The sequence below is a fragment of the Staurois parvus genome, unplaced genomic scaffold (assembly GCF_062004578.1).
Source record: "Staurois parvus isolate SC_StPar_1 unplaced genomic scaffold, SC_StPar_1.0 ptg000145l, whole genome shotgun sequence".
NCBI lineage: Eukaryota > Metazoa > Chordata > Amphibia > Anura > Ranidae > Staurois > Staurois parvus.
The window spans coordinates 21,100,920-21,677,635 of NW_028317941.1; the positions used below are offsets into that span (position 1 = coordinate 21,100,920).

General features: G+C 41.7%; 1 long non-coding RNA gene and 1 pseudogene across 1 annotated transcript; both read left to right on the top strand.

The window, feature by feature from the left end:
* The first annotated feature begins 244,074 nt into the window (after positions 1–244,074).
* Positions 244,075–244,190, top strand: LOC149464964 (U2 spliceosomal RNA; annotated as a pseudogene).
* A 248,328-nt stretch (positions 244,191–492,518) lies between these two features.
* Positions 492,519–519,383, top strand: LOC149464965 (uncharacterized). The gene is made up of 2 exons (XR_016312284.1): positions 492,519–492,659; positions 519,203–519,383. It is a non-coding gene; the product is annotated as an uncharacterized LOC149464965 (long non-coding RNA).
* Positions 519,384–576,716: the final 57,333 nt, after the last annotated feature.

The following is a 576,716-nucleotide window of genomic DNA, read 5'->3' on the forward strand; positions in this document are numbered from 1 at the left end:
TATAGGCCAATGGTCAATCAAGTCATGATTGTTATAGTGTGTATAGCCTTATAGGCCGCTGTCTTTACAACTTTATAATTCCATGCAGTATATAGCCCTATCGGCCACTTTCTGGCATCCAGTTGCTGTAGCCCCCATCACCACACTGTGCCACGGGCCCCTGTACCGCCTTCTCATACTGCTGCCAGATCCATCCTCTGCCATGTGCGTCTTTGTCGTCTGCTCACGCTGCTGGGTTCCAGTTTTAAACCTAGGCCTGTGTATGGCTTCCGAATACTGCTGCCTCCACCGCCACCCTGCGCCATGTGCCTCTGTCGTCTGCTCACGCTGATGACGGCTTCCGCTTTTTAACCTAGGCCTGTGTATGGCTTCCGAATACTGCTGCCTCCACCGCCACCCTGCGCCATGTGCCTCTGTCGTCTGCTCACGCTGCTGACGGCTTCCGCTTTTTAAACTAGTCCTGTGTATGTCTTCCGAATACTGCTGCCTCCACCGCCACCCTGCGCCATGTGCCACTTTCGGGTCTCCTCACACTGCTGCCAGGTCCATACTGATTCATGGCCCCCTGTACCGGCTCCTCATGAACGTGGTTCAGCGGGTTTGCATCACTTAACGGCAAATCGTTGACAAATGCTGGGACGTTCAGTGTTGTGCGCATTAAGCCAGACACCAAAGGGCAGCACAGACCTGTTATTACTCGCTCAAGCATGGCTGAACAAAACCAGTCTCTACCACAAATTGGACCCAGACCTGCCCAGGGTCTCGTAACTAGATTGCACGGAGGAGTAGAGTCCGTTATCGGAATTAAATAGACAAAACGCCACACCAAAAAGAGTGGCCATTTCCAACACTTATTCCAGAAAGAGGAACAACCCGTTTCATATACGGCCCGTAGACGTTTCACGTCTGCCACATTCAGTCGATTTAAGACGCAAGCTCCACTTCCTGTGGTCTCTGACCGTCGATATACCTTTAAGTGTCAGCTTTGAAGCTATATTCCCTCCGGAGCACTGACACTGGTGCCCTTCCGTCAACATGCCTTTAAGTTTCAGTTTTCAACCATATTCCCCACAGAAGCCAAACTCTTGGGTATCCCAGAAGCTGCTCAGTGGGTCAGGGCAATAAAGCTCCCGGTTCGCAGGTTGTTCCGTCTTATGGATGGAAGTACGACGGTATATGATCTTCTTCGCACCCACGGCATTACCTCATAAAATTTCTGCATTGCATCTGCAATCACAACGCTGACTTCCCGGATCGCCACTCAGCCATTGGACTCTTGATAGTCCTCTCCCCACACTGCTGCTGGGGGGACTTTTTAACCTAGGCCTGTGTATGGCCTTCAATTGAAGCTGCTTCCGCTCCGCCATTCTGCCATTGGACTCTTGATAGTCGTCTCCCCACGCTGCTGCTGGGGGGACTTTTTAACATAGGCCTCTGTATGGCCTTTAATTGAAGCTGCTTACGCTCCGCCACTCTGCCATGGGCCTCTTGGGTATCCCAGAACCTGCTCAGCGGGTCAGGGCAATAAAGCTCCCGGTTCGCAGGTTGTTCCGTCTTATGGATGGAAGTACGACGGTATATGATCTTCTTCGCACCCACGGCATCACCTCATAGAATCTCTGCATTGCATCTGCAATCACAACGCTGACTTCCCGGATCGCCACTCAGCCATTGGACTCTTGATAGTCGTCTCCCCACATTGCTGCTGGGGGGACTTTTTAACCTAGGCCTGTGTATGGCCTTCAATTGAAGCTGCTTCCGCTCCGCCACTCTGCCATTGGACTCTTGATAGTCGTCTCCCCACGCTGCTGCTGGGGGGACTTTTTAACATAGGCCTCTGTATGGCCTTTAATTGAAGCTGCTTACGCTCTGCCACTCTGCCATGGGCCTCTTGGGTATCCCAGAAGCTGCTCAGCGGGTCAGGGCAATAAAGCTCCCGGTTCGCAGGTTGTTCCGTCTTATGGATGGAAGTACGACGGTATATGATCTTCTTCGCACCCACGGCATCACCTCATAGAATCTCTGCATTGCATCTGCAATCACAACGCTGACTTCCCGGATCGCCACTCAGCCATTGGACTCTTGATAGTCGTCTCCCCACACTGCTGCTGGGGGGACTTTTTAACCTAGGCCTGTGTATGGCCTTCAATTGAAGCTGCTTCCGCTCCGCCACTCTGCCATTGGACTCTTGATAGTCGTCTCCCCACACTGCTGCTGGGGGGACTTTTTAACCTAGGCCTGTGTATGGCCTTCAATTGAAGCTGCTTCCGCTCCGCCACTCTGCCATTGGACTCTTGATAGTCGTCTCCCCACGCTGCTGCTGGGGGGACTTTTTAACCTAGGCCTGTGTATGGCCTTCAATTGAAGCTGCTTCTGCTCCGCCACTCTGCCATTGGACTCTTGATAGTCGTCTCCCCACACTGCTGCTGGGGGGACTTTTTAACATAGGCCTCTGTATGGCCTTCAATTTAAGCTGCTTACGCTTCGCCACTCTGCCATGGGCCCCTGTACCGCCTCCTCTTGCTGCTGCCAGGTCCAGAGTGTGTCATGGGTCCCTGTACGGCCTCCCATTGCTGCTGACTTCATCGCCAGACTCTGCCATGTGCCACTTTCAGGTCTCCTTACACTGTTGGTGGGTTCCATTTTGTGATAGGGTGCTGTATGGCCTTCCATTGCTGCTGCCTCCACCGCCACCCTGCGCCATGTGCCTCTGTCGTCTGCTCACGCTGCTGACGGCTTCCGCTTTTTAACCGAGGCCTGTGTTTGGCTTCCGAATACTGCTGCATCCACCGCCACCCTGCGCCATGTGTCTCTGTCGTCTGCTCACGCTGCTGACGGCTTCCGCTTTTTAACCTAGGCCTGTGTATGGCTTCAGAATAATGCTGCCTACACCGCCACCCTGCGCCATGTGCCTCAGTCGTCTGCTCACGCTGCTGCCAGGTCCATACTGATTCATGGCCCCCTGTACCGGCTCCTCATGAACGTGGTTCAGCGGGTTTGCATCACTTAACGGCAAATCGTTGACAAACGCTGGGACGTTCAGTGTTGTGCGCATTAAGCCAGACACCAAAGGGCAGCACAGACCTGTTATTACTCGCTCAAGCATGGCTGAACAAAACCAGTCTCTACCACAAATTGGACCCAGACCTGCCCAGGGTCTCGTAAGTAGATTGCACGGAGGAGTAGAGTTCGTTATTTGAATTAACTGTGAGGGACTTTTAAACCTAGGCCTGTGTATGGCCTTCAATTGAAGCTGCTTCTGCTCCGCCACTCTGCCATTGGACTCTTGATAGTCGTCTCCCCACGCTGCTGCTGGGGGGACTTTTTAACATAGGCCTCTGTATGGCCTTCAATTTTAGCTGCTTACGCTCCGCCACTCTGCCATGGGCCCCTGTACCGCCTCCTCATGCTGCTGCCAGGCCCGTAATCTGCCATGGGCCCCCGTACCGACTCCTCATGCTGCTGCCAGGCCCATAATCTGTCATGGGCCCCTGTACCGCCTCCTCATGCTGCTGCCAGGTCCAGAGTGTGTCATGGGTCCCTGTACGGCCTCCCATTGCTGCTGTCTCCATCGCCACACTCTGCCATGTGCCACTTTCAGGTCTCCTCACACTGCTGGTGGGTTCCATTTTGTCATAGGGTGCTGTATGGCCTCCCATTGCTGCTGCCTCCACCACCACACTGTGGCTCCACACTCTGGTTTTGGCCCCGTGACTGCCCAAATGAGTGAAGTGTGCGGTGATTCTAAGATCGACGGCACTCATCTGCATGTCATACTGACTGACAGTATTATTTCTCTTCCCCAGCAGACTCCAAGGGCATTTAAATTAAAGGTACAGTGTTCTGCACTAATATAAAGGCTCTCTGAAGCCTAGAAACACCCTTTTTATAAGTTAAATTCGCAGCGAATATATTCGGCTCGAAGCGAATTTATTCGGCGAATTCGGCGAATCAGCCGAACCGAATTTTTGAATAATTCGCTCATCTCTAGTTCCAACCCTTAGGTTGCACACCAATATCATAAGATTGTGACAAGTAGAAATAATTTTGTTTGCAGGTACAGCATTATTTTTATAGACACATACACTGTATAGTATTTGTGTTTAGAATGTAGTTTTGTGGCCTAAAAATGACATCAATGCAACATACTCAGCCCTGTGGGCTAAAGTTAACCAGGCAACATAGCCATAATACAGCAGTGATTGGTGGGCATGACAAACCTTGGTTGTAATTCTTAAATGGGCAGTACAGTGGCTAAATGGTTAGCCTGGCAGTACTAGGGTCATTAGTTTGAATCCCAACTACAGAACCACCTGCCTGGAGTTTGCATGTTCTCCCTGTGCCTGCGTAGGTTTCCTCCGGGTTCTCTGGTTTCCTCCTACATTCCAAGAACATGCTGGTAGGTTAATTGGCTCCTGTCTAAATTGGCCCCTAGTATGTGTATGTATGAATGTAAGTTAGGGACTTTATATTGTACAGCCCTTGAGGGTTAGGGAGTGATGTGATTACACAATTTTATGTAAAGTGCTGTGCAAATTGACAGCGCTATATATAAGTACCTGTAATAAATAATAAATAAATAAAAGACATGTCACACTATGTGCTGAACCAGATGACTGCTAATCTGTAAATAACATGGACTCACTTCAATAAAATACTAGGTAAAATACCATGGCCAAATCACAAAGAATCCTTATCAGTTAGCTTAACACATGGGCCAGTGGCAGAACTACCCAGGTAGCAAAGGTCGCATTTGTAAAAAACCTCCTTGTTAGCCCCTTGCCTGGCCACCCGCAACTTGCAACTCATGAGCATTTGGCTGTGAAACACTTTAGCAAAAGGAAAAAATCCTTCTCTGTGACTGAAATGCCATTCCTGAACTGCACATGTGCATTTCTGGAGCCACCCAATTAGAGAGCTTCCAGGCTCGGCCTTGGATCGGGCAGCGGGGTGTGGCATATATTCACAGGCCCCACCACACAAGTAGAGGCCAAGTTTGGCAGTTCTCTAATCGCCTAGGCAGGGGCCGGACTGACAACTCATGGGGCCCCCAGGCAATAGGGGATCATGGGGCCCCTGTGTCCTTGCCCAAACTCAAAAAAGCCTATGAAAAAGGTACCAGGGGCATCTCATGGGGCCCCCTACTGACCCCGAGCCCTCGGGCAGTGCCCGAGTTTCCAAATGGTCAGTCCGCCCCTGCGCCTAGGTTCGAAACTGTGCATTCGCAGATCAGATCAGAGTCACGGGGAGGATTTTTTTCTAAAGTGTTTTACCACTAGCCAATTGCGGCCAGGCCGGAAGGTATGTAAAAGGACACTTAGGAGGAGGAGGACATAAGGGGGCACTAACTTTGGGGGCATTCTAGAGGTGTTCCTCTAGAATGACATAAGGAGGTACTAAATTAAGGGAGCACTCGGGAGGAGCAGGACATAAAGGGGGACTAACTTTGAGGGCACTCTTTAGGAAAAGGGGAGGTCATAAGGGGGCACAAACAAAGAAAATAATGTGGCGATAATACCCTATAAACCAGACCAAAACAAAATTACATAAGTAATAAATAAATACCAATATGCACATAAGTAATATCAGAAATTATAAAAATGTCTAAAGGTGTAAAGATGCACATATATAAATATAAATAAATCATTATGCAATAATAAACAAAACAACATATATAAACAGTGATGCACATAAGTGTCTATATCACACACAATACACGTGCGACAAAGTGCCACTTAACAGGTCCAAAATGGGACCAACAAATAACAGTAGTGCCCCAAATGATCCTAAGTGTATATTCAGTAGTGAATAAACAGTATTACACTATGGAAGTATTCACTTGTATTTTCTGAGGAAATGAGTGGCCACTTGCTGCTTAATTGCCTAAGAAGGAGATCTGCTACCTTATGAGCCTATACTTGATGCAAGATCACTGTGTTGAGCTTTGGAGGAGTCCCGAGCACGAAGGATCCAGGTTTAGTGTTCCTAATAGCGTTTTGGCCCTTTGTGGGTCGAAACAGGGAGGTGAGCGGGCATTTCAGCCACTTTTGGATATTTTCGCACACCTGTCATCACCTTTGGGTTAAAACTTTATGAGGACTGTACTGCTTATTGCAATTAGGTGTTTTTTCACCTCACGGGACTTTTTTTGTATAAAATATTTTGTAATTTGTTTTATGTTTACAATTAAGCACATTATTTTCTGTTGAATGTACCGTGTTTATTAGCGACACAGTGGTTGTTATTTATGTGTTTTCTGTGCCTGGAGCACTTCTGTTTTCCGTTGGGAGGTTGGAGCACACTTTTTTGGGTTTAGTCCCATTTTGGACTTCCTGGTTGTTTGTTTATCACTATTAGATCCGTTTAGGATCATTTGGGGCACTACTGTTATTTTTTGGTCCCATTTTGGACCTGTTAGGTGGCACTTTGTCGCACGTGTATTGTGTGAGTGATATAGCCACTTATGTGCATCACTGTTTATATATGTTGTTTTGTTTATTATTGCATATTGATTTATTTATATTTATACATGTGCATCTTTACACCTTTACACATTTTTATAATTTCTGATATTACTTATGTGCATATTGGTATTTATTTATTATTTATGTCATTTTTTGGTGGGGTTTATGGGGTATTAGCGCCACATTATTTTCTTTGTTATTTCACGTTTGTCATTAGGTATATGACTGGATGTTGGTAGCTTTACCTCCGTGATTAGTATATAGGGACTTATTTAAGAGCCCAGGAGGTCTTTCACACATTTATAAGGGGGCACTAACTTATGAGGCACTCTGCAGGAGCAGGAGATAAGGGGCACTCTGGAAGAGCAGGAGGACATAAGGAGACACTAACTTAGGGGGCACTCTGGAGAAGGATGTAAAGGGGCAGTCTGGAGGATGTAAGGGGACACTGTGGAGGTAATATATTAGTACCTCCAGAGTACCCCCCTTAATATCATCAAGCCAATCCAGGGAGATCTCAAACATGTTTCTCTTGTAAGAAGACCAAAGACTTTGCATGACATTAAGGCATTTTGCCAAGGCGAATGGGCAGCTATACCACCTGCAAGGCAATGGCATAATCTGCTATTTTGCATCGCATACAAGCACATTATGAAAAACTTACCCTAAAATGAAGCCCTCTGGTAGTGCGCTGTCACTGCTGACAGGGTTTCCATCTTCACCCAGTCTTCCTTCCAGGTTCGTGGGCTCCAGTCCTTTGAATGGCTGAGCTATGGTAACATCAATTCTGCACATGCTTGCAGGATTCATACCTACTGCACCGCATTCCAAAGGGATAGCATGAGTATGCCATCACTTCAGAGTGCATGTGACATCACTGGCTGCAGCAACAGTGAATACCTCCTAAACGGTGCATGTTTAATAGATATTCACTGTACCAACAGGTAAGACTTTTTATACGCTTACCTGTAGGTAAAATTGAAAAAAATTAGTTTACTACCGCTTTAAGAACTAAGAGTATGCAGACTTTTGAACAGGGGTCATTTCATTTGTTTACTTGTTGCCATGTTTTGTTTTATGGTTGTGCCATTCTGTTATGAACTACAGCTGAATATGAATCCCATAAGAAATAAAAGAAATGTGTTTTGCCTGCTCACTCATGTTTTCTTTAACCGCTTCCCCGCCACCCTATAGCAGATATACTGCTACAGGGCGGCAGGGGTGCACAAAACCACATATATATATATATATATATATATATATATACACGTGATTTTGCATTTCCAGGTAGGGGGCACGTGCGAGACGCGCCTGCACCCTACCCACGCCGCCATTCACAGCCATCAATCACTGGGTCCTGCCCGGTGATTACCCGCTGGCGCCCGGTGATTACTGAGCATCTCCGATGGGAAGAAGGACTGCTTTGTTTACTAACAGTCCTCCTCCCTGTCGGCTAGGGTACACTGCTCTGGATGGCTGTGCACAGCACAGCCATCCAGAGCAGTGTGCTTACAGTGAAGCACCAACACACTGCCGCCCAGTAAAACACTCCCAGCACACAGTTAACCCTTTATTCACCCCTTCCTACCCAGTGCCATTAGAACAGTGTCAGTATTTTTTTTTAGCATTGATCACTGTATTGGTGTCACTGGGGATGTCTGACACCAGGTCAGTTCCTCCCAGTGTCAGAATGCCCGCCACAGTCCTGCTATAAGTCGCTGATTGCTGCCATTATTAGTAAAAGAAAAAATTCCAGTATCTATACCACCATATTTAAACGCTATAACTTTCACATAAACCAATTAATTTAAACGTATTGGGATTTTTTTTAGCAAAGATATGTAGCAGAATACATTTTGGCCTAAATTTATGACGAAATTAGATTTTTAAAATTTTTTTACTGGACATGTTTAATGGCAAAAAGTCAAAAATATTGTTTTTTTTTTCTCAAAATTGTCATTTTGTTTTTTATAGCGCAAAAAATTAAAAATGCACAGGCGATCAAATACCACCAAGAAAGCTCAATTTGTGGGGAAAAAAAGCATGCAAATTTCATTTGGGTGCAGCATTGCATGTCCGCGCAATTGTCAGTTAAAGTAATGCAGCGCCGTAACGTAAAAAATGGCCTGGTCACGAAGGGGGCAAGTGGTTAAGATGGGGGACAAAAAAAAGCAGATTGTGTCTGAGAGGAGGAAGAGAAGGCAAGGAAACTGGAATGTAATAAAAGGGGAGAAAAGAGGTAGCATGTCCAGCTAGTGGCGAAGAGTAAGAGAAAAGTCAGTGGGATCATTTTATGAGGGAGGAGACCCACTGGAAACAGCAGGATCACATTATGGCACAGCACCTGCTAGACGCAGCAGGACCAGATTTTGAAAAGGGAGAGAAAAGAAGCAGTGAGACTGGATTATAAACCAGGAAGAGAGAGGGTTTGGGCTGTTATTTGATAATATATGTAATAGGTGAGCAGGTTTTACAGTTGTGCTAAAAAATTTGCATACCCTGGCAGAAATTATGAAATTTTGTCATTGATATTGAAAATATGACTGATTGTGCCAAAAATGCTCTATTATTGAAGGATGATGATCATATGAAGCCATTTATTATCAAATAGTTGTTTGGCTCCTTTTTAAATCACAATGATAACAGAAATCACCCAAATGGCCATGATCAAAAGTTTACATACCCTGGAATGTTTGGCCTTGGTACAGACACACAAGGTGACACACACAGGTTAAAATGATAATTGGAGGTTAATGTCCCACATCTGTTGCTTTTTAAATTGCAATTAGTGTCAGTGTATAAATAGTCAATGAGTTTATTAGCTCTTAAGTGGAAGTACTGACTAGGCTAGATACTGAGCCATGGGGGACAGAAAAGAACTGTCAAAAGTCCTACGTAACAAGGTAATGGAACTTTATAAAGATGGAAAAGGACATAAAAAGATGTATATTCAGTTCCATTGTCTGTGCACAGTATATTCAGCATTTTGCCAAATACTGTTCAAGGTTCTCTGGTACTTCATTTTTGTTGTGTAACAGATATAGGGGTTGATAGTCTGTGCACTTCAAGTGTAGTTGCTCTATATCTGAGGGGAAGCTCTGAAATGAAGGGAAGTTCTGCTGATTTCTATAATCCAATCTTGTGCTAGCGAAAATGCTGGTTTTTATTTTCCCTGCATGTGATTGGGTATTCTTTGCAAAGTGAAGCTTTACCTCAAGCTTGCAGTGCACAGTTTGTTTGATTATAGTAAATCAACCCCAAGTGTAATATACCTGCAAAAATCACCTATACAAGTGAGAAAATACATCTTCTTTCCTGGAGTTAATTTTTCCATTGGACCACAAAGATCTGAATGAATTAAGTCCAGAGGTTTTTTTTTCAGCTCTGCTGTTGTTACTCTGTTTTGGAAAGGCTTTTCTTGTCATTCTTCCTTTTATACAGCTGGTGCATTTCATTGTTTGATCACATGGACCATTTTTTTTTCCACTTGCATATCCAATCTCAGTTTCTTTATGGTGTCCAGACTTCTGTGCCCAAGTTAACTGTTCCATGTGTGAATGCAGTCTGAATGTTTTTCCTCCTTGGCAGTATTAACCACTTCATTGCAGTTCAGCTGATGCAGTTCATTTGTAATTTTAGCCTTTGCAAGTAAGATATCTCCTTTTGTGATAGCACAACTGTCATTTTGGAAGGTCACTACTTTGCCTTGTTTTGTGAGCTTCTTCACTGACAAAAGATTACAGTAGTTTCAAGAACAGGGACATACAGGGCATTTTTCACAAGTATCTTTTTGGTAACACTCTGGGAAATAGCACAGTAAAGAAAACCATTTCCTATTCCTTCTGATTCCATTATTTACCAATTAGCTGTGGTGATTTTTTCTGTTTTACTCTGATCAAGGTGAATAAAGAAATTTCTGTCATTTGTCATGTGACTTGTAGCTCCTGAATCAACATACCATGGCTGCAAAGATGAGGTGTACTTTTTGGGTTGAAAAACGTATTCATTGGGGTTGATTTACTAAAAGTGAAAAAAAAGTTAAAAAAAAATCTGGTGCAGCTATGCACAGAAACCAATCAGCCTCCAGGTTTTTTCTTTAACAAAGCTTAATTGCTTTGAAGTTAGAGGCTGATTGGCTGCCATGCACAGCTGCACCAGATTTTGAGTGCTCCAGTTTTAGTAAATTAACCCCATTATCTGGAAGCAAAATCAGTTTCTTCCATCACACTTTTGGACTTTTGAAGTTTACTTTGTTTTGCATTCTAGCCTTCCAGAGTCTGAAATCTGCTAGTTTCCTAGTTTCTTGCACACAAAACATTCACTTGTTTCTTGTTGAGTGTTACTATTTTAATTCCTATTTTTCATCTTTAAAGCAGACTCTGTGACAGAGGCACTAATAATGCTTTCTATTTTATGCGTACATTCATCCACAAGCTTTCCCTTAACATATTCCAATGTCAGTTCTTCATCTGGACTTGCATCAAGTGCTGTGACAAGTGTTTCATAACTTTCTGGTAAACTACTAAGTATTGTGCTGCGACATGAAAATCTTTTATTTCTTCTCCTATACCTTTCAGAGGTTCAACCATTTCCAAGGTGTGCCTTGTGTCCTGCATATCCTGGTCTTTCATCAGCTTGGTTAGGTATAGCTTTCTAATTAAATACAGTGTATTGCTGAGATTAGCTCTTTAATGCACCTTTTGTAATCCCTCCCACATTTCTTTAGCAGTTATCGCTTACATATATGTATGATTTGATCATCTTCAGTGCTAAGAGAGATTGTGCTGTGACCTTTCTGGTCTTTCTCTATCTACTCATCGGAAGGGTATTCTGGCCTGACTTCATTTATACATTTCCACATATTTTCTCTTATTAGCAGCATTTTCATCTTGAATTTCCAAGACTGGTTCTGTAGTTCTGGTTAGTCAGATTTGCAAATGAAAGCTTTGTTGCCACTCTGTTACCTATTTTCTGTTATTATCTTTGTTATTCTCTTTCTGGTGCTCTATCTTGCACTTCTTTGCTGGAGGAGGTGACACCTGCACATCTGGGTGGGTGTCTGGGCTCATACCCTATTAGAGAGTCTGTATATAGTCCTACAGAACAGGCAGTGCACAGTACACTTATGTTTATTTGCTGCTTCTCTGCAAACAGGAAACAGGCACTTTATTCATATAAGACATAGAGTATAATCATAGATGTAGCCACAAACCTATGAACACTGCCATCTAATGGTTGAAAAATATATCTCTACTGAATACTGATGTACAGTAGTTGTCGCACAAAAATATATGAAGAAATGTATTCTAACAGTATCTCCTTCCAGGCCCACAGCCCAATATACCTTTTTTTGTACTAGCCCCTTTCTTCCCCTGGCCCAGTCCTTTCCTGATCCAAGAGTCAGGTTACTGAACCAAAGTTGAGGCTTGAACTTAAACAGCCGTATTCATGTGAACAAATATGCCAGCCCTTGGGTGCCCCTGCCTAATTATAGTTCTCCTAGGGACAAAAGAAATTTGTGTAATAACCACATACACTTACTAATGCTGGTTATCATGTGTCTGATTTTCTGTCCTACCCAGATGATAATCAGTCAAATAGCAAATGGGACATTGTATTTACAGATGATAAAAATTTAGATATAAAATTAAAATGTTTTTGCCAATAAATTGCACATTTAAAGACACCTTTTGGTAATGTAATTTTCTGCCAGTTATTTATTGGCTAATCAGTTACATCACATTTAAATTATTCAAGCTATCTTTAATACATTTGTCTCAGGCTTTAGTATGGCTGCTTATTTGTGTGAAAACTCAGCTTCTTTACTCATCTTTAGCACATACATTGCCAACTTAAAGTGGAATTCCAGTCAAAAATGAAAATCCGCCCTTGATTAGTATGAATAATATAATACTTTTATATATGCATGATTGTAATTGCTGAATGTCTGATTAGAAACAACTGTCTAATCTGGACAATCAGCAATTCTTCTGTGCTTTACCATCAAGGGTGTGCCTTTGCGACTGAATTTGGCTGCTTACAGGCACTTCTTGGTATTGTTGTCAGTGTCTGTGCAAGCAGCACTGTACAGTCCTGCTCAGCACTGCCCCTGTCTGGCCCTGTCCTGGCATGCCCGCCCCAACACGTCTAACCCCATCTATGATGTCATATGTATTCTCATGAATACATGAAAGCGCTCCAACAAGAGGAATGAGACTTGCCCACCAGCTGTCCTAGCTGTATGAACAGAGAGGCATTGCAGTCACATGACTGCAATGCATTATAATACATAAAAGGTACAAGCAAACCGATTTAAACAAATGTATACATAAGGATGGACTTACATTATTTAACTGATTGTGGGGTGTTATTTGAACACAAGCCTTTTTCCTACTTTAACCACTTGCCTACCGGGCACTTATACCCCCTTCCTGCCCAGGCCAATTTTCAGCTTTCAGAGCTATCGCACTTTGAATGACAATTGCGTGGTCATGCAACATTGTACCTATATGAAATTTTTATCATCTTTTTCACACAAATAGAGCTTTCTTTTGGTGGTATTTATTTTGTTTTATTTTTTGTACTATAAACAAAAAAAAGAAAAAATTTGAAAAAAAAGGTTTTCTTTGTTTCTGTTATAAAATTTTGCAAACAGGTAATTTTTCTCCTTCACTGATGTGCGTTGATGAGGCTGCACTGATAGGCAGCACTGATGGGCACTGATAGGCAGCACTGATGGGCACTGATAGGTGGCACTGATGAGGGGTCACTGATAGGTGCCACAGATATGCGGCACTGATAGGCGGCACTGATGAGTTGGCACTGATGATGGGCACTTGTAGTCGGCACTGATGATGGGCACTGATAGTTGGCACTAACTGGCGGCACTGCTGGTCACTGATGGATGGCACTGCTGGGCGACACCGATGGATGGGACTGCTGGGCTGCACTGATGGGCACAGGTGGGTGGCACTGCTGGGCACTAATGGGCACAGGTGGGTGACACAGCTGGGCACTGATTGGCACAGGTGGGTGGCACAGGTGGGTGGCACTGATGGGCACAGGTGGGTGGCACTGCTGGGCACGGATCATCAGGGCACTGATCATCAGTGCCCTGATGATTGGTACCGATCCCTCCTCTGACAACTGCTGGTCCTCGGCAGTACTTTCCTCATGCTGTGATAGTGTGAGGAAAGTGCAGCCGATAACAGGCAATTGCATTTCCCGGTGATCAGTGTGTCATTGGACACGGCTGATCACGTGGTAAAAGGCCGCTGTGATTGGCCTTTTATCATATCACGTGATCAGCTTTGTCCGTAGGACACAGCGATCATGGAGATCGCCGGGTCCGCGCCCCCAGGGGAACACAGGAGAGCACGTTCTGCGAGGACATCATATGACGCCCTCCCAGAACTGGCCGGCCGCAGTGAAGCTGTCATTCGGCTATCTGCGATCGGCAAGTGGTTAAGGCAGCAAAACAAGTTGATATATAGACATCCTTATATAGGAAACAATAAAATTAACAAATACTTTGGCTTCAAGATCACACAGAGAGCCAGTTATTATTTTCAACTACTATCTTAACTTCATTACTACTGAGACAATTGATGTTCCAACCCGCACTCTGTAAAATGATTTTGAAAGCCTTGAGAGTATTTAATAGTATAATAAGAAATTGCAAACACATTGAGCATTGCAGGAAATAATTTGTATACATTAGTTTTACAAAGTCTGAGAAAGATTGCTGTAAAGATTTAGTTCTACAAATACCATTGCATTACAAAAATCCCAGTAGGAATGATCTCGGGATTTACAAGCCATTCCGCCTCCCAAAGACTGTCCTTGAACTAATAATGTATGCTGAGGTTTATCTGTTTGGGTGTTTTTTATCAAAACTAAGAAATAATCTTTTGGCATATTTAGGATTACGATGTCCATAGTTTTAGGAGATTTGGACAAGAGAACAATTTGTTAGGATAATCCATTTTAAGATACTAATTTATGACATGATTATCTGTGAATTTAGACACATTTTAAACCTAAATTTGGATATTCAACCCATATATAAGGAGCAAATAGATCTCCTACCCAAAAATGCCTATTTGGATATTTAATCAACAGGAGTTAAAAGTATGAAGATGACTGCACTGTATATGCAACTATTGTTGGATTGTTTTAATTCCAGACATCTGAAACATCTGAACCTCGCAGCGCACATGACTGATCTAGCCATCCAAACCTGGCTTTCAGTCAGTTCAGATGAAGAGCTATATATATGTAAATGGCCTATGATAACCTAAAGGTGCTAATTTTGGATACATATCCAGTTGATCGACTCTAGGCCTAATGACAAGACTTGTCAATAAGGGTAAGTAAGGATCTTCATCTAAAACAAAGCACTCACTTTAACCACCAAAAAAAAGTAAAAAAAAGTACACAAAGCATGTGTAGTACACCCTGTTCTTCTACCTCACTCCTGCTCCACCCTTCACACTTTGCTGGCAACTCCCATCTTTCACAATTGTAGCTGGGAGTTGCTGTGTAAATGCAGCAGCTTTAGAGGATAATCCGGTAAAAAAAACAGACCATTTGACAGAGTGATTAGAAACACTGTTTAGACTGGAGTCAGAGATATACAAAGTAGCATTGTTACTCTTGTATCTACTGTTTCATTCATCTGACTGACCCATTTAGACTGCAGCCTACCAGTTGAAGCAAACTGGCACGCAAAACAAAAAAAACTAATTGTAGCAGTAGAGTATTTTTTTTCCTTTTTCGCACACATGTGAATATCTTCATTTTTGGCCATAAAATTACTTCAACCCCCAAACATTATATATTTTCTGAAAGCGGAGACCCTGTAGAATAAAAAGATGATTTTTCAGGGAAAAATATAATAAAATTATTTTAGCGCCGAGACACATAATATAATACCTATTTTTGATCAAATATAGAAGATGAAGTTGCGTTAAGTAAATAAATGCCAAACATGTTAAGTCTTAAAATTACGTGCACAAAAACTATGGTACCCAAAAATCTTCATAGGTGATACTTTAAAAGCCTCTAAAGCTCATCAGTTTATAGATAACTGTGAGTCCTTGTGCTAGAATTATTGCTCTTACTCTGATGTTCGTGGCAATACCTTACAGTTTACATGCACTTGCCCTCCCTGGGAACATTTGTATTTGCAGGTGTGCACAGGGCAATGGTTACAGTTAATTCTTTTTTTAATGCATTGTATTATACTTTTTTAAACTTTTTTTTTTTTTTACTTTATTGCTATCATGGGGACTGAATAAACTCCTTTGTGATAGTATTGTGCAGGTGACAGGTACTCTTTATGGAGACATTTGCTGTTTAATAGACACCGCGCCACCCACTCTGTGAAAGTAATCATCAGCTATACAGCCACCACATCACTTTCATGTTCAAGCCGAGAGATGGCTGAACAAAATGGGCACAAACTGATGGCTGCTACTGCAGCCATAAGCTTGTGATTAACGGTTTACTCTTTGGAAGTACATAGTACGTCTAAAGAACCAAACTAGTTAAATAAAGTTTGTTCCTATTTAACTCTTTATTAACCCTTAGTTTACCAGCCACTATTAGCTTTAATTAATTCCTTCTTACACTTCTCCTCTTAACTATTATTTTTCTGATTATTTTTATTGATTTATATTTTTCTAATCATTAATGTATTTTTCATATTGTTTGTCGCTATAAACATGCTGTATATGTATTGCTTTTACAACTTAAGTAATGATAAAGCTATTGCTGAATATTCAGGCCCATAGCAGTAATTACAAATTTCTCTAGTCAATAAGGGGTGTACAAATGTGAGAAATGAACTGGCTATAGTGATCCAGTGCTTTGCCCAAGGGCAAAGCAACAACTTTACTGAAATTGAACCTGGACTGAAAAAAAGAAAGATTGATACCAGAACAGGGAACATCTAGAAATGTAATTGTGGCTAAGCAGTACCCTGAAAGATTTACATTTGGTCTTGAATTCCTCCTGAAAAATGGTAGTGCGCTTTGTGTGAGAGTGACTGCTGGTGACTCAGTGACTCCTAGACTACTGAGATTTGGAGTGAGATGTGGTTACTACTGTGCTGCTTGCTGGAGAGGAATCTGTACCCTAAGACTTGCAATGCATGCATCTTCCTGCTTTTGCTTAGCTCATTGTAGATACCTCTCATGCTGCTTATTGATTATTCCAACAGCAGTCATCAGAGGGGCAGCTCTGACAAGAGTAAGCAAAGCCCTGACTCTACCTAGCTGGCCACCACCCAAATACTGTGTTCCCACTTTAGTGGCATTTTTTATTTGTGAATTTTATAAGAGAAAAGCCTACAAATCAGAACAATTGTACAAAACTGGAAGAAAGGAAAAGTTTTTTTTCCCAGTAGAAGCCAGTCAGATGTATGTGTTGATGCTCTAAACCAGGGGTGGGCAAACTTTTTGACTTGAGGGCCGCAATGGGTTCATATATTGGACCCGGGGGCCGGACCAAGAGTAGATGAATGATGTGTATGTGTCATCCATAGTAAGTATAGTAATATTCCCCCATATAGTAATTCATCCCCAATAGTAATTCATCCCCCATAGTAATTCATCCCCCATATAGTAATTCATCCCCCATATAGTAATTCATCCCCTATAGTAATTCATCCCCCATATAGTATTTCATCCCCCATAGTAATTCATCCCCCATATAGTAATTCATCCCCCATAGTAATTCATCCCCCATAGTAATTCATCCCCCATATAGTAATTCATCCCCCATAGTAATTCATCCCCTCATCCCCCATAGTAATTCATCCCCCATATAGTAATTCATCCCCCATAGTAATTCATCCCCCATATAGTAATTCATCCCCCATAGTAATTCATCCCCCATATAGTAATTCATCCCCCATAGTAATTCATCCCCCATATAGTAATTCATCCCCCATAGTAATTCATCCCCCATATAGTAATTCATCCCCCCTATAGTAATTCATCCCCCCTATAGTAATTCATTCCCCATATTAATTCATCCCCCATAGTACTATTCCCCCTCAAGTAGTAAGCCAAGTCCCCCCTGTGTCAATTTACTTACCTTTGCTCCGCGCGTTCCTCTCGCCGTGTTCCCGCGCCGTTCCGGTCTTCAGGGTGGACTGTGAGAGGAGCCTAGCTCCCCTCACGTTCGTCACGCTGCCCCGCCTACACACATCCTGACAGCCAATGTATCCCGCGCCGCTCCGGTCTTCAGGGCGGACTGTGAGAGGAGCCTAGCTCCCCTCACGTTCGTCACGCTGCCCCGCCTACACACATCCTGACAGCCAATGTATCACGCTCCGCGGGCCGGATTAAAAGGTCCGCCGGGCCGTATACGGCCCGCGGGCCATAGTTTGCCCATTGCTGGTCTAACCTGTTGATTGATCACTTTATGTCTTATCCCTGAATGATTATTATTTTATGATCTTTGTATACGGGGGATGTTACCCATTTACTTTTGACATTTATATTGGAAATACTTTGCACTGTTCTGTGAGTACGGTGAAGTCAATATAAATAAAGAATTTGAAAAAAAGAGAGCCTCACAAAGGCCACCCAAGACCTTAAAAGGGGTCAATATATCCTCTTTTCTAAGAGAGCAACCCCACACTGGTGAAGAGAATGAAAGATACTGGCCACAGCCACAAACACAAGGGACCAAGCAGACTCCAGCAGATACAAGAGGGCTCAAGCAGTAGCTCCATCAGAATGGTCTTACTGTATCTTTCCTCACTGCTCACCTATTCATTCCCCCACAGGCCTTTCTAGCTCCCCAGATGCCAAAAATAGGGACCCCCTAACAGCCCTATGCTGGGTTCCACAAAGGCCTACCTACGAAAGCTGCCCTGGATGTGCCTATTAAACACCTAGAAACAACCTACCAGAAAAGCATTACATTAGACATAATATAACTGAAGAACTTTTCTTACAGCTTAAAGATTAGCTGTTGCTCCAACATTTGAATCAGAGAACTCGCTGAGGCCACTGATATGAAGAATCTGCAAGGCCACTCTCAGTGACATCTTTAATAATATTTAGAAGCATACATCATAGTGTCCTATTGCATTTGATACAGCACGCAGGACTTTAGTACCCAAAAAACAATACTGATAAACCCCCAGATGTCATCTGTAAGCTACATACTCTGATCATTACACAGGCTCTGCAAAAGAAATTTTTTTATGACTTTGATGAGAATCTATATAACTATATTTTTTTCTCAAATCTCTATATTTTTTCTCAAATCTCTCTAGGTGTATGGTCATGATGTGGAGAGACTTATGCCCCCTGTAGTACCATTGGGGATATCCCTTTAAACATATTGCCAGCAGATATGGTATTACCACAGTAATGAGAGACAAGCAAGACTTGACAAGGTTCCTGAAGGCCCTGGTCGAGATCCCAGAATGGAGGTAAATAGAAGACATCCCACCCCGATAGCTAGAGGAATCATGGGAGGTGGTACAGCAGAAACCCAGGAGTGAGCTGTTTGGCACAAAAATTCTATGAGCATAGAAATAAAATTGGTAGGCTGCTTGCATGAGGTTTGAAAAAAACAGGTTGATAATATGTATATCCACAAATTGACTATGTCTTCTGATGAACAGATTATAAAGATTTCTCAGATAATTTAGCAATTTCAAAACCTCTACCAAAAGTTATATACAGTACATCAGAGGTAATTGAACTCCTGGAATGAAAAAAAAACAAGCAAACTAAAGATTAGGTAATATTTGGAGGAACTGAATTATCCCAGGTTAGCTGACAGGTTTTCTGAACCTCTGGAACAGAATACAACTGCAGAAAAGTCAGCTAAGGCACAAAAAGAAATGGCTGCAGGAAAAATCCTTGGCCCAGATGGCCTCACTAAATCATATAATCCTAAAATCTTAGAGTATCTTCTTCATCTGTGCCTACTTTAACTCTATTCATGCAGGTGGGAAACTTATATTACCCTCATTCCCCTTATTCCAAAAGTAGGACAAGATGTCACCAGATGCCAGAACTATAGGTTCATACCCCTCTTAAACATCAATACCAAGATGTTGTTGAAAATCTCTGCAAACAGGATAAAATCATACCTAATACTTACCTTAGTCTGATCCAAATTTAGCGATGTGCATGAGCCAAGGCTCTCCCGGGTCCCCCCACATTGCAAGGGCCAAATTATTGTTTAGGTCTAGTAGTCTAGTTGGCTACAAAATGCAGTTTTACTTTGCTGATCCTCCACTTCCCCGATATCCAGTGCTCTCCTCTTCTCCCTTATGTCCCATTGGTAGACTATTTTCTGTCTTCCTCATGTCCAGTGCAGGGCTATAGACTCTTCATATTGTTTGATGTCAGGTGAGCTGTAACCACCAGAAGAAGGTAAGTAAAAGTGCTTTTCCCAGTTCCCTAGATCTAAACAAGCATTTTAACCTCTCTTGCAGTGGGGCTGCCCCTGCACTGCAAGTGAGAATTTTACATTCCCTGGAGTCCAGCTTTAACACACTGAAAATATGGTACAGATTAATTTGCAAATATTCCCTAGGCCAACATGTTCTTCCTTAGCTCCGGTTGGGAAGGGAGGGGGGGTCTGTGGTTTGGGGTAAATGGTAAATTAAAACCTCTGGATTTTCCAATTCAGGAAATCATGGGGATCATTCCCAATGGATAACTGGAGGTACACCCAGTTGCAACACATCTGGAAGACACAAATAGAACACTAGATAGGCACTCTGAATTTGAAAAAGTATGCTTGTTTTGAGACTTGGACGTTAAAAAAGGCCATACCTCATCAGGGAATAGAAAAGTGATCAAGGTCACAGGAAGTGGTAAAACTAAGATAACTAGACTGGAACATTTTTCTTCATAGAATACAGGAAACCTATATTCTAAGTAGTACAGGGTGCCAACTCAGCTAGTAATAATGTACCCTAATATTTCTGCGGCTTTCTGGAGGAGAGATATATGGGACAGAATGTTCCTACACTTGTGATTGGATTGCCCTACAATTAAACCATATGGTCTGCAATAAAAAAGGTTATGAACCAATATCTGTGCCTCCATCAAATTCTATTAAAAGTACCTAGTACCTCACCTCCTTAATGCAGAAAAAAGTATCATACATACTCGGTGAAAAACTGAAAAAGCTTCTTCGCTGAAGGAATGGGCATGAACATGATCCCAACATATATCATATCAACATTTTGTATAGTTTTACTTGTTATTATTTATTTATTTATTTTATTATTATTTGTTTATTGCTTGTTATTTTAATGATTGGGAAGAGGTAGATGTCATACAGAGATACTTAAAGTAACTAAAGCTTAATTTTTTTTTTTTTAATAACAAACATGTCTATACTTACCTGCTTTGTGTAGTGGTTTTGCACAGAGCAGCCGCTCGCCATGGCGGTACCGCTGCATGCTCATCCCTGAGCTGCTGCTCTAAGCGTCCATAAGACACAGAGCCACAGATCAACCACGCCCCCCATTCTCTTCTCATTGGCTCACTGACTGCGATTGACAGCAGCCAATTGGCTAGAGCTGCTGTCTCAGCCAACGAGGTGAAAGAGCCCCAAGACAGCAGAGGCTGTCAAGAACATCATTGGACTCAAGGGGGCTGACGTAAGGATTAGAGGGGCTTGAGGGGCCGCTGCACACAGAAGGTTTTTTTACTTTCATGCATAGAATACATGAAGGTAAAAAACCTTGAGCCTTTAGAACCACGTTAACACTGGACTGGTAGGTTTCAATGCAAATAGTTGCAGTGTGAAATTTTAAATGTTATATGCCATTGTCTAATGTTTGATTAGATGATACCCATGAATGCAATTGTGAGATTGACAGCTGCACTAGAATTATTTGATGAATTTGTAGATACCAAAATGTATGTTGGAATGAAGAATGTAATACTTCATTTGTCTATCAAACTATACAATTTTTTTTAAAAGAGGGCATCTCTGTAAGGATCAGAGTCTCAAGTGAAAAACTAACAATTAGCCATGATCAATCCACAATGGTTTTCCCCAGTAGCCTCAGGCAAATGCCACTGGAACAAACTTGAGATCCATTCTAACCAAATGAATCCGCAAATATTTTCTGGCATCTGTAGGCACCTTTAGTCATATCCTATCAATTAAAGTGTTTGGTATTTGGGGAGCTATAGTATACACTAAAGAGATCCAGTCACAACCATACAAATGCATGAATTTGAATACTCAGTTATAAATTGTTAAAACTGAGTGGGATTACCTATAAAAAATTGGTATCTGCAGTTTGATTGTCAGGAGTCAGAAGGGAAGTCTTCCAATTGTTGCCTTGCATGATATCCTCCAGTTGGAAAGGAAAATAAACAACTGCAGAGCTCTGATACTTGATTTCTAGTTTTTTTGCACATTCCAGGATCTCAGAAGTGACCCTGAGTTACTAAACAAGAGCAACATTATGTTTACTTTCAACTTGAATTTTCACTTTGCACAGTGAGTGTTCATTTTTCTTAATGAATGGCGTAAAAAAAGAAAAAAATTCCTTTTGTAAAGAATACCCCAATCCTGTGCAGATGAAAATTAAAAAAAAAAACATGACTGGATGACTTAAAGCAGTTGTAAAGGCAATTAAGATAATAGACATTCTATACTTACCTAAATGAATAAATAACATGCAGTGCTAATATCTCAAATAATCAACATTTCCAAAATAAATGTATATACAGCTGAAAAAAATATATAGTATTTGTCAGTTCAGAAAATATATCATCAAATCTGTGTCTCACAAAAACAGTGTAACTCCTTAAACACTCCAATGTTACAGCAAAAGCCGCTGTTGATTATGTGAGAAATTAGGCACCATTCAAACTCGAGCGTAGCATTTTTGTACATTTTTCTTGTGTTTTGTCGTGTTTTTATGCACGTTTACTAACTTGTGTGCGCAATTTGTTCAAACATTTTTCGCTTTTTAGAGTTCTGGTGTTTTTGTATTAGCCAATAAAGAAAAATGTAATCTGTGACATCAATTGTTGCTATGCCAGAAAAACGCTGTTGGCCGTGCAACAAAATGCGCTAAAGTGCATGAAAACGCACGATTTGTGCATTTCTATATATTTCTATGGGAATGAAAATGTGCCAAAAATGCATCAATCTCCCCGAATGGAGCTACAAAAGTAGCTCTAAAACTTTTTTGAGCTTCAGCTGTCTTGGAGTGGAGATGTGAACCATCTCCATAGAGTAATATTGATTTTTTTTCTCCCTGAGCATTTTGGAGCTTCAAGCTTCACGCTACAAAACACTCAAGTGTGAATGGGGCCTTAGCGCTGCATGCTATTTATTAATTTTGTTAATTTGGTATCACAGATGAGTGTTAGCTGCTTATGATTATTAACACTGAGTGCAGTAGTGGATTTGTTTTGCATGTTATAATTACCTTCTCTGTGCAGTGGTATTGCACAGAGCAGTCCCATACCTACTCTCCTGGAGTCCCCCACAAGTACTCTCCTTTCCTCCTCTTCTTCATGTGACCCCATAGTAAGCTGTGTACTATGGAGACACACCTGCAGATACTTTCCCAAGTCAAGCTGTGTTCATCCCCGGGTTACAAACAAGATAGTTTCTGTAAGTTTGTTTTTAAGTTGAATTTGTATATAAGATGGAACAGGTACATTTTTTAAGTGTAACTCCAGCCAAAGAAGTAATTTTTAAGTTTTTAGGATAGCATAGGGAATGGTTAACACCCCTGTAACTTGCTGTCTTTGCCCCTGTCCAGAAGATTTCACCTCATTTTCAGTCCCTTTGATAATTGGATTTTGAAAATTTTGAGTTGTCATGGAAACAAGAATTGCTTCAGTGGAGACAGCTTTTTCTCATGATAACTCTTACAGAGTGAATTTCCCTTCCTAGGGGTAGGTTTCCTGTCACTTCCTGTTGTCTCCCTCCATTGGAAGTAAGTCAGATGCATGTAACTCGGGGGTTGCCTGTATTGGGATTTTATACCAAAGACATGTAGCAGAATACATTTAGCCTAAATTTATGAAGAAACTTGATTTTTTTTTATTGGAGACATGGGTTGCCATGAAATGCATAGGGCGGAGCCAATTTATGACATCATTGCGCATGCTGCGATTTCTGCTTACATGCTCTGTATTGCAAATTGTTTGTGAGTACCACTTTCATAATAAAGCCCTGTTTGTCTGGAAGATATTGGGCTGTGGTTGATTTTCTTGAGAGTGATACAAGCATCCCTTCTGAGATGATATTCTGAACCTGGGAGGCTGTGTCAGGTGCCATCCAGTGAAGGAGCTGACTGTTGTGGTTGTGATTGTTGGGTGTAAATGCTATATTAACCTCTTACAATTTGGAGGTTAACCCTCTGGTAAATGACATGCACTGGTGGTGGTTGAAGACACATAAGGAGGTGCTAATTTAATTACCTAGCTCACGGCATCAGCTTGCTCCATACTACATGCATTGGGAAGGCTTTGGTTTATTTATTTTATTTGTTGGCATGCGTTTGACACACAGATTATGAATTTGCAAGGATATATTCATTGTTCTATGTAACATTATGCACCAAGCACTTTAAGAATTATATATATTATTATTATTATTATACAGGATTTATATAGCGCCAATAGTTTGCTCAGCGCTTTACAATATAAAGGGAGACAATACAGCAACGATACAGTTCAATACAAGAGGGTTAGGAGGGCCCTGCTCCTTGGAGCTTACAATCTAAGAGAATATTTATCTAAGATATATAATGCTTTATTTCTGTACATGAGTATTACACTTATGAATTGAGTATTTATTGCACATGAGCACTTTTCAATTGGTCTTAAAGAGACAGCTCACCTTTATGTTTATACTGTTGCATAGCCTGTATTCAGATTGAGTGGGTTGCAGAAGTCTTATAGGTGACTGTGACACGGAGTGTTGGAATTTTTTGGTTTTTAGTTCTTTCAAAGCATAGAAGCAGTATACTATCACTGAAAAGTCTATTTTTTTCTGCTTTTACACTGGGATTCTGCTATGTAGCCAGGTTAGACTCAAATAGTGCTAAGCCTAGCCATATAATATACAATTAGGCTGTGCAATCTCTGTACAATCTCTTTTAGATTTACCAAAACTAAGCAATATAAGGTCATAGTTAACCACTTGCCGCCAAGCCACCGCATATAAACGGTGGCATGGCGGCACTCGTAGGCAAAAGCACGTTTTAAAACGGCTGCCTTCAAAACAGGTAGGGGGCGCGCGCGAGGCGCGCGCCCGCCCTACCTGTCCCGCGGGTGTCAGCAGTGGGTGTCAGCCGACGGGTCACGGCCGGTTTGTACCGGCCGTTTTCCCGCGATTGCCGGTGTTCGCTGACACAGAGCAGGGCTGCATTGTTTACACACAGCCCTGTTCTGTGTCAGTTCTCTGACAGCTTGTGAGAAGCTGCAGAGTTTCTCTCCCTCGATCAGCTCCCCCCTCCCTCCCCCCGTCCAGTACACCCCCCCGCCCCCTAGTAAAACACTCCTCTTACACTGCAAATTCTAAAAATGTTAACCCCTTCCTCCCCAGTGACATTAGTACAGTTTCAGTGGTTTTTTTTCACTGATCACTGTATTGGTGTCACTGGGGATGTCAGTGACCCCAAGTCAGTTCTCCCCCAGTGTCAAAATGTCCGCCGCTGTCCCACAGTCCTGCCATAAGTCGCTGGTCACCGCCATATGTCGCTGATTGCTGCCAAAAGTCGCTGATCGGCGCCATTATTAGTATAAATAAAAATGTAAAATTCCAGTATCTTTCCCGCCATTTGTAAACGCTATAACTTTTACGTAAACCAATTAATTTACACGTATTGGGATTTTTTTTTAGCAAAGACGTGTCGCAGAATGCATTTTGGCAGAAATTTATGACTAAATTTGATTTTTGCATTTTTTTTTTACTGGACATGTTTTAAAGCAAACAGTCCAAAATATTGTTTTTTTTTCCTCAAAGTTGTCAGCCTTTTTTTTTATAGCGCAAAAAATAAAAACCGCACAGGCAATCAAATACCAATGAAAGAAAGCTCAATTTGTGGGGAAAAAAAGGATGTAAATTTCATTTATGTACCGTATTGCATGACCGCGCAATTGTCCGTTAAACTAGCGCAGCGCTGTATAGCAGAAAAATGGCGTAAATTGCAGTATCTATACCATAGTTTGTAGACGCTATAACTTCCACACAAAGCAATCAATATACACTTATTGGAATTTTGTTTACCAAAAACATGTAGCAGAATACATTTTGGCCTAAATTTATAACCAACTTTGAGTTTACTATATATATTTTAAAAAATATTGTTTTTCTTCAAAATTTTTGACCTTTTTTTGTTTATAGTGTGAAAAATAAAAAGCGCACAGGTGATCAAATTACACCGAAAGAAAACTCTATTTGTGTGAAAAAAAGGACGTAAATTTTGTTTGGGTGCAGCATTGCATGACCACGCAATTATCAGTTGAATTAGTGCAGCGCCGAGTAGCAAAAAGAGGTTTAAGAAGTGATTAAATATTTCATTCAATTAATATCAAATCAGGTAGGCCCCTGCACTATACAGTTGATGGTAGATCTTTTTATCATTTCTTTTTTGATCCCTTCTGAATCATAACAGTTGCATTTCAACAATGTGCAATTATCACACAGAATCTGTCTCACAGCAAATCAATAGTTAAATCATGATTTCAATGGGAATTTCTGGCAAGACCAACCACCACTTTAAAAGTATTTTTTAGTGTTGATTCATGTCTCACTTGGGACTGTATCTTTAAATATAGCTGCAAGAAGACAATAGAAGAATAACATTCAGCTTGAGGAATTTCCCTGCTAGGACCAACCATTTTCAGGGAATTGGTATATATCCAGAGCCCTCAAATTAACAATAGAAGACGCGCTGTGGTGATTGCAGTTTACGATTGGCACATTTCAGCTGACAAACAGCATTTCACAAAAGCAGCCAAGTGTGCAGTAATGAGTGGCTCTGTGAAATGTAGCATGCTATACCAAGCAATGTATATTTAACCAATCACTGCATGTACCATGCTGCTGAAGGTGAGTTGCGCCCGCTCTTCTATGTCATGATGAATCCTTTCAAATATTAACCATAGAATACTTTTTAGGTGGTTGACCTGTCATTTTTTAAATGTGCCCAACAACTGCCTCAATGTTCAAAAAAAGCTGGACGGATTGAAGCTGTTGACAACAGCCATTCAGATTACAGCTGCTGTTTTCTAGTACAGTTTAGAGCAGCAATGGGCAAACTACGGCCCGGCGGACCTTTTAATCCGGCCCGCGGAGCGTGATACATTGGCTGTCAGGATGTGTGTAGGCAGGGCAGCGTGACGAACGTGAGGGGAGCTAGGCTCCTCTCACAGTCCGCCCTGAAGCCCGGAACGGCGCGGGATACATTGGCTGTCAGGATGTGTGTAGGTGGGGCAGCGTGACGAATGTGAGGGGAGCTAGGCTCCTCTCACAGTCCGCCCTGAAGACCGGAACGGCGCGGGAACACGGCGAGAGGAACGCGCGGAGCAAAGGTAAGTAAATTGACACAGGGGGGACTTGGCTTACTACTTGGGGGGAATAGTACTATGGGGAATGAATTAATATGGGGAATGAATTACTATAGGGGGGATGAATTACTATAGGGGGGATGAATTACTATATGGGGGATGAATTACTATGGGGGATGAATTACTATATGGGGGATGAATTACTATGGGGGATGAATTACTATGGGGGATGAATTACTATATGGGGGATGAATTACTATGGGGGATGAATTACTATATGGGGGATGAATTACTATGGGGGATGAATTACTATATGGGGGATGAATTACTATGGGGGATGAATTACTATATGGGGGATGAATTACTATGGGGGATGAATTACTATATGGGGGATGAATTACTATGGGGGATGAATTACTATGGGGGATAAATTACTATATGGGGGATGAATTACTATATGGGGGATGAATTACTTTGGGGGATGAATTACTATATGGGGGATTAATTACTATGCTTACTATGGGGGAATATTACTATACTTACTATGGATGACACATACACATCATTCATCTACTCTTGGTCCGGCCCCCGGGTCCAATATATGAACCCATTGCGGCCCTCAAGTCAAAAAGTTTGCCCACCCCTGGGTTTGACCATATACTGTATGCTGTAAAAAGGAAGGTCAATTGGAGGCGTACCCTGAGGAGGAAAACTCACTGCCACTATGAGCATTGGGATCCGTCCCTTTTTTATAGGAAGACTATATAAAAAGATGAGAATCAGTATGGAAATGGAAACAAATAGCAGGAAGGAGAAAGAGAGAGAAAGAAGAAGGAGAAAAAAAGGGGGGGGGGGGGTGGAGGAAAGGAGGAGGGAGGAAAGAAAAAGGACTGGTTGCCAGAGGAGGAAAGGAAGCTCTATCTCCAAAGGAGAATTCAGTCAAGAGTGGAGGGTACAAAGAGGGATTTCCCCTCTTCAGATAAAATAAACATATTCCAGAGAAGCCAGGTCTTTGAGTAGGCCTCACGTCTATTTTGTGACTTCAAAATCAGATCTTCCATTTTATTGACCTCTTCTACTCTGGACAACCAGAGCGAGACAGAAGGAGGACAGGGGTCTCTCCATGTCAAGGTAATGCAGGATCTGGCGGAGTTAAAGAGGTGGCGTAAAATCGATTTGCCATAAGTTTTCTCAGGAATGTCCGAGACATGTAGAAGAAAAAGAGCTGGGTCTTCAAGGAGGACATAATCAGTAACTTTCTGAGAGATACGATGTAGCTCCTTCCAGAAAAGTTCCAGTTTCGGACATGTCCAGAAAATATGGAACAAAGAACCCCCGTTTCCCTGACATCTCCAACTGCGGTCAGGGAGTGTAGGACAGCATTTATGAAGTACCGACGGAGTGCGGTACCATCTGTTGAGAAGTTTGAAATTTGTTTCCTGTATACGTGTACAGATGGAAGATTTAAGGCAAAGCGGATGATTTGCCTCTGTTGGGCAGAAGAGAAGGATCTGTTCAATGTCAGTTCCCATTTCTGCAGGAAAGGGGGGAATAATCCTCTGGCGGAGCTATCAGTTGCGTGTATATTTTAGAGAGGAAATGTGGCAGGGGACCCTCTTCCACATAGAATCATTCAAAAGCAGTCAGCGGATGAAGGAATCTCTCAGGGGGAGGGAGTGCCATCAAAAAATGTCCTAGTTGGAGAGCACTCTAAAAATTCAAGGGCAAACGGACCATTTTGGAAGTAAACTTCGCAAGGGACAATCAATGTGCAGAGTTCAGAAAATAAGACGCCTGGTAGCATGAGGAACCCAATAAGGTATAGAGTGATCATCCCGGCATTCCTGGCGAAAAATGCGTATTCCCCAGGATTTGTAAAAGAGGAGAACAAGCCGACGATAGGGGAGTGGAATGGCATACTCGGTAACCAATAAGCAAGGTGGTCCCCAAGATCGGGTGTTTCTTAATATTAGAGGGAAGTTCTCTGTAACACCACACCGCCCGGTGTAAAGGGATGTCAAATTGAGCTTGTTAAATCCGTGGCCACAGCTTAATGTCAATATGTCTACACCAGTCTATCAGGCATCTCAAATGAGTCGCCTGATAATATTTGTATAGATTCGGGAGTGCAAGACCCCCATGTTATTTAGGGAGAGTAAGCAACCGCCTCTTCAATCTGGGTTGTTTGTGAGCCCAAATGAACTCAAAAAACAGGGCAGTAGCATGTCAAAAGAATTCTCTGGATATATGAATCGGCAAAGCTTAGAAAAGATAGGTGAATTTCGGCAGAATAGACATTTTGATGATATTGCATCTACCGAACCATAAGAATAGGCCTTGGTGCCACGTTGACAGCTGAGTACGAACTTTACTGAATAGGGGGACAAAGTTAAATGAATAAAGTTCACATAGGCGTGGGGGGATGTAGGTACCAAGGTAATGGAACGCTGAAGTTGTCCATTTGAAATTAAAAGTATTTTGTAGAATTGGCAGGTGGTTATAGGGCAAAGATGCCCCCATCGCCTCTGATTTGGATACATTAATGTTCAGGTTGGAAAGATCACCATAGGACTTCAGTTCCTTGAGGAGATTAGGAACAGAGATGGTCGGGTTGGTCAGCAAAAAAATCATGTCATCCGCGTACGCAGAAACTTTGCATTGGGAATCTCCAATCCGGACTCTGGTAATATCTGGATTACCTCTAATCTTACAGAGAAACAGTTTCAGAGAGAGAGCAAAGAGGAGAGGCGATAGAGGGCAGCCCTGGTGAGTACCATTCGAGCCTTTACGTGAGCTGTCGGCACTGAGTAGATGTTGGAGATTCATTTGAGCATCTTCTCACCCAGCCCCACATGGCACAACACTGTAAACATGAAAAGCCAGGCCACCCGATCAAACGCCTTTTCCGCGTCTGTACTCAAGAACACAGCAGGAGTCTTAGAAAGGTTTGACAGATGCACCAGGTTAAGAACTTTTGTGGTATTGTCACAAGCTTCCCTGGTGGGTATAAAACCCACTTGGTCAAGGTGTACTAAATCTAGTAGATGTGGTTGTGAGGCTCTCTTCTATCCAGCAAGGCTGAGTGTGATCTTTAGTGCTGAGGTAAACCTAGTGGTTTACTATATCTGTTTAACAAGCAGGGAAATCAGCTAAATTATCAAAAAGAGGGTAGCTTTACCTTGAATATTACTAAACAGGTATAGAGTAGGATTAACAATAAAAACGGGGTCAAATGACAAAAGGGTGCATGTACAGTACAGAACAATGTCAATTTGATTATGAATCTGTACAAGCAGAAGCTCATATAAGCAATGTCTCTGCAACTCAATTAGAAAACTAGATGGCAGTACATCATAATCTGTATAAGGCTCTGTAGCCAAAAATACCACAAGAACACTTTTCAAGTACATAGTGAAGTACATAAACAACTACGTGTGCTTAGCCACTGTGTCAGCATTTCTCAAAGTGATATGCAGGGTAGGTATGGGTAAATAATTGAACAAATGGAGGGATCTCTGGGTTGGCACCACAGCGGAGTGGCTGGAGGAGTCCCAAGGTTGGTACTAAAGGTAGGTTGCTGGAGACAGAGGGCCACCCCACTTGAAGTACTGTAGTGATAGCAATTGGAGCACTGATCCCCACAGTTGCAGGGTTTTCCATGGAAACTACATGCTATTGGGCTCCTACCCTGCACGCTGGAACTAACAGTGGTGGACTGTACACTTGTTTGCAGATCACCAGCCTAGCCACATCTGCCTGATCAGATGTGTTCCCTCTGAGCTGTAGAGATAAAGAAACAAGGAAATGTATATTCGCTGCGCATGTCAAGGAGCGTTGGTTCTTGTGGGAACTCAGGGGATTTGGAGAACTCAAGAGACTGTGGGAAAAGAAGTTAAAGGAGCCTGTACCTGGATATGACCAAGGTGAGTCAAGGGGCAGTCTGCTTTACCCAAGCAGAAGCTGCAAGGAAATGTGGCTCTCATGACTAAAGCATGCCCCTCCTCCCCTCTTCATATGCACAAGTATGCCCTTTGCAAACTTTAATGTTTGTACGGTGGTCTTTCATAAGAATGATGATTTAAAGGTCAGATCATGCATATATGGCCAGCAATCTCTAAAATCTGTAGGGACCTTTATGTACAGTTATTGAAATTATCTGCTTTGTGATATTATCACAGTACAATATCTTCCTGTAGGATTTGAATCCCAGAGGAGCAAATTATACATAGTAGGAAGCAGATAAAAAATGCTTTAATGTAGTGTCATGCCTAGGACAGCTGTCATTTGCTCCCCATAGCCTGCTGATTTGACCTGTCACCATGTACTTGCTCACTGGATGACATGCCAAAATAAGACACTTTTACTGTTCGGATGTACAAGATATAAATACAAATGCAACCATAACTGTCAAGGTGCCAATCTCAATTTGCATAAGGCTGGTTTTTTACCTCATGTGAAATTTGCTTGGTATCCTGCTTGGTGCTGTATTTTGGGCTGACAACATGTTGTATGTATTGACTGTGGTATACAATGTGTAGTGGCTGAAATACTAAAAGATTTATAGATACATTTGTAGAGATAAACCTTGAGGTGATTGTAGCCGTATTAGTGCATTTGCGACAGAAACAATTGAGTACTGTCCGTGATACTTTTTTTATTTGCACTAACATACAATTTGGAGGGCAAGCTTTCGGGGTATGTCCCCTTCTTCAAGGTCCAAGCAGTACTATACAAATACAAATCACAAAGTTTCAAACTTTGTGATTTGTATTTGTATAGTACTGCTTGGACCTTGAAGAAGGGGACATACCCCGAAAGCTTGTCCTCAAAATTGTATGTTAGTGCAAATAAAAAAAGTATCACGGACAATACGCAATTGTTTCTAGAGATAAACCTGCATCTGGTTTTCTGACCTTTAGCCTGCTTTAGCCCCATTCCAGTCCTTACAATGCATATCAAAGTTCTATACATTAGATTACACAAGATGACATACACCACTGTTTACGTTGTCCTAAAACAGCTGTATAGGAAGATATATGGGAAAAGAAAACTTTTAACAGATGGCCCCCTCATATCTGCTAAAAAAAGGCCTCATGCACATGGACGTATTGCAGCTCCTGTAGGCTGAAGCGTAAAATTCCTGATGCCTTCCTGCATCCAGGGAGCTGCACGTGTATGTAGATATAATAGTAATTAAAATAATGTGTTGTATTTAGAGTATTACTGACACCTGAGATGGATCCTTTTTTTAAAAACCTTCCCTGCGGTATACAACAGAATTACTTTTAGTAAAAATATTGAGATTAAAATGAAACGGATAATAATAATTATAGCTAGAATATAAATGCAGGTAAAAATGGTAGTGTCCCCTTACATTGGTAAGTAGGGCCTTCTACATTGGTGGACAGTGAAGCAGGGCTCCATTTATGTACAGTTGTGTTCAAAATAATAGCAGTGTGTTGAAAAAAGTGAATAAAGCTCAAAATCCTTCTAATAACTTTTATTTCCATACACACAAATGCATTGGGAACACTACACATTCTATTCCAAATCAAAACATGAAGAAAAATATATCACACTTGTATTGTTCCTCTAAAAAAATTGAAGAAAAGTGAATATTAGACTGTTCAAAAAAATAGCAGTGTTTGAATTCTTCTTTACAAACTCAAACATTCACTATATAAATTGAAAAATGTTTGAAGATTTTGCTTTCCTTTGAATCACTTAATTAATATTTAGTTGTAGAAGCACTGTTTCTGAGAACTGCTGTACATCTGTGTTGCATGGAGTCAACCATCTTCTGGCACCTGTGAACAGGTATTCCAGCCCAGGATGATTGGACTACATTCCACAGTTCTTCTCTATTTCTTGGTTTTGCCTCAGAAACTGCATTTTTGATGTCACCCCACAAGTTTTCTATTGGATTAAGATCCGGGGATTGGGCTGGCCACTCTACTGCTTCACTGTCTTCACAGTGTACTGTGGCTTGAATTCAGTGTTTGTGGGTTGTCTGACAAACTGTCTCTGGCCACTAGACCCAAAAAGAACAATCTTACTTTCATCAGTCCACAAAATGTTGCGCCATTTCTCTTTAGACCAGTCAATGTGCTCTTTGGCAAATTGTAACCTCTTCAGCACGTCTTTTTTTCAACAGTGGGACTTTGCGGGTGTTTCTTGCAGATAGCTTGGCTTCACATAGGCGTCTTCTAATTGTAACAGTACTCACAGATAACTTTAGACCTTCTTTGATCTTCCTGGAGCTGATGGTTGGCTGAGTCATTTTGGCTATTCTTCTATCCATTCGAATGGTAGTTTTTCGCTTTCTTCCACGTCTTTCAGGTTTTGGTTGCCATTTTAAAGCATTTGCGATCATTTTAGCTGAGCAGCCTATCATTTTCTGCACTTCTTTATATGTTTTCCCCTCTCCAATCAACGTTTTAATCAATGTACGCTGTTCTGAACAATGTCTGGAATGACCCATTTTCCTCAGAATTTGAGAGAGAAATGCACTGTAACCAGCATGTACAACATTTGCTGCCTTCCTTCCTTAAATAAGGGCAATAATTGCCACCTGTTTTTCAAAGAATGAATGACCTCACTAATAGAACTCCACACTGCTATTATTTTGAACATGCCCCTTTCAATTAGTGATTCAATTACACAGAATCAGCAGCATGCATGTCATGACTGTTGGGTCTGTTGGATTTCTATTACTCTACTACACCTGCTAGTAAATTATTTGCCATGTAGAAATATCATTTCTACCAAAAACGGTGATTGATCAGGTTAGTGATGTCTGACTGCTATTATTTTGAACACAACTGTATGTTGGAAGAAGGACTTCCTTACATTGAAGGGCCCCTTTACATTTTGCTCATTGGAAGGAACAATGTCACTTATGTTGGGCTTTAATGGAAAGAATGCACTCTTACATTGTGGGTTAGTGGAAAGAATGCTCTATTACATTGGGTGGGTCATTGAAAAAAATGCCCTTTACATTGTTGGTCAGTGGGAAAGTTGTCACCCTTACAGACTGGTAAAAAAATTATAGGTGACAGCGATTATAACTTTAAAAGACAGGAGGAGAGGTTCCATGCCCGTGACTTTACTGATTGATCTTGATGGTCAATCAATAGAGCCAGTGCAGGTAGACACTGTCATGTGGAAGGCCAATCCACCATTGCTTATTGCAGAAGAAACTCTCCGGTGAAACCCTAAGGTTTTATGAAAACCCTCATTGAGAAAGATTGGTATTTTGTTTTAAAAAATATGATATAATTTGTATTTAATAAAATATAGTATAATCTTACATAAAGACAAGATATAGCGCCTTGGAAAAGTATTCATATCCTTTGAAATTTTCAACATTTTGTCATGTTACAACCAAAAAAGTAAATATATTTTATTGGGATTTTATATTTCAATATTTTTATTGAAAAAGTGATATACAAGAACATAGAAACATAGCCCACCTACATGGTGAGTATGAATATATAGGCACTTAAGAAGTATCAATAAATGATGTTGTAGACAAGAACATACGGTAGCAAATATTCCATTAGTTAGTAAACATGGGCAATTTCATATTGCCATTTAACTAAATAATGAGACCAACAAAAAAAAAATTAAAAAAAAGATCAAGAATATAACAGAAAGAAAAAAGAAAGAAAAAGAAAGGGGGGGAGAAGAGGAAAGAAAGAGGAGGAAAAAAGAGAAGAGAGGGTCAGCTACAGTTCCATTAAATGATAGAGATATACCTAATCCATGTAACCTCAAATTTAGAAGTATTATTGTTAACAATACTCATAAGTTTATCATTTATCATAATCCAATTAAGTTTTTGTTGGACCGAATCTAGCAGAATAGATGACTGTCTCCAACATCTAGTTGTTGTAATTCGTGCTGCTAACAAAATATAAATAATTAATTTAACCAATTTCTTGGGAATATCAGTGGGCAACAGATGAAATATGGCTACTTCCGGTGCTCTGTGAATATTGATTCCCCTTACCGAATAAAGAAAATTAAACATTTGGATCGAAAATCTATAAACCACCGGACATTTCCACCATATATGGAGCATAGTGCCCTCCTGTCCATGGGTGACATGGATGGGTACATTTTAGCAAGACGTGTTGGAACTAGATACCAGTCGAAGAAGTGTTTTATAATTGGATTAGATAAGAGTAGTATTAATTGAAATTTTAGATTTAGGTATTGGCTGTAGTCCACCAAGTGTCTAAGTCTAGTAAGCTATTCAAATCCCTTTCCCAGTGAATCATATAGGATAGCTTGGTAAGTGGATCAACAAGGGACACATAGATAGTGGGTAATCAAACTTTCATCCTCCCAGTAGCCCCACAGGAGATCTCTAGAGGGGTGAGTTTGCAAGGTTCTACGAGTAATTTGAGTTTACTAGTAATAAAAGATATAAGCTGATGGTAACAGAACAGTTCACAGGAGGGCATCTGAAAAGTTGTCAAAAAGTATTGGAGAGAACGAGGACGAAGTCCATCTAGGTAATCCCCAATACGCAAAAAACCTTTATTTATCCACCATTGAAATGCAGATGATGATAGGCCAGGATTAAACTCAGGATTACAAAAAACAGGAACTAATGGGGTATGTAGAGAGCAGAGAGGTTTGCGAGCCCGCCATCTATCCCAGACCGTTAAGGAATAGGATAATGTAGGACAAAGGATAGGAGGATGAAACCGACTAGGAAGCCACATGAGAGCGCCAACAGCATAAGGATGACAAGATAAGGCCTCAATGCCAGCCCATTGGGGAACATAACCCCTAGTGGTAGTACAAGAGAGCTGTGCTATCTGAGCTGCCTGAAAGTAAATCTGGAGATTAGGAAGCCCCAAACCGCCATGCTTTTTTAAAGAAAATAAAGTTGACTTGTTAACCCGAGGACATTTTCCTTTCCATATAAATCTAGAGACTGCTGCTTGTAAAAGCAAAAGTTCTCGTTTGGGTACCATGATCGGTAAAGTCCTAAAGTAGTATAATAGTCTCGGTAAAAAGGTCATCTTGATAGAATGAATTCTACCAAACCAGGATAAAGGAAGGTCCTCCCAGTCATGTAAGTCAGTTTTAAGTCGTTTGAAGAGCGGGGGATAATTAGTCTTATATAGTGAAGAGATAGAGCTCGTGAGGTGAATTCCCAAATAAGGGAGAAAATGGGAGGCCCACTGAAAGTCAAAGTTGTCCCACAGATATTGAACCTCTGAATCAGGTAGAGAAATGTTTAAAGCAGTTGTTTTAGAGGGATTAAGAGTGAGACCAGAGGCCATAGAGAAACGATGAAACAGGTGGAGACTAGGTAAAGATGTTCGAGGGTTAGGTATATACATGAGAACATCATCAGCAAATAAGGCACTTTTATTGGGATTTTATGTGATAGACCAACACAAAGTGTCACATAATTGTGAAGTGGAAGGAAAATGATAAATGGTTTTCAAAAGTTTTTAGAAATATTTGAAAAGTGTGGCGTGCATTTGTATTCTGCCCCCCTGAGTCAATACTTTGTAGAACCACCTTTCGCTGCATTTACAGCTGCAAGTCTTTTTGGGTATCTCTTTACCAGCTTTGCACATCTAGAGAATGACATTTTTGCCCATTCTACTTTGCAAAGAAGCTCAGGCTCTGTCAGATTGGATGGAGAGCGTCTGTGAACAGCAATTTTCAAATCTTGCCACAGATTCTCAATTGGATTTAGGTCTGGACTTTGTGCCATTCTAACACATGAATATGCTTTGATCTAAATCATTGCATTGTAGCTCTGGCTGTATGTTTGTCCTGCTGGAAGGTGAACCTCTGTCCCAGTCTCAAGTCTTTTGCAGACTCTAAGATTGCCCTGTATTTTGGCTCCAACCAACTTCCCATCAACTCTGACCAGCATCCCTGTCCCTGCTGAAGAAAAGCACCCCACAACATGATGCTGCCACCACGTTTCACAGTGAGTTCAGGGTGACGTACAGTGTTAGTTTTCTGCCAGTGCCGCTGTGTCCCCCACATGGCTTCTCAAAATCTGCAAATGGGACTTCTTATGGCTTTCTTTCAACAATGGTTTTCTTCTTGCCACTCTTCCATAAAGACCAGATTTGTTGAGTGCATAACTAATAGTTGTCCTGTGGACAGATTCTCCCACCTGAGCTGGGGATCTCTACAGCTTTCCAAACTTACCATGGGCCTCTTGGCTGCTTCTCTGATTAATGCTCTCCTTGCCCGGCCTGTCAGCTTAGGTGGACAGCCATATCTTCGTAGGTTTGCATTTGTGCAATACTCTTTCCATTTTCGGATAATGGATTGAACAGTGCTCCGTGAGATGTTCAAAGCTTGGGATATTTTTCTATAACCTAACCCTGCTTTAAACTTCTCCACAACTTTATCCCTGACCTGTGTGGTGTGTTCCTTGGCCTTCATGATGCTGTTTGTTCACTAATATTCTCTAACAAACCTCTGAGGGCTTCACAGAAAAGCTGTATTTATACTGAGATTAAATTACACAGGTGGACTCTATTTATTTCTATCTATTTATTTATCTTTAATTAGGTGACTTCTGAAGGCAGTTGGTTCCACTAGATTTTAGTTAGGGGTATCAGAGTAAAGAGGGCTGAATACAAATGCACGTCACACTTTTCAGATATGTATTTGTCAAAAATGTTTTAAACAATTTATCATTTTTCTTTCGCTTCACAATTAAATGCCACTTTGTGTTGTTCTATCACATAAAGTCCCAATAAAATACATTTACATTTTTGTTTATAACATGACAAAATGTGGAAAATTTCAAAAGGTATGAATACTTTTTCAAGACACTGTACGTAAAAAAAATCCCAAAACATTTTAAATGGCAAGAATTATAGTATAAACATATACCATGTTGTCTGCATAAAGAAAATAGAGATGTGAAGAAAACATGGATACTACTTGATCCTATACAGACTGCAATGGTGGTAATATTAGACTTATAGCAGGACTGCGAGACTGGGGCAGGCATTCTGACATTGGGTGGGAACTGACTAACTGCCACTGACATACCAATGCCACTAATACAGTGATCAGTGCTAATAAAAAGCACTGACACTGCACTAATGACACTGGGCAGGAAGGGGTTAACATCTGGGGGGATCAAAGCGTTAACAGTGTGCTGTTTTACATAATGTGCTATGTGTGTTTTACTAGGGAGACATGCTGCTGTGTATTTCTCTGCTGGGCAGAGAAATAGAGAAATACACAGCAACATGTCCTTGCTGGCAGGAGAGAGACCTGTGTTTTTTACATACAGTTCTCTCTCCTGTCAGTTCCACATGGTGATCGCCAGGGTGCTATCGGGGAATCTCCGGCCTGGACCCTGTGACGGAAAGCAGTTAAAAACTGGCACTGTACCGTTGCACTGAGCAGGTAAGTATAATCTCTTTTTAAATTTAATTTAATTTAAAAAATGCCTTTAGAAACACTTTAATTTACAGAGTGTAACAAGTAATCCATCTTCTAGGAGATCACAGGACCAACCTTAACCATCACTGTCTAATATTACCACCATTGCAGTCTGTATACAATCAAGTAGTATCCATGTTTTCTTCACCTGCCTGCCTTACTGAAGACCCCTAAAAAGTTTCTACAGGCATTTTTTAAATTAAAATTTAAAAAGAGGTTGTACTTACCTGCTCAGTGCAACAATATTGTACAGTGCCGGTCTTTAACTGCTTTCCGGCCACTGTATAGTAGAACTACCGCTACAGGGCAGTAGGGCTGTGCAAAATCACATACATATATGTGATTTGCATTTCCGGGTAGGGGGTGCGTCCGTGCCTCCCTACCCGCGCCATCATTGGCAGCTACGGATGTCAGTCACCAGGTCCAGGCTACAGATTCCCTGCCAGCACCAGGCGATAATCGTGTGGAATTGACAGGAGAGAGACCTGTGTGTAAAAAACACAGGTCTCTCTCCTGCCAGCAAAGATATGCTGCTGTGTATTTCTCTGCCCAGCAGAGAAATACACAGAAGCATGTCTCCCTAGTAAAACACACACAGCACATCATGTAAAACAGCAAACAGCACACTGTTAACCCTTTGATCACCCCAGATGTTAACACCTTCCTGCCCAGTGTCATTAGTGCAGTGTCCATGCTTTTTATTAGCACTGATCACTGTATTAGTGTCATTGGGATGTCAGTGGCAGTTAGTCAGTTCCCACCCAATGCCAGAATGCCTGCTACAGGCTCGCAGTCCTGCTATGAGTCGCTGATCACCACCGTTACTAGTATAAAAAAATAAAAATTCCAGTATATATACTGCCATTTGTAGACACTATAACTTTCATGTAAACCAATTAATTTACACGTAATGGGATTTTTGTTTTAGCAAAGACATTATTATTATTATTATTATTATACAGTGTTTATATAGCGCCAACAGTTTGCTCAGTGCTGTACATTGCAATGGGAGACAATACACGAGACAGTACAATAACAATACAATGCGATACACGAGGGGTTCGAGGGCCCTGCTCCTTGGAGCTTACAATCTAGGAGGGAGGGGATAGTGGTACGGGAGGAATAGCTGTGGGGGATGGAGTGGTAGGAAGAGTGGAGGAGATTGGCAATTAGCTGAGGGCGGGGTAGGCTTCCCTGAAGAGGTGGGTTTTCAGGGTGCGACTAAAGGAGAGGAGAATAGGTGATAGTCTGATGGATTGGGGTAGGGATTTCCAGAGGATGGGGGAAGCCCTGGAGAAGTGCTGGAGATGGGCATGGGAGGAGGAGACGAGGGAACTAGAGAGTAGGAGGTCTTGTGAGGAGCGGAGAATACGTTTTGGGTGGTATCTGGATATCAGTGATGTAGTTTGGGGCAGTGTTATGGACAGCTTTGTACGTCAGTGTCAGCACTTTGAATGTTATCCATTGGGCAATCGGAAGACATGTACCAGAATACATTTTGGCTTAAATTTTTGAAGAAGTTTGATTTTTTACATTATTTTACTGGATATGTTTTATAGCAAAATGTCGAAAATGTTGTTTTTTTTCAAAATGTCAGTTTTTTTTTGTTTATAGTGCAAAAAATACAAAATGTAGAGATGATCAAATACCACTGAAAGAAAGCTGTATTTGTGGGAAAAAAAAGGACTTAAATTTAATTTATGTACAGCGTTGCATGACCGCAGAATTGTCAGTTAAAGTAACACAGCACCGTATCACAAAAAATTGTCTGGTCAGGAAGGGGGGGGGGGGGGGGGTAAATCCTCTGGAGGGCAAGTGGTTAATGAAGGGAATGCAAGGTAGAAAAACACCTAGACTTTTGAACCACTTTAAGCTGGCTATACACTAATTGATTTCTTTTGAACAAAAGAAATCAGTTGCGATCTTCTAACCATCCTAAACAGTACAAATGGATGAATCTCCCCTGCCGGCTATTCTGACAGCTGAGACCGACATCGCTGCAGCTGACAAAAGTTAATTGATAAGTCAACTTTTGCCGACTTTAGCGGTGCCAGCAGGAATTGACCAGAATTCATTCAGCGTATGACCAAATTTACTCACTTCTGTAAGGCTGATTCATACATAAAATAAAAGGAATGATACTGACTGAATAAACCAGTCACAATCAAGCTTTTAGTTTAAGGATACATAATTGAAAACCAACATTAACAGCTTAATGTTTGACCTCTGTTCACTTATAAATCAGCTTCAATAGAAAAGTAACATCTACAGTCTGTGCTTTTGAGAGTAGCAGCCACTTAACAAATCATTCACCTCCCTCAGGTTCCTACAACAGAATATCTTCGAATTGGTTAACTTCAAGTATAATCACAACTGTATAGTATACACATTCAGGAACATTCAGCACCACCTGGAAACCAATCAATTTGGATCAAGAGAAGTGGAGATACATAATTGCTTTCTACTTTAAGAAACTACTTGCTATAAGTAATTTACTGGTAATTCCTTTTGTTTCATCTCATCATAGCCATTATACAGTTGTAATTATTTCTTCGTTGATCTTTCAGCAGTAGTGTAGGTGCAGGACTTCACCTTGACCAAGTGTGTGGCTAAACCAATTCTGTTGAAGAAAAAGAAGAGCCCTGCTGGGCAATGTGTAAATGAGTACAGGAAATATGGTGATATGTGCAGAGAATGGATCATAGGACTTGGAGGTTTTGGTACACAAAGTAGCCGGGTGAGCATGGATGCACCAGTGGGAATTATAGGAGCAGGGATCCTATGTCTAGAGCAGTGGGTGCAGAATTATTATTATTATACAGGATTTATATAGCGCCAACAGTTTGTGCAGCGCTTTACAAAATGAAGGTAGACATTACAGTTACAATACAATTTGGTACAAGATGAAACAGAGGGCCCTGCTCGTTAGAGTTTATAATCTAGGATTGAAGGGGACTGGCGCATATCATACAATGAAACCCATCTTTCCCAGCTGCACCACTGTCCTTCTGGACAAATGACATTATGGGGTTCATTTACTAAACCTGGAGAGTGCAAAATCTGATGCAGCTGTGCATGGTAGCCAATCAGCTTCTAAGTTCAACTTGTTCAATTTAGCTTTGACAAAAAAAAACTGGAACCTGATTGGTTTCTTTGAAGAGCTGCATCAGATTTTGCACTCTTCAGTTTTAGTAAATCAACCCCATGTGACATCTTCAGCATTTCCCTATTTTGAGAAGGTCCAGAAAAATTAATTGTTTTGATGTGTAAAGAGATTCATCACACTTTTCCAAATACATTTTGCAAACTGTTCTCGAGAGTGAAAATTGGATCTTTTCTTTTTGACATCACAAATTTTAAAAAGTAAGCAAATCACACAGCAGTAATCAGGTAATGAAGCATTCTTTATGTGTGTATGCCACACTTATGGCAATTATTCAAATGTGGGAATATGATATTCCTTTGAGAGCTGAGAAGAATTTGGTATTATTGCTTAAGACCTCTACATTGTTATGATTGTGATTGTTTTTTTTTTGTTTTTTTTGTTTTTTTTTTACAAGGGTCTTAACCAATTACCCTCCAGAGGATTTACCCCCCTTCCTGACCAGGCCATTTTTTGCGATACGGCGCTGCGTTACTTTGACAATTGCACGGTCATGCAACACTGCACCCAAATGAAATTTATGTCCTTTTTTCCCCCACAAATGGAGCTTTTTTTTTTGGTGGTATTTGATTGCCTGTGTGGTTTTTATTTTTTGTGCTATAAACAAAAAATAAATTTTGAGAAAAAAACTATATTTTTTGACTTTTTGCTATTAAACATGTCCAGCAAAAAAATGTAAAAAATCAAATTTCATCATAAAATTTACGCCAAAATGTATTCTGCTACATGTCTTTGCTAAAAAAAATCCCAATATGTGTAAATTAATTGGTTTACGTGAAAGTTATAGAGTCTACAAATGGCGGTTTATGTACTGGAATTGTTTTTTTTTTTTATACTAGCAATGGCGGCAATCAGTGACTTATAACGGGACTGTGGGACTGCGGTGAGCATTCTGACACTGGGGAGAACTGACTAACTGTCACTGACATCCCCAGTGACATTAATACAGCGATAATTGCTAATAAAATGCACTGACACTGTGCTAATGACACTGGGCAGTAAGGGGTTAACATCTTGGGCAATCAAAGAGTTACCAGTAACTGTATGCTGTGTGCTGTTTTACTCTGTGCTGTGTGTGTCTTTCACTGTGTCAGCACACTGCTTTGTAAGCAATGTGCAGCAGCTGACAGGGGATACATCTGTATTGTTTACATACAGGTCTATCCCCCCCGTCAGTGATACTCGGCGATCGCGAGGTGTCGACGGGGAATCACCGGCCAGGACCCGTTGATCGACAGCTGAGGCCGCCAATGACGCGTGCCCCCTACCCGGAAATGCGAAATCACGTATATATATATATATATATATATATATATATATATACATGTGATTTTACACAGCCCTGCAGCCCTGTAGCAGTATTTCTGAGAGAGGTTGAAGATGGGAAATTAGCTATGGGCATCAAAGCTTTACCTAAGTAGCAAAACAACAAACAGCTTAAATTTGTTTATACATAAATCTATGCCAATTTGACCTGTACTGTTCCTTTTGAATTCCTCCTGACACCTTCCATACACTCAGCCCATGTAGGTCTATAGTAGAGCACCAGGTTCAGGCTTTGCAGAAGAGATTGAGAGAACAGAAGTTTCATAATATCCAACCACTCTCAATCCTGAATCAATTTTAGGATATTATGGTCTCAGAGGAGTTTCAAATGAGCTAGGGAAACATAGGGGTGAAAGTGGGGTGCCACCTGTCCTGCCGCATTAAAGTGATGCAGCAGCTTAAAGCTGCCTGAATCACTTCTTCTAAAGATTGTTAAAGAGGAACAGTGTTATTCTAGTCTCAGTGGTTTTCTCTCTCCCCTCTCCCTGTGTACCCGCTCTTTGTTTACATTAAAAATAGAAAGATTGGCAGGCTGAAAAGCTTCAGCCACGGATAAACTACTCCATAGTGGATGCAGCTAGAGAGGTCCTCTCTTCTGATGTCTGCTGTCTTTTCCAGGTTCTTTAACCAGTTCAGTACCGAGCACTTTTACCCCTTTCCTGCCCAGGCCATTTTGCAGCTTTCAGCGCTGTTGCACTTTAAATGACTATTGCGTCATGCAACACTGTACCCAAACTAAGTTTTTATCATTTATTATTATTTGGTGATGATAACCCACATCAGTGTATATTATTTAGTCTGTAGGAAAAGAAAAGAGTCCACAAACTATGGTATATATCTGAAAATCGATCAATCAATGTCAGGACAGTACAGATATCCCCCAAATTATCTTTTTGGAAAGTAGACAGTCTGAGAAATTTTTTGAAGTTGTAATTGTTTTGTCAAAATGTTTTGTAAAATGAAGAAATGAAAACTTTTTTTTTTACATGCTGTCAACAGTGCAGTACAGCATCATCATATAACTGGTGTGGCGGTGATCAGGGACACTGACTGGTGACAGTACCAAAAAAAATTATATATTTTTTTCAATTATTTATTTATTTTTTATTACTTTTTTCTGATTTTATTTGTATAAAACACTGTTACCAGAGTACTATAAGGTTACCATAGTAACACTGTACTACTCTGGGGAAGTGATCAGTATTTTTTTTCTTGCACATTATGATTGCTTATAGCAATGAATTTCATTGCTATAAACATTCATTTTACTGAATGAAATTGATTCATTCCGTTTGTTTTGTTGTGATTAGCTAGGATTGGCCACAGCTAATCACATGACACAGATGGGCTGTGATTGGCTCAGTGTGTACCATGTATCACTGTGACCAGTGACAGTTAGCAACACAATTGTATACAATTGTATGCAATGGATGGCATGAAAGGAAGTCATCCATTGTTTACAATTGCCACGTGACATGCTGTGATTGGTCACAGCAGTCACATGGTACCAGTATCGAGCCGGTACACAGATCAGTCATCAGCTGTGTCCAATGAACACAGCTGGCAACAGATCTCACCACAGCTAGTGGCAATTCGGGAGGATTTCATATGACATCCTCCCGGATCAACGAATGTCCCACCTGATATTTTTTACTATAGGGTGGGCGGGAACTGGTTAAACATGGATTATGTTTTTATTGAAAATGCTAATTGGCTGCTGTGCTGACCCACTGGCTTTAATATTTTCAAGCAAGAATATGTATGTAGATAGGGAAAGTCAGAGAAAGGTCTGAAGCCTTGATTTGCATACTTGTTTTTGATCAGAGGGCCAGCATGGCAGCCAGGCATTTAGCACTTTTACTAAGACAGCTCAGCAATGGCAGCCTTTTTTCTTTCATGATGGTTTTCCATTAAATACTGCAATTTTACGTAAGTAAGCTATAAAAGAAAGCATTAAAATTAAGCTATTAAGAGACGTTTAAGTTTTCCCAAGGGTCAGATTTAATAGTTTTCTTTACTGCCACCTACCCAGCTCTGATTTGGCAGTATATGGTATTTGAATTTTGCATATTGTGGGTGTATTCAAAAGAAATGAAAAAAAAAAAAAAAAACAATCAGAGAACAAGATACATCGTTCTCCTCTGGCCCCTGTGCATCTTGTTTTGTTCTATGGAAGGTGCTGACAGCATGGGCAAGTGAGGAGAGTCAAGGAGAAAAGCCAACAGGGCATGTAATGACCGTCACAACAGACAGAAGAAGGTGGGGGATCTTGCAAACAGGGAGAATAGGGACGATATAAGATACTGTGAGCAAGACACATGCTAGCAGCCTTGTTCTGTCTTAAGTTCCTATGCTGGAAAATGCCAGAGCAAAGTTAAAGTAAAAGATTGTTCATGTTTTCTGTAAATCTGTAATAATTATTACTAAATATATATATATATATATATATATATACAATGGGGAAAATAATTATTTAATCCCCTGCAAGTTTTTCCCACTTGCAAAAATATGAAGGGCATATAATTTTTATCATAGGTGTATTTTAAATGATAGAGACAGAATATAAAAAAAAATCCAGAAAAAACACGATACAAATGTTAAAAATGGAGTTGCAGTTCAGTGAGTAAAATATGTATTTGATCTCCAAGCAAAACATGACTTAATAGTTGCTGGAGAAACCCTTGTTGGCAAGCACAGAGGTAAGACATTTCTAGGAGTTGATTACCAGATTTGCACACATCTCAGGAGGGATTGTGGTCCACTTTTCTACAGATCTTCTTTAAATCCTTAAGGTTTCTTGGCTGTCGCTTGGCAACTCGAAGTTTCAGATCCCTCCATAAATGTTCTACAGGATTAAGGTCTGGAGACTGACTAGGCTACTTCATGACCTTGATGTGCTTCTTCTTGAGTCACTCCTTTGTTGCCTTGGTGGTAAGTTTTGGGTCATTGCCATGCTGGAAGACCCATCCACGACCCATCTTCAGTATTGTGGCTGAGGAAAGAAGGTTTTCATTCAAGATTTTACAGTACATGGCCCTGTCCATTGGCCCTTCAATGCGGCAAAGTCGGCCTGTTCCTTTAGCAGAGAAACAGCCCCAAAGCATAATGTTTCCACTTCTGTACTTGACTGTAGGGATGATGTTCTTAGGATTATAGTCAGCATTTTTCTTCCTCCAAAAACTGCGAGTCGAGTTAATGCCAAAGAGCTAAATTTTGGTCTCATTTGACCATAGCACTTTCTCTCAATCCTTCTCTGAATCATTTAGATGTTCATTGGTAAACTTCAGATGGGCTTACACATGTGCCTTTTTGAGGAGGGGGACCTTGCGGGAGCTGCAGGATTTCAATCCATGGCGGCGTATTGTGTTACCAATGGTTTGTTTGGTGACTGTGATCCGAACTGCCTTGAGATCATTCACAAGCTCATCCTGTGTAGTTCTGGGCTGCTCCCTCACTTTTCTCATGATCATCCTTACCCCATGAGGCAAAATCTTGCATGGAGTTTCAGAACGAGGGTGATTGATGGTTATTTTGTATTTCTTCCACTTGCGAATATTAACTCCAACAGTTGTCTTCGTCTCACCAAGCTTCTTGCAGATGGTCTTGTAACACGTTCCAGCCTTGTGCAGGTCTACAATCCCCGACGTCTTTTGACAGTTCTTTGGTCATATGCCCATGGTGGAGAGGTTTGAATGGAAGAAAGAGATTCTGTGGACAAGTGTCTTTTATACACATAATGAGTTGTCGTTAGGAGCACCTTCTTAAATTGACAGGACTAATCTGTGTACCACATGAGCACATAACCGGTCTGTGGAACTTATTGTTGGTTGGTAAGGGATCAAATACTTATTTTACTCACTGAACTGAAACTCAATTTATAATACTTGTATCATGTGTTTTTTTTCTGGATTTTTGGTTGATATTCAGTCTTTATCCTTTTAAAATACACCTATGATAAAAATGATAGTCCTTCAGTGGGCAAACTTACAAAATCTGCAGGGGATCAAATAATTATTTCCCCCACTGTATATATACTGTACCAGGAATGTGTTCTGGATAGGTATATTTCCCTGTTATTTGGGTTGTGGTCCCTTTAAGGGGTATGGCTTATATGCAGTTTGAGTATTCTGGGGTTAAGCCAACTGCAGGTAAATCTTGAAAAGCAACAGGTAGGAATTAGCACCTGTCTGTGAGGTAGAGTAGAATGTCTTTCCAGCACGCAGAAACAGACGGGAAACCCTAAATTCTGGTGTGGGACTGATATGTTGTCAGTGAGCAATCATATCATTTTCATGATACCAGAACTGTGGAGTGCTTTTATTTTTCTTTGCAGAAGAAAGCTGTTTATTTTCCTGACTTTTGAACCAGCAATAAAGACTGTGTTACTTTTACAATAAGCTGGTTGGTGATCCTGAGTTCAACATATCACAATTGGTGTTCAAATGTGGGCAATCCAGCTATAAAAGCCATTTGAAGTGAAAACTGACTTTTAAAGAGCCAGTGCCCATATTTTGCATGTCCTGGGTAAGAGCAGCACAGGCACTGAAAACCTCTGAATGACGTATGGAGGCCATGGTACAGGCCCAACAGGAAGCTTGCTGCCAGCGCGAGGAAGCTCAGGCATGCCAGCATCAGACCTTTGAAGAAGCTAACTGGCTCTACCAGAGTAATCAAACGTGACATTTTTGACATATGAAGGGCTGAGTTAAACTGTATTGCATTCCTGAAACACACAGGAAAGATGTAGGAGGAAGTTCAGAAAATGCTTGACGTTGATATCACTGAGGAACCGCAGACCAAATAGTTGAGCCCAATTGTGTTGGTACTGAAGCCCAACATCTTTTGTAATCATACTAAAGAAAAGAATGGAATCTACAGCCATAGAGCAAGTCAGAATAAATGCAATTCTGAGAGGTGCTTTACATGCTTTGGATCCAGCTAAAGACTTCAGAAAATAGCTTGTTGCTAAAGTATCCTGACCTGATTAAAATAGTGAGAGGAAGAGGAAGCCATGATTGAGACCAAGAAAGCTGTGGTCAGGCTGACAGGCTGGCTGAAGTTGAAAGTTGCTGTCACTCTTTCCTATACTGCATGCAGAGGAAGACTTTGCCCTCCAGAGCTGCCTACTGCACCATCTCCAAAGCCAAGGACCAATGGAGTGAACAAGGAAATGTCCTGGTGGTGACAGACTGTTTCACTCATGCCTAGGCATTCCTAACAAAAGACCAATGAGAATCCGCAGTAGCCAAAGTATTGGTGAACTTTTTATTCATTATGGACTGCCCAAAAGAATCCATTCTGATCAGAGAAGAAACTTTGAAAGCAGACACATCAAATAGCTCCCGGATCTGTTGGGTGTTCAGAAGTGTTCAGAATGACCCCCTATCATCCACATTTGAATTCACAGCCTGAAATGTTTAACAGAGAAGAAACAACACTGCAGCAGGCACATCTCAGTAGTGGTGCATGCTTACAACAGCACTTAAATGATGCCACAGGGTACTCCCATGTATGCTCATATTGGGAGAGAAGCCCAGTTGAAAGTTGACTTAGTATTCGGCATGTCTCTGGATAAGACATCTGCGACATCCTATAGAGGGTATGTGGATCCCCTGAGAAAGAACTTAAAGATGACTTATGAAAAGGCTCAAGCTACATCAGAATTTCTGGGTCAACAAAATAAAAGGAGCTTTGATCTAAGAGTTAGAGTCCAGGACTTACATATGGGTGATAGGGTGCTGTTGAGAAATCGGAGTGTCCCTGGGAAGCATTAGCTAGCTGACTGGTGGCGATCTTAGCCTTATGTCTGAAAGCAGTTACCTGGGTTACTGGTGTACCAGATCTATCCAGAAGGGAAGACAGGTGCACTGAAAGTCTGGCACTGCAACCATCTCCTACCTTTAGCAGAAGCTTTTCGCATGCCTCAGTCGCAAAGTCCGCCTCCTATCCAGTCTCTTCAAGGAAGTGACAATTGACTAGATCATAGCCTTCTTTACCAGTTGCTGAGGAAGAAGAAAAGAAGAAAGTGAGGAGGAAGATACCTGCATAGACTGGTTGTGGCCATCTGTGTCCATTGATTTCACTGCACACACAGAAACCAATGTGGGGACCCTCAGGCCTGAGGCTCCTGAATTTGTACCACAGGATCAGTCAGAATGTCCTGAAGACCTTCAAACCAGGCCCGGACTGGCACACCGGGGCATTTGCTGGATTGGACTGTCTCCTTGCTATATGGAGCTGTCTCTCTGATGGATGGGGCTGTCTTTGCGCTGTATTGTGCTGTCTCTTTGCTGGAATGGGCTGTCTCTTTGTTGGATTGGGATGTCTCTTTGCTGAATTAGGATGTCTCTTTGCTGGATAGGGCGTCTCTTTGCTGGATTGGGATGTCTCTTTGCTGGATTAGGCCATCTCTTTGCTCTATGGAGCTGTCTCTTTGCTGGATTGGGTTGTCTCTTTGCTGGACTGGGATGTCTCTTTGCTGGATTGGGATGTCTCTGCTGGAATGGGATGTCTCTTTGCTGGATTGGGATGTCTCTTTGCTGGATTGGGATGTCTCTTTGCTGGAGTGGATGTCTCTTAGCTGAATGGGACTGTCTCTTTGCTGGATTGAGCCATCTCTATGCTATATGGGACTGTCTCTTTGGTGGATTGGGCTGTCTCTTTGGTGGATGGGGCTGTCTCTTTGCTGGATTTGCACGTATCTTTGCTGGATTGGGATGTCTCCTTGCTCTATGGGGATATCTCATTACTGGATTGGGCTGTCTCATTGCTGAATTGGGCTATTTCGCTGCTGAATTGGGCTGTCTCTTTGATATACGGGGATGTCTCTTTGCTGGATTGGGTTGTCTCTTTGCTATGTGGGTATGTCTCTCTACTGGATTGGAATGTCTCTTTGCTATATAGGGATGATTCTTTGCTGGATTGGGATGTCTCTTTGCTGGATTTTTATGTCTCCTTGCTGGATGGGGATGTCTCTTTTCTAGATGGGGATTTCTCTTTGCTGGATTAGGATATCTCTTTGAATATATGGGGATGTCTCTTTGCTAAAGGTAGAACTGTGCAGGGAAGGCAGAGAGTAGAAGGGGACACTCTGATTAGAGAGAAAAGGAGGCATAACTGCAAGAGGCACTGTGATGGGGGGGACTGCACTGTAAAGGGGCACTGTAATGAAAACAGTGCTCCTTTACACTGCAGTCCCCTTTTATATCACAATGCCCCTTTATATCACATTGCAGAGGACCCAGACTCTGTGAACATCCTGTCACCAACTGCCCCCCCCCCGGTCCCTTGGCTGCTCAGTTTAAAATGCCCAGGCCTATTTTATGTCCCAGTCCGGGCCTGCTTCCAACCCCACTGTGTGTGGAAAATGCAGAGTTTTCAGCCACCCCTAGAATCAGATGAAGAATCTGCTGGAGAAGGAACTTTTGAGCCAAAAGAACAAAGCGCAAAAAGGACAATTCACCCCACAAAAATATTGACTTATGACTGAAAGGGTGAGAGCTCAGAAGAGGCTATATTCTCCTCTCGAAGGATGCCATAAATGCCAATCCTGCTCACTACAGCTTCAGTACAGGGTGACTCTGGCTCACCCCTTGGCACACCTAGGTGCGCCATATCAATATTGGTGGTTTATGGTCAAGGCAACACCTCTCCTTCTAACAAATGGTGGAAGGTTCCCTTGCCAAACTCTTGTATTAATATGAATCACCTGATTTTGTGTAACTGTTAACTTAAATTACATGTAAACCCTCACCTTTTAAAAGAACCTATTCAGTTTAACATATACTGTAAATGAATAGCAAAACATTTGTGTATACGTACAAAAAACATTATAAATAACTTTTTTCCCTTTTTTATAAGTGATCACATGCACTCTGTTCTTAGCTGCATAAGAATCTTAGAGATCAGGCACATGTCAGGAATATGAAATGTTGAGAACCCCTGTGAGAGGAGGGGAAAGCAGAAAGTTTTTTCTGGGCTTTGAGACAGAAAGAGAATATTGCAGTGTGGGGATCAGAGAGGTCAGACCTGTTGCTGTCAGTGCAGGGACCAGAGACAGCTACTGATGATCAAAGTGCTGGGAATCAAACTTGTGAGGACTGGAGTGCTGGGATGTGCTTTGAGGACTGGATTTTGAGGATGGAGACACAGAGGATCAGGTATCTGAGGACCAGAGTCAGAGGAGTGTCCAGAATTTGTGAGCAGTTGCTGTGCTTACTGTTTTTTTTTAGCAGTTTAGTACCTGAGTAGACTGGCCATTTGCTTATAGCCCTGATCACTGCATGCAGTCTTAAAAAGGACAGTACTCAAAGTGCACCACCGTACAGATTGGGCCCCACTGTTAGCTGGATGAAGTTTGCAAGTCAGGCACCAGATACTGTATATTCACCTAACTGGAGTACTCATTTCAGAAAATATATACATATTTAAGCGGAGTGTTCGCAGAGAGGTTATCTAAGCATCAAGTGGGTTTAAAGGCTTCCTGCCCGTGTTTATTAGTCAGTACTACAGCAAGACAAGGAGTCCTTCGCAGGGGCAAAAATCACAGTCCAAAACTAAAGCCCAACAGAAACAGTGATCAGGCCTCCTGGCTATTAGTGAGAGCACAAATTTGCTATAGATGTGAAGACATGTTTAATTTCAGCCTACTTGCATCCTTTACCAACAACAACAGATTAACCCAGGGAAAAAGAAAAATTATACCCCAGGTGGGGAACAAGGTGTGGCCTCTGCTTAACCCCCTGCATCCTGCTACAGATCTTTTACTGCCAGGCATTTATCTCACGAACTGCAAAATCCTGTGCTTTAGATACACCCCATCCATGCAGGGGCTGTTTGTCACAATACCTATAATGAGGGGGATAATCACAGAGTGCACTCTGATACATCTGTTAGTGATTTGTTTCAGAGGAATCACTTTGAGACTTTTGCTTGCTGTTTATACTGTTCTTTGTTTATACGGTTTACTGTTTATACTGCTTCTTACCAGAGTTGCTGATACCAGATTAATTTTACTTAGTATTATGGTGATTTATATTAAAAGCCATACTATGGCTTAGTATCCACATCAGTTATTTTATTGCATTCAAACAGACTCCTTAAAGCCCCGTACACATGGCTCGTTTAACAGAAACATCCGGCCCATGTGTACACCAGCCTGTCTAATAGAAGCTGGCCATTGGAAAAGCAGAATCTGATCAGCATCCATTCAGTGATGGCAGCCATTGGTGGTAAGCGCTGACTGGTGTGTTCTAGTGCGGGGTAGTCCCACAATATTTCAGCAGGGAGATTGCTGTATTAACATTGGATAGTTAGTACAGCTCGCTCCTCCCGAGCTCTTCAGTTTTTTCGTTCAGCCCTCTGGGTTGAATGAGAAAAAAATTATAATGTGTATCAGGCATTACCTTTCCATTGATTTTTTGTGTCAGCAGGGACAAAGCAGTTCTCAGAGTCATGGCAAAAAACAAAAAACCCATCATACCAAGTAGCTCCTCTGGGGGTAAGCGCTACATAAAGATTTCATAAAACTCAACAAAATATCAAAATTCGATGCATATCTGATTCCCAAGACGAGCTTTGGGACAAGCCGGTACATTACACCATAGATCTTATTAAAGGCTACTGGCAGATACCTTTAACTAAGCCAAAGAAAAGACCACATTTTCCACCCCAGAAAGTCATGGATAAGACTCTGCACCCTCATCGTAAATATACCTGTGTATTTGGATGAAATTGTCATCTTTAGTACAGACTGGGAGTCCCATCTTTCCCAAGTGCAAGCTGTCTTGGAGGGGTTTAGCATTAATCCGGAAAAGTTTGCCATTGCAATGGAAAAGACCATGTTCCTTGGGTACATTGTGGGTAGGGGTTTGGTTTAAAACCAGATGAACAAGAGACTATTCAGGCTTGGCCTTGCTCTGTCACCAAGAAATAGGTCCAAGCTTTTTTTTTGGCCATAGTTGTGTACTACTGTCGGTTTGTCCCTAACTTCGCTTTCCTGGACTTTAAAACAGTCCAATGCCAGCATCCAGTGTTGGTTGCTCCTGATTTTTCGAAAGAGTTTATTGTCTAGACAGATGTCTCCAACAACGGTTTAGAAGCCGTTCTGTTCCAAGAGGTCAATAGAGAGGAACACCCCATAGTCTTTCTTAAGTTGACATCCACTGAGAGAAAATATGCCGCAGTGGAACAAGAGTGCCTGGCCATTAGGTGGATTCTAGACTCACTGTGCTATTTTTTTTCTTGGCAGAAAGTATTATCTGGTGTTGGACCATGCCCCACTGTCGTGGATGAGACAGAGCAAGGTAACCAGGTGGCTCCTGGCATTACAAGAGTTCAAATTTGTGGTAGAGCGCAGGCCGGAAAAGCCACACCATAATATGGACGACCTCTTTAGGGTACACTGCAGGGTGTCCCACAGTGCCTCTGCCACCTCCATATCGAGGTAGAGGGATGGGATATGTACAGAATGCTGGGAATGTGTCCTGAGTGGCAGATATATTTCCTCTTTATTCGGGTTGCTGTTATGTAAGGGGAATGATTTCTATTTATTATTATTATTATTATTATTATTATTATACATGATTTATATATCGCCAACAGTTTGCACAGCTCTTTACAACATAAGGACAGACGGTACAATTACAACAGGAGGAGAGAAAAGAGCCTCTAAATGCAGACTGTAGATACATTAATGGCTTGAATGGCAACAAGTTTAATGAAGGAGTGCACATACCCATAGTAAGTGCGGCACATGCTCTGAAATTATTTCTGCCCTGTTCTAGTGACGTCTTCGCTGTGTTCCAGCGCCATCATGGAGAATTCCAGCTGGCTTCCACACACATCTCCCCTTGGCAGCAGCAGACCCTGGCGCTACCGTTGCGGTAATCATCTTCAATACCTATGGTGTCCCGGACATTTTTTATGTGATGAGCCTGTTTCATTAAATCATCATGTGAGTGGTCATTTGGCACTTTTTCAAGCCATTACAGTATTTAAAGTCTGTGCTAGGATTAAGCTTTCCCCATGAACGGACTTTCTTAAATAATATAAATTTGCATTTATGTTCTGGGTTGTTTTTGTCTTGTGTATCTGGCTGCACCTATATACCTTTTTTTTCTAGTACAGTTACAATACAATTCAATACAGGAGGAATCAGAAGGCCCTGCTCTTTAGAGCTTACAATCTAAACATTCCATGAAGTTTAGGCACTCAGGAGTTCTCATCCATGCAGGGTGAGGGGCTCCAGGGTAATCTGGTTGGAGAGGACTGGTTTACAGTTCTCTCAGGATTGGTAAGTCTTCATTTGGGGCCTGGAATCCAGAGGTTCAGAATGGCTTTGGTTGGGATAGAACCTCCAAGCCCCGTCTAAAGGGATTTGGTGCTGAAGGGGCTAGGCCTCCTGCACGGGAGTCTTGAAAAACAGCAGGAAGGATGTTTTGAACTATGTGCCCCTTGTCACCACTCTTGTTTAAAATTGCATTAGAACCCTTAGCGGCCCATATGAAGTCTAATAGAGACATAATAGAGGTTGCCTTAGCTGGCATCTCCCATAAGGTTGCCTTGTTTTTAGATGACATTTTGCTGTATGTTACATCCCTTCACACTTCTTTACCTAATCTGTTTTCTCTCCTCTATGGATTTGCGTCCCTGTCAGGATTATATGTTAGCCAAGCTAAGTCATGTACATTAAATGTATCCCTATCAGAGTCCACATATAGCTCTCCACAGACTCAATGGCCATGCTCTATCATACCTAGAAATAACACTCCCCTCATCTTATCAATCCCTATACAAATTTAATTATCCCCCTAGTCAAATACTTTGAATATCTGCTCGATACCTGGAATAAATACTACATTTATGGATGGACCACATATACGAGGTTAAAATGTTTGGCAACCTTGGCTTAATCAATTTCCACCCTCACAGCTACGTTTACGCTTACTGGATTTGTAGATCAAATTAGCTATATTCTACAACTTCCTTCCCTCTTTCCAACCCCTTTTCATGTCCCTTCTGTCCACTCCTTCCTTACTTTTTTCCACCACTTTCTCTTTCCTCCTATCTGTACCAGCCCTGAGAAGGAAACTCCAGCTTTTCTTTGCCTGTCTAATAGCCCACGAACATTAAGAGTAATTCCTATAGCCACGTTTATCTTCTTATGGGCTTCTTTGTGACATTACTTTACATACCTACTTTGCTCTCAAGCTCTGTAACTCCCGCATTCACAGCCACTCATGAATGTCTTGATATACTACCTACTACTGTCTGTTTAATGTTTTCAGCTTAATGCATCCTGGAGAAAGTATTTCCCATTGTTGCATTCTTCACTTTCCATTTATGTACAGACCATGCTCATTGATTTGAATGAAACTTATCTTTATCTGTAAAAGTATCACTACTGTTTCTTTAATAAAAAAAAGGTGAAAGAAAAGCAGCAGCAAGGAATCAGCAGCAGTCTGTGAGGTACAGAGGAATGGTTTACAGCCACGTGCAAGTGTGAGCTGTCTGGCAACTGAGACAGTGTTTACAGCGCTCCTGCAGCCTTTGCAACACTCTGAAATAGATAGGAAACTCCAAATCCTGGTATCGGATTGGTATATTGGTGGTGAGCCATCATATTGTTTTTCATGATACCAGAAATGTGGACTGTTGGTATTTTTCTTTGCTGAAAAAAGCTGTTGAAGACTTTTGAAGAATCAATAAAGACTGTGTTACATTTACAAATAGCTATACACACCTACGCATACATATCAAACACATATACTGTGTGTGTATATATATATATATATATATATATATATATATATATATATACCATATATATATACTGCTCAAAACAATTAAAAGAACACTTTTTAATCAGAGTATAGCATCAAGTCAATCTCCTGGGATATTGATCTGGTCAGTTAAGTAGCAGTGGGGGTTGTTAATCTGTTTCAGCTGCTTTGGTGTTAATGAAATTAACAACAGGTGCACTAGATGGGCAACAATGAGACAACCCCCAAAACAGGAATGGTTTTACAGGTGGAGGCCACTGACATTTTTTTCCCTACTCATCTTTTCTGACTGTTTTTCACTAGTTTTGCATTTGGCTAGGGTCAGTGTCTCTAGTGGCAGCATGAGGTAATACCTGGACCCTGCAGAGGTTGCACAGGCAGTCCAACTCCTTCAGGATGGCGCATCAATATGTACCATTGCCAGAAGGTTTGCTGTGTCTCCCAGCACAGTCTTAAGAGCATGGAGGAGATTCTAGGAGACAGGCAGTGATTCTGGGAGAGCAGGACAGGGCCATAGAAGGTCCTTAACCCATCAGCAGGACCGGTATCTGCTCCTTTGTGCAAGAAGGAACAGGATAAGCACTGCCAAAGCCCTACAAAACTACCTCCAGCAGGCCACTGGTATGAATGTCTCTGACCAAACAATCAGAAACAGACTTCATGAGGGTGACCTGAGGGCCCAACGTCCTCTAGTGGGCCCTGTGCTCACTGCCTGGCACCATAGAGCTCGATTGGCATTTTCCATTGAACACCAGAATTGGCAGGTCTGCCACTGACGCCCTGTGCTTTTCACAGATGAGAGCAGGTTCACCCTGAGCACATGTGACAGACATGAAAGGGTTTGGAGAAGCCATGGAGAATGTTATGCTGCCTGTAACATCGTTCAGCATGACCGTTTTGTTGGTGGGTCAGTGATGGGTCTGGGGAGGCATATCTATGGAGGAACGCACAGACCTCTACAGGCTAGACAATGGCACCCTGACTGTCATTAGGTATTGGGATGAAATCCTTGGACCCATTGAGATTTCAAAGTGTTCCTTTAATGTGTTTGAGCAGTGTATATTTATTTACACTATATTGCCAAAAGTATTGGGACACCCCTCCAAAACATTGGATACAGGTCACTTCCATGGCTACAAGTGTATAAAATCAAACACCTAGGCATGCAGACTGCTTCTTCAAATATTTGTGAAACAATGGGTTGCTCTCAGGAGCTCAGTGAATTGAAGCGTGGTACTGTCATAGGTTGTCACCTGTGCAATAAGTCCATTTGTGAAATTTCCTTGCTATTAAATATGCCACGGTCAACTGTTAGTGGTATTATAACAAAGTGGAAGCAAATGGGATCAACAGCAACTCAGCCACAAAGTCGTAGGCCACGTAAAATGACAGAACGGGGTCAGTGCATGCTAAACGCAGAGTGCGCAGAAGTTGCCAACTGTCTACAGGGTCAATAGCTAAAGACCTCCAAACTTTGTGTGGCCTTCACATTAGCACAGCAACAGTGCATAGAGAGTTTCATGGAATTGGTTTCCATGGCTGAGCAACTGCATCCAGTCCTTACATCACCAAGTGCAATGCAAAATGTTGGAAGCAATGGTGTAAAACATGCTGAAACTGGACTCTAGAGCAGTGGAAACATGTTCTCTGGAGTGACGAATCATGCTTCTCTGTATGGCAATCCGATGGACATGTCTGGGTTTGGCAACAGCTGAATTGGGCCAATGATACATGACAGCTTTGCAGCCCAGACATGCTCCACTCTGAGCACTGGCTTATCTCTCTCTCAGAGCTGGTTTTAATTACTGCCAGTTTCCTAATCTGAGAACTAGTGGTAAGTGGATAGAAATCTGTCACTTGTAGGCAGGGGTTACTTGGTTACCCCTTTAAGAAGGTTTTTTTCTTTAACTCCTTCTACCAAGGGGAATTGTTTCATATCCTTCTGGCAGGATCTTATTTAATCTTGGGGTGGAGCTTAACTGAGGGAGTCCATGTTGACTAATGGGAAGAGAAAAGCCAAGAAAGAGATGGTATAAGGACTGTCTTTGCTACCCCAGGGATGGGCACCCCCACTGCTGGACATTGACTGTAAACTACACAGAGAGGAACTATTATTTGCTTGATAAAGAAAAAATCATTTATTTGTACTTTACTGAGAACTACCTCAATAAAATTGAGTTGGACTGAGCTCCTAGCTGCTTCAAGTGTATGGAGTGAATCCTGGGTACCTTTGCTGCTGTAAAGGGAGATAACAGCCCATAAAGTAAAGCAAGACATACTTTGGAAGATAAGACACCAATGCACCTTGTGTAAACGTGGTCATGCTAGGGGATGGCAGCGGAAAACGGAGCAGGCACTCTATCCTGTAACCACATGAAGGCATGGGGTCTGACACCAGAGGTTTCTCCAGCCAGAGGAGTTTTATTGATGCAGGTGACCAGGAGTATGGTGAGTTGGCGTTCAGGGCACTCCATGTCTCAGAAACACTGTATGTGCACGTGTGTTAGTTCTGTGAGGGCTGTGGATTGTGAATATGGCACATGTGTTAGGCCTGAACAAGCCCTGTCATATGTGGTCCCTGGTGAAGAGCATATGGGTGATTCAGTCACAACTGGGAACCATTCACATGCTGCCATGGCAACAGGTTCTTAAAATGCTGATAGTTAAGACCACCTGAATTTGTCTCACATGTTGGCAATATTACCGACACTGGCACAAATGCTTGCCTGATTTAGGCCCAGCTAGTGCTAAAGAGAACTACCCCCAGAAATATGTTGTCAGGACCTCACTGAATTCCCCAGTACATATGAATACAGCACAACTAATTTCCCTAGTTCCATATTGTATTATATAGGTTTATTATCCAGAGGCAGTAAAGAATATGCAGGGGTAGCTCATACTAGTGTCTTATGCTGTGCAGTCTGATCTGGCCTGCAAACACATCTAACACACAGCAAATGGTTTACTGTCATCTACTGTTCACAATTCGGTAAAGCTAGCTATATTGGTTTAGGTAGGCTGTAAGTGTTACTGCAGTTTTGTGTTGGCTCCACCTCACTCCTCCCATGGGCCAGTGTAGAGCATAATGGAAAGCTCAAAGAATGTCATTAAGTCTCTTTATTCCTTTTCATTTCTAATGCATAAAACCTTGGCTGAATGTTAAAATAAGAGGAAGGCTGTACAGCATGTGTTTGGAAGGGGGGAGTATAATATATATATTGTTGCAATCTGGAGTTCTGTGTTGTGTAGCACTTACCCCTGAAGGAGCCTCTGATGCATGGATCCCCTGATTCCAGATGACAACTCTTCCAAACAATGCCACACCCTCTGACACACCTAGGCAGAAGAAGGAGGATTTATTTGACCAACAAATACCCCACAGAAATGGAAATAAACAGTAACAGAATAAAATAAATTTGTATGATACAATGAACAGTGTGAGGACCACGCATTTCTGTATGTGAATCCTAAATTTGGGATGGGGGCCTAACTGAGTGGCAAGAGAAGCTGAAAGTTCCTTGAGTCTCCCACTGGCTGTGTGGTACTAAAGGTTGGGGCCCAGAGTCCTACGTTGGAGCACTATGGTATATTTGAATCCCATGGCCCTTTACCATAAGTCCCTAAACAAATTTCCTAGACAGCAGTAAAGTTCTGACAGAGCCCCTTCTTCTTGTTATGTCACACAGAAAATGGAGACACAGCAAGAAAAAGTTCACAGAGGTTCTAACCCTTCCTTAAAATATTTTTGGCTCTGTTAAGCTTTAAACGTTAACCTAAAAATTAAAGTGTTACTAAACCCAGGACTCTGCATTCACTATATCTGGTCTCCCACAGTACACAGAGCATGGAAATGCAGTTATTTTAGTACATATAAACTGCTAAATACCTTTTCTCATCAGCAGTATATAGCTGTCTTGTGCCTTCTATCAGTGTTCAGCCCAGCACTGGTTAAAGCTTGTAGGAGGAGTTTTCATTCTCCTGTAGGAGGATTCAAGACCCCGAACCTCTGTCTGGACAGTGTTGATTGGACCTGTGTTGATCACATGCACTATCCCAAGAAACAATAGCTGTGGGTTGCCCTGTCAGCACTCTCATCTAGAATCCATTAATCTGAAAATCAGTTGAACAGTGGCTGCATCCAAATGATAAGCAGCAGGGCAGATTCCTCCATTGATGCTGTTTTGTATGGATGGGGGAATCAATGAAAGAAGACTTAGGGTATGTTCACATCAGCAGCTGTGTTACCACAATCTTGTTGGTTGGACTGTGCTGGAATAGCTGCCCAACACAGCCCCACCGCATGTGATGTAAATGTTCCCCTACAGTGTATGGCCAGCTAAAGCCTATTAGAGCTTCAAATTTGATCCTTAAAGCGATTGTAAAGGCTCATAGTTTTTTACCTTTATGTATTCTAAAAAACCTTCTTTGTGCAGCAGTGCCCCCAGCCCCCTCAATACTTTCCCGAGCCCCATCGAGATCCAGCAATGTGCACGACAGTCTCGGTTGTCCCAGGTCTCTGCCTCCTTATTGGCTGAGACAGCAAGCGGGAGCCATTGGTTCCCACTGTTGTCAATCACAGCCAGTCAGCCAATGAAGAGAGGGGGGCAAAGCCAAGCCACAGCTCCATGTGTGAATGGACATATGGAGCAGCGGGTTCCCCCATAACAAGCTGCTTGCTATGGGGGCACGCGACAGAAAAGAGGAGCCAAGAGAACCTGCGGGGGACCTGAGAAGAGGAGAATCCAGGCTGCCATGTGCAAAACCACTGCACAGAGCAGATAAGTATAACACGTTTGCTGTTTTACAAAAAAAAAAAAAATTAACCTTTCATTATCGCTTTAATAAGGCTATCTCAGCCACAAATACATATAGCTTGATATGCCCAATACCACCATACATGTCAAAAGGTCATAGTTCTGCACCAATGATCAAACCACTTGGCCAAAAACTATGATCTGAAAACTGGAAGTGACAGTTTTTCATAGTTCACATATTTTTAATACATATACTGTATTATTAGAGATAGACAGTAGTATGCCAACTTGTGCCAATGTGATGAACCTTCAGTCATTTAACAACGGAATATAAGGGGAATTATCCAACAGCAACACAGACACAGTTTTTCTATAGTAGGGAAAGGCTAGAACCCCAGTCATATTTTTATTTCTTCCTGTGTGTTTGTTGATGTATACTTTAAATACTGACACTGGCCTCAGACTTCCTACAGAATGCAGTGTTCCTATTGATTAGTCATCTTAAGGTTCAAGGCTTGGTTTGAAACAAGTGGAGGGAAGCAGAGTCTGTTGCCCGTGGCATCCAGTAAGATTATGCTGCATTTTCCATTGCCTCAATGTACGTTCTTACAAATCTGACTCAATATCTTTCATATTGTTAAGACTAAATTCTTCTTCTGCACAAATACGGCTCTGCAGGAGCATTCAGCAAACACAGCAAAATAAAACTGTCCAATAAACCAAGCAGAGACGCTCAAGATATCTGATGGAGTGATAGGTGCAGCATGGGATATAAAATACAGAGCCCATTAGCGCTGCTAGGACCGATGATTACTTAGTAAGAAGGCAGACAAAGTAGACCCCAGTGGTACTTATCTTCCATCAGTTTCTGTGTATGCAGTCAGCAGTGTAGCGGACACCAGCGAGCAGCAGTAATCCACTGACACTAGAAGGAGAATGCGCTGCATAAGGCACTAGCTTCATTACTATACCATAATCTTAAATCTAAATAAATGGTAATGATCCTTTGTAGATCATGTATTACTATCTAATACAAACCACACGCTTTGGTGCCCACTGCCCACAGAGAAAGGTTGGGGAAGAGGGAATTTTTAATTTCCCTCTAATTATTCCCAAGGCTGAGGTCTCAGAAATCTGCTGAGATATGCATATTTAATTGACATCTGCATGAAAGGACCTTATCTGTTTCAAGCTCTGTGCTGCTAGCAATCAGGGGGACATCAGGCCAGCTTGATACACATGCCTCAAGCGCCGAATGGGTTAAAAGGAACAGTGCACCCCCACTAATGATCATTTTACTTTGATCCCTCAGTCGACACAATTTTCCTTCCAATCACAAGTCTCCCCGGAGCCTTGCATAGAATCGCATTTCATTTAATCCGGTTCGAATTGTAACATAAAACACGGCGATAGGGAGGTGCGAGTTTTAGAACTGTGGTTACAATAAGAGATGACAGGGGAGCCACAACAGTAACCACTGAGCGTGCATGCACAAACTTTTCATCTCTCGGCTTTATTTGAATTTACAAGAGAAGCATTTGTCGAAAGAAGAAGGCTAGCCCATTAAAATGTAGCCATCGGGGAAAGCTTGCAGGCTGGGGAGGATATGCAGAATCCAATATACAGCATATGAAAAGCAGGTCCATCTGGATAGTCTACACAGCCTATGGCAACTTGTTACAAGACACCACAGTCAAAGGAAAGTGTTGTTAGTGAAATTATATCTGTCCCTATTTGAAACGACTGAAATCAGGATATGCATAACTACTTTCATCTTTTCTTTTTCCTGCTGTCTGTTTTAAAGAGAAACTCAACCAAAAATCATTTTGATAAAATATTTACAAAGTGCTATATTTAAATTCCCTAATTTACTTAAGATCATTTGCTGGAGGTGTGACAATCGCATGGTCACTGCCTTCTACATTCTTTCAACAGTATGTCTTGTTGCCTTTGTAGAAGTCATGGCTACTACAGATCATCTACATTCTATAGTATATGTTTGCATGGATTTCCCATACATTTCCCATACACTACAGTCTTGCATGGAATCATTTAGCACTTACTCTACACCCACCTTTGTTCTCACCAGCTCTCCATGCCTCACTCACAAAAGCCCCAAGGCCTTTGTTAAAGCTAGTAAGCTTGTAGAGGGAATTTTCTCCAAATATTTTCTGCTGCAGTTTGTTACAGCTTCTCTCCTGGCAGTGGCTTCCCTTTAAAGAGCATTTAAAGTGTTTGTTACCCCAACATTTCATATTCCTGATAAGTGTATGTTGTACCATGTACTTGTGTTAAAAAGTATCCTGTTCTCTTTGAATTTCTTTCTTTGTGTGCAATAATTGGTGATCATACCAGTCCCCCTGCTTTCCTATTACAAACTGACCACACTAGGCATAAGAGCATATTCTTCCAAGCGTGGTCAGTTTTTTGGCTGTGCCTGCCATTCCTCTAATGGTCAGACTTGTGCTGATCACATGGCATTAGCATAGTGGATCACTGGGAAGATCAGTGTATTGCTCTTTCTCTGTCCTACTGACCCCCCCCACACACACACAGTCTCCACCCCCACCTCTCTAAGCCCATTGGTAGATATCAAAGATGTTTCTGCACATTCTTATTTTTTCTGTCTCACCAAAGGTGTCTGTAGTTTGTGGTGGAAGATCACCACTTTCAATTTCTGCCATTCTACCTGTCTACAGTCTCCAGAGTATTCCCCATGGTCCTGGCTCTGGTTTTGAGACTCTTATGGACCTGAGGTATCCCTAATATAGAGTACCTGGATGATTTACTTCTGAGGGAGCAATCTGCTTCTCTGGTGAAACCAATGTATCTCACACTGTGTGCACTCTGGAGAGGTTTGGGTGGGTTCTGTATTTACAGAAATCTGCCTTAATCTCAGACCAGAACTTGAGATATATGGACCTTACTGGACCCATCTGGGTGCAGATCCTTCCCTTCTGGAGGAAGGATCACTCTAGAGGTGTTCAATGTAGCAATTGTACGTACAAATATGGATGCGAGCATCCATTTTGTCAAAGACCCTCCATCTTGTATCATTTCTCACAGCAAATCAGCTCCCCCCTCCCTCTCTTTTGAGTGACACGTGGTCCCTGTGTGCTGGGTTCAGGAGTGCACAGGACACAGTTGGATATCCTTCATGGCTGTAAACCCAATTAGCTGATGCCAGGGTGTCTGGCAAACTCTTGCTCTAAAGCTGATCGTAAAGCCATAAACCCATCAGTCACTGGACTTCAAAGCATTCCGGAATAGCAGTAAAACCTATATCTCATTTAGAGACCACTTTTTTATACACATTCCTAATTTCTTGTAGAAAATACATACAATAACGCAAAACATATATTCAGATTGGTCATTTTAATACAAGTCACCTGATACCTTACACCCCTATCGTCACAGTCAGATATGTCATATGTGATATCTGGATGTTCAGAATATCATTCTGCAGATTATCCTACCCGTGGATAGGATGCTACATGTACCTAGGGAAGGGTATTGACCCTGGTATAACTTGAGAGGGATTTTGGTTCTAGCTTGGGTCTTCGCCTAGACCCCCCCCTCCCCAAATAGGTGATTGGCCCTTGGCTTCAGAGACACCCCCTGCTGGAGGACTATAAAATAGGCTGTTATGCTTGGAGAAAGAAGATGAAGAATTGTCCCTTTTAACATCAGGAACCAACTTAGGAGAACGGTGCCCTTTTTTCAGGACCTTGATCTGCTTAAACCAAGGCTGACGGCAAGTACTCTACCTCTCTAAACTTCTTTCTGTTATCTCTCTATTGTGGTATTGCTCTCTGTATTTATATATATTTATTGGCTACATCTTTTTCTGTAAATACTTTTATTGCACCATTTTGACCTTTTTAGTAATAAATCTTATTTTCTAAAAAGCGTTGAACTGTTTCTAAAGCTCTTTAATGCAAACTAAGAATCCCTGTCTCTGAAGAGTGGTATTGTGTGTTTTAAACCTCTATATACATCTGCCTGCGGTGACAGTGTGTATACAGACAATTATTCAAACATCATAGTGTTACTGCTAAGATTGGCGAGTTTCCTCCTTCTCTGTACAAAAAGGCGGTGGTGGCAGTGTGAAGGGTTAATTCCGTAATTAACCTGACCCAGTAACAATCGCTCTCAGGCTGCGGCACATAGGGTGTGGTCCAGTGAGCTGGAAAATCTTTGTGCAGGTTGCAGCTGAGGGTGGCATTGTTATGCACGGGACAGCGCGGTTTTAGATTGGCTAGTCCTTCAAGTCGGTGAAAATAGCTGGGGGTCTGACGCCGCGACCGTCACATTCAAGCATCTCTTTTGATGTTGGAACACCCTAGATGTGGATTTTCTGGCATCCAGGTTCAGTGCAAAGCTGGACAGGTACATGTTCAGGGCCACAACACCTCAAGCATTTGTGGTTGATCTTATTCTGATGACACTGTTGGACCAGATCTCCCTGGTTTATGCCTTTCCGCCATTGTAGCTTCAGGCTCATCTGCTTTGCAGGATTCAAGTGAAAGGAATTCACCCTACCCCACCTCATAAACATAGCAGTGGATCCTTCTAGATCAACAGGACCTTCTGTTACAAGATCCAATCTTCTATCCTTCCTTACTTTCTCTGGCTTAACAACATGGCTGTTGAAGCCAATGTCTTAAAAGACACTGGAGTCTCTGATTCCATCATTCCTACCCTTCTAAAGGCTAGGAAGGCAATTCCAATGAAAATGTACCGCAAGACTTGGAAATTTTATATTGCTTTGCATGAGGCTAGGGATTTTCATCCTCGCTAAGTACATTGTGGGTCGCATCTTGGCTGTTCTCCAAACTCGGGTTGATCGAAGTCTGGCCTTGAGTATAATCCATGGTCAGATTTCAGTTTTGGCTGTCTTTTTTTGAGAGGTCAATTGCTTCAAATTTCTTGGTGTGTGTCTTTGTTCAGGGTGCCACACATATTGCTCCACAGGTCATGACTCCATTGACTCTGTGGGACCTCAAATTGGTACTTTTGGTATTATAGAAATCTCCATTTGAACCCATTTGGGTGCTTCCTCTAGCCTTCTGATGCAGAAGGTTTTTTTTCTTGTTGCCATTACTTCAGCTCGTAGAGTTTCAGAATTGGCTGCCCTTCCCTGCAAGGAATTGTTCCAGGTATTCTGCTATGACAATGGCAGTTCTTTGGCCATGTTTTTTATCTAAGGAGTGTGACAATCGCGGCGTCAGACCCCAGCCCTTTTCACCAAACTCTTGACCGGCGGACTAGCCAACCTAAAACCGCGCTGTCACGTGCGTAACAATGCCAAGCCCAGCTGCACTCGGCACAAAGATTTTCCAGCTAATGGACCACAATCTCTGTATCTGCAGCCTGGGAGCGATTGTTACTGGGTCAGGTTAATTACGCAATTAACTCTTCACACTGCCACCAACTCCTTTTTGTACAGAGAAAGAGGAAACGGCAATATCAGCAATAACACTATGATGTTTGCATAAGCGTTGGTATACCACTGTCACCGCAGGCAGAGATATACCGAAGTTTAAAATACACACACAGTAGCGCTCTTCAAAGACAGGGGTTCTTAGTTTGCATTAAAGAGCTTTAGAAACAGTTCAACACTTTCATAAAGTAAGATTTATTACTAAAAGGTCAAAAGGGTGCAATAAAAATATTTACAGAAAAAGATGTAGCCAATATATATATAAATATACAGAGAGCAATAGCACAGCAAAGAGATAACAGAAAGATGTTTAGAGGGATAAAGTACTTGCCATCAGCCTTGGTTTAAGCAGATCAGGTTTCAGAGCCAAAATGATGCCTTATCTCCCAAAGTTCCGATGTTAAAAGGAAGAATCTTCAACTTAACTCAGCTTAGCTCAGCTTTTTCTAGGAACTCAGCAGGGTGTCTCCTTAAAGCAGAGAACCAATCGCCTCATTTGGGGAGGGGTATTGGGGCGGAGACCCAAGCTAGAACCAAAAACTCTCGCAGTTGATGTCATGGTTCATAACTTATTCTCGGTGCATTTAGCAGCCTGGTCACTAGTAGAGTAATATGCAAACGCATCTGCTGAATGGTTAGATATGAAATATGACATACCTGCTTGGATGGTTAAGGAGATATAACTTTCTGCTCTCCTGCATATGCCAGCTAGGGGGTGTAATATATCAGGCGACTTGTATTAAAGTGAGCCGTCCGAATATGTGCTCTATGTTTATGTAATCATGTCCTATTTGAAGATATAGAATTATATGGAAAAGTGAGTTTTTAAATGTAAGTCTGTTTTTACAACTACCTGGAATGTCTTTGAAGCTCAGTGAGGGCTTGGCTTATGGTTTTACAATCCCTTCTCCAGGAAGAGTCTCGCAGACATAGGGCCACCAGCTAGTGGGGTTTATAGCCATGACGCCATCCCAATGAGTTTGCTGCCTGTGATCTCTGTCATCATCCAGACCACATGTCACTCAACAGAGAGGGAGGGGGGATTTCGGAGGAATCTGATTTGGGAGAGAGAGATACAAGATGGAGGGGTTTGGAGCAAAATGGATGACCGTGTCCATCTCTGTGTGCATGATTGCTACAAGGGGGTTTCTTCATTCCATCTTCATCAGGATGTTGGGTTGCCATCTTTTTGTCTTAAGCCTTAGACACTGGGTACAAGACTCTTTACACTTTGAATGTTGTTCCTGAAGGCTCAAGGCAGGGTCATGCAACTTCCAAGTCCAAATTTTCTCAATGGATTTGTCAGCTTATTTCTCAAGCTTACTGTTTAAAAGGAAAGGTTCCACCATTTCCAGTGACAGCTCAATTGACCAGTAGTGTCAATGCTTCCTGGGCTATTCATCATCAAGCTTTGGTAGCTCAAGTTTTAAAGCCAATACCTGGTCTTCAAAAATCAAAAGTCTTTCTCAGCGTCCATATAGTCTCAGTAACCCCTAATGTGATAAAGATATACTTTCTTCTTATTTAATAATCTTCCTTCACATGTGATTGATACTTCATCCTCCAAATGTCATCCTCAAAAGAAAGAGAAAAAATGCACATAGTGTATTATCCTTAATATATTTGCATAAATCATAGGAAATACACTCACAAAATCCGTGAAAAAACGTTCTAAATCATTCTACCATGTGTCCACTTTCATGTGTCTGTAATCCGTACTCTTACCCTCAATAAAATTTAAAAAGACCTTGTAATATATTCCTCCAATAGTCTCCTCCAAACTTCAATCTTTTATCTCATCCTCCCCTTCTTAAACGATATAAAGTATAGTGCAGTATCTTCCAAATCCTTCAACTATGTGCATCCGTGCTCTCCTCACTCCTCAAACGTGACCACCAGTGCTGCATGGGTGAACACTCCACCACCTCACAAACCATGCACCTTACCAGACAGCTTTGGTCCAATAGTATAAGATACAAATGGCTTATCTCAATCAGTAATATCATGTATTAGAATGAAAGGATATATAGTGCAGTATATTTAAAATTCAACCATTTATTAAGAATAAAAAGGGCTTACAAACAGCCAGCATGTAATGCACATCTCATCTCCAAATTTGCAACAGCGTTTGTTAGCTCAAAGCCACTTCCAAGATGGCTGCTCTGTCTAACGTCACGTCCTGGCACGTTTCGTCGCTTCCGACTTTCTCAAAGGATCCTTTCGGGGGACAAAGTTATGTTCTGGCGTCTAGGGGGTATTATATAATATATCATATATTCACGTGTGTTGTGTATAGGAGACACCGAATTTGTGTTATTAATACCTGGTCTTCAGTTCAAACTTTTACGAAGTTTAGCCAGGTAAATGTTAGAGCTGACGAAGACAAAACCTTTGGTGGATGTCTTTTGCAGGCTGCTGCATGAGGTTCTAACTTGTTCTGGTTTATTGGTTTGGGGCCTGTTGGCTTGTTGCCATGTCGCTCTCCCCTTGTGGTCAGTGGTTTGCGACATCCCTATTAATAATGAAAATAAAGATGCATTGTGTCCTGAGATGTACGATAAAAAAAATTAGATTTTTGGTTTACCTGTAAAATCCATTTCTTGGAATACATCACAGGACACAGAGATCCCACCCCTCTTCCTCTCTAGTTCATAGCTTACTACAAAAACTGAAGCCTTGCCTAATGGGGAGAGGACTTCCCATCTTAGGTTTTTGCCAGTGTCCAGTCTCATGAAGGTGGCAGCATAACCCTATTTGTAATCAATATAAAGACACTCTCTGTTCTGTGATGTACTCCAAAAAAAAGATTTTACATGCAAACTAAAAGTTCCAATTTTTGCATCCAGCAATTTTCAGTCACAGACCATTTAACATAAATCTGACTAAGTCCTGTTTCACACTGGGTGGATTTATAGATCCCCTGCTGACCAGAGCACAGTGAGCAAATTACAGGTCCGTGTCTGTTCAGCTTCTGCAGAGCAGACAATGACAGAGCCCGCTATGCTGTATGGGCGGCTGAGTGTGAATGGACTCTACTGTCCATTTATACCTGACTGTCCATCTACACTGATCTGCCCAGACAGAAGGGGACAGATCCCTTTCTGTTCCAGGTTCAGATCAGGTGTGTGCATACGAAGTACTGTTGTGGAGATGGTGATTAAATTAATCATAGGGAGTGTTGTGCTCTGGACATTACATAATTCTGACCCCTGCCCTCTGTATGTTACATACACCTGACCATTAGATTGTATATATTACATACTCCCAACCCCCTCACCTTGTATGTTACATACACATGACCTCTGCTCTATGTATGTTACATACTCCTGACTCCTTCAATCTGTACAGTACATACTTCTAACATTTTACTCTGTATGCAGCATGCTTCTGACCCCTGAATTTTGTATGTAAAATACACATAACCTCTGATCTATGTACATTACATAAACCTGACCCCTGCACTCTGTACAGTACAGTAAGCTTGACCCCTGCACTCAGTACGTTACATACTCCTAATCTCTGCACTCTGTACATTACATAAACCAAAGTCCTGCGCTATGTTTGCTATGTACACCTGACCCCTGCACTGTGTAAGTTGGATACGTCTGCCCACTGTACTCTGTACATTACATACGCCTGACCTCTGCATTCTGTATGTTACATACTCCTGACTCCTTCAATCTGTACATTACATACTTATGACATTTGTACTCTGTATGCTGCATGCTTCTGATCCCTGAATTTTGTATGTAACATAAACATGACCTCTGAGTTATGTACATTACATAGATTTGTCCCCTGCACTCTGTACAGTACAATACGATAGATAATGCTGATCCCTGCACTCTGTACATCACATACGTCTGACCCCTCCACTATGTATGTCAGATATTCCTGACCTTTACACATTACATACTCCTGCACTCCGTACATTACATATTCTTGCCCCTGTCACTCTGTACATTACTTACTCCTGTACACTATATGCTACATACTCTTGACCCTTGCCTATTTATGAAACCTGTCCCCTTTACTTCACATATTCCTGACCCCTGCACATTACATACTTCTAAATCCTGCACTCTGTACATCATGTATACCTGACCTCTGCACTCTGTACATGACATACTCCTGACCTCTGCGATCCATGTGTTAAATACTCCTGACCACTGTACTTTGTATGATACATAATCCTGACCCTTGCACTCTGTAAACTGGGCTGTATGTTACATACTCTTGCCCTCTGATGCTGGGCTGTACAGTATTTTTACTCTTGGCCACTGCACGTTGTTCACTGGGCTGTCTGTTACTTTGACTCTTGACCATTGCAGCTTCTGCACTTGACTGCACATTATACTCCTGACCACTGTCCCCACTATTTTTATTAAGTACTTCTTGAAGATAGTCTCAGACACAGTGTTAGCTCTTAGCCTATATTCTGTAGACAGAAGTCATATGTAATGGAAGAGCATTGATTTTAAAAAAATTTTTTTTTTTTTAACTAAAATTCATAAGCTTTTGTCAGTGCTTTTTCAAATGGGCAGCTAGAGGGCAGTAAAAACAGGAAGTTGAGCTGCAGTTTTACTGCCTTCTGGCAACCCTCCTAAATTGGACAAACAGGGCTGTACACATTGTCGATGCAATTATAATTCAGCCTGCAGAGTTTGACAGGCAGTTCTTCCTGTCCCACTGAGGTTGATTGGAGCGAACCGCAATTGTGAGCCAAATGCATGGCTTGGAATTGTGGTACAGTAATTTAATGCAAAATTCCCCTTGAGATTAAAAAATAAAGAAACAGATAATCAGGAGGTGGCAGGATAGCTTTATGAATGCCTGCCAGCCGCTGCTATACCACCCTCTGGAAAGTAATCCACTGTGGATTCCCTTTTAGAGGACTGTGAGCATTGCCGCCAATTTGAAAAAGCCCTAAGACTGTTGCTTGTGGCACAGTAAATAAAGTGAATATGAAAAAATAAAAAACTGTGTATTATTTAGTGGTCGGTCATACTGGTGCAATTTCAGGTGCGATTTGAAAATTGAAATCGCACCTGAAATTGCATCTAATGAATGTGAATGTCAGTGCCTTACCATATGCAATTTGCTGCAGCGTAATTTCTAAAGTAGTTCTTGCATTACTTTTTCTGCAGTTTTGTTGCGATTTCACATACATAGATTATTATGGAGAACACACTGCGAATTGCAAGAAATAGTTGAAAATCTTCACAAATAGCAATAAAGTCTTCAGAAATCGCACCTGAAATCGCGCTGAAATTTCACACAAATCGCACAATTTTAAATCGCAGCGATGTGACTGGTGACTTAGTGTAGGGGATGTTTAAAACCTCCTTCAAGGAACTTTGTTGGTGTCTGTGTCCTGCTTGACAGATTTCCTTGTACTACTTGTCTTGGAGACGCAACAGGAAATACCCATCTTAGAGATTTGTCATAAGAACAGAATGACTTTCCATTATCTTTTTGTAAAAAGGTTGCCAGAAGGCAGAATCTCCCCAGTGGGGACACAGCCATCAATGAAGACTTGATATGGCTCCATCCAAAAAAAAAATGCTTCTATACACAAAGTGTTAAACCCACAACAGTAAAATCAGTCTGTATATGCAGTAAAGCATGCTTGTTATGCTCACTGTAGAACCTAAGGGGTTAATCGTCTGCATTGTGTAAAAAGGCCCTTTGATCCTTTCTTCTCTGTTCCTCCCCTTTTTCAAGCGACCATCTCTTATCTCCTGATAAGAACAATAGGCACTTGCACATTCTCAGTTTGGTGTGGATTGCTAGAGTTTTGTTTTCTTGGGAGAGTGCAAGTGATCAGCACAGGGCCTATCAGTACATTCCAGACAGAGTTCAGGGGTTTAGCAGCCTCCTAGAGCAGAAAGAAAACTCCTTCTACAAGCTTTAGCTAGTGCTGGGCTGGACACTGATAGAAGCCACAAGACTGCTTTAACTTCTGATGAGAAAAGGTATTTAGCATTTTGTATTTACTCAAATTGCACTTCCATGTTGTGTGTACTTTGGGAGACCAGGTAAAGTGGATGCAGGGTCCTGGGTTTAGTAACACTTTACAAGTATTTTTAGGCACAAGTATTGTGGAATGTGTGTGCAATAAATACATAAACTATTTCTCATCAAGAGCATTTTTTTTTCATTTTTTGCCCACATTAAAATCTTCATTTTTAGCTATAGAATTACTTAACCCCTTGATGCCGACATCACATAAATATGCAGCCTCACGGAACTGGGCTTTTTTCCGTGGGGCCGCATAGTTGCGTACCTGTCTTTGTGCTGGGAGCGCGCCGCTTGGCACGCTCCCAGCACAGAGACTGTGCTGTCACTGAGAGCCCTGGGTCCTGTTCTAACGATCGGGACACGGGAGTTCCGATTCCAGGTCACATGATCGCTGTGATAGCCTCTGATTGGCTTTCACAGTGATCAGTCACTGTGCAGCCCGGTCCCCTTGTATTTTCTCTCTCTATGAATGGAGAAGATAGATACATTGTATCTCTCTAACTCCTGGCATAGAGAGAAAAAAAAAAGTAAAAAAATAAAAAATAAATAAATATTAAAAATAAAAGAAAGAATAAAGAAAAATACCTATATCAAGGTTTGCTCTAGTTCAGTGCCCGGGTTAGTGTTTGGGTCAAGGTCAGGGTCAAAGGTCAGGATTTAAAAAACAAAATGGTATCAGTGTCAGTTAGTGTTAATGTCAGTGTCAGAGTGTTTTAGGTAAAAAAAAAAAAAAGACAAAAACAAAATGTGCACTATTGTTTCTGGGCTGTACTACGGGTACAAACAACAAATAACATACTCATATATGGTATCACTGCGATCATCAAGAATTTATTTTGGGTTGTTCTTTGGTGGTAGGTTATGGTCGTAACAAGAAACACAGAGCTAAATTAAAAAAAAGATTTATTTTTTACTATTTTGGGCCAGTTTTCCTTTGATGATAAAGAAAGGAGCTATCCATTACTATTTACCACCAAAGGAAAGCCCAATTTGTCCTGAAAAAAATCACAGTATAATCCACCTGGATGTACAAAGTAGTTGTGGTGATAAGTACGGTTTTACTATCACATGTCAATGTTGCAGAATTGTGCTTAGGCATTTAGATTTGTTTTCCCCTTAGGCTTGAAGGGGTTAAAGATAATAAACAGTATCTGGGCACCACAAACTGAAAACACTACATAATTAATTTTTATTTCCAAATCAAACTCCCACATCCATCCATGTCTCCATATTTTATTTTGTTAAGAAATCATTTAGAAAAACACCCCCCAAGCATTTCTAGTCATGTCCAACTTGAGTAAAGGAAGACAATTCATGTAGCATTTACTTCCTGGAATCCATCTGACCATAGCTCAAGCATGCAGTCAGGAGGGTGTGCTTAGCTGAGAAATCCCCTTCTCGTCTCCTCCAGATTAAAGAAAAAAATACTCATAAAGAGGTCTGGGATGTATGACATTATTTTGGCCTAGGAATGACCTCTCCTGCACTCTATGACCAGAATAAGGGTGGATGGATGGAACCAGAACTTGAAAAATTCGACCATCAATGCATATAGGGTTGTGCAGCTTTAAACAAGGCTGGGAAAGCCCGACTAGTACTGCAAAGTGAAACAAAAAAGAAGGCGAACCAACCTTGTGCATTACCTCAGTAAACCATAATTTTATTAAATTCAGAATGATACTCACAAACAACGAAGTAAATCAAGCATGTAAGTCCTCAAAGGAACTTTAGAAATGTGAAGCCTGTGCGAGTCACATCGTAGGAGTAGACATTCAGAGTACGGCTGACGCGGTTCGAAGGGCTTCCCTTCTTCATCAGAGCTCTTCATCAGAGCAACCTACTGCTGCACATGTAAAACATTCAGGTACGACTTTCATGCAACTTTTGAGGGTTAACATTGAAGTCTATGGATCTCAAGTTGCATGAAAGTTAGACCAAAGTAGTGCAACAACTATATATGAATGGTTATCACTGGAAAACATGGGGCATGACTTGTCATGCATCTTTAATGTCCAAATTCGCATGAAAAGTTGTACAAGTGTGAATGAGGTCTAAAAATCCCCAGAGGCCTCATAGAATAAAAATATAGTAGTTGCAATATCTTACGTTACACAAAGTTTTATGTTAATCAAATCTATATTTTCAGGAAAAAATACACTAAAATCAATTTTATTGCACACAAACATAATTTAATCCCAATTTTTTTTGTACAACAGAGCTGATGAGCTAGTGTACAGTAAATGGATATCAAATGTGGCAAGCCCAAAAAATGGCTGTAAATTATGGTACCCAAATTTATCAATAGGCAGTGCTTTAACCACATCAAGCCCTTCTCGGTTTGATCGATTGCTTTGGAGGGCAGAGGAGTGATTTGGGGTCTGATAGACCCCAGATCTGTTGATAAAGAGTGCCTGACACTGCCCTAGCTATCACAAGGGATGTTGTGGTCCAATCAAATATTGTTTGGAAAGTTTTTCCCAACACTGTTACAGTAGTTCCCAAAAGTGGTTCCTTTGCTTTCACCCTTCTGTCCAGTTCATCCCAAACCAGCTCAATAGGGTTTAAGTCTGGAGATTGTGCTGGTCATTTCATGATTTGAAGCCTACCATCTTGTTCTTTTCGTCTAAGGTAGTTCTGTCGCAGCCTAAAGGTATGTTTTGAGTCATTATCTTGCTGTAGGATGAACCCCTGGCCAACTAGGCGTATTCCAGAGGGTATTGCATGGTGCTGAAAAATGCTGTGGTAATAGCTTTGGTTCAGGGTGCTACTCACTCTGCAAGTCTCCAACTCTGGATCCATCAAAAGAGCCCTAGACAATCACACTTTATCCTCCATGTTTGACAGTTAGGGGTTTATTTACTAAAGCTGGAGAGTCCAAAATCAGACTCCCTTCTGCATAGAAACCAATCAGCTTCTAACCTCAGCTTGTTCAATGAAGCTTTGGCAATGAAACCTGGAAGCTGATTGGTTTCTATGCAGAAGGGAGTCTGATTTTGGACTCTCCAGCTTTAGTAAATAAACCGCTTAGTGTCAAACAAGAGGAACCATTCTTTCACCTACTTGATGGCATACAAAAACCCTACGTGATGAACCGAAGGTCTCACATTTTGATTCATCGGTCCATAAGACCTTCTTCCAATCTTCAGTAGTCCACTGGCGGTGCCTCATGGCCCATGCAAGTCTCTTTTCCTTATTTTGTCATGGTTGCAATTGCTTTTTTACAACCACTTGACCTGTCAGACCTGAAGCTTGAAGTCTTTTCTTCACAATTAAAACAGACTTGCTTACTTCGATCAGTGTTAAGCTGTGCTTAAAACTGTTGTCCTTTGAGCTACCTGTCCTGCAAGCTGTTGACTCTCAGAAACTTGTCTTCTGATTCTATTGTGGCTTTGGGTCTGCCAGACCTCCCCCTGTCAGAGTTTTCTACAGTGTCCAAGTGCCTTTTGATGGTGTAGGAAACTCACTGAGACCGCGGAGTTTCTCTAAGGGAAAGACCTACACTTTTAAGTGTTATACTGGTCTGCCTGTCTTCCTTTGTTAATTGCCTTTTTTCATCATTTTAAGAGTAATATACTAGTTCCTGCAGTACAATACTGTGCAAATATTGCTTAAGAGGGAATAATAACACAGTCTATTTCAGCACTGCATTTATACAGACAGAGAGCTTGTAAGTAATCAACAAAAGTTGGGGCACATGTAGGAATTAGCATAAACTTTTAAGGCTTAATTTGCTTACATTGCTTTAGAACTGTGAGTTGTTTACCCAGTACTTCTTCCCTGAAAAAGGCCTTTATGTATAACTCTAAAATGTACATTATTTTTCAGTTTTTGTTAACCTAAACTTTTTTTCTACCTCTGGCAGTTTACTGCTTACCTGTGTACCATTTCAGGTTATACACTGGACTTGAACTGTTTAAATTTCAATAAAAACTAGAAAAAGGGTAGTGTCCTAAAACTTTTGACCAGTAGTGTATGTGAGAAATTGGCCGTTAGGCAAATGGTCAAATGCCTTTACATCAGTTTAGAATAAACCATATATGATGGTCAGATAATTATTGCTCTCACTCCGATACGGCAATGGAGTTGCTTTTCAATTTTAAAATTATTTTTTAAAATTGTATTATAATTTAATTTTTTTTTTTTTATTCATAGTGCCAGAACTGTGAAAGTGAACAGGTGGCTTTACAGCCATGATTGAATAGACTCTTGTTCAGTTTGACTATTCCCTTTGAAGCCACTTTCACTGTAAGAAGTGTCTTGACCATGGCTACTTTTTGCTGCAACGTGCTCCAAAATAATCAGATTTTATGTGCAGGCTGGTGTCCATTGTATGCCAGTGCTGTGTGCTCCTGGAGAGTTCCTGATACATACTTGTGATTGGGAGGTTTCTGATCATGTGACTTCCAATCACAGCAGTCACATGATTGGTATGCCCGCCTCCGCCGCCTGACATTTTAGAACCTGTTAAGGGACAGGAGGCAGCAACGGGAAGGGGTTAAGATAGTTCAAATAATAAAATACAACAACAATATGCAAACAATTGTAAAGGACAGAACATTTATTTTATGTTTCTGTGGTTATAATTTCTTTTTATTTACATTAATGAATGGATTTGTGTTTGTAAGCAAATCCATTCATAATTCTGATCTCTGCAGTGAGTGCAGTGCTCAGTCGCCATTGTCTTCACTTCAGCTTTCTACATTCATATGCATGACTTTGTTTACTTTCAAACCCAGTCATACATTATGAATAAGTCTGGTCCTCAGCAGCTGCTGCTGTGCAAGGTGCAGATGGAGAGAAGTCCTGCCAGATTGGGACAGTACTCAAAGCAGTTCTGCCAGATGGTTAATTCTGGTGCATTATCAAATCAGGATTATGCAAGGTTTACTTTCATGCCCCCTACCTGCATTTTTGGTTGCTGGGGCAGGAGCAGTCTGAGGAGGAAATGGCCAGGGGTGTAAAATGATAGAAGAAAGATTCAAGTGGGGGTACAGATAGCACACCCCATACAGTCCTGATTTTGGCTGATAGGAATAGTGATGTTACTGTCACTGCTACATTCAGTCTGTAGCAAAGGAAACTTGCTACTTGGCACCTCCTCACACACAATAAACCAGTGCACGCAGGGCAACTGTCCCTCCTGCCTCCCCCTTGTCCCGGCATTACCAGTGTAAAGAAATAAACCACCATAGAAAATTAAAAGGTTCATGTAACACACATTGGGGTGGATTTACTAAAGTGCAGTTGCTCTAGTCCAGATCTTAGTTAATGAGGTGAAGCTTCACTTTGCAAGGAATACCCGATCACAAGCAAGGAAAAAAAAAACAAAACAAGCACTTTTGCTTGCACATGATTTGATAATGGAAGTCAGCGAAGCTTTCTTCAATTACTAAGCTCTGGAGCAACTTCACTTGCAAAGTGCAATGTCTATTTGCCTTTAGTAAATCCACCCATTTGTCACACGTGTGAATGGGTCCTTACAGTTTAGACCTAGTTTTATTTTGATTAATTCACGTTTATATACAACCTGATGTGTATATATATTATTGTATCTCTTAGATTGTAAGCTCCAAGGAGCAGGGCCCTCCTAACCCTCTTGTATTGAACTGTATTGTTGCTGTATTGTCTCCCGTTATATTGTAAAGCGTTGAGCAAAGTGTTGGTGCTATATAAATCCTGTATGATAATACTGTGGAAAAGCTTTAGGCAGGTATGAAGAAATGCTGTAAAATAAAGATGCTTTCAAAAATATATATTTTATTTTTTTAACTTACAAGATGCAAAATGATTGAACAGAAGAAAAATCTAAATCATATCAATATTTGGTGTGACTATTCTTTGGCTTCAAACCAGCATCAATTCTTACGCTTCCACAAAGTCAGGATTTTGTAGCATTGGAGTCAGGTGTATGACTATATACACCTGATTCTAATGTAATGGGGCGGATTGACCATTTGGAAACTCGGGCACTGCCCGAGGGCCCGGGTTCAGAAAGGGGCCCCATGAGATGCCCCTGGTACCTTTTTCATAGGCTTTTTTGAGTTTGGGCAAGGACACAGGGGCCCCATGATCCCCTATTGCCCGGGGGCCCCATGAGTTGTCAGTCCGCCCCTGGGTGTAACCAATTATACCAAGCAGGTGCTAATGATCATCAATTTCATATGTAGGATAAAACACAGCCATTAACGGAAACAAAAACAGCTTGTAGGAGGCTTAAACCTAGGTGAGGAACAGCCAAACTCTGCTACTAAGGTGAGGTTGTGGAAGACAATGTCAAAGAATACACCGTAGAGTACACAATGGCAAGACTGAGCACAGAAGATGATTGGGGAAATTCCCATTTATACTTACTAGAAAGTGCTGTATTTTCTAGAAATCTTCCATGACAGCATTCCTGCTTCCCACCCCTTGGACAGTTCCTTTTTACTGTGACATTTGATATGGGTTTTCTGTACCTCTTGTACACTTGGTGTCAGTAGTCTACTTTTAACCTACTGAGGGACAAGGAGGATGGGATAGTTTTTTAAAGAGGCTGCTTGTGTTTCCTGTAGAAAAAGGAACCAGACTCTCAGGTAACTGTCGGGCATCTGTCCTGAAAGATTACAAAAAATACCATTACAGGTAAGTCTAACTGGGAATGTTTACTTATATAGCTCTTTTATATTGCAAAATTAGCATTAAATCCCAGGCAAACCCATGACACCAGTTTTAAGAAAAAGCAGAGTATAGTAGATCTTACTTTCAGGCTGTTTCTAAGCTGCATGCAGAGTCGGTACAGAGTGGGTCATTTCTCGAAACTTAATTAAACCTTACTCCTAAACTGAACCATTAAAGCACATTCACGACAAAACCATTATGTAATATATTGCATCTTTACAGTTTTATATGATGTTGCTGCATTATTTTTTCATTTTTTCCCCCTTTGTTTTCATCTGGTAATCCGGCAAATAACTCTCATTCTGTCCCCAGATGGTTATGCCTACTCCTCCAGTGTATCTATTAAAGCAGCCTGGTGGCTACCCAGGCTGGGCTTCAAACATGTCTGCCTTTGTTCATCTACATTGATGGAGATTTAAGTTTTCATCTCACAAGAAGTGACAAGATCACTGCATTTCTGGCTAGAGCAACAGATATTTTCTTTACCTGTGTAAAATGCTAAAATGTTCTTAACCTGCAAAATGAAACCAAGTACAGCCATAACATCTAAGGACTAGTAAGCTGTAATGTAGTACATTTTTGTTCTTGCATTTAGTTATGCTTCAAAATAGTGTGGCCCTCGGAGCCCCCTGATGTGGCCCTCTACCTCAAACCAGGAAAGCGCACTTATATCCTGTGGGTTTAGTGCGCTTTCTGAAAGCATATCAAAACTTGTGAATGCAGGAGTTTTATTGTACTTTCAGAAAGTGCACTACACCTGCAAGGTGTAATAGAAGTCTTTGGCAAACCACAGCTAACCCACAGTTAAGCCAAAGGTGCACTGCGCTGCACTGATGGTGCAGGTAAACCAAGGGATGTGGATAAGGGAGTACCACCAGTCCTCCTGTACGGGGCCCAGGTCAGCAGTGGGGCCCAGGCAGCTGGGTGAATTGGATATGGCAGAGAAAGTGAATAGCACGACACGGGACATGGGGGGATTACTGGAAATTATCCACTATATGGCTTTTCCTGCAGCAGGTGAAAGCTGGATTCTCCTCCTCTCCCTCCCAGCTGCAGAGATAGCCATACAGGGAATTGGTTCCAATAATTACCCTCCCCCCTCACACTGCACTCATCACCCTCCATATGCACCATACGTTTCCCTCTGCTGCCTAGACCCCCCTGTGTGCCCCCACCCCTGCAGTGCTCCTGGCTTCTTTCCTTTGCTTCCAACCGACAGCTGCAAGCACACAATAGGATCCTTCAGGAAGGAGAACGGAGGAAGGGTTCGGTACACATGTCACATTTACCAGCCCCTTTCTTGAATGAATGAACACAATGCGTGATCGGTACCGATTACAGAACCTAGGAACAGTGAGTTTTTCAAACCCTTTTACTACTGTGCACCACACTGCCCTTAATAAAGAGTCCTTGTTCGTGCCACTAATTGATCTGTCGGATCAGCCCATCCCAGTGGATCTGTCAGTGGATTTGTCAGTGCTGCCATCAGTGGATCTGTCAGTGCTGCCATCAGTGGATCTGTCAATGCAGCCTAACAGTGCATCTGTCAGTGCAGCCCATCAATACAGAGCCCATCAGTGCCTCACCATCAGTGGATCTGTCAGTGCAGCCCATCAGTGCACAGCCCATCAGTGGACCTGTCAGTGCAGCCCATTAGTATACTTGTCAGTGTAAGAAAAATTAATAATAGCGCCTATGGTCAAAATTATATAACTTACTAATAGTGTACCAGCTGCAAAAAATCACCATATATAAAGTGTACCAATAAATAAATAATTTGCGCTAGTAAATGTGTATAAAAAGAAATCATCAAATCATAAGTCCAGAAAAAAATATATATATGCCAATACCACAAAAAAAAATTAAAAAAACTTTTAGGTGTAAAAAACTTTTGTGCAAAAAAAGTGTCTAAATATGAAAAATTTTCACCAAAAAACCTTGATAATATAATGGCAGATCATCCATAAATATATCTTCAGAAACGAAAACTCTGCAACACATCGATCCTCATCGATCGAAATAACAGGATGAAAAACTTTGTAGTTAATCGAAAATCCACTTCTCCAATAGATAAAGGACCACCTTCAAACGTATCCATGGGGGGAAATGCCAAGCACTCGAGAGAAACAGAAAGACTTCATGGTGCAATATTATAAAAACCAATTCCTTTATTAGGTACTCATTGCACTTACTCAAGAGGTGTCCCAGCCGACACCAGCATCAACAGCATAACAGCAATCACATAAACGAGCCTGGCTACTCAGCACATGCGCAGTAGCTGGCAGCCAAAAACGTAATGACGTCACATCAATCAAGCTCCGCCCTACGCGTTTCGTCATCGACGTCCTCACGGAGCGGATAGATGTGAGACGTCTCAACCTCCTTAAATATTCACTCACAGGAAACGAACAGCTGACATCAATGGGGAATCAAGCAAAGCAAGCCGCCCCACAGATGACAGGAGTCCACAAAGGATATACAATGTATCCAATATATTTGCCATCACAAGCAAAAAAACTTTAAAACAAGAGAACAAAAATAGAATAAAAAGAAATTTGAATAAAACACTAATGATAAATAAATTAAATAAGTAAATACATTAACGGGCCAGCACCCTCTAAGACTGTGTTTCAAAAAGGGAACTTAAAGGGCCAGTAACACTTTCAACACAAATAAAGAGGAACTCTAGTAATAATACAAAAATAATGCAAAAATTGTACAAAAAACATACAATCTCCCATATATCATCCTTAAACAGTTACCTATATAAAAATATACTTAAAATAGCATAAAAATTAAAAATTTGTGAGAAAACAATTCAAATCTATATCGACATTTAACCCAAATGGTTGCAAGGAATTTAGTTCATAAATCCAAAACGTCTCTTTTTTGGAAATCTCATTAACCAAATCCGAGCCCCTCCAATGGGGTTTTACCATCTCAATCCCATAAAAGGTAAGTAAGCTCGGATCACAATTATGTACCAATTTGAAATGTTTGGATACACTATGTTTATCAAATCCTTTTACTATGTTTCTTATATGTTCGCCTATTCTTGTTTTTAAACATCTCCCAGTTCTCCCAATATATCTCAAATGACATGGACATTCTAAAACATAAATCACATGTGTAGAATTGCATGTAATCAGGGATTTAATATCATATTCTTTTTTGGAAAATGAAGAGCAGAATGACTTTCTTTTTTTATTATTACCAACTTTTACAGTCCTACAAACTTTACACTTCCTACAAGGAAAAAAAACCCATTTAAATTTGGAAACAGATCGAACTTTTTTGGGGGTTCGATGACATTGCGAGCCAGTTTCATCCTAAGAGACTTATTTTTCTTATAAATGAATTTAGGAGTTTTAGATAAGAATTTATTTAGTATATCATCTTTTAACAAAATGGGCCAATGTTTTTTAAAAATTCGTTCAATATTTTTGTATTGCATATTATAGTTAGTAATAAAGGGTACATTATTTTCAAATCCCAAATGAGCCTTTCTATTTCCAAGAAACGTCTCCCTATCTTTAATACCAATCGAATTTCTCTCTTTAATCAAAAAGGTCTTATCATACCCTTTCTCTATAAATCTTTCAATTAACACCTCAGATTGGTCGAAAAAATCTTTGTTAGCGCTACAATTTCTTTTTAATCTGGTAAACTGACTTTTTGGAGTGCTATATAAGTATTTTCAATAAATGGCCAGAGGTGGCGCTATACAAGAGGTATATTGATGACATTATAATGGTATGGGATGGATCCAGAGAAAAGCTCGATTCCTTTATGGAATATATTAATATGAACCGCTATGGATTGAGATTCACTGTTATGAGTGATTTTGAGCAAATAAATTTTTTGGATCTGGTCCTATACAAAGATAATGGCCAAATTTGTACCAAAACTTACTTCAAGGAAGTGGACAAAAACAGCTATATACCTATTTCTAGTGGACATCATCCAAATTGGTTATATAGCACTCCAAAAAGTCAGTTTACCAGATTAAAAAGAAATTGTAGCGCTAACAAAGATTTTTTCGACCAATCTGAGGTGTTAATTGAAAGATTTATAGAGAAAGGGTATAATAAGACCTTTTTGATTAAAGAGAGAAATTCGATTGGTATTAAAGATAGGGAGACGTTTCTTGGAAATAGAAAGGCTCATTTGGGATTTGAAAATAATGTACCCTTTATTACTAACTATAATATGCAATACAAAAATATTGAACGAATTTTTAAAAAACATTGGCCCATTTTGTTAAAAGATGATATACTAAATAAATTCTTATCTAAAACTCCTAAATTCATTTATAAGAAAAATAAGTCTCTTAGGATGAAACTGGCTCGCAATGTCATCGAACCCCCAAAAAAGTTCGATCTGTTTCCAAATTTAAATGGGTTTTTTTTCCTTGTAGGAAGTGTAAAGTTTGTAGGACTGTAAAAGTTGGTAATAATAAAAAAAGAAAGTCATTCTGCTCTTCATTTTCCAAAAAAGAATATGATATTAAATCCCTGATTACATGCAATTCTACACATGTGATTTATGTTTTAGAATGTCCATGTCATTTGAGATATATTGGGAGAACTGGGAGATGTTTAAAAACAAGAATAGGCGAACATATAAGAAACATAGTAAAAGGATTTGATAAACATAGTGTATCCAAACATTTCAAATTGGTACATAATTGTGATCCGAGCTTACTTACCTTTTATGGGATTGAGATGGTAAAACCCCATTGGAGGGGCTCGGATTTGGTTAATGAGATTTCCAAAAAAGAGACGTTTTGGATTTATGAACTAAATTCCTTGCAACCATTTGGGTTAAATGTCAATATAGATTTGAATTGTTTTCTCACAAATTTTTAATTTTTATGCTATTTTAAGTATATTTTTATATAGGTAACTGTTTAAGGATGATATATGGGAGATTGTATGTTTTTTGTACAATTTTTGCATTATTTTTGTATTATTACTAGAGTTCCTCTTTATTTGTGTTGAAAGTGTTACTGGCCCTTTAAGTTCCCTTTTTGAAACACAGTCTTAGAGGGTGCTGGCCCGTTAATGTATTTACTTATTTAATTTATTTATCATTAGTGTTTTATTCAAATTTCTTTTTATTCTATTTTTGTTCTCTTGTTTTAAAGTTTTTTTGCTTGTGATGGCAAATATATTGGATACATTGTATATCCTTTGTGGACTCCTGTCATCTGTGGGGCGGCTTGCTTTGCTTGATTCCCCATTGATGTCAGCTGTTCGTTTCCTGTGAGTGAATATTTAAGGAGGTTGAGACGTCTCACATCTATCCGCTCCGTGAGGACGTCGATGACGAAACGCGTAGGGCGGAGCTTGATTGATGTGACGTCATTACGTTTTTGGCTGCCAGCTACTGCGCATGTGCTGAGTAGCCAGGCTCGTTTATGTGATTGCTGTTATGCTGTTGATGCTGGTGTCGGCTGGGACACCTCTTGAGTAAGTGCAATGAGTACCTAATAAAGGAATTGGTGAGAAAACAATTTATGAACTAAATTCCTTGCAACCATTTGGGTTAAATGTCGATATAGATTTGAATTGTTTTCTCACAAATTTTTAATTTTTATGCTATTTTAAGTATATTTTTATATAGGTAACTGTTTAAGGATGATATATGGGAGATTGTATGTTTTTTGTACAATTTTTGCATTATTTTTGTATTATTACTAGAGTTCCTCTTTATTTGTGTTGAAAGTGTTACTGGCCCTTTAAGTTCCCTTTTTGAAACACAGTCTTAGAGGGTGCTGGCCCGTTAATGTATTTACTTATTTAATTTATTTATCATTAGTGTTTTATTCAAATTTCTTTTTATTCTATTTTTGTTCTCTTGTTTTAAAGTTTTTTTGCTTGTGATGGCAAATATATTGGATACATTGTATATCCTTTGTGGACTCCTGTCATCTGTGGGGCGGCTTGCTTTGCTTGATTCCCCATTGATGTCAGCTGTTCGTTTCCTGTGAGTGAATATTTAAGGAGGTTGAGACGTCTCACATCTATCCGCTCCGTGAGGACGTCGATGACGAAACGCGTAGGGCGGAGCTTGATTGATGTGACGTCATTACGTTTTTGGCTGCCAGCTACTGCGCATGTGCTGAGTAGCCAGGCTCGTTTATGTGATTGCTGTTATGCTGTTGATGCTGGTGTCGGCTGGGACACCTCTTGAGTAAGTGCAATGAGTACCTAATAAAGGAATTGGTTTTTATAATATTGCACCATGAAGTCTTTCTGTTTCTCTCGAGTGCTTGGCATTTCCCCCCATGGATACGTTTGAAGGTGGTCCTTTATCTATTGGAGAAGTGGATTTTCGATTAACTACAAAGTTTTTCATCCTGTTATTTCGATCGATGAGGATCGATGTGTTGCAGAGTTTTCGTTTCTGAAGATATATTTATGGATGATCTGCCATTATATTATCAAGGTTTTTTGGTGAAAATTTTTCATATTTAGACACTTTTTTTGCACAAAAGTTTTTTACACTTAAAAGTTTTTTTAATTTTTTTTTGTGGTATTGGCATATATATATTTTTTTCTGGACTTATGATTTGATGATTTCTTTTTATACACATTTACTAGCGCAAATTATTTATTTATTGGTACACTTTATATATGGTGATTTTTTGCAGCTGGTACACTATTAGTAAGTTATATAATTTTGACCATAGGCGCTATTATTAATTTTTCTTATTTTTAGTAATTTCTCTTTTTAGAGGGATTTTATAATTGGCAGCCATGGATATTTTTGGATATATGGAAAAAAGAAAAGTTGATCTTAGTGAAGTTTTCAATCCCATGGGTATTTCAAATAGTATGAATTTAGAAGAAAATTTCAAAAGTTTAAAATATCTTTTGGAGAAGCAAATTAAAATATGGTGGGATGTGAATACTTTGGAACTCTATCTAAAAGAGAAAATTACTCCCAGGAGGTTGAGATGGGATATACCTGCCAATGATGGGATGGATGATAGAGAATTAGTAGATGAGTGGTTTCAGTTTTTTAACCATTGTGAAAGCAGTTTATTGGAATTAATTATAAAAAGGCGACAGGTTAAATTGAGGAAAGTAGACTTTAAAATTAAAGAGTTGAAGGATGTGATGTTACCTTTTGCAGATACCAATGATTATAAAGATCGATCAAAGAATTTACAGGATCATATTGTTAAAGTCGATAAGGATACAAAAAACAAAAAGGTTAAAAAATATAAAAGAGACACTGAAGATTATAGGAATAATAGAGTGTATAAATGGCAAGATAAGATCACTACAGATGGGTGTGACTCCCAACTTTCTACACCTGAAAAAATTATTATACCTAATTTAAAATCCCCAACGGTTAATCAAACCACTATATCTCCTCCTAAACAAAAAGTGACATTTCAGAATTCTGGCAATAGAACACCTGAAAATGTTCATGATAAATCACCTCATCAATATGAATATAATGGTAGACCTTCAAGAGGTTTTTCCAACTATAGAGGTCAAGGTGGATATAGGGGTAATGGATATAGGAGAGGAGGTTATCAAAACCAAAATTTTTTTCCATCGAGGGGGGGTTTTTCATACCATCACCGGGGGTGGAATATGGCACCAAGGGGTTACAGACCACAGGAGAAAGATTGGAGAGAACAAGGGAATTATGGCAGAGAAGAGGGAATAAGAAATACAGAGGCAAAAGAGGAGGAAGGAGACAAAAAGAGAAAAAGAGAATAATAGGGGCAGGAATCTATAACTTGAGTGATGTTACTTTTTCTGAAAGAGAAATTAAAGTTTTGGACCTTGGTTTGAAATATATACCTAGGACGAATTTAAATAAATTCGATGTTTTTATTGATTTGCAAAAATTTGTGAGAAAACTTAATATTAAAAATTTTTTTGAATTAAATAAATCTCAAGGAAACAATCCTACTTCATCTTCTCATGGTTTTCAAAATAGTGGTTTAAAAAATGCTTCTACATTTAACCCTAAGATTTCTGGTAATGCTTTTCTGGAGGTATTTAGAAATATGGTAGAAAATGAGATTAAGAGTATTAATGTTAAAAATTCGTACTGTATTCCACCAGATATAAAATTGGGTATTGAGGATCTTGAAAAGAGAAAGAATATAGTAATTAGAAGTGCTGATAAAGGGGGAAGTATTGTTGTTTTAAATAAGAATGACTATGAAAAAGAAATGAAGAGATTATTACAATCTGAAGACACATATAAAATTTTGCAAAAAAATCCCACTAAGAAACTTAAATTACTACTTAAGTGTATTATTAACAAAGGAAAAAAGTTGGGGGTATTAACTGAAAAAGAAGCAAAATATTTATTGATTAAACATCCGAAAATACCTACTATATACTATTTACCAAAAATACATAAAAATAAGGAGAACCCACCGGGGAGACCCATTGTGAGTGGGATAAATTCTTTATTTGCAAGAGTTGGTGAATATGTTGATACTTTTCTGAAAAACATTGTTATGACAAATAGGGCTTTTCTGAGAGATGGTGGACATCTTATTAACATCCTTAAAGAATTACATAATGTTGATAATTGTATGTTGGTTACTATAGATGTAGAATCTTTATATACTAACATCGATCAAAATGATGGAATTAATGCAGTAAAATGGGCCCTTAAACATAAATCACTCCTGAAAAGATCGCAGAGGAAATTTGTTGTTGAATTACTTGAATTTGCGATGAATAACAATTTCTTTTGGTACAACAACACTTTTTTTCAGCAATGTAAGGGTGTTGCCATGGGAGCTAAGTATGCTCCCAGTGTGGCAAATCTGGTAATGGATAAATGGGAGGAAGGAAGTATTTTCAATAAATGGCCAGAGGTGGCGCTATACAAGAGGTATATTGATGACATTATAATGGTATGGGATGGATCCAGAGAAAAGCTCGATTCCTTTATGGAATATATTAATATGAACCGCTATGGATTGAGATTCACTGTTATGAGTGATTTTGAGCAAATAAATTTTTTGGATCTGGTCCTATACAAAGATAATGGCCAAATTTGTACCAAAACTTACTTCAAGGAAGTGGACAAAAACAGCTATATACCTATTTCTAGTGGACATCATCCAAATTGGTTATATAGCACTCCAAAAAGTCAGTTTACCAGATTAAAAAGAAATTGTAGCGCTAACAAAGATTTTTTCGACCAATCTGAGGTGTTAATTGAAAGATTTATAGAGAAAGGGTATGATAAGACCTTTTTGATTAAAGAGAGAAATTCGATTGGTATTAAAGATAGGGAGACGTTTCTTGGAAATAGAAAGGCTCATTTGGGATTTGAAAATAATGTACCCTTTATTACTAACTATAATATGCAATACAAAAATATTGAACGAATTTTTAAAAAACATTGGCCCATTTTGTTAAAAGATGATATACTAAATAAATTCTTATCTAAAACTCCTAAATTCATTTATAAGAAAAATAAGTCTCTTAGGATGAAACTGGCTCGCAATGTCATCGAACCCCCAAAAAAGTTCGATCTGTTTCCAAATTTAAATGGGTTTTTTTTCCTTGTAGGAAGTGTAAAGTTTGTAGGACTGTAAAAGTTGGTAATAATAAAAAAAGAAAGTCATTCTGCTCTTCATTTTCCAAAAAAGAATATGATATTAAATCCCTGATTACATGCAATTCTACACATGTGATTTATGTTTTAGAATGTCCATGTCATTTGAGATATATTGGGAGAACTGGGAGATGTTTAAAAACAAGAATAGGCGAACATATAAGAAACATAGTAAAAGGATTTGATAAACATAGTGTATCCAAACATTTCAAATTGGTACATAATTGTGATCCGAGCTTACTTACCTTTTATGGGATTGAGATGGTAAAACCCCATTGGAGGGGCTCGGATTTGGTTAATGAGATTTCCAAAAAAGAGACGTTTTGGATTTATGAACTAAATTCCTTGCAACCATTTGGGTTAAATGTCGATATAGATTTGAATTGTTTTCTCACAAATTTTTAATTTTTATGCTATTTTAAGTATATTTTTATATAGGTAACTGTTTAAGGATGATATATGGGAGATTGTATGTTTTTTGTACAATTTTTGCATTATTTTTGTATTATTACTAGAGTTCCTCTTTATTTGTGTTGAAAGTGTTACTGGCCCTTTAAGTTCCCTTTTTGAAACACAGTCTTAGAGGGTGCTGGCCCGTTAATGTATTTACTTATTTAATTTATTTATCATTAGTGTTTTATTCAAATTTCTTTTTATTCTATTTTTGTTCTCTTGTTTTAAAGTTTTTTTGCTTGTGATGGCAAATATATTGGATACATTGTATATCCTTTGTGGACTCCTGTCATCTGTGGGGCGGCTTGCTTTGCTTGATTCCCCATTGATGTCAGCTGTTCGTTTCCTGTGAGTGAATATTTAAGGAGGTTGAGACGTCTCACATCTATCCGCTCCGTGAGGACGTCGATGACGAAACGCGTAGGGCGGAGCTTGATTGATGTGACGTCATTACGTTTTTGGCTGCCAGCTACTGCGCATGTGCTGAGTAGCCAGGCTCGTTTATGTGATTGCTGTTATGCTGTTGATGCTGGTGTCGGCTGGGACACCTCTTGAGTAAGTGCAATGAGTACCTAATAAAGGAATTGGTTTTTATAATATTGCACCATGAAGTCTTTCTGTTTCTCTCGAGTGCTTGGCATTTCCGCCCATGGATACGTTTGAAGGTGGTCCTTTATCTATTGGAGAAGTGGATTTTCGATTAACTACAAAGTTTTTCATCCTGTTATTTCGATCGATGAGGATCGATGTGTTGCAGAGTTTTCGTTTCTGAAGATATATTTATGGATGATCTGCCATTATATTATCAAGGTTTTTTGGTGAAAATTTTTCATATTTAGACACTTTTTTTGCACAAAAGTTTTTTACACCTAAAAGTTTTTTTAATTTTTTTTTGTGGTATTGGCATATATATATTTTTTTCTGGACTTATGATTTGATGATTTCTTTTTATACACATTTACTAGCGCAAATTATTTATTTATTGATACTTGTCAGTGTACCTGTCAGTGCAGCCCATCAGTGCATCCATCAGTGTACCTTTCAGTGCATTCATCAGTGCACCCTAATCAGTGTACTTGTCACAGAGTCAACACAACTGCAGCCCATCAGCAGTGTACCCATCATAGCCACCCATCAGCAGTTTTCCCCTCATACAGCCACAATCACCAGAGCCACAATGTCCAAAAATTATTTTACTAGTGAGGAGGCGCTCAAAATCCTCAGCATGCCGGATGAGAGCAGCGGGGAGCTCTCACCATCTGATTCCGATTCGGAATACGAGCCAGTAGAAAGTAGTGGGTCAGCGACTGAATCGGAGGAGGAAGCAGTCCCTTCTAAAAGGATATGACGCTCTGAAGAGCAGGAAACTACAAGCAGCGCCATACACCCCAATGGTGAATCAGCAGACACCAATGGCACTAGACCTCAGGATGAAAGGCCCAGTAGCAGCACTGGAATATCCCACCAGACCCCAAGATTTAGGGACCAAACATATCTTCCTCACGCCCTGGCAAACCCACTATGGCTGCCTTCCAGCTCAGGATCAGCTTCAATCCCACCTTTCACCATACAGCCCGGTGTGCAATCCAATACTGAAAGTTTTTCTGAAATTGATTTTTTGTATTTGTTTTCCCTGCTGATTTACTGCAATACATTGTGGACCAGACAAACCTTTTTGCTCAGCAGTATATTGATAATAATCCCAGTGCATCCTATGCCCGTCCTTTTCTATGGAGACATCTCACCTGGAGGAGTTAAAATAGTTTTGGGCCTTATGTTTAACATGGGGCTTACAAATAAAATTAACTGCATGCCTACTGGTCCACCAACCCCATCCATCATATGCCCATCTATTCTGCTGTAATGTCCCAGTCACACAATGACAACTCACAGTGCCCTTCCGGAGATCATCCCAACTATGACAAGTTATACAAAATCCGCCCCCTAATAAATTCTTTTGCTAAGAGATTTGCAGAACTTTATGTCCCTGAGCAACAAATTTGTGTGGATAAATCCCTTGTCCACTTCACTGGCCAGCTGGGATTCAAGCAATACATCCCCAGTAAAAGGGCCATGTATGGATTGAAGCTGAACAAGCTCTGCTATTGAGCTAATGGATATGTGCATGCATGCATGTGTACTAAGGCAAAACCTCCTAGCTCCACCCCCTGAGTGCCCAACCTACACAAGTGGCAAAATTGTTTGGGACCTGGCATTCCCACTGTTCCAAAAAGGTTATCATATCTACCTTGATAATTATTATACCAGTCTCCCCCTTTTCCGGCATCTGTACCGTGAGAAAACCTTAGCCTGCGGTACCACCCGAAAAAATAGAAAGGGCTTCCCGCAAAGTTTAGTAACCAGAAGGCTACAAAGGGGGGAATTCACAAGTCTGAGAAACGAGGAAGTGTTGGCCATGAAGTGGAGGTATAAGAGAGATGTTTACGTCCCGTCCACCATCCACGACACCTCGGTGGAAATTCATGGAAGACGCGGTCCCATCCAAAAACCTGAATGTATCCATGATTATAATCGGTTCATGGGGGGGGTGGATTTAAATGATCAGATGTTACAGCCCTATTTGTCAACAAGAAAATCCCTCTTCTGGTACAAAAAAGTTGCAATTTATTTTTTCCATTTGGCCATTTACAATGCATTTGTCATCTATCAAAAGTCATTAGAAAGACCCACCACCTTCCTCAAATATATAGAAGAAATTATCACTGCCCTGATCTACCAGCAAGGATCCCCCCCAGAAAACATTCACTCTGATTGTGTGAGCAGACTTCATGAGCGTCATTTTCTAAAAAGCATTCCAACCACAGAATCAGTAAGAAGATGCCAAAAAAAATGCTGGTCATGCAACAGAAGAGGAGTTAGGAAAGACACCAGTGTTCATTGTCCGCAATGTCTCTCCCAACCAGGCCTATGCATCGGAGACTGCTTCCGACGTTATCACATGTCACTACAATATTAGCTCCCCTTATTTTTAACAGCCTGCCATTTTCCAGTTTCTAAAATCCTGATTATTTGCCTGCTGCCTTGATTGACCGTGCCTTTGCCTTCCACATTAACTAACCCTGGCCTGTTTACTGATGATGCCTCTGCCTGCCGTCTGGATTGTTTCTAAACCGCTTTTCTGCCTTCCACCTGAACTGACCCTGGTCTGTTTACTGACAATGCTTTTGCTTGCCGTCTGGATTGTTTCTAAACTATGTTTCTGCCTTCCACCTGCGCTGACCTTGGTCTGTTAATTGACCATGTTTTTTGCCTGACGCTTGAACTGATCTTTTGCCCTGCTACTGTAGTAGTGGGATACAAGACACAGGGGTCTCACATATGTGAGGGGCTTCAGAGTAGAGAAAAACAGTTTTTCGTTTTCACCGGGTTTTGTAATTCCCGGATCAGGGTCTGTTAGTCCAGAGGCTTCAAAGAGATTGGGTGGGACGAAGCCTCTACCCGTGTCCAGGTCTTACTTGACCGAGGCCCTAAGCCTGATGTTCCTGCTGCCTGCTGCCTGGACCAATACTATGCTGACTATATCTCTGCCTGCTGCCTGTACGTACCCAGGACTTTTTATGGACCATGTTCTTGCCTGCTACATTAACCAGTACTTTGGCTGTGCTGACCATATCTCTGCATGCTGCCTGTAATGACCCAGGAGTTTTTATGGACTATGTTCTTGCCTGCTACCTGAACTAGTACTTTGGCTGTGCTGACCATATCTCTGCCTGCTGCCTGAAATGATCCAAGAGTTTTTATGGACCATGTTCTTGTCTTCTACCTGAATTATTCATTTGCTGTGCTGACCACATCTCTGCCTGCTGCCTGTAATGACCCTAGACTTTTTTTTGGACTATGTTCCTGCCTTCTGCCTGGACTGTTCGTTTGGCTACTGCTGACCACATCTCTACCTGCTTCCTGAACCAATGCTCTCATCTGCAGACAACTTCTCTACTACAACCACAGGTAATCTTCTGTTTACCCTTTGTTTAACTAGGCTGTGAAAAAGTCTCATGCATGTGGTATCACCATACTCAGGAGTAGCAGAATGTACTTTGGGGTGTAATTCTTGCTATGTCCATGTTGTGTTTTTAGAAATATTTTATAAATTGACAAATTTGTGTACAAAAAAATGTTTTCACTTTCTTTCCACATTTTTCAAAAACTTGTGGAAAAAAATGACACGTTCAAAAGACTCATTATGCCTCATAGAATATATGTTGGGGTGTTTGCTTTCCAAAATGGGGTCATTTTGTGGGTAATTCCATTGTCCTGGTGGTCCAGGTCCTTAAAAAATGTGATAGGTAGTCAGAAACTTAAAAGTGTAATTAATGCCACTAGAACGCCTGATGGTGCTACTTGGATGTTGGACCTCTGTATGTGGCCAGGCTGTATAAAAGTCCCACACACGTGGTATCATCATATTCAGGACAAGTAGCAGAATGTATTTTCGGGTGTATTTCTTGGTATGTACATGCTGTATGTTAGAAATATCTTATAAATTGACAACTTTGTGTAAAAAAAAAATACATTTTTATTTTCTCTCCACATTTTTAAAAAAATTGTGGAAAAAAATGACATGTTGAAAAAACTCATTATGCCTCATAGAATATACATTGGGGTGTTTGCTTTCCAAAATGGTGTAATTTTGTGGGTAATTCCATTGTCCTAGTGCTCCAAGGCCTTCAAAAATGTGATAGGTAGTCAAGAAATTAAAAGTGTAATTTATGCCTTTAGAATGCCTGGTGGTGCTACTTGGCTCTTGGGCCTCTGTATGTGGCTAGGCTATGAAAAGGTCTCAAACATGTGGTATCGCCATCACAGGAGGAGTAGCAGAATGTGTTTTGGGGTGTAATTGCAAGTATGCATATGCCGTGTGTGAGAAATAACTTGTTAATATGACAATTTTGTGTTAATAGATAAACAAATAATATTTTTTTCATTTTCCCAAGAACTGATGGAAAAAATTACAACTTAAAAAAATTCACCATGCCTCTTACTAAATAGCTTGGACTGTCTACTTTACAAAAAGGGGTCATTTGGGGGATATTTGTACTTTCCTGGCATGTTAGGGCCTCAAGAAATGAGATAGACCATCAGTACATCAGGTGTGATCCATTTTCAATGATTGGTACCATAGCTTGTAGACTATCACTTCCACACAGACTAAATAATATACGCTGATTTGGGTTATTTTTACCAAAGAAATGTAGCAGTAAAAATTTTGTCCTAAATTTATGAAGAAAATTTTTTTATTTGCAAAATGTTTTTATATAAAAATTTTTTTTTTTAATTTACGCCCTTTTTTCACTTATTTCGCAAAGAATAAAAAACCCAGTGGTGATTAAGTACCACCAAAATAAAGCTCTATCTCTGTGAAAAAAATGATAAACGTTTTGTTGAGGTACAGTGTAGCATGACTCGGTAATTGTCATTCAAAGTGCAAGAGCACTGAAAGCTGAAAACTGGTCTGGCCAGGAAGGGGGTAAAAGTGCCCTGTATTGAAGTGATTAAACAAATTCAAACCCTAGCCGTAATATTATCACACAAATATAACACTAGCATTGTAATAATAATACCACCCATTGTACATTAAAATAGGTTTTCTCTGAAATATTATTCCCAAATGTCGGTGCTATATTTTAATGATCTGCCTTGAGTAAGCACTTTTTGGGCTGACATCATATTTTTCTTTTTTTTTTTAATTGCATGGCTCATATGAACCACTGCAATATATAACTTATTTTCTATGGATTCTGCTTCAGAGGCCTGACTTTAGTAGTTGTAGGTATACCAGTGAAGGAAGGGACCTTTTTGTGTTGTTCTAATCTATATTTGTAGAGGCTAGGTTCTCATCACCTTGAAAACTGCTGCAGGGATACCGCAGAAATATTGCCTTGCTGGGAAAAGTGTGATTGCATTGCTGGACCCATTCCACAAACTACCTTGCTGTTTTACGTCCTACAAGTGCAGAAAATTGGCATTTGATGAAAAGGGGGGAGGGGTACACATAAATGGGAAAACATAGAATATTTTCTGTGTCTTTGTTTCATTTTTTGAATACCTAAAAATGGGAGGGAAAGACTTACATATTTCCAAACCGACCAAATGGTTTCTGGAATTCTTTTGTTGGCGCTAGAAAATTGCTGCTGAAATCTGATTAGTTGTTAGGGGCATTATGCCTACAACTTGCCTACAGTTTTCTCAAATCATATATAAAAAAACATATTTTTTATAGTAAGGAATGGTTAAACCACCATGTGTCCCATTGGGGAGATTTACCTTTACTTCATCTCCTGGAAGTAATAGCTGAAGTAAGAATAAATCCCTCTTAGAAAGCTTACTTAAGTTCCTATTTGAAGATTTCCCTTCTATTCCATTTCTGGTGTCCTATTGGCAATGGTCACCACGACAAACAGAGAAGGTGAATCTCCCTAGTTGGGACACAGACAACAATAAAAACCTGACTATTCAAAACTAACTAAATGTTTTGGCTTCACATAATTCAGCCCTTCTTTGTTATGGATGATCTTTGTTCCCATTTGTCAGCACAGTCCTTCAGCATAGGCATCTATCACTAATCTCTGTCTACAACAGTCATGTCTCTCACCTCTCAGTTCTCTTTCTCCGCATTCACCTTTAACTTTCCTTTTTCCTTGAATTACCGAGTATGAAACATTTGCTGAGACAGGGATAGGATATTAAGGTAGGTAGAAACATATCTACTAGCTAACCATCAAACATTATTTGGATCCTGACTAATCATATGTAACCTTCTGAGATATGGTTGGCATAAGATATTTGCGTAAGGCTACAACAAATTTGTAGCTGAATAATTTGCCAGAACAGCATTAGTAAAAGTATTCCACAGCGCATAATTTCCCCATTAAAGAAGAACTGTGATATACATTAAGAAATTTCTATAGTTTCTGGCAGACCTTGTAAGAACTTTGAAAATGGGAGGACCAGAACTTTTGGCATGGGGGAAAAAAACACAACCGACTGGTCCTTTCCTGTGGGCCAAAGTAAGTACACCACACAAAATATGACTGGGTAATAGGTATGTGTGTATGTGTGCGTGTGTGTGTGTTAGCAAGACCTAATTGTGGAAGAGAAAGAAAAGAGGCCAATAGGCTGGATTGTGGAGGTGGCAGTGAGACCAGATTGTGAAGGACTAGATTATGGAGAAGGGAGAGAAAAAAATGTCATAAGATTGGATTGTGATGGGGTGAGGAAAAATTGGGCATAAAAGTCCAGGATCAATCCCACACATTTACAGTAGAACAAGATATACATGTAACAACATAAATGGCACAGTTGTGCTTTTCAGCACCGCCTAGGAGACCCTAGCAGAAATGGCGAAATTTTGGCATTGATATTGAATATATGACTGATCATGTAAAAAAACTGTCTTTTATTTAAGGATAGTGATCATATGAAGCCATTTATTATTGGCTCCTTTTTAAATTATAATGATAACAGAAATCACCCAATAGCCCTGATCAAAAGTTTACATACCTTGGAATGTTTTGGCCTCGGTACAGACGCACAAGGTGGCACACACAGGTTAAAATGGCAATTAAAGGGTAATTTCCCACATCTGTGGCTTTTTAATTACTTGCCAACCACGCTAATGGCTGAATGATGGCTACAGCACGGTTTTCCAGTTCTGGGAGGGCGTCATATGACATCCTCCCAGAATGTGCCCTCCTACGTGCCCCTGGTGATCTCTGTGATCGCTGTGTCTTACGGACAAAGCTGATCATGTGATGTAGTAAAAGGCTAATCACAGCAGCCTTTTACCACGTGAGCAGCTGAGTCCAATGACACAGCAGATCACCGGGTAAATGCAGTTGCCGGTTATCGGCTGTCACAGCATGAGGAAAGTACTGCCGGTAACCGGCAATTGTCAGAGGACGGATTGGCACTGATCATCAGGGCACTGATGATCAGTGCCCAGCAGTGCCACCCACCAGTGCTGCCCACCTGTGCCCAGCAGTGCTGCCCACAAGTGCCAAGCAGTTCCACCCAGCTGTGCCTTGTAGTGCCACCCACATGTGCCCAGCAGTGACACCCATCAGTGCCCCCCATCAGTGCTGCCCAGCAGTGCCAAACAACAGTGCCCAGCAGTGTTGCCAGTCAGTGCCCATCAGTACCGTCAGTCAGTGCCACCCAGCTGTGCCCAGCAGTGCCTAGTAGTGCCACCCACATGTGCCAAGCAGTGCCACCCACCAGTGCCCCCCATCAGTGCCGCCTATCAGTGCCCATCAGTGCCGCATATCAGTGCCCATCATTGTTGTATATCAGTGCAGCATCATCAGTGCCGCTTCATTAGTGCCAGCTCACCAGTGCTGCTTAACAGTGCCGCTTATCAATGCTGCCTATCAGTGCCATCAGTGCTGCCTATCCTTGCCACCTCATCAATGCCGCCTATCAGTGCCCATCAGTGCTTCCTATCAGTGCAGCCTCATCAACGCACATCAGTGCAGGAGAAAAATTACTTGTTTGCAAAATTTTATAATAGAAACAAAGAAAAAGTTTTTTTGTTTATAGCGCATAAAATAAAACATCCAGCGGCGATTAAATGCAAACAAAAGAAAGCTCTATATGTGTGAAAAAAATTATAAAAATTTCATATGGGTACAGTGTTGCATGTCCCTGCAATTGTCATTCAAAGTGTGACAGCGCTGAAAGCTGAAAATTGGCCTGGGCAGGAAGGGGGCATAAGTACCCAGTAGGCAAGTGGTTAAATTGAAATTAGTGTCTGTGTATAAATACTCAATGAGTTTGTTAGCTCTCACGAGGATACACTGAGCAGGCTAGATACTAATCCATGGGGATCAAAAAGACCTGTCAAAAGGCCAGTGTAACAAGGTAATGGAACTTTATAAAGATGGAAAAGGATATAAAGAGATATCCAAAACCTTAAATATGCCAGTCAGTACTGTTCAATCACTTATTAAGAATTGGAAAATTCGGAGGTCTCTTGATACCAAGCAAAGTACAGGTAGACCATGAAAGATTGCAGACAGAACTGCCAGAAGAATTGTTAGGAGTACAATGAAAACCCCACAGGTAACTCTCAGGAGAAATACAGGCTGCTCTGGAAAAAGACGGGTTGGTTGTTTTGAAGGAGCACAATACTGCGCTACTTGAACAAAAAATAGCTGCATAGTTGAATTGCCAGAAAGAAGCCTTTACTACGCCAATGCCTCAAAAAAAGCCTGGTTACATTATGCCCAACATCACCTTGACACGTCTCACCAGGCTTTTTTGTGGCATTGGTCCAGTAAAGGTTTCTTTCTGGCAACTCGACCATGCAGCTCATTTTTGTTTGAAGTATCATTGTATTTTGCTCCTTCAAAACAACTACCCATCTTTTTCCAGAGCAGCCTATATTTCTCCTAAAGGTTATCTGTGGGTTTTTCTTTGTATTCTGAACAATTCTTCTGGCTGTTGTGGCTGCAATCTTTCTTGCACTCCATAGCTCAGTATCTAGCCTGCTCAGTGCATCCACATAAGAGCTAACAAACTCATTGACTATACACAGACACTAATTGCAATTTACAAAAGCCACAGATGTGGGAAATTAACCTTTAATTTTAACCTGTGTGTGTCCCCTTGAGTGTCTGTACCAAGGCCAAACATTCCAGGGTATGTAAACTTTTGATCATGGCCATTAAGATGATTTCTGTTATCATTGTGATTTAAAAAGGAGCCAAACAACTATGTGATAATAAATGGCTTCATATGATCACTATCCTAAAATAAAAGATTTCACGATTTCTGCCATGGTATGCAAACTTTTGAGCACAACTATATATCATCAGGGACAAAATCATGCATAGATCTACAACAGTTATATACACTTTGAAGAGTCACATATTTAAACCTGCACTCCAGAGAATAGCATAGGGAAGTCTTCCAGCATTGACGTCCTTTGCAGCTCTCTGCATTCCATCACAGGACATCTCATAGCCACAAAAACTGGAAGACTTCCCACTGCACTTTAATAGTGGATTTGAACAGGGACATATAGCTATATATTGGATAGCAACTGCCAATGAAAGGCGGGTCCCATTCTAATCAAGGTCTGGATGAGCGCAACATTACTTTTTTGTATTGGGCCAAGGGGGAAAATTGCCACCTACCCAACTGCCAAGGCCTCAAATGCCTGTAAATATAACATATTACCGTTGTAATGATAGTTTGTCTTCTATGAACTATTTTTTTTACATTTTGGACAGGGTGAGAAAAGGTTAGAATGTTTTAAAAGATTACTTGAGAGCATGCAAGACAGCAGCCAAACATTGCTTACAGTAAAAAGGGGAAGGGTTAGAACCTCTGTCGGGCTATTATTACTGTTTGTGTTTCCTGTACCAGTGACAACTACTCCCTTGATTTAATGTTTTGCTAACATAGGCTGTCACAGGGACAGGAACTAAGTTAAAAACTCTCCAACGAGCTCATGGGCACCAATGAAAAATTGGCAGAAGTACTTACTTCTCCCAAATCTATCCAAAGCATAAAACAAGTTTTACTGGAGGTATGCTTTATGATCACTGAGAATAAGAGGGAACTGCTACTGCATCTATATGACTGACACATCAAACATAGGAAGGAAAGCCACTAAAGGCTTGTGGGACGATTTTTTTTTTCTTTGATTCAGACATTCACAGATATGATATGCTGATGAGAAAAAGTGGTCACAAGCAAGTCATGATCTTCTTTCTGCTGTCTGCTGCTGGACACCACTGTGTTGTTTTCAACACCATCATGTTTAGCACCCCTGGAGCTGTCACTCTGTAACACTACACAATATTGGCTGGTGGTAGCATGCACACAGCAGTTATGCATTGTAATCCTGATGTGTGACCACTGATGGTAACAATAAAGGATTTGGTCACAGATTGGTGCCAGGCTTCTTTTGAAGTTTTGTCATGTAGGAAATACTGCCATAGCTTGCAAACATGCTTCTACTGTAAGGTTCAGTAAAGGGCTCATTGTAAGAGCATTTGTATGTACTACTGTTGTTTAATTCATAAACAAAATTTCACCAGGTGACAGGGTCTCTTTAAAGCATACTGAAGATGCTGTCATTCTGTAGCATATCATTTTAGAATGCTTTAAGCACTGTCAAGCATGCCCTAACTACCATTTCAGCTTGAAAAAAATCAAGGTCTTAACCTCACCTCTAAACCTTCAAACAAACACTTAGCACTTAAACTTCTTCCCAGCTCTAGAACCTCTAAGACTTATCTAACCCCTTAACTAAGCCTTAACCCTAATTAACCACTATCATGCTGCATAATCACTTCATCCTGGCTTAAAAGCCTTTGTGCTCATGACACGCAGCTCTGAGATCCTGGAACTAAGTTGCTTTGTGTGAGATATACTGTATGTATATATATATATATATATATATATATACAGTATATATACTGCTCCAAAAAATTAAAGGAACACTTTTTAATCAGAGTGTAGCATCAAGTCAATTAAACTCCTGGGTGTGCACAGGAAAATGGTTGAAAAAAGAAGATATCCAATTGAGAGATATTATGGAAGGACAGGAATTGAGAACACTTAAGGATTTGAAAAAAGATAAAAGGGAACTCTTCATTAAAATAGATGAGTGGAGATACCACCAATTAAAACACTTTGTCAGAAACTTTCCAAAACCGTTGAGATCGAGAAAGGATTGGAATCTGTTTGAGAGGTTGTTAGAGGCGGGGCACGGCACGGGAGGCGGGGCACGGCAAAAATGTATAAGATCCTCACTGAGTTAGACACTTACACAAAGCCAATGTATATAATAAATTGGGAAAGAGATTTGGGAATAGAGATAGATGAAGATAAACAAAGGAAAATATATAGACTAATACACGAGAATATAAGTATGAGAGAGGTGGAGGTAAATTATAAGTGTTTAACGAAATGGCACATTACACCGAAGGTTGAGTATAAGATATGTGGGGAAAACTCACTAGAGTGTTGGAGAGGATGTGGAAAAATAGGCACGTTATATCATATATGGTGGGAGTGCCCGAAGATCCAAGGTTTTTAGGAGATAATCGTCCAACTAATTGAGAATATCTCTGAGATAAAGATATTACTGGACCCAGAAGTATGTCTACTACATAGTACAGAGTTATCAGTAAATAAATACAAGGACTCTGGTATATGGTGCTATCTGAATGCAGCGAAGGGTCTGATACCTAAGTTTTGGCATAGACCAGAGGTGCCGAAGATAGAGGATTGGGTGGAAAGAACGAATCAAATATGTAGGATGGAGAGATTGTGTTATATGCAGGAAGACAGGATGGGGTTGTTCTCTAAGAGGTGGAGAAAATGGGAAGAATTTATGGTGAAATATATGAAGTAGCAATGTGAGAAAGATGGAAGTATTTACATATCCTATATTCTAGTTGGGAAAAGAGGTAATAGAACAATGCAGAGTGGGTGGGTTTACATGGGGGGAGGGAGGTTTTATTAAGGGAGGATCGAAAATTAGATAGTGGGGGGGAGGTAAATGGGAATAAAGATAGTAAGAAATGTACTTAATGATATGGAAATGGTTTTTGTATGAGAATAATGATGAAATATGTATCATATATGGAAAATAAATAAAAATTTAAATTAAAAAAAAAAAGTCAATTAAACTCCTGGGATATTGATCTGGTTAGTTAAGTAGAAGAGAGGGATTGTTAATCAGTTCCAGCTGCTTTGGCGTTAATGAAATTAACAACAGGTGCACTAGATGGGCAACAATGAGACGACCCCCAAAGCAGGAATGGTTTTACAGGTGGAGGCCACCGACTTTTTTTGCCCTACTCATCTTTTCTGACTGTTTTTCACTAGTTTTGCATTTGGTTAGGGTCAGTATCACTAGTGGTAGCATGAGGCAATACCTGGACCCTACAGAGGTTGCACAAACAGTTCAACTCCTCCAGGATGGCTCATCAATACGTGCCATTATCAGAAGGTTTGCTGTTTCTCCCAGCTCAGTCTCAAGAGCATGGAGGAGATTCCAGGAGACTGGCAGTGATTCTAGGAGAGCTGGACAGGAAAGTAGAAGGTCCTTAACCCATCAGCTGTGCAAGGAGGAAAGGATGAGCACTGCCAGAGCCCTACAAAATGAACTCAAGCAGGCAACTGGTGTGAATGTCTCTGACCAAACAATCAGAAACAGACTTCATTAAGGTGGCCTGAGGGCCCGACATCCTCTAGTGGGCCCTGTGCTTACTGCCTGGCACCATAGAGCTTGATTGGCATTTACCATTGAACACCAGAATTGGCAGGTCTGCCACTGGTGCCCTGTGCTTTTCACAGATGAGAGCAGGTTCACCCTGAGCACATGTGACAGATGTGAAAGGGTCTGGAGAAGCCATGGAGAATGTTATGTTGCTTGTAACATCGTTCAGCATGATCGTTTTGGTGGTGGGTCAGTGATAGTCTGGGGAGGCATATCCATGAAGGGAAGGAAAGACTTCTACAGGTTAGACAATAGCACCCTAACTGCCATTAGGTATCGGGATGAAATCCTTGGACCCATTGTCAGACCCTACACTGGTGCAGTGGTCCTTGGGTTCCTCCTGGTGTACAACAATGCTCGGCCTCATGTGGCGAGAGTATGCAGGCAGTTCCTGAAGGATGAAGGAATTGATACTACTGAATGGCCCCCATGCTTGCCTGACCTAAATCTTATAGAACACCTCTGGAATATCATGTTTCGGTTCATCCGCCGCTGCCAGGTTGCACCTCAGACTGTCCAGGAGCTCAGTGATGCCCTGATCCAGATCTGGGAGGAAATACCCCAGGATACCATCTGCCATCTCACTGGGAACATGCCCCAAGGTTGTCAAGCACGTGGGGGCCATATAAACTACTGAGTACCATTTTGAGTTGCCTGCAATGAAATTTCAGAAAAATGGATTAGCTTGCTGCATCATTTTTTCACTTTGATTTTCGGGGTGTCTTTGAATTCAGTCCTCTGTAGGTTGATCATTTTCCTTTCCAACAAACGATGGGGCATCCTTATGTTCCTTACACATTACCCAGTCCATATCAGTATGGATATCCAGCATATTTTTCCCCATTGCGGTCTGATGTGTTTTCAAAGTGTTCCTTTAATTTATATATATATATATATTTATATATATATATATATACACACATACATACACACACACACACACACACATATACACACTGTATATAGATATATTTCTATTTAAATAAAATACAATTCTTATTGAAAGTTAAGAATCCCTGTTCACCTTACCACCTTACATAAGAGCAATTCGGCACCACTCAAATGAGCTGTGTAGAAATCTTTCTGGCCCAGGGAATTGTAAAAACAGTTACAAAGCACACAGAAGAGAGGATGAGAAATACATTATACCTTTAATTATCATGAGGGCGAGGAAACCACAGTAGCCGTGTTCTGCACGCTCACACTGAGCAGAATGGGTGTCAGCTGTAATTTCCTCTAGCTCTGTCTGTGATGCGTATTGCATTAGGCACCAGAGAGCACTTTCCGCTCGCTGCAAACGTGTTTTGTGATACAAAGGAACCTTCCCCCTCTTCTGTTCAATCGCTGCAACACGGTCCTTTAGTATCTTTCAGGTCATCAAATATGTGGGGCTGCTGCTGCTGCTTTCATCAAAGTCTTTTTCCAAAGAACTGAAAAATGAAGGCCTAGTTTTGACAAGCAATTTTAAGGTGAACAGTCAGTATTATTAAATAGCTACAGATTTTAGACCTAGAAGGGAATTTTTTTTTACAAAAGGAGTAAGGGGAATTTAGAGACTGTTGTTTGACAGAGAGATAGCACAATGTGTCCTGTGAAAAAACTCAAATTTTTTTGTCAAGCTTCTTGTCTTTTGATATTACCTTTCAGACAAGGTGACGTTATCCTTATGCTCCCTCTCTCCAGATGCAAATTTACTTCCATCCCACAGATGAAGCCCATTGCAACGTTTACATTCTAATGCTAAATTCTCTTTGCACTGCCTGTGCAGTTGATCCTCATAGATTTCTATGGGACCGTCTTCTGCTTTGGGAGAAGTATATGGGATTCAACTCTGCAGGCAGGGCCAGAACAAAGATTTCCCAGGCAGAGCTGAAGCAGATCATGGACAGGGAAAAGAGGTGGTGGAGTAGGAGCTAATTGTAGTTTAGTTGTGGAACGGTAGTGGCAACTTATTGCGTTCCACTTGGAAAAGATGCAAAGCAGGCATTAACATAAAGCACAGAGTGTAAAGAGACATCAGTCAGAAATTGATCTTGGACTGGGGTTAGTTGATAAAAATATGATGGATTTACATTGCATAGACCCACTCTGATTCTGTGCCTTTTGCTAATGATCCTTGCTGTATAATGACAATACGGGTCACGCAATGGGGTTGATTTACTAAAACTGGAGAGTACAAAGTCTGGTGCCAATCAGCTTCTAACTTCAGCTTTTTCAGTTAGGCTTTGACAATAAAACCTAGAAGTTTCTATGCAGAGCTTCACCAGATTTTGCACTCTCCAGTTTTAGTGAATTAAGCCCATAGTGTGGGCGCTCGTAAAACCTGGGACATCGTTCAGGAGATGCTGGACACGTACCCTGGGTGCCCAACGCTAGTTATACCTCTGCATCCCATGATTTGTCAAAGCTTGTTTAATGCCTGTTTAAAACAACGCAATGTCTGTCCATAGCATGGCCAAAAATTAACTTTAAGCTTTAAATGTCACTGCCTTCAGTGATTAAATGTCGCATTTTATGTTGCCGCTATGTCCAAATAGAGTCCTTTACATTTCTTCCAAATGCAGCAAAGATTGGAATTACCTAACAGTAAAGTAATTATCTAACGTACTGTACATGCTAACATAGTACTACAGTAAAGTAATTATTCCTATGGGAAAACACATATTCTACAGCATCAAACAGAAGAGTGTGTAAATAATAGAGTCAATTATCCATTAAAATAAAGGATGTGCATTTTTTCAGCTCAGAAACTGCTCCATAGAACTCACCACAAATGTACTTGTGAGATCAACATCACATGAGCATTTCTGTTGGCTATAGGCCTGTTCCTGAAATCAAACACGGGCTTTTCCAGAGGGCTTCAAACCTGTAAGGCTTTGATAATGTATTTAAAAATTGTAGCTCATTCTTTGCTTACAATGTAAATAAAGCACTAACCTAACTGGTAAAAAGGGTCCGTGAGGTTCAGCATCTTTATATAAAAATTTGTAACCTTTTGTCAGGAAGTTCCATGCAGAGAACTGACCAGTAGTATGCTGCATTCCTCAATGGTAACATTATGATTAAAGAAGAACTGCGACAGGACCAGAGCCGTAGATTTTTTTTTTGGGGGGGGGGGCAATTATTAGACAGCGTGCCTGCCGCACTGTGACAAATTGTGGGTTTGGTGCTAACAGTGGGAGGGGCTTAAAACTTGACTGTGTACACACGAGTCTATGGGAATTCAAACATTTACATAAAGTATACTGAACAAGCAATAAATAATATAGTAATAAATAAGCAATACATAGGGCTTATTCACACAGGAACATGGTGTGGGAAACCCACGTTCTGTGCTCATTTCCCACACCATGTTCAAAATGTACTGTGTATGATCTGCTGCAGGTGTCAATATAATCCTAATAGCACCCCAAACGCTGATTGCAAAAGCAGTGCGTTTGACTGCACCGGATCGCATGGTACCATGTGATCCAGCACAGTGTGTTTTTCAAAAGTAGCGCATGCACTTTTGACACTGACCTTTCTGCTGAGTACTGCAACACCTGTTGTAGCTGCTGATGGGTTGAAGGTTCTTGTAATAAAACCAGTTAAGCAGCATTACACTGTAGTGAATTCTGAATCAGTTTCCCATGCATTACTATTTACAAATGATGAATGTCTGCTATTGCGCCATCTCAGTGGTGGGACTGTGAAAAACATGGGGCACCCAGAGAAGAGCAGGAAAGTGGTGCAGGCAGAAGGCTGTTTGGTGGGTATGACCAAATTGTGCTAACAGATGGAAGGGCTTAGTGAACCAGCTACTGTTAAGGCAATAAACACAATAAATGTAAACTACACTATAAAGAATGCTGTGGTCAGGAGTACGACATATATAACCCATTCTACAGCTTGCAGTGGTCAGGAGTATGAAATATACAGCAAAGCGCTTAGTGAAAGTGCAAAGTTCCAATGTGCAACCAAAAATGACTTTCCCCTTCCACAGTACAGAGCTCTTCCCCTAAATCCCCTCCTTTCCTCAAAGTTCTATACAACACATGCTGTACAGTAAAGATAAGGACACAATGAGAGTTGTAGTTCCCTGTAACATCAGTAATAATAGATGTGTTGGGAGTAGAGATGAGCGAAGTATTCAAAAATTCGATTCGGCTGATTCGGCGAATTCGAGGAATAAATTTGATTCGAGGCGAATATATTCGCTGCGAATTTAACTTATAAAAGGGTGTTTCTAGGCTTCAGAGAGCCTTTATATTAGTGCAGAACACTGTACCTTTAATTTAAATGCCCTTGGAGTCTGCTGGGGAAGAGAAATAATACTGTCAGTCAGTATGACATGCAGATGAGTGCCGTCGATCTTAGAATCACCGCACACTTCACTCATTTGGGCAGTCACGGGGCCAAAACCAGAGTGTGGAGCCACAGTGTGGCGGTGGAGGCAGCAGCAATGGGAGGCCATACAGCACCCTATGACAAAAATGGAACCCACCAGCAGTGTGAGGAGACCTGAAAGTGTCACATGGCAGAGTGTGGCGATGGAGACAGCAGCAATGGGAGGCCGTACAGGGACCCATGACACACTCTGGACCTGGCAGCAGCATGAGGAGGCGGTACAGGGGCCCATGGCAGATTACAGGCCTGGCAGCAGCAATGGGAGGCCCGTAATCTGCCAGCACCCTATGACAAAATGGAACACACCAGCAGTGTGAGGAGACCTGAAAGTGGCACATGGCAGAGTGTGGCGATGGAGACAGCAGCAATGGGAGGCCGTACAGGGACCCATGAGACACTGTGGACCTGGCAGCAGCATGAGGAGGCGGTACGGGGGCCCATGGCAGATTACGGGCCTGGCAGCAGCAATAGGAGGCCCGTAATCTGCCAGCACCCTATGACAAAATGGAACACACCAGCAGTGTGAGGAGACCTGAAAGTGGCACATGGCAGAGTTTGGCGATGGAGACAGCAGCAATGGGAGGCCGTACAGGGACCCATGAGACACTGTGGACCTGGCAGCAGCATGAGGAGGCGGTACAGGGGCCCATGGCAGATTACAGGCCTGGCAGCAGCAATGGGAGGCCCGTAATCTGCCAGCACCCTATGACAAAATGGAACACACCAGCAGTGTGAGGAGACCTGAAAGTGGCACATGGCAGAGTGTGGCGATGGAGACAGCAGCAATGGGAGGCCGTACAGGGACCCATGAGACACTGTGGACCTGGCAGCAGCATGAGGAGGCGGTACAGGGGCCCATGGCAGATTACGGGCCTGGCAGCAGCAATGGGAGGCCCGTAATCTGCCAGCACCCTATGACAAAATGGAACACACCAGCAGTGTGAGGAGACCTGAAAGTGGCACATGTTTGGGGCATGATTCATGGCGGATTTAGTCAGTTGTGTCAGGAACTGGTGGTTTGAAATCCAGACTAATCCACGCCTGATTCATTTTCACAAACGTGAGTCTCTCCACACTTTGGGTGGACAGTCGTGTCCTCCGCGGAGTTACAATACCTCCTGCCGCACTAAACACGCGCTCCGATGCCACGCTACTGGCCGGGCATGACAGCCTTTCAAGGGCAAATTCAACTAGTTGGGGCCAAAGGTCAAGTTTCGTTGCCCAGTAGTCAAGGGGATTGTCTACCTCGGTTGGCAGGGTGCTGTCCAAGTAGGCCCAAGCCTGTTGTTTGAGGTCCTGCTCCAGGTCCACCTGATGCTGCTGCTGCTGCGGCTGGTTAGTAGTTTCCTCACTGCGCTGGTGAAGAAAGCTACTCATCATCGACTGCAGACTGTGGCAGCCGCTGCTGGTGGAGCTGCCACTGCTCCTACCACCCCACCCCTCCCCTGCTGCCATGGCAGCGGAACGCGAGCGCACAGGGCCCACAGTGTCTGAGGATGGACGTTGGCGCAGAAAGGCAGAGACCAACTGACTACATAGGTGGTTTTTATAGTACGTTATTTTGGCCTCCCTCTCAGCAGGTGTGAAAAAGGCCACCATTTTTGAACGGTAGCGAGGGTCCAACAAGGTGGACAGCCAAAAGTCATCCCTCTGTCTGATGGGTATTATTCGGCTGTCGCTACGCAAGCAACCGAGCATGCTATGGGCCATTTGTGCCAAGGAAATGCGAGGGACTCCCTGCCTCCATCTCCACAGCATACTGCCACGGTGCGTCTGGGTCCTCTGTCTCCTCCTCCTCCTCTACCAGATGCTCCTGCTCCTCCACTCCTGTCCGCTGAGTGGAAAAACCACCCATTTCACTCAATAATTCCTGAGCACCAATGTCCTCCTCTACCTCCTCCTCTTCTTCCTGTCCTGCCCCCACAGGGGTCATGTGGCGTTGAGATCTGTGCGCCACGTCTACCGCACCCTGACCAGCCATTGTTAACAGCATTTGTTCCAGGACGTGCAACAGAGGAATGACGTCGTTCATCCCATAGTCCTGCCGACTCACGAATAGCGTGGCCTCCTCAAAGGGCGTGTCACGTATGAGCTGCCAATGGCTGACATCGAAGTTACACAGGGGAGTACCTTTATCCGCTTGTAACATCAGGAAATCGGTGATGGCCTTTCGCTGTTCGTAAAGGCGGTCTAACATGTGTAGGGTTGAATTCCACCTTGTTGCAACGTCGCAGATCAGGCGATGCTGTGGAATTCCGTTCTGCCGCTGCAGCTCAAGGAGGGTGTGCTTTGCGGTGTAGGAATGGCTGAAATGCATGCAAAGTTTACGTGACATTTTAAGGATGTCTTGCAGTGGGATGGTGGATTTTAGGAACCGGTGACAACCAGATTGAACACGTGAGCCATGCATGGCGCATGGCACAACCTTCCTTGATGCAGAGCAGACACCATGTTCTTTCCGTTGTCGATCAACATGGTTCCGATTTTCAGTTTGCGCGGAGACAGCCATCTGTCGATTTCTCTGTTCATTACACTCAGAAGTTCCTCCCCTGTGTGACTACGTTCGCCAAGGCATACCAGGTGCAGCACAGCGTGACACCGTTGCGCCCTGCACATGTGATATGCCGGTCGGGTAATGGGACTTGGCACGGGGGTGGCGGCTGAGGACACGGCGGAAGAAGAGGTGGTAGAGGCGAACATCTTTGCTGGACCAAGGACGTGCAAACGTGGAGGCAAAAGCGGCGTGACCTGTCCAAGTTGCTGGTGCGGCTGTGCCGGCACCACGTTCACCCAGTGGGCCGTAAATGACATGTACTGTCCCTGACCGTAGTTACAGCTCCACACGTCGGCGCTGCCGTGCACTTTGGCAGAGACCGACATGCTCAAAGACTGGCCCACCATCTCTTCTACATGTGAATGCAGGGCTGGCACTGCCTTTTTGGCGAAGAAATGCCGGCTTGGCACTCTGCACCGCGGCGCGGCACAAGCCATCATTTCTCGGAAAGATGCTGAGTCCACCACTTGGAAAGGGAGGGACTGCAGTACCAGCAACTTGGACAGGAGGACGTTCAGCTTCTGCACCGTCGGGTGCGTGCTCGCAAACTGTTGTCTCTTGGAAACGGATTCCAAGAAAGACTGCTGACGGAATCCGTGAAGAGGAGTAGCAGGAGAAGGAGCATCTGAACGAGCGGAAGATGCCAACGAGCGACAACTCCCCTCAGCAGAGGTGTTGGAGCCTTGACTGGCTGATAGAGGGCGATTGACGTCGGGTGACGGAGCAAGTAACGGAGCGGGTGATGGAGCGGGGGCTGGGGCAGGCAGAACCGCCGTATCTTTATCACGGTTTTCCCAGGCCACCAAATGGCGACGCTGCATATGCTGCCGCAACGCTGTAGTCCCAACATGGGCCCCCTGGCCACGCTTGACTTTCTGGCCACATAGTCGACATACGGCTACGTTTACTTCCTCGGGCGGCTTGACGAAAAATTGCCACACCGCCGAGTATGAAACTTTGCCCCCGCTACTCCTCACTGGCTGACTGCTACTTCCTCCGTGCACACCGGCACCACTACTGGCCGTGGTGGTAGGCTGCAGTGGAGCTGGTGCTCTACTCCGTGGCCGTTTGCCTCCACTGACACTGCTGCGACCCTGCTGCCTCCTGGGCAACCCACCGACTGTTTTGCTCGCTGCCAAGCTGGCACCCTCTTCTCCTGATGATGCGGAAGCAATAGCCTGATGACGACGAGCCTGCCAAGTGTGATCAGCCTCATCATCATCAATTAGGGTCTCCGCCTCACTACTAGCCCCCTCGGCTGCGTGTGGGTCAGGAGACAGACCTGTCTCTAGACCGGCTACCGAGCCACTCTCCTCGCCAGTACTTCTTCGCCTGGCTGCTGAAGAGGCGGATGTCTCCCCCCGTTCCTGACCGCCCTCTGTTAGCTCTTCCTCACTGTACAGTGGGGCTGAGCCCACAGCATGCGATACTTCGCTTGGTGAGGGAACACCAAAGGACAGGGGCAGGTCGAGGACACGTGATTTCAGTGGGCTTGCTCCCGGGCCATGCCAACTAACGGTTGTGTCTGACGTACCCACCGACCGTTGGCTGTAGGTGTCAGAGGTGACCTGGGAAGAGGAAGACGACCGAGCCAACCAATCGATGACGGCAGGGTTGTCGGTGGAGACACGACCGCTGGATGACACCGGGAGCACTGGCCTCTGGCTGCGACTAGTGCTGCCTCGACCCCTTCCTCTGCTGCCACGTCTGCTCGCTCCTAAAACATTGCCTCCTCTGCCACTCCTCTGCATGTTGTCTGACATACTCTTTAATTCAACGATTCTGTGTCCCTGAGTAACAATTCTGTGTCCCTCAGTAACAATTCTGTGTCTGTCCCTGAGTAACAATTCTGTGTCCCTGAGTAACAATTCTGTTTCCCTGAGTAACAATTCTGTGTCCCTCAGTAACAATTCTGTGTCCCTCAGTAACAATTCTGTGTCCCTCAGTAACAATTCTGTGTCTGTCCCTGAGTAACAATTCTGTGTCCCTCAGTAACAATTCTGTGTCCCTCAGTAACAATTCTGTGTCCCTCAGTAACAATTCTGTGTCTGTCCCTGAGTAACAATTCTGTGTCCCTCAGTAACAATTCTGTGTCCCTCAGTAACAATTCTGTGTCCCTCAGTAACAATTCTGTGTCTGTCCCTGAGTAACAATTCTGTGTCCCTGAGTAACAATTCTGTGTCCCTCAGTAACAATTCTGTGTCCCTCAGTAACAATTCTGTGTCCCTCAGTAACAATTCTGTGTCCCTCAGTAACAATTCTGTGTCTGTCCCTGAGTAACAATTCTGTGTCCCTCAGTAACAATTCTGTGTCCCTCAGTAACAATTCTGTGTCCCTCAGTAACAATTCTGTGTCTGTCCCTGAGTAACAATTCTGTGTCCCTCAGTAACAATTCTGTGTCCCTCAGTAACAATTCTGTGTCCCTCAGTAACAATTCTGTGTCTGTCCCTGAGTAACAATTCTGTGTCCCTGAGTAACAATTCTGTGTCCCTCAGTAACAATTCTGTGTCTGTCCCTCAGTAACAATTCTGTATCCCTCAGTAACAATTCTGTGTCCCTCAGTAACAATTCTGTGTCTGTCCCTGAGTAACAATTCTGTGTCCCTGAGTAACAATTCTGTGTCCCTCAGTAACAATTCTGTGTCTGTCCCTGAGTAACAATTCTGTGTCCCTGAGTAACAATTCTGTTTCCCTGAGTAACAATTCTGTGTCCCTCAGTAACAATTCTGTGTCCCTCAGTAACAATTCTGTGTCCCTCAGTAACAATTCTGTGTCTGTCCCTGAGTAACAATTCTGTGTCCCTCAGTAACAATTCTGTGTCCCTCAGTAACAATTCTGTGTCCCTCAGTAACAATTCTGTGTCTGTCCCTGAGTAACAATTCTGTGTCCCTCAGTAACAATTCTGTGTCCCTCAGTAACAATTCTGTGTCCCTCAGTAACAATTCTGTGTCCCTCAGTAACAATTCTGTGTCTGTCCCTGAGTAACAATTCTGTGTCCCTGAGTAACAATTCTGTGTCCCTCAGTAACAATTCTGTGTCCCTCAGTAACAATTCTGTGTCCCTCAGTAACAATTCTGTGTCCCTCAGTAACAATTCTGTGTCTGTCCCTGAGTAACAATTCTGTGTCCCTCAGTAACAATTCTGTGTCCCTCAGTAACAATTCTGTGTCCCTCAGTAACAATTCTGTGTCTGTCCCTGAGTAACAATTCTGTGTCCCTCAGTAACAATTCTGTGTCCCTCAGTAACAATTCTGTGTCCCTCAGTAACAATTCTGTGTCTGTCCCTGAGTAACAATTCTGTGTCCCTGAGTAACAATTCTGTGTCCCTCAGTAACAATTCTGTGTCTCTCAGTAACAATTCTGTGTCTGTCCCTCAGTAACAATTCTGTATCCCTCAGTAACAATTCTGTGTCCCTCAGTAACAATTCTGTGTCTGTCCCTGAGTAACAATTCTGTGTCCCTGAGTAACAATTCTGTGTCCCTCAGTAACAATTCTGTGTCTGTCCCTGAGTAACAATTCTGTGTCCCTGAGTAACAATTCTGTTTCCCTGAGTAACAATTCTGTGTCCCTCAGTAACAATTCTGTGTCCCTCAGTAACAATTCTGTGTCCCTCAGTAACAATTCTGTGTCTGTCCCTGAGTAACAATTCTGTGTCCCTCAGTAACAATTCTGTGTCCCTCAGTAACAATTCTGTGTCCCTCAGTAACAATTCTGTGTCTGTCCCTGAGTAACAATTCTGTGTCCCTCAGTAACAATTCTGTGTCCCTCAGTAACAATTCTGTGTCTGTCCCTGAGTAACAATTCTGTGTCCCTGAGTAACAATTCTGTGTCCCTCAGTAACAATTCTGTGTCCCTCAGTAACAATTCTGTGTCCCTCAGTAACAATTCTGTGTCCCTCAGTAACAATTCTGTGTCTGTCCCTGAGTAACAATTCTGTGTCCCTCAGTAACAATTCTGTGTCCCTCAGTAACAATTCTGTGTCCCTCAGTAACAATTCTGTGTCTGTCCCTGAGTAACAATTCTGTGTCCCTCAGTAACAATTCTGTGTCCCTCAGTAACAATTCTGTGTCCCTCAGTAACAATTCTGTGTCTGTCCCTGAGTAACAATTCTGTGTCCCTGAGTAACAATTCTGTGTCCCTCAGTAACAATTCTGTGTCTCTCAGTAACAATTCTGTGTCTGTCCCTCAGTAACAATTCTGTATCCCTCAGTAACAATTCTGTGTCCCTCAGTAACAATTCTGTGTCTGTCCCTGAGTAACAATTCTGTGTCCCTGAGTAACAATTCTGTGTCCCTCAGTAACAATTCTGTGTCCCTTAGTAACAATTCTGTGTCCCTCAGTAACAATTCTGTGTCTGTCCCTGAGTAACAATTCTGTGTCCCTCAGTAACAATTCTGTGTCCCTCAGTAACAATTCTGTGTCCCTCAGTAACAATTCTGTGTCTGTCCCTGAGTAACAATTCTGTGTCCCTGAGTAACAATTCTGTGTCCCTCAGTAACAATTCTGTGTCCCTCAGTAACAATTCTGTGTCCCTCAGTAACAATTCTGTGTCTGTCCCTGAGTAACAATTCTGTGTCCCTGAGTAACAATTCTGTGTCCCTCAGTAACAATTCTGTGTCCCTCAGTAACAATTCTGTGTCCCTCAGTAACAATTCTGTGTCTGTCCCTGAGTAACAATTCTGTGTCCCTCAGTAACAATTCTGTGTCCCTCAGTAACAATTCTGTGTCTGTCCCTGAGTAACAATTCTGTGTCCCTGAGTAACAATTCTGTGTCCCTCAGTAACAATTCTGTGTCCCTCAGTAACAATTCTGTGTCTGTCCCTGAGTAACAATTCTGTGTCCCTCAGTAACAATTCTGTGTCCCTCAGTAACAATTCTGTGTCTGTCCCTGAGTAACAATTCTGTGTCCCTGAGTAACAATTCTGTGTCCCTGAGTAACAATTCTGTGTCCCTGAGTAACAATTCTGTGTCCCTCAGTAACAATTCTGTGTCTGTCCCTGAGTAACAATTCTGTGTCCCTGAGTAACAATTCTGTGTCCCTCAGTAACAATTCTGTGTCCCTCAGTAACAATTCTGTGTATGTCCCTGAGTAACAATTCTGTGTCCCTGAGTAACAATTCTGTGTCCCTCAGTAACAATTCTGTGTCCCTCAGTAACAATTCTGTGTCTGTCCCTCAGTAACAATTCTGTGTCCCTGAGTAACAATTCTGTGTCCCTCAGTAACAATTCTGTGTCCCTCAGTAACAATTCTGTGTCCCTCAGTAACAATTCTGTGTCTGTCCCTGAGTAACAATTCTGTGTCCCTCAGTAACAATTCTGTGTCCCTCAGTAACAATTCTGTGTCCCTCAGTAACAATTCTGTGTCTGTCCCTGAGTAACAATTCTGTGTCCCTGAGAAACAATTCTGTGTCCCTGAGTAACAATTCTGTGTCCCTCAGTAACAATTCTGTGTCCCTCAGTAACAATTCTGTGTCTGTCCCTGAGTAACAATTCTGTGTCCCTCAGTAACAATTCTGTGTCCCTCAGTAACAATTCTGTGTCTGTCCCTGAGTAACAATTCTGTGTCCCTGAGTAACAATTCTGTGTCCATGAGTAACAATTCTGTGTCCCTGAGTAACAATTCTGTGTCCCTGAGTAACAATTTTGTGTCCCTCAGTAACAATTCTGTGTCCCTCAGTAACAATTCTGTGTCTGTCCCTGAGTAACAATTCTGTGTCCCTGAGTAACAATTCTGTGTCCCTGAGTAACAATTCTGTGTCTGTCCCTGAGTAACAATTCTGTGTCCCTCAGTAACAATTCTGTGTCCCTCAGTAACAATTCTGTGTCCCTGAGTAACAATTCTGTGTCTGTCCCTGAGTAACAATTCTGTGTCCCTGAGTAACAATTCTGTGTCCCTCAGTAACAATTCTGTGTCCCTCAGTAACAATTCTGTGTCTGTCCCTGAGTAACAATTCTGTGTCCCTCAGTAACAATTCTGTGTCTGTCCCTGAGTAACAATTCTGTGTCCCTGAGTAACAATTCTGTGTCCCTGAGTAACAATTCTGTGTCCCTCAGTAACAATTCTGTGTCTGTCCCTGAGTAACAATTCTGTGTCCCTCAGTAACAATTCTGTGTCCCTCAGTAACAATTCTGTGTCTGTCCCTGAGTAACAGTTCTGTGTCTGTCCCTGAGTAACAATTCTGTGTCTGTCCCTGAGTAACAATTCTGTGTCCCTCAGTAACAATTCTGTGTCCCTCAGTAACAATTCTGTGTCCCTCAGTAACAATTCTGTGTCTGTCCCTGAGTAACAATTCTGTGTCTGTCCCTGAGTAACAATTCTGTGTCTGTCCCTGAGTAACAATTCTGTGTCTGTCCCTGAGTAACAATTCTGTGTCCCTCAGTAACAATTCTGTGTCTGTCCCTGAGTAACAATTCTGTGTCTGTCCCTGAGTAACAATTCTGTGTCCCTCAGTAACAATTCTGTGTCCCTCAGTAACAATTCTGTGTCCCTGAGTAACAATTCTGTGTCTGTCCCTGAGTAACAATTCTGTGTCTGTCCCTGAGTAACAATTCTGTGTCCCTAAGTAACGGTTCTGTGTCCCTAAGTAACGGTTCTGTGTCCCTAAGTAACGGTTCTGTGTCCCTAAGTAACGGTTCTGTGTCCCTAAGTAACGATTGTGTGTCCCTAAGTAACGGTTCTGTGTCCCTAAGTAACGATTCTGTGTCCCTAATACAGAGAGATCTGTCTCTCTTGAATGACCAGAGGCAAATGGAGAATTGTAAGATGGCCGCAATTTATAGCTCCACCATTACACAGTGCTGGCTGGCTGGCTGCTGATTGGCTAATGCGATCACATGTCATGAATGAATGCATTATGGGTCAGCGCGCCTTGTCTGCGCGCCTTCCCAGAGATCCCTGCTCCGTCGCCGCACATGTCGCCGCCATTTTTGGAAAAATTTCGATTCGCGCATCCGAAGTCTGCTAATTTTCGGATTCGGCGCGAAATTTTCCTAATATTCTAAACGAATTCCACTTCGCCGAGTTCGATTCGCTCATCTCTAGTTGGGAGTTATGGTGTAATACAGGTCTATAGAAATGAGACATGCTGGGAGCTGTGCCTCTTAAAGCTTTTTTTTGCAAACTCCAAGCTTGCTTTCATATTTTGTGTACTGAGCAGAGGCTTCTGTCTAGCCACTCTGCCATGAAGCCCAGATTGGTGGAGGGTTGCAGTGATGGTTGTCCCTCTGAAACTTTGTCCCATTTCCACACAGGATCTCTGGAGCTCAGTCAGAGTGACCATTGGGTTCTTGGTCACCTCTCTTCCTCTCTTTCCTTTTACTCCCCTGATTGCTCTGTTTGGCCGGGTGACCAGCTCTTGGAAGAGTCCTGGTTGTGCCAAACTTCTTCCATTTGAGAATTATGGCAGCCACTGTGCTCTTGGGAACCTTCAGTGCAGCGGAAAATATTTGTAGGCTTCCCCAGATCTGTGCCTTGCAAAAATGCTGTCTCTAAGCTCTGCAGGCAGTTCCTTTCACTTTAAGGCTCTGATAACCTATGCAAGGTCAGCTGTGAGGCCTTTTATAGAGAAGTGTGTGCCTTTCCAAATCATCTCCAATCAATTTTTCACAGGTGGACTCCAATCAAGGTGTAGAAACACCTCTGCAAGGATCAAGAGAAATGGGAGGCACCTGAGCTAAATGTCAAGTTTTGCAAAAGGTCTGAATACTTATGCCAATGTGATATTTCAGTTTTTAATAATTTCAGAAACATTTCTAAAATTCTGTGTTTGCTTTGTCATTATGGGGTACTGAATGTACATTAATTAGTTTTAATTATTACAGGTACCTATATAGTGCCATCTGTTTACTCAATGCTTTACATATACAGTATATTGTACATTCACATCAGTCCCTAATCCTCAAGGGGTGTACAATCTAAGGTCCCTAACTTGCATTCATACACATACTAGGAACAATTTAGACAGGATCCAATTAACCTACCAACATGTCTTTGGAGTGTGGGAGGAAACCGGAGTACCCAGAGAAAATCTGTGCTGGCACAGGGAGAACAAACTCCAGGCAGGTGGTGCCATGGTTGTGATTCAAACCAATGACCCTAGTACTGCCAGGCAGAAGTGCTAACCATTTAGACACTGTGCTGCCGCATTAATGAGAAAAAAATGAATATAAACAACTGTAGTATCAGGCTGCAACATAAAAAAAATTGAAAACCGTGAAGGGGGCCTGAATACTTCAGGAATGCACTGTAGTTACTACGTTACTGCATATCATAGTTACATAGTTAGTCTGGCTGAAAAAAGACAAAAGTCCATCTAGTTCAACCATTAAAAAAAAAAAGAATCCTATACCCACAGTTGATCCAGAGGAAACCAAAAAAAACCCAGCAAAGCACGATCCAGTTTGCTCCTGCAGGGGAAAAAATACCTTCCTGATCCCCCGAGAGGCAATCGGATATTCCCTGGATCAACTTTGCCTATAAATGTTAGTATCCAGTTATAACAGTTTGTCTAAACCACCGTAATACTACAGCAAGACTAACTTAGCAATAGCAGCATCAGTGGTGAACATAATTAACAGTAATTGGCATACACAATGAATAAGATTAACAGTAAAGAAAAAAAACCCAAACACTTCCACAGTATCTCCTCTGCAATAAATAGTCAATAGACGTCTCGTGTGTGTGTGTATGTATGTATATATATATATATATATATATGTGTGTGTGTTTATTTATATATATATGTGTGTGTGTGTGTTTATTTATATATATATATATATATATATATATATATATATGTGTGTGTGTGTTTATTTATATATATATATATGTGTGTGTGTGTTTATATATATATATATATATATATATATATATATGTGTGTGTTTATATATATATATATACACATATATATGTGTGTTTATATATATATATATATATATGTGTTTATATATATGTCAGTCTATCACATAAAATCCCAATAAAATGTATTTGCGTTTTTGGTTCAAACATGACAAAATGTGGAAAATTTCAAGAGGTATGAATACTTTTTCAAGGCACTGTATATACACACACTATATTGCCAAAAGTATTGGGGCGCCTGCCTTTACACGCACATGAACTTTAACCACTTCAAGACCGGACACTTTTACCCCCTTCCTGCCCAGTCCAATTTTCAGCTTTCAGCACTATCACACTTTGAATGACAATTGCGTGGTCATGCAACACTGTACCCGTATGAATTTTTTAGCATTTTTTTTGAGACAGATAAAGCTTTATTTTGGTGGTATTTATTCACCACTGAGATTTTTATTTTTTTTGCTATATAAATTAAAAAGTCCAAACATTTTGCAAAAAAGTGTTTTTCTTATAAAATTTTGCAAATAAATAATATTTCATCATAAATTTTGGCCAAGATTTATTCAGTCATCTTTTTCGTAAAAAAAAAATAACCCAAATTAGTTTATAAACAAAAATTATAATTTAAAAAATGTTTTTTTACATTTTAATTTTATTTTTTTATATTATTATTTATGTTTTTTTTTTTACATACTGTAACCCTAGCAATACAGTGTCACCATGGTGACACTGTACTACTTGTGGGGGGTGATGGAGATTTTTTTTCTTTTACACTGATTGCTTTTACACCCATAAAGGCTGTAAAAGCAATAATTTCTCCTTCTCTCTGGCTGCATTCTTGCAGCCATTGAGAAATACTATGTGAGCTGTGATTGATCACAGCTTGTCACATGGTACAAGGCTGTTGTGGATAGCCTTGTACCACGTGACCTCTGATCATTCACAGATTTCACACGTAGTAAGCAATGATGTCAGAAGTGATATCTTGCTTACTACTCTTCATGTGATCACTGATTGGCCAATCAGTTATCACATGATCGGGACCTCGCACAGAGGACACAGCGGGAGCCATTTATGAATGGCAACCTGCCCCTGGACTGCCATCATCCGGCCTTTTATATACAGTGGCCAGTTGGCAAGTGGTTAATGGCATCCCAGTCTTAGTCCGTAGGGTTCAATATGGAGTTGGCCCACCCTTTGCAGCTTTAACAGCTTCTACTCCTCTGGGAAGTCTACAAGGTTTAGGAGTGCGTCTATGGGAATGTTTGACCATTCTTCCAGAAGCGCATTTGTGAGGTCAGGCACTGATGTCGGACGAGAAGGCCTGGCTCACAGTCTCTGCTCCAATTCGTCCCAAAAGTGTTCTATTGGGTTGCAGGCCAGTCAAATTCCTCCACCCCAAACTCGCTCATCCATGTCTTTATGGACCATGGAATATTATATAGCAAGGAAATTTCATGGATGGACTTAATGCACAGGTGCACTAAGTGATATATGCACAGCACTATGTTATATATGTACATTTTTATACTATCAAGGTACCATGCTTCCTGTGTTCCTGAGAGCGATCCATTCTTTCACAAATGTTTGTAGAAGCAGTCTGCATGCCTAGGTGCTTGATTTTATACACCTGTGACCATGAGGTGATTGGAACACCTGAATCCAATGATTTGGAGGGGTGTCCCAATACTTTTGCAATATAGTGTGTGTGTATATATATATATAATTTATTTAGTTATTTATGAGAGCAGTATCCTTGGGAGGCAGTTTTTAAGTATTTGGACTTGCAAACTTCGCTTTGCAAATGGTAGGGCCCAGAATGTATGGCGGTGCACTTGATTACCATCCCTTTAAGTCTCCATGCAGTGATTGTTTTGGAGTTTCTAGGCAAATAGGCAGTGTCCTTTTTACTTGATCTGTTAAGCAGTGGTATAGTTAACGCAGTCACAACCACTCACCAGTCCTGCCTCCCAGTGAAACTTGTCCTAAACTCTCGTCTGTCTCAGGTCCTCCAGAACCCATTTCTCAGTGGCTCAATCCTCATCAATCTAGTACCCAGCACTCAAGTTCTCAGTAGCTCAGTCCCCAGAACTCTGGTCCTCAGGCTGGTGTCACTGGTGTATGCACACACACACACAAGCACAGAGGTGTGTATGTCTTCGGTTCCCAGCAGAATAGGCCCTTCAGTATCTCAAAGCCCAGGAAAACTGTGTCTTTCACTTCTCCCTTTCCAAGGTTTTGTGGCTCCTATAGTTCACAGCTGCATTCAGCTCCACAGCACAGTGCTCCCTGCAAACTATATTTTCCATGATCCAACATGGTTGATCATAGTCCTTTCAGTTTCTCAATTCCCACTGGCTACCCCTAGTGAGTGGAGGCTAAACAGCACTAACGCCAGCATACAAATCATGTTTGGGCACATAAAGCTGCTGCAGCACAGTGTTTTTATTTGCTCTCTCTTCTGGCTAAGCACCTGGCTACACATAATGAAGTTAAACAGGGCAAATAGAGAGGGTGACTCTCCCCAATGGGGGCACAGACAGCAATAAAACCTGACAAGAGTTCTAATGGCTCTCCACTCTATCCAAACCTAAAGCCTTTAGTGACGCTTTCAACAGCAGAACTGTTCTGGCAAATCCAGGACAGTTTGCAAGTATGGGCCAGGGGCCAGGGGCCATGGTACTCTTTTGAAAATGAGTTCTCCCTTTTGTTACATTGGCAAACACTGACATATGTGTAGGAGTTCAAGTATCTCTGGATGCTGGTCACAACTGATGTTAAAAGAGACAGCAAGTTTGGTAAAGCGAACCTTGCACTTAATGCTTTTTTTTTTTTTTTTGTAATCCAAACAACTTTTATTGTCAAGATAATAGAGAAAATGGAACAGTACTTACAGAATCCACAATGACATTACTGCAACAGCAGGATTACACATAAATAAAACAACATGGATACGCAGATCCCATAATAAACAGAATAACAGAAATGGTAATCAAACAAAATAGAGACCACAAGGATCCAAAACTTTCTTGACAATATCTTGCTTTTTCCTTTTTTACGTCTTATTTCTTCCAGATGTAAACAGAAATGGGGAAAGGAACAAAGCCCAAAACATGTCTTCAAACAATAAAAAAAAAAAACACATCAACAACAACCTCTGATTCACCCAAGACGTCTCATCAAAAAGAATGGGAGATGCACATGAACTCCCTCAGGAGGAGGAGTGGAGCCACGCACCACATCTAATGCTTTTTAGTGTGCTGGGTAATATACTTACCGTCACGTTAGCTTCGGTAGTGCAGGGGTGACATGATCATCCTGCCAAAGAGATCCTGCAGAAAGCTGAGTACTCCAAATCTCACAGTGCAAAAATGTCTTTTTAACAAGACTTGGGCTATTCAACATTCCTCAGGTTTTCGTTGAAAGGACGAGGATATGACCCTTGTCTAGATGCCATGGCAGAAGCTGGTGGAATGGTAAGTATATTGTCTAATCTTTTCCCCCCTACAGGTGTTTCCTATTTCAGGTTAATGCAGCATTTTAACAGGGGGCAGGAGGGCACTCTAAATAGGCGGTCTTTGCTATTTAGGTGCACAGTCCACTTAAAATAGATTCGGTTTAATAGTTTTCACACTTGACTGGCTGTTATTTAAAGATTCACTGTCATCATGTAGCACTTTTTAGGCTGCTCACATACATAAGGTGTTTGAAATGAGTGCATACTTATGCTGCCCTTCCCTTTTGTCAGTAATTTCTCTGTATTTTTTTTATAACCTGAAGCCGAGTATAGAAGGGTGCCAGAATTTTACAACAGTGAGTTCAGATGCTCAGCACAGGCAGAGAAAATATAAACTGTCCATACATATATAGGCTGAACAAAACAGATCTAACATGTTCCGTTATCCACAATAAACAGTGCGGATGGACCAACCTCCCACGATGGAGCTGGCTGCCAGAATACCTGAACATTGCCTTCATCTGATTGGATGCATGCGTTGTGTGGCTGACAATTTCCACCTAGCTCCTTCGACAAAAAGTTGATTGAAAAATCGACTTTTGTCAATCCGGGTGATACCACCCACAGAGAATTTCATCTGATTCAAGATGAATTCAGCATGTATGGCCAGCCTTGGCCTGTTCTCTGTGGTCACTGACCGATAGCTGAAGGCCTGGAAGGTAACTGATAACCCTGGTAGATCAGGAAAAGAGGGAGCAGTAAGGACTGTCTGGAAGTGTCAGAGGGTGAAGAAAATACATGACTATTACTGGCAGCGGCCATAATGTAAGTGCTAATTCTAAACATGTTATTTGTATGAGCAGCCTGAAATGTGTTACTTAATTACAGTCTTATGTTTGTATTTACACTTATGACAATGATCCGTAAATAACAGTCTAAGTGCTGGTTCACATATATGCGGATTGGGTGTGGTTTGAACCGCGTCCAATCCACATGACATGTGAAATAAATTTCTTCCCTTACTCTAACAAAAACAAAATAATAATAAATTATTATTATTACTAGAAAAGCTACAATTTCTGGAGAAATTGTGTGAAGTGTTCTTGCCTCCACCAGTAGTCTACAACTCACACTCTAGCTTTTGTCACTCTGCTGCCTGCTCAGACACCTGGGTTCCTATGGCAACTCACTCTACAGCAAGGGCAGATAAGAGCGGTTAAAAACAAACTGCTCCAACTTGCTCACTTCACTGGCGGTTGCCATCTTCAAACGGTTGTAGTTTACAAATTAAAAATCCTACACCGAAGAGCTTTATATTGTGAGAATCACAAGACCCAGGCCTACATTTTGAGGCATAGTGTGTCTCTGAAATATTAAAAATGAAGGCACAGTCGCAGTTTAGAAATTGCCCTTCAAATTTGAGGTGGCTAGAGTGGAGTTTCAAGTGAATGTCAATGGGCGGCGTGAGTTGCAAACAAATGGAAACAAATAGATACAATGTTTCAACCGCTGTACATGTGAAGGAACTGTCAGAGAACTGTCAGAAATAGCGGAGCTCTCTGCAGGGACACTTTTGCCGGCTGATCGGGAAAAATCCGATTCGCGCACCCGAATTATGCAAATATTCGGATTCGACGCGAATCGAATTTTTCCTGAAATTCGAAACTAATTCCACTTCGCCTGGTTCGATTCGCTCATCTCTAGCTATAATAATAAGAAAATATATGTGAGATAACAGTAAGTGGTCTTGCCATGCAAGAACACTTAATTAATAATAATAATAATAATAATAATAATAATAATAATAAAAATAGCTGAAGGAAAAACTGAAGCAGAAAAATCTAGCAACAAATGATGCAACAGATGATGTATTTTTCTATTGGCTAAAAAAAAGAACGGCAAAGCTCAAAAACGACTAAAACGCTGTATGAAAATGCGCAAAAACTCTGAAAAACGCTACGCTCAGATGTGATTGGAGCCTTAGGAGGTGGCAAAAACAGGCGGCTGACCCATGGTTTTACTGCCCCCGCCTCCCACCCAAACTGTAAAATAACAGCTTCATGGAGCTGTTCACGTGTTGTGGCCGCAGCATTTTAACTCAGGGTGCAGGGTTTGGCAACTGAAGTTCAATAGGGCTGCTCCGCAACCACATGCAATAGATGAAATTACAGCACGGTAGTGCGCCATTGTAGGGTCAAATAAGGTGGTAAGGAGACGATATAACACCTCCTCACCGCCTGCCAAATGTCATCTGGAAAGTACTGTGACTGGAAGGACAGAGCCTGTGTTCGGTGCAGATCCTAACATGGATTATATGACAGTTGCACGGCTCCTGGGGTTTGCAGCATGCAGGACCTAGCACACGAAGAACATGGCCAGGTAACAGAGTAGTGGGAAGGCATTGAGAAGTCTCCTAGGCAATACTCTCACCAGAACTAAGCCTCCCCGCTGTATTGATCAGCTCCTCAGGCCCTCTCCTTCCAGGTCTTGCAGCTCTTCATGTGGACATCTGTTAGCAAGTCTCTTTGAACCTGTCAGTGAGGCCTGCTGACAGTGGAGGCATAGAGGGCTGGACAGGGACAGCCAAAAGGCTGGGTGTGCCCATAGGGCTACAATTTGTCCAGGTTTGGTCTAGGACGGGTGTCGGCAACCCGCGGCTCCAGAGCCGCATGAGGCTCTTTTTCACCTTGGCTGCGGCTCCGGAGCACACTGCCCACCAGGTGACAGGCAATAGGGCAGCAATGGGCAAACTACGGCCCGGCGGACCTTTTAATCCGGCCCGCGGAGCTAGGCTCCCGCTAGGCTCCTCTCACAGTCCGCCCTGAAGACCGGTGTAGCATGAAAATCTGTCTCCTATGAGGATCTGTCCCTCTCGATGTATCTGCGCATGTGCCGGAGATCGCCGATCGGCTGCTAATGCCTGAAACTGGCACATGCGCAGATACGTCGAGGGGGACAGATCCTCATAGGAGACAGATTTTCATGCTATACCGGAACGGCGCGGGAACACGGCGAGAGGAACGCGCGGAGCAAAGGTAAGTGAATTGACACAGGGGGGACTTGGGGACTTAATATGGGGGATTAATTACTATGGGGGATGAATTACTATATGGGGGATGAATTACTATGGGGGATGAATTACTATATGGGGGATGAATTACTATGGGGGATGAATTACTATATGGGGGATGAATTACTATATGGGGGATGAATTACTATATGGGGATGAATTACTATGGGGGATGAATTACTATATGGGGCATGAATTACTATGGGGGATGAATTACTATATGGGGGATGAATTACTATGCGGGATGAATTACTATATGGGGGATGAATTACTATATGGGGGATGAATTACTATATGGGGGATGAATTACTATGGGGGATGAATTACTATATGGGGGATGAATTACTCTGGGGGATGAATTACTATGGGGGATGAATTACTATATGGGGGATTAATTACTATGGGGGATGAATTACTATATGGGGGATGAATTACTATATGGGGGATGAATTACTATATGGGGGATAAATTACTATGGGGGATGAATTACTATATGGGGGATGAATTACTATATGGGGGATGAATTACTATGGGGGATGAATTACTATGGGGGATGAATTACTATATGGGGGATGTATTTTCAGTTTTAAAAATGTGGCTCTCAAAATAAATTTCAATCATGGTTTTGGCGAGATTTGGCTCAGTTGAAAAAAAAGGTTGCCCACCACTGACCTAAGGCTATGATTGTGATTATGACGATACACTGTGGCCCTGATTAACCCTTTGCTTACTGGGCCCTTAAACCCCCTTCATGACCAGAGCGCTTTTTGCAATATATGCAGTGTCGGATTTGTTTTAAATGTTGCAATGGTTTTGCGGCTCCCAGTCTTTTTTTCCCTCTCGGAAACGGGTCCAAGTGGCTCTTTATGTCTTAAAGGTTGCAGACCCCTGGTCTAGGAGTATAGGCACTTCTATAAAAGGTGCCTGTTGATGGTATCTGGGTATCTCATATAGATGGAAAGGAGGCCATTGGTCAGGTTTATATTTCCCTCCTGGCCTAGCTGGAGACAAGGCAAACAAAAGTCAGGACTGACCTGCTTTGCCTGCCTGCCTGCCTGCCTCCGCCATGGAGCTTACATGGCTAATCAACATGAAATGATGATGAAGAAAATGATATTAATCTACAGCTATTGAACAGAAAAAATATGAAAAATACTTGCTACAGAAAGGAAAAATTAAAATACAATATATTTATGATTTTTCATCTTTTGGCATGCCATGGGAAAGCAGCAAATTAATATTGGATGGAGAACTTTTAATTTTTAGGATTTGATAACATTTCTGAGAATTTGAAAAAAAAAATACTGTTTAAAATATAATATAATGCTACCCTTTTCCCGGGTTGTCTGTGCTTTAATAATCTTCATTATAAGGGTACCCATTTAGGTACAGATGGCATACATGGAAAATCTAATTTCAAGGGAAAAATGGTAAATGGAAAGTTTACTAAGGCAAAATCTTAAAAACAAGTGCAATGTTCTGTAGGATTATTGATAATTTAGAATGTTGGTTTAATCAAGAAGTTGCTTAATTTGTCCATCCAAGAACACTGGACATTGTTGCCACTGAGTTTTTTTAAGTGTTCTTGCATGGCAAGACCACTTACTGTTATCTCACATATATATTCTTATTATTATAGCCAAATTTACCACCCTAACTCCTCTCACAGTTTTTACACTACATAGACAGTAATATACCGAAACGTGCAGATTGTTTCCGATTGGTGTGCTATTACTTTGTGGAACGTTTCGCCGAATGGTTCACGAAATATCGGCGTTTTTGTGGTGAAATTGGTCCCATAGGAATGAATGGCGGAATGTTCAAAACTAGAGTGGGAGCTGACAAAAGCTAGAGTGTGAGCTGTAAAATCAGGACATGATATCTAAACCACCATCACGCCCTCATTTTCAAGCCCACCTACACAAATGTTATATTAAAACGTTCAGCTATCCCTGCTGCCACTAAAAATGTCCACGGCTAAGCCATAGTTTTGATAGTTTTCACAATATGGCCATTTGTTTGCAACTCACGCCGCCCATTGACATTCACTTGAAACTCCACTCTAGCCACCTCAAATTTGAAGGGCAATTTCTAAACTGTGACTGTGCCTTCATTTTTAATATTTCAGAGACATACTATGCATCAAAATGTAGGTCTGGGTCTTGTGATTCTTCGGTGTAGGATTTATAATTTTTAAACTACAACCGTTTGAAGATGGCAACTGTCAGTGAAGTGAGCAAGTTGGAGCAGTTTGTTTTTAACCGCTCTTCTCTGCCCTTGCTGTAGAGTGAGTTGCCATAGGAACCCAGGTGTGTGAGCAGGCAGCAGAGTGACAAAAGCTAGTTACTCAAGCCACTCCACCCAGTTACTCCGCCCACTCCAGTTGTAGACTACTGGTGGAGGCAAGAACACTTTACACAATTTCCCCAGAAATTGTAGCTTTTCTAGTTATATTATATTATGTCATGAAAATTAAGTGTATGTTTACTAAAGCTAAGTTCCAGCTTGGACCATTGTAACTATGCATGTGCCATACTTAGCCACCCCAATGGAATCACTGTGGTGGGCACTGCTACTACAGTGATTGCCACTAGCTTCCAGGTCCCATGCCAAGCAGCTGCCCTGCTGCTTAGGGAACACAATAGGTTGCTTGGTCCATACAGGTTCCATTCAGAGTTCACTTGCATGTTCTCAATTTTCTCTGATTAGATGAGGTGGAAAGGCGGGTCAGTGATAACAGTAGCAGCAGTACCTACAACAGGGATTGGCCAGCTATGGTACATGCATAGTTACATTGGTCAAAGCTGAACCAATATATCTATGCAAAAATAACCATTCCTGTAATTGCCATGCCTTATGCCTGGTATACACCATGAGTTTTATTTTGTTCAGCTCACGAGGAGGTCTCTGTACTAACTATGCAATGCTAGTGCAACAATATCCCTGCTGAGCTATTGTGTTCTGACCAGGGGCGGACTGACAACTCATGGGGTCCCCGGGCATGGGGCCCCTGTGTCCTTGCCCAAACTCACAAAAGCCTATGAAAAAGATACCAGAGGCATCTCATGGGGCCCCCTACTAACCCCGGGCCCTCGGGCAGTGCCCGATTTTCCAGATGGTCAGTCCGCCCCTGGTTCTGACAGAGGGACTGCCCCCCTGCCACAACACACTGGTCAGTGCTTGCAGCCAATGTTTTTCTAGCATGTCCATTCTACAGAAGCCATCAGAAAGACTGCTGTACACGTGGGCCGAATGTCAGCTGGTGTCTGTTGAAGCGGCCGATACTGGCCAATATTAGGCCCATGTGTACCAGGATTAACACTTCCACATAGATAACAGAAGAAATGCTGTTCTGGTATTGCTCACACAGAGACTAAACAGAACTTGTATTATATCAGTCAGGTTGAATTACCAAGTAAAACCTATGTGTGGTGCTGCAGATAAAATTTGAAATCGAGGGTACTATGATGGGTATAACTAAAATATTCAATCTTATATTCAGACCTTCAAACTAAATAATTCTATATTTACTCTGTTTTATGTATGCAGGATGTATTAAATTGTTATGTCTTGAACTTGTTTATAGTCAATAAATGGCAAACATATGTATAGCATAGCTTAAAAAGTAACTAAAAGTAATATTACATTCCTGGGCAACACTCCAATCTCCAAATGTCATCTCTACCTATTTGATTTACCTAGCCTTTGTCCCTTCACTAATACACATTATGCTTAATTATTTTCATTTCTTGGAACTCTGTACTTCCATCATTTCCCATATTGTCCTCGGTTATGTTTGGTTCCCTCTTTTCATTCCATGAAAGCTTTCAACCTTGGGAGGAAAACAAAATCAAGGCTATGCTAAAGCAGTTTGCCAGTATATTTTGCTTTTAGACCATAGAATATAGCATTGTGTTGTATCCTATACATCAGTATAGGATACATTGTGTATTCTGTATACTCCTATTTTTTAAGATCAACAATCAGCCATCTTTACAATGTAAAAAAGAACTCCAACCAACCATGGATTGCACATGTTATCCAGGAAAAAAATTTAAAATCACAATATCCACTCAGTTTATCATAATCACAATTTTCTGTGACTTCACATGCCGTAGGCTGGCATAATAACATACCACCAGGGGATGTGTCCATGACAACTTAGGCTTAGAGGAATGGATGGAATGATGTTGACCATCATTCATGCTAATAAACTAGCAACATCTATTGGCAAATAAATATTTCTGTGGGGGGCAGCTCCAGATTGAAGATGAGTATTATAATGAGCTCTGCTCTTTTATTATATTTTCTTTTACAAGTTTATCAATTTTGAATATTGTATCTGTCCTATATAATAAAGGATAATTAAGCGAGCGCTAACTTAAAGGAAAATAGCCGCTGAAACACCTAAAAAGGCAACCAAACAAACCTTCCAAGAAACACAACAATAATACAAATGTGCAGCGCTAAAATATGCAACATAAAACTTGAAAAGTAAATAAATATCATAAAATATTTATAGTGAGAAAATGAGGTGTCACCATTCGGTGAACTCAGTGCATAAATGTCCCAAATCTAACTGCACACGTGAGGATCCCGTATGATCCCGATAAGCATGAGGGGGGCTATAGCAACTGGATGTCTAGCCACCGCTGGTGGCCATCCTGAATACTATATGGTCAGTGTTTTTTATTCATTTCTACTACTGTTATTGCACCAAATTTGATGGAATAAAGTTCATGTCGTTGGACCGGCGGCAATCTCTGAAAGTATGGCTGCTTGTTTACATTGTTTTCCACGTGGATTTTACTTGCTTTTTATTAAGTCAATAAAATACTACACTATATACCTTCACTTTGGGCTCTGTGTGGTGAGCTCTCCTTTTCAGGATACATCACTAAAAGAGCACATACAAGCCCTTCTGCGGAGGAGATATGCATACCTTGGAGGATTGTTGCTACAAGCTGTGACGATCGTGCCATCAGACCCCAGCCCTTCTCACCAAACTTGTGACCGAAGGACTTGCCAATCTAAAACCGCAATGTCACGTGCGTAACAATGCCACGCCCAGCTGCACCCTGCACAAAGATTTTCCAGCTCACTGGACCACATTCGATGTACCGGCAGCCTGGGAGCGATTGTTACTGGGTCAGGTTAATTACGCAATTAACCCTTCACACTGCCACCGCCTCCTTTTTGTACAGAGAAAGAGGAAACTCGGCAATATCAGCAATAACACTATGATGGTTGAAATAATCATCTGTATACCACTGTCACCGCAGACAGGTTATACAGATGGTTAAACACACACAGTAGCGTTCTTCAGCGGCATGAATTCGTAAGTTGCATTAAAGAGCTTTAGTTCAACACTTTCAGACAGAAAGATTTATTACTAAAAGGTCAAAAGGGTGCAATAAAAATATTTACAGAAACAGATGTAGCCAATATATATAAATATACAGAGAACAGCAGCACAGCAAAGAGATAACAGAAAGGAGTTTAAAGGGTTAAAGTACTTGCCAGTCAGCCTTGGTTTTAAGCAGCTTCAAGTTTCATGACCAAAAAGATGCTTTGATCTCCCACTGCTAGTTTCGATGTTAAGGCAGGGAGATTCTCTTCTCTCTCACACACACAACTCCAAGCATAACAGCCTTTTTCTAGGATCTCAGCAGGGTGTCTCCTTACAACAAAGAACCAATTGCCTTATTTGGGGAGGGAAGTGTAGGTGGAGACTAAAGTTATGACCAGATACTCTCTTAGCTGCTATTAAGATTCATAACTTTTCCTAGGTACATGTAACATTCCACCCGCAGGTAGATTAATATGCAAACGCATCTGCGGAACGATTAGATATGAAATATGAAATATTTGCATGAATGGTTCAGGAGATAATATTTTCTGCTCTCTTATATGTGTCAGATAGGGGGTGTAACATACCAGGAGAATGGTCCCAAATTGAGCCGTCCGAATATGGGCTCCATGTTTAGGTAATTATGTCCTACAAGAAGATATCAACTTATATGAAAAAGTGAGTTTTTAAAAGTAAGTCTGTTTTTACGACCCCTTTGAAGGTCTTTTGAAGTTCAGTGAGGGACTTAGTTTATACTTTTACAATATGCCAGATTGCACAGTTTCTTAGGCAGCTAGGCCCCAGCTCCCTTGGGGGTTTTATAGCTCAGAGCTCCCAGTGCTTTGGCTGCCTGTGACCTCTGCCAACACACACTGACCACATGTCACTCAACAGAGAGGGAGGGGGGATGACCAAAGAGGGGGAGAAGAGTCTACAAGATGGAGGGTTGGAGCAAAATGTTTGAACCGCATCCATCTCTGTGTGTACGCTTGCTACACAAGCCTGTTTTACTTTAGTTCTGGTGAGTGCATAGTGGTAAAGGATTTCATGGATGTCTTATTTTCACATTGGGTTGTCACTTCACTCTATGCATGACTGCGGTTCATACTAATTGTGGGTGCATTCTTTATACTACGGAAAACTCTTGGCACTGAAAGACATTTGATTAAGGACTTTATTCTTATCCACTTGGACTTATTTGAATTATTATTTATTGATTTATTTATTTCTTATTGACTGCACATTTATATTGTTTTGCCGTATAGCAATACTTATGGGCTATAAAGAGCAGGGCCCTCGATCCCCTCATGTTTTGCATTGTATTGGTATTGTTCTGTCACATGTTCTGTCCCCCTTTGTAATGTACAGCGCTGAGCGAACTATTGGCGCTTTATAAATACTGTATAATAATAATAACATTATATTAGATTATATATGAATTTAAGGTTTTTGAATTTCAGTCACATAGCGTAGCACTTTTTATTATGTTTTTGTGATATGGAGTGAGTTCGCCGTTTGTGCTAGCTGCTTTTTTAAAAAAAAATTTCTGTTAGAGCTCACTTTATTTCGTTTTTTTTTTTCTTTAACAGCACCTGATTCCTGCTAGAAGAGGTGCCGGACCCTCTTCCTTCAGATCCATGTGGACCTGTTAGCATCCCAGTACAACAACAAACTTAGGTTTGTGACTAGGTCCAGAGATCCTTGAGCTTTTGAGCTGGATGCTCTGCTGACCCCACAGGATCAGTTTTGCCTGATCTATGCTTTTGCTCCACTGAAGCTCCTTTCACAATTCCTCCACATAATTGATTCAGAGGGCATTCCAGCGATCCTTGTGGCAGTAAACTGGCATCTGGCAAACTTCCCTTGGTCTCTTCCAAATTGCATAGACCTTCTGTCTCAAGGCCCAATCTACTATCCACCTGAGGACAGGGACTTATCAGATTTGGTAATGCTAACACTTCTCTATGCTCAGAAGTTGACTTCTCACAAAACATATCATCGCACCTGGAAGGCTTACTTTGCATGTTGCCAGCAGAGTTTCGTTCTAGTCGATACTCCATGAGACATATCCTGGCTTTTCTCTAGTTAGGTCTGTATCAACATCTGGCCTCGAGTACTCTCAAAGGACAATTTTCGGTTTTGGCTAACCTCTTCCAGTGTCCTTTAGCCTCTCACTTGCTGGTGAAGGCCTTTTATGCGAGGATTTGCTCATTTATCTCTTACTAGATGGCCTTTGAGCATCAAGCATCTGTTTTGCAGATTTTTAAGGCTGCCACATGGTTCTCTTTTCACACATTTATTAAGTTTTACCAGGTGGATGCTCAAGCCTTTGCTGATGCTGGCTTCAGTTGTAAGATCCTATACCTTTGTTTGTTTTGTTTGTGGGCTTGTTGGCAGTTTGCTGTGTTGCCCACACTTCTTTTTTTGTATCCTTTTTGGACAGAGTAATCTAAGAATATGCCTGTGTCCTGTACTTTATGATCAAGAAAAAAATAATTTTTGACTTTTCTGTAAAATTTGTTTCTTGGAGTACAGTACAGGGCAAAACCCTCCCCTTTATCTTGTTTTATGTCTATTGCTTGCTAAAAAAAAACAAGGATAACTGTCAGAGGAAGGGGTCATATGGTGGTCCTTACAGTTCTGTTTACGAGTGTTCAATTACCTGAAGGCAGCAACAGATAACCCAGTCATCTAAGAATAAGAATGCATCCTGTACTGTACTCCAACAAACAGATTTTACAGAAAAGTCAAAAATCCATTTTTTTTTAAAGCAGGGATTTTAACATGCTAGAAAATCTCCCCCTTCGCCTCTACCAAGTAGGTAGGAGGGGGCAGAGAGATAAAATGGGACTTTATCCAGTTCCGATCTGGCCCATTGTCAAATGACGGCCAGGCGGGACACTCGTCGTTCAGAGTGGACGTCATATGAGGTCATCCCGGAAATGCGTGCCCTATGGGCCATACTTCTACATTATCTGTCACCCAATGTGTCCACCGGACACAGCGGATGACCGATCAGTGTACCGGTAGCTTCGGGTACCATGTGTACACCATGTGTACAATTGTGTTGATCTCTTCAATTGGTCACAGTAATCACATGGTACATATATATATATATATATATATATATATATATATATATATATATATAATTTTCAGATAGATATACCAAAGTTTGTGGACTCTCAACTTTCACACAGACTAAATAATATACACTGATTTGGGTTATTTTCACCAAAGAAATGTAGCAGAATACAATTTTGACCTAAATTCATGGAGAAAGATTATTTATTTGCAAAAATTTTTTTTCAAAATGCTCAGTCTTTTTTCTTTAATTAATATAAAATAAAAGACCCAGTGGTGATTAAATATTACCAAAAGAACGCTATATTTCTGTGAAAAAAATGCTGATGTGGGTACAATGTTGCATGTCTGAGCAATTGTCATTCAAAGTGCGTTAGTGCTGAAAGCTGAAAATTGTAATGTGCAGGAAAGGGGTGAAAGTGACTAGTATTGAAGTGGTTAAATGTGCTGCCAGAGAGAATAAAGTCAACATAAATATAAAACATAAGTTTTTATTAGCAAAGTTAAAAACACAATAAAATACTACATATCATGGTTTAGATCAAAGCATATTCATGTGTCAGAATGGCCCAAAGTCCAGACCTAAATCCAATTGATAATCTGTGGCAAGGCTTGAAAATTTATGATCACAGACGCTCTCCATCCAATCTGACACAGCTTGAGCTATTTTTCAAATAAGAATGGGCACAAATTTCACTCTCTAGATGTACAAAGCTGGTAGAGACATACCCAAAAAGACTTGCAGATGTAATTGCAGCGAAAGGTGGTTCTACAAAGTATTGTCTCAGAGGGGCTGAATACAAATGTACACTACACTTCTCAGATATTTAATTGTAAAACAATTTTGAAAACCATCTATCATTTTCCTTCCACTTCACAATTATGTGCCACTTTCTGTTGGTCTGTCACATAAAATCCCAAAAAAATACATTTACATTTTTGGATGTAACATGGCAGAATGTGGAAAATTTCAAGGGGTATGAATACTATTTCAAGACACTGTACGTAAAGTATATAACAAATCATTGGGCCTGTGTGCAAGATCAAAAGTGGGCCCTATGTATGTAGAGAAAAAAGAATGCGACAAGCAAAGCATGCCTCAGCAAAGCGTGGGTATGGTTTGAATTGTGCTAAATATTGGGCGTGGTTTAAATGTGGTGTGGTTAAATAGAGTCAGGGATGACTTACATAGTGCAGAATGTAGTAATGTTAAATAGGGAATGTACAGTGCAGAATGAGGGGGCAAAGATGCCAAGTGTGAACCTCCCCCCTGTAACAAAAAGGATGAATAGTGCATAGAGTGGCTGGGTTGGGATAGTGCACCAAAATGACAACCCTAAGATATTACCATCATTGAAAAAAATTACCAGTTTAGGGAGCGGTGTTTCACTTATTCAATAAGAAAGGTAAAACGTAACCAATCTTCAAACTTTCTATCTGGCAAACAAGGTAACATATAACTCACAAGTGCAGATGTAATTCATACATCATGCCTATGCCACTGTCCTTTTACCCACAGAATACTCCTAATTACTGTGTCACAACTGACAGTCTCGCAAACACACACACACATACATACATAAACCTCAGGACAAAAGATCATTTACAAAAGTATATAATTTCAATTACATTTGCTTTTCTGAACACAGAATGGTATCACTTTGTCTGAGCCAACCTTACAGATAAACTTTGTTAAAACCAGAAATTGTTAAGACAATGAACTCCATGGTCAGGACTATATCATACAACATGTCTGACTACAGGGTAAGCAACATACAACACAGTGTATTGAGTGCACAAGTAAGGACAAGAAGGTGGTGAAGGTGAGTGAAAGAGGAGAGTGGGACAGAGAAACAGGAATAGAGGGGGGTGAACGAGAGATGGGGGAGCTAAAGAGGGAAGAGAGGAGGGTGAGAGGGAGGAACTGAGGCGAGAAAGTGGTGGGGGGGGGGAGAGGGGGAGGATGAAAAGCAAAGAAGGGGGAGAGAGAAAGAGCGATGGGGGAAGGGGGAGATAGGGAGGAAGAGGGAGATAAAGGGGAGAAAGAGTTGAGGAGAGAGAGGGAGAAAAGATAGAGAAAGTGAGGTGAAAGAGAGAGAGGGGCAAAGAAAGAGAGGGGGGGAAAGCGAGATAGAGAAGAAAGAGAGAGAGAGGGGAGAATATAAGAAGCAAAGGGGAGGGGGGGGGGGTGAGAGAGAAAAGGAGAAAATATAGATAGAGAAGGGAGAGAATGAGAGAGAGGGAGAGCGAAAGTGGGAGAGAGAGGAGGGGAAGAGAAAGAGAGCAAGGAGAAAGATCAAGAAAGAGGGAAAAAAGATGGGGGAAAGAGGAAAAAAGGAGAAACAAAAGAAGGGGAGAGAAGAGGGTGAGGAGTAAGAAGAGATGGGGAGAAAGAGAGATGGAGGAATGAAAAGGGGAGAGAGTGTGAGGGAGTGGGAGAGAGAAAAAGCGAGGGGAGACAGAGGGAATAAGAGGGCGAGAGAGAGGGGAGAAAAGGGGGGGGGGGGGGGGAAAGATAAGGAAGGAAGGGGGGTGACAGAGAGGAGAGGGAGAGAGAGAAAGGGGGATAAACATATTTGCAGAGAGGCAGCTGGAAGCAATCATTAAATGAAACCCTAGCAAGATGACATTTAGTTTGCTACATTGTGTATCATAAACTATTGCTTTTTTTTCATAAAATACCATTGATGGACTTGCTTTTTGTTATTGACAATGGTGAACCATGCCTTGCCATGCTGGTAGTCTCCAGTAGGGGTGCATGTAATAGGGTGTCAACATAAAAGCACAAATGGGAGATAGTAGGCACTCTATAACAGGAGCTGCCTGAATTCCATTGCCATTGCATCACAGAATCACCAGGTATTCTTTTAGAGAAAGCTGTATATTTAAAATTATTGCAAGCAATTTTCATGTTAAAGTTTATATTAGATTTTAGTAATTGGATTTAAATCCACTTTAAAATCACTTGCCTGTATAGCAAACCTAAAGTACCAAAAACGTTCCAGAATTACTGCTGGCACCACATAGCAGGCACCTACATGGACATGCACATGAAATCTCTTTTTACCGTTTTAACATCCTTGGAGCTTTAAGGGCTAGACACTGTGATATGCACATATGAAGCTAGGTTCCTGAGAATGACCGTATCCCCCACCTCCTGATAACAGAAGCAACTTTGGTAAATGTTTTGTCACAGCAGCTTTTCTTTAGTAATTATTTAAAGTAAATATATCACAAATTTGGACAATTTAACCTGTTGTGATATTCTGGAGAATTTAGCTCAGTGTTAGTAGCAGTTTTAGCAAGTCCATGCCAGTCAGAATTTGTATTTTAGCGTTTGTCAGCCCACTTTTATTAAACAAAATTAAAGACCAACATAAAGTAGTTGCCCACAGAGGGTTTTTATCACAATCAAAACAGGAACTGTGAAAATAATATCAAGCCACTTTGGCTTCCTGTCTTCATAAGCATCGGTGCTTAGTCTTTAAACCTTGGCCTTTGACTTTTGGCTGGTCCATCAGACTATCTAATACAGTACCTCTGTCTTCCTGTGCCTGTATCTTGCTTCAGCTTTCCTGGCTTCTTCAGGTCTCTGGGCTCTATCAGTTTTTTTAGTTGCAGCTCCCTGCTGCACGGGTCCACACTCTTGATAGAGAATCTGTTGCCACTCCAGGCTCTCTCAGTCCTCTTGACTCTTTTAGTCATCTTCACTTTCTTAGTCTTACAGTCCTCTGGATGAGGAACCTCCTGCCTGTAGTATGGAGTACTGTCCTCTGAGCAGAGCATACTTGTCTCCTAACAGGAACTTTGAGCTAATGTATGTGCAAGCCTGTCTTTATACCCACTGGGGAGATTCACCCTTTCTATTTGTCCTGTTGATCATTGTGACTGAGGCAGGAATTGATTAGAATCCCACAATTTTGTAGTTCTCACTAGAGCCTAAGGTAAAGGAAGATTTTCCAGCTTGGACACTTGCTCTGCCGACAGCTGTCTAAGCAAGGATTTCTTCTCATGTTGGGGAGATTTTCTCTCAATGTCTGTTATGTCTCTGGGGTAGCCAGTAAAGGAAATCTAACAAATGAGACACAGACAGCAATGACAACGACAACAAAAAAAAGTTTTAAACAAACAAAAAAAATATAAAGTTTTGTATTTGGATGCACTTTATATAAGCACTGAATAAAAACATAAATAATGAAAACTGAACTCCAAAACAGATTTCCTAGAAACAAGTTTTTGTATACATGTATTTAACAGTTCCATCCATATAGGAATATTTTCCATGTTTTCAATATTAGCACTATAAGTATCAATGCCCGCTACTAACTGAAAACATATTTTTTACTGTTATAAAGACCATCTGCTGTTGTTTTTAGCAATGCAAAGCTAATTTAAATTATGCAGCTTTATTTGGATACATAAAGTATATATACAATACATATATATATATATATATATATATATATATATATATTTATAGTACAGGAGACTAGGCATAGGTCCTGGAAGGCCGCTTTGTTTCCCCATTATTTGGGTTGTGGTCCCTTTAGGGGGATTATTTGTGTACAGTTCAGAGTACTCAGGGTTTCTCACCCATGCAGGGTGGGGGATAATGGTTAGAAAGGGGTAAACTGATTTACAGTTTTCTACATCCTTTTAGGGAATCTGGAATTGAGAAGCTCAGAAAGACTTTGGGTGGGAAAGAGCCTCCGACATTAATTAGAAGGACTTTGGTTCTGAAGGGGTTAACCCACCTGGAGGAAAAGTCTGAAAATAAACAGGAAACCCTCAGCAGATGTCTGTGAAGTGGAGAGTGAAGCAGGAAAGGAGACAGAGTGGTGGATTGTTTCTGACTGAGATACTGCTAGGTGGCTGGTGACTTTGCCTTTAAACCCTTGGGGCAGGTTGGGATGCTAGGGGACAGGTTTTGCAGGCGGTGAGCCAAAAGATTGATTTTGTACCAGAAGCTTGGACTGTTTTGTTTTATTTTATTTTCCTGTTGAGAAATAAAAGACTGATTTTCTTTTACCAATGTGGCTCACTGATGATTCCAAGTGCCTCAATATTACCATATACAGTATATACACATAAAGGTTTATGCATATACGCTGCTGAAAAAATTAAAGGAACACTTTGAAAACACATCAGATCTCAATGGGGAAAAATCTCATGCTGGTTATCTATACTGATATGGACTGGGTAATGTGTTAGGAACGTAAGGATGCCCCATCGTTTGATGAACATGAAAATGATCAACCTACAGAGGACTGAATTCCAAGACACCCCAAATCAAAGTGAAAAAATGATGCAGCAGGCTAGTCCATTTTGCTGAAATTTCATTGCAGCAACTCAAAATGGTACTCAGTAGTTTGTATGGCCCCCCCGTACTTGTATGCATGCCTGACAACATCGGGGCATGCTCCCAATGGGACAATGGATGGTGTCCTGAGGTATTTCCTCCCAGATCTGAACCAGGGAATCTCTGAGCTCTTGGACAATCTAAGGTGCAACCTGGCAGCGTCGGTTGAACCGAAACATGATATCCCAGAGGTGTTCTGTTGGATTTAGGTCAGGCGAGCATGGAAGCCATTGAATAGTATCAATTCTATCATCCTCCAGGAACTACCTGCATACTCTTGCCACATGAGGCCGGGCATTGTCGTCCACCAGGAGGAACCCAGGACCCACTGCAACAGTGTAGTCCAATGTGTCCAAGGATTTCATCCCAATACCTAATGGCAGTCAGGGTGCAATTGTCTAGCGTGTAGAGGTCTACGCATTCCTCCATGGATATGCCTCCCCAGACCATCACTGACCCACCACCAAAACGGTTATGCTGAACGATGTTGCATGCCGTATAACGTTCTCCATGGCTTCTCCAGACCCTGTCATGTCTGTCACATGTGCTCAGGGTGAACCTGCTTTCATCTGTGAAAATCACAGGGCGCCAGTGGCAGACCTGCCAATTCTGGTGTTCAATGGCAAATGCCAATCAAACTTTATGGTGCTAGGCAGTGAGCACAAGGCCCACTAGAGGACTTCAAACCCTCAGTCTACCCCCATGAAGTCTGTTTCTGATTGTTTGATCAGAGACATTCACACCAGTGGCCTGCTGGAGGTAATTTTGTAGGGCTCTGGCAGTGCTCATCCAGTTTCTCCTTGCACAAAGGAGCAGATACCGGTCCTGCTGATAGGTAAGAACCTTCTTTGGCCCTGTCCAGCTCTCCTAGAGTAACTGCCTGCCTCCTGGAATCACCTCTATTCTCATGAGACTGTGCTGGGAGACACAGCAAACCTTCAGGCAATGGCACTGTGATGGGCACAGTGTCAGACCCCCAACCCTTCTCACCAACTTGTTGTGACTGAAGGACTAGCCAATCTAAAACCGCGTGCTGTCACATGTGTAACAATGCCACGCTCAGCTGCACCCTGCACATAGATTTTCCAGCTCACTGGACCACAATCTATGTGCCGCAGCCTGAGAGTGATTATTACTGGGTCAGGTTAATTACACAATTAACCCTTCACACTGCCACCACCACCTTTATTTTTACAGAGAAGGAGGAAACTCACCAATCTTAGCAGTAACACTATGATGTTTGAATAAGCGTCTGTATACACACTGTCACCGCAGGCAGATGTATGCAGAAGTTTAAAACACACAGTAGCACTCTTCAGAGACAGGGATTCTTAGTTTGCATTAAAGAGCTTTAGAAACAGTTCAACACTTTTCAGAAAATAGGAATTATTACTAAAAAGGTCAAAATGGTGCAATAAAAACATTTACAGAAAAAGATGTAGCCAATATATATATATATATATAAATACAGAGAGCAATAACACAACAGGGAGATAACAGAAAGACGTTTAGAGAGGTAGAGTACTTGCCAGAGTCCTGGGTTTAAGTAGATCAAGTGCCCTGAACAAAATGGTACCGTTTCTCCCAAATTTGGTTTCTTATGTTGAAAGGGAGAATCTCTTCATCTTACCTCTCTCAGGCCTGACAGCCTCTTTTCTAGTCCACCAGCAGGGGGTGTCTACTGAAGCCAAGGGCCAATCGCCTCATTTGGGGAGGGGGGTTTAGGCGGAGACCCCGGCTGTGACCAAAATCCCTCCCAAGTCCACACCATGGTCAATAACCTTCCATAGGTACATGTAGTATCCTATCCACTGGTAGGATAATATGCAGAATGATATTCTGAACGTCCTGACACCAGATATGACATATCTGCTTGGGACGGTTAAGGAGATATCGCTTTCTGCTCTCGGGTAGACGTAATCTAAAGATGTAAGGTATCAGGTGACTCGCATTAAACTGAACTGTCTGAATATATGTTTTGTTTTATTGTATGTATTTCCTACGAGAAGTTATGAAATTGTATGACAAAGTGGTTTCCAAATGAGATGTATGTTTTACTGCTATTCCGGAATGCTTTCAAGTCCAGTGACTGGCAGGTTTATAGCTTTACGAGAAGCTCAGAGCAAGAGTCGGACAGACACCATGGCATCAGCTAATTGGGTTTACAACCATGAAGGGTATCCAGCTGTGCCCTGTGGACTCCTGAACTCAGCCACTCCAGACCACATGCCATTCAACAAAAAGGGGAGGGAGGGACTGATTTGGAGTGAGAATGACACAAGATGGAGGATCTTTAGCAACATGGATGTCCGCGTCCATATCTGTACATACAATTGCTACAGGCACGTATTGACGTGCCATCCTGGAGAAGTTGGACTGTCTGTGCAACCTCTGTAAGGTCCAGGTATCACCCCATGCTACCAGTAGTAACACTGACCCTAGCCAAATGCAAAACTAGTGAAAAACAGTCAGAAAAGATGAGTAGGGAAAAAAATGTCAGTGGCCTCCACCTGTAAAACCATTCCTGTTTTGGGTGTCATCTCATTGTTGCCCATCTAGTGCACCTGTTGTTAAGTTCATTAACATCGAAAACAGCTGAAACTGATTAACAACCCCCTCTGCTACTTAACTGACCAGATTGATATCCCAGGAGTTTAATTGACTTGATGCTAAAAAAATAAAAAAAGTGTTCCTTTAATTTTTTTGAGCAGTGTATATATATATATATATGTATATAGAAAGAGAGAGAGATGGAGTGATTAACCCCAGTGGTATAGTGGTTTTTAATGAGTCATGCCAGTCTGAACTTTTGGATTTTTAAAGGCTTGCCAGCCCACTTTTATTAAACAAACTTAAAGAAAACAAAGTCTCTTGTGTCAGTATTTTTCCACACAGGAGTCTCAGCTTCACAAAATGTTATAAGCATGTTATAAGCACAGATAATGAAAATTACTAAGCCACCTGGCTCTCTTCAGCAGCACCACTGTTCTCATCGTTGGTCTCCCAGACCATGGGTTCCTCAAGCTCACCCAGCCTTAGTTACAGCATCTCGAGGTACAAGTCCATGCCTGGCTTTTCAATAGGGTTCTCCTAGCCCCTTGGGCTTTCTTACTCTTCTGATACTTACAGACCCCTCCCAGTCCCCCGGACTCACTAGCTGTCTCAGCTTTCTTAGTCCTGCTGATTTGCTCACGTCTCCCAACTGTTCCAGTCCTGTGGGTAAGGAATCTCTCCCACATGAAGCACTGTCTCCAGAGTGGTTAACCTTTCCTGGCTGGAGCACTTACCTATCTTCAAACAAAGGCTCTGAGTTATGGCCAAATTCTGGCTTATAACGAACATGGACACCTGTGCACTCACACGACCTTCAGCTCTCCAGCAAGACTGGACACCAGATTGAAGGCTTCTCCGACCCAAGACACTTTGAAGCCTTCAAGCTCCAAGTCTGGATCAAGTATTACCAAACCTGAAGAAAGCTGTCACAGCAGTTTTCTTGACTCATAACACATACTTAGTTACTTAGTAGTCCTGCTCTCTGCAAAAGTGAAAATCCTGTGAGTCTTTTTCCTATATTCACACCATGCCAGGGCATACCACTGTTCACTGTCACTATATACAGTATATATATATATATATATATATATACTGTATATACACAATGCTGTGTGTGTGTATTGTATGTATATTCATATATACTGTATATGAATACAGTGCCTTGAAAAAGCTTTCATAACCCTTGAAATTTTCTGCATTATCTCTCACCCAGAACCGTAAATGTATTTCATTGGGATTTTATGTGACAAACCAACACAAAGTGGCACATAATTGTGGAGTGGAAGGAAAATGATAAATGGTTTTCAAAATGTTTTACAAATAAATATGTGAAAAGTGTGGCGTACATTTGTATTTAGCCCCCCCGAGTCAATACTTTGTACCATCACCTTTCGCTGCAATTACAACTACAAGTATTTTTGGGTATATCTCTACCAGCTTTGCGTTTTTGGTTTTTGGTCTCAATTTAACCCTCTAGTAAATCGGTAGGGGTACAAGTACCCCTTACTCATCCACAAGGGGGGGGGGGGCAGCATCAGGGTGCCCCCTTATTAAAAGGGGTACCCTGATGCCAATGAGCTTCCCCCATTCCTGCCAGATCTGTGCTCGGAACAAGGGTCTGGTAGGAATATAGGGTGGACCCCAAGCTATTTCCCCCCATTGTTTTGGTTGGGTTCCCTTTAAAAGACCTACCAGGCCTATAGAGCCTGGTATGGCTTTTAGATGGAACCCCATGCACTTAAAAAAAAAAAATACTGTGTTGTCCCTCCTAACCTTCCTACCAGACCTAAATGGCCTGTATAGACTGGTGGTGGTGTATTTTTTGTTTTATTTTTATTTGTTTTTTTATATTATTTATTATTATTATTATTATTTATTTTTGGGGAGAGTATTCTCCCCTGTGTCTTCGGCAGTGTCCAGCAACACACTGCATAAGGCTGTTTTCTGGATTTTGGCACTTTTTTTATCGGTAAAGTTGGCAAAAAATTGTCCGATTTTGCTGATCGACCGATTTTCGCGGCAATGATGGGCAAATCGGCCGATCTTTTTACCGATAAAAAATCTGCGCATGAGCCATGACCTGCAAGAAAAAGAAGAAGAAGAAAAAGAAGAAAAAGAAAAAGAAAATGAATAAGAATTCCAGTCTGCTTTTATATTTGACATGAAAAAGTATTGCGGTTGCAACAATGTATCTATTTGTATCCAAATAAAACCATCTGTATCCGAAATGGATACAAATAGATACAATGTTGCAACCGCTATACTTTTTAATGTAAAATATAATAGCTCTCTGCAGGGTCAGAAGTAATTAAATGCCGGCCGTAGACAGGATGAAAATCGGCCAATTTTTTTTACCGTTGGTATTAACGTCGGCCTATTTTTTTTTTTTAAACGGCCCGTTTACGACCCATCTATGGCCTGAATTACTCTTGGTGAGCGCAGGAATGGGTCCTGCTGTTGAAAATTGTTAAAAAGTAGAAAAGAATTGTAAAACATTGGTGCAGAAAATTGGGCCTTGCGTGTTGGTGGTGTCTAAAAACTGTAACCACTCACAGTTATGCAGGCCATAGACTGGGAGAAAAACAGCCGATTTTTCTTTTAAAAAACGAAAAATTGGTCGTTCAAGCGGCCGACGTTACCAGCAATGGTAAAAAAATCGGCCGATTTTCATCCCGTCTACAGCCGGCAAAAAGTGTCCCTGCAGAGAGCTCTGCTATTTCTTTGACAGTTCTTTGACATTTATAGCGGTTGCAACATTGTATCTATTTGTATCCATTTAGGATACAGATGTTTTTATTCGGAAACAAATAGATACAATGTTGCAACCGCTGTAAATGTGAAGGAACTGTCAAAGAAATAGCGGAGCTCTCTGCAGGGACACTTTTTGCCGTACTGGAATTCCTCTTATTTTTCATCCTTCTTCTTCTTCTTCTTCTTCTTCATCATCATCCTCCTCTTCTTCATCATCCTCCTCTTCTTCTTCTTCTTCATCCTCTTCTTCTTCTTCATCATCCTCTTCTTCTTCATCCTCTTCTTCATCATCATCATCCTCTTCTTCTTCTTCATCATCATCCTCTTCTTCTTCATCATCATCATCTTCTTCTTCTTCATCCTCTTCTTCTTCTTCATCATCATCCTCTTCTTCTTCTTCATTTTCTTCTTCTTCATCATCATCATCCTCTTCTTCATCATCATCCTCTTCTTCTTCTTCTCCTTCTTCTTCTTCATCGTCATCATCATCCTCTTTTTCTTCTTCTTCATCATCATCATCCTCTTCTTCTTCTTCTTCATCATCCTCTTCTTCTTCTTCATCATCCTCCTCCTCCTCTTCTTCTTCTTCTTCTTCTTTATCCTCCTCTTCTTCTTCTTCATCATCATCCTCTTCTTCTTCTTCATCATCCTCTTCTTCTTCTTCTTCAACATCATCCTCCTCTTCTGCCTCCTCTTCTTCATCCTCTTCTTCTTCTTCTTCTTCTTCATCATCCTCTTCTTCTTCTTCTTCTTCTACTTCTTCTTCATCATCATCATCCTCTTCTTATTCTTCTTCTTCTTCTTCTTCTTCTTCTTCTTCTTCATCATCCTCTTCTTCTTCTTCTACTTCTTCTTCTTCATCATCATCATCCTCTTCTTCTTCTTAATCTTCTTCATCATCATCATCATCCTCTTCTTCTTCTTCTTCTTCATCATCCTCCTCCTCCTCTTCTTCTTCCTCTTCTTCATCATCCTCCTCCTCCTCTTCTTCTTCTTCTTCTACTTCATCATCATCATCCTCTTCTTCTTCTTCATCATCATCCTCTTCTTCTTCATCATCATCATCTTCTTCTTCTTCATCCTCTTCTTCTTCTTCATCATCATCCTCTTCTTCTTCTTCATTTTCTTCTTCTTCATCATCATCATCCTCTTCTTCATCATCATCCTCTTCTTCTTCTTCTCCTTCTTCTTCATCGTCATCATCATCCTCTTTTTCTTCTTCTTCATCATCATCATCCTCTTCTTCTTCTTCATCATCCTCTTCTTCTTCTTCATCATCCTCCTCCTCCTCTTCTTCTTCTTTATCCTCCTCTTCTTCTTCTTCATCATCATCCTCTTCTTCTTCTTCATCATCCTCTTCTTCTTCTTCTTCAACATCATCCTCCTCTTCTGCCTCCTCTTCTTCATCCTCTTCTTCTTCTTCTTCTTCTTCATCATCCTCTTCTTCTTCTTCTTCTTCTACTTCTTCTTCATCATCATCATCCTCTTCTTATTCTTCTTCTTCTTCTTCTTCTTCTTCATCATCCTCTTCTTCTTCTTCTACTTCTTCTTCTTCATCATCATCATCCTCTTCTTCTTCTTAATCTTCTTCATCATCATCATCATCATCCTCTTCTTCTTCTTCTTCATCATCCTCCTCCTCCTCTTCTTCTTCCTCTTCTTCATCATCCTCCTCCTCCTCTTCTTCTTCTTCTTCTACTTCATCATCATCATCCTCTTCTTCTTAATCTTCTTCATCATCATCATCCTCCTCTTCTTCTTCATCATCCTCCTCCTCTTCTTCTTCTTCATCATCCTCCTCTTCTTCTTCATCATCATCCTCTTCTTCTTCTTCATCATCATCCTCTTCTTCTTCTTCTTATTCATCCTCCTCCTCCTCTTCTTCTTCTTCTTCATCCTCCTCCTCCTCTTCTTCTTCTTCATCATCATCCTCTTCTTCTTCTTCATCCTCTTCTTCCTCTTCTTCTTTTTCTTCTTTTTGTCTTCCTCTTGCAGGTCACTGCTCGTGCGCAGATTTTTTATCGGTAAAAAATCGGCCGATTTGCCCTTCATTGCCGCGAAAATCGGCCGATCGGCAAAATCGGCTGATTTTTTTTCCAACTTTACAGAAAGTAAAATCTGCCAAAATACCGAAAAACGGCCGAACAAATAGCCCACTAACGATCCGAAAATCGGCCGATTTTATTTTCGGCCAAAAAATTGGCCGATTTTCGACCCATCTATGGCCTGCATTACTCTTGGTGGGCACAGGAATGAGCCCTGCTGTTAAAAATTAGAAAACAAAATTGTAAAAAAAAAGAAATTACATGCACCTGTCAAACAGGTGCAGAAAAATTGGGCCTTGTGTGTTGGTGGTGCCTGAACACTGTAATCCCCTTCAGTTACTCTTGGTGGGCACAAGAATAGGCCCTGCTGTTAAAAAAAAAATGCAAAACATTGAAATTACATGCACCTGTCAAACAGGTGCAGAAAAATTGGGCCTTGGGTGTTGGTGGTGCCCTAAATCAAAACATTGTTGGAAGCTAGCATAATCAGGAATAGGACATCCAGCATTATTATTATTATACAGGATTTATATAGCGCCAACAGTGTGCTCAGTGCTTTACAATATAAAGGGAGACAATACAGCAACAATACAGTTCAATACAAGAGGGATATGCCCTGCTCCTTGGAGCTTACAATCTAGGAGGGAGGGGCTAGTGGTACAAAAGGTAGTAACTGTGGGGGATGGACTGGTAGGAAGAGTAGAAGATTCCATTATTAGCTGAGGGCAGGATAGGCTTCCCTGAAGAGATAGGTTTTTAGCATAGGCATAGTCTTCAAAGGATTCCGAAATCCCTAACAAATGTAATCAGTTACATCAGCATCAAGGGCTTGATAGCTGCTGTTGATCCAGGACTGATTCATTTTGATAAATGTCAGCCGGTCAACGGAGTCTGTGGACAGACACACTCTTTTATCCATCACAAAACCTCCAGCAGCACTGCATGTCCATTCGGAAAGCATGCTGGATGCAGAACAGGCCAGTAGCTTGATTGCATATTGAGTAATTTCTGGCCAGTGATCCATCCTCAAGACTCAGTAACCCAGTGGATCCTCAGTTGGAAAGGTCTCCAAGTCTGCTCTTGCCCCTAGATAATACTGCACCATATGGTGCAGATGCTACTGATGGGTACTTAAACCTAACAGCCCTGGGCGCCGAGGACTAAAGAATTGTTTAAAAGCATCAGTCAGCCAGCCACCTTCTCCAACAATCTTTCTTTGACCAAACGAAGCCTCAGAAATACGTTGTCCAGGAAATGGTAAGCTCCCAGTGTCTGGCAAGGTGCTACACAAATTTTTCTTCAAGGCATCCTCAAGATGTTTTATCCTCTGCTCCCTCAGCGAAGGCAGGATGAACTCTGCAACTTTACCCCTGTAATATGGATCAAGAAGGGTTGCCAACCAGTAATGATCCCTCTACTTGATACCATGGTCCTTTCGCAGGCTTTGCAGAATCAGGGAACCCATGCAGAATAAGTTTGAGCAGGCTTGAGATTCTGAATCCTCCGGGCCACTGAGGATGACACTATCAGAAACTAACTTCTCCCAGCCACGTGCTACTCCAGGAGTTTCTGGAAACTGAAAACCATCCCTTGAAGACTGCAGTTTGTTATTCTCTACTTCCATGCCTCCACAATCCTCCTCTTCTTCCTCCTCCTCCTGTGTGTTCTGCGGCCCTGCTGGAATGGTATCTGCATAAAGGGGGCCTTGAGAGGAAAGGAAGTCCTCCTCTTCCTCCCACTATTCTGCTTGAAGTTCTCTGTCCATGATTCCACACAGCGTGTGTTACAGAAGGAAGACTAGAGGGATAGTGTCATTGACGCATGCATTTTCGTGGCACACCATCCTTGTGGCCTCCTCATATGGTGACATTCAGTGCATGCATCCTTTATCAGCAGCCACTGGCGTGGTGCATAGAAGCCAAGCTCCCTTGAGCCTGTCCTTGTGCCATACTCACACAGGTACTCTTTGATGGTCCTCTGCAGCATGTGCAGCAGCTGCAGCATTGCCAATGTTGAATTCTACCTGGTGGGCATGTCACAAATGAGGTAGTTGGTAGGCAGGTTGAATTCCCATTGAATGTCAGCCAGCCAAACACTGGCCATGTATGACCACAGACTATTTTGGCCTGCCTCAGAAAATCTTGTAAGCCTGGATACCTGTTCAAGAAACGCTGCACCACAAAATTCAGGACGTGTGCCAAGCATGGAACATGTGTCAAGTGTCCCTGTCGGAGGGCGGAGAAATGGTTGCTGCATACAACTATTCCTACCTCTGAGCCTGCCCCTGCAGAGCTGACAGAATCTCTGCCCCAGTGTGCGTCCTGTCCCCTAGACAGACCAGCTGAAGCACCGCATGGCATCTTTTAGCCTGACTGTCAGGAATGGACTCAGCACTGGTGGTGGGACTCACCTGCCGTGTGGGCTGCAGTACCAGGGCTGACCAGCGGGTGCTCTCAGCAGCCAGAAGCTCACTCCAGGCAATCAGCCAACACCTGGGGCTGATTGCAGGGGGTGTATTTAAGGGATGGCCAGACCTGCAGTCTCTGCCTTGGTGTATGGTTTCCCATGAGCCTGGTATCCTGTGTTCCTGCCTCGTTGCTGACCCTGCTTGATCCTGACCTCTGCTGACCATCTCCTGTTGAACCCCTGGCTTGCCTGACCATCCTTCTGCCTGATCCCCTGTACCACGCTGTCCGTGAGTTACTGAACCTGGCTTGTGACCCTGACTATTCTCTGCCTTTTCCCCCTGTACCACGCTGCCCGCACGATACCGACCCGGCTAGTCTGACCTCGCCTACTCCTGACAGTTGCCCATCCATCCCGCTCGGATCGGGATCTGTCATCCCATCCATCCCACTCGGATCGGGATCTGTCATCCCATCCATCCCGCTCGGATCGGGATCTGTCATCCCATCCATCCCGCTCGGATTGGGATCTGTCATCCCCTTCACAGCAGGCTCAACCCGGGCACATACCCTCAGCGGGACCCCTCTGCCACCGCCGGGGGTGCCCAGGAACGTGACCTGGTTTCAGTCTTGCACCAAGTCCATCCCCACCATCAGGGGCCCTGGTGAAAAGGCAGACTGGGACTTAGACTCCACGTCCTGGGAAACCCCGTGCCGTGGACCACTAGAGATCCCGTTGGGCGGAGCCTGACCGTACCTTGCGGCCTGCCTGATCATTCCACCTCTCCAGCCCTGACTACGCCTGTGTTCCTGAAGCCTGCTACTTCCCTGTGTCAGTCCACACATTTCTGGTCACACCCGGATCCCTAACAGAACTCCAAGGCCATTCCTGACCAGAAGTGGCCACACAGGGAAGCCATCTTGGCTTGTTGTTTGTGGAGGATGCATCCTAAGGAGGTTGAGTACTTGTCTCTGCTAGTCCTGGAAGACAGAGTATACAGCTATCAGATTCTGAAGAAGTATGCCAGGGATCAGCTGCTAGAGTGCATGCAGGTTGCTCATTCACTAGTGGATCGGGGCATGGAGTTTTCTGAGGTACAACCATTGATCCAGGTTTGTGCTGAGTTGGCTCTGTCCTGTACCCCTGAAAGCAGGGATGACTTTTTTCCACCATTTAGTGCAGATCAAGTGGAATCACTGGTATGGTTGTTGGAGGAGGATCCAGATTGCTTCCATGAGCATTATGCAGCTTGTCCATCACATGTGCTTATGGATTGCATAAACGCAGTGCAGTCTTTGGTCAGACAGGCTATGTGTAAGTTGAGCTTCGTTCAACCTGTATTACAGACATGGTCAGATTTGTTACACCCAGCCTCAGTCAGCTTGCAAAAACCCAGTCCTGCTTCTAACCTATTTCTTCAAAGCTCTATTCCTGCATTCCCAACAGCACCTCCAGTTACAGCCCAGTATACCCTGCTATCTACCGCATGTCAGTACCCTGTTCCCACTCGCTGCACCTATCCTGCCTTTAACCCTGTAAAGAAGTCCTCTGTAGCAACTGTTCCCTCCCCTGTTCCATCCTCCAGCTCTTCTCTGTCTCCAGCTGCTCCATCCATTTACAAACCTGCGCTTACTTACAGTGTTCCGGTAACTAAAACCAGGAAAAGGCGAAAGTTCTTTCCAACCAATACCATCCTGCCCGTATCCAAACCGGTCAGCCTCCCATCTGAGAACCTGCCTTCCATGGTGCAGCCTGGTGCCTCGGCGCCCACAATTCAGCCTGATGCCTCCATTCAGCCTGATGCCTCCATTCAGCCTGATGTCTCTACCCAGCATAATGTTTCTACCCAGCCTGATGAACTGATCCAGCCTGATGACCCTATTTTGCCAGATGACTCGATGCCCGCTGTTCCGCCAGTTGACTCGGTGCCCGCTGTTCCGCCAGTTGACTCGATGCCCGCTGTTCCGCCAGTTGACTCGGTGCCCGCTGTTCCGCCAGTTGACTCGGTGCCCGCAGTCTTGCCAGACGACTCGGTGCCCGCAGTTCTGCCAGTTGACTTGGTGCCCGCAGTTCTGCCAGTTGACTTGGTGCCCGCAGTTCTGCCAGTCGACTCGGTGCCCGCAGTCTTGCCAGTCGACTCGGTGCCCGCTGTTCCGCCAGTTGACTCGGTGCCCGCAGTTTTGACAGTTGACTTGGTGCCCGCAGTCTTGCCAGACGACTCGGTGCCCGCAGTCTTGCCAGACGATTCAATGCCTGATGACCCAGTGCCCACTGTCGTGCCTGGTGACCCGATGCCCGCTGTTGAGCCAGATGACCTGGTGCCCGCGGTCGAGCAAGACGATCCAATGTCTGATGACCCGGTGCCCGCTGTTGTACCTGGTGGCCCGGTGCCCGCCGCTCCGCCTGGGGGCCCGGTGCCTGCCGCCCTGCCTGGGGGCCCGGTCTGTCATCCCATCCATCCCGCTCGGATCGGGATCTGTCATCCCCTTCACAGCAGGCTCAACCCGGGCACATACCCTCAGCGGGACCCCTCTGCCACAGCCGGGGGTGCCCAGGAACGCGACCTGGTTTCAGTCTTGCACCAAGTCCATCCCCACCATCAGGGGCCCTGGTGAAAAGGCAGACTGGGACTTAGACTCCACGTCCTGGGAAACCCCGTGCCGTGGACCACTAGAGATCCCGTTGGGCGGAGCCTGACAGTACCTTGCGGCCTGCCTGACCATTCCACCTCTCCAGCCCTGACTACGCCTGTGTTCCTGAAGCCTGCTACTTCCCTGTGTCAGTCCACACATTTCTGGTCACACCCGGATCCCTAACACTGACTGCTTGCATAGGCCCTTGAATGCTTAGGAAGCACTGCTGGTTCAGAGGACAATTCAGTAGAAGAGGCCATAGAGGAAGAGGAAAAGGAGGGGGTGGAGCAGGCAGATGTGGCAGAATTACCACCAGCTTTTGGGAGGTGTGGTGGAGGAACAAGCTCCAGCACTGAACCCTGTCCTGCATCCTTCCCAGCTGCCAGTTGAGTTACCCAGTGCACGTAATGTGGACTTTGCTGCTGACCGCCCTATCCAACTAAGCCAAAATATTGCCTTCCACGTGATAGTACAGAGTTGGAATGGCCTTACGTGAAAAGAAATTTATTTTCAGAACCTGCCACTGTAATACAGCACATTCTGAAAATTCACAAAAGGGGGCAGAGTCCACCAGATGGAAAGGCAGCAGTTGTAAAGCTAGCAATTTGGCCAAGCTAGCATTTCAATGCTGAGTATGTGGATGGGTGGTACATTTTTTTTTTTTTATGGTTCAGCAACTGGGGTAGCGAAATTTGCCTGGTGAAATCAACAGGTGGTGTACTGCTAGCAGATTGGGCGCATTGCTATTCCATCATCCCTCTCAGTGGAGGCTCTTGAGACAAACTGAGGTATAGTAGGGGATGAGGAGCAAGGAGAAGATTACATTTTTTATGATGTGGATCTTTCAGGTTGCCAATGGGCTGCATGGCAGGTAGTCATATGTCTTGTCAAGCATGTGGTGCCCAAGCAGCTGGTGTTTTGGCCATGCTTGATCCGCTTCAGACAGAAACTGCAAACAGCAGTGCTGCGGTCTGCTGCACATGTGTTGAAAAAAGCCCACACCAATGAACTTTTGGATGTCAGCAGGGAGTCAGCAGCTAACTGCACCTGTGGAGCTCTGTCGTGTGATGCAATACTTTGGCTGCCCTTACGCCTACCCCTGGAGGACACCCTACCTTGTTGGATTTGTGCTTCCTCCTCACTGTCCTCTTCTGTTCTCTCAGGCACCCAAGTACAGTCAGTGATCTCATCATCCGCTCCCTCCTTGTCACTAGAGTCAACTTGGCAGTGTGCTGCGGCTGGGGGAACATGACTTCCAATTTCTTCTTTTCGTCATTGGCACCCCTCTCTCTAGGCTCACGTCACTCCCTTCCTCAACCTTGGAACCAACATCGGAGCATTGAAAGTGCGGTGCATCCCCCAGCAGCATGTGACTGACACTATCTTCAGGTGACTCCTCTATGCATGATGGCGAGGCTACGAAAGGAAAAGCTGCAGACAAGGACCCTGTGGAATAGGCCGCTTTGGTAGCTGCAGTGGAAGGTGAACTAGTATGAGCCTGGGTGACAGAGGATGAGGAGGATGAGGATGGCTTATTTATCCACTCCACCACCTCTTCTGCATGTTATGGCTCAATAACACAGCCAGCAACGGAAAAAAAGAACAAGCATACCCTGCCTTCAGAGGATGCACCATGTCCACAACCACCACTTTTCACTGTGAACACAGAGGCTGCTTGCCCTCTTTTAGCTGCCTGTGAGCGTCTGCCTCTCCTTGTTGGCCTTTAGGACATGATAGGGGTTTTTTTTCAGGGATTTTTATAACTGTGGTATGGGAATTTTGTGCTTGTGTGTAATACTTTTGTGTTTTGTGCACTATAAACCGTTTTACTATTGTGGTTTTTATCAATAGAAAATAGGGGGTACAGCAATTATGGAGAATTTTTTTTTACTGCTGCTGCTACAAAAAAAGTATTTAAATTAAATTAAAAAAAACGAAAAAAAACCACACTGCTGGTGTGGTTGGAAGAGCACTGGCAATGCAGAAGGGGGAACAGCAATTATGGAGAAATTTTTTGCTGCTGCGGCAAAAAAAGGAAAAAAATGTAATTAAATAAAAATATAAAATTCAGAAAGCTAAAAAAAAAAATAAGGGACCCGCTGCTGACGCAGAAGGAGGAGCACCTGCGACGCAGAAAGGGGAACAGCAATTATGCCCTACATATTTTTACAGCTGCTGTGGCAAAAAAATAAAATAAGTTAAATAAAAAAAAAAATTAAAGAAACCAAAAAATAAAAAATAAAACCACTGCTGACACAGAAGGAGGAATACCTGTGACACAGAAGGGGGAACACTAAAGCTGCAGCAACAGGGTGGGGGTCGGGGGCTGTGGCTTGGCACCTTAACATCCTACCCGAGCAGGCTCCCATCCACCCGGGTCTATTAGTGGCCTCAGTGGGGCTCAGAAGCATCGGAACGCCAAGCAGCTTACACCGATGGGGAAGCACGGCACCAGGGAAGGCAGAAAGGGTAATAAAGCCACACCCATTAATACTTACTTTCCCTGCTCTGCCTCCTGTCGTCAGCAGCCTTTCAAGATGGCTCTAACTCAGCCTCACAGGAACGGTCTCCGCGCCACTCTCCCTCACTGCAGGGCTCTCTGCTCATCTAGAAGTGCTTCTTCGACATCAGCGTGCTTCAGGGATGGCTGCAACATTGAGGCCTATCTAAAATCACTGCCTACTGAGCGGGACTTTGACTCACTGGTTGCCAGACTAGAACACACCTACAAACAAGAGATTGTTGATCTTAAAAAAATATCGGTTCCAGTTTGGAAGGCCTGGAGCAGGTCTTGGATGAATATGCTAGAGCTCTGAATGCGCATGAAGTTACCCTTAACGAACATGCAGTCCTTATTCATCAGTTACTGTATCAACAGGATGACATTGAAAATAGGAATAGACGCAATAACATCCGCATACGTGGATTACCGGAATCTGTCGACCATAAAGATCTTTCATTTGCAGCCCATGTCATCTTTAATCAGCTTCTGCAAAAACCCAAAAATTCTCCTATTGAGATTCATCACAATCACAGGGCCCTGGGCCTCAAAAATCTGGACTCATCATCTCCTAGAGATGTTATCTGTAGAATCCACTTCTATAAGGTTAAAGCCGAAATTCTTCAGGTGGCAAGGCAGCAGGATACAATCTTATTCAACGACACCCCTGTCATGCTTTTACCCGACCTGTCTCGCCTCACTTTGACCAAGCGCTTAAACCTATCACTATAGCCTTACTCACTAAGAACATTAAATACTCGTGGGGCTTTCCTTTTCATCTGAAAGCGATCCATGATGGTAAGACTGCTCTTTTCCGTTCTTTGGGAGACCTACAGGATTTTCTAGGAAAGCTGGATTTACCTGCCATCACTTTGCCTGACTGGACTCTGAAAACCACATCTCCAAGCCTACCCTTGACCTCTTCTGATCAGCAGTGGCATCATCCATCGAGGAAGAAGCGTCCCTGCTCCATTCCCTGTGGATCGCTGGATGATTGACTTTATTTGGTTCAGATGGATGTTTCTTCATAACATAGGTTGTTGGAGTCACACTTCTTCCTTTCCTTTGTGAATGGCTTAGGCGCCATAGTCGCTTCCTTTTTCATATCCGTTTTGTATCTGCTTTACCCAAGTTCATGCGTTATCAAAATGGAGTTCGCTCTTTTTGTGTGCACTTAGTTGTTAGGCCCTGCTGGGCCATCTCAGGTTGTTTAGCGGTGTCCCCTAACTGCATTCATGTGTGAATGTTCCCACCATCTTCTCCATGTGGTGAAAGTGATGCGGGCACTTCCATGGGGGATGTGGTTGGTTTGGTAACCTATACTACCTCCCCAAACCCCACCTCCTTCATTCCTTATGGCCCAACTGTTTGATCCGCTTCCCCTCTCCCCCTATGCTCCGCATAGGATATCGTTTTTTTTTTTACCCGGGTGGACGTGCTGTGGTATGTGCCTTCTATTCTCCCCCATAGGCCCACGTGTTTGCTTACCTATTGTCATTACATTTTGAGGGTTTCACCCTAACATATTTTTTACATTGCCCTGTGTTGATACTTATCACATTGTTGGGGTCTCTGTACCATTTTAGACCCGGTAGTTAGTTTAACATGCCAGATACTGGCTAATACCATTTCCATGTGTTTCCATATGCTTACTGTGACCTTTCTGGGTTCTTCTTTTCTTTTCCTGATGTTTTTTCTGTCCCTTTCATGGGGTAAATCTGGAGTCCTCTCTTCAAAATGTTTACATTGTTGTATTGATTTATCATGGCTAATGTACATTTATCATTGTCTTCTCTTAATTGTAGAGGGTTCAACTTCCCAGAATAGAGGCGACAAATTGTGTATCACTTCCACAAGAGCTAAACTAAGATCGTATTTTTGCAGGAAATGTATTTCCGTAAAGGATCTGTATAAACCATTAATTCTAAATATTATCCTCTATGGTTTCATAGTACTAACCCTGTGTCTAAATCTAAAAGTGTATCAGTGGCATTCCACAAATCTTTCATTCCTGAGATTGTTGACTCACTCATAGACGAAGGGGGCGGTTATAGTTTTCTTAAGTTGAAAATGGATGAGATTATTTATACGTTAGCTAATGTTTATCTTCCTAACCAAGACCAAGCATGTTTTTTCACCGCCATCACCTCGAAACTCGAAACCTTTGATGCTCACAATCTCATATTGGGCAGAGATCTGAATTTGGCATTGGTCCCTACTTCGGGTAGGTCCTCAGTTTCCTGTTCCTCGCTACAACAATTTAGAACCCTGTTGCAAAAACTGCATTTAGTTGACATGTGGCGAATTTTACATCCCTCTGAACGGGATTATAGTTATTATTCCCCTTCTCATAACGCCTACAGTAGGATTGACTATTTCTTCATATCTCAAGCTTTGCTTGATTCATCCCGCTCTGCTAGTATAGGACTACGATTGTAGTCCAACCACGCTCCGGTCTCGCTCACATTTGGTAAACTACCCCCTGTGCGTGGCTATTCCTCTTGGCGCCCTAATGACAATTTATTAATCGATTCAGTATGTGTAGTAGACATCATACAGACCATCTGTACTTTTTTGTGTACTCATGCTCAAGATGACACTCATGCTTTGATTAAACAGGAGGCTCTTAAATATACTGTCTGTGGGGTATTTATCAAACATGGAACGCGCTTGAAAAAACAACGAGCTCAAGACATTTCCTCACTTCTTTCTACTGTATCTCACTTGGAAATCCTCCATAAAAGGGATTTGGATGCCTCTACTTTACTTGAACTTTCTAATGCTCATCGGGAGCTTCTACGTTTCACTGAACAATACTCTTTAGCAGCTAGAGATAGAGTACGTAAAACTCATTATGCCCTAGCCAATAAATGTCATCAACCTTTATCTAGGATTTTACATTCTAGACATCCTAGGACTTTGATCCCATTCATTATGTCCCCAACGAATACTGAACCACACAACACGGCTGCCATATCAGAGACATTTCGTCAGTATTATTCTTCACTTTATAATCTCTCTGCGCCCCAAACTCTTTCATCTCCTCAGTCTGCTTCCACTGTTTTGTCATCTTATATCCAGAAAACAGCGCTCCCAATCATAGATCTAGAACAAGCTGAGGAGCTGGAATCTCTCCTTTCCATTCTGGAGTTTCTTACCACTATTAAATCCTTGAAAAATGGTAAATGTCCGGGTCCTGATGGGTTTACTCCTCGGTTTTATAAAAAATTTGTGGATCTTCTTGCTCCTATCATGACCCAGACTTTTTATTCCATCGACGATACCCATTCTCCATCTTCTCAACTACTTTCGGCCAACATAGCATTAATTTTTAAACCAGGGAAGGACCCCTCTAGCTGTGGCAGTTATAGGCCCATCTCCTTATTGAACATAGACATGAAAATGTATTCAAAGATATTGGCATCCAGGCTATCCCCTCTACTTCCCGATCTTATTCACCCTGATCAAGTCTGTTTTGTCCCTAGCCGCGAGGCCAGAGATAATACGACTAAAACTTTGAACCTCATATCCTACATCAAAAAACATAATCTCCAATCCTGTATCTTATCTCTGATGTCGAGAAGGCCTTTGGTAGGGTTAGTTTGCCTTTTCTACATCTCTCTTTGGAACAAATTGGTCTGTGTCCCACTTTCATTACCAAAATCATGGCTCTATATTCCTCTCTGTCCGCGTCAGTTTTGGTTAATGGAGCACGCTCTAAACCTTTTTTGATAGCCAATGGCACCCGTCAGGGGTGTCCTCTTTCACCCCTCTTATTTGTTCTTGTTGAACATCTAGCTCAGGCTATCAGAGAAAACCCTTGTATAACTGGAATACCTATATCTAACAATCACTATAAAATATCTCTTTACGCCGGTGACATACTCTTATGCATCCAACACCCACATACTAGCCGTAAAAGATATATAATAATAGGGTGCTGCGCTCTGTCACAAACCTGTGTCTCAATAATATATTCGTATATTAAGATCCAAACACGATTTTCAATACCTAATATTTATAATCTGCATGATCTCTAAACTTAAACGTGCTAAATTATCAATGCTTATTCATGCTTAATAAAGTGACATAAAATAAACAAAGTTGATGATAAAAATAAAAATAAACAATGAAAATTCAAAATATTAAAAAATATTGATAAATGATGAATTAAAAAATAATATGAAAATAATATAAAAAGTCAGAATCTAAACAAAATGTGCCAGAAACAAAATCCCATCAAATAATGATATTAATAAAATAAAAAATCCAATTGATTCCTGTGTAAAAGCAAACTTAATGCAGAGTACAGCAAGTAGGTAACTTCAGCATACTCTCCTTCCAGTAGCCTATGGTTGTATAGGTGGGATTGTGTAGATATGAAGTTGCAGTGTGAGCCTGTGTGGTGATAAGGATCTCTTCCTCTCCTCAGAGCACTCCTCAATCCAGCTCTCTATTGATTCTCGTATGGGCCATGGAAAAGAAGAAAAATATATGGTGCCTTATCTTAGATAAAAGATCAACTTTATTGTGCGCCCATAATGCACTCACATAGTATAAAACAATTCATGCTTTTTGTAATAAACCGCTAAGTGCAGTGGGAACCAGCCTCGTAGGTGTGCTTACACACACTGTCAGTACTCGCCGTGCCAGGTAGTCGGATACGTGGTGATGTCACTGCCCCTTCCCAACGCGTTGCGCCACAGGGATACGTAGCTATGTCTGGGGGATACGAAGCTACGTATCCCTGTGGCGCAGCGCGTTGGGGAGGGAGAGTGACGTCACCACGTATCTGACTACCTGGCACGGCGAATACTGACAGTGTGTGTAAGCACACCTACGAGGCTGGTTCCCACTGCACTTAGCGGTTTATTACAAAAAGCGTGGATTGTTTTATACTATGTGAGTGCATTATGGGCGCACAAAAAAGTTGATCTTTTATCTGGGATAAGGCACCATATATTTTTCTTCTTTTCCATGGCCCATGCGAGGATCAATAGAGAGCTGGATTGAGGAGTGCTCTGAGGAGTGGGAGAGATCTTTATCACCACACAGGCTCACACTGCAGCTTCCCTTCTACACAATCCCACCTATACAACCATAGGCTACTGGAAGGAGAGTATGCTGAAGTGACCTACTTGCTGAACTCTGCATTAAGTTTGCTTTTACACAGGAATCAATTGGATTTTTAATTTTATTAATATCATTAATTGATGGGATTTTGTTTCTGGCACATTTCGTTTGGATTCTCACTTTTTATATTATTTTTATATTATTTTTAAATTCATCATTTATCAATATTTTTTAATATTTTGATTTTTCATTTTTTATTTTTATCATCAACTTTGTTTATTTTATGTCACTTTATTAAGCATGAATTAGCATAGCTAATTTAGCACGTTTAAGTTTAGAGATCATGCAGATTATAAATATTAGGTATTGAAAATCGTGTTTGGATCTTAATATACTAATATATTATTTAGACACAGGTTTGTGACAGAGCGCGGCACCCTATTATTATATATCTTTTACACATAGTTGGCACACATTTATGAGGGTGAGCAAGGGAGTCTGCGACCTATCCAGCACAAACGACTTATATTAAAACACCTTAGTGGCTCACAAGTAATTTTTCATTATTAACCCACATACTAGCCTACCATCTCTTTTTCATGCAATTCAGCGTTTTGGTGACTTATCTAACTTTGAACTCAATAGCTCTAAGACGGAAGCCTTAAATATTTCCATCTCACCCTCTACTATTCGCCTCCTTCACATCAATTTTCCATTCCACTGGTCCGACCACTCAATTAAATATTTGGGAACTGCGATTCCTGTCCGACTGGCAGATGTGTTTTTGCTCAATTTTAGCCCAATGCTATCCCAACTTCGAAAGGACCTGGATACCTGGCACACTAGACCAATCCCATGGTTTGGAAGAGTGAATATTCTCAAGATGGATATGCTCCCCAAACTTCTTTATCTCTTTCAAAACCCTTCCAGTTGCTCTCCCTTCTTCGTTTTTCCAAATGCTCTGCACGCTCTCCTCCCGTTATATCTGGCGTAAACAAGTCTCCAGAATTAAACTTTGTACCCTCCAGCTTCCCAAATCCAGGGGTGGTGTCGGTCTCCCGGATTTCGACCGTTACTATGCTGCTGTGATGTTAGCACACATTCCGGACTGGTTCTTGCCTTCATCCACTAAAGCCTCCCCAGTCATCGAGCTGGAATTATCCCCTTTCAATCTTAGGGCTCTACTTTGGGGCTATGAGAAATCTTACACTTCCTTCTTGTCCCTCTCACTGCTTACTGTAAATACCATATGCATTTGGTACAAATTTAGATCTGTCCATAATTTATTGACAGATCCAAGCCCACTGTCTCCACAGTTTGATAATCCCACTTTTCAAAGGAGCTGTCACATGCAGATTATGAGGGGATTCCAAAGATCTATGTGGCCTCAAGCTTGTCATATTTTGTCCTCTCCTTAGTGACTGACTTACGCTCAGGGCTAGATTGGTTAATGTCACATCAGTTCGGAACGTTTCTCAAACGGCTTCACTCCTCTTTTCAGGTTTGACGCCCCCTCACGGAGCTTGAACAGCTGTGTTCTCTTGTGGAGCCCCCAAAACACATGTTGTCCGCAATCTATAAGATTCTTCAACCTTCAGACTCCTCACCCCCTCCTTTCTTTGTCGTGGCATGGAATATGGACATGGACGGGAGTTGGATTCTACCGAGTGGGCCAAGGCCTTTCATTTCAATCATAAATCTAGTGTCTCCTGTTACGCTCAAAAGAAAAATGATAAAATTCTTTCTAGATGGTATAAAGACCCGATTGCACCGTATTTTCCCTCAGGTCTCGGAGACGTGTTAGCAGTGTAACCACGCTAGGGGTACATACCTTCATATATGGTGAGACTGTTGCAGAATCCAACCATTTTGGGTGAAAATGTTTAACGTCTACAACAACATATATAACAACAACAACATATATATATTCCCCTGCTCCTGAGATTGCTTTGTTATCCCTTTTACCGGGGACAATACGTCAACAAAAAAAGAACTTGCTTCATTTTTTTATGTCTGCTGGTCGCCAATTGATACCCTCCTTGTGGAGATCCTCTGACACACCATCCCTTATCCACTGGGTACACGTATGGAAGAACTTTTAGCTCAAGACTCTGAGACCTCGGAACAGTTTTTTGCTATTTGGAAGATATAGATGGTCTATTCTTTTTCCGCTGCGTTTAAAAGCCATATCCGTGAAACAAATTAAGAGACAGCTTTTCCTTGCCCTTTACTACACTTCATTAGCCACATTTGCTGACATCATTCTCTGAGATCCTTCAGACACCCCATTAGTCTCTTCCTCTTCTCTTTATCTTCCTATTTCTCTAGTCTCTCTTTTCTTTCTTTCCTTTCCCACTTATTCCCTATTTATCTTTCTCTTTCTTTAATTCCATGTGATACTATAAATGGATCGAGATATTGGAGGGCATCCGACCGTCGCTCGGCCCTTTAATGGCCACAATGTGGGCTTGGTAGCTAAACTTACAGTTGTGTTCAAAATAATAGCAGTCAGACATCACTAACCTGATCAATCACTGTTTTTGGTAGAAATGATATTTCTACATGGCAAATAATTTACTAGCAGGTGTAGTAGAGCAATAGAAATCCAACAGACCTAACAGTCATGACATGCATGCTGCTGATTCTGTGTAATTGAATCACTAATTGAAAGGGGCATGTTCAAAATAATAGCAGTGTGGAGTTCTATTAGTGAGGTCATTCATTCCTTGAAAAACATGTGGCAATTATTGCCCTTGTTTAAGGAAGGAAGGCAGCAAATGTTGTACATGCTGGTTACAGTGCATTTCTCTCTAAAATTCTGAGGAAAATGGGTCGTTCCAGACATTGTTCAGAAGAACAGCGTACCTTGATTACAAAGTTGATTGGAGAGGGGAAAACATATAAAACAGTGCAGAAAATGATAGGCTGCCCAGCTAAAATGATCGCAAATGCTTTAAAATGGCAACCAAAACCTGAAAGACGTGGAAGAAAGCGAAAAACTACCATTCGAATGGATAGAAGAATAGCCAAAATGGCAAGGACTCAACCAACAATCAGCTCCAGGAAGATCAAAGAAGGTCTAAAGTTACCTGTGAGTACTGTTACAATTAGACGTCTATGTGAAGCCAAGCTATCTGCAAGAAGCCCCCGCAAAGTCCCACTGTTGAAAAAAACATGTGCTGAAGAGGTTACAATTTGCCAAAGAGCACATTGACTGGCCTAAAGAGAAATGGCGCAACATTTTGTGGACTGATGAAAGTAAGATTGTTCTTTTTGGGTCTAGTGGCCGGAGACAGTTTGTCAGATGACCCCCAAACACTGAATTCAAGCCACAGTACACTGTGAAGACAGTGAAGCATGGTTGCGCAAGCATCATGATATGGGGATGTTTCTCATACTACAGTGTTGGGCCTATTTATCGCATACCAGGGATCATGGATCAGTTTGAATACATCAGAATACTTGAAGAGGTCATGCTGCCTTATGCTGAAGAGGAAATGCCCTTGAAATGGGTGTTCCAACAAGACAACGATCCCAAACACACCAGTAAACGTGCAACATCTTGGTTCCAGACCAACAAGATTGACATTATGGAGTGGCCAGCCCAATCCCCGGATCTTAATCCAATAGAAAACTTGTGGGGTGACATCAAAAATGCAGTTTCTAAGGCAAAACCAAGAAATAGAGAATTGTGGAATGTAGTCCAATCATCCTGGGCTGGAATACCTGTTCACAGGTGCCAGAAGTTGGTTGACTCCATGCAACACAGATGTACAGCAGTTCTCAGAAACAGTGCTTATACAACTAAATATTAATTAAGTGATTCAAAGGTAAGCAAAATCTTCAAACATTTTCAGTTTATATAGTGAATGTTTGAGTTTGTAAAGAAGAATACAAACACTGCTATTTTTTTGAACAGTCTAATATTCACTTTTCTTCCATTTGTTTAGAGGAACAACACAAATTTGATATATTTTTCTTCATGTTTTGATTTGGAATAGAATGTGTGTGTTCCCAATGCATTTGTGTGTATGGAAATAAAAGCTATTAGAAGCATTTTGAGCTTTAGTCACTTTTTTCAACACACTGCTATTATTTTGAACACAACTGTATATCTATCCCTAATCTGAAGCTTGGTTATGACATCTGTAACTAACCTATCTACCAGTATGTACAGAAGCTGGTTTTATGTTAGAACATGTATATATCCATATGCTTGTTACGTTTTATTGATACATGTTATCTCAGGGCCTGGCTTTTTTGTCTTTCGACACATATGTACCACAGGTTTTACTGTTGACTATACTTATCCTATGTCTCTTTCTGTTTGTATACTCTAAAGATGAATATCTAATAATAAAAATATATTCAACATTAAATATGCAGCAACAGAACCTGATGCTGCAGAAAAAATAAACAAAGGAAAAAAATGGAAACAGGTGATGCAGAAGTGCTGTGATTGGCCAAAGCATTGCACCTGACCTGTGGTCAGGTTCATTGCTTTGGCCAATCACAATGTAATGTGAGAGTGCAGTGCATGCGGGGTTCAGCGGGCCAATAGCACTCTGAATGCCCTTGCTATTCTTGCATTCGACTCGAACATCAAGCCCATTACTAATCAAAACTTGGAAAGAGGACGCTCCTCCAAATACACCATGTAAACCTTATAAAGCCATGGAAGGATCAGGAGGCTCTCTTAGCAGAAATCATCCATTTAGAATCACCAGCTAAAGGTATTCCTAGAGGTTAGGATTTATTTTTTTTGCCAGAGTTGAAGATCTGTTTGCTACACAGATTAGGAGAGTTCTTGAAGAAAAATAAAGGGGTTGATTTACTAAAACTGGAGAATGCAAAATCTGGTGCAGTTGTGCATAGAAACCAATAGGCTTTCAGGTTTTTTTTTTTCAAAGATTAACTGAACAAGCTAAAGTTAGAAGCTGATTTTGCACTCCAGCTTTAGTATATTAACCCCATAATGTTTTAAGAATGACAGTACTTGGACAAACTATTGTAATTCATCATGATACTGCGATGGTGCCTAACATGAAAGTAAAGTTAAAATCTTATTGGATACGCAAAGCTCAAAGAAAAGCCATTTTAGAAATGGTACAGAAAATGTTAGTCCTTGGGGTTAAAGAGCAATCTAACAGCAAGTGGTCATGTTGCATGGTGTTCATCCCTAAGCAGAATAACAGCCTGAGATTCTGCAAAAACTTCAGGATACTAAATTAAATATTTAAATTTGATGCTTATCCTATGCCTCAGATCTTTTAAGGGGTATTGACAGAAAGGACAAAGGAAAAGACAGCTTTTGTGACCCCAAATAGGCTGTACAAGTACATGGTTGTCCCTTTTGGCTTACATGATGATTCCTTTGCTTCATTCCAAAGAATAATGGACTGCATTCTTAAGCTCCACAAAGCATATAATTTTCAGCCTTGGCTGAGATTCCCACCCACAGAAGGTCCTACCAGTTTTATATTCCATATGTAAGGCTAGGTTGCTAGCCCATCCAAAAAACTGCACAATAGGCCTGCAAGAACACTTGTATTTGGACATCAGCATTGGATGGGGGTTATAAAGCCTCTAATAGCCAAGACTGAAACAATTAAAAGTTGACCCCAGCTAGTGTAACAAAACAGCTTAGAGCCTTTCCAGGGATTTTAGAATACTACTGGTGGTAGTCCACAAAGGTAAAATGGAATGAAGAGATAGGGAGAGCTTTCCAAGAGCTGTGGGCAGTATTGTGTACTGTGGGACATTATATTTTATGTAGAGAACAGGTCAGGGACCCAACAAGGCGATGGGCTCTTATACATCCCCTGTATGAGTAGGAAAATACATGAGGCACTGTATGGCAGGATTGTGGCCAATGTATATTTGTCATCTAAGTTTCTCACCTACAGGTGAGGGGTTCTTGTTCTGCTTCCACAATCTAAGCACTGAAAGTGTGAGCTCTATAAATTATCTAGTTGTAGTTAGATAACTTAACTTACAGTCTCAGTAACTTGGCAGAGAGTGACTCTATCCAAATTACATCTTGCAGATCATACAAAGCTTTAATTAAAAAAATCATAGTGTGTCTAGCTTCAGCAGAAAATGACTCAATCCATATGGCATGCTGCAGATCATAGAAAGCTTTAATCAAAAACATTTGCATATCTTCACAGATGAACACCAGATAGGTCAAAAAACGTGTGTGTCTAGCTCCAGCATGTGATGTGGTGAATGGAAGTTAAAGCATGAAGAAGAATGTGGGACTGACTACACAGAGCATCCCTTAGCTATGAAGAGAGGTAGGGACAAAATTATTATTGGCAAACAAATAGAGATTAGATGTGTGACATAATAGGCTCCAGTGTTTGTGTCTGATTTGGAGAAACCAAAGTTTCTTTATCAAATATTATATAATTCATTATATGCTGCCTACAGGACACTGGGCACTAGTAGACAAAGCAATCAGCCAGATAAATACTCTCCCTTTTTCATCAACCTTCAATTTTTTTGCTAGTGTCTTCGGAGAATGGATATCTTCTCTGTACGAGAGAAGCAGAACCCTTTTTAAAAGACTTATATACTGACCTTTTTCCAGTTTAGTCTGGATCAGCATTTGTCTTTAAGTACCATTAAATGTCAGATCTCGGCTCTCGCAATTCTTTCCAATGACTGCTTGTCTCTCATTCGTATTGGGGAAAGCTTTTTTTTCGAGGGTGTTACTCACATAGTTCCACCTGTCTGTCCACCTGTGATTCCTGGGGACCTCAATTTAGTGCTGTCTGCTCTTCACATCTGTAAAATTAGCAATACAGGTCAGCACACCATTATTATCTACACCATTTAGGAACCAACAGTAGATTTTTTTTTTAGTGTGCTTAAACTCCTCTGCAGTGTATCAGTCTGTTAATACAAAAATTTTATATATACTGTATAGAGTAATCACCCCACATAACAAAAATTCTTCAGTGATAAAGTTGTATTATGCCTTTACATACAATTATACAAAAGGTACAAATATCCAAGTATGTCATATTACATCATGCATAATACAGAATAGGTATTTGCTCCACTGGTACTCTTCAAATCCATCCTTTGAACCTATTATAGAGATAACTGACTTTAATTCACAAAACAGTTTTCATAGTTACCATCACCATTGGCCTTGTCTTGTAAGGCATCTTTTCTAGTGATACACAGAGACAAGATTGTTTTAGGGCCTAAGGCCTCCCTTCTCCCTAAGTTGATCTCCATTTCACCTTAGCCAGGACTCTCTTTCTTGGCCAATACAAGAGATATCCTGTAATTGTTTGAGTTTGGTGCAAGCTGTTTGAGTTTTCTCTCAGCTACAGCTTGCTCCAAGGGATTGACTCCTTTTTTCCTCATTCCCAAGTGTCCCCATCCTGACTCTCTCTCCACTATTGTTAGGTAGCTTAGGAAGCTCATCATTCAAGCCTATACACTCACCAGCTAATTTATTAGATACACCTTGCTAGTACTGGGTTGCACCCCTTTTTGTCTTCAGCATTGCCTTAATTCTTCATGGCGTAGATTCAACAAGGTGGTGGAAACATTCTTCAGAGATTTTGGTCCATATTGACATAATAGCATCCTGCAGTTGCTGCAGATTTGTCAGCTGCACATCCATGATGTGAATTTCCCGTTCCACCACTTCCCAAAGGTGCTCTATTGTATTGAGATGTGGTGACTATGGAGGCCATTGAAGTACAGTGAACTCACTGTCATGTTTAAGAAAGCAGTTTGAGATGATTTAAACTTTTCGACATGGTGCATTACCCTGCTGGAAGTAGCCATTAGAAGATGGGAACACTGTAGTCATAAAGGGATGTACATGGTCAGCAACAATACTCAGGTAGGCCGTGGCATTTAAATGATACTCAATTGGTACTAAAGGGCCCAAAATGTGCCAAGAAAATATCCCCCACACCAGTCCACCACCAGTCTCACCCGTTGATACAAGGCAAGATGGATCCATGCTTTCATGTTGTTTACGCCAGATTCTGCCCCACCATCTGAATGTCGCAGCTGAGATTGAGACTCATCAGACCAGGCAACAATTTTCCAATCTTCTATTGTCCAGTTTCGGTGAACCTGTGCGTATTGTAGCCTCCATTTCCTGTTCTTAGCTGAGAGCAGTGGCACCCTGTGTGGTTTTCTGTTGCTATAGCCCATTTGCTTCAAGTTTTGACGTGTTCTGTGTTAAGAGATGGTATTCTGCAAACCTTGCTTGTAACTAGCGGTTATTTGAGTCACTGTTGCCTTTCTATCATCTAGAACCAGTCTGCCCCGTCTCCTCTGATCTCTGACATCAAGGCATTTTCATCCACACAACTGCTGCTCACTGGATATTTTCTCTTTTTCGGACCATTTGATATAAACCCTAGAGATGGTTGTGCGTGAAAATCTCAGTAAATCAGCAGTTTTTGAAATACTCAGACCAGCCCATCTGGCACCAACTACCATGCCATGTTCAAAGTCACTTAAATTCCCTTTCTTCCCCATTCTGATGCTCGATTTGAAATTTTAGCAAGTCGTCTTCACCACGTCTAGATGCCTAAATGCATTGAGTTTCTGCCATGTGATTGGTTGATTAGCAATTTGTGTTACCAAGCAATTGAATAGGTGTTCCTAATAAAGTGGCCACTGAGTGTAAGTTTAAGGACAAGGTTTCACTTATTCCTGTCAGGATGCACTCCACTAGATTAGTAAGAACCTATAGGACTTTTCACCATCTGGCATTTATTTCTTAGATTAGCAAGGTTGCTGTCTGGTCTACTGTTCACACATTTGCTAAATATCAGGTGGATGTTCAGGCCTCTCCTGATGCCAGCTTAAGGTGTATTTAGGCAGCCCCTTGAGCTCCAAATTACTCCAATTGTACTCTGTTTTGGAGTTTTTGTTAGTGTTGTGTTTGCTGCGTTGCCTACTTAAGGCTTTTTATCTGCCGGAACAATGTAGAACGCCGTTCCACTACCACTGGGAGCCCTCTCCTCTCCATTCTGTCACATAACACAGACACCGGTAGAGGAAGTTTTCTATAACACTCGCTTCCTCCACCGGCTTCTGTGTGCTAGCGCCGGCATCCAGGCATGTGCTCCACATCTGTTTGATGGGTGCCCCTGGACTGGGTTTAGATGCCGCACCGTCGGCATGCAATGGGGGATTCCAGAGGCAGCTTCTATCTTCACCTGCTTGTCAGATCAGTGTAGCACTGAGCCAAGTTAAAATCCTCCTCTGCTCTATGCTAGACTGATCTGAAAGAGAAACTGCAGGAATCAGAATGAAATAGGCTGAGGAAAAAAAAAAAGCCCACTCTGCCTAATAGAACGGGGTGAGCACTGTTCTAATGCAACTGCAGATGAGAGAACTGCAAAGGGAAAGGGGGGAGGAAGAGGGGTTGGTTGTTCAGAAAAACTGTAAAAAAGTTGTGGCTGTTCTGCAGAGCCCAGGGGTGAGGGGGTTATAGATTGTGAAAAGTGAGAGCTGTGAGCAAGGGGATTTGTACAGGGTTAAGAGAGCTGCAGGGGGAGCTGAGGGTGCAGAGGTGAAAGATGGGGGGTGGCAGAGGTTAAGAGGTGTGGATTGGTGTGTAGAAGTGAAATGTGGAGAGGGAGAGATAAGCGTGGATAGGGATGCAGAGGTGAATGTGGACTGGAGGTGCAAGCTGTGAATGGGGGGGTGACATGTTTACAGAGGGTAAAAATGGGAATTGTGGATGGGGGGGCACATGCTAAAGTGAATTGTGAAATGTGGGGTGAAAGTGGGGGGAGAGGGTGAGCTGTGGATAGGGTGGGTGAGCTGTGAACAGGGGGGGGGAGGGGATATGTGGATGGAGGGGGGAGAAAGGAGGAGTTGTGGACGGGGGGGGGGGAGGTGAGTTGTGGATCGATGGGGAGAGGGTGAGCTGTGGATTGGGGGGGAGTGTGCTGAGGATGGGGGGAGAGGGTGAGCTGTGGATCCGGTGGCGGGGGGAGAGGGTGAACTGTGGACAGGGGTGAGTGAATGAACTGGGGACAAGAGAAGAGAAGTTAACCTGTGGATGGGGGGGTGAGCTATGGAGAGGTGGGGGAGTGAGCTTTGGATTGGGGGAGAGAGGGTGAGCTGTGAATGGGGAGAGAAAGTGGGCTGTGGATGGGGGGAGGCAAGCTGTGGACGTGGGGGAGGTGAGCCTTGCCCACACCCATTATTTGGTAACACTTTACTTCTCTTTCCCAAAGAATAGCAGGATTAGGAACGGGAATGGGGCGGGGTTGGGGGTGGGCAGTTGACTGAGGAGGGTGGGTTCCTGCACCTATTCTCTGAGAAAAAAACCCTATGCCTGCCCCTCAGTTGGACTGCATTTGGACATTCTTGTATCAGATTTAACCCTGTGTCCCCTATTGAAAGATAAAGAAAAAAGGATTTTCGTTTTTAACATAGAATCATTTTCTTCAAGATCATTAGGGGACACAGATCCTATACCTCTGTCTTAATGATCAACTCCAACTACTGCTTTTCCATAAAAGTGGAGCATCTTGGGAGCGGCAGGGGTTTTATCTGTCTGACCAACAGCTTTTTGTCAAGGTCCTACCTTTTCCCTGAGGTTATGTTACTCCATGTGCTGGCGTCCATCCTGGATTCTGCTGTGCATGGTGGGAATCCTTTTATGCCTTCAGGTCTCTGAGGTCCATCCCCCAGAGGGGTGTGGCTGATGACATATAAGCCTGTGGCCTGCACATGCTCTTTGCACTTGTGTCTTGTGTCTTTGTCTTGCTACAGCTCTGTGTATACGCTCGTGACTCTTCTGGTATTTGACTCGGCTTGTGACTAAGACCATTCTCTGTGTTTTCCTTCGATCTGACCTTCCGTTGCTGAACCCGGCCCGTGACCTGTTATTCTCTGTCTACTGTTCTGTACCGTTTTGTCCCGTTGTTGTCGACCCGGCTTGCCTGACTACGCTATTGTCATTCTCACCAGCTACACGCCATTGGCGGCGGCCATTACCGCAGCCGGGGTGTTTCGGGGGCCGCGACCTGGTTCCTGGCTGCGTCAAGTCCATCCCCACCATCAGGGGCCCTGGTGAAGGGCAGCCTGGGACTTAGACTCCGCGCCCTGAGGGACTTCGGTCTGTTGGTGGTGGTTGTCGTCAGCCAGTGCGTTACCCTGCCACTAGGCCTACCTGTCCGTTCCACAGCCCCGCCCTGACACTTTTGTTTGCTAGTGTCCAATATCCTGTAGTTAGCAGTATAAACATCTTGTGTCAGAATTACTCCCGGTTCACACCAATGCCATACGGGAAACGCTGCGAATCCTGGGCGTTTCCCAAACCCCATTGCAGTCACATTGCCAGAAATTACATCGCATGGGTGAGAACACGCATGCGATGTAATTCAGGTGTGGATTTAAAAAAGGGTCCTGCACCTTTTTGGTGCAAATGCAATGTAATTTGAGCCATACAAAGTGTATGGCACAAATCACACTGCACAGACATTTGCATGTAATTCGCACAGGAATACGGTGCGATTCCTGTGCGAATTACATGCAGTGTCACCGCATAGTATGAACCCGGGGTTAATCTATTGTCCTCAAATGAACTCAAATGTGAAAAGGATTTTACCGTAAGTACAAAAATCCTGTCTATTGTTTTCTTTGATTTTAAAGAAAGTGCACTTATCCTTTTGCCCCTGTACCTTGACCCAATTGATTCCACCCCCTTCGAAAGATGTATACTTACTGAGATCTAATGGCTACAGACTTTGGGGATTGGTTACATTCTGCATGCAAATGCTCTTTGTCCTGGCCATGCCTGTGTTTTACAGCCCAATAAAATTGTGTGGGGCTCCTCTACCTTCTTATCTGACCTCATTCTTATCTGGCCTCAGACAGCCCTCAGAGAAGTCTATGGAGCTGTAATGTGCAGGCATGCCCAGGACAAGAGGAATTGTGGCTTTTTTGTGCTGGAATATGCCAGTATAGTCTAATGATGGTCACACACAGTCTTCCAATATACCTGACTGTAATTTGACAGGTATTTATTGTGTACAAGAGAAGCAAGCACTATGGCCCTGGGGGTTCCTACAGCTTCTTTGCACATACTAAATTGAATTATCGTACAAATATATAGGGCTCATTCAGTTATGTTGCTGAATTTCATTAAATGAAAGAGGCTGATTACAACAGGGCATGAGGAATAATACAATTCTGATAGATTGTATCCAGTGAACTTTATCCTATTAATTTTGCTGTAAACTGTGGTCTACTATATGTATCCCTACTTTACCAAATGGGTCAGGATGTGTTTGTGGTGAGGTCTGAATATCCTAAACTAGTTAGCTGCAGTTCCTTGTTAGAAAGTTTATTGGCAGACATCTATACAATGACTACACATAAATTGTATTCCCTTCTGAAGCCAAGAGTGACTTTTGCAGAAAAAGATTTGTGTCTCACTTTATCTGCCTGTGGCTCTGATGTACTGATTACTTTGACGTATGGTTTTATCCAAAGGTAACCTCCACTCAGGACTTTTTCTGTGCCAGAATTTGTTGTTGCACTATATGGGTACAGGCCACTACTGTCTCCAGGGTCAGTCCACAGAGCTCTGAATTCTGGGCCTTTTAAAAAGATCTGCTACTGACTGCACCATTGTGGTCTGCATTCTCTACTAAGGCATACTAAAACAACCAGCCATTTGTGTAACACATTCATGCAGAAACATATGAATCTGTACCACAAAGCTTGGTGGGAGGAGAACCTCAATAACAGTGATCGCAGCAACAGGCTTACACTCCCCCCTCCTCATTCCTCACATTTCACCCCTCTACAAGGTTCACCAGCTACACCTGCTGTAACATCTGTGGCTTTTAGTGATAGGAAGGAAAGTCGGTTTCAGAGGTTTACCTTATACCACATCAAGCAAGGAAGAGTGTCAGCAAAGGGCCACACTAAGTATGCTCCATCACCCATCCTGCCATCTCCAATAACCTTAACCAAGCAGGTGTCTATTCCACAGCTGCTGAAGTGGAAGAAAACTATGTCCCTGAATTACCCCCATGCCCAGCATCTCCATACCAGCTTGCATAACTTCTGGCATTGCAGCTGCTCCCATTTCAGTTTGTAGAGTTGGTTCCCTTTCCCGAATTTATCGCTTGTATTACACTACAGTAGAAGGTATTCAGCTGTCATTATTTTGTCTGCAAAGTCATCCATGCCCTCTACCAGCATGTGAAATGTAATGACCACATACAAGTGGCCCAGCAAGCATGGCCAGGGATGCTACATTTTCTTCATAGTATACTGGGTCAATTTTTCCTTGGCTTTGGCGTAGTCATTTTTACTCTCCTCAATGGTTTCATCCAGTTACTCCTCTGAGTTAGTCCCAGAGCATATACAAAGGTCCAGACAAAATGCCTCCACACTTTTTTGTAGTTGGTATGTCTAGGAGACAGGAGCCTGAGATTCTGGCAGCTCTCCAGAGCCAGGTGACTGACCCCACACCATCTCCTGCCAGGAAAGGTTGTGTGTGAAAGTCTGCACATGTACCCTGCCAGGCACATGTCCTAAACTTGGTTGTCCAACTGTTTACTTACTGTAGCTTCCAGGAGGTCCTGTGTCATGCCAGAGTGTGTGGCCACTTTAGGCAATCATACCCTGCAGGGATTGCTTGGCAGAAATGCAGTGGCAAAACAAGCTGCCTACCAGCAACTGATGTGAAACCCTCGCATGCTGGAACTCCACATTGGCTGTTCTGCTGAGGCTGAACTAACAGCAGTGGGACATGGGCCACTTCAGGGAGGTGCTGCATTTCTTGTTGGTGGCAGGATCCCCTTTCATGCTAAATGTGCCTTCTATCCCCAGGCATTGGTGAAAGAGTAATGCTGGTGGTAGCTGCCTCTGCAACACTTTTAAGATGATTTTTCATCCACAACAGCTGGGCCTGGCTGCATGCAGCACCTACAAGTCTGCTAACTACTTGGGGTACAGGACTTCTGCAGATAATCATGGGAGTGATCATCCTATGGACTATTGGGTGTCTAGCCTTGATCATTGGCCAGTTGCAGCTGGCTTGCCCTGTAGTCAGTATGCTGTCTGAGAGGGCCTTCAGTGCATACTGTGGAATGTGACCTTTAGTGCATACTTCAAAACAGGAGGTTTTGTCTCCTGAAACTGTGAACAAGATCACTTTCATAAAATGTAATCAGTCCTGAATTAGCAAAATTTTAATTTTTTTTACTGCAGGGTGAATCCTGTTTTTTGCCTCAATGCTTGTGGCTTATTTCGGTGGTCTGTGCCACACATTGTATCCACAGCTAGACCTCAGCTGCCAAATTTCTAATCTTTGCTGGAGGGTAATTCATGCTTTGGGAAATACCCTCTATTCTGGTGCTTCGGTACTCAAAAATATTTGTGGATATTGTCTCCCAGATAATATACTCTAATGTTTAATTTGAAGACAAAGCCTGCCTCATCTCTTCCTCTTACATTGTGGCATTACCAAGCTGTACAATCCACTGTTCAATATGTGTTGCTATTGTCTATAAAATAATACACTCTAATTGTTATTTCAGAATAAAACTTGCCTTGTGTCTCCCAGTTATACTACAGCCTAACCAACCTGATTACATACTGTCTAGCCAGTGTACATTATGTACATTATGTATTGTTATTGTATATAAAACAATACACTCTAATGTTTATTTCAGGATAAACTTGTCTCATCTTTCCATCTTACTATGCGGCCTGACCAAGCTGCTTATATACTGTTCCATACATATCTGTGGCTTTTGTCTTTTGAAATAACATACTCTAATTTTTATTTCAGGACAAAACCTGCCCTTTCTCTCCCTCTTACATGACCAAACTGCTTACATTACTTTCTAGCTCCTATGCAATATGTGTGGCTATTTTCTCTTCTTTATACATTGTGGCCTGAACAAGCTGCTTACATACAGTAAAGCCAATGTACAATGTACAGTTGGTCCATATATATTTGGACACAGGCACAATTTTATTTTTTTTCAAGTATTTACCAAAACATATTCAAGCTATAGTTATATAATGGATATGGGCTGAAAGTGCATACTCTCAGGTTTAATTTGAGGGTATGTACAGTACATCCAAATTGGAGTAGAAGTTTAGGAATTACAGCTCTTAAGAGTAGTCATCTCCCCTATTTCAAAGGACCAAAAGTATTTGGACAATTAAATCAAAAGTTGTTTCATGGCCAGGTGTGGGCTACTCCTTCATTGTTTCTTCATCAATTAAGCAAGTAAAAGGTCTGGAGTTGATTCTAAGTGCGGTATTTGCATTTGGAATCTATTGCTGTGAACCTACATTATGCATTCAAAGGAGCTGTCCATGCAAGTGAAACAGGCCATTGTAAGGTTTCATAAACAAAATAAATCCATCAGAGAGATAGCAGCAACATTAGGAGTGATCAAATCAACAGTTTGGTACATTCTGAGGAAAGAGGAATGCACTGGTGAGCTCACCTACATAAACGGCATGGACGTCCACGGAAGACAACAGTGGTGGATTATCGCAGGATCCTCTCTATGGTAAAGAAAAATCCATTCACAACATCCAGACAAGTGAAGGACACACTCCAGGAGGTGGGCGTATCATTGCCAAAGTCTACAATCAACAGAAGACTTCACGAGAGCAAATACAGAGGGTTCACCACAAGGTGCAAACCATTCATAAGCCTGAAGAATAAAAAAACGAGACCAGTTCTGGAAAAGCATTCTTTGGACAGATGAAACTAAGATTAATCTGTACCAGAATGATGGGAAGTAAAAAGTGTGAAGGCTTGGAACAGCCTATGATCCAAAGCACACATCATCTGTAAAACATGGTGGAGGCAGTGTAACAGCATGGGCATGCATGGCTTCCACTGGCACTGGGTCATTGTTTTTTATTGATGATGTGACAGAAGACAGAAGCAGCCGGATGAAATCTGCCGTGGTTAGAGATTTACTGTCAACCCAGATTCAGCCAAATGCAGCAAAGTTGATTGGACGGTGCTTCACATTACAGATGGACAATGATCCAAAACACACTGCAAATGCAACCAAGGAGCTTTTGAAGGAAAAGAAATTGAATATTCTGCAATGGCTGAGTCAATCACCTGATCTCAACCCAATTGAGCATGCATTTCACTTGCTGAAGGCAAAATTAAACGCAGAAAGACCCACAAACAAAGAACAACTGAAGACAGCTGCAGTTAGAGCCTAGCAAAGCATCAGAAAGGAGGAAACCCAGTATTTGGTAATGTCCATGGGTTCCAGACTTCAGGAAGTCATTGCCAGTAAAGGATTCTCAACAAAATACTAAAAATTAACATTTTATTTATGATTATATTAATTTGTCCAATTACATCTGAGCTCCTGAAAATGGAGGGACTGTGTATAAAAATGGTTGCAGTTCCTAAAATTTGTACTATTTGTACTATATTTATGTTCAACCCTTTGAATTAAAGTTGAAAGTCTGCACTTCAAATTCATTTGGATTGTTTTGTTTTAATTTATTCTAGTGACATACAGAGCCAAAAGTATGAAAATTGTGCCTGTGTCCAAGCATATATGGACCTAACTGTATGTGACTGTTGTTAGCTAATGTTTATTTCAAGATTAAACTTGCCTTGTCTCTCCCTCTTACATTGCATCTTGCCAAGCTGCTTATATACAGTCCAACCACTGGATAATATGTGTGGCTTTTGTCTCTGAAATAAAACACTCTAATTATTATTTCAGGATAAAACCTGCCTCATCTTTTTTCAAGCTTGGAGTGCTTAAAGTGGATCATGCACATCTTGCTGACCATCTATTGCAGCTGCTTTTTGTTAGCAGTGCACTGCTTTATTATTTGATGGAAAAAAGTTAAGTACAAGAACAAGTGTGCAACTAAACCACTTCACATTACATCACGCACATTCATAGCACCCCAATTTGCATAGATAAAATAAAAGTTAGGTATACACCAGTTAAGCCAACTATTGCTAAATAAAACTGCCCCGCTGCTGGCCAATTTTGCAATACCTGCTTGTGCAGTTTGTCTTTAGTACATTTTGACCTATTATCTCTGATTATAACTGTTCTGCTGGTCAGATTTTCACTGCTGTCACACAAAAACTGACATATTGTAAGTTCTAAGCCTTCCACTCTCCTTTCGAATCCTCCAGTGTGCACATAGTAAATTGTAAAATATTATACCCCTACCCCTGTGCATATTCCCAAGGGCCCACTGTCAGTGTGACCCAGGGGCAGACTGACCATTTGGAAATTCGGGCACTGCCCAAGGGCCCAGGGTCAGTAGGGGACCCCATGAGATGCCCTGGTACCTTTTTCATAGGCTTTTTTGAGTTTGGGCAAGGACACAGGAGCGCCATGATCCCCTATTGTCCGGGGGCCCCATGAGTTGTCAGTCCTCCCTTGGTGTGACCGCTGATGTACAGACAGGCAGTTGTCACCTTCTCTGAAATTCAGCTGCAGGGAACTTGAAAAAGTGAAAAGTTTATTTCCAGTTAAATCCCTCATTAACCCTAATTAATTTCTCACTCTTCCTCTGCTATCCAAATCTATTTTTTTTGTGACATTTGTTTACATTTTTGTTAAATTTTGCTTTTTTCACTTGTTACAAAATCATACAGATATCATGTAGAATCATATAAAAAAAATTCCTTTTTATAACATTTGTACATAGCTCCACTATACATTGCACAAGGAACGCAATGTTATTGTAAAGAAGAGTACATTTCTTCTGTAGTAACATTAGTTGCCCTAAAACTACCACTGATTAACACTATTTTCTAACTATAATTCTCTTTAACATGAATAGAAGATACATTAGTTTTACAAAGACATTACTGCTGAAAGAAAGTTTTGTTTCTCAAAGAAAAACAAAAAATAGTATATGAATCACTTCTATATAATAAGTAATGATGATATTACTGAAAACACAAAAAAGCTGAAATTAGAAAATTGCTCTGGGGTAGTCCGCTAAGGGAACTGAAGTGGTTAATTTACAGAGAATACTACAGGAGTACTGAACTTCTTGTTTGAGATTTTGACAGGGAAGCAGATTTAGAATCCCTAGTAGAACTGTAGTACCTAAGTCATATAAGAATCCCATGAATCCACATATAACTGAATGACCAGTAGCAAGGTACAGGCCAAACTAAAAATCACATTGTCCCCAATAAAGGAATTCTTCAAGATTTATACATTTTTAAACATGAAAAAGCTTCCAGTGATCCTTCCATTTCCAAGATGTTGTGCCAAGCGTGGTGCAACAAGTTGTGCAACATCATTGACAATCTCATTATGCACTGCTACTAGGTAGAGATCCTTCTGTTGTGTGTAGTCTTTAAAATCATTGGGATATCTCTTTATTGGGGCAAATGTCTAAAAGAGCAAGTGTCTTATGATCCAAGGATTAGTACAGGTAGTCCTGTTATACAATTTATGTGTCACCCTGGCACTGTGGTTGTATGAATTTTAGATGATTGCAAAATGAGCAAATAGTGTGGTTAGGCAGTCACAAAAGTGAATAGAATTCTAGGGTGTATCACTAGTTGGATCACAAGCAGGAGGAAGGAGGTACTAATTCCATTATATAAATCTTTAGTTAAACCTCATTTAAAATACTATAAAGAACAAAAAAATATATATATTCTGCCTGTGCTGCCAAAATCCAAAACAAAAAACTGGATGGCTGCTAGCACCTACCTATAGTACCAATACAGTCCAAAAAATTGTGGGAAAATGATGCTGTGCTACCCTAAAAAAACAACCCCTGTGATGTCTAATGAGCCAAACAATATGACCCAAAAATGTATTTACAAATAAAAAAGCAAATGGAATAAATGTGATAATGTGACTCAATACATATTAAGTGAAGAACAAATGATGAGCAAATCACATGACACATACATAAGTATGAATAAATATATAAATAAACAATCATATTCGTGACCCAATGTGTAAACAATATAAATATTGGGTGATATTGAATCACATGACATGTGCATAAACCATGTGAAAACAATGTGAAAAAACGATGTGAAAAAACACAACTGTGCACAGTTCTAATAAATCTGTCTATCTTCAGCACATGCGACAATCCAGTGACCACTGCAATGGACAATTCACCACCAGCTAGCATGCATGCTCACCTCCAGGCTGCGACCCACAGGGGTCAAATGATTTCAACATATAACAGTATATCCACTTGGCAGTAATCAGAGCAGTCCTCTTGGTGAAAAACAGTAAACCACTCATGAGCGTACCAGCAGTAGTAATGTCCCCTCACGGAGAAGGCCAGACAATCTCCTCTTACATGGCCCCCACATGGAAGATTAAATCAGAGAACTTCCCATATTGTAGTAAGCAAAGACATTTATTGAATAAAAAAAGCAGCAAAGTGCCTTTCTCATAAAAACACAGGGTCCACAGACCCAAGAGCATAAAAACTGCAATGACACAAAGTGTAATTCAGGGTGTATACACTGAGGTGTACCAAAATGGCGGTTGCCGTCTGCGCCGGAAATGACATCACCACGCTTCCCTCCTACACGTTACGTCACAAATCACGTGACTTCCTCAGGGAAATACTGTGTCCAGTTTTGAAGACCAAAGACAAATACTATGGGTGTTGATTTGATCAAGAAGAGAAGTCCAGAGATGGGCAACAAAAATGGTGAGAGGTCTGAGGGATAAAACATACAGTATTAGGAGAGACTTTAGGAACTTAATATGTACAGCCTTGAGGAAAGAAGACAAGGGGAGACATGACTAAAACTTTTAAATACATTAGGATGTGAATAAGGTTTTGGAGGGCGTCATTTTAATATGAAGCTAAGATCAAGAACACAGGGAAAAGACTTCAACAGAGTAGTTGTTGCTTGAAATAAACTTTCACCAGAGGTAGTGAGTCAGCCAAAAGTAAGTGAGTTCAAACATGCTTGGGACAAACATAAATCTATACTCAGACTAAAAAGTTCAGTTAAAACTAAAAAAAAATGGGGCAAACTTGATGGACTTGGACTTGGTCTATTTTCTGCCATCACTCTTCTACTGTATATTTCTATGGCTGCAATAGTGGAGATATCCTCTTAGCCACACTATAAATAGAGGGGGCCAGGGCCAGATATCTATCATTACAGCACTGTAGGCACACAACCTTTGGCTCCCATAAAATGGCATCTTCATGTTTCTTTTTTTAATGGCTTGGCTCAGTTAACAAGTATCTGTAAATACAAAGCAGACATAATGCTTTCTCCAACATCATAGTTTTTAGGTGTGCACAAGACACCTATCATTCAGTATCTGGAGGGTCAACAAATATAAAAGCAGACAAACTACAACCTTGGAACACATGCAAAGACATTTTTGGGGGATTTACTAAAACTGGAGAGTGCAAAATCTAAAAGAACCACCACTCTGTCTAACATCAGCCGTCTCTGTTTAATTTTGCATTTTTTTTTCAGTTTCTTACATTTGATTTATTTTCTAATCTTGAGGCCAATATTTACATGTCAGTTCAAGGGCAGGATAGACATTTAACAAGCAGGATTTGTAAGCAGAAACCTCCCATTTTCAGGGAGCTGTACTATATCTAAAATTCTGCATTCTTTCTTCATAGTTTGCTTTGTCCTTAGCTATCTGCCTACTAATAATGTTTTCTGTGTTTTTACCAACATTCTACTGCACTCTTGTTTTCAATATCTCAATGGATGTAAATGCAGGGGTGCCAACATCCAGAAGCAGACACAACTGAGGCAAAAATAGAGTAGTCAACCAAAATAACACAAAATATAGGATATTCTAGGTTGTAGTAGCCCATAGCAATTATATTACAGTATGTGCTTAACTTCACACAAAATAGAGGTTACATACTCTGGGGCTGATTTGTTAAAGGCAAATAAGCCGTTCATTGGGCAAGAGAATATTCACTTTGCGAAGTAATTTTCCATTAGTTTAGTGAATGTGGTAAAAATTACACAGCCCAAGAAAAAAAAAATCTTTTTTCTCGGTGCCTTGCTTTTCAGCCCTGTTCTTGGGGTTATTTGGGATGCTCATTCAAAGAATCAGCTCTAGTTTCTTAGATATGGTCCAATTTATATATTTTTTTTAGTCAGTTTTTGAAAAGTTCTTGCTGATTAGCTTGTTCTTCTGGTACCCAGTTTGTGTTTTTGCATACGTTAGCAGATATAGTAGAAATAGTAGTTTGTGTACTTCCAATTGTAATTTTACATTGGAAATATTGGATTCTAAAGTGTAAGTTTGTTTCCTTTTTGCAGATCGAGTACTGTGGAGGTTATGGCTACTTTTATGTGTGTCTTGCTACAAGGAGATTAAATGAAACACTACACTAAAATATCCTGATTTTTGATGGGCGACCTGAGTGAAGAGTGGTATATGGCATTTACACTGTATCTAAAAAAACTAGAGCTGAAAAGGTGTGCTATTTTTGGAATCAGCGGGTCAATATATACCCAGGAACAGTTCTAAATTTCGAGGCACCAAAATGTGTGTTGACTTGTGTTATCTTTGCAAAGAATACCCAATCATGTACAAGAAAAATAATTAAAAAAATCTACAGTATTTTTGCTTGCCTCGGATTGTATGATGGAAGTAAGCAGAACTTCACCTCAATCACTAAGCTCTGGGGTAATTCCCTTACAAAGGGTAAATTCCCTTGCAACGTTAACAGCCTATATGCCTCTAGTATATCAACCCCTGAGAGTCAACGCAAATGCGAGATTCAGTGATATTCAGCCAAATACAAGAAATAAGTGTATGATGCACAAACATAATTTAGTGCAATAGCTTTTAGAGAGTAGTGTCCTACCTTAAGACTAGGGATGAGCTGACAGTTTGGACTGAGCTTTGGCTGTCCAGGTGTTGGGATGAAAGCAAAAAAATGTGCTTGTTTGGCCCCCTGATTGGCAGGAACCAAGCATCATACAGAAGCTGTATTTCCTCCTGTCAATAGTTCCGAAAGCGGAGTACAGTCAAACCAAAAAAAAAGTCAGTAGCTAGGAAAACAGCCACTCACCTGTCCCATGATCCAGCAGTGTACTCACCACAGCCAGTTTCTCCGGCCGTTTTTGTTCCCCCCGGCACCGGTATCTTAAGTGTAGGCACCTGGCTCTGACAGCTTTCAGCTTCACAGCTGGGTGCCCACTGCACATGCGCAAATAGCTCTGCACCTTGTGAATGGTCCTGCAGTCTTCTGGGACCTGTCCCGTGTCCCAGAAGACTACAGGGAGGGACAACATCCAATTCTGATCGCCTAGGTGATCACTGCAGAAGTGGGAGTGAATACCTGTTAAAATCAGGTACCTGCTCCCCCTCCCCTGCTCCACAAAGGTGCCAATTCCTCACAGGGAACAAAAGACCAGTACTTAACGTGGAACTTGCCCTTTTGGGTGGAGCTCCACTTTAAGGAAGCAGAGAGTGCTGGTACCCACTGCATTCCTAGAAACTACTGCTGTCACTGGCACATTGGCTTACCATGGCTGGGAATCCCCTATAAGCAAAAAGGCAGAGATAGCAGAAGCATCACTGCCCAAATATGATTGCTGGCCATATTTGAACAATAATATTGACTAAATATGGCCATAGCCAGCTAAGATTTGGTCCTGTGCTCTGGGTCTGTCAGGTATTACATTTTGGCATTTGGGGTGCATCATGATTGATGAGGGATTTACAATGAGGGGCTTTTTGGGGGGATTTTTATTTCTGGGTGTTGTTATTTCTAGGTTACACTTTATTGTGAGTGAATAGGGGTACCCTTTACTCATTCACGTGCTCTCATGGTATCTAGGGGCCCCCCTTTTTTTAAAGGGCTCTCAGATTCCAATAAGCCTCCTGCCTAAAGACCCCACAACCACCAAGCCAGGGTTGTTGGAAAGAGGCCCTTGTTCTCATCAACATGGGGACAAGGTGCTTTGCAAGGGCCCTCCTCCCATGTTGAGGGCATGTGGCCTGATATGGTTCGTGGAGAGGGGAATAGGTGCATGCTTGTCCCCCATTTTCCTAGACAGCCACACTGCATGCTTGGATTAATGGTTTGGTATAGATTTATAGGGAAATGCCTCACTTTTTATTTTTTTTGTGAGGATTCCCTAAAATCCATATCAGGCCCAAAAGTCTGATATGGATTTCTTGAGGGAACCCACACTTTATTTTAATGTATGAAGGTAACCCCCTAAAATCCATAGCAGATTCAAAAGGTCAATGGAAATTCTTTTCATTCTTGCTGTAGGATCTGCTACACCAAAAAGAACATTTACAAAGAAAATGATACAGTTTAAATTTCTAGGAAATGACATTCATTGCCAGCTTCTTAAAAAAAACACCTTGAAAGGTCCCCAAATATTTTGTGCCATTTCTTTTGTTTTTTCAATAGAAGCAAGAAGGGAAATGTCATTTGCTGGCAATTTAAAGCAGAACTACACTGCATTTGAGTACCACAAAGCAAAAACTCTGTTTAATTCAGTTTTAGTATTCAAAGCAAACTCAACCATCCATCCGTTACTACATGCTCTATATTGCTGAGAAATCACTTTGAAACCCCCCCTCCCCTCCCCCAGCATTTCTGCCGTGGCCATCTTGAGTAAGGGCAGATGATTCATGTAGCAGTTACTTCTTGGAATCCATCTGCTCTTAGCTCAGGCATGTAGGCAGGAGGGTGTTCCTAGTTGAGAAAAACCCTCCTCTCCCTCCTGAAGACTCCTGGGATGTATGACATCACTTGCCTAGGCATGTAATCCAGGAAGTAACTGAAGATATGTAAAAAAAGTTTAAAACGGCTAAATATAATATACTTTCTTATTATTTGCTAATGCTAGAAGCATAAGGATTAAAAATAATCGATGTTAATTGAGAGAGTGAAGTTTCGCTTTAATTTAATTTAAATTTTTCTTTGTAAATTCCGGCACTTTAAAAAAATCACTGCTCCCCGCCAAATGGAATTTTTAAAATTTCTTTTGCACTGGTATATATTCCCCAAAGCAGTGCCCACCCTCGTGCTATTTTTTTTTACAACCCTTTGACTATTAGCCCAGAAAATGGGCATTTTTGATTTACCGAGGTTGGTTCCCTTTGACTTCAATGGGGTTCTGGTTTTACATCTGAAATCCTTTGAAGTTCCCCAAACACTGCCCAAACCGAACCCAGGACAGCTGGTTCATCCCAACTTAAGCCTAGAGATGAGCCAAATGTACCTGGTTTGTTTCAAGGTAGGTTTGGCGAACATCACTGAAGTTCAGGTGTCAAATCTGAACCCTACTGGAGTAAAAGGGGGCGGAATGTGAAAAAACAGTAGTGGACAATGGGAGCATAACTGGACCCTTCTTCAGGATCCCACTATTGTTTCTGCTTACAAATAGAAATTCAGAATTACTGTGAAAGTAACACAACCTGATGTCTCCCCACATTGTGTGTGGGAAATGCATAAAGCTGTACTGAGGAGTGTAATAAAGCTGGGCTCCCAAAACAACTTGGCATTGACATCTCAGGCTAAAGGCCTGCACAACTGATAATCTGATCATTAGTACAAAGCTTTCAAGAGCCAATCACGACAGTCCATGCGACAATATCCGAAGAGACAAACGTGACAATTTTTTTCATAGGATTCTAGAACTAACAATTTTTGTTTAATCAGTACAGTAGTCATCCAAAAAATCTGAAGACCAAGACCACAAAACGAAAGAATACATTGCAATACATTATGTCACTTCCGAAGTTATATTCTGTTGTACAAGAATTTTTGTAACTTTAGTAATCTCTTCAATTTCGATATGAGACTAGCACATGAAAACTGATGACCATTCATCCAATATTCTCATCGTGTTTACGGGGCTTACTCGGTCGGATCCATCGTCTTGTAACATTGCACAAAAAACAGTAATAGCCATTTTCTAAACTACTGTAATAGGCAAGTGAAAAAAATAAAATTTTCAACTATTCAGTTTGTTGGAGGGTAGCGATTTTAATAATGCTTACAGGGCAAATTTAAAAATGCAAAACAGTTTTAGATAGCATTCAGAGGGGATAACCTTAACCTGCTTATGAAGTGGTGCATCTGTAAGAGTGACATTTACAAAGAAAAAAATGCCATGCAAGTTGGCAGTAAATGACTCCTGACCACTTACCTCTGTTTGTAAGCAAAGAGGCTGGGGATTTCCTTCATCTATACCAGACCCATAGAGGGTCTGATATAAATGTTAATGGGGGATTCCAAATGAAAAAAAGGCACATCAGACCATTACTCTTGACAGAGATGTGAAGGGGGGACTCAACACAAAACAACCTAAACTCTTCGGGTCTGGTATGAATTCTATAGGGAAACCCCACAGAAACAAGAAAGGACCCCTTGCATGCAGCCTAGTAGGCTAGGAAAGAGAAAGGATCAAGCGTTCACCCCCCAAATCACACCAGGACACATGCCCTCAAAGTGGGGGCAACTTGTCCTCATGTACATCCATCATCAATTACGTTGATCCATGTCGAGCATGATGAACAACGAGCAAATGAGCATTTACCAGGGGCTATTAAGTCCAATTTGCCATTTGTTATATCTTCATTAATTAATATATTCATTTTTGTGTATATTTATATACAAGAATCTATAGATAAATAAATCCAAACAGAAACTGTAAAGTGTTTAATAGCATTGCTTGCCATCTGATTTTACATACATTCAAATATGTTTGCAAGAACATAGAGACAAATATACTAAACAGCACTGAACTAAATTTTTTTCAAAAGTCCACAAAGACCACAGGTCACTAGCAAAATATAATACTCCTTGATCACTATACTCAATGGGCACATGCTATACAGCGTCTGCAGGAGCTGTTAAAAACTGTCTCAAAACCTGATGTACTGTGGGTAAGCTGATTTGTTCACCATAAGGTTAATGCAACATATTAAAAAAGAAGACAGGTGTTGATTATAGGAAAAGACACTTCCCTTTACTTCTAAATGAACTAAGATACAGGCAGCTATAAATAACTTCAACAAGAATCCTGAAAATTCAGTAGCAGGTTGCCTTTGCAGAAATTATATTCTCCAACAGACTTAGACACATCCCAGCCATCTTTATTTCTAAAAGATGCCCTTTTCGATTCAGCCCAGAGTTCTATCTCCTAGGACGTAGTATCCAATGAAACAGTGCAGGTATTTTGAGGAGTTTATCAGTTCTGAATGTCCCTATAAATATTTCTTGCACACCCAGTTGGAAAGTTCCACTGCAGTCTTCTGTGCTAAAGACCCCCCTTGGCTGAACAGATATAAAAGTTCAAGAAATTGGCATAAATGTATAGCCTACTCATTGTCTGCTCTGTTCTGCTTCAACAATCTAAGCATTGAGTGATCTGTGTGTATAGAGTCTGATCTCTATAACTGATCCAGTTGTGGTGAGGTAGTTTGGAAGACAGTGACTTGATCCAAATGACATCCTGCAGATCGTAGAAAGCTTAGGAAAACTTGTGCAGATCTTCACAGATTAACACCAGATAGTGTGTGTATAGCTCCAGCAGAATACAGCACATATGATAAACGGAGACCAAAGCATGAAGAGGTGAGACTACACAGAGCATCACCTGGCTATGGAGTGAGGAAAGGATAAAATTGTTTAAAGGGAAACAAACAACAGTGCATGTGTAGCATCAAAATCTATGATTTCAAATATTAAATAATTGAAACTCAAGAACAAACTTTAGGTAACGGAAGACTGTATTCCAGAAACACCTGGAAAAAGAAAAAAAGGGGAAAACACGAGAACAATGTAAAACTGTAAAACTTGAAAGTCACTACTAGTGTCTGTAAGATGTAAAAGAAGACAGTCTACAGTATATTGGGAAGGGAAGGCAGCGACATGCATCAGTCTTTCTTACCTCCCTTTGAATCAAGTCGTTGGTTTAGAACAGAAGTATTGAATTAAAATTCCTGGAGGACTGATTAGTAAAATTTTCTTTCAGTAGCGGTCTGAATTGCATTTTTAGTGCAATGACTAAGGTCCCAGGTGCGCAGGCAAGGCAGCCCGTTCATTTGAATGGGCTGCTGTGCCTGCGTTTTCTGCTGGGAAAATGTTCTGGCACCTTTTTAAAAATGCAGCCATATGGAAACTGCCTGGTGTGTTTGTACCATGTGATTTCCATGTGCAGGAAATTGCACCATGTATTTCAGCGAGTTTAGGAGTTAATGGTACCCCCCAGGGGCGGACTGACAACTCATGGGGCCCCCGGGCAATAGGGGATCATGGAGCCCCTGTGTCCTTGCCCAAACTCAAAAAAGCCTATGAAAAAGGTACCAGGGGCATCTCATGGGGCCCCCTACTGACCCTGGGCCCTCGGGCGGGCAGTGCCTGAGTTTCCAAATGGTCAGTCTGCCCCTGGTACCCCCACATGTTTTTTTTCCCCCTTCACATCTCCCCCACCACAGCAATGCCCCCTTCACATATCACCCCTCCCCCACACACACACAGAACTGTCCCCCTTCACTTACCCCTCCACAGCACTGCACCCTTCACATCCCCCCACATCGCTGCCCCTCTTTACATGATCCCGCACACAGCATTGCCCCCCGTACTTGACCCCCACAGCACTGCCCCCTTTACATCACCCTTCACACAGTCCTGCCACCCTTTACATGACCCACCCACACAGCACTGGCCCCCTTAACATAATCCCCCCACACATAGTACTGCCCTCTTTACATGACCTCCCCACACAGCACTGCCCCCCTTTACATGTCCCCCCACACACAGCACTGTATCCATTTACATGATCCCCCCGCAGAGCACTGACCCTTTTACATAACCCACCACACACAGCACTGCCCCCTTTTACATGACCCCCCACACAAAGCACTGCCCAATTTACATGATCCACACATACAGCAGCCCCCCTTTACATCGCCCCCCCCCACAGCACTGACCCCCTTCACAGCACTGAACCCCTTCACATCACCGTCACCCATTCTTCACAAGTTCACAGCCATGTCCTTTGCTCCCTTCACTCTCCTACCTTACATAGAGCAGAGAGTGGAAGGTGGGGCAATCCTGGACTGAAGGTGGGAGGCACAGCAGCACTGGATGGAGGGCAAGAGCTGTTGGGTAAACTTTTCATATTAACAAGCTGGTAATTGGTTGCTAGGAATGCCCCCTGCATCCTAGCAGCCAATCATCTCCTGGTTAACTTGAAAATTTAATTCAGGCAGCTGCCGGTCCCGCTTCCCATGCAGTGCTGCTACTGCACTCACTCCGGAATTGTCCCACCTCCCGCCGTCCACTTTGCTAATGACAGCGGTGGAGGATGGGGGAAGAAGTGGCTGCTAAATGGCGCGATCACAGTGGTTCGGATAGGACAGTGGCTCGGTCCGTCATTAGTGATACCTCTATTAGAAGATGAATCTTTTTCCTTTGACAAAACCCATAACACATAGAAAGATGACCTCAATGGTGGTAGGTCCTTTTCAGATGTGCCATCCATGACACCCTTCATGGTCTCCAGTGTTGGTTGCAGAACGATCAACAACACGTATACGTTATGAGATAGCTCGCACAACGGAGAAGACCACTTCGAAGAGCGCTTGTAACAGTGAGAGCTCAGCCTTGTCTTTGACTTCATAGAGGTGTTGAGTGTAACAGCATTAGCTCTGATCTCCTTATCAAACTCAGGATCAACCAGTTCAAATGTAGAATTGGTATGAATAGTGATAAGGTCATCATTGAAGAAGTCAGGTGGGAATGACCCTGAAATGTCCAGAAATTCAATGGTTGGTACTGTAAGGGTACCAGTGCAGCGCTACAAGCCAAACACAGCCTGAATCCAAAATTATTAAAGAAAATTTAAATAAATATTATAAATAAAAAGTTCAAAATGTCTTCTTTATGGTGCTTTTTTCCTTCTGCAATCACCAAGTGCTTCTAACAAAAAAGTGCAAAATTCCACCACCAGATGTCTGCTCACCTCCAGCAGTGTGACCTTACATGTTTGGCCAAACTGCACTTTTGGTCCCACAATGGACACTGAAGATCAATTTGATGGATTTCAACTGTAGTTCACACCTTGTTCGGAATACAACTCTCACCAACACTTCACCTCATAAATAAAAAACTTCACATAGTGCATAAAGCTTTAAAACATTTTAATACCAAACTTGAATACAAATGTGCACTTACATGTATAAGGTGCCCCACCGCCCCAGGTATATACCTCCTCTATTATAAATTGCTCTGCGATCTAGAGAAACTGTGCCGTGAGGAGTCAGCAATATAGAAACTACAATAGTGTGCCCTCCGTAATTAGCATCCTTCCATATGTCAGATAACATAAACTGCAGGTGCCATAATGCTCTCTGGCTGTAAATGTCAATGTATCCTCCGTATGTTGATCAGTGTGCACTACCGACATAGCGTTCGCCATAAAGAAGAAATTGCGGACATTTTAGTTATAATATTTATTTAAATTTTCTTTTGTAACATTTTTGGATTCAGGCTGCATTTAGATTGTAGTGCCGCACTGGTTCACTTAATATATTGATTTTGCCTTGTATGGGATAAGGGTAATGTGCTATAGCGGCTACTTAACTGTTGATGTTATTTTTCACTATTGCTAAGAGCAAGTTTGTGGTTGATCCATACAAGCGCCAAGATTTATCTTTTTATTTAATTGGTACTGTAAGGGTGCCACGATCAGCTGGGTTGAGGTCCATAAGCACATAGTGCTTCTGATCAGAGATTGGAAAACCTTCTGATGCATTCTACTCTGTTACTGACATACTCATAGAACTGTATTGATTGGTTGTGTATGTATCCCAACATATGTATAAGGTAAAAAAGTCTATTTCAAGGTCTGTTTCACATTTTTTCAGCTCAGAAATGTCAACGACTAATACAGTTGCACAGAGTTCAAACTTTGGATTGGTATGTATTGGTTTTGGGATCAGCAGGCCTTACCGAGGACAAAACCCATACTTACTTTGTCTTTTGGATCTATAACTTTGATGTAGGCTATCACAGCTATTGTTTCAATGGAAGCATCAGAGAAACATTGATCTCTCTTCTGATGGCATTCATTAGGGATGCAGAAATGTAAGAGAGCGGTATATGAAGTTGTTTTAGTGCTTTCAGGGACTCTTTACTTGATATCCATCTCTGTTGTTTCCCTCTGCGTAATGGGGTGTCCCAATCTGTTTTCAGAAGTAAGCAGTCATAGAGGTATCTTACCTTGAATGATAAATGGTGCTTTTAAAACCGAGAGGGTCCTAGAGTCTGTTCACAGCAGACAAACTCCTTGTTTTGTGAAGGGCTTTTTACAAGTTCATACGTGAATGTGTCTTCTTTGACATCCCAAAACAATCCGAGGCTACGTTGCTTGCGTAAGGGAAAGATTTGTTCCTAGCTTGAATCCTTTTACACTAACAGTATGGTCATCAGAAGGAAAGGCTTTCATTACTTTGTCACTGTTAGAGACAATTTTGTGAAGCCGGAGGTTGGCAGTGACAAGCATATCCTGAGTACTCTTGAGAAGATCAATCCAATCATCTACATAGAAATTCTTTTCCACAAATTGATGTGTATCAGATCCAAATTCTTTTTCAACTTCTTGAGTTGTTCTTCTTAGCTCGTAAATTGCTACAGTAGGAGAAGGGCTGTTACTGAAAACATGTACAGTTGTGTTCAAAATAATAGCAGTCAGACATCACTAACCTGATCAATCACTGTTTTTGGAAGAAATGATATTTCTACATGGCAAATAATTTACTAGCAGGTGTAGTAGAGTAATAGAAATCCAACAGACCCAACAGTCATGACATGCATGCTGCTGATTCTGTGTAATTGAATCACTAATTGAAAGGGGCATGTTCAAAATAATAGCGGTGTGGAGTTCTATTAGTGAGGTCATTCATTCTTTGAAAAACAGGTGGCAATTATTGCCCTTATTTAAGGAAGGAAGGCAGAAAATGTTGTACATTCAAGTCACAGTACACTGTGAAGACAGTGAAGCATGGTTGCGCAAGCATCATGATATGGGGATGTTTCTCATACTACGGTGTTGGGCCTATTTATCGCATACCAGGGATCATGGATCAGTTTGAATACATCAGAATACTTGAAGAGGTCATGCTGTCTTATGCTGAAGAGGAAATGCCCTTGAAATGAGTGTTCCAACAAGACAACGACCCCAAACATACCAGTAAATGTGCAACATCTTGGTTCCAGACCAACAAGATTGACATTATGGAGTGGCCAGCCCAATCCCTGGATCTTAATCCAATAGGAAACTTGTGGGGTGACATCAAAAATGCAGTTTCTGAGGCAAAACCAAGAAATAGAGAAGAACTGTGGAATGTAGTCCAATCATCCTGGGCTGGAATACCTGTTCACAGGTGCCAGAAGTTGGTTGACTCCATGCAACACAGATGTACAGCAGTTCTCAGAAACAGTGGGTATACAACTAAATATTAATTAAGTGAATCAAAGGAAAGCAAAATCTTCAAACATTTTTCAGTTTATATAGTTCTGGCAGTTGTGGCTGCAATCTTGCTTGGTCTACCTGACCTTGGCTTGGTATCAAGAGATCCCTGAACTTTCTACTTTTTAATAGGTGATTTAACAGTACTGATTGGCATATTCAAGGCTTTGGACATCTTTTTATGTCCTTTTCCATCTTTATAAAGCTCCATTACCTTGTTACGCAGGACTTTTGACAGTTTTTTTCTGATCCCCATGGCTCTGTATCTAGCCTAGTCAGTGCTTCCACGTAAGAGCTAACAAACTCACTGACTCTTTATACACTGACACTAATTGCAATTTACAAAAACAACATATGTGGGACATTAACCTCTAATTGGCATTTTAACCCATGTGTATCACCTTGTGTGACTGTACCAAGGTCAAACATTCCACCGTATGTAAACTTTTGATCCGGGCCATTTGGGTGATTTTTGTTATCATTATGATTTAAAAAGGAGCCAAACAACTATTTGATAATAAATGGCTTAACAATAAAAGAGAAAAATTTCCAGCTCAACTTATCAACCAGCTTGCAAACAAACCGAATTAACCTGTCTAACAGTATGTATTAAAAACAGGGGTTTAGTTAGCACACATTTGAAAATACATGCGTAAGCTGTAGAGCCTCTTCACGGCACCCTGATATTCTGCAGTTCCTGTTTTCTGCAGCCATGTTTTCTGCAGCCAAGGTGTCCAGTATGCCCCCTCACCAACAAGCTCTGCAACTTACGCATGTTTAAATTGTGTGGTGTTTTTTTATTAGGTAGAAACTCTGCAGGGAATTTTTTGTAATTTATATATACTAATTTTTGTGTTACAAGAATATACGTCTGCATTTCTGAACAAAAAAAATAACTGATGCTGGGGCTACCATGCTCTGAAACCGAAAAATAAACATTCTATTTTTTTCATCACTCCCATTATGAATGTTATTACTTCATTACAGTTTTCTATCTCCTCCAAGAGAAGACTGTCTAAAGCAAAACATAAAATAATCAATAATTAAGGACTATCCACCCCTCTGTTAATATCACCTGCTTCCTTTATTTAAATTGGCCAACAATAAAAAGTGCCCCATTAACAAAGTAATTTTACCCCTCTAGATTATCGTCATGTTCATTTTTCAGCCTTTCCTAGGCATGTGTCTAAGTGCAGAAAGGGTGTAGAACATTGGGAAATCAAAATGGAGCCTTAGCCATTACCCTTGTTCTGTCAGCTGACTTGTGGGATGGATATTCACTTGCACAATGTGTTGTGGATCCAATACATGAAAATTGGATTTGGAATGAATTTTGATTGGTTAACTCATCTTCGACAGCAGTGTCCTTTGCTGGTAAATGCATTGGCAGTGAATCCTACATTACAGATTGTCAGTGTCATCTTTTCTAATTGATAAAAGCCAAAAATGTAACAGCTTTGTAGCCAAATTAAAGTGAATCTTTCGGCAATTTCAAGGAAACCTGCATTAATAAGTTCCTGACATACCACAATATAAAAAAAGGTATCTTTTATAATTAAAAGGTCATACTTGGGTTCTAGCCTGGTGACCTTGCCTAGACTAAGATGTTGGCATTTGGGCTTGTTCAAACCATGTCTGTTGAGCTGCATATGTTTGCACAACACCGCACATGTATGGTGTGAACAGGACCAAGAGAAATCAAGTATTTTCTACGTGCCCTGTTCACACCATACATATGTGGTGGTGTGCAGAAAAAGGCAGCACACTGGACATGGTGTGGACAAGCCCTTAGGGCCCATTCAAACTCCGGTGCAAACCAAACTGCTGATGACCATTTTGAACCACAGAGCCAAGTGACAGAAGACAGTGTGATGCTCGTTTTATCGCATCACACAGCTCCCTTTTTTTTCACTTAACTTTATTTGAAGTGTACAAAGTGAAACTTCATTCATGTTTTTTTTTTCTATGGTTGAACTGGATGGACTTTTGTCTTTTTTCAGCCAGACTAACTATGTAACCTGCACAGGGAAAAGTGCACTTGTGTCTCATGGAGTGAGCTATGCCAGCACAGACTACGCACATATTGGAGATTTGGTGAGCCCACTGCAGTCCTTATAAGTGCCACAAAGATTGCCTAAGATACCATTCTGCCTCCATCCATCCTGTGTGAGTTAGGGCCCTTTCATACGGGCGGACTCCATGATACTAATCCCCCTGCTCAGAGGGGGATCTGTTTGCTGATCCCTGCTGAGCAGGCTGATGATAGGTCTGTGTCCACTCCACTTGTGCAGAGCCAACAGGGACACAGATCTGTTCTCTATGGGGTGGTCAGAGATAAACGGACCACCTGTCTGTTTACATCCAACTGTCATCCAATCCAGTTTCGCTAGACAGATGTCCATTTACATCTGCCTCCCCATAGAGAATAATGGGTGGTCTGATTGGGTCCACCTTAAAAGGACAGGGCCCTTAGAAAGTATGGAATCCACTGGACTGGCATATTAGTTCAGTAATGGCAGCCACCTTTATACCTTTTTAAAGGCTTCCTTTAACAACTTTATTTTTATCATGTTACGAAAATGTATACTTTGCTATGAAAAGCTACCTATTAGCTATTTTTCTATTTGCAAAGTCTCAGTTTTATTAGAGAGAAGAAAAAGTTTCTAGTAGCTGATATCCACTAGCCAGGTATTATATTTTCTCATCATTGCAAAAGACATTTAACACATGCAGATTGATTAACAATAATGCAGCAATATTTAACATTTCACTTATTGTTCTGGTTACAACTCTACCATTTTGGATTTCTTGCCACTTTGTCTTGCTATCTGACAATGGCCACCAGGACAAATAGAGGGGGTGAGTTTGCCTAGCGGGAACACATGACTATACATATACTGTACTTTTAAATCTCAGTAGTATATGACCAATTGTGAGATCTCAGTTTTCTGTTGTTTTACATGATCTTCATTTTTATGCTAAACCTTTTATAATGATGTGGTATACAAATGTAATTCTGGCAAATGTTCACAAGTACTCTTGTCTAATATGCTGTGATGACATGAGGTTTCCATTCCAGAGAAAATATTCATGCGGACTGCTTCTAAGCTGAGAAAAATTGCTACAGAACGTACTAAACAAAATCCCTTTTGTCTGTAAAAGGTTAAAATTCATCTGGAATGAATACAATTTAGCAGCTTCTCCTCTTCATGGTTCCATAGCCTTTTTCCTTATTTTCTTCCTACGTCTATGCGCAGAGAAGGCAAAGTCTTGGCCCTGGTGATTGTTTCGAGCATGCATTATAACATAGCTCCCTGTGTCAACAGCTTCTGCGTGCTCAGTTCCCAAAACCTCTCTTTCCGTCTCTGCGTGTCAGCCCTGCTCTACAGCACTACTGCGTGCACTGCCACTTTATTGTGAAGGCACATTCATTTTTAATGTGGGTGTCATGCCAGCTATTTAAAGTCATAGAGATGCGTGCCTATTTTTCTGACAATTTAATAATTATTCAATGATAAGCAGCTTTTCTGAGTACACATCTTGATGTTGTGACACTTACCAAAAAAAAATCTGCATCTACAGTAAAAGGGGAAAATCATGGGTTTTAGATTAAAGTACCATAACACCATCTTTAGAGCTTTGTACATAATATTTTTATAGTGGATTTAGTTTTCATCTTTGTTGTGTTGTGCAGATGGGATCCCTTCCATCACTCCCTTGGTTGATTAGTGAAATCAATGTTGCCTCCATTGGGTCTCTTTGTGCAGTAAATCTGGCCATACTGTACAAGAATGTCGTTTGAAACTTTATGTTATCAGAATTTTTGTTCAATTTTCTAATTGATAGCAGGGTCAAATTGATTGATTATGTCTGGAATAAAGAAAAAAGTTGAAGGAGAGGGTCAGAAAATTGTTCCTGATTGGCTGAAAGTTTAAGCCTGGGTTCACATACAGTATGTGTGGGTTTGTTTTGAGAGCACGATTGCAGCCTCTTCCAGTGCGACGTTGTTCAGTGGTTCAGGTGTGATTCCAATGTGAATTCTAAAAGTGTATGACATTGGAAATTGCACCTGAACCAGGCTGAAAATTGTACTGTCTCACCCACACATACACTAACAAGCCATTTTATTAGATACAGCTTGCTAGTGCTAAGAAAATATCCCCCACACCATTACACAACCACCACCAGCCTGAACCGTTGATACAAGGCAGGATGGATCCATGCTTCCATGTTGATTATGCCAAATTCTGACCCCATCATCTAAATGTTGCAGCAACCAGTCTCCCCAGTCTCCTCTGACCTCAACAAGATATTTTTGACCACACTGCGCCTCATTGGATATTTTCTCTTTTTGGGCAATTATCTGTAAACCCTATAGATGGTTATGCGTGAAAATCCCAGTAGATCAGCAGTTTTTGAAATACTCAGACCAGCCCGTCTGGCACCATCAACCATGGCTTGTTCAAAGTCACTTATATCCCCTTACTTCCCCATTCTGATGCTCAATTTGAACTTCAGCAAGTTGTCTTGACCATGACTAAATGCACTGAGTTTCTGTCATGTGATTGGCTGATTAGCAATTTTTGTTAACAAACAATTGAACAGGTGTACCTAATAAAGTGGCCAGTAAGTGTGTGTTAAATGGCTCCAAAGAAGAGGCTGCAGGTTCACATGTCATGCGAATCGGATGCGGTTCAAAACGCATCCAATTCGCATATATATATGAACCACGTCTTAATGTGAATGTGGTTTTCACTTGAGAAAAAAAATCACACACAGTATATTTTAATGAGCTTGTACTACTTATAAGAGAATCCTGTTTAATATATCTGGGATCCCATTCACGTAGCAGGTCTAGACAAACGTTTAAGGAATTTTGAACAAAATTCAAAACTGGTGTATGGCTAACTTTTGTTTGAAGATGAGTGCACATACTGACAAATGCCAGTCATATTCTACATTTTTCAACATGTCAGAGAAATTACAATTATTTTCAATGGGATTACAAACAGTCATAGACATCCTACATATGCTCTAAGAACTGGGTTCATGTTGAAGCATTTGTCTGATAGTATTTGGCTAGCATTTTACTAAAATATATAGGCATGCAGCTACAAATAAGCACAAAGTCAAGCTGTCTACTGCCTATCAATGCAGTAGAAAAGTGGATGCAAGCACAGACCACCCAGCAGTTGCCATCTTCCTAGTACATATTTCAACATTTCAACTTGTACAATAATTGTCCTCTCTATTTGGTATGATTCTTTTATGCCATGTGGACTTTATCTCTGTCCCTTTATTGCTGTTTTTGCAATATCTATGGCTAGCAGTAAACAGATTGTGTGACCTTCAGATTTCCACCTACCTACCTGAAAAAGAAATAAACGCCCTATGTACCTCTCTTTTTGGGTGGGGTATGAGAAATGACTCTCTGACAGCAGGACATTTCGGTAAATCAGTAGGTAAAAGGGAGAACCAGAATCTTCAGTAAGTCCAAGAGTGGGTTTGATAATAAAGTTGGCAGTGCCTCCACCGAGGACAAGGCCTCTGTTAACAAAGGATTTTTCTTCCTGGGAAATTAACCACCCTTTCTAATCAAAGACATTGGGAATTGATGAACTACTGCAACCAGCATATAACATTAGCCATGATTATATAGATGCACATGGAACACATAAAAGCTTTATATAAGAAAAGAGTAATAATAGTACATACATCCAATGTACAAACAGGTATTATCAGCAAAGGGCCGTTACAGATCCTGTTGCAGCTGTCAGCCCTATCTACTATGTGACTGTTGCAATTGCTCGTTAACATTTAAATAAATTGCAGCAATGAACGATGTTTCAGGTAAAGAAGCATAATTTTGTTCAGACACTGTTATTTTAAACCAGGAAGATGCGGCAGATCAGCAGACTTTAGCCTTGAATCTCTGGCACCTGTCTTGAGGTAGCATTGCCACAATAACTAGTTATATCTTTGGAACAGCAAAATTCTTCTCTACTACAGTCTTTAATGGGTTTTCTTGTGAATAATGAATATTATTCCTAACTGGAATAAAGAAAGCATCTAGCCAGATAGTGTTTGTAAAAGCACAGCTACTATCATTAAAGACGTGCCCTACCCCAAGCCAGCTGTACTTTTAACATGAGTGGTGCAGGCTGGGTTTTGTGCTTCACCTATAAGGCAACAAATGTAGGCCATGGTGTGTGATAGAGATGGAGTCTGAGATGACAGCAATAGTCACATAATGGGTACATATGCTGTTATAGAGGGACTGTATGTAGCAACTCCCTGACACCCTCGAGGGCATGGTGGCACCTCCCGAGGCAGGGGTGCACCAGCATTTCACCCCAGGGATAAGTCCATGGCTAAGCTGGTGGACTGAGAAAGAACACTGGGCACCAGTCACTTTTGCCTTTTTAAACATTAATTGTAGAACAGTCAAGGAGGTAAAGGATTAGGGGTCCCAGATACCAAGCAAATCACTTACAGATTCTCCAGATCCAGATCCACGTCCAGCTTTACAGTGTCTGAACCTGTAAGCCGACCTACAACACTGTAGGCAGTATCTTTCCTAGACTCAGTGCATCCTCCTCCAAATGCATCACCAGGCCTTTGGGAAAACAATGATCCTTCCCTGGGTCTCTTCCTTGGCACAGCTTTCCCCATCAACAGGCATGACAGCTCCATGACCACTTCAAGCCTAGGTCCACATTCAGCTCATGTTAGACCCCCATACAGGTTATGGGACCTCCAGCAGCACTTCCCCAGGCCTCTGCTGGGGGAAGAGAGATATCAGAAGGCATGTCCAAAATATTTATACCCTTCCCCAGCATGCACCAGTGTTATGAACCTCCTACTGGTTTGGCTGAAGGAAATATACATATTCATAATTCAGTCTTATTATTAAAGTAGTACGCTGGGATAGGCAAAACAAATCACCCATTAGTACATCCCCTACACAAAACACTAAACAGTTAATAACATTTTAAAAATCCTTACCATTTAGGAGAAAAGTCTAATTTTTCCTTACCTTATCTCTGTAATTCAAATGATAACAGCATCTGTTCTGCAAAGGAGGAGGTGTAACAGAAGGGATTGCATCATATCCTCTCCTCTCTGTCGTAAAAAGAAACTACAGTTTCCATCAACCACAGAGAATTGTAGTGAATGTGGGTGGGTACACTAGGACTGTACATGTTGAATGTGTCTGAGAGTCTCGGTCCACCCACCACTGCAAGTGGGGCTGAATTACATTGCTGCTTCCTTGAGAAAGAACTACAGAAGGGAAGTGCCAAGACCAGTGACCAGAGAATTAATGGTTTTGTTTGAAAATGAACAGGATATTTTACAGCAACTACTGTGTGAACCAGAAGATTGATGACTTATTCAGTGAAGGAAGGAAATCAGCTACAAGGACGTGTAAAGAAGTGGAACCAGTGACACCTACTGACAGCAATAAAAAAATCGCAACCCAACTGAGCATAAGGAAAGACCAAGTAAAACCTATACAATGAGTCTGGGCTAACCATAACCCTGCCAAAAATTACATTTAGGCAATAGCCCTTGTTTAAGATACGGTGCTACATGTACAACTGCATTTACTTCTGTCCATGTTATTCTATACTTTAGGGCATAAGTTGTCTGCACCCATATGTAGACATATTAAAGCCCAAGTCCACTTTGGGAAAACTAGAAATATAGCACACACAGCATGTTTTTAAAAATAAAATAGATGCTCCAGGTGCAATACTTTCCAGCATTGTCCCCCATAAATCCTTTCTGCAGTTCTGAATCAAGCCCAGCATCATTCAACTTACTTCACCCAGGTCACCATGCCCTGCCCCACCCCCATCCTGTGCTCACAGAAAAACACTGCAAGGTAGTGCCACTTGGCTGTGCTTTCTGGAGCATTTAGGATCTGCGCACCACCAGCAGAAGAAGAAGACCTGTGACACCACACTAGAATATAGACACCTGGAGAAAAGGCATGGATACACATTTTTTCATTGTTTGAAGGTGCTCCAATCATGTAGAGGGAACCTAAAATGAATAGAAATGTAGTGCTGTCATTGCTGACTTTTTTTTTTTTAAACGTGCATGGTACAGTGCTGTCACCAGGATCAAGCTTTCTGAGTAAGTAATGGAAATAGAAAAAGAGTGCAGTCAATAAAGTCTAATAAGTCAAAACTCATATTCTGAAATCTCATTCTAAGACATTGACTATATATAGAAGCCAGAATCAGGATCGGCAGCCCTAAAGCCTAAGCCTTCAAAACCAAGGCAATGCTGACAGCTGATATACAGTACATCTGTGCTCACAAATGATCTTTGAGATATCCTAAAGCTGCCTATGGATGGGTAGTTTTTTTTTTTATTCAGTTAGCAGGCTGAATGAAAACAAAAAACAGATTCCTCCATCCACACAAACAAGGTGGATGAAGAAATCCCCCCAATCTCTTCCAGGCATTGATTTCTCACAACAGCTCCTGCTGCTGTCAGAATACACAGAGCAGTGGCTGCAGCCAATGGGCAGGTCAAAAAAAGTTTTCCAACATTCTCCTTCCATTGAAGTAGATCAAACGAACATTTGTTGAGCAAGGACTGCCACACACTTATCAAAATACATTCAGCCTTTGCTGAACTCGCTGAATTTTGATCAATCTGTGGCTAGCTTGATAATTGACCCAGATACATAATAAAAGTGTGGACTATTAAATTAGTTAGAGGGATCTCCCACTACTAGCTGCTGGGTCCAAAGTCTGTATAGCAAGAACCAAAAGGCAGCATTGGCCTTCAGGCTGCAGGTTGGGCATCAAGGGACTTAAGCCAGCCATAGATGGATTTAAATTCAGTCAATTCAGCAGGGACCGACTGAATTTCAATCCATCTATGGGCAGGCTGATTGTACAGAAGTTGATCTCTCGATCGCCTGCTGGAAAATGTATGAGTTTTAGCAGTTGAACAAGGCTATAGCTGGCAGTGCTGATGAGTGTATTTTGATGGCAGGGAAGAATACAAAAACTCAGCAGGAGTGATTCCCCCATCCACATTGAATGTATAGATGGAGGAATCGATTCTTTTTCTTTAGTTCAACTTGCTGGTTAAACAAAAAGAAAATGAATCATGTATAGCCATCCCAACCCTCCCCAACTCTATCCAAAACTGAAAAAAGTTTTGCCTTTAGATATACTTTAATTTTAGTGTCAGCTTAAAATTTTGCTAATATAACAGAATCTTTAAAATATCAGAGTTGGTTGTTTTATCTTTTCTTCTACCTACTGTAAAGAATTATACATCCACAAAGTAAAAAAGCAATGACATTCGAAAAAAAACAGGTTCATCAGCTTCAAAGACATACTGTAGACTGTAAGCAAACTAAAGAGAGAGTTTCATTTCTGATGAAGATCTTATTATACATATATGTCTGCATAACAGTCCTGCACTAGATCACCAGTCAAAGTGCTCAGTAAAGCCTTTTAAAGAGGATGTATGATATTTTTACTGTAATGTGATACTGAAAGGCTCTTTTAACTGAATAAATTAGAGGTCGAGTTTGGAGAAAAATGACAAGATTCAGAAGCATTTGCAGATTGAGTAAATCTATGTTATTGGAACAGTGAAAAATGTATTGGCAGAGGACATACAGCATGATTTATTTATTTTATTAGCACCAAAATAGCACTTTAGAGAGAACATTGCACGCTCATATCAGTCTCTGCCCTGAAGGAGCTTGCAATTTAACGTCGCTACCACAGTCTACAAAAGCACATATGCACACACTGGGGCCAATTTGGTTAAAGGCCAATTATCCTGACATATGTTTTGGATTGTGGGAGGAAACTCATCCAAACACATGAAAAACATACAAATGCTGTACCCCTGGTGGAAACTGAACCAAGGATCCCAGTGCAAGACCACAGGACTCACCACAGAGCTTCTGTACTGTCCAAATCTGTTGTATCAAACAATATAGAATGAAATCATATATTTACAGACAGATGTTTCATGATCACAGTATCCTGCGTGTGCACAAACTGTGCCTTTTAAACATGTAACACGACAGTATGATGTCAAAAAGTCAGTGAGATATAGACAGGATGATTTGAGACCAACAGAAATATGGCAATGCATGTCCCTCTATACCATGTATTGACTCGAACTGATAAGTACAGAGTATATAATAGCTAATCAGCAGTATTGTCTAGCTGCACATTTTGCTTGTTCTAGCTAAAGAGCCTTTCAGTATCCATTGTTTAAAATGGTTCTAAAGGCTGAAGGTTTTTTACCTTCATGCATTCTATGTATGAAAGTAAAAAACCTGCAGTGTGCAGCTCCCCCTGGTCCCCCCCCCCTTATATGTCTCCAAGCCCGATCTCAATCCAGCGATGTGTACAAGAGCATCGGCTCTACCAACTCTCTCCCTCCTCATTGGCTCAGACACAGCAGCGGGAGCCAGTGGCTTCTGCTGCTGTCAATCACAGACAGTAAGGAGGGAGTAGGGGCTAAGGAGAGAGCATGCACAAGCGATTGCACAGAGCAGGTAAGTATGACATGTTTGTTATTTTTTTTATTTGTACCTTTATACCTTTACAATCACTTTAATGTCTGGCTGTGTCTACTAAATATCTGTCAATATTGCCACAAAATGTTAATTTTGGGAATTTTGCAGAGCATTCTGCAGCTCAATGGAAAATACTGTGGCACCGTATTCATACATTAATGTCATAACATTCTTCATTTCATTGTTAATATTGAGAAATAGAAAACTAAGTACAGAAAGCTACCTCTTTTACGTATAGATGTATATATAATGAGACAGAATTTTTATTATTATACAGGATTTAGATAGCACCAACAGTTTGCACAGCGCTTTAAAAAATGAAGCTAGACATTACAGTTACAATACAATTTGGTACAAGAGGAAACAGATGGCTCTGCGCGTTAGAACTTACAATCTAGGAGGAAGGGTTGAGTGATACAAAAAGTAATAGCTGTGGGGGGGATGAGCTGATGGAGGAAATAAATTGCGGTTTACTAGGCAGAAGCAGTATAGGCTTAATTAAAGCAAAAGGTTTTCAGGGATAGTCTAAAGGTGGATAGATTAGGAGCTAGCCGGTAGATTGGGGTAGGGAGTTCCATAGGATTGGAGAAGCTCGGGAGAAGTCATGGAGGTGAGTATGGGAGGAGATGACATGGGAACTAGACAGCAAAAGGTCTTGGGAGGATCGAAGAGAGCGGTTTTATTGATATTTTGAGACCAGGTTGGTGATGTAGCTGGGGGCAGAGTTGTGGATGGCTTTGTAAGTTGTTAGTATTTTGAATTTTATTCATTGGGCGAATGGAAGCCAGTGGAGGGATTGACAGAAAGGGGAAGAAGACACTAAACGGTTGGTAAGGAGGATGAGCCTGGCAGCAGTATTCATGATGGAATGAAGGGGGATAGCCTATGTAAAGGTAAGCGAATGAGGAGGGAGTTGCAGTAGTCAAGGCGAGAGATAACCAGGGAGTGAATTAGGAGCTTTGTGGTATCATTGGTTAAAAAGGGGCGTATTCTGGAGATGTTGCAGAGGTTGAGGCGGCATGTTTTGGACAGGAATTGGATGTGGGCCTGAAAGGATAGTTCAGAATCCAGGGTTACCCCTAGCACCCTGGCATGCAGGGATGGGTTGATAGTGGTGCTATGGATTCTGACCGAGAAATCAGGGGAAGAGGAACGTGGGGGAGAAAATATTGTGAGCTCAGTTTTGGATAGATTGAGTTTTAGGAAGTGGTGTGACATCCAGTCTGATATGTCTGTTAGTAAATCGGGAATACGTGAGGAAACTGATGGGGTGAGCTGAGGAGTAGAGAGATAGATTTGGGCAGCACAGTGGCCAAGTGATTAGCACTTATGCCTGGCAGTGCTAGGGTCATTGGTTTGAATCCCAACCATTGCACCACCTGCCTGGAGTTTGCATGTTCTCCCTGTGCCTGCGTGGGTTTCCTCCGGGTACTCCGGTTTCCTCCCACACTCCAAAGACATGCTAGTAGGTTAATTGGATCTGGTCTAAATTGGCCCTAATATGTGTATGTATGAATGTGAGTTAGGGACCTTAGATTGTACACCACTTGAGGGTTAGGGACTGATGTGAATGTACAATATATACCATATTTTCCGGCGTATAAGATGACTGGGCGTATAAGACGACCCCCTACTTTTCCTGTTAAAATATAGGGTTTGAGCTATACTCGCCGTATAAGACTACCCCTCTTCCAACGCACACCAAATAAAAAAACATCAGATTTGATTTCAATATGGTATGCTATTTCAGTATGGTATTCCAATGATGGGACACTATTCCTCCCACTGACACCAATGATGGGGCACTATTCCTCCCACTGACACCAATGATGGGACACTATTCCTCCCACTGACACCAATGATGAAGCACTACTCCTCCCACTGACACCAATGATGGGGAACTATTTCATCCACTGACACCAATGATGGGGTACTATTCCTCCCACTGATACCAATGATGGGACACTATTCCTCCCACTGACACCAATGATGGTGCTCCATCATTAGTGTCAGTGTGTGAGGAATAGTGTCCCATCATTAGTGTCAGTGGGAGGAATAGTGCCCCATCATTAGTCAGTGGGAGGAATAGTGCCCCATCATTGGTGTCAGTGGGAAGAATCGTGCCCCATCATTGGTGTCAGTGGGAGGAATAGTGTCCCATCATTAGTGTCAGTGGGAGGAATAGTGCTCCATCATTGGTGTCAGTGGGAGGAATAGCACCCCATCATTGGTGTCAGTGGGAGGAATAGCACCCCATCATTGGTGTCAGTGGGAGGAATAGTGCCCCATCATTGGTATCAGTGGGGAGAATAGTGCCCCATCATTGGTGTCAGTTGGAGGAATAGTGTCCCATCATTAGTGTCAGTGGGAGGAAGAGTGCCCCATCATTGGTGTCAGTGGGAGGAATAGTGTCCCATCATTGGTGTCAGTGGGAGGAATAGCGCCCCATCATTGGTATCACAGGGAGGAATAGTGCCCCATCATTGGTGTCAGTGGGAGGAATAGTGTCCCATCATTGGTGTCAGTGGGAGGAATAGTGCCCCATCATTGGTGTCAGTGGGAGGAATAGTGTCCCATCATTAGTGTCAGTGGGAGGAATTGCGCCCCATCATTGGTGTCAGTGGGAGGAATAGCACCCCATCATTGGTGTCAGTGGGAGGAATAGCGCCCCATCATTGGTATCAGTGGCAGGAATTGCGCCCCATCATTGGTGTCAGTGGGAGGAATAGCGCCCCATCATTGGTATCAGTGGCAGGAATTTCACCCCATCATTGGTGTCAGTGGGAGGAATAGTGCCCCATCATTGGTATCAGTGGCAGGAATTGCGCCCCATCATTGGTGTCAGTGGGAGGAACAGTGCCTCATCGTTGGTGTCAGTGTGGAGGAGGAATAGTGCCCCATCGTTAGAGTCAGTGGGGGAGAGGAGCGGCTGCTCCTTCTTTTAGTTCGGCCGCTCGATTTTCGCGGGGCCACTCGGCTCCGCCTCCTCGCCGGTGATTGGTCGCCTGTGTGCCTTTCCAGTGCTGGCGCCCAATCACCGGTGAGGAGGCGGAGCCGAGCAACCATATAGTGGCCGAACTGAAAGAAGGAGCAGCCGCGCTTCCTGTACCGGATCGTCGTGGGACCGGGACCGGAGGCAGGTAAGGTACAGCAGCCCCTCTGCCCACCCTTGTACTTAGTGTCCGTTGGAAGAGGAGGGGGGGCAGAGCTGCGCCTCAAAAAAGTGCAGTCCTGACACCGGCTCGCCGTATACCGGCATATAAGACGACCCCCGACTTTTCAGAAGATTTTCATGGGTTGAAAAGTCGTCTTATACGCCGGAAAATACGGTATGTAAAGCGCTGCGTAAATTGGCGGTGCTATATAAGTACCTGAAATAATAATAATAATAATTTGTGTGTCATCAGCACAGACATGGTATTGGAAACCATGGGAAGTTATCAGCTGACCTAAGAAAGAAATGTAGATCGAGAATAGGAGAGGTCCAAGGACAGAACCTTGGGGGACCCCGACAGTAAGAGGAATAGGAGAAGAGGAAGTAGAGTTGTAAGTGACACTGAAGGTGCGGTGAGATAGATACAATTCAAAACAATGGAGAGTACAGTCACGGAGACCAAGTAAATAGAGTTTTTTGAGGAGGAGGTGGTCAACTGTGTCAAATGCAGCGGAGAGGTCCAAGAGTAAAAGTACGGGATACATGGTGACCATTGGTTTTAGCGGTAAGTAAGTAATTTGTGAGTTTTAGGAGAGCAGTTTCTGTGGAGTGTTGTGGGTGAAGTCCAGACTGAAGGGGATCAAGAAGGTTATTCTCAATAAGGTGGCAGCTCAGCCGCTTGTAGACTAGACATTCAAGGAGTTTTGGAAACAAAAGGAAGTAAGGAGATGGGTCTTAGGTTGCTAAGATTGGCGGGTCCAGTGAGGCATTTTTAGTATGGGGGTGACTAGCACATGTTTTACAGAGTTGGGGAAGATGCCAGTAGAAAGGCAGAAATTGAAGATATGAGTTAAAGAGTGAAGGATAGAGCCAGAGGGAGACCGTAGTATTTGCGAGGGAACAGGGTCCAGGGGGCAGGTGGTTAGGTGGGCTTTAGAAAAAAAGTTTACCAACCTCCTCCATAGTAGCTGGGTTCAACAAAGGAAGTATAGATTGTGCAGGTGGACAAGGAGTGTAGGGTGAGGGAGATATCTGTACAGTGGAGATCTTGTCACAAATTGTATCAATCTTATTTTTGAAGTGATTAGCGATCTCCTGGGCAGTGAATGAGTGAGTGGGTGCAGGTAAAGAAGGACGAAGTAGCGAGTTAAAGGTAGAAAAGAGTTGATGGGGATTGCATGAGAGGATGTTAATGAGAGTGATAAAATAGGTCTGTTTGGCAGTGTGGAGACAAAAATTGTATTTTTGAAGGGCAGATTTATATTGGTCAAAGTCTTGCTGGGTCTTAGTTTTACGCCATAAATGCTCAAGAGCATGGCTATGTTGTCTGTTTGCCAGGGCTGTAGCGGTTGGGGCCTAATTCTGTGTGTAGTGAGGAGGGCCAATGTGTCCATGGTGGATGACAATGAAGTGTTGTATACAGAATTCAGAACAGGTTGGGGCAGGACAGGGCTGAGATTTTGTCATAGAGACAATCTGTTGCCGAAAAAAGAAGAGAAGGGTTAAGATGGCGAAGGTTTCTACGGGTAACTGTTTGGTAGTTGGAAAACAAGAAGGAGGAAGCCAAGGAGAGAGTGAAGCTATTATTATTATTATACAGTATTTATATAGCGCCAACAGTTTGCTCAGCGCTGTACATTACAATGGGAGACAATACATGAGACAGTACAATAACAATACAATGCGATACATGAGGGGTTCGAGGGCTAATAAGGGAGTGATCAGAATAAGGAAAAGGAAAGCTGGTGAGGTTGCAAGAAGTGCAAAGGTAGGAGAATACAAGGTCGAGGCAGTTACCATTAGAGTGAATAGAAGCATGTGTCCATTGTTTTTGGTCAAAAGAAGTGGTTAGGCTCAGAAGTTTAGAGGTAGCAGGAGTGTTAAGATTAACAGGGATGTTGAAGTCACCAAGAATGATTGTGGGAATTTCAGAAGAGAGAAAGTAAGGCAACCAGGCAGAGAAGTCATCAAGAAAGCTTTATACTGGTCCAGGAGGCCGATAGATCACAGCAATTCTTAAAGAAACTGGAGAGAATAGACGTATAGAGTGAACTTCAAATGAGAGGGACAGAGAGGAAGGTGAATGAAGGACCTGAAAAGTACTTTGATGGGATAGGAGGATTCCAACTCCACCTCCTTTCTGTCCACTAGACCTAGGAGAGTGAGTCTAGAAGAGACCACCATGGGAGAGGGCAGCAGGAGAGGGAAAGTCAGATTCATGAAGCCAGGTTTCCGTAATTGCAAGCAAGTTAAAGGAGTTTGTGAAAAAAAGGTCATGGACAGAGGTGAGGTGTGTTTTTTGTTTGTCTTACCTCATGTTGTGGCTGCAATTTGTAGTGTCATAGCTGATCAATCCCCCTATGTCCATCCACTTGACCTTCAGGTCCTTTTCTGACACTTTTGTTTACATGTAAAAATCAAAATGTTTTGTTAGAAAATTAGTTAGAACCTCCAAACATTATATATTTTTACAGCAGAGGCCCTAGAGAATAAAATGGTGGGTTTTGCAATTTGTTTTATGTCACACTGTATTTCTGTTGCTGTTTTTCAAGCAGAATTTTTTGGTAAAAAAATACACTTTTTGAATTTTGGAATTATTTATTTTTAGTTTTTTTAGCACTTTTATTGCTGTTACAAGGAATGTAAACATCCCTTGTGACAGCAATAGGCATGTGACAGGTACTCTTTATGGAGGGATCTTGGGTCTTTAAAACCCCAAATCCCTCCTCTGCTCTTAAAAGCATTCAAAACGACAGTATTGGTGACAACATGCAAACTCCAGGCAGGTAGCGTTGTGGTTGGGATTCAAACCAACAACCCTGGTGCTGCTAGGCAGAAGAGCTAACTACTTAGCTACTGTGTTGCCTATTGGATCATATTCTTATCATTTTTTTATTATTATACATTCACTGGGGTGGTGGATGCAGGAGAACATCCAAAACCTGTATTGTTTCAACCTCAGTCAGTTCACACTTCCTTCTCTAACTTGTTCAGAGGCCCAGCAGGGAAAGCTATTAAAATGAATGGCTAAACATATCATATGTGGGTCAGCATGGAGCGACAATGTGGCTGTTTATTGCAAAAGTGTGTACTGAACTGCTGTTCTCAACTCACCCTTACAAGTCTGGCCACTGTGGGGTGTTTGGCAGATGTTGAAGACCCTAGTGACCTCTTGAACAGCATAGAAAATCGTGTTGCCATTTTTTGTTGCTGAGGCTAAAGACATGTAGACTTATTAAATCTTAATGACATATATCTGAAGCAGTTTTAACCACTTGCCCTCCAGAGGATTTACCCCTCTTCCGGACCAGGCCATTTTTACTTTAATTGATAAATGCATGGTCATGCAACCCTGCACCCAAATTAAGTTTATATAATTTTTTTCCCACAAATAGAGCTTTCTTTTGGTGGTATTTGATCGCCTGTGCATTGTTAATTTTTTGCACTATCAACAAATTTTGAGAAAAAAACTGTATTTTTTACTTTTTGCTATTAAATGTCTCCAGTAAAAAAATTTAAAAAATAAAATGTCTTTGCTAAAAAAAATCCCAATATGTGTGCATTAATTGCTTTACGTGAAAGTTATGGCATCTACAAATGGTGGTACATATACTGGAATTTTTTTTTTATACTAGTAATGGCGACTTGCGGGACTGCGACAGGCATTCTGACAGTGGGGGGAACTGACTTGGTGTCACTGACATTCCCAGTGACACTAATACTTTGAACAGTGCTAATAAAAAGCACAGACACTGTACTAATGACACTGGGCAGGAAGGGGAAAACATCTGGGGGATCAAAAGGTTAACTGTGTGCTGTGTGTGTTTTACTGTGTGCTGTGCTTTACTATGTAAGCACACTGCTTTGTGTGGCTCTGCTATCCAGAGCCATACAAAGCAGTGTGCTGGAGCTGACAGGGAAGAGATCTGTATTATTTACACACATCAGTGTTCCTCGGAGATCGCCGGGTGCTGGCAGGGAATCACTGGCCGGGCCCCGGTGATCGACAGCTGAAGCCGCCAATGGCGGCACAGGTGGGGTGCACACAAAGCACGTGCCCCCTATTCAGAAATATAAAATCACGTGTATATATATATATATATATATATATATATATATATGTGATTTTGTGCAGCCCTGCCACCCTGTGCATATGAAATTTAGCGGCCTTCTTTATTATTATTATTATAATACAGGATTTATATAGTGCCAGTAGTTTATGCAGCGCTTTACAACATAAGGGCAGACAGTACAATTACAATACGATTTAATACAGGATAGAGATGAAAATAGATATGTGGTGTTCTTCAGTGAGAGATGTTTGAGAGAGTTTCTCCTATTAATACAGTCACACCACACAATTTCCATCCATTGTTTCCATATTTTGTCTGAGGTGCAAATACAATTTCTCTAGTGTGTAAATACTTTCCACCATTTTATCCATGGAAGATTTTGCCAGGAGTTTAAGTCACCTTTAATCTGGCATAATCAATTATTTTTATGGAAGTAAGCTGAAGAAGGAATTTTCCTCGGGGTGATGTCATTGTTTTTCTTCAGTTTAGCAGATTTTTCCTCTAATCTGTAGATTTTTGTAACAATTCAGGCTACGTTTTCATAAAGTGAGCATGGATAGAAATAGGAAATAGGATAAAAGAGCACCGAAAGGAATATATTTGGTTTACACAAGACCCCACAGTGCTGACAATTTATAGGCATAGTATTCGATTACGATCTAATTCACAATCTTTTATTTAAAAAAAAAACCTACAAAAGCTCGTTTTTGTCCATCCAAGTCCACTACCTGTGCCCCTCTCCAGTGTTTCCTCCTGGTGTAGTGATCAGTGATCCAGCACTGCATTCCACATTCCAAGTCCTTGCTCCTTGGGCTGCCTCCCTGTTCTCCTCTCTGAGCTCTGCTGTACTGAAGACTGCAAGAGGCTAATACCAAGAGAAATGTAGGTACTAACACTACAGTGTGACAGCGGCAGTTTTCGGGAGGGAGATCGACTTTACTGAGTGTCTTTACAGACACCCCGATATCACTGCACCTCACCATGTGGCTTGCCCCAAATTCATTTGCCTGTTTCCCACAGGTTGATGAATCTGTTGCACACACTGACTATGCAGAGGTATGCAGAGGTACAATGGAATTCTAAAGAGTGTTGTTAACACTCTTTATGAATTCCCCTGAATATCTTTTTTTAGTTCTGATCTTGAATTATGTGAGCTTTTCAGTGAAAACTACTACTAAAATATTTTATTTCAGGCTGCTCGTTACTTATTACTGTACAGACCACCATACTATAGAAAGAAGAGATGTTCCATGAACTTTTTAACTTGTCTCAATACCACCTTCCCCCTATTATTCTGTAACTGCTGAATAAAAAGAAAAACAAACAGAGGACGCACCGGTCTAGTGCATTATTGTGGAGGAAGAGGCTGAGATCTCGAAACGCGTTAACCTGTTGGACGTCCAGGGTTCCATTTTTTTGGACTTATATGCAATGTGGATTGGACACCGCTGGTTAGTGTGATGTGCCTTTGACCTGTTTGCCTATTGTGAGTACGATACTTACTTTGTATCCTTCAATACATTTTTTTACAATAATGCACTAGGCTGGAGCGCCCTCTGTTTGTTTTTCTTTGTATCCAGTGACATTGGACTACCCCGGTCCGTTGAGGGCAGCAAGGAGTGCATTTTCCAGGATATCTATGATGTTACCATAACCCTAGCCAAGTTATGGTAACATCAAGCGCAGGAGTACAGAGTTTGCTGTGTTTTCTGTAACTTCTGAGGATAGTTATAAAAAAAATGCATAGCTGTTAGTTTATTGAAACTGCAAATGCGCCAAAATCGAAGGTTCAAAGTCTATATTTTCTGCAAATCGAATGGGTAAATCGGGAAAATACTGCACTGTGACCACTAGATGGTGTTGACTATCATAGGAAATAAGTATGCTCCTCTGCCCCATCTAGTCACCATGATGTGGTATTTTTCCCCATTCATACAGAGCATATTTATATACAGTCGAAGGACAAACAGTCACACACATTTTTGATACATGCACCCCAAATTGTATGTACAGTATCTGCAAAATACTAATACAAAATATGCAATATATCTCTGCAATGCTTGCACATTTCCCCAAGTTTTGTCTCTTAAAAGGGTGCAAGTACATAAAAATACCAGTTGATCCTTCCAGACGTCCATTGAGTGCCTAATGTACTGTAGTGAATGACAACGGTGCATCTGCTGCATTGAAATACCAATCAATGTTGTCTGCCTTGCCTGAGTTCTGCCTTGTTGGACTACAGAACATGTCCCCTTATTTTATAGAGGTGAGAAAAGGGAAAGGTTTTCTATTGTCCAGCTGGGGAGAGAAGTTAGGCAGGGCTGACAATACTGAATATGTTTCATTTTTTTTTCAAACAATTTAAAGAATAACTCAGCATTTGCTGAGAAAAAAAACATTCAATGTTTTGATGAGAATGAGAAAAAAAATCAATGATCTATGTACATTGCAAGGATATTAACAAACTTTTTTGTAGATTCCTACCTCTTGGTATTCTGAAGAAATAGCTGTTTGTGTGTATGTGTCCATGTGCAAAATGAATGTGAACAGGACTGATTTTATAATGATCAATCAGCTGCTGCACCTACAGGGCTCAAATGTGGATAATGGCAGGGTCTGCATCCCTGTAGATGTGATTTCCCTTTGGGAGTATCTCACTAAAAATGACATTTTTGTTGCAGGGGATGCTGAAAGTGTGACTTGCATCTTAGTGAAAACTTCTGGGAAAATCAGTAAGCCAATCACAAGCAGGAAATTACACTTTGGGGAGGAGGGACAGAACACCTCCAGGTATCCATATTGAAAAGTGAAGGTGATTTTTAATAAACTTATATTACAATATGACTTGCATAGCAAATGTATATGCTATATCATTTTTTTGCTATTTTTTTATCCTATTAAAGTGGAGTCACCCTTTAATTCAGGAGGTCAGAATAGAAAAACAAAGGAATATGTTGCCACACTGCAAATTCTTAGGCTTGGCCTGCCCCCTTAGGCTGCATTCACACTTGAGTGTTTTGTAGCTTGAATCTCGAAGCTCAAAAAAAGCTCAAACTTAAAAAGTCAGTTAATTTCTATGATGCCTGTCCACACCTGATCACGAGAACAGGAACCATAGAGAACAATTGATTGATTTTGTAAGTTTGAGCTTTTTTGGAGCTTCAAGCTACAAAACGCTCAAGTGTGAATACAGCCTAACCTTGCTCATGTAGGCCTTCATTGTGGCCACTACAGCCCTAGGTATTGGAATGCCCCATCACATGCGGTAGCCATGGCAAAATTTATAATAGACATTCATTTATTACAGGTACTTATATAGTACCATAATTTTATGCAGCACTTTACTTATATATTGTACAGGGGCGGACTGACAACTCATGGGGCCCCTGGGCAATAGGGGATCATGGGGACCCTGTGTCCTTGCCCAAACTCAAAAAAGCCTATGATAAAGGTACCAGGGGCATCTCATGGGGCCCCCTACTGATGCCGGGCCCTCGGGCAGTGCTCGAGTTTCCAAATGGTCAGTCTGCCCCTGATATTGTACATTCACATCAGTCCTTAACCCTCAAGGGGTGTACAGTCTAAAGTCCCTAACTCACATTCATACATACTAGGGCCAACTTAGACAGGATCCAATTAACCTACCACCATGACTTTGGGAGGAAACCCAGGCAGGCACAGGGAGAACATGCAAACTTCAGGCAGGTGGTGCCGTGATTGGGTTTCAAACCAAGGACCCTGGTACTGCCAGGTGGACGTGCTAACCATTTAGCCACTGTGCTACTTGATATACTGGATATTTTTTTGTTTTCGTACCACGTTAACAATTACTAGAAAACAGTACAGGAATCCAGGAACCGATATGACTGCTTTTGCAGGGACATGGAATTCCCCACCCCCCCTGGAGGAACAAGTGGTCGCAGCTACATGGGGAGTTCTGTTTTACTTTCCTCTTAGTTTATTATTATCTATTACAGGTACTTATACAGCGCTGTCAATTTATGCAGTGCTTCACACATATATTGTACATTCACATCAGTCTCTAACCCTCAAGGGGTGTACAATCTAAGGTCCCTAACTCACATTCATACATACACATGCTAGGACCAATTTAGACAGGATCCAATTAACCTCCCAGCATGTCTTTGGAGTGTGGGAGGAAACCGGAGTACCCGGAGGAAACCCATGCAGGCACAGGGAGAACATGCAAACTCCAGTTCAATCCCCTGGTGTTGGTAAGAGATTGGGCAAGTGTCCTTTTACCATAATTACTGTATCACTCCCGTGAAGCTGAAGTTGACATGACCTTAAACTGCTGATAAAGAAAAATTCTGATTTTCCATCCCTATGCCTAACACACCAAACCAGTACACAATAGATATAAAAACAGATTTAATTCAAACTTCATATGTAAAAGTTGTTTTTTTTTTTTTTTAAACTGGTTTATCTTGATTTACGGTGCGGTCATTAAAATAATTAGGCAAGTTGTTATATGGCTGAGTGCCTCTGTTCAGTTTTAACGCTACCATATGTTGCTAAGCTGCAGTGCACCTATCGACCTGTCACATTTAGGTTAAATAAAAATGCCTGTCTTTCTTCCTATTCACAGAAGCCATTGGACAAAGCTACTATTGCTCCATGCGAAATGCGTGTCTCGGAATAGAAAGAAACAGTCAGCATGGCGAGGAAACAAAGATTATAAAGAAGACCATTGTCAAGCCTTACCAGGGCCTCATTAACCAGACTTAACCCTTCACCCCTTAAGAGCCACACTGTGGCACAATTTGCACATTATCCACGGCAACAGTCACATGTTTTTTACGAGCTGCTCAAAATGTCACATGTCACAGAAATCACAGATAGAGGCTGCAGCAACCGGGTTGAAATTCAGTAATCTGACTTAATACAGATGAAGAAGGATGTGAAAAGCTTAAAAAAAAAAATTCCAGTAAGGTTCATTTTTTATTTTTCCATTGGATCTATTTTTCTCAGACCAGGATAAAGATGTGCCAAATTTGCAGAACAAGCTGGTGACATACGGGAATGCTTATCAACTGAAAGGAAAGGGCACTAGCAGCAGAAGTCACATAATCAGCGTGAAATTTTCCTCGCATTTGTCAAGTGCAATTACCCCTCGTCATTTTTCACACGTCATTTCGCAAACTGCATGACACTGTGCCATTTCCCTCTAATACATGCAAATAAGGCAAAGTGGGTGTGGTATATGCAAATACAGAATTCGTCGAGCCAGCTGGTATGCGATATGAGCAGAGATAATATATTGAATTACCAACAGCCAAATCATAGCATAGTTTACGTACAACAGAGTACAATAGCACAACGCTACAATGGCTGATTCATTTACCTGTTTTAATGTTTTTTGTTTCCTTTCATCTATAAAGAGACTGAGCCCGGGTTCACACCAATGCGTTGTGGAAAACGCTGCAATTTCCCGCACTGCTTTGCAATCGCACCGCGTTCATGCGATCTGGTACAGGTGTCAATGATAAATTAATGACACCCTGAAACAGATCACAAAACATGATGCAATTACTAGAAATTGCATTGCATGGGTGAGAACACCCATGCAATGTGGTTCAGGTGTGGATTTAATTGATTGATTTACTAAATGCAAATAGACTGCACTTTGCACAGTGCAATTGCACTCTGCAAGGGCAGTTGCTCTAGAGCTTAGTAAATGAGCAGAAGCTGACATCCATCATCCAATCATGTGCAAGCAAAAATGCTGTTTTTTTTTAATTTTTCTTGCACATGATTGGGTATTCTTTGAAAAGTGAAACTTTAACTGGTTTACTAAGTTCTGGAGCAACTGCACTTGCAGAGAGTACCTGCACTTTGTAAAGTGCACAGTCTAGTTGCCTTTAGTAAATCAACCACAATGTATACTGCAACATGAATCATATGAATACACACATAGCACTCAAGATATTTTTTGTATGTTATTATTGCAGTATTTACCTTAAACCCAAAATGTAATATTATTATTGTTTTCAGGTACTTATATAGCACTGTCAATATACACATATATTGTACATTCACATCAGTCCCTAACCCTCAAGGGGTGTACAATCTAAGGTCCCTAACTTATGTTCATACATGCACATACTAGGGACAATTTGGACAGGATCCAATTAACCTACCAGCATGTCTTTGGAGTGTGGGAGGAAACTGAAGCACAGGGAGAACATGCAAACTCAAGGTGGGTGGTGCTGTGGTTGGGATTTGAACCGATGACACTAGTACTGCCAGGTGGAAGTGCTAACCATTTAGACATTGTGCTGCCCATAACATAGTGCAGCTTACCAATCATTAGATGTGGTGGCTGCATTAGTTTTTTTTTTATTTTTTCCCTCAGTGTTCACCTGGTGATCTGGCCATTAAACACACTTCCTGTATTAGAGTGCCCCACTCTGGATGAAGGAACACAGGAGGCACCTTTGCACAACAGCATGGTGTGTCTGGGAAGGGGGTTAATGTTAGATGTACTAGCAGACATAAATACACTAAGAAACCAAAGCCAAATCTGATAGGCTGGTTGTACAGAAATCAGTTGGCAGATGGACTTCTGTACAACCAGCTTGCCCATACATGTATCAATGTTTGGCCGGTCCCAGCTGAACTGGCTGAATTTTTATCAATGTATGGCTGGTTTAAGTTAGCCTACTCCTAGACTTGTGTTTTGAGAATAAGCAGTAAAGGATAATTACTGTGTTTCAGTGCAAAGCAGGAAGTAAAGTCTGCATCTATAATAGGCTTTTTTGTGTATAATTAGAGGCTTGCTAGAAGCCTGGGTGTGAGTCAGCCTAGGTGTGAGTTACCAAGCTCACTTTAGGTTAGAGATGGAGGACTCTACAGGACAGTACTCTGGAACCTTCCCCTGCTCTAGAGACTTGGAGACGTTTCTAGAAGCCAGTAGGTGGGGGGGGGGGGGGGGGGCTGATCTGTATATTTATGGCAGTCTGGCCAATCCCAGGCAGGAGGTCAGGCAGTGTGGCTAGGTTAGCCCTTAAATATGAGAGAGTCTGGTCAGCAAGGGAGTCAAGTGGAAGATGGAGTGAGGAAGTGCTGCTGGTGTGGAGTCTGGGAGGGGTCCCCACCTACAGTCTTGGAACCGGAAAGGGTGACCTTCATTGTTCCACAGTCTACAGGAAAGGACAGCCTGTCAGCGGGGAAGAAGTCTTTACAGCTACAAGAACAGGACACTGTGAGTACCTCTACACCCCCTGGGCCTACAAGGAAGAGGGCAGTTAGGTGCAATACCCAACTAGTTCTCCCTGGGGCAGAATTCTCATGTGTCTCAGAATCCCTTGCTCTGGAATATTCTTCACGATAGCCAGGTGAATGCGAAGATTTTTATTTGGGGTCTGAAGAAGGTTCATTTAAGAGGACTAAGTCCTCCTAGAAAAGACTGATCTAATTGTTCTGCTTTTTGCACATAAGAAGCTTGTCCTTCAAGTTGTTTCAGTTCCATTGGGCCTCCCATATTCCCCTAGACCCTATCAAAGCTGTTTAACGCATAATAAAACAAAACAAAGCTCATGGACTGTTTACTGACTTTGGTTGCAAGAGTGGAAAATGCATGTTGCCTGGCTGTGTAGAGCTTAGGGGGCCCCAAAACTTAGCAGCTCCTGCGGGGGTAGCGCTGTATGTTTTACATGCACTGATAAGACATGAAAAAGCATATGCATAAGGCCCCTTTCACACGGACGACCCAAATGGAAACCTCTATTCTCCTCTATGGAGCGGTGGGTGTAAACGGAAATGTGACTGTTTACACCATCTGACATCCAATTTGATCCAATCTGCCAAAAAGAGATGTATGGCAATCCGTCCCCGTTCCGTCTGTCAGATTGGATCGGATGGCAATCGGATGGAAATGGACAGGTGGTCCGTTTCCATCCGACTGCCCATAGAGGACAGAGGGTTGTGTCCCTATCAACTCTGCATAACACAGATCCCCCTCTGAGCAAGCGGACCTGATGATGGGTCTGCCCTGTGTGAAAGGGGACTTAATGTCTTTGTGCTTTTGTGTTTTAAAGTTATGCATTGCAGAGAGCAATGATGACAAGAAAAGGTGCAGTAATCCACAGAAATCACATTTCAATTGACTGATTACTATAAAACACTGCAGTCTTAACAGTCTTATTGGACATTCTAATGTCCTGCTAAGTCCATAGGAATTTCCAGACACAAGTTTTAGTTTTTTTTTTTAATTATACACTAGATATATCGGTTGCTCATTAAAAAGGTTCTAGAGGAAGGAGTTAAACCTGATCTACTTGCTCTCGGGGGAGAGGGGATTGAGTGTAATGATATACAGCTCACAGTTCATTAATATTTGGCAGTCTTACATGGTAGACTGATATACAGACTAGAACCACTCTATAGGCTCATGTAGATGGGCGTTCTGCAAATGCAGCCTTTTTATTTTGAACGCAGCACTGCTCAAACGTATGCAATAATATGTAAAGCATAACATTTCTCAAAAGGTTGCATTTTACTTGCTTTACCTGCAGTTCAAACGTAACTCAATAGGACATGCTGTGTCTGATAAACCACCGAGCTGGACAAACACAACCTCTAAACCCTTGTCTACAATACTTCATTGAAGTCATTGGGAATCTACTCATCTGCTTTTGACATGCTTTTCAAGCTGCTCTTAAAAAGGTTTTTATATTAATGAGTGACTGTGCCTACTGAGCTGTTAATAAAACTACGATCAAGCAGATGAGCAATGTAGACCGATTTATTTTCTTGGACGTTCATCTTGTGCATGGGGACAAGTCAAGTTTGTTCTTGACTGGTCTTGCTTGCAGCAGAAGTGAGTGGAGCGTACAGAAAAGACTAGTTTTGAGCCAGACATCTCTGGTAGATAAGTTAGCTGTGTCTTTACCCTACAGTAGAGGTTAACAGTAATGCTTAGTCACGGACCAGGGGCGGACTGACCATTTGAGCACTCGGGCACTGCCCGAGGGCCCGGGGTCAGTAGGGGGCCCCATGAAATGCCCCTGGTACCTTTTTTATAGGATTTTTTGAGTGTGGGCAAGCACAGAGGGGCCCCATGGTCCCCTATTGCCCGGGGGCCCCATGAGTTTCAGTCCCCCCCTGTCACGGACCCTCCCCCAACTTGATGACTGGACAATAAAGGTGTTGCGGCATACATATGAGGTCATGTCTTAACTCTTCTGTAATGTATGTGGTAGACTGATAGAATTAGAACTCTGCTTCACTCAAAGTGTTGACCATCCTGCTCCTAGTCAAGTGCTACATAGTTACTTAGTTACATAGTTACTCTGGCTGAAAAAAGACAAAAGTCCAGCCAGTTCAACAAAAAAAAAAAAAAATTTTAATCCTATAACCACAGTTGATCCAGAGGAAGGCAAAAAAAACCAATTTGCTCCTGCAGGGGGAAAAACTCCTTCCTGATTCCCCGAGAGGCAATCGGATATTCCCTGGATCAGCTTTACCAATAAATGTTAGTAACCAGTTATATTCTGTGTATCCAAGAAGGAATCCACTGAGCTGGCCAGAACCAACTCTTGAGGGAGTCTATTCTACATTTTCACAGCTCTCACTGTGAAGAAACCTTTCCGTATTTGGAGCTTGCATTTCTTTTCCTCCAGACGTAAAGAGTGACCCCTTGTCCTCTGTGATGACTTCAAGGTGAATAGCTCTACACCGAGTTCACTATATGAACCTCTGATGTATTTATACTTGTTGATAATATCCCCCCTTAATCTCCTCTTCTCAAGAAAGAATAAATTCAGTTCCTCTAATCTTTCCTCATAGCTGAGCTCTTCCATGCCTCTTTTCAGTTTGGTTGCCCTTCTCTTCACTTTTTCCAGTTCCCCAATGTTCTTTTTGTGAATTGGTGCCCAAAACTGAACTGCATATTCCAGATGAGGTATTACTAATGATTTGTGCAGGGGTAATATGATATCTCTCTCTCTGGAGTCTATACCTCTTTTAATACAAGAGAGGATTTTGCTCGCTTTAGAAACCACAGCTTGGCATTGCATGCCATTATTAACCTTGTGATCTATCAGAACTCCCAGATCCTTCTCCACCATTGATTCCCCCAGTTGTACTCCCCCTAGTATGTATGATGCATGCATATTCTTAGCCCCCAAGTGCATAACCTTACATTTATCAACATTAAGCCTCATTTGCCACATAGTTGCCCAATTAAACAGTGCATTGAGGTCGGCTTGTAAAGTGGAGACATCCTGTAAGGACATTATTCCACTGTACAGCTTGGTGTCATCTGCCATGACTGAAACGGTATTTTTAATCCCAGACCCTATATTATTTATAAATATATTAAAAAGTAAGGGTCCCAACACTGAACATTGGGGTACACCACTGACAACCCTAGACCATTCAGAGTATGAATCATTAACCACTACTATCTGAATGCATTCTTTTACCCAGTTTTCTATACATTTACATATTGATTTTTCCAAGCCAAGATTTTTCCAACCTTACATATTAGCTATGTGTGAGGACCTGTGTCAAAAGCTATTGCAAAATCCAAGTAAACCACATCTACAGCCACCCCTCTGTCCAAGTATATCACATCTACCGCCACCGCTCTGTCCAAGTATACCACATCCACCGCCACCCCTCTGTCCAAGTATACCACGTCCACCGCCACCCCTCTGTCCAAGTATACCATGTCTACAGCCACCCCTCTGTCCAAGTATACCACGTCCACAGCCAACCCTCTGTCCAAGTATACCACGTCCACAGCCAACCCTCTGTCCAAGGTTTTGCTCGCCACCTCTTAAAAAGAAATCAGATTTGTTTGACAACTTCTGTCTTTTTTTCCAGCAAATCATCTATGTGTTCTTTTATTAAACTCTCCAGTATCTTCCCAACTATAGAAGTTAAACTAACAGGTCTATAATTACTTGGTAAAGATCTTGACCCCTTTTTAAATATTGGCACCACATTGGCCTTACGCCAGTCCACTGGTACTATGCCAGTCATTAAAGAGTCCCTAAAAATTACAAACAATGGCTTTGAAATGACAGAGCTCAATTCTTTCAGGACCTGTGGGTGTATGCCATCCAGTCCAGGTGCTTTATTCACCTTTATTCTGTCTAAATATTTCTGTTGTTACAAGTGCTGTTGTATAGAGAATAAAGGTAGCTAAACTAAAGAAAGAATTCAGGTACTTACATGTGATTCAAAAAGTGGATTATATTTAAAACTGAACTCCATAGTGTAGAAAAAATACCCTTGTCATGGGGCCTCCTCTTCACTGCAAGGGTTAAACGAACATTTGTGTCTAGGGCACGTGTCAAACACAAGGCCTGTGGGCCAAATCCAGTCTGCCGGACCATTTCATGTGGCCATCGTACCTCTCCTGCAGCTGTAGCACCTCCCTCATCTCCACCCCCACCTTGTCTCAGCAGTCAGCTGCAGAGAGGAGGACAAAACTCCTCTGCCAGATTCTCTGTTCAGCCGCTGAGAGGCTTGTCTCTGCCACCCTCCCCCCTGTCTGACAGAATTCTTATACCAACACATACTGTGCCTGTGTGCAGCCGCAGTACCCCCTTGACTCCACCTCCCCTGGTCTCAGTATTCAGCAGTCTCCGGTAGCTAACTCCAGCCCTCCACTGGTCCTCCTCCAGACCCTGCACTTTCTGCTTCCCAGTTCCACCCCTAGTTTCTTCCCGACAGCAGCACAAGGTAGGAGGGTGCACTATGATGTAAGAGAGGATGAGGGACTCCTGACTTCTAATGGTGGGGGGGGGGGCAGGGTGCTCTGCACATCAAGTCTTACATTGGCCCTTGAGGGCAGTCATAATGCTGATGCAGCCCACAGTGAAATTGAGTTTGACACCCCTGGTCCAGGGGTTGATTAGAAAGGTGAAATACTTACCTTATTCCCTGCTACCACAACAGACAGTGCTCTCCTTCATCATCTGACATTTCCAGGATGTGGATAGGTCCTTGACATTCTCTGCTGATCCTGCATTGTATGTGATGACATCAGACAGCTGCGACCGATAGGGCTGCAAGGAAAAGGTGACTTATGCAGAGGAAAAAGCAAGCTGGAACCAGGGATAAGGTAAGTATTTCATCTTATTTCAAAGTGAACAATTAACCCTTGCAGCGCTGAGGGGTGCCCCACTGCAAGGGTAACCAACCTTAAATCCAGCTTCAGTTTTTAGTATGCATCTATCTGTAGCAGCTGACTGTACAGTAATCATGCAACACAATGTGTATAACATTCATATTTTTCCTCCATATAATATTCTTATTTTTGAGTCTTTTGAGAACCCCCTTTCCCCTGGGATAAGCCGCAGTTGTCAGAAAGATCCCCACTCAAAGGAACATTTGCGAAGGCTTTTAATTCAAGAAAGGACAACATCGTGATTACATTTTAATTATATCATTGTATAACTCCAATCATCTGGCAAATGGAATCCTCATTTTTGGTATACAGTTTTACTGTTATCCAAAGATAAACTTTATACCATAAAAAAAAGAAAAGATAATTAATAGGAAAAGGAAAAAAAAGGAAAGGGAAAAAATCCTTAATGATATTATGATAGCGCTGCTCTTTCTGTATTAAAGACCATAGAAAGATAACATAAGAGAAAAAGCGATGTCTGTTCACCATATTTCCTTGCACAGTATGTTTTACTATCCTACTGCCCTAGAGCATGATGTAGAAATGGTGCATTACTTATGTGTGCAAAAAGACCCTTCCATATGAAAGAGCTTGCAAACTGATTGGAAATGCAGTAGTCTGTTGTTTGCCATATGAAAAGAAAAAAGAGAAAATCGTGATGGTGCAAGCTCATTTCACAATAGGCGATTCGAGAAGTAGAAACTTAAGATTCCGCGCAGCCTTGTAATGTGGAAGTAGCAGACATAAGCGGGAGAAGGGGGAGGAGAGGGGTTTCTCATTACCAGCTACTAATCGCCTTGGGGGCTTGATTATGGGCAGTCAGAGAGACTCGCAAGCCATATATAAGGAAAGACTCAATAAATTACGCACCTATAACCTCTGCCGCTTATGTGAAAGCTACATTTTTCTGAATATAAAATATTTATGCACATAAATAGCCCGTTCGTGTTTCCGCATGGCACTTCCCCTTTAGATTTCAGGCTTGTCAATTTTTTTTGCACAGATCAATGATTCCCACAGACTTCCTTTGGACCACACTGTCAGCGATCACAATCCTTCGCCATCAGTGAATCGATACTCTGAGAACTGAACCTGACTACAAATGTTTACACATATTGCGGGTCTACAGTAGATTAACTCCATCGCTGCTAGCTTCTAGGCAAGAAAATGTTTCAGCTGTAAAGTGCAATAGGACCTTTTATTGAAAATACAGTTTTATATCATTTAGATTATTTTTCTTAAAAACCAGGGCATGTACAGTATGATTTTTATTTAGGTCCTGCTTACGATTTCACAGAACCTGGGGGCCATTTCACAATGGTGGCTTCTGTTCTGATCAGCAGGGGATCTGTGTGCTGATCCCCTGCTGATCGGAGTAGAGCGGGGTGGATGACAGGCTCTATGAGCGTCCCTGATTAAACGGACTCCGCTGCATGTTTACACCCGGGTGCCTCTGTTCCAGTTCACCAAAACAGAAGAGAATGCAGTCCTCCTCCATTTTCTTTTTAGTGGGATTGATCAGAGCTGGACGGCACAAGTCCATTTACACCTCCTGGTCCAAAGGAATGCATGGACATCATGATCAGGTCCGCCTTAAAAAGTGACAGGTGGACTTGATCGGATCATGTGTGAAAGAGCCCTTATCTGGCAAAATGACCTTTTACAGACTGTTGGCATTAGAATGGTTTTCATGTTTTACACTAATTTCAGTTTACTAATGTTCTACACCTGATGTCTCCAAACTTTTCAGAATGAGGGCCACATTGTATATTTTACAAATATTTGTTGGCCAATAAAAAATAAACATATATAGATATACCGGTAACTTATAAAAGGAATACAATTTAAATGAATGAATAAACGTGTTCCAATAAATAACTTCATCTCAGAAGCCCCCCATCACAGCAGAGAATCCCTTCACATCAGAAACCCCCCCGTCATTTCAGAGCTCCCCTTACATATCCAAGTCCCCCCTTAAATTAGAAGTGGAGATCAACTAATCTGAATACTCAATCTGTGCAGGGAGTCATAGGATACGCCACTGACCCTAACTATGGGCCAGATAAAATCTCGTAGCAGGTCAGATGTGGCCTGCGGGCCATACGTAGTTCGCCATCCAGGTGAGAAGCAGTACATGATAGAATTGCTAAGACTCTTTCTATATTTAGCTAAATACCTTTCCATTGGCTAAAGCAAAAACACTCAAGCCTGAAAGGTATAGATTTGTTTTTTTAATTATACTTTTGCTGCAGACAGGAACATGTCAGGAATGTATTCATGCAGCCTTAAAAGGTTATTGAAAGTTCCAATTTAAGACCTATACTGATAAAACAAAAGAATAACTTCCACTGTTGACCACCTTCTAAAAATGCTAACTGCCTGGCTGCAACACTTAGAAGTTGCCTAAAGCAAGCTCCTGATTTCCAGGCCTTAGAACAGTGGTTGTAAACTTATGAGCTAAAGGGACCCTCAAATGTGGCCTCTGACCACCAAAGGGCCACACATAATTTTCAATTTATGTAGTATATGTGAGGACTGTCAGAAACTGGAGACCTAATAGAAGAAATGAGGGTCAGAGAGTGTGGACATGCTATGCTTTTGTCTGGGGATATGCTGCAGAAGACAATACGAAACCGGGAACATGTTTAAGGAGGCTACTAGAGATCAATGCTTTTACCCTAATCAATGTTTCCACTAAAGATAGCTGAGGTCTGAGGGCCACATATTTTATACCAAAGGGCCATGCCTAATGTTCAATATAGGCAATGCTTGAGAGGACTGTCAGAAACTGCAAACCTAATAGAAGAAATGAGGGTCAAAGTGTGTGGATATGCTACATTTCTGGCTGGGGATATGATGCAGAAGACAATATGAAACTGGGAACATGTTAAAAGAGGATAGTGAAGATCAATACTATTACTCAAATCAATGTTCCCAATACAGACTGAAGTCCAAGGGCTGTACATCATATACCATAGGGCCTCAGGTTGGGAACCGTGGCCTTAGAAAGTATTGCAACCAGAGGATCCGTACGACAGCCGAGAAACTAGCTATTGCTGCCTCTACGATAATCCATTCCATGTTTCCTTTATTTTAGAAGGAAGAAGCAATGAGTGATAGAAACAAAGAATCTTGATTAAAAGAAGATCACAGTGATTCACGTGTTTGCATATTGGGAGTGGAGCAAATTTGTAAAAATCCTTTCGTTTTTCAATGATTATTTTCTGTTTTATATGTTACTACTTTCTGATCAGACCATCACTCATATAAAGAAGATAAAATCCCCCTTGTCCCTCTCATCATCCCTAGCAGCTCACTCACTTAAGGACTTTCCTTAGGAGGCAGAAGAAACACATTTTATCACGGTCATCTACGTGCTGATTATTTAATTACTGTACGTACGCGGTACAACATAGGAATCAATGAAGCTCTAGCACGCTGTATTTTCCTGGAGGTTTACTCTTACGGCAATGCGTTTGGAACGTGACAGGAGTACTTTATGAAAAACCGCTCAGCTAACAGAGACGAGAGATTTTTAACCTTTTCTTGGCCATTCTGTTTCCATCACCGCATTTTCTAAAATCATTTTTTAAACCTACATCATTTTTTACCAGCAGAGAATGAGAAGCTCCCCTTCTAGCTTTATCCTTCTGAGGCACGCACAACAGCCCCTTTAGCCCATCTATCCCTTTATTTCACCTGAGATCCCATGTCATGTCACCAAATGAATGGAGACACACAGGTCACTCTTATTAGTTTAGTTCTTTTCTGGACCAGAGCATCCATCAATAGAGTGAGACGCTGAGCCGTTCTCTTGACTCTTTCGCATTTGTATGAGAAAAATCTTATAATGCTTCTCAGATCTCTGGGAAGATGCTGCTTATGAACCACATGACACCGAGGCGGATGAGGAATGCATAAATAGCTCCGCCATATGATGCTCAATTGTTAAGGCAAAAAAGGCATAATTAGCACCTTGCGAACACCCACAGGAGAAGCTCAGTCTACTAAGGGAAAATCCGTATAACAATATTGAGCGCTTGGAGACATGAAAGACGATAGCAGGCAACGTGTTCCAGCCAGGTGCTCTTATTAAATGAGCGCAGTTTAACTAGCACAAACCTATTCATGTCTGCCTAGAGACCCTAACGAATGTCTCCAACCACTGCCATATGGTCTGACTATGGCAGGAGCATAATACGCACGCAGCTCCCGTCTATAAATCCAATATCTGGATTCCGAGTGTGTCTCTGACCGTGTTTGCTGTACTTTATCAGCACACACTCACAAATTTATGGCAGACACTGACAAATAGAAATGACTGCGCTCTACATCTGAGCTAGGTTGTACACAAATTATATAAATCTTTAAACAGGTACACATATGTAGATAAATTGGGCCTTCTTTTTCTTAGCAAACAAACTAATGGCAATTTTTTGTAATACAGTAACCCACCATAGTAGCCTACTTATATGGTCTTCATTGACGCTCCACACTAGAATGTAGAAAGATGATTATAAAAATGTTCATGGATCACATTCTTAAATGTATGTAAAATTTTAAAGGAGATGCAAAACATAAGGCTGGCTTCACACATTTGATGTTTGCTGCGGTATATTAGCAAATGCGCATAACATGCACTGCGGTAAGGCAGCCCATAAATTATGGGACAAAAATGGATTTGACCCTTTTATTTAGAATGTAGAACACCACAATGCATGGCACATGCACCATGGTGTCTGCAGTGCAGGTGTGTTGCTCACTTGTGTGTCCAGCACAAGCCACAACACACAAGCCTGAATGGACCCTGTGAAATCAGCTGCCTCAGAAAGGCTCAGGGTATTGAAGCCATAGGAGCAACATCCCAGCAAGTCAATTAGAAATCCCAGAATGAGAAATTAGCAAGGGCAGTCCTCTACATATCTCTTGAATAAGGTCTCCTTTGGGGTATATATGAACTTTATATAGCTGCATTCCACTAAATTCCAGTTTATAGAAAAACCATATAAAAACACACCTATGCAGGCAAAGAAGGTACAGGGGGCACAAGAAGAGTTGACATGTGTCAAACCAATTCAGTGCTTACTCATTACATTCATGAGGAGCACTGGCTTGTGTCTTGAGTAAGTACTGAATTAGCACAAAACGCATTGACTGCTCCAGCACCCCCTGTACCTTATTTGTCTGCATATATGTGTTTTTATATGGTTTTTCAATAAATTGGAATTTTGTGGAGTGCAGCCATCCAAAGTTTCTATATACCCTAGATTTCAGTTGACGAGCTGGACATTGTATCCAAGGACAGTATGGGAGACCATGTAGCAGACAAACCTAGAGCAGAGTCCACTTGTCTGCATATAAGGTCTCCTTTAGGCTTGCAAAGTGTTGTGGTAACATGTGCTGTACCGCAGTGCTCATAAGGCACCTTACAAGTGTTGTGTTGAATTGCCATTCATTTCAACACACTTCCCCAACATACCTTCACAGTGCACCTGGGTTGCAGCCCACTGCAATGCATACTAATGCACTTCTGTGTGCTATGGCATGCTACATCAAAAAAAAAGGTGCTGGTGCACTATTTTGTCCATTTTGGTGCATTGGCAGCCCATTTAAACGAATGGGTTACCTTAATGAGATGCAGGTTAATACCTAACATAACACAAGCGTGTTAACCTAGCGCACCAAAACAGAAAGGTGTTTACTATAGAAATGATGATTTCCATATCTGGCATTAAAGCTAACTAAGAAGCTAGCAAAAATTGCATGCCATTTGAATGTGTACAGAAAGGCGTGACATGATCTGATTGGGTGCTGTGGGTAACTGAACTTTGCGTATCGTAAGCCAGGCAGGAGGGTATGTTCAGCTGTATCTCTGCTGTGTTCTCGATAACCACCTTGGCCACAAATAGAATGATTTGCAGACTTAAAAAAATAAGTCCTATATAGAACCAGCAATATGCAAATACTTTTTTCTCTAAAAATGCCACGCTGTACTCTTAAATCTATTTCTTGCAAATGAATTAGTCCCCACCTTCCTTGAACATTTCCTCACTCATTAACGGTTTGTAATTATTTTAACATTGAGATGACAAGCAGGTATTGCTGAGAATTACAAATTTTCCACAATTTCCATCAGCCCCCGGAACGTTCTTTTAATGTCCCATTCGGCTTCCTGAAACCCGACCTTCATGCATTTCATAGAACTGTCTTATAACGTGCCTCGCAAGGCATAATTAGCAATTCACGAGATTCATTTTCAAGCGGGCAAGGAGAGGAGAGAAGGAAATCACCTTTTAGCAAATGAAAGGCGGGCGGAGAGAGGCTATTTAAAACCCGTGCATGAAATCCCCCTGAGCACAGAGCAAGCGTGCATGTTGACTCATTGCCAAGAAGCTCCATCCAGCGCTATATAATGTGTCTGGAGGAAAATGATGGTTCTCGTAAAAGATTCCGGGCCTGTTGCAGACAGTTTACCCTGCTACATCCCGGATCGCAGCAGCTTAACTTTTCTTTTCTCCTACTGCAAGACAAAGCCTGAGCCATCCTTCAGACTGATGTACCTGAATATGCTAACTACCCCCAGAGGGTCCTACATAATGACTCACCCTGAATGACTGATAACCTAAGGTTGTCTTTCCTCAAGAGCCAACTAATTGACTCCCTGTCTTCCATCCTTCCCCTTGCAGAGTATTGTTATTGCTCTTCTTCCTCATAAAGCCAGAGACCCTGAACCAGGCTCAGCGTATACATACATATATATGTATATATAAAGCCATTCATTGTGTATGCTGCAGGCAGATACCATTGTACTTCTGGGAGTTGACAGGCAGTGAAATAGTGGTGCGTACAGAGAACGATTAAGCAGAGGCACGATACATTACTGAAGCTGAATGAACTTATAGAGAGGTTTGCAAACTCAATGTATATGTACGTATTCTTCTAGTGGCGATGCCTAGGATGAGGGTTTTTTTTCTTAATGTCAATGCGATCAGGTAGACACAACATATTTTTTTAATTTATAATGAAAAAAAGTAAAAACATGTTTTAACGTTTTAAAAAACTTGCTTTACCAGTTTTTAAATAGACAAATACACACAAATAGCATGCGTACATATTATATGTGTCACAAAGAAGTTTTGAGCGCAACAAATATTTGAATTGCAGTTTCTGTACTAATTATTAGAATTGGTATCTGTGGAAGTCTTATAAACTTCCATAACTCTTCTTCTGATGATCTCTGAAATCTCCTTTAAACACACCATATTGCACTTCAACAGAATTCTATTGTGCTAAGCTGGTAGCCAAAATTGCATTTTTATAAGGTTGGATAGTACAAGCCTGGACGTAAATTCAGTAGGACACCTGAATCATTGTTTGAAACACCTAATATGTGCTGTCCTCTGCTAGTTTCGAAATATCCCAGAGGTTCACATCTTTTTAAAAATCAGCTATCTTGATTAGTTAAACCCTTTATTATGGCTGCTATTGTTAAATAGGACTGTCTTTATTAGCATGACTAACGTGATCAGAACACATTTTTAAAGCTATTCATGTAGAAATGTTTACAATGCCTAACGTTTCACAACCACTTTGTGAACCAACCGTATCGCTGTAAATCCAAGCAGGTAGTAGCAAAATGGAATGTGCTAAACAGGGAAAAAAACCCAGTTGAAAAGTGTACAGTTATTATACCGCCTAGCATGCAGTTTGTTATATACAATCAAAAAAGTGTATTCCTAAACACTCACAAGTTATAACCTGATGCCACGTTCCAATAATTGTTATCTAAGGAAGACATGGTAAACCACCCCATCCTTCTCCCTCCGGCTGCCTCATGGCACATAACTCTGTTTAGGTTTCATTAAGGCACAGACAACCTCATTATACACTACACTGAATAGCCCTGTTTACTGGGTCCCAATATGCAGAGCCCTTCTGTGCTTTAAAATGTCCATGACTCAGAGACAGTAGAACTAGATATAAAGTGCATTTACATCCATATTCCAGTGTATAGAGGTCTATAATGTTAATCTGTAACATGTAGCTCATCAGCTGTTGTGGATCACACCCATAGGACCAATGGACTTGATGTTTCTTACCAGTGATAAGGTCACAAAATTATTTATTCATGTGTTCGATACAAGGTCCTTTTAGCTGTGCTGCATGAGGTACTGTATTTAAAATACAAGGCAAGGCAAAGATGGCGTATACAGAAGAGAAACCCAGTAAGATTTTGGATGCAACTTCTACGTCTGATGAAGGACACCTATACTACAGTAATAAACGTAATGCTGTAAATAAGGACAATGGGGAGGTAAATGATATGGTTTTTATAGCTTACTTTAGTCCTAAATCTATCTATATCTAAACTATGTCTGTGTGCCGCCATGTTTTTTTGCTTTTTACGAAGCTGTCATATGGAGATAAGTCTATAGTAGAGGTTGGTAATAGAAATTCAGCAATAATTCACCATCTCAGATCACAGATGGTAACATCAAACTCTCACAGAACTGACCTACGTATTGCTGCCAAATACCTAGTGGTGGAGGTACAAAGGTAACCCAGGGCAATCAAGTCGAATTTGATCATTTCAATCTTTTTTTTTTTCAAGCAAATATTGTTTGAAACAAACACATTTCTGATTTGTGGGTTAATGTTATGTGTATGGATAGCTTTAAAGCTACCGTAATTTTATTTGGTAGTTGCACTGGGCACGCCTTACATGCATATACAGGACCCTGTGATTCCTCTTGTACCAAATCGTTATGTATCAGTAATGTCTGCCTTCATTTTGTAAAGCACTGCGCAAACTGTTGGTGCTATATAAATCCTGTATAATAATAATAATAGATCATGTGCTATTAACCATAACTAGATAGACCCTGGTTGGGTACATGGGATTCCAGTTCCTTAAAGGATAAGTACATCTTTGGGAACATGTTACATGTTCCATTCATTTCTAAGGTGGAACATGTAACATGTTCCCATAGCCAGAGCCGCTGCCCGCAGGCCCCTTCCTCTGACAGATAGTACAGGGAGAAGTTTCCCAGTACTATCTGTCAGATTTGAAAACAGCTGCATCATTCATTCACAGGCTTCCTTGAATGAATGAACTACAAGTCCCGACAGCCTTAGCGGCTGTCGGCTTGTATTTTCAATGGACTACCACGGCGATTTGGAGAACCATGGTAGTTCATTGAGGCTTCCTGTCAGAATATCTGCTTGTTCATACATCCCGTACGGCAAGCAGATATTCTGACGGTCTGCAGGAGACCTGTATGGCATCAGCAATCTACTGATCGTTGGTGCAATGCTTTACAGGCTACTGCAGACAAAAATAATAAATGTGCATTTTTTACCTGCAAAAAAAATGTTAATTTATTATTTTTGTCTAAAAGGTGAACTTATCCTTTAATAGGATATTAGCACATAAGTGAGCACTTCATATTTAAAATGATGACAAGGAACTTCCTACAAAGCTAGTCCTTGGCAGCTATGGTGCTAAACGATATTGGAAGAGGTAAACGTTTTAGTAATTGATATATAGTGATGAGCAGGTACCTCCTATGTGTTAGCCTTGCCTTGTCCACAGCCAATTACCATCTGTCATTTGACCTACACTATATCGGGTAATGAGGCCCTACAGACTGAGGCAAACACGGTCAGAACACCATCAGCTAAAAGAAGGGGAATTCATAATCTTAGAGACAAATCATAATAAAAGTTGACCTATGAATGTCCGTTGGCAAGATCATCTTCTTTGCTAAATAATATAGCCTGTCTCTCAGCTTGGGAATCATGGGCTTATTAAATATTTATGAGTGGATGGTTTGCCCATTGCTGAGTGGTAGGGAGAGCAGTCCTCATTCTCCTTGTTCTTGTTTGGGGCCTTCTATGTAGGGCTTCTTCATCATTATTAGGCCTCCTGATCCCTGTGCAGCTCCTGATCTTATTAGTCTTCATTCCCTGAACCACATCCCTCGCTAATTCTTTCACTTGTTCAGCCCAGCTGGAGCAGAATCTTGGAAACAACACAAACCAGCTTAAAAAGGAGATTCAGCGAAAGCCTGCGATCGAAAGAGTTGATCATCCATGAAAGACCTCAGTGTGTACTGCCATCTGTTGGGCCTTCGTAAGAATAGCTCACCAACGTACAAAATGTTTCCGATAAAATTGTCTCAAGGTCCGTCTGCATAGAGAAGCTCCATGTCTCTCTTCGTTACTTGTATGCTATATCTTTGCGAAAAAATATAAATTCTGCATTTTATAGTTATACACAAACATATTTGGTCTCTAAATTCAATTAATCCTACCAACAACCCCGATCTGTCCAGAGAGTGAGATTGGTTGCTGCCACTACTTTCTGCAGGTGTGTGCTCTAGGGCTGTTTTTCTTATCTGTCTATACAAGCATGTATGTATCAGCTAACCTGGTATGTTCATGCTTGCTGTAGGTCAGTGACTCATAATATATTGAAGGAAGGATAAATAATAAGTAAGCAATGTCAGCTATCTTGCCAAGCTGCTTTTAATTTCTTAGGATTAGCTCAGTTTTATACAGTTGTCAGATTTTGTTGATTTGACAGGAAGCCTATTTTCAGAGCTTTAAAGAGTCAGCACAGCAGCTGCTTTTTTCTTTTGAGACCATCTCTCTTTCTCTCCTTCTGTCCTATTAAAAATCACTAGAGAGCAGGGGCGGACTGACCATTTGGAAACCCGGGTACTGCCCAAGGGTCGGGGTCAGTAGGGGGGCCCATGAGATGCCCCTGGTACCTTTTTCATAGGCTTTTTTGAGTTTGGGCAAGGACACAGGGGCCCCATGATCTCCTATTGCCCGGGGGCTCCATGGGTTGTCAGTCCGCCCCTGCTAGAGAGTCTGACTGAGCAGGGAGAGGTAAGTCATTTCTTCGATTCATTTAGCTGTGTGTTTATTTGAGCTTCAGATAGTCAACTCTGAACACCAGGTTTTTTTTTTAATAAAATAGCACAGTTATTGAAATGGTTAGCAAGCATTACTAGGGTTGTCGGTTCAAATCCCAACCACGGCACTACCTGCCTGGAGTTTGCATGTTCTCTCTGTTCCTGTGTGGGTTTCCTCCCACACTCCAAAGACATGCTGGTAGGTTAATTGGATCCTGTCTAAATTGGTCCTAATATGTGTACTGTATGTATGAATGTGAGTTACGGACCTTAGACTGTAAGCTCCTTGGGGGCAGGAACTGATTATTATTATTATTATACAGGATTTATATAGCGCCAACAGTTTGCGCAGCACTTTACAAAATGAAGGTAGACATTACAGTTACAATACAATTTGGTACAAGAGGAAACAGAGGGCCCTGCTCATTTGAGCTTACAATCTAAGAACTGATGTGTATGTACAATATATATGTATAAACAGGGCCGGAGCTAGACTATTTTGCACCCTAGGCAAAACCAACTACTTGCGCCCTGCCCCCCCCCCAAAATAATAAAAATAAAAATGTTTAAATACAGTAGAAAATATGAAATCAACAAAAGGTAAAACTGCTAAATTTCTTTTAATTTGCAAAAATAAGTGCCATAAGATGCCTCCAGCACCAATATTAAAGACAAAATCAGTGTCACAGACGGACTGTATCTGTGGCTGGCAGTGGCGGAGTGACAGTTGTAGTAAGTGGAAGATGATGGATCCACACTCTGACAGATCGTAGGCAATGGGGGGGGGGGATAAAACGCTCTGACAGCAGGCAGCTGAACTGAGCGATCCCACATAGTGACAGATCTGACACAACACACCACCACCAACACTGACACAGATCAGCAGGCCCAGCAGGCGCTAGAAGAGCAGGCTGTGGGATCATGATGATGTCATCACTCAATGACACATTGCACATGTGATGGACGTCCAGCTGGCCAGGTCACACTCACACAGACATGAGACATCAGAATCAGACATTACCTTCCTCTGCAGGCACAGCTCTGCCTCCGCTGATGAATGGAAAGAGAAGGGCTAGAACTCCACAGTGATCAACAGCCGCTAGCCAGCTTGCAATAAGGGACTGAGTCTGAGAGGAACACTGATAGGAGCGGCAGCTCAGCTGCTACACTGGCCCCAGACACCAGGCATCTTCCTCTGTCCTTTCTTCCTCCACCCTGTCGCCCCTCTCCTCAGCTGAAGGATCATTTGTGACAAGGCAGCGTGCCACACAGTGAGAGTGTTGGCCTGTGCTGTGGCCACTTAGTTTGCCTAGTGGAAGCACCAGCCCTGTGTTTTAAGTGCTGCGTAAAATTGACAGCACTATATAAGTACATTTAATAAATAAAATAATAATATGAATAGGAGCCCAAATCTCTATTCGACAGCCGGAAGCAAACCTCAAATTTTCACTGTTTTATATGTGCCTAACCTAAGCATTACTTAGCAGTCTTGAACATAACACATAAAAAATAAAAATATAAAACACTACATTCCTTCAAAGCATAGCTAAACCTCCAAATTAAAATATTGTAACTTACCAGTCCTTAGATGTGCTGGGAACATTCATTTTATTTTTTCGGGCTTCTTTCCTTTATTTTTCTATTTCAATGGTTTTTATTAAATTTTTTAAACAGTATAAACAGAGGCAGTAAAACACGCCCACGCAGGGGCTATCAATTGCACAGATAAACAAAATGCCAAATAAAAAAAAAAAAAAGGGGAAAAACAATGCTCTAATGCCAACAGGGCAAAAGGTACGCCCACGCAGGGGCTATCAAAGGCACATAAGTTACAAAACATTAATGTAACTGATTATAACAACTAAATGCAGCTGTCCTAGTCACACCAAAAACAGAGAGAGAGAGAAAAAGGAAAAGAAAGAAAAAAAAAAAAAAAAAAGGGGGGGGGCAAAGAGCAGGGATTCAAGAGCGCCAACACCGAACGCCATTACATCCCCAGACTAGCCGGGGAGAGTGAGGGAAGGGCATATTGCAACCACGGCTCCCATATTTTCAAAAATTTACGTTGGGAGTCATTGCGGATACTCGACATCTGTTCGTTGAGCATCATAGTGGTCATACGATCCCTCACCCCCTGAAGAGGGACAAACGGACTCCTCCAGGCCTGAGCAATTGTTCTAGTGGCCGATAAAAACAGATAGGAAGCCAACTTCTGCTGGTGAGCCAAGAGGCCCGGTATGGGGCAATGAAGCAAAGCATACCGAACATCCCGGCGTATGGAGAGATGGAACAAAGTGAAAAGGAGGCCAAATACACGAGACCAAAAACGAAACAGTCTCGGGCATGACCACCAGATATGCAATACATCACCACGATGACCACAACCCCGAAAACATCGATCACTACAGGCAGGGTTAGCCCGGGCCAACCGAGCCGGAACCCAGTACCAACGAAACAAAACCTTATAGGCTGCCTCCAGTGTGGTCGTATTAAATGAGCATTTAGCTATGAGTGACCAGGCCTTATTCCAGTCCTCCGGATCCACAGCCACTCCCAGGTCGTGCTCCCACTGAACAACATATGAAAGAGAAGTCTTTCCTTTATTTTTAGGCGGTGATCCAGCCAGTAATCTGTTACTTTTCAATCTCCTTTACAGACCAAGCTGTCCAGCAGAAGTGGCAGTCAGAGTGTTAAGACAAACCATTTAACATGGAGATGGATATTACAATGATCAGTTTTTATTCATATAGGTAAAATCTTTATCCCTAAAGAAAACAAAAATGCTTCCTAAAAATTGTCAGCGGGAGTTGGGCTTTAATTTGTTGGTCACATATGTAAAGTGTTCCCAAATCTACAAGTCCATCTAACATTACACTCTCCACAGGTTGGTGATGCTACTGTCCAAAGACGGAGTGAATATAGTCACCCTAAGACAGGAAGTGTATCACAGGCAGGGTCACCAGGTGAAAAAAAGCCTAAAAAGGAAAACTAATGAAACCACCACATCTAAGAATTGGGTAAGCTACCACATATGACATTTTTGTTTTGGGGTTTAGATACACTTTCAGGCTTGTGAACTTTACATATATGTCTAAACAAGCATATACCTTAGATTGTATGCCGCTTGAGGGTTAGGCTGGCCATACACTATACAATTTTCTGTCCAATTTCTGCACAATTTTCTTTCAACTATTTACCTTCAACTATGTAGTGCAAGAGCCTGCCTAATTGGATACAATTGAAAGTGTTGTTAGGTTTGACCTCCTATTATATGGTTTTTGGTAAATATAAACCAAAAATCTCAAGAAAATTGTATAATGTATGGCCAGTCTTAGAGACTGATGTGAATGTACAATATATATGTAAAGCGCTGCGTAAATTGATGGCGCTATATAAGTACCTGAAATAAATAAATAAATATAGACCCTAACATCCATAAATATTCATTACAAGGCATTTCACATAACCTGTTGGTGTTAAAGAGTGAAGCTGGCCATACACTATACATTTTTATTGTACAACCTCTATACAAAGTCCTGTAGATCTACAAAAATTATGTGATATGAGGTCCAAACTAAACAATCCATTCAATTAATATTAATGGAGAAGTAGGGCTAAAGCTCTTCTGGCCCTACTTCTCCTGTTTTTCACAGGAATTCACTTATTTCTGCACTCTTGTGACCCAGATTCAGCCTACTGAGAGCCTGCTGTCAGCTGATGTCATTCAGGCGGTCCAGGCACTGGAGGGATCCTGACTTTAATGCCAGGATCTGCCCAGATGCCTGACCGGCAGCTGGCTCAGCTTCTCAACGCAGTGCTGAGAGCCTGAGCAAGCTGATCACACCCCCTCCACAGCCCAGCACTCCAGTAAGCGCTGGAGGGGCAGAGCAGAGAGCCAGACGACTGACAGTCACCAGCTCTCTGCTCACTGAAGAATGAGAACTGAGTAATCAGCAGTCTTTGATCTCTCAGTTCTCGGTCTTGGAGGAAGCAGGGGACAGATGCAGCATCAGACCGATGCTGCATTCAGCTAGGTGAGTAAGGTTGTTTGTTTTTTTTTGCAATCCTGTACTTCTCCTTTCAATCAAGCAGGTTACTAAGTTGACAGTAGATCTAAAGGAAATTGTACAATCAGAAAATTTCCAGGGCTGAGGAAGCACTGCAAACTACTCTAAAGAGCTCCGTCAGAAATCAAAAAATGAAAAAAATGAAGTAAGTGAACAAACTCCATGGTGTTTAAAATGCACACAACTGCATTATTCATTTCAATGGGCCTCCTTAATAGGCAGTAATGCTACTTCTATTTTTTCAAACATACTAAGCTCAGGGCATAGATGTGAACTAGCCACATCGCAATGAATGAGATTTCTACTTGAAATACATTTCCATGCAGTAAAAAGTACATATGCGTTTCACTGTAGGAAAACAGACATGTGTGAACAAGCCCTAAATTATAAATGTGTGCTCAGCAGACGCCACCAGCACCAGCAAGCTCTCTGGAGAACAATAGTAGTTCAGCCAGGAAAACCCAGGCAGACAGATAAAACATTTCCCCATTTGGACGAGGTGTCTGCTGCAGTGTGAGGTCAGACAGCTGAGGTTCACAAGGCCAGTGAGCATTCATCCTCCACACATGGACCCCTCCTTTAAGGGAAGAGTAAACCCATCCGGTGAATCATCTGTTTCCTAGGAAACCAGGTAAACCACCAGCACAGGGAATGTTACAGCTGACATTCACAGGGTACACCAGAGCTTGGAGTTAAAAATTCAACACACTTTACAGCTCACTTTGCATGACGAGCAATCGCTTTTCAGAACAGTCAATGTTTACCTTGTGAATGGACAATGCACAGCACAGGAAAGCCAAAGATTCAATCAGTAAACATCCCTTGAAATGATCTGGTAATGTAGAGGTAAACAAACAAGATGGCAGAATGAAAATTCAATTAGGCATTCAGGTCTCCACTAGGGATGAGCTCAGGCGTGTACGGACACGAGTCTAAACCCGCCTGATCTGTCCCAGCAGGAAGCTGTCAAAGTGGACAGCCAATAATAGGCATTAGAGGCAGGTCCCACCCAACAGCCGCACATAAACAACATGTGTACATGTGGCTGCGGGGCAGGCTTCCTTGGCCTGATAGGTTGAGACCCTGGTCTGAACACGGCTTAGCTCAGCTCTGGTCTCCACCATTCAAGACAGGGCCGCCAATAGGGGAGTATAGGCAGGATCCCCGTACAAAGCCCAGGCCCATTGGGTCAGCATAGTGATCCAGACTGGGCCAGCCACATGTGCGGCAGAAGAAGTGCCAATGAGAACACTTCACCCATGACCCTATCCTTGAACATGAATGTAATTGGCATTTCTCCCTAACATGATCCCTCCTTCTCTCCTTTCATGTGAAGATTGTTGGGTGGTGTTGGTGTGCTCGGCTTTGTGATGTGTCAGCTATCCTCACAGCCTTTTCCTCATTGTTCCCAGTGTTGTGGCACAGAGCACCTCCGGCCTCCTCCCCACTGTTCAGGATGGCCTAAGGCAGTGGTTCTCAACCTTCCTAATGCCGCGACCCTTTAATACAGTTCCTCATGTTGTGGTGACCCCCAATCATAAAATTATTTACCCAGTAATTATAATTCATGAAGTGTCGTTTTACCTCCAATACTGCTGCTTTCAACACAGTAGCTGCTTTCTACACAGTAGCTGCTTTCAACACAGTAGCTGCTTTCTACACCGTAGCTGCTCATTACACATCGGAAATATGTGTTTTCCCGATGGTCTTAGGGGACCCCTGTGAAAGGGTCATTCGACCCCAAAAGGGGTCACACCCACAGGTTGAGAACCACTGGCCTAAGGAAAGCCCTGCTGGAGATACTGAGCAATATTCTGTCCCTGGCACATGAGGTACGAGCAACAGTGGATGAGCAGCTTAAAGTGATAAAAGTGACAGTGTGGCGCCCAGGGGCGAAGAATGGATGGTATTAGATGCCTTGTGATGGAAGACATGGCTGAGCGCAGTCATGATGGACTCAGACGGTGCCTGGAGGATGCACTATAATAACTGCCTGTCATTCCAAGAGACCGTGATATCACTGGCTGCCATTCTGTATTGACAAGCTGTAGCCATATTCTTGTTGATAGTAAATTGCCAAGGATCCTAAAGTGGACCTGTCATCAGATTTTCTTATGTTAAGTGCAGCTTGATAAGTAATTTGTCACATTTAGGTATGTATTGCCTATCACAGCACTCCTCTGGACAATGTCTTTATCTGCTTTTGTCTCAAGAATGATGACTTCCCAACATGTGATGCTGTACAGTAATAGCATCATTTTTCATAAAAGATCCATCTTTTATCCTTAAAAAGTGATCTGTGAACTCCAGTCAGTGATGTTGCCTAGGCAGAGTTCATGTTGTTCTCAGGAGGAGGCAGGTTAGGCAGGAGTTAGAATAATCAGTAACATTGTAACTTTGGAGCAACTCACAAAGAAGTAGCATCAGGGGCTGATCTGTGTCAAACATTTTTTAGCACAGCCAAAATTTGCATAGGTATCAGGATCTACATCAGCGTGTCATATCTGTGTTTACATCTCAGTCCAGGAGGTAGATGGTGACCTTGGATGATGGCTGAACAAAGATGGCTCTGTCCTTCTGGAGAAAAAAAAGCAGAGAATGTCATTGTTGGGGGGGGTACTGTGATCTTTGTGAGAGGGAATACATAACTGTGACACTGACATATTACTTAGCATTCTACACTTAACATAAAAATTTATATCTAATGACAGGTCCACATTTAGCGGACCATATTCAAATATATATTTGGGATTAAGGTTTATGGGGGGACACTGGGAGGGTAGGGCATGTTAAAGTGTATAGGGAGACTCTGAGGGAGGTAGGGGCATGTCAGGTAGGCTGCACAGGGCACCATGATTTCCAATGGTGACTCTGATTTCATGTATCTGTTGATAAGATGTGATGGATCATTGCAATAACAGGATGATTATCATCTTCTATTATAGTAGGTAGCTATGAGCTATGGAATATGGCTGTCTTTGCAAGGACAGGAAGAGCAATGCAGTACATGCTTAATTTGTGCAACCCATTGATCCTGCTTGGTACAGACAGAAATCGCTCAAGGTTGCGTCTTTCAGAGCAGCTGCAAATATAAAACTCTACTGAGCTGCTTTAGAGACGCGGAGATCTCAAGGCTGTATGTGGCAGCTGTGGATATGCCTCACAAATACCTATTTGTTCTAACTTGTTGAAGGGCACCTAATGTCATTGCCTGCCTGAAAATTATAACTGTTATCACTCCTGGATATGCAAGGTCCAAGCTGAATCAAATTCACACAACTGAACGGAAGCAGTAAAGGGCAGACTTCATTGTGTTCGATTCACAGGCTTGTTCTCTCTGCATCTGCACCTGTCCACCTAATGAAGCAGAGTGGCAGCAGGTTTCCATGTGCTGCTGGGGCATTTTCTGTATTGCCGCCCTATAATGAAGTCAGTACTGACAGGTGGAGTGACCTGTGGCAGTGACAGTAGAAGTACAGTCCCGGCCCAATGTCATCAAAGAGAGAGTGCTATGCGATCTGGTGAATAAATCCTGCCTCTGACCACCAATGTGGGGTGGGATGGGGTGTAGAGGTTAACCACACTGCCAGTGCCCACCAATGTGGAGGGGACTGGGGCTTAACAGCACTGCCACTGCCCATCAATGCAGGGAGGGGGTTTAGGGGGGATTAACATGATTGCCACTAACCACCAATGAAGGGGGTCTGAAACAGCACTACCACTGACCACTGGCACCAGTGCCAGGAGTTATTATTGGAGCCACTGAAATCAGTACTGGGGGTTATTATTGAGGTCACTGACACCAATGTTGATGGATATTATTGCAGTCAGTGGCCCAATGCTGATGGTTATTATTGACATTGGTGCTGTGGGTTGTTATTGTGGCCACTAATGCTGGGGGTGATTATTGCAGTCACTGACACCACTGCTGAGGGTTATGATTGTGGTCACTAGCATTAATGCTGGGGGTTATTATTCTGGACACTGACACCGACGATGGGAGTTAAGATTGCGGTAAATTACACCAATGCTGAGGGTTATTATTGTAGTCACTGAAACCAATGCTGAGGGTTATTGTTGTCATATCTCCCAACTTTTTGAGATGGGAACAAGGGGCACCTATTAGCAAATGTATGTGGGACCCCCCCCGACACACCCTCTTAAAGCTGAAAAAAGATTAGTTAAACCCACAAGTGCTTTTTTTACCACTAGTATTTCTTTATACTGGCTTTTGAAATTTACAAATGCAGCAATTTAGAGACTGGATGAAAGGATTAGCACTGGGAAATACTTTTTGAAAGATAAAAAGTGCATTTTATATTGAACTATATAGATCAGGTCAAAATGAGTGACAAATGAGGAGGAAAGAGGGTCAGAGATACTTTGTTCCAAAGCAAGGACAGTCCCTTGAAATCAGGAACATTTGGGAGGTATGCTATTGTAATCACTGACCTGATACTGAGGGTATTAGTGTGGCCACTGGCACCCATGCTGAGGGTTATTATTGTAGTCACTGACACTAATGCTAAGCGTTATTGTTGTAATCACTGGCATCAATGCTGGGCGTTATTATTGTGGTCACTGACACCAATGCTTTGTGTTATTATTGCTGTCACTGAAACCAATGCTGAGGGTTATTATTGTGGTCATTGACACCAATGTTGGGGGATATCATTGTGGTCACTGACACCAATGCTGGGGGATATCATTTTGGTCAATGACACCAATGCAGAGGGTTATTATTGTAATAATTGACACCAATGCTGAGGGTTATTATTGTGGTCACTGGCACCAATGCTGAGTGTTATTATTGCAGTCACTGAAACCAATGCTGACGGTTATTATTGTAATCACTGACACCAATGTTGGGGGTTACTATTGCAGTCACTGACACCAATGCTGGGAAAAAATATTACTGCCAATGATAGGACTTATATTACTAACACACCCTACTGAGTTTGCATAAAAATACAGCAGGACCAATATTTTCAGGCACTGAAGTGTGTTACAGCTGGCTACCTAACTTGATGCAATTTACTTCAACACAAAGAAAATGACCTCAGGAAGTGTTAGGAACCACACTTGAGGCCCTCTGTAATTTTCCAGTTGACCACCACTGACTTTAGGTGGCATGCGCGCTTTGATTTTATTACCCAATCAAACAGATTGAATTGGAAACTGAGCGAAAAGCCATAACTTGCATTTGATCGATTAAGACTCAGTTTTGATCAGATTCGATCAAATGGAGTCGACTGGCTAGAATGGAAAACCATTGATTGTTTTGCATCGATTGGCAGTACTGAGATGATTCGGTCATATATGCAATAATTTTTAGGTCGATCAGATTATGAGCTTGCAATTTGGAAACAGAGATACGATTTGTAACTCACCATCGTATCTTCAATCATTAAAATTCCACTTTGATCAATTCTGTTGTTGGCAATGAAATGTACTGTATGTGCATTGTCCTATACAGCTGATATTAAAGGATTATGTATGTCTAATTTGAGAATGCTGCATAGAAAAATTACAAGAGCTCTATGATTACAGCATTTTCCTTCATTTTAGAACATCAGAATTGTACTAGCAATACAAACAATAGTATATTTCTCAATCCAAAAGAAGGTTTCTAAAATCTCTTAATGTTGTGTGTTCTCCCTGCCTACTGGCTGTCTCTTTCCACAACTTCCTGGATTCCATGCATGCATTGTAGCTTCTCCTCTGCTGTTTACTTCCCTTTTCTAAGGACCAGGGGCGGCCTGACAACTCATGGGGCCCCCGGGCAATAGGGGATCTTGGGGCCCCTGTGTTCTTGCCCAAACTCAAAAAAGCCTATGAAAAAGGTACCAGGGGCATCTCATGGGGCCCCCTACAGACCCCGGGCCCTCTGGCAGTGCCTCGGGCAGTGGTCACAACTATGATTCCCAAACCGCCACAGTGAAGCTGAAACAAAGAATTTGATTTGTTACTGTGAACAACGCCTCCTTCCTCAGTTTTGGCTTTTATAAATCTTGTGTGAGAGAGGGATAGCCATTTGGGAAATATGCTAAGTAGGGTCAGCTACAAGGACTTTCCTATTTAGCAATGGCGTACTGTCTGGCACTATATGACCGAGGTTACTAGGAATAGGAAGAATGGAAAAAAATAAAGCATAATGTCTACCTCTAAGCATGTTTTATTAACCGCTTCCCAACCACCCTATAGCAGAAATACTGCTACAGGACGGCATGTACATATATGTGATTTTGCATTTTCAGGTAGGGGGAACATGCCCTACCTGCGTCACCATTCGCAGCCGCAGCTGTCAATCACCGTTTCCCTGCCGGTGATTACTTGCCAGCGCTCTGTGATTGCCGAGCATCTCCGATGGGGAGGAGAACTGTTTGTAAACAAAACAATTCTCCCTGTCAGCTCGTGCACACTACTTTGGATGGCTGTGCACAGCACAGCCATGCAAAGCAGTGTGCTTACAGTGAAGCACACAGACACAGCACATAGTAAAACAGCACACAGTTAACCCTTTGATCACCCCTCATGTTAACCCCTTCCTGCCCAGTGCCATTAGTACAGTGTCAGTGCTTTTTTTTTTTTTTTTTAGCACTGATCACTCTATTGTTGTCACTGGGGATGTCAGTTCCTCCCAGTGCCAGAATATCCACCGCAGTCCTGCTATAAGTCGCTGATCACCGTCATTACTAGTAAAAATTAATTTAAAAAAAATCCCAGTATATATACCGCCATTTGTAAACGCTAAAACTTTCACACAAACTAATTAATTTACATGTATTGGGATTTTTCTTTAGCAAAGACATATAGGAGAATAAATTTTTCCCTAAATTTATGACGAAATTTGATTTTTTTAATTTTTACTGGACATGTTTAATAGCAAACAGTAGAAAAATATAGTTTATTTCTCAAATTTTTCAGTCTTTTTTTTAATAGCGCAAAAACTAAAAAAACGCACAGGTTATTAAATACCACCGAAAGAATGCTCAATTCAAAAAAAGCAGATTTAATTTGGGTGCAGCATTGCATGACCGCTCAATTGTCAGTTAAAGTGGCGCAGCGTCGTAATGCAAAAAATGGGCTGGTCAGGAAGGGGGGTAAATCCTCAGGAGGGCAAGTGGTTAATAACTGTGAAGGATATTGTCTGCGCGATTCTCTGGCATAGATAAGAAGCCCATCCTTACCTCCAGAGTGGAGAACATCTTCGATTTGATGACCAGCAGCAAAATGCGTAATCACCAAATTTATTTTCGCAGCTGTTTATACAGCCACGCCACCTCTGGATGATGTAGTTAAACTGAATCTATAACAACTGCCTTTTTATTGAAATAGGTTAAAAAAAAGACATGAAATGAATGCTATGGTTTTGGACTGAATACACAGAGAATATGGTAAATCATTGAAATGACAAACACTAAAGTGTCTCGGCAGCGGCGGCAGATCGTACACGGAGCCTTGAAAGGACTTTCAGCGCTGTTTCTAATCATCTGGACACACTTCAAAGCCTCCGCGTTCTGAAAGAGTTAGCACAGGAAAAAGTGATGCAATGTTTTGTGACGCTATAACCCTTCGCTTCTATTATACCTAGAAGGCGATAAAGTTTTCCTTCGCAGCGCCGATAAACAGCCCCGTGACACACATTAAAAGCAAACACGCTTTCATATGTGATGCATAATGATTTGTTGCTGCCTTCAAGGCCCCTTTGAACCGCCGCGCTACAATGCAATGGCAAAAAAAAAAAAAGAATCGCGAAAGCCTCCGATTCCTGAGGGCTCGGCGGCATTGTTGGCTAAATACGGCTTGCAGCCTTCCATAAGAGTACCATCCCCTCCCATCCCCATCTGAAGCGCAGCTGACCAGCTGGAGCCAGCGCTGTCAAGAGCTTGATAACAAACCAGCCTTCTCGTCTCTTCATTCACGTATCTGCCGTACCATTTGGAAGCTCCTGTGGCTCCCGGCTATACATAATACACATTAGCATGCACAGACCAATGTCAGAGAGCAGAGCAAAGGAAGGGGAAAAAAAGACGGCGAACAAAATAAATGTGTCACATCTTTTCTGCATAGAACATAAATCGGCGGCTAATTGCCACTAGGCAGGGAATAAACAAGCCTAGCGGAAGGGTGCGTGTATTTGTAAGCCGACAGATACACCTTGTTGGACCAAGGAGAGAAAACATAAAAAATTAAGAAGTGCGAGGCGCTGAACACGCTATGGGAGAGTATGCTACACCTCGTCCTGATGATGGACGCTAAAGAAGAATCACTTTCAATAACCCTATTTAGCGTTCTTGGCCCACAATCAGTATTAATTGTTGGTGGCAGCACTCATTAAGCAACTTCATTTGGACAATTACAAGCCATATGCCTTGGTAAGAAACACAAAATTTCCAACTTTTCAATCAGGGTGGCCTTGTTTACACTTGTGTTTGGGGGCGGTAAAAGTCATCAAACCATCTGCTTTTCCTTAAAGTGTTACTAAACCCAGGACCCTGTATTCAATATATCTGGTCTCCCATAGTACACACAATTGGAAATGCTATTATTTTAGTAAATTTAAACTGCTAAATACCTTTTCTCAGCAGCATTATATAGCAGTCTTGTGACTTATTATTATTATATAGGACAGACCTTGAAATTTCCACTTGCCTGCTCGCCAATAGCGAGTGAAAATGATGGTGGGGGCGAGTGTATCCCCCAGGGCCGTCTTGCTGAGCAGGCTCAGAGCTCAGGCCGGATCTGTCATTGGCACTGGGAGCTGTCAGACTGCTCAATAGCTGTGTGTCTGTGTATGCATGTACATGTGTCTGTGTGTATGTACATGTACATGTGTGTTTGTGTGTATGTACGTACACGTGTCTGTATGTACATGTGTCTGTGAGTGTGTATTTCTGTGTATGTACATGTATCTGTGTGTATGCGTGTCTGTACGTGCCTGTGTGTGCATACATGTGTCTGTGTGTGTGTACGTGTCTCTGTGCATGTGTGTACATGTTTCTGTGTGTGTATGTGTGTGTGTGTACAGGTGTCTCTGTTTGTGTGTGTTTGTTGGTGGCAAGTAACTCTTAAGGCCTGGCTAGTAGCTCAGGACATGAAATTTTAAGCCCTGATACAGGATTTATATAGCACCAACAGTTTGCTCAGCGCTTTACAATATAACGGGAGACAATACAGCAACAATACAGTTCAATACAAGAGGGTTAGGAGGGCCCTGCTCCTTGGAGCTTACAATCTAAGAGTTCTATCAGTGTTCAGCAGAGTACTGGTTAAAGCTCATAGGAGGAGTTTTCTTTCTGCCTTAGGAGGATGCCGAACCCCTGACCTCTGTCTGGATAGTGCTCATTGGCCCTGTGCTGATCACATGCACTCTTGCAAGAAAAAGAAAAACGCTCCCCAGCAATACACACCAAACTGAGCATGTGCAGTGTGTCTCCACATGATATGTCTTATCAGGAGATAAGGAGGGGACACTGGAAGAAGGGGAGGATCAAAGAAATCAGGATCAAACAACCTTTTTACGCAATGCAGAAGATTAACCACCTAGGTTCCACAGTGAGTATAGCAAGCATGCTTTGCTGCATATACAGACTGATTTTACTGTTGTGGGTTTAGTAACAGTTTAAAGGATAAGTTCACCTTTCGTAACATGTTACAGATCGCTTCTCGGCCTTTTGGCTAAGATCAAGTGTAGTATCTGTTCTTATCAGTGTCCAGTGGGGGTGCTCCCGACCATTCTAGCTTTGCGGGGATGGTTGTTGTATAGTACCCTCACTGGTATGATGGGGGTCCGGAAGGCTGGACCGGAGGGACAGAAACCAGGGAGCGCCACGATACGCTCTGGGACCTTGGGAGTAATTCCTCTGGGAAAGCTGGAAAGACCCAGTACCTCCTGATTTGGACGGATCTACCTTGGTCTGGCCTGGGGCTGGGGACGCAAAAAGTCCGCAAACTCAGTGCCCCCTGGGGAAGACGCTCTCAGGGGTGTCACTAGTAACACTTGGGTGTGGAACCCCACGGTGTGAAGATGACACATGGCCACTGTTTTTCACCTCTTTTTGCACAGCGCCCTAAGGACCAGGCCTTTTGGCTAGGACCAGGGCAATTTTTGCTACAGGCCTCAGGGCCTGGTCTGTGCACAATTCGGCACGGAACCACTTTTTTTTATTTTTTCTTTATCTTTATTTATTATGCACTCCCACGTTTGTCACTTTTTTGCTCTTATGTGTGTGTTTTTCACGGATGGAGGGTGTGGGTCCTCGGGCCTACCCTGAAGTCTAGGGGGAGGATGTGTGGCCCTACGGTTCCTTCCTCCCCTGATCCCTAGTACTGGATGTCTGGCTTCGGCTGGGCATAGGGAACGGTGGTCCACCAGGCCTTTTGGCCAGGAGGACCAATTGGGAACCTTGTCCCCGTCAGGAGCTTCGTGCCCCGGGGGATCAGGGTAAGCAGTCCAAGCCCCTTTAGGGGTAGGACACAGCACACCCCTAAGTGCACTTTTTCGTGTGGTGTTTTGCACTTGCACTTTTTTTTGTGAACACTTACGGGTTTTTTTGTTATAGTTGCACGTTTGCGGACTTAAAAAAAAAAAAAAACATGTTACAGATTACACTCATATTCAGGGTGGTTCAAACAGACTGGCCCCCACTATTCCCTGCTCCCCGTTGTGACAGCTAGTGAGGGATCTTCTCCTCCCCGCTAGCTGTCGCAATTTTTAAAAAACAAGGCTGTTTCTGCGGATGAGAATACTAGAAGTTCTGACAACCTTTTTGGATTTTAATTTCTTCCTTAGCTGAAATGAATTTATTCTCTTATAAGACAAGGATATTAGGGGGATAGAGGGGACAATTCACTAAAGGTTATTGCATGTGTTCTGTCGGTCACGTGACCACATATCACATGCGATACTGAAAATGTCATATTCACTATTGCTAGTATGCAATATTTACCACGAATAGCAAAATGCTCAGTAAATAGTCAGAGTCAATTCAATTAAATAATTAAATGCATGCGGTAATTAAGTACTGGTTGAGGCATGCGGTATGTACTGGTTGTTAAGGAGCGGGCAGCCACCGGTGTTCTTAACAACCAGTAACTGTCATGGTTGTTAAGGAGCGGGCGTTTTCCGCTTCCTTAACAACCAATGAGTCATCAGCTGTCAGTGGGGTTTGCCGCTGACAGCTGAATGTAAAAAAAGGAATTACTGACAATTATAAATGAATTAAAAAAAAACAGCGTGGGTCCCCCCCCAATTCCCTTTGGGTCAGGTATGGATTTTGAGGGGATTCCCCCACACCAAAATAAAAAAAATGGCATGTGGTCCCCCCAAAATTCATATTAGACCCTTATCCGAGCATGCAGCCCGGCGGGTCAGGAAAGGGAAGGGGACGAGTGAGCTCCCCCTCCTGAACCATACCAGGCCACTTGCTTTCAACATGGGGGGGTGCTTTGGAGTGTTTTTTACACTACACTTTTTTTGGGAGGATAAGTAGAAGTACCATGTACCCCATACTCATTTATATGGGAGGTGGGATCTAAGGGCCCTCTTGTTACAGGGGGATTTCAGATTCCAATAATCCCCCTGCCTGCAGACCCCCACAACCACAGGCCAGGATTGTGGGGAAGAGGCTCTTGTCCCCATCAACATGGGGACAAGGTGCTTTGGGGGAGGGCAGAGCACCCCCCCCCCCGCCCCAAAACACCCTCTCCATGTTGAGGACTTATGGCCTGCTATGGTTCAGGAGGGGGGGGGGATGCTTGCTCATTCTCCCCCTTTCCTGACTTTCTGGCCTGCATGCTTGGATAAAGGTCTGGTATGAATTTTGAGGGGGACCCCACTCCATTATATTTATTTAGGCATCTACGATTTTTAGGAGATGGGCATAACAATGGCAGATGCAGCATTTCCCTCACTATAGTTTTCTTTTTTAAAATGATCATTCTTGAATTATTCTGTGGCCTTTCAGAATTAGATAGTTATGCCTCACCTAGACGGACTATAGGAGATTTACTAAAACTGGTTGACTCAGAATCTTGGCACCTGTGCATGGTAGCCAATCAGCTTCTAACCTTAGCATGTTCAGTTAAGCTTCAGCAATAAAACCTGGAAGCTGATTGGTTTTTATGCAGAAGTGGACAAGATTCTGAGTCAACCAGGTTTAGTAAATAAACCCCACTTTGTCAAATGCTTCCTTTCGCATTCAAAGTAAGCGCTGGTCTAGTGCACGCATTCATGTACAAGATGCAGCAATGGCTGTGCAATCTATGAATGAAGAACAGCAGGATGAATAAAAAGTCTGCCTTCTCAATTCATAGACCACTTTTCATTGATTAAAGCATTAGTAAACCCTTATGAATAGAGGAGGGGGTGGAATAGGCAGGCATAGTCATCACCCTTGATGAGTAACTCTGGTATTAATCCCTGCAGCACTAGATTACAGATATAAGATATGTGAGGGGGGGGGGGAGTACTGAAGATTTCCACTATGACAGCCAGCATCAGCATAAGGGATACGCCACATTATTCTGTCTATGTTATAGAGATGTAACAGAGTCTCGGTAGTCTAGTCCTAGGGTAACAAACAACCATGGCTCCCTCCTTAGACACAGCAGAGTGAATGAGTGTTATCACCTTAGGACAGAAAGTGTGTTAAGGTGGGAATACACGATTAAAAAATCGACCAATTGGTCATCCGACGACCGAGAGGCGTTCGTTCGTTGGTCGAAATCGTGGCCCACATTAACCACTCTAAAAAAATTGTTTGTCGGGCAATATGTAGTGTTGACGTCAGAGGTGGACTGACCATTTGGAAACTCGGGCACTGCCCGAGGGCCCAGGGTCAGTAGGGGTCCCCATGAGATGCCCCTGTACCTTTTTCATAGGCTTTTTTGAGTTTGGGCAAGGACACAGGGGCCCTATGATCCCCTATTGCCCGGGGGCCCCATGAGTTGTCAGTCCGCCCCTGGTTGACGTCTTCCGTACAAGTGGAAATGATGCAGTGTGCATGTGACGTTTTAGCCACACCCTTCCGGCCAGAACGAACGATATACACAACAATTAACAGCAATGAGTATAATATAGTTTATTACATTACCTATATACATAAATAGTGATACATAAAAATATAATATGCAGAATTCTGGTTTCATTATCTCATTAGGCCAATCTACTTTTAACATTTGGATTTTTCCTTTGTGTTTAAGAAGATTCCTTGGACATAAACATCCGGGTCGTCTTCTGTTTCCGCTCATGCGTGATAGCGCTTGATAGATTTTTTTCGTACTACTGACATACCACCGCATAGAAAATCGGTCGTTCGTATGCAAAACGACAACATTTTTCACTGTTGTTCAACCTGTGGTTTCAACAATATCTTTGTTGGTTAAAACATTATTCGATCAGTGGTTCCGCAAACTTTTTCGTACGATTTTCTTATCGTGTGTCTGGGGCATTACTGGCAGGTGAAAATAAAAGCTTGTCTAAAGACTGGTAGACTGCAATGTATTAAATTTGATTTTTTTGGGGCTTGGATAATCTTTAGCATGGTACAATTTTACAATAGCACAGTTTAGTAGCGCTGCATCTTTCACCAGTGAAGCACCTCCATAGACATGAACAGACCCGGCAATTAGACTCACTTTGATGATATTGTTGTGTGATTTTTCTCTATTGTTTCTTACCCCTGCAAAATTAATCTCATGAGATTAATCCCTCAATAATCACAAAGCAATCTTGTGCAGCTGTGCATCGTAGCGGTTCTTGCTGTCGGCGATATTTAAAATCTTAGAGATAAATAACTGCATATATGGCTGGTATACCACTGTTCAACCTAAATTACCCTATTATAAGCCATCGCATAATAATGAGCACATACAGCAGTGTCTGTAGCTGCCTGTGCATTGAAAGCTACTGTAAATGATGAAAAAAGGGTTAATCCGGGAATTCACCGCAGGTCTTTTCCTCTCATGGCCACTGATAAAGACAAAAGGGAGCCCTGGCAACTAGAGGCAAAATCCTTTCTGACACAGTGATATAGAATGATAACGCTATACAATCACGGAATATGGACTTGTTAACTCTCTCGGTGCCAGCCGCCAGCTGCGTTCCTCCTCTCTTGGGGTTCGTAAATGGGCCTTTTGATGTACGATGCCTTTGATGTTGCGCGGAGCTGTTCTTAACAGACCAGGCTGTGCTTCTATAGAGAGCTGCGGAAAGAATGCATAAGCTGTTCAATCAATTCATCTTTTGTGTTGCTATAGATTCTTAATCTGGCTAAAAACATTAGATGGCGGTTGGATGTGCTGCCGCAATCCGATCACGGCGTTCATTTATCTACACAATCATTCAGTTAACTTTATGCCTAGATGTGAAAAATGACACTAACCTCTGGTTAAAAAAAATTATATTCAAGTATTCTTAACTCAGGAAAAGAACTTTCTATTGCTCTCAGTCTCCTTCAAATCTTCCAAATCCCTTTTTATTGCTGCTGTGATCTGACTTCCAGTTACAGTATATGGCTACATTCATTCTCCACGGTCCCACTGTACGTAGGAATGTAGTCACCCTCTTTTAGTCGCTCCTGCGATGGACTATGACAGAGATGGCGAACCTTTTTGAGCCCGAGTGCCAATTCTGCAACACAAAACCAACGTATTTATTTCAAAGTGCCAACACTGCAATTAAACCTGAATACTGAGGTTATAATTAGAAAAAACAACTCATACAGTTGTCCAAAATAATTACCATCTTTTGTTGAAAAACACAATGACGGAGCTTTCAATGATACAAAGAGTTTTTTATTGAAACGTAATTTCTACATGTGCATGTATTTTTCCAAATGACTCTGTCCAGGCCTCTTGGAATGATCTTCCACTATCTGTTTTCAGTTTTGCTTTTTTTGCTGTGCTCATTTTTTGGTGTTCAACACTTGGAGTCTACAAAAACACAAAAATAACAAAAATGATTTACTAACCCCATCCATATAAGATATTTCTGTAAATGTTCTCAAAATATGGCTATATACAAGTCTGTACTAGAGCAACATACATTTTTGTAGGCATTGCCATAGTCCAGCGTCCTGTGGAACAACAAGGTGCCCTGTGCCCGGGTAAGAAATCCTCATGGATACCGCTGTGCCGCAGGTGACACCGCTCTGCTGGGTCTGGAAGCTGGCTGTGTGTGTGAACGATCCAGAACAGAGGACTGTAATGCTCAGGAGTCAGGTGTCAGGCGCGATGACGTCACTGGACGAGCTGTGACTTGGTTCAAGGCACGCGCATTGGCAATGGCTGCTGGGGGGTAGTGATCCACTTGAGTGCCCACAGAGAGGACTCTGCATGCCAGCTGTGGCACGCATGCATTGGTTCGCCATCGCTGGACTATGGCATGTGTAGCATGCATAGAGCAGTACATCAGACTGTGACTAACATGCACTGCTTGCTCCAAACAAATGAAAGTGAGGGAGAAAAGTAGAGGTTTGGAAGCTCACGAAGGACATTACAAACAATTTCACAGACATGAATTAAGTGGAACTTGGTGTTCAATAAGGTAAATATGAGTTAGGGTAAGGGTTTAGAGAATTGAATTTACTTCGGTGCTAAGCCTGTTAAAAGAGAAGTATTGTTTTTTCTTTTTTTAAAATCATCCTTGCCTAGGTGGATGCAGCATTGATCTGATACTGCATTTGTCCCCCGCTGGCTCTAAGGGTGAGAACTGAGCGATCAAACACCACTGATTGCTCAGTTCTGCCAGCCGCTCTCAGCAGAGAGTGTCGGTCGCCGCTGTCTGTTCTGCCCCGGCAGTGCTCATTTGAGTGCTGGGCTGTGAAGGGGGCTGGAACAGCTGGTTTAGGCTCTCAGCGGCTCGCTGAAAGGTTGAGTAAGGTGCCGTTCAGGCTTCTGGGTGGATCCCGACCATATGGTCACGATCTTTCCCCAGCCTGGACGGGCTCTGTGACATGCTGGGCCCAAGGGATTAAAGCAGGTGGTGAGAAAGCAACACAACATTGCCCACTTTAACCCCTTGTTTTTTCTAGTGCACAAGGTTGCAGGGCACTTGTAGAGCGGCCTCATTCACTTGAGTGGTTCCTGCTTGGCAGGTGCTACACCCACCAACCATGGCAGGGCATATAACTCCTGCAGCCGCTGCGACATGTGTACACCCCTGGCCACTGCAGCTAAAGGAGGGTGCGGTTGGGGCGGGGGGGTGTTAAAAACACTCTTAATTATGGTGTTTTACCACCCCTCAAATTTCAAATGTAAATTAACCCTTGCTGTTCTGAACCCCCTATAAGGCTGCTTTCACACTGGTGTGCTGAGGTTTACCTGCACCATGTGTTTTGTGTTAGCTGCGCTTTGTCACAGACTTCTATTATATACTGCAGGTGTGGTGCACTGTCTGAAAGCGGACCAAAACTCCTGCATTCAGGAGCACCAAACCTGCAGAATATAATAGAAGTTTATAGCTATACCTCAGAGCATCAGTGTGAAAGTAGCCCTGTACTATAATGCCCAGTGTATTGCTTCACACTGACCTGAAGATCTCTTCTTTCTACAGAGGAAGCATCAGCTTATGCAAATCTTGCTCCCTACTACAGCTCAAACTTTACAAGTAGTCCCTCTGCATTGCACTCTGTTTGATGCTCTGAGGTGGTGGGTCGGCAAGCCCAGACTACAGTCTACCAGTCACCTGACCGTGATCTACTGGTAGGTCACAATCTACAGGTTGCTGTTCTCTCAGCACAGCCAGAAAACTGACCATGGTGGTATGGATGTATTCTCTTGCCTAGTGTGGTCAGTTTGAAATAGGAAATCAGGGGGCCTGGTGGGAATACCAGGGATTTCACTCAAAGAAAGCAATACAAAGAGAACAGGATACTTTTTAACACACGTGTATGGTACAACAGACACATATCAGGAAATAAAATGTTAGGGTAATATATTCTTTAAAGTGATACTAAAGGTTCAGATTTTGTGTTTTAAAAATAGCAAATGTCATACTTACCTGCTCTGTGCAAAACCACTGATTCTCCTCTTCTTGGGTCCCCCGCCGACACCCCTGGCTCCTACCCCCTGCTGAGTGCACCCAGAGCAAGCTTCTTGCTCTGGGGGCACTCATGTGTGCTCGATTCTGAGCCGCCTTTGTGTATCTATAAGAGATAGACACACAGCTGTGCCCTCCGTCCACAGCTAAATGCCCAGTGTTCATGGGAGCCTTAGGCCTTGTTCACACAGGTACTCTATAGCATAGGAAGGCCATGTTCAGATGTATTTATGCCTGCTAATAATAGATCATCCTGCCCTGTACTACATATAAAGCATAGTTTCATCTTTTCCAATCTAACTAATCTGATTTACAAAGTAGGACAGTACAATAATTAACATTGTAAATAGAATAAAAATACCCGACCTTGTGAGGCCTCAATCACACAGGAGTACTATAGCAAACCCTATAAGTGTTCTGTGCATCCCTGTGCAGTCAGTCCCTTTAATTTGCAATTGGGACAACCACTGCTCTCAGTTTGATATTGTATGAGTGCTGGTGCACATCCCCGAATGCGGACAGTGGGGGTTATTTACTAAAACTGGAGAGTGCAAAATTTGGTGCAACCAATCAGCTTCTAGGTTTTATTGCCAACGCTTAATTGAACAAGCTGAAGTTAGAAGCTGATTGGCTACCATGCACAGCTGCACCAGATTCTGAGGTCACCCGTTTTAGGAAATCTCCTGTGTGTGTTTGAGGCAGTGGGGGAGATGTACTAAAGCTGGTTCACTCAGAATCTGGTGCCACTGTGCATGATAGCCAATCAGCTTCTAACCTCAGATTGTTCGGTTAAGCCTTGGCAATAAAACCTGGAAGCCAATTGGTTTCTATACAGAAGTGAGCCTGATTTTGCACTCTCCAGCTTTAGTAAATGAACCCCAGTGTGTCCACATGGCTGTCAAATTGGTAACAGTAGCTGTGTCTATGCAGCCACTATGTCCCAATTGCAGTGAATAGGACTGCCTGCATGGGGATGTACAGGATGCTATAGCAAACCTGTGTGAACAAAGCCTTACAAGTAGGGGTGCACCGAAATGAAAATTCTGGTGCCAAAACCGAAACCAAAAATTCAGGATGCGCTTGGCTGAAAACCGGAACTGAAACCGAAATGGACACTGACACTGGAAGTGGGCCGGTGTAGTGATCTGTCTTTGGCCGTGTTCCGTGGACATAGCGCCAGTGACAGGTCGCGCCGGAGGATTTCTGCTCAGCCGTCATTGTACAGTAGGCTGAGTGGGAAGAAGTTAAAGGGTGTTAGGTGCGCAGGCTGTGCATTAGATGAGTGTCAGGTGCGCAGGTGACACCCATGAACAGACTGCGCACCTGAAACCCATCCCATACACAGATTGTGCACCTGAAACCCATCCCATACACAGACTGCGCACCTGACACCCATTCCTACCCATACACAGACTGCGCACCTGACACCCATCCCATACACAGACTGTGCACCAGATACCCATCCCATGCACAGCCTGCGCATCTGACACCCATCCCATACACAGACTGCGCACCTGACACCCATCCCATACACAGACTGTGCACCAGATACCCATCCCATGCACAGCCTGCCCATCTGACACTGTCGGGGTGTCAGGTGTGCAGGCTGTGCATGGGATGGGTGTCAGATGCTAAGGCTGTGCATGGGATGGGTGTCAGGTGCACAGGCTGTGCATGGGATGGGTATCAGGTGCGCAGGCTGTGCATAGGATGGGTGTCAGATGCTAAGGTTGTGCATGGGATGGGTGTCAGGTGCACAGGCTGTGCATGGGATGGGTATCAGGTGCACAGGCTGTGCATGGGATGGGTATCAGGTGCACAGGCTGTGCATGGGATGGGTATCAGGTGCACAGGCTGTGCATGGGATGGGTATCAGGTGCACAGGGTGTGCATGGGATGGGTATCAGGTGCACAGGCTGTGCATGGGATGGGTGTCAGGTGCGCAGGCTGTGCATGGGATGGGTGTCAGGTGCGCAGGCTGTGCATGGGATGGGTGTCAGGTGCGCAGGCTGTGCATGGGATGGGTATCAGGTGCACAGGCTGTGCATGGGATGGGTATCAGGTGCACAGGGTGTGCATGGGATGGGTGTCAGGTGCACAGGCTGTGCATGGGATGGGTGTCAGGTGCACAGGCTGTGCATAGGATGGGTGTCAGGTGCACAGGCTGGGCATGGGATGGGTATCAGGTGCGCAGGCTGGGCATGGGATTGGTATCAGGTGCACAGGTTGGGCATGGGATGGGTGTCAGGTGCACAGGCTGTGCATGGGATTGGTATCAGGTGTGCAGGCTGTGCATAGGATGGGTATCAGGTACACAGGCTGGGCATGGGATGGGTGTCAGGTGCACAGGCTGGGCATGGGATGGGTATCACGACCCCCCTGACACCCATTTTATGCGAAGCCTGTTGCCCTGACACCCGTTTTATGTATAGCCTGTGGCCCCTGAAACCAGTTCCATGCATAGCCTGCTCCCCTCACCATGTAGTAAACTTAAAAGCAGCCCAGCTCGGTCCATCAAGTGGCGCAGCCACTAACACTGGGCATGCGTTAAGGCATCACTGCGCAGCCGCCCCTCCGACCTGTGAGAGGAGAGGTCAGCGCTATCCATATCTCTCCCCAAAGGCGGAACCAAGACGCAATGGCACCTACTCTCCTGTCCTCTGCTGCACTGGCCAAAGGACATTTTCGGCACCTGTACCGGTTCGTTTTTTTAAATCGGCAAAATGCCGATAGGGCATTCGGCAACTGAAATTTCGGTGCATCCCTACTTACAGGCTTAGTTATTTTTGTTCTGTTTACAATGTTGATTATTGTATTGCCCTGCTTTGTAAATCCGATTAGTTAGAAAAGTGATAAAAGATGAAACTATGCTTTATATGTAGTAGTGATCTATTATTAGCAGGCATAAATATACCCAGCGGCTACACAAATACATAAGACAAGGGCCCATAGCAAAATCTTCTTAGCGGCCTACGTGCTTTGTAACCTAAATGAGATTCAGAAATAGCTTTCAAATTTCTTGTACGTTCCTTCCCACAATCAGAACATAATGGAGTTTTAATGATATCCAATGCATCTCTAATGCAAAGACCTGTAGAATGAAGTACTGGAAACAACTCTCTATCTATTACCAGCATGAACGGCTCGCAGAAATGGCGGTGCTGTGAACCCGCCTGCGCCTCTTCCCTCCTCCATTCTGGCGTTATTAGTGCTGCGTTAGCAAGGACATTTTAATTTCTTCCTCTTACTACCGTAAGACTTGAGCAATCTCAAAACAGCCGGAGGGACCAGGAAGCACCTGATGTGATAAACAGACATACATTATTTGTTGGGAGGATAGGGAGCATTCTGTGCTTATCTCTGTTTGTGATGGAAATGATTAGCCAGCTTCAGTTTCCAGATAGGTTGCTTTTTCTTTTTTTTTTTTGTATGCCTCCCTTTCTGTAGCATTTGGGTGTTGTTATAGTATAATTCTCATCGTTTGCGTTCTTTAGGGTATAGGAATCATGTATATGTCAAGTTTGAACTTTGTATGATGCTCCTTACTGGAGTCACATTCAGTTAGTGCTCTTCCTCCTCCAGCCTCCTCCGTAGAATACTCAGATTGTCAATTACTACTAAATATAGCATATGTGCAGCCGGAGATGATGATCGGGGATGTGCGAGCCGTAATCCAGGGACCACAGTTATACATGGGCTCAGACCTTTACATTTATAATCAGCTGTAGATAGAGGGAATCTGCTTGCTGATATCCCCAAATCTGCATGCTGCTATACCCAAAAACAAAACAAATAATATATTGTAGCTTACCAGTCCCTAGATGTGGTGGTTGCACTAGTTTTCTTTTTATCAGGCATTGTTTCCTTTCTTTTCACCTGGTGATCCTCCCAGTACCACATTGTTGCCATGCAGTACCAACATTGTTCTCCTAGAACCAAACTACAGAACGCCTTCCTAGTCCCCTCTTCTTCAAAACCTAGGGATGAGATGTTTAGTAGTCTGCAGAGATAACTGCTCCCTTAAATCAGGCTTTTTTCCCCCTTTATTTTAGCCTGGTGATCCTCCCAGTACTACATTATCATCATGCAGTACCTACGTTGTCACTCTAGAACCAAACTACAGAACTCCTTCACCTTCTCCTCTGCTTCATAGCATAGGGGGAGGTGTTTAGTAGTCCACAGAGATAGCTGCACTCTTTAGTTAGGCTTTTTGTCCCTTTACCGGTATTTTCACCTGGTGATCCTCCCAGTATTACATTATCATCATGCAGTACCTACGTTGTCACTCTAGAACCAAACTACAGAACTCCTTCACCTTCTCCTCTGCTTCATAGCATAGGGGGAGGTGTTTAGTAGTCCACAGAGATAGCTGCACTCTTTAATCAGGTTTTTTGTCCCTTTATTTTCACCTGGTGATCCTCGCAGTATTACGTTGTCACCATGCAGTACCTGTTGTCACTGTAGAACCAAACTACAGAAAACCTCCCCCTTCTCACCGGCTTCATAACATGGGGATGGTTTCTGTAGTGCACTCAGATAGCTGTTCTCATTTACCAGTTTTTTTCTCTTCATGGTGAAATGGTGATCCTCCCAGTGTCACATTGTCACCATGCAGTACCAGCAGAAAATATACATATGCCGATACGAATGAGCCCTTATATCCAATTGTATAGCTAACAGGGTCAGTTAAGAGAGATTCATTGTTAGGGTTTACATACACGTTAATACTCATGTGAAGCATCTAACAATTTTTGAAAGTTTGATTTAACCGCCTCCCACCCGCCATATAGTAATATGATGGACGCAAGGTGGTTCTCTTGTTCTGGGAGGATGTCATATGACATCCTCCCATTCTCACCGTGCATGCGCAGCTCCCGGAGCGCGCAGCTTGGCGATTGGCGGTGCGCTGTGTCTCTCGGACACAGCGGATCACCCATCCACGGAAAGAGCCGAAGATGTCATCTCGGTCATGTGATCAGCTGTGTCCAATCACAGCTGATCACATGTAAACAGGGAAATGCTGGTTATCGGCATTTCTCTCCTCTCGAGCTGTCACGCTGACAGCTCGAGAGGAGAGGAGAGCCGGTAAAAGGCATTCTGCGGAGGGGACATGTACACTGATCAGTGTGCCCTGATGATCAGTGTAGCCCCGACAGTGCCACCTGTCAGTGTCCATCAGTGCCAGCTGTCAATGCTCATCAGTGCCACGTGCCAGTGCCCATCAGTGCCACATCAATGCCACATATCAGTGCCTACCAGTGCACATCAATGCCACATATCAGTGCCCATCTGAGCTGCCTTTCAATGTCACCCATCTGTGCCAGTCAGTGCCACCTATCAATGCCAATCAGTGTCACCTATCAGTGCTGCCAATCAGCGCCACCTCTCAGTGCCAGTCAGTGCCACCTATCAGTGCGCATCAGTGCCGCCTATCAGTGCCAGTCAGTGCCGCCTAACAGTGCCAGTCAGTGCCACCTAACAGTGCCAGTCAGTGCCGCCTATCAGTGCCAGTCAGTGCCGCCTATCAGTGCCGCCTATCAGTGCTGCCTGTCAATGCCCATCAGTGCCACCTGCCAGTGCCTCCTCATCAGTGCCAATCAGTGCCATCTATCAGTGCATCCTATCCTATCAATGCAGCCTATCAGTGTCCATCAGTGCATCCTATCAGTGCCCATCACTGCAGCCTCATTAGCACACATCAGTGAAGGAGAAAAATCACTTATTTACAAAATTTTATAACAAAAACTAAGAAAAAACTTTTTTTTTTCTAAATTTTCAGTGGTTTTTGGTTTGTTTAAGAAAAAAATAAAAAAACAAGAGTTGATTAAATACCACCAAAATAAAGCTCTATCTGTCACAAAAAATGATAAAAATTTCATATGGGTACAGTGTTTCATGACCGTGCAATTGTCATTCAAAGTGCAACAGCGCTGAAAGCTGGAAATTGGCCTGGGCAGAAAGGGGGTATAAGTGCCCTGTAGGCTTGTGGTTAATATATACCGTATTTGCCGGTGTATAAGACGACTGGGCGTATAAGACGACCCCCTACTTTTCCTGTTAAAATATAGGGTTTGAGCTATACTCGCCGTATAAGACTACCCCTCTTCCAACGCACACCAAATAAAAATGAAAAAACATCAGATTTGATTTCAATATGGTATGGTATTTCAGTATGGTATTCCAATGATGGGGTGCTATTCCTCCCACTGACACCAATGATGGGGCATGATTCCTCCCACTGATACCAATGATGGGGCACTATTCCTCCCACTGACACTAATGATGGGGCACTATTTCATCCACTGACACCAATGATGGGGCACTATTCCTCCCACTGATACCAATGATGGGGCACTATTCCTCACACTGATACCAATGATGGGGCGCTATTCCTCCCACTGACACCAATGATGGTGCCCCATCATTAGTGTCAGTGTGTGAGGAATAGTGTCCCATCATTAGTGTCAGTTGGAGGAATAGTGCCCCATCATTAGTCAGTGGGAGGAATAGTGTCCCATCATTGGTGTCAGTGGGAAGAATCGTGCCCCATCATTGGTGTCAGTGGGAGGAATAGTGCCCCATCGTTGGTGTCAGTGGGAGGAATAGTGCCCCATCGTTGGTGTCAGTGGGAGGAATAATGCCCCATCGTTGGTGTCAGTGGGAGGAATAATGTCCCATCATTAGTATCAGTGGGAGGAATAGTGCCCCATCATTGGTGTCAGTGGGAGGAATAGTGTCCCATCATTAGTGTCAGTGGGAGGAATAGTGTCCCATCATTAGTGTCAGTGGGAGGAATAGCGCCCCATCATTGGTGTCAGTGGGAGGAATAGCGCCTCATCATTGGTATCAGTGGCAGGAATTGCGCCCCATCATTGGTGTCATTGGGAGGAATAGAGCCCCATCATTGGTATCAGTGGAAGGAATAGTGCCCCATCATTGGTGTCAGTGGGGAGGAGGAATAGTGCCCCATCGTTGGTGTCAGTGGGGAGGAGGAATAGTGCCTTATGGTTGGTGTCAGTGGGGGAGGAATAGTGCCCTATCAGTGGGGAGAAAAGTGCCCCATCATTGGTGTCAGTGGGGGAGGAATAGTGCCCCATCATTGGCGTCAGTGGGGAGGAGGAATAGTGCCCCATGGTTGGTGTCAGTGGGGGAGGAATAGTGCCCCATCATTGGTATCAGTGGGGAGAAACGTGCCCCATCATTGGTGTCAGTGGGGGAGGAATAGTGACCCATCATTGGTGTCAGTGGGAGGAATAGTGCCCCATCATTGGTATCAGTGGGGAGAAACGTGCCCCATCATTGGTGTCAGTGGGGGAGGAATAGTGACCCATCATTGGTGTCAGTGGAGAGGAGGAATAGTGCCCCATCATTGGTGTCAGTGGGGGAGGAATAGTGCCCCATCATTGGTGTCAGTGGGGGAGGAATAGTGCCCCATCATTGGTATCAGTGGGGAGAAAAGTGCCCCATCATTGGTGTCAGTGGGGGAGGAATAGTGACCCATCATTGGTGTCAGTGGGGAGGAGGAATAGTGCCCCATCGTTGGTGTCAGTGGGGGAGGAACAGTGCCTCATCATTGGTGTCAGTGGGGAGGAGGAATAGTGCCCCATCATTGGTATCAGTGGGGAGAACAGTGCCTCATCGTTGGTGTCAGTGTGGAGGAGGAATAGTGCCCCATCGTTGGTGTCAGTGGGGGAGAGGAGCGGCTGCTTTTCTCGGGGCCGTTCGGCTCCGCCTCCTCGCCGGTAATTGGTCGCCTGTGTGCCTTTCCAGTGCTGGCGCCCAATCACCGGTGAGGAGGCGGAGCCGAGCGGGCTGCGGGACCATCGAGCGGCCGAACTGAAAGAAGGAGCAGCCGCGCTTCCTGGACCGGATCGCCATGGGACCGGGACTGGAGCCAGGTAAGGTACAGCAGCCCCTCTGCCCACCCCTGTACTTGGTGTCCGTGGGAGGAGGAGGGGGGGTGGCGCCGCCCCTCGAAAAAGTGCCGCCCTGACACCGGCTCGCCGTGTACCGGCGTATAAGACGACCCCCGACTTTTCAAGATTTTCACGGGTTGAAAAGTCGTCTTATACGCCGGCAAATACGGTAGTTTTTACTTACGCTGACCTGATATAACTGTATGATGACCCACTGAATATTCAGTAGGTCCCCCTTTTGCCACCAAAACAGCTCTGACCCATCAAGGCATGGATGCCACTAAACCTATGAAGGTATGCTGTGGTATCTGACACCAAGCAGTCAGTAACAGCATTCTATACATTAAGGTAAAAAACCTTATGTTGGAGAGAAGTCCCCCTTATACTTACCTAAATTCAATCTCAATCCAGCGATGTGCACAAAAGCAACAGTTCCCCCAGCACTCTCCCTCCTCATTGAAAGATTGATAGCAGCAGGCTCCCGCTACTATCAATCAAATCTAATGACAAGGGATAGGGATGCATCAATAGATGCAAACAGCAAGGCTCAGGAGCAAGTCCATACGAGTGCCCCCACAAAATGGCTTTCTATGGGGGCACTCAGAAACGGGGAGGAGCCAGGAGAACCGGAGGGGGACCTGAGAAGAAGAGGGTCAGGGCTGCTCAGTACAAAACTATTGCAGAGAGCAGGTAAGTATAACATGTTTATTATTTTTAAAGAAAAAAAGAGGCTTTAATATCACTTTAATATCACTTTAAAGTGTTACTAAACTAATTTACTATATCTGGTCTCCCACAGTACACAGAACATGGAAATGCTATTATTTAGTAAATATAAACTACTAAATACCTTTCACATCAGCAGCATATAACAGTCTTGTGACTTGTATCAGTGTCCAGCAGACTACTGGTTAAAGCTTGTAGGAGTTTTCATTCTCCTCTGATTGTCCTATGAGGCTGCAGGATCCCTGACCCTTTGTCTGGACAGTGTTGATTGGCCCTGTGCTGATCACATGCACTACCCCAAGAAAAAAAAACCTCTCTAGGAATACACTCCAAACTGAGCATGTGCAGCTTGCCCCCAAGGCTCTGTTCTATCAGCAGATGGATTGGGGACAGTAGAAGGGAAGGATCAGAGAAGTCAGGATCACACAGTCTTTTTACCCTTTGCAGAGGATTAACCCCTTAGGTTCCCCATTGAGTATAACAAGCATGCTTTACTGCATATACAGACTGATTTTACTGTTGTGGGTTTAGTAATTCTTTAAATCCTGGAAGTTGCCAAGTGGGGCCTCCATGGACTGGACTTGTTTTTCCAGCACATCCCATAGATGCTTAGTTGAGACTGAGATCTGGAGAATTTGGAGGCAACACCTAGAATACAGTGTTGGGTTTCTCCGATGATTCTTGAATCATTATTGCAATGTGGCAGCGTGCATTATCCTGTTGAAGGAGGCCACTGCCATCAGGAAATACCGTTTCCATGAACGGGTGTACCTGGTCAGCAGCAATGTTTAGGTAGGTGGTACATGCCAAAGTATCATCCACATGAATGGTAGGGGCCAAGGTTTCCCAGCAGAACATTGCCCAAAGCATCACACTGTGTCCATCAACTTGCCTTCTTCCCTTACTGCATCCTGATGCCATCAATTCCCCAGGTAAGTGATGCGCACACACCTTGCCATCCACATGATGTAAAAGAAAACTGATTCATCAGACCAGACCACTTACTTCCATTGCTCTGTGACCCAGGTTTGATGCTCACATTCCCACTGTAGGCACTTTTGGCTGTGGACACGGGTCAGCATGGGCAACCCCATACACCACAAACTGCAATGCCCATTTTTTCTGCTTTCAAACACATCAACTTCAGGGACAACATGTTTACTTGCTGCCTAATATATCCCACAGACTTTCAGATGCCATTGTAATGAGAAAATCAATAATATTCACTTAACCTGTCAGTGGTCACAAAATGTTCTGGCTGATCGGTGTGCTATGCTTTGTAGTTATACCCAGGCTACCTATAGGCATGAGATGGCATTGTTGAATGTAGTAGTTTTCAGTTATATGGGGTTACGTTCTAGTGTCAATGGATACCTGCTCATGCTATTGTTCTGTCCTGATCGCCATTGTCCCCCTTAGATAAGAGACATCAGCAGTGCCTTTCTGCACCGCTGACCTCCTCTACACTTCCATTCCTACAACATCATCAACTAGCAAAGCCGTCAACGCCGACCTTGCAGGTTTACGGAGCGCTCTGCATCACTCGTCAGATTATCTGCCCTGTGGGCGGTCATATTGTACCTGAACAATGTTATTATTGATTCGATCATATGGAGTGGGGAAAAGCTTTGTACAATAGTAAGTGAATTAGAACAATGGTTGTTTCAGCAGGTGATCAGATATAAATGCCACCTCTAGACGCAGCAACAGTCTCTGCTATGGTCACATACAAATTGTCTGAATAGCCGTGGCCAGTTTGCGTGCTGTCAAATCTCCCCAAAAACGCCAACCCTGGACGCAAACTGGCTGCAGGGTCGGTTTTCACATTTAACTGTTCGGCGTCTGCCATTGATTTGTACAAAATACAAGCCTGGCAGCCGCCGCTGACAACTGCAGCTGTTCGCATACATTGCATGCAACAGCATTTACAACTGCCGGCAAAAATCTACTGATTCTTGCCAGTGGCCACACACGAACTCCCCCATGAGTGCCCATTCACAGCAGAATATAGTACGGGAAACCTGCATTCCGTATGCATTCCTCACACCGGTGTTCAAAATGATCTGCAGTGGGTGTTAATGTTAGGTTAACGACACCCCAAATGCACGTTGCAAATGCAGTACAGAGGTATCATGCGATCCGGTTGTAGTGCGTTTTTAATGTAGTGAATGCATTACTTTTATTGGTGCAATCCAGTGGGATTCAGCCCATCAAATTGCACTGCTTAGCTCCGCATGTGAATCGCACAGGAACGTGCAGCATATTCCTGTGCGATTCCTACTGTGAACCCAAGTGTACAATCCAAACGCACATGTTCCTGCATTAAAAATGGCTGTGTGTATAAGTAGGTGCTTCAGCGACCGTCAACTGGAAACGAACAGAATCAGCAAAGGAGAATGTCACCAGCACACCGAGGATCACCAACATGGGGCCAAAAGTTTTAATGAACGATCACATAGTTACAGCAAGGCAATGTTTCGGAGTCTCGCAGGACCCCTTCATCAGTCATGTGTCACATGAAGGGGTCCTGTGGGACTCTGAAATGTTGCCTTGCTGTAACTATGTGATCGTTTATTAAAACGTTTGGACCTATATTGGTGATCCTCGGTGTGCTGGTGACATTTTCCCTTCCTACTGTGAACCGGCCCTAAGCCCAGGTTCACCTGGCACGTTATCTAATGCGTTTCAGATAGCATTAAACCACATGACAAGTGAAATAACAAGAGTTTCTATGGAGCCTGATCACATACACATGCGGATGTGATCTGATTTTGAAAAGGGTCCTGTGCGAGTTTTTAGTGTGTTGCAGTGCAATTCTGAGGTCCATAGACTTCAATAGCAATGCTTTGAGATCGCTTATCTCTCCTTTTGTCATACGAATTCAACCACATTTTCCCCCTCCAGTCTTTGCTCTCCTTACATAGTGCAGAAAATGCAGCTGTATCCAAATTGTGTCCAAACTGCATCCAAATCATATTGGAGCCACATCGATTTGCATTGCAACTGCACCTTGAAATCGCACTGTAAAATGGATGGATATTGCACCGTATTAGTGTGAACCTAAGATTAAAGTGATATAGCCACAAGCAAGCTGCTTGCTATGGGGCACTATTGTGTGCTTGCTCCCGAGCCCCATTCTATGTATCCATAAGACACATAGAGCCACGGCTCGGCCCTGCCCCCAGCTCTCCTCAATGGTTGTGGTTGACAGCAGTGGGAGCCAATGGCTCCCGCTACTGTGTCTAAGCCAATGAGAAGAGAGAGACCTGGGAGAGCCAAAGCTCTCGTGCACAGCGCAAGGCTGAGAGGGGGCTCAGGTGAGTATTGGGGGGGGTTGAAGGGGGAGCACAACACAGACGGTTTTTTACCTTCATGCATAGAATCCATGAAGGTAAAAAACCTTCAGCCTTTACAGCCACTTTAAATGTGGCTTTAGCGTGAGGCTAAGCTTACAAGGGCACCCTCATTTTTACCACCCTCCAAGCTGCAAAGGCAGCTACAGTCAGGTCCATAAATATTGGGACATCAACAGGATTCTAACATTTTTGGCTCTATACACCACCACAATGGATTTGAAATTAAATGAACAAGATGTGCTTTAACTGCAGACTGTCAGCTTTAATTTGAGGGTATTTACATCCAAATCAGGTGAACGGTGTAGGAATTACAACAGTTTGCATATGTGCCTCCCACTTGTTAAGGGACCAAAAGTAATGGGACAGAATAATAATCATAAATCAAACTTTCACTTTTTAATACTTGGTTGCAAATCCTTAACAAGTTACCAAGTGGGAGGCACATATGCAAACTGTTGTAATTCCTACACCGTTCACCTGATTTGGATGTAAATACCCTCAAATTAAAGCTGACAGTCTGCAGTTAAAGCACATCTTGTTCGTTTCATTTCAAATCCCTTGTGGTGGTGTATAGAGCCAAAAATGTTAGAATTGTGTCGATGTCCCAATATTTATGGACCTGACTGTATACAGAGGTATACACATGCTGTGGCCTCCAACTCAGTGACAAGTAATTTCCAAAATATGGACATTGCTATATTAAGGTAATGGCAACACCTGTACCCCCGAACACTTTGATTACATTTAGCTTCCAGACAGGGAATCTCCCAGCTGAATGGGGCTAGCGATCTAGTACACACGACATCTTCTCAGCACAGACATGTCCCACTGGTGTACAGTGGCATATTTACCATGAGGCAAACATGGCTTTTGCCTGGGGCGGCAATTTTCAGGGGGAGGGGGTGCTGCCTTTCGGAAGAAGTGGCAGGTATGGGGTTGGAGGTGGGAATTGCAAGTGATCAGTTGTGTTGATGGCGGCGGCGATGGGCGTTAGAGTGGCGATCCCGGTCAGTGTCTGTGATGAAGCTGGAGGACAGATTGATGTACCAGGAGGAGGTTGGAGCGGGTCTCCGCTCTGATGGCCTCCATCTACCAGGAGATGGAGCAGCTGATTGACTGCTATGAGGGTGAGGCAGTGAAGGAGTTGATGCCGCTGGTGGTGGCTGTGCTCAGAGCCTGGAGGCAGCCTGTATGGAGAGACACCAGCTGGTGCTACTGAGAGGACAAAGAGCAATTCATCACCCAGTACAAGCAGGAGAAGGCACTGAGGAAGCATGCCCAGGAGGTACTGATCCATAATACACCTCCCCACTAAACGGTAGTAGTGGGGAGGTGTATTATAGATATGTACATAGTTGGGGGAGGTGTATTGTAGGTTAGGGATTTTGTCTTAACCCCTGTTGCGAGCCAAATGTCCTATTTGATGGAGGGTGGTGGCAACGGGGGGTGCCCGATTCTTGTGTTGCCTAGGGCAGCACAAGAAATGAATACACCCCTGCTAGCGTACCTCTGTATGACAGCTCAAAGCTGTTCTTTATTACCACCAATTTCCTAATCCAGGTAATTCTTTAAACTCTGTTCACATTTGTGTGACTTGTCATGTGACTTTGGACACATAAAATCGCATGACAAGTCGCAGCCTATTGTTTTCAAAGGCACCCATTCAGTTCTATGCGACTCAAAGTGGCAGCAGCTTTGAAACATTTCCTGCACTGCTTTGATGCGACTTGAGTGCTAGAGAGTGTAAAGTCACATCAAAGTTGCATTATAAGTCGCACAAGTGTGAACGGAGCTTTAAGAATCTGTCCCTGCCATAGTGAAATGTTCCTAAAATGGCAGCAGTAAGAACTATCTGAATTTGTTGCACGTGCCGGTAACAATGCCAAAACCCGTGCTAATGCTTGCTTGAATTCGGTGCAGGTAGTTCCTAAAGTCTAAGTGCAGCCAAAAGAAAAAAAAAAGAAACATTAGCACAAGGAACATAACTTAGAGTAGGTAGGATGAGTCTCTTGTTCTGATGCTTTTTCTTTTTTTGAAATCTTCCTCAGTCTATGCCATTGGTAGTGGAGCGTGACACTATTTTTGATTTTATACCCACCCTGCCACTATAATTTTCCAATGTGGCGGGGGTTTATTTATTTATTTATTATTTATTTCAGGTACTTATATAGCGTTGTCAATTTACGCAGCGCTTTACACATATATATTGTACATTCACATCAGTCCCTAACCCTCAAGGACCGTACAATCTAAGGTCCCTAATTCACATTCATACATACACATATACAACGAAGGGGCTATCACAGACCCTCATCAAGAGTACCTAACTATGCCCGCTCCTTGCACCCAGCTCCTCCATTCATAGAAGCAGTACTACAGCTTTTATGAATGAAACACTATCTATGAATGGAGAGGCCGGATTTACTACTCACAGCTATTGTACGGCTGGATTAGCAGTTCCCTGTATTTGAACCTGGATGGGGGACCGACCCTAGGTTCACACTTCAGTGCATTCTCCAGTTTGTAGAAACACTCTACAGTCCATTTGACATGATTTCCTATGGATCTAATTCACATTTGTGCGTTTTGAGCCGGTGCGTTTTTGAAAAGGGTCAGGGATGGTTTTTTCCCACAGCAGATCATGTTTTGCGTTTAGTAGACTTCAATAAACCTGCACCAAAAATGCAAGTGTTGAGTTTGTGATGCTTTTTTTATGTGTTTTGTGGGTTTTTTTGCAAATAGAAAAGCATGACAGTTCTGTTCATGTGATGCAACTTTGATGCGACTTTACACTCTCTGGCATTCAAGTAATGTCAAAGTAGCATCAAAATAGTGCAGGAGTGACCAAACTCACATGTCAAGGTTAGGGTTAATGGCTAGGGTTAGCAGGGGTATCAATCTGGCGGCCTTTCAGCTGTTGCCAAACTACAAGTCCCATCATGCCTCTGCCTTTGGAAGTCATACTTGTAACTGCCAATCTTGCAATGCCTCATGGGAATTGTAGTTTGGCAACAGCTGGAGGGCCGCCAGTTTGACACCCGTGGATTAAGGTCTAAGGATAGGGTTAAGAGCTAGGGTTGGGGTTAAGGACTAGGGTTAACCCGAGGTTCACACCTAAGCCTTTTCCCGCAGCGTTTTGCAGAAAACGCACTACAGTCCATTTAACATGATTTCCTATGGGACAGGGTTCACATCTCCGCGTTTTCACCCGGTGCCTTTTTAGAAAAGGGTCAGGGACCAGAGACTTTTTTCAATGCAAAAAGTAGCATTTTTGGTGCTATAGATTTTAATGGAAATGCTGCAGAAAAGTGCGCATGTAGTGCGTTTTTGCCGTGTTTTTGATGCGTTTTGAGTTTTAAATCTGCCTGGCAACAAGAAAGAAAAACCTAGCCTTACTGTTAGGGTTAGAGGTAATTGTTAGCATTAGCGGTAATTGTTAACGGTTGAAACACTAACCCTAACAATTACCATTAACCCTATAATTACCGTTAACCCTTAACCCTGACCCTAGCCCTTAACCCCAACCCTAACATGAGACTTTGGTCACTTAAAGGTTCCTGCACTACTTTGATGTGACATTGATGCTACTTGAGTGCCAGAGAGCGTAAAGTCGCACCACAGTCACACTACATGAACAGAACTGTCATACTTTTCTATTAGCAAAAAAAAAAAAAAGGCAACAAAAACACATTTTCAAAAACGCCAAACGCACTGGAAAAATGCTGCAACCACAACCTACAGAGACATGAACCTTGCCTTAGGTGAGTATTGAGTATTGGTAGCTTCACCAGGTAAGGGGGGAAAAGACTGTCAGCATATGTTAGAAGGGGGTGGTAAAAAAAATTTGTTTTATCCCTGAGTGGGGCTTTAAGGAAACTATCGCCAGAAAATTGTTATAGTTCCTTGAATTCCTCCATACCTCCCAGGATTTACTGGGGAGGATCGGAAGCAGTCAGATCGGACCTGGAATGCCTAATTACACACAGATGTGGTTGTCAGAGATATTTTTAGAATCTCATCATGTACAATAATAGAAGCAGAGGAAGAAATCCAGCAGATTTTTAATTTGATATCATGCACTGGTCATCGGCTCTAGTAAACAGCTAATAAATCACACAAATAGTACACACGTGTTACAGCCCAATTCTCTGCACTCTACAATCCATTATTTGGGATTTGTGACGTTCACTTTATAATGGACTGTCACAATTCTGAAATAATTACAACATAACGTGCTAACGTTTCTTTCTGACAGTGAAATGGTTAATCTGAAGGCTGCGTGGCAATTTGTATTTTGCATGATCAGCTCAGCGGTGGGATTAGAGCCGGGAGGGGGAGGGGCGGATCGTAGAGATGACAGAGAGCCGGAGAGAAGCTGTACAGAGCGCCCCGTGTGAGAGCGGAGAGCGGCGCAGGGAGAGCTGTCAGGGGCTATTTATCTCTTGGCAGCCAGCGGAGGCTCCGCTTCCCACATCGCCGATGACTCACAATGGCAGCGATCAGCAGCTTTTCACTCGCTCCACTGAATGAACGGATTGAGGAACAAGCCCAGACTGGGCATGCTTAGCTGACTCTCTGATTCATCGCTCCCCAGAGTGGACCACCGAGATCTACACCCACCGACATCGGGACCGGCACTCACCACCCCACACACCGATACACAGCCAGATCACACAGACTTAGAGAGAGACACACTCATAGGTATGATAGGTAGGTAGATAGATAGATAGATAGATAGATAGATAGATAGATAGATAGATAGATAGATAGATAGATAGATAGATAGATAGATAGATAGATAGATCGATCGATCATTATTACACAGAGATGGATGGATAGATAGATAGATAGATCATTATTAGATAGATCGATCATTATTACACAGAGATAGATAGATAGATAGATAGATAGATAGATAGATAGATCATTATTAGATAGATAGATAGATAGATAGATAGATAGATAGATAGATCATAATTAGATAGATAGATAGATAGATAGATAGATAGATAGATAGATAGATAGATCATTATTAGATAGATCATTATTAGATAGATCATTATTACACAGAAATAGATAGATAGATAGATAGATAGATAGATAGATAGATAGATAGATAGATAGATCATTATTACACAGAGATGGATAGATAGATAGATAGATAGATAGATAGATAGATAGATAGATAGATAGATCATTATTAGATAGATAGATCATTATTACACAGAAATAGATAGATAGATAGATAGATAGATAGATAGATAGATCATTATTAGATAGATAGATCATTATTACACAGAAATAGATAGATAGATAGATAGATAGATAGATAGATAGATAGATAGATAATTATTACACAGAGATAGATAGATAGATAGATAGATAGATAGATAGATAGATAGATAGATAGATAGATAGATCATTATTACACAGAGATAGATAGATAGATAGATAGATAGATAGATAGATAGATAGATAGATAGATAGATAATTATTACACAGAGATAGATAGATAGATAAATCATTATTAGATAGATAGATCATTATTACACAGAAATAGATAGATAGATAGATAGATCATTATTAGATAGATAGATAGATAGATAGATAGATCATAATTAGATAGATAGATAGATAGATAGATCATTATTAGATAGATAGATCATTATTACACAGAAATAGATAGATAGATAGATAGATCATTATTAGATAGATAGATAGATAGATAGATAGATAGATAGATAGATAGATAGATCATAGATAGATAGATAGATAGATAGATCATTATTACACAGAGATGGATAGATAGATAGATAGATAGATAGATAGATAGATAGATAGATAGATCATTATTAGATAGATAGATCATTATTACACAGAAATAGATAGATAGATAGATAGATAGATAGATAGATCATTATTAGATAGATAGATCATTATTACACAGAAATAGATAGATAGATAGATAGATAGATAGATAATTATTACACAGAGATAGATAGATAGATAGATAGATAGATAGATAGATAGATAGATCATTATTACACAGAGATAGATAGATAGATAGATAGATAATTATTACACAGAGATAGATAGATAGATAGATAAATCATTATTAGATAGATAGATCATTATTACACAGAAATAGATAGATAGATAGATAGATAGATAGATAGATAGATAGATCATTATTAGATAGATAGATAGATAGATCACAATTAGATAGATAGATAGATAGATAGATAGATAGATAGATAGATCATTATTAGATAGATAGATCATTATTACACAGAAATAGATAGATAGATAGATAGATAGATAGATAGATAGATAGATCATTATTACACAGAGATAGATAGATAGATAGATAGATCGATCATTATTACACAGAGATGGATGGATAGATAGATAGATAGATAGATAGATAGATAGATAGATAGATAGATCATTATTAGATAGATCGATCATTATTACACAGAGATAGATAGATAGATAGATAGATAGATAGATAGATAGATAGATAGATCATTATTAGATAGATAGATAGATAGATAGATAGATAGATAGATAGATAGATCATAATTAGATAGATAGATAGATAGATCATTATTAGATAGATCATTATTAGATAGATCATTATTACACAGAAATAGATAGATAGATAGATAGATAGATAGATCATTATTACACAGAGATGGATAGATAGATAGATAGATAGATAGATAGATAGATCATTATTAGATAGATAGATCATTATTACACAGAAATAGATAGATAGATAGATAGATAGATAGATAGATAGATAGATAGATAGATCATTATTAGATAGATAGATCATTATTACACAGAAATAGATAGATAGATAGATAGATAGATAGATAGATAGATAGATAGATAGATAGATAATTATTACACAGAGATAGATAGATAGATAGATAGATAGATAGATAGATAGATCATTATTACACAGAGATAGATAGATAGATAGATAGATAGATAGATAGATAGATAGATAGATAGATAATTATTACACAGAGATAGATAGATAGATAAATCATTATTAGATAGATAGATCATTATTACACAGAAATAGATAGATAGATAGATAGATAGATCATTATTAGATAGATAGATAGATAGATAGATCATAATTAGATAGATAGATAGATAGATAGATAGATAGATAGATAGATAGATAGATAGATAGATCATTATTAGATAGATAGATCATTATTACACAGAAATAGATAAATAGATAGATAGATAGATAGATAGATCATTATTAGATAGATAGATAGATAGATAGATAGATAGATAGATCATAGATAGATAGATAGATAGATAGATAGATAGATAGATAGATAGATAGATCATTATTACACAGAGATGGATAGATAGATAGATAGATAGATAGATAGATAGATAGATCATTATTAGATAGATAGATCATTATTACACAGAAATAGATAGATAGATAGATAGATAGATAGATAGATAGATAGATAATTATTACACAGAGATAGATAGATAGATAGATAGATAGATAGATAGATAGATAGATAGATAGATAGATCATTATTACACAGAGATAGATAGATAGATAGATAGATAGATAATTATTACACAGAGATAGATAGATAGATAAATCATTATTAGATAGATAGATCATTATTACACAGAAATAGATAGATAGATAGATAGATAGATAGATAGATCATTATTACACAGAGATAGATAGATAGATAGATAGATAGATAGATAGATAGATAGATAGATAGATAATTATTACACAGAGATAGATAGATAGATAGATAGATAGATAGATAGATAGATAGATAGATAGATAAATCATTATTAGATAGATAGATCATTATTACACAGAAATAGATAGATAGATAGATAGATAGATAGATAGATAGATAGATAGATAGATAGATCATTATTAGATAGATAGATAGATCATAATTAGATAGATAGATAGATAGATCATTATTAGATAGATAGATCATTATTACACAGAAATAGATAGATAGATCATTATTACACAGAGATGGATAGATAGATAGATCATTATTACACAGAGATGGATAGATAGATCATTATTAGATAGATAGATAGATAGATAGATAGATAGACAGATCATTATTACTCAGAGATAGATAGATAGATAGATAGATAGATTAGATAGACAGACAGACAGATAATTAGATCAAGATAGACAGGCTATATTTAGACAGATAATTATTACACACAGATAGATATTGAATACGCACAGAGATATAGACAGATAGATAATTGGACAGCCACACAGAGATGGATAGGTAGATATGGATAGATATACTGTATATACGGGTGGATACATGGAGACAAATAGATAGATTTAGAATAGATAGATAGATGTAAATAGATTGAAAGTTATAGATAGATACTGGTGAATAGAGATAGACAGAAAAATAGATACTGGAAAATTGATCAAGATAGATAGATATTGTTCTGCTTCATTTTTATGTATTTTTTCTGTGTCGTATTGAACTGCATCAAGTTATTATTGTTTTGTGGTATGTCGACATCTAGTGGCAGATTTGGTCCTCTACTGCTTGTTTACTTATTTGATTTTGGTTCTACCTCTATCCTCTCCTCCTATTTAGTGATTGTTAGTTAGTTAGCTAGACTTTCCCATTTCTTCCATGTTTTCTATTAGTGTTAGTTATTTACATAGGCAGGCTTTCTGAAAGTAATTCTCTTCCTACACTTCAAAAGATTGAAAACACCTCCTCTGTACTGTAATTAGTACCTACTGTACCGTTATGCTTCCAGGCATTACTAGCCATTGTCAGAGCTATCTCTCTTCTCCCTTGCAGCCGACACTGGCTTACGCAGGGGAGATCATGTGACAGGACTGGAGTGGCCTGAAAATAGGTAAGTATGCAAATCTTTCTTAGACAATTTAATAAGCATAGAGGGGGATGACAGTTTTGGAATAGTTAGTGTTATCCCAGAATTCCTATTTAAGCTGCCTGTGGATGCTTTCAGTTCAGAAGGTGACCATACTGTACAAACAGACTGGGTCTAAGGAGATAGATGATTGATAGATTGATAGATAGATAGATAGATAGATAGATAGATAGATAGATAGATAGATGATAGACTACCATTCAAAAGTTTTAGAACACCCCCATTTTTCCAGTTTTTATTGAAATTTAAACAGTTCAAGTCTAGTGAATAACCTGAAATGGTAAAAAGGTAAGTGGTAAACTGCCAGAGGTGAAAAAAAAGTTTAGTCTAACAAAAACTAAAACATAATGTACATTTCAGTTATACATAAAGGCCTTATTCAGGAAGAAGTAATGGGTTGGCAACTCACAGTTGTTCTGCAGCAATATAAGTAAATTAAGCCATGAGAGCTGATTCACATATGTGCCATGCGGATTGAAGCTCCGGTTTCACAGCTAATTGGGTTCAGGTCAGGTTTACATCAGGTTCAGGACAGGTTTAAGTCAGATTTAGATCACGATTTCATCCTGCTCACAACTGATAACATGTGCGGTTTAGAAATGGTTCTCATAGAAACCAATAGCCTGTAATCCACACCTGAACCAGGCCGCGCTGCTCAGAAATCAGACATGACTCTTTTTGAATCCGCACTGCCAGTGCACTGAACATATATGAACAAGCACCATAGGAAGAAATGTTATTTCACATGTCATGTGGATTGGATGTGGTTCAAACTGCATCCAATCCGCATATATGTCAACCGGCACTGAAAGTTTATGCTCACAATTCTTACAGGTGTTCCAACATTTGCTGATTACTTACAAACTCCCTGTCGATATAAAATCAGTGTTGAAACAGACTGTGTTACTACACCCTCTTAAGCAATATTTGGACAGTATTGTACTGCAGGAAGTAGTATATTTCTCTCAAAATGGCAGGAAAAAGACAATTAACAAAGGAAGACAGACAGACCACCGTAACTCTTAAAATTGTAGGTGGCTCCTTTAGAGTAATTGCAAAGAAAGCCAAGGTGCCCATGAGTACAGTTTCCTACACCATCAAAAGGCACATGGAAACTTTGACAGGGGGAAGTCTGGCAGAACCAAAGCCACAACAGAACCAGAAAACAAATTTCTGCGACAGGCGGCTCACAGGACAACAGCTTTAAGCTTATCGAAGTAAACAAGTCTCAGTTTCAACTGGGAAGAGAAGACTTTGAGGTGCAGGTTTGACAGGCCGACTGGCTATAAGAAAACCATTGCTAATATGGCAAAATACGAAACAGAGGCTTGCCTGGGCCATGATGCACCGCCAGTGGACTACTGCAGACTGGAAGAAGGTTTTATGGACCAATTAATCACATTGTTGTGTGACACCAACTATCAAACATGGAGGAGCAAACGTGATGGTCTAGGGCTCTTTTCCTCTGGCTTCCTCATTTATTGTACAGTTAGTGATATTGGGCTGGATGGGCCCTCGGATGCCTGCAACTTATAATGGCTGAAGTCGCCAGGAGGATAAACATAGTCAATGTTTACCTTTTAAAAAATAATAAATGCACATGATTTTGTGTGTAAAAAAATGTATTATTTTTTTACCATGGAGCCTGCAAAGAACTGCACTCGCGATCAGTAGATCACAGATGCAATGTCAGGCTCCTGCAGACACTCCTGACAGCTGTCTGTCCATACCTCCATACAGCAGATAGTTGCTCAGCTGCTGGAAGAATTATTGAACTTCGAGGGCACTGATGAGCGCTCTGTTAGTTCTTTGAGACGTACAAAGCATCTGCCATGATGGCAATTCATTCATTCGCAGATCGCTGTGAATGAATGAAGCGGCTGTGCGGGCGGTGGTTTTTAAATTGTGATAGTGGGTGCTGCCTGTCTGCTGTCACAATGAGAGATGGGGGCGTGCGAGGCTGCTGCATTAGTAACATGCAGTGGCGTCCCGAGGCAGGTGCAGGGGTGCGCACCGCACCGGGTGACACCTACCACATGGGGTGACACCAGACCCACTCCACGAAAAGTTAAGTTGTAAAGCAAGCCGACGATCGTCAGCTTTCCTTACAACTTACCTTTTCGTGGAGCGGGTCTGGTGTCACCCCGTATAGGCTGCTTGCCGACGATCCCCGCAGGATGGATCGGATCTGCAGATTGGGGAGCATAATGGATTGGAATCCGATCCATTATGCTCAAGCCGCAGATCCGAACCATCCTGCTGGGATCGTCGGCATGCAACCTATACGGGGTGACACCGGACCCGCTCCACGAAAAGGTAAGCTGTAAAGAAAGCCAACGATCCCCGCAGGATGGATCGGATCTGCGGATTGGGGAGTATAATGGATTGGATTCCGATCCATTATGCTCAATCCGCAGATCCAATCCATTCTGCGAGGATTGTCAGAGGGGGTGTCACCAAGTGTTATCGCACCGGGTGACACCAACCCTAGGGACGCCCCTGGTAACATTAGTACACCTTAGTAACATGTTATGCGTTACAGCATGTTATATGTTAAACCCTGAATATAGGTGCAACATGTTAGCAAAGGTGAATTTATCCTTTAATTATCCAGTGCCAGAGTTTTCAAATAATGCCATGTCTGACTAGTAAAAGTGATAAAAAAGGGGGACATTTATTCAAGGTGGTAAGTATATTATGAAAGCATTCAATATAGCATTTTCTGCATAGCATCAAGATAAAGTTTATAATGGGAACAAATACTGAAACTTTATCCTGAATGATAAAAGTAATACCCTTTCCAATCCTTACCTTCAATATGTATACAAATTACCACAACTTGCCGCACGTATTACCATGCAACCTCTGCATCGTCTTGTTTAGATTCAACAATTATGTATTGCAAGGGCCAAACCAAAGAATCAATACAATTTATTTCCAATCATGTAGACCCTTGCACTCCATAGATATTGTTGAACCGAAAGGGGATTGTGTAGTCATACTGTAATGTGTGTGGCTAGATTTAGTTCAGCATTATATTACACTTTAATTCTCCATAGACTTGGAATTCATAGTAATGGGAAAGATGTAATAATTTCAGTTTCAGTCCTTGGTGCATATGGTACAACTGTCATTTAGGTCATGTGGACAGTTTGTGACACATGAATTATTAAAATAATTATGGTCTCTATGGTTTATTCTAGTTCCATTTGTGAGGCTATTATGGTAGGTAAATTATCCTATGGAAAGAAAATAATTTTTTAAATATTAATTTTAAAACCTGCACTGAGACTCTTATAATAAAACTAGAGGATATTATTGTTAACAGGAGCAGCTAATCAGATATTTAATTTTACTTTCTGAGTTAGAGAATTGCCACATACACTCTCACTGGTTGCAATGGACAATGCAGAGTTTTTTTTATAAACCCTTACAGATGTCTAGCAAGTGAAAAATGAAACTGGAAATGAATGATGCACACCAGTCCTTGACCCTTCCTTGCCTACATGCAGCAAGTTATATTTTTGGACAGAAAACAAGAAACACGCCACATCTGATTGCTGAATGAAAATTGATTGGGTCTGTAACAGCTGATATTCACATATACATTTAAAATTTACGATAAAAAGCTTTTCATTTAGCCCTACTGTTTTTCAGAAGGATTTTGATGAAGGATGTTTTCATGCGCACTAATTTGTTTTACATACCCTTATTATTTAATTTTCTAAAAGGAAAATATCAAACTGAATAGAAACAAATACTGTATATGACAACAGAAGATATTTTTTTTCAGGGCCAGCAGGAGAATTGGATGTTCCTGGTGCTCAGGCTCAGAAAAGAGAATAAAGGATCACGGCTAGTTACTAAGGAGAATGATACAAGAGTAGTTCAAGACAAAGAGTTGGAAAGAATTTTCACTTGCGGTCAAAATTAGACAGAGACAAGGAAGACCAAAATAGACACATGACAAGGGGCAGAATTGGCACACAGCCTCTGTCAATGAAATTGGTCTGTAATCTGGGAGAGATCATTTCTAGCAGTCCCCTTTAAGAAGAATTTGCATAAATTGATGGTACTCGGGTGGCCCTGCTCATACTCTTTCATACAACCCTTCTTGTACCCATGGTAAACGAGATCCATGGTGTTCCAAAATCTGAAGGCTTCTCATCAAAAATTCACAATTAACAGGCTTTAAAATATCAAAAGGTTCAGAGTGAGGGAAGATTAACTAAAACTTTTCCAACAGGAGAAAATGTATTTCATTTTAAAAACTTACATTCTTTTACTAGACATGCCCTAGAATAAACTATTGTTTATGGAGTGGACGGTTTAGATCTTCATAGTTGTTGATTTTAAAGCATCAGTCCAAGAATCCAAGCCAGAAAAATCCAGCCAACATGTAAGCAGGTTGAAATGTTGGTTAATTAGATAGGTGCTGCCCCAGCCAGGAAGGAAACAGGTAACCTGATTTCCTGCACTTTTTGCTGAACTCTGCCTTTCTCCCTGATAATAAAATGGGGGAGGGCACTGTGGATGCAAACAGTCTGCATGGGAAAGAAGACACAGACGAGACACAGCATGTAATCTCCAGCTCAGGGGCGTTTTATTAAATCAGTGGGCCTGTGTCCAGGATCATAAGTTGGGCTCTAGACACATCTAAGGAGGAGAGAGGAGGTCTGACGAGAAGGGGGGGGGGTCTGAGGAGTAGAGGGAGGTCTGAAGAGGAAAGGGCAGCTCTGAGAAGAAGAGTGGGGGTCTGAGGAGGAGAACGGGGTCTGAGGAGTAGAGATTAGAGATCTGAGAAGAAGAGGAAGGTCTGGGGGATGTAAGGAGAGGAGGGGGGACTGAGGAGGGGGGGAGGAGAAAAGGTAGGTCTGGGGGTTCTGAGGAGGGAGGGAAGGTCTGGGGGGCTTGAGGGCGAGAAGGGGGTCTGAGGAAGAGAGAGGGTAGGTCTGCGTGTTCTGAGTAGGAGAAGGGAGGTCTGAGGGGCTTTGGGAGGAGGGGGGGGGGTCTGAGGAGGAGAGAGGGGAGGTCTGGGGGGTCTGAGGAGAAGAGGGGAGGTCTAGGGGGCCTAAGGAGTAGGGGGGGGGGTCTGAGGAGAACAGGGGAGTTCTGGAGCTTAGTTATCCCCCACTCCTCTTCCCCTTGTACTCACAAAGGAAGTGTGGCAGTCTGCCCTCACTCCACAGTAACACTGTGTTGAGACTAAGAAGAGTTCTCAGTCTCAGTACCTGCTCTCTATTGCCACCTGCAGGCCCGAGGGAGGAGAAAGTCAAATCCGTTCTCCAGCTGCAGCTATCGGCCGCTGCTCCTTGTGAAAGGAGTGACAATCACTCCTGTCAGTGAGGAGGAAGATGAGCAGCCACATTGCCAATGTGCCCCCCTCAGCATGGTGCTTGCCCGGCCCTTTGTCCCGGCCCTGGCTGCCACCACCTGATGCTACTTCCCGCTTGGCTCCAGCTGTTGCAAGTCTCCTCTCAAGTCAGGTATAACTCCGCTTCCAGACAGTAATCTATGTGGGCAGTGTGTGTCAGGGAACAGTGTGCCCCACACACCCTGCACACATGGATGCTCCAGCTGTTTTACAGAGAAGCAGGAGGAGTTCCACCTCGGAGAGCATGCCTGCTTGCTGTCACATCCACCATGTAGGGGGCTACCGGGACCTGTAGTCTGCCCTGAAGCTACCAGTTGCTGTACACTGCCAACGTGGACATTTACCATTTCAAGTATGCTGGGGCAGCCACAAGCCTAGGTTAGGGATTAGCGAAGTTAGAAAAAGACTGTGCACTTTGTTCTGTTATTCTGAGGGCTTTCAGTAAAGCTTTTGAAACTTTGTCCTCGTCTGGTCTGAAGTTACTGAAGAGCTGTAATGCAAGTAACTGGCACATTCTACACATAGTCTACAGCGTGGGTCAGTAAGGCACACTGGGGTATGAAGACAGCTCTGTATGAGTTAAAACTGTGCAGTACAAACAAGTGGTTAAGTGGTAACGGAAGCTAAAACAAGCAGCCTGTCTTGAAGCATGTACCTGTGATAGGTGGGGCAGCCTCTTGCAGTGAGGGAGTTGTCATTACTCTCTCTGTGAGTGGTCCATCTCCTATAGCAACAGGAGCAGATCAGTAACACAGAGGTCCCTGGCTTGTGCAGAGGTACAGGAGAGGAAGAGTTAATGCAGAGCACATATGGAGCCCATGCTAGGTGCTCAATGGGGCCCCATTCCATTACTGGTAGTGAGGTAGTGGAGATAGGCTGCACATGTGGAGTAAGCATAGACTTACAATGTCCTTCCTAAATGCAACAGAGACAGTATGGTGTACATTGTCAGGAGGACAAGAGAGATAACTGGAGCACAGTTTATTGTTGAAGTGTACACAGGGTATGGTCATCTCTAAAGTTAGACGTTCACCTTAAGGTTGCAGTATCCCTGAAAGGGACCTTAGCCTTGTCCCGGGGCATTGATGGATACGGCACAGTAAAGGTACCCCATGTGTAAGGCAAGTGACCCTGTTCAAGGTGTCTAGTGTAGCCCAGAAGAACACCTCACAGGGTAGGCCTCCCATGTGACACACCTGGCGCCTAGTGAAGAGGAGAACATGGAGGGAGTGTCCACCCACCTGCCCCACAAACAGGTAAAAAAACTCATAGGATCAAATACACTTGACTGTAGAGTCATTGTAGACAGGCTGCTTAAACATTGGGAATACCAGAGACCTAGGTGTAGTCTTATTATAATGTAAAGTAACGATTGCCTTGGTCGTAGGTTCAGCAGCCTGGGGTGACGGCTTGGGACTAGGAATTACTTATTTACTGCTTGGAGAGAATGATAAAGGGTTAGTCAATGACTGAGCACCATAGAAGAGAGTCAGCAAAGGTCAACCAGAATATCAAGTAGAGACATGGCAGACAACAAACATAGACACAAGGGACAGAAAGCAACTGCAGTGCAGTACAAATAGACAATACACCAATAGAGTAATATAGGCAGACTGACTGGAAAACTAATTCATCTGTCTGATGGCACAGAGTGTGTCAGATAGATCAATTAGAACAAACAGCAAAGTGAAAGCTGTGACAGGAAACAGGCCAGAGATAAAACTCCTCAAGGGAGATGGTCAAGCAAGAAAGATTTTGGGTCCAAAACAAAAGTACAGACACATACAGAAATACAGAACCAGAGATGTCACAAATGGAGCAAACGGACAGCAATAACTGCATATGATGGCTGCCAACAACCACCCAAGACTGGAAAGGCCCCCTCATCGGTCCATGCAGAGCAGTAGGTATGGCTTGTAGTTTCTTTTAGGCTAGCTGCTTGGGTATTGGCCATGAAAGAAGAGAGCACATGTGCTGTGAAAGTTTTCGAAACCGCAGAATGTGTTTATTTACTTATGATACTCAGATGCAGGCACAGGCCTCTTTAGCTCCATTTTGCATGACTCCCCAGGATCCTGGGCACGTCCATTTTCCCTGCTTCCCTCCCTCAGAAATTCAGAGGGGCCATACCAGATAAGACAGAGGTTGCTGGATAAGTGATTTGTAACCATGTGAGAGGCCTGTACACTGTCCGAACCAACATGCAGGCAGTCAATCTGAGGTTTTTTGAAAGGAGCCAACTACTGTGGAGAGTCCCTTCTGATTACTACCAGAATACTCCAGTTCCAGTAGGTTGGCATTTCGTCCTTAGGTCTTGGATCCCTCCAGCTGTTCACCTGTTTTGCCAGAGCTACACTGCACTTCACTGTGATGGGCGCTGTCTTTCAAGATAATCACAAATAGCTGAATTCTGTACTATTTTACTGAAGTAGTGATTCCCATGTTGTCTCTCTGTTGTTATAGAGACTCAGAAAGACTATGGAATACTGCCACGTTACCTTGATTGAGTCACAGATGCAAGTCCATGTTTGTACAGCTTTCATTTTTTGTGCAGCTTTCATTATTCTACAGTGTATGCATGTTTTTTGCCACCCTGAACCTGTTTTGCATTATTGCTTCTAGATTTTGCACCCATTTATTAAACTGTAGTTTAGTTACAGTTGTCTGATCATTTGGCCAATTACCCATTCTGTTAAAATTCTGCTTTGCGTCTGTCAACTGCAGTAGTCTAGTGATGTTAAGTTGCGGATGCTCAGATCCTTCCAAGTGATGTCAGACCTTCCCACACAGAGAGCAGAGTATGTCTGTCAAATGTAAGAGTTATGTGTCAAAAAACTACAAAGATAGATATATTTTCTTCAAAGCAGCTTCTTTGGAGCTGTCATAAAATGATTCCCTATGTGGTGTGGCTCACAACTGTGGGACTGTAGTTCTGAAACCAGACACTAGAGAAGGATTGTCTGTCACTGCTGTTTATCACTGTGCATGATCAATTCACAAATCTACATAACCTATACCTGCCTTCATTACTTTATACCATTATTTGTTGCATTAAAATGTTTATTTTACAAAATATCACTTAAGGTGAAATAATTATTTCTCTGCATGAAATTAATATTTAGCTAGAAAATGCTACTAATATCTAAAGCGTATCTATGGTCAAAATATCCAGTTGATGACCGCCCTATAGCAGCTTTACTGCTACAGGGCTGCTGCTGTGTGCAGAATCAAGTATATATATATATATATATATATATATATATACATACATGATTCTGCACTTCATGGTAGGGCGTATGAGCGTGCACCCCCGGCACACCACTTCAGCTGTGATTAGCCACAGCAGAAGCCGATCAGCAAGTGCCGGCCAATGGATGACCCCCCCCAGGTATTCCCTGATTGGTGAGGAGAGAGAGACAACACAGCTTTGCATATGTATACAAGGCAAAGCAGGGAATAAAATCCAGCATGTCCCTTAATAAAAACACCATAGAGTGCACATATAAACACTGGATAGGCACACAGTTAACCCTTTGATTGCCCTAGATGTTTAACCCCTTCCCAGCCAGTGTTATTACAACGAAGTGTATATTTTTAGCATTGATCACTGTATTAGTGTCATTGGTTCTCACATAGTGTAAGTTAGTGTCAGATTGCCCACCGCAATATCATAGTCCTATAAGTCGCTGATTGCTGCCATTACTAGTATTAAAAAAATTAATTCCAGTATATTTACCATAAGTAAATATATTGATGTTTAACCCCTTCCCAGCCAGTGTCATTAGTACAATGAGAGTGTATATTTTTAGCATTGATCACTGTATTAGTGTCACTGGTTCCCACAAAGTGTCAGTGTCAGATTGTCCGCCGCAATATCTCAGTCCCGCTATAAGTTGCTGATCACTGCCATTACTAGTATAAAAAAAATAATTCCAGTATATTTACCATAGTTTGTAGACGCTATAGCTTTTCAATCAATATATGCTTAATTTGATTTTTTTTACCAAAAATATGTAGAATACATATTGGCCTAAATTTATGAAGAAATTTGATGTTTTAAATTTTATAATTGGATATGTTTTCTTTTCAAAATTGCGGGTCTTTTGTTTATAGCACAAAAAAACCCCAATGGCAATCAAATACCACCACAAGAAAGCTCTATTTGTGAGGAAAAAATGCCATAACTTTAATTTATGTACAGTGTTGCATGACCGCGCAATTGTCAGTTAAAGTAACACAGTGCCGTATAGCAAAAAATGGCCTGGTTAGGAAGGGGGTGGGGGGGGGATAAATTTTCCAAAGGTCAAGTGGATATAGAGTTTTATATTCATTTACACATTGTATTTCAATTATTTCTGGCCTACATCTAATAATCTGAATGATCTTGAAGTTTGTAGACTTACATTGTGAAGATCACCATGCATTTACTTCCTTGAATTCTGTGACACATATTCACTATGCCCTGTGAATATGCACTGCTGTGTTACAAATTTCACAGAAAGCTCGCTGTAAAACATGCCAGTTTATCCAACATGGCCAAAAGGGCTTTCAACACAAAGGGAAATATTACAAGTTCACTGAATTCTGCAACTGCTCATCCACATTTGTTGTCTACTGCCTTAGTTGTCCCTGTGGTCTCTTGTACATGGGACGTACCACACGTGCCCTGCGTTGCAGGTTTGGAGAACACCGTCGCCTAATTGAAGGTGGAAAGGATGAGCACAGTGTCCCCCGCCATTTTTTGGATACCCATAACAAATCCACGGTGGGAATTCGGGTTTGGGTGGTCGAGGTAAAGCCCGTTGGTCTCCCTGAGGCGGAGCGCTTCCATAAACTCTGCCATAGGGAGACATTTTGGATACATGCCCTTGACACCCTATCCCCCACTGGCCTCAATGAATAGTTGGAAATTGCCACCATATTATAACCACCGTTTGCATTTTTAACCCATGTGAGTCATTCCTACTTCTCCATTGTTCATTCTCCCCCCTGGGCTCTGAAGGTTAGACATTCGTTTACACCACTTCCGGTCATGTTGGTCTTCATTGCCACACTATCGCAGACCTAATTACCTTGTTTTGTTTTTTTTGACACAACCATATATGCATGCGTCATCCCCCACTGGCCTCAGTGAGGAGTTGGAAATTGCTACCATATTATAACCACCGTTTGCAATTTTAACCCTTGTGAGTCATCCTTACTTTTCCATTGTTCATTCTCCCCCCTGGGCTCTGACGGTTAGACATGCGTTTACATATATGCATGTGTTATCACTGCACTATCATTACCTACCAAATTAACCTGTCCTTTGACCTAACCATATACGCATGCACCTCCATTACAGCATGCCCTCTTATCTACGTATGGTTGCCACATATCCATTGCATTGCTGTGGCTACTGTAAATTATGCAATTCATTTATCACCCTTTGCCCCTTTTGACATCCCCTAATTTCCTTTCCATGCTAGGAACCTATACCAAAACTATTTTCCTACAGGGTTATCCTCTACAAGTCGTCCATTCTGTCCTTTTTATATGGGTATATATGCACACATATATATATTCTAATGGATACCTAATTATTTATTATATATATATACTTATGTGTGTAAAAAAAATTTTTTTTTCCCTAATGCCATGCTTTTTAACATTACCTCTAAGTGTCTCATAATTTTAACATTTGCTATTAATTCCTTTTATATTGTGCTGATCTTGCTTTTATGTTAAACCCACATTTTATGATATGTTTATATAAGTATATTATCCCTCCACCTGTGCCATTAATCTTCCTGTTCACAGACAGCTTGTCTGGTGCTCTGTGACAGCTTCCTCCTCCTTTCCCTGCCCCTGGCCCTGTTCATCATCCGCCCCTTGCTCTATAAAAGGCTCCTTCACCCCCAGTTCCTCCCTGCCTGATGAAAGAGCGCGCCTGGACTCATCTCGTCCTGCACATGCTCAGAAATGCGTTGCATTTTGATGATGTCAGACGCCACATGTGCTGATCCCGGACATCTTGGAGACTCTACAAAGCTCCACCATCCATGCTGCATATGCACGGTACCATCTGCTGGCAGACACCTTGGAGATTCCACCAGGCTTACCATCCATGTTGCACATGCACAGCACCACCTGCTGACGGACTCAATCGATCTCCTCTCTGGATCAGACACACAACATCATCTGGCTACAGAAGTCTCACCCTCTCACCCATGAGCCTGTATTTAAACTCTAAGATGTGAGTTACTACTTATCTTGTTATTAAATACCTTCATAGTACACACTTAGAGGCGCTGTGTTTCTTTGTTTTCCTTTCTGCAGAGTAATGCTTTGCTCCTACGCAGCTTGCCCTTAGTGCCTACTGGACTACCTTCACCTCTGCCTATTTGGAACTCATCAAACATACATGGACTGCCACACCATGCGCCTGTTATCCCTTTTGTATTCACACATTTCACAGAGCCTGTCTTCTGAACTACAGAGGTGCTGAGAGGCAGAGTTTAAGGGGTCGGTACGGGAATCACAGATTGCAGGCAGCAAAGTACCATGGGATATGTAGTCCTTAGAAATTGAAAGTAATGGCAGAGGAGAAGCTGCAGCACATGCATAGAATCAAGAAAGTTGTATAGTGAGCTAGCCAGCAGACAGGCAGCGATCACGGTATTAAAGGAGATATTTCACATACAGTAATACAGTCATGGCCGAAATTGTTGGCACCCTTGATATTTTTCCTGAAAATCAAGTATTTCACACAAAAAAGGTATTGCATTAACACATGTTTTGCTATACACATGTTTATTCCCTTTGTATGTATTGGAACAAATATAAAACAGAGGCAGAAAAGCAAATATGACATAATGTCACACAAAACCCCAAAAATGGGCTGGACAAAAGTATTGGCACCCTTAACTTAATATTTGGTTGCACACCCTTTGGAAAACATAACTGAAATCAGTCGCTTCCTATAACCATCAATAAGCTTCTGACACCTCTCACCCGGAATTTTGGACCACTCTTCCTTTGCAAACAGCTCCAGGTCTCTCTTATTGGAAGGACACCTTTTCCCAACAGCAATTTTAAGATCTCTCCACAGGTGTTCAATGGGATTTAGATCTGGGCTCATTGCTGGCCACTTCAGAACTCTCCAGCGCTTCTTTGCCATCCATTTCTGAGTGCTTTTTGACGTATGTTTGGGGTCATTGTCCTGCTGGAAGACCCAGGATCTTGGACGCAAACCCAGCTTTCTGACACTGGGCCCTACAGTGCGACCCAAAATCCTTTGGTAATCCTCAGATTTCATGATGCCTTGCACACAGTCAAGGCACCCAGTGCCAGAGGCAGCAAAACAACCCCAAAACATCATTGAACCTCCACCATATTTTACCGTAGGTACTGTGTTTTGTTCTTTGTAGGCCTCATTCCGTTTTCGGTAAACAGTAGAATGATGTGCTTTACCGAAAAGCTCTATCTTGGTCTCATCTGTCCACAAGACGTTTTCCCAGAAGGCTTTTGGCTTACTCAAGTACATTTTGGCAAACTGTAGTCTTGCTTTTTTATGTCTCTGTGTCAGCAGTGGGGTCCTCCTGGGTCTCCTGCCATAGCGTTTCATTTCATTTAAATGTCGACGGATAGTTCGCGCTGACACTGATGCTCCCTGAGCCTGCAGGACAGCTTGAATGTCTTTGGAACATGTTTGGGGCTGCTTATCCACCATCCGGACTATTCTGCGTTGCAATCTTTCATCAATTTTCCTCATCCGTCCACGACCAGGGAGATTAGCTACAGTGCCATGGGTTGCAAACTTCTTGATAATGTTGCGCACTGTGGACAAAGGCAAATCTAGTTCTCTGGAGATGGACTTGTAACCTTGAGATTGTTGATATTTTGCCACAATTTTGGTTCTCAGGTCCTCAGACAGTTCTCGTCTCCTCTTTCTGTTGTCCATGCTTAGTGTGGCACAGACAGACACACAATGCAAAGGTTAAGTGAACGTCTCTCCTTTTTATCTGCTTTCAGGTGTGATTTCTATATTGCCCACACCTGTTACTTGCCCCAGGTGAGTTTACAGGAGCATCACATGCTTGTAACATTCTTATTTATCCGCAGTTGTGAAAGGGTGCCAATACTTTTGTCCAGCCCATTTTTGGAGGTTTGTGTGACATTATGTCGAATTTGCTTTCTTTCCTCCCTTTTTTTGTTTTGTCCCAATACACACAAAGGGAATAAACATGTGTATAGCAAAACATGTGTTAATGCAATACGTTTCGTGAGAAATACATGATTTCCTGGAGAAATATCAAGGGTGCCAACAATTTCGGCCATGACTGTACATGTTGCATTGTCAACAATAACTATTGATTGTATTGCTAATACATTGATGATGTTAACAAATTAAAGTGTATGCTATGATCATAGATCTCCTTTATGAATAAGCAAATAATGCATGTGAATGAAAATACTCACTCTGGAACACTGTAAGCCTGAAATTTTGCAGGGGCAATCTTGACACAGGAGCAACAAACATGACCAACACAATAGAAACCTGTTAAAAATAAAAAATAAATGTGGCAAAACATTGGCAGTTGAGACAATGTATGGTAACAAACAGGCAGTTGGGACAATACGTTGGTGGCAAAGAGCAGTCATAATAATAAGTAGGCAATAAAGGGCATTACTGGTAATATACGTGTAAGAAATTAGCAATGGTGGCAATATATAGCCTTATTTGGGTAACAAAGAGGCAATTGTGGCATTAAATATGCAATAAATTATAGGAATAAATATGCAATAACATATTGGGGGAAATTGTTGAAACCATGTATACCTCCTGCCACTTCAGACACTCAAATTGCATGTAGAAGTCTCCACCTTCTAGAGCAAAGACCATCCATTAGAACTAATTGGACTCTGATTCATTTTCATGTGCTCACAGCAACACACAGAAGGAGTCCACAAAGTTGACAGGAATGACTCATCAGGACGCTTCACTATGCATGCGGATGTGTTATGACCCAATATTTATGACCATGCTGTCATTACTGTTCACAATTATATAGTCCTTGGCAGATAAAATAATTCCTATTTATTTGCTGTGATATGGGGGAGCCCAGGATCTCCAGCTAGCCAACTCTTTAAAAGCAAACAGCGAAGCTAACTGTGTTTTATTTTTCCCACAGCAAAATCAGGTAGTTTTTCTTCAGAATAAATCAGGTAGCTCTTCTTCAGCATAGAGCAAACTAAACAGTCCATGCACTTCTGATAAAAAAAACACTGCCATTAGAGACCTGTCTCACAACAGGGTTTACAGTTCCTACCTGCTCTTAGGGTCCTACAGAGCCAAGTAGAGTTTCAGCAAATGGCAGCAAACAGCACACTGTGTCCAGCTCCACAAAACACCTCTCAGACACGAAGAGGTGGCTTTACAGTCCCCAGTGAGCAATGAGAACTATCAAACAGGTAGACTAGCTCACTTTGGGTCCTCAGGACCTGATGGCAGGGAGGTAGCCCAAAATAAAAGAGCTCTTTACCCCAAAACAACCAATGTTCTCTTAAATTTGGTGGCAATGAAGAGTCTTCTGTGTACGGGATGGGGCCCAGTTGATGCACAATGAGAAGGAATATGAATAATGGTTCTCTGAAGAATAATGCAACAAAGAAAAGGAAGAAAAGCACTCCCCATGAAAGCAGCAATTGGCTGATGTAATGCCTCTTTAAGACACTGGTCACTAGTAGATGTAAAGCAATGAGATGTTAAGCCAGCAGAAGTGATTGTAGATGCAGGGCAGGGCAGGGCAGCACCTTCTCTGTAGACTGCAAGACTATTGTCACAATAGGAAAAGGTCACTTTGAAAGGGTCAGTTGATGATGGTGACTACACAACTGTGGTTCGGCCTGTGGAATAGCTGTCATGCTATCAGTGCTGATGATAAGGCTGTGTTGAGTGCGGTCAAACAACAGCGGCTGGAGGAAATAGGCCACAACTTACAGTAACTGTGTGCAATGTTTACAACTGTGTGCAGGAAAATAGCAAATGTGGAGTGAGTGTCAGTGTTCTCTATGCTTGATAATGCTTGAATCTCTCTGGCGGTCTTTCTCTTTCTCTCCAGATGGGGTCTCCACACACTCTCTTGCAGTGTTCTGTCCGGTCACCTGCTGGCAGATTAGCTCTCTGGCCCAAACGGCAAGGTCAGCCCACTACACACTCCAGATCTCTCTCCGGTGGCTTTCTGAGCAGTGTGGCTCTCTTTCTGGTGGCTTTATGGGCAGTGTGGCTCTCTCCCCAGTAGTGCAGCCAGGCTCTCCTTCTCTTGGGTCTCACCCACCCTCCTTTTTTTCCTAGGCTGCTGGGGCATGCTAGGGCTATAGTCCATGCCCCATCGAATCCTATGGGCAGCCTCTCTTCTGGGACTACATGTCCCTTGGTGCACCAGTCCTGTCCCCTCATTGGTCCCTGGCTCTGGACAATAGGGAAGGTAGTGAGGAAGGGGTCAAATGGCCAGAGAGCCCATTCAGAGTGTCTTTCTCTCTCTACCTCCCATGCTCCTGACAGAGGAAAAAAAAGGTGGTGAGGAGGGGAGGATGCCTGCCCTCATCTTCCCCATTCTGCACCGCCACTGGCTGTGTCCTGTGCCCCGCTGGCTCGGGCGGGGAAGAAGAGCCCACATTTGTCACAGTGCAGGAAGGGGGGGGATCACTCCAACCCCACTACATAGTAATTGTCTTCACAGGAAAAATGTATGAACCTGAACTGCAATGTCAGTGCCTCACAGGTACATACACCCTACCCTGCCAGATCTATACATTTAGGTAGTACTAAACAAGAATGCATATTTTTGGGCTTATTCTGTACATTTCTATGATGGTTTGAAAAGGAGGTAAGCTAGGAAGAAGTTACTTATTTTAAATTCAACCCTGCTGAATGTTTTTGTGCTGTGACTATGGCAGGTGGCACGTTCTGGCATTGTTTGGTTTCAGGGCACTGCTCTGGAATTAGTATGCCATGTGCTGGAGAAGGCAATACTGGCAAATAACATGTTATGATTCATTTGTAATAGCTGGAAAGCTTTGGCTTTGGCATTACTGAGAAGTGGCTTACGTTGGCTTTCCTTCCACTGATGCATTAGCGTGGGTGTCTAAAATGCTGTACTTTCAAGCACACGACATGAGTGGCTACAAGGTTCTGTAGCATCGGGTGAAAATACTTGGGTTAGTTGGAAAGCAACATGAGAGGTGTAGAGCAGATGTTCTTATTATGACCAGGTTATAATGCATCTGAAATACATGTCTTGGATTACGTACTGTATAGCAGACAATCAGATGATTTTTTTGAAACTTGAAATAGAAATAGACTTTGATTGCTGTTGGTTTGTAACTTATGAGCAATACATCTAATTTTTCAGACATTTCATGAATGAGACCAATTGCCTCCCCTACCTAATTGATTTTACCAACTGGTGTGTTTTAAGGGGTCTACGTGAATGTGACTAAAGTGTGGACCTTAGGCATGATAATGCGGACACTTGTATTTACGTTGCTTTCCAGTCTAAGATAATTTCTGGATATGACAATACTTTGGGTGCAGTAAGCAACCTCAGCTTTCATATACTATTATCTGTTGAAATGGGAGTCCCTCTACAATGTGTGGCAAAAATCCATCTATAATGCTGATATAAGCAATCATTTATGAGCATAAGCCAGTGTAGAACCTAAGGGGGTAATCATCTGCACTGTGTAAAAAGGCTGTTTCATCATGCCTTCTCTGATCCCCACTTCTTCTACTGTCCCCAGTCTATCTGCTGATAGTACAGAGTTCTAGTAGCCACTCTGCACATGCTCAGTTTAGTATGTATTGCTAGAGAGATTTTTCTTCTTTGGTAGTGTGCTAGGATCAGCACAGGGCCAATCAGCACTATCCAGACAGAGGGTAAGGGGTCATGTAGCCTCATAGGACAGTCAGAGGAGAATGGAAACTTCTCTTACAAGCTTTAACCAGTGCTCAGCCAGACACCAATAAAAATCACAAGACTTTATATACTGCTGATGAGAAAAGGTATTTAGCAGTTTATATTTGCGTTTCTGTGTACTGTGGGAGACCAGATATAGTGAATGCAGGGTCCTGAGTTTAGTAACACTTTAACCTAGCTAAAACTGGCCATAGACACAGTGTCTAATGATCTAATGTCTATTGGTACTTTCATACTGTGATCAGTTTTCAGATCAATAGTAGACTTTCAAAACCAGTCCAATTAAGTTACACTTATGGGGGTGGAGGTGTGGCGACTGCGCTGAAAGATGGCTGCTAACTGAGACAGCTCTGCTCCACAGCTGGGGAGATCACATCGCACAAGGACTCGCAGACGTCCCTACACTCCTCCACTGTCCCCCTCACTTACCAGGGACCTCTTGGAATGCCCCGACAGAAAAAAGAAGCCTGGCACCCAGGAAATTGGAGGATTTTTTTCCCTCCTCTTCCCCAGAGGCTCTGACAAGATGGTGGCCGCCTCCACTCCTCATCACATGCGCAATGGAGCCTGACACATGCCGCCAGCACAGCACAGAGGGGAATGGCTGGTGCAATCCAGAGGAATCCTCCAGCTCTGGTACCTCCTCACCCTCCATTCTCAGCCCAGTCAAGTCCAGACCCCGCATGAATGAGGATGAAGACCATATTACCCATATGGGCACCTCACTCTAATTCCTCCTCCACTACGAACAGGCCTAACCCCATAGCTAATTTCCCCACTACGGGACAGCCGGTGTCAGGCTCCACAATAAAGGACACGCTTTTATGCCTACGGGCGTCCCTTAAAACCAACATGTTCCTGCATCCACAATTTTAAAGGGGAACTCCGTGAGATAGGTGACAGAGTGGGGCAGATTGAATACAAACTGGGAGAATATGCCACCTCTTTCAAATCCCTTGTAGATGCTCATAGTGCTCATTCGGAAGATATCCAGTGGCTTAAAATGAAAATGGCTAATTTAAAAGATAGATCCTGAAGAAACAACATAAAGATCCACGGGATCCCTGAATTTGTGCATCAGGCCCAACTGGCTCATTATGTACAAGATTTATCTATTTCTGTTGCTCCTGACCTGACATCGGCAGACCTCACTATTGACAGAATCCATAGGATACTGAAGCCAAGCCATCTGTCCCAATCCATCCCAAGGGATGTGTTGCTAAGGGTGTACTTCTTCCAGGTCAAGGAAAAGGTTATGCAGGCTTTCCGCTCTTCCAGAAGTATTCTGGAGAAATGTCCCACATTGCATCTTCTTCCTGACCTGTCATAATACACCCTCCAGAAGCGCATAAATTTAATGACAGTCACTAAAGCTCTTCAGAACCATAAAATCATTTACCATTGGTGCTATCCGTGCTCTTTAATCATTACCCGTAATGGGAAATCTTCTACCATTTTATCTCTGGAAAGTGGCCTCCAACTGCTTAGAAGATGGGATATTATTCCGGAGGAACACTCTCCTTCCATAGGGCCACCTGGGCCCCGTCAGATCACTTCCGATTGGCAAGTTGTATCACGCAGGAAGTCTCACCCTCCTTGAGGTCAGCGCGAGTGCTAAGCACTCCTCAGGAGTCTCCTACCCCAATACTCCCCAGCTGTGACTTAGATGTCTACACTTTCTTTCACCCCCAACTAGTTCAGCAGTTTTTTGCACACAGTTCTTGAAACCTTTTTTACATCCCCTACCCCATTATGTTTTTTCTCAAGTTTCAACTCCTCTACTCCTCACGCAGGTGGTGATACTCATTTGAAAATTGTTGTTGCCGCTTTCAAATTTTTATTGATTACTACCTTACCTTACCTTGAGGTGGTCCACCTCCCAGTCAGCTCTGAGCAGCACCTACAAATCTTCACTCATCCACTTTTTTGTTTTTGAATGGGACTTAAAATAGTCTCCCTCAATGTTAGAGGCCTGAATCACCCTCGATGTGGAAGGAAGCCTCCAATGTCCAAGCTGACACACTCTGCATACAAGAGACTCACTTTCATGCCATTCATCCCCCTAGTTGTACCCATAAAGCATTCCCTCACATCTTTCTGGCTTCAGCCCCTGCAAAAAAAGAGGTGTGTTACATTCTGAAGATCTCTTCGACGTCTGGAGCTGCCAGCATGCTTCTGAGAAGGACTTCACATTTTTCTCTTCTAGACATGCCACATATTCCCGCACTGAAATGTTTTTGATAGATAAATGGCTGCTTCAACAGGCCTCCTTTGATAGATAAATGGCTGCTTCAACTCCTCCTCTATCTCTGACATCACCTGGTCGGACCATGCAGCTATATCTCTGCACATAGAGGAGAGGGAGCCCTGTTATCCGATACGCCTTTGGCATTGCATTTCTATCAATGTTCCCGCCAATGTGTCACTGCTCTCTCAGCATCTCCGAGACTACTTCGAGACTACTTCGAAACTAACTCTGTCTCTTCTACTGACAACTTCTTAATTTGGAATGCCCATAAGGCTTATATGAGGGGTGTAATACTTCAGCTTTGCACTAGAGCCAAAAAGCACTATAACCTTCGGTTGAACTCAATCCTTGACAGTATTCATCAGCTTGTAGTGGACAAAGAGGCTCACTTTGACCCGACCCGTACCTCTACCCTTCACAACCTTACACTTGAATTGAGAGGGCTTCTGTTTGAACAGTATGATAAGATATCAAGAACCTTTAAAATTAAACACTACTCCAATGGCAATCGAGCTGGGAAACTCTTAGCTAACAGACTTAAGTCGCATAGGGCTACCTCTAAATTATTCCATCTCTTGCACCCTCTCACCAATCATAAAATCACTAATCCCCAGGAAATCGCCAACTCCTTCGCAGAGTGTTACAGTACTCTGTATAATCTTAAAAATAATCTACTCACCCCCCAACCTACTGCTCAGGTTATTGGTGACTTCTTGGCTCAGCTTCAGCTTCCCTCCTTAGCTGAGGGGCATCTCTCTACTTTGAAAGTCCCCTTCACCTAACTTGAAATTGTCCAAGTTATAGATACCCTCCCTATTGAGAAGGCTCCGGGGCCTGATGGGCTCACTAATGACTATAATATATAAACTTTTCAAAACTCAGTTGGCTCCAAATCTGAGCCTGGTTTTCCATATGCTCTCCATATGCCAGATACTCTCATGCCCTCCTAATGAAATATAGACGTACAGGCAAAATGGGTATGATTGACATCAGAGATTATTACTTGGCTGCCTGCCTAAACCAACTGAAACATTGGTTCGTACCCTCATCTGCCTCGTTTTGGCTAGCCATAGAGTGCTCCTTGACCCCGGCCCAAGATCTCTGTTCTCTCTTGATTGCTGACATGTGGCAACCCTTTTGCTTGAATAAATTCTCCCCCCCCCAATGAGAGCCTCTCTTATTGCGTGGAGAGAAATGTATAGACGCTCTGGTTCGGAAGTCTTTGACACTCCAAATACCTCTCCTGACAATACACTCTCTTATCCCACATATAAACCTTAGGCCTTGGTTATCAAAAGGTATCAGTGTCATAAATTATATTATGTCCCATGGATTACCCCTTTCCATGGCCACCCTACGGGTGCGTTTTGGGCTGATGGATGCAGATTGTTTCCAGTATCTCCGAGTTCAACATCTTCAGTTAGCTTCACCCCCGCTGCTAATCCATTTACCCCAATGTCTAATACAATTTTTTCTATCTACTCCTCCCAAAAGTAAGGGTATTTCTCTAATATACAATAGTTTACAAGACAAATTAACCTTTCTCAAACTAGGACCCTTCTTACGCTGGGAAGAAGATTTGAATGCCTCATTTGCTCCCTCCCAATGGAAGAACATTCTCAAATTAATTTATAAAGCCTCACACTGTGTACAGCAGTGGGAATTAACTCAAAAAATATCTCTCCGCTGGTACATCACTCATCCTTTGGCCCAATTCTCTCCTTCCCAGTCCCCACTATGTTGGCATGGGTGTAGTCAAGTTGGCAATCTATTCCACATATTCTGGACCTGTAAAAGTGTTGTAAGTTTCTGGAACTAAATCTTTGCAGTACTCAGACGTGGAAGGTCACAAAATCACTCCCAATCCTGCCTTAGCGGTGTTAAACCTGGGCATTGAGGACGTCCCTCGTTTTGCTCGCATATTCGCCACACATGTCCTTATCGCTGCCAGGCTCATGATAGCCTGGAACTAGAAAGCCCAAAATCCTCACAATGCCTCTGAAGCAATAGCGCTTGTTATACTCCATTACTCTTATGAACGTGCCTTAGCAATTTGGTCAGGCCGAATCTCGGCCTTTGACTCTGACTGGGAGCCCTGGAGCTCCTGGTCGAACAGGTGCCCTTAGTCACTTCAAGCCATTGACTTTCAATGTGATCCACCTTAGTCCCTTCCCTATGTGACCATCTGTATTAATTTCTTGGTGACTTAATAACTGGTACTCCAACTGCAATCCCTTTCGTCTTCATATATGCTTGTGTTTCATTATGATTCCTTGTTTCCCGTTATACATGATTACTGCTTTTATTGCAAGCCTGCATGTGGCGGAATAACATGTATGTTTTCTTGTGTAAAATCAATAAAAATGTATTGGAAAAAAAAAAGATACACTTATGGGACAAAAGAAAGCAGAAGAAAAAGTAAATGCATTTTTACATCTGCAACACTGCAAGTTCCTGGCTGCAAACTTGCTTTTCTCAAAAAAACGGCAATGTGTTAGAAATGTTAGGGTTGTTTTCATTCCGCAGAAGAACAGCCAAGGAAAAAGCTCTTCAGTATTTCACAGTATTTGCTGTGCTGCCAGGAAAATCCCTGATGGGAAGCCACTACATAATATCTGAGCATTTTTTAAGGAGAGATTTAATTGCTCATGCAATGGGAAGAAGAGAAATTGCCCTGGCTTCAATTATTTGCACAAGCTATTCTCTAATTCAGCTGAAATACTGTATGCAGCATCATTTCTAAAACACTCAGACTGAAAATGCATCAGGAAAGCTCTTAGCAAAACTTAAAGGGAACCTGTCATGAAAATAATTCTTTGGTTGCCTTTTCTGACCTTCCTTCTGAGAATGTTAACTGCTTGATTATCATGGTTTTTCTTTGCTTCTCTAATTGAACAGCTCTAGAATGCTGATGCTACTGGCAACATACATGTTCAGCATGACAGCTAAATAAAAAGCATTGAGGCTGAGATTGGTAAAGAGGATACAACACTAGTATTTCCATTAACCTCCCTAGCGGTATGATTATGTCCATATTTCTGTGCTCAAAGCGGTACATTTTTTTGCATGGAAATATGTATTTTTTTATTGTAGGCCTGTAATTTTTAGGAATAACTCACTGAAATCTGTCCGAACAAGAGTCTAGTAAACATCCCGGGTAGGATACAACTTGAAACATGAAATCATAAATTATAATTTAATAAATAATCATAAAAAAATAATAATATAATAATAATACATTTTATTCAATAATATAATCAAACCAAAAACACTGAAATTTGAAATATAGCGCCAAGTTCGCACATCACTGAGCAAAGTCACAAAATTGTTTTCAGTGTCTGATGACGAATCTTTATCACTCAATTCTGCAAGTAGTTCCGATTTACTATTACTGTATTCTAGCTGGTCTAAAACCGCTTTTGACCTAAAGGGACGCTTTTTGGACGCCATGGACGTTTCTCAGTTTCCAGGCAAAAAGAACAGTAAAAATATAGGCAGGGCACAGTACAAAGCACTAGGGACAAAATGTATGTGAAATGGTTTAATACAGTAATGTTTTACTATGTGATCTTAGTGATTTTAGTGAATGTCACCTTTTGTCATTTTCAAATTTCCCGCCGTTAATGGGTTAAGGGGTTAATGCACAGATATATGTGTGTTGCAGTGTTCTGCCATTCATTTTAAGTGGCAGCTCAGTGCACATACTGATACCTGATAAATGCATCTACACTATAGCTCAGGCAAATGCACAGATGTGATAATGCTGCGTTTTGTAGTGTGCAGCAGTGCTAAAACTAGTGCAGGTGCATTTTTTGTGTATTGCAGTAGGCTGACAACCCATTAAATGCAATGCACGTTAACACATACAAAACGTGTGTTAATGTACCACAAGAGTGATAATGGACCCTTAGGCTAAAACTTTCACTGTACATTGTACCTCTATACCACCTAAACCAACTGAGATAGTCTGAACTTGACCAACAGTCATTGGACTTCTGAGCCAGATAACTCTTTCAGGGATGGGACTACAGAAGCCATCATCATGGGCAGCACAGTGGCTAAATGGTTAGCACTTCCGCCTGGCAGTGCTAGGGTCGTTGGTTTGAATCCCAGCCACGGCACCTCCTTCCTGGAGTTTGCATGTTCTCCCTGCGCCTGCGTGGGTTTCCTCTGGGTACTCCAGTTTCCTCCCACACTCCAAAGACATGCTGGTAGGTTAATTGGATCCTGTCTAAATTGGCCCTTGTGTATGAATGTGAGTTAGGGACCTTAGATTGTATGCCCCTTGAGGGTTAGGGACTGATGTGAATGTACAATATATATGTAAAGTGCTGCGTAAATTGACGGCGCTATATAAGTACCTGAAATAAATAAATAATTGTATATGTAACACATTTCCCATCCCATCTTTACAATTTTTGATCAGATCTTTGTTGACCATGAGTCACCTGTGCCTAATGTGCAGTCCAGCTATTAGTAGTTAATACTTAGTATGTTTAACAACTAAGCCATGTAAAGTAACCTTAATATCTTTACAAAAAAAACATTGTGAACACATCCTGCTAATATACAAGGCTAATCGTAATGTATCGGTAGACATTAAATGGTAGTTTTCAGTTGATTCTGGGGACAATAATTTTATGCTTATAGTGCCTGTACAGCACCCCCCCCCCTCTTTTTTTCCCAGGCTTTACAAATAACAGTAACCAAAGGTGACTATTTAGGAACCCGAACACAATTACAATTGTGAGTGTGGCTGGGTTGTGGCTGTACATATGACTGCCCTCTGGGGTCAATTATATGGTCTAAAGTTTAGTTCCATCTCAACTCTGTGCATATTGTTTCCATGACAAGTCGAGGGATTGGCTGGTAAAAATATTTCACCGTAGTCTGCTAAATAAAAAATCCATTATGGACAGTGGCTGACACTGCCTAGTTGCCTGATATACTACTACATATGTCATTATGGGATCAGTGGGAATGTGGACATTTAGTCATTTGAAAAAGCATTCAAGACAAAGTCAACATCATTTATCACCCCTTTTGTAGATCATCCATCATTCCTGGACTGGGTTCTGTCCACCTCCGGCTCTACATAACTAAAGGCACCTGCAACTTACAAGCTTCAGTGGGGTACACTTGTAAAAATAGCACTATTTCTGATTAGTTGTTATTGATTTTTGCCTTTTGCACTTTGCTTTGTGACTTACTAAATATAAACACTTTGAGGGAGATTTACTAAAATTGAAGCATTCAAAAGCTGGTGCAGCTCTGCATAGAAACCAATAACCTTCCAGATTTTGTCAAAGCTTAAAGTGTTACTAAACCCACAAAAGTAAAATCAGTATGTATATGCAGTAAAGCATGCTTGTTATACTCACTGTGGAACCTACGGACAGTCACAGCAGAATGAAAACTCCTCCTACAGACTTTAACCAGTGCTCAGATAGACACTGATAGAAGTCTGCTATATAATGCTCATGAGAAAAGGTATTTAGCAGTTTGTACTTACTAAAATAATTGCATTTCCATGTTCTGTGTACTGTGGAAGTTGAGATATAGTGAATGCAGGGTCCTGGGTTTAGTAACACTTTTATTAAACAAGCTAAAGTTAGAAAATAGTTGACTACCATGCACAGTTGCACCAGATTCTGAGTGTTCCAGTTTTAGTAAATCTCCCCCTTTGTGTCTTGCTTTTATCCATTAAGGTTCTACAATATATCTTGGTAATTAGACATTTATTATTCCTCAACATTATTGACTAGGCTAATCCTCAAAATATACCTCTTTATCAAATAAACTAGCTCCACCTTTGATGACTTTCCCACTATAGTCCCTTAAGCTCCTCCAACCCAGTCTATAGTCAAATGACAGCCGAGCAGGACCTCTGCCACCCTGGGTGGACATCATATGATGTCCTCCAAGGATTGGGCCTCATGCACGCTCCACAGGCCTGTGCTTCATCACGATCTGTCACCTGCTGTGTCCATGGTACAGGGATTGACAGATCGGTGTACCAGCCACTGCTGGTACCATGTGATCACTATGACCAATCACAGCAGATCACATGACAATTGTAAAAAATGAATGAATTCCATTTATAGCCATGCATTGTGTACTACTGTATTGATCTCTGTGATTGGTCACAGTGATCACATGGTACAGACAGGGCCAATCACAGCCCATCTGTACCATGTGATTAGCTGTGGCCAGTCACAGCTAATCACAATAGTACACACTAAATGAATGGGTTTAATTCACAAAAATGATTATATCACTGTTATAAGCAATCATAGTGTATAAAAAAATCCTGATCATCTCCCCAGAGTAGTACAGTGTTACTATGGTAACACTGTATTGCTCTGGTCACAGCATGTAAAAAAAAAAAATCTTAAAAAAGAAAAAAAAAATTAAAAACAGTGAAAAAAATGTATTTATATTTACATACTGTCACCAGTCAGTATCCCTGATCACTGCCACACCAGTTATATGATGACACTGTACTATGTTTTAAAATTTCTTAATTTTCAAAAAAATTGTGACATAAAAATTACAACTTGGCAAAAAACTTGCCATGCCTCTTACTAAATACCTCAGACTGTTTACTTTCCAAAAAGGGGTCATTTGGGAAGTACTTGTCCTGTCCTGGCATTTTTGGGCCTCAAGTAATGAGATAGGATTAGGGTCTCCGTATGTCAGGATCGATCGATTTTCATATATATTGTATACTGTATACCATAATTTGTGGACTCTATAACTTTCCTACAGAATAAATAATATACACTGATTTGGGTTATTTTTACCAGAGAAATGTAGCAGTATACATTTTGGTCTAAATTTATGAAGAAAGATTATTTATTTGCAAAAAACAGAAACGAAGAAAACACATTTTCAGGCTTTTTTGTTTATTTAGCAAATAATAGAAAACCCAGTGGTAAGTAAATACCACCAAAAGAAAGCTCTATTTGTATGAAAAATATGATCAAAATTTTATTTGGGTGCAATTGTCAAAGTGTGATTGCGCTGAAAGCTGAAAATTGGCCTGGGCAGGAAGGGGGTGAAAGTGTCCGGTATTGAAGTGGTTAAGGGATTAAACTTTTATTGTTTGCATTCTCCCCATTTACTGCCTCAAACAACAAATCTTTTTCACCTCACCACATCTCTAGAGAGGTGTCCAGATGAAACCACTAGGCAAATATGCATTTTGCTGTTGGCATTGGGCTAAATTACATTTTTTTTGGCCAGTTAGCAGTAAAGAATTGTGGAAGCTCTTAACATTTTCTTGAAGGCAAAATTGACACATCACCGCTGTATATAGTGAACAGCAAAGACATGATGCATGAAGTAGACAGCATGGCTAAAAATAAAATATAATATAGATCATTCATAGAAAGAGATTTTTACAGGTGTGCAGTGAAGGCTGCCAACCCTCCCGAAATTTACAGGCAGTCCATAAAACATTCAGGTTGATTCAGGATGTCTGCAAAGTCCATGAATAAAAAGTCTCTAAATAGTATTGATTTTATATAAGCAGTGACAGTGTTCTAGAAAACATTAATTAGGGTAATGTGTGAATAATTCCATGTATTTACTCCACAATGTTGACTAGTTCACCAAGAGGTGCCTGAACATATTGTACTTGCATCAGTTACAATAGTCCCTACTATGCCCAAATGTAGTTACACTTTTGATATGAAAGGTGGCCAGAGGTCAATGGCCTATTGGAATGCTCAAGGGCTAAGAGCTGGACAAGTGCAACTTCTACTAAAAGGTTGGGATTTCATAAAACTCTGGAAAAGTTTTCTCTGGATCTATGGATTATTTGACATGCACTCCTACTTATTCATTTTTAATCATATGCTCTGTTTGAAATGCCAAGGGATATGACGAGTTCGCATTAACTTTACTTCACACACTATGGGGTCTATTTATAAAAAATTCACTGTGCAAATGTTTTAGCATTTGCACAGCCATCGTGAATAATCATCGCAGTGTGTCTAATATGTGTATTTCCTATGACCATCAGCATCATTTAGTGCACACTATTAATTATGGAGAAAATTGACTTTTAAGGCACCGACCAGTCATATTTATTAAAATACCAAAGCTTTTATTGATCCATTTGACATATTAAAAAAGCATATAACAAAAAATAGACAGATTTCTTCTTCCAATTAAAATATACATATAAACTGGTATTTTTATTCCTGAATGGTATGCAGCGTCCTGACCAGGGTTAAGTGTACTAGAACAACACCAACAAAATACCATATGCTATCTGTATAACCTCAAGAAGAGGACAATCTGGTTATCAGTGTATCCCACCAATGAATGCAGAAGCATATCTGCAAGGTAACAGCTAAGGGGATATCACTGGGGTTAGGGCACTAATAGATCACATTGTTAGTATTGTAAACAGACTTACATATTGTAATAGTTCTATTTACGGCATATATTCTAATCAAGGCCAATAGAGTCTGCCAATACCACAATGCCCAGGGACTAATTTAATAACATACGTTACATATAGTTACATAGTTAGTCTGGCTGAAAAAAGACAAAAGTCCACTCAGTTCAACAAAAAAAAAAAAGTTATAATCCTATACCTACAGTTGATCCAGAGGAAGGCAAAAAATGAAAAAATCCTTCCTGATACCCTGAGAGGCAATCGGATATTCCCTGGATCATCCTTTGTTAAAGCAATCCACTGGGTTGACCAGAACCAGCTCTTGAGGGAGTCTATTCCACATTTTCACAGCTCTAACTGTGAAGAAACCTTTCTGTATTTGGAGATTAAATCTCTTTTCCGATGTAAAGAGTGCCCCCCTGTCCTCTGTGATGACCTCTGGGTGAATAACTCTACACCGAGATCACTATATGGACCACTGATGTATTTATACATGTTGATCATATCCCCCCCTTAATCTCCTCTTCTCAAGAGAGAATAAATTCAGTTCCTCTAATCTTTCCTCATAGCTGAGCTCCTCGATGCCTCTTATCAGTTTGGTTGCCCTTCTCTGTACTTTCTCAAGTTCCCCAATGTTCTTTTTGTGAATTGATGCCCAAAACTGAACTGCATATTGCAGATGAGGTCTTATTAATGATTTGTACAGGAGTAATATGATATCTCTCTCTCTGTAGTCTATACCTCTTTTAATCGGAGAGGATTTTGTTCGCTTTAGAAACCGCAGCTTGGCATTGCATGCCATTATTAAGCTTATGGTCTACCAGAACTAACAGATCCTTCTCCACCATTGATTCCCCCAATTGTACTCCCCCTAGTATGTATGATGCATGCATATTCTTAGCCCCCAAATGCATAACCTTACATTTATCAACATTAAACTTTGTTTGCCATATAATTGCCCAATTAAACAGTGCATTGAGGTCAACTTGTAAGTTGAAGACATCCTGTAAGGACGTTATTCCACTGCACAGCTTGGTGTCATCTGCAAAGACTGAAATGGTATTTTTAATCCCAGACCCTATATCGTTTATAAATATATTAAAAAGTAAGAGTCCCAACACTGAACATTGGGGTACACCACTGACAACCCTAGACCATTTAGAGTATGAATCATTAACCACTACTCTCTGAATACAATCTTTTAGCCAGTTTTCTAACCATTTACATACAGATTTTTCCAAGCCTGTAGACTTTACCTTACACATTAGCCGTGTGTGGGGAACTGTGTCAAACACTTTTTCAAAATCCAAGTATACCATGTCCACAGCCACCCCTCTGTCCAAGGTTTTGCTAACCTCCTCATAAAAAGAAATCAGATTTGTTTGACAACTTCTGTCTTTCATGAATCCATGCTGTCTATTGCTCAAAATATTTTTTTCCAGCAAGAACTCATATACATCTATGTGTTCTTTTATTAAACTGTCTAGTATCTTCCCAACTATAGATATTAAACTAACAGGTCTATAATTACTTGGTAAAGATTGTGATCCCTTTTTAAATATTGGCACCACATTGGCCTTGCACCAGTGGTACTATGTCAGTCATTAAAGAGTCCCTAAAAATGAGAAACAATGGCTTTGAAATGACAGAGCTCAGTTCTTTAAGGACCAGTGTGGGTGTATGCCATCTAGTCCAGGTGCTTTATTCACCTTTATTCTGTCTAAATATTTCTGGATCATGTCAATTGTGAGCCAATGTGGATAATCTGGAGCTGTGTCAATACCATGCCCATTATGGACAAAGCTCCCCCATGCTCCTTTGTATAGAGCTGAAGGAGGGATTTAATAAATTTGCCTTCTCTTTTTCCCCAGTCACCCAGTCTAGATTATTTTGTAAAGGGCCTACATGCTCGGACTGGACCTTTTTACTATTAATATATTTAAATAATTTTGTGGGGTTTGTCCTGCTATCTTTTGCAATCTGTTGTTTGTTTTAAATTTTTACATCCTTGATTTCCTTTTTACATATTCTGTTATATTCTTTGTAACATTTAAATGATGATATCGTTATTTCATTTTTATATAGAATAAAAGCTGTTTTCATATAATTTATAGTTTTTTCAACTTTGGCAATAAGCCACATACATTTGATTTTTAGCCTTTTAAACTTGTTGCCCATGAGAGTATATTTTGCAGTGTCTTCACATACAGTCTTTTTTAAAGAACTCCCATTTCTGTGTTGTTTTCATCAATGCCAATGTTCCCACCCAGTCAAAGTCTTGTAGAGCAGCTCTCAGCCTGGGAAAATTAGCTCTCTTAAAGTTGAGCGTTTTTATTTTTCCCGTATGTGTTTGTTGTTTACAGCTAGCAATAAATGAAACCATGTTATGGTCACTGCTACCCAGATGTTCTTGTATATGGACATTAGTAATAAGCTCTGTATGGTTTGAGATTACCAGGTCCAGCAGAGCATCATTTCTAGTTGGGGCTTCTATGAACTGCAATATAAAATTGTCCTATAGTAGGTTTATACATTTTTGTCCTTTAACTGTTCCTGCTGTGCCATTACTCCAGTTAATTTCTGGGTAGTTAAAATCCCCCATTATTAACATTGTAACACGCCTTGCAGCCCTTTCAATCTGTGTAAGGAGCTGAGTCTCCACCTCCTCATTAACACTGGGTGGCCTATAACATACTCCAACGATTACCTTTGTGGTACACACCCCCATGAGCAGTTCCACTTATAATGCTTCAGCCTACTCACACTCTCCATCAGCTAGGTCCTCTTTCACACTCGCTCTGAGATCCCTTCTCACATAGAGACATACACCACCACCTTTCCTTTTTACCCTGTCTGTCAGGGCTCCAGGGTATGACCAGAGTTATGTGAACTGACGCAGGGAAATGCAGGCTTCAGATAAGTTATAAACAATATAATTTATTAAAGACTAACAATACAAACATAAACGCAGTGCACCAAACCCCAAGCTAACACAAATACATACAACAAGGTGAAACAAACCCAAACCTAGACTGATACAGATACACAGGTACATACACATATAGAGCACAACGTAATCAGGCAGGCCGGGTCGATAACTATCGGGCAGGTAGGTACAGGGAGTCAGGCAGAGAATGGTCAGGGTCACAAGCCAGGGATCAAAACAGGAGAAGTCAGCAGAGGTCAGGATCAAGCAGGGTCAGCAACAAGTCAGGCAGAGGCAGGAACAGGAACAGGAACGCAGGTTACAAGATACAGTGGCCCAGGAAAAACACACACCAAGGCCCAGACTGCAGGTCTGGCCATCCCTTAAATATACCTGCATAATCAGCTTCAGGTGTTTGGCTGGCTGCAGGGTTGAGTCTCTGATTGCTGAGAGCACCCGCTGGCCAGCCCTGGTACTGCAGCCCACAAGGCAGGTGAGTCCCACCATTACTGGCAAGTCCATTCCTGACAGTACCCCCCCCTCAAGGAGCGGCCTCAGGACGCTCCAAACAGTCCTAGCTGGGCAAAATGTTCCACCGCCCGGGTCTGGTAACTGGCGGGATATCAAAGACTGGCACATCGGGCAGGACTCCGGGCAGCGGCACATTGGGCAGGACTCCGGGCAGCGGCACATCGGGCAGGACTCCGGGCAGAGGCACATTGGGCAGGACTCCGGGCAGAGGCACATCGGGCAGGACTCCGGGCAGAGGCACATTGGGCAGGACTCCGGGCAGAGGCACATCGGGCAGGACTCCGGGCAGAGGCACATCGGGCTGGACTCCGGGCAGAGGCACATCGGGCTGGACTCCGGGCAGAGGCACATTGAGCTGGACTCCGGGCAGAGGCACATCGAGCTGGACTCCGGACAGAGGCACATCGAGCTGGACTCCGGGCAGAGGCACATCGAGCTGGACTCCGGGCAGAGGCACATCGGGCTGGACACTGGATCACCAGGCGGAGCAGCAGGCACCGGGCCACCAGGCGGAGCAGCAGGCACCGGGCCACCAGGCAGAGCAGCAGGCACCGGGCCACCAGGCGGAGCAGCAGGCACAGTCCTAGCTGGGCAAAATGTTCCACTGCCCGGGTCTGGTAACTGGCGGGATATCAAAGACTGGCACATCGGGCAGGACTCCGGGCAGTGGCACATCGGGCAGGACTCCGGGCAGCGGCACATCGGGCAGGACTCCGGGCAGCGGCACATCGGGCAGGACTCCGGGCAGAGGCACATCGGGCAGGACTCCGGGCAGCGGCACATCGGGCAGGACTCCGGGCAGCGGCACATCGGGCAGGACTCCGGGCAGAGGCACATCGGGCAGGACTCCGGGCAGAGGCACATCGGGCAGGACTCCGGGCAGAGGCACATCGGGCTGGACTCCCAGCAGAGGCACATCGGGCAGGACTCCGGGCAGAGGCACATCGAGCTGGACTCCGGGCAGAGGCACATCGAGCTGGACTCCGGGCAGAGGCACATCGAGCTGGACTCCGGGCAGAGGCACATCGAGCTGGACTCCGGGCAGAGGCACATCGGGCTGGACACCGGATCACCAGGCGGAGCAGCAGGCACTGGGCCACCAGGCGGAGCAGCAGGCTCCGGGCCACCAGGCGGAGCAGCAGGCTCCGGGCCACCAGGCGGAGCGGCGGGCGTCGGGCTCCCCGGCGGAGCAGCAGGCACCGGGCCACCAGGCGGAGTGACAGGCATCGGGCCCCCAGGCGGGGTGCTGGGCGCTGGGCCCCCAGGTGGAGCGGCGGGCACCAGGCCCCCAGGAGGGGCGACAGGCATCGGGCCCCCAGGCGGGGCGGCGGGCGCCGGGCCCCCATGCGGGGTGGTGGGCGCCGGGCCCCCAGGCGGGGCGGCGGGCACCGGGCCCCCAGGAGGGGCGACAGGCACCGGGCCCCGGGCAGAGCGACAGGCACGGGGTCCCCAGGCGGAGCGGCGGGCGCCGGGCTCCCCGGCAGAGCAGCAGGCACCGGGCCACCAGGTGGAGCGACAGGCATCGGGCTCCCAGGCGGAGCAGCGGACACCGGGCCCCCAGGAGGGGCGACAGGCATCGGGCCCCCAGGAGGGGCGGCGGGCACCGGGCCCCCAGGCGGGGCGGCGGGCCCCCAGGTGGGGTGGCAGGCGCCGGGCCCCCAGGAGGGGCAGCAGGCACCAGGCCCCCGGGCGGAGTGACAGGCATCGGGCCCCCAGGCGGGGTTGCAGGCGCCGGGCCCCCAGGCGGAGAGGCGGGCGCCGGGCCCCCAGGAGGGGCGACAGGCATCGGGCCCCCAGGCGGAGCGACAGGCATCGGGCCCCCAGGCGGAGCAACAGGCATCGGGCCCCCAGGCAGGGCGACGGGCGCCGGGCCCCCAGGCAGGGCGACGGGCGCCGGGCCCCCAGGCGGGGCGGCAGGCACCGGGCCCCCAGGAGGGGCGGCGGGCACCGGGCCCCCAGGAGGGGCGGCGGGCACCGGGCCCCCAGGCGGGGCGGCGGGCACCGGGTCATCAGGCACGACAACGAGCATCGGGTCACCAGGCATCAGGTCATTTGGCTCGCCAGCGGGCACCGCGTCATCTGGCAAGGCAGTGGGCACCGAGTCACCAGGCATGACAGTGGGTTCCGAGTCAACTGGCATGACCACGGGCACTGGGTCAGACATTGGATCGTCTGGCTCGACAGCGGGCATCGGGTCACCAGGCATCAGGTCATTTGGCTCGACAGCGGGCACCGCGTCATCTGGCAAGGCAGTGGGCACCGAGTCACCAGGCACGACAGTGGGCTCTGAGTCAATTGGCACGACAGCGGGCACCGGGTTATCAGGTTTCGGATCGTCTGGATCGACAGCGGGCACCGGGTCATCTGGCGTTGGATCGTCTGGCTCGACAGCGGGCATCGGGTCACCAGGCATGACAGCGGGCACTGGGTCACCAGGCATCAGGTCATTTGGCTCACCAGCGGGCACCGCGTCATCTGGCAAGGCAGTGGGCACCGAGTCACCAGGCACGACAGTGGGCTCCGAGTCAACTGGCATGACCGTGGGCACTGGGTCAGACATTGGATCGTCTGGCCCGACAGCGGGCATCGGGTCACCAGGCATGACAGCGGGCACTGGGTCTTCAGGCATGGGATTGTCTGGCTCGACAGCGGGAATCGGTTCACCAGGTATGACAGCGGGCACTGGGTCACCAGGCATCAGGTAATTTGGCTCGCCAGCGGGCACCGCGTCATCTGGCAAGGCAGTGGGCACCGAGTCACCAGGCACGACAGTGGGCTCCGAGTCAACTGGCATGACCACGGGTACTGGGTCAGACATTGGATCGTCTGGCCCGACAGCGGGCATCGGGTCACCAGGCATGACAGCGGGCACTGGGTCATCAGGCATTGGATCGTCTGGCTCGACAGCGGGCATCGGGTCACCAGGCATGACAGCGGGCACCGGGTCATCAGGTACCGGATCGTCTGGATCGACAGCGGGCACCGGGTCATCTGGCGTTGGATCGTCTGGCTCGATAGCGGGCAACGGGTCACCAGGCATGACAGCGAGCACTGGGTCATCAGGTACCGGATCGTCTGGATCGACAGCGGGCATCGAGTCAACTGGCCTAATAGGATCATCAGGCTGGATCAGTTCATCAGGCTGGGTAGAAACATCATGCTGGGTAGAGACATCAGGCTGAATGGAGGCATCAGGCTGGGTAGAGGCATCAGGCTGGGTAGAGGCATCAGGCTGGGTAGAGGCATCAGGCTGAATTGTGGGCGCCGAGGCACCAGGCTGCACCACGGAAGGCAGGTTCTCAGATGGGAGGCTGACCGGTTTGGATACTGGCAGGATGGTATTGGTTGAAAAGAACTTTCGCCTTTTCCTGGTTTTAGTTACCGGAGCACTGTAAGTAAGCGCAGGTTTGTAAACGGATGGAGCAGCTGGAGACAGAGAAGAGCTGGAGGGTGGAACAGGGGAGGGAACAGTTGCTACAGAGGGCTTCTTTACAGGGTTTAAGGCAGGATAGGTGCAGCGAGTGGGAACAGGGTACTGACATGCGGTAGATAGCAGAGTATACTGGGCTGTAACTGGAGGTGCTGTTGGGAATGCAGGAATAGAGCTTTGAAGAAATAGATTAGAAGCAGGACTGGGTTTTTGCAAGCTGACTGAGGCTGGGTGTAACAAGTCTGACCATGTCTGCAGTATGGGTTGAACAAAGCTCCGCTTACACAAAGCCTGTCTGGTCAATGACTGCACTGCGTTTATACAATCTCTTAGTACCTGTGGTGAACATGCAGAATAACGCTCCAGAAAGTAATCCACATCATCCTCAAATAACCATACCAGGGACTCTACCTGGTCGGCATTAAATGGCGGCAAAAATTCTTCCCTGCATTCGGGGGTACCAGATGAAACCAACTCAGCACAAACCTGAATCAATGGCTGCACCTCAGAGAATTCTGTGCCCTGATCTACTAGAACATGAGCGATCCTTATACACTCTAGTAGTTGATCCCTGGGATACTCCTTCAGAGTCTGATAAGCATATTCTCTGTCATCAAACACTAGCAGAGATAAATACACAACCTCATCAAGATCCATCCTTCCCAGCAACAAGCCAAGATGGCTTCCCTGTGCAGCCACTTCTGGTCAGGATTGGCCTTGGTGTAATGTCAGGGCTCCAGGGTATGACCAGAGGTATGTGAACTGACGCAGGGAAACGCAGGCTTCAGATAAGTTATAAACAATATAATTTATTAAAGACTAACAATACAAACATAAACGCAGTGCACCAAACCCCAAGCTAACACAAATACATACAACAAGGTGAAACAAACCCAAACCTAGACTGATACAGATACAGAGGTACATACACATATAGAGCACAACGTAATCAGGCAGACCGGGTCGATAACTATCGGGCAGGTAGGTACAGGAGGTCAGGCAGAGAATGGTCAGGGTCACAAGCCAGGGATCAAAACAGGAGAAGTCAGCAGAGGTCAGGATCAAGCAGGGTCAGCAACAAGTCAGGCAGAGGCAGGAGCAGGAACAGGAACGCAGGTTACAAGATACAGGGGCCCAGGAAAAACACACACCAAGGCCCAGACTGCAGGTCTGGCCATCCCTTAAATACACCTGCATAATCAGCTTCAGGTGTTTGGCTGGCTGCAGGGTTGAGTCTCTGATTGCTGAGAGCACCCGCTGGCCAGCCCTGGTACTGCAGCCCACAAGGCAGGTGAGTCCCACCATTACTGGCAAGTCCATTCCTGACACTGTCTCTCCGAAAGAGAACATAGGCAGGAATATTAATGATCTAGTCATGTGAGGAATGAAGCCAAGATTCAGCAATACCAATTAAATCATATATCTTCATGGACCAAAGCTTCCAACTCATCTATTTTGCTTAAGTGAAAAAAAGATATTATGATTATGATTATTGCTCACCAAAAAATAGATTTACTAAAGCCCTATCATTGGCATTTATTTGTTTGAAAAAGTGTGACTAACATTCTTACTCACCGTGTCACTGTGTCGGTGTATCCTGTCCTAAATTTAGACATGGATGTGTTGCTTAGATAGGCTTTACTAATGTTTGGCTATATCCTAGAAAGTTTTCCCTTTAACCATGACTGGTAAAATAGTGTGACATTACTGGTGGATATAATCCATTTAGCAGGAGCAGCAGTAGCATACAATCCTCTTAGCAGCAAACCAGTACATCCAACTAATATAATAATAAAATATAAACTATTGAGTGTCAAATTTTGTACGACCCATTTCTCCTTCTAGAAGAGGTTGCTTATCAGTCTGTTCCTTTCTGTGTGATCCACCATGTATTTGTTGCCCTGAACACATCCCCCCCACCTCCTCATAAATGAGCCATGACCAGGACGCCATGCCGACATCACAACCAGCATGTGATGTCATCCGGCCCCACCGCGATGATTGGGTACACACCAAAGACATCCCGCGCATGCACACTACCAGTCCATGCCATGGGTAATTGAAGGACAGGCAATGCCTATGAAACATTGGACATGCACCTGTAGTCAGGAGGCCACCACATCGGGCAGCATGCTCCCTAGATCCCTAACCTCCAGATGCCGCACCTCCGTGCCCCCTCACCATGCAAAGTGATGCAGTACGAGTGGGGAACCACCAAGGGCGGCATTTGCAGCCACACATTCACAAAAACCTGGGAATCCACCAACCGGCCACTCTCCTCCTCCTACAATAAAGTGACATACACATCATCAGTTTAAACAAACAATATTGCCAAAACTATATTATGATGCAATAACACTCTATTTATTAACCATCACATCACAATTTTGCAAATTGACATAGATGCTTGACTGGACTAAGTATTGTTTCTTTCTAAACTTATAACATAAAGCAAGTGGAGTACCTATCTACACCACCAAGAGCCCTCCTTGTTACCTTAGATGTTAAAGCCCTATATTCAATCATTCCCCACAAACAAGGAGTGGATGTGGTACAAATCTTCCTCAGGGTAGAAGATTAATGCCATTGGAGGTTCAATGAATTTTTTTTTAAATGATTGTACTTTATACTTACTCACAATTGGTTTACTTACATGTGCTCCCACCACCTCCAGGTACAGGGTGTGGCTATGGGTACGTGCTACGCGCTGGCCTATGCCAACTTGTACCTGGGGGTGTGGGAGCGTGAACAATTTTCTGATGATTCTTATGGAACTTATGTGAAACAGATATTGGGATGGTTTTGTTTTATTGATGATGTTTTTCTAATATGGACAGGCACAGTGGGAATGTTTAATGAATGTGTTGCTAAGATTAATGTTAATAGCTATAATCTAAAATGTATGGCATATTGTGATCTACATCTTATCACTTTCCTTGATCTGCAATTTTTTCTTGATGAGAACAATTGTTTGGCCACTAATCTTCACCGCAAAAGTACGGTAAAAGTATTGCATGCGGACAGTGCCCATCCCCGAGCATTGGATTTTAAGATTCAAGCCAACGTGTCATCCTGAGAGAGTATAGTAAGTCTCTATTAAGAAAGGCCTATAATAGGGCACTTAGCTCAGATAGAACTTCGTTACTATTTAAGTCCTATACAGGAAACAATAGTCATACTACTGTTAAATTATCACCAGATTTTCACTGCAACATCATGATGTATGTAATATACTGTCTTAACAATGGCATATACTACAGGATGATGCCATTGTCTCTAAATATATCAAACATTATCCTGAGATGGCGTTCCAGAGAGCTAGTTCTGTCCATGACATCTTGGCTAGCAGCCATTATTTGCCTAATAGCCAAAAAAAGAGACAAACCAAGGGCATATATCAATGTGGTTGCTGTATAGTTTGCCCCTGAATTCCCCAGGGAAACCAATTTCCTCTTTCAAATGGGGAAACCTTTATTTTACATTTCTATGCAGATTGCCACACCCAAGGCTTTGTGTATTTAATGCTGTGTCAGTACGATGCATTTTAAGACAATTCGGCAACTAAGGCAAAGACTAAATGATCATCTCTACTATTCTTCCAATGGTAAGATGATAACTCCAGTTAACTGACACTTGGACCTTTACCATGGGTTTGATACCTCGGTGTGACTTTTTCAGTCCTTGAGGTGATCCCAAGAGACCCCAGAGAGGGTAACTTGGACAAGAAAATCTTACAAAAGGAAACATTATTGATAGATTAAATACTACCAAACCCCCAGGACTGGATGAAGTGTTATCATATAAACCTTTTATTTAATCAAATATCCATACTAAGCACTTTAGGAACAAACACCACCTAGTCCAGGCAAGCATCTATGTCAATTTGCAAAATTGTGATGTGATGGTTATTAAATAGAGTGTTATTGCATCAGGATATTGTTTTGGCAATATTGTTTGTTTAAACTGATGATGTGTATGTCAGTTTATTGTAGGAGGAGGAGAATGGCCAGTTGGTGGACTTGTTTGGTGGAATGGCCAGGTTTTTGTGAATGTGCGGCTGCTAATGCTGCCCTTGGTGGTCCCCTACTCATACTGCATTACTATGCGTGGTGAGGGGGCACGGAGTTGCAATGTTTAGAGGTTACTGTTAGGGAGCATGCTGTCCGATGTGGTGGCCTATTGACCGCGGGTTCGCGTTTAATGTTTCATGGGTGTTGCCTGTCCTCGCATTACCCTTGGTATGGACTGGTAGTGCACATGCGTGGGATGTCCTTGGCGTGTGCACAGTCATGATGGTGGGGCCGTATGACGTCACACGCCGGCTGCCATGCCATTTATGAGGAGACGGGGGGATGTGTGAAGGGCAAGGAAACACAGGAAGACAGCTTCAAATATGTGGTGGATCACACAGAAAGGAACAGACAGGTGAGCAATAGCTGCTTGAGGGAGAAATGGGCCATACAAAATTTGACGTATAGTAGTTTATATTTTATTACTATTTTAGAAGGCAATGCCACACTATTTGACCAACCAAGGTCAAGGGGAAAATTTTCTAATATACAGCTGAACATCAGTAGACCCTATCTAAGTAACACACCCAGGTCCAAATTTAGGACAGGATAAACCGGCATGTAGCACCACAGTGAGTGAGAATATTAGTCACACTTTTTCAAACAAATAAATGCCAATGATAGGACTTTAGTAAATGTATTTTTTGGTGAGCAATAATCATACTATCTTTTTCTACTTATGTTATTTAATAGAATTAGTCCCTAGGCATTGTGGTATTGGCTGACTCTATCTGCCTTGATTGGAATATATGCCGTAAACAGATCTATTACAATATGTAAGTCTGTTTACAATACTAACTAACAATGTGATATATTAGTGCCTTCACCCCAGTGACATCCCCTTGGCTGTTACCTTGCAGATGTGACCTTGCATCCATTGGTGGGATCCACCGCTGACCCGATTGTCCTCTTCTTGTGGGTTTACATATTGGTATTTTTTAATATAATAGTTGTCATATTGAGCTCCTGAGAAAGCATGAACTTAGTGATCCTGGGCTGTGGCTTTCCTAGACCATGATATAGCATATGGTATTTCGCTGGTGTTGTACTCTTAACCCTGGTCAGAACGCTGCATACCATTTGGGAATACCAGTTTATATGTAAATTTTAATTGGATGAAGAAGTATGTCTATATTTTGTTATATGTATTTTTAATATGTCAAATAGATCATTAAAAGCTTTTGTATTTTAATAAATATGACTGGTCGGTGCCGTAAAAGTCCATTTTCTCTATAATTAATAGTATGCTGCAAGTTATCTGGATATGGCACAGTCTACGTTATAGGTGTCCACAGTACCAACCTGTGGTGACACAAACCATTTGTTTCAGCATCATTTAGTGGCCTTTCCTGAAATACTGCAATAAAGAAAGTATTGCATTATGGCCTGTAGATTGAGCTGATGATCATAGAAATACAGATATTAGATGCATTATGCAGATTGGCCATGCAAATGTTGAGAAATTCATACAGAGATTTTCTATTAAAGACTGGGGTAAATAAATGGGGAAATTAATTAAATGAATGGGGCAAATTATTGAGAAGCTAAAGCTGCATGATCAACCATGCAAGAATAATATTTTTGTCACTACAGCCTTAAAGTTGAGATATATTTTTAAAATAGAAAAATAATTAGTAATATGGAAAATAATTGTGATTATATGCAGTAATTTTTCTTATTTTTTACTTAACATTGTTAAGTTGGTATGGTCTTTAGCCTCTTCTTTCTCCTGCACAGTTGTTAGCTGCTTTTTCCAAACAAAGACAAGACTTTTGGGAAAACATTCTCTATATTGCACTGAACTGAAATAAAATGGTGTTGAATTCAACTTCTTATTAAGAAGTTAAAGGATAAGTTCATCTTTGGGAACATGCTACATGTTCCACCCATTTTTAGGGTGGAACACGTAACATGTTGTCACAAGTTAGCCTACAGTTTCTTGTTTGTGTATTCTTACCTCCTTGCTGCAGTGCTGTTCCTGATCCCTTTTACATGTGTTTGTCTGTGCTCACTTATGGGTGTCATCTGCTGTTCTCTAGGTTTTATTTCCTTCCCTTCAATCACTTTCTGGCCCACCTCCTTGTTTGCCTGCCTATATAAGACATGCTCAGTCTAGGCCACTTCACTTTGCCTGAGCAACTTCCTAGTTGTATGAGCTCCTGTGTGTTGCTATCTCCTGTATCCTGCATTGACTACATGTGTACCGACCCCGGGTTTGTTCTCTGACTGTGTTTGTTTTCTGCCCGTCCTGACCTCGGCTAGTCTATTGGATTTCCGTTTGTCTCCTCCCATTGTACTCTGCTCCTGCAAGCGGTCTCCTCATCCTCAGCTGGGCATACCCGGGGGCCGCGACCTGGTCCCAGCTTGCTGCAAGTCCATCTCCACCATCAGGGGCTCTGGTGAAGAAGCAGGCTGGGGCTTAGACTCCGCGCCCTGGGGAACCACAAGTTGACTATCTACAAGGGCTTACTACCACAGGTGCTGACACATGTTCCAAATGCCCCACCCCTCCCTGTGACAAACGTACGGGGAGGAGCTCCCCATATCAGCTGTTACTTTTTTAAAAACAGTGCGGCTGTGCGGGGCTCCACCCACATGGCCGTGTCATTTACTCACAGTGTTCTGTGAATGAATGAAGTACAAGTCCCGACAGCCTTAGCGGCTGTCGTCTTGTAGTTCTCAATGAACTACCATGGCGCGGTGGAGTGCTGTGGTAGTTAATTGAATCTTCCTGTCAGTATATCTTCTTGCTCGTACATCCTGTATGGGCAAGCAGATATTCTGACAGTCTGCAGGAGACCTGCATGGCACCAGCGATCTGCTGATTGCTGGTGCAATGCTTTCCAGGCTGCTGCAACCAAAAATAATAAATGCACATTTTGTTTGCAAAAAAAATGTGCTTTTATTATTTTTGGTAAAAAGGTGAACATATCCTTTAAACTGCCTGTAATTTCTGCCAAGTCAGTAAGTGGGCATACTGCCTACACAGACTGGGTCCAGGACATACTATGTGTTACTACATATCACAGCATTTGAAAGAGAACACCCCCCCCCCAATACCCCTTATTTTTCCAAGATACACAGCAATTTGCTACCTACTGAGAGTTCAGCAGGGATTTACATCTACTTTAAAAGACGTTCCAATACCTACAAGCCATACACTAATCTCTCCCTATACAACTTACCATTATCTGCAGCACTTACTATTAGGGTTGCCACCTCATCCCTTTAAAACCAAACACATAATAATTACACAGGTTCTGCGGCTGATTAAGGTGGTAATTAAACCCACTTAAACCCAGCCTTATCTGCATTATATTGTCCTCAGAACCTGTGTAATTAATATGTGTTCAGTTTTAAAGGGATGAGGTGGCAACAGCTAATGTACATTGTCAATATGGCTGCAAGGAATGCAACCTTTTAGATGAGAACAAAGGATAAAACCAATACGATACTGGAAATACAGTGGGGGACTGGCAGTTAAATGCCTTTCTCACTAAAGACAGTGCTTATTCATTACCGTATCCACTGTCTGTATTGGTTTTATCTTGGTTCAGTAAAGTGGATTGTTTATAGAGTGCAGCCAATTGGATGTCCTTTGTTCTCATCTCTGAACATGCTGAGTTCCCCGCTAACCCAAGGTGGACCCAAACCCTTTCTCTACACCACACATCTAAATACACTCAGCACACCCCATCATGCGCTCTTATACACTAAGACCTGCCCACTGTGCAATTTTAAACACAATTGCATAAAGCCAACTCAGAAGTCCCAGCAGTGGATAAACCCCCCCCCCCCCCCCCGCAGACTGGCTCACTCAACATTACTTGGGATTTACAAGGCATTAGTGGGGTTACTTACATTTTGATATGGAAATACATCTTTAAAATCAATTACACATCACTACAATTATGAATTATTGTGCATCTACTTTACAATGACATGACAAATGAATAATCTTTACATGATTTAGTTTGTATATTATACAGCTAATCCCTAATATTCATACTCTAGGGGTTTGGATGGTGGCTTCATATAAATGTAAGATCTTTCTGAAGATAAGACGACTTTACTAAGAACATCAGCAGCCGCCCTCGACCAGCTCCATAACAGGACTGCATGATTCTATTTGTTTACGGGTGAATACAACTGTTTTATAAATGCTATCTACTGCTTTGGTTACCCTAAGCTATTTTATACAGCTTTTATGTTAAGCGCTTTTGAATCATAATTGCATATTTATTCCCATGCCCAATATTTCAAGTGCATACGCCTCTGTGGTCTTTGAATTTTTGCTTTGTCCTTTTTTATGTACATTGGTAAAACATAAATACTTAATCCTTCACTTTAACAAGACCATTAAAACTGTGTTTTTTTATTTTTTTTTCTCGTAAACATATATGCTGAAAAGGTCAGTATAGCCTGCCTGAAAACAATTAAAAATCAAAAGCTTACAGTATAAAGATCTAACAACACCTACATGCATCTTTCTATCAAAATGATCCTGTGTTGATTGTTGTTTTCCTTTTCTTTCATTTGAATTTTCCTTTTTGTACAACATGTTATTTTACCTCTTTAACTTTTGAATGAGAACTGATAAATAAAAGTTAAAATGATGCTATGTTGGGGGATATTTATCAAGCAAATTGGCAACACAATTAACAGGTCATACACTGGAACTAACCTATTCCTCCATCCACGTCATCCAGCACAGATGGATGAATTTCCTGTTGTGTCTATTGTATTTTAACAGCCAGTGGGACTGAACAGCTGACAATTTTCCACTTGACCTGATTTTTCAGTTGAGGGATGTTGGATGCGAGATGGCCCACAAGTCCACTGAGCAAATTTTAGCTGTGTCTTCAGGAACTGGCTGAACTTTGTTCAGTGTATGGCCAGCTCTTCACAAATCAGGCTACCTCTCCTTTTCCAAAGAATGTGTGACGGTTTTTTGACATAGTATTCCAGTGCCTGGAATTTTGGGAAGGCAACGGATTTGCAACAAAGATATTAAATGTCTTCCATTGTATTTTGCCACAGATACCTAAAACCTTTTTTATGGGCAACAAATTAACTTCTTTTCTATAATCCCAGAAAAATGTGATTCCCAATCAAAACAGAATTACAGTAGTTGCACATAGGATCATTCAGGAATCCAAAATTTAATCCTAGGACTCTGTTTAAGGTCCAAATTTTATGTTTCCTTAACACTGCTTTAAACTGTGGTGGCTAATAAATGCAAAGTATCTAGCTGGAGGGGAATGGGCAATAAAGTATTCAATGAAATATGCAAATTATTTTTTGCATGTGCAAGGTTAGATTGTCCGATCCGCTGGCAAATTCCCAGTTTGCAAATTAATTGGCTCATTTCTTAGCTGAGGGTTCCAGTGCAATGATTAGTAGTAGTGCAATGGTCTGTATGACTTCCTTTGTATATCAGTCATACAAACATTCAAACCACCTATCACGGATGATAAGTTCCTTTACGAATAGGGTAGCCTAAAATGAACAAAAATACGGGAACTGCCATTGCTGACCTCCTTCAAAAGAATTACCTGATTGTCTCTGGCTTCAAAACTTCTGAGACAATGGTCCTGAACAAGCATATATATTACAGTCAGAATGCAAGAAGAACAGGCATTCTAGGTCAGTGCCACAGAAAGTACACTGCTCAAAAAATTAAAGGAATGCTTTTTAATCAGAGTATAGCATCAAGTCAGTTACACTCCTGGGATGTTGATCTGGTCAGTTAAGTAGCAGAGGGGGTTGTTAATAATTTTCAGCTGCTTTTGTGTTAATGAAATTAACAACAGGTGCACTAGATGGGCAACAATGAGATGACCCCCAAAACAGGAATGGTTTTACAGATGGAGGCTATTGAAGTTTTTCCCCTACTCATCTTCTTCTGAATGTTTTTCACTAGTTTTGCATTTGGCTAAGGTCAATGTCACTACTGGTAGCATGAGGCAAAACCTGGACCCTACAGAGGTTGCACAGGCAGTCCAACTCCTCCAGGATGGCTCATCAATACGTGCCATTGCCAAAAGGTTTGCTGTGTCTCCCAGCATAGTCTCAATAGCATGGAGGAGATTCCAGGAGACAGGCAGTTACTCTAGGAGAGCTGGGCAGGGCCGTAGAAAGTCTTTAACCCATCAGCAAAACCGGTATCTGCTCCGTTGTGCAAGGAGGAACAGGATGAGCACTGCCAGAGCCCTACAAAATGACCTCCAGCAGGCCACTGGTGTGAATGTCCCTGAAAACAATCAGAAACAGACTTCTTGACGGTGGCCTGTCCTCTAGTGGGCCCTGTGCTCACTGCCCGGCACCATAGAGGTCGATTGCACCTCAGACTGTCCAGGAGCTTAGTGATGCCCCGGTCCAGACTCGGGAGAAAATACCCCAGGACACCATCCGTCATCTCAGTAGGAGCATGCCCCAGTGTTATCAGGCATGCATACAAGTACATGGGGGCCATAGAAACGTCTGAGTACCATTTTGAGTTGCTGCAATGAAATTTCAGCAAAATGGACTAGCCTGCTGCATCCTTTTTTCACTTTGATTTTCAGGATGTTTTTGAATTCAATCCACTGTAGGTTGATAATTTTCATTTCCATCTAGTGATGGGGCATCCTTATGTTCCTAACACATTACCCAGTCCATATCAGTATAGATATTCAGCATGATATTTTCCCTATTGAGATCTGATGTTTTTTCAAAGTGTTCCTTTAATTTTTTTTTTTCATTGTATTAAAGCCATAGGATAAGCATGACAAGCAGCCAGCTATCATTTTCAGGCAGAGAGGTCAGCAATCACAGCCTCCATATTCTCTTAGCACAGGCTTCCTCTAAGGATCAGAGAAATCAGAGCGTGATGCACGCAACTTATACTTTCTATATGGGTTTCACATAGCACATTTTTATTTGATTCATACTTTGTAAAGCTTAGATTTACAGATGTAAAGAAGCCGCTGGATATAATGTCTCTGTGTAATTGGAGATGACACTCTCCCAGCACATACTGACACACCTTGGCAGTTTTAACAATCTATTTTAAACGCGACAATCTGAAAAAAGACGATTATGTCAAAGAGAAATTCTGAAGGACCTTCTGCACACTGGTATATACCCTTTCAAGCAGACTATGCAATAAATAGGGATATTTAGTTCACACATATTGCAATACATGCTTAAGCTGGCCAACTGCGTCAAAGTAATCCCTCTATGGCCAGTCCTACTCTGCTGTTCCTACGCAAATGCTACTGTGGACACAATGCTAACAGGGGAAAAGACACAATGGGGAGAGCTACAAGGTTCAGGTCTGGCTACTGACACAACAATACAACAAACAACAGATACCTGTGTCTTTTCCCCTATGCTAGCATTGTGTCCACAGTAGCATTTGCGTAGGCAGGGCAGAGTAGGACTGGCCATAGAGGGATTACTTTGACACAGTTGGCCAGCTTAAGCATGTATTGCAATATGTGTGAACTAAATATCCCTATTTATTGCATAGTCTGCTTGGAAGGGTATACACCAGTGTGCAGAGGGCCCTTCAGAATTTCTAGTGTTAATATATGGTTACACCCCTTTAGCACCTGATGGATAAATGCATGCACTAGCTGTTGGGATTTGATCACAGGTATATCTTGTTTGTTTATTATGTCAAAGAGCACACTAGCAACAAAACAATATATTTTGCATGGGGAGAATAATAGCTAAGCACTAGTAAAGCTCTTTTCCAGGATTATGCAACTGTATGGGTAGCCTAAGCATAGTACACAGAGAAAAAAAAGGCCATCAAACTTTATCTCTTTATTGAACTCTGATGTGAAAATGTATGGAAAACTGTTAGCCAAATGCCTCCTGTATATCATGCTGACCCTGGTTCACCCAGATGAAACTGGCTTTACCACAGGTAGACAGGCAACACTCGGAGACTAATTAATATAACCCACTATGCTTAAAGCTGCCAAACGCCTTCTATGCTTCTATCCACTGATACAGAGAAAGAATTTGATAGAGTCCACTGAATATACACCCTGTTCTAAATTATTATGCAAATTATATTCTTCTCATTTACCTAAATAATTGATGTAAATAACAGTCAGCATAATTCTCATGTTATCAACTTTTAAGAGTACAATTCAAATTTTATTGAACAAACCTCCTAATGATAACAGTATTTTTTTTAAACATAAAAAACTTACAATGCACTGTTCCAAATTATTACGCACAGTAAGTTTCAAAACACATTATAGCTTGTAAAGAACTAAAAATTGTCATTTGTTGTGTTTGCAGCATATTTACTGAAATTAAATGCTATTTCAATCAAACTTTTAACAACATTTTAACTTTTTAAACATTTTACGTTACATTTTAACATAGGACCCCTTATTTGATAGCAGCTTCACAAGTCTTGCATCCATTGAACTTGTGAGTTTTTGGACAGTTTCTGCTTGAATTTGTTTGCAAGATGTCAGAATAGCCTCCCAGAGCTGCTGTTTGGATGTAAACTGCCTCCCACCCTCATAGATCTTTTGCTTGAGGATGCTCCAAAGGTTCTCAATAGGATTGAGGTCAGGGGAGGATGGAGGACACACCATGACTTTCTCTCCTTTTATCCCCATAGCAGCCATTGATGCAGAGGTATTCTTTGCAGCATGAGATGGTGCATTGTCATGCATGAAGATTATTTTATTACGGAAAGCTCTTCCTTCTGTACCAGGGAAGAAAGTGGTCAGTCATAAACTCCACATACTTTGCAGAGGTCATCTTTACACCCTAAAGGGGCCGACCAGCTCTGTTCCCATGATTCCAGCCCAAAACATGACTCCACCACCGCCTTGCTGACGTCGCAGCCTTGTTGGAACAGGGTGGCCGTCCACGAACCATCTACTACTCCATCCATCTGGACCATCCAGGGTTGCACAGCACTCATCAGTGAACAGGACTGTTTGAAAAATGGGCTCACCTGCCAATCTAATTATCACAGGTGTCCGAGATTGTTTTCAGTGATCAAAAGAGCCCTGAGACACAATGCCATCCATAAGTTAAACTGAAAAACAAAATATTTAATCTTTGTGACACTTAAATAGAATTTGCATAATAATTTGGAACAGGGTGTATATGTCTTGAGTCCTGCACAAATTTGGCTTTCAGGAAAATATCCTGACTGTTATCCTTGCTCTGTACTCATGCCTGTCCACCCAGGTTTACACATCAAGCATGCTAGGCAAAAATCCAGCTACAAACATTCAATTTATACCTGGATATATCTATTCCAATTTCCACATTGGAATCTCCTATTCCACATCTCTAAGTTAGAGGCCTGATCCGGCAAGGTATATCTGAGGTTGATGTTGATGACTTATGCATAGCTGGCATACCCAAGAGAAGACCTAGTGCAAGAATTCAGTCTTCCTGTAACTGAACATTTTACACTCACACGCATAATTAGCTTTTGTGCCTCTAATTCTCCTCCAAAAACCTAATATCCATCCCAAAATCTGGCAATTTTACACATCACCTATGCCACCTAGCAAAGTTGTACTTCTATTTTACAATACCCTTCAAGATTTTTGTTTACTAAATTGGCCCCCATGGTACATTGAAAACAGGATATACTGTAAAAGAAACCTTCACACATTCCCTATGGCTCAAAGCATTTAATTCCATATGTACAGCATCTCACTGTGTAAATCACTGGGAACTGGCACAGAAAATAATGCTATGGTATGCTATACTACACCCCTTATCGATTATCTCTCTTTTCATCCTCTAGTTCACCTTTATGCTGGCAGGACTGCGGTCGTAAAGGGACTATACTTCATATACCATGGTCTTGTAGAAGTTTGAACAGCTGGTGGAAAATCTTCCAACTCATCTCTGATATCACTGGCATAATAACACAACCTAACCCGGCCCTATGCGTTATAGCATTACTACATTTAGATATCTTGGACTAATTGCCAAACTCTCGTACCATAGTTACCCATATTTTACTTTCAGCCAAAACAACAAGAGACACTGGAGATTGCAGCTGATGCCTAATCTGTCCAAATCTTTCAATTTAGTCAAGACCAATTATCTTTATGAAAAAGTGCTGTCATTCAGTCCTGCCTCTTACCTGAATTTTGAAAAGCATTGGCAACTTTGGGGGGAGTGGTGCCATACGCATGTCATTCTATAGGAGTATCACTCATATACAGTTCATTGTGACTCAGCAAAGCTAATTTAGCGTTACTAGTATACCATGCTGATTTTTGTATTGTGCAATTGTAACATCTTTGTGTGCACTGTGTATTTTCTTGTTTCAAACTTGAATAAAAAGTTATTGACAAAAAAAGGCTAATTATAGGGGCTAAACAGTCCCTTCCTCACTGGCCAGTGGTAGATGAGATAAGCACAATGGCCAGCAGCGATGGGGCCTTATAGGAAATAATATAGTCTCAATAGAGAAGAAAGTAAGCTTGCTGAAGTTTGAGCTGCTACCACTCCTGTGGTCACTCCCAGAATGTCTATGTGTTCACACAAACTCAGTTAGGTATAACTTTATCCATAAGCAGGGTGAGGCTTTGTCAGGGAGTCAAGTCACACAAGGTGTTCACCAAATGCCTCACACCATCCCAGAGAGTAAAATCGCGATTTTCAAGTCAAGCCTCCAAACAGCGGCTTGTCCTTTAGCTACCAGGAAGTGTCCTTGGCACTCGCAAAGGGTTCTTGGCATACCCGGTTGCTGTCTCTAGAAGCGGAATTCCAAACATACTCAGGATGCAATCTCCCGTGGTGGGATACCTTACAGATAGGTAGCCCCGTCTAGTTCCTCCTCCTCTCTTTTTAGATTGAACCAGATACCCCCAGTGGTCTCCTGAAAGATGAATGCCACATTTTCTGTAATATTGAGTGTTCAACTCATGGTCTTCTTTAAGATGGCTGCTGAATTTGTAAACAAACACCTGTTTGACTGAACTCAATTTCATACAAGAATAATGCAGCAACAAAAGGAAAAGCAAAAGTCCGCAGCTACTGTAGTCCTGGATGCACAGATATTCATACATCTTGTATGAGATAGTTTTTTTTTTTTAATTTCTATCTGCAAGCATACTGGAATAAATGATGTATCAAATCAGGGGTGGGTGACCTCACGGACATTGCTGCCTTGGCATAACTCCCCAACACCTCAATTTTAGTAGATTTGACACAGTTTGTCTGGGGAGGTAGGAAATGTTGGAAGTGGGCTTAGTATGTTCAGATATGGTCTCTCTGGAGCAGGTTGCAAAGGTTTCAAAAAATTTGACATGTATGGCCTTTCTAACCAAAATAAGATAATAGCTTGCCAAGTTGTTGTCCATGTCTTGTACTACAGGAACAGCCCAGCTGAGCTATTGTTAGATGATAACTATAGCAGATTACATAGATCATTGACAGCAGTATTCAAATCATTAAACATTTTACAGCACTTGGAAGAATATTATGTGTAACCCAGCTTGTCTTTTTTAATTAGTAGTGACAAAAGACTGAACACTTCTCAATCCTTAAAGCTGCTACTATTTTAAAACTACGAGGAGCTTTTCTACAAGTCCACAAGGTGACTATTTTTTTTACTACACTGACATTCATTAGACATGTAAAAGTACTTAGCGATATTTTATTTTTCATATGTAGTATCTACTAGAAAGGCCTGTTCACTGTTTCATCATTTCTAACTTGTCTCCTGTTGGTTATGTTCTGGTGATGGAGAACAAATGACCAGATTCCAATGAAAACGTGCAGAGATCAAATGGCTATATTTTATTCCATATTCTTCTTGGATCAGCATTCTAACCACATATCTTTATATATTTGGCAAGCAATCTCTTGGGTTACCATATAATAAAGATCTGGGTAAAAGGAACAACAGTATGTAGTGAAGCTGTAGCCTTTCACTTTTACCCACATCACAGAACTGAAAATCACAAATTACTTACAAAATGCTACCATTCTTATGTGTAGCCCTAAAGCCTGCTGCCAAACTACCATGACAGGATAGTCACATTTTTTAGAAACGAGTGATTATTTGAACAAATGCTTGGTGTATGCTTCAGGTATAGTATGCTTATAGTTTTAAAATTTGATGGTGTTATACAAGATTTTGCTTGTTTTACATAAAATGTATGGATAACAAAATAGATGCAAACCCTAACTAAATGAAACGTAGTTTATTCTATACAAATCTTTAATAAAAATACAGTTTAACTTTTTTAAAAATATTTTTTAACACATCTGCAGTGCTGATCTCCTCCACCCCCTTTGTTGCCACCTGTCAGTTAACAAAGACTATGCAACAGTTTTTCTGTGTATTTGTGACTCCTGCACCTGAAATCCAGGGAAGCCAACTGCCATAGATTTACCACTGTAGATAACACACATTTTCACTCAAAAGAGACACAATTATGGGAATGTTTTATTTGGTTCTAGTGCTGCTATCAAGCAGCTAAGGTTGAATTTATGAGATAAGCTGCTTATGTATAAGGCCTCATGCACATAGACGTCTAGAGGCTGCAAAGTCCTCTAGTGTAAAATCCCGGTGCTTTCCCATACCCGGGGAACCACGGGCGGCACGTGCAACCGCTTGTACAAGTAGGTGACTGCACAAAGACATAGTCGTATACGGGTTGTGTATCAACATTTACCTGCAAAGGCCAGAATGGCGTATTTTCCTAGACATGAAAGTGGAGCATTTGGAGTAATATGCTGTATGCACATGTATGGGTAAATGTCAATGCATGAGCCATACTGGTTTACATAACTATCGCCATGTACAATATATCACTGGTATGGGCAGCTGTTGACATTACCTGCAAGTTAGCGGGTGTGGGAAAGTGCCAGTCGTCTTTTCAGCCTCTAGACATTTGTGGGTTTAGTCCTAAAGCAGGGGTTGGCAATTAATTTTCCCAAGGGGCCACATGAGAAACTAGGACTGTTGTGGAGGGTTGAACTCAATTCTGCTCAATATGGATTATAGAAAACAGACACCTGGCACTAGGAATAATAGGTACAACTGCTCATAAAATATGTCTCTTTCAGACGAGCGGTCAGGAGGTGGTAACAATGGGAGGCTGAGCTACAGTTTTACTGCTCACCTGAACTGAAAATAACATCCGGATAGGGCTGTTCACATGCTGTGGCTGCTGCATTTTTAACTTTGGCTGCAGAGTGTAACATGGCTTGTCAAACTCGCCAATTTAGTCCAATAGGGCCACACTGCAACTACGTGCAATGCACAAGATTGCAGCATGGTAGTGTGGCATTATAGAGTAAATCAGGTGGTGAGGAGGTGATAGAACACCTCCTCATTGCCTGTGAAATGCCCTCTGCAAAGCACTGTGACTTTAAGGAGAAAACCTGAGATGGGTACAGCATTTCTGAAGCGGGAGTTCTGAAGAACTTGACCTGAAGTGGAGAACAGGGGCTGGGCTCCCGGGGTTTACAGTGTGCAGGTGATAACACAGGAAAAACGTGGCCATGCAGCAGAGTGGTGGAGGGCATCCAGAAGTCTCCTAAGCAATACTTTCCCACCAGAACCAAGCCTCCCCGCTGTACTGATCAGCATCTCAGGCCCTCTCCTCCCAATTCTTACAACTCTACACACAGATATCTGTCTGCATGCCTCTCTGAACCTGTCAGCTTCCCCAGTGAGACAGCTGACAAGCTCAGAGAGGCATGCTGATGGTGGAAGCATTGAGGGCCAGACAAGGACAGCCAAAGAGCTGGATATGGTTCTGGGGCTGCAATTTGCCCAGGTCTGCCTTAAAGAGTATATACTTTGGCAAAAAAAGGACATCATATCCTAGGTTAGAGTTTATGAAAAGTAGCAATGGATTTTTGAGGTGTCCAGACATAACAACAATAGATTAAAAGTTGCAAGTTTATTACAAAATTATTACGAAGATAAAAATAAGCACCAATTTAAATAAGAATGTGTGAATTTTAGGCCTAATAAATCAGACTTTAAGGGAGATTTTAATTAAGTTGATGTGGCTGTGGTTCCAAAAGCTCATCTGATTCGCCAACATCAGAGAAAGTTACTCATATTATTAGCTTTCCTCAAAACATGTAATCAACATCAAGCAATCATGCAAATTTGACAAACCCATACACAGAGCCCCAAAATCATATCAGTCTGATCCATGCTGTGTGCCACATCCCCCTTTTAGAATACTGACAAAAAAAATTGAATTGTTTTATATATATACAGTTGCAAGAAAAAGTATGTGAACCCCTTGGGATTACGTGGAGTTTTGCATGAATTGGGCATAAAATGTGCTCTGAACGTCATCTAAGTCACAACAATAGAAGAACACAGTCTGCTGAACATAATACTACACAAACATTAGATGTTGCCATGGTTTCATTGCACATAACATGTAAACATTCACAGTGCAGGGAGGAAAAAGTATGTGAACCTTTGGACTTAATAACTGGTTGACCCTCCTTTGGCAGCAATAACCTCAACCAAACGTTTCCTGTAGTTGCAGATCAGACCTGCACAACGATCTGAAGTAATTTTGGACCACTCCTCTTCACAAAACTGTTTCAGTGTAGCAATATTCTTGGGATGTCTGGTGTGAATCGCTCTCTTAAGGTCATGCCACAGCATTTCAATCGGGTTGAGGTCAGGACTCTGACTGGGCCACTCCAGAAGGCGTATTCTGTGCTGTTGCAGCCATTGTTTTGTTGAATTACTTGTATGCTTTGGGTCATTGTCCTGTTGCATCACCCATCCTCTGCGGAGCTTCAGTTGGCGAACAGATGGTCGTACGTTTTCCTGCAAAATGTCTTGATAAACTCTGGAATTCATTTTCCCATCAATGACAACAGTCCGTCCAGGCCCTGAGGCAGCAAAGCAGCCCCAAACCATGATGCTCCCTCCGCCATGTTTTACAGTGGGGATGAGGTTTTGATGTTGGTGTGCTGTGCCTTTTTGTCTCCACACATAGTGTTGTGTGTTCTTCCCAAACAACTCAATCTTGGTTTCATCTGTCCACAGTATATTTTGCCAGTAGTGCTGTGGAACATCCAGGTGCTCTTTTGCAAACTTCAAACGTGCTGCAATCTTCTTTTTGGACAGCAATGGCTTCCTCCGTGGTGTCCTCCCATGTACTCCATTCTTGTTTAATGTTTTCCTTATTGTAGATGTGTCAACAAAAATGTTAGCATGTGCCAGAGATTTCTGTAGGTCTTTAGCTGACACTCTGGGATTCTTCTTTACCTCATGCAGCATTCTGCGCTGTGCTTTTGCAGTCATTTTTACAGGATGACCACGCCTAGGGAGAGTAGCAACAGTGCTAAACTTTCTCCATTTGTAGACAGTCTGTCTTACCGTGGACACATGAACATCAAGGCTTTTGAAGATACTTTTGTAACCCTTTCCAGCTTCATGCAAGTCAACAATTCTTGATCGTAGGTCTTCTGAGAGCTCTTTTCTGCGAGGCATGGTTCACATCACATAGTGCTTCTTGAAACCAGTGAACCCAAAACAGGTGTTTGTTTTTTTGTGTCAGCAACACATCCAATATCATCACACTGATTGGAGTCAAGGTTGGCTCACTCCTGGCTCCAATTAGCTCTGGGAGAAGTCATTAAGCTAGGGCCTCGCATACTTTTTCCTCCCTGCACTGTGAATGTTTACATGTTATGTGCAATGAAACCATGGCAACATCTAATGTTTGTGTAGTATTATGTTCAGCAGACTGTGTTCTTCTATTGTTGTGACTTAGATGACGTTCAGAGCACATTTTATGCCCAATTCATGCAAAACTCCACGTAATCCCAAGGGGTTCACATACTTTTTCTTGCAACTGTATATATATATATATATATATATATATATATATACAGTGGGGATCGAAAGTGTGGGCACCTCAGCTAAAAATGTGTATTAATGTGCATAAAGAAGCCAAGAAAAGATGGAAAAATCTCCAAAAGGCATCAAATTACAGATTAGACATTCTTATAATATGTCAACAAAATTTAGATTTTATTTCCATCATTTACACTTTCAAAATAACAGAAAACAAAAAAATGGTGTCTGCAAAAGTTTGGGCACCCTGCAGAATTTGTAGCATGCACTGCCCCCTTTGCAAAGCTGAGACCTGCCAGTGTCATGGATTGTTCTCAATCATCGTCTGGGAAGACCAGGTGAAGTCAAGCTCAAAGGTTTTAAATGCCCAGACTCATCTGACCTTGTCCCAACAATCAGCACCATGGGTTCTTCTAAGAAGTTGTCTAGAAAACTGAAACTGAAAATAGTTGACGCTCACAAAGCTGGAGAAGGCTATAAGAAGATAGGAAAGCGTTTTCAGATGTCAATATCCTCTGTTCGGAATGTAATTAAGAAATGGCAGTCATCAGGAACAGTGGAAGTTAAAGCAAGATCTGGAAGACCAAGAAAAATATCTGACAGAACAGCTTGCAGGATTGTGAGAAAAACAATTCAAAACTCACATTTGACTGCACGATCCCTCCAGAAAGATCTGGCAGACACTGGAGTTGTGGTACACTATTCCACTATAAAGAGATTCTTGTACAAATATGGTCTTCATGGAAGAGTCATTAGAAGAAATCCTCTTCTACGTCCTCACCACAAAAATCATCGTTTGAACTTTGCAAATGAACATATAGACAAGCCTGATGCATTTTGGAAACAAGTTCTGTGGACCGATGAGGTTAAAATTGAACTTTTTGGCCGGAATGAGCAAAGGTACATTTGGAGAAGAAGGGGCACAGAATTTAATGAAAAGAACCTCTGTCCAACTGTTAAGCATGGGGTTGGATCAATCATGCTTTGGGGTTGTGTTGCAGCCAGTGGCACAGGGAACATCTCACGAGTAGAAGGAAAAATGGATTCAATAAAATTTCAGCAAATTTTGGATGGTAACTTGATGCCATCTGTGAAAAAGCTGAAGTTAAAGAGAGGATGGCTTCTACAAATGGATAATGATCCTAAACACACCTCAAAATCCACGGGGGATTACATCAAGAGGTGTAAACTGAAGGTTTTGCCATGGCCTTCACAATCTCCTGACCTCAACATAATTGAAAATCTATGGATAGACCTTAAAAGAGCAGTGCGTGACAGACAGCCCATAAATCTCAAAGAACTGGAAGACTTTTGTAAGGAAGAATGGGCAAAGATACCTCAAACAAGAATTGAAAGACTCTTGGCTGGCTACAAAAAGCATTTACAAGCTGTGATACTTGCCAAAGGGGGCAGTACAAGATATTAACTCTGCAGGGTGCCCAAACTTTTGCAGACGCCTTTTTTTTTGTTTTCTGTTATTTTGAAAGTGTAAATGATGGAAATAAAATCTAACTTTTGTTGACATATTATAAGAATGTCTAGTCTGTAATTTGATGCCTTTTGGAGATTTTTCCATCTTTCCTTGGCTTCTTTATGCACATTAATACAAATTTTTAGCTGGGGTGCCCAAACTTTCGATCCCCACTGCATATATATATATATATATATATATATATATATATAGTTTTTTGGATTCGTATGTTTGTAGGACTATGGTGTGGCCTCAATGAAGATTCTTTGTAGTAAATTTTGGATATCCTTATAGAAACCAGAGAGAAGTTGAATGCACATTCCCTTTTATGACAGGATACCCCTGACAATTATAGGTGGGTTATAATGTGATAGCTCCCTACCCGTTTACATTATATAGGTATATTCTTACATTACTATGATGCATTTACATTATAGACCCCTTGGAGGGGAACATTACTACCTTACTTGAAAATTGGCTGCTTTGGACCAAAATATAGTGATATCTAAAGCATTGAGCTCTGAGGTGGATCCTTTTTCCTTAAAGGTAGGCTGGTTCTAGAAAATTTCTTAGATAATAAATCCAAAAGGAGAGGATGTTAGAGGACTCATCATTGTGTTTCCTGCATTCTACTTTTATAAGGATAGTATGATATTCTACTGTTTGTCCCTTTTGGTCCTTCTGGTGAGTATATATATATATATATATATATATATATATATATATATATATATATATATATAATAGCCCCTGCCCCTACTCCACTGGCGAGTCGATGGATGTTCTCCCTGGTAATGTGTTTTAATTGGCCTCCCTGTTAATGTGACAATCTTGGAGTGAATACTATTACCATTTATTTTAACAGTCACATATAGCGCTTTTTAACTTGCAATACACTGGCCGCGCAGGGGAGGATGTGTGTGTGTGGGGTGTTCTGGTACTGTGGACTTTCACTGGGTGCCCTGCTTTTGCTTTGCCTCCCTTTGGGTGTCCCCTGGGTTCTTCCCTCCTCTCTTCTATCTCTTATAGTGGGATGTTGATAATTATTTTGTGAAACTGTATCAATTGTATTCATTTTGAAAATTGTTATTGTTTTAGAATATTGGTGTATGTATTGGCTCCTGAAGAAGTGGACTTTGTCCAGGAAACGCGTTGGGCCACTCTTTTGTACATTGCTTCTTGAATTTTATACGTCATATGTCTTTTATTGTGTAAAGCTGTTGCAACATTTTAAATGTAAATGATCATGTATTTTGGTTAAATACCTTTTTTTTTATATATATGGATGAAAGGAATATGTATTTTATTGAGTAATGGTGTTCCTCAAAAGGCCCATTCTACTAATTTATTTTGCTATTAAATATGCCTTTGACTTACAGTCAAATGTCCATGTGTTCATACAATATAGTACAGATCCACATGTGTCAAGTCCTTACAACTCATACAAAAACATGCCAGGAAAAGTGGACCACTAGCTTGAACTAGCACTAGCATCAACTAGCATGGTGGCATGAACCTTGGCACAGAAGAGGCAACTGCCCTTGTGAATACTGGCCACCTCTGTAATGGAACCGACCCCAGACTGCGCTTGGGTACTTCCCTTAGACTACCGCTTCCCCGTCCGAACACTGACTACAGACACCACAGCTGACCATCCAAGACCAGACGACACCAGTCTTGAAGTAATCCAGAAAGTAGACTAGTTTATGTTAACACAGATATAAGATATATACACTCAAGGGAACAATCCCCCCCCTTCATAATGACACAGGGTGGGAAAATCTACATTTAGGAACAAGAGACACACCAACAGATAGTCCTATCAAGAGGGAGGACTGCTGGAGACACCCCCCCCCACCAAGCCAATACACATAAACACATACGTCCCATAATAGTTTGCTCCCAAGCAAGACACACAATAGAACAATGGGATGCAACCACATGGCATTAAACAATCTACAACCCTCTCCCCACCAATACATGGCTACACAATATTAGGACAGATCACCCTGTACCCCTAACAGGCATAGGGTGACTTACACATAATAGGGATATGGGGAGCTGAGACAGGGGTCTCCCCACCTCTCCAAAGTGAGCTTGGTTCCATGGGCCCCCCACCCAAAGTGACTCCCGTCACAACCTCTGTGTGCACAGATGAAAAAACCAGCTGGGTATTTATCGGACCTCATATAATCCCAGTTGATCTCAGAGAAGAGATCAAAGAAGGGTCAACAAGCAGCACCTGACCAGTTTTGCTGGACTCCACCAACTGCCTCAGATGTATTGTTTTATATTCTTTAGCATGCAATGCTACAAACCTGGGTGGACATTATGGGCCATGCTGCCTAATGACTTTGGCTTAACTGCCTGCCTAACATTAGGGTATCTAGAGCAATAGCACTGCAGAGCTTAATTATTTCAAACCAATGATATGGTGGCCCCCAGTGATGGCAGTAGAGGTGCAGCATGTTATAATGTTGGCCATTCTAAGGGTTGGTTTGAGGGCAGAAAGATCCTTACCAACAAGTTCTTTGGGGAATTTGCAAGTGACCCACAGAAGTCAAGTAAAAGCCATGCTGCCAGGGTTACTTTCAGACAGATGGCAGATGCCTTAAACAATCCTAATAAAAAAAATGTCACTGGAGAACTTCTTTAACATCAGAACTGTATGCTACATTTATATTTAACCTTGAAAGATTGTGTTAAACTGCTGTCTGCCTGAATATACTTGTATATAATTTCATTTAGATGCCTCGTGGAAAATAGGATGACTTATCCAAGGAATCGCAGTTACAAATTATAGTTTAAAATATTTATATCAAGCAAAATGCCACCAAAGTTATCATCTTAAAAGATGAACATCTGCTTGTAAAATCTAGAAAATTGCACATGATGAAATTATTTGTCTACTTTCTGACATTCTACATACTGCACCATCTTTCAGCTTTGTGGATGAACATATTAACAACAATTCAATTTATAGGCCAACTTTTATTAAACATTTTGTCTGATGCAGAAATTGAATCTGATTTGTGCATAGTTTATTGGTGAAAAGGGTTTGCATGAATGGATCGCTGAATTAATGATCTGATTGGATAAAGTAACAACGCACAACAAAACTGAATACTTTTTCTTATGCAAGCATGACTTCAAGTGAAATCAGCAGTATTCACTAGCACAATAACAAAATTGCTTCTTGTCAGGTAAAAATGTTGCATAAGATGTCACAGGTGAACGTATAATGCCCCTTAATGGGAACATTTGTCCTCCTTTGGTGTGAAGATTGCGCATTCTAGACCATTCTGTGCAGCCTGAATACAGTTCAGAGCTTGCCTGTAGATAGTGCTGATCTGTGTAATACTAAAAACAAAATAGCCCACTTAAAATATAACTAAAGGCAAAACATTTTTTCTAGTTTTGGATAAAATGGCAAGGGACTGGAAAGCATGTTTTTATTGCTGTCTGTACCCAGTTTAGCAACTTCTATTTGTCCTGCGTACAGTTATCTTCGAAAGTAAAAATAAAAGAAAATCAAAAATCTTTTTTAGTCACTAGAACAGTAATAGAGGGGACATTTTTCAACAGGGAGGGATTTCCTATCAATTCCAGTTTTTGCTATAGAATAGCAAATAAATGAAAATTACCCAATGGGACACAGATGGCAAAACATAGACAGCAGTTATAACCCTCCCTTACGCTAAATAAAAAAAAGTGTGCAAAATGTGCAAAGCATTGAAAGACTCCAGAATTAAAGTGATTGTAAAGGCTGAAACTTTGGTGTGCAGCAGGCCCCCCAGCCCCCCTAATACTCGATCCAACAATGTGCACAGGAGCCTTAGCTGTCTCTGGTCTCTCTCTCCTTATTGGCTGAGACACAACAATGAGAACCAGATGTCAATCACAGCCAGTGAGCCAATGAGGAGAGATGGGGGGAAGGGCTGAGCCGTGGTGCTATATGTCTTATGGATGCAAAAAGCTGGGCTCAGGTGTGAGCACACAGCAGTGCCCCCATAGCAAGCGCCTTACTACTGGGGGCACTGGTCAAGGGGGTGGAGCCATGAGACCCGAAAAGAAGAGGTTGAGGGCTGCTCAGCACAGAGCAAGTAAGTATAACATGTTTGGGTTTTTTTTCTTATAAAAAAAGCCAAACCTTTAATATAATTTTAAAGGAGAAAGGCAAAGGAAATGTGATATTATTAAGTGTTTGGATATAATCTGATCTAAAAGATTCTCAGAGAACGCTTTTGTAGATGTAATGTGTTGAATGAGTTGGCCTTAGTCACGTTTGTATTACTGTGTGTGTCCCCACAGAGAAGATTCACCTTCCTGTTTTTCCTGGTGACCATTTTAACATAGAGATAAAGTGAGGGTGAAATCTATAATTTTACAGATGTCACCAAAACTGAAAGTGATGGAAAATCTTCCAGACGACTACAGGACTGTACACAAAGAAAAATAATCAGAAACTAAATGACAGGACATTCCAGCTTCCAGGTTTGAATAAATATTTTACATCGGGCCACTACAGTTGTGTTCAATATGCACAATACCCTCTGTATTTATGTTTATAAAGATCTACAGCTCCATATAATTTTGGTTGTGCAAAGATATTAAACTCAAACTACAGTTTAAATATTCTGTTACAGGATATTTTTATGCGTTAAATTTTATTATGCAACAGGCAGGTGTATATGTAAAACAAATCCAACAACATTTTATCCTATTTAAAAGAGAATATCAGGAAACCACTTTTAGATAATATGAATTGCTGGAAAAACATACACTGGCTTTGGGATCCTTGAGATAAAGAAACGCACACTAGGAAACACTTACTAATTACTGGTGGTTTAAAAAGGTTCATACAGTCATGGCCAAAAATATTGCCACCCCTGCATCTCTGTCAGATAATGCACCACATGTGCAAGAAAATTGTTGCAATTACAAATGTTTAGGCATTCTTGTGTTTATGTCTTTTGTTTGCATTGGTATGACACAAATAAAGTGGAGAAGCAAAAAGCCAAATCTGACATTCCATGCAAACCCCAAAAATGGACTGAACAAAATTATTGGCACCCTCAATTTAATATTTGTTAGCCTTCCCCCTTGACAAAATAGCTGAAATCAATTGCTTCCTGTAAAACCAGTCTTCTTTTGCCAACTGCTCCAGGTCTCTCAGATTAGAAGGGTTCCTTTTTTCCAACTGCTGTTGTGAGATCTCTCCACAGGTGCTCTATGGGATTGAGATCTGGACTCATTGCTTACCAGTTCAGTACTCTCCAGCACTTTGTCTGAAACTATTTCTGGGTGCTTTTTGACGTGTGCTTTGGGTCATTGTCCTATTGTAAGACCCATAACCTCTGACGGAGACCCAACTTTCTGATACTGGGCCCTACATTGCACCCTATAATTCTTTGGTAGCCTTCAGATTTTATAATGCCGTGCACATGGTCAAGACCTCCAATGCCTGAAGCAGCAAAGCAACTCCAAAACATTAGTGAGCCTCCACCATGTTTGAAGCAAGGCCTCATTGCTTTTTCTGAAAACAGTAGAATGATGGCACAATATATCAAAGGTAAATGTGAGCACAGCACTTAGTATATAGAAAAGCAGCTGGCATATGAAGGCAATCCTCAGTACCTCAAAATAACAGATATAAATAAATATGCAGCGCTAAGAGACAATATAATCAAATAGATATCTTAAATCATAAGTTCTGTACATCCAAATGCATAAAGAGTAAGTGGGCACTGAAGGTAGTGGCCACGTCTGAAAACGATGCTTAAATATATTCTAGATCAAATGTGATGAAGTGACAGTAATAGTGAGTCCAATCACAGAATGGTAGAGTTCATCAAAAATAGTGCTCTGTGTTCCATGACTTTAATTGCTGATGTGAAAATCCGGTACAATAATGCACTTACCAGAAGTACATATAATGAAAGCATTATATGTATATCATAGGTGACATCAGGGTCTGGTCTATGGTTGTGGGGTCATCTGGCTCAGCAGCGGACTCTCAGAGATGAAGGGACTCACACTCAGGGGTCCCCTCTGGCTCACAGGCTCGTCCCAAACAGCTCAAAACCCTGGTAAACTCACATGTGGTAATATAAATGGTCGCCAGGCCTTCCTCACGGCCATATGCGGCTAGGACGTGACATGTTTTGTGCAACAAGCACGATATGAAAGGGGTAGCTTTGATAACGTGCTTGTTGCACGAAACATGTTATATTACCACATGTGAGTTTGTTACATATTTTCAATTTTGGATATATTTTTCATTGCAATAAAACATACTACACTATCAGTACCATTTTGCCCCCTGGCTTGGTTTTTGCGAGTCTCATAAGGTGGAGCCATATGGGAAGGTGTTACTAGGGTTTTGAGCTGTTTGGGATGAGCCTGTGAGCCATAGGGGACCCCTGAGTGTGAGTCGCTTCATCTCTGAGAGTCCGCTGCTGAGCCAGATGACCCCACAACCATAGACCAGACCCTTATGTCACCACACATATGATATACATATAATGTTTTCATGATGTTTTGAGGATCGGTGGGATGCTGGCGAATATGTAAGTTTAGTCTGTGATGTCTTCATTTTCAGCTGGTTGTTGTTGAGGCACCTCCTACTTCTAAGCCTTATCCAGGAAAGTGTGCAATGGAAAGATCAACAATCAACATTACTTTGCCTGAATACTGACTCTGCTACCATCTCCTGCTCTGGAGTGAAGCTGCTTCAGCATCCTGTTCTGAGGACTACAACTCCCAGCTTCATCCACCTAAAGAGCAGACTGCCAGCCAGCTACTCCAGCACCCTCATACTCCATGTCTTTACCTTCAGGAATGTTGAAAAGGAGGTGCAAAAGAGGCCTCCAGAACATTCCAGTTGTCACCAGGTACATGATTACAGTATGTACTAACATAAGTATCTCTCTCCAAAATCATTGTCAGCTGTCCATCAATACTCCATCACACACTAACAAAAGGCTGATGGAAGAGCCTACTTATATAGGTAGGGGACAGGAATATTTGCCAAGCTCCCTCTTGGCAATACCCTGCCATCTGACCAAAATTCACAGATCATGCATTGAACTGTTGAAGATTTGGTTTTGCTTTCAGATGAACAAATATTCAAAATTCACCGTAAACCCAACCCATCAGAAAACCCGAACACCACTCAGTCCTGGGGATTCAGGTTTTTATTCAATTATTTTTGTCTTTTGATTGAGCTTTATGGACGTGTTCTTTTTTCATCCCATGTAACTACATAATGTTTACTGCTGTTTATAAGATGAATTTTGAACAGAATTAGAGTATAATAGTCACAAAAACTGCTTATAATGAAGGTAAAATAAGATAAAAGCATGTGGTTGCCTAATGTATTAACTTCAAAGCATCCAAATCATAGTATTCACATGAAGGATGAACTATGACAAATCTGGTTTGCGAATCCAAGCATACTTTTTCCAAAGATTTTCATACTCTTCAATGTTTTTTTTGACCATGCCCTTGTGACTCTGGGCTGATTCTGCTGCCTTAGCTTGTAGGTCCAACATTTAAATATTGAGCACATTTTTGTGTTATTTATTGTTGCTTGTGAAGGATAAAAAGAGCACATTAAGTCCTCAATACATAATTAATTGGTTAATTACATCCTCAGACTTGAGTGTCCCACTTGTATTTCATTGCTACTCATTACAACTGAAGCATCTATTGCTCACACTTCCTGATCTTATCACCATCAGTTGCGTTTAAAACCTGTCTTATAGGGAAGCTTACAAGCAAAATTACATATTCGACTATTTAAACTGACATATATATATAATATTAAAATAAGAGTTAAACTAAAAATTGTCTGTAACCAAGTTTTACAATGACAAAACAGAACATAATGTGGTTAATAGAGAACACACTGGAAATAAGTAACATTTTTAAATTGGCTTTATATATTACAAGGTCATACAGGCAGTTATAAACATTCGACTTACATACGACTCCTACGTAAAGTGTTACTAAATCCACAACAGTAAAATCAGTCTGTGTATGCGGTAAAGCATGCTTGTTATACTCACTGTGAAACCTAACGGGTTAATCCTGTCTTCCACAGTCTCCAATCCATCTGCTGATAGTACAGAGCCTTGGGGGCAAGCTGCACATGCTCAGTTTGGTGTGTATTGCTAGAGACTATTTTTCTTTGGGAGGGTGCATGTGATCAGTGCAGGGCCAATCAGCACTGTCCAGACAGAGGGTCAGGTGTCCTGCAGCCTCATAGGACAATCAGGGAAGAATGAAAACTCCTCCTACAAGCTTTAAGCATTGCTCAGCTGGACACTGATAGAAGTCACAAGACTGCTCTAACTGCTGATGAGAAAAGGTATTTAGCAGTTTATATTTACTAAAATAATTGAATTTTCATGTTCTGTGTACTGTGGGATACCAGATATAGTGAATGTAGGTTCCTGGGTTTAGTAACACTTTAAAACAGAGTTCCACTCACACTGTAAAAAAATAAAAGTCAGCAGCTATAAAAACTGTAGCTGCTGACTTTTAAAAAACAGCCACTCACCTGCCCTATGATCCCGCGGTGTCCTCCCCACAGCCCGTTTCACCAGCTGTCTGGTGTTCCAGGCACCGGCATCTTCAGTGTGGGCACCTGGCTGTGACAGCTTGTGGCTTCACAGCCAGGTGCCAACTGCGCATGTGTGAGTAGCGCTGCGCTTCCTGAATGGCCCTGTAGTCTTCCAGGACCTGTCATGTGTCCCAGAAGACTACGGGGAGGAAGGGGGGGAGGGCAACTTCGGCTTCCAATCGCCTAGGTGATCACAGCAGAAGTGAGAGTGGGTACCTATCAATTTCGGGTACCTGCCCCCCCCCCCGCTCCCCAGAGGTGTCAATCCTTAATTGGGTGCGGGGGACCAGTCTTTAAAGCGGAACTTCCCCTTTTGGGTGGAGCTCTGCTTTAAGAAAGAAGGCAGTGTGATGTCGTGCTGGTCCCGGAAACCCCCTTTTTTCTGCTCACCGCATGCTGCCACCTACTGTCTGGCAAACCTGTCAGCAATGCACATCATTGCATAGCCAGTTAACTCTTTCCTATGCTATCCAAAATTTTAAAATACATTTTTGGCTGGAGTTACACCTAATGTACCTGTAATGTATTGTACCTGTTCCAACTTACATACAAATTCAACTTAAAGCGTTACTAAACCCACAACAGTAAAATCAGTCTGTATATGCAGTAAAGCATGCTTGTTATACTTCCTGTGGATCCTTAGGGGTTAATCCTCTGCATTATGTAAAAGGATGTTTGATCCTGTCTTCTCTGATCCTCCCTTTCTTCCAGTGTCTCCCTTTTATCTCCTGATAAGACATATCGTGTGGATACACTGCACATGCTCAGTTTGGTGTGTATTGCTAGAATGTTTTTTTTCCTCTTGGGAGAGTGCATGTGATCAGTACAGGGCCGTTCAGCACTGCCCATACAGAGGACAGGGGTTCTATATCCTCCAAGAGAAATCTCCTCCTACAAGCTTTAACCAGTGCTCTGCTGAACACTGATAGAAGTCACAAAACTGCTCTAACTGCTGATTAGAAAATGTATTTAGCAGTTTATATTTACTGAAATAAATGCATTTCCATGTTCTGTGTACTGTGGGAGACCAGATATAGTGAATGAATGTAGGGGCCTAGTAACACTTTAAGAACAGACCTACAGAACCTACAGAAACTTGTTTGTAACCCGGGGACTGTCTGTATTTCACATCCTAGTAAATTAGATCTTTTTTTTATATCCCCCCCCCCCCCCAACAGAGTTAACAGGCACTGGCAAAACCATAGTGAAAATGTTATTTGGGGCTAATGTTTCATACTATCATGGAAATTGATTCCATAATAGGAATGGTAAATAGCCTTGTAACCAAAACCATCTAAGTAACTTCTAAGCCCATAGTAAACTTCATCAAGGTCTTCTATAATTTATCTTTTCAGTATCACTAATTATAGGACACCATAGTCACTTACAGGTGAAACTCGAAAAATTAGAATATCGTGCAAAATTTCTTTTTTTTCAGTAATGCAACTTAAAAGGTGAAACTAATATATGAGATAGACTCATTACATGCAAAGCAAGATAGTTAAAGCCATGATTTGTGATGATTATGGTTTACAGCTCATGAAAACCCCAAATCCACAATCTCAGAAAATTAGAATATTACATGCAATCAATAAAACAAGGATTGTACATAGAACAATATCGGACCTCTGAAAAGTATAAGCATGCATATGTACTCAGTACTTGGTTTGGGCCCCTTTTGAAGCAATTACTGCCTCAATGCGGTGTGGCATGGAATCTATCAGTCTGTGGCACTGCTGAGGTGTTATGGAAGACCAGGATGTTTCAATAGGGGCCTTCAGCTCTTCTGCATTGTTCGGTCTCATGTCTCTCATCTTTCTCTTGGCAATGCCCCATAGATTCTCTATGGGGTTCAGGTCAGGCACGTTGCTGGCCAATCAAGCACGGTAATCCCACGGTCATTGAAGGTTTTGGTGCTTTTGGCAGTGTGGGCAGGTGCCAAGTCCTGCTGGAAAATGAAGTCAGCATCCCCATAAAGCTCGTCTGTGGAAGGAAGCATGAAGTGTTCCAAAATCTCCTGGTAGATGGCTGCGTTGGCCCTGGACTTAATGAAGCATAGTGGACCAACACCAGCAGATGACATGGCTCCCTAAATCAACACAGACTGTGGAAACTTCACACTGGACTTCAAGCATCTTGCAGTGGTGCCTCTCCATTCTTCCTCCATACTCTGGGTCCTTGGTTTCCAAATGAGATGCAAAAGTTGCTCTCATCAGAAAAGAGGACTTTGGACCACTGAGCAACAGACCAGGTCTGTTTTTCTTTAGCCCAGGTAAGACGCTTCTGACGTTTGTTGTTCAGGAGCAGCTTGACACTTTTGAATGGCCTTTTCCTGACAATCCTCTCCAGGCTGCGGCCATCCCTGCTGTTATGGCTTAATTAGCTGATTAGAGTGGGACACTTTGAGCCTAGAATATTGCACCTTTCCACAATAAGCCATAATCATCACAATTATGACAAATCACGGCTTGAACTATCTTGCTTTGCATGTAATGAGTCTATCTCTTATATTAGTTTCACCTTTTAAGTTGCATTATTGAAATAAATGAACTTTTGCACGATATTCTAATTTTTCGAGTTTCACCTGTATATGGCTTTAGGTACAGAAGTACAAAATGTACAAACCTACATTTGTAGTTTTATCATAAAACAAGCTTATCTTTCACTGGGAATCTAGCAGTACTGTGTTTCGGAAATTACTTACCCTGCAATATAGTCTCAACCATCAACAGTTTGCAATGTATAAAACAGAAATATAAGGCACACAAGTTCACTAATACTTTCAGACTTGCCAACCCTTTGTACAGATACCAGAGATATTTTCAAATTATTAGTCTGGACTTGACCAGAGAGTGCAAAGCAATACTGTTCTGTCAAAACAGAGTGGCCAAAATGTGTGTATAACCTAGTTGTATGTGTTTCAAAATATAAAACTGGTCATGTGTTGAGAGTGATAGGCAGACCTGAAGCCAGTCAAGGTCAAGTGGACAAAAATTGACCCCTATGCCCAATCAGTACTGTTGGGAGACTCAAGTGTAAAATATTCTACACAAATCTCTTTTAGTAAATGTGAGAATTTCTAACTCAGGCTAGGCCATTTAACCCAAAATTGTTTTTAGCATTGCTACAAAGCAATTAATGAGCTGTTCTTCCCTATATGATAAGTTTGCTATCCAACTCTTGGTGCCCATAAAAACATTGAATATTTTTTTTCTCCCAGAATGCATTTACTTCTAAAAGGAGAGTATTTTAAAACATTGTCTAGCGGTCACTGAAAGTAGCTTGTACATAACAAAATCGTTCTTGAATACTATGAATTAGTTTGTACATCATAACTATAATCAATGGATTACTTGCATCTATAACCAAATAGAATACAAACAAGTCGAGTTGTACCATGTACATAGGCCATACTCTGGCAAGTAGGAATTTACGCTGCCTAAATGTTTCTTTGGCAGAGAAATCTTCCTTGCAGTGAGGGGATTAACTGCCAATTTACCTTGAGAGAAAAACAAGGCAAGACGCAGTAAGATAAATGCTTTTCCCTGGTAACACACAAATGATTTCCTCCTGTGCTCTGCTACTTTGTGTGCGACTCACCATTGTGTCTAAAATATGAGGGAAAAATATATAATTCAACCAGGTTTCACATGCAAGGCGCTAAGGGATTGTGCCGCCATTGAGTGCCTCTCTTTATTATCCCTTATTCCTATTAAATCAAATGGCTTTTAACTTGTCACAGCTGCTTGCGGGCACGGCACAAATGAGAACAGTTGACTTCCATGTGATGTTGTACAATGCTTGTGTTATTAATGGCTTCGCTATATGTTGTGCCAAAGTCATCTCTAGTCTCCTCCACACGCCATGCTAATTAATTATGAGAGGAATGTCTTTTTCCAATCATTATCGGGTGGCAAAATTAGACAAAAATCACAATTCCAAGGCTGATTTACAAAATGTTTGCATTGCTATGTCTTTTATATTGTTTCTCTGTGCTATAAAGGTATAGTATATTGTGAAAATTAAACTGTATGCTAAATTGTGTAATATTATTTGTTAATTTAAAAAACTTTACAGCAATATTTCTCTTACTAGTGTAACTCAGGGTTCATGCCATAACTGCAAACGTGTGCCAGCTTTCTCAGACGATTTTACCTATTGGCAGCAGAAATCCTCAAAGCATTTTTACTCTAGAATGCTGAATCCAGACATGTTGAGATGAATAAAACTAGGGTAAAAATATACTCCAGTTTAGCAGTTTTACAGTAGATAGCACATACTTCTTCCAAGCAATGAGCCCAATTAGAGTATTTTTTGGGATAGTCAAAATATAATGATTTTTTCTAGGGATTCAAAGTTGAAAAATCACAGTGTAAGCAGACACAATTTGTTTAGTTTTCTATGGCAAAAAAAAGTGAAGACATATTTTACCACACATGTACCACTAAGACCAATCTGCTAAGTCAGGGAGAAAAAATGCAGATTCCAAATTGATGCCAATAAATGCAGGCAAAAATTGTACTCCTCATTGCCTGTCTATCTATGTTTGACCACCCAATCTTTGAGTATATGTATTGGTGCTAAACAAATACATACTGGGGCGTACAGTGAAAGTTTCCATATGAACAGTTGAAGCCCTCATGCAGTTATATATGAAGCAGTCATTTGTCAGGTTTTAAAGTTGAGTATCCATGGGCAGATTATCAGCAAAAATGTCTAAAACAACCTCACTTGGTTTAAAATAAAACCATTTTTGATGACCTTTGAGAATTTATATTTTATTCCTACACACTTCTATTTAGGTGGATATTTGGTAAAATGGCTCTACACCAGAATTTCTCAACCAGGGTGACTTGAGGCTTCTTCAGGGGTGCCTTGGAAAAATGTCCAAAATTGCCCAAAACTTGTATACAAGCCAGTGGGTGGAACAAGCCTGCCTTTTAATTACGCAAATCCACAGGTTTTTATTACTGGCACACAGGCACCATTACGACCTTCTAGCCTAAGGTGTCCTGACAGCCAATAACCTCATCTGTTGATAAGGAGGTTGTCAGCTGCCTGCACAGCATCCTAGTTTGATCATCCCCTGCCTCTTTCTGTCAGTGCTGGGGTCACATTAGCTCAGTGATGGAGAAAAACTGAGGGAGAACAGAAACACTGGAATACTGCTCAGTACCAGTGATAGTTGTGTATTTGCTTTGGAAGAAAAATTCACCTCTAATGTTGGGTGTCCTACATGTGTGGATGTTGCTGTGTTATACAAAACTATTAGAATAGTTTTTCACATTTTAGAATGGGGTGCCTCAAGACTGTCCATAATTTTAAAAGGTGACCCCTATCTATTAATGCTAAATACATTTACAAATACAGTGATATCTCGGTTCACAAATGCTTCTGTTCGCGAAAAACTCGCGAACAGAAGAGTTTGCAAAAATTTGCTTTGATTCACGAACTCTGCTTCAGTTGACGAGCACAAGCTGCGGCCATCTTCCTTGCTCTGACACGTGGTCCTGACTTCCTGTAGGCGAGATCGCGGTCACAGAAAGACACTAAAAGTGTACTGTGAAGACACTTACAGTACTGAGAAACTTTTTGGTGTGCTTTTTACATATGTACTGTACTGTACATCCCTGTGCACACTTGCTGTAAAAGTTTTTTGTGTGCTTTTTAGCACATATTGTACCAGACATCCAGTATGGCTCCAAAAAAAATTCAGAGCAAGCATCATGGTAGGAAGAAAGTGCAGAGCGGTAATGAAGGTGACAAGAATGTGCAGAGCAAGCATGTTGTTGAAAAAAAAGTGCAGAGTCATAATGAACGTGACCAGAACGTGCAGAGCGGTGAGGAAGGTGACAAGAATGTGCAGAGCAAGCATGTTGTTGAAAAAAAAGTGCAGAGTCATAATGAACGTGACCAGAACGTGCAGAGCGGTGAGGAAGGTGACAAGAATGTGCAGAGCAAGCATGTTGTTAAAAAGAAGTGCAGAGTGGTAATGAAGGCGACAAGAAGCACCACCCCAACATAACTGTAACAGAGTATTGAATCTGATGAACAATAACGTGGGTTATGCAGGGCAGGAAAAGACAAGTGACATTGGACAAATGTTTCACCAAAACTGAGCCTGCAGCTAAGAGACAAAGAAGACAGGAAACCCATGAAGGAGAACTCCCTAATGTCCTTATGGAGGGGGACTCTCCCTCTAAACAATAACTGCCTCCCATCCACCTTCCTGTCCTCCACGCCAGAAGTCGTCTCAAGCAGGGTTAGTGTTCTCTCTCTTCATATTATACTGTACTGTACTTTGTTTCATATTTTTGTGGTTCAAAAACAAAAGTTCAGAATGGATTAACCTTATTTACATTGAACCTTAAGGGAAAATTTGATTTGGTTGGTGACCAAATTCGGTTCGCAACCACGTTCGTAGGGGTCAGAACGGATTAACCTAATTTACATTGAACCCTATGGGAAAATTTGCCTCAGTTCGCGACCAATTCAGTTCACAACCAGATTCGTGGAACGAATAAAGATTGTAAACCGAGGTATTACTGTACTGTATATGTGCAAGCGGCACTGCCTCACCAACGTTCCTCTGTATAATGTGGTCCTAACTCTATATTTGAGAGTCTACAAGGAGCATATATAGCAGTGGATAAATTAAGGGCAGGTTTGCCAAGAGGGAGCCCATTCCTCCTTAAATGCACAAGGACCCACTGGATGCCAAGCAAGAGCATAACATAACGTTCATGGGGAAGGCAATGCACATTAAAAAGAAACAACAAATTTTCCTAGCACACTCACCAGCTAGCCTGCAAAAATCCAAATTGACCTTGTCTAACAACTTGTATTAAAAACAGGGTTTAGTTGCACACAGTTGCAAATATATGTGAAAGCTGCAGTGCCTCGCCAAAGCTCCTCCGTATACTCCGGTCCTAACTCTATATTTGAGAGCCTCCAAGTTGCAGCAAATATAACAGTGGGTAAATTAAGGGAAGGTTTGCCTGGAGGGAGAGCACTCCTCCTTAAAGGCACAGGGACACACTGAATGCCCAGCAAGAGCACAATGGCAGCTAAAAGCATCCAATGTGCCCCCACGCCCTTGACAAACCTTAGAAAGCAGTGGACCACTAGAGTGAGGTGGTCTCTGCTCTAGGACTACGTGTTTCAGTAGTTACAATGGCTTTGTAGATGAAGTGGGCATTGTAGGGTGACTTACATTGCTTATAGTAATGCCTACACAAGATGCTGCTGCCTAGATGATGACATCCACTATATTTTAGAGAAATATGGCGGTGTCTATGTCAGCCAGGCCACTGATGCCTGTCTTACGTGATGCTGGGTGCCAAGCAGACCAGAAGCGTGTGGCTGGCATTGAGATAAATTGAGCTTAGGATGCTCACTGCAAAGAGGGGAGGAGGGGAAAGCATACACACACTACATTGTTCGATCAGGCACATGTGAAAAAAGGAAAAAACAAATGAGACTGGAGTGTGGCTTTAAGCAGCAGTCCCAGCAGTGTTCTGTTAAAGAAAACATATGTTTTTCCCATATACAGTATTTTCTATATGCAAGCACTTTGTTTGGGTTATACAATTTAAAAAAATATTTGTATTTGTTTTTAAATAGATACATCTGAAATATTGTAGATAAATCATTCAAATGTATCCCTTCTAACAGCAAGCGTGATAGGCAACACAAAAATTGTGCTCCCTCCCCAAATGAGAGAGTGAGAGAGTTCAATGAGTGTGTGTGTGTATATAAGATTTTTGTATTTTTTACTCTCTCTCTCCCCCTCTCTCCTGTCGTCCATGCAGCACATGAGATAGATCGTATGGGACTGTACACACACACACAGTATGATTACCACCCCCTACCTCCTCCAAGGGGTGCTAATCTCCAGGCAGCAGCAAATGTGGGTAGGGGGTGCTAATCATACTGTGCGTGTGCAGTCCCATACGATCTATCAGTGATCCTGTCTCATGTGCTGCATGGATGACAGGAGGGAGAGCATGGAGAGCACAACACAGCGCACCTCCTCCTGGATCTTTCCTCTCCACCACTTCTCCACTCTCTGCTCCAGATTTCCCCTGGTCCCAGCTCTGAATGTGGACAGGGGAAGGACCTCATCAGCCACTCAGGAAAACCAGGGCACCCCCTCGATCCAGCCAGGTCTGTCTCTCCATCCAGCAGCAGAAAGCCGGCAGGAGGGAGAGGGAGAGAAACCGGCTTTCATCTGCTGGAGGGAGAGATACACATTGCATTGTTCTGCAACTGCCTTCCCCCACCACACCAATCCTCCTGCTGTCTGGGCCACCTACAGCAGTACCAGTGGTACCCATCAGATGGCGGCCCTGCATGGCTCAGTCTGGCACTGGTCACAAGGTCCCTTCCTCTGGGGAGGGGGGGGGGCAATGCCTCCCCCTCCTAAAAATTGCCACCCTAGGTGAACGCCTTGCTTGTCTCACGGTAAATTCACCGCTGCCATAAGTTCACACCTAAATAGCAGGATCACACCAACATACAGTTGAATGAGCCAGCTGAATGACTCAGAGGGACAGACTCTCTCTGAGTAGGGATAGTGACTTTTTTACAGTTCGCACATGCAGTCAGCATGACCAGAGCTTGTTGCATTTATTAGAAATTCCAGCATTCTCTTTAAAGGATAAGTTCACCTTTCGTAACATTTTACATGTTACACCCATATTTAGGGCGTAATATGTTACGATTAGATCAGCCACTGCTGCCCCCAGATCCCCACTTTGACAGCTAGCAGGGGGATCTTCTCCTTCCTTTGCTAGCTGTCAAATATAAAAAAACAAGGCCATGCGGGGCACCGCCCACACGGCCGCGTCACTTATTCACAGTCATCTGTGAATGAGAGACTACAAGTCCTGACAGCCTTAGCAGCTTTCAGCTTGTAGTCCTCAAGGAACTACCACAATGCCATGGTAGTTCATTCATTCCTCCTGTTGGAATATCTGTTTGCTCATACATGCCATACAAGCAAGCAGATATACTGACAGATCTGCAGGAGACCCGCATGGCACCAGTGATATTCTGATCGTTAGTGCAATGGTTTACAGGCTTCTGCAGACAAAAATAATAAATGCACATTTTATTATCTGCAAAAAAATGTGCATTTATTATTTTTTTTTCTAAAAGGTGAACTTGTCCTTTAAAACATATAGCATGAAATTGGCAGGAATAAAGTGGAACTCCAGGCTAACAGCTAAATGCAAAGGGTTGATTCACTAAAAGCAAATAAGCTGTTCACTTCGGTTCCTATTTCCAATGAGAATAACCTAATATGTCCCCAATTATTTCTCACATTGCTTCTGAGGCTGTAGAACAGATATTAGAGCTCTACACATAATGATTTTCGGCAGGATTTTATATTTCTTGTTTGTCTCTTAATCTAATCAGTGATCTTGGGAGGACCCTGTAAATTAAAGAATACATAACTGACAAACTTTACAAATTTTCAACCCTGCGTATGGCAGAGCTTAAAAATATAATTTGCTAGACCACCAACAAAAAACCATTAGCAATTTCAGCACAACAACTCCTCAAGATTGTGTCACCCTGGATACAATTCATTTCTTCACAAGGGTTTGATTTACCACTGCTTTTGTTGTAACCTGCTCAATATTTGTCTGCATTTTGGACTTTTTCCCTCACCTCTTCTTTTTTTATTTTCTTATATCTTTTCTTATTACTCTTTTTTCAGTATTCTTTCTAAATTCACTCCAAATTCCTACTTTATGCTTCCAGTTAGATTCTTATAGTAAAATCTCATGTGTTCTCTACCATCAACAACCTCTAAGGGACTATCAATAAACATACACAAGCCTCACGGTTTGCTACACTGTGCAGTTAACAGAAAGCAAAAAAGGAGCATAAAACTGCCTCAATATATTTTATTTTTCACATTTTCTTATGGTCACTTTAAGTTATCTATAAAAATTGTAAATGAGAAACAACATAAGCATTGCTTTGAGGGTCAGATATGGATGCTTTAAAAAGGGCCCTTGGAGTTGAATTTGTGCCCAAAAAAGCATGCACAGACAAAAAATTATTCACTGCTATTGTCTATAAGCTCCACGGAGCTGATCATTCCCCCATTATTGACTTACAATGCCTTTTTCCAGAGGGATGGAAGCCATTTTGGTAGAGGTGCAAGGCTATGCTTCCTCTGGGCAGAGCTTTCCCTAATGACTGGTGATATGATGGCTGGCGGGAGAATATTTAAGATTGATCACGAAAGCACAATTATAAAGTATAAATGTGGTACAAGAATTGTGAAATAACACTAACAATCACCAATATTTCCTAACTTTCGGACATGTGTCTTGAGGTTATTGACCATTAATGTCATATACATGGTCTGGTTATTCAAAAAAGGAGTAGAAAGTGTTATAAATAGATGAAAACATAATGGGTTTTGAGTATGTTTAACATTTCTAAACCATTGCTTAAAGCATAAACTTACCCACAGACATTTAAAAATTGGCATCTGATCCTGATAAAACTAGCAGGATTTGAAAGTGCAATTTATGTCACTAATCACCCGCAGCAGGTAGTAAGCCTAGCTGGAGACTTTGACCAACATTGATTGTCCAAGATACTCTAAGAGAGCTATAGTCTCTGCTGCACTCATAGATATGTACTGTATATGGTAGATGTGCTTAATATGCAGTCCTGTATCTGTACCTATCACACATGAAATATTCCTCAGCAGCTGGATAGTTTGTGAAACTCTGCCATCCATCTACCATTTAGGGACATTTTAAGTCAGCTAAGGCTAAAGCAGAAGTTGAATACGGGAAAAAATTCTTTCAAGTTCAATCAATAGTCCTTAAACTCTTCAGATTTGTGATTGCGCTGTACAGATATAGATTTACCATTTATGAATGCCCAGCTCTCAGAAGCTATTAAATATAATTGAACATATGAAACAAACTAAATCCAGGTTGTCACTAAATGAAGCCAGACATGTGGGTTTATAAACACTGGACAGCTTTCTCTGCATTGCTTCCTTTTTGTTCTAAGATTCCACCATTTAACCCTCCCACATTTTAAGTGCCAGTCCATAAAAGTTTTTTTTCATGAAACTGATCACCATGAAGGGTTAATATTGGGAGTTTTATAAAGCTGACACTGCACAGTTTAGCAGTGTTATAGAAGGGCTCTGAAGAAAAGCTGTTGACAAGTGATGGATTTCACTTTGAGTATAGTTTGTGCTGCTTCCAAACATTTGGCATGTGTGAATCATTCTCTGGCAACCTGAGAAGTGGAAATTTGTGACCTGCAATTAAATTCAATAGCAGAGTTTTTTATTCGCAAACACTGTATTCTGATCTGCAGATCTCTACTAGAGAAGATCAGTTAACACACTATAACAGACAAGTAGGTGAGAAAAGCTGTATAAATTACTGATTATTATCTTGTTCTTCATCATATAATACACAACAAGGGACATTTATTAAATACAACATAGTAATGGTTAACACTCTTGAACCAGTAACAAAAAAGCAAGAGGCACCATAAATTTAACGTATCGCTGACCGTATATTATCTGCCAAGTAACCAAAAACTAGACATCAAAAAAGGGGGGATGTGAAAAGAGATTCACAAGAAAAGCGGTTACATCATGAACAGAAAGCGATGCCCAAAAATTTCTCAAAAAATTATGCTTTATTACAAACAATGCATATATAGACATTTAGGTAAATACCTCAGTTAGCCATCACCACAAGGTGAGACAATACAAAAAAGTATGACTAAAACCAAAATGTAGTTAAAAACAGACGTCATGACCGGTCATGAATAAATAGTGCTGTAAATGTAATGACACATGGTCTAATACATGAGCAACACTGACACAAAGGTTAACACCACCATGTAGGGGATGTATTCAAAAAGTTGTACCATAATAGGCTATACATCAGACATGCAATACAGTAAATGTTGGTACCAGTTGAAGATGGGTTCAAGAACCCGATGCAATACATAGATATCCAATTCAGGGCAATGATCAATGAGAGACATATGCAATAAAGAGTAAAACTGCTTGTATAGGCACAAAGGTCTAAATCTGTGCTGTATAACACACTGAAAAAATTAGCGATGGTTCAAAAAATAGAACTAGTGGGCAAAATGAGTGGCATAGACCTATATAGAGACAGTCATGTCCAAAATAGTATGATGAAGTAAACTTAGTGACCGTGGTAAAATCTCCATATGATATCCGTCATCTGTAGATGAAATGGCAGGGCCCTGCCAGTGCAATATAGGGATTCTTCACCGCCAGCATGCAGACTTTGTAACTCCCTTGTTATGTATCTGTAGTACAGAATGTAGGGGTATCCATGCTGTGTAATAGAAATAGGGTGCTGTGCACCTTTCAGCAAAATGTAACATGATGTCCCCATCCTGTAGTAAATAAGTAATATAAAGAAAGTCAATATGGTTGTCACTAAGCATGTAAAACAGTAACGGCAATGAGCCGTGCTTCCTTTTTTATGTTTTTTTAATATTCCACTCACCACCTGTGCAAAGGATAGATGACAATGCATGGTCTTTCTCATTGGTCCTAGGTCAACCCTTTATTAAAACATCAAAACTAACAACCCTAAACTGATTCTTAAGGCAAGAGTGAAAGTGTATGTGTGTCTGGCTGTGGGACATTTTCAGGAAAAGATTCAGATACCTACAAGAAATGATGGCACCTCAAAATTGTGAACGCAGCCTAACGCTATGTTTGTATGCTCTTGATGTGTTTGCTTAGGTTACCTCTCAGTGCTCCAGTTTACTCCCACAATCCGAAAACCTACTGGAGGGTCAGCTGCCAGCCTTCAAAACTAACCTTAGTCTGTGTGTATGTACGTAGGAACATTAGACAGTGAGCTACAAATACATATCAGAGATAAATAGTAATATGTTTCTCAGATGTTTACTATCACGATTTGTCCATTGTGAATTGCCAGCAACCCTTTCACCAAAGTTCTTATGCAAATGCCTATTTTCTGTGGTTGATGTTTGCATGGGCACAATTCCTAACTCCCAATGATGAAGCCAAGGGGTGGGTCACTCATGTATGGTGGCTTGTAGGAGTAGCCTGTCCTGCCAGTACTCAGGTGTTTTCAGGAGACTGCAGCTATGTACATTAGAGGCAGAAACTCATTATGAAAGTATGTTCAGTATCACGTGATGCATTGTGAAAATATGTTCTGGCACTTTGTAGTGTTTTTACCTCCCAGTAGCTTTAAAATTGCATCACAGGTTTACATTAATAACAGTTTTCTAAATAATTAACAATCACTGATCCTTTAGTCTAGCCTTTTTCAACTAGGGTGTCTACTGGGTTCCTCAGGGTTGGTTTAGTAAAATAGCTAAAAATTGATCCTAATTCCCCAAAAATTGTCAATAATCTGTTGGGTAGATCAAGCCTGCTTTTTTTTATTACATAAAACCACAGGTGTTTATTGTGTATTACAACCTGAGGCACCACGCAGGCCAGCTGCCTGATTACTAACAACCAATGATGTCACAGGTTGATAAGGAGGATGTCTGGAGCCTGAGGACGTCCTTGTTTGCTCCTTCTCTGCCCCTCTCCATCAGCACTGTGGTCATGTTAGTTGAGTGAGGTTGATAAACTCAGGGAGAAAAGAAAAGCTGTAATACTAGTCAGTACCAGTGCACAAGGTGTATTTGCTTTGTAAAAATAAATCACCATTACATTATATAAAACTATAAGTTGATTTTTTTTACATTTTAGAATGGGGTGCCTTGAGATTGTGCATAATTTTAATTAGAATGGCACCCATATAATTACCAACATATTGGAGATTCAGTGCAATGCAACTGTACACGATGGGGATAGTTGGGTCCAGATGATCATATTTACCTTCTGATGATCAGAGCAGTTAAACTGATGTTAATAATAACAAAAATGTTTTACTTACCTGCAGTGGTTCTGCACAGAGCAGCACCAATCCTCCTCTTCCGAGGTCCCCCGCCAGCGCTCCTGGCCCCTCCCTCCTGCCTAGTGCCCCCAGAGCAAGCAACTTGCTCTGGGGGCACCCGAGCAGGCTTGCTTCTGTGCCACTGCTCTGCGTGTCCATTCACACACAGAGTTGTGGCTCATCCCCGCCCCCTTTCTCCTTATTGGCTGTGATTGACTCCCGCTGCTGTCCCAGCAAATGGGGAGGGAGAGTCCCTGGAGAGCCGAGGCTCTCATACTCATTGCTGAATCATGATTGGGCTCAGGTAAGCTTTAGGGGGGCTGGGGGGGGCTGTTGCACACAGAGAGTGTTTTACTTTCATGCATAGAATGCATTAAGGTAAAATACCTTGAGTATTTACAACCACTTTAATGATTAACTTTGGATATAAGTAACTGGTAAAGATAAACTTGGGACTCCTATACTGTATATTCAAAAACAGCTTTATAACAAGAACCTTGCTTCCTGAAGATGCTCCACGTGGAGTGAAACGCATTGAGGTGGGTCTAAGGATGTCTATGTCACTTCTGGTGATGTCACTTCCCGGCTTTAGAGCGAACACTGGTTCCGGAGTACTGAACAGAGGAAGCTCCCCGATTCACATTACAACAACTGCATATACTGAGTGCCAGTCTTGGGCACTTTTATACGAGAGTGTACTATCTAAAGGTTTTATGCATGGGGGATTATTTTATCATTTATTAAATTTTAGTGCGCAATGATGGTTTCCTTGTGGCTTTCTCTACTCATATATTTGAGCTGGTAACAATACTGGAGTGGAGAGCCCAGGTGGTAGTGTGGCAGCAAGAGGCGGAGTCCCATTATTATAATTGTCCCTTTATTACAAAAAGTGTATCTTGACCCATTTATGTCAGAGGATCAAACGTTTCTGGTGATTTTGTATTTGTAGGGCGGCACATGGCACCACAACATGGATTGTCTTCTTGGTACTTCGAAGCACAGTGAACTGCCTGCTAAGCTTATGCACTGCAAAAGAATCACGAGTCTACTTTTACACTGAGGAGTTTTTGAAGTGCATTTGCATTAAATAAAGCGTCTGAAAAGCTCAAGAAAAATGCTTCCCTATGTACTGTATGTCTATGTATGTTTTTACACTGGGGTGTTGTGCTTCTGTTGCAGTATAAAAACTCCTGCTTGCAACATCTTGTTAAAAAAACACCCCAAAAACTCCTCTTCCAATTGAAATAAATGGAAAATGCTTGAAAAACGCCTAAAAATGCATCAAAATTGTCTCTGAGAAGTGTTTTTGGTGCAGTTTTCAAGTCACGCGTCCTTTAAAAAATGCTCGGCAAAAGCACGGTAAAAACATGGCAAAACGCACTTGTGTTTTTGCTGTGTTTTTGCGGTGGATCAGTGTGAAAGTAGCCTAACACCTTGGGACTGTATTTAAAGGCAAACACATATGTTTCATGAGTGTATGCAGGATATGGACTTTATGAGTATATAATTTGGTGCACAAAAAACAGGAATTGTCATTGATTTCTTTTTTACTTTTACCTAATTCCTTTTCTTTTCTTTACTTTACCTTTGCATTTAATATATTCACTTTAACAATTCCCATAGTGCTGTTCACCTTCTTTGGTATATACATTACATATTTGTTATTGCAGCATGAATTGGATAGCTTAGCTGTGGGTAATAATACATCATTCTATTCACATACTGTATCTGTGGTGCTGGTAATATGATTTTGTTAACTAGGTTTTAATTGCTGTCTAGATCCTGGCTATAGCTGGGTCAGAAAATGAATGAAAATCCAAAATTTTGATTTGTCATCAGAACAGGAATACATGGGAAACCTTTCCGTAGGGACACTTGTTCTAGTGACAACTGCTTAGTTGAAGGGAAATATCTCAAGTAAGACGCAAAAAAACTGACAGGGGTTTTAACCATTAAGTTCTTTCCAAAATTATTGTTTTAAAATGCTGTAAATATATTGCATTAATAGACTTATTTACTGAACCAGTAATACGTGCAATGACTTATATTACTTCATCAGAATGACTCTAATAAAATTAAGGCAAGATCTTATTTTAGATGGGTTCTTGCATATGTTTATATGCCCACACAAAACCCAATATACTAACCACAGAATTTAGAAGTAGGTACCTGTTGGTGCCTGTGTAAACCTTTCTAGTGATGACACATGGGACAAGTAGCTTGAAATGGCAATGTCCATCAACTGACCCATACTGCCCACTCCATTGCAATGCTTTGTTGGTGAAAATCAGTTTATTTTGGTGGCAAGACCATGGAATTCTTTGTTTTTGGTGCACAGAGCAGGTAGTTTTGGTGTGGATCCTGGTGCAGAATGGCTTGACACTTTAAGCAACATAAGCATGAAGGAATTAGGGTAGGGTTAGGGTCATAGATTATGGTAGTCTTATGTATGGTACTGTATAAATGCTGGGAGTAGGTGATGGGATAACCATAACGTTACGTCACTTTGGTCACATGATAATATCCTGATGAAGTCACGTGACCAAAGTGCCATAACGCGTATATACGCCAGTGGGAGGAGCTTAAGTGTTTGACGACCTGACGTCATATCCGGCGTGGGCGCCATCTTGGTGCTCCTCTACCTGAATGCAGTACACCCTTTGAGTGGTGTGAAGGCTTGTTTGTACTGGAGGAGCATGTGAGTAGATCTCTGTTTATTTTTATCATTGACCTAATAAAGCGGTTTTACACTATGTAAGTTTTTTTGCCTTACTGGTGACTACTCGGGAGGGGTATTTACCTATACCACCAACGATCCGAGATAGAGACAAGAGGAGGGGAGTCCCACCATCATTATCTGAAGGACCCATCCAACTCCAGGAGAAAGATCCACTATATAATAAAAGGCTCATTGGTCCTTAGGGGCCTGGGCAGGAAGGTGAGGGGGCACTCCACCTATTTGAGGATTGGCACTTGCAGTTCACATCCGCATGAAATTCTATGCACATGGACACTATTCACTATATTGTGTTTCAAGTCACTATAGTGCATGAGATGTTTTTTTGAGTGTGTAACACCACCAGCCTATATTTTATTTTTCCTATATGTGATATGGTTGTCTGGGCTATATAATATATGGTGGTGAAAGAAAAAATACAAGAGTATGCAATTTGATGAAACATTTATATTCACTGTTTGAGCGCCGCACTGTTTTATATATTCTAATCAATCTTCTGAATACGGTTGGTATTGAGATTGTGGCACCTTTAGTGCTGGCTGCTTAGTAGCACTAGTATATTTAGTGGCGCAGGAGACACTTTCGTATTTATTTGTAAATCTTAACGCCTAAGCACAATTTTGAAACTTTGACATGTGTTTGCAAAACCGTACATATCATCACAACTACTTTGTGCATCCAGGTGGATTATATCACATTTTTTTTCAGGTCAAATTGGGCTTTCATTAGGTGGTAAATGGTAATGGATATCTCCTTTTTTTTATTACCAAAGGAAAACTGGCCCAAAATAGAAAAAAAAACATTTTTTTTAATATTAAGTGTATATTTCTTGTTACCAAGCCTACCACCAAAGAACAACCCAAACCTCATGATGATGGCAGTGATACCACATGTGTAGATGTTAGTTGTTGTTTGTACCTGTAGTACAGCCCAGAAACAATAGTGTACAATTTGCTTTTTTTTTATCCTGCCACTAACTGACACTGATACTAATTCAAAAATTAAGAAAAAAACCTGACCAAAAAGAAAAACACTGACCCTGAACCTTGACCTTTGCCCCGGCCTTGACTCTGAAAGACCTAGATCAAACCTTGATCTAGGTATTTTTGTTTATTTTTTTATTTTATTTTTTTATTATTATTTTTATTTTTTTACACATACTTGTTTTTTTCCTCTCTGAAAGGACAGAAAGATACAGTGTATCTCTCTCCTCCATTCAGAGAGAGAAAACAAGGGGGGCGGGCTTCACAGTGACTGATCACTGTTATAGCCTATCAGATGCTATCACAGAGATGATGTGACCCTAAATCGAGAGTTCCCGATCGTTAGAACGGGGCCCAAGGCTCTCAGTGACATCCTGCTCTTTGTGCTTGGAGCGCATCATGCGACCGACCATACGCAAATTAGCGGCATCACAGAACTGGGCTTTTTTCCATGGGGTGGCTAATTTGCATACGGTCAAGGGGTTAGAGAAGAATAGGAGAAAATATCAGTGGTTAAACAGAGTGGCAACAGGAAGTACAGACATTGCATTGCTAGAGAAGAAAAAATTGAGAGGTAAGTCTGCTCTTGTAGCCAGGTGCTAGGCTACAGCAATATGCAAATGGAGACATTGCCCTTTATTCTTCTCTCCCTCTACTGCGATACTGATATTTTGTTGCACCATCCTCTTCTGGCCAGTAGGGGGAGAGCTACAGCCAAGCAAACCCATAGACTTCTATGCAGAGCACTGACAATCCTGGAAGTTGTAGTTTGATATGGAAGCCATATAATGGGTACACTATAATGCTTATACTACATTTCCCAGTATAAACATACAAAAGTGCAGCACTATGTGTTAAAAATCATATGCAATCAAATATAAACAGCCATTATGTGTAAACATATTACAAAACTATATGTGTTTATAGCATGTGTCAAAAAATTGAATGATACTCGCAGGGGCGGCCTGACAACTCATGAGGCCCCCAGGCAATAGGGGATCATGGGGCCTCTGTGTCCTTGCCCAAACTCAAAAAAGCCTATAAAAAAGGTACGAAGGGGCATCTCATGGGGCTCCCTACTGACCCCGGGCCCTCGGGCAGTGCCCAAGTTTCCAAATGGTCAGTCTGCCCCTGGATACTAGTAAACAAATATAAAGTCCCAAGTAAAGTGTCCTTCGGTGCAAATAAATGTGCTCTTTGATGGTGAAGCTACATCCACAGACATAATGACATGCAGAAATGAAATAAACCAGGCTGTAAGCAGAAAATCCCTCTAAGGAATGTATGGCTCCTCCGCTATGGGAATGACATGTGGCCTTACGTTGATAAATCCTAGAAGGGGAGCTCACAATACAGAGCCCAGAAACGGTGATACATAGTGTAGTATTTATTGATAAATATGAGCAAACACATCCACGTGGAAAAAAACATAAAACAAATGGCTGCACTTACAGATATGGCCGCTGACCATCAGCACTCGGACTCGGCGACGTGACGTCAGCACGTAGGCTCCTCCCTAGGCGGCCATATTTGTAAGTGCGGCCGTTTGTTTCATGGTTTTTTCCACGTGGATGCGTTTGCTCATATTTATCAATAAATACTACACTATGTATCATCGTTTCTGGGCTCTGTATTGTGAGCTCCCCTTCTAGGATTTATCAATGCAAGGCCGCATGTCATTCCCATAGTGGAGGAGCCATACATTCCTTAGAGGGATTTTCTGCTTACAGCCTGGTTTATTTAATTTCCGGTGAGTGCATAGTAGTGGAAGATTGTCACAGATGGTTTTTCCTCACGGTTGTCACTTCACCTTATGTTTGCAGGTCATTACGTCTGTGGATGTAGCTGCACTATCAAGGAGCACATTTGTTTGCACCGAAGGACACTTTACTTGGGACTTTATATTTGTTTACTAGTATCATTCAGTTTTTTGACACGTTATACACTCATATGGTTTTGTAATATGTTTACACATAGTGCCTGTTAATATTAGATTGTATATGATTTTTAACACATAGCACTGCATTTTTGTATGTTTATATCATTTCTGTGGATAGAGTGGGTTCACCATTTGTGCTAGCTGCTTTTTAGTTGGTTTCTCCTAGAGCTCACTTGAATTTGACACTTTTTTAATTTTACAATGCCCAGTATACATTGTGCAGTAGGAAGAATGGAGAAATATTTTTTTTATTAAACTGCCCAGTAAAGTTCTTCCTCTTGGCACTGAAGGAGTTAGAGAGAGAGTACCTCTGTTTGAATATTTGCCTGCCAGCTGGAGATCCTACAAGTGGAGAACTGAGCCTGAGACTTGGAGTGGAGACAACTGGGACAGCACAGCACTGCTCACATCACAGCACCTGCACCTCTGCTGGGAGACTGGAGTGTCCACTTACCTTCTTCCTCCTAGCTCTTATCATCAGAGGTATTCAAGGAGATAATGAGGGGACTCCTCCTTCTACAATGAGAAGTCACCACAGAATCCCAGGGACTGGTGAGAGGGCTATTCGTCCATAGCTGATACTGCTAGCAGGGACTGAGCCATTAGGAGAAGGATACCTAGTGTACCAAATCCATACCTCACCCATACAGCACCTTATACCGCACTTATTCCAAACCTAGACTGCACTTATACCAACCTTATTCTGCATTATACCAAACCTTTACCCCATCCTAACTACCTTCTACTCATGCTGAGACTATACCATACATATACTGCATGATGGTTAACTGGAACTGTCATGAAGTGCACCAATGCTCTTAAAGGGCTGCCGCTCCCGTAATAATTATAATAATTATTCTGCAAGCCCACTTTTGTTCCCTTGACCCTCTGCTACCATCCTCCTTTTCTTTTGGACAGTGCATAACTAGCTAGTCTAGGACTAGCATTGCTGACATAAATGCACTCTGGCAGTATAGTTCCAGCACTCAGTAGATTCACCTTTACTACTACTCACTGCTGTACTAGAGGTGGCCTTAAATTGAGTTATTACCATTGTTACTCTATTTTATGCTTGCATAATACATTATAATACATTAAGTTTGCCTTTGCTACCTGGTTTGGTGCTTGTATTCTTTGTTATAGTGCTACTATTGGGTACTAAGTATTACCTTCAGTGATTTCCTGTGATATTGTATGTTTGTACACTCAACCTGTTGTATTAGAGGGGCTGAGGTTTTTTTTGGAGAAGGCTGAGGCAAAGAACAGAGAACCCATCCTAATCAGTGGCTCCTATGGAGGTAGTGCTAGACTATAATAGGCACGTTTGCTGTGCATACCTAACTGTTGAGTTATTTTCCAGGCCTAGATTAAATGTATGCCCTAAGTATTGCCTTCAGTGATTTCCTGTGATATTGTATGTTTGTACACTCAACCTGGTGTATTAGAGGGGTTGAGGTTTTTTTTTTGCAAAAGGTTGAGGCAAAGAACATAGAACTCATCCTAATCAGTGGTGCTATGGGGTTAGTGCTAGACTATAATAGGCACGTATGCTGTGCATACATACTGTAAGTGTTGAGTTTTTTCCACAGCTAGATTAAAGGTATGGCCTAGAGATTTAGGGTTGGATATTAGAGTCAGGTCAATTGTTAAGAGGGGAGGATAAAGGTTAATTTAAGTGCTAGGGTAAGTTTGTATGTTTATATCATTTCTGTGGATAGTGTGAGGGGTACCCTGAGGAGCTCAGCGTGAGGGATTTTCACCCTATAAAAACTTAATTGGTGGCAGTTTCCTGGTACAGAAATCCAACATACAATTGCCGAAGATGGACCAAGATGGAAAGTTGACATTTGGATACAGAGCGCATCAAACTGTGGACTACCACCGCTGTATAAAAGAAATAGGAAGGATAGCTGGAGTTAACTTAGTATGCCTGCTGACATTAGTTTGCCAGTGCTCCTTGATACAGAGATAATCAACTCTGCAGGTTTTATTTATTACAGAACTCCAAATAGTAGAGAGGTGGAATGCACTACCTGCAAAAACAAACATGAAATTGGCTACAAAAGCAAATCAGAAATAACCTTTTGTGCTGAATATAGCCACTGATATGAGCAGCACTTAGCTAACATCTGATCTCTCTGTTTTCTGAAAACTACTGCTCCTTGCACAAACTAATATTCATATAACAAAAGGGCAAACAGAAGTTTATCATTGTATATTTTCTATACGTAAAGCCTAAATCTAGAAAATTAGCACCCTCTCCTCCCTCCATCCCCTCTAACTAACTGCTGGTATGGAAAAAATTACAAAAAAAATTCCAATTGTCCATTTTACTTACCTAAGCCCACAGTTATGTGCTGATCCTTAGGTCTACTTCCTGGGTTATTTCTTCGAGTGTTCACATCAATGCCTACATGATGTGGACAACACCTATTGGTGAAGGTGACACTTTCATCAGCAGGTTGTCTCTCATAGGCTCCAGGGGCTGGAGCACTCAGAGGGGACTGAGGGGATCAGTGACCAAGAAGGCAACGAGCAGGGAAAATGCTCGGTCTCCGGGGTAGGAAATTAGCTTAGCTCATAGAAGAAACTGTGACTGATCCATTACATTGCAGGATGGTTTAGGAAGAGATGTCTGGAATCAAGACTGTAAGGCAGTTTATACACAATGTCATTTTTAAAGTTAATTTTTACCTGTAGTTGGGATTTAGCCACTAGTGGACCGCCCCATGTATATATACAGTGGTGGAGTGGCCCATCTGTGCTAGATCATGTATACTCCCGCCGCACTGTCTGTGCTGTCATTTGGTACAGCAGAAGTCATACAGCAGGTCCCAACCAATGGTTTATGCTTAGTGAATGACAGTACAGAAACCTATGGTTACGAACAACATAGGTCTCTGTACACGGAGCAGCAATGTGGCTCTTTTTTCCTCCCTGCAAAGCAGGGAGATAAAATTGTCACATCTCTTAGTACAAAGCAGCACACACTACACACATTACACTTGTTAGGCACACAGTTAATTCTTTAATTGCCCTTAGATGTTAACCCCTTCCCAGCCAGTGTCATAAGTACAATGATAGTGTATAGTATTATCACTGATCACTGTATTGATGTCACTAGAGATGTCAGTGTCAGTTAGTCACTTCCCACCCAGTGTTAGTTAGTGTCAGATTGCCCATCACACTATCACAGTCCCACTATAAGTCGCTGATCACTGCCTTTACTAGTATTCAAAAAATAAATAAATACAAATTCCAGTCTATATACCAATGTTTGTAGGTGCTATAACTTTCACACAAACCAATCGATTTACACTTATTGGGATTTTTTTTTCCAAATACGTAGCAGCATACATTTTGGCCTAAATTTATTAAGAAATAAGATTTTTTTAAATTTATTTATTGGATATGTTTGATAGCAAAAATATTGTTTCTTTTTCAAAATTTTCGGTCTTTTTTTGTTTATATAATAAAAAAACCCAGTGGTGATCAAATACCACCATATTTCATTTGGGTACAGTCTTGCAAGCCAGCGCAATTACCAGTAAAAATAGTACAGTGCTGAATAGCAACAAATGCCCTGATCATGTAAGGGGTAAAATTTCCGCAGCTTAAGTGGTTAATTTCTTGCATATTGGGTTTCAGTTTCCTTGGGTTTACACATGTTAACATCTATGCTTCTGTATGCGATAGGTTTCCTTTAGATGTGAGCTTGATGTACACTAAATACAGCACCTAAGCATTGATTTTTTGTGCCATTTCTCATCTGAAAAAGCAAGCCTAGTCTGATTGCCTATATCTGAGAGGGTAAATAGTAATGTTTTAGGTGTTAACCAGACATTTATCATACTGTATTGAAGAGACATCAAAGTGCTGCAGTCTCAACCCCATATAAATTTGTCATTATACTGCCTAGTGGAAGGACCAACATAGGATCATGTTTATTTACTGCATCACATCTCTGGCTTGAACCCTACCTCAGCATTGTGTCATGCAAAGGGCCATAATATAGGAAAAGAACCCTTAGCCATTTTATTCAACTAAGAAGAATCGTTTTCAATGCATATATATTTTAAAGGTATGATCATAGGATATTATCAGTGAATATAACAATGGCTTTCTTCGTAATCTTTCATAATTCAAGGTTGATTCTTTTAGCAACTGACATTTTTCATTGATTGTTGTGTTTTTAATACTATTTATAACATATCCAAATGCAAATCTTTTCTAGTTTCAGATAAAATAGGGAATTATTAAAGATACTCTGTCATGATTTTAATAAAACAGTTGTTACTGTACATGTTAAAGAGGGCAGGTGTGTGTGGTCCCATAGGATCTGAGGAAGGGGGGGGGGGGGGAGAGAGGGAAGGGAGAGAGGAAAGAGAGAACGGGAGGGAGAAAGAGAGGCAGGGAGAGAGAGAGGCAGAGAGAGAGAGGGAAGAGAGAGGGAAGAGAGAGGGGGGAAGGGAGAGATAGGGAGAAAGAGAGAGAGAGAGGGGAGGAGAGGGGGGAGGAAGAGAGAGAGAGGGGGTAGAGAGGAAGGAAGAGAGGGGGAGAGAGAGAGAGAGGGAAGGGAGAGAGAGGGAGAAAAAGAGAGAGGGATGAAGAGAGAGGGAGAGAGAGAGGGAGGAAGAGAGGGGGAAGAGAGAGGGAGAAAGAGAGAGAGAGAGAGAGAGAGAAAGAGAGGGGGAGAAAGAGAGTGAGAGGGAGAAAGAGAGTGAGAGGGAGAAAGAGAGAGAGGGAGAGAGAGAGAGAGAGAGAGGGGGGGGGGAGAGAGAGAGAGAGAGAGAGTGAGGGGGGAGAGAGAGGGGGGGGGAGAGAAGAGAAATAAAGGGGGGAGAGAGAATCATATATACAGTTGCAAGAAAAAGTATGTGAACCCCTTGGGGTTACGTGAAGTTTTGCATGAATTGGACATAAAATGTGCTCCGAACGTCATCTAAGTCACAACAATAGAAGAACACAGTCTGCTGAACATAATACTACACAAACATTAGATGTTGCCATTATTTAATTGCACATAACATGTAAACATTCACAGTGCAGGGAGGAAAAAGTATGTGAGGCCCTAGCTTAATGACTTCTCCCAGAGCTAATTGGAGCCAGGAGTGAGCCAACCTTGACTCCAATCAGTGTGATGATATTGGATGTGTTGCTGACAGCTGTCCTGCCCTTAAAAAACACACACCTGTTTTGGGTTTACTGGTTTCAAGAAGCACTGTGTGATGTGAACCATGCCTCGCAGAAAAGAGCTCTCAGAAGACCTACGATCAAGAATTGTTGACTTGCATGAAGCTGGAAAGGGTTACAAAAGTATCTCCAAAAACCTTGATGTTCATGTGTCCATGGTAAGACAGACTGTCTACAAATGGAGAAAGTTTAGCACTGTTGCTACTCTCCCTAGGCGAGGTCGTCCTGTAAAAATGACTGCAAGAGCACAGCGCAGAATGCTGCATGAGGTAAAGAAGAATCCCAGAGTGTCAGCTAAAGACCTACAGAAATCTATGGCACATGCTAACATTTTTGTTGACACATCTACAATAAGGAAAACATTAAACAAGAATAGAGTACATGGGAGGACACCACGGAGGAAGCCATTGCTGTCCAAAAAGAATATTGCAACACGTTTGAAGTTTGCAAAAGAGCACCTTGATGTTCCACAGCACTACTGGCAAAATATACTGTGGACAGATGAAACCAAGATTAAGTTGTTTGGGAAGAACACACAACACTATGTGTGGAGAAAAAAAGGCACAGCACACCAACATCAAAACCTCATCCCCACTGTAAAACATGGCGGAGGGAGCATCATGGTTTGGGGCTGCTTTGCTGCCTCAGGGCCTGGACGGATTGTTGTCATTGATGGGAAAATGAATTCCAGAGTTTATCAAGACATTTTGCAGGAAAACGTATGAACATCTGTCCGCCAACTGAAGCTCCGCAGAGGATGGGTGATGCAACAGGACAATGACCCAAAGCATACAAGTAATTCAACAAAACAATGGCTGCAACAGCACAGAATACGCCTTCTGGAGTGGCAAAGTCAGAGTCCTGACCTCAACCCCATTGAAATGCTGTGGCATGACCTTAAGAGAGCGATTCACACCAAGAATATTGCTACACTGAAACAGTTTTGTGAAGAGGAGTGGTCCAAAATTACTCCAGATCGTTGTGCGGGTCTGATCTGCAACTACAGGAAACGTTTGGTTGAGGTTATTGCTGCCAAAGGAGGATCAACCAGTTATTAAGTCCAAAGGTTCACATACTTTTTCCTCCCTGCACTGTGAATGTTTACATGTTATGTGCAATTAAACCATGGCAACATCTAATGTTTGTGTAGTATTATGTTCAGCAGACTGTGTTCTTCTATTGTTGTGACTTAGATGAAGTTCAGAGCACATTTTATGCCCAATTCATGCAAAACTCCACGTAATCCCAAGGGGTTCACATACTTTTTCTTGCAACTGTACATACACACTTATTGAACTCTCTCGCTCTCTCATTGGGGAGGAGGTGGGGCACGAAATGTTTGTGTTGCCTAGGGCAGCACAAAATCTAAATACACTACTGCCCCTAACTAGATTTCCATACAGCTAAAGAGACTTTTGCTTGGAATGAGTATCCCCTTCCACACACTGCAGGAGCACAACAGTGCCTTCCCAGCACAGCCCCATCATTCTCTTGGCCTTCTGTACTCTCTGCCACCTCACAAACTGTCTGAGCTAGTCTCACCCCTTGTAAAAGAACAAATACTTCTTGCTATGCAAAGCAAAGGTTTATTTACCACATGTGGGAGAACGATCAATGCACGTTATCGTTCTGATTCTATGGCAGCTGTACACTGCTTTTATACACTGACTAAGACCCAAAGACATGAGCACATATTATGTTGCATATTACAGAGCCAATGAGAAGTACATATTTAACATCATTCTTTCTCTAAGTTCAAAGCCCCTGACTGGTAGATATGAACAGCTGAAGGCCAGATTAGGCGGGTGTTCTAATTAAACAACAGATATGAACTAACATACTGTATTTTGGGTCCCCCTAAGCTCTGCACAGCCAGGCAACATGCATTTTCCACACTTTCATCCAAAGTCAGTAAACAGCCCTTGGACTTGTTTTTTTTAATTTTATTAGAGGTTAAATGTGTATAGGTTAAAGGGGTTATGGGATGCCCAATTTGATTGAAGAAACAGAGTAATAAGGACTTTCCTGCTCTGGCACAATTAGAAAAATGACAAACACGTGACTGTGTTCCAGCTGTGCTTAGAAAAGTTGCTTGGTATCCCCTGTATGGATTTCTAGCAACATGACAATGTGTAGGAGCTCTTGGTCACCTTGGTACACAGGATACCGGCCCACCTGGCTATGGTATCTGATCCCAGGACAAGGGATTGGGTAAGCTAAGAACTGTCCCCTGAAGACTTGTCAGAACTTGCATCCAGCAGACCTTCTAGGCCCTGAGGGTGTAGAGGTTTTCACACTGTCCTTGTTCTTCAGTTATAGATAGAATTGTTTTTAGGCCTTCTAGCTGGGCTGGTTCCTCTCCAAGGTTTTCAGGCTGTCCTTCCCTAGTAGACAGCAGGGCAGTGGAGCTCCCTCTCTCAGCTTCTCTCAAGCTTCCAGCCTCAAGCATGGAGGCAGAACCCCCCTCCTCTGGGGCTCCCTCCCGGGCTACACAGCAACACCTCTCAGCAATTCATCTTCCACCCAACTCTCCTGCATGGCTCTTTCATATTTATGAGCTGATCTACCACACTAACAGAGCTTCCTCTCTGGGATTGGTCAGACTCTCGTGAATATGCAGATTGAAGTCTCTGCTCTTCCACCCTTTGGCTTCTGGAAGCTTCCATTGACCTCCAAAACCAGGTGGAGTTGACAAAGAGTCCCAAACTGCTGAGCTATCCAGCCTGACCTCACACTGAACCCACAGTAATTCAGGCTCATTCATTACCATGAACAAGAAAAAGGCATTTACAGTTGTGGCCAAAATTATTCAACCCCCACTGAAATTGAGTGTTTTGGCCAGTTTGACATTGCTTTTGATCATTCAGTCATCTTGCTTACATTTACATTAAAGAGGCACTTGTAGGTCAGACAAATATAACATAACAGTTATAATGAAATAACCACAAATGTCTTTTCTGTGCTCACAGCATTATCAGTTTTATTCAACCCCCAAGTGACATTCAATCTTAGTACTTAGTACAGCATCCTTTTACAGTTATAACAGCTTTTAAACGTGAAGCATAGCTTGACACAAGTGTCTTGCAGCGATCTACGGGTATCTTCGCCCATTCTTCATGGGCAAAGGCCTCCAGTTCAGTCACATTCTTAGGCTTGCGCACTGCAACTGCTTTCTTTAAGTCCCACCAGAGGTTCTCAATCGGATTTAAGTCTGGTGACTGCGATGGCCACTCCAAAATGTTCCAGCCTTTCCTCTGCAACCATGCTCTAGTGGACTTGGAGGTATGCTTGGGATCATTGTCCTGTTGAAAGGTCCAACGTCTCCCAAGCCTCAGGTGTGTGACGGACTGCATCACGTTTCCATCCAATATCTCCTGGTACTGAAGAGAATTCATGGTACCTTGCACACGCTGAAGCTTCCCTGTACCTGCAGAAGCAAAACAGCCCCAAAGCATGATTGACCCTCCACCATGCTTCACAGTAGGCAAGGTGTTCTTTTCATCATAGGCCTTGTTCTTCCTCCTCCAAACATAGCGTTGATCCATGGGCCCAAACAGTTCTAATTTTGTTTCATCAGTCCACAGAACACTATCCCACAACTTTTGTGGTTTGTCCACATGGCTTTTGGCATACTGCAGTCGACTCTTCTTATTCTTTGGAGACAGCAAGGGGGTACGCCTGGGAGTTCTGGCACGGAGGCCTTCATTACGCAGTGTGCGTCTTATTGTCTGGGCTGAAACTTCTGTACCCACATCTGACAAATCTTTTCTCAGTTCCTCAGCAGTCACACGGGGACTTCTCTCCACTCTACGCTTCAGGTAGCGCACAGCAGTCGAAGTCAGCATCTTCTTTCTGCCACGACCAGGTAGCGTTTCAACAGTGCCCTTTGCCTTGAATTTGCGAATGATGCTTCCTAAGGTGTCTCTTGGTATGTTTAACATCTTTGCAATCTTCTTATAGCCATTGCCCTTCCTGTGAAGAGAAATCACCTCTTCTCTTGTCTTCCTGGACCATTCTCTTGCCTTCACCATGTTTGTAACCACACCAGTAAATGTCTAGAAGGAGCTGAGTATCACAGTCATTTTAAAGCTGCCTAATTGGTGCTTATTATGCTTGATTGCTGCTCGGTGACATCCACAGGTGTTTTCAATACCTGATGGAAAGCACCTGTATGAACCTCTGTTCTTCAGAGTGGTAGTCTTTAAGGGGTTGAATAATTGTGGCAATGAAGAAACCACATAAGAACCATTTACTACTGTATTACATAAACAATTGATGTCATTTTAGTTGCATTTGGGTAGTTACAACGTCCTTGTAGGATTTGATTCTGAATACAATTCCAAATGTACACTATAGTCCCTAAACCCCTTTACAGCATTGGGGGTTGAATAATTTTGGCCACAACTGTACCTCAACCAAGGCCCACCTAGTGGGCATTACATATGACCAAATAACTACATATTATTATTATTATTATACAGGACTTATATAGCGCCAACAGTTTGCTCAGAGCTTTACATTATGGAGGGAGACAGTACAGTAACAATACAGTTCAATACAAGAGGGACTAGAGGGCCTGATCCTGGGAGCTTACAATCTAGGAGGGAGGGGAGCATATATAATGAAGGTCATTTAAACTTTTATTTCAACTGTATAGCAGATGTCCATTAACAGATAAAAAAGAACGTGACAGTCTTTAGGTTAGAAAATGTAATCTTTAGCAAATGGCAGTGAAAATTTAAGCAGAAAAGTCTCTCTTATGTTGAGGGCAAAAGCCTTGCAAATGTCCATAACTTTTCAGCTTCTACAAAATCCACATCAATACTGAATCACAGCTGCCTCTTACCTCCCAGTAAAACCTTTCCAGCAGAGGACCTGCTTAGCCTTAAGTGTGAGGAGCAGATACCTGAGCCAATTGTAGACTCCACTGTGCCAGCTGAGTACCAAAATTGCTAAGTGACCAATAGGATGCTTAGTAGCTTCTACTGGATTGGAAGCATGCAGTAATGGACTAGTGCTTCAAGATGCTGATATGGAGTACTGGCATGTTCTGACACAAAAAAAAAGTCCTGACTCCAATACTGATTGAAAGATCAATTGAATAACAGTTCACTTGCCATTACAGGGTTAGTAGTTTCCTAAAACTGAATATAAACCATGTCAAAGGAAAACAGAAGATTTGTAATAATCATTGAGTCCCTCAGCCCAACACAACCTTTCCTAATGGTCTCTAGTGAAAGGACAGGTTTTATTTTCACCAGGGAAAATGGAACAATTCCTAATCATTTGCAGCAAATAGAAAAAAAAAAGGGGTGTAGGTCGAATGCATTAAAAGTAGTACATATAATAAGAAATAAAGCAAATTGGTAACTTAAAACATAAGCAGATGATCACATCCCTCCCTGCTGGCAAGTGGATGGTGCAGAATGAGCTGCGCTGTACTGATCAGTTGCTTGATTACTGTCACAGAAGCAGGCCTGATAGAACATAATCAATCAACGGATGGGCACACTGCATAGACTGCAAGTCTACACCATTCAGTAGCCAGCTCCCTCCCTGGAACATGCACATCCAAAGGATGCTCAGAATGTGTTCTATCACTTTAGCAATCAGAAGGAAGTTGATGTATCACTCTCTGCTGTCTGTTATGGCAGGAAATGCTGAAAGACAGCAGCTGCAGATACAGAGATGGGCTGCAGATATGCACACATTTTCAAAGTAAGAGAAATTATTTCAACAATACTAATACGGCATATTAAATCAGCGAGGAATACTCTTTAATAATACTTAATGTAATGAATGTGACTTCAGTACACCTTTAATACTGTTAAAAGACTGTGGCTGCTGCTCTTTTAAGTAGCCTTGTAGCTATGCTATCAAGGCTACTTAAAAGAGATGGTAGGCATACCTAACAGCTGGATCATGGTAGAGCAGGACACTATAGATCAGATCAGGCCAGAGAGAGATGAATCTGCAGAGTTAGAACCACACTTTAGAACCCTAGGAGTGGATGGTCTCTCATGAGACCAAATGATGTGGGTTCCCCAAGGTGTGGAGTCTAGGGGCCAAGCAGTATTTACCAGTGCTCTTAATGATGTAATGATGAAATGAGCTGCACTGTGTGCAGACCCCAGATTGAGATCCCCACGTTCATCCTATTCAGGGACTCAGAGTCAAGATGGTACCAGGAAGTAGGTCTGGAGCAGGAAGGTACACTCTGATGGCAGTTCAGAGGACAGAGCTAGTTGTGGACACAAGAAGGGAAGGTACAGGTTAGAGGTCAGGTCCAGCAGTGGATTCAGAAAACCAGGGACAACCCCACTGCCAGGGCAGGTAGCAAATTCAGATAGCCAGTGTTGCTCTCTTTTTGGGGGGGTATGACAATTGGCCCTCCCCAAACAGATTATTGCACTAAACCTGTAGATAAATAAAAGAACCAGAACATGTTCTGGAATTGGAATAGTGGGATTGATATAAAGTTGCAGGCAATGCCTGGAAGACGTCTTATTATGATGAAACTGGTTGTGCGAAGCCTCCCCTGTGACGTCATCACGTAAGATTAGCTGCTGAGAACATGCTGATCAGTTTTTATTCAATTGTAAGTGCATTTCTTGGTTTCAATAAATGCTTTGTGAATAATCTGCACTATGAGCAGCACTCTTTTGATCTCCCATGAATTATATTATACTGTTTGATCAGGATGGTCTGTGGAGTGGCCGAGGATCCATGTAGTCTGGCTTTGAACTTTATTAACAAAGTGCATGCTGACCTCCCATAATCAAGAAGTCAAATGATCTGGTAAGCTTCCAATTTGCAGTCACGGTGGTGTTTAGTCACGTGGGAGTTCATGCAAGCTGGAATAAAGAATTGTGGTCACTTATTAAAAAGCGGGACTGCTTTCATCCCCTTTAAGGGAATTTTGCACAAGATTTTTATTATTGGGGTTTACGATGGCGCACTTTATTTACACTATATGTCTTGTTTATTTATTGTGCACGTTTGTATATATATGAATTATTGAACATTTTCATTGCTATTTTATGTTTATTTGATTAATTTATTTGATAATTCAAATTTTTCATTAATTATGGGTATTTATGTCACTGTGATGAATTTATTAGCGCAACACCAGTTATTTACATGTATATTGATGAGAGAGGATATCCTCCTTTTGCGGTTGCTGCTTTGTGTATTTAATGCAATTTGCACAGTTTAATAATTTTGTTATTTTGTAGGATAATAACAATATGACAGAGATATTCTGTCTGTCACAAGGATTCAGAAACACACTCAAGACGTTATGGGCAGTTTCAGTTAAACTATTGGAACATAGGAATCAGGGGCATCCCTAGGCAGGCAGGTGCGGGGGGTGCACACCGGAACAGGTGACACCTTTTGCATGGGGTGACACCAAACCTACTCCAGCAGGGGCGGACTGACCGAGGGCCTGGGGTCACTACAGGGCCCCATGGGAGGCTCAGTCCATCCCTGTATGTGCCGCTGCTCATAAGCAAGCATTGAGGGGACGGACAGTGAGGCAGGCACTTCGGACACCTCTCCTCTTCAGAGTTTTAGCAGAGGGGCGGGTCCACATCTCTGCCATGGGTGCTGAAGTCAGAGAGCTGGAGGGGCGGGCAGAGTATGCAGCAGGTCAGTGTGTAATCCCCGGACCCTGGTGACAGCACTGCAGCTTCATGTAGTAGGTAGGGGGGACAGAGAGAGGGGAGATAGAGAGAAGGGGGGAAAAAGAGGGCAAAGAGAGAGGGGAGGGGAGAAAGAGGGCAGGGAGAGAGAGGGGGGAGAAAGAGGGCAGAGAGAGAGAGGGGGGAGAAAGAGGGCAGAGAGAGAGAGGGGGGGTAAAGAGGGCAGAGAGAGGGGGGAGAAAGAGGGCAGAGAAAGGGGAGAGAAAGAGGGCAGAGAGAGAGAGAGAGAGAGGGGGGAGAAAGAGGGCAGAGAGAGGGGGGAGAAAGAGGGCAGAGAGAGAGGGGGGATAAAGAGGGCAGAGAGAGGGGGGAGAAAGAGGGCAGAGAAAGGGGGGAGAAAGAGGGCAGAGAGAGAGGGGGGAGAAAGAGGGCAGAGAGAGAGGGGGGAGAAAGAGGGCAGAGAGAGAGAGGGGGGAGAAAGAGGGCAGAGAGAGAGGGGGGAGAAAGAGGGCAGAGAGAGAGAGAGAGGGGGGATAAAGAGGGCAGGGGGGGGGAGAAAGAGGGCAGAGAGAGAGGGGGGAGAAAGGGGGCAGAGAGAGAGAAGGGGGATAAAGAGGGCAGAGAGAGGGGGGGAGAAAGAGGGCAGAGAGAGGGGGGGAGAAAGAGGGCAGAGAGAGAGGGGGGAGAAAGAGGGCAGAGAGAGGGGGGAGAAAGAGGCAGAGAGAGAGGGTGTCACCAAGTGTTCCGGCATCGGGTGACACCAACCCTAGGGATGCCCCTGATAGGAATACTTGTGTAATAGTCTGGATTTGGCAGCATGGACAGAGCATGTGGCTGAGACTTTCTCTCTCCACTTCCTCCCTCTCTGGGATTTTTCAAAGCCAGCCTCCAAGAGACAGGAAGTTCTAATACATAATTATACATAGCACTGTGATATTATCAGTTAACAGTACAGGGCAGCAGATCCCTACACCAGGAACAAAGTCAAGGGTCAATGCAGCTGGTGTCAAGAGTCAGAGGTTGGTACACAGGAATCAGTAGAGGAAAGCAGCAAAGTATAGACCTTGGAAGGTAGCTTGCAAAAAAAATGGCTTTGACAGTGACCCAGAGCCCGATTGGCTGCAGCCTGACAGGAAGGGAAGGATGTCACTTTGCAGTATGACTGAGAGACAGATACAGTAGCCAGGCTGGGCAAAGACTAACTATGCAGTTTATTATAATAATCAGCAGTTGAGACCAGCTGACACCTACAGCACTCAGTACTCTGCAGGAAAAAGTTAGAAACAGAGCACATGCTATTGGACTACAAGAATCAGAACAGCTTTGCATGTTAGAGTCAAGTAACATGCTGGTGTTCCTGCTGGTCTCTGGGGTCACAAGCAACAGGTTGTCTACTGGTCTGTGGAACCACAGGTGACAAATGAGCCACAGTTTTTACTGCTGATCTGTGACAAATGTATCATATATTTATTTTTTTATTTCGATCATAGTTCCACTTTAAAGTAATATTAAAGATCCCAAACAAAGTTATATGTGTAAAACAAAAAACATGAACTCCACTCTACCTCTTCCACTGCCTATGCCACTCTGATCCTTGAAAAACATCCTTCAAAGTCTACTGAAAAACTTTCTTCTATGAGTGTCCTTTTCTTGGGTCCCCATAGTTATCACTGGTAAATTATGCTGACTTCTATATCTCTACTGTCCTATGTAATGGTGTGGAGGTCGGTAGGAAAATCCAATGAACGCTACAGAGTGCCCAAAAGATTGGATTGGATCAGAGTTGGGTGGTGAAGGCAGTGGGAGAGGTATACTGTATACTCTTCTTTGAAAAGTTTAACTTGCTTTGAAACTTTTACTATAATGACAGGGTCACTTTATGAAACAGTCTGGCAGGTTTGCTCACTGTAAATAAGTAATAAATTAAGCAGCAAAAAAAGCCTTTATACAACTACTTCCCTTTAACATATAGAGTTCCAGCCTAATGTCGCTAACCTTGACCCCACTTCAAAGAAGGATTATAATTTACATGACTGAATGTCGTGTTTTTTTTCTAATAATAAAGCAAAGGAAATGTATTTAACAAGAAGTGCTGAGAAATTTTGAGGCTGAAGTGCAGTAGTTCACAAGTTGCCATTAAAAGGCTTCCTGGCAAGGTTGGCTCATTAAACAACAGGAAATAGCCTCAACTAGGTCAAAGGAGTAAAGGCCTAAAGGATGGACAACCAGTGACACTGGCTTAATATTTAACCAGCAGTCATGTTACAAGAGATAGGCCACACAACTGCTGTATAACATGAGCGTTGTGCTAAATTCAAGTGCTGTGTGTTCTGGCTCACACACTTATTGTCGATATAGTTTTGGGCCTAAGATAAGCACTGCCAGGCAGTGCTTATAATGGGCAATAAACTGCATTCAGTAATGGTCTTAGAAGGAGCTTACAACAGCATGATCCATAATATATATAATACGCACATGCGAGCGTGGCCTCTGGAGATAAGGAAATTACCATTCTTTTAGGGGAAGTGATACAGCTAGAAAAAAAAAGAAAGAAAGATAATATTCCATTAACCTCTCCCATGCTGGTAACGTAGATCTTCCTAGAAGATGAGAGATTTGTGAGATGCGCTTGCTGAATGAAACAGAATCACTCTGTTCTTATGGGAAATGTTAAACCACAAAGCACGAAAAATCTCTTTAATGCCAGAGGACAGAGAGTGCAAGAGAGAATGTGAAAATGGGTCTGCTTGACCAAATAGCAAACGTAACTTAGCATTCAAGGCAGCAACACAGAACACACCGCTCTAGATACTCTGCTTCTCTGCCAGAATCTATTGCTCTTCAGAGAGAAAGAAGACACAAATGAAAACATTTCTTTTGGCCACTCAGTATGGCTTAAAGCGTCTTACTTAACATTGGCTCTTCATACGGCCTAGCGTTTTTTCAGTTGCTTGACCGCCAATTGTTATGGCAATGTTATATCATAGCTGGCTTAAAGTGTACCTAACACCATTTTTAAAAAACAGTTAGAACCTTTGTCAAGATTTTATTGCTGTCTGTGTTCACTGGGAGATTCGCCCTCTGTATTTATCCTTGTGGCCACTGTTATCAGTACAAACAGGGAGGGAAAATCCACAATTTCAAAAATGCCACCAGAACAGAAACAGGGGAAAACTTCCACTATGGATACTTGTTCCAATGACATTTGTCTTAGACAGCATTTCCCTCATTTCAGAGAGATTTCATCTTACTTCCTGTTGTGTCTACAGAACAGGAATGGGACACAGATTATTATATCTATACAGGATTTATATAGCACCAACTGAGCTTTACAATATAAAGGAAGATAGTACAATTACAATACAGTTCAGTACAGAAGGAATAGGAGGGCCCTGCTCGTGGAGCTTACAATCTAAAGGAAATGGGAGGTGGTACAAAAGGTCATAGCCGCAGAGGATGATCAGATGGAGGTGACTCAAGTACAGTTCTTAGGTGAAGGTGGGGTAGGCTTCCCTGAATAAGTGAGTTTTCAAAGATCGCTTAAAGGCTGACCATTATTTTAATGGTTGAACTGGATGGACTTTTGTCTTTTTTCAGCCAGACTAATTATGTAACTGAAAGGGTGGGGGCAGACTAGACATACTGGGGTAGGGAATTCCAGGGGATGAGAGAGGCTCTGGAGAAGTCCTGGAGGTGAGTGTGGTAGGAGGTGATGAGGGAGCTAGAGAGCAAGATGTCTTAGGAGGAGCAGAGCAGGCGATTTGGATGATATCTGCCGATGAGGATGGTTATGTAGCTAGGGGTAGTGTTGTGGATGGCTTTGTGTGTTGTGGTTAGTATTTTGAATTTTATACATTGGGTTAGTGGCAGCTAGTGAAGAGATTGGCAGAGAGGGGCAGCAATCACTGATTGGTTGGTAGGGTGTATGAGTCTAGCATTAGCATTCATGATAGACTGAATGGGGGGATAACCTGTGTAACGGTAGGCCAGTGAGGAGGGAGTTGTTGTAATCAAGTGTCATTAGTCAGAAAGGGGGGGATTTTGTAAATGTTGCAGAGGTTGAGGTGGCAGGTTTAAGCTGGATGTGGGGCCCGAAGTAGAGATCAGAGTCTAGGATTACACCTAGCACCCTGGCACGAGGGTCACAATGGTTGTGCTGTTGATCTTAATGATAAAGTCATGAGTGGGGGATTGGGGAGCAGGAATGACAAAGAATCTACTACTCAATACAAAAATAAAGAGCTGTTCACTTAACAGAAAAATTTCACATTGGATTTTTTTTGGTTACATTGATATGGGGCCTTTCAAAAAACAGAAATGGCTTGGTAGATTATCATTACTGCCTTCTTTCTGTAAATGCTTGGTTGTTATGCTGATATACTTGCTTCATTACTCTGATGTGGAAAAAGCATGTCAGATGTTCTCATCTGTATACAGGCTTTGGGTTGGTGGCTCAATGTACTGAAGAAAGAGGGTCAACATTAAAGTTGGGAAACTAACATTAGTGATGAAGAGGTTAGTGATAGCAAGCAAGGGTTGGATGGAGGGGCGGCTGCCCTGGGCATTGTGGTATCATGTGAGGTTAAGGGTGCTGCAAGATAACTGTAGTGACAGCATTATCTCACTACTCATTAAATCTGAAGCGGAGGAGAGAGCTGGAAGGAGATGCAGGCTGTGCCCCTCCCCATTCCAGCTCCTCCCCCCTCCACTGTAATGCTATTGGATCAGGACTGTCAGATTCAGACTGTGCAGTATTTGATTACCTTCCCCCCAGGGGCGGACTGACAACTCATGGGGCCCCCGGGCAATAGGGGATCATGGGGCCCCTGTGTCCTTGCTCAAACTCAAAAAACCCTACGAAAAAGGTACCAGGGGCATCTCATGCGGCCCCCTACTGACCCCGGGCCCTCGGGCAGTGCCCGAGTTTCCAAATGGTCAGTCCGCCCCTACTTCCCCCTATCTCCTTGCTCCTGTGCTGGTAGCAAAGAATGTGGGTAGGCAGTGGGTAAGTACACACGTCACATGGCACAGTCCCAATCTAATAGCCAGCAGTGTTCCTGACACCCCGATCCTATGCCCTTGCTGCAGCAGTGGACATCTCTCCTGCCAGCTGCCTCTCAAAAGAGGAAATTATATTTTCTTTGATACACTTGAAGGAAAAAGCAAACTACACCAGTGATTAGCGACCTTGAAGCTCTCACATGTGGCTGCCAAAGGGACAAACATTTAGTTCTTTTTAAGCCCAATTTGAGATCAAAGTGTTATCTGGAATATATTAGAGTTTAGATTAGGACTAAAATGATATTGGCACATGTGTGGTGTAAAGTAAAATCTTTTTGTATCCCATGCCTCCATGCCTAAGGCCAGTTAGCCACTGCCGTGCTGCTGTTTGGCTGCAGAGAGGGTGCACAGCAGTGTACCTGTGGTTTTCATGTGGGTTAGCTGTGGTTTCACATAGACTTCTATTAGATCATACATTTTTGGTGCATTTTCTGAAAGCGCACCAAAAGTCCTGTATACTGCATATTTGGTACGTTTTCAGAAAATGTACCAAAAACACCCGGTCTAATAGAAGTCTATAGGAAACTGTGGGTAAACCGCATAAAAACCACAGGTACACTGCACTGCACCCATGCTGTGGCCAATCCGCAGAGCGACAGTGTGACACTGTCCAAATACAGTTCAGCTGGTTGCAAATGTAGATTTGTTGTAGGAGAGGAAATTTGGGAGGGGGGGAGTGAGGATTTGCTCTGGGGGGGGGAGGGGATTTCAAGGGTGTGTAAAGAGCATTGTTTTGAGAAAGGTGGGATGTGGGAAAAAGAAGGTATGGGGGCAAGAGGATTTGAATTAAGAGGGAGGATTTGTGATGGGGGGATTCATGCTAGTGGGGGGAATTGAAGGGGGGGGGGGATTGTGTTGGGGGAGAGGATTTGTGTTAGGTGGGGGGTTGGGGCGATTTGTGCTAGGAGGGGAAATTTTGGTGGCAGATTTGTGCTAGGAGGGAAGATTTGGGAGGATTTGTGTTAGGACATAGAATTTTGGCCAGGGAGAGGATTTGTGCTTACAGGAGAAAATTTAAGGGGTAGAGGATCTGTATTAGGAAGAGTGATTAGGCAGAAGGGAATTTGTGCTATGAGAGGGGATCGGGGGGGGGATTTGATATGAGAGAATTTTAGTTTGGTGGGCATTTTTGCTTCAAGGTGTGAGTGTGCACACAGGGAAGGAGGGAGGAAATTTTTGCTGATACGTAATGCTCACACATCATGCGCAGTTTAGTCTCTTTGCCCTTGTCCCGGCACCGATAGCAAGGTTCCCGTTTTATTAACCACTAGCTAACCGCCCACAGTACTTGTACTGCGGCATTTACAGGCTCAGCAACGTACCAGAACAGCGCTCTGGCTGTACTAACACAGGCACTCGGCACGCCCTCCCCCCCTGAAACCGCTGTAACACAGTGGAATGCAGATCCTGTAACACTGTTCAACAAATTTTTATTTTTTGCCAGTTTTGGAAACAAAAGGATCCATTTCTTAATGAATTTCACATTCTGAGTTCAAAAATAACAATTAAATTTGTCAATTGGCTCTAGTTTTTCTGTAAACGGAAAGTTTTCTACTATAGGCGTAATGACTACATAATGCACAATAATTATATAGATAGATGTCTTTCCACAAATATAAAGCAAGTGATATTGACTACATAACAAAGCCTAAATGGCATAATATATTGCATAGGATTACCAAGAAAAATTATAGCCATAAGCTAAGTTGAATCATTTTAATACTTAGGATTCTCACTAGTTTTGTCTTCAGTTTGTGTCGGTTTTGCTTTTCTCTTGTATTCGAGGAAAGGGCTATCTCTTACAACTGCACGTGACTACACGCTTCAGGTTCTTCCTCACTTGACTCAACCACGAAGGATTCTGGTGCTTTAGGAATTGGTAGCCCCTCTCCATGAGGAACTGGACGTATTGCCGATGGAATATTTGGATAGTGCACAGATAACTTTTTCTTCTTATTTAGCCCTTTTACAATTGGAGGCACCATACAAAAGTAACAATTACTAACATGATCTGTTGGCTCTCTCCAAATCATTGGCACAGCGAAAGGCATAGATGCCTTTTTTCCATTCAACCATTGCTCCAGTGCCGTCCCACAAGAATTGCAGCATATATGTGGTGCCCAGCTCTTGTCCTGGTCTCCTATCTTGCAGCCAAAATACAAGTTGTAGGCTTTCTTAATCATTCCTGTTATCCTCCTTTTTTGTGAGATAAAAGTTATTTCACCGCAGATATAGCAGAAATTATCTGCTTTATTCACACAAGTTCGAGGCATTACTGAGTAGCCTATATAAGCATAAAACGAAATGTAAAGACGCTGTCGAACTACAATCAGCTACAGATACTGCAGCTTTTATGCAGTGAAGTGATGCAATTAAAGGCTAATATTGCATCATCTCAGTATACATGCAATTTTCTATTGGTCACCAGTATCAATTGCGCAATATGCAGCTGAAGTTGCATCATAATTTTGAATGGCTTACGTCATTAGATGGGTGAATATATCATGGAAACTAGAGCCAATCAACATTTTTTAGGGTCATTTTCGTTTTCAGCACCCCAAAATTATGTAAGATTAGCTAATTTTATGCCCAAAACTTTTTACCTGTTAAACAGTGTAATCGGGACCCAGTAATCATGATCACAATGCTGGCAAAACTGTTATGAATCCTAGGGAGCTGTGATTGTCCTACAGCCCTCACATGGTACTTGGGCTAGTCAGAGCACCCTGTATCATGTGATTAGCTGTAGTCAGTCACAGATCACTAGTATTTTAAATTGTCATGAACTTTACCCATTCATGGCAGTTCAAAGCAAGCATTGCATTGCAGGAGCAATAATCTTTATTACAAAAATTATTCCCTGATCACCCCCCCCAGAGTAGTACAATGTTACTATGGTAACATTGAACTACTCTGATTAAAGTACTTTTTTTAAAAAATCATGTTAAAAAAATAAATTATTCAGAAAACAAATAAAAAAAAATTTGAAGGCTTTTTTTTAACTACTTCAAAGCCGCCCACCCCGATGTGTGGGCGAGCGGTGGCTCTGGGCAAAGCGATGTTTCCTATGCCGCTTTCTATTTCTGAGTGTAAGTACGCATGTGCGGTCCTCCTGCTGCCCCCCCCCCTTGGTCCCCACTGTTTCTTATACAAACAAAACGTGTCAGAAAAGGTTTGGTCTTCAAGTGGTTAGAAGAGTGGGTGATGTATGGCATAAGATCTCATTTGTTTACACAAGTATTTGGAAAATGAAGAAAGAAAACGAAAATTTATTTTTTTCTTTTTCAAAACCCTGTGACAAAAATTATATCTGCAAAATACTCACCATGCCTCTTATCAAATTCCTTGGGGGGTCTACTTTCCAAAAAGAGGTCATTTATGGGGGTGTTTGTACTATACTGGCATTTCAGGGCCTCCAAAACTGTGATAGGTAGTGAGCAAGTGTCAAAAGGAAATTTGCCCTTTGAAAGCCTAAAGGTAATCATTGGATTTTGTGGGCCTCTATGTTGCTAGGCTGCCAAAAAGTCTCTCACATGTAGTATCCCCATACTCGTGAGAAGTTGCAGAATGTGTTTTGAGGTGTTATTCCACATATTCCAATGGCATGTGTGAGCAATATATCACTTAAATGACAACTTTGTGTAAAAAAAAAATTCTGTCATTTTCCAAAAATTGGTGTTAAAAAATAAAATCTTCCATGGACTCAACCTGCCTCTCAGCATGCCTCTCTGGGTGTCTACTTTCCAAAAAGGGGTCATATGGGTTTTTTTTATTGCCCTGGCATTTTAGCACCTCAAAAAATGTGATAAGCAGTTAGGAAGTAAAAGCTGAATAAATTCCAAAATGTACACCATAGTTTGTAGACGCTATAACTTTCATACAAACCAATTAATATACATGTATTGGGATTTGTTTTAAACAAAGACATGTAGTAGAATACATTTTGGCCTAAATTTATGGCTAAATTTTAGTTTATTGGATATTTTTGTTATAGCAGAATGTAGAAAATATAATTTTTTTTATTTTTTTCGTTTATATCACAAAAAAAAAACCCAGTGGTGATCAAATACACCAAAAGAAATTTCTATTTTTGTGAAAAAAGCACATACATTTTGTTTGGGTACAGAGTTGCACGACCACGCAATTGCCAGTGCAGTGCTGAATAGCAAAAAATGGCCTGGTCAAGAAGAGGGGGGGGACCTTCTGGGGCTGAAGTGGTTAAGAAAGGTTTCCTTTAAAAACATTTAAAGAAAGCAATACACCTGAAAAAAACTTGAGAGAAATATGAGAACTTTCATTACTTACTGCTTTCTCTCTGGAAATGCTAGGTTGTTTTGCTGATTCAAGAATAAAGCAATATATCCTAGTCTACGCTATAGTCACAGCCTTTACTATATTTCATGTAGAAAAGAAGTGCTTCAGGGCAATCCTATTTGATTAGGACATAGTGTTCAGAAGCAGACACCCCAAAATAATGCTATCGCTGAAGATTAGCCGTAAGAAAATGATAGCTTTGGTGAACAAACTTACCTGTAGAAGAATGTCCCATGTCGTGTAGGTAGCTGGATCTTGAAGAAATCTTCACTGCAGGGATGCCCTGTCCTCCTCCTGTTCCTGAATTTCCAGTGCTGTGGGGGACCCACACCCTCCTCCCTCCTTCTCCATTAAGAAATGTTGTTTCATTGTTTACACTGCCTGTAACAAGATTTGTGAGCGGGGGAGAGTTTGATGAGACACAGGATTCTCTCCCTCCTTTACAGATCTTGTTACAGGCAGTGTAAACAATGAAAGAACATTTCTCATTGAAGGAGGTTATATGAGGAGGTGGGTTTTTGTTGGGAACTTTTTCACAGCAGCTTTACAGAAGACCTGAAGCTATTAACCCCCACAGCACTGGAGGCACAGACAGGAAGAGGACGGGACATCCCTGTGGTGAATCCTTCGTTATAGGTAAGTTGGCTCAACAAAGCTATGGAGAATGTTTGTTTTTATGGCTAAACTTCAGCTATAAGTGCCCGCTTCTTCCAGGTACGACTTGCCATGCGGTTTTCCATGCGATGCGAGTTTCAAATTGCATATCAGGTTGCACCCTATTGTCTGCAATTAAAGCGGTCATATCAGTGTGATTCCAACTTGGTCGGAGTCGCACTGATTTCGAAAGTAGTGCATGCACTATTTTAGGTGCAACTTGCATAGACATTTGTGTCTTGCAAGCCACAGATGTCCTGCAAGTTGCACCTGAAGTCGGAATGACATTTGACTTTGAAATCATGTGACTTCATTGGAAGTCACACGATTTCAAGGTTGTATTGGTGTGACTGGGGACTAAGGCCGAACTCCAGGCAAATATAAAAGACTCAAGTTAATGCAGCTTTGTATTAATCAATACAAAATTAAATAATTTTAAAACACAAGCAGTAAAAGTACACGCATTTGACTTCATATCAGCCTATTTCCAGGTGTTTACAATGTTGGGTACAGTTAAAGCGGAGTTCTGCCCCCCCCAATAGAAATTAAAAGTCAGCAGCTACAAATACTGTAGCTGCTCACTTTTAATATTAGGGCACTTACCTGTCCAGGGATCCACGGGTGTCCTCACCCCAATCCCATTTTTCACTTGGCTGTCGGGTGCTGATGCCACCATCTTGACTGCACTTTGTGAATGGACCGCAGTCCTCTAGGACCTGTGAAGTGTCCCAGAGGGCTGGGGGGGCGAACTTCCATCTCAGTTCGCTGTGGCAAACTGAGCCGGAAGTGGGAGCGGGTACCTGTCAAAACCAGGTGCCTGCTCCCCCCCCAAAAGATGACAAAGCAGAGGGGGCGAGGAGGCAGATAAGTGGAGCTTCCACTTTTGGGTGGAACTTTGCTTTAAAGTGTATTTATGCCCACTGTGTTACTTAAAGTATGTGTATTGTGCATAGACTAATCAGGCTGCCCAGAGGTCAGTAAGGAATTAAGGTACCGACTTCCAGGTATTCGTGATAACAGCCCTTTGTGGTGGCCCATAGATACAAGGGAAGGGAACCTCTCAGGGTCATTTGGAGCACATGGGAAAGAGCAAGCAGAACTGCAGCCCCTTATAACCACTTTCCCTCAACAGAGCATCCCCTCTGTCGGCACCCAGTTGGGGTCCCACAGAAGAGTAAACAGACTGTGAGAGCAAAGGTTTTAACCACTTTGAGAGGTATGCGCTGGCAGCCTGGGCGGAAAGGAAAATGTTATGCTGCAAGATACAGTTGTGTTCAAAATAATAGCAGTCAGACATCACTAACCTGATAAATCACTGTTTTTGGTAGAAATGATATTTCTACATGGCAAATAATTTACTAGCAGGTGTAGTAGAGTAATAGAAATCCAACAGACCCAACAGTCATGACATGCATGCTGCTGATTCTGTGTAATTGAATCACTATTTGAAAGGGGCATGTTCAAAATAATAGCAGTGTGGAGTTCTATTAGTGAGGTCATTCATTTTTTGAAAAACAGGTGGCAATTATTGCCCTTTTTTAAGGAAGGAAGGCAGCAAATGTTGTACATGCTGGTTACAGTGCATTTCTCTCTGAAATTCTGTAGAAAATGGGTCATTCCAGACATTGTTCAGAAGAACAGCGTACCTTGATTAAAAAGTTGATTGCAGAGAGGAAAACATATAAAGAAGTGCAGAAAATGATAGGCTGCTCAGCTAAAATGATCGCAAATGCTTTAAAAGGGCAACTAAAACCTGAAAGACGTGGAAGAAAGCGAAAAACTACCATTCGAATGGATAGAAGAATAGCCAAAATGGCAAAGGACTCAGCCAACAATCAGATCCAGGAAGATCAAAGAAGGTCTAAAGTTACCTGTGAGTACTGTTACAATTAGAAGACGCCTATGTGAAGCCAAGCTATCTGCAAGAAGCCCCCACAAAGTCCCACTGTTGAAAAAAAGGCATGTGCTGAAGAGGTTACAATTTGCCAAAGAGCACATCGACTGGCCTAAAGAGAAATGGCGCAACATTTTTGTGGACTGATGAAAGTAAGATTGTTCTTTTTGGGTCTAGTGGCCGGAGACAGTTTGTCAGAAGACCCCCAAACACTGAATTCAAGCCACAGTACACTGTGAAGACAGTGAAGCATGGTTGTGCAAGCATCATGATATGGGGATGTTTCTCATACTACGGTGTTGGGCCTATTTATCGCATACCAGGGATCATGGATCAGTTTGAATACATCAGAATACTTGAAGAAGTCATGCTGCCTTATGCTGAAGAGGAAATGCCCTTGAAATGGGTGTTCCAACAAGACATCGACCCCAAACACACCAGTAAACATGCAACATCTTGTTTCCAGACCAACAAGATTGACGTTATGGAGTGGCCAGTCCAATCCCCGGATCTTAATCCAATAGAAAACTTGTGGGGTAACATCAAAAATGCAGTTTCTGAGGCAAAACCAAGAAATAGAGAAGAACTGTGGAATGTAGTCCAATCATCCTGGGCTGGAATACCTGTTCACAGGTGCCAGAAGTTGGTTGACTCCATGCAACACAGATGTACTGTACAGCCGTTCTCAGAAACAGTGCTTATACAACTAAATATTCATTAAGTGATTCAAAGGACAGCAAAATCTTCAAACATTTTTCAGTTTATATAGTGAATGTTTGAGTTTGTAAAGAAGAATACAAACACTGCTATTTTTTTGAACAGTCTAATATTCACTTTTCTTCAACTTTTTTAGAGGAACAACTCAAATTTGATCTATTTTTCTTCATGTTTTGATTTGGAATAGAATGTGTAGTGTTCCCAATTCATTTGTGTGTATGGAAATAAAAGCTATTAGAAGGATTTTGAGCTTTATTCACTTTTTTCAACACACTGCTATTATTTTGAACACAACTGTATCTGTGATAGACTGTTTGAATTGATTTCAGTAAAAGTTCAATTAACTTGCCTGGTCTGAAGTTCTTGCCAAAAAGGGGTGCATGCATGATATAAAATGAACAGGGCTTGTACAAAAGGGATGAAGAGGAGATGCTAGAGGGCCACCATAAACGGGTTAACTGTGCAGAGGAATTAGTGGGTGTTTCAGCCATATTGCCATTGCTATGGGTAGCCAGAGAAGTGGTGTTGAATGCTATAGCAGGCAGCCAATGGGAGGTTAGTACCTGGCATAGGAGACACTTACCCTGTTAGTGAGAGGGTTGGTGAGCTAGCGGTTGGTATTCCATACAGGGGACCGATATTGCAGCTCGGGGAACCTATGAACCTAGCCTGGAGGTATGAGAAGAAAGTGGAAGAAAGAGGAAGAAATGGATTTGAGAAAAGTGTCAAAGCTCATTGAAGTCTGCACTATGTGCATGGTGGGAACTCACAATATCACTTGAAGTGAAGTGGCAATCACGGCTGTGCTGGTTAGCAGGACACAGGCTCTGTGGTGTCTCCTCAGAAATGCTTCATTCATGAAGGAAAGGTGTAGAGACACAGGAAACATGCTTAACAGTAAAGTGCCTAAAGTGGTTGTAAACCCAAAAAATCAAAATTGAAATGACCAATCTACCTCACACAGCATAACAGCGGAGTCATTTGGCCAAGAAAGGAGCAGCCAGTCATCTGAAATTTTCTCTCCTTTCCTACGGTAAAAAAAATCCAACACATGAAAAAAAATTGTGTCACCACACCCCCTCTCCTATGACAGACTAATTAGGAGTCTCCTGCATGAACATGAGACAAGGGGGCACGTGTCCCGCAGCCATCCACACAGATCACTCCTGAAATAGCCTAGCTCGGAAATTACTCAGCGGACCGTGCAGACATTATGTGCTTATCTCTACTAACAGAGGAGGAGGGGGGAAACATGCTTTCACAGGTCATCATTATCAACTAAGGGGGGGCAAATGGCCTCACACAGATTTAACCCCACAGCTGCCAGGGAGAAAGCCGAGCAGGAGGATCACAATTAACCCCTCAATGACTGGCCACTTTTACTGTGTAACTATCGGGCCTTACTTGAAAGTAGGGCACTACAGTAAAAGTGCCCAACCATTGAGGGGTTAATTGTGACCTTTCTGCTCATCTCCCTCCCCAGGAGCTGTGGGGTTAAATCTGTGTGAGGTTGTTTGGCTCCTGTTCGTTGATAATGATAACCTGTTAAAGCATGTATCCCCCCTCCTCCTCCTCCCTTAGTAGAGATAGGCACATAGTGTCGGCAGGGTCCCTCTGAGTAATTCCCATTCCTGACAGTTGCTCAGCTTCCTCCAGCCTATGAAAGTCTGCAGTCTCCGGAGCCTCAAATGCTGCCCAGTGTCTCCTCGGGCTGGAGCTGACTCCTAATTAGTCTGTCAGTCACAGGAGAGGGAGTGTGGCGACACAAATTTTTTTCATGTGTCAGGTTTTTTCACTGTAGGAAAGCAGAGAGAATTTCAAATGATTGGCTGTTCCTTTTTTGGCCAGACTAGGGACAGATGACTTCTGCTGCTATGCTGTGTGAGGTAGACTGGTCATTTCAGTTTTGATTTATGGATTTACAACCACTTTAAGTATAGAAAGTGGAACTGTGCAAGGTGAACGGCTTGGTTCTGAGTTGGGGTGCCGCCTTAATGCTGATTTCCTCATGTGTCCCCAAACATTAGCGAGTGCCTTCACAAGGGTTCCCACATTGGGTGAAAAGCCCTGCCCACAATCCCCTTACAGTCTAAGAGAGCTTAGAGCCAATCGAGTGTGCTGTATGGATCACGTGTTAACAGGTCCCATACTGATAGGAGAAGAGAGTAAAATGACAGAGAAATTAACACATTTGTGTGCTGATTCACCTATCTCTGTGTAGTCACAGGCTGGGAGTCAAGACCTGTGGGTCAAATTAAATGGTTCCAGAGAAAAGAAATCAGGTCTCCTGCACTGAGAGTTGTGTTGCTAACCTCCCGCAATATTTTTTACTGACAAAACATGTAAAATTTACTGACAACCTGAAATATGACATTAAAACTAAGACAATATTTAAAAAATATGGAAATATGATAATACCCATAACAAGTAATTTGACTGGTTTAGACTTACAAAGCATGACAAACTATCAGCCCCTGATATCTGCAGACAGTTGTAAAAATCACTGATTTTTTTTCCCACTAATTTGTAAAGAAAACATTTTTTTTTAAATTAATAAAATGTTTTGGAAATGAAAAATCACTGATTTTTATGAACTCTCCATAAATTTACTGACGGTTGGCAACCCTGCCTGAGAGACAAAGCTTATCTGTGTCCAAGAGCTTTGTAAATCTCAGAACTGGATAAGGAAAAATACATGTCCTTTGGTAGGGCCTCAGGGCCTGGTCTGTGCACTATTTGGCACGGTACCACTTTTTTATTTTCTATTTATTTAATTTATTTCACCTCCCACGTTTGTCACTTTTTTCTTTCGCTTATGTGTGTGTTTCACGGATGGAGGGTGTGGGTCCTCGGGCCTACCCTGAAGTCTAGGGGGAGGATGTGTGGCCTTTTGGTTCCTTCCTCCCCTGATCCCTAGGGGGCTTTTCTTCGGGAGAGCCCCTGACCAAGTACTGGGTGTCTGGCTTCGGCTGGACACAAGGAATGGTGGCCTTTTGGCCAGGAGGACCAATTGGGAACCTTGTCCCCGTCAGGAGCTTTGTGCCCCGGGGGATCAGGGTAAGCGGTCCAAGCCCCTTTAGGGGTAGGACACAGCACACCCCTAAGTGCACTTTTTCGTGTGGTGTTTTGCACTTGCACATTTTTTGTGAACACTTACGGATTTTTTACGTTATAGTTGCACGTTTGCGGACTTAAAAAAAAAATAAAATAAAAAAAAATAAACATGTCCTTTGGTAGGTAAACAACTCCAATATATGTATATGATCATTTAGCTGCCTACAGTTTAGCTTTAAATATATGTACATGTACTTAAAGAAGAAGAACAAGTATGCCATTTTTTACTTGGATCAATGTAACTATGCATATACTATACCTGTGGAGTCCCTCTAGAAGCTGAAAATCACTGTAGTAGGCACTGCTTCTCCAGTGATCACCACAAGCTTCTGGGTCCCCTGCTGCATTGTGAATGCAGGAAGTCAGCCACTCAGCATGGGTGCCATTCAGAGAATGTTTTGCATTTTCTCAATGAATGCAAACCATTCTCTGATCAGAAGAGGAGGAGGCTGATCTCCTGAGTTCAGAATGCAGTAGGGCAGTTACTCGGCATAGGACTCAGAAGCTAGCTGAGATTGCTGGAGTAGTGGTGTCTATTTAGTTGATTTCCAGCTTTTAGACGGATTCCACAAATATGGTATATGCATAATTAACTTGGTCTGAGCTGGAACAATGTAACAATGCCAAAAATATCATACCTCCAATTCTTCTTTAACAGAAGAATGGGGAAACTGTAAAAATAATAGTTTTCTTCAGCTTTTAAAGGTGGCCATACATAGATCGAAATTTTACCAGATTAGTAGGGACCAGATGCTGGTTGCAGGGGCGTATTTACCTTGAAACAAACATGCCTTGGGTGGCATTTTTCAGGGTGGCAGCGCTGCCCCAGGGCAGAAGTCATACGGGACATGGCAGTGCAGATAGGGGTCATTATCTGCAGGGCACACACAGCCAGGCTGGAGCCAGTAGAGAGGAGGAGCCAAGGGGCTGGACGATGAAAGGGCCTCCACTGATCGGTAAATGCTGGGACTGGGAGCTTCCGGAGCTTTGCTCTGCCCATTGTCTGTGCAGGCAGTGGCATCACTATGTGGGTGCGGACCGTACCTCGGTGACACTGCTAACACTGCAACATTGACTCTGATGTGCATCTCTGTCCATTGGCTCCCAGCAGAGTGCACCGAAGCCACTTCCCTCTCTTCGGCTGTTTACATGTACACAAGAGAAGGGAGCAGGAGGAAGGAAACCGGATGTCTGTGCTGATCTGAGGTATGTACCAAATTTCTTATTTTGTTCCTGGGCAAAGGAGGACAACAGAGTGACTGGGAAGGGGGTCAACAAGTTTAAAAAAATGCAGGAGTGTGTGTGTGTGTGGGGGGGGGGGGGGGGGGGTAAGAGGACATAGTTACATAGTTAGTCTAGCTGAAAAAAGACAGAAGTCCATCCAGTTCAACTATATATAAAAAAAAAAAAGTTATAATCCTACACCCACAGTTGGAAGGCAAAAAAACAGCAAAACATGATCCAATTTGCTCCTGCAGGGAAAGAAATTCCATCCTGATCTGCCGAGAACCAATCAGATATTCCCTGGATCAACTTTACCTACAAATGTTAGTAACCAGTTATATTTTGTGTATGCAAGAAAGAATCCAGACCTTTTTTAAGCAATCCACTGAGCTGGCCAGAACCAGCTCTTGAAGGAGTCTATTCTACATTTTCACAGCTCTTACTGTGAAGAAACCTTTCCGTATTTGGAGATTAAATTTCTTTTCCTCCAGACGTAAAGAGTGCCCCCTTGTCCTCTGTGATGACCTCAGGGTAAATAACTCTACACAGAGATCACTATATGAACCACTAATGTATTTATACATGTTGATCATATCCCCCCTTAATCTCCTCTTCTCAAGAAAGAATAAATTCAGTTCCTCTACTCTTTTCTCATAGCTGAGCTCCTCCATGCCTCTTATGAGTTTGGTTGCCCTTCTCTGTACTTTCTCCAGTTCCCCAATGTTTTTTTTGTGAATTGGTGTCCAAAACTGAACTGCATATTCCAGATGAGGTCTTACTAATGATTTGTACAGGGGTAATATGATATCTCTCTCTCTGGAGTCTATACCTCTTTTAATGCAAGAGAGGATTTTGCTCGCTTTAGAAACCGCAGCTTGGCATTGCATTCCATTAATGCTTGTGATCTACAAGAACCCCCAGATCCTTGTCCACCATTGATTCCCCCAGTTGTACCCCCCCTTAGTGTGTATGATGCATGCATATTCTTAGCACCCAAGTGCATAACCTTACATTTATCAACATTAAGCCTCATTTGCCACCTAGTTGCCCAATTAAACAGTGCATTGAGCTCGGCTTGTAAGTTGGACACATCCTGTAAGGACGTTATTTCACTGCACAGGTTGGTGTCATCTGCAAAGACATGTGCTGGAGGGCACATTGGGAGGGGAGAGGACCTATGCTAGAAGTTTGGGTTGAGTCTGAAATTCAACACCCCCACAAGAACACAAGCCCTTTCCCCTCCCAAAGCGCCCCCCAGCATCTATCTGACCCCCCAACTTCCTACTAGAACAAGTGGAGGGCGGCCATATTGAGGGATGGGGTCTGTACTGATGGAGAAGGGTCTCTACTTAGTGTGAGGGAGGGTCTATATTGAGGGAGCGGGGTCTGTACTTAGTGCAGAAGGGGGTCTGTACTGAGTGAAGGGGGTCTATACTAAGGGAGGGGGGTCTGTACTGAGAAGGGACTATACTTGGTGGAGGGGGGTCTGTACGGAGGGACGGGGGCCTATACTGATGGAGAGGGGTCTGTACTTAGTGGGAGGGGGTCTATACTGAGGGAGGGGGGTTTGTACTATACTTAGTGGGGGGGTCTGTACTGAGGGAGGGGGGACTATACTGAGGGGGAGGGGTCTGTACTTGTGGAGAAGGGGGTCTGTACTGAGGGAGGGGGGTCTGTACTTAGTGGAGAAGGGGGTCTGTACTGAGGGAGGGGGGTCTGTACTGAGGGGGCACTATACTTGGTGGAGGGGGTCTGTACTGATGGAGGGGGGTCTATACTTGGTGGAGAGGGAGTCAGTACTGAGGGAGGTGGGTCTATACTTGGTAGAGAGCAGGGGAGTATTTACTGCAAGGCGTTTGCCTTGGGCAGCATTTTTAAGGGGGGCAGTACCACTGGGGAAGGATGGGGGCAGCGGACGATTTTTGTGTTGCCTAGGGCAGCAGAAAACCTAAATACACCACTGGCTGGTTGAATGGAAAAAAACTGATTAACATATGGTCAGCTTTACAGAGAAGTTTGCATTTATCTTTTAAAAGGCAACACGTTAAAGCAAATAATAAACTGTCCATTTCGTCAATGGACCACTGCAACTGCTGAATGTAGAAAGTCTGCTCCGGTGGTATGGTGCACCACAGGTATGTTTAAATGAAAATCTGACACCCTGAATGGATCAGTAATCTGTGTTTCCTGTATAAATTCCAAGGTTTAGCATTCAAATTTAACTAAGTTGACTTTCTGCCAATATTTCTTGGCATTGGGGTTTGCCTACCATGTTCAGTATTGTGAATCTTAACAATCTTTAAAGTAGAATGGAAAAGAAGCCTGGACTCATCTTTGCATTTCTGGCTGTGGTAAGATACCAGCAGCACAAACATTAGTAATTTTTCTTCCGTATTGCTATCAAGCAGTGGAAACTGTGGTTTTCCCTGTCTTGTTCTGATTTTGTTTAGATGGTGCCTCTCACTGTTTAGCTTTGTATAATAGAAAATGATGAATCCATTTCCTGCTCCCTCTTATGACTGTGAAGGCTGATACCTAGTGCGCACTATTATTAAGGTAGGAAAGAAGATATGTTTATGTGGAAGATCCAGTTGGACTCAATGTTGGCGGACTAAACAGAGCTTGGCTGGGATATTGTCAGGGAGGGAATGGCCCAATAAGGCTTGGAAAAGATCAAAATGGAAGTATAAAATAAAGCAATCCATTAAAAACCAAATAGATTTAAATTTACCAAAATCTTTAGACTATTGAACAAGCCCGAATGTGTTTCATGCATCTTAACAGCAGTGGGATCACCCACTTCAGTATAATGCTGAAGTGCCTGCAGTACCCATGCTTCACCTATGGTTATGTAGAAATTAGGAATAGGCAAAATATAGTACACTGATTTCAGCTCCTCAATATAAAAACAATGACACAAAATGTTAGGGATTTAGCGCCAATACATCGTATACAAGCAAGTTGTTAACGCAGGTACAATATTTGGCATGAAGGTTTTCAGCTGATATAATCATCACATCACTGTCCCTCTTCTCCACCTTGTCCAATCAGAGAATGGCACCTATGTCAAGCAACTACCTTCCTGTGCTCAGAATACAGCAGGACAGCTTCTTGCTATGGGACCTGGGAAGCAAATGAAGATCACTGGAGTAGTGGTCTCCACTTCAGTGATTTCTAGCTTCCAAGGCCATTGGCCAGGTATGGTATATACACAGTTGCATTGACCCAAACTGGAAGAATGTAACTATGTATAAAATATCTATACCTGGAAGTCTTCCACTCCACCATTTAGGCAAAGCCCGAACTACTCTTTGCTGTGCTCCAAAAAAAAAATATTGCCTGGTCCAAAAGGCTATGTAAAGCTCATGCTTAAAGGATAAGTTCACCTTTGGAAACATGTTACATTTTCCACCAGTTTTTAGAGTGGAACATGTAACATGCTCCCACTCTTGCAGCAGCTCCCGATCCCCCTTCTCAGTGACATCAGGCCAGGGATCTTCTCCCTCCTGTCCTGTGATTTTCTGTCACTATTTGTGTCCCCACCCATACGGCTACGTCATTCATTCACAACGTTCTGTGAATGAATGAACTTCAAGCACCAACAGCCTTTGTGGCTGTCGGTTTGTAGTTCTCAATTAACTACCAGGGCGCTGTTGAGAGCTCTAGGTAGTTCATTGATTCTTCCTGTCATTGTGCAACTGCTTGCCCATACAAGGTACAAGAAGATCTCTTACACTGACAGTCTGCATAAGCTCTGCTTGCACCGTGATCTGCTGATCGCCCGTGCAATGCTTTCCAGGCTCCTACAATAAAAAATAGTTAATGCACCTTTTTTGTTACCTGCAAATGTATTATTTTTTAGAATGTGAACTTATCCTTTAAAGTAAGATTATAACCCAAAAGCGAACATTTATTAAATTGCATCTTTACCATTTCTTTGATGTGGTGGCTGCATTTGTTTTCTTTTGGGGCTTTCTTTCCTTTATTCTCACCTGGTGATAAGGACAGTAAGTCTGTTATTTTTCAAAAGAACAAGCTCTCTTGTAAATGTAGCAATTAGAGAGATTAAACAAACCTTTTACCTTAGATTGTACACTCCTTGAGGGTTAGGGACTGATGCGAATGTACGATATATATATATATATACAGTGGGGATCGAAAGTTTGGGCACCCCAGCTAAAAATTTGTATTAATGTGCATAAAGAAGCCAAGGAAAGATGGAAAAATCTCCAAAAGGCATCAAATTACAGATTAGACATTCTTATAATATGTCAACAAAAGTTAGATTTTATTTCCATCATTTACACTTTCAAAATAACAGAAAAAAAAAATGGCGTCTGCAAAAGTTTGGGCACCCTGCAGAGTTAATATCTTGTACTGCCCCCTTTGGCAAGTATCACAGCTTGTAAACGCTTTTTGTAGCCAGCCAAGAGTCTTTCAGTTCTTGTTTGAGGTATCTTTGCCCATTCTTCCTTACAAAAGTCTTCCAGTTCTTTGAGATTTCTGGGCTGTCTGTCACGCACTGCTCTTTTAAGGTCTATCCATAGATTTTCAATTATGTTGAGGTCAGCAGATTGTGAGGGCCATGGCAAAACCTTCAGTTTACGCCTCTTGATGTAATCCCCCGTGGATTTCGAGGTGTGTTTAGGATCATTATCCATTTGTAGAAGCCATCCTCTCTTTAACTTCAACTTTTTCACAGATGGCATCAAGTTACCATCCAAAATTTGCTGAAATTTTATTGAATCCATTTTTCCTTCTACTCGTGAGATGTTCCCTGTGCCACTGGCTGCAACACAACCCTAAAGCATGATTGATCCAACCCCATGCTTAACAGTTGGACAGAGGTTCTTTTCATTAAATTCTGTGACCCTTCTTCTCCAAACGTACCTTTGCTCATTCCGGCCAAAAAGTTCAATTTTAACCTCATCGGTCCACAGAACTTGTTTCCAAAATGCATCAGGCTTGTCTATATGTTCATTTGCAAAGTTCAAACGATGATTTTTGTGGTGAAGACGTAGAAGAGGTTTTCTTCTGATGACTCTTCCATGAAGACCATATTTGTACAAGTATCTCTTTATAGTGGAATAGTGTACCACAACTCCAGTGTCTGCCAGATCTTTCTGGAGGGATTGTGCAGTCAAACGTGGGTTTTGAATTGTTTTTCTCACAATCCTGCGAGCTGTTCTGTCTGATATTTTTCTTGGTCTTCCAGATCTTGCTTTAACTTCCACTGTTCCTGATGACTGCCATTTCTTAATTACATTCTGAACAGAGGATATTGACATCTGAAAACGCTATTCTATCTTCTTATAGCCTTCTCTAGCTTTGTGAGCGTCAACTATTTTCAGTTTCAGTTTTCTAGACAACTGCTTAGAAGAACCCATGGTGCTGATTGTTGGGGCAAGGTCAGATGAGTCTGGGCATTTAAAACCTTTGAGATTGACATCACTTGGTCTTCCCAGGCGATGATTGAGAACAGTACATGACACTGGCAGGTCTCAGCTTGGCAAAGGGGGCAGTGCATGCTATAAATTCTGCAGGGTGCCCAAACTTTTGCAGATGCCATTTTTTTGTTTTCTGTTCTTTTGAAAGTGTAAATGATGGAAATAAAATCTAACTTTTGTTGACATATTATAAGAATGTCTAATCTGTAATTTGATGCCGTTTGGAGATTTTTCCATCTTTCCTTGGCTTCTTTATACACATTAATACAATTTTTAGCTGGGGTGCCCAAACTTTTGATCCCCACTGTATATATATATATATATATATATATATATATATGTATGTATGTACAGCACTGCGTAAAATTGACTGCACCTGTAATAAATAAATAAAATAAAATTTACCACTGGCAAGGATGCTTACAATCATCAACTTTTATTTATGAAAAAACTTTTCTTTCCCAAAGGGAAAAAAACCTGTTGCTGAAACTGCTTATAAAGTGTTAGCTGGAGTTTGGCTTCAATTGGTTAGTGTATCTAAATTCGCTAGTATACCTAAAACTCCCTTCACCGCAAGATTAACAATGCTGCTATCCAAAGGTGCCCCTGTGCCCCTTCATCCAAAGTGTAGGTACTCTAATACCGAAGATGTGTTACTGGCCTGATCACCAGGTGAAAACAGAGAAAAACGCCTAAAAAAAGAAAACAAAGACCCCACATCTAATGGTTGGTAAGCTGCAATTTATTACATTTTGGTTTTCGGGTTAATAGCGCTTTAACCTAACTACTTGTCAAATGTCAGTTGTATTTTATGAACACGTCATTATTACAGTTAATTATATAGCTCCAGTAATGTATGCAGGGCTTTCCATATTGTACAGGTAACCTAAACTGTAGATGATAACAGCAGTTCAACTTCTTTCTTTGTTGTTGCTGTAGTATTCTTCTGGGGTGTGAATAGAGGTAAACTGAATATTCAGTAGGCTCCCTGGCGGTATTCCTGAGTGTAGCTCGGGGTAAAGTTTCAGTACCACAAGCGGTAACCCCGAGCTACACCATGCGGCGCTGCTCCGCGATCCCTCGGTCACTTACCTTGTCCTGCGCTCCCGCTATGTCCCTTCTGCAGTGTCCCCGGCAATGTAATCCGGCGGATGCCAGCATCTGTCATCTGGGTTCCGTCCTCTGCGAGCGTCGGGACGTATGGGGAACGGAACGGAGGGAAATTTGAAAATGACAAAAAGTGACATTCACAAAAATCACTAAAATCACATAGTAAAACATTACTGTATCAAACCATTTGACATACATTTTGTCCCTAGTGCTTTGTCCTGTGCCTTGCCTGCATTTGTACCGTTCTTTCTGCCTGGAAAGTCCATGACGCCCAAAAAGTGTCCCATTAGGTCAAAAGCGGTTTTAGACCAGCTAGAGAACAGCGATAGTAAATTAGAACTACTTGCAGAATTGAGTGATAATGATTCGTGGGGAAATTTGTCATCAGACACTGAAAAAGATTTTGCGACTTTGCTCAGTGATGTGCGAACTTGGCGCTATATTTCAAATTTCAGTGTTTTTGGTTTGATTATATTATTGAATTAAATTTATTATTATATTATTATTTTTTATGATTATTTATTAAATTATAATTTATGATTTTGTGTTTCAAGTTTTATCCTACCCGGGATGTTTACTAGACTCTTGTTCGGACAGATTTCAGTGAGTTATTCCTAAGAATTACAGGCCTACAATATAAAACGCCAAATTTCCATGCAACATAATGGTACCGCTTTCAGCACCAAAAATCTGAAATAATCATACCGCCAGGGAGGTTAATGCAGAAGAGCAGCAGCCATTTTTAAGGAGACCACTTTTCAAAGCTCATCAACTGAGTGTCTCCAGTGCAGGGGTGCAGCCAGTTTGACTGGGTCTGGATCAAATGGAAGATGGTGACTGACTGATGCAACAGAGCCAGGGGAAATGTGTCTGTAGGCTGGTGAGGAGAAAGCAGAGGGCGGGCTTGAAGCAAGCAGGTGTGTGGAAAACAGAATGGGCTGCCGCTGCTGCTGGTTGATCGGATCTCTGTCATAGCTGACCACAACTGGGTGAGAACTTAGAGAAGTAAAGAGACTGAGAAGCTTCTCCTTGGGATGGTATTAGTTGGATGCCTGGTGAGAACAGACTGTACTAGAGATCGCTCCCACCACTTGTAAGGAAGGAAAAGAGGGATTTGCTATGCAAGACTGAAAGAGAGACATCACAGAAGCTTTTATACGTGTCTGACTTGAACTTGAGTTTTAATGAATCAGAACATGTGTCTGGAGACCCAGAAAAGGGTGTCCTGGGACTGGTAACAGACTAACATCACACAAGTTAATATGTTGTCTACTGGGAACTGTTGTACTTTCTTCAAGGGCCCCAACTTTGCCAGTCTATGAGTTTTTTATTTCATTAACCACTGGTCAGTGGGATAAAACTAGGGCTGCTGTAGCAATTTATGATTGTCCTTATATACTGTTGCTAGCTAAATGCAGGTCAGTTCTGTAAATTACTGTTAATCAGAATACTGCAGGTATTTAACTAGAGTAACGTTATTGTCTTTTTTGATCATTGATATAAGTACACTTGCTAACCATTTCTCCTTTTAGGCCATGTTTGGCCTAATAAAATCTTTGAAATACCTCAAGATGTGTCAGTAAGTGCTGGGTGAGCGAGGTGTGTCAACTTCAGGTGTGCAGAGAGGTCACAAAACAATTCAGTGGCTCCTCTTGGGGTAGCGCTACATACAGTGGGGATCGAAAGTTTGGGCACCCCAGCTAAAAATTTGTATTAATGTGCATAAAGAAGCCAAGGAAAGATGGAAAAATCTCCAAAAGGCATCAAATTACAGATTAGACATTCTTATAATATGTCAACAAAAGTTAGATTTTATTTCCATCATTTACACTTTCAAAAGAACAGAAAACAAAAAAATGGCATCTGCAAAAGTTTGGGCACCCTGCAGAATTTATAGCATGCACTGCCCCCTTTGCAAAGCTGAGACCTGCCAGTGTCATGGATTGTTCTCAATCATCGTCTGGGAAGACCACGTGATGTCGAGCTCAAAAGTTTTAAATGCCCAGACTCATCTGACCTTGCCCCAACAATCAGCATCATGGGTTCTTCTAAGCAGTTGTCTAGAAAACTGAAACTGAAAATAGTTGACGATCACAAAGCTGGAGAAGGCTATAAGAAGATACCAAAGTGTTTTCAGATGTCAATATCCTCTGTTCGGAATGTAATTAAGAAATGGCAGTCATCAGGAACAGTGGAAGTTAAAGCAAGATCTGGAAGACCAAGAAAAATATCAGACAGAACAGCTCGCAGGATTGTGAGAAAAACAATTCAAAATCCACGTTTGACTGCACGATCCCTCCAGAAAGATCTGGTAGACACTGGAGTTGTGGTACACTATTCCACTATAAAGAGATACTTGTACAAATATGGTCTTCATGGAAGAGTCATCAGAATAAAACCTCTTCTACGTCCTCACCACAAAAATCATCGTTTGAACTTTGCAAATGAACATATAGACAAGCCTGATGCATTTTGGAAACAAGTTCTGTGGATCGATGAGGTTAAAATTGAACTTTTTGGCCGGAATGAGCAAAGGTATGTTTGGAGAAGAAGGGGCACAGAATTTAATGAAAAGAACCTCTGTCCAACTGTTAAGCATGGGGTTGGATCAATCATGCTTTGGGGTTGTGTTGCAGCCAGTGGCACAGGGAACATCTCACGAGTAGAAGGAAAAATGGATTCAATAAAATTTCAGCAAATTTTGGATGGTAACTTGATGCCATCTGTGAAAAAGCTGAAGTTAAAGAAAGGATGGCTTCTACAAATGGATAATAATCCTAAATACACCTCGAAATCCACAGGGGATTACATCAAGAGGCGTAAACTGAAGGTTTTGCCATGGCCTTCACAATCTCCTGACCTCAACATAATTGAAAATCTATGGATAGACCTTAAAAGAGCAGTGCGTGACAGACAGCCCAGAAATCTCAAAGAACTGGAAGACTTTTGTAAGGAAGAATGGGCAAAGATACCTCAAACAAGAATTGAAAGACTCTTGGCTGGCTACAAAAAGCGTTTACAAGCTGTGATACTTGCCAAAGGGGGCAGTACAAGATATTAACTCTGCAGGGTGCCCAAACTTTTGCAGACGCCATTTTTTTGTTTTCTGTTATTTTGAAAGTGGAAATGATGAAAATCTAACTTTTGTTGACATATTATAAGAATGTCTAATCTGTAATTTGATGCCTTTTGGAGATTTTTCCATCTTTCCTTGGCTTCTTTATGCACATTAATACAAATTTTTAGCTGGGGTGCCCAAACTTTCGATCCCCACTGTATATCAATCCCTGCCCTCAAGGAGCTTACAATTTAAGGTCCCTACCTCAACTGCATACATACATCGGGGCTAGTTTTTGGATATGAGTATACCAGCACGTCTTTAGAATGTGGAAGGAAATCCATGCAAGCATAAAGAAAACATACAAACTTCATGCAGGTAGTGTCCTGGTTGGGATCCAAGTACCAGCCTGTGAGACAGAAGTACTAACCACTGAGCAACTGTGACATCTGTGTCATAGGTACATACTGACATCACTTCAAAACAAAGGATTTTGTCCAGGTATTCATGCCACAAATGTAATATGCATTCACTTGGCAATTGCTAGTTTTTTGTTTTCATTTGTCTGTTGGACATATCCAGTTTAGAACAGGTTGTGATTTTACAAGGTGGTGTTAAGTATGGGGAACGTTAAGGCATTTAAAGGAGATCAAGATAAAACATTTGGCACAAGATTTAGCAGCACAGCAGGCATGAATATGTAATTTTCAGCCTTTTGCCCCTCCTTAGAAAAATCCAATCACCCAACCGTGCATTTCTGTTTGCCTAATAATGGCAGCACAGTTACTGAGAAGGAACAATAATGAAAAATGCAGTTATAATAAAAAGGCCCAGCGGATGAAGGTTAGGTCCCACGTTGTGATGCAGGGTGTGTGCCAATACAATGCTATTTATTTTCCATTTTCATTTACCATGGTGAAATGTTTGTACCCCTTGGTACGTGCCTTACAAAATATTGATCTTGCTTACTAAGAATGTTGCCCAAATTCTTGAGAGTGCAGTTATTATACCCTATGAATTTGTTCCACATTTGAGTGTGACAGTTTGATGGTTTATGGGGAGTTAGTGGCTAACAATTTACCAGTTCTCCAATGTCTTGTATTGAGAAAGAAAAATCCTAAATCTGTAATTTTAAAGCAATTGATGTTTCTGCTATAAATTAAAGGGGCAATAAACATTATCCTTATTTTCCTAAAATAATCCAAACAGATCCACTACTTAATGGCCCTGTAGTCTATGTTCTATGAAATTGTTTCTGCCTTCTTTTCCCCCTCACTTCCACTTGTTTGGAATGAGCAGTGCACATTAGATGTGGCCATGTGAACTGATTTATGCACACTACAAATCCCATAGTCCATAGTCTATCTCGAGAGCAAGCAAGAGAGGGTGGCTTCATTACTACATACATTTGGTCCATGGAGAATGGACGTAGCCACCCTCCAACAGGAAGTAAGATCACAGCAGAAAAACCAATGGAATTTGGAGATTTAAACCCATGTTTTAAAACGTGCTTTTGCAAAACAGGTAGGGGGCACGCACGAGGCGCGACTCCGCCCTACCTGCACTGCCGATCGCGGCCGCGGGTGTCAGTCGCCGGGTCACAGCCGGTCATTACCTGCCGTGTCCCCACAATTAGCGGTAATCACTGACAGAGAGCACGGCTGCAGTGTTTACACTGCACCTCGGCTTTCTGTCAGTTCCCTGTCAGCTCCTGACATGCTGATCCGGAGAGAAGAGTTTATCTCTCCGAATCAGCGTGTTCCTGTGCAGTACACATCCCCGCCCCCTAGTAAAACACTCCCCTCACGCAGTTAACCCTTTCATTGAATAAAAAGTTAACCCCTTCCTCCCCAGTACCATTAGTACAGTGTCAGTGTTTTTTTTTTTGCACTGATCACTGTATTGGTGTCACTGGGGATGTCAGTGACCCCAAGTCAGTTCCCCCCCAGTGTCAGAAAGTTCGCCGCAGTCCTGCCATAAGTCGCTGATGGGCGCCATAAGTCACCGATCGCTGGCTTCAGTTGCTCATCACCGCCATTTTTAGTATAAAAAAAAATTAAAAATCCCAGTATCTTTCCCGCCATTTGTAAACGCTATAATTTTCATGTAAACCAATTAATTTACACGTATTGGGGTTTTTTCTTAGCAAAGACATGTCGCAGAATGCATTTTGGCCGAAATTTATGACGAAATTTGATTTTTACATTTTTTTACTGGACATGTTTTATAGCAAAAAGTCCAAAATATTGTTTTTTTTTCTCAAAATTGTCTGACTTTTTTTTTATAGCGCAAAAAATTTAAAACGCACAAGCGATCAAATACCACCGAAAGAAAGCTCAATTTGTGGGAAAAAAAGGATGTAAATTTAATTTGGGTGCAGTGTTGCATGACCGCGCAATTGCCAGTTAAAGTAACGCAGCGCCGTAACACAAACCTCTTCTGTAACAGCTTCCTGACCACCCTATAGCAGAAATACTGCTACAGGGCGGCATGGGTGCACAAAATCATATATATATATATATATATATATATATATATGTGTATATATATATATATATATATATATATATATACATGATTTGCGTTCCCATGGTTTTCACGCCCCTCCCAGATAGCGTCAGATTGCCCGTCAGTACACCAGTCATCACATTTAACCCCTTGATTGCCAGGAGCACGCTCCTGAACAATAAACCTCCATTGCTAGTATAGTGTCTGAATGGGTCAATATCTTTGATCAGATCAACACTATACCAGTGTTCACATTAGTATAGCGTCCCCAAAAACGCAGCGTTAGGGGGATCAGCCCTGGCACCTGCCAGCACCTGCACACAAAACCGCAGTGTTCGCAGAATCAGGCCTGATCTCTGTTAGCACTTGCCGGTAAATTTTGATGACTCTCATATGCAGCAGAGTGCCAGTACTAGTGCCGCGCTACCTTTTGGTGAACTGGCGAGTACCAGAGGTCTAGTACATCTTGGTCTTTTACATACCTCCTTGGTATTTTTCACGGAATATCGGTATGCGTTGATTGTGGATCAAAGCAATTTATATGCACAACAATTTATCGCCGCCAACCCAAATTCAAACCTTGCCACACCAGTCGCAAGGAAACTCATTACGGTTTTCGTATTTACATTTTTTTTGGGCCTAACCCTCAACATGGGCATTACTAAAAGAAATGAATTGCGGTTGTATTGGTCCGCAGACCCGATTCATCATATGCTTGTGTTCTCTGCTGCCATGGCCAGGCATAGACATGAGATTATACACCGCGTTCCAAATTATTATGTAAATTCTATTTAAGTGTCACAAAGATGAAATATTTTGTTTTTCAGTTTAACTCATGGATGGCATTGTGTCTCAGGGCTCTTTTGATCACTGAAAACAATCTCGGACACCTGTGATAATTAGATTGGCCGGTGAGCCCAATTTAAGGAAAAACTACTAAAGGACGGTGTTCCACATTATTAAGCAGAGCACCATTTTCAAGCAATATGGGGAAGAAAAAGGATCTCTCTGCTGCCAAAAAGAGTGAAATAGTTCAATGCCTTGGACGAAGTATGAAAATATTAGATATTTCACGAAAACTTAAGGGTGATCATCGCACTATTAAGAGATTTGTGGCTGATTCAGAGCACAGATGGGTTTGTGCAGATAAAGGCACATTGAGGAAGATTTCTGCCAGATCCATGCATCGGATCAAGAGAGCAGCTGCTAAAATACCATTACATAGCAGCAAACAGATATTTGAAGCTGCTGGTGCCTCTGGAGTCCCATGGACATCAAGGTGTAGAGTCCTCTAGAGTCTTGCAACTGTGCATAAACCTTCTATTCGGCCACCACTAACCAATGCTCATAAGCAGAAACGGCTGCATTGGGCAGAAAAATACATGAAGACTAATTTTCAAACAGTCCTGTTCACTGATGAGTGCCGTGCAACCCTGGATGGTCCAGATGGATAGAGTAGTGGATGGTTGGTGGACGGCAACCCTGTTCCAGCAAGGCTGCGACATCAGCAAGGCGGTGGTGGAGTCATGTTTTGGGCCGGAATCATGGGAACAGAGCGGGTCAGCCCCTTTAGTGCCCCCGAAGGTGTAAGGATGACCTCTGCAAAGTATATGGAGTTTATGACTGACCACTTTCTTTCCTGGTACAGAAGGAGAAACTATGCTTTCCATAATAAAATCATCTTCATGCATGACAATGCACCATCTCATGCTGCAAATAATACCTCTGCATCAATGGCTGTTATGGGGATAAAAGGAGAGAAAGTCATGGTGTGGCCTCCATCCTCCCCTGACCTCAATCCTATTGAGAACCTTTGGAGCATCCTCAAGCAAAAGATCTATGAGGGTGGGAGGAAGTTTACATCCAAACAGCAGCTCTGGGAGGCTATTCTGACATCTTGCAAACAAATTCAAGCAGAAACTGTCCAAAAACTCACAAGTTCAATGGATGCAAGACTTGTGAAGCTGCTATCAAAGAAGGGGTCCTATATTAAAATGTAATGTGACCTGTTAAAATGTTTAAAAAGTTAAAATGTTGTTAAAAGTTTGATTGAAATAGCTTTTGATTTCAGTAAATATGCTGCAAACACAACAAATGCCAATTTTCAGTTCTTTACAACCTATAAAGTGTTTTGAAACTTACTGTGCGTAATAATTTGGAACAGTGCATTGTAAGTTTTTTATGTTTAAAAAAAATACTGTTATCATTAGGAGGTTTGTTCAATAACATTTGAATTGTACTCTTAATAGTTGATAACATGAGAATTATGCTGACTGTTATTTACATCCGTTATTTAGGTAAATGAGAAAAATATAATTTGCATAATAATTTGCAACACGGTGTAATGTGTTTTATGCATTTCAACGACAATACACCCTGTCATCCTCGGGGTGACCCTGAATTTGACTGGCTCCACAAAATTCAGCCCCTCGCAACTCACCTTACCCAAAAATTTGCAGATGTCTATACTCCCCAGCAAAACATCTGCGTTGATGAGTCCCTCATTAATTTTTCTGGCCACCTTGCATTCAAACAATTTCTCCCTGCAAGCGTGCCAGATATGGGGTCAAGATGTAGAAGACCTGTGAGAGGGCAACAGGCTAAGATAGTCACGTTGAGCCTCCTGGATGCCCAGACTACATGGGGAGCAGTGGCAAGATAGTTTGGGACTTGGTGTCATCCTTTTTCCATATGGGGTACCACTTATACGTGGACAAATTTTAATCAACCGTGCCACTATTTAGACATTTGCTCAATCTTGGAACTGGCGCTTGTGGCAAAGTGTGACCTAATGTGTGCCCACCATTAGAAGTGGATGGATGCAGGGCGGTATATTCTAATGGTGGGCATACCACACACTTTTTCTGGCAGAGATTTCTTCTCTTTTTTTTTATTCAGTCCACAGGCTGCATACAAAAAAAAAAGAACATAGTATATATACCCAACAAGGATCAGCGATGTACTGGTATATCACTGGACTTTGAATGGTTATACCAGGATGATGCCTACAGCTGCAGGCATCATCCTGGTATCGTTTTTTTGCAGCCGGCGATCGGCTTTCATGTAAAAGCAATCCTAGTGGCTAATTAGCTGCAGGATTGCTTTTACAAGCAGCGGGAGATGATGCCCCCTCCCCCGCTGCCTTCCACGGCCTTCTCGGGCAGTCTCATGCCATCGGTGGAACCTGAGAATGCAGCCGGTGTTTCTGCCAGCTGACCATAGAGCTGATTGGAGACCAGAGTGGTGCCAATCATCTCTATAGTCTAAGAATTCGGAAGCTAGAAGCATTTCATCACTTCAGGTTCGCAGGATATAAACAGTGCCATTTGTAAATTGGGAAAGCATCTGATCACACCGATTTTGGTTTGATTAGATAATGTAAGGGCAGAGGAGATATCTAGAGCCTGATAGACCCCAGATTTCACAAAAAAGAATATATGACAATGCTCATTGAAGTTATAGAGGATATTTGCATTCCCTGTTATAGCATTAAAAGTGATCAAAAAAAAAAAATGAAAGGTACAAATGTAAAAATAATAAAAATGAATCAAAATAACTTAAAAAAAAAAATTGCCCCTCCCACGTGCGCACACCTGTGTGCACAAGCCTTGACCCTGTGTCTGTATGTAAACAGCGGTTGCACCATACATGTGAGGTATTGCCGTGAACGTCAGATCAAGGGCAGTAATTCTAACACTAGACCTCCTCTGTAAATCTAAAATGGTAGCTTTTAAAGGCTTTTAAAGTGTTGCCTATGGATATTAAAAATGTATGCAGTTTGTCACCATTGTACAGGGCATGTGCAGTTTTAAAGCATGTCATGTTTGGTATCTTCTTACTCGGCATACCATCATCTTTTATATCTTACCAAATAATTGGCTAGTATATTGTGTTTTTGTGCATTAAAAGTAAATAAAGTATTTTGTTTTAAAAAATTGCTTTTGAAAAATCGCTGCGCGAGTACTATGTGCCATAAAAAATTAAAGTACCCACCATTTTATTCACTAGGGTGTCTGCTTTAAAAAAATATAAAATGTTTGGGGGTTTAAATTAATCTCCTAGCAAAAAATACAGATTTTTTTCATGTGAACAAAAAGTGTCAGAAAAGGCTTGGTCTTCAGGTGGTTAGAAGAGTGAGTGATGTGTGGCATAAACTTCTAATGCTGGGCATAAAACACCCCCACCCCCCAAAACAACCCCTTTTTGGAAACTAGACACTCCAAACTATTTGCTGAGAGGTATGTTGAATCAATAGAAGAATTTATTTTTTTACCACAAGTTTTTGGAAAATGACAAAAAAAAATATTTTTTTTTACACAAAATTGTCAGTTAAATTATTTACCGCTCACACATGCCACGGGTTTATGTGGAATTACTCCCCAAAATACATTCTGCTACTTCTCCCGAGTATGGGGGTACCACATGTGAGAGACGTTTTGGCAGTCTAGCCAAGCACAGGACCCCAAAATCCAATAAGCACCTTCAGGCTTTTAAAGTTCTTTATTTCCTCATTACACTTCCAGACTACCTATCACAGTTTCGGAAGCCCTGAAATGCCAGAATAGCACCTAACCCCCCCAAATGACCCCTTTTTGGAAAGTAGACACCCCAAGGAATTTGATAAAAAGCACGGTAAGTATTTTGCAGATCTCATTTGTTGCTACAAGTTTTTGGAAAATGAAGAAAAAAAACAAAAACTTATTTTTTCTATTCTTTTTTTATATTTCAAAACCTTGTAAGAAAAAATTAGATCTGAAAAATACTCATCATGCCTCTTTTTAAATTCCTTGGGGTGTCTACTTTCCAGAAAGGGGTCATTTGGGGCGGGGGGGGGGGTTGGGTCTATGCTGGCATGTCAGGGCCTTCGAAACTGTGATAGGTAGTGAGGAAGTGTAATGAGGAAGTTACGCACCTTCAGGCTTTCAAAGTGGTCATTGGATTTCAGGCTCCTGTATGTGGCTTGTGGCTAGGCTCCCAAAAAGTCTCACAAACGTGGTATCCCCATACTTGGTAGAAATAGCAGAATGTATTTTGGGGTGTAATTCAACATATACCCATGGCTTGTGCGAGAAATAAATCATTTAAATGACAACTTCGTGTAAAAAAAAAAAAGTTTTGTCATTTTCCAGAAACTTGTGGAAAAAAAATAAATCTTCCATGGACTCAATATGCCTCTCAGCAGATAGCTTAGGGTGTCTACTTTACGAAAAGGGGTCATTTGAGGATGTTTGTACTATCCTGATATTTTAGCACCTCAAGAAATGTGATAAGCAGTCAGAAAGTAAAAGCTGTGTAAATTCCATTATCTATACCATAGTTTGTAGATGCTATAACTTTCACACAAAGCAATCAATATACACTTATTGGGAATTTTTTAACCAAAAACATGTAGCAGATTACATTTTGGCCTAAATTTATAACGAAATTTAGTTTTTTTGGATATTTTTTATGACCGAAATGAGAAAATATTGTTTTTTTCAAAACTTCTTTTTTTCTTCAAAACTTTTTCTGATTATAGCGCCAAAAATGAAAAGTGCACAGGTGATCAAATACCACCAAAAGAAAGCTCTATTTGTGTGAAAAAAAGGGATGGCAGACATGGAACGGTTGGAAAGGTGGATGAGTCTGGCAGCAGCAGCATTCATGATAGACTGAAGAGGGGAAAACCCGCAATTAGGTAGGCCAATGAGGAGGGAGTTAAAATAGTCAAGAGGAGAGATAACAAGGTGTGAATAAGTTGCCTAGCAGTTTCAGTGGTTAAAAACGGGCGTATCATGGAGATGTTACAGAAGTGAAGTCTACAAGATTTGGACAGTGATTGGATTTGGGACTGAAAGGACAGATCGAAGTCCAGGATTACACCTAGTACCCTGGCATGAGGGGAGGGACTGATGGTTGTATTATTGATCTTGATGGAGAAGTCAGGGGAGGGTGCACAGGCTGGAGGGAATATTATCAGCTTGGTTTTAGAAAGATTGAGTTTGAGAAAGTGGAGTGACATCATACTGATATGCCACTGACCCTAGGTTCACACCTAAGCATTTTCCACAGCGTTTTGCATTTTGCAGAAACGCAGCACAGTGCATTTTCTGGAAAGGGTCATGGACTTTTTTGAATGCAAAAAGTTGTGTTTTTGGTTCTAAAGACTTCAATGGAAATGCTGCAGAAAAGCATGCAGTGGGTGTGTTCTGCATTTTGCCCTGTTTTTGATGAGTTTTGCATTGTAAGTCTGTCTAGCGACAAGAAAAATAAACAAAATGAAAAAAAAAAATGCATTAAAAAAACGCGGCAAAAACACAAATCGCAATGCAGAAACAGGTCAAACACAACATGCATAGGTGTGAACCTAGCCTTAATTATAGTTACATCTTTGAGCTTTTAATATATCTAATGTCAAATCATTTCTAGTTTTGAACAGAGTGGGACAGTGTTTCTCAACCTTTTCTTCAGTCAAGGCACCCTTTAAAATTCTGCACAATCTAAAGACCCAATTCTAAGATGTAAAAACTAAAATAAAAGTTTTACATAACGCAGCAACATCCACAGATGCAGGACACCCAACATTAGAGGTGATTTATTCTTACAAAGCACACTCTCCCTCGCTAAACTAATGCTACCCCAGTGCTGACAAAGTGGGGTGGTGGAGGGGCAAAAAAGGGTGCTGTGCAGGCTTCTGACGTCCTTCTTATCAACCGATGACATCATTGGTTGCTGGGATGCTGGCAGCTAGAAGGTTGTAATGGTGCGCAATGAAAACCTGTGGCTTTGTGTAACCAAAAGGCAGATTTGATCAACCCTCTGGCTTGTATACAATTTTTAGGAATTTTTTTAGGCATTTTGCCAAGGCACCAATGAAGAAGCCTGAAGGCACATAGGGTGCCTGGGCACCCTGGTTGAAAAGGGCTGGAGTAGGAAATAAATAAAACCCCTGTCACTGGGACATGTTGGGGGAGATTTACTAAAGCTGGTTCACTCAGAATCTGGTGCAGCTGTGCCTGTTAGCCAATCAACTTCTAACCTCAGCTTGTTCAATTAAGATTTAGCAATAAAACCTGTAAGCTTATCGGTTTCCATGCAGAAGTGCACGGGATTATGAGTGAACCAGCTTTAGTAAATAACCCCATTTTTTCATTTCTGTCGCACTGGGACACATGGCCTTCAATTCTGGTCCTATAAATAGAGGGGTTTGTTTACTAAAGCTGGTTCATTCAGAATCTTGTGCACTTCTGCATGGAAACCAATAAGCTTCCAGGTTTTATTGCTAAAGCTTAATTGAGCAAGCTGAGGTTGGAAGCTGATTGGCTACCATGCACAGGTGCATGAGGTTCTGAGTGAACCAGCTTTAGTAAATCTCCCCCACAGTGGGAAGTGAGAAGATATCTCTCCAAAGTGAGGATTATCCCCAGTTATCAGAGGAACACTTAAGTGTGCTCATTGGAGTTGTCCCTCTACATTCCTTTTCTAGTGACTACTCAAAATGTTGGGATTTCTACAGGGGACATAGATGGCAAAAACTTAAAAAAGTGGACAGGTTTTAGCTTTATCCTGTTTAGAGAGAGCCAGGCAGCTGTGACTTACTACCTCCATTGTAGGTACTATACTCACATGTAATATCAGATTAGGATTCTCTCTCATAGAAATTAAGATAAAACACTATCATGTTCACATACTGTCTCACAACAAGCAAGCATTGTAATGGGAAAATATTTGAATAAATAAAGGTCACGTATTAGGCCATGTCTGTTACTGTACAGACTGGTTACTCTCTTCACTGGTCACTCTCCACGGGCACCTTTCCCTCCCTACTCAAACATGCAGTGGTTTCCCCCATATTTGAAAAACCCTCACTGGATTCCACGTGTTTGAATAACTTAAGACCCATCTCCCTTCTCCCATTTGCCTTCAAGCTTCTCGAGCACCTAGTTCACAACCGTATGAACTGCAACCTCACCGACAACAACCTTCTCTACAATCCTCTACAGTCTGGCTTCCACCCACAACATTCCACTGAAATTGCCCTACTAAAACTCACTAATGACCTAGTAATTGCTAAAACCAATGGCCATTACTCCACACTCATAATCCTAGACCTTTCTGTTGCCTTTGACACAGTCGACTACCCACTCTTCCTCAGTAAACTCCACTCCATTGGCCTCCGTGACTCTGCTCTTTTCTGGTTCTCCTCTTACCTTTCTTAGTGCACTTTCAGCGTCACATACAACAACTCCTTCTCTGCTCCTCTTCCTCTTTCCGTTGGGGTACCCCAAGGCTCTGTCCTTGGGCCCCTCCTTTTCTCTCTCTACACCTCCTCCCTGGGCCAATTGATAACCTCCCATGGCTTCCAATACCACCTCTATGCTGATGACACCCAGATTTATGTCTCCACTCCCCAGCTCACCCTCTCAATCTCCTCATGTACCACAAATCTACTAAGCGACATATCAGTATGGATGTCGCACCACTACCTTAAACTCAATCTTTCCAAAACCGAGCTTGTAATATTTCCTCCTCCATGATCCCCCACTCATAACTTTACAATTAAGATCAACAGCACAACCATTGGGCCTTCCCCTCATGCCAGAGCGCTAGGTGTAATCCTAGACTCTAACTTCTCCTTTGGGCCCCACATCCAATCATTGGTTAAATCCTGCCACCTCAACCTCTGCAACATTTACAAAATACGCTCCTTTCTGACCAATGACGCCACAAAACAACGTATCCACGCATTGGTTATATCCCGCCTTGATTACTGCAACTCTCTCCTCACTGGTCAACCATTACACAGGTTATCCCTCCCTTTTCAGTCTATTATGAATGCTGCTGCTAGACTCATACACATTACCAATCAATCAGCGACTGCTGCCCTTCTCTGCCAATTCCTTCATTGGCTTCCACTAACCCAACGTATAATATTCAAAATACTAACCACAATGTACAAAGCCATCCACAGATATTGTCTAAATATCGTCTAAATCGCCTGCTCCGCTCCTCCCAAGACATCTTGCTCTCTAGCTCCCTTGTCACCTCCTCCCACTCTCGCTTCCAGGACTTCTTCAGAGCCTCTCCCATCCTCTGAAACTCCCTACTTCAGTATGTCAGCTCCCACCCTGTCTACCTTTAGGCGATCTTCGAAAACTAATTTATTCTAGGAAGCCTACCCCACCTCCACCTAAGAACTGTACTTGAGCCACCTCCATCAGATCATCGCTTACAGCTATCACCTTTTCTACCACCTCTCATTTCCTTTAGATTGTAAGCTCCACGAGCAGGGCCTTCCTATTCCTTCTGTACTGAAATGTATTGTAATTGTACTGTCTCCCTTTATATTGTAAAGTGCTGCGCAAACTGTTGACGCTATATAAATCCTGTATAATAATAATAATGCCCAATGCATCCCCCTGAACACCAGGAGCCCCAGCCTCAAAATGTGCCTGCAGCTCTACGGAAGAACAAAAAAAAGATCACAAAGAAGCCACTTTAAACGAGGTGTGCTTATTTAATTTACTTCATTGTTTCTTTATTGTAGACAGCCACTTTCATTTTGGCATTTGACGGTTTAGAATTTTCAACAGCGTATTGTGAGCATCATCATAAAGCTTGCTTTATAAAGCAAAGCATTCTCATGAGTGTTAGAAATGCTCCACATTTCTACATGCTACACATTTCTAATCCGCCAGCACATTTGTCAGACATCATGCCAATAGGTAGCATTGTTATACTTAAAAAGACGTGCTATGCAAGGCAAAAGTGTTGACAACAGGTAACTTGGTGGATCACTTATTAATGAAGATGGACCAGCAAGTCTAAAACATATCATACAGTATCTGTAAAGGAATAACAGTATGTCTTGTGACTATCAGCTGGTGCAGTTTCGATATAAAACCAAGGGAAAGCCATATGTAAAGCCACTGTATCAGATCACTGCATGAACCTATATTGCCAAGCCGGAGGGGTTGTACACATTTCCTCTTTTGTATGTCATCATTGTGAATCATGATGTTCTAATCCAGATTCCTACTGCTAAGTGAATTTCTGTAATTACATTTTAATCAACTTTTTTTCATTGGACCCTAAAGGGTTGACAGTAGCAAAAGTGCTGTCCCAGACAAAGCACAATTCTATTCCAGTGTTTCCCAACCTTTTTTCAATCAAGACACCCTTTAAAATTATGGACAGTCCTGAGGCACCCTTTAACATTATAGACAGTCTTGAGGCACCTTATTCTAAAATGTGTTGCCTAAAGACTGTCCATAATTTTAAAAAGGCACCCCATTCTAAAATATGAAAAACTATTCTATTAGCTTTGTATAATGCAGCAACATCCACACATGTAGGACACCCAACATTAGAGGTGATTTATTCTTCCAAAGCAAATACACTTCTGCACACTGGTACAGAGTAGTATTCCAATGTTTCTCTTCTCCCTCAGTGTTCTCCATCACTGAGCTAATGAGACCCCAACACTGATGAAGAGGGGCAGGGGAAGGTCAAACAAGGATGCTGTGCAGGCAGATGACATCCTCCATCTGATGTCCTTCTTATCAACTGATGATGTCATTGGTTGTCAGGAAGCCGTCAGCTAGAAAGTTGCAATGGTGTACAAAGAAAACCTGTGGCTTTGAATAACTAAAAGGCGGGTGTGTTCCACCCGCTGGCTTGTATACAGTTATGGCCAATTTTTAGACATTTTGCCAAGGCACCCCTGAAGAAACCTCAAGGCACCCCAGGGTGCCTGGGCATCCAGGTTGAGAAAGACTGTACTATTGTAATTTCAATGCATTTCACCAGGATTTCTTTGGCACTTCCCAAGTTAACCTTTAAAAAATAAAGCAATTGCAGAAAAAAATCATCATGTCTATGTACTGTGAAAAAAGACATTGCTTTATTGATCTATTTAAAGTTTAAAATTCATGTGTGATTACCTCCTAGGACCATGTACAAAAAAATGAACTTCAACACGCTTGTGTAAATTGTAATTCTCAACATGTGATAGCTGACTGTGTCACAAATCAGGTGGCATTTGAAAGCTTGTTTTTTTGTGTCTGCAGTTGCACCTTCCCCTCAGCATCCTATAGGTCTGAATCACGAATAGACACCTCAGCTCCCATGCGTTAAATGGAATTTTCTTGAATTGGAGAGGCTGGGGAAAGACTTTCTGAGGGTGTTGCATAATGGTATATACACTATTTTCTCTTTCATTGTTTGGGAACAACACAAAAGTCTCAGTGGAGTATACTGAATTATAACGGCAGACCTTCAGTCGCCACAATTACGTTTTCTACTATGAATCCTTCCCCCCTCCTTTTACAGAATCACAACTTTTTTTTAATTCCCTTTTTTCCCCAGTGTCCCCCACTTCCGGATTTCTTGCCTCGGTGAGAATGATGTAGCTCCCAAGCGTGAAGTGAGTATCTCAGAAGGCTTTGGGTCAGCAATCAAAGATGCACGTGTACTGCTGAGTGTGGCCAGCTGTCTCTTCCTGGTTATTGCAGCCGGCTCCCTGGCGACATGTTGCAATGCAAGTGCATCATCATGGGGTTAGGTGTAAGAACAAGGAAAAGACAGCTTGCTTACAGTTATGTAAAGATGGTGGCACTATATCAGGTGAGAGTGGTGGATCACTACAGGATGAAGCTGCATTCGCCTTGGTGTGTGAGTATGCTTACTGAGCATAACCCAACATACCAGGTAAGAGGGGAATGAGGAAACAATGAGGGAGTGGGCAAGGGCTGAAGTTCCTCATCTTTATTCTTAATCAATATCTTATTTATGACTGGACTTTAATATAAATTTTGCTTGTATTGCAATGTTTCAACGTGAATACATTATATACTGTGGCTCCTTGTAAAGTAATTTTTTAGTGAAGACAAGAACCGTATTGTAATGCCTATGTTGACCTCCTTGATAGAACCCCAAATGGGCTTGAACACAAATTAGTGTCCCCAAAACGTTGGGGATAGCACCATACAGCACCATAATATGGGTGTATTAGATGACACCATTTAAAGTGATTGTAAATGTACACATTAAAAAAAAAAAAGATAAACATGTTACCAGCCCTGATCCTCCTCCTATGGGTTGCCCACTGGCTTTCCTGGCTCCTACTCCCTTCTGACTGCCTCCATAGTAAGTGGCTCATGTGAGCTCGATCCTGATCTGGGATGTGTGGCTTGAACCCACTCCCTCCTTCTGAACTTGACTGATGGCTTCCGCTGCTGCCTACATGTCCAGTGAGGAGAGAGAGAGCAGTGCTGGACCAAGACAGGGTTCAGGTAAGTATTTGGGGGGCTGGGGGGAGCTGATCACAGAAGTTTTTTTTTATCATAATGCAGGGAATGCATTATGGTAAAAAAAAAAACTTCTGCCTTTACAGTCACTTTAAGGGCCCTAGTGCTATGACAAATGCATAGAAGGTTTCCCTGCAATTGCTATCATGGGCCATAAAAGCATAAAAGGTAGATCCCTTCAGCAGTACTGTCAGTTCCTTAGCTGCTATCATCTGTTTCGCTTGTTTGGCAATACGTTTCACTTGAGTGCAGCAGGAAATGCCCCTGGCAGTGAATGTAACCCTTCCTGCCTCCTCTTACTGTATTCCATTCGTACACGGGGAATGAAAAGGGAAAAGGTCCGCAGCTGACAAATATTATACGTTCTTTTCATCGATCCAAGAGCGTGCAGATGTGATAGCTTCATGTAAGCTGTGAATGAATGAGGCATCCTTTTTCTGCTCTCAGACAGACCCTGCTGTTCTCGACAGCACAGCTGGTTCCGCTCCCACCCTCCTCTCAGGAAAACAGAAATCTAGGCACTGCTAGTTCGGCCACAGCAGCTGCAGTTATTCCGTCTCAGGTCCCAGCAGTATTCAGAGGTGGCTCTGGGCATCAATATCATAAGTGTAATGTCAGGAGATACAACATTCACTTATTTTGACCAGAATATATATACTTATGTGCAATATACACTATATTGCCAAAAGTATTGGGAAGTCTACCTTTACACGCACATGAACATTAATGGCATCCCAGTCTTAGTCCTTAGAGAGGGTTTAATGTTGCGTTGGCCCACCCTTTGCAGCTATAACAGCTTCAACTCTTCAACCCCAGACCATAATCCTTCCTCCAAAAAACTTTACATTTGGTACAATGTAGTTGGGCAAGTACCATTCTCATAGCAACCACCAAACTACAGACACGTCAGAGAAGTGTGATTCATCACTCCAGAGAACACATTTCCATTGCTCTAGAGTCCAGTGGTGGCGTGCTTTACACCACTGCATCCGACGCTTTGCTTTGCACTTGATGATGTAAGGCTTGGATGCAGCTGCTCGGACATGGAATTCCATTCCATGAAGCTCTCTATGCACTGTTGTTGTGCTAATCTGAAGGCCACAAGAAGTTTGGAGGTCTTTAGCTATTGACTCTGCAGACAATTGGTGACCTGTGGGCACTGTGTGCTTCAGCATGTGCTGACCCTGCTCTGTCATTTTGCATGGCCTACCACTACACGCTTGAACTCACTGAGCTCCTGAAAGCGACCCAACTTTTACAAATGTTTGTAAAGCAGTTTGAATGCCTAGGTGCTTTATTTTATACACCTGTGTCCATGGAGGTGATTGGAACGCCTGAATCCAATGATTTGGAGGGATGTCCCAATACTTTTGGCAATATAGTGTATATACTGTATACACAGCTCAGAAAAATTAAAGGAACACTTTGAAAACACATCAGGTCTCAATGGGGAAAAATATCATGCTGGATATCTATACTGATATGGACTGGGTGATGTGTTAGGAACATAAGGATGCCCCATCATTTGATGAAAATGAAAATGATCAACCTTATAGAGGCACAGCTGGGGGCACTGTGTCCATGCTGGAGCCTCCGTCCTCAGTGTAGCTCAGTAACATTGAGCCAGATAAAATTACAGGCTCAGCATTACCGAGATTTCTGCCCATTTACTGCACCTGTCAAGCAGGCACTATGGTCAATCCTTTTCAGTGACAAGAAGCTTGTTAAAAGTGCTTCACCACACTGCAAGCCACTGTTGACAAGCACAGTGGCTGGGCAGAGACTTTTACCCAGTAAAGCTGAGCCTGAGCATTTAAAAGGCTCTGTGTCACTGATCCGACTGCCTGTATGTGCGTATATGGGCACGCATACGCACAGACATTGCTACTACCTTTCTCACAGTGAACAATGGGGGGAGGGGGTAAAAAATAGCCACCTTAGGCAGCATCTGCCTCCCATCTGTGTATAGTATACTTAAGGCAGAACATTAACTATTGTAAATCTTTATGCTACTAGCCTTAGTGAATAGATACAAAAGTAGATTATATTTACTTGTGTTAACCTCCTGGGATGTCAACATCCTAGGAGTCGTCATGGGCATTTATTTCTTTCACCTGGAGGAGGGGAAGAAGGGCTTTCTCAGCTAATCACACCCTCTTACCTGCATGCCTGAGCTAAGGGCAGATGGATTCCAGGAATAAAATGCTACATAAATCATTTTCCCTTACTCAAGATGGCTGCAGCTAGAAATGCTAGGGGGCTGTTTCTCCTAACAAAATAAAGCATAGTAAAGTATGGATGGATCAGTGAGTTTGCTGTGAATATTAAAAATTAATTAAATAGTATTTTCAGTTTGTGGTGCCCAGATACAGTTAAGTTCAGTTTTAATAGTATATCTAAAGTCAGTTTGTTGTTGATTAGAGTGGGAAAGGGTGAGAACCTCTGTTGTATTCTTTTTTTGCTGTTCTGTTTCTGTCCTGTTGGAGAGATTTACCTTCACCTAAAAAAAAATTCTAAAGAGATAAAATCTCTTTATAGGCAAATGTCAATTGAACTTGTGGCCACGCTGGGTGATTTCCTCTCTATTTCTGGTGCCATCTGTAATATTTTTCAATTCCCATCACTTTCTGTCTTGGTGAATGTGGTCATCAGCATAAATTGAGAGGATGAATCTTGCCACTGGGGTCACAGACAGCAATAAAAAACCTGACAGCACCAGTTTCAACATTTCCCCAGTCTAGAAAAAAACAGGCTTTGGATATTTTTTAGGTCCTTCTTTCACCAAGACAGAACATGATGAGAAATATATTTTGTGGTTGAAACTGAAATGGAAGGTTCTGCCAATGGGAAGTTTAGAAAGATTTCCTCTTACTTCCTATTGTGTCCATGGTACAGGAAGTGAAGAACTTTTAGCAGGGACGCAGTCAGCAAAACAAAAAATGACAGAGGCTCTAACTCTTCCCTCTTCTATCTAAAACTTAAAGTGAAAAAAATGCTTTAGATTTAAAGATAAAAAAAATAAAAAGAGAATATTCTGAAACTGAATAAACGTAAAGTGTATTTCCACTTTTGCAGCCAAACTGGGATAGCACCCACTTTATATTGGATAGATGTTTTAATTCACAAAGCATAACTTGAAAAAAAAAAATGCTGCATATATTTTACCAATTCTTTTCGGAAAACGCCAAAACTTAAGTTTTTCTCTGCTATGCTATGTTAGGGCAGGGATTACCCCTACTGTGCAGATCTCATTATCAGTTGTAAATTAGATCTGAACACTGCCTGTTCTATTCTAAAGGGTTAAAGATTTATCTAGAAACTAGGTTTCTGGATTTATGTTAATGGGGGAGGGGGGGGGGGGGCTCTGTGTGTCCCTCTTTATCAGTGGGGACAGATTGAATTTATTCTTATTTCAAATTGTTCACAGTAACTTTCAGTCTAGCCGAGGCTAGCTCCAAACAAACACGTAAAAAAGGTGAGCAATATTTTTTTAATTATTTTCAGGCAGGGATATTTACTCAGAAAATATTTTCACTTACTCCTACCCTCCCCTGGGTAACCACTTGTCTCCCACCTCTATACCCCCTTCTAGTACCACCCCCTTTACGCAATACAGAAGCAAGTGTTATCTTGTGGTGCTAAGTATTTTGTATTGAATTTGTTAATAATAACAGGAAAATCAGCAACAATAGACCCGACCCCCCCCCCCAAGCAAGCAATGATAGGCACTATAGCAAAAATAGATCTCCTAACAACAACAGAGTCTCCACGGAAACAATATACCACCCATAGATCCCCAGGACCAATAGGCCCCCTAGAAGCCAACAATAGACTCCCTCCTGAACAGTAGATCCCCCAGCAACATAAGACCCCAGATTCCCCAGTAGCCAGCTTCAATAGACCTTCAAGCACACCCCAGTAGCTCTTGGCAATACATACATTCAGTGCTGGAGGTGCTGAAACTGTGTACCATTGCGTTCCCACCCTGTTTTTAGGTGTGCTTTGTGAATGGGAACACATAAACATTAGAGGGATTTTCTCATGTTTGGCTTCAAAAGTGGAAATATAGTTTAAGTGCAGTCAAACCTTTGATAGAAAAGGTATAAGGCCTTTACAAAGGTTAGCAAAGGCAGTGGCAATCCTCCAAAGTTAACTAAGCCTTCAATGAGAAAGGCTATATCCAATGGATAATGTCACATGTGTTGGCTGTCAAAGGGTATAGGAAATGGTCATTTTAGTGATTGTTTCATAAAGGTCAGCTGCTTTTTGAACACAGAATCTCTGGCCATTGCACTGCAATTACATAAGGACTGGTTAGAAGAAGAGAAGCAGGCTTTTTACTATAATTTATTTTTTTTACCTTGAATTATATTCTGCTTATTTTATGTGAAACTGTTTAACTTCAAGGTAATTTGGATTTTTCTCCAATCTGCGAGAGCAAAGCATTCTACCCATCCTGCCTTGCTTCTGCTCTGTCCACTTTTGGGTGAAATCATACTCTGTTAGGCTTAATTTACACTTTCAGTAAATGTAGACGGTTGCATTTTTAAAGCCTTCCAATCAGGAGCGGACTGACAACTCATGGGGCCCCCGGGCATTAGGGGATCATGGGGCCCCTGTGTCCTTGCCCACACTCAAAATACACCCAAAAAAGCCTATAAAAGGTACTAAGGGCATTTCATGGGGCCCCCTACTGACCCCAGGCCCTCGGGCAGTGCCCGAGTGCTCCAATGGTCAGTCTGCCCCTGCTTCCAATCACCCCTACCCCCCTTAAACTGCTACAGCCATGATTCTTTGCAAAAATTATTCTTCCTGTTGCGTTTGACACGTGAAACCACCACAAAATATGACTTATTTATGTGAACAGGGCAGTGCCACAACCACACAATCACAACACTTGCCTGTCAAAAAAAAACAAAAACAGGCATTCAAGAGGTAGCAATATCACTTCCTGAATGTTTGTTAGCTGCGCTTGCACCACTCTTTGAAAAGCCATCACAGATATGTAAAGTGGGAGAAACATGCACTACCATGTAAGCATTTTTATGTTTGTATTGTAAGTTAAAGCTCTGTTTTACATGCTCTGACATTGCTCAAAGATTTGTGTAATCAGTTAATATATTTCTAATATTTTTAGTGGCTGAGCTTCTAGTACCACTTAGCTTCTCCCTTTTCCCGATATCCTACTGCAATATAAAAGGGAGCCCAATGACAAATGCAATACTCACTATGGACAAGTGCATTGTACAGGGTGTACCAGGGTCAGGAGTGTGCCAGCCAATACAAACACCCTGAGGTAGTCAGGCACAACTTGCTAATCCCCATAGACAGGTTCTTTACACTAGGAGTTGGCAGTCAGACAGCTTAAAAAGCCATGCACATACACAGGAAAGCCGTGTCTAGTTTACTTCAAGTGGAAGTAAAGGCTAGTATAAAAACGTTTAAAACATTGCCTCGTGTCTGCTCACACCCATTCTGCATACTGTTTGTACAACAGCTCAGTGTTAATACTGTTTTTTTAATCTCCTTCGGTGCAATCATGTGATTGTTAAACTCCGGCTCCTCTGTAAAAAGCCCAACCAGTTAGTAAAAAGCCCAAACCGAGGTGACCATATTCTAGACCTAGTATTGACAAATGGGGATTTATTATCTAATGTTGCTGTGGGATAAACTATGGGTTCTAGTGATCACCAATGTCTTTGGTTTGATATACAAAACAAAAGTTTTAGATTTCAAAAGTACAAAATTTTGCTGAAATTTGGAAATTTCTAGCTTAGAGTAAAATGACAGGAGTAAGTAATCAATGGGCACTGGTAAAACTATACCACCCTGGAGGCAACTCGATTATATGTCAGGTAAATTAGTAAGAATAAATGGAAAAAAATCCAATATGGTTCACTAAAGAGGTAATTAGGATAGTAAAGGAAAACTCAAATCAGCATATAGGAGATTCAAGGAAATAGGAGGTGTAGTTAATAGACAAGTGCATAAAAATAGACAAAAGGAGGCCAAATACGTGATCAGTGCTGCCAAAGCTCAGAAAGTAGAGGAAATAGCTAAATCTATGAAGAAAAGTGATAAAACCTTTTTAGGTACATCAGTGATAGAAGGGAAAAATACAATAGGATCACTAAAATGAAAACTGGATAAAACACTTATGTTGAGGGAAACCTGCGTGTAGCAACCCATTTAAAGAATTACTGCTAAACACAATAAATAAAAAATCACCAGCGCCAAAAAATGTTGTGAAATAATTCCCAATATATAAAATGCTGCTGCTCCTTAGTGATAACACTAATAAAAATAAGAAAAAAAAAGAAAACAACAGTGCAAACCAATTTTAAATATACATAAAATATATCAACTCCCACAAAAAACTCAATTAGTGCAGAAAAAATATGTGATAGTCCCACTCCAAATTATATAAATTCCAATATATTAGATAAGATATAGTCCTTTTCCAAGAACCTTGACCAGTGTTCACACCCGTTAGTGTTATCATCTCACACTGCACTCACCAGAAATAGGTGAATGGAAGCCTTAAATTTTGAACTCAGGAATCCAATATAGATCTCGAATCAGCCTCCAATCCCAGGGTTTAGGCAGAAATCCCAAAATGTAGACAAGACTATTGCCTTTCTCTCAATGCCTCAGAGATTCACAGTGGAATGTAGATCAGCCTCCAACCTCCAGGGCGAGCAGAGATGACTCTCCATATAAATTGGTAATTTGTACACAGAAAAAGATATATCTAGTGTAATACTGTAGGACTCAGGATAAATTCAAATACCAAACCACTCACATCTTAAAAGAATGTAATCAGCATTTATTTAGTGTATCTGGAGCCAAACCGCCACATAGCCAGGGTAAAGATCTCACAGTCAGTGATAGATGACAGTGTGACGGTACGCGGCGTCAGACCCCAGCCCTTCTCACCAACTTCTGACCGAAGGACCAGCCGATCTCACACTGCGCTGTCACTTGCGTAACAATGCCACTCTCAGCTGCGCCCTGCACAAAGATTTTCCAGCTCGTGGGACCACAATCTATGTGCCAGCAGCCTGAGAGCGATTGTTACTGGGTCAGGTTAATTACGAAATTAACTCTTCACACTGCCACCATCACTTTTTTACAGAGAAGGAGGAAACTCACAAATCTTAGCAGTAACACTGTGATATTAATATAAGCATCTGTAATACACTGTCACCACAGACATATGTATTCAGAGGATTATTACATACAGTAGCACTCTTCAGAGACAGGGATTTTTTAGTTTGCATTAAAATCTTTAGAGACAGTTCAACACTTTTCAGAAAATAGGATTTATTACTAAAAAGGTCAAAATGGTGCAATTAAAATATTTACAGAAAAAGAAAGACGTTCAGAAGGCAGAATACTTGCAAAAGTCCTTGGTTTGAGCAGAGTCCAATCGTCCAAACAAAGGCTGCTCTGGCTCTCAAGACTCTTAGGTGGTTCCTGATCGATGTAAAAAGGAGAGCTAATTTTTCTCCAGGCTGTTAGTCTTTTTCTATCATCTCAAAGGGGTGTCTCCTGAGAACAAATGACCAATCGTCCAGTTTGGGGATGGGTGTTAGGCTGTAACCAAGGTTGTGACCAAATCCCTTACAATTTCATACTAAGGTCAGCAACCTTCAACAGGTACAGGTAGCATCCTAGAAACTGGCAGATTAATATTTAGAATTATATTCTAAACGCACAGATACCAAACTTTAGCATATCTTTGCCACTCTGGATAAAAGAGACTGCTTATTTCCTTTTGTTGGTGCTAACCTAGGGATGTAAGGTGTCATGTGACTCATATTAAAATGACCTATCCGAATATGTACTTCATATTAAGGTGCCCAGTTCCTGCTGAAGTTTATGAATTTGTATGAAAAATAGAATGTAGAATGTACATTTTATGGCACACTCTAGCTCTAATGGCCTAACAGGTCATGACTGACTGAGTTATTGTTTTATGATCGGGCAGAGGAAAGTGGTTTTTCAAAGAAGATCCCCTGGGACCAGACCAATTAGTGGTTTACAGCCATGGAGCTCATCCAGCTGTGCTCATCTAGGATAAGTGGCCTTTTGACCTCCGTTCACCCACAGCCTCACATTCCATTCAAAAGGGAGGAGGGAGGACAGGAGAGACAACATGACCACGACCTAACAAGATGGCTGTCAGTGTCCATGTCTCTATGAGCACCAATTGTCACAGACAGCATGTAAAGACATCAGTGATTTCTCCCTCAAGCAAGATGGCCCCTGAGAGCACCGCACACCGGTGTGCGCTCCACTCACCGGAAGTGACGTGGTACGTTGGATGGCAAATCCGGAAGTGCGTCAATGCGTTTCGCCCCTCCTCCAGGGCGTTTTCACAGTCTGTGAAAATGCCCTGGAGGAGGGGCAAAATTCGTTGAAGGCTGATTCGAGATCTATATTGGATTCCTGAGTTCAAAATTTAAGGCGTTCCATTCACCTATTTCTGGTGAATGCGGTGTGTGATAATAACACTAACGGGTGTGAACACTGGTCAAGGTTCTTGGAAAAGGATTATATCTTATCTATATTGGAATTTATATACTTTGGAGTGGGACTATCACATATTTTTTCTGCACTAATTGAGTTTTTTTTTGGGAGGTGATAAATATTATGTATATTTAAAATTTGTTTGCGCTGTGTTTTTCTTTTTTTCAAACAATTACTGCTGTTCAGTCTTCTCAGAAATAAATTGTAACAGCTATATCAAGTTGGGCAATATTATTGTTTCTAGTAATAAAGGTTAATTTTTAAGATTTCTGTAGACAGAGGTAGCAAAGGAACTGACTTGGTTGAAGATTAATAAAGCAATGGGCCCTAAAGGTATTCATCCCAGAGATCTAAGTTAATGGAATCACTTCTGAAAAGAAGGGTCATTGATCACATGAAAATACAAAACTTGCTGGGCCCAAAGCAGCATGGCTTTACTGAGGGCAGATCATGTCAAGTTAATCTGACTGACTTTTTTTACTATATCACTAATATCATAAAACACTAAAATCACTAAACATAATATCTTGAATTCAGCAAGGCATTTGATACAGTTCCACATAATGACCTAATACAAAAGTTGTACAAGCTAGGACTTGGGTGGCTCAGTACATATGCAGTTGGCTAAAGGATAGATAACAGAGTGTGGTTGTAAATGAGGTTCGTTCTAAACAGAGACCAGTCACTAGTGGTGTACCCGAAGGTTCTATACTAGATCCTGTTCTATGTAACCTATATGTAAGTGGCATACCTAAAGGCTTGTTAGGTAAGGTATATTGTTTTGCTGATGACACAAAGGTGTGCAATAGGATTGATATCCCTGGAGATGTCTGTAACATGGAACATGATTTGGCATTTCTAGAAGTGAAAAAACAATACAGTGAAAACTGCATTTCTATGTTTTTCAATGTAAAATAATGCACCTAGGAAAAGGGAATTTCTTGAGAGAACACAACATTGGGGGTACAGTGTTGGCCAGCACTACAGACGAAAAAGATTTGGGGGTACTTATTTCAGATGATTGCAAAATGAGCAAACAATGTGCTCAGGCAGTGGTAAAAGCAAATAGAATTCTAGAGGAGTCACCAGGAGGAGGAAGGGAGTCCTGATTTCCCTATGTAGATTTAGTGAGAGCTCAATTAGAATACTGTGTCCAGTAATGGAGAGCTCACTTACAAAAAGTCCCAGGGAGACCCCTGCCCCCTTGTTTATCTGTCATTCGGTGTGTGTCTCTGGAAAGGACACATCATGTTCAGAGGTCATTTTTTTTTTTTTGTGTGGGTCAGCGTTCATCGTTATTGACATTGGATTTACTTCGGGGGATATTTATTTATTCATTTTTTTTAAAATAAAGAACTTATCAAAAACTGTCACTGTGTTTTTGTTTTTTTACTTTGCACTTTTTTTTTGGTGAATAAGTAGTGGTACTATGTACCCCGTAGTCATTCACATGGGGGATTTGGGGGCTCCCTTGTTAAAGGGGGCTTCAAGATTCTGATAATCCCACCACCTGCAGACCCCCACAACCGCTGGCCTTGGTTGTGGGGAAGAGGCCCTCATCCCTAACTAGGTGCTTTGGGGGGGACCCCTCCCTCAAAGACCTCCCCATGTTGAGGGCATGTGGACTGGTATGGCTCTGAAGAAGGGGGCATTTGCTTGTTCCACCCTCCCTTTTAAATGCATTTTAAATGTATTTATTTATGAGTATCCCCCTCCCCCGCACGTAAGTGGACAAGGGGTACATAGTACACATTTTTTGGTTTTAATGGACAATATATTTATTTATGAAAGTGAAAGTTTTGTTATACCTAAAGTATAACTAAAGTCAAAACTTAGTTTTGAATAGAGTGGAGAGTAATTAAAACACCTGTTATTGGCGCCTGTGTCCCTGTTAGTGACATTCACCATCTCTTTGTCCTGTTCACCATTATCACTGAAAGTGAAAAAAATACCACATTTTTGGGTTGTCCTCAGAACAATAATACACGGGAAAAAGTTTAAACTGTTACTAAACGCAGGACCCTGCATTCACTCTATCTGGTCTCCCACAGTACACACAACATGGAAATGCAATTATATTAGTAAATATAAACTGCTAAATACCTTTTCTCATCAGCAGTTAGAGCAGTCTTGTGACTTCAGCAGAACACTGGTTAAAGCTTGTAGGAAGAGTTTTCTTTCTACTCTAGGAGGATGTGAAACCTTTGACCCTCTGTCTGGACAGCGCTGATTGGCCCTGTGCTGATCACATGCACACTCCCAAGAAAAAAAAAAAACTTCTCTAGCAATACACACCAAACTGAGCATGTGCATGTGACCACTGATTCAGTCTGTATCAACTGGTCATTTCAACAAGAGGAGGGGCAGAGAAGAAAGGATCAAACAGCCTTTTTATACAATGCAGATGATTAACCCCTTAGGTTCCACAGTGAGTATAACAAGCATGCTTTACTGCATATACAGACTGATTTCACTGTTGTGGGTTGAAAACACTTTAAGGCCTCGTTCACACTGACGCTGATGTCAGTACACCATGAACAGACCATTTGTTTTTGCATCTCTAGCTGGCAGGTTCTGAGAGGAGGCAGCCAATTCAAGTCTTCAAAAAAATAGCCGCTGGTCCTAGGGTGACAGGGGCATTCGGGGCTGCTCACCTGCACACGTTTCCCATTAGGACCAGTAGCTGTGTCCATGCAGATGCTGCATCCTAAAGCCTAGTACACACAATCAGAAAATTGTACTAAAAATACCGTTTTGAAGCAATTGTACAATAATCTGAATATTAGTACACAGCTTTTGTCCAAAATTATTTGAAGGTACAAGCATGAAAGGTTTTCTGGTACAATGCCAGATTGTAACATTTTCGTTTAATCAGTACAGTTTTCATCCAAAAATATAACACAAATTCATTACATCACTTTTGAATTTTGATTATTATTTGTACAAGAATTTCCACTTCCGATTTGAGACTAGCATGCAAAAAAAGAACGATCATTCGTCTGATATTCTTGTGGTGTGTATGGGGCTTAATAGACTTGAATGGGATGCCTGCATGCAGCTCCTGCCAACTATGGACACATAAACAAGTGCCTCGTTCATGAAGTACAGGCAGCAGCGTCTATGTGAACAAGATCTAATGCCTATTTTTCTGGCAGGTGGTGTGTTAAATGTTCAGTTTCTTGAGGAGCTACAGGTGCCTCTACTATCTGACACTTCCAAGTGTGTTGAACAGTGCATCAGGCACCTTGTTCTTCCCGCTGGCCGGTACATCATTACTGTGTCCTGTAGTGATGTTGTAGCTGGCAGAAGGAAATATCTCACCCAGTGGGGGGACATACTATCTGACATATTCATAAGTGTCAGAGAGCAACAGCATCCGTAACTCTTCCAAAGAACAAAGACTGAACACACTGCCTGTGGGAAAGGTAAGTATTAAACTTCTTCTTCAATAGGGTGCCGCTGACAAATTTCTTAGACTGAAGGATCACTTTCAATTCCTACCAGGGACTCTATGCCTGCAGTGTGCATACTTTCTTGTGCTTAGGTTTACATTGGAAGCCCTGAATTCCCATCACTATAAATATAAAGTGTAGACAGCTGAATTTAGCTTTAGAAACTCAAGTCGGAACTGTGGAGAATTGAAATTAAGCAATTTCATTGTGTAATATCAATTACCCAACCAAAACATAGGCGTGTGTGGAAAAACCTTTAGGTAAAAATGAAATGTTAGTCAAGGAGAGGGAATATTATTCTGGTGAATTATGGTAAATTCATCTTTCAATTCAAATCCTTACAAGACTTCTGGATGATGTGATCTGTGCAGGAATTGGATGTGACATCTGAGTCAGGGCTGCTACCCACCCTTTTGGACATAGTAGGACTTCTTTCCATGTACACACCTGTGCTTCACTAAATTTAATAAAACAATCTCTTTCTGGTTTACAGCTCTGAGCATGCAGGTGCCAAACCATTATGCCACTCGAATCACACATTTGCTACCCATGGATAAGTTAACACCTCTTCCATTCAGTATTTTATGCTTTTTTACACACGGAATTCCAGCAGTGCTAAAATGCAAACCAGTCAATAGCTGTCATTTTTTTATTTCATTTGATAGGTATGTGAGGGTGGTAAATTGAACCGAACTAAAATGTGCCAGAAATATGAAGTTATTATGTAATATGTGGAGCTAGAAGAGTGATAGAGTGCCATATATTATAATACCTATAAATATAGTGTTAAAAAGATGAACTGCAGTTTATTAAAAAATATTTTAACATATTTTACATACTGCTAGAATCCCTACCTGATTCTGCTTTGATATTAGCCTCTTGAATTCCTGCAGTGTAGGTCTAGGTCAGAAATTAGGTGGACTTGTATCTTTCTTTTCAGCCAGACTAACTATGTAGTAACTATGTATGCAGCAATCTAAGCCAATCATGGCTCTATTTCCTTGCATAGCGCTGTCACTCTAACATGGTTAATATGCTTTCAGGAGAGAAGAATTCAGTGTGCTGCTGATACCACACCACCCTATTCACAATACCTGGGTACCTGCTGTCTTTCAGCCAGGGGTGCAGGCTTTACATTTATCTTCCTGGCTGTCCTGGTGCTGGTTCAGTTCTCTAGCTTTCTGGTGAGTAACAGGAGTGACTGCATCGTCACTCCTGTTAGGTGGAATAGGGATCAGGATAGCTTCTGGAGGGAACATTCTGTTCTTTCCTTCCTTCAATAGCAGCTACTATGAGGGAGAAGAAAGTTGAAAAATGAAAGCAGACCTACTTTACAGGACAGGCACCTTTCTTCCATTATCATGTGACATATCACATGACTAGAGACAGGTAGAAGGTGAAGCTGCCTTCATTCCTGGGCAAATTCTGCTGTGAAAGGGAGGTTAACTGTGAGTGTTATTTCACTATTTGAGCAGACGTATGTTTACATTAAAGCAGATATCCACTTTTTATATTGTTTGTAAGACAGTGCCAAATCCAACTTATAATGAGAAACAAAACATAAATCATTATGAGCCCCATCTCAAGTTTGTGCTCTTTTATAACAGGTGATGCAACCCTTGCACCTGCTGTAGCAGTAATGGGTTACCGTTTAAGGACACGTTATAAAACACCCAGCTATCTCCATGATACAAGAATGTCATATTGTAACCAGAAGTGAGAATATTCTTGCTCCCCTGACCTGGATTTCTGCCTTACCATTTTGTTTAAATTTATTTCCAGCAGCCATACAATGGCAAGGATTTCAGTCTGAAGTTGTATTCATGCAACCTTGTGCCCCACATGACTGGAAATTCCATATTTTTAAGTAGGAAGATACAGTGCTGTGAAAAAGTATTTGGCCCTTCCTGTTTTTTTTCTTTTTTGCATATTTGTTACACTTAATTGATTCAGATCATCAAACAAATTTTAATATTACACAAGGATAGCCCCAGTGAAAACAAAATACAGTTTTTAAATGATAATTTCATTTAATAAGGGAAAAAAGCTGTCCAAACCTTTCTGGATCTATGTGTATCATGAGTGAACTGTGATTAACCAAATTGTTGGAAAGCTCAGTTAAATTTCACTTGCCACGACCAGGCCTGATTATTGTGACCTTTTGAATCAAGAAATCACTTAAATAGAAGCTGTCAGACAAAGTGAAGCACATTAAAAGATCTCAAAAAGTAACACATCATGCGGCGATCTAAAGAAATTCAAGAACAGATGAGAAACAAAGTACCTGAGATGTATCAGTCTGGGTTACAAAGCCATCTCTAAGGCTTTGGGACTCCAACGGACCACAGTGAGAGCCATTATCCACAAATGGAGAACACCTGGAACAGGCCAGGAGTGACCGTTCTACCAAAATTACTCCAAGAACCCAGAACAACATCTAAAGATCTGCAGGCCTCACTTGCCTCGGTTAAGGTCAGTGTTCATGATTCAACGATAAGAGAGACTGGACAAAAATGGCATCCATGCGAGAGCTCCATGACAAAAGCCACTGCTGACCAAAAGAAACACAAAGGCTTGTCTCACAGTTGGCAAAAACATCTTGATTATCTCCAGGACTTTTGAACAAATATTCTGTGTACTGATGAGACAAAAGTTGAACTTTTTGGAAGGTGTGCGTCCCGTTACATCTGGCATAAAACTAACACAGCATTTCATAAAATGAACATCATACCAACAGTCAAACATGGTGGTGCTAGTGTGATGGTCTGGGGCTGCTTTGCAGCTTAAGGACCTGGACAACTTGCCATAATTAATGGAACCATGAATTCTGCGGTCTACCAGAAAATCCTGAAGGAGAATGTCCGGCCATCAGTTTTTGACCTCAAACTCAAGCGCACTTGGGCTCTGCAGGAGGACAATGATCCAAAACACACCAGCAAGTCCACCTCTGCATGGCTCAAAAAAAACAAACAAAATTAAGGTTTTGGAGTGGCTTAATCAAAGTCCAGACTTAAATCCGATTGAGATGCTGTGGTATGACCTTAAACATGCTCAAAAACACTCCAATGTGGCTGAATTAAGTCACCACATCCTCCTCATTCCCCTCTGCTTCTTTATCTCACTGATATGGATGACATCACCAACCCAGAAGCATTATTTTCTCCCACTGACACAATGCAAGTGCCTTTTTCCTTCTTTTTTGACACCAATGCAGCAGCAAACCCTTCCGATGATACCACAAACACAGGTACAGTTTTCCTCACACTGCACACTGATGCCAAAACATTTCTTCCTGTGTCACTGTTAGCCCCATAGTTTGCATTGCTCTTCAATTCTCTGTGGTGTGTCACAACCATTGGCACTATTTTGGTGCATGTTGCAACCATTAAACACGTTTATGTTATGTGTGCTATTATTAACCCCATCCTTACATTGCTCACTGTCCCAACCCCATTCTCAGGCCCATTGCTTTTCAAAAGTTCCCAGGTTCACCAACCCCAGGCTGAGGTGGGTCTTGAATCAGGCTATATTATGAGATTACACAGGATTACATTCGGCAGTAATGTGTCAGGGTGGAGGGATGTTCTTACAAGAGAACCTGTCACTTTGCTGTAACTGAGCTATGTGACAAATTCTCTTTAACTGTGTCTAAAGAGGGATTTAAATTGATGCAGTTGTGTTTAGGGATAAGGTTTGGTATACATGTATAGTGTTTTTAAAACAAAAGAACCCTGACAGATCCCTGCATCAACACAAGCGATGTCGATGCAGAGATCTCTCCAACTGCCCTATTGTATTCTGACAGCGGGAATTATCCCCTACCAGAATACACAGATCAGCACTTGCAGCCATTCGCTGCAAGTGAAGATCAAATGCTGGTTTTCAAGCATAATCATTCAAGAGAAGCCGCCTATTAGACTGGCTTCTGTTGAACAGACAGCGGCACACACATACTGAAATTCGATCGGTTCAACCTAGACAAATTTTGATACATGTGTTTCGGGCTTATGTTCTATTTTTAAGACTTACATAATGCTACAAATGATAACTAACCTTTTAAAAAAAAGATAGAGCAATGAAAGTTTTTTTCTTGTAACTAAAACTTATTGTGTAGACTTGTTCACAGAGGAAATCAGCAAGACAACAGAAAGAACTAAAAAAGTTCTGTTTATTCCTTTTTGCTTGAAATTATAGTTTATAAATCTGTCCCAGGTGAACACAGGTGAAACCAGAACTATTTGACACAAAAGAAGTTTAGAACCCCATTCTGGTCTGAAAGGGGCAGGAAGGGAAGCACTTTGAGAAAATTAAAGTAAATTTCCATAAGACAGTATGAAGGTAAAATAAAATTTGCTCTGAAGCTATATATTTTGTATTCTGGTTTTCCATTTTTTAAAATGTTTTCACACCATATGCAGAAAAGGAATTCAAATTGTTAATTTAGTTAGATATTTGTAAACTCAGTACATCAATACATAAAAAAGTAACAGTGCTAACAAAAATATAAAAAGACATGAAAAGTTCTACATTCTATAATACAGTTTCCAATATCCTCTTTTGGGACATGTTCTAAATACATGCCACCCAAGCAGAGAGATTTAGGCATAAACTGAAGCTTGGATGTGATGTTTGAACAGAATACTGAATAGACATTCTTAACACTGTACAATTAACATGTATACTTGTATTGCCTTGTCATATATGTTTATATTTATGTACATGGTGAGGATTTAGCAGTTAAACCTAGATCTAGCCAATCTAAGGGAAAATTATGTTGATTGGCTGAAGAAACCCGTCTTTTTGATCAACCCAAGACTGATCAGATGGTTATCAAGTTCTCCCTGTGCCTGCATGGGTTTCCTCCGGGTACTCTGGTTTCCTTCCACACTCCAAATACAAACTGGCAGGTTAATTGGCTCCTGTCTAAATTGTCCTGTATATGTATGAATGTGAGTTAGGGACCTTAGAGTGTAAGCTGGAGGGCAGGGACTGGTGTGAATCTACAATATTTACATGTGTAAAGTGCTGCCTAAATTGATGGTGCTATATAAGTACCTGTAATAAATAAAAAATAAAAATATTATCTTGCTGATACCCATAGTCATATTCTAGGGTGCTGTATTCACCCTTTAGAATTCAACTGAGGCACAGTACCGAAAGTGACAATGTTTGCGCCTGATTCATGTACATGTCAGGGAGTGCACTCCCTCCCTCCCTCCCTAACAGGTGCATGGGTAGGGAGTTTTGTGCTATATTTAGGCAGAGGCTGATGGGGAACTAAGAGACTAGTTCCCCATCAGGGCAGCTTTACTTTTGATTGACAGTGCAGAGGGCAGATCCATAGCCGCTATTCAGTCCAACAGCAGCTTTTGAATCCACCCACTTCCATGCACTGCAATCAAAAGTAAAACTGATTTGATGGGGAGCTAGTCTCTCAGTTCTCAGTCTCTACCCAGCCAATGACAAGTAATTTCCCAAATATGGCCATTGCCATACTTAGTTAATAACATCATCTGTACTATCTGCCCATTTGCTTAAATTTTACTTTCGACCAGGGAATCTCCTGGCCAACAGATGAATAGGGCCTGGGGATAAGGTACTGTCAGGTACATCACAGCTTCCCACCACCAGTTTCCTAATCAACAAACTTGCAGTAATTCTTTAGGCACCTGCCAATGCCATTGCCAAATGGAACTAACCAAGAACTACCTGAATTTGATGCCCATGCTGGAAAGTTACTGAAACCGGTGCAAATAGTTGCCTCTGAACCTGCAGCTGGTAGTTCTTAGGGGAAATACTGACAGAAAACTGTTGTTAGGACTATTTTGAATTTTCCTGAATTACTTTTACCAATGGTTGAATCAACAGGATTAGGCGATGATCATCTTATATCTATGGTTTCCATATAATACCAAGTGTATGAAGAGGACATTTTCATAGACATTTTGCAGTGGAATTTAATGACATCCTTAACTGCAACAGTTGTCATGCCTACCCCTAGCACTGGTGGTCAGGCACAATAGCTGGCTCTCTGTTCTTCATCTATAGCAGCCTCCTTTACCATAAGGCAAGCAGGCCTACTGGTACTCGGTTGCCCCCAGGTCTTATACACAATGCTGTAGTGCCTGGCTACCATGCTGAGGTAGGCTTGAGCTAAGCACAGCAAACAGGCACTTGTGGTTGGCAGAAAGAGTGGTCCAATGGCAGTTAGAATTCAGGGCAGGCAACGTTCAGAGGCCAATCAGGGTCAAATCTGTGGTCAAAAGGAAAGCGAAGTTCAGAGAGTAGTCCAAAGTTCAATCCAATTTAGAAAAGAAGGAAATCCAAACTAGCTGACAGGGCGGGAATCAGGCAAAGGTAAAGGTTAAGGCATGGGAATAAGGCAGGTAAACAGGAAGCTTGAAGCATGTGTTGCAAACTCTATCACAAGCATGACACTAAGGTCTTGGCAGGCTTAAAACAGGTTTGGACTCCACCCAGAGGCTGTGTCTACATCAATAACCCTGCAGGTGGACAGTCAGATAGTGGACAGTGCAGTTTGGGCAAAACCGGGATGCTGGAATGAGACCAGCAGCTGCCATGGAACAGGAGCATGACAGCAAAATGTTGTGAGGTGTGCCCCACGGTGCCGAAGGAAAAGTTTTTATACCATTACATTTTAATTTACATTTATTAAGAACTTTAACATTAATGTTATTGTGCTTTAACTGCTTGCCGTCCAGCCACTGTAGAAAAACGGCCACAAGGTGGCACCGCTGGGCAAAATTATGTTTTAAAACATCATTTTGCAAAACAGGTAGGGGGCGCGTGCGAGGCGCCCGCGTGCCCGCCCTACCCGTCCCACTGATCGCAGCAGCAGGTGTCAATCACCAGGTCCCGGCCGTTCATTAACCGCCGGGTTCTGGCGATTGCCGGCAAACAGTGACACAGAGCACAGCTGCATTGTTTACAATGCAGCTTTGCTCCCTGTCAGCTCCTAACACACTGATCCTGAAAGAGAAGTTTATCTCTTGGGATCAGTGTGTTCCTGTGAAGCACACCCCCCCACCCCCTAATAAAACACTCCCCTCACACAGTTAACCCTTTCATTGCCTAAAATTGTTAACCCATTCCTTCCCAGTGCCATTAGTACAGTGTCAGTGGTTTTTTTTTTACACTGATCACTGTATTGGTGTCACTGGGGATGTCAGTGACCCCAAGTCAGTTCCCCCCCAGTGTCAAAATGTCCGCCGCAGTCCTGCAGTCCCACCATAAGTCGCTGAGCACTGTCATAAATCGTTGATCACCGCCATAAGTCGCTGATCGCCGCTATTATTAGTATACAAAAAAAATCCCAGTATCTTTCCCGCCATTTGTAGACGCTATAACTTTCACGTAAACCAATTAATTTACACGTATTGGGATTTGTTTTAGCAAAGACATGTCGTAGAATGCATTTTGGCCAAAATTTATGATGAAATTAGATTTTTACATTTTTTTACTGGACATGTTTTATAGCAAAAAGTTCAAAATATTGTTTTTTTTTCTCAAAATTGTCAGCCTTTTTTTTTATAGTGCAAAAAAAAAAAACGCACAGACGATCAAATACCACCAAAAGAAAGCTCAATTTGTGGGAAAAAAAGGACGTAAATTTAATTTGGGTGCAGTGTTGCATGACCGCGCATTTGTCAGTTAAAGTAACGCAGCACCGTAACACAAACCGCTTCTGTAACTGCTTCCTGACCGCCCTATAGCAGAAATACTGCTACAGGGCGGCATGGGTGCGCAAAATCACATATATATATATATATATATATATATACATGATTTGCACTCCTGTGGTTTTCATGCCCCTCCCAGATACGTCAGATTGCCCGTCAATACACCAGTCATCACATTAACCCCTTGATTGCCAGGAGCACGCTCATGTACAATAAACCTCCATTGCTAGTATACTGTCTCAACAGATCAATATCTTTGATCAGATCAGCACTATACCAGCATTAACATTAGCATAGCGTCCCCAAAAACACAGCGTTAGCGGGATCAGCCCCGGCACCTGCCAGTACCTGCGTTTAGCCCCTACGCTTACCCCCCCCTTCTCCCCCATTACATTGATACATTGCACACAAAACCGCAGTGTTCGCAGAATCAGGCCTAGTGCCGTTCTACCTTTTGGTGAACTGGCGAGTACCAGCGGTCTAGTACATCTTGGTCTCATACCTCCTTGATTTTTGGAGCTGTTGTTCACGGAATATCTGTATGCGTTGATTGTGGATCAAAGCAATTTATATGCACAACAATTTATCGCCGCCAACCCAAATTCAAACCTTGCCAAACCAGTCGCATGGAAACTCATTACGGTTTCAGAATTTACATTTTTTTTGGGCCTAACCCTAAACATGGACATTACTAAAAGAAATGAATTGCAGTTGTATTGGTCCACAGACCCGATTCATCATATGCCGTGTTCTCTGCTGCCATGGCCAGGCATAGATATGAGAGTATAATGTGTTTTATGCATTTCAACGGCAATACACTCTGTCATCCTCGGGGTGACCCTGAATTTGACCAACTCCACAAAATTCAGCCCCTCGCAAATCACCTTAACCAAAAATTTGCAGACATCTATACTCCCCAGCAAAAATCTGCGTTGATGAGTCCCTGATTAATTTTTTTGGCCGCCTTGCATTCAAACAATTTCTCCCCAGTAAGCGTGCCAGATATGGGGTCAAGATGTAGAAGACCTGTGAGAGCACAACAGGCTATACTTATATGTTTCGGATTCACGAGGGAATAGATAGTCACGTGGAGCCCCCCAGATGCCCAGACTACATGGGGAGCAGTGACAAGATAGTTTGGGACTATATGGGGTACCACTTAAACGTGGACAATTTTTATTCAAGCGTGCCACTATTTAGACATTTGTACAATCTTGGAACTGGCACATGTGGCAAAGTGTGACCTAATGTGTGCCCACCATTAGAAGTGGGTGGATGCAGGGCGGTATATTCTAATGGTGGGCATACCACACACTTTTTCTGGCAGAGATTTCTTCTCTTTTTTTCATTCAGTCCACAGGCTGCATACAAAAAAAAAAAAGAACATAGCATATACACCCAACAAGGACCTACGACGTACTGGTACATCACTGGACTTTGGTTATACCAGGATGATGCCTACAGCTGCAGGCATCATCCTGGTATCGTTTTTTTCAGCCGGCGATTGGCTTTCATGTAAAGCAATCCTAGTGGCTAATTAGCTGCAGGATTGCTTTTACAAGCAGCGGGATATGATGCCCCCTCCCCCGCTGCCTTCCACGGCCTTCTTGGGCAGTCCCGTGCCATCGGGGAAACCTGAGAATGCAGCCGATGTTTCTTCCAGCTGACCATAGAGCTGATTGGAGACCAGAGTGGTGCCAATCATCTCTATAGTCTAAGAATTCAGAAGCTACGAGCATTTTATTACTTCAGTTTCGCAGGATATAAACAGTGCCATTTGTAAATTGAGAAAGTATCTGATCACACTGATTTTGGTTTGATTAGATAATGTAAGGGCAGAGGAGATATCTAGAGCCTGATAGACCCCAGATTTCTCAAAAAAGAATATATGACAATGCCCATTGTAGTTATATGGGATATTTGAATTCCCTGTGATAGCATTAAAAGTGATCAAAAAAAAAATTAAAGTTACAGTGTAAAAATAATTAAAAAAATCAAAATAACTTTAAAAAAAAACAAAAAAACTCACCCCTCCCATGCACGCACACCTGTGTGCACAAGTGTTGACCCTGTGTTAACAGCGGTTGAACCATACATGTGAGGTATCGCCATGAACGTCAGATCAAGGGCAGTAATTTTAACACTAGACCTCCTGTAAATCTAAAATGGTAGCTTTTAAAGGCTTGTAAAACGCTGCCTATGGATAATAAAAATGTATGCAGTTTGTCGCCATTGCACAGGGCATGTGCAGTTTTAAAGCATGTCATGTTTGGTATCTATGTACTCGGCATACCATCATCTTTGATATCTTACCAAATAATTGGCCAATATATTGTGTTTTTGTGCATTAAAAGTAAATAAAGTGTATTTTGTTTTAAAACATTGCTTTTGAAAAATCGCTGCGCGAGTACTATGTGCCATAAAGAATTGTAGTACCCACCATTTTATTCACTAGGGTGTCTGCTTTAAAAAAATATATAATGTTTGGGGGTTTAAATTAATTTCCTAGCACAAAATACTGATTTTTTTCATGTGAACAAAAAGTGTCAGAAAAGGCTTGATCTTCAGGTGGTTAGAAGAGTGAGTGATGTGTGGCATAAACTTCTAATGCTGGGCATAAAACGCCCCCACCCCCCAAAACAACCCCTTTTTGGAAAGTAGATACCCCAAACTATTTGCTGAGAGGCATGTTGAATCAATAGAAGAATTAATTTTTTTACCACAAGTTTTTGGAAAATGACAAAATATTGTTTTTTTTTACACAAAATTGTCATTTAAATGATTTACTGCTCACACATGCCACGGGTATATGTGGAAATACTCCCCAAAATACATTCTGCTACTTCTCCCGAGTATGGGGGTACCACATGTGAGAGACATTTTGGCAGTCTAGCCAAGCACAGGACCCCAAAATCCAATAAGCAGCTTCAGGCTTTTAAAGGACTTTATTTCCTCATTACACTTCCAGACTACCTATCACAGTTTCGGAGGCCCTGAAATGCCAGGATAGCACCTAAACCCCCCCCCCCAAATGACCCCTTTTTGGAATGTAGACACCCCAAGGAATTTGATAAGAAGCATGGTAAGTATTTTGCAGATCTCATTTGTTGCCACAAGTTTATGGAAAATGAAGAAAAAAAACAAAAACATATTTCTTCTATTCTTTTTTTATATTTCAAAACCTTGTGAGAAAAAATGAGATCTGCAAAATACTCACCATGCCTCTTTTTAAATTCCTTGGGGTGTCTACTCTCCAGAAAGGGGTCATTTGGGGGGGGGGGGGGTTGGTGCTATCCTGGCATGTCAGGGCCTTCAAAACTGTGATAGGTATTGAGGAAGTGAAATGAGGAAGTTACACACCTTCAGGCTTTCAGGCTTTCAAAGTGGTCATTGGATTTCAGGCTCCTGTATGTGGCTAGGCTCCCAAAAAGTCTCACACATGTGGTATCCCCATACTCGGTAGAAGTAGCAGAATGTATTTTGGGGTGTAATTCCACATATACCCATGGCTTTTGCGAGAAATAAATCATTTAAATGACAACTTTGTGTAAAAAAAAAAAATGTTTTTGTCATTTTCCAGAAACTTGTGGAAAAAAAATTAATCTTACATGGACTCAATATGCCTCTCAGCAGATAGCTTATGGTGTCTACTTTCCTAAAAGGGGTCATTTGAGGGTGTTTGTACTATCCTGGTATTTTAGCACCTCAAGAAATGTGATGGGCAGTCAGAAAGTAAAAGCTGTGTAAATTCCATTATCTATGCCATAGTTTGTAGACGCTATAACTTGCACACAAAGCAATAAATATACACTTACTGGGATTTTTTTTAACCAAAAACATGTAGCAGAATACATTTTGGCCTAAATTTATGACAAAATTTTTGTTTTTTTGGATATTTTTTATGACCGAAATGAGAAAATATTGTTTTTTTAAAAAATAAATTTTTTCTTCAAAAAATTTTTGTTTATAGCGCCAAAAATAAAAAGTGCACAGGTTATCAAATACCACCAAAATAAAGCTCTATTTGTGTGAAAAAAAAGGACATACATTTCATTTATGTACCTTATTGCATGACCGCACAATTGTCCATTAAACTAGCGCAGCGCTGTATAGCAAAAAAATGGCGTAAATTGCAATATCTATACCCTAGTTTGTAGACACTATAACTTTCACACAAAGCAATCAATATACACTTATTGGGATTTTTGTTACCAAAAACATGTAGCAGAATACATTTGGCCTAAATGTATAACTAACTTTGAGTTTACTATATATTTTGTATAGCTGAAATTAAAAAATATTGTTTTTCTTCAAAATTTTTGGTCTTTTTTTGTTTATAGCGTGAAAAATAAAAAGTGCACAGGTGATCAAATACCACCGAAAGAAAGCTCTATTTGTGTGAAAAAAAGTACGTAAATTCCGTTTGGGTGGAGCATTGCATGACCGCACAATTATCAGTTGAATTAGTGCAGCGCCGAGTAGCAAAAAGAGGCCTGGTCATTAAGGGGGGTAAATCCTCAGGAGTGCAAGTAGTTAAAGTCCATCTTCAGACAAAATGTTTTGTTTTTGATATTCAGAGGAAGGCTTACAATGTCTGTTGCAATTGTAATGCAATAAAAATCTGTGTCATTGGGACAGAAAGACACACAAAGCAATAAAACCTGACATGTTTCAACCCTTCCCTACTCTGATAAAACCTGTTTTAGGGTTGTTTTTTAAAAACTTTCCTTTTAATTCCTGTTCTGTGTAGGAAGAAAATCCCTACATTTTAGTTTAAATTGTACCTGTAAATTTTTCCAATTGTTGCATCTAGATGTGGCCACTGATATCAAATTGAAACAATGACCAATATCACAATAACAGTGTAATCATAAATATTTTTGTCAGTTTCCTGAAAAAATGGAAAACTCCTAAACCAGAACTTTTATTCATAGTAGCGTGGTTCCAAATTCTTATATTGGTGTAAGACCCTTGCCGTAGTGTCAACTGCAGGATATTAAAATCAACAAAAGATGGCAGAGCCCTGCACTCAGTGGCACTCGCAGATATTTGGCATATGTCTGTGTGGCGTAGACCACATTGTTTAGCTTGGACTACAGCAAATTTAATATCTCCCAAAAAATTATCAGGCAAGTAAAATCTTGTATATATATTGTAAAACTCTGCTATAATGCAACTTGTAAGATGTTAAGAGAAACACAAGATGGCAACACAAGGTGTCCTGCAATTCAGGGGCACTCACACTCTTTAGAACAGCCCCATGGACCTTGTATGCTAAATTGCAGGACTTTGCGGGGGAGCAATGTATCAGAGGACTACTTTTCCCACAAGAGCTGGCATGTTGGTGGGGGCATTTATATACAGAAGCCTGGGAGACTGGACAGAAAGAAAGAAAGAGGGGAGATAGCTGGAGAGCAGAAGTGGAGAGAGAGAGTGGAGATGAGTCGCTGACTGCCAGCCTTGCCACCCTGTTCAGCGAGACATTCTGCCAGCAGGTGCCCTGGAGCGCGGTGCCCTGACAGAACACTGCAAGTGGGACTGGAGAACCTGTGGGAGCCCTCATCTGCTGACAGAGAGAGACAGCCAGGACTTGCTGGAAGCTATTGATCTGGTGAGAGAGTCCCATTCAGCAGTTAAGCAAGAGACCACTGACATTCTCCTCATACCTGCTACTTTACCTGCACACAGTTGTGGACATTGCACTCAGTTACCTAGTTCCCATAGCCACTACGGATTAACACATTTGCAGCACAGTCCAGTCAGTAGAGCTGACTGCAGTGCATGCCTTCTGCAGGCCAGATTACAAGAATGCTCCCTTAACCTTTGGCCGACCCTCCTAATGGAACTTCTACCACCATTGCCATTGGTTACTGTGTCCCAGAGTGGAGTTGCCCTTTTGCCAACAAGCTCTATTGCCAGTTTGACACTTTATATGCCTAAAGCTGCCCTTTTCCCAGTGGATTAAAGGGGACAACACCCAAGTCAAGTGCCCCTAAAGGGAAGGTCCTTGTCCTTTCTTCTTCTTTTCCTTGTGTGGAACTGTCACCTACTTCACTTCCTACTCGTGCAGAAACTTGGCCCCAGCAAACGCGCAGAAGAATCCTCACTGCATGTAAAGGGACATTTGAAGATAAAAAAAGGGAAAAGGCGCCTCTAAGTGTGAACTGGAAACAGATTTAATGCACTTAAAAGAGAGCAACTTACAGGAAGGTAGATCAAAATAGGCACATCAATATTCCATCAATGGGAGTCCGCCACGATGAACAGAATAGTGTGCAGTAGTAGATGATGATCAGTCATCTGTCAATATCAGGTGAGCCGGCAAGTAAGTTGCTCCCCACTCTTAAGTTACCATCCTGTAAGTTGCTCTCTTTTATGTGCAGTAAATAAGTTTCCAGTTAACACTTAGAGGAACCTTTCCCCTTTTTTCTCTTTACATGTACCTCTCTGGACTACACTTCAAACCAGTGAAAGGCAGCCACAAGTGAATTAGGTCTCTGTCCATCCTGCAGGTTCAAGAAATGCTATCTATTGTTTGATAGAATACCCCTCATCTCTATGCATCAACTATATCTTTTTGGGTCCAGCTTTATATAGTATTGTTATATGCATTGTTATTCATACATTGATGTCTCCTTGCACCTTATCCAAGGTTTTAGTGCCACCATCAGACTGATTACAGGTTGCGCCTATCCCCTTTATTTAAAGGGACATTGACTACTCTGGTCAAAGAGCTCTTTTGTCTCAGATGTAAGCCTTGCCATCAGATTCTGAGGGGCCATAGTGAGCTAGTTCTATTGTTGCTAGTTTTTAATAGTGTTCACTGGGGCTGACACCACCTCAGGTTGAAGGTAGTGGGTTAACTTCTGAAAAGCAAGCCTGTTAACACAGATTTTGCTGCATGTGTTGTTTTGCTTTGCTTTGCTTAGAGTTGCTAAGAGTGATCATTGCCATTCCAAGTACCATACCATTTTGTACTGTTTAACCACTTCAATATTGGGCACTTTTATCCCCAATTTTCAGCTTTTAGCATTGTCGCACTTTGAATGAAAATGAATTTAATTTTTTTTTTTCAATCATTTTTTTATTTTTTATTACATTATTTTTTCTTTTTGTTTACAATTTTTTTTTCAGCACACTGTGGCCCAAGCAATACAGCGTTACCATAGAAACACTATACTTCTCTAGGCAAGTGATCAGTTTTTTGTGGGGTTTTTTACACATTATGATTGCTTATACCAATGTATTTAATTGATATTCGCAACCAGTTTTACTGAATGAAACTGAAAATTCTGTGTCTTTTGTTGTGATTAGCTGTGATTGGCCAAAGCTTGTTACATGGTACAGATGGGCTGTGATTGGCCCAGTCTGTACGATGTAACCTGTGTGACCGATCACAGTTAACAACACAATTTTATACAATGGATGGCATGAAAGGAAGCCATCCATTGTATACGATTGGCATGTGATCTGTTGTGATTGGTCACGGTGATTACATGACACTGGCAGCAGGCCGTGGTAGTAATCAGTCATCGGCTGTGTCCGGTGGACATAGCTGGTGATAGATTGTGCCTCTGCATAGCCCTGTGGCCGCATGAGCGGTGCCTTCTGACAGGACATCATATGACATCCACTCAGAAGGAGGAATGTCCTGCCCAGCCTATAGCAGGTGTAAACCAAGTTTACATTGAAGTTTAATATAAACCTCATATCACTTTATTCTAATCTGTGTGTGCGTCTACTTTCTGATGGTAATTTGTTCAAAAGAATTCTTTGGTGTCAGCAAGAGTTGGGCTTTTAGAAAGGGGTCCAGAATTACAGGGAGCCCGAAAATAACTCAGCGACTCTTAAGAGGATACTGCTACACTGGTATGCTGAGATCCACCCTGGCAGTTCATAGGATTTAGTCTACTGTTACTATAACCATAGCAGACCACATAATTGTTATGTGGCCCAGCAGAACAGGGACCTTAGTGTTGTATACACTTCTCCAATAGCAATAACAATGTGTAAACAATTCTTACACCAAATCAACATACTGTATATTCAGTACAGGCTTTTCTGTAGGCTCTGAAGCCAGTTAGTATGCTGAAGAAATGCTACCTTCCAGCAAATGGACATATTGGAAAAGTCAGGCCTGGTTGCATGTTAAGATGTATGGTTGGATTTAGAACATCACATATCTCAGTAACAAGGCTTCCTTTAAAATGAACCTCTCAGAATGTCCAGAGTGACTAAAAAACTAACATCAAAGTATAGTCAACCTTTAGTGCCTGCAAGACCCTAGATCCCCAGCCCACACTAAACAAAGGAGATTGGCTTGTTGTCTGACTTCATGCTAAACATAGCCTAGCCAAGAGGAACCAGTCCTCCAGTTCTGGCAAACATCAGTGATAATTCCCACCAACTTGAGAGCTAAGCCCTCACCACCGCTTAATGGCCCAAAGTTGGAGACTTAATTTTCCATTAGATGCTTTCACTTGTCACTTTTTAGTGGGGCTCAGCATTGAGTTGGGACAAACCCAAGGCCAATATAAGCTTTCATATAGGATATTTTATTTATGGTGCTCAGCACTAAGTTGGGCTACAACTCATGGACAATGTAAGCTTTCATATTGGAGCTTTTAGTGGTAAAGCTCAGCACTGAACTGGGCTAGAACCTAAAGAATATGTAAATCCTCAACTTATAAACCAACCCATTTAGTTTCAAATAGAAATGAAATGAAAGGTAAAACATTTGTGTATAGATATAAAAACATTATAAATATTTTTTTTTTCACTTTTTAATAAGTGATCAAATACCCTTGGTTCTCAGCTGCATAAGGAGCTTAGGGAGGAGAATCAACAACACACTGATCTTCCCAGAGAATGGCTGTAAGGGGGGTTGAGCAGAGGTCTGATAATTGGAGGAGAGTAGCCTGAGTTCTCAGCACAGTTTGAGAAATGAGCACACTGTGTGGTCAGTTTTTTATAGGAAAGCAGAGGGACTGGTGGGAACACCATGGTTTTCACACAAAGGAAGCAATACAAAGAGAACGGGATACTTTTTCATAAATAAAAGCTAACCATTATACTTACCCCTGCCAGTGTTGAATGGTCTCATCCATGTAAACTGATACATTCTGCTGGAGAGCTTGAACTTCTGAAAAACAGCAAAGTTACTGGCTCAATCACCAGATGAAGAAGGAAAATGAATGCAGCCATCACATCTGAGAATTGGTAAGCTGCAATATAATAATAAATGTTTGGTTTTGAGTTTAAGGGAAATATAGAAGCTGTCACATCAGACGTTTTAGTGCTGGGATTTGGTTTAATGTAGGGGCCTCCTAGCTTCACAGAAAACTAGCTGAAGTAGCAAACGTACTTGCAGACACCACCAGTTGACACAGTTATTTGACACAATGAACTGTGACAGGTTGACTGTCTAAACAGCCATGGAAATTGAGGGGCTACTATGATTTTTAATAAGGCCAAATAATCACCCTACTTTACTCTTTAATAAGTGGAAAAGCAGAGGGTTAGCGGGAGGGTCTTCTATATTTTCTTCAAGTTCTAGCAATTAAAGAAAACTTCTGGACCCAGTTATACATAGCTGCTGTTCTCTGCTATCTAATAAACAATTCTTTGTATTTAGGACTCTCATAGAGTGAAGATTTTATCTAATCATCTCTCTGGGTTGGAGTAATTTTTCTTGTCACACATAACATAAGCAAAGTGAATGTGTATAAAAGACTCTCTACTATTTATGACTGCTCAGTGTAACTCTATGCAGAGCATAGCTTGCAGTTAAAGGGAAGGTATAGGCTGTTGTACTCAGACAAAAGGCAGAAAATTGAGTGCACAGTGGCCTATACCTGAGGGAATGCAGTCTCCGAAGCCTTTGAAATTAGATCATACTCTGAAATTCAGATATGGAACAATATAATGCAGATGTGTGAATGGGTCTTCATGTAAAATGAAAGATGATAAATGACTTACTGTGATATTGGTTTGAATATCTTCTATTTAGATACTGCTCATATATAAAGGTATATTTTTGGTTCATTGGTTATTATCCATTTCTTTGAAAAGCATATTTGAACAGTAAGTAGAACTTATTACTGGCAGGGAAGAAAGACTGACCATGCAATATTTTGTAGAAGGTGGAAACATTAGCATGAAAACTTGAGGGACTTGCACTGACAATAATACAGTATATGCACATTTTTGTGATTTTACATATTTGCTAACATTTGCTAATTTTTTTCAAGGACACTTTGTTGTTATATCTAAAATCAGCAAATTGTAAACTGTTTCACAGGATGACATATCAACATAATGGAAAACCTGTATTTTATTCCATTATATTTCAATTAATAAATGTTAAAGATAACCATCCAGGAATTAGCATTTTTATAAAACTGAATCTTTATACCTAAAGTGGAACTAAACCCCCCCAAAATACTTATCTCCACCTTGTAGCGTTTGGCTGTTACATCCCTCACTGGCCTCTGCCATAATTTCCCTGCCTGTTTTTCAGGCTGTTGATTGGCCAATGGGGGAATGATGTTATCCCACACATGCACACAGGGTTCAGTCATGCACAGCTCAGTGTACATTCAATATATACATATTTATATAGTTAGGTTGAAAAAAGACCAACTAGTTCAACCAATAGAAAAGAAAAAAAACACTCAAATAGAAAACCTCCATATACACTGTCATATAACCACAGTTGATCCAGAGAAAGTAAAAAAAAACAACACAGTAAAGTATGATTCAGTTTGCTTCTGCAGGGGGGAAAAAGTCCTTCCTGATCCCCCAAGAGGCAATGAAATATTCCCTGGATCAACTACCCCTGGTTTTATTACCTATAAATATTAGTTTCTATTCATATTTTGTGAACCTTGGAAAGAATCCAGGCCTTTTCTTTTTTAAACAGTCTACTGAGCTGGATAGGACTAGCTCTTGAGGGAGTCTATTAGACATTTTCACAGCTCTTACTGTGATGTAACCTTTCCAGTATTTGGAGGTTAAATCCCTTTTCTTCCAGATGTAGAGTGCCCCCTTGTCCTTTGTGATGACTGTAAACTGAATAACTAAACCAAGTTCACAATATTGACCACTTATATGGTGATCATATCCCCCCATTAATCATCTCTTATCAAGAGAGAATACATTCAGTTTAGCTAATGTTTCCTCGTAGCCTCTTATCAGTTTGGTTGGCCTTCTTCGCACTTTCTCCAGTTTCCTAATGTTCTTTTTGTGAACTGGTGCCCAAGACTGAACTGCATATTCCCGATGAGGTCTTACTAATGATTAGTACGGGGGCAAATTGATGTCTCCCTCTCTCTCTGGAGTCTATACCTCTTAATACAAGAGAGGATTTTGCTCGCTTTAGAAACTGCAGCTTGGCATTGCATACTATTATTAATTCTATGATCTACTAGAGCACCCAGATCCTTCTCCACCATTGATTCCCCCAGTTGTACTCCTCCTAGTATGAATTATGATGCATGGTTGTTTTTAGCTCTCAAGTACATAACTTTACATTTATGAACATTAAATCTCATTTGCCACATAGTTGCTCAATTAAACAGTGCATTAGGGTCAGCTTGTAAGTTGGAGACATTCTGTAGGGATGTTATTCCAATTCGTAGTTTGTGTCATCTGCAAAAATGGAAATTGTATTTTTAATCCCAAATGCTATATCATTTTTAAAAATATTAAATAGTAAGGGTTCCAACACTGAACCTTGGGGTTCACCACTAATAACCTTGTACCATTCTGAGCATGAATCATTACTCACTACTCTCTGAATATGGTCTTTCATCCAGTTTTCTGTCCATTTAAAAACTGATTTTTCCAAGCCTGTAGACTTGAACTTATACATTAGCTGTGTGTGGGGAACTGTGTCAAACGCTTTTGCAAAATCCAACTATACTATATCCACAACACTCCTTTGTCTAAATTTTTGCTTACATCCTCATAAAAAGAAATCAGATTAATTTGACAGCATCTCTCTTTTCTGAATATATGTAGAACATTTCTTAAAATATTATTTTCCAGCAAAAATTCTTCTATTCTTCAGTTCTTTTTTTAAACTCTCTAGTATCTTCCTGACTTTAGACTGGTATAAGTTACTTGTTAAAGACTTTTAAAAATACAGTAGGCACCACATTGGCCTCATCCAATCCAATGGTATTATGCCAGTCATTAAAGAGTCCCTAAATATTAGAAATAATGACTTTGAAATAACAGAGCAACTCTTTTAAATTCGTGGGTGCATGCCATCTGATCTAGATACTAGACCAGTGGTTCTTAACCTTTTTGGAGGTACTGAACCCCACCAGTTTCATATGCGTATTCACCGAACCCTTCTTAATTGGAAAAATAAAATATGATTTTTAAAATTCAAAACATAGGTATATATTTATACATAGGTGCACAAAATGAACAAAACCATTAAGAACAAAGAACAAATATAGAGTCTACAAACTAATATATGGTATACAGTATATATTTCAAAACTGATATATATATATATATAAATTAGAACTAGACATTCCCAATTATTTAAGATATAAGTGTGAAAAGGTTTGACAATTGAAAATATACATATAGTAATTCATCCCCCATAGTAATTCATCCCCCCTATAGTAATTCATCCCCCATATAGTAATTCATCCCCCATAGTAATTCATCCCCCATATAGTAATTCATCTTCCATAGTAATTCATCCCCCATATAGTAATTCATCCCCCATATAGTAATTCATCCCCCATAGTAATTCATCCCCCCTATAGTAATTCATCCCCCCTATAGTAATTCATCCCCCCTATAGTAATTCATCCCCCATATAGTAATTCATCCCCCATATAGTAATTCATCCCCCATAGTAATTCATCCCCCATAGTAATTCATCCCTCATAGTAATTCATCCCCCATATAGTAATTCATCCCCCATATAGTAATTCATCCCCCATAGTAATTCATCCCCCATAGTAATTCATCCCCCATATAGTAATTCATCCCCCATAGTAATTCATCCCTCATAGTAATTCATCCCCCATATAGTAATTCATCCCCCATATAGTAATTCATCCCCCATAGTAATTCATCCCTCATAGTAATTCATCCCCCATATAGTAATTCATCCCCCATATAGTAATTCATCCCCCATAGTAATACATCCCCCATATAGTAATTCATCCCCCATAGTAATTCATCCCCCATATAGTAATTCATCCCCCATAGTAATTCATCCCCCATAGTAATTCATCCCCCATATAGTAATTCATCCCCCATAGTAATTCATCCCCCATAGTAATTCATCCCCCATAGTAATTCATCCCCCATAGAGTAATTCATCCCCCATAGTAATTCATCCCCCATATAGTAATTCATCCCCCATATAGTAATTCATCCCCCATAGTAATACATCCCCCATATAGTAATTCATCCCCCATATAGTAATTCATCCCCCATAGTAATTCATCCCCCCTATAGTAATTCATCCCCCATATAGTAATTCATCCCCCCTATAGTAATTCATCCCCCATATTAATTCATCCCTTATATAGTAGTAGTAAGTAAGTAGCAAGTAGTAAGCCAAGTCCCCCCTGTGTCAATTCACTTACCTTTGCTCCGCGCGTTCCTCTCGCCGTATTCCCGCGCCGTTCCGGTCTTCAGGGCGGACTGTGAGAGGAGCCTAGCTCCTCTCACGTTCGTCACGCTGCCCCGCCTACACACATCCTGACAGCCAATCACTGGCTATCAGGATGTGAGTGGCAGCAAGACTGGCCAATCATTGCATTTGAGCGCGCTGCCCTGGCTGGTTTTTTTTTTTGGATCACGCTGCAGAGTCCCTGCCGCCCGAGAGGAGGGAGGGGAGCGGGCGCCCGGCACACAAGAGCCGCATTAAAGCGTGTAAAGAGCCGCATGTGGCTCGCGAGCCACGGCTTGCCGACCACTGGGCTAAGCGATGTTGCGTGACCACCTGCAGCCAATGATGGACAAGCGGGGCATGTCATCACGAATCATATGAGTCGGGTGTGGGTCTTCACCTCCGCCGAACCCGCGAGACTGACTCACCGAACCCCTGGGGTTCGATCGAACCCAGGTTAAAAACCACTGTACTAGACCATATAAATTTTGAGCTTTGGGCTTGAGCTACTCCATGTTCCTTTGCATGCACAAAGCTGAAGATGGTATTTAATAAGTATGCCTTCTCTTTGTCCCCAGACACTGACTCTAAATTATTTTGTAAAGTGCCTACACGCTCAGACCTGACTTTTTTACTATTTACTAATAATATAGTTGAAGAATTTTGGGGGGTTTGTCCTACTTTCTTTTGCAATCTGTCATTCATTTTGAATTTTTGTGGCCTTGATCTCCTTTTTTACCTAATCTGTTGTTTGTACATTTTAAATGATGAGAGTATTTCTTCATTTTTATATTTTTTACATGCTCTTTTCTTATTATTTGTAGCATTTTAACTTTCACCATGGGAATATACTGTATTATGCAATCTGTTTACATACAGTGGATTTGAAGCATTCCCATTTCTGTTCTGTGTTCTTCAATGATATTCCCTCCCAGTCTAAATTTTGGAGAGCAGCTCTCATCCTTGAAAAATTTGCTGTCTTAAAGTTAAGTGTTTTTATACTTCTAGCATGTGCTTGTTGCTTACAGCTAATAATAAATAAAATCATGTTATGGTAATTGCTACCCTGGATTTCTTTTATATGAACATTAGTAATAGGCTCTGCATGGGTTGAGATTATAAGGTCTAGCAGAGCATCCTTTCTAGTTGGGACTTCTATCAAACGAACCATAAAATTGTTTTATAATAGGTTTATAAGGTTTATGAATACAGCATCTGCCCTTTAACTGTGTCATTTCTCCAGTCAATTTCAGTATAGTTAAAACCACCTTTTATTATCACTGTACTGGCCCTAGCAGCCCTTTCTATCTGTGCAAGTAGTTGAGTCAATTGAAGACTGCAAGCAGGCAGATAAGTGTTTGTTGCAGAAGAGACAGAGCATGTCCTTCCTGGAATAATGAGCTGCTTACTTGCAGTTTTTTACTACTAAAGTTTAGTTCCACTTTAAAGCAGTATTAAACCCAAAAGCAAGCATTTATTATATTGCAGCTTACCAATTCTTAGATGTGATGACTAAGTTTGTTTTCTGTTTTAGAATTTCTCTCTTCTATTTTAATCTGGTAATCTGGTCAGTAAATACAATTATCAGTGCTCAACAGCAAAGATAATACCAATAACCCAGCTGCCACTAAAAAAGTGCTACCCTTATTTCACTAACCAACTTAAATGCATGTCTGGAAGCAGTGCTATTGCCAACTTGTAAGTATTGCCTGTAAATGCTCATCAACAGTGAATCAATAAGATATCTGTAAAATACTAAATAAGTAAATAAAATGTGATAAGAATGAATTAATAAAATACATGTGAGAAAAAGTCCTGTGTACAATCCAAATAGTGGTCGTGTTCAACTGTCAATATACTGTATGCAGCGGTGTATTTACGTTTGTCTAGGGCAGCAATTTTTAGTGGGGTGAAGAAGGAACCTGGTGAGCAGTGAGTATTCCTGTAGGTGGCCCAGACAGCAGGAGGATTGGTGTGGTGGGGGAGGGCAGTTGCAGAATGATGCTCTGTGTATCTCTCCCTCCAGCAGCTGAAAGCTCATTTCCTCCCCTCTACTTCCCGCTGGATTTCTGCTGCTGGAGGGAGAGACAGACCTGGCCAGATTGAGGGGGTGTCCTGGTGTTTGAGTGGCCACTGAGCTCCTTCCCCCGCCGCACTCAGAGCTGTGACCAGGGGAAAGCCTGGAGTAGGGAGAGGAGAAGTGGCGGAGAGGAAAGAGCCAGGAGAAGGTGGGCTGTGTTGTGTTCTCTGGGCTCTCCCTCCTTTTGTATATGCAACCCAGAGATGAGCAGCCCTTGGAGGAGGTAGGGGGCGGTAATCATAGTGTGTGTGTATGTAATCCCATACGATCTATCAGTAATCCTGTCTCATGTGTTGCATGGACGACAGGAGGGAGAGCCCAGAGAACACCACACAGCTCACCTCCTCCTGGCTCGTTTCTCTCCACTTTTTCTAGGAACTGTAATGTGGATTTTGGGAAGCGGGGGTCGTATTTGCTAGGAGGAATGGGGGGAATATGTGCTAGTAGGGGAGAGAGAGAAGAGAGAGAGAAGAGAAGGAAAGTAGAGAGAAAAGAGAGGGAAAAGAGAAAGAGCAGAAAAAGGAAAAGAGAGAAAAGAGAGAGGGAGAGAGAGAGAGAAGTGAGAGGGCGAAGAGAGAGAGAAGCGAGTGAGAGGGAGAGAGAGAGAAGAGAGAGAGAGAGGGAGAGAAAGAAGAGAGAAAGAGGGAGAGAAAGAAAGAGAGGGAACAGAGAGAAAGAGAGGGAGAAAGAGAGAGAGAGAGAGGGAGAAAGAGGAAAGGGAGAGAGAGAAGAGAGGGAAGAGAGAGAGAATCATATATACACACACACAGTGTTCACTCACCAGAAATCTAGTGACCTCATATATGTAAAAAGCAGCGCTTAATGCCATGTAAATCCTCCACTTCTCGACAGCACTCAATCATAGGGATATATAGCTGACAAAACTCCTTCATGTTATTTAGACACAGACAAAGACCATAGAAGAAACTTAATTGTGCAACATTTGATATTAAAATCCCAGAAAATAGTTAAAAATATGAACTCACATAAATATATGCCTCTTTGGGCACCCAATGTATTGCCACAAAGCTTTGCAAGGATATGCCACCACACCATTCTACTCAAAGGATATGACGTCATCAGTGAGTACAGCCATCCAGAAGTCCCACCTCCATGCACCATGCATTTCATCATCAGACATCATCAAAAAGCTGCTGCTGAGAAGATCAGTTAGACAAACACCTAGTTCACCTAGTCCAAAAGGCTAACAAAACACATTAGATCTCATAAGAAGAATATGTATAAGATGCATATCATATTTGGTCTTTAACCTCCCTAGCGGTATGATTATTTCAGATTTTTGGTGCTGAAAGCGGTACCATTATTTTGCATGGAAATATGTCGTTTTTTTTATTGTAGGCTGTAATTTTTAGAAATAACTCACTGAAATCTGTCCAAACAAGAGTCTATTAAACATCCCGAGTATGATAAAATTTGAAACACGAAATCATAAATTATAATTTAATAAATGTATAATAATATAATAATACATTTAATTCAATAATATAATCAAACCGAAAACACTGAAATTTGAAATTGCTGAGCAAAGTCGCAAAATCGTTTTCAGTGTCTGATGCCGAATTTCCCCACGAATCATTATCACTCAATTCTGCAAGTGGTTCTGATTTACTATCGCTGTTCTCTAGCTGATCTAAACCCGCTTTTGACCTAAAGGGACACTTTTTGGACGCCATGGACGTTTCTCAGTTTCCAGGCAGAAAGAACAGACAAAATGCAGGCAGGGCACAGGACAAAGCACTAGGGACAATATGTATGTGAAATGGGTTGAAACAGCAATGTTTTACTATGAAAAATTTGTTTTGTAAAAAAATGAAATTTTTAAAAATGTTCAAATTTCCCGCTGCCGCCACCCGTACGTCCTGGCGTCACAGGGACCGGTACACAGAAGCCGGATGCCGGCATCGGCCGGAGGAGATGGCCGGGGACGCTGCAGGGGACACATCACGAGAGCCAAGGTAAGCTCTGCAGGGACTCCCTATGCAGCGCCGCATGGTAAGCCCGAGTGTAGCTCGGGGTTACCGCTTTTGGCACTGACATTTTACCCCGAGCTACACTCGGGAATACCGCTAGGGAGGTTAACAAATTGTAAATTCATACTGTTTCATTATATGTTGGTTGTTTCACCTTGTCTGATGGAAACAGAGGCGTAGCTAGGATATTTTGCGCCCGGGGACGAACTATAAAATTGGCACCCCAACCCCCCTCCCCGTTTAATCACATCAGTGACACCAATGATGGGGCACTATTCCTCCCACTGACACCAATTACACTTACCTTGCTGACCCCTGCTCCAGCCTAGGCTCCTTCCCTCTCCATCCACAGCCAGCATACCTGGTTGCAGCAGCACCATCTGCACGGCACACTTACCGGTCAGCTGTCTTCTTCACTTGCTCCGGCCGCTCCCTTACTCGATCTTCGCGCTGCTGCTCGGCCCCTCCTCTCCAAGCTCCGCCTCCTCACAGATGATTGGCCGCCTGTGTGATTTTCCTGAGCTACAGTTCTGGCGCCCAATCACCTGTGAGGAGGCGGAGCTTGCAGAGGGAGGTACAAGCTGCCATAGGCTGTCCAGCGATCCCGACGGTGTGGCCAGATGACAGGGGCGGCATGTCATCCTGCCCACACATCGCATCCAGGGAAAAGAAGACACCGGACCTGCGGACCTCTCTACCCCTCCTCCAGCAGCGCCTCCTGGACTGGATAGTCGTGGGACTGGGACACAGAGCCAGGTAAGACAAAGCAGCTCATTGCCCGCCCCTGTACTAAGTGCCCCTTCCGTTGAAAGAGGGGGCGGCGGCACTTTAGGCAAACGCCTTGTTTGCCTCGCGGCAAATATGGCCCTGGTTGTTAGCCTCATTTTGGCGCCCCTGTACCTTGGTGCCCAGATACATATGTACCCCCCTGCCCCCCCTCTAGCTATGCCTCTGGATGGAAATATAGGTGTACTTGTAATAATTGGCATTGTCAAGTGTGTCCACTGAAACATAAAAAAGCATACTCATTGACACACCTCTCAGACCCTTTCGAATGGATTTAATTAGATCTGCGACAAACTTCTCCATGAACAGCAAAATGCTATTGCATTTGTCAACTGCAGCTCCTTATTTGACATTGAAAATACTAAGGATACTATGAGAGTTACGTATGTTTTTAATGGCAAGAGATGGATACCTAAAAATTTTTTCACTTATAATTTATTTTATTAATATTGTTGCTTCTTGTCTGTGTGGTAATATTTCTGTAAATATGTTTTGTAAATACTGTGTTTTCTCTTTTTTATATTAGAACTGTGTTTCAAAATCATTAAGCAGTTTTCTTTTTAATGCCCTAATTTAAAATTAAAGAACTTTTGCTTCTATGAAGGGCTAGTCTGATATAAAACTCTGTTATGAAATAAAAAAGGTTTTTGTGGCTGTGGCTGTGGCTGTGGTTGCCAATATCCCTATTGATATAAAACTCTGTGGCCATACCCAGGAAGGGATGTAGCAAATGTTTCAGACATTTCTTAAAGGTATGAATTGTAGCAACTGTGGATGCTGTGAATGGTGCGTATTTCCATTAAAACATGTGGTGGCAACTACTGCCTGTGTGTGTAAAGGGTTAACTGGTCAGTTACCTGCTCCGTTGATGATCACTGTGAATCTATTGTTGGTTAGATTATTGTCCCAGAAAAGGAAAATCTCTACACAGGGTACATGAGTATGTAATGTCACATTCTGGTTGCAGGGTGGCACGTAAGAGTAATCATCACAATTTCCAAACACTTTCTTGTGGTGAAATGTCAGAATTCTGCAAAGAAAGGGGACCATTCCTGGATGGCATTTCCTGGCCTTTGATGCAGATGGACAGGACAGTTATCTGAAGCTCTGGAAAGCAGGGGTATCTTGCTTACCTACCAAATAAAGCACAATAATATAAAGTAGAATAACTGTTGGCACGGCAATGTCCTTTTTATTTTTAAATTTTTTTTATTTTTAGGAAATTGATTCATTTTTAAAACATTTTATATTTCGCAGGCAAATGTAGCAGTGCCCCTAAATTATTGTGAGGTATTCTCCTGTGGTTTCGCCCCGCAGCCAGGCACACATGCACAGTCACTTTATGGCTTAGTAAACAGTCCAGGGTGTTCTTTTTGTTGTTTGTATATTTAATGATAACTTGGTTAGGGATTAAGGATGAGTGAGATGCTCCAAAAAGAACCATGTACAAGATGAGGACACTAACTTTCTTCTGCAGCACTTTAAACACAGTCCCTGTAGGGGCCAGTAATGGACTTGGCTTAGTTGAAGCAGATAAAGGAACACACTTTTTTAAGCAACTTGAGCAGAGTCCGTTTAACATAGAAAAAGATGTACTAAGCTATTCAGGATACCAGTCAGTGTCCCCTTTACAGCACACTCGGTTGACTCCATAGAACCAGATGGGTAGCAGCAGCCCACGGTCTCTAGAATCTCTTCTACAATCTCTTCTAGTCTCCAGATCCAGTAAGATCCAGTAAGACACAGTCCCTCGGTCAGATTCCAGGCTTCTAAGCTAGCCCAGTTGAGGTCTCATGAAGCAAGCACATGGCAAGCCTGCTCAGAGGGCAGCAAGCCCTCCAGGCTGGACTCCTCCTCTCCAGGAAAAGATAAGAGAGCCTCAGATCTTAGACTATTTATACCCATTCCCAGGAGCTACATGTGCAGGGCTTCACCAAGATTGCCTGGGGCAATATAAATATTTATGCTACCCACTTACATTGCTCCCTACCTATGTTCCAAAACTGTCCACAGGGTTGTGAAAATACAGAGTGAGAGAAATGAGGCTCCATTCACATCTGAGCGTAGCGTTTTTTTGTGCATATTTTACTGGTTTTGAGCTTTGGCATTTTTCTTTAGCCAACAGTGAAAAATATCATCTGCTGCATCATTTGTTACTAGGTTTCTCTGCTTCAGCTTTTCCATCAGCTGTTATTTATTTTTTAATTATTACTATTATTAATTTATTATTATAAAATTATTAATTTATCTATTAATGTATTATTCATGTATTATTTTTTGTTAGGTGATGATAATAATAATAAATGAATGCTAAATAAATACAGATAAAAATTATCATAAACAAATGCTATGTAATAATAAATAAATAATAATTATCCTAACGTTAACCCCCAACCCTTAAAAAATATATTAAATTCTTATTATTATTATTATTATTATTATTATTATTATTATAATAATGTCTGGTTGTTACAAACAAACCAACAACAACCAAACAAACAACAAGAACAACAACAACCCTAACCATTTTTTAAGATTAGGTGTTAATTATAATTTTTTTTTACATTTATTTATTCATATATAATTAAAATTATTTAAAAAAATATTTTCATTTGAGCAGAAAATCACGCAAAACGCACGTAAAACGCGCCAATTGCGCGTTTCTATTCTTTTCTATGAACTTGCCAAAAACATGCAAATCTGCCCAATTTGAGCTAAAAAAGTAGCTCCAAAACTTTTTTGAGCTTCAGGTGTTCTACTTCAGGTGACTTGGAACCATCTCTATAGAATAATATTGATTTTTTTCCCCCCTGAATGTTTTGGAGCTTTGAGCTTCGCACTACAAAATGCTCAGGTGTGAATGGGAATTCGTCTGCAGTCTGTGAGACACAGTATAAAGCATAAACAACCACATGCAGCTGTACTGACTACAGTGAGCTAGATCCAAATTTGCCTAACCCAGAATTGCAGTCATACTAGTACAATGAGACAAACTAAATTTACCCACCAACAAAGACACTTAGCCATTGGACATAGTGAGCCAGAGCTAAATCTATCTACTCCTAGCACCTATCTAGGAGGGTGCTACACAAAAAAAAAATATATTTGACATATGTCTGTGTGGCATAGACCACATTGTTTAGCTTGGACTACAGCAAATTTAATATCTCCCAAAAAATTATCAGGGAAGTAAAAACTTATAATATATATTGTAAAACTCTGCTATAATGCAACGTGTAAGATGGCAGTGTCCTGCACTTCAGTGGCCCTCACACTCTGTAGAACAGCCCCATGGTATGCTGAACCGCAGGACTTTGCTGGGGAGCAGTGTTATAGAGGACTACATTTCCCAGAGGAGCTGACATGTGGGTGGGGGCATTTACTGTGTATATAGAAGCCTGGGAGATTGGATAGGAAGTGAGAGGGGAGAGAGCTGGAGAGCAGAAGTGGAGAGAATAGAGTGGAGATGAGTTGCTGACTGCCAGCCTTGCCACTCTGTTCAGTCAGACATTCTGCCAGCAGGTGACCCAGTGCGCAGTGCACGGATGGAATGCTGAAAGTGTGACCGAGAACCTGTGGGGGCCCCCCATCTACAGAGAGAGAGACCACCACAGATCGGGTGAGAGAATCTCATACACCAGCCAAACAAGTGAACACTGACATTCCTGTCAAATCTGCTACTTTTCCTGCACACAGTTGTGGACATGGTATAGAGTTAACACGTGTTGTGGCCTAGCTCTGCTGACCACTACTATTGAACAGATTTGCAGCATAGTTCAATCGTCAGAGCAGACCACAGTGCATGCTTCCTGAAGGCCAGACCACATCATTTTCCCTTAACCATCGGCCTATCCTTTTAAAGGAACATCTACCACCATTGCTATTAGTTACTGCAGTCCAGAGAGGAGTTGTCCATTGCCAGCAAGTTGCTTCTGCCAATTTCTGACACCTTTTTGCGTAGAATTTGCAACCTGCTTACTGCATTAAAGGGACACCACCCCAGCCAAGTGCCACTTAAAGGGATAGTACTTGTCCTTCCTTCTTCTTGTTCTTGTATTAATCCTTTGAGGGACTGTCACCTTCATCTCTTCCCACTTAAAAGGTCTGGATCTTTGTAGTGCACCAACTGGGCCCCAACGAGTATGCAGAAGATCCCTGCATGTAAAGGGATGTTGACTACCCTAATTAAAGAGCTCTTTCCAATCTCATATTTAAACCTTGCCATCAGATCCTGAGGGCCCAAAGTGAGCTAGTTTAACCTTTGATAGTTTCCTTGCTCAATGGGGACTATAATACCTTAGGTTTGAGGTTTGGGGTTAACGTCTGAATAGCAGGCCTGCCAAAACTGATTGAGATTTTGCTGCATGTGTTGTTTTCATTGCTTTGAGTTGCTAAGAATGGCAAATTGCCATTACGTACACATATACTACTTTGTGCTGTCTGACCGAGCTTACAGTCAAGTTTAATATAAACATCATATCAGTTCACTCTAATCTGTATGTGAGTCTATTTTCTGGTGATAAATTACTCTGGTAAAAAAGAGTACTGTGGTGTCAGGAGGGGTTGGGCTTTCGGAGAGGGGTCCAGAGTGACAGGGAGCCAGAAAATAACTCAGCAACTCCTAAGGGGGTAGTACTACATATTATTATTATCATTATTATATACAATTTTAATACCAAAACAATCAGGCAGCAAACTTTTGTTGAAAAGTGAGTCATCAAATCTTGCCAGCAATTAAGCCTAAACTCTTCCTCAGCTTCCATAAAAAGCTCCATCCCACTTGCCAGTATCTAAATATCACCTGCTTTCAGCTGAAGAAACGGAGCTGTCTCATTTCCACAAATAAACACTTTAACACCTCATAGTAATTGAACAATTAGCTGCAAAATGTGCACTTGCATCTGCAAAAAAAATGCATGACATCAACAGTGTGCTAAATGTTAACTGAATCAAGTTAATTCAAAAAGAAAGGTCAATATTCAAAAACAGGCCAAAATAAGACATGAAATGTTCACCTTTGCAGATCTGACAACAGCGCTGAATCCTTAGAGCAGAAACATCATCCTTCCGACATCCATTGCCAGTGTTGTCTAACCAACAAGAGTTAACGTCCACCAGCTCCACAGGCAGACACACCAGCCAGAGACTTGGGGTCATGTGACTACTTGGAAGAAGATTTAAAAAAGGGTATTTTCATTGAGATTTCTTACAAACTGTATTAAGAAAGTATATAAGCAGTGGCAAGAACATTTTTAAAATCTGGGTTATTTTAGCCTTTCCTTTTGCTTTAAAAGCCTGCAGTCATACACAAAATGCAAAAGTGTGACAGTAGTTGGCAGATACGGCTCCACCTGCCATAATGAGCAGAAATCTGCAGGAAGATGTTTTCTGTAGCTGACCATTTGATCTAAGCTCTTTTCTAAAGATGAAAAACATTGCAAAAAAGACCAACTTAAAAACTCTTCTGATATAAACCAGCAGGACCTACAAACTAATGCCTAAGGACATCACAAACAAGTTGAATCACCAGCATTATTTTATTGTCAGCATAGGGAAAAAAAGAATACACTGCTGTCAGACAGTATCAGTAGCATTCTGTCGCCAAATCCGTAAATGTATACTACATATTGTGTGTCAAGTGAGCAATCACGAACATATTTCAGATTGATAATGACAGATTACTGTACCTAGATTTCTGTAAAAACATTCTGTATGTGTTCAACCATGTATTGCTATTAGTCAAAGCAGGGATGCCACCTTGGTAACCAAAGAGCTGGGGATGTATTTCTATAGCCAGAGCATCCCTCTGTGTTCAGCTATTTCACTACTCATGCATTATACTATATTCACTTTCACATTTATAGGAGGGTTCTTATAGAATAACGTACATTAATGGAAAAGGATTGCAAACTATAAACAGTGTTGCGTTGCTCCCAATATACAAGAACATATAGTGATCACAATATATTCATCAGTATCGAACACAAAAAAACTCAGCAAATCCAAACAATTGTGCTAATGTGAAAATCAAAGAATTTCCATATATATATATATATATATATATATATATATATATATCCCAATCCAAATTCCTTTCAATAAATCCATTTTAATTCCATTCATAAATGTGTTTGTACCAGTGCTCCATCATTAACACAGTGCTCCACCACCAATAAAATTGCTTGCTCACCTGAATAATAGACCTATAGGAAATTATACAGGTCCACTCCATACACACTTCTTCCTGTGGTCTGGTGTCTCATCTACTCACCACAGGCTCCAATGTAGCACTATACAAATATCAGCAGGTCCCCTTTAAATACCAGGCATCCCTTCTGTGGAGCTACAAATAAATCTCAAAGAGGAAAAAAAAAGCCTCCAATAGTGTAGTACCTTTTATTTGCTAATTAAAACAATATCCACCCTTTGCCACCAGGCTCCACTCCATTTCACCTCAATCTTCCAGTGTCTGCTGGAGATTCGGGACTGACCAGGGCTTTTTCCTACATATCTTCTGGCAATGCCCGAAGCTTCAATCGTTTTGGCGGGGAGTAACTGGGAGAAACAACTCACCGGGGTGTACTTGCAGGATGACGCAGCGGCTTGCCTTTTGCATTTAACAGGAAGACCCATCAAGAAATATAAAGCCTCTTTGACTATACAGCTGCTTAATGTGGCAAAGGCCTGTATTGCACTCCGATGGAAAGACATTCATCCTCCTACATTAGCCATGTGGTTCTCCAAGGTTAACGAACTTAGGGACATGGAAGACCTTACTGTTACTCTATATAATCAAGAGGAGACCTTTAAGGAAACCTCAAGGGAAAATGTCACCAGCACACCGAGGATCACCAATATGGGTCCAAGTTGGACCTATATTGGTGATCCTCGATGTGCTGGTGACATTCTCCCTTGCTTATTCTGTTTGGTTCCAGCTGATGGTCACTGCAGCACCTACTTATACACACGCCATTTTTAAGGCAGGAACGTGTGCGTTTGGATTGAACACTTGCTTTAAGGAAACCTGGCGTTCCTGACAATATTTTGTCTACACGGATGCCTTCCAAAACGAACTTACAATCTCTTAATGAGGCAGGTCTCTCCAACATGCTGTTGGCTCTATCTGGGAGAGGATGGATATTTTTCTATATCCTAACCTGCCCTTTTCACCCCCCACCCCACTTTTTTACTTGATTTTTCTTCTGACTCTTCCTTTTCTTCTGTTTCTCTCCCCCCCCCTTCTTCCCCTTTTATGGACCCTCACTTGTTTCCCCCACTCTTTCTCCTCCATCCCATTTTTTTGTAGGGTACAAAGGGGTACAGCTCTCCTGCTTTTCCTTGATATCACTCTATTTCTTTACCTGCTGCTGGCAATACCTATACCTGTTGACCTTACAATATCCTAGTGACTCGCTGCACATCAGCCTGTTTTTTGTTGTCCTGCCCTACTCCCTCTCGAACACTGGTTTGTTCCAAGATGTATACTTTTCAGTTTATTTGTAATTGGTTTTGCCTGGTCCATTATCCTTGCTTGTATTATACCCTGTCTTACAAATTGATCTTTATGGTTTTATTGTGTGCAGCACACTATGCTTTTGGTCGGCATTATCTCTTATACTTTCACCATTTGTATTTGTCACAATGGTTGTTGTTTGCCTTTTTTGTTTATGATGTCTTGCATAAAAATATAAAGAAATTACAAAAAAAAAAAAAAAACATCCAGCATAATAGCACACTCACATATGTACTTAAAATCACAGACTCTAAAATCACATTCAGACACAATGACTCCTGATTTTGGCTCTGGACCGGAAGTGACATGACCCGGCTCAGCGCAACACATTTGTGTCACTTACTCAAGTGAATTTTTCAGGGAAAAGGGTTACCTTTCTTAGAATCTCCTATAACCACTCCTCCTGCTCAAACTGGTTAATTGCAGTGCTGGGCTGGGCACCAAAATGCTAGGCTCAGCAAAAAGAAAAATGTGGCTGGAGAGTTTCTTTAGAGTAAGGATCTAGCATCTGTCAGTTTCATGATAACCTATTTCATGCGCCCTTTTGTCCTTGTTTCATTCTTCTGAATTTTAATCAACATCTGCCAACATCTGCATCTCCTCTCACTGCTTTCTCATTTGAGCATATGGAATGTTCACTGCAGACAATTTAATTTGTCATAATAACACTCGTGGGTTAATATCCAGTGCATCAGGGTAGCAGGTATGTGACGAAGGGGGGGAAGGGGGAACCACCAAGCCTCAAAATTTACAAAGATAGTTTTTCTGTTTTGTTTGACTTAATTCAGCAGTAATATTATGTGTACAGGTGATGTTAAGAGGAATCAGAAGACTCTCTATAGTTCAAAAACTATGTCTCCATTTCTTTTTTCACTTGTTTGTTGGTCTGTACAATTAAAAAGAAGTTGTGGATGTAAAGTGGACATGATTCTTCAACATTTCATTTTCATAATAGTTTTTAATATAGTCACTGCACAATTCAATGGGCAGAGTACAAACAAGTGTTATTATTTATAGGGCAATATTATTATTATTATTATAATACAGTATTTATAAAGTGCCAACAGTTCGCTCAGTGCTGTACATTACAATGGGAGACAATACATGAGACAGTGCAATAATAATACAATGCGATACACGAGGGGTTCGAGGGCCCTGCTCCTTGGAGCTTACAATCTAGGAGGGAGGGGATAATGGTACAGGAGGAAAAACTGTGGGGGGTGGAGTGGTAGGAAGAGTGGAGGAGATCGGCAATTAGCAGGGGGAGTGGGTTTATAGGGTGCGCCTAAAGGAGAGGAGAGTAGGTGATAGTCTGATGGATTGGGGTAGGGAGTTCCAGAGGATGGGTGATGCCCTGGAGAAATCCTGGAGGCGGGCATGGGAGGAGGAGACCAGGGAACTAGAGAGAAGGAGGTTTTGAGAGGAGCGGAGAGTGAGTTTTGGGTGGTATTTGGATATTAGGTCGGTGATGTAGTTTGGGGCAGTATTATGGACAGCTTTGTATGTCAGTGTTAGGATTTTGAATTTGATCCGTTGGACAATCGGAAACCAGTGGAGGGATTAGCAGAGGGGGGTGGCGGAAATGGAGTGGTTGGTAAGGTGGATGAGTCTGGCTGCCATATTCAGGATCGATTAAAGCGGGGATAGTCTGTGGTGAGGCAGGCCAGTGAGGAGTGAGTTGCAGTAATCGAGTCGTGATATGATGAGGGAGTGGATGAGCTGCTTAGTGGTTTCTGGGGTTAGGAATGGGCATATTTTGGTGATGTTGCAGAGGTGGAGTCTGCATGAGTTTGTTAGCGATTGGACTTGGGGCTAGAAGGATAGATTGGAGTCAAGAATGACACCAAGTACTCTGCTTGCGGGGTGGGCCTGATGGTGGCATTGTTGGACGTGATGGAGAAGTCAGTAGGGGGGGGTGCGCGGGTTGGTGGGAAAACTAGGAGCTTGGTTTTGGAGAGGTTCAGTTTAAGGAAGTGGAGCAACATCCAATCTGATATGTCGTTCAGTAGGCTTGTGATTCGGGCAGAGACTGAGGGGGTGAGGTGAGGGGTTGAGAGATAGATTTGCGTGTCGTCGGCATAGAGGTGGTAGTTGAAGATGTGAGAGTGTATCAGTTAGCCAAGGGAGGAGGTGTAGATGGAGAAGAGAAGGGGCCCGAGGACAGAGCCTTGAGGGACCCCAACAGAGAGGGGGAGCGAGGGGGAGGTGGTAGCGTTATAGGTATTGCTGAAGGAGCGTTGTGATAGGTAGAACGAGAGCCAGGAGAGAGCGGAGTCTCTGAGGCCAAGGGAGTGTAGTTTTTGAGGAGGAGGGGGTGGTCAACTGTGTCGAAAGCCGCAGAGAGGTCGAGGAGTAGGAGCACTGAATAGTGGCCATTAGCTTTGGCGGTTAGCAGGTCGTTGGAGAGTTTGAGTAAGGCAGTTTCGGTGGAGTGTAGGGGACGGAAGCCGGACTGTAGAGGGTCGTTGAGGTGGGAACTTAGTCAATTGTAGACTAAGCGCTCAAGGAATTTGGATGTGAATGGCAGCAGGAAGATGGGTCTAAGGATGTTCGGGTCAGTAGGGTCCAGGGAGGGCAATATGATGTCAAAACACAGCTCTGACTGCACATCTCATCTTAATAGTTTAGACCAGTGTGTCTCAACCTTTTTACCTTGGAGGAACCCTTGGCAAAAAGTTTGGCATCTTGGGGAACTCCTGAAATTGTGTTCAGAACTACAGCTTATGAAACATTGGTGTGATCAGCAAGCTGTTGATATAACAATTTTTTTAGAAATAACATTAGATAATAGAATCAATATTAAAATGTACCTGTTTATTGTAAAACCCGTACTTGCTTTTTTCTGCACAGATGCTGAATTCTGGGTCAAACTTGAGATAAACAGTGTACTGGGGGGCAGCAGGGCAAAGCACAAGGGGTCGAGAGATAACACTACATGAGGGGCAGCAGGCACATTACATGGGGGCAGAGCACATTACATGGGAGTAGGGCACATTATGTGGCACACAGCATGGCACATTTCATAGGATCAGGGCTCCTGGGATCAGAGCACCTTATATGAGATCAGGGAAATTTACATGGGATCAGGGCACATGGGATTAAAGCACCTTATATGGGATTAGAGCACTTTACAAGGGTTCAGGGCACATGGGATCAAAGCACCTTACATGCTATCAGAGCCCATGGGATCAGAACACCTTACATGGAATCAGGCACATGGAATCAAAGCACCTTACATGGATTTTAGAGCATCTTACAGGGGATCACGGCACATGGGATCTGAGCACCTTGGACTGGATCATGACACATGGGATCAGAGCACCTTACATGGAATGAGGGCCCCTAATATGGGATCAGGGCACATGGGATCAGGGCACCTTACATGGTATCAGAGTACATTATGTGGTATCAAAGCACCTTACATGGGATCAGGGCACATGGGATCAGGGTACATGGGATCAGAGCACATGGGATCAAGGCACCTTGCATGGTTTCAGAGCACCTTACATGGGATCAGGACACATGGGATCAGGGCAGATGAGATCAGAGCACCTTCCATAGGATAGGAGCATCCTACATGAGATCAGGGCACCACACATGGGATCGGAGCACATAGTTACATAGGTACATAGTTATTCTGGCTGAAAAAAGACAAAACTCCATCTTCTAGTTCAACCATAAAAAAAGTTATAATCCTATACCCACAGTTGATCCAGAGGAAGGCAAAAAAACCTGTAAAGCATAACCCAATTTGTTCCTGCAGGGGGAAAAACTCCTTCCTGATCCCCCAAGAGGCAATCGGATGTTCCCAGGGATCAGTGCACATGGGATTAGAGCACCTTACGTGGGATCAGGGCATATGGGATCAGGACAGCTTACATAGGATCAGGGCACATGTTATCAGAGCACCTTAGCTGGGATCAGGGCACATGGGATCAGAGGCAAACGGCAGGGCAGCAGTCTCCTTCATATGTAGAACTAAGCAGGGGAGCGGCTGTGATGAGTCCTTTTCTGTTCCTCGACAGCCCCTCCTCCACTCCTCCTTTCCTGTCAATCAAGGGTGATGTCATATACAAGCACCAGGGATGGATAGGAGGGGAGGAGGGGCCGGCGGGCAGCACTACACAGCTACATAGCAGAGCAGCTTGCTTGTGTAGCTGTGCATGAGTCAGCAGTGGGGATGCGATCTACATGTCAGCTGTTTGTGACTGAAAGGTAGATCACCGTGGAACCCCTGGGGACCTCTAACAAAACCCTAGGCTTCCACTGAACCCCAGTTGAGAAACGCTGGTTAAATTGGGTAGACAGTAGAGAAAGATGCTTATTGGATGCTGCAAACTGAGTGTATTTTCATTTCTTGGCAGAAAGTGAACTTATCTACTATATAGTAAGCAATACTTTTTAGGTGGTTTGTGCCGTAAGTATTTGTCTTACCTATTGTTTTGGCCAGTGACACCTGAAACCCCACTTTGCATGAAATTATTTTAATGAAGAACTAGTGGCTATATGACAGTGTTTTTTATCTGTGTCATTTGGGTTTCCCCAGGGTGCTGCAAGCATGGTAATGAGTTTGCCCTGGATTAGCATTATCAGTTACCATGATGGTGGCAGTCTGGCTTCTACCCCAAAACAACCAATGAGGCTGTAGGGCCATGACAAGCAGCATCCTTTGTTGTTGTTTTGGTGGCTGGCCTGCCCACACCATGGCAACACATGACACTGTTCCAGGCCGTATCTAAGCCTACCCCCATCATTCAGGAGAAGACAGAAGTTCACCTCCTCCAGACCTGCTCCACCTTCCACCCTCTGCCATGCTGCTGAAGCCAAAAGGTGGGATTCTGATGTGAACAGAGGACTGTGTGATCAGGGAGCCCTGTGATAGGGGGGTTGTGTGATTGGGTACCTCTGATGTGATGGGGGCTTTCATGTATAGGGAGGTCTTGATGAAATTGGGAGAGTCTAACATGATGATCTGATGATGACATGATGATCTGAAATCTGATGTGAGGGGAAGAGGGGTTTCTGATGTTAATTTCATCAAGGAGGTTGTATACTTTGTCCCAGGCTCAGGCGTCCCATTAATATATAAAATTTACACTTTTTACATTTTAGACTGGGATGCCTCAAGATTTTGCATACTTTTAAAAGACGCCCAGACTGAAAAAAGGTTGAGAAACACTGACTATTGACATTCACTGAAGGCCTTCAATGTGGAAAATATTCCCTTGTCTTACATTTGAGTTCTCACTGTTGTCATGACACACAAATGTAGACTATAGTTATCAAAGGGTCTAAAAAGGGCTGCTCTTGCTTATTGTAAAATCTTTCAGCAAACACTCTGACAATTACAAGTTATTGTATTTACACCATAGATTCTACCGCTCTTCCTGAAAGAGTTTTCTTTTGCCCTGTTCATATGCTTGATTCATGCCAGTTTGTACTCAGCCTTCCTGGACCAAGATGAAAGATCCTTCCATCTACGTAGTTTGCCAATCGTAAACTTTTCTTCTCCAATGTGGACGTGTCACCTTATGAAGGAGAAGTAGATCTGCTTTCATCTCACTCCAGTGCAATGTATCTAAGTCTCCTTATCTAGCCTCCCCTATACTCATGTTCTGTCATTGTGAAAGCTATCTATAGATTATCTTGCCATTTTTTTTTAACAATGATACATTACCTTTTTTAAGTTCCCCGTTGCAATCTCTTTCAGCCTGTTTGGCGAGTAGCATCCATCTAATCATCTGCCCTTAAAAAAGGGGAATTGTGAAATTGTTTTGTCCCGTAGAGGAAATCAATTGGTTTTGAGCGGTCTGTTTGAACTCTTTGAAGGAAAGCCATGGCAGGAGTCCACTGCTTTCTTGCTATGTTCCAGTGACCCGTGATCATGTGGTGAAGGGTCTTTGGCTCTGTGTACAAGTGAAAGGAATCTCCTGCTTCCTGCAGTTCTCTGATGTTTGGCAGTACTCAGTGTGGTTTCCTTCTCCTGACATACTGTGTTAATAGGATCAGCCCTCACAGCCATGAGACTGGATACTATATGTTGCATAAACGGAGCCTATGTTTATTGTGTGTTTTCAAAGTTAAAGCTGACTTTTTTTCTACAACAGGAGCAAATATTGAAAAAATTGTACTTTTTCTATTTGCATGTTAGAATTAGCTAGGATTTTTTTCCTGACCTCCAGGAAAATGACTAAACACACAAATAAAAAAAATATACATGAGATGATATGTATTTCTGTCAATCCAGTCCCGAGATTTACACAGCTCCCCACATCACAGTCCTGTCTACCAGGGGACCTGGTCTTTCTTCAGTTCTCCTTCACCTAAAGGTTCCCAAGCCTACTTGATGCGGGGCAATGAAAAGAGATAAGATGATAAGCTGATCTCCCCATCACTGTGCTCTCCCCTCATATCAGCATATGCCTTGCACTGCAGTGTATCTGACTGGCTCATTGTGCTGTTTCTCCCTCTCGCCTCTGAGCTCTGTTGCACAGACTGTACAGGGGATTGCAAAAATACATTTAATAATATATTAAATATTACAGAGTTGCATACATTTATGCCTTTTATGTCAGCCTGGAGTTCAGCTTTAATCTCTTTGATACTGTCCAACATTCTGCCCAACGTTTTGATGTTTGTTAAGGCAAAGATGGACTATGATCCATCAAAACATTGGTCAAACTGCTCTTTGTTGGACACATACTCCTGCTCAAGACCCATGAGTGCCTCTACTTTCTACAGTATACACACTATTTTGCCAAAAGTATTAGGACACCCCTCCAAATCATTGGATTCAGGTGTTACAATCACCTCTATGGCCACAGGTGTATAAAATCAATAATCTAACTGACAATGAGCCAAAACAAAACCAAATAAGTAACTACTGCCAACATCCCTACAGATAATACAGTAAAGATATGACCAGGTCAGAGAAACCCTATGCAACTTTGAGGGCAGAAAAGTATAAAACTTACAATATGTTAAAAGACCAATAGTCAATCTTTATTTGTAATAACAAAAAATGCTCGGTACAGCGAGATAAAACATAGTGTAATAAACCAACTAAATGAGCCAACATATACCCAAATGGATTATGGATACAACAATGTAGATACATGTCTTGATTGGCAGTGGTGTATTCTTCCCATAGCTCCCAACATGTTTCGGAACTAAGTTTTTTACTCAGGGAAAATAATGGTATAGTGGTACTACAATACAATAATGTCATATCAATAATACATATAATGAAAATTACAATGTATATTACAGGTTGTAAATAAAGATAAAACACGACAGATCAGTGTATGCAAATACCTCCATAGCTAACAAAAACAATTGTTGCGTGTATCAGTATACCTTGTTACAATATAGACATCCACAGAAAGAAAGATAGTAAGACCACGATCAAACAGAGGGTCTTCACATTAACCGCCTCCTGCCCGTTATATAAGGTAATGAGGGGCGCAAGGTGGTTCTCTCATTCTGGGAGGACGTCATATAACGTCCTCCCACTCTAACCGCGCGTGGGCGGCTCCTGGAGCGAGCAGCGCGGCGATCGGTGGTTCGCTGTGTCCCTCGGACACAGCGGATCACCGATCAACGGAAAGAGCCAAAGATGTCAGCTCGGTCATGTGATCAGCTGTGTCCAATCACAGCTGATTGCATGTAAATAGGGAAATGACGGTTATCGGCATTCCTCACCTCACGAGCCATCACGCCGACAGCTCGAGAGGAGAGGAGAGCTGGTAATTGGCATTCCTCGGAGGGGACATGTACACAGATCATCAGGGCACTGATGATCAGTGTGCCCTGATGATCAGTGGAGCCCCAGCAGTACCCCCTGTCAGTGCCCATCAATGCCAGCTGTCAGTGCTCATCAATGCCACCTGCCAGTGCCCATCAGTGCCAGATCAATGTCACATATCAGTGCCCATCTGAGCTGCCTTTCATTAACACCTATCAGTGCCAGTCAGTGCCACCTATCAGTGCTGCCAATCAGTGCCTCCTATCAGTGCCAGTCAGTGCTGCCTATCAGTGCCAGTCAGTGCCACCTATCAGTGCCACATGTCAGTGCTGCCTGTCAGTGCCACCTAACAGTGCCAGTCAGTGCCGCCTATCAGTGCCACCTATCAGTGCCGCCTATCAGTGCCATATATGAGTGCTGCCTTTCAGAGCCCATCAGTGATGCCTGTCAATGCCCATTAGTGCCACCTACTAGTGCCTCTTCATCAGTGCCCATCAGTGCTACCTATCAGTGCCTATCAGTGCAGCCTATCAGTGCCCATCACTGCAGTCTCATTAGCGCACATCAGTGAAGGAAAAAAATCACTTATTTACAAAATTGTGTAACAAAAACTAAGAAAAAACAGGGTTTTTTTTTCAAAATTTTCAGTGATTTTTGGTTTGTTTAGCAAGAAATAAAAATCCCAGAGGTGCTTAAATACCATCAAATGAAAGCTCTATCTGTCTCAAAAAAATTATAAAAATTTCATATGGGTACAGTGTTGCATTCAAAGTGTGACAGCGCTGAAAGCTGGCCTGGGCAGGAAGGGGGTATAAGTACCCTTTAGGCAAGTGGTTAATGGTATCCACAAGGGCCGGATCTAGACTGTCTGGTGTAGGGGTTCAGCAAAAAATCTCAGGGGGGGCAGAGGATGAGAGGTCAGTAGAGCAGTGTACAGGGGGCCAGCAGGGCAGAGCATAGGGTCAGCATTGTGGAGAAAATGGGTTGTCAGGTCAGAAGTGTAGAGGACAGGAGTCAGTAGGGCATAAGACATCGGTCGGCAGAGAAGAGGACAGGGTCACTGCTGGCAAAGCACTCAGCAGCTCTCCTCCTCCCTTCTCCACGCTGCAAACAGCCTGGGTACTCAGATCTCCTCCACCCCACACAGCACATAGCCGAGATCAGATTCTTTTACAGACACAGCATCTGTCTGCACAGTATGTAGCTGGTCTTGCACATATCCCCCCTAACCCCCCTCCTTGCACATATCCCCCCTAATCCCTCCTCCTTGCACAAATCCCCCCCAACCAGGGGCGGACTGACCATTTGGAAACTCAGGCACTGCCCGGGGGCCCCATGAGATGCCCCTGGTACCTTTTTCATAGGCTTTTTTGAGTTTGGGCAAGGACACAGGGGCCCCATGATCCCCTATTGCCCGGGGACCCCATGAGTTGTCAGTCCGCCCCTGCTCCCAACCCCCATCCTTGCACATTTGCCTCCTAATCCCTCCTCCTTGCACATATCCCCCCTCCTTGCACATATCCTCCCTAATTCCTCCTCCTTGCATGTATCCCCCCAATCCTATCTCCTTGCACATGTCCCCCATAATCCCTCCTCCTTGCATGTCCCCCCCCTAATCTCTCCTCCTTGCACATATCTCCCCTAATCCCTCCTCCTTGCACGTATCCCCCCCCCCCCCAATTCCTGCTCCTTGCACATGTCCTCCCTAATCCCTCCTCCTTGCACATATCTCCCCTAATCCCTCCTCCTTGCACGTATCTCCCCCCTAATTCCTCATCCTTGCACATATCCCCCCAGTCCTTCCTTCTTGAACATGTCTCCCCCAATCCTTCTTCCTTGCACATATCCCCTCTAATCCCCCCTCCTTGCACGTATCCCCCCTAATTCCTCCTCCTTGCATGTATCCCACCTAATTCCTCCTCCTTGCACGTATCCCCCCAATCCTTCCTCCTTGAACATGTCCCCCCCAATCTTTCCACCTTGCACATGTCCCCCCCAGTACCTCCTCCTTGCACATATTCCCCTCCAATCCCCCCTCCTAACGAATATCCCTCCACTTTTAATCTTAAACAAATTATTTACACACACACACGCAGAAGGAAATGTGTGCAGGGTGCAGAGAATTCAACTGTGTGCAGTCCGAGCCAGTGATCTTGTGTGTGTGATGTGCTGTGTGGAGGAGCGCTGCACTGACAGGAGGGAGAGGGCACAGCACATCCTCTCTCCTGAACATAGATCACTGCACTAGGCTATGCACTCACATCCAGGGCCAGCTCTGAGTGTGCGAATGGGGGATGCTACTCGCCCATCAGCTGTCAGCCAGGGGGGGCACAACAGAAATCTGGGGGATCACAGCTCACACCAGCACTCCCCTAGATCTGGCCATGGTATCCACACCTCCAAATTTCACAAGGCCACTGCAAGGATCCCAAAGAGGCATCACCCATAGGAAAGGCCAATGTATATAAGATACATAAAATAACTACAGTTTGGCTCACCAAGTGAACACATATGGTATAGTACGAGCCACAGGTTGGAAGTTATTGAAAGTCATAATAATGGCTATAGAAGCATTAATGCTGCGACACAGTAAGTCCAAAACGATATAACATAAAAAATAAAACTAACACCTACAAGTCGCATTATAGGTAGCATGCCAAATGGGTGGTAGCAAAGAGTATGTATCTATATCCTGAGTACAACAATGGAAAACTGCTGTGTTGAAATAAGGAACATCTTACCTGGTCACATAGGTGTGTTGATCACCATAAAGGTGTGCCCAACAAGGAAGTAAAAAAATTACTGACTAAAGGGTAAGTATATATATAGGTAAAGAGAGGAGGATGGTCCTCAAAAATGGCCGATGGTGTCCCTAAAGCAGGGAATGCATGCCCACCGCACAGGTGCATTGCGGTGTGGCATGCAGGCGTCAGCATACCAAGACATTTTGGACTCCCAAAATTTCATACTCCCAAAATTGTGGGAACAGTTTGGGTATGGCCCCTTTCTGTTCCAACATGAGTGGACCAGTGCACAAAGCAAGGTCCATAAAGACATGGGTGAGCGACTTTGGGGTGGAGGAACTTGACTGGCTTGCACAGAGTCCATAGAATGACTTTTGGATAAATTAGAGCGGAGACTGCGAGCCAGGCCTTCTTGTCCGACATCAGTGCCTGACCTCACAACTGCGCTTCTCGAAGAATGGTCAAACATTCCCATAGACACATTCCTAAACCTTGTGGACAGCCTTCCCAGAGGAATTAAAGATGTTATAGCTGCAAAGGGTGGGCCAAGTCAATATTGAACCCTACGGACTAAGACTGGGATGCCATTAAAGTTCATGTGCATGTACAGGCAGGCGTCCCAATACTTTTGGCAATATAGTGTATGTACTGATGGTACATTGTTGCAGTGCACCTGGGCAGAGCCGGTGGACATAGTATAATGCTTTGAACAATGTTCTGCTGGGAAACCTTGGGTCCTTCGATTCATATGGATGTTGCTTGACACGTGCCACCTTTCTAAACATTATTGCTGACCAAGTACACCCACTTCATGGGTATGGCATTCCCTGATGGTAATGGCCCCTTTCAGCAGGATAATGTTCCGTGCCATACTGCAAAAATGGTTTGAACAAGGATGGTTTGAGGAACACAACAAGCCTGAAGTTTTGACTTGGCATCCAAATTCTCCAGATCTCAATCCAATCAAGCATCTGTCGGATGTGCTGGAAAAACAAGTCTGATCCATGGAGGCCCAACCGCACAACTTACAGGACTTAAAGGATCAACTACTGAAGGCTTGGTGCCAGATACCACAGCATACCATCAGAGGTCTATTGGTGTCCATGGCTCAATGAGCAGGGCTGTTTTGACAGCAAAAGGGAGAACTACTAAATATTAGGTGGGTAGTCATAAATTTGAGGCTGATCGGTATATATATAGCGCCCTCTAATGTACATAGTTTGTTAGTGTAGTTAGAAGCTTGCTAGAAGGTTGGGTGTGAGTCAGAGGGTTTACTTCAGGTCACGCTTGAGAGCTCTACAAGTCAGTCCTCTGGTACATACCCCTACTCTAGAAGCCAGTGAGTGGAAGACAGGAGGAGCTGACCTGAATATTCATGGGAGTCTGACCAATCCCATCACGGTGCTGACCAATCATCAGCCCTCTAGCCCAAACTGTCTTTGCTACAAGGAGAGGATAGAAAGCCGTGGGGATTTTAAATCCCCAGACCTGTGAAGCGTCTTTCTTTCCTTTCCTTGCAGTGATGGCAGCGATGGGCTAGACGGGCTAGACGGCATCTGATTAGTCAGCAATGTCCATGTGACGGTGCTGCTGTCCAATCAAAAGTCCTCTAGCCTGAACTGTCATCCCTGCAAGGAGAGAAAAGAAAGCGGAGAGGATTTCAGATCCCCGCAACATTCTCTCCTCTCTTACCACTGAGACTCAGCATGGGATGCCTGCAGGGAGGTTTCACGCACCGCTCCTGTGTGTTCTCGGGCTATGACAAGCCTGGGTTCACACAAGAGCAGTTGGGAAACTGTATGCAATTTGGACAGGAGTCGCATGCTATTCTTTGCTGTGCAATTTGTGTCTATTAGGAATAACTGATCAAACTTGCATGTTGGGTTTCAGAGTTACAAGTGTGCTATACAAGGAGATCAGGCATCTAATTAAAGCTTTAAGAACATTTATCTATAGGTTTTCCTTACACATAGAGCTGCCTGAAATGAAACAACCTGAAATTTGGTCAAAAATAAGCAAAGAACACTGAAAAACTCTAGACAAGATCTTTTTTTTTTGTTCTGAAAGACTAAAAGAATACAGAATGTTACAGAAAAGATTTGATTAAATTGCAGTATTGCAGTGTAGATTAAATTGCAGGGTACACACATTTCTACATAAAGGACAAAAGTCTGTGTGTCCCTTTTTTGAAGTATATCTCATGATACTTGAAGACTTTGCTAACAATCAGAATGTTGAGGGATAAAAAATCGTGCTAATGATAATGAAGTGTTTATCGTAAGATGAACTCAATTTCAGTCATGTTTTGCTGTCTGATAATCAAAGAGGATCAGGTATGGGGGCATCAATAAACAACTTCAAAGATGTTTCCCTCCTACTCTTAACTCAGTTGATCGCACAGGAACAGGAAGTTCTTTTTGTGTGTCTTATTAAGCTGGAGAGAAAGCCATTATCTGTAATAAGCTATAGCTATAGCAGATTAGTTCATGTACCATGAATCTAGTCATTAGAATCAGCTGCCAGAGAAAAAAATTCTCAGGACTAAGCTGAAGTATAATATGACAAAAAATTTTCTTGTACAGTGATCTAAAATATAATAGGTACTACAGTGCTTAGCATTACCAAACCACATCCTTTCTAATACACTCTTAGCTAAAAGGTAGTATCAGGAAATTAGACCCAAAATTATTTTCTAAAAAATAATACCATTTTGTATTTCTTCTTTGTATTTTATATTTTTGAAGGAAACGTTGCCAAATTACAAAAACTGCATGTAAAAATGTTGAAAATTCAAGTATTTAAAAGCATGCTTGCAGTGTTTTTCCTTTCTATATGGACTCAATTGACACTTGCGGTTGGGGGGCAGTAAAAACACACAGTTGAACGGTGTTTTTGCTGCATGCAAAGTACATCACCTTAAGCCGCAAAGGCAGAGGACAGGTGTATAGACATGCGGGAAGAATAAAAACCCCTGTTGTGTTCGGTGGGTGGTACCAGGTATTTAGGGGAAAAAAAAGGTGGGGAGGAGGAGACATAACGTGGTTGTGGCACAGTGTGTTGGGTTTTCAAGGATTAAAAAAAGACATCCAGAAGGTTAAATATCACCTCAGAGTAGCCTGTGAAATGCCTATGAAAAGCAATCCACCGCAGATCACCTTTCAGAGGGACGGCAATGACACATGCAATGTAAACAATGTAGCAGCTGGAGGAGTAATAAAGGAGAATACTATGGAGCTCTGCACCTGCTGATTCTGCTGACATCACATACAAGACAGCGGTGCCCAGCAGCAGTCTCTGCTTCTGGAAGTCTATACAAGAGAGCCTTTTATGGGCAAATAACATGCATAAAATACTTTAACCCCTACAGTTCATGATACACATACACTATAGTGCCAAAAGTAATGGGACGCCTGCCTTTCCACACATATGAACCTGTCAAAACACATGAACTGTTGTTGTGCTAATCTGAAGGTCACATGAAGTTTGGAGGTCTTTAGCTATTGACTCTGCAGACAGTTGACAACTTCTGCGCACTGTGCGCTTCAGCACACGCTGACCCCACTCTGTCAATTTACGCGACCCACCACTTTGTGACTGAGTTGCTGTTGTTCCCAGTTGCTTCCGCATTCTTATAATACCACTAACAGTTGGAAAATTTAGTAGCAAGGAAATTTCATGGAAGGACTTATTGCACAGATGGCAACCTTTTAGAGTACCACGCTTGAATCCCCTGAGCTGAGAGTAACTGATTCTTTCACAAATGTTTGTAGAAGCAGCCTGCATGCCTAGGTGCTTAATTTTGCCAGCAGTGAGTCCTGACCAGGGGCGTGACCATTTGGAAATTCGGGTACTGCCCGAGGGCCCGGGGTCAGTAGGGGGCCCCATGAGATGCCCCTGGTACCTTTTTCATAGGGTTTTTTGAGTTTGGGCAAGTACACAGGGGCCCCATGATCCCCTATTGCCTGGGGGCCCCATGAGTTGTCAGTCCGCCCCTGGTCCTGACCTCAACCCGAAAGAACACCTTTGGGATGAATTAGAGCAGAGACTGTGACCCAGGCCTTTTCGTCCGACATCAGTGCCTGACCTCACAAATGCACTTCTGGAAGAATGGTCAAACATTCCCATAGACACACTCCTAAACCTTGTGGACAGCCTTCCCAGAGGAGTTGAAGCTGTTATAGCTGCAAAGGGTGGGCCAAGTCAATATTGAACCCTATGGACTAAGACTGGGATGTCATTAAAGTTCATGTGAGTGTAAAGGCAGGCGTCCCAATACTTTTGGCAATATAGTGTATATATATCAGGAATAGAAGTGTTAATAGTTTGTTTCTACCAGTAGACAAAATGGATAAGTAAATGAACAGAAGAGAAATCCAAAATCCAAATCCAATTCTGCTGGTAGGTTGTTCCAAACATCTTGGAGAACTAACCATGTCTCTTCTGTGGATGTAGGTTGCCTCCAATCCTTCTGTTTCATCATTTAATTCCAGACAGACTCAACGATGTTGAGATCAGGGCTCTGTGGGGGCCAAACCAGCACTTCCAGGACTCCTTGTTCTTCTTTATGCTGAAGATAGTTTTTAGAGACATTGGCTGTATGTTCAGGGTCGTAGTGCTGTTGCAGAATACATTTGGGACCAAACACCTACCTGATGGTATGGCATGATGGATATGTACAGTATCTGCCTGTATTTCTCAGCATTGAGGACACCATTGATCCTAACCAAATATTTAATTCCATTTGTAGAAATACAGCCCCAAACTTGCAAGGAACCTCCACCATGCTTTGATGTGTAGCCAATGGCTCCTGGTGCTATATCTGCTCGTGTGTTCATCACTTGATCGAGATTGGGCTCAAGTGAGTATAACGGGGGCTGGCAGGGGAAGCTGCACACAGAACGTTTTTTACCTTAATGCAGAGAATGCATTCAAGTAAAACACTTTCTGCCTTTAGAACCACTTGACGAGTAGTTTTTGTGTCGGTATACCTGGTGTTCTGTCTGTATACCTGGTGAATAATAACAACCACAGTTGTCCAATTCATCATTGTCACCAAGAGATAAAGTAATGGCAAGCCCCAAATTTAGGTAAGGAATAAACCTCCAACAGGGACATGTGTTCCGGTGATAACTGTGCTAATAGGGAAATTTCTTGACTTTCCCTTCTGTTCATCTTGTGTTTCTGTGACAGAAAGTAAAGAGAAATCTCCCAAAAAGGGCAGGGCCAACAAAACAAATAAAAGAAACAGAGGAGGTTTAATCCTACCCTACTCTATCCAAAACTTAAAAGAAACTTTTTGGTTATACGTGCACTTGGCAGTGAAACAAAAATCCCTTACTCTTTTAGTTTATATTTATATGGAAACCTTAAACATACACTCAGCTCCTACTGATTTGTACTGTCACATAGTGGTTGGGATTACATGGGGATATAAATTTAATATTCAGTAATCAGTAACATGGCAAGGCCACTTAATAGGTAATAAAAAGGTACAGAGAAGCATTGGGCCATAATAATGAAGTATTAATTGGGCCGAAGCCACCAGCTGGAGAAATTGAAATATTACCTACACCAGACACCCTAAACCAGATAAAGATACATTGATATTTCTGCTTCAATATTTTTTATTGCAAATTTTTGTGAAAAAGATGAAAGACCACAGCAGACACAATGGTATTGGTCAATCACAGCAATACTTATTTAAAAATCAAATCCGTGCTAGGTCAAACATTAAATGTGTATACCAGCAGCCACTATATAATTGTGATACCAATTAAATTTAAACACATCAAAAATAAAAGCATCTTTATTTGTAAATCTTACAGCGTTAATTGTAAATCTTACAAACATATAAATAACTTATATAAAGTCCATACACAATCCATGTGCTAATAAAGTCCCTGAAGACCTCATTTCTGACAAAAGATGTAGAGCGTGGCCTAGGCGTGACGACATATTTGGTAAGAGGCCTTTATCATTGGTGATTCACAGTGGTGGAGCCTTCTGGATACATACGATGTGCACTTTCACAAATGGATGAATTATATATACCGGTATTTCCTTTGCACGGACTTTGTCTTGTGGAGTAATCAAAATCACATAAAACTTGTGGGACTTTATTAGCACATGGATTGTGTATGGATTTTATATAATTTATTTATAAGTTTGTAAGATTTACAATTAATTCGCACTGCTTTTATTTTGATTTGTTTAAATTTAAACACTCTCAGCAGAAGACAATAATTTGCAATACAGGCAGAATGTGCAACAGACAAATGAGAGCAAGGGTGGCATACAGTTGTATATATGTATATAGGCCAAAACAGAGAAAATATAGCACAAACATTGCAGTTAATGAAAAGAAAGGTGTATAAATAGCACGTATTCTTCAAATGAGGAAAAAAAACCCTCCAAGCATAAATTACCACATGCCTACTAAGGAGCAAGAGAAAAATGTGACCAACTAAAAAAAAACACCAACAGAATGGGTGGTTGATATCTCATACAAAGCATGTAGGGACAGCAGCAAAGAGAAAGGGAAAAAAAAAAAGAAGCAAGGCATATAAGGGAAGGAAATTGGAAGGAGGGAGGTTAGGAGGAAGGGGAAGGAGGGGAAGATCTATAGCCTACCCAGCCGTCCTCCCCAGTTACCTCCACAACCACTGTCAGGGAGGGTCAAGGGAGGCTGAAGATATTGGATCCATGGATTTGAAACCCTATCGAATCATGAGGAGGTATCCCATAGTATGCTAACCAGCTTCTCATTAGTCATGATCCAGGTAAGCTTAATGCCAGATCAGCTGTTGGCTTTTTCTATGCAGTTGCAATGGCTATCTTGGCTGCAAGGAACAGAAAGTAAATCAGGGTTTGGGTGTGAACTCGTATCCAGAAACGCTTGACTTTAGTTCACAACCACCGTATATGAAACACCAAACCCACTTTCCAACAGTCCTGGAAAAAAATGGGGGAGGAATTTGGGTACATTTTAGAGAGGTGTTCAGGTATCAAGTACCATCGAGACAGAACTTTAAAACTTGCCTCCACTAGCGAGACATTAATTTGTAGGTCCTGACTGACCAGTCCCTCCAGTCATCCTCATCAATTACCGTCCCCAGATCTTTTTTCCCAAGCCATGTGGGGCAATGTACCTGCAGTATTAACAAAATATTTATACAACTCAGAGATGACGCCTCTCCGATCTCCACCCCGTTAATATCTATTTTCAAAAGCAGTGCATGTTGTAATATCAGTGGTGAGACATTGCACGGGTCAGAGATAATGTATTTGCTATAAGCAGTAAGACTTGGAGGTCAGCATGTCCAGATGCTGCATAAAATAGGAAGCGGGACGTAAGCACCTATGGTCAAGAAAGTGTCTGATATGGAAAAGAGAAAAGTCACCAATTGAACTCTTGAGAGAGCAGGCCAGGCAAAAACGCTGGGTTGCTACATTTAGAAAATACCATCCACCAATACAAAGCTGATCAGGATCCAGGAGGACCAAGGCATCAAGCCATATTACTTCAGTTCCTCCAAACTTTGCCGTATATTGTTTTTGGAAAAGCAAGCTACAGCTTCAGGTGACAATGTAGCACACCAGAAAAATTATTTCCTACACCAGATTAAGCTGATTTATCACATCCCAATCAACCAATCCTAACCTGACCCCTGAACTTAACCCTTTAAGTGAGCCCAAGACCTTTAAGGTATCTAACTCCAATTCTTAAAGCCCATTTGAACCTTCAGCTTAAAGCAGCCAAATACATTCTAGGTTCATTAAAATAAAATATTTAATCCAAAAAGTTCAGTGCTCAAATATATATAGCAGTTTCTGTTGTGTATATTTGAGTGCTGAACTTTTTGGATTAAATCAATTGGAATTCACCAGGGGACTTTGTTGTGTGGTCTGGCTGCTGGGTAGTTTTGGACTTGGGACACTTGTGTACTCATTAAGATTTAAACTATCATCAATTTTTCGGATGAAAATTTGATTTTCTGAGTTTGGAATGTATACAAATCTCTGAATGAACATAGTAGTGAATGTCAACGAATCTGAAAAAAAGTTATAACAAAATCAACTAAAGCATTTGTTTCATTTGGATGACGTCACATGATGTGACAGTAGTTCGGGCCCATGGGGAAATGAATTGAATTTTCAAATTAGTTTGATAATTCGAATTTGAAATATCAAATCCTTACAAATAGTTTCAATAAATATATAGCAATCTTCCGGAAAAACTGCTAGGTTTTTTTAATTCACCCGGACCAATGAATATATGAAATGAATGCCAAATATATGAAATTAATTCCCTAATACAAATTGGTTCAACATACCGAATATGATAAAACAAATTTCTTCAATGAACAAATACATCTGAAACGAAACAAAATGAAAATTTCCAGCTTGCACATGTCTACTTATCATTTGTTTTCTTTCTGTGTTGAGGAGGCAGTGCAGAGGTCCAACATGCCCCCTCCTGATTTAGGTCTATACCTCTGTAATCAGTAAAGTACATGTTCCTTCTGGCTTAGCAGAAGGTAGAGTGCGGGACCTCTGCAGAGAGCTTACTGCTTCTCCACATAAAGCAAAAGTTCCACTCTGCAATGTGCTGGCAGGACATTGACTTTTCTACTCAGGCTGTGGCTGTGTTTTAAAGAAAACAAGGCATAAGACTTTGCACATCTTTTGTTTTGCTGCATCTGGAAAGTATTTGCTGATTTAAACTGAAATTTCACTTGGACTTTAAACAAATATGTACTGGGAGAAATGGACAAACTGCACCTCTTTCAAGGATGGTCGCCTTGAAAGACAGTCACCAGGCATTGAGGCTTCACAGGCTGCAAGTTTGTTCTGGGTCATCAATTTAATTGAAACAAAAGAAACTCATACAAGTAGTGTTTAAAAAGAATGTTAGCCATGTCAACCAACCATGCATTTCTCAATACAGGTTTTCATTAACCAAAGCTTACCTTTTAACTTCAACCTAATTAACGATTTAATTTTTACTTATAAGCATAATTATTTTTGTGGATCCTGGGTGTATGTGTCCTTTTATACTATTTAAAGTGTAGACAAAATGTTGATCTAGTTTTAAACTGGGGGAAGAATTAGAACCTCTGACAGCCTAGATGTGTATCTGTAACGGAACCGGAACCCGACCACTCTTGGGTATATTCCGTTATACGGCAGCTTCCTCTGTCCGAACACCATCCACGGACCACACCCTTGAAATCCCTCAGGAAACAGACAGCACCCAGCTCTTCTTAAAACAGGAAGCCAACCATTTATTTTAACACAAAACACAGGATATATACAGAGGGCGGGGAAATACAACCAGGAACAGGAAACACATCATCAACCCGCCCCATCAGTGGGAAGAGCTACAGGGAACCAACCCAAGACACAGAACAATGGGTTGAAGTGCATGGCAAACAAACAATGGACAGCCATGTGGCCGAGAACAAAGGAACACACACTATACACAAGATTGGGACATTCACACCCTGTACCCCTTAACAGGCACAGGGTCACTTAAACATAATGGGGAGAACATGAGCTGACACAGAGGTCCCCCCACCCCCAAAAGTCACTCCCATCACAGTATCCATTTACCTGCAAAAGTTTTCTTTTTCCCTCTCTGCCTCTAACATATTCCTATTGGTTCATCATTAAGATGGGATGCCTCACTGGCCTCCCAATGTGTGACATAGCTCAAATATTACGTGAAGCTATAGAAGCTTTGCTTGACCAGAACCGACCAGCATTTGGGCATAGAAGTGGCCATGAAAGCTGTTGTAGGCATGAGCAGGTACCTCTAAGGTGTCTGAATTTTAACCACTTTGTCGCACTTTGAATGACAATTGCCTGGTCATGCAACACTGTACCCATATGAGATTTTTATCATTTTTTTAAACAGATAGAGCTTTATTTTGATAGTATTTAATTACCACTGGGTTTTTTTTTAATTTTTTGCTAAATAATCGAAAAAAGACCAAAGATTTTTGAAAAAAAGCCAGTTTTTCTTAGTTTGCAAATAAGTCATTTTTCTTCTGCACCAATGTGCGCTGATGAGACTGCACTGATGGGCACTGATGAGGATGCACTAATGGGCACTGATAGGCTGCAATGATGGGCACTAATGAGGATGTACTGATGGTCACTGATGAGGTGGCACTGATGGGCACTGATAAACTGCACTGATGAGGAGGCACTGATGAGGCTGCACTGATGGGCAATGATAAATTGCAATGATTGGCACTGATGGGGCTGCACTGATAATCAGGGCACTGATGAATATAGTATAGAATCAGTGCCCTGATTATCAGTTGAAACCATGTACTGACAGCCTTGCCAGTTATCGGCTTTCCTTTCCTCTCACAAACACAGCATGTGAGGAAAGGACTGCCGATAACTGGCAAGTGTGTTTACGTGTGATCAGCTGTGATTGGGCACAGTTGATCACATGGTAAAGGGCTGCTGTGATTGTCCCTTTACCCCAATCTGTGATTAGCTATGTCCATAGAGAGCACCCAATGCATGACCTGGGGACACAATGGGGGCGGGGCTCTGGGAGGGCGTCCAACGAGACAACTGAGCTGTAGACATCTTTTGGCTATGGCACAGTATTAGGGTGATTAAACTTGTCAGCTTTTTTTTTTAAAGTATAGAAAGCATCAAGGTTTTACACGGAGAGCACTGGTATTCATCTAAACACAACCAAGCAAGTGAAGCACCATTTGAAAGAAGAGAAAACCTGCCTGTGTACAGTAGCATCTAATGTGTTCTCATTGATTGAGCACTATCAGCATTGCCCTCAAACGTTATGCAAGAATGGAACAGCACTTGTTTTCACCTTATAGGTGATGCAATACAGTAGGTTATACCTTGATACATGCATTACATCAAATAAATAACAACATTAAAAATACTTTACATATTTGATTAAAGTGCAATAAACAAAAAGTGCCAAATGCTGACAAAAAACCAAGGGGACGTGCTATTCAAGTTCATAAAATAAATGATTTACAAAAATGGATCAGAAAAATAAAAATGAACATTGTAAAAAATGTTTTACAAAAAATATTCTAATGTCCAATGTGAAGATATTCCTTCATGAAGTGCCACATGCAAACGGTTCATGGAAAATATCTCCCATAAGCTTCAGTGCATCACCAGAAGTGATCACCGCCACCATATACTCCAAAAGCTTTTACAAAACCAGTAAAAAGCACATAAGTTCAGAAATGGCTTCTCCTACTCTATGTCCATGGATGTCCTCCTAGAACTTAGAGGAACTGAATTTATTCTTTCTTGAGAAGAGGAGATTAAGGGGGGATATGATCAACATGTATAAATACATTAGTGGTTCATATAGTGAACTCGGGGTAGAGCTATTCACCCTGAGGTCATCACAGAGGACAAGGGAACAATCTTTACGTCTGGAGATAAAGAAATTTAATCTCCAAACATGGAAAGGTTTCTTCACAGTAAGAGCTGTGAAAACGTGGAATAGACTCCCTCAAGAGTTCGTTCTGGCCAGCTCAGTGGATTGCTTCAAAAAAGGCATGGATTCTTTCTTAGATACACAGAATAAAACTGGATACTAACATTTATAGATAAAATTGATCCAGGGAATATCCGATTGCCTCTCGGGGGATCAGGAAGGAATTTATTTCCCAGCAGGTGTAAATTGGATCGTGATTTGCTGGGGTTTTTTTTGCCTTCCTCTGGATCAACTGTGGGTACAGGATTATAACTTTTTTTTCCCTATGGTTGAACTGGATGGACTTTGGTCTTTTTTCAGCCGGACTAACTATGTAACTGTAGCCGTCTTTCGGCTATAGCGCAGTCGGGAAGTGGTTAATCATTTACACACTGTTGAATGTGTTTTACTGCTTCCTTGTTAAAGTGGTTCTAAAGGCTCATGGTTTTTCACCTTCATGCGTTCTCCCCCCAGTCCTTACCTTAGTCCCCTCCCATCTAGCGATGTGCACAGTAGCCTTGGCTGCTGTCAAACACAGCCAATAAGGATGGGGGGGGGGGGGGGTAGGGCTGAGCTGTGGCTCCATGTATCTTATGGACGCATAGAGAAGTGGCTTGGGAGCGCGCATGCAGCGGTGCCCCCAGGGCAAGCAGCTTTCTCTAGGGGCACTGTTCTAAGGAGAGGATCCAGAGCGCTAGCAGGGCACCCAAAAAGAATAGGATTGGGGCATCTGTGTGCAAAACTGCTGCATAGAGCAGGTTAGTATGACATATTTTATTAAAAAAATAACACAGCTTTAGTATCACTTTAAAGCAAATGTCAAGGAAAAAATCTGAATGTCTCTGCAATAAATGTACATTTCCCTTTGTGACTTTTCCTGTAAAGAACACACAATTTTCTTTTTGGTAAAGTACTCAGTCCATCTCATTGTTTTCATTATCAAACCACATTCATAATTTACTTGTCGTCCCAAGAATTGACATTCCAATACGAGAAAGGCTAATAACCCTTAGAATGAATATTTAGACCACAGATGCAGTAGACTCTATAGACTCCTTTGAAATGTTGTTAGACTCCAGCAATAATGCTCCCTGGCAGTATGACATTCAAAGCTCCCAAAAAAAAACACAGGCTACAGACCCTCAATGCCCTTGCAGGGTATATACAATTGTACAGAGCAGCTATTTTTATGACACCCCACGTGTATGTTGGCTGATTACAAGCTCCTACAGAATACCCCAAGTGTTCCCACTAGTTTCCACCAGAGGTACCTGCTAGGAACCTTCCTGAGAAAGCTAGATTGTGAAAGACATCGATAATGGACTACTCCCCTTTTCAGGAAGTTAACTGATGGCTGATAAAATGTTCAGGTCTAATTTCATAGGTGTATCTATATAGGGAAGGTTCTTTTTGCACAATGTCTATTTAAACATGCATGTTATTAGTAAGAAAAATATATACTGTGTAGCCAGGTGCTGGCTATATCAATATGCCTTTCTGGGACATTTAAAAATGAGACTATGATTAATCATTTTCCCTCTAATGACCAGTACTGGGGCTGCTACATTACTTCCTCTTAGCAGAGTGGATTCAGTTTTCCTGAAGCAGAGGATCTTGGGACCTGTAGTCCTATAGCCAAGATATCCTGTATTCCTGAGTGCTGATTGAACTACAACTACCAGAGAGCTGGAGCTGGTGAATGAAGAGGATGCTGGGAAAGCAGATATATTCTGCTCTCTCTCTTGGCACAGGATTCAGAGCTGAACAAAGGGGGACTGCCATTCTCCAGAGACAGATTGCTGGCTTACTTCTGCGGGACTGTGCACATTGGTTCAGCAAAGCGTTGACGCTGATGACCACAATAGAATCACGCCAGCGTCTCTGCATTGAGACATTGTCATTGTCCAGTCTTAAAACAGATATCCCTGCATGCTGCCCTGAAAGGCCGTCAGGCAGTAAATCTGCACATCCCTCCAACCAGCCAAGAACCTTGTCAAGAACTCTTTTCCTAGGAGGCCGTGCTGTTCATAGGGTTGGTGAGCAAGCTGATATACCCAAGCTCTTTCTCTCATCACTCTAGAGACACTGCATTCAAACACCTTTACATCTCAGTACCAGAAGATCTTTGTTTTGAGCAGTACCACAGTCTATACAGTGTATCTTTCATTTCATTGAATTACCAGTATTCACTAATGTTTATGGGCCCCACCATTGCTAGCAGAAGACAATGGATACCACCCTATCACTTTAAACTTTAAACATCACAGGACGCAAGTTGCAATCTCTAGTTAAAGGGACCTCTTATTGCAGAAGGATCACATCACAGAAGAAAAGTGCAAGGTTTCAGAGCCACACAGGACCCTTCATCAGGCATGTGACGAAGCATCATCACATACCTGATGACGGGGTCCTGCGTGGCTCCAAAACTTTGCACTTTCTTCTGTGATGTGATCCTTCTGCAATAAAATCTTTTTTGGACCATATTTGGAGATCCATGGCGTGCTGGCAAATATGTATGTTTGGTTGTGATGTTTCCAGTTCCAGCTGGTAGTGGCTACAGCACCCACTATTGATGGGCTCTGTTTCCAGGAATGTGTGCAATGGGAATGTAAACTAGATTGTACCTCTTCTCTTTTAAGGCCATTGCTATTCAAATTGGAGTACTTTTACAACTGTTAAATGTTACTAATTGATTATTTCTATTTTACCAGTATTCTGCCTTTAATTGTTAACTGGAGTTATATATCCTAAACTCATTATTTCTGTGGCCTACTCTTTTGAACAAGTTTAATATAGAGGTGATACTAAAGAATTGTGTCTCTTGCATTATTATTCTATACAGTTGAAATATGTCTGAACCCAGAGTGCCAGAGGTGACAGGAGGCTTGCAAGGTCAAGGCAACCACTGGGGAGAAGCATTATCAAGCAGCCCCTGCAGAGGAAGCACTGAAACTGTATGAAAGGAATTCAAAAAGCCTGGATTGCTTTTCAGAACATAGGTTAAAATTTCGAAACTTTTAATAGACTGTTTAAATTGCTGACTTGCACCTTAAAAGTCCCTATATGTGGTCACACAAATTAAGTACTTGAGATATATTTTTGGGATGTGGTGCCACAACCCACCCACCCATTATCAAACTGTGCAATAATATCTGGAACCTAATTGTTCCAGATATTATTGTACAGTTTAATAAGACTTATATCTAGCCCATGCTTCCACTTTAAGATTGTAATTGGGCTTTTAGTGATAGGTTCATTGTTAGAGTTTAGTTTTAGGTTTACAAAAAGCATACTAATTTGGGCTAAGTATTTAATTTTTTTTATAAAATTTTAAATTTATGTTATGTCTGTGTTTTACAAAGTATATATTATTGATAGATGACAGTAGTAGTTATCTCCTTTTAGGGAAACTATCTTTCATTGGTAAATAATGAATTACTCCACTAACTCTCTTCTGATTCACATCTGTGTGTAAATTTCAGCTTGAGCTGAAATCAACAGGCATTTAAAATTTTAGGGGGAACATTATCCCCCTCAATTTTCAATTTGATGATCGAACCTCTAGCAGAACGTATTAAATCCCACTCACTTATAACAGGTTTTCCTGTTAAAGATAGATCTCATACTGTCAATTTGTTCGCAGATGATGTTATCCTAATGCTAACTAACCCAGAAATATCACTCCATCAAGCCCACCCCCTCCTGTCGGAGTTTAGCTTTGTCTCCTACTACAAAGTACATTTCAGTAAGTCTTTAATCCTAAATCTTGGTGTCCTCCATCCTACAGTCCTTTCTTCACAACAACTACCATATTTCTGGGCAAAGAAAAGCTTCACCTATATCGTAATATAAATCGCTTCACCATCTGCCCTAACAGTTGAAATCAACTATACAGCCCTTATTTCCAAAACAGAAAAGGAATTGAGCACCCTTGTCGGAGTTGAATCATCATGGGCAGGCAAACTGGCGGCCTTTAAAATGCTTATCCTCCCACAAATACTATATTTATTTAGAACCATGCATATTCCTACTCCGCACTCGTACCTATCCCTATTATCCTCTCTGTTTAAAACTTAGGGGGAACAGAGATGCAGGAAATCCTAAGAAGCCAAAAGTTCCTCTGGCTGGCTCAAAAAGAGGATATATGCAATATTTCATTATTATATAACAAAAGTAAAAAATAATGCTTCAAATGTTATTTTTTTTAGTTCTAGCCATAATGAACACAAAGAGAATTCCCTTTAAGTGTTAGGACATGTTTAAGGTGAGAGGGGTGAGGAAGTACAGTATATAACATCAAGGCGGGGTTAAGCGCTAGGGTCTGTTGTCTGAACCTCTGCAGAGGTTCAGGATCTATTATGAAACCACTCAAAGAGAACTACCATGCTAGCTCCTTGCGCCACAATGTAATGTACTGTAAGAAATCTAGATGGAAATATCTATGGATGGCTGAAGTGTGTAAAAAAGGTATTTACAGAACAAAGAAAGTCATCCTGTGGTGAATGCATAGAAAATATTGGAAGTTAAAAAAGCTGAATGCTTAAGAAAAAGCTGAAAATGTAGAGAGTCAAGATAAGCTGGAAAGACAAATGAGGAATCTTAAGAGATACATTGAAGAGACAGAAAGAAAAAAGACAAATATGTCGATGTTAGTGAATGAAAAGCTGAAGTGAAAGAAAATGAAGGACATTAAGAAGAAAAGGCTAGGAAATAATGAACACAATTAATTATTTAATAAGGCAGTGCTAAGCGTGGTGATGAGAGTGGTGAGAGTAATAATCTATGGCAACTGATTATATATCTTCTTTCACAAATCAGAATGCAGTAAACTGAAATCTAATTTGTTGCCATGGGTTATTACAATTACATTTTCTTTCATTTTTTTAATTGCAGTGTATGACTGTGATGCAATCTTTTTTGAATACACATAACTATTATTCTTCCTACATTGTGAAACATTAACCTTCATTTTCTTATTAATTCTTTTTACTAAAGAGTTTTGACAAAAAGAAACCGGAAAACAAAGGTTGGGTTGTGCAATTCTAGAGCAATAATTTTATCCATAGATATTTATTATTATGCCTACATTTTATATAATATACCCATATTTTGTTGAATACCTGTAATTTTCATTTTATATTGTTTGTGGGCATTTTAATTTCTGCTATATTAATTTCATTATCATTCTAGTTTGTGAATGTAGCAATGTATGGACTTGTTTGCTAGAATATACAAAGTGAGGTTTTTTAGTGTCTTGTAGCTTCAGTGAAATACCTGTATTGTGAAATAATAGTACCCAAGGTATAGGAGCTTCATTAATCGTGAAAAGACAATGGTATCATTCATAAAGAGTGTCATAGGCGCACTTTAGAATTCTCTCGGGCCTCCATATCGGAATTGTCAGTGTTTGAGGCAGACTAATTTACCTGTCAGAAACAGGTACCTGAATCTTTTGGAGGCAATCACTGAGGTAATAAGTGTCCATACTGGATGCTCCTTACTCTTGGGCTACTGCACCCGTTACACAGACTGGGTAATGGCCAAAGAGTTTTGTAGTTGGGTGGGTGGATAGACTAGCTCCCCATCAGTCTGCTTTGCTTTTGATTGACAGCGAAGCTCCAAGCTGTAAGGTGACTATCCTCATTCCCATATGGTCACAAGCACCCCAAGAGAGAATCACATATGCCAACTAATCTGGAAATGCTGAGCAGTATTCTTTGCTTCAAGGGTCAAATAAAGATACATTTGATAGCAAGTAGAAGCCCTTGCATAGGCAAAGCTATAGAATGTATCCAATGCCATCTGCTGTCAATCAAAAGCAAGGAGGACTTGAATGGAAACTAGTCCACCCACCCAACAGACACTGCAGCTATGGTGACTAGTTTTTCATAAGGTCAGCCTTCTCTGTGACTCTTCATTTCCCAAATATAGGCATTGACATATTTGGGTAATGACATCAACAATATCCCTCGCCCCTTTGTTTACCCTCAACTTTCACAGGGGGAGATCTGTGCAAAGAGCTGAAATATTCAGCAACATTGGCAACTTTCTCTACACTAGCTCAGAGTTGTTCTTAACTGATGCCAGTTTACTAATCTGTGCACTTGTGGTAGTACTTAAAAATCTGTCATAGCCAAACCAAAACGTTCTTAAGGTGGCGGTAAAAACTTTCTGAATTTTTTGTATGGATTGGTACTGTTACCAAAACTGGCATAAATGCTTGCTTGAATTAGACATGGCTAGTTTTAAACAGAACTAGAATAGTGCCCTAAATGCTTTCTTGTATTCTCCAGAACATGGCAGGCTCTATGCCTTCTTTCTCAAAGGCATTTTAATAGTTATAGTTCTTTTGGCAAAGGCCAATTATAGGTTGGGGTGGTTGCCAATTGTTTATACTGTTGCTGAATTGCTTAGGGGACGTACTTGATACCTTCGCTGCCACTGTACTATTGCTGGGTGTCCAGTGCATCCCTATACCTTTAAGAAGGGGTAAGCTCCCTCCAGGCATACCTGCCCTCAGTCTCCATTATTATATATGTGCTCCAACTTTGGAGACTCTCAAAATTAATAGAGTTAGGACTGCAGTACACTGGGGAGCCATGGCGTGGCTTCGGAAGCTTATGCATATATTTGCAAATGTGTACCAATGAAACCCCTTGTTTTAAGGTGAACTATTAGACAGGGTTAATTCGGTTTGCTGTACGCTGGCTGGTAAGTGAGCTGGGAATTTTTTTTGTTGTTTTTTGACATGCGTTGCCTTTCCATGTGCTCTTTGCTGCAAAGGCCAATTATAGCTTGGAGAGGTTACTATTTCTTTGTATTGTAGCAGATTTTATTTGTTTCCCAACGTCTCTATGCCCTCCAAAACAAAGAAAACGACCCAATATTTCTAGATATGTGGTTGTATTTGACTCCAAGAAGCTTTTGGTGTCTATGCCAACTACTACGTGGGAATGAAGATAGAAACCTTAGCCCTTTAAAACCAGATCAGCTTGGAGCTTGCACAATTCTTCCAACAGGAAAATGGAGCAGCAGGGGGTGAACGGTTAGTAAATACATTACACAAAATGTTACCTAAGCAGAAAACATTATACATCTTCAATCACCAAAGATATGTCCTCAGGACCAAAACTGAAGGAATATTGACTGGTTGAGTCTTTTTTCAAATGTTTTAGATTTGTACAGTATCAGTGTTAGTTGTACATTCCCTGAAACATTACTTGTAGTATAACAGCTGATCGAAATCCATAGTAAAACTTCTCAGAGCCTTCTGCAGTGAAAAAACATGGGGAGGTAGGAACTTTGAGCTAAATAGATACTATTGCATTTCTCAAATTTGAAAATCCAAATATTTGCAGGCACTGGAAGTAAAGGTGGGAAATGTTTAAGTATCTTTTAGGAGAATGGATATACAGGAAGGCCCCCAAAAGTGTTGTGGTACTATTGAAAGAAAACTATAAAGGGTTTTGGTAACTGTTATTTTATCTATCTATCTATCTATCTATCTATCTATCTATCTATCTATCTATCTATCGCTATATGTATCTATCTATCTTTCTGTAGCACCCTGCCCATGAAGTTAGGCTAAATTTACTTTTTTTTTGTTTCACTGTACTCAGCAGAATGGTGGTCTGTTTTTTGGACTGTCAAGTTCTCCTAAGGTCAGTGGTGATTGCTCCTGTTTGCCTCTGAAAGAAAATTCTCGAACATAGAGCAGAGAGATCAACCCCTGATTTATTAATATTTATCAGAATCCAGCCCTGGGCAGGAGGTGGCCAAAAGGTAGCTGGTGAGGTGATAAATATTTATAAGGGGTCTTCCTATTCAAGGAAGGTTTCCTATTCTCCTGGGGCTGCTGCCCCTGTAGCCAGCTGTAATGAGTCAAGAACAGCTGTTTGGGCCTCAGGAGGAGATGGGCCTAGGGCTGGCTGCTAAAGGTTTTTGCTGGAGAGTACTGTTCTGACGTTCTGGTCTGGAAGAGATCTCCTATCTCCCATGCTGAGGAACTACCTGTGGAAGCTGGGTGGCAGTCAGCTCCTTGGACAGTAAGACCTACTGTGGGAATGTCATGCATGTCTGTAGCTGTAAGGATTTGTGCTAGAAGAATAGCCTCCTATTGATCATTTGCTAATATCCTGAACCCTAGAACCCCTCTCCTGTCTCAAGTTATTCAGTAATAAATTCTAAAATGACATCCCCTAGACTGAGCAAGCATTGTCAGTGTGCATGAGACTGTGCTTGTGACTAACAGCCTCTGTACTAGCTCAGGCGACCTTGGGTAATCTAGAGTGGCCCCTCCAGGGGTAGCTCTATCTATCTATCTATCTATCTATCTATCTATCTATCTATCTATCATGATTAGCTAATTAGACACCACAATGACAGTGCAGGCAATTGTAGAACAGGGTTCCTGTCATGCATAATTACATCAATTAACCAATAGAAAATCCCATTAATTTAAATATTCCTATTGGCCTAACGTTTAACCAGAAGTCAGAGGGAAGGGAGAAAATTCCTATGGGCACTGTATTGCACATAAATTACACAAAGCAATCTGGGAAGAAGACCAAAGAAACTCTTTACCACTTCACCTCATTAGTAGGAAGGAAGTCAGTTTGCCTGGCTCATCAAGCAATATTAAAAATATCCAGATGCTTGAAAATCTGCTGTAACGAATCTCATCAAAGCAAATAAATCATCAATTTGTGTATATACCTAAATAATATCTTTATGGCCTCCAAGGGTATTACTTTTAATCTACTATCATTTATATAGTTTTCTAGTTTTTCTGTAAATTCCAATTTTGTTGAGAATATTCCCCTCTGAGTGATCAATGTACATTGCAAGGATTTTAACAAACTTTGTTGAAAATTCCTACCTTTTGTTATTCTGCAGAAAGAGCTGTTTGTTTGTCTGTAGCCATGTACAGAGTGAATGTGAATGGGAGTGACTTTATAATTATCAGCTGCTGGACTTGCAGAGCTCTAATGAGGAAAGTGGCAGGGTCTGAATCCCTTTAGACATAATTAGCCCTTTTGGAGTATCTCACCAAAAATGTATTTTTTGGCAGAGAATGCAAGGATGCCTAAAATCTGATTTGTATCTTAGTGCAAACTTCTGGGAAAATCAATGAGTCATTCACACAAGCTGGAAATGACATTTCTGGGGGCATTCTGTGCACCATCTGTGTACAGAACACCGCTAGGCTGCCATATTGCATTGCATTTTACAGAAAATTACAGTGCAGCAGATTGAAAAAGGAAACGTAATTTTTAATAATGTTGTATTACAATATACCTTGTGTCGCAAGTGTATATGCTAATTTTTTTTTTTTTTGCAATATTTTTTTTCCCACAAAAGTGGAGTTACCCTTTAAATGCACTTTTAGAAAGCACCAGTTATGAAGCTAAAATGTCACGGAACAATTCAGCATTATTGTAGAGCATAGTACAGTGAGCTTGTGGGAGGGTGAATAGTTCTCACTAACCATGAAATGCTGCTTCACGGATTATGCTGAGTGAATGTTAAAACCCTTCAGTGAAACAAGCTCATCGGTTCCCAAAGCCCTATGAGTACAGATCCAGGCAGTACACTGTGAAATGCTGCAGGCTGTAGATCAGGTTTCTTTTGTACTAATAAAGGAGCAGGTGGTGATGCAATTTGAATTGGAATGTCATGGTTCAGACACTATTTTGCAGACATTTTAGCTTTCTTGGGCAGTTCTTATAATATGTGCATACAAGTTATCTTCATTTGGTAAAGGTTACAAAAACTAAACTTTTGAGTTTCAAACTGCCACTACTTATCACAATACAGATTGATTATTTATGCACAGGTGAATGTTTGCAACATCTATCCTCATGGGCCACTGAAAAAACATGTCTATCAATAATCTTTATACAATCACAGGTAAAATAATTATTATGAAACGTTACAGTGGTACTAATTTATACTCCAGGGTCCATCTTAGACAGTTAGAACACATGCTTTATCACGAACACCATACACAGCGCATTTTTTTAGCAACTGAGCTACCTGTCAACTGCAAAACATATTGAGGTGACAAAGGCAGCCTAACAAGAGCCCTGTCATATAAATCCTAATATACAGCAAAAAGAAAAGGGCATTTTCTCTTTCCTTCCAGCAGTACTGGAGGGTTTTGCACATAGTCATCTATATATCCTCAGCAAGAATGTACCTACACCCTCAGTGCTTCTATGCTGACAGTTTTCTGCATTATGGTTATATTATATTGATTTACTCCTGGTCTTGAAGAGTAGGGGCACGGAAGTACCTGGTGTTGTCCCCCAGATTAGTGAGTGGGATGTATTATAGAGAGTGATTGCAAGCCCTGCCCAAGTGGGGTAAATCTTGGGAAGAAAGATCTGCATAAACTCTCTGGTGGAAGTCCACCTAGGGTTGTTTAGTCATGGATAGTAGTGCAAGGCAGCAAAGATATAATCTTTGAGGATCTAGTTTTTGGGAGGCCTACCCTTACGGGGTAAGTGGAGAGGACGGGGTGCAGGATGATTGGTACTACTCTCATCACTTGGGTATGGGATGTAGGACTCTGGCAAAACCCCTAAAGGTATGGACTGCTCCTTGACTCAAAGAATGTGCTGTCACCGATCACTGAAAGCACGTAAAGCAGTATATCACTGCTGTTCCAGTAAAAGAGTTAAAAGGCCATTGTAGCATTCTACCTTCTCCTAACCTCATGTTAGGAATGTTTTCAGGAAATAAAACTTTTGTTGAGTAAGGCTGCCATTGAAGCCATTGTAGTAAGGGGTGAGGAAGGTATGGGGCAGCTTTAGGCCAAACTAAGGGCCTCCTGGGAGATGGGCCTAACTCCCCACCACAAGGCTGTGCACTTAGGGGACATAGGGGGCATACAGCACATTACACAGTAGTTCCATGCTGCCATCTGTAGTGTTCCACTTCTGCACTTTAGCTACTCTCCCACTTTCTTTGTGATGCAAGATATGTGCTGCCATCTGCACTGCTCTACTTCACTGTCTCCTTTTCTCACTTGTTATGTGTTCTACAGTCTGTGCTGTTGCATTCTCACAATATGACTCCATCTCTCCCTAGCTTTGTTCTGCAAGCTGTGTTCTACATTTCCATAATGAAATGTGCTCTATGAATGGAGGAGGCGGAACTTTCATTCATTCGCCTACAGCCAATGATAGATGGTAAAAGTATTCCCCGCCCTGTAGATGCATGTATATACTCCCCTTGCTGTGGACTTAGACAGCTTCTGAATGGGATTGCTCAGGCAGGTTCATGTCCAAACACACCTGAGCTCATCCCTAGCCTTCATTCATATAGTAAACGACTGTTCTGAGTAAATTGTTAAAAAAAATATAACACAATTTTAGAATGTTTTTAACCTTCAGTTAGCCATAATTTTTTTAAATGTATTTCTTCATCCTCTTCTTCCATTAGCTATGTTATTTTTCTTTTTGAGTGCATTTGAGTGCAATTGTTTTAGTAGCACTGCATTAGACAAAATGCTTTGTAACAGAAACATATAGTATATAATGGACAACTCAAAATATGATTGCATTTTTGATGAATTATAAACTACTTTAGCTGCCAAATGGAAGAAGTAATTTTTGTTACTATATATTAAAATATACAATTTATGTCTGAATATTACTTAAGGCCCCATTGTAGACAGGCAAAAACATTTCTTTTTTTACAGTACCTCCCCACAACCCATCCAAATAGTCCTTGTACCGTTTTCACTTGCTGCAGGCAATTATATCCACCTAAATCCCTCATCCTGGTCCCTCACTGCTGCTGGTTCAGATACAGGGCACCGATGCTCCAGCATTAAGATGGCACCCTATGACCCCCAGTCCTCTGCCATCCCCCTGTAATGACGTCATCCCCCTCTATCTCCTGAGAGGGCAGAAATCCAAATTGTAATGTCCGTATCACAGACAGTGACATGGAAACCCAAAGAAAGACCCTTCCAGGAAGAAAACAGAAAAAAGGAAGACTTGGGCCAGGGATGTCACCGATCATGGATTCGGGTAACTTAAAAAGGGGATTTGGCAATTTCTTTTAATTACTTGTAGGATCAGCTGGAGTGGGATAAAAGCAAGGGGTGGGGGAAAACCCCAAAACATTAAAGCAGATTGTCTCACTCAAATTAAAAGTCCCTCCTGTCCACCCCTCCTCCACTTCGCTTCCTAAATATTGGTTTTTTTTAACCTTTTTTTTTTAAAAAAAGGGGGTTTAGTCAAACTTCCAATACATGTCATTCACCTAGGCGACTGTGCCTGCTGTGTAATAAATATCCCAGGAGGTCTTCATGTTTCATTCACAGAGGAGGAGGGGGGGGGCAGACCAAGTGGCACATCATAAGGAGGTCTGCTGGCTGAATCCAGAAGAGCTGGCGAGCTTCCCAATCCCATCATACACAAACATGGCAGTGTGGGACCCCAGCAGTGGCTGCTGAGAAGAAGATCTCAGCAGGACAACGCTGGATCCACTGGATAGGTGAGTAAGTGAACTGTGAAGAACATGCCACAGAGTTAGTAGGGCTTAAGAAAAAAAAGAGGGGGTTGGAAGTTGAAAATCCACTTTAACTATTTTCTGAAAGCAAATACCCATTAGAATAAAATGGTGACACGTGCAAAATTTTCATGTCACACAGTAATTGCACTACTATTTGTCAAATCTATATTTTCAGTAAAAAATATACCTTCACACTGAGGTAGAAGTGATCAGACAGCTTTACAACCACATTACAGTCACTTCTACAATAAAGCATGCAGAGAAAAGGAAAATAAACTCCCAGCTTCTATAGCAGCCAAGAGTTTTTTTTACATGCTGGAGTTAACAAGCTGATTATGATTAAATAGCAGCGGTTTAACTAAATTGCAACACCTCCTCCCGTCTTATATTCCTTGGACCAAAAGATGGTAACCCTAGGTATGGCAGATAGTTGTCATTTCGTGCCTCACACTTTGGCATTTTTGCCTTTTTTGCAAGTGGATCTTGTCCCAGTACTGAGGGGGTGATTCAATAATGCATTTGCAACTAGTGTCAAATTCAGTGCAACAGTTTTCTTGCTGTTGTCAACACATTTCTATATTCTGTGACAAATTCATTTTTAAAAAAAGCCATATCAGTGATAAGTGAAGGTAGATAAGACCTCTTTCATGTTGGAGTAAATTGTGTTGCACATGTAAGTATTGTGTTGCAGACAAAATTCTGTCTAAGGCAATTCTGCAACAGAATTCATACACACCTTGCTAACAGTTACATGAATCTCTTTCAAGTTGCAGTGGAGGGAGACATACCGGTAATTCTAATACTCTTTATGAACTCCAGGTTGTGTGTTTTATCTTCTCTAGAATTCAGTTTCACATATGAAAGGATATTATGCATTTCAGCAACAATGATAGCAGCCCTAACCAATATATACAGTATAGACTGTCATGAGTGATTTATTCAAGCTACTGTGTTGGCTGTGGGACAGTAGATGGAAATCTTGATGCTGTAAGAGTACCCGGAAACAACTGATGATCCTGGAGATTATTAGGTCTTAAGTCTAGACCAGTTACCTGAGAAATAAATAAATAATATATATTTTTTATATTTGTCACCATGAATGCAGATTGGGGCGACTGTGGTTGAGTGTAGGTACTGGTGACATAGCCATGGCCTTACAGTTGCATCCTGAGAAGACTACATCACCAGCTTCTTCCCCTCCGATAATGTGCACTGTCATATTTTCCAGGAGAAAAACCCAGAGTTCCCGGAAGTAAAGGGAGATGATTCATCTGTTTTTACGGAAAATAGACACTGTGAGAAGAATGGGGAGGAAAAGAAAAATAAGGTATTGAAACAATATAAATCTTGCACTGCTCTAATGTATAGGTATCTGTTTGTCGATTGCCATTACTAATTACTTATGTTCTAATCATTTTATTTTTTGCACACATTTAAAAATTATTGTTATTATTATAATACAGGATTTATATGTGTTGTCCTAAATTCATTTACAGGAAAGGAAAAACATTAAGAAATATGATAGTAAAAAATGTGATATACCCCCCCCCTCTAGAAGGAGTAATTTCCTGAAAATAAAGGGTTCTCCCGATGCCAAAAGTATGTAGCATGCAGGGCAAGTAAATATAAAGATAGGAAGAGAACACATTCCCAGTCTAATAAGAATAAAAGTATTTTTGAAATAAAGTTGTTAAAATCATGTAAAAGCACGTTTGTTACCTAGGTACTGGAGTGCCCATATCACCTCCAGTACATAGGCAGAACAACAAGAGAATTGGGAAGAAGAATTGAACAACATAAAAAAAGGCTATACCCAACATACTGTGTCTAGACATTTTAAAGTGGTTCTAAAGGCTCAGGGTTTTTTTTACCTTCATGTATTCTATGCATGAAGGTAAAAAACCTTCTCTGTGCAGCATCCCCCCCACCCCCCTAATACTGACCTAAGTCCCCTCTCGACCCAATGATGTGCACTGGAGTCTCAGCTGTCCCGGGACTCCTTCTTCTCATAGGCTGAGACAGAAGCGGGAGCCATTGGCTCCCACCGCTGTCAATCACAGTCAGTGAGAAGAGGGTGAGCGGGGCCAAGCCGTTACTCCATGTGTGAATCGACACACAGAGCAGTGGGTGCCCCTATAGCAAGTTGCTTGCTGTGAGGACACCTGACAGGAGGGAGGGGCTAGGAGCGCCGGCGGGGTACCCAAGAATAGGAGGATCTGGGCTGCTCTGTGCAAAACCACTGCACACAACAGGTAAGTATAGACATGTTTGTTATTTTTTCTTTTAAAAAAATAAGCCTTTAGAATCACTTTAAGGAATGCCACGGGAAAGATGCCAGCCTGCTAAACTTTTATGCTATTGATAAAACAGAAGGCCACTGGAGAGGATAAAATATAAAATATAAGATTTCGCAGAATGAGATAAAATGGATAAATATGTTAGATACACTAGCACCAGAAGGCCTGAACATAGAAAATTATTTAAATAGTTTTATCGTTCGTTTCTACTTTGTAGGTAACTGTGTAAGAAAAAAAATTCTAAATAATTTCTGTTTTTATCTTTATTTTATTTTCAAGGGTTTTAAATATTGGTTTAGCTATGGTAATAATTATGCTGTTAATAGGGAATTTGGACTAGAAAGTCACCAATTTGAGATTGATTAGTGAGGTAATTTCATTGACTAACCTTAGGTTACCATACACATACCAATAAGTATTACAAAGATTGTATTGGCGGTGATGATAAAGCATAGACTTAAAGTATTACTAAACCCACAACAGTAAAATCAATTTGTATATGCAGTAACGTATGCTTGTTATACTCACTGTGGAACCTACGGGGTTAATCCTCTGCATTGTGTAAAAAGGCAGTTTGATCCTGATTTCTCTGATCCTCCCCTTCTTCTAGTGTCCCCCTCTTATCTCCTGATAAGACATATCATGTAGAGACACTCTGCACTCTACACATGCTCAGTTTGCTGTGTATTGCTAGAGAGTTTTTTTTTCTTGGGAGAGTGCATGTGATCAGCAGAGGGCCAATCAGCACTGTCCAGACAGAGGTCAGGGGTTCTGTATCCTCCTTTAGCTTTAACATGGAGATACATTTTGGAAAACGGACATTGCAAGGTATTTTTAAGGAGCATGGTGAGTCTTTTAAAGATTTAATTTTTTTGCCACAAGTTTCTGGAAAACATGGAAAGAAAACAAAATTGTCAATTAAAAAAATATCTTAACACGCATCTTGACTGTATCAAACTTAAAAAGTACACACCCCAAGGTATTTTTACTTTTGAAGATTTTATTTTTCCAAAAGTTTTATTAAAAAAAAAGAAAAGGAAAATTTATTTTTTACACACAATTGTCAGTTTAATAAGATATTACTCAAACACAGCATGAGTATACCATATTTTTTGCTCCATAAGGTGCACCTGACCATAAGACGTACCTAGTTTTTAGAGGAGGAAAACAAGAAAAAAAATATTCTGAACCAATGGACTGTAGACATAGTACAGGAGATGACCAGAGACTGCGGACATAGTACAGGAGATGACCAGAGACTGTGGACATAGCACAGGAGATGACCAGAGACTACTACGGACATAGTACAGGAGATGACCAGAGACTGCGGGCATAGTACAGGAGATGACCAGAGACTGCGGACATACTACAGGAGATGACCAGAGACTGCGGACATACTACAGGAGATGACCAGAGACTGTGGACATAGTACAGGAGATGACCAGAGACTGCAGGCATACTACAGAAGATGACCAAAGACTGCGGACATAGTACAGGAGATGACCAGAGACTACGGACACAGTACAGGAGATGACCAGAGACTGCTGACATAGTACAGGAGATGACCAGAGACTACGGACATAGTACAGGAGATGACCAAAGACTGTGGACATAGTACAGGAGATGACCAGAGACTGCGGACATACTACAGGAGATGACCAGAGACTGTGGACATAGTACAGGAGATGACCAGAGACTGCAGACATACTACAGAAGATGACCAAAGACTGCGGACATAGTACAGGAGATGACCAGAGACTACGGACATACTACAGGAGATGACCAAAGACTGCGGACATAGTACAGGAGATGAACAGAGACTACGGACATACTGTAGTACAGGAGATGACCAGAGACTGCGGACATAGTACAGGAGATGACCAGAGACTGCGGACATAGTACAGGAGATGACCAGAGACTGTGGACATAGTACAGGAGATGACCAGAGACTGCTGACATAGTACAGGAGACGACCATAGACTGCAGACATAGTACAGGAGATGACCAGAGACTGTGAATATAGTACAGGAGATGACCAGAGACTGTGGACATAGTACAGGAGATGACCAGAGACTGCTGACATAGTACAGGAGACGACCATAGACTGCAGACATAGTACAGGAGATGATCAGAGACTGCAGACATACTACAGGAGATGACCAGAGACTGTGGAAATACTACAGGAGATGACCAGAGACTTGCGGACATAGTACAGATGACCAGAGACTGCAGGTAGGCTACAAGTAGGCCAGATTCAGTACAGGTGAGAAGCAACACTGCACTGGAGTGGTGATGATCAAGAACACTGTTGCTGGTAGCACTGGCTCTGGTGACACTGTACTGATGTGGCAGCAATTCAAACTGCTGTTGCTGGCTGCACTGGACTCATCTGGTGGAAATCAGGAATGTTCTTGCTAGGTTGCTTTGTTCTGGTGACACTGGGAATGGTTTGATAGCAAGCAAGAACACTGCTGCTGGTTTAATAAAAAACCAAAAAGAACAACGAGCACTTCAGATATGATAAGCTGCTAGCACTAAAAGTTGAACCAACCAAAACATATAAATGTAAACAAGAAGTGCAGCGCTGAAGAATTTTGTAAAAACATTCATACAACCGCAAAAGTGCTATGTAAAGTTAAAATTAAAACTATCACTGCATCCCACAAATCAATAATTCACCTTAACAACAATCAGTAGGATAAATAAATAAATAAATACACCACTTTTGATGCAAAAAAGTGCCAGGGCAAAATGACATTCATAAAGTCCAATATTAAATCAGATATCCTCCATTATCTGATATATTAATTAATTAATTGATACACCACTATTTAGTGCAATAGAAATAGTGACGTATTAACCAGTTCCCGACTGCACTATAGCCAAAAGACGGCTACCGTTGTGGTCAGCTAGTTCTGGGAAGGCATCCATGGACGTCCTCCCAAAACCACACACCCAGCGTGCCCCCTGGGGTGCGCACTGCACGCAATCTGTGATCGCTGTGTCCTCCGGACACAGCTGATCACGACTAAGGAATGGGCCAATCACGGCCACTTTTACCATGTGACCAGCTGTATCCAATCACAGCTGATCACTGGGTAAATAGGAAATGCCGGTTATTGGCAGTCCTCTTCTCACACTGACAGATCTTGAGGAGAGGAGAGCCTGTAAGCGGCATTTTGCAGGGAGACATCTACACTGATCATTGGGTCACTGATCATCGGTGTCCTGGTGATCAGTGTAGCCCCATCAGTGTGGCCAGCAGTGCCCATCAGTTGAATCAGTGCCTATCACTGCCCATCAGTTGAATCAGTGCCGCCTATCAGTGCTGCCCATCAGTGCCATTTAACAGTGCCCATCAGTGCTGCCTAACGGTGCCCATCAGTGCCGCCAAACAGTGCCCATCAGTGCCGCCTATCAGTGCAGCCTCATCAGTGCCTATCAGTGAAAGAGAAAAATTACTTATTTACAAAACTTTATAACAGAAACAAAGACATTTTTTTTTCATAATTTCTGGTATTTTTTTGTTTGTTTAGCTAAAAATAAAAACCACACTGGTGATTAAATACCACCAGCTCTATTTGTTTAAAAAAAAATCATAAAAATTTAGTTTGGGTACAATGTTGCAGGACCGCACAATTGTCAAAGTATGAGAGTGGTGAAAGCTGAAAATTGGTCTGGGCAGGAAGGGGGTAAAAGTGCCCGATAGGCAAGTGGTTAATTCATTCATTTATTTATCAGATAATGGAGGATATCTGATTTAATATTGGACTTTATGAATTAATGTAATTTTGCACTGGCACTTTTTTGCTTCAAACAGTGGTGTATTCATTTACTTATTTATCCTACTGATTGTTGTTAAGGTGAATTATTGATTGTCTGGTGGGATGCAGTGATAGTTTTAATTCTAACTTTATATAACATGTTTGCAGTTGTATGAATTGTTTTACACAATCAGTGCTGCACTTTTTGTTTACTGTTGCTGGTTTGCACTGGACTGATGACACTGGGATTCACATGGCAGTCAATCAGGAACACTGTTGCTGGCTGCATTGGTCTGGTGACACTGGGACTGGTGCGGTGGCAATCAGGAACACTGTTGCTGGCTGCATTGGTCTGGTGACACTAAGACTGGTGTAGTGGCAATCAAAAACATGGTTGCTGGCTGCACTGGTCTGGTGGCACTTGGACTGGTGTGGTGGCAATCAAAAACATGGTTGCTGGCTGCACTGGTCTGGTGGCACTTGGACTGGTGTGGTGGCAATCAAAAACATGGTTGCTGGCTGCACTGGTCTGGTGGCACTTGGACTGGTGTGGTGGCAATCAGGAACACGGTTATTGGCTTACATTGGTCAGGTGGTGATCAAGAACACTATGGCTGGCCTACACTGGTCTAGTGACACTGAGTTTGATGTCATGGTGATTAGGAACACTGTGGCTGTCTGCATTGGTCTGGTGACACTGTGACTGGTGTAGCAGTAGTCAGGGACACTGTGCTGGTATGGTGGCAATCAGGAACACTGTTGCTGGCTGCATTGGTCTGGTGACACTGAGTTTGGTGTGGTGGTGATTAGGAACACTGTGGCTGTCTACATTGGTCTGGTGACACTGTGACTGGTGTGGCAGTAGTCAGGGACACTGTGCTGGTGTGGTGGCAATCAGGAACACTGTTGCTGTCTGCATTGGTCTGGTGACACTGAGTTTGGTGTGGTGGTGATTAGGAACACTGTGGCTGTCTGCATTGGTCTGGTGACACTGGGACTGGTGTGGTGGCAATCAGGAACACTATTGCAGGCTGCATTGGTCTGGCGACACTGTGACTGGTGTGACAGTAGTCAGGGACACTGTGCTGGTGTGGTGGCAATCAGGGGCTCTGTGGCTGGCTGCTCTGATGACACCTATGCCCGTGTCCATAATCACTTCTGCTAATCATTGGGCTTGAGGTGATTGTAGCCGCATTAGTGCATTTGCGACAGGAACAATTGAGTACTGTCCGTGATACTTTTTTTATTTGCACTCACATACAATTTTTAGGACAAGCTTTCGGGGAATGTCCCCTTCTTCAGGTCTAAGCAGTACTGAAACAAAGATTTAGCAGAATGTTGGAAGAGAATTAGGGGATGGGAAAAAACAAAACAAAAACAAAAACAAAAAAACAGAGATAAGATACAGCAAAAGCAAAGTCTGGGGGCGGGGGGGGGGGGGGGGGGGGGAGACAACACTAGCAGAGGCAGTCATGCTTGAGCTGATAGTCATAAAACTGTTGGATAATGATTGAGGAATCCCATGTCCAAATTCAGGCCGTTATCTCTTGTGTTAAATAGAATTATCATTCTTAGTTCAAAAGTTTTTCTTTCCTGAATGGATTTGAAATTTCCTTTAAGAACTAAAATATTGAGGTCTCCCAAAGTGTGGTCTGGTTGTGCGAAATGGTGTCCCACAGGTGTGCAAAGGTCATCTTCTTTATGTTCCTTGATGGTATGTCTGTGCAAATTCATCCTTGTTTGCAACTTCTGTCCTGTTTCGCCAACATAAGATCCTTTGCTACATTTTCTGCACTGGATAAGGTACACAACATTACTGGAGGTGCAGCTGTATGAGCCGGAGATATTGAAGATCCCTTTTGAGTGTCTGACACTTTTTGATGGATTGATTTAGTTGCACAGTTTGCAGCGTTTTCTATTGCAGGGTGTGCTTCCATTATTTGTAACATCATAATCAGAAGGAAGTTTCCTAATGATTAGTTTATTTCTGAGGTTGAGGGGTTGTCTGAAAGCCAGTATTGGTGGTTGCTGGAATATTTTTTCAGAGTTCCATCCTCTGTTATGATGGGTTGTAAATCTTTGATTATTTTTCTTATCCCTTCTAGTGTTGGGTTGTATGTGGTTACTAGGGGTACACGGTTGTTTGTTTTTTTCTCCTTGTACTGAAGTAGATTTCCTCTTTGGGTTCTCAAGGCTGTGTTTATGCTGGTATTGATAGTTTTGTCATTGTAACCTTTCGTATTTTAAAACCGTTAGTCAAGAATACTGCTAGTTTCCTGCAAGACACAACTGACTTTCTGAACAAGATCAACAACATACAGCAATTACCATCTAATACACTTCTAGTGACTATGGATGTAGTATCCCTGTATAGTAATATCCCTCACAAGGATGGATTAGCTGCATGTCACAGATCCTTATGATCCTCACCAAACCACAAATACACTGCTGAGGATGTTACACAGCTCATTGAATTCATACTTACACACAACTACTTTACTTTCAATAAAGACATCTATCTTCAATGTATGGGTATTGCGATGGGAAGTAAAATGGCACCCCAATATGCCAATTTAATTATGGCTGACCTGGAGGAAAAATTCCTGAACAGCATGGAACAAAAACCATACAGATACTATCGCTATATTGATGATATTTTCATCATATGGACAGAAGGTGAGGAATGCCTAAAACAATTTTACTCATTGATCAACACTTTTCATCCATCAATCAAACTAAAAATAGAATACTCAAACACACATGTCAACTTCCTAGACACCACAGTATACATCAGGGATGATAAGCTTCACACCTTAAAATACAGGAAACCCACTGATAGATGCAACTACCTCCACAGTTCTAGCTTCCACCCCAACACACGAAACGTGCCATCATAAACAGTCAGGCCATTAGATACCACCGAATATGTTCTGACCCAAGAGATAGAGATAAACATCTCGGGACACTAGCAGATGCCTTCCATAAGAAAGGTTACAAGGACAAAACTATCAATACCAGCATAAACACAGCCTTGAGAACCCAAAGAGAAAATCTACTTTAGAACAAGGAGAAAAAAATAAACAACTGTGTACCTCTAGTAACCACATACAACCCAACACTAGAAGGAATAAGAAAAATAATGAAAGATTTACAACCCATCATAACAGAGGATGGAACTCTGAAAGAAATATTCCAGCAACCCCCAATACTAGCTTTCAGACAACCCCCCAACCTAAGAAATAAACTAATCAGTAGGAAACTTCCTTCTGATTATGATGTCACAAATAATGGAAGCACACCCTGCAATAGAAAACGCTGCAAACTGTGCAACTAAATCAATCCATCAAAAAGTGTCAGACACTCAAAAGGGATCTTCAATATCTCCGGCTCATACAGCTGCACCTCCAGTAATGTTGTGTACCTTATCCAGTGCAGAAAATGTAGCAAAGGATCTTACATTGGCGAAACAGGACAGAAGTTGCAAACAAGGATGAATTTGCACAGACATACCATCAAGGAACATAAAGAAGATGACCTTTGCACACCTGTGGGACACCATTTCGCACAACCAGACCACACTTCGGGAGACCTCAATATTTTAGTTCTTAAAGGAAATTTCCAGTCCATTCAGGAAAGAAAAACTTTTGAACTAAGAATGATAATTCTATCTGACACAAGAAATAACGGCCAGAATTTGGACATGGGATTCCTCAATCATTATCCAACAGTTTTATGACTATCAGCTCAAGCATGACTGCCTCTGCTAGTGTTGTCTCCCCCCCCCCCCCCAGACTTTGCTTTTGCTGTATCTTATCTCTGTTTTTTTTTTTCTCATCCCCCACATCTCTTCCAACATTCTGCTAAATCTTTGTTTCAGTACTGCTTAAACCTGAAGAAGGGGACACTCCCCGAAAGCTTGTCCTCAAAATTGTATGTTAGTGCAAATAAAAAAAGTATCACGGACAGTAGTCAATTGCTAATAATTGGGGAAACACTCAGTGCCAGTTGGTGTGAGAGGAGACATATTTTTTTAAATAAGTGATTTCAGTGATTGCTAACAGCAATCACATACCACAGAATTAATTTAATCGTCCCTGTTCCCCTTTTGGCATGAACAGGAGTGCACTTTCACCTTCAAAAGTGAGATGTCGGGCCATTTATGTACAATGGTCAGAAGGCAAATGGTTGATGCAACTAGCATAAGCAATTGTGTTTGAATAAGTTCCAGTCTCAACGCCTGTATAGCACCAACTGAGAAAGGGAGGGAACTTCTTGAAAATATGCTGTGGAGAAAACCTCAGAAGCTCCTCGTCCTTGTTAATTCAGAAGACTGAGGACGCGGTGATATCAGTATTATATTCCTTAATTGTACCAGAGAAAGTGTAGTTATCTGTGTGGCTGTGCTGTTTGGCAGGGCTGCATACATTTAAAGAATGAATGGACAAAAATAGGCAGTCTGTTCTCATAGATGTACTGTATTTAATCTGAGTATTTAGCTGTTTGCCTGGAGTTCTACTTTTAAGAAAAGTAGAGGCTGGGGGTGTGCTGGTAACGTTTTCTATTTAATAATTGTACTGTATACAGAACATCATACGCAGGCAAAAATAAAGCTCAAACACATGCCTACCAATCACAGACAGTTATCTTTTAAACTTTTTGAATTGGAGACAAAACATTTGATCTAGATGTGTAGCTCTTAAAAAAGGTTCCCATGAGATTACAGAAAGGACCAGCGCAGAAGTCTGGCGGTCATTTCCTTTTCCTTCTCGCTAAGCTCCCACGTAGTTTGCTTGTAGATGTGCTGTCCTGTTGCCAGATTGAGTCATTAAACTGAAATGATACAAAGCACCCTGTTTCCATGAAATGTTTCACCTGCTGAGAACCAGTCTGAATTCTTGCCAAAAGTGAAATAGGCAAAATGATTTGCTCATCTCGAATTCGAAGTAATTAGAACTCAAGCTGTTTTGAGTACAGGATTTATTCCACCTTTTATTGTTCCATTGTGCATGGTATGCAGACTGCACTTATCAAGCAAGCAGATCCTTGCATCATCGGCCTACTCAGTGCGCATTACCTAACAAAACAACAAATAACATGGATTATATGGATCTGAGTTTCTATTTTTGCTATACACTTTGATTTGTCATTCAAATAGTAGAAATAACATATATATATATACACACACTATGTTGCCAAAAGTAATGGGACACCCCTCCAAATCATTGGATTCAGGTGTTCCAATCACCTCCATGGCCACAGGTGTATAAAATCAAGCACCTAGGCATGCAGACGGCTTCTACAAACATTTGTGAAAGAGTTCAAGCATAGTACCACAATAGGTTGCCACCTGTGCAATAAGTCCATCCGTGAAATTTCCTTGCTACTAGATATTCCACGGTTAACTGTTAGTGGTATTATAACAAAGTGGAAGCAACTGGGAACAACAGCAACTCAGCCACCAAGTGGTAGGCCACGTAAAATGACAGAGCAGGGTGCAGATGTCACCAACTGCTGCAGAGTCAATAGCTAAAGACCTCCAAACTTCAAGTGGCCTTCAGATTAGTTCAACAACAGTGTGTAGAGAGCTTCATGGAATGGGTTTCCATGGCTGAGCAGCTGCATCCAAGCCTTACATCACCAAGTGCAATGCAAAGCGTCGGATGCAGTGGTGTAAAGCACGTCACCACTGGACTCTATAGCAGTGGAGATGTTTTCTCTGGAGTGACCAATCTTGCTTCTCTGTCTGACAATCCGATGGATGTGTCTGGGTTTGGTGGTTGCCAGGAGAACAGTATTTGCCTGACTGGGAAATGCAAGTATAAAGTTTGGTGGAGGGGGGTTATGGTGTGGGGTTGTTCTTCAGGGGTTGGGCTTGGCCCCTTAGTTCCAGTGAAGGGAACTCTTAAGGTGTCAGCATACCAAGACATTTTGGACAATTTCATGCTCCCAACTTTGTGGGAACAGTTTGGGAACAGTTTGGGGTCGGCCCCTTCCTGTTCCAAAGTGACTGCGCACCAGTGCACAAACACGGTCCATAAAGACATGGCTGAGAGAGTTTGGGGTGGAGGAACTTGACTGGCCTGTACAGAGTTCTGACTGAGGTACCTGAGAACACCTTTGGGATAAATTAGAGTGGAGACTGTGAGCCAGACCTTCTCATCAGACATCAGTGCCTGACCTCACAAATGCACTTCTCAACTCAATATTCAACCCTACGGACTAAGACTGGGATGCCATTAACGTTCATCTGCATATAAAGCCGGGTGTCCCAATACTTTTGGCAATATAGTGTACATATATATATATTTTTTTATTTATATATATATTTATATATATATATATATATATATATATATATATATATACACACACACTTTACACACCACTTTGAAGTAAGCTTATAAAAAGAATGTAAAGAATTATAATGCATTTTAAATTAAATAAAAGGTTTTTTTTTTATCATTAGTGTTTCTACTGATATGGTAGTTTGACTATGAGTGTTGAAAATTCACAAAAATAAAGAATATGTGGTTGTTGTTGTAGGTGAGTTCAGGATAGATTAGTATGCAGGGTATTCCCACTGTAGTACCCCTGGGCCTCCACTAGATGTCCCCATTACAGGGGGATAATGTCTTGGGCAGTGACAGTGTATGGAGCATTTCAGCTGCCAGCCCACCCCTGGGTGCGTTGGAATGAAACCATGTCTGTGGGTAGTACCATAGGGGGCCAGATTATAAATAGATAGATCATAGGTGGCTGGATGCTGTATTCTGTCCTAAAAAGGGTCACAGTTCTCTTCAGTGCAGGCATTGCTTACAAAAGAATGTAGTTGTCAGGACATATCCCACATGGCTTTCCGCTCCCTATTTATGGCTGTCTTCACGTAAACCTTGATTAAAGCCTACATTTAGTAATTATAAAAAAAATCAGCACAAGGAACATTGCTTACTATTATTATTATACAGGATTTATATAGCTCCAACAGTTTTCTCAGCGCTTTACATTATAAAGGGAGACAATAAAGCAACGATACAGTTCAATACAAGAGGGTCAGGAGGGCCCTGCTTACTATCTTTGAAATGAATGCCTTGTGGTGCTGGCTCCTGCTTTAGTTGAAATCTTCTGCCTACAAGCCCCCCCCCATACCCACTACTATATAACAGTTCTTAATAGAGCCGAGGGACCACATGCACTCATCAAGGGTGATGGCAATGCCTTCCCTTGCTACCCCTTTCCTTCAGCTGTAATATAGCTTCTATGAATGGAATGCAATATATGAATGGAGGTGGTAGACCTTTCGTTCATCTGCCCATCCTCCATTCATAGGTTGTTATTCATTCATAGAAGCGAGAGTACAGCTTCCTAGAATGGATGAGGTAAGCGTAAAGGGTGGGTATAGGTAGCACTCTTGATGAGTGCATATGACATGTCCCTCAGCTCTAATAACCCTCAACACCAGCAGCAAGGGCTGCGGGGGAATGGAATTCCAACTTCAAGCCGGAAACAGTGGCACAAGGGACAAGTTTTATTGATAGTAGGTATATCTCTTGTGCTTTTTTTAATATTTTTTTTCAGTAAACCTAGGATGTACGCTATGTGCCACTATACGCACTATAGTTGTCTGTATTCTTATTAGTTTTCCAGTAAAGAAGAGAAACTTTTGCTGTCTGTGTGAACCTGAGTTATTTTGTGCTTCGCTGAGGGGGGGCTATAGCTGGGCATAGATCTTTGCAGGGTATTAGCATGGTAGGCACTGTGGGGAACGACATTGTTATTAGTTATTGTGGAATACTGTAATTGGTGAAAAGTAAATAGGACAGGGTCAGTAAAGTATTTGAAAGTCCTTAGCCAATAAGGCTTTATATAGTAACATTTAAATAGTAGAAATAAACTTAAAGCAGACCATTTTTTTTTTGTTACAGAAAAGACATTCTGCAATAAAACCTTTTTATTTTCCTGTTCCCAAACTTTTTTAGAGTGTAAAATCAGCTGTGCATGCACAACTCAGTGTACATTCTTAGCATGCCTTGGTGCTGGGATAAAATATCTCCTAGGCACATACCAATCAAGATGGCCAAAGGGGCCAAACCTGGAAAGAGACCAGGCAAAGATGTTTGCAGGTGAAGGAGCTTGCAGACATCGCATCTCTGGAGGAGAGATAAGTATAGGCAGACTTTAGTTTCACTTTACCTCTCAACTCTGGTCTGGTTAAAATTATTAACTATGGGATTACACCCTAAGGGTTGGGGTTGAGCTTTACATTTTAAAATTACTAGGTATATATATATATACATATTATTTTTTTTTTTGCAGAAGAGTCTTTGTGTGTCTCTTCTATCAAAAAATCTCTTTCCCATCTTGCTAACAAATTTGTTTTTAAACTGTTGTACACTGACTGCACACATACGCAGTGCAGTGAACAGTCCCAGCATCCATGCTCTGTGGTGCAAATCATCTTCAAAATTTTCAGCAGACACACTAAAGCAGTTAAATCTTTCCGTTAACTCACCCTACTTTTTTCCCCTCAGATCCTCTGGTCTGTGTTACTATTAGAGACTGGAAGGCTGGATGGCTGTAGAGGCATTGTTAGAAGGGAGAGCAGGGTGAAGCAGGGTGAACAAAGATGGCCTAGACAAGGCTCTTTTTGTGCTTTTGTTGTGAATGCTCAGAATGAATTGCTCCACAGCATCTGCAGCGACAGAGGTCAGTAAGCAAAAGTTTAAAAACCCATGTATTACTTGTTAAGAATATGCCGCACAGAACTTCTAGGTTTGTGAGTATGTGTTTTGTGGTTTACCAAGTGATAAAGTTAAGAGGGGGAAATGATAGCTTGAGTAAACATGGACAGAAAGTAGACCTTTCCTGGAGGCGCTAGACATATGAACACCTGTCTTTTAAAATACTTTATTTCCATTTGCACCCACACTCTGGTGGTGCCTGTCCTATAAACAAAAAGCTTTGGTTACATGAAATTGTGCAGAAGGGTAAGACAGGCAGAGAGTTTGGCAAACAAGCCATTTTTACTCAGTGTTTTGTTCCTTTAACCCCTGGCTGAGATAATATGACCAGTACTTCTCTATGGGATTATGTGACTGGCACAAGGTAAGTATTTCTAAAACTCAATGCACATTTTATGTTTGTTATATAGAGGACACTAGTATTTAAAATATAATGCCTCATTTGCACAGTTTCTGTGGCCTATACAGTGTGAACTGGCCATTTGTTTTTGCGGCTTTGGCCATCAGGAGCTGGCAGAGGTGTGTGAGCACCCCCAAGTTTGGAGGCACTTGCCCACTGCTGAACGCCTGTAAAACTAGGCAGCTTCTAAGGCTTCAGCCACATAAATTCACGCTCTAAAGGCCACGGCACCTATGTGAATAAGGCCTAATAGAAAACTGTCAGGATAGAAACATAAGTGCTGCTGTTACTGATACAATTTTGAAGGTGCAAGAGTTATCAACCTTGTCCTTGCTTCACTACTTAGTGATTCACTGACCTGGAACATTTTTGTATTAGTTGTTTTATTTCTTCACTGGCTGTATGCTAGTGTCAGGTCAGTGGCTCACTAAGTAGTGAAGCCAGGATAAAGTTGACACAAACGTTGACCTACAAGAACAAGCCAGCAATGGCAGCTCCCATATTTCTACCCAGAGCTTCCTTCCATGACCCTGTGATTTTGACTTGTTAGCGCAAAGTAGGTTCCATATTAAAGTCTAAAGGGTAATCTACCTGCAAGTCCAGAGTGTAATTGTTCAGCTTGTTTTACCATCATCACATAACTCAGGTATACAGGCTTGTAACCTGCTCTTTAGAAAGATTTATCTAAAGTAATGAGAGCTTAGCACATTCTAAAGACCATCACCATGAGTTTTCAACAGCTTCACTTAGGTAGAAGTGCTACATTAGCACATTATTTATAACTACTTCACCGCATTACTGATAAAATCTGGATGTTTTCCTAATAACTGGCACGGCACACTGTTTATATATCTGAAGTATTAACAAGGTATAGGATTTAAGTAAATTAATAGCTGCAACTTGGACTAAACCTGGAGAGCTTAAAGCCTTTGGGAAAACTAAATGTAGTTTCTTTGAAAGGAGGTTGGATAACTTGAATCATGTTCCAGATGTATACTAGTTACTATGATAAAAGCAACATCTGAATTTTATATTCTGTGTGCACATTTATTTTAATTTTTAGAATTTTTGGTTTTCCATATTGCGAAAGGACTGAAACTATGAGTAACATGACTAACATGACTATGACTAACATAATTTCTGACAATTTACAACAAATGTCATTGTATCTATTGGATAATAGATACTACTGGGAACTGGTTGTGGTCCAGTGCTTCATTTCACAGTTTTCCTACATTGTTGTCATGGTGATCACTAAACTTGAAACACCCTAATTTCTTTTACAAGCACAGACAATATAAACTGGAATCATAAATAGCTATTAGCATTTATCAGGCTCGTTGTGTTGACATTTTCATTAGGTAATCAATCAACTGTATTTTGTTGAAACATAATTTTACAGTTGCACAAAGTAGGACTGGTAAAAAAACAAGATTACCTATATTACTGATGTTTAGACTTTTTTGGCCCCATAATTTAAGGAGAAATATTTTGGAACCCTACACATATAAAAGAGATTAATGCAAGTATACATACAGTCACAAACACATTTAGAAATGTATGTATTCAATAAAAGTTAAAGTGTTAATAAACCCAGGAACCTACATTCATTATATCTGGTCTCCCACAGTACACAGAACATGGAAGTGCAATTATTTTAGTAAATATTAACTGCTAAATACCTTTTCTCATCAGAAGTTTGAGAAGTCTTGTGACTTCTATCAATGTCCAGCAGCCAACTGGTTAAAGCTTGTAGGAGGAGTTTTAATTTTGCTCTAGGGGGATGCAGAACCCCTGACATCTGTCTGGACAGTACTGATTTGCCCTGTGCTGATCACATGCCCTCTCTAAAGAGAAAAAAAAACTCTAGAAATACACACCAAACTGAGCATGTGCAGAGTGTCTCCACATGATATGTCTTATCAGGAGATAAGAGGGGGACACAGGAAGAAGGGGAAGTTCAAAGAAGTCAGGATCAAACAGCGTTTTTACACAATGCAGAGGATTAACCCCTTAGGATCCACAGTGAGTATAACAAGCATGCTTTACTGCATATACAGACTGATTTACTGTTGTGGGTTTAGTAACACTTTAAGTGTTCATATTCACTGGGCACACAATTGCCTGCACACACTGCAACATCAGTGTGACTGGTGATTTTCCCTGCTTTTACATAGTTAAACTGGATGAAAAAAGAAAGTCCATCAAGTTCAACCAACAGAGAAAACAAAAACACACACAAATAGAAAACCTCCTTATACAGTATCCTATACTTACAGTTGATCCAGAGGAAGGCAAAAAACCCCAAAAAAACATGATCCAATTTGCTCCAGCAGGGGGAAAAAAGGGTTTTGCCATTCCATAGAGCAGATGAATCAGCCTGACAGCCCAACCCTGCAGATCAGACTGGGAGAATTAACCCATACCTGGAAGTACTGGATATTTCTTGGACACAAATGACCAGGAAGCATGCGAAAATATGGAGTATTATGAGGATAAAGGAGTCCTTGATCTTCACTTCCTAAATTTGAATACTGGAGTTCAAGAGTACCTGTCTTGGGATTCTGTTTTTTCATGAAAAAAGGAGGAGATTAAAATACCATAGTGGTCTGATTTATCTCTTGAAATCGTCTGTTAAAAGCCTAGTTTGCCAACCAGGAGAGTGGGAGGCAACACTTGCTTTATTCACTTGTTTTGCAAAAGATTTTTTTACATGGTGATCTTCTTTTGGACTGATTTATTTACACTTTTTGTGGATTATACACAATTATTTTTAATTATAATATATACATTTTTATTCACTTCTATATACTTTTACTGTTCTTTTGCACAGAATATTGATTATGTGCCACTTGAATACTTGTTAAAGTGTTTTTTATTTATTTATTTTTAAAGTGTCAGCGTAGTTTATGAGGTTGTACACTGTTATCATTTATTTAATAGCGATATTTATCACTTGTTTATATATTCAGCGCAGTTGTTGGTAATATACCTTCATCATTCTCATAAGTTATATTATTAACCTTACTTTCATGTAATGAGCTAAACAAATGTTCTGTAAAACTCAGTTTTGTCAAGATTTTGGAAATTGTGTTCATTGAGATATTGATTACAATCTTAATTTTCAAAAGGGGTGTACTCATTTATGCTGAGCACTGTATATATACACTATATTGCCAAAAGCACCCCTCCAAATCATTGGATTCAGATGTTCCAATCACCTCCATGGCCACAGGTGTATAAAATCAAGCACCTAGGCATGCAGACTGCTTCTACAAACATTTGTGAAAGAATGGGTCGCTCTCAGGAGCTCAGTGAATTCAAGCGTAGTACTGTGATAGGTTGCCACCTGTGCAATAAGTCCATCCATGAAATTTCCTTGCTACTAAATATTCCACGGTCAACTGTTAGTGGTATTATAACCAAGTGGAAGCAACTGGGAACAACAGCTATGTAAAATGACAGAGCGGGGTCAGCGCATGCTGAAGCTCACAGTGATCAGAAGTCGCCAACTGTCTGCAAAGTCAATAGCTACAGACCTCCAAACTTCTTGTGGCCTTCAGATTAGCACAACAGTGAATAGAGAGCTTCATAGAATGGGTTTCCATGGCCAAGTAGCTGCATCCAAGCCTTACATCACAAAGTGCAAAGCAAAGTGTTTGATGCAGTGGTGTAAAGCACGCTGCTACTGGACTCTAGAGCAGTGAAGTCTTGTTCTCTAGATTGACAAGTCATGCTTCTGTGTCTGGCAATCCGATGGACATGTCTGGGTTTGGTGGTTGCCAGGAGAACGGTACTTGCCTGACTGCATTGTGCCAAGTGTAAAGTTTGGTGGAGGGGAGATTATGGTGTGGGGTTGTTTTTCAGGGGTTAGGCTTGGCCCCTTAGTTCTAGTGAAGGGCACTCTTAAGGCGTCAGCATACCAAGACATTTTGGACAATTTCATGCTCCCAACTTTGTGGGAACAGTTTGGGGATGGCCCCTTCCTGTTCTAACATGACTTTGCACCAGTGCACAAAGCAAGCTCCATAAAAACATGGATGAGCGAGTTTGCGGTGGAGGAACTTGACTGGCCTGCACAGAGTCCTGACCTCAACCTGACAGAACACCTTTGGGATGAATTAGAGCGGACATGGGCACACTCCTAAACCTTGTGGACAGTCTTCCCAGAAGAGTTGAAGCTGTTATAGCTTCAAAATTCATGCGCGTGTAAAGACAGACGTCCCAATACTTTTGGCAATATAGTGTGTGTGTGTGTGTGTGTGTGTATATATATATATATATATACACACACACACATTATACACACACACACACATATCAATATACTATACACACACATATATATATATATATATATATATACACACACACACTATATATATTTTATATACATATATATATGTACATACATACACACACACGTTTTGCCTTGCATTTCTATATTAAACTGAATGGGTAGTTTTATATACTTTAATTCTAAAGTGTGTCTCACTGAACTACAAACTACGTGCCTGCATCCCGATTAACATAGACTAAGTTCTCATCTAGAATCTGGAACAAATGTGTTTATTTTTAGTTTTTTTTAAGTAAAGGAAAATATAACAACTCCCATTCTTTGCAGTGCGCAGCCATAAAACTTTCTACAAAAGCCTGGTTGCACAGAGAAAGGATTTTAGACATGCCAGCTTTATTGGCAAATTTGGGTTAGTTGTTGATGTATCACCATCCTAGATAGGTGCTAGATTAGACAGATTTAGTTTGTGGTTTTATTAGGTAAATTCAGTTGTCACACTGTAATCAATGTGACTGTGATTGTTATTTGGTAAAGGCATAATCTGGACGCTATAATCAGTGCGGCTCTGTTTTGCTAGTTAGGTCTACCCCATGTGATAAGCTGCTGCCAGCCTGATAGCTCCCTCTGCATCTAGAAAGCTTGAGAAGTTTCTGGATCATACGTGTGAAGCGATGCAGGTGACAGCATGAATATTGATACAGTCCCAGCCTGTCCCAGAGAGACTGGCTTTGAAGGCATGCTGGGTAACTGTATATATTCTTTATGCACACTGGGCTCTGGGTCTTTCTTTTATAGGATTGTTCCAGCCTGGAGAGGACAGTCTGCCTCTCCAGGCTGGAACAATCCTATACAGGAAAGACCCAGAGCCCAGTGTGCTCACAGAATATATACAGTTACCCTGCTGGATCTACTGCCGTAGACCTCAAGTGGGTGACCTGAGGGCCAAAATGTTGAGACCTGGGGTTTGCTAAAGCTGACAGAGGGGCCGTCTACTGAAGATCTGGTTTAGTATCATGGAGAAAGACAACCTGCTGTTCTTGGACCTTGTGAGTACAGACACCCTTAAGGATATTAGAGACTGTATGTTTCTTAACCCCCTCTGGTGCTAGATAGTCAGCTGCAGGTCTAGATAAAGAGGTGGTGTTCTGAAGAGCTTTGTCCATTTAACCTCCTACTTCAAGGGACTGCTCTAGTTTTCTACTACTACTACTACCACTGCTGTCTTAAAGCTGAAGTCTACTGTTTAATTCAAGCATGGACTTCGTCACAGCTTATCCGAAAGAATACCTAAAGTCCTCAATTGTACATAGTTCTTGTTTTTGGAGTATCCCACCTAATTCCCCATCCCTAACCAAGTTCTCTAAAAATAAAAACAACAAAAACAACACCCCTAGACTGGTCATTGAAGAAATGTGAGAATGAGCTTATGGGCCTGGCTGTGGGGCAAAGCTTTTGGGGAAGCTCTGGACAGTATCAATGCAGCTCCTATGGGAGTAGTGTTTCATTAATATTAGGGTACTTTTACATACTGTGTTAGTGTTTTATGTCTACGCAATACAGAACAATAACTGAAACCATTACTCTTATACCAAAATACTATGTTGATTGGGTAAGATGTAACAGCCAGCCTATTCTATACCATTGGATATTCTGAGTGGGTAGCAACTCACTTTGCTAAGTTAAAAAAAATGGAGATCTGAAATCATATCTTGGACATATCTGAGGGGTCCCAACACTGTGGAGGGTATAGTCCACCTGTTTTATCCAACCCAGAGCTTAGGGGGACCCAACCCACTGTGTTTTTGGGTCCCCCTAAGCTCTGAACAGCCAGGCAGCAAGCATTTTCCACACTTGCATCCACAGTTAGTAAACAGTCCATGAGCTTGGTTTTTGTTATTTTATTAGTAGGTAATTATAATATGCCCAAGTTGACTGAAGCAATGCAGGGGGAAAACTTCCTTCCTAAGTACAGAGGAAGATCTGGACTATTCTCCTCCCTAGATACGGTCAGTCTTTACTGATCAGTAGCTAAAAGCCCTTTACAGACTGGGAACGGTCAGGCCCCCTTTGAAAGTTAGCATAGATTGTTGCAAACTACATGCAGAAGTTTCTCCTCTCCTCCGTGCAACTGCTCCTAGCTACAGAGCCTGCAGACACTACCAGGTTTATGATTTCTCTAAAAACACACAAATCAGAGACTGCAATGTGTGTAGTTGTACTGTATCATCATTGCTTATAAGCTTAGTTGTAAGCAGGTTTTTTCCTTCTCAGGGAATAGGTGAAGGTAGTCTCCCTTTCCCCATCATCCCTTGTCTCTGCCCTCTACCCACCTCAAAGCCCTCTCCCTTGGTTTTAGCCCCTACCCACCTCCCAGTACAGCCCCTTTCAGTTCCGGTTCACACTGATGTGGTGTGAATCTGTCTGATGCGGTTTCACAGTACGCTATGACAGTGCGATTTCTGATTTGACAAGTGTGAATTGAATAGAATTTCTGAGGGGACTGGGCATAGCAGGAGATGAAATTTGCACCACACCCGCACTAAACTGGCACAGGACCTTTTTTCAACAGCATCAAATTCACACCTCATATATGTAAACACGCCTCATTGGAAATTATACTTTTTGAAATTACATGCGAATCTATGCTTTTCTGAATGCATCTGATCGCATAGAATTTGCAGCAGTGTGAACCAGCATGTAGAGAATACAGTCAAGTCTGCAACTGAAATAAAAAATGTTCATTGACATCAGTTACAAGTTGTGACCCTGCCTGCCCTCATACCTCTTTTAATTTAGTCACAGAAGTATCTTTTCTTGCTTGTTCTCAGCTTCCAAGGGATCCCAGATGCATTTATCATTCTCAAAAGCTCAACTAAATTATCAGATGCTTAGCTTCTGAATGCATCTGATCCACATAGAATTTGCAGCAGTGTGAACCAGCAAGTAGAGAATACTGAACCAAACATCAATTTGTAGAGCTAAATCATTTGTATGGAGTTTGTTAATGACAACAAGAAAATCAGTAAAATAGATTCCCTGCGGCCAGCAACAATAGACCCCGCAGCAACAATAAATACCCCAAAAACCATAGATCCCCAGCCACAATAGATGATAGCCAGAACCAATAGACCCCCCACAACAAAATACCCCCAGCAATAATAGATCAACTCCAGCAACAACAGATCTATAGGGATCAATAGACTCCACAGCAGCCAGCAACAATATACCTCCCTCAGCAACATAAGACACACCCCAGCAACATTAGATCTCCCCAACATCAATAGACCCCCCCCAACAATAATAGTCCACCCCAGTAACAATAGATCCCCCAGCAGTGGGTTGTCCTGACAGTCAAGTCTGCAACTGAAATAAAAAATTGTCATTGACATCAGTTACAAGTTGTGAGCCTGCCTGCCCTGATACCTCCTTTAATTTAGTCACAGAAGTATCTCATCTTTCTTGCTCTCAGCTTCCAAGGGATCCTAGATGCACTTTCATTCTCAAAAGCTCAACCAAATTATCAGATGCACAGCCAGTCTCTTTCCTATTCTGTGGGGACACAACTCCTTGTCTGCTTTATTCTAGTTTTTGATCTCCTCTCTTACACTGAGGCATTCTCAGCACTGGACTGCCTTTACATGCTCACTAATTCACAACATGCAGGTCAGGCTCTACGCCCATGAGCCTCTGGCACCAGTCATCAAGTTCCCATGCACTAAGGAATACTTCCTAAAACACCATTTAGATTTATTTTCTTCCAATGCAGCTGGTCACATCTGAAGATAATATTCCAATGGTTCTTCATGGTAGGAATTTCTCTGCACAACATCATTTTTATTATTCAATTACAGGAGAATTATGGAAATAGAAAAAATAAACATGCATATTCATCTCCATGCTACAGCATTAGTCTGACCACTCAGTTCTCGGGCTGGGAGCAGTGACTGTCAGTCTCCGGCTCTCCACTCTCCCCCTTCAGTGCTCCCTTGAGTGCTGGCCTGGGGAGAGGGTGGGCACAGCTGGCTTTGGCTCTCAGTGGCACGCTGAGAGGCTGAGCCATCTGTCAATCATGCATCAAGGTGGATCCCGACAATATGGTCAGGATCCTTCCAGAGCCTGGGGCAGCTCTGTGACCTCAACCAACAGCAGGCTTTCGTCTGCTGTCAGCTGATTATGGGCCACAGGAGTGCAAACGTTAGTGCACTCCTGTGACCCAGAGGAGTAGTATGGCCAAAAAAGCTTTGGCCAGACTTCTTTTTAAGTATATATTCAAATGTTGTACACTATGAAAATGTTTATTTTCATCAGGCCAGCAACCATAGTCTTGCAGACCTTACATACTGCCAGACAGACCCAGACTAGCAATCTGGTCATCCTGGTATTTGCCAGAAGAGACAGTCTGCTCAAGAGAATTTTAGGGCTGCTAAACTGTAATTTAATTAATTAAAAACGAAAGCTCACTACAGCCTGTACACAGTCTGCACTTTGGCTGCCAGTCAGGCACAGCTGCCAAGTCTCTAGAATCTGCCAGACTTATATCCAGGACTAGACTGGAAACACCAAGCGTAATAGTTTGTTCAATATTTCTAGAAAATATACAGTAAAACAGAGGGTGTTAAAAAGCGGCGGTCCTTATGACACAGATAGGAAACATTACTGGTCAGAACCAGACTTTGACAACTTTTTTCGGCCTAAGCAAGTATATAAGATATACACATTTTTTGGTACTTTTTCCATCTTCCCATTTGGAGCCTTCTGAGATATTCTCGTTTAAAATTACAACATATAATGTGACCATACTCCTGGGAATGAGCTGTTATGTGAAATCATTTCAGTGGCTCTCAGAAGTGGATACACAAAGAGTAGATCTGTGGCATCTGGCAGGTGACTCAATTATACATGTTGAGCTAATGAAGAGTGTTCAAAAAAACTGAGCTGCCAAGGTCTAGATTACCAGTAGGAAAAGCCTTTCTGAATTCAGAAAAAGGAAAGAGGGAACAAATTAACCTGATTAATTAAAAGGCATGGGAGTCACTGGGGAGAATTGCAAGCTCCAATGAGTAAACATCTCCATTTACTCACAATAGATGAATATCTAAAGCACATAGTTGGTCCATTTCCATCTATTATTGCCAGACGTACCACACTTTCAAAAGGCCAATTGGTTCAAAGTAAATACACTCATCCAGAGAAGGCTGGATCAAAAAAGAACAAGCAGGAGAGATGTATAAGGCCCCTTTCACATGGACGTTCCGATTGGGTTTGCCTGCCTGTTTTTCAGACGGACCCGATTGGAACCTCTATTCTCCTCTATGGAGAGGCGGGTGTAAACGAACATGTGTCTATTTATGCCTGCTGACATCCAATCTGATCTGATCCACCAAAAAGAGACAGATGCATTCCAGTTCCGTCTGTCAGATCGGATGGGATGACAGCCGGATGGAAACGAACAGACGGTCTGATTCCATCCGACCACCCATAGAGGACAAAGGTTGTGTCTGTGTCCACTCTGCAGCAGTGAAGCGGACATGAACCTGTCATCTGCTTGCTCAGTGGGGACCAGCGGAGAGATCCCCTGCTAAACAAGCGGATCCGCTGATGGGTCCGCCCCATGTGACAGGGACCTAAGAGCTGATTCACACATGTCCGGTGCGGATTGAAGCTCAGGTTTCACAGCTAGTTGATACAATAGCTGTTCACGGGTTCAGGTCAGGTTTACATCAGGTTCAGGACAGGATCAGCTCAGGATTTTATCCTGTTCACACGTCAGGTTTAGAAACGGTTCCCATACAAGTCAGTAGCCAGTAATCTGCATCTGAACTGGACTGCACTGCAGTGCACCGGACATATGTGAACAGGAACCATAGGAAGCAACGTTTTTGTCATGCAGTTCAAACTGCATAAATGTGAATGGACGTTAAATGTGGTCACTACTCAATTTGATATATTGGGGGGAAAGGAACAAAGTTAAATAAATGATAAATAAATAGAGACACATAAGGTGGCTAGACACACAGAGCTTGCTTTGCCTGTCTGGTTTTAAAGTAAAAATACAAAAATGTTCTATGGGCTATTGTGCAACTATATAGTCAGTACAAGAACTGAGGTTTGAATACCCAAATAGGAGATATTTAGAGAATCGTATCTGATATAATTACCATCTTTTGTCCATAGAGAAATAAAGTTGGTTATTCAGACAGTCATACAATTTTTAAATTTAATTGTTTTATGACACATCGGTGTGCTCTCTGTATGGATTTAGGCAGCATTTAGGATTGGAGTGTAATATTATGCTTTTTTTAGCCGACCTTTTAATACAAATAAAGTTTTGTATGATACCTTTACCGTAATTCAGGTAATCCACCTAAATACTGTGCTTTGACCATCTCCATTAGCCCTTCCCCTGTGGCTTTTGCCTTTTAAATCACTTCCCCCTCCCTTTTAATACTGTAAGCTCCACAAGCAGGACCCTCCTAATCCTTCTGTATTGAATTGTATTGTAGTTGTACTGTCTCCCTTATATTGTAAAGTGCTGCTCAAACTGTGCTGTTGGGTCTGTATAAATCCTGAATAATACCTATACTGTATTTTGGTGTACTATTTGTTGTGCTTCATTTTACGTTGGTAGAGAGGACATAGCCTGCAAATCATCAACCGTGTACCTAAAGCAAATGTAAACCCCGACAAGGTCCCTTATTGGTTCCCTTTTGATCTAATAAATATACAGCTGAAAGCATTTTATTATACTGTATATGTTCAATAAGTGCTACCTGCTGATCCTGTCAGAAGTCCAGTGCTGTCCTGTGCACTCTGCAGTGTCATCTCATGGTTGAGGACTACAGTCGATTCAGGGTGACAACTCTGCTTCTAGATAGACAGAGTACAGTGAGTGTTGTCACACTAGGACAGTAAAAGTGTTACTGGCAGGATCACCAGGAGAAAATAATGGCAAAGAAGCCTGAAAAAGCTAATTGGGTGCAGCCAGCTTGAGCACTGGTAAGCTGCATCCCGTAAGGGCAAGTAGATCTGCAGGAGGCCTGCATAGCACCAGTGATCTGTTGATCGCTAGTGCAATGCTTTACAAGCTCCTGCAACAAAAATAATAAATGCGCATTTTTTTAGCTGCAAAAAAATTTGCATTTATTATTATGTTGTTTTTGTCAAAAGGTGAACTTATCCTTTAAATACTCCTTTAGGACCAATTTAAATTTCCAGGTAGTAGTAACATGACCAGGAATACATGTAACAAACATAACTGCGTCATTTATTTGGAATGGCACCCCAATGCATTTCAGTGTAAAAAAACACATGGTAATACAGACATGCCATGCCCAAATTCACAGCAGTAAAGTGTATAGGCTGAGGCAGGGGGTACACACACAAACATTTACCATTTTTGCCTAAGTACTTCTACAAAATTTGCACATGTATTAAGCACTTTAACACAGCTCCTATCACTTTCTCATTGGCTTTCCCCTGCTCCTTCAAAGATTACTGCTGCCACTTTTGAATATCCAGAAACCTTGCCAACAAATACAGTACTTCATGGTAACTGCTCTTGAACAACCGGTAAACCAGTGGTCTCCAACTGTGGCCCGATGGCCAGATGCGGCCCTTTGCTTGCTTTTATCTGGCCCTTGGAGCACTATTTCATCCACTGATACCAACAATGGGGCATAATTCCCCCCACTGATATCAATGATGGGGCACAATTCCTCCCAATGACACCAACGATGGGACACAATTTCTCCCAATGACATCAACAATGGGGGCCACTGACTCCAATTACAGGCACAAATGATGGGACGCTATTTCTCCATATGACACCATCTATGGGGTACAATTCCTCCCAATGTCGCCAACAATGGGTCACAATTTCTCCCAATGACACCAAAAATGGGGACCAATGACACCACTGATGTGGCACAATTCCTCTCAGTGACACCAACGATGTGGCACAGTTCCTCCCACTGACACCAAAGATGAGGCATTGTTTTTGCTCCACTGACATTAACATTCTCAAAGGTCACAGTCCGGCCCTCCTAAAGTCTGAAGGACAGTAAACTGGCCCTTTGTCAAGAGAGTTTGGATACTCCTGTAGTATATTGTCTATATGTTTGGAGATAGATATACCTCTTGTTGTCTTGTGTGATCAAAGAGCTGATTATCTACTCTAGTGTAAATTTCCTCCTCCATTCAAGTGTCTATCAGTTCTTAATTGATTAATTGATGATCAGTCCTCTGCCCCATCTCCCTATAAATTTAGATGCGCTTAGGGCGGAAAATACCGACATTTCTATTTTTTTGCACAGGTATCAATTAGTTTTTACTACAGGTCCTCTTATTTTATCATTCTCTCTTCTCTTCTTTACAGATAACTACTGCTGCTTTTGAATATCCATGTTAACCTGCTCCATACTGTGTACGAATGAAAAACTGACATCTTGCTAATATGTCTTGGTAACTGCTTTATAACAGCTGTTAAACTTGTCTGTATTTTTGGAAATAGATTTACCTTTTAATGTCTTGTGTGATTAAAGAGCCCATTAGCTTTATGACTGTAGCCAATCTTTGAAACTGGTCTTGATTTGAAAATATTATCCTCCATTCAAGTTTCTCTTATTAGTTACTAATTGATTAATTGACAAATGCTTCTCTGCCCCATCCACATCTCCCATTTAAATCAGCTTATGAGGGAGGGAACAGACAGGGGGTACAAACGTAGACATTTATTATTTTTTCCAAGTATAATTTTTGTGCAAGTATTAAAAAAAAGGGCAAATCCAACACAGCAAACACTTTTATCCTGTGCTGGGAATGGACTAGGTGGAACCAATAAGAATGTTCTGGAGCATGCACTGCTTGCTGCCCTCAACAGACCGGGGTGGTCCAACTTTACTAAAAGCAAATGGAAAAAAAAAAAAAGAGGGTGCACCGACCTAGTGCATTATCGTGTAAAATATTTATTGAAAGAACAAAGTAAGTATCATACTCATAATGGACATAAAAACACAGGCATATCACACCGAACAAAATGTTTGATCCAAACAGCATTTGAGTCCATACGATGGAACCCTGGATGGCCAACTGGCTAATGCGTTTTGAGGACACAACCTCTTCCTCAGAGCCTCCGAGGAAGAGGTTGTGTCCTCGAAATGCGTTAGCCAGTTGGTCATCCAGGGTTCCATCATATGGACTCAAATGCTGTTTGGATCAAACATCTTGTTTGGTGTGATATGCCTGTGTTTTTATGTCCATTGTGAGTATGATACTTACTTTGTTCTTTCAATAAATATTTTAAACAATAATGCACTAGGTCAGTGCGCCCTCTTTTTTGTTTTTCCATTTGCATTTAGTGGAAAAAAAAGGGTCCCTGGGCAGTTTAAGTCATAATGTGCTAGTATACATTGCATACTAGCACATTATGACAGACTTATCTGGAAACAAAGCCCTCCAGCGGCACGCTGTAGGCACTTCCATCTTCACCCAGTCTTCCTTCCTTCCTTCCGTATGAGTGGTCGAGCCGCGATGACGTCACTTCTGTGCCACGGCACAGAGTTCTGAATGGATGGCACAATCCATTCAGAGCTCAGTGCGCATGCGCCGGTGACCTCACCGGCTGCTGCTAAAGTAAATACAGTGCACGTTTAGGAAATATTTACTGTACCTAATGGTAAGCCTTATTAAAGGCTTACCTATAGATAAAAATCAATGACATGAGATTATTACCACTTTAAGCAGCTTAACACAGCAGTTAAACTAAAGCAGAAAAAATAAAAAACTATAAAATATATATAACTATAACTGATTCCTGCTCTCTCCACCCTGTAATATGCTCCTTCTCCCCTTCCTTCTCACATTTGTATCCACTACCTTCAAATTATTTTCCCCCTCTTCTCCACCTCATCTTTTTTGTCACCCCCATTCCTACCCTCTACCTATTTCTACACTCATCACCTTCTACAAATACAGAACCCTAATGCTGACATAAACCCCAGAGCAGTTTATGCATTCCTCCTTTGCATTCCTTGCAACCTTCCTAACACCCTCTTTCTATTCTCTGATCAGAACCTTATCAGTTTAACCTTGTCTCTGTCTTCAACTGCCAATCTTGCTAAGCAACAAATGATTACCCAGAGAAATCTTTGCCACTTCAATCCTTCTTTGGAGCTGGGAATATTATATGGATCTTTTGTTATGAATACGTAATACAAAAAGATATAAAATGTCAAAATCTTGAATTTTAACATCATATAAAAATGTATAATATACAATCATTGATTACAAACCCTCCAAACATGGAGTCAGTAAGTAAATATCTCTTAATATGCCTTCAAGAAAATACAAGTATCTGAAGTCCAAACAAAGGGGAAAAAGGAAATCCAATTCTTTCCAGAGTTCCATCTTTAAACATATATAACAAATATCCCCAATGTTAGTTGCAGAAAACTAGAGAAACTAAATAATGTCAATGAAACAAACATTCTCTAGTTTTCCTCCACTTTATTTGTGGTCCAAACTTTGCCTCTCTTGTTAACCTGTGTCTCCTGGAGCTGCATCTCATTCTCTTAGCCTCAGTTCACACTGTGAAACGAATATGAATTGCACAGGAACCGCACCACATTCCTGTGCAATTCATATGCAATTCAGTGTGATGCAATTTGAGCCCATTAATTTTGAATGGGCTCAAATCGCACTGCATCTCACCAAAGTCATGCATGCCCCAATTTTGGAACCACTATAAAGAAGAGAAATGTGAGTTGGGACTTTAAATATACCGCCAAAGGTATGATGCAGATAAAACATAGAAATATAAAATGTTACTTTATTTATTATATATCACAGGAATCCATTTAAATTATTTTTTAAAATGTGTAAACATCTTAGCCATTCAATATAGCCATGCACAAATTCTTGAGACTGAATTTGTAAATGGCCAACGCGTTTCGTGGGAAAACCCGCTCTCAATATAGAGTTGATGAAACAACATATGCACATATGATCAGAAAAAATATAACACCTTTTCCTTCATTGAAATATCTGACTTAGATTTTACATAGTACAAAAAGTATTATTATATCAATGCCAATCTATAACTAAGAAACACCAACTCTGGATCATAAGAGAAGACAGAGGAAGTAAAGGAGAAAAAAATCTATATACACGTATAAATTAATTTACTATTAATAATAATAATTATATTTATCATCTTGTATCCACACTTGCCTAAAGTAGGATACAAGGATCACGAAGATCGCTGGGTGCACGCTCCCGGGGGCAAGCGGGAGGGCGCTTTCTGGGAGGATGTCATATGTCACCCTCCCAGAACTGGACAATCGGCTATTGCGTGGTTTGCAAGTGATTAATAATTCACTTTTATGAGCTACACAGGCCGGCTGACTCTATTGTAAGGCAGTCATTATAGTAATCAAACTTCTCTGTCTGTGGGGATGAGGCTTGGGGATGACTAGAGGCAAACCCTCGGCCTCTGGCAGACGATCTGAAACTACACATACTGCTAAGGCCAATAAGCCTGCATGATCAAAAGGGGTAACAACTATGGCCGCACCTTCCTCTCAGGTGCCCAATTCACCTGCCACACCTGCAGACTTCAACTCTCTCATGACAGCTATAACATGCATGTGAGCTCTAAAGACTTGCTCTATGTACTCGCTCTATGGACCTCCCTTTGGCTTGTTGTCAACTTCTGTTCAGGGAAATGTGACTCTCCCAGTTTTGAGGGGGGGGGGTTTGGTTATGTTTTATGGGAGTTTGTAGTTTTTTTTCTTAAACTGAAAGGAACATTTACTATTTTAAGTGGTCCATTTCCTGCAATGTATCAAGCTATTTCTATGTTTTTTATGCTACATGACCTGCATTTCTGTACTTTCTTCACGGGATTCAGCCTGAGGGACTGTATACTCATTTTAGAACACCCATGTAATGGTGTCCCCTGATTTAAAATGTTTTTCATGGAATGAACGGGGCCTCAACTTCCCTGTGAAGCGTTCCTTGGTCTTCCAATTTCTCAAATCCTATAGTCCCCACATATGCATCTTACAGGAAACCCATTGTCAGCAAATGGACTCGCCAATAGTGGTGGGACTCACCTGCCTTGTGGGTTGCAGTACCAGGGCTGGCCAGCGGGTGCTCTCAGCAACCAGAGGCTCATTCCTGCAATCAGCCAAAACACCTGAGGCTGATTGCAGGAGGTGCATATAAGGAATGACCAGGCCTGTGATCTGGGCCTTGGTGTATGTTTCCCATGAGCCCCTGTACCTGGTATCCTGTATTCCTGCCTAGTTGCTGACCCTGCTTTGATCCTGACCTCTGCTGACCATCTCCTGTTGAACCCCTGGCTTGCCTGACCATCCTTCTGCCTGATCCTCGGTACCGCGCTGCTTGATACCTGCTGAACCTGGCTTGTGACCCGACCATTCTCTGCTTGCTGCTCCTATACCACGCTGCCCGCACAATACCGACCCGGCCTGTCTGACTACGCTTACTTCACCCGACGATCTATCCATCCCGCACGGATCACCTTTGGTAAGTCTGCCTGCCTCTTCCCATCAGACTCCGTTCCTGCACTCCCCTGCCAGTACTCTCTACCACAGCCGGACGCACTCAGGGGTCGTGACCTGGTTCCAGTCTGCACCAAGTCCATCCCCACCATCAGGGGCCCTGGTGAATAGCAGGCTGGGACTTAGACCCCGCGCCCTGAGGAAATCTGTGCTGTGGGCTGCTAGAGACACTGCCAGGTGGCACCTGACAGTACCTTATGGCCTGCCTGACCATTCCACCTCTCCAGCCTGACTACGCCTGTGTTCTTGAAGCCTGCTACTTCCCTGTGTCAGTCCACACATTTCTGGTCATACCCAGATCCCTAACACCCATTTGATGGGCTGTAAAGTAGTTTGCTTAAAGAGAGCTTGGGTTGGACACTACTACAACACTACCTATTCTTCATACGCCTAAGGGGTTAGTGTCCTTATTCATAAATCACTGCAATTTACTCTCCTCCATCTCAGGCTGTCTCCCGAGGGTAAATATGTTCTGGTGCATGCAGTGATTCATTGTTTTGAACTGGTGAGAGTTGGCCTCTATCTTCCTCCTCCTGCCTCCGTGCGTTCGTTGGCTGCTCTGGTCCCTCTCTTGGCTTTGTACTCCACGTCCAATATTCTCCTTACGAGCTACTTCAATCTTACTCTCAATCCTACTGTGGATAAATTATATCCTGAAGCCTGCAGAGACGGACCTGGCCAAATGGGTGGTGCTTTATCAGTTCACTGACGTGTGGTGGTGGAAGACTCCTGGGCCCATGGTCTATACCTGCCACTCGGCCTCACATAGAACAATGTCTAGAATTGATCTTTGCTATGTTACGCCTCCACTTATAATGAGGGTCCAAGAGATTACAATTCTACCTAGGGGGATATCAGACCACGCCCCACTTCTCCTTTGTTTGATCATTTCCGATCTCCCTTCTGAAAAAATTTGGAGACTCTCCCGCTATTTGACTCGGAGGTTGAATCCCCCATAGGATTGGCCTTGGAGCATTACTGGACCTCTAATGCTGATGCCGCTGCTCCTGCGGTGACTGGTAAGGTTAACCTTAGGGGACAGTATCGCACCCTGATTGGAGGACTGCAGGCCAAAAGAAGGGTGGGGGCGGAAATGGTGGACAGACAAGTGCGAGAATCTGAATCCAGATATGTGTCCAACCCTGACCCCATTAATCATAATAACTTGCAAATGGCCATTAGGGAAGCCCTATTTGTGCGCAAGCAGAAAGGCATTGCTCTACCAGAAGCAGTGCATTTTCGAACAAGGGGACAAATATGGGCGCCTATTGACTTGGATGGCTAGGGAACAAACTGTTATGACTAACGTTGCCCTCATTCAAGCTGAGGATGGATCTATAATCCTTGACCCAGTCTCAATTAACCACCATTTTGCTGAATACTATGCAACCTTATATTCTTCCAAAGTTACCTATACCTAACAGGAGTACCCCAGTATCTGGATCTTGCTGATCTACTGTCTCTTTCTCCGGCCCAGAGGGAAAAATTGGAGACTCCAATTTCCTTGGAAGAGATCCAGCAGGCAACTGGCGCTCTCCAGTCTGGTAAAACATTGGGCCCAGATGGTTACCCTCGAGGTGTCTCTCTCTTTTGATGAGCTCAAACACGCTTATGGTTTGCCTAACCGGATGTTTTTCCGATTTCTACAATTGCGCCATGCGATTGCCGCTCAATTCTCATCTTCCCCTGCTATACAGACTGACCCCCTGGAAAGTTTGTTGATAGAGGAAGACCTGCCTAAACATTTATCCTCTATCCATTCCTTGCTCTCCCCTCTGACTACCCCTAGAATGAAGTCACTCTATGGCAAGTGGCGCGCAGACCACCCGTCCCTGACAGAAGATGACTGGGAGGACTGCCTTTTGCAATATCTCCCTACTATGATCTCTGCCAGAGATCATTTTATACAATTGAAATTTATCCATAGAGTATATTATACCCCTCACTAACTGGCAGCAATATATCCTGGCAGACCAGCAGTGTGTTCTCGCTGTGATATGGCTGAGGGCACGTTTAACCATATGTTTTGAGTATGTGCAAAGCTGCGTCCTTTTTGGACTGGGGTATTAGACACTATCAACACAGTTGGCAACCTGTCTGTTCCCATGGACTGATAATGCTGTTGGGACTTACTGATCTTGTAGAAGCATCTAAGAATAGTAAGCTGTTTGTCTTCTTCTCTACTTATTACGTTAGACGAGAAAATTTGTTGAGATGAAAGCTACCAACCCCACCGATGGTCTCTGGTTGGAAGGCAGCAATTAATGGTGCACTTCCTCCATATAAGCTTACGTATATAACCCACAAATGTCCAGCACAATTTTATCAAATCTGGGCTGGGTGGGTGGAGGCACAGGAACTCAGAATATAGGTTGTGATTTCTCCAGTTATTTATTATAAGATGTTAGGAGTACCCAAACAATGTGTTGCTACTTGTACTGCCTACTCTCCTTCCTTGCCCTTTCTCCTTTCCCTTCTTCCTCCTCCCCCCCCCCCCTCTGCTGTTACCCTTCCCCCCTCCCCACTTTATTTTCCTCACTCTCCTTGTTTCCTATCTCACTCCCCTTCCCTGGCAGGATATCAGCCTTTAGACCACACTAAATGCCTGCTTGATAAGTTTGCTCGGCCATCAGGATGCTATTGAAGGACTCTTCTGATTTGGAATACTAGTGTATACTGTTTACCTTACCACATATTGCCCGCTTGATTTGGTTTCATGTACCTTTGATTGTCTGTACCACTGTACAATTTCAATAAACGCAACTGTTAAAAAAAAGATGTCAAAGTACAAAACGTCTTACCTAAAGTAATCAAACTCATCCCGACTCCACATAACCCTAGGGGACCTTCAGTAATTAAAATTGGGGTACTTTTTCTATAGATAGGGTCAATTATTAATAATAAATATGTGCCATTTGTGTTTATACAGGCCATATAATAACTTCACAGATCTAGCAAAGTCTAGCAAAGGCAACCAGTTTTTCTGTGATACCAGCGGGTACCTGGGAGCGGGTACCTGTCAATTTTGGGTACCCACTCCCCAAAGGTGCCAATCCTTAATGGGGATCAGGGAACCAGTGTTTAAAGCGGAACTTCCCCTTCTGAGTGTAGCTGCTCTGCCCCCCCACCCTCACTGGAACGCTGGGTTGTGGAGGGGGAGGGAGCTGCTGGCTCAGACTCTTAGTGGCTCCAGACTCTGGGGGTGGATCCTGACTTTAAGGTCGGGAAGTTTCTCCAGCCTAGAACGGCTGAGCGAAGTCAGCCGACTGCAGGCTTCAGCCCACTGCCAGCTGAAAACGGATCACAGGATTGCAGAGCAAACTTCACTCCTGTGATCCACAGAGGAAATACAGCCACAATAGCTTTGGCTGTACTTCTCCTTTAATTAAAATCCCCTCGCCACATTTAGGATATATTTTAGTCAGCTTCATACTGAGCAGTGTAGCCATCCACTCGCTGTAAAACTAAATAGACATTTAATTGTATCTGTCTTATAAATAAATGGGAAGTATTTTTGCAATATCATACAGTTTTCATATGTTTCATCCTAGTTCCCATCTCACTGTTGCTGACCTCTTACAGCCACTTTCTATCTGCATACACTCGCTCCAGTGTTGGCTGCACATCATTACCCTTGACCCAAGTCGTACAACAATCAAATATGGTACAATCAGCCTGCCCATAGCTGAACTAACTGAGATTCAAACCATCTATGGCCAGGAAAAACCTGCACAATATCTGTAATAGTTTGCATGCAATCTCCACCAGGAGCACATATTAGAGAGTAACAATGCAGGATAGCAATTGGGAGGCAGGCACAGAGTGTTATCACCCCATTACAGGAAGTCCCAAAACAAGGAGCTTAATGGCAGGATAACCAGTTATTAAAAAAACCCTGCAGATTTCAAATGCTGGAAATAACTTTTGAGATTACAAAAGCATGTTAAAGTGTTAATAAACCCAGGACCCTGCATTCACTATATCTGGTCTCCCACAGTACGCACAACATGGAAATGCAGTTATTTTATTAAATATAAACTGCTAAATACCTTTTTCTCATCAGCAGTGTATAGCAGTCTTGTAAATAAATATATATATATATATATATATATATATATATTTACATCTTTTCACACACACACACACACACTTACGTATGTATATGTGTGTACATTTCCCTCTCTTTTTGGATATATGCATACATATTTTTTACATATATATATATATGTATATATATATACATACACACACACAGTGAAGGAAATAAGTATTTGATCCCCTGCTGATTTTGAATGTTTGCCCACTCACAAAGCAATGATTAGTCTAAAAATCGAATGGAAGGTGTATTTTAACACTGAGAGACAGAATAGCAACACAAAATTCAAAAGAAATGCATGTCTAACAAATTATGCACTGATTTGCATGTTGATGAGAGAAATAAGTATTTGATCTCCTATCATTCAGCAGGATTTCTGGCTACTAGGTGTCTTTCATGCAGGTAACAAGCTGAGATTAGACGCAGTCTCTTAAAGGGAGTGCTGCTAATCTCATTTTGTTATCTGTATAAAAGATATCTGTACACAGGAGCAATCAAACAATCAGATTCCAAACTCTCCACCATGGCAAAGACCAGAGAGCTGTCCAAGGATGTCAGGGACAAGATTGTAGACCTACGCAAGGCTGGACTGGGCTACCAAACTATTGCCAAGCAGCTTGGTGAGTAGGTGACAACAGTTGGTGCAATCATTTGCAAATGGAAGAAACACTAAACAACTGTCAGTTTCCCTAGGTCTGGTGCACCATGCAAGATCTCACCTCGTGGAGTGTCAATGATCATGAGAACACTGAGGAGTCATCCTAGAACTACACATGAGGATCTTGTCAATGATCTCCAGGCAGCTGGGACCAGTCACCAAGAAAACAATTGGTAACACACTATGCCAACAAGGATTGAAATCCTGCAGTGCCCGCAAGGTCCCTCTGCTCAAGAAAGCACATGTCCAGGCTCATCTGAGGTTTGCCACTGAACATCTGAATGATGCAGATCAAAATCGAGCTCTTTGGCATGAACTCAACTCGCCGTGTTTGGAGGAGGAGGAATGCTGCCTATGACCTCAAGAACACCATCCGAACTGTCAAACATGATGGTGGAAACATTCTGCTTTGGGGGTGTTTTTCTGCTAACGGGACACGACAACTGCACCTCATCAAATGGACGATAGATGGGGCAATGTACTGTCAAATCCTGGGTGAGAACCTTCCTCCCTCAGCCAGGGCATTGAAAATGGGTCGTGGATGGGTGTTCCAGCAGGACAATGACCCAAAACACACAGCCAAGGCAAGAAAAGAGTGGCTCAAGAAGCAGCACATTAAGGTCCTGGAGTGGCCTAGCCAGTCTCCAGACCTTAATCCGACTGAAAATCTGTGGAGGGAGCTGAAAGTTCGAGTTGCCAAATGTCAGCCACCAAACCTTAATGACTTGGAGAGAATCTGCCAAGAGGAGTGGGCCAAAATCCCTCCTGAGATGTGTGCAAATCTGGTGGCCGACTACAGGAAACGTCTAACCTCTGTGATTGCCAACAAGGGATTTGCTACCAAGTATTAGTCATGTGTTGTGAACGGGATCACATACTTATTTCCCTCATGAACATGCAAATCAGTGCATAATTTGTTAGACATGCATTTCTTTTGAATTTTTTGTTGCTATTCTGTGTCTCATGGTTACAATACACCTACCATTCTATTTTTAGACTGATCATTTCTTTGTGAGTGGAAAAACATTCAAAATCAGCAGGGGATCAAATACTTATTTCCTTCACTTAATAATAAATAATATATATATATATATATATATATATATATATATATATATATATGTTTTTTTTATTGTTTTTATCCTCTACTGTCAGTTCCCCTCATATATTTCATCCCCCCATACACACTTTCATGTCCGAACCCAGCTCCCAGTAGTCTACCATTACTCTGCTTATCCTTCTTTGGTCAATTTCACATTCTATATTGGTTCACTATGCCATTGTCTCTTGAGCCCCTTCTTTATCCTCCGGGTACGCATACTACTATTTTTTTATTATATTTTTTATGATTTTCTTTCATTTACTATTTTCATATTTTTTTATATAATTTTTCATTATTGTTTTCATTATATTTTTTTTCTTTTTTTACATTACTATTTTTTCTCAATCCTTTTTCATTTTTATTTTTAATTTCTATTTTTTTATTTTATATGTTCACTTTCGTTATTTTTATTTTTTATTTTTATTATTAATTTTTTCCCCTACCACCTCTACACTAATTATCACCCCCACTCCAATATTCTCCATTCTCCTTCTTCATTTGCATACTGCTCTTTGGTTTCTAGATGTACCATAATATACATTTCCTTTTATATATTTTTTTTTTTGCCGATTCTTGTTTATTATTCACATAGTAATACTGTTTTTTATCATGCTGATCATTATGTCCGTTCGGTGGTGCTCCGATCCCACCCGCTGATCCATGCTGCTGACAGTTCTCCCGAGCTGTTTTTCCTACTTCAAATCAGCCCGCCACGTCCGGTCCTTTCCCTATAAACCACCTGAGCCTCTGACAGCCAATCAGGTCTGAAGAAGAAGCAACTGCTTCGAAACGCGTCACCTGACATTTCCCTGCTCTGCCATTGGTCGCCCGCCGAGTCCCTGTCTTCCTTGCGGTACACTCTGATTTTGGTGACATTTTCAAACTCTCTGCACTGCTGACAGCTGATGGCTCCATCCCCGTTCATCTTGAACGACCGGGACCCTCACCCCTGGTGGACTTACGGCTTACCAAAGGATTACCTTACCATGCTTTCTTACTCATGATGTTTGTGAGTAAAATAATAACCCTCTACACTCAGATTGGTGCCCCCTTCTGTCCATCTGCAGAGTTCTGCTTCGCTCTATGGGGAGCTGCCTTCACCTGCCATACACTATTTAGGATCCCTGGATTATGGACTTTTATGTCTTATCTGTCTTTTTTATTGTATTATTTCTTTATTTGTATCACTATTGATTTTTATTATCATTATTAACGCATTCTATTTTATATCCCCCATTCCTCTCTCCTTTATTGTCTACTGACCATCCACTATATTTTATCAATTCATTTTCCAGGTTGGTCCCCTCCCAGCGCCAATCTGTTCCTTTTTTGCAGTATAGCAGTCTTGTGACTTCTATCAGTGTTCAGCAAAGCACTGGTTAAAGCTTGTAGGAGGAGTTTTCTCTGGGAGGATGCAGAACCTCTGACCTCTCTCTGGGCAATGCTGATTGGCCCTGTGCTGATCACATGCACACTTCCAAAGCAAAAAAAACCCCTATCTAGCCATACACACTAAACTGAGCATGTGCATAGTGACTGCTAGAGCTCTGTACAATCAGCAGATTGATAGGCAACAGTAGAAGAAGGGGAAGGTCAGGGAAGACAGGATCAAACAGCCTTTTTACACAATGTGGGAGATTAACCCCTTAGGTTCCACTGTGAGTATAACAAGCATGCTTTACTGCATATACAGACTGATTTTACTGTTGTGGGTTTAGAAACACTTTCAAGCTTATGTAAGATTCTAGTGATTTGGTTTACATTTACAATAAATCAGTTTAGGATGGACTTATTCTAAATAATATACCTTTAGTGTGTATGTATGGCAATATCTAATTACTTTTCAAAGGCAAAACAGTGCTTTATTGATAAAAATGAAAGCCTACTTGTAATAAAATAATAATGCTGACATCCTATTTCCTTGCTGCTTTGCCATTAACTTGGTAAATGCAGTGTTTCTACTAGGAAGAGCCTGCTTCTCAGTTTAGCATTGACATCATTGATTCTTTCCATTCAAACTGCTTTGGACAGGAAACTAAAACACTATTAAAATGCATGGGCAAATGCAACCAGAACACTAATTTATGCCAAAACTTTCCAAACCTCAGTTTCCTTTTTTTTATTTCACTAGAAAAGGTCTAGCACACCTAAAATAAAAGCACTAATTACACCATTGACAAATGGGTATGCAAAAGTTTCTATATAGAGATTATTAAATATTTGGCACTGTAATAAAATTAAGAACTCAATGTTACTGGTCTAGGGGTCAAGATAGTTAGTTTTAGTTGAGTTCAGCTAGTCTTGTAATGCACATACCACATCCTGTGATAGACCAAGCTGTCTAGACAATCAGGTAAATACACATTTGAAAATGCATATAGAAGAGCAGTCAATGGTTTTATCTTTCTACTTTGTTCCTTCCTGAGATTCAATAGAAAATTATGGTCAACGCTTTTTTGGCCATACTTCTCTTGTGGGTCATAGGAGTGCATTTACTTTCATTCTTCTGCTGACCCAATGCCAGCTGATAGCAGGCTGTTGCCTGTCATGCCTAGCTCTGGAAGGATTGGCATTATTGTCATTATCCACCCAACTGATTGACAGCTGGCTACCTTTCAGCATGCATTTGAGAGCTAGAAACAGTCCCTCCTGCTCCCTTTCCCAGCCGAGCATTCTAATGAGCACTGAAGGAGCAGATTGGAGAGCAGTGACTGAGAGTCACTGCTCTCCGCTTAAAGCAGACCAAGAATTGAACAGTCAGCAGCAGGGGCGGACTGACAACTCCTGGGGCCACCGGGCAATAAGGGATCATGGGGCCCCTGTGTCCTTGCCCAAACTCAAAAATAAAAATAAAATAAAAACCTCTCTAGCGATACACACCAAATTGAGCATGTGTAGTGTTTCCACACAATATGTCTTATCAGGAGATAAGAGGGGGACACTGGAAGAAAGGGAGGAACAGAGAAGTCAGGATCAAACAGCATTTTTACACAGTGCAGAGGATTAACCCTTTAGGTTCCACAGGGAGTATAACAAGCATGCTTTACTACATATGCAGACTGATTCTGCTGTTGTGGGTTTGGTAACAATTTAAGTATGAAGGGTTTTTGTTTTTTTTTGTAGTGCTACTCCCATAGAAGCCGCTGGAATACTGTCCAGGTCTTCCCAGAATACCTTCCCCGCAGCCAGGCACATAGATTCAATTACTCGTTTCTCCAACAAACCGTCTAGGAGAGTTTTTTTTTTTGTTGTTATGTTTGTTGAATAGGGATGGGAATGAGGAAGATGGTGGAAATCAGCTTTAAGTGGTAGCAACAGTACGTTCTTTAGAGCTCAGAGCACTGTCCCTTTAAGTAGTAATGGACAGAAGGATAAGCTCTTCGGAACACCAGCTGGTATTCAGCTTATCCTTCTGTCTACTACTACTTAAAGGGACAGTGCTCTGAGCTCAAAAGAAGGTACTGTTGCTACCGCTTAAAGCTAAAGTCCACCATTTTATTCAAGCTTGGACTTGGATATAGCTTGTTCTGAAAATTAGTCAAAGTCCTCAGTGTACATAGTTCCTAATCTGGAGTATCCCACCAACAGCTGACTTCCTAGCACCAGAGGGGGGGTTAAACAGCACACAGTCTCTAAAATCCTTAGGGATGTCTGTACTCACAAGGCCCAAAAGCAACTGGATGCCTTTCTCCATAATAACAGACCAGATCTTCAGAAGACAGCTCATCAGTCAATGTATCATTTCAGGCCCTCAGGTAGCCCACCTAATGCCCACGGCAACAACTGTCTGGGAGTGTTGTAGCAATTCTTGGAAATTCAAGTAAAACTCCGGACACGGACTTGTTGAGGAAAACAAGTTTATTGAAAACAGCGCTGTTTTGACTCAACAGATGGCTCGTGCTCTCATCTGCTAAGTGCATTGAATACCCTTCTTACAAGCATATATACTAGCGATTATGTCATAAGGCATATATTTCCTCTTAACATTTCTTGTAACTGTGAAAAGCAGTATAGCCTTATTGCGGTTTCTGCTCAGACTGTCACCTGCTAAATCAGAACACCCAGGAAATGTGGGGGTAGGAGTCAGAGCTTAGCTCAACTCTGCAAGCTAAAACCTTACATATTTAAGGGGAACTCTGCACTAGCTGGGTGCTACCACATTGGTCCATATTAAAGGGGAACTCTGCCATTGCTGCCTCAGGAGAGCAACGTGCCCTCCCCCAGGCTTGGGCAATCTTAGCCAGGAAGGACTCAGAGCTCTGTGTGCTCAGTGAATATATACAGCTACTCAGCATGCCTTGGAGCCAATCACTCTGGGATAGACTGAGGCTGTATCAATATTCATGCTGCATAGCTTTCCACCTATCATCAAGAAACTTCCACAGTCTCCTGAACAAAAAGAAGGTTAGGCAGACTAGCAGCACTCAAGCACAAAGAGCAGACATCACTAAACAATCGCAGCTGATTTAGTACAGAGACATAACTATACTTTTACCTAGCAATATTTACAGTCTCCTTGACTACAGAGTGACAACTAAATTTGCCTCTCAAAAGCATAACTAATCCTAGCTATCTAATACTAGCACCTACCTAGGAGGGTGCTACACATATCCCATACTTCTCCTTCAGCCTTGTTAGATAGTACAGCTTACCTGGAGGCCATACTTTTCTCTACTGAAGTTTAGCAATAAAGTGTGGTCACCCTTGGACCCCAGACTGTGTCTGAACAATGAAGAACCAGCAGCAGACTGTCACTCTAACCTGTTCCCTGTCAATGTTTTCCTTGTCAGCACATGTCTATGCAGCACAACTGACTGGCTGCTGGTGCTGCCCCTTTACTCCTAGTCTGAGTGCCACTATACAATGAATTACAAGGCTGATATCAAATCCCATTTCACTACATACACTAGATGCATTTGAAAAACAATCTCTTTTTTTTTTAATTAATACAAGTGTGTATTCATGGTGCTTTTTATATTTGCCTGGAGTTCAGCTTTAAGAGCAGTATATGAGACTTTGTTAACTAATTAGTGTAGAGTTATCCATACAAATATAAAGCCAACATCACCAAAAAAGTACAAATCTGAAAATAAAGGAAAATGTTTGCCTTATGTAGCATTTGCAGAAATCTTGCTTATCTGTTTGTCTCTGTTAAAGTAAGGTAAGTTGAAATGAGGCAGATTGGATGAGCCAATTAAATCTGAATTGCTTTTGATTTGCTCCGATAAATACTATAATGAAGAAGTCAAATAATACTTTGTTGTGTCATATATAAACTGCATCTCTGAAGTGATTTACCACTCATTTTAAGTCTCTTGTCATGCTTGGATATAGTAACACATTGGATGGCATTCATTAAGCTGAGATTCGATGTTATGCCTCAGACTCAATGGCAATTACTATGTGGTTTTGTGTGATGGATCAAGGCCAGGCTGTTAACACACTGTCTGCCCATTTCATTGAGAACTGGCCCAGCGCTCTAGCTGCTGCAGACACTTTGATGTGTTAAGTCATGATGGATCCTGTAACTCACAGGAGAGACGGAGGTTGTCTAAGCACAGCCGATAGTGAAAAATGCAGCCTTATCATGGAGAAATGGAAAGATCAAACCAGAAAGAGGAAAAAAACTCAGCACAAGAACAAACTTATTGATCATTTATGAAAGCCGCATTGACAACACTTTCCTCTTATTATCTGCTTACATGGTACTTTCTCACTTGTGCTGAACATTTAAAGGTGCCACTTTAATGAGGAACACAAGAAAAATTCTAGCCATAGGTCAGATCAGAATCAGTGAGCTCTGTAGTATGGATTTTCTGTATGTCTCTGAAATTTATAGTGTAAGCTGATCATTTAGTACAGGAATAGCTAATTTCCTTGTGGACCTTGCATAAAGGCATTGTTAGGTCCTCAGTGTTTGCTGCACCACTGCGTATACATACACATGGTAAGTTCATTTTGGATTTTCCAGAAAAAGTAATGATACTTGATTTAATTAAAACATAGAACATTGTGCACATAGCGGGACATAAATACAGGATAAGAGTGACAAAGAAGGAAAATAGAGCAGCAAATCAGGAGAATGTGTCAGTGGCATCCATTCTGCAGGTGTATTATTATTATACAGGATTTATATAGTGCCAACAGTTTGCTCAGCACTTTACAAAATGAAGGTAGACATTACAATTTCAATACAATTTGGTACAAGAGGAAACAGAGGGCTCTGCTCATTTAGAGCTTACAATCTAGGTGTATGGCTTTTTCCTTAAAGCAAAGTCACTTAAAGCAGGCCTATGCTTTACCCATGAGGAGCGAAGCAAGAGGTTTGGTGAAGGGCCCTGTCCTGCCTTCTCTGCAGTTATGAAAGGGTTACAGAGGGTTACAGGCAGTATAACCTTTAATATCCACACAGTAACGAGTCGATGATTGATAACCGATGATCTTTTACTGATAACATGTGAACATAGTACATGAAATGTGAATGTGCGAATGAATGAATGCGTGGTAAAACTGAAATACAAACAGAATAAACAGACATGAGTACATATCTAACTTCCTAGCTATGTGCATAACATTCCACAGTACATAGGAAGGGTACTTACAGACTTTGGGGGTCTAATCAAGCCCATATATGAAGAGGGAACAGCATCCCACATCTACTCTCATCATAGAATTTCTTCAGTCTGAAGAGATGAGGTCACTTCCTCCCAAGTTAGCAAACAGGACGTCCCTGGCCTTAAAGGGGACAGACACTGCTGAATGCTAAAGAATGCCTTGTGTAATACAAGGCAGCACACTCCCCACCTGGCATAATAATGATATGCCACTATTAAACTCTTGTAAGGAGTAAAACGACTTCCGTGATGGGTCTAAGGTACACCTTAGGGGTGCCCCATTTTACTACTCTAACCTCTACTTTCCTGACTCTGCTATCACTGCTAGCATCAGTCCCCACAATGAGTCCAATTGGCCACTCGTTCCTGTGGGCCTGAGAGTCTTTTAGTAGAACAACATCTCCAACTTGTAAGTTGGGCTTGTCGGCTTTCCATTTGTGGCGTGGTTGGAGGGTCGTCAGGTACTCCTGCCTCCATCTCTTCCAGAAGATATCGGCAAGGCTTTGAACTTGTTTCCATTGCTTGGTGTACAAGTCTTTAAGATCAAAGTCCCCGTTGGGAGCTGTCATCATCTCCATCTTCTGGGTCAGCAACGTTGCCGGTGTCAAGACGGTTGGCATCTCTGGGTCAGTAGACACTGGGACCAAAGGTCTGGCGTTCATGATAGCCATGACTTCAGCCATCAGCGTGGTTAAGACTTCGTGTGTGAGACGAGTAGATCCAATCTTTAGAAGCATTGCATCTAGAATGCGACGAGCTACTCCAATCATCCTCTCCCAAGCTCCTCCCATATGTGAGGCATGAGGAGGATTGAAGATCCAAGTGCATCTTTGGTTTTGAAGATAGTTACTTGTCTCTGAGTCTGTTGCAAAGATCTTCAATTCCTTGCAGGCTCCAATAAAGTTTGTGCCACAATCAGAACGAATCTGTTTTGCTGGTCCTCGAGTGGAGAAAAATCTTCTCAAGGCATTGATGAAGCTTGAGGTAGATAGAGACTCAATTACCTCAATGTGAACTGCTCTGGTACTCATACACGAGAAAAGAACAGCCCAGTGCTCTCTGCACTGCCTCCTCTGGTCTTGCGAGAAGAAATGTTCCAAGGACCAAAAACGTCCAAGCCCACATTTGTGAATGGAGGATCTGAAGCCAGCCTGTCTGGAGGTAAGTCTGACATCTTCTGGACTTCAAGTTTTCCTCTGATTTTCTTGCAAGTTACACATTTGTTAATCACACTAGAGACTAGTCTTTTACCTCCTAGGATCCACAATCCAGCTGAGCGGACTGCTCCTTCCGTGAGGTGGCGACCTTGATGTGCAACTTGCTCGTGGTGGTGTCTTGTCAGAAGAACGGCAACGTGATGATTCTTGGGTATGACTAGAGATGAGCGAATCGAACCAGGCGAAGTGGAATTCGTTTCGAATTTCAGGAAAAATTCGATTCGTGCCGAATCCGAATATTAGCCAACTTCGGGTGTGCGAATCGGATTTTTCCCGATCAGCCGGCAAAAAGTGTCCCTGCAGAGAGCTCCGCTATTTCTGACAGTTCTCTGACAGTTCCTTCACATTTACAGCGGTTGAAACATTGTATCTATTTGTTTCCATTTAGGATACAGATGTTTTTATTCGGAAACAGATACAATGTTTCAACCGCTGTAAATGTGAAGGAACTGTCAGAGAACTGTCAGAAATAGCGGAGCTCTCTGCAGATACACTTTTTGCTGTACTGGAATACTTCTTCTTTTCATTCTTCTTTTCATTCTTCTCATTCTTCTTTTCATTCTTCTTCTTCTTCTTTTCATTCTTCTTTTCATTCTTCTCATTCTTCTTTTCATTCTTCTTTTCATTCTTCTTCTTCTTCTTTTCATTCTTCTTCTTCTTCTTTTCATTCTTCTTCTTCTTTTCATTCTTCTTTTCATTCTTCTTCTTCTTTTCATTCTTCTTTTCATTCTTCTTCTTCTTCTTTTCATTCTTCTTCTTTTCATTCTTCTTTTCATTCTTCTTCTTCTTCGTTTCATTCTTCTTCTTCTTCTTCTTCTTTTCATTCTTCTTTTCATTCTTCTTCTTCTTTTCATTCTTCTCCTTCTTTTCATTCTTCTTTTCATTCTTCTTCTTCTTTTCATTCTTCTTCTCATTCTTCTTCTTCTTCTTTTCATTCTTCTTTTCATTCTTCTTCTCATTCTTCTTTTCATTCTTCTTCTTCTTCTTTTCATTCTTCTTCTTCTTTTCATTCTTCTTCTTCTTTTCATTCTTCTTTTCATTCTTCTCATTCTTCTTTTCATTATTCTTCTTCTTCTTTTCATTCTTCTTCTTCTTTTCATTCTTCTTTTCATTCTTCTTCTTCTTTTCATTCTTCTCATTCTTCTTTTCATTCTTATTCTTCTTCTTTTCATTCTTCTTCTTCTTCTTTTCATTCTTCTTTTCATTCTTCCTCTTCTTCTTTTCATTCTTCTTTTCATTCTTCTTCTTCTTCTTTTCATTCTTCTTTTCATTCTTCTTTTCATTCTTCTTTTCATTCTTCTTTTCATTCTTCTTCTTTTTTTCATTCTTCTTCTTTTCATTTTTCTCATTCTTCTTTTCATTCTTCTCATTCTTCTTCTCATTCTTCTTTTCATTCTTCTTTTCATTCTTCTTCTTCTTTTCATTCTTCTCATTCTTCTTTTCATTTTTCTTCTTCTTCTTTTCATTCTTCTTCTTCTTCTTTTCATTCTGACAGTTCTCTGACAGTTCCTTCACATTTACAGCGGTTGAAACATTGTATCTATTTGTTTCCATTTAGGATACAGATGTTTTTATTCGGAAACAGATACAATGTTTCAACCGCTGTAAATGTGAAGGAACTGTCAGAGAACTGTCAGAAATAGCGGAGCTCTCTACAGATACACTTTTTGCTGTACTGGAATACTTCTTCTTTTCATTCTTCTTTTCATTCTTCTCATTCTTCTTTTCATTCTTCTTCTCATTCTTCTTCTTTTCATTCTTCTCATTCTTCTTCTCATTCTTCTTCTCATTCTTCTCATTCTTCTTCTCATTCTTCTCATTCTTCTTCTCATTCTTCTTTTCATTCTTCTTCTTCTTTTCATTCTTCTTCTTTTCATTCTTCTTTTCATTCTTCTTCTTTTCATTCTTCTTTTCATTCTTCTTTTCATTCTTCTTCTTCTTCTTCTTTTCATTCTTCTTTTCATTCTTCTTTTCATTCTTCTTCTTCTTCTTCTTTTCATTCTTCTTCTTCTTTTCAATCTTCTTTTCATTCTTCTTCTTCTTCTTCTTTTCATTCTTCTTTTCATTCTTCTCCTTCTTCTTTTCATTCTTCTCATTCTTCTTTTCATTCTTCTTCTTCTTTTCATTCTTCTTTTCATTCTTCTTCTTTTCATTCTTCTTCTTCTTTTCATTCTTCTTCTTCTTCTTTTCATTCTTCTTCTTCTTTTCATTCTTCTTCTTTTCATTCTTCTTTTCATTCTTCTTCTTCTTCTTTTCATTCTTCTTTTCATTCTTCTTCTTCTTTTCATTCTTCTTTTCATTCTTCTTCTTCTTCTTTTCATTCTTCTTCTTTTCATTCTTCTTTTCATTCTTCTTCTTCTTTTCATTCTTCTTTTCATTCTTCTTCTTTTCATTCTTCTTCTCATTCTTCTTCTTCTTCTTTTCATTCTTCTTTTCATTCTTCTCATTCTTCTTCTCATTCTTCTCATTCTTCTTCTCATTCTTCTTCTCATTCTTTTCATTCTTCTTCTTCTTTTCATTCTTCTTCTTTTCATTCTTCTTTTCATTCTTCTTCTTTTCATTCTTCTTTTCATTCTTCTCATTCTTTTCATTCTTCTTTTCATTCTTCTTCTTCTTTTCATTCTTTTTCTTCTTCTTTTCATTCTTCTTCTTCTTTTCATTCTTCTTTTCATTCTTCTTTTCATTCTTCTCATTCTTCTTTTCATTCTTCTTCTTCTTCTTTTCATTCTTCTTCTTTTTTTCATTCTTCTTTTCATTCTTCTTCTTCTTTTCATTCTTCTTCTTCTTCTTCTTTTCATTCTTCTTTTCATTCTTCTTCTTCTTCTTTTCATTCTTCTTTTCATTCTTCTTCTTCTTCTTTTCATTCTTCTTCTTCTTCTTTTCATTCTTCTTTTCATTCTTCTTCTTTTTTTCATTCTTCTTCTTTTCATTCTTCTCATTCTTCTTTTCATTCTTCTTTTCATTCTTCTTCTTCTTTTCATTCTTCTTTTCATTCTTCTCATTCTTCTTTTCATTCTTCTTCTTCTTCTTCTTTTCATTCTTCTTCTTTTCATTCTTCTCCTTCTTTTCATTCTTCTTTTCATTCTTCTTCTTCTTTCATTCTTCTTCTCATTCTTCTTCTTCTTCTTTTCATTCTTCTTTTCATTCTTCTTCTTCTTTTCATTCTTCTTCTTCTTCTTTTCATTCTTCTTTTCATTCTTCCTCTTCTTCTTTTCATTCTTCTTTTCATTCTTCTTCTTCTTCTTTTCATTCTTCTTTTCATTCTTCTTTTCATTCTTCTTCTTTTCATTCTTCTCATTCTTCTTTTCATTCTTCTCATTCTTCTTCTCATTCTTCTTTTCATTCTTCTTCTTTTCATTCTTCTTTTCATTCTTTTCATTCTTCTTTTCATTCTTCTTCTTCTTTTTTTTTTCATTCTTCTTCTTCTTCTTTTCATTCTGACAGTTCTCTGACAGTTCCTTCACATTTACAGCGGTTGAAACATTGTATCTATTTGTTTCCATTTAGGATACAGATGTTTTTATTCGGAAACAGATACAATGTTTCAACCGCTGTAAATGTGAAGGAACTGTCAGAGAACTGTCAGAAATAGCGGAGCTCTCTGCAGATACACTTTTTGCTGTACTGGAATACTTCTTCTTTTCATTCTTCTTTTCATTCTTCTCATTCTTCTTTTCATTCTTCTTCTTCTTTTCATTCTTCTTTTCATTCTTCTCATTCTTCTTCTTCTTCTTTTCATTCTTCTTCTTCTTTTCATTCTTCTTCTTCTTTTCATTCTTCTTCTTCTTCTTCTTTTCATTCTTCTTCTTCTTTTCATTCTTCTTCTTCTTTTCATTCTTCTTTTCATTCTTCTTCTTTTCATTCTTCTTTTCATTCTTCTTCTTCTTCTTCTCATTCTTCTTTTCATTCTTCTTCTTCTTCTTTTCATTCTTCTTTTCATTCTTCTTCTTCTTTTCATTCTTCTTTTCATTCTTCTTCTTCTTTTCATTCTTCTCCTTTTCATTCTTCTTTTCATTCTTCTTCTTCTTTTCATTCTTCTCCTTTTCATTCTTCTTTTCATTCTTCTTCTTCTTTTCATTCTTCTTTTCATTCTTCTTTTCATTCTTCTTCTTCTTCTCATTCTTCTTCTTTTCATTCTTCTTTTCATTCTTCTCATTCTTCTTTTCATTCTTCTCATTCTTCTTCTCATTCTTCTTTTCATTCTTCTTCTTCTTCTTTTCATTCTTCTTTTCATTCTTTTCATTCTTCTTTTCATTCTTCTTCTTTTCATTCTTCTTTTTTTCATTCTTCTCATTCTTTTCATTCTTCTCATTCTTTTCATTCTTCTTTTCATTCTTCTTTTCATTCTTCTTCTTCTTTTCATTCTTCTTTTCATTCTTCTCATTCTTCTTCTTCTTCTTTTCATACTTCTTCTTCTTCTTTTCATTCTTCTTCTTTTCATTCTTCTCCTTCTTCTTTTCATTCTTCTCATTCTTTTCATTCTTCTCATTCTTCTTCTCATTCTTCTTTTCATTCTCATTCTTCTTTTCATTCTTCTTTTCATTCTTCTCATTCTTCTTTTCATTCTTCTTCTTTTCATTCTTCTTTTCATTCTCTTCTTCTTCTTTTCATTCTTCTTTTCATTCTTCTTCTTCTTCTTTTCATTCTTCTTCTTCTTCTTTTCATTCTTCTTCTTCTTCTTCTTTTCATTCTTCTTCTTCTTTTCATTATTCTTTTCATTCTTCTTCTTCTTCTTCTTTTCATTCTTCTTTTCATTCTTCTTCTTTTCATTCTTCTCATTCTTCTTTTCATTCTTCTCATTCTTCTTTTCATTCTTCTCATTCTTCTTCTCATTCTTCTTTTCATTCTTCTCATTCTTCTTCTCATTCTTCTTTTCATTCTTCTCATTCTTCTTCTCATTCTTCTTTTCATTCTTCTCATTCTTCTCATTCTTCTTCTCATTCTTCTTCTTCGTTTCATTCTTCTTTTCATTCTTCTTTTCATTCTTCTCTTCTTTTCATTCTTCTTCTCATTCTTCTTCTTCTTTTCATTCTTCTCATTCTTCTTTTCATTCTTCTTCTTCTTCTTTTCATTCTTCTTCTTCTTTTCATTCTTCTTTTCATTCTTCTTCTTTTCATTCTTCTTTTCATTCTTCTTCTTCTTCTGGCAACACCACCACGCAGCTCATTTTTGTTCCAGTATTACTGTATTTTGCTCTTTCAAAATCCTGAAACTTTCTTTTGGCAGGTGTACAGACTCAGGTACTCAGTGCAGGAATGGTGGGAATCCCTCACAATGGACACAGCAGGTGTACATACAGACCCAGGAATTCAACACAGGGACAGTGGGAACCCCTAATAATGGGTAAAGCAGGTGGGCAGACCCGGAATCTCAGCACATGGATGGTAGGAACCCCTCATAATGGGCACAGCAGGTGTGCATACCCAGAACCTCAGCACAGGGATGGTGGGAACCCCTAGTAATGGGCGCAGCAGGTGTGCAGACCTGGGACCTCAGCACAGGGATGGTAGAAACCCCTCATAATGGGAACAGCAGGTGTACAGACCCAGGAATTTAGCACAGGGATGGTGGGAACTCCTCCTAATGGGCAGAGCAGGTGTACAGACCCAGGAACTCAGCACAGGGATGGTGGGAACTTCTCATAATGGGAGCAGCAGGTGTGCAGACCTGGAACCTCAGCACAGGGATGGTGGGAACCCCTCATAATGGGCACAGCAGGTGTGCATACCCAGAACCTCAGCACAGGGATGGTGGGAACCCCTAGTAATGGGCGCAGCAGGTGTGCAGACCTGGGACCTCAGCACAGGGATGGTAGAAACCCCTCATAATGGGAACAGCAGGTGTACAGACCCAGGAATTTAGCACAGGGATGGTGGGAACTCCTCCTAATGGGCAGAGCAGGTGTACAGACCCAGGAACTCAGCACAGGGATGGTGGGAACTTCTCATAATGGGCACAGCAGGTGTGCAGACCTGGAACCTCAGCACAGGGATGGTGGGAACCCCTCATAATGGGCACAGCAGGTGTGCATACCCAGAACCTCAGCACAGGGATGGTGGGAACCCCTCATAATGGGCACAGCAGGTGTTAGGGGGTTTAACTCTCCAGCATCCATTAGAGACTGATATAGTAATATAGTTCATTCTTCTTTTCATTCTTTTCATTCTTCTTCTTTTTCTTCTCATTCTTCTTTTCATTCTTCTCATTCTTCTTTTCATTCTTCTTTTCATTCTTCTCATTCTTCTTTTCATTCTTCTCATTCTTCTTTTCATTCTTCTTTTCATTCTTCTCATTCTTCTTTTCATTCTTCTTTTCATTCTTCTCATTCTTCTTTTCATTCTTCTTTTCATTCTTCTCATTCTTCTTTTCATTCTTCTTTTCATTCTTCTCATTCTTCTTTTCATTCTTCTCATTCTTCTTTTCATTCTTCTTCTTCTTCTTTTCATTCTTCTTCTTCTTCTTTTCATTCTTCTTTTCATTCTTCTTCTTCTTTTCATTCTTCTTTTCATTCTTCTTCTTCTTCTTTTCATTCTTCTTCTTCTTTTCATTCTTCTTTTCATTATTCTTCTTCTTCTTTTCATTCTTCTTCTTCTTTTCATTCTTCTTTTCATTATTCTTCTTCTTCTTTTCATTCTTCTTTTCATTCTTCTTCTTCTTCTTCTTTTCATTCTTCTACTTCTTCTTTTCATTCTTCTTTTCATTCTTCTTCTTCTTCTTTTCATTCTTCTTCTTCTTCTTCGTCGTGCCCCGTGACTGCCCAAATGAGTGAAGTGTGCGGTGATTCTAAGATCGACGGCACTCATCTGCATGTCATACTGACTGACAGTATTATTTCTCTTCCCCAGCAGACTCCAAGGGCATTTAAATTAAAGGTACAGTGTTCTGCACTAATATAAAGGCTCTCTGAAGCCTAGAAACCCTTTTAATTAGTTAAATTCGCAGCGAATAAATTCGCATCGAATCGAATTTCTCCCGCAAATTCGGCGAATCAGCCGAATCGAATTTTTGAATAATTCGCTCATCTCTAGGTATGACAATGGGATGTTTTTCTAGAATAGTCATATCAGCTGCGGGTAGACGACCTCCAAGTCTCATCACTCCATCTTCATCAAGGACAGGGTTCAACTTTTTGAGCGGGCTGTGTTTAGAAAGGTCTTCTTTCTTGAGAAGACATTGAATTTCTTCCTTGAAGGCTTCCTGCTGAACACATCTGATAATGGTGACATTGGCTTGCTCAAGATAGTCATTGTTACCCTGGTCAACACTGGCTGTTTTGCTGAAGGATCTGGCCAAGCAGATGAGTTTCCCTATGGCACGGATGAGTGACTTCCAGCTGGAAAACCTTTCAAACCTACATGAGCCAAGACCTTCTCTGGTGGTTAGAGTCTTGTAAACTGCAACTAGAGGTCTTACCTCTTTGTCTTGGTCTGGTTCTACAAGCTGAAAAGTTCCTTTCTGATCAGTCTCTTCAGTTTCTGGTCCAGTCAAGAAGGATGGACCTGTGAACCAGTTAGTCTGTTTGAGGACAGCAGCTGGTACCAGTCTAGTCCCATGATCAGCAGGGTTCTTGTCTGTACTGATGTGATGCCACTGTTCTGGACTTGTACACCTTCTGATACGTGTTACTCTGTTTGACGCGTATGTGTAGAATCTTCTTGAAGCGTTGTAGATATAAACTAAAACAATCTTGCTGTCTGTGTAGAAGTTCACTGCATGGATCTCGATGTCCAGTTCTACAATGAGTAAGTCTGCTATCTCCACAGCTAGGACAGCAGCACAAAGTTCTAAGCGTGGGACTGTGTGAGCAGGTCCTGGAGCCAGTTTGGACTTTCCTAAGATGAATCCTGCATGGCTTTGTCCCTGAGTGTCTATGACTCTAAGGTAGGCTACAGCTGCTATAGCCACGGTGGATGCATCTGAAAATACGTGTATCTCTCTTCGTTTTGTAACAGACAAAGAAACAGAGACGTATGGTCTTTGGATGCTAAGTCGCTCAAGCTCCAGCAAAGAGTCTTTCCACAACTTCCACTGCATTTCTTTCTTTTCAGGTAGAGGTGTGTCCCAATCACTTTGTTCTAGCTCAGTTGTAATCTCTCTCAAAAGAGCTTTGCCTTGCATGGTGATGGGTGCTACGAACCCCAAGGGATCGTAAAGACTGTTGACCGTAGACAAGACACCTCGCTTTGTGAAAGGCTTCTCTTCCCTGGATACTCGGAAGGTGAAGCTGTCAGTCTTCAAGTTCCAACTAAGCCCTAAGCTTCTTTGAAGGGGTGGTGAATCTGTACCTAGATCTAAGTCTTTGAGGTCTTTTGCACGGTCTTCTGCTGGGAATGCTTCCATGACTTTGCTGTTGTTGGAAGCCACTTTGTGCAGTCTTATGTTAGATTCTGCTAGCAAGTCTCTAGTGCTTTTCAAAATGTCAATGGCTTCTCCACTACTGGAGAAGGAAGCAAGTCCATCGTCTACATAAAAGTTTTTCATAACAAATTGTTTGGCTTCAGGGTTGTGTCTGTCACCTTGCTGCGCTGCTCGTCTCAAGCTGTAGATAGCGACAGCTGGTGAGGGACTGTTCCCAAACACATGTACTTTCATTCTATACTCTATGATACCTTTGTTGAGGTTGTTGTCTTCATACCATAGGAACCTCAGGTAGTCTCTGTGGTCTTCACGGACAAGGAAGCAGTAGAACATCTGCTGTACATCTGCTGTTACTGCAACAAGTTCTCTTCGGAATCTGATAAGGACTCCAAGAAGTGTGTTGTTCAGGTCTGGTCCGCTGAGAAGTACATCATTAAGGGAAATACCTTCATGCTTTGCACTAGAATCAAATACTACACGTATCTGACTTGGTTTTTGAGGATGGTACACTCTGAATATTGGCAAGTACCAGCGTTCTTGTGTTTCATGCAGTGCTGGTGCTTTTTCAGCTTGATCTTTGTCAAAAATTTTCCGCATGAATTCTTGGAAGTGTTCTTTCATGTCTGGCTTTCTTTCAAGAGTGCGCTGCAATAACGCAAGGAGTTTCTCTGCTAGCACTCTGTTGTTGGGAAGACGATGCCGTGGTGTACGGAATGGTAGTGGGGCTACCCAACTGCCTGCTTTGTCTTTGAAGACTTCTCTGTCCATGATCTCAAGGAAGAGGTTATCTTCAACAGATGGTGCTAGTTTGTCATCATCTTGAGTTCTCTCAAACAAATGTGGCCTAGCTGATCTGAATCTTCAGCTGAGGCTGTATCTTCCAGGAAACTCTGGATGTTCTGGGGATGTGTTGGGTTAGATAGTTTCTCTTTAATCTGCATGCTGTTGTTACATGGGCAAAGACATGATGTGCGACCGTTCTGCAGCAGATTTGTTCTGTAGACATTCACCGTGTGAAGTCCGTTCAGACATACATCTCCAACGATAACCCATCCAAGATCAAGACGTTGAGCAAATGGTGAATTGTTCTCTGACCTTGTGCACTCTCAGTATGTCTCTTCCTAGTAGAAGGACGATTGCAGCTTCTGGGTTGAGTGTTGGGATCTTGTCTGCTATTTGCATGAGATGAGTGTAGTGACGTGCCACTTCAGGTGTGGGAATCTCTGACCTGTCATCTGGTATCATGTCACATTCTATGAGGGTAGGAAGAGTCAGCTGCGTCTTTCCATCTAATGACTTGATGGTGTAGTTGTTTGCTCTTCTCCCTGATGTCTCTATAACTCCAGAACATGTCTTCAAGGTGTATGGAGTTGAACTTCCTTTGTCACCGAAGAGGTCGAAGAACTCTGTCTTTGCTAGAGACCTGTTGCTTTGTTTGTCTAGGACTGTATACATCTTCACTGCCTTTTCTCTGAGACCGTTGGGATACACTTTGACTAAGCATATCTTGGAGCATGATCTAGAGAGTCCTGGTTCTGTACAGATCTCAGTGCACTTTGAAGTTATCGCTGGTGTTGCACTTTCTTTTTGCTCCCCACCATGATCTTCTTGAGTTGCTGGAACTTCTGATCTCCATGGTGGTGGTCCTGGGTGCATTGCTGACAGATGTCGGTCATTGTTGAATTCTGTGCACCGTATTTCTCTCTTACAGTCTTTTGCAAGATGTTGCATTGAGACGCAGCATCTGAAACAAATGTGATTGTCTTTAAGGTAAGCCTTGCACTTCTCTAATGTCTTACTTCTGAAACTGCGACATTTTCTTAGTGGATGAGGCTTGTTGTGTATTGGGCACTGTTTGTCTGGATCCTCAACTTCCTTGCTTGTGTTGTCTTCCTGATTGGCTGCAGCCTCAGGTGGGACTTCTGTCTTCCGCACAGACACTGTTGCTCTGCGTTCTTTGTAGTGTACTGGCGGCTGCTTCTCTGTCCTTGGGGAGCTTGCTCAGGAAGGCGAAGCTTGTTCAGGAAGGCGAAGCTTGGGTCATTGCGTGTCTTAGCTTGGTCTACAACGAATTCAGCGAGGAAGACAAACGGTGGAAATGCAACTCGATAGTCTTTCTTGTATCTGGATGCTTGAGAGACCCACCTTTCTTGCAGGTTGGAAGGGAGCTTCTCGATTATGGGCTCTACTCCACGTGCTGTGTCTAAGTATAAGAGACCTGGCAGAGTTCCACTAGTCTTTGCTGCTTCTATCTCTAGGAGTAGGTCTCCAAGCTCTCTCAGCTTCTGATTGTCTTTGTTTGTCATTTTCGGGCAAGTTTCAATTTTCTTTAAAAGTGCTTCTTCAATTACTTCAGGTGACCCATAGCAGTCTTCCATTCTCTGCCAGACCATCGCAAGTCCTGCTGTTGCATCATGGACATGCACTGACCTGATTCTTTTGGCCTGCTCTGAAGACTCTGGTCCTAGGTATTTGGCGAGTAGGTCGAGCTTCTCTCTGTCTGTCAGCTCTAAGTTTTGGGTGCTGCTTAGGAAGGATGACCTCCAGGCCCAGTAGTTTTCAGGACGATCGTCAAACTTCAAGAGACCAGTGCTCACCATCTCACGGCGCATCAGGTATTTCGACACGTCTGTAACCCTTGCTGTGTCAGGTACGTTTGTTCTGGGTACAAACACGGGACTACTGGCTGATAGTGACTGATGGGTTCGTTGAGGTATTCGACTAAGTCTATTTTGGTCAGATGGTTGCTCTCCTCTATTGTAGTCTAGATCTGGTCTTGCACGAGGAGAGGTTATCTCGCCATCTACTTGGTTTCTTAGCGTGTTGGTGGTTTGGTATCTGAGCCCGTGATTGGTTGACCTATCACGTGGCGGTTCAGGTTCAGTCTTGTAGTGATGCGTAACATCAAAGCTGTCTGCTCCCAACTGGGTCCTTGATGGTTTCGGTGCGTCACTAGGCTGTTTATCAGGGTACAGGGTTGCTTGTGATTGCACGTACTCACGGGTGCGTTGGAATGTACTGAAAGGTGTTATCGGGGTTTCCAGTACATCACTCTCTACAAACTGAATATCTGCAGCTCTCGAGAGAACTTCGGCTTCAGCTATGGCTGCTGCAGCTATTTTCTGTTGCTGAAGTATGTGTAAAGAGGCTTGCACTTCTGCCTTTCTCCTAAGTGTTTCTGCTTCTCTCCTAAGCGTTTCTGCTTCTCTCCTTTTTATTTCAGCTTGACTCTTCTGCTGCTCTTCATCTAGGTAGCCTTGCTCTTTCATAAGCTCTGCTTCCTGTATGGCATAGGAGGCCATGGCGCATGCGGCCTCGGCCTTGGCTTGTGCCCTGGCGGCGATAGCGCTGACTGAAGACAAGTTTGTGACGCTAGAATGTCTGGAACTTGTAAACAAGAGTATGCAGCGCTAATAGAATTAATAAAATCAAATACATAGGTTGCACAATGGTAGAAGCGACAAAAACTCAGTCCATATTAAATGGTGAGATAAAGTGGTAAGGTGCAATTGTCCAAGCAAACCATGGTCAGAAATATTCGTGACTCTTGTGTTCTTGTGAGCGTACAAATAATGCACTAACCAGATAGCGCATGTGGTGCGCGTGGAGCAATTAAGACCCGCTCCCGGTACTCTGGACTTGTGATATCCGGAAGATGTCATCTACAGGTTTAGCCACAAGATGTCATCAATCCAGGTAAGTCATCCACCAGGAGAATCATCAGCGGGGGAGGGGGGAAATCACATATCACTCCAAACCAGCAGGAACCTTCAAAAGCGGGCTCCCATGCAGATGGATGAGACCCAGAGAAGCTTCTAATAGTGTAGTATTTCTTTAATAGGTAAAAATTCAGCATGTACAGATAACAGATAAAACTTACATCCAGGATAAGATCTGGCCACCAGGTGTCAGTCAGGGTAGCCTTGTAGTATAAGTACACAGGTCAGGGGCACCTCCCTAACGCATTTCGTGTGAATAACACTTCCTCAGAGGGAGTCTGAACTTGTATGCTTACTCCTGGCTGCCCCAGCACTGACTGACGATAGGTCTGTGACGTTTGAATGCCTGGAACTTGAACGCTTAGATCTGTCGGTTTCTGCTTTGGATGACGACAGATCCGATTTGTTATAAGTTCTCGGCGTGCTGCATTGTGACCTAGTTTCCAGCGTACTGTGCATATTTTCTTCCTGTTTGCACAAGATTTTAGGAAGGGTTAATTTAGTGATATCTTTCATATCTTTCTCTGTGTCTGCGTGCTGCATTGTGCTTGAGTGGAGTACACAGCGTGTACACGAAGCTGAGTTAGTTTCACTTTGCTATGCCTAGACTGGCTGTGCTGTGGGGATTTCACACACACGTGCTGCTGTATTAACAGTTAAGAGTCTTTTCTGTGTTGTGGGGCTTGCTGTAGTGTTTTCACACAATGTGCTCTGAAGTAACCGTGTAAGTCTTTTTACTGTCCTGCCTTCTCTGCAGTTATGAAAGGGTTACAGAGGGTTACAGGCAGTATAACCTTTGATATCCACACAGTAACGAGTCGATGATTGATAACCGATGATCTTTTACTGATAATATGTGAACATAGTACATGAAATGTGAATGTGCGAATGAATGAATGCATGGTAAAACTGAAATATAAACAGAATAAACAGACATGAGTACATATCTAACTTCCTAGCTATGTGCATAACATTCCACAGTACATAGGAAGGGTACTTACAGACTTTGGGGGTCTAATCAAGCCCATATATGAAGAGGGAACAGCATCCCACATCTACTCTCATCATAGAATTTCTTCAGTCTGAAGAGATGAGGTCACTTCCTCCCAAGTTAGCAAACAGGACGTCCCTGGCCTTAAAGGGGACAGACACTGCTGAATGCTAAAGAATGCCTTGTGTAATACAAGGCAGCACAGGCCCCCTAACGTGTGTTGCTTCCCAGCCGAAAAGGAACCCGGCCCTTTTTTAAAATGCAGCATGTGGCAGTGGATGGTAGTGAGCTTCATCATGCTGTATCACAGTTGCCTTAGTGCAGGGGTGTCAAACTGGTGGCCCTCCAGCTTTTGCGAAACTACAAGTCCCGCCATGCTTCTGCCCTTGGGAGTCATGCTTGTAACTGTCAATCTTGCAATGCCTCATGGGATTTGTAGTTTGGCAACAGCTGGAGGGCTGCCAGTTTGACACCTTAGTGCATTGGGGCACCTTTTAAATTGAATGGTAACATAACACACATGTACATGCACATGATGCATGTGATACAGCGGCATGCATTACTGCAAAGCAATATGTGCTCCCAGCCATAACGTTTGGTTCCTTGGCATATACTCAACTTTCCTTTTCTCTCTCACTGATCTGTTCAGCTGCCAGGAGCAAAGAAACCCCCCAAAACTTCTTGATATGGCGTAGCATATTGCAAACCACCCACTCCAGTGCCCCTAGTAGTGTCAATGAGGCAGCACAAAAGTTGGGAAAGGCTGCATGCAGGGAGACTACGCCTCTCTTAACCTGTTCTACCAACACTTCCAAGAACATGTCCACACACTATGGCTCTTCAAAGATGTAAACCTGTGGGAGTTCCTATGTCAATAACATTTTTAAGTGGTTCTAAAGGCTGAAGTTTTTTCTTGCATTCTGTGCAATATGGTAAAAAAAACCTTCAGTACGCAGCCCCCTTGAGCCCAGGGTTTGATCCAGCAATGTGCATGAGAGCAGAGGCTATCTCAGCTGTCTCCCTTCTCATTGGCTCAGACACAGTAGCAAAAATCATTGGCAGTAAGGAGGGAGCGCGCCAGTAAGGAGGGAGTGGGAGCGAGCATGCACAAGTGTCCCCATACCAAGTGGCTTGCTATTGGGGACTCGTTGGGGGGGAAGAGCTAGTAACACCGGTGGAGGACCCCAGAAGAGGAGGATCAGAAATGTTCTGTGCAAAACAGAGCAGGTAAGTATGACATGTTTGTAATTGTTTTTTTATTTGAATGTTTACAGTCACTTTAAGATAGGGATCCCTGCAAATACCTCTCTGCAGTTGCTGGTTGTAGAAAAATCATGAAGCTACTGAAGTTAAAAACACTCATCTCCAAATGCAGGACCAAGGTAATTAAAACATTTATACTTGGAGCAGGAGCTTTACAGGGGAAGAGGGAAGTTCTTATAAAGAATGAAACATCTTTTTTGGGGAGAGAGGGGTGCAAATGAAGCTTAATTTGGTAGTCGATTTAAAGATTTTTATTTAAAAGAAATGGGGGGATTATTAGGAAAAATGTACTTTTGTATCATTTTTCTTTGAACAAAATGTAAACAAATTTGTGTAGTCTCAGATAATTACAAAGATAATTACACAAAAAATATACTCAACTAAACCCACTGACTTAAGGATAGCATAGAAGTGTGACTTCACATGCATATATGTACAGTATATATGAAAACCTTTCAATGCTGTGTTAGTTTTTTTTTCTTCTTTGTGTATGATTTTTGAATGTTTTTCCACGGAAAAAAAAACAGGAGAAATAAAACGGTAGTACAGAAAAATGTATTTATTTTTTTCTCATTTTTTGTGTATTTTGTTGTCAAACAAAAACTTTAAAGGCCAGTTCACACTAGAACACTGTGCCTGAAAGGCATGTTCTGTGCATGTCTCCTGCACTGCCCTTGTGATTTGCACACTGGAGCCAATGTAATGTTAATGGCAAGCCAAACACAGCTTGAAAACTGCAGTAGCATGCGATTTGGTGCAGTGCATTTTAACTACATGCCACCCAGCCACTGTACATATACAGCGGCAGGGCGGCACTCGCAGGCAAAACCACGTTTTAAGACGTGTGTTTTGTAAACAATTAGGGGGTGCGCGCGAGGCGCGCCGCCGCCCTATCTGTCCCGCGGATCACCGCCGCAGATGTCAGTCGCCGGGTCACAGCCGGGTCACAGCTGCTCGTTAGCGGCTATGTTCCGGCGATCGGCCGCAAACGGTGACAGACTGCACAGCTGCAGTAGCTGTGCTGTCTGTCACTTCCCTGTCAGCTCGAGGATGAGCTGATCGAGAAAGAACAGTTTCTCTTTCTCGATCAGCCTTGTCCCATCCAGTACACACCCCCGCCCCTAGTAAAACACTCCCCTCACTCCTATAACCCTTCCCTGCAAAATAAAGTTAATCCCTTCCTCCCCATTGCCATTAGTACAGTGTCAGGTTTTTTTTTTGCACTGATCACTGTATTAGTGTTTTTGGGGATGTCGGTGACCCCAAGTCAGTACCCCCCAATGTCAGAATGTCCGCCGCAGTCCCGCCATAAGTCGCTGGTCGCTGCCATAAGTCCCTGATCGCCTCCATAATTCGCTGATCGCCGCCATTATTAGTATAAAAAAACCCGTAAAAATCCCAGTATCTTTACCGCCATTTGTAAATGCTATAACTTTCACGTAAACCAATTAATTTACACGTATTGGGTTTTTTTTAGCAAAGACATGTCGCAGAATGCATTTTGGCAGAAATTTATGACTAAATTTGATTTTTGCATTTTTTTTTACTGGACATGTTTTATAGCAAAAAGTCCAAAATATTGTTTTTTTTCGTCAAAATTGTCAGCCTTTTTTTTATAGCGCAAAAAATAAAAACCACACAGGCGATCAAATACCACCAAAAGAAAGCTCAATTTGTGGGGAAAAAAAGGATGTAAATTTCATTTATGTACCGTATTGCATGACCGCGCAATTGTCCGTTAAACTAGCGCAGCGTTGCTTAGCAGAAAAATGGCGTAAGTTGCAGTATCTATACCATAGTTTGTAGACGCTATAACTTCCACACAAAGCAATCAATATACACTCATTGGGATTTTTTTTACCAAAAACATGTAGCAGAATACATTTTGGCCTAAATTTATAACCAACTTTGAGTTTACTATATATTTTTTATAGCTGAAAGTAAAAAATATTGTTTTTCTTCAACATTTTGGGCCTTTTTATGTTTATAGCGTGAAAAATAAAAAGCGCACAGATGATCAAATACCACCGAAAGAAAGCTCTATTTGTGTGAAAAAAAGGACGTAAATTTTGTTTGGGTTGCATGACCGCGCAATTATCAGTTGAGTTAGTGCAGCGCCGAGTAGCAAAAAGAGGCCTGGTCATTAAGGGGGGTAAATCCTCTGGAGCTCAAGTGGTTAAAAGTAGTGCAAGCACTACTTTTTGTGTGGGCTGATGCGTTTTGCACAGTCGAGTGCGTAGTCCAACACTTTGCTAAATGCACCACATGAGAACGTGTGTGAGTTGCACGTTCCCCTGTGATCCCAGTGTGGCCTAAAGGGACAGTAGACGTTATTGTTTATATTTTATTTTTTCCATCTTTTTATGTAAATAAAAAAGATCATCAAATAACAATAAAATACAAAAAAAGGTAAAAAAGCTATTTTTAAAAAATGTTTATTTTACCCTTTTCAAATAACAACAAAATGCACAAAAATAAGTTAATTATATAGTATAGCGTAGTCCTTTTTCTGCTATGTGAATTTTTACAAAAAGAAAAAAAAGCACTGTCAATTTTATTCTTTTCTCTCTTATGTCTTTCTGTGAAAAGTAAATAAAGAAAAAACATACAAATGAAAACAACCCTTAGCAGCCACTTGAAGTTACTACACGCTTAAATTTTGCTTTCCACTTTAATTTTGCCTTCCCTATTGAATCCAATCCATTTTGCTAAAATGGCAAAATTTCGACAATCTGTCTAGAATTTTGGCAAAGCAAAAACAGTGGATTCTATACTTAATTTCTGGGCTTAGTGACAGATATTGCTGAGACTGGGACTTAAGTGGCTAAACAGTAAATATACAGTATCTCACAGAAGTTAGTACACCCCTCACATTTTTGTAAATATTTTATTATATCTTTTCATGTGACAACACTGAAGAAATGACACTTTGCTACAATGTAAAGTAGTGAGTGTACAGTTTGTATAACAGTGTAAATTTGCTGTCACCTCAAATGAAATCAACACACAGCCATTAATGTCTAAACCACTGGCAACAAAAGTGAGTACACCCCTAAGTGAAAATGTCCAAATTGGGCCCAATTAGCCATTTTTCCTCCCCGGTGTCAATGTGACTCATTAGTGTCTCAGGTGTGAATGGGGAGCAGGTGTGGTAAATTTGGTGTTATCGCTCTCACCTCATACTGGTCACTGGAAGTTCAACATGACACCTCATGGCAAAGAACTCTCTGAGGATCTGAAAAGAAGAATTGCTGCTCTACATAAAGATGGCCTAAGCTATAAGAAGAGTGCCAAGACCCTGAAACTAAGCTGGGACACGGTGGCCAAGACCGTACAGCGGTTTAACAGGACAGGTTCCACTGCGAACAGGCCTCGCCATGGTCGACCAAAGAAGTTGAGTGCACGTGCTCAGCATCATATCCAGAGGTTGTCTTTGGGAAAAAGAGCTGCCAGCATTGCTGCAGTGGTTGAAGGGGTGGGGGGTCAGAAGGGGCGTCCCTAGGGTTGGTGTCACCCAGTGCGGTAACACTTAGTGACATCCCCTCCGACGATCCCCACAGAATGGATCAGATCTGCGGATTGAGCATAATGGATTGGAGTCCGATTCATTATCCTCCCCAATCCACATATCCGATCCATTCTGTGGGAATCGTTGGCATGCAACTTATACGGGGTTAACTAATCTCTCCACGAAAAGGTAAGTTTTAAAGCAAGCCGATGATCCCCAAAGGATGGATCGGATCTGCGGATTGGGGAGCATAAAGGAATTTGACTCTGATCCATTATGCTCAATCCGCAGATCCAATCCATCCTGCAGGGATCGTTGGCTTCCTGTAAAACTTACCTTTTCGTGGAGAGATCAGTTAACCCCGTATAGGTTGCATGCCTACACTGGCTCTCTGGACATACAGGAAAAAAAGTGTGTCTAAAATATTTTTTTAAATGTTGGCAAATATGAGATATATATATATTTCAGCTGCATATCTGTCTGTCTAAAGTTCAGCATTACAACTCTATAGTATTCAATTAATTAAGTAAAGTAAAAAAACTGTGACTTTTTTTTAACATGATAAACCTCTTCTTTGTTCGAATAAGCATATGCATCTAGCAGCTGCTGCTTTGGAATGAGCTTTGCTAGCTGTAAACCTGGACAAGCATCCAGCAATTCAAGTTCCAGGAACCTGATTCCCAAAATGACGACTTTTTCTACTCAATACCAAGATCGAACCCTATATTTGATCTCACCTGTGGCTTTCTCTACAGATTGCTCATTGAAAGTGAAAGGAGGCAATAACGTATCATTTACATCCTGTCACTATCATGCTATTTATAGTGAGACATCAAATATTTTAAAAACTGTTACTCTTCTGGTATAGGACTGTATGTTCCCAGCAGAATATCTGAATATAACAAAGTGAGACTGGGATATCAAGTGAAACATTTCAAATACAGTACAGCTATTTTACTGGTGCGTTACCAGGCAGTGGTTTTCCCAAATATTTTTAGGAAGATCAGCTAGCTGGATGCACCTGAACAAATATGAAGTTTATTTCTTCCAGAGACCGTTGCCTGCCGTAGAAGTTCCAGACAGCAAGCCTTGTCTTTGCATGGGAAACCACATGCAAAACTCAAAGCAGCTGTTGGATTAATCAAGGCCTTCTGACGTGGGAGGGGAACATGCTTGGCTGAGGTCAGCTGTGTTCGGTCAGCTGGAGCACAGAGAAGGCTCAGAGTAGGAAAGGAAAGGGTCATCAAATGCATGATCAGTTCTTTGATTATAGAACTTCCCTGTAGAACTCTATGAACAGATGTATGTAACTGGACTTGGTAGGACATTCACCAGAGCAGTGAAAGAAGCATTTTCAAAAAGAGGGGAGTTAGATCCAAATGCTGGATGTAATGCAGATTGGTATGCTCTTTAGATGTAATTTGAACAACAGTTATACACACACCCCAGGCAGATATTAGATAATAGGATATTGTCCAGTAAATACAGATATGCGTGCATTATAAATATTTTAATGCACTAATTGCTTGAATTGGTCTACCTATCAGCCTCTGAATATACTCTGCAAAACAGCACAAGGATGAGGAAAGAAATTGACATTATTTTGAGCCAATCATGCTTTGCCGCAGTGCACAAGTGCACATAATGAACAGATGGACAGAAAGAAGAATCAGAGTGAGGAACTGTCAATAAGTTGATTCACCTTAGTTGTCTAGTTGGTAAACCAAAGGTGTGTCCTTGACCATACCGTTCTGCTGCTGAAATGAAGGTTAAGGACCTGGTCACTAGAAAATCACCTTCCTATTGCGTATTGCAGCCTTCTGTGGTCTCATATAAATGCCCAAAAATTATATTTATTTGCCTTACAACCATGGCAAAGGAATTATACTGTAGCTATGTAGCTCCCTCTTAGTTTAGCTAGGGGGAGCTAAATCCTAATGGTTAGAAGCTGGTTAGCAGCTGCGGTGTGAAAGGAAGAGGGGTCAAATTGTGGTCAGGGCTGAGAGACTCTGCACGCCAACCCTGCTGGAATTTCCCCCTGCTCTGAGGCTTTTGAATGAGGGCCTTGAAGGCAGTGGGTGGATCTGAGGAGTGGCTGGCTGCACTCTTGAGGGACCTCAGCCAATCTCCAACAGAAGGTTCGGTAAGCCTACTCAGTGGTAGGAGAGTGAGGAGGTGGGTGAAAGAAGGTGAGAGGAAGATGTGAGGCTGGAGGAAGGAGGCTGCCAGGAAGCCGAGTGGGATGGGGCCTGCCTGCTAGCCTGGAACTAGAAAGGAGGAAAACTTGGGACTTACAGTCCTCCTGAGAGAGGACCACCTGTATGGCAGGGAAGGAGCAGCCCAGCTGATAGGCCTGGTAGCAGCAGCCATCCTTTAAGTGGTACAGGAGGGGATCTGAGTGAGTACACTTGCACCCCTTGGCGGATAGAGGAAGGAGCACTATGGTGGTAAACCAGATTAGCTCTCCACTAGTGACTGTTCACCTCATTTAAAGGGACAGGAGCGAGATCCTCTGCTCAGGAAAAGTCTCCAGATTGCTGGGTGAAGAGGAGTTCATCAAGGCTCTGGGGTGGTACATCAAGGAGATGCTGGCTATCACTCCAACAGAGACTGCATCAGAGAAGAGAAGCTTGTGAATAGTTCAGGAAGTTGTCCTCAGATATCAGTTCCCTTGGGCATCCTATACCCCTTTTCCCTATCCAAGTTCTAATCCCCTCAATAAAATAACAAAACCAACGCTCAAGGACTGGTTTCTGTCTTCAGATTTTGTGGAAACCGCTGAATGATCAGCAATCCCTAAGGGGGTAGTGCTAAACCTATCTACACTATAATTTATAAGTCAAGATGGATGTTGAACATAAACCCCAATATAGGATCATTCATGCCTAAAACAGTTGGTTTTAGAGATATATCTTTGACCAATGGGGCTTCAATCTTCATGTCCCAGTCATTCAAACTTTGAAAGAAGTGGAACTTTGGATAGGTCATATTTGTTTTACATTTATGTTATATTACATAACAAAGCAGGTCGTATACCGATTCTGCACTTGCAAAGAGCCCACACTAGTCTTAAAGAACCTCATGCTGTCATCAGATAGTTCTGTCTGTTTTAGGTCCCACCATTTTTTGCATACATTACCTGAAAAACCAGATTATAAAACAAGTTGATAAAAATGAAACTGATATATATTAATACTGCATTTATGTGGTTTGTGTTGCTACTAGACTGTATTTATAATCTAATCTGAAATAATTTAACATTTAGCTAATTTATTATAGCATGGTGATGGAAAGTACTACTGAGCCATGCTGAAATTTCCTTACACTGATGTCATAACACAGTCATTACTTGAGTTTCCACTGAATGTGAATTAAGCCTAATTCAGGAAACTTGAAATGTACATAAAAGTGCAATTATGCTGTTTTGGTTTCCAGGCAGTGTTGTAAAAATTATCATTGCCATGCATAGTTGCCAACACCTGACTTTAATTTACACGGTAACCTGGCTATACAGCACTGTCTGTTAATATTCTATATGCAATGTTGTCCAGGTACGCATCTACAATAAAAATGTTACAAATCGATATTGCTGATATAATACTTAGGATTTTTTAAACATAGAGTAGAAAAAAAAAATCACAGTCTATAAAATTACTGGTATTGTTTTACTGAACAGGAAAAAGGGAGGTAAAAAGTAAAAGTATAAAAATATTACCAAAGCGTATCACACTCCTAATAGTCTATAATTGTTAAAGAACAGACCTAATATATCAACTGGGGAAGATATTCCCTTTACACATGTATCAGGGAATATATACAATCCTGGGACTTGTACTTTCAGTTCTGTTGGATAGTGACATGCAAATTATAGTCATTGCAACTACCAGCTTATATCTATTAAAAGGTATGAGCCGCTGTTTTGTACATTACTTGTGTCTGAGCAAACACAGAGACAATCAGAAATTCATTTTTATTTATTACAGGTACTTACAGTGTATAGCGCCATCAATTTACGCTGCGCTTTACATAATTTGTGCATTCATATCAGTCCCTAACCCTCAAGGAGTTTACAATCTAAGGTCCCTAACTCACATTCATACATACAGTACATATACTAGGGCAAGTTTAGACAGAAGCCATTTAACCTACGAGTATGTTTTTGTAGTGTGGTAGGAAACCAGAGTACCTGGAGGAAATCTATGCAGGCACAGGGAGAACATGTTGACTCCAGGCAGGTAGTGCCATGGTTAGGATTGGAACTGACAACTCTAGAGCTGCTAGGCAGAAGTGCTAACCACAATTATTTACTAAAATGAATCTATGGTGTTTATAATTTTTTTTTCGTTATTTTATTTGTTATGTTCAGTACATGCAATAGATAATAAAATAAAATAAATATAAAGCTATTACTTTTTATTTCAATCATGTGAGTACATTATGTATTAAACGATTTTAATGCGGTCTGTGCTAAAAAGAAACTTAAATAGCAGATGCGCCCACTCTTTTGGCTGCTATCATTATAACTAGTGAATTCACAGATGTTGCCACAAAGCACACAGTCAATGCTGGGATTTCTTATTAGAAAGCCCAGTATCTTTTGCATACCAATTGTCACAGATATACTTTGTAATACATGTTTACTTGAAAAATGGTGAAAATAAAAATGTAATTTAATAAAAAAGATATATAGCATCATTAAATTAAAATGGTTAAAACTGACCAAACCATTATACTGTAGTTTGGTCACCTATTATGGTATCCTCATAATGATAAAGGTAGGCCATGCCTGAGCAATGACATTACCATACTAAGGTTTACATGAGAAATTAGAAGGTTTATTTGAGATTTTAGTGTTTTGTGTAAGATCTAATTTTTAACTCAGGTTAAGTGGTTAGCACTTCCACCTAGCAGCACTTGGGTCGCTGGTTTGAATCCCAACCAAGAACCTACCTGGAGTCGGCATGGGTTTCTTCCAGATACTATGGTTTCCTCACACTTCCAAAGAAATGCTGATAGATTTAATTGGCTCCTGTCTAAATTGGCCCTAGTATGTATATGAGTTAGGGACCTTAGATTATAAGCTCCTTGAGAGTTAAGGACTGATGTGAATGTTCAATATATATGTGTAAATTGATGGTGATATTTAGATACCTTAAATAAATAAAAATAAAATACATTGTCTGTTGTATATACAGGTTAAAAAAATGTATAGTGATGTTTCACATTTTTAATGTATTCATGAGGTTCAGGACAAAAATCAAAATATATAACTATATTATGCCTCCTTGTTCAGGTAAATATGAAATATTTCATACAAATAATTCATGTTTTTCATTTGCAGCCAGCAGATGGCAAATGAGAGCTCACAGAACAATCTAACCTTCTAGGAGTTTTTTTCTACTAGGCTATGAGTAGCCCATGCTTTGGTTTATGTAGCACGATATCACATTTTATACAAAAAGGGGGGCCCACCCTTCCTTCCTGTGAAATATTGGCCCTTTTGGGGTTTTTATTCTACAATAAGTGTACAGCCAGTGCTGGTCTTTCTTATTTGAAAGCCCAGCATACTCTGCAAATAATTACTTTATATAAATGATAATGAAAAGAAAAAAAAATGTATAAAACACCTGTTTATAATCTAGTAATCTAGAAACAAATGACCAAACACCATTATAGTTTGTCTTTAAAGTGTGCTTAAGGTCAATACTTTTGCCTTTGATTTCTGAAAGCTTTCCACATTATTTGCAAAAATATCTTATAAACAGTGCTGTTTCTGTCATTTTTATGTGACAGAGAACTACCATGCTTTGCATGTTTTGCATTACACATGCATTTAGAGTTATTGCCCCTTTGTCTACATGGTTGGAGTTGTACGTAAATTGGCCAGATGACATCAGTGGTTGCTGAGGACACTGCGGGTGCAGGCACAGTGCTTCCTTAACACCCAATGACAGTAGGAAGCTGTCATGTTCATCCACGTCAAATGCCCCCAATGTTTGGTGTTCAGGCAAAGAAAACAAAAGGGAAACGGTTGGTCAAAACACTAATTTCATCCTTACTTAGCAGCAGTAGCAGTAACCAAGCTATGCTCAGCAGCAAATGCCCCTTCATAATCCACAGGAGTTGGTATGCCTAATTGTGGTCCTGTTTTCTGTTAAGTGCAGTAAAAAAAAAAGTAAAAAATAACAGATTTTCTCTCCAATTCTCACATCATCAGCAGCAGCAGCAGCAGCAACAGTCTTCCCTCCAGCATACATGTGGATCTCTGCTCCTCCATTAAGCTGGCCATACACTGTTTTTTTCATTAAATCCACTGAACTATTAAATAACTAAAGGAATCCTTCACTCACACAAGCAAAGTAGATAGAAGAATCCCCTGCGGGGTCATTTTATTCTGACAGTGGGACCCGCCACCACCATGGTTGGTTGTGCTTATCCCCTGGAGTGAACTGAAGTCAGGAAAGATCAAGATTTGCCCTGGTTATTATAATATGGCCTTCCATCTTTTCACTGTATGTGGACTAGCTTTATGAGATCCGTAGAGCCTGTCACCACAGGTATTTGAGAAACCAGCTGTATATCATTTTGCCAACCTATCTCTGCAATTATAACCTCTGAGGCTGTGCTGTTCCTTGGCTTCTGTATGTGCCTAAGCCCGGGTATTTCCTGATGGCATCCTGCCCTATGCACCACTCTCCTCTCCTCCTCAGGGTCAATCTTTGGGTCTGAACAGCTGTCAGTATGGTGTTTTCACTACTTCTGAACCCCTGAAGTCATATCACCTTCCTAACTACTTTCAGTGTCTAAACAGTTACTTTTTGCCATATGCATTAACATGTAATATGGAAGGTGTAATGGGGTTCACTGTACTGAAGGGTTTATGTCATTATTTGTTTTAATGGGAGGATTCCTATACTTATTGTAGCGGTACCCTCATGAGGCCACCAATACGTTGCCCCGGTTTCCCCTTGCTTTGCCCCGCAAGGCACACACACACTTTGGCTCCTTGTCTTCAATGACCACTCTAGGGGGTGTTTTGTTTATGGAGTTTTATTGCAGAACTGGGGATATTGATGGGGAATTGTAGTAGGATAACCCAAAATTAGAACAATTCACATTGAGGACATCTGAAATTATCCCTCAGTTGAGTTGAAGTCCTGGCTAGGTGCAGATAGACTTCCTTGTAACATATAGCAGCAAGTAGTTTTAGGAGTGAGCCAAGTCCCTTTAGCTGCAGTAGTAGTAACAAGGTTGTGCTCCTCAGGTACAGGAATGTTACGGAAGACTGCGACAGTCTAGGAATAATAGAAACTGAGCAAAGTCCTTTGCAGTAGCAATTGAACGAGCTCTTCAGAACACTAGCCAGTGTTCCCTTTCTCAGACCCATGCTAACTATCAAGCACCAGAGGAATAGCAAAGCACACAGAGTTTCCACAATCTCTCAGTGTCTTTATTCACAAATCCAAGGTCAGAATGGCTGCTTCCTTCCAATCGACTTTCTCCAGTGATACCAGACCAATCTTTGGCAGACAGCTGCCCTCAGTAAGCACACTGTGAAACCAAGGTCACTCTCTCTAGGTTAAGGCCCTCAGGTTGACCCACCTGAGGCCACATGGCAGCAATTGCCAGAAAAGGCAAGCCTGCCCCCAGCCTGGCTTGGTGCAATCCAATCCTGGGAAAGATTCTGAACCCATGTGCTCCCTGAAAATAAATACCACTCCCAGCATGCAATGGGGCTACCCTCCCCTGCAATTCGCCTGGGCTGTATCCATATTCATGCTGTTCATTTGTCTAGCCCCTACCCATGTTCTGGAAGGCTCTCATAGCTTCCTGAAGGTGAGCAGAACTCAGGCAAACTCAAACAACACCAAAGCAGCATGAGCAGACCTAACTAGTCACAGCACTCTGTTATGCCACACTGAATTTATCTGCCAGCCTCTCTGGTATGCAGAGAAACACAGCTATGCTTAACCTAACTATACAAATCCTAGCACCTGACTAGGAGGGTGCTACATTATCATTTTGCTATGTGCAATAAAATGTGATTTTGTTTGTCTATTGTGTCCAAGTATTCTATCCTGAGGGTACAATAGCACCTTAAAAGTCCCATACACTTTTCTATTTTTTGTTTGGAATAATGTGTAACAACAATTCCATAGGCTTCCTTTCCAGAGACTTCCCTGCTGAGACTAGCCTCCTTCTCTCCAGCGCTCATGAATAAGGTTTCCAGCCTTTTCTCTTCTGGAAACTTCACGGCTGGAATGTTCCTTGCTAGAATCTTTCGTCCTCTTCTGAAGAGACAGAGAAGATCATGCCTGGTTAAATAACCACACACTGGAAGTTCCTACAGAGATCTGTAGCATAATCTGAAGTCCTGGATCTGATTCTGCAATTCCACTACCAGGACCTACTTCTGACCTCTACAATTGCTGTTATTTTAAGTCTGTACTCCGCCTGACAATTCAGATTCAGAATACTTTATTAATCCCAAAGGGACAGTAACTTTTGCAGTGGTGTTTTGAAATGAAAGAATATGTCACAGGATTGGTTTTGTTACACAGTTCATCTTTGCTGGCATTTTTGGCAACCTGTGCCACCAAAATTATAGTACGTTGTAGTTTACTGGACAGGAAGTTATATATATATATATATATATATATATATATATATATTTTACAATATCACTTCCCCATATACTAATTTAATTTAATTTTAAATTATGTTTGATAAATAACATTTTTGACATCTGATTTAAGGATGAGAATTCAGGTCAAATGTAAGTTTGAATCAAATCCAACCTTTTAGCAGTTTTATTCCCATTTCATTTTAAAGGGGACTGGGCCATCCCTGATCATCTCTATGGTCTAAGAAACCCAGAGCAAGAAGTATTTTGTCACCCGTTTTGCTTACGTGCTTCTGGCCAGTTACTGGCCAGTGAAGCAGCTGATCAGACCAATCTGTTTCTGATTGGCTACTATGGAGGCCAGAGGAGAAATTTGGAGTCTAATAAACCCCAGGTCTCTCCAAAAAAAGGACCTGTTATGGCCCATGCTATCACAAGGGATGTATATCATTTGTGATATCAATAAAGTTGATCAAAAAGCATTTAAAGAAAGAGTGTAAAACAAAATTGAAATAAAGTAAATAATGAAATAGAAAAAATGAAAGCACCCCCAACCCCCCTGTGCTCGCGTGCAAATGCGAACAGAAATGTAGGTCACGCACGCATATGCAAACAGTGATCGCACCACACGTGAGATATCGCCGTAAATGTTGTAGCGAGAGCAATAATTCTAGCACCAGACTTCCTGTGTAACTCTAAACTGGTAACCTGTAAAGACTTTTAAAGAGTTGCCTAAGAAGCTATGTGACACAAAATTTGAAACAACCACCATTTTATTCTCTAGGGCCTCAAAAATGTATCATGTTTTTCTAGCAAAAACATGCTTATTTTACATGTAGGGAGAAGTGTCAGAATTGGCCTGTAGACAAGTGGTTAAAATGGCAGAAAAATGGCTAGTTTTTCCCTCCAATAGCAAAACACATTGGGGTTCAGCATTAAGTTTGAGGCTTGCAGATTTCCTGCTGGGTTTGCTGAATCCGCACCAAAATCAAACCCAGGCACACTTGTTCATCTCTTTTAATATTATTAGAAGCTCTATTCATAAACTAGCCTCTAATGTTCTGTGTCACTTTTAACTGATTTATATTCACATATGTGTATACAAACTTTTAAAAAGACTAAAGAATCTCTTTAACTCACAAAAAAATGATTTCTGGTAGTGACTATAGTAAAAGAAAATTAAGATGTTGAGTATTCTGCTTTGAAGCTTGCCTCCAAGTATCTCAATTTGATATTATTTGCAGTGTTTTAGATGTGTTTTTACAATGAAGCAAATATCTTGCGGAAAAAATAGCTTTTTATCTTTCCCACTCCCAGCGTACATCTTGAGATTTTTTTTTTTATTTCCTCTCTAGGTTTACAAACATGAAACGTTGTGCGATGGCTCTCCAAGGAAGTTTGTCTGTTGAATCAATATGCTAAGTGGAAATGAATTTAAAGAGCAGATTGAGGGAGGAGGCTAGCGCTCTGATCTCCAGGGTAGGAGCCAGCAAAGCGTTTCCAGACTTGAGAGACAATCCTGTAGGTTGCAAACCCAGCCAGGCTTTTGTAGGTTTGCTGACACGGCCTGTGTTTTCCCAAAGATTGCCTGAGGCAAACACTAGCAGCTCGGTTGGTAATTGACAGTCTGGGGCCAAAATTAAAACATGTGTTAACTACAAGGACAAAAAAACACAAGGAACAAGTTGTTAGATCGCCATCTCATGGTGTGCGGTGGATTTCCTATAAGCAGGGTGACCACATGTACTGTCTCTCCAGAGAAACCTTCCATTTATAATGAGCGTGCCTCTCTGTCAGAGAATATTATGCCATGTATCAGAACAGACTGTTATATAAGGAGAAAGCAAGCAGGAGATCTGGATCCCACTGAATTTAATAAAGATTGACATTAAATTTCAAGATGTAAGTTTAGAATAGCAGTATCACAGCTTGCATTTACTCCACGGCTGTATTTTATGTTGCTGCTGTAGAGGCACAATGGGCACATTTACTCTGTACTGGGAGACATGTGATCTCACTAAATAAACGTATTCCTTTTTTATATAAAAAATACTACTTTTAAAGTTAGTGTAAGTTTATCTGTAGGCAGGTAGCCTACTGTCAGTTAGTTAGATATGGCTTCCCTAGTCAGTGGGAAGGGGGTTCATGTTTTTGCCACATTCCCTTTTGCGGCTTTTCTCAGCCCAGCCCTCCCGTCCTGGTGATTATAGAAAAGACAAGGGTTTATGTCTCCATGAGTCTTCCACTAACTTCGGCTTGGGGAACTGCATAATACCTTCATGTAAAATGTTCTGCTGGGACTTGTAGTCTGTTCTGAAGAACATGTCGAGACACCATCATTATGGCCTGCTGCCACCTTGGACTTGCCAGTATTGGACTCTACTTATGCAGGTATGCTGGGGCACCAAAGTTGGGGTTAATTAGAGAAAGACTTACTGTTATGTTTGAATTGCTATGCTGAAGTTTGCGCAGTAAAGCCTTTAAAGCATTTTCCTGCCTGGGCTGAAGTTATTCATAAAGCGGCATATGTAAGCACCACACTTCACATAGACATCTGAAGTTTGGGTCAGTTAATCACTGGGGTATGAAGTCAGTTACTTCAAGAGTTAACATAGGAAGAGAACTAAGTGGCTTTCAAGAGTAACGAGAGTCTAGTAACCAGTACAAGCAGCCTGTCGTGAAGCGTGGTACCTGTACTAGGTGAGGTATCTTTCGGGAGCAACGGAGTTGTGTTTGGGGCTCCCCAGCAGTCCATCTCCATAGCAATGGGAGCTGTTCAGCCTCACAGAGGCCCTTGGCTTAGCCATCAGGTAAAGGAATTAAGTGCACACATGAGGGACCCCATTTTGTCACTGAGAGTGAGGTGACAAAGGTTCGCTGGATGGGTGGAGTGGGCATTGGCTCAGCATGTCCCTCCTAAATGCAACAGTTACAGTTGAGGTGTCCATTGACACAGGACCAGAGGGTTAACTGGAATCCAGTTTATTCATTCAATGTACACAGTGTACAGGCCATCCCTAAGTTGATAGACTGCCTTAAGGTTGGAAAGCGGTCCCTGCCTTGTTCCAGGTCATTGATAAGCATGACACAGCAAAGGTACCCCATGTGTATAGCAAGAGACCCCATCCACAGTGCCAAGCATAGCCCAGAAGAACTCACCCCAAGGTAGGCCTCTTATGTCATCCTACACGTTGCACTCAAAGAGGGAACATGGCGGAAGGCTTACTTACCTACCCCCGGTCACATAGCTAAAACTTGTTTTGTTTCATTTTGGATAGAGTAGGCAGTAGATAAAATCCCTGCATCTCCTTTGGATGTTAGTAGTGTATGCAGTAGTGTATGCTTCTTGTAGTTATTAAAATTTCCTGATGAAGCCGAATAAGGTGAAATATGTTGAAGTATCTGCCAAAAGCTGAATTAAAGATCACAGAGACCAGTGTTTTATTGAAATTGGTCAGCACGAGGTCCCAATCTTACTTACAAGCTAGGACCAATTTACACAGGTGCCAACTAACCTATAAGCATGTCTTTGGAGTGTGGGAAAAAAAAACGCAAAAACACAGGGAGAACATGCAAACTCCATACAGATTAGGATCCCAACTAAGGGTCCCAGTGCTGCAAGGTAGAAGTGCTAACCACTAAGCCAGCATGTTTGACAGGAGTTCTAAACTTGTTGGCTATTCATACACCTTATTTTCTCATTTATGTGTTTGCCACTGCTTTTCTTTAGCAGTTTTTCTCCTTTTACAGCACCATGGCTGATTGTGTAGTTACAGCAGGCAGAACTCATCAATTAGGATTAAAGTGATGTTAAACCTTTTTTTAAGCTCTTTCAGTGCCTGATTAAATCACTTACTGAGTATGCAGCTTTATCCTTTATTCCTTACCTATGTTCTAGAATAAGCTGGTGCCATGATCGCTGCCCCAAGCATTCCTGTTTAGGGGTAATTTATTTTTCTTACAGCATCCTATGGAGTCACCCTTGCATGCAGGGACTAGAGTCATGTTTCCTTACACTGTGTGCATCAATAGAAACTCACAGCCCTATAGCCTAGAGCTGGCCATAGATGGATCAACATTTTTCCGCTTCATCAGGGACCAGCCAAATTTCGATCTATCTAATATATTTTAAAAATATTCTTCCCAAATATATTGACATATTTGAAACGCTATCATTTTAGCCATATTCAATATATATATATATATATATATAAATATATTTTGCATATTATATATATATATATATATATATATATATATATATATATATATATATACATACATATACATACACACACTGTATGTTGAAATGCGTTTTTATTACAAAATATATGAAAAATATTTTTAAATATACATTTCAAATATATTGTATGTTTTTTACAATACAAATCTACATTTTTGGACTGCATTTACAAATATATGTAAAAATATATGTTAAAATTGCTTTTGTACAGTTGCAAGAAAAAGTATGTGAACCCCTTGGGATTACGTGGAGTTTTGCATGAATTGGGCATAAAAGGTGCTCTGAACGTTATCTAAGTCACAACAAAAGAAGAACACAGTCTGCTGAACATAATACTACACAAACATTAGATGTTGCCATGGTTTAATTGCACATAACATGTAAACATTCACAGTGCAGGGAGGAAAAAGTATGTGAGGCCCTAGCTTAATGACTTCTCCCAGAGCTAATTGGAGTCAGGAGTGAGCCAACCTTGACTCCAATCAGTGTGATGATATTGGATATGTTGCTGACAGCTGTCCTGCCCTTAAAAAACACACACCTATTTTGGGTTTACTGGTTTCAAGAAGCACTGTCTGATGTGAACCATGCCTCGCAGAAAAGAGCTCTCAGAAGACCTACGATCAAGAATTGTTGACTTGCATGAAGCTGGAAAGGGTTACAAAAGTATCTCCAAAAGCCTTGATGTTCATGTGTCCACGGTAAGACAGACTGTCTACAAATGGAGAAAGTTTAGCACTGTTGCTACTCTCCCTAGGCATGGTCGTCCTGTAAAAATGACTGAAAGAGCACAGCGCAGAATGCTGCATGAGGTAAAGAAGAATCCCAGAGTGTCAGCTAAAGACCTACAGAAATCTCTGGCACATGCTAACATTTTTGTTGACACATCTACAATAAGGAAAACATTAAACAAGAATGGAGTACATGGGAGGACACCACGGAGGAAGCCATTGCTGTCCAAAAAGAATATTGCAGCACGTTTGAAGTTTGCAAAAGAGCACCTGGATGTTCCACAGCACTACTGGAAAAATATACTGTGGACAGATGAAACCAAGATTGAGTTGTTTGGGAAGAACACACAACACTATGTGTGGAGAAAAAAAGGCACAGCACACCAACATCAAAACCTCATCCCCACTGTAAAACATGGCGGAGGGAGCATCATGGTTTGGGGCTGCTTTGCTGCCTCAGGGCCTGGACGGATTATTGTCATTGATGGGAAAATGAATTCCAGAGTTTATCAAGATATTTTGCAGGAAAACGTACGACTATCTGTCCGCCAACTGAAGCTCCGCAGAGGATGGGTGATGTAACAGGACAATGACCCAAAGCATACAAGTAATTCAACAAAACAATGGCTGCAACAGCACAGAATACGCCTTCTGGAGTGGCCCAGTCAGAGTCCTGACCTCAACCCGATTGAAATGCTGTGGCGATTCACACCAGACATCCCAAGAATATTACTACACTGAAACAGTTGTGTGAAGAGAAGTGGTTCAAAATGACTCCAGATCGTTGTGCAGGTCTGATCTGCAACTACAGGAAACGTTTGGTTGAGGTTATTGCTGCCAAAGGAGGGTCAACCAGTTATTAAGTCCAAAGGTTCACATACTTTTTCCTCCCTGCACTGTGAATGTTTACATGTTATGTGCAATTAAACCATGTGTCAGGAATGGACTCAGCACTGGTGGTGGGACTCACCTGCCGTGTGGGCTGCAGTACCAGAGCTGACCAGCGGGTGCTCTCAGCAGCCAGAAGCTCACTTCTGCAATCAGCCAAACCTGGGGCTGATTGCAGAAGGTGTATTTAAGGCATGACCAGGCCTGTGATCTGGGCCTTGGTGTATGTTTTCCCATGAGCCTCTGTACCTGGTATCCTGTGTTCCTGCTTCGTTGCTGACCCTGCTTGATCCTGACCTCTGCTGACCTTCTCCTGTTGAACCCCTGGCTTGCCTGACCATCCTTCTGCCTGATCCCCTGTACCGTGCTGCCCGTGAGTTACTGAACCCAGCTTGTGACCCTGACCATTCTCTGCCTGCTCCTTTGGTACCTTGCTGCCCACACTTTGCTGACCTGGCCGGTCTGACCACGCTAACTACTCTGCCATCCATCCATCCTGCACCAATCCAGCCATCCCTGCTCACACCTTCTGCCTCTTCACATCAGGCTTTCTACCTGCACATACCTCTGGCGGATCCCTCTACCACTAGCAGGTGTACTCAGGGGCCGTGACCTGGTTCCTGTCTGCTCCAAGTCCATCCCCACCATCAGGGGCCCCGGTGAATAAGCAGACTGGGACTTAGACTCCGCGCCCTGGGGAATCCTGTCCTGAGGACCGCTAGAGGTACCACCAAACGGTCATTACAGAACCCTACGGCCGGCCTGACCGTTCCACCTCTCCAGCCCTGACTACGCCTGTGTTCCTGCACCTCCTAAGATTAGTGGAAGGTTGGTTTGCTCACTGTGAGTTTATATATATATCTGGGTGGCTAATAATAAACTGTATTATACTGTACCTGAGGCCTGCGTTTCCCTGTGTCAGTCCACACCTTTCTGGTCACTCCTAGATTCCTGACACCATGGCAACATCTAATGTTTGTGTAGTATTATGTTCAGCAGACTGTGTTCTTCTATTGTTGTGACTTAGATGACGTTCAGAGCACATTTTATGCCCAATTTATGCAAAACTCCACGTAATCCCAAGGGGTTCACATACTTTTTCTTGCAACTGTATATGTTAAAAATAATCGGAAGAATATATTTTTAAAAAATATATTTTTTAAAAATATATTCTTCAGATTTTTTTAACATATAAAAAAGTCATTTTAACATATATTTTTACATATATTTGTAAATGCATTCCAAAAATGTAGATTTGTATTTTTAAAGACATACAGTATATTTGAAATGTATTTTTAAAAATGTTTTTCATATATTTTGTAACAAAAATGCATTTTAACATACAGTGTATATATATATATTTATTGAAATATATTTTTAAATATATTGAATGTGGCCAAAATTTTAGCATTTCAAATATGTCAATATATTTGAAATATATGTCAATATATTTGGGAAGAATATTTTTAAAATATATTTCAAATATATTTTACTTCCATGTGGGGAGACTGCAGTGTCCACTATGAACTTCGTCCTGTGAGGACTGGAAGTTCAGGGAAGCAGCACTAAAAGAGCAGGAGCCAGCGGCATTGAAAGTTGTAAACTGTAAGTGCTGAGGTAAGAATGTTACATCATAAAGTACTGGAAATGTTTTCTTTTGTTGGGTTTTATGTGTTAAACTAAAAATCAAAGAGGGTTTAATGCTAATTTAAGTTAGGAAGAAATTACTAAAAAGGCCTGTCTCTATATAAAGAATATAGGTAGAAAATATTTTCAATGTTTATAGCTAACCTGAAGGGAATTTTTTCACTCTAAAGCAAACCTATAGTCAAATATTGACTTTTGGCATGGTAGGGATAAAAGACATAAAATCCTGTGCAGATGTGACAGCATAATATTTTATGTACTGGTGTCAGGTGTGGGTGGTATTTAGGTAACACAGAAAGTACTGTAAAGGTTTATGCAATTCAGAGGACAAAATATAGACTTCTGAAAGCTTAAAAATGCATTCACTTATTAAGGTGAAGCTGCCACATGGCATGACCCTGATAGAATTTTGACTGACTGAGCAAGAAAGGATATTGCCAGTAGTCAGTGCCTATTATAATAGCTTGAGTGGATTTTCTCTTTAACACCACTGACCTTGGCACATGTCTTTATGATAAAGGCAGCCCGGGTTTACTTTGTTTAGGCTATGGGAACACAGACGCTTTGTTCTCCTCTTCTCTCCTAGCAGTTTTTTTTTCTACAAACGCAAGGGTTAGAGAGGATGTGAAGTACAGGACAGCGTACAGAACTGCTATGTAAATATGTATCAACCGGACATACAACCTACTAAATCCAAATGTCAGAAAAATACATCTTGCGGCATGTTTCTTTCATACTTTTCTGATATTCATTTTAAGAAGGTTCTATGTGTGCGGCTGATACAGTGTTTCGTGGGAAACAAAAGTTATCGATGGTCATAAGTGTGTGCAGCCTATTGCATTAGGGTGTACACCCCAAATCTCAAACACACATGCGTATCTTTCTGATCTCCCTGCCTGCAGTTTCAGAGTGAAAGAGAAATGCTTCTATACTCTTATAAACAGAGCCGCTAAGTGGGAGATCTTTCCCATCTCCTCCTTGGCACACAGAGCAATAAAAGTAATGCACACGGGGTGATTAGGGTGTGCCCAGGCATACCTGGCACACCCTGTGTGCACACCTATGTCTATGCTATCCTGCTTTTCTCTCCATATTTCTCCTGTCTCCTCATGACACTCCCTTTTTTTTTAAAGGTTAGGAAGAGGGATGGAGAGCAATGTGGTCATGTGTATGTTTTCTCATTTAAGAACCTTTCAGTTAATAAAAATTTCTGCATGATTTATAGCCTTTAGTAAACAGGGCCAAAATACTTTACTAGGGATGAATGAACCTGTTAACTCAAACTGAAATACACCAAGATGGGCAGATTTGAAAGAAACCAAATCTCTGTGAATACTGTCCCAATCCAAAGGGAAAACAATACATATTTTTCACCAAAGGATGTGTTTATCTCAATTTTGTGTAAATCACATTATAATTATTTACAGGGGCAGTGAAATGAATGCTATAATACACAATACCTCTGTCAATCATTTAAATAGATCACCTCAAACTATCATCTATCCCTGTTTTTACATTTTCTTTTCATCTAATGTTAACCTTCTCTTTAAAATGAACATTTAGCCTATCCTTTAACACTGAATCTCAGCCCCTATCCTTATCTAATGCTTAACCTAACCAATACAATTAGCCCATAAACCCCACACTTAAGGCAGCTATAAATGGTTCAGATCTTGGCTGGATCAGCAGGGTCTGGCCAGGATTTGATCTATGTATGGGCAGGCTGATTGCACCCAAGTCAGTCAATCAATCAACTTGACCAGCATGTCAGATCTTTAGGATGCGATTATTGCCAGCAGCTATAGCCACTAGCAATAATCATTGCAACAACAGCTCCGCAGGAGGGAGTCCATGGTTGCAGTAAAGAAACTCATCTATGGCCTGTGTTATGTTCATATCTATCCCTCAATAAGAATAACAGACACTCACTTAATAGTCCTTAAAGTGGAAATTTGGTCAGAAAATTAAGTCCTGATAGATTATTTCATGTTGGCCCCTTTTACAGTTATAGCTACTGTATATAAAGCATTAAAAATAAGTGCCTATACCGGTTTAAAATTCAGTCTCACCCTGTTCTGCACAAGCTCAGTTGTCCTCTATTCTCCATAATCAGTGAGCCACTAGAGGCCAATCTGCTGACAGCCTCAAGATTTACTGCTGTTGAAACTGGAAGGAAACAAGAAGAATGACAAAGCCTATGTTGAGGAAGTGCAGATTAGGGAACGAAAAAAGAAAAGCAGGAGAAGTGACAGGACAAACGCTGTTGACAGGGAGACACAAGAGAGTTAAACTTACAAGGATAGTGTCTTGTCTTATTTCCCTGATATTCTCTCCTTTCTCCTTAGCAGTGGCAGACTGTAAAGCTTCTGTCAGCCTTCCTTTATAGCTGAGCAAAGACATTCAATCAAGGCTGGAAAAGTACATATTTTAAATGAAGAAAGTGAGATATACATTTTGGTTTTAAGACCAAGGGGAGGGGGAGAGTTTCCAATAAGAAAGTGACTGCTCTGGGCTTCAACAAAATGGCGGTCTCTAGCAAGAAGAAAAAAGAACAATGCTGGAGGCAAATTAAAGTACATGCTAATTTTGTAAGCATAATTACTAATGTGAAATGTATGCTATTTTGTTAAAGAACATTAATTGTTATCAAATTTTTATGGGTAAAGTTCTGCTTTAAACTAATCTGTAAACTTAAACCCCCTAACCCTAGCACTAACTCTGCCTTGAACCTTAAAGCGGAGCTCCACCCAAAAAGGGAAAGTTCTGCTTTAAGGCTTTGTCCCCTGCTCCCTGTTAAGGATTGGCACCTTTGGGGAGCGGGTACCCAAATTTGACAGGTACCCACTCCCACTTCCAGGGCGATCGCCTATGGCAATCAAAAGCAGAAATTGTCCTCCCCCCTCCCTCCCCGTAGTCTTCTGGGACACGTGACAGGTCCCAGAAGACTACAGGACCATTCACAAAGCTCAGTGCTACTCACGCATGTGCAATGGGCACCCGGCTGTGAAGACGCAAAGGGGTTTATTTACTAAAGCTGGAGAGTCCAAAATCAGACTCCCTTCTGCATAGAAACCAATCAGCTTCCAGGTTTCATTGCCAAAGCTTCATTGAACAAGCTGAGGTTAGAAGCTGATTGGTTTCTATGCAGAAGGGAGTCTTATTTTGGACTCTCCAGCTTTAGTAAATAAACCCCAAACTGTCACAGCTGGGTGCCCACACTGAAGATGCTGGTGCCGGGGAGAGATGATGGCCGGTGACACCAGCCATGGTGAGGACACCACTGGACCGATGGACAGGTAAGTGTCTCTATTTTAAAAGTCAGCAGCTACAGTTTTTGTAGCTGCTGACTTTTATTTATTTTTTTATTCAACTGGAACTCAGCTTTAATTAATTTCAAATCAGAACTATCTTCTGTACTACCTTTCCTTATTGGAGGGATTCATGCCATGACTACCAAAGTTATCAGCCCCCAAACATAACCCATTTGTAGTAGTGCTGAATTTAAGGTGTCTAAACTACAGATTGCAGTTATTTACACTACAGCAGGGGCGGACTGACAACTCATGGGGCCCATGGGGCAATAGAGGATCATGGGGCCCCTGTGTCCTTGCCCAAACTCAAAAAAGCCTATGAAAAAGGTACCAGGGACATCCCATGGAGCCCCCTACTGACCCCGGGCCCTCGGGCAGTGCCCGAGTTTCCAAATGAGTCCGCCCCTGCACTACAGTCATCATGTCTGTAATTATTTTTGTGTGTAGCCGGTGCTAGCCGCTGCCTCTGCCCTGCTCTCTTCATTCCCCTCTTCTCCTACCGCTCAGCCCACTGTTGCTGCAGATAACTGAGGCTCTGTGTCTCCTCATTTCTCCCTCCCTTCTCCTGTCAGCAGCAGCTGTGTCCAGGAGAGGAGAGCCATGACAGGGGCTCTGTTTGATCGCCGCCTGCTCTGTTTCCTTCCCCCTCTCCTCCTAGCACACCAGGGACCAATGGGGAGGAGGAGATGGAGGACAGGGAGATCATGGTACATGTAGTTCCAGAAGACATCCAGCCCCGTTTTACAGACTGGGGAAAAAACTACAGCTCCTGGCGTGCTGGGGCAGAGGAGGGGAGAGCCTGGAGTCCAGGAATAAGTGAGGGGAGAGTTACCCAGAACTGTGTGAGGGGAGAGAACCTCACGGCCTAGCACCATCAGGCAGAGGAGAAGAGAGAGAGAGGACTGTGTGGAGGGGACATTGGATTTACAGCTGCAGGAGCAAGAAGCTACCTGCCCTTGCCTGTTTGAGTGTGGGCATCTGGACAGAGCAGAGACCCTTCCCGTCAGAAAAAAAAACATCTCTGGGCGCAGATCTACAGCTACAGGCACCTCATCAGCAGTGTGACCTCTCGGGGTTACCTCCAGATATGCCCACGCAGACATCGCTGAGTCCCTGGGTCATTAGGCTGACAATCAGGCATCTTTTATCTGGCTGCAGACTTTCAAGAGACTTTTCACACTTCCTCTGAGAGCCTTGATATCTCCAGGATTGGTGAGCCGGCTGAAGCCCACCTTACTCTTTAATACTCCACTCAGAGACACTGCATGCAGATACCGTTACCCCCTTATCCACTTAAAGGCCCTTTGCTGGAAAATATTTGGTCTATTCTATTCACTTTGCTGGTTGCCATTCCACAGTAATACCTTTGGGCCCCTTCATAGCTAGCTGAAGACCATGGACAACCTTACCTCAAGGACTGCTCCACTCAAAGGATTCAGCCTGCAGAGTCTGTCACTGGTCAACCCTCTTTTCCCACCTAGTGTAGAAAAGGGGAACACTTACCCAAGTTTCATATATTATGCTTGTCACTTGTTTTTGAATGTAGCATGAGGGCTTAAAGGGAGCTGACTGAGGAAGTTTCTCTTCTTCCCCCTCTTGCTCCTGGGATCATAGGTCTACAGTTTGTCGGCCCTACAGTCAAGGCCATTGTTACAGTCATTTATTGCATATCTTTGTGACTCTGTTTAATACTAAACCTTACAATTTGGGGAGTACCCAAAGTTTACATTTTTGTCACCTGTTGACTTTATTAGTAAAATATTATACTGCAAAGCTATTCCTTTTGGTGTCTTTAGCACTTGTGTTCACAGTCATCTTATTCAACCAGGTGTGTCAGAGGGACTGAGGTTGTCCTTGGAGTTGGAGTGCAGAACAGGGAACCCAAAATTATCAAGCGGCTCTACCGGGTAAGCTACATTTGCGCTGAATATTTAAGCAATTATGCATTTAACTTAAATTATATTGTTAGCACTATTGTACACTTAGTGCTTTTTGAAACAATTGTATATATATTTTGATATAGATAAAGCAGCAGGTGCTGATATTGAAAAGGAAAGTGTAGATTTAAGCCTAGTACACACAATGAGCGTATCGGACAAATGATCGTCTGTTTTTTTTTGTTTTTTTGCATGGTAGTCCCATAACGAAAACAAATAGGTTACTAGAGTTAGTAAAATACAACTTCTTGCGATGATGTAATTTATTGTATTGTAATGTATTTTTTCATTTCTGAGCATGCACGGTCTTGGTTGAATGCTGCACTGAATAAACGAAAATCAATCATTCTCTTATCTTATGAGAAAAATTTTCGTTATTCATTTTTTGGATAATTTTGCAT